Raw genomic sequence first — 576,716 nt, 5'->3', positions numbered from 1 at the left:
CACTGACTTTCTTTACAGAGTCTTATCTTCGGGACCTGACTTCTTTACAGAGGCAAAAAGGAAGTCTTGATCAAACAAATAATTCCTTCTTAAGTAAGACTTGGATGAGATAGATAGAAAAAGTAAAATGGAAACACAACTGTGTGCATGTGAGTGTGTTAACATCATTGTGGACATGAACATACCCAGTACTGGACTTATAGTTCTGTCCAAGATGGCAATCCTCAGGTGGCGAATCTGGATCATACCAGAAATCTGCAAAGCAGCGATCGCTCTCCACATGGGACCTCTCAAAGCCATAGTCACTAGACACACATAACAAACGTGTAGTTTTTAGAGCAGCTGTATGTTTTTAATGATTTAAAGCTTTACAGGATTTGATTTCAGGTTGATAGTGTATTGTGGTGTTTTCTATAAATCTGCAGCTTACCAGTTGAAATCTTTCTCTGTGCACGTGCAGGGCTTGCTGGTGAGAGCTGAAGTGTAACTTTTCCCTTTTATACAGAATGCTGTGTCTTTCCTCTTCCTGAAAGTCCGCTCCTGGCCCATAATGCACTTCTCTCCCTGAGGTTCACACAAGCACACTTTTAAAACACTTGACCATGAACACTTATACTTGATAATGAAATCTGTCTTATAACATGTTTAATAAAAGCACACCCTCTTTCAGTTCTAAGATTTACTTGTCAGGACATAATAAAAATAATATGGTTGTTATCAGGTCTTAGATTTGCTGCTGTGTCTGGGATCATTGTTCTGTTGTTTGACCCGCTTTAAGCCAAGTTTTTATCATCAGACAGGAAAGTTTACTCTAGAATACTTTGGTATACAGGAGAGTTCACAGTTGACTCCATGACTACACGATATCCAGGCTGCAAAACAAGCCTAAATCATCAGCCCTCCACCACTGTGCTTAACATGAGGTGCTGAATTGATGTTTGCTCAGATGTAACTTTGCTAAAGTAGCAGGACACGTCTTTGCTTCCAGCACTGCGTCTGCCAACCAATTACTGGAGTGGAGCACCATATAAAAGGTAAGCAGGGACGCTGGCTCTCTTGTTTGCTGGTGGCTGGGATTACATCACTTCCTGGCATTCATGACACCCCCTCCTGGATGGTGGAGGAGACTTGTGTGGGTACTGCTGCAGGCTGTACACTCCTCATTAAGCCCGTGGATTACTGATAAACTGCTGATCGCTGCGGCATGTTGTTGTAATCTGCTGCTGATCAGTCCGTGTCAGGCCGTGCGGTACCGGATTGAGTGCAACCCACGGTAGTGTGACACACACCACCCGACAACCTGCTGCATAAGATGAGCGCTGGTTATTGACTGCTCCACGACATGCCGTGTGGTCCCAGATCGCCTGACTGGGCTTTAGCCGTGTAACGCCGGATAACTTCCGGCAGAGGAACACCGCTGCTATGCTTTGGAGGATCTTTGTTTTAGAGCATCGTTGCTTTGGGAGGACGTTTGCTTTGGATAAGTGTTGCTTTGTTTCAAAAACTTTTTGATTATTCTTAGTGACACAGACACAGTCACCTGATCGCCATGTGACTTCTGCCATTGACACATCTGCCATTTTAATGTTTGTGTGTATATGTGTGTATGTGTAGGTGTGTGTGAGGGTGGGAACACATCACACCACGTGAAAGATCATAATGAGTGTTTTTAATTTTTTTAGGTAGCTCAGTTTTAATGTGTAAATATGCATGAATTGAATTGTGCTTAAATTTCTTAATCTTGTAAAGCACTTTGTATTTCCTTTGTTATGAAAAGGGCTTTATAAATAAAGTTTGATTTGATTTGATTTGATTTGATTTGATTTGATGTGTGTGTGTGTGTGTGTGGGTGTGTGTGTGTGCGTGCGTGCATGCGTGTGTGCGTGTGTGTGTGTGTGTGAAGTACCTGCAGGTCTGTGAGCTGCCAGGACTCATAGTCAGACTCTGTGCACTGACGGGGGAAAGATTGCCTGAAGTCCACTTTGACAAGTTCCCAGTCTGACCTGTAGCTGATGTGGCCAAACACACTGCAAGCACATACACATGTACACAGACACACACACACACACACGAAAAGAAGTAACAAATGTAAATAGATAATATTTGAATATTATTTTCCTCGTGGACATGCAGCTTTTGTCTCAGTTGCTAAGGAAATAAAAAGCAGGTAAATATGATAGTTAATCTTAGAAATAAAAGAATATAGAAGAAATAAAAATGAGAACACAAAAAAATTTCCCATTTTTATCTAATCATGTATTAATTATATATGAACATGTGCTCTGAACACATATCACCAGTGTCAGGTCAGATTCCAAATCATCTCTTCATTTCTACTGAACAGAAACTCTGCTGCAGTTCCTTCATGCTTCCACTAGATGGAGATGTTTTATAGAGCAACACAGGCGAGAACATGATTCCCACCCCTGGGTGCCAGGTAGAGTGTATTTTTTTTTCCAAAGAGGATGATGTGACTCTGACATATGTTACTGTACCACAATCACCTCGTTGAAGTACAAGGCAAGCATGACTAATACCGTCTACACCGGCATCGTTAGAGGGAAGTGATGGATGTCTCTGCTGTGGAGCCACATATGCTGCCGCTTCACCTCCTCTATTGTTCTCTTGTTCATCTGGGTGGTCTGTCAGCTGTTCTGCAGTTGGTTTGGGTTCATTAAACTGTTGAAAGTATCTTTTACTCACTTTTACTTTTTTTAAACAAAAAAAATGTGATATTTTTAAAAATTTACTATTTCTTTCTGAGGATGTAGTATAACAACAGAAGGTATTTTTGATTTACTACGTGGAAAGCATTTAACTTCATCATGGTTTATATGCTATGTTTTTGTCAGGTTCTCCTTCATGTTTTACTGGACAGAAACCTGCAAGATCCTTTGGCAAAGCTCCAGGCTGAAGTCATGGCTCACACCACATAAGATGAGGTGTACTTTACTGCAGATACAGATACAAACAAAAGACTTTCCAACTTCCTGGTTCCTTAACCAATCATATGCGACTCTCCACGGTTGCCAAACAACAACAAGGCAGCGTTTGGTATTAGAACAGCAGCGTGTATGGAAGCTAGGAAAAGAAGCGGACCAGAAATAGTTTCAGAAAAATCTAAAAAGTCTCTGCATCCTGCTAAAAAAGCAAACGACCAAAAACGGAATAAAACAAGGATCAGTATTGGAGAATCTTTTGGAAGATGGAGAAGTCTGAACTGGCAAAGTTTCTCCTCGACAGGTAAGAACCGGAATTTTGCTTAAATTAACCGAAAAGTTCATCTTGATTTACAAAGAGTCTAATTTATTTGTCGGCACTCGTTAAATGAATTTGTGTGACTGTATGGATGTATTAGTGGAGTAAACTGGTGGCCGCTCTCCGTGTTTTTCTCTTTCGACTGCAGTTCTTATTTCAAACACTAGGTGTCAATACTACTTATTTTGCCTTTAAGAACATCACTTTCAGATCCAGATCATCTGCTGTAGATATTTGTTCTTTTGCCCTCCACTTATTTATAAGTATATATAACTTATTTATAACTTACTTATAAGTTTTTAGCTCTTTGGGAATTACCTTATTGGTACAAAAACACTATTTTCTGTATGTCAGACCGTGTTACATTTGGCATTTCTTTTTTTATGATTGAATGATTCACATTTTGGTGTTATGTGGCTTAAACAAAGCACACTTTCCTGAAAATGATGGATAAAAATACAATGATCTCTAAAGAAAACCTTGGAGACAAGCTGGAAAACTGTTGCTGCAAACCATTTTAAAAGTTTACAAGAAATTCTGGTTACTTGAAAGCAAAATATAAATATTTGACTTTTTTTTACTGTATTTTCTTATGACTTCACTTGCATTTTCACAAAGCTCGTGTGTCATTGTTGCACAACAGCCCACCTACTTCAGAGGTAAAGAACTTAAATTTCTTGTCTGATTTTGATCCGTCACTCCAGAGCCACGAGAGATCGATTAGTGGACAAACATGCAATGAAAACAGATCAACACTGTTGGTGGCAGGTAAGTGACGCTAATGCTGTAGGTGACGTTGTTCCGGGGAGACGGCAGATTCAAACTAGGCGCGCCCACACATTTATACTTTCATTCAATTGTATTTTGTGGCAGTCTAATCAAAATATTCTTTAAAGTAGGAAAACAGTGTCTTTATAAGGTACACTCTGGAGCACAGCGGGGAGGATTTGGCCAACCTGACAGATTTTATAGATCGTTGTTACGACAGAATCGTCATGGGGAAACCAAACAACACGTCCACCCCCTCCACCTCATCCAAGTCCAAGAGACAGCGAAATGAGGATTCACCTGGAGCTATTTCACCACCGGGGAACGACTCAACAGATGTTCTGATCTCTATAGATAAGAAACTCAGTAGTTTTGATGCGCGTTTGAGCCTGGTAGAAATTCTCCACAAGGAGTTCCAGGCGCTACGTGAATCACTAGAATTCAGCCAGAAGCAGGTGGAAACTCTGGCTGTAGAAAATACTGGTCTCAGAGAGTCGGTAAAATCCCTCACCGAGGGCTTGACCCGTCTCTCGGAAGAAAATAAGAAGATGAAGGAAACGGTGATCGATCTGCAAGCACGGAGCATGAGAGAGAACCTGGTCTTTGCAGGGATTCCAGAGCAGACGGAGGAGGACCCCGAGACCACGGTGAAAAACTTCATCAAAACCCACCTGAAGCTCCCGGAGGAAACGGTGAAAAACATCTCCTTTCACAGAGTCCATCGGCTCGGCGGGAGGAAACCTGGGTCCAGCAGACCAAGACCTATTGTAGCGAAGTTCGTCAGCTTCAAACAGAAGGAGCAGGTGAAGAACCAGGGCCGCGAACTGAAGGGAACGAACTTAGGAGTAAACGACCAATATCCGAGAGAGATTCTGGACCGACGGAGAGTCCTGTTTCCCATCAGGTGGAAATTTATCGCTGAAGGCGCTCGCGCTGTCATCGCGGTGGATAAATTATTTATTAATGGACAGCTGTACCGCGACCCGGACATCACTCCGTGGCTCTACTGACTTGGTATGTGCTTTAATTTTCCTGTTTTCTCACTAGATCATGTTATATCCATAAAACTGCCATAAAAGATAATTTAGTTAACAGTAAATCCACTGCCCGTCTCCACTACACTGTTCTCAGCACAGATGTGTTTTTCAAATTACTTTTTTCCTTTGGCACTGTCGCTCTTTTCACTCTTTACACTTCTTTTCTCCGACCCATTAACGGTTAACGATAACACTTGTCATTATATTATATACACATCAGCACTTTTCATGATTCACAGGAACACACACAGAACAGCACAAGCGCACATACACCCCTCTCACAACCAGCTGGCAGATACACATGCACGTGGAGAAGCAGTGTGATGCAACCACACACGCTTCAGTAATAGTCAAGTCAAGTCAAAGTCAAAGTCACTTTATTTGTCAATTCTGCAGTATGTAGAAGACATACAGAGGATCGAAATTGCTTTTCACACAGACCCAAGGTGCAGACAATAAACATTTAACATACATCTTTTAAGTAAAAGAAAATGTCTCTGCTTTGCTATACAATATATAAGAAACTATATTATGCTATATAAAAGGAATAAAAGCAAGAAAATATAAATAATGAAAAAGGCACAAGTAGCAGCAACATATTGGGTAAAGAAAACCAGATAGTGCAAAATGAATACTGTAGTGCAAATGGCATGGCAGTTGTGCAGGTTTAGCTTATATACTGGGGTTTAGCTTATATACTGGGAGTTAAGTGTCCATGAACAGTTCAGAGTCTGGAGGTTTTGTGGGCAGGGCAGGGAGAGAGTTCAACATCCTGACAGCCTGGTGGAAGAAGCTGTCCTTCAGTCTGCTGGTCCTGGCGCTGAGACTCCGCAGTCTCCTCCCTGAAGGCAGCAGACTGAAGAGGCTGTGTGACGGGTGGGTGGGGTCACCAGCGATGCCGAGAGCTTTGCGGGTGAGGCGGGTGCAGTAGATGTCGTAGAGGGAGGGGAGAGGGGCACCGATGATCTTCTCAGCTGTTCTCACAATGCGCTGGAGGGTCTTGCGGCAGGACGCGGTGCAGGAGCCGTACCACACAGTGATAGAGCTGGACAGGATGCTCTCCAAAGTACCTCTGTAGAAGGTCTGCATGATGGGGGGCCGGGGCTCTAGCTCTTCTCAGCTTGCGGAGGAAGTAGAGGCGTTGATGGGCTTTCTTGGTCAGTGCTGTTGTGTTGTTGGTCCAGGAGAGGTCCTCTGAGATGTGTACACCCAAGAATTTAGTGCTGCTCACCCTCTCCACAGCAGCACCGTTGATGGTCAGAGGAGCATGTTGGGGGTGTACTCTCCTGAAGTCCACAACAATCTCTTTGGTCTTCTCAACGTTCAGAGAGAGATTGTTGTGTGTGCACCACAAGGCCAAGCGGTTCACCTCACTCCGGTAGTTTGTCTCATCCCCGTTACTGATGAGACCCACAACAGTTGTGTCGTCCGCAAACTTGATGAAGAGGTTTGAGCTGTGCAGTGGGGTGCAGTCGTGGGTCAGCAGGGTGAAGAGGAGGGGGCTCAGCACACATCCTTGAGGGGCCCCTGTGTTCAGAATGATGGTCCTGGATGTGTTGCTGCCGACCCGTACTGCCTGTGGTCGCCCGGTCAGGAAGTCCAACAGCCAGTTGCACAGCGAGGTGTTCAGCCCCAGCCTGTCCAGTTTGGGATATAATATGCATATAGCCCTCATTTCTGTGGTTGGTTCAAGAACGAACTCACATTTGTCACTTGGAATGTGTGTGAAGCTGGCACAAGGGAAAAGAGGTTAAAAATTTTTAATCGTTTGCAAGAAATGAAAGCAGATATAATATTACTCCAAGAGACTCATTTATCAAACTCAACAATAGATCTTCTCTCAACAACCCAGTTTCCACACGTGTATTCAGCTTGTTATAATTCTAGGCAGAGAGGAGTAGCAACTCGCATTAATAGAAGGATATATTTTGACATAGATAATACAATCATAGATCCAGAAGGCAGATTTATAATAGTTACATTATCTGTTAAAAATGTTAAGTTATGTATCGCAAATATATATGGTCCAAATGTAGATGATCCCTCCTTCTTTCACTCCCTCTTCGCCTCACTCTATGGTCACTCAGATAACACATTAATTATAGGAGGTGATTTTAACATTATACTGGACAAACAAAGTACCACAGGAGCTCATCGAGTCTGGAAATCCTCAGAAACTGTAAAACAGTACATGAAGGATTTTGGTCTCTGTGATGCTTGGCACTCTCACCATCCCACACTAAGAGAATACACCTTCTTCTCTTCAGTTCACCATTCCTATTCTAGATTAGATTATTTCTTAACTAGCAGCTCGCTGATGAATGACATGTCAGAAATCAGAATCCATCCTATTAGCATTAGTGATCACGCACCAGTATCATTCACTCTGAGAAGTAAGAGCAATAAATCAGCAACTAGAAACTGGAGATTTAATACGTCATTACTCAAAGATCCTGAGTTTATCAGCTACTTTAAAAGAGAATGGTCCTTATATCTAGAAAATAACGACTTGCCAGAAACTTCAGCAAGTGTTCTTTGGGAAGGAGGAAAAGCAGTAATGAGAGGGGAAATAATTTCCTTTTCTTCTCATAAGAAAAAGAAGGAAACTTTGAGAATGTCAGAGTTAGAACTCAGAATTAAATCCTTAGAGGACGCTTACCATGTCTCCCCAGAAGAACACACACTAAATGCTATAAGGAAAGCTAAACTTGAACTTAATGAAATAATAGATAAAAAGACGCAATTCTTGGTGCAAAGACTTCGCTTGGAGAATTTTGAGCATGGCAACAAATCTGGAAGGTTCCTGGCTAATCAGTTAAAAACAAACAAGGAGAAATCAACCATCTCCTCTGTCAGAGATCCAGAAGGAAACATCAGCCACGACCCTGACAAGATAAATAACACTTTCAAAGAATTCTATAAAACATTATATACATCACAACTAACTACAACAGATAACAATATTGATAAATTTCTTAGTAACATCAATCTTTCAAAATTAAAACATGAAAATAAAATGGTCTTGGATTCCCCCCCTTTCAGTCGGCGAACTCCACGAAGCTCTCCAGCATATGCCCAACAATAAAGCTCCAGGTCCTGATGGTTATCCAGCAGAATTCTACAAAGAATTCTGGACAATGCTGGCACCCTGTTAGAGTAAGCGAAGTTGACAATTTAAAGTTAACAGTTTAAACTTTCTCCCTTAAGGATGGGTAATGATTTGCGGTCTCACCCACCCTGCAGAGGACAGGATGTGGTGGTCACAGCTCTGTGTGATAAGGGTCATAAAGTGTTGTATGCTAATGTGTTTCCCTGTTTGAAGGTTCTCGGTCTCACCCACCCTGCAGAGGACAGGATGTGGTGGTCACAGCTCTGTGTGATAAGGGTCATAAAGTGTTGTATGCTAATGTGTTTCCCTGTTTGAAGTTTGCGAGAACTTTGCTTGCTCTTCTGAAGTGTGATAGCTGCTCAATAAAAAGGGTGCACTGGGGTTGAGACTTCGGAGTTGACACCAGACACTCTCTGAGTGCTGAACCAGAGTCTCTCCCCATCGCGATGAAGCTGACTTCACTCTGAGTTCTTTGTGTCTTATTTTATGATAGAAAAATACCCATCACACCCACTTTCTACAATATGATATTAGAAATAAGGGAAAAACAGAAAATACCTTCAAATATGAACCTAGCCAATATTACTCTACTATTAAAACCAGGTAAAGACCCGACACTTCCATCCAGTTACCGTCCAATTTCATTAATAAATGTAGATCTCAAAATAATTAGCAAAGCTTTGGCCAGAAGAATAGAAAAAATAACCCCTCTAATAATACATCCTGACCAAACAGACTTTATTAAAGGTAGACATTCTTCTACTAACATGTGTAGATTAATTAACATCATAGATTATTCTACTCTACATAATCTGGAATCCACAGTCATTTCTTTAGACGCAGAAAAAGCATTTGACCCAGTAAACTGGAAATTTTTATTTGCAACATTAAACAAATTTGGGTTTTGGTCTTTCATAGATTGGATAAAAATATTATATAACAACGCAAATGCATGTGTGAAGACCAATGATCAAACCTCTCCAAGCTTCTGTTTGCAGAGAGGCACCAGACAGGGCTGCCCGCTTTCTCCATCACTCTTTGCTATTTTTATTGAACCCCTAGCTGCTGCCATAAGACAAAATAAAGAGATTAAAGGAATCCATGCCAAAAATATAGAACACAAGATAAGTCTTTATGCTGATGACGTATTACTTTTCCTCCAGAACATCTCTTCCCCAGACAATCACACTTATTAACACATTCTCATCAATATCTGACTACTCTATTAACTGGTCTAAGACTATTATTATGCCCATCAACTGTGACCTACAAAACACACCCAATACTACAATACAGTCTGGAAACATTAAATATCTAGGCATAAACATTTCCCCCGGGTTATCAGAACTGACAAAGCTAAATTATGTCCAGCTACTTAAAGCAATAGAGGATGATCTCTCACGGTGGAGGTGCTTACCCATATCACTCATGGGGAGGGTTGCCACAGTTAAAATGATGGTTCTATCTAAAGTAAACTACCTGTTTTCAATTATACCCACTAGACCATCCTCCAGCTGGTTTAAGTCACTGGACTCACATATATCAAAATTTTTATGGAAAAATACGCCATCACGTATCAGTCTAAAAACTTTACAACAGACTAAAGATAGAGGCGGATTGGAGCTACCCAACTTTAATCACTTTTTCTTAGCTAACAAGCTGCAGTATATCTCCAAATTGTCATGTTTTGGTGTGTGTCTGAGTTTGCAGGTCAGGGTGAGCAGGTTACCATGGGGACTGAGGGCGGAGTCTGGAGCCACAATTGCTGCCACCTGTCTCACATCAGCAGGCTCATTATCTAACTCTACTCCCTGCTATTTAGGGGCAAGCAGGAGCTCCAGTCTTCGCCAGATTGTCACACTTTACTGCGTGGTAACCAGGCCATTTCCCAAGTCTTGTGTCTTGTTCTCAGTGAAGACTCTCTTTAATATCTGTATTCCTCAGCTCTAGATCTCGATCCCCTGGATAACCACAGCACCCAGGATATTAACCAACTGCTTGCCAAGCCGACTGCCTGCCTGCTCGCCCTGCCTGCAACCGAACACTCTCACCACCTCCCAGTTACCCCCTCCAGCTCTAGCCTTTCTCTGGAATTCAGTAAGCCGCAGCCACAACAGATATCATCAGGCTCTTTGTCAGACCCACACTAATCCTCAGTCTCTTCACAGAAAGACCCACCGGACCTGGACCTTGCCACTCACAATCACTGTAATAAATATTGTTTGCATCTTACCTCATCTCTCCGAGTGTTACTGCATTTGGGTCCGGTTCCTGGTACTACGGTCTCCGACCGTGTCAGTACAATCTGGCCAAAACATGGACCCAGCAGACGCTCTTCATTCTGCCCTCGCAGGGCAAGGAAAACTCCTGGGAGAGCACGAAAAAGCTTTGCGCCTCCTCGGAGAACAACAGGGTCTATGCAGCCATCGCCTGGACAAAGTATCTGAACAGTTGCAGTGTATTTACCAATTACTATCTGCTTCTTCTCCAGCAGCCACCGGATCTTCTCCTACTGCCACCCTGACTGGACCTCCTGTTACATCCGATCCAGTCTTCCGTGACGCCGCTTTCCCCACGCCTGAGCCGTTCTCCGGGGACGTAAGCAAATGTGGAGGTTTTCTACTACAGTGTTCCTTAGCCATTTCTCGTTCTCCCCGATCTTTTCCCTCAGATACAGCCAGGATATCCTACGTCATCGCCCTCCTCCGTGAAAAAGCGCTTGCATGGGCGTTAGCCTATTTCCAAACACGCACCATTGACTCGACTCTGTTTTCCTCCTTCCTAGAAGACCTCCGCCTTACCTTCGATCATCCCTTGAAAGGAGCAGACGCAGTCAAACGTCTGCTAAACTTAAGACAGGGAAGCCAACCCGCAGTGGACTTCGTGGTGGACTTCCGGGTTCTGGCAGCAGAGACTGGCTGGCCGCCGGACGTTCTGAAGGGGGTTCTGCTCAATGCACTCAGCGATCAACTAAAGGATCAGCTTGCTCTGCGGGAGGAAGCAGCCACGTTCGAGGACCTGGTTGTCATGGTGATCCAAGTGGACAACCGGTTAGCCGAGAGACGTCGCGAACGAGGTTTTCGCAATTCTCAGCCCAGTAGGAGGACAGCAGCTGGGCTGGAAGCTCCGCCTCCGGTTGCCAGCGGCGCTTTTCCGGCTCTGCCCGTACCAGACGAACGAGGAGAGCCGATGCAGTTGGGACGCGCTGGAATAACAGCCGAAGAACGCCAACACCGAGCCCGCAATCATTTGTGCTTTTATTGGGGTTCTTCATCGCACGTTGTTACCGGATGTCGGTTGCGGCCAAAAGACAGCGCCCGCCAGTAGAGGCAGGAGTACTGGTGGGCGGGGTTCAACAGCCACATCCTCCACGTTGCATTTTTGCCGTCACACTCACGATAGCGGGAGCAGACCATCAGCTACAGGCTCTAGTTGACTCAGGAGTGGAACAGAATTTAATGGATCCAGGAACGGCTCAAAGACTCGGCCTCTCCCCCGTTGCGCTGACAACACCTATCTCGGTTACGGCTTTGGATGGTAGGCTTCTCACCACCATTACTCATTCTACTGGTCCACTTTCTCTCCTGGTTTCTGGTAACCACAGGGAGACTGTAAATTTCCTCCTGTTCCCCGTGGCTAATGTCCCTCTCATCTTAGGTTACCCCTGGTTAGCCTTGCACAATCCTCACATAAATTGGAGTCAAAACCGCATAGAGAGCTGGAGTCTTTTCTGTCTGTCCAACTGCCTTAGATCAGCACGTCCACCCACTAATTCACCAGGTCATCCGCCCGAGAGTCCGGTGGATTTATCATCCGTTCCAGCAGTCTACCACGATCTGGGCGAGGTTTTCAGTAAAGACAGAGCTAAATCCCTACCACCACACCGGCCCTATGACTGTGCCATAGACCTTGTCTCGGGAGCGACTCTCCCCGGTAGTAAACTGTATAACGTATCCAAACCCGAGCGTGAGGTACTGGAAAACTACATCCACGAATCACTAGAGGCAGGCCTCATCAGACACTCCTCTTCTCCCCTCGGTGCGGGATTTTTCTTTGTACAAAAGAAAGATAAGACCTTGCGGCCCTGCATAGATTACCAGGGGTTAAACCATATCACCATAAAGAACAAATATCCTTTACCATTGATCTCATCTGCTTTTGAACCCATTCAGGGAGCCAGAATCTTCACCAAACTGGATCTGCGCAACGCTTACCACTTGGTCCGGATAAAAGAGGGCGACGAGTGGAAAACTGCCTTCAACACTCCCCTCGGGCATTTTGAATACCGGGTCATGCCCTTTGGACTCACAAACGCTCCTGCCGTTTTCCAAGCCTTGATAAACGACGTCTTACATGACCTTCTGCATCATTTTGTTTTTGTATATCTCGATGACATTCTCATTTTCTCCCGAACTCTAACAGAACACCAACTACATGTGCGCCTGGTCTTGCAGCGACTGCTGGAGAATCGTCTGTATGTCAAAGCTGAAAAATGTGACTTCCACGTCTCATCAATCTCCTTCTTGGTTACATCTTCCAGGGCGGGCAGGTGAAGACGGACCCGACGAAAGTCAAGGCTGTCGCCGAGTGGCCCACGCCCACCAACAGGAAAGAACTGCAACGTTTTCTTGGGTTTGCTAATTTTTATCGACGGTTCATTAGAAATTACAGCATGGTTGCAGCTCCACTCACCGGGTTAACATCAGTGAAGAGTCCATTCATCTGGACCCCGAAGGCTGAACAGGCCTTCGGCAACCTAAAGGAACGCTTCATCACCGCTCCAATCCTGGTACAGCCGGATCCTGAACGACAGTTTGTCCTAGAAGTGGACGCCTCCGATTCTGGGGTGGGAGCGGTGTTGTCCCAGCGATCAGGTAAGGGGGACAAGTTGCACCCCTGCGCCTTTTTCTCCAGACGTTTAACCAACTCTGAACAGAACTACGACGTGGGCAATAGAGAGCTGTTAGCGGTTAAGCTAGCCCTGGAGGAATGGCGGCACTGGCTTGAGGGGGCAAAACATCCTTTCCTGGTATGGACGGACCACCGAAATTTAGCATATCTACAGAACGCTAAGAGATTGAACGCCCGTCAAGCCCGCTGGTCACTGTTCTTTAACCGATTCAACTTTTCTATTTCTTACCGCCCAGGGTCCCAGAACACCAAACCCGATGCTCTGTCCAGGATCTATGCCACAGATAAGGAGACCACGGAGCCGGTGCGCATCCTTCCTCCATCGGTGGTTGTTGGTGGGGTTTCATGGCAAGTGGAGGATGAGATTCGCCAGGGGCTGCTTGCGGACCCGGACCCTGGGCACGGCCCTCCCAACCGCCAGTACGTGCCGACACCGGCTCGTTCCGCAGTTCTGCACTGGATTCATTCCGCCAAGTTCACTTGCCATCCCGGGATCCACCGTACCATCAGGTTACTCAGGAGGCGTTTCTGGTGGTCATCACTGCAGGCGGACGCCAAGGAATACGTCTCGGCCTACGCAGTCTGCGCCCGGAACAAGACCTCCAATCAACCCCCGTCAGGCTTGCTACAACCGTTGGAGGTCCCAGGCCGGCCTTGGTCGCATATCTCTCTGGACTTCGTCACCGGCTTGCCTCCTTCACAAGGTAAAACCACCATTCTCAAGGTTATAGATCGCTTTTCTAAAGCCGCACATTTCATCCCTCTTGCCAAGTTGCCCACTTCCACGGAGACAGCGGATCTACTGGTGGACCACGTTTTTCGCCTCCACGGTATCCCCACGGACATCGTCTCAGACAGGGGCCCTCAGTTCGTCTCCAGAGTGTGGAAGACGTTTTGCTCTGCCCTGGGGGCTAAGGTCTCGCTGAGCTCCGGTCACCATCCCCAGTCCAACGGCCAGACGGAACGGCTGAATCAGGAGCTTGAGGCTGCCTTGCGCTGTGTTGCGTCCGATAATCCCGCCTCCTGGAGCCGCTACATAAGCTGGATCGAGTATGCCCACAATTCCCTGTCCTCTTCTGCTACTGGTTGTTCCCCGTTTGAGGCCTCTCTGGGTTACCAGCCCCCGTTGTTCCCCACGGAGGAGCGGGAACTGGACGTCCCATCTGTGCAGCATCACCTGCAACGGGTGCAGCGGGTGTGGACCCGGACGAGAGCGGTCCTGCTGCGCACTGCTGAGCGCAACAAACGCCAGGCTGATCGTCGCCGCCGTCCTGCCCCCACATACTCACCTGGCCAGAAGGTGTGGCTATCCGCCAAGGATATCCCTCTGCGGAATATGCCTCCTAAGCTGGCTCCTCGCTTCATTGGTCCCTACGAGGTCGTCTCCTTGGTGGGGTCTTCCGCCGTTCGACTCCGTCTTCCTTCCTCGCTCAGGGTTCATCCCACCTTTCATGTGTCCCAGATCAAGCCTGTCTTGACCAGTCCTTTGTGCCCTCCGGCCGGGCCCCCTCCACCCGCCCGGGTCGTTGGTGGCGCTCCGGCCTTTACGGTCCGTCGCATCCTGGATGTTCGCCGCCGCGGCCGTGGGTTTCAGTATCTGGTGGATTGGGTCGGTTACGGTCCGGAGGAGCGGTCTTGGATTCCCCGGCGTTTCATCCTGGATCCTGCCATGGTGTCTGCTTTCCACCGTTCCCGGCGGCGGGCGGCTGTTGGGCCGCCTGGGGGCGTCCCTTGAGGGGGGGGTACTGTCATGCTTTGGTGTGTGTCTGAGTTTGCAGGTCAGGGTGAGCAGGTTACCATGGGGACTGAGGGCGGAGTCTGGAGCCACAATTGCTGCCACCTGTCTCACATCAGCAGGCTCATTATCTAACTCTACTCCCTGCTATTTAGGGGCAAGCAGGAGCTCCAGTCTTCGCCAGATTGTCACACTTTACTGCGTGGTAACCAGGCCATTTCCCAAGTCTTGTGTCTTGTTCTCAGTGAAGACTCTCTTTAATATCTGTATTCCTCAGCTCTAGATCTCGATCCCCTGGATAACCACAGCACCCAGGATATTAACCAACTGCTTGCCAAGCCGACTGCCTGCCTGCTCGCCCTGCCTGCAACCGAACACTCTCACCACCTCCCAGTTACCCCCTCCAGCTCTAGCCTTTCTCTGGAATTCAGTAAGCCGCAGCCACAACAGATATCATCAGGCTCTTTGTCAGACCCACACTAATCCTCAGTCTCTTCACAGAAAGACCCACCGGACCTGGACCTTGCCACTCACAATCACTGTAATAAATATTGTTTGCATCTTACCTCATCTCTCCGAGTGTTACTGCATTTGGGTCCGGTTCCTGGTACTACGGTCTCCGACCGTGTCACAAATGGCTTAAACCTAGCAGTCTGGATGAATCATGGTTAGATGTAGTGCAAATATTGTGTGAGGATCTGTTTGTCTCTGACCTGCCATTCATCAGCTCAACCATCAAAACACATAAGTGTTTTAAAAGCATCAATATCAGTTCCTCTTTAGTGGCTTGGTGGGATTTTCTAAAAATAACCAAATCCTCATTTTTTCCATGTAAGTTTACACCCCTCTGGAACAACCCTGACATCCTGCAAAACAAAAAACTTATCAATTTTACTCAATGGAAAAGTAAAGGAATAAAACAGTTAGAACATATAATAGAAAATGGAAATTTCTTGTCATTTAATATTCTCACTTCACAATATGGAATGAGTAGCAAAACATTTTTAGAATATCACCAGCTTAAATCTATATGTAAAAAATATACCATTAATCAATTAAACTTACAGCTACCTATTAGGATGGCAGAATTCATGAATCTCAATGCCCCAAAGCTATTATCAAAAACATATAGACTATTATCAAAACTAGAAGACTCAATCTGTCTTCCAATTTCAAAATGGGAGGGTGACTTATCCAGTAACTTTTATAAAGATAAATGGTCACAAATATGTTTAAACACCTTTAAAATGACTAAAAATTCAAATATGCAACTAATACAATTCAAAATTCTGCATAGAACTCATTATACAGGACAAAGGATGTTCAGGATGGGTCTGTCACAATCAAACATCTGCACACACTGCAATGAAAACACACCAGATAACTACCTCCATGCCTTGTGGTCCTGCACACCTGTCCACAGGTTCTGGCTTCAGGTATGTGTGGACATGTCAACATGGTTTAAATGTAATATTCCTACAATCTCCGCACTATGTCTACTAGGTGACTTGGGTGACATTAATATGGCAATTAACTCTGCACACATGATACGCACAGCATTATGCATCGCAAAGAAAACTATCCTTGTGAACTGGAAAAACAAAAATAATCTGTGTATTCAGCAGTTTAGGAATCTCTTAGTTGACCACATCAGTAATGAGACAATGTCTGCCTCCTTAAAGAACTATTCGGCTGAATCTCATTCCTTCTGGTCCCCTGTGCTTAGTTCCATCACTTAGTGTAGGTGGAGGACTGTGACCTCGTTGCTATGGGGGTTTGAGAAAGGGCCAAGAGTGACTGGCGGTTGCGGGTGGTTGCCCGTGATGCGGGACCGGGCTGCTCTGCGGTGGGGGTGGCTCTGAGTCTGGCCCCGTTGGGGGCTGTGGGGGCCAGCGGTTGGAGTCGACTCGTGGCGGGGGGTGAGGCCACTGGTGGTGCCTGGGTTGGTGGGCCTCGGTCCTGAGCCGGGTGGCCGGGCTATTCTGGGGCAGGCTGGGCGGGGGTTCTGGGCTCTGGTGCCTGGGGGTGGTCCTCCTCCCTCCGGGGTTGTGGGCTCCGTATGTGCCTGGGGTCTGGGCCTGCCCGGATGTGCTGCCATGGTGTGGGTTGGTGCATGTCCTGGTGTCTGGTTGACACCCTGGGACCCAGGGTATGGCCCGGGGGCAGGGGGGGGGGTGTAGGGGTTTGAAGGAGGGCTGAGTGGGATTCGGGGGATTATAGGGGCAGGTGCTAGGGTGTGAGACAGGGATGCTTGTATGTTGTGTGTGTGTCTATACTTTGGATGTTTCTGTGAATGGGGGGGTATGTTTGTGTGCGTGCGTATGCATGTGTTAGGATGAGTGGGGTGTGAGAGTGGGAGGGTTGGATGCTGTGCGAGTGTTTATATTTTTTGGGTGGGGCTGAGAGGGCATATGTGAGTTATGATGAGTGGGAGTGTGCAAGGAAATAGGTGTGTGCATGTGTTTCTGTGTGTGGTTGGGGCGGGGTTAAGTGCACTTGTGGGGGGGGGCTTGGGCGGGCCTGGGGGTGGTGGGCCGTGGGTCTGCCGCTGTCCCCATCCTCTCATTCCCCGTTAGGGGTGTGGGAGGGTGGGAACTTTCTGGGGTGGGTGGCGGCTCACTGGCTGCGGTCCCTGAATGGCCCGGTTGTGGGGGGCTCTCCTGGCCTGTCTTGCCCTGGGGGGCCTCCTGGGGAGCGGGGGTGCCCAATGCCACTAGAGGCTCATCATCCAGAGGGAAGTTTGCTTCCCTCTGTACGTACATCCCCGGACCCCTCTTACTTCCCGCTCTCTCTGTCTCACACACAAACACACACACACACACACACATGTAGGGAGTTGGGCGGCATGGAGCCATGCGGGGTGGAACGGAGGAGACCATTCAGTAGGTCTCCTTGGATGCACCCCGTGGCAACTCGCCTCTCAGTTTTAATTACACCAAGACACCAAAACACAAGAAACACAACGCACAAACAACACCTGGGGGGCATGGCATGCGGTGCATGTCAGGCGGGACCACTTAGGTGGCCCGGCTCCCGGCTCATTGCGGTCACTGCCCCTCAGTTTTAATTGCACACAACACACTCTACCTAAACAGTCAGGAGTGGGGAGGGAGAGGGTATTGTCTGCCTGGGGTGTCCCCCATGGGGCATGGTGGGTGGGTTGTGTGTGGCATGACTGTGTGGTGGTGAGTGATTGTGGGTGGGGGAAGGGGGAGGGTGTGAGTGTGGGGTGCAGATTGGAGTAGGTGGGGAGTGGGGGGAGGGGGCCGATAGCACCCTGGTTCCCGGGGTGTGCGGCTGGAACATCGGGGTGTGTGCTGGCCTACGCCGGGTGGCTGTCTGGGGGGGCCTGGTCCTCCTAGGCATGTTGCGGGCCCTCTACCTTTGGGGGGTGGGGCGGCCGCCTCTGGGCTACTGGGGCCCTGGGCCCTTCACTTGGGCTGCCCTGGGTAGCCGGTCCTTGGCGGGGCCAGCGGCTGCTGACCTTGGCCCACTGGGGCCTGTGCCCCAGGACCGCGGGGGGCTCTTGCTGGGGCTCTCCTCTGCCGCCCTTTGGGTGGGGCTGGAATCATCTTCGCGGTGGGGTGGCTTGGGTTGGTGCTCCGGGTCTGCTGCTGGGGGCCCAGGCCTCTGACCCTGGTCTGCCTCTGGCCTCCGTGGAGACGTGGTCACATTTGCATGATCTCACTCACCACTCTTCATCACTGACCACTCCTTGTTTCTCATGCTCTGCATGCTGACACAGTCACTGAGTTGTCCAGTGGGTTTTTATACTAAGCGATAATTATTTTTCTTTATTTTTCCTGTGAGTTAGTATGTAGTCGCTGTTATGTCTTTTTGATTTGGTTATTATTTAAAAACTCTTAATGGCTAGTTTTTTTTTCTGTGTGTGTTTCTGCTTTTGTAAAAGTTGTAGGAAATTTTCTGGTGTGTTCATGTACAGGTGTAACAGTTTGTTGTCTGGTGATGGTGTGGATTGAAGGGTCGTTGCCTTCTGTCTGTGATCTTTTTGCCTCCTTTCTTCTTTCCCTTTTGCTCTTTTTGCTATTTTCCATCTTTTTCTGTCCCCTCCGGTCAGGTCCAGCAAGATTACATAGATTCCGTGATTTAAAGTAAATAAATAAAGAAATTAATCACAATATCAAGAGGAGCCTTACCCATAGGCCTCCCCTTGGCAGAGAAAATTTGTTCAGCACGATACAGCAACCAGATTATCATTTTGCTTGCTATAATGCTGGACAGGACAAGTTAAAAAAAAAAGAAGAAGATTATTAACCACAAATAAACCAAAAGAAGTGCCTGAACCATGAATGGACCACAAAATATTCTGGGTCAATGACAGCTTGTATGTAAACAGTCCTATTCAGACACCATCAGACCCAGGCGATACCGAACCCATGACACTGTTTATATTGCATATACACACCACTGTTGTCAACTGTTCTTTCTATAAATTGTTTTGAAGGAATTACCATTTCATGATTGTACTTAAATGCCTTACATTCATGATATATCATTGTATTGTGAACTATAGACATTTTGTGTCAGTTTCACCGTAAAGTTGAATATTCCTAACTTAGTAGTGAATAGTATGTATATATGCATATATATGAGACATGGTATCCTGGAATTGTATTGCCAAGTGTTTTTCAAGATATTGATTTATTCTCAGTTTGTTTACCCTCTCCTGGTTTTTTATCTTTCCAGTGCTGCTCCTACAACACACACCACTCCAATTGTGTTTTACTGAGATGTGTTAAATTTAAGGTTAACTATTAAAGAAATAAATAAATAAAAAATTTCCTATTGTTGGCATTTTATTGCTGCTAAACACAACATGACAACATATCAGTCCTTAGGACTTTTATCAACTCACCTCCAAGCAAGTCAACAACTTTCAGGACCGATTACAGTTTGCCGGTCGTACCGTTCTTGGTGTTGAAGACGCCATCATCTACCTGCTTCAGAGCCCACTCTCACCTGAACCAATCAGGCGGCAGTTTGGGGATCATGTTTTTCAATTTCTCAAGTGCTTTTGATAAAATTCAGCTGCTCTGTTGTGAGAAGCTCCATGAATTCCAGGAAGATACCTCCGTGGATTTCCTACTCCAAAACAGCTGACTCAAATTAATGAGTCATTGGGCAGAACTTTTAGGCTGTTGGACTAATTTAATTTGAGCTGGGTGTGTTGCCGTAGGGAGACCAAGAAAACCTGCAAGGCTGTGTCACTTGTGGGCCCAAACTGAGTAGCCTAGAGAAGAGCAGTCTAGAGGAAAGAACTGAGCATACTTCTTAAGGAAGCTAAAATCATTTGATGTCTGATTGTTTTATGTCTTTTGTAAGTCTGTTGTAGAAAGTGCAATCTGCTTTCCATCATCTGCTGGGGTAGCAGAACCAGAACCTGAGACCTAAAGAAAGTGATCAAACCAATTAGTTCTGGAGCAAAGGGAGATGTGACTGTCCAGAGGAAAATACTGCATAAGCTGCTGGACACAAAGGACAACTGCACACCCTCTACACAACACTGAGGAAACAGTATGTTCAATCAGTCTTTCTTGGGTTTGCTTGAATGCAGAAAAGTATAAGTTCTACCTAAAAAATCAGTTAGACACCTGCAGCTTATTCAGAACAATGCTGCTCAAGTCTTCACTAAGACCAAGAAAGTGGACCACATCAGTCCAGCTCTAAGGTCTTTACAATGGCTGCCTGTTTGTCAGAGAACAGACTTTAAAGTTCTGCTGCTTATCTATAAAGCTCTGAATGGTTTAGGACCAAAATACATCAGTGACCTCTTGACCCAGTATGAACCTACCAGAACCCTCAGGTCATCTGGACACAGTTTCTTATCAGTTCCCAGATTCAGAACCAGACATGGAGAAGCTGCATTCAGCTTCTATGCTTCACATGTCTGAAACAAACTCCCAGAAAGCCTCAGACTATGGAGTCCTGGAGTAAGGTAAGTAGGACTAATAGAGGACACCTGGTTTGTTTTTAATCTGGGGTGATTATAATAGCATGCCAAGCTTAGAACTCAAAGCAATAACAACAGTTAAAATATGACAGCCTTACACAAGCAATAACAAATATACCAATTCAACATGATGAAAACTTGTAAAATGTATAAGACCAGCAGTGTCCCCCATCTTAACTGCAGTAGGGTGCCTCTCAGATTTGCTGGGATTTAAATGTACTGACATTCAATTATTGTTTAAACTCTTTTAAAAAAAGATGAAACTTTAAGGCATGTGTGGAGCCTGTTTGAGTCTAGTTCAGCATTTACTAACTGGAGAGATTTGATCTCCAGGTGCATTGTCTGGATGTGCTGGTCTGGTTTTTAGGGCCCTGATAATGTTGTTACTAATATTAGTTTCATTATTATATGATTACATGTATTCTGAAAGTCTGATTTTGGTCAGACTAAAACAATTGTTGTTTTTTCTATTGTCTTGTAAACATGCTGATTTAAAGTTGTTTTCTGTATTTTGTATAAAAAGGTTTTTCCTTATTACAAACAAAGCAAAAAGCAATATTAAAAGAGTTTTAGCTTCCTACTACGGAGGTACAGTGAATGCAGCATCATTGGAAGTTAGGTGGAGAAGACAGACAAGTGTTTTAATTTATTTGTTTTAATATCCATACAGTTAGTTTTATGCTGTTGTAAGGAAAATTATTGTTGTGTGTCTGGATGGGTATTGTAAGGATCACTGATGATTCTACTGTAGCACAAATTAAGCTCCTAACAGACAGTTATTTTAAAATTGAGCTGAGGTTCCAGTAGAGAAATGTGTATGTACAGGTGAGCAGAGAGTGAAAGGGATCATGAAAATGTTCTAATGAGAGAAATATCAGTTTCCAATGGAACAATAAATGACTCATTTTACATAAAGTGATGTTTGTCTGACTGGTCCAGGTTGTACTGAGAACAACAGGTGAATGTTGGGATGGATGCATAAAGCAAATGTTGAGACCACAAACGAGAGTTTGTGGTCTTGTATTTGACTACATTTGCTTGAGCAGGAAAAACACGACTGAATGTTGACATAATATAGATATGGAAATATTATGGAAAAAGTCTTGCTGGATGTTTTTCAGGTCTGTTATTTTCATAGATTTTTACAATTAGATAGTAGAAAAACCCACGTTATGGCTGCATGCCTGCCGACATGTGTCACACTGAAGTTCATTCCTAATGTTATAGATCCGGTTATCATTCAGAAGACTTTAATAATTCCTTACTCCTAAAGGCTAATGAGGACCATGTCTGATTTATTAAAAATCAGACATGATGGTCCTCATTAACCTCTATATTTCTTACTGCTAACCGTCCTTACAATTCACTTTTGTAAGGTTAAATGATTAGGTTGTTAGGTCTTACTTTCATCTATTAAAGCCAGCTGTGTGGTAGCATGAAATGTCCCAGCAGTATGGACTTAAAGTCAAAGACAATGCATACAACACTGAAGATCCCCTTCAGACAGGACTCTTGTCTCTCAGCTGCATTTCAATGGTTTGTATTTAAAAGTCCAAATCTGCACCGTCTCTCTTAAGCTGGATTAAACAAATCAAAAACTTGATCATGCTTTATGTTCTTCCCTTTTTGTCTTGTGTTTTATTTTAAATTATGCTTCAAATATTCTTGTTTTTAATGTCTTTGTAAATCCCTTTGAATCACCATGTTGTTGAATTGTGCTGTACAAATAAAGTTGCTTTGCTTTGACTGTAAAAGGAAACGTCTCACTGAGTAACAGCTTGGTTTAACTAAAAACTCCTTTGGTGGGACTGGCACCAACAGGCACAAGAAAACAAGTGAAACCTTTCAAAAAACAAACTTTTTAATGACATAAGACAATAAAGTAAATCAGTTTCAGTGTGCATAATGAAATGATAAAAATAAACGTTGGGGAAGGAAAAATGGCAAACTGATGGATGTCAGTGTTCCTGCCTGCTGCTCCTGAATAAAGATTTTTTTTTTTTTTTTTTAAATGACTAATGGCTAAATTAGCTACAGAACGTAAATGTAGAACAGCTGTAACATGAGTTAATATCAATGAGTGTTACCAAATAAGTGAACGGGTATGTGTGAAAAAGTAATACAAGCATAAAGAGGGAAGATAAAAGAGTGATGAGTGAATAGAGATGCACAGAGAATTGGTGAAATATAAGTTAATTAGGAATAAAATTAAGGTGATTACTACTCAGTTATTGGTGCATGGAACATGGAAAGCAAAAGGGGACAAGACAGTTTTAATAAATATTTAAACAGTTTAAATAAAATTTAATGGAGAAAAGCCAGTAGGCTCTGGATAATTACCTAACAAGTCAACCACTCTGTGGTTTTCTGTTATATGCAATGGTAATAACATTTTACAGACAAGAAAACAGTCAATCATGGTGAACTGTGCAGCATTTGGATGATCCAACTAGTCTGAGAGGCTTCCCAATGTATGGACTCCAGAGGAGCCAACCACACATATAGCTAACAGGCGAAAAGATTTGAAGATCATCAATAAAACAAAGAAAATAATGAGTAAAAATGGATATGCTACAGTAACACCTATGCCTACCTGTCAATGTCATGTCAAAAATGGTAGTCTTTTAAAAGGTCTCATGGCTAACAGGCTCATTTCTACATTGCAGGGGGATCAACTTTTAGGCTCGTCCCTTAGCATTAGGCAAGGCAAGGCAGTTTATTTGTATAGCACATTTCATGTACAGGACAATTCAAAGTGCTTTACATAAAACAAAGACATTACAGATATTTAGAACAGTAAAAGGCATCAACACATAATCACAATAAAATAATAAATTACATTAAAATTATTAAAAGCAAGACTAATTTAAAAAAAAAAAAGTAACCGTGCAGATTTCATGCATAGGCGCATGAGAAAAGAAATGTTTTTAACCTGGATTTAAAAATGTCTACATTTGGGGACAGTTTAATCTCCACTGGCAATTTGTTCCACTTGTTTACAGCATAACAGCTAAATGCTGCTTCTCCATGTTTAGTCTGGACTCTGGTCTGGACTAGTTGACCAGAGTCTTTGGATCTAAGAGCTCTGCTAGGTTTATATTCTCTGAACATATCACAGATGTATTCTGGGCCTAAACCATTCTGGGATTTGTAAACAAGCAGAAGGGTTTTAAAATCTATCCTGTGACTGACTGGAAGCCAGTGTAAAGATTTCAAAACTGGTGTGATGTGTTCAGATCTCTTAGTCCTGGTTAAAACTCTAGCAGCAGCGTTCTAGATGAGCTGCAGATGTTTAATGCTCTTTTTAGGAAGTCCTGTTAAAAGACCATTACAGTAATCAAACCTACTGGAGATGAATGCATGGATGAATTTCTCTTGGTCTTTCTGTGAGACTAGACTCTTAATTCTGTTGATGTTTCTGAGCTGGTAAAAAGCTGTCTTAGTGACAGCTTTGATGTGGCAGCTGAAAGTCAGATCTGAGTCTATCAACACTCCCAGGTTACGAACTTGGTTGGTGATTTTAAGAGCCCGAGTCTCCAGGTGTTTGCCAATGCTGACCCTCTTCTCTTTGCTACCAAACAGAATAATCTCAGTTTTGTCTTCATTTAATTGTAGGAAATTCTCCCTCATCCAGGTGTTTATTTGTTCCAGACACTGACACATTAAGTCTATTAGACTGCAGTCGTCTGGTGACAGAGACACATAAAGTTGTGTATCATCAGCATAACTTTGATAACTAATGCTATAGTTCTGTAATATTTGACCCAAAGGGAGCATATACAAGTTGAACAGAAGAGGTCCAAGGACTGACCCCTGGGGGACTCCACAAGTCATGGCCACTCGCTCGGATTCATAGCTGCTGATCGTAACAAAATAACTCCGGCCTTCTAAATAAGACCTGAACCAGTTAAGGACCGCTCCAGAAAGTCCAACCCAGTTTTCCAGCCTGTGCAGCAGGATTCTGTGATCTACTGTATCAAACGCAGCACTGAGATCCAACAGAACCAGGACTGATACTTGACCAGAATCAGTATTCAACCTAATGTCATTTAACACTTTGACCAGAGCTGTTTCAGTGCTGTGATGAGGTCGGAAGCCAGACTGAAATTTATCAAGATTTCCACTTTCATTTAAAAAGTCATTAAGCTGGTGAAATACAACTTTTCCAATAATCTTGGAAATAAAAGAGAGGTTAGAGACAGGTCTATAGTTGTTCATTATAGAGGCTTCTAGAGTCCTTTTCTTTAGGAGTGGCTTAATAGGAGCTATCTTTAGTGACTTGGGAAAGATGCCTGATGCCAGTGAGCTGTTAACTATCATTTTAAACTGAGGTAAAAACTGTTTTTAAAAAGTCGGATGGTATCATGTCCAGAGTGCATGTTGTTGATTGCAGATGCCAAACTGTTTCTTGTAGGACTTTTAAATTCACCATTTTAAATTGCGACATGACATCAGAATTATTTCCGGGTTTTAGACACAGACTAATTTTCTTGTTTGACTGTGTGGAATTAATATTTTGCCTAATTGTTTTAATTCTTTGGCTAAAAAAGTTTGCAAATTGGTTGCATTTCTCAGTGGTAGGAGGATTAGTAAGTTTTTCAATCATAGCAAACAGAGTGTGAGAGTTGTTGACATTCCTGTTAATCATTTCAGATAAATGCAGCTCTCTGGCCTTGCACAGCTCATTGTTATAGTTACGCAGGCTTTGTTTGTACAGCTCATAGTAAATTTGAAGTTTATTTTTCCGCCATTTCCGCTCAGTTTTTCTGCATTCTCTTTTTAGGCTGGTAACCACAGTGGTGTTTCTCCATGGTGTTTTCTGTTTGCTCAAGTTGCTCTTGATTCTTATCGGTGCAACAGCATCCATTACATTCAAGACTTTCAGATTGAAATGATCCAGGAGTCCATCAACTGACTCTGCACTGGTTGTTGGTAACATAGCTATGGCCTCCACAAACTTAGCACTTGTTCTTTCATTAATGTACCTCTTCCTAACGGAGAAGCAGGTTGGTTGGACATTCTGAGTGATCAGTAAATCAAACAAAATACAAAAATAGTCAGACAAGGCCAAGTCAGTGACCATAACAGAAGAAATATCAACACCTTTTGAAATAACCAGGTCCAGAATGTGACCTTGAATGTGGGTCGGTTCTTATACATGTTGCCACAAACCAAACATCCAGTATGGAACAAAATTCCTTGACATTACCATCCGTCATGTTATCTATGTGAATGTTAAAATCCCCAGTTAAGATGAAATGGTTAAAATCAGTAGAGATAACCGACAATAATTCAGAAAATTCATCAATAAAATTTACACAGTGTCCTGGACGTCTGTAGATGATTAGAAATAGGATTTTAGGAACGCCCCTTAAAATAAAACTAAGATATTCAAAAGAAGTAAAATCAGCAAATGAAATTTCTTTAAACTGGAATGAATCTTTAAATAAGGCAGCTTCTCCTCCCCCTTTCCTCCCATTTTGACATTTATTCATAAAACTAAAATGAGGGGGTACTGTTTCATTAAGAACTGTAGCACTTGTGTCTTCTGTTAACCATGTTTCTGTCAGAAAAAGAAAATCTAAACTGTGAGAAATGATGAAGTCATTAACTAACAGTGACTTGTTGGACAGAGATCTAACATTAAGTACATTAGCTGCATCAGCTTAAGAAACATCTCAAACACAGTAAAGCATACCTTTATATCAGTAGCGACACTTACTGATTGCACTGACGGTGAGCCGCTCAAAGTTGGAATTGCCCCTCTTTCCAACCGCAGGGTTGATGCTGTCTTTGCCTGAAATTGTTCCAAATTACTGAAACATTCAGGTGCAAATAGAGTGCGGCAAGCAGAGATATCGGTACATTATTCCCAAAAATCATTTTAATCCATTTGTCCCAGGTAGTTTGGTCCGCTGCTACAGGAAGAATAAAAACGTTTTGATGTTGGTTTTGGCAACTGACCACTGAACTTTTGACATGAGAGCTCCGTTTCAACATCACACAACGTGTTGCTATGGCAACTATGGTAGGCTGAGCAGGTGAATTTAGGCGTGGAAGAGGGGCTGGTTTATTCACATAGCCTCCTGGGATAACAAAATCCCAGGAGGAATTAAAATCACATGTTTGCGAGAGTTTACCCTTGTTGGTGGTTCTGCTGTGAACAAAGAGCCCAGACGGAAAAACTCAACCGTCTTCAGAAGTGTACTGTGCGTCCTCAAAAGTGAAAAAGAGACAGAAGAGAAGAAAAAAAGAGACAAGGACATACCTGATATGAAGCAACATCAGCTGTTCAATCTGTGTAGACAAAAAGAAACAAAAAACAAAACAAATAAAAAACAGACAACCAGCTGCTACACCTGTAAGGAAAAAGAAAACCTCCTGTAATATCAAGTAATAAGAACTGACAATCATCAGAAGCACATATGAAAAGACAAATAAGCTTTAAAAACAAAATCATTAATCACAACAACAGAAACATCAGCAACACAAAGAAAAACATCAACAGAGCTGCAGTTGTTGGTGAGTAAACCCACAAGACGACAAATGTGACCAGACCATCACAAAGATCAGGGGCCCCCATGAAGACCGTCTCTCGGACCTTGTCTGCAACTACTGCTATCTGTATGATTTTTCCTACCTGTTGCGATAAACACTTTTGCATTAACAATTGGCAACAAATTGGAATCGTTTTGGGGGTCGATGCTAAATACAATGTGGTCAGTAGCTTGACCTTTTCACTATTTCAAAGTCCAAGTGCTGTGTACGCCACCTGGCGGTGTTTTTGCTGGCCGTGCTTCTTAGGGCTGGGCGATTAATCGAATTTTAATCACAATTACGATCTGGGTTTTCAACGATCATAAAAATGAAATGGTCCGATTTGTCCTTCACAGTTTCCTCCCGTGCTGTTCTCAGTTGCAAATCGAGCGCAGCAGGCATTGAAGCGCTCTGCTGCAGACTCCTCCCACAGCCCCGACTGCTTTAGTTTTATTCAGCGCGAGTTGCAAACACCTCGCCAGTTATGGGCTGGACACACGGGAGGCGATATCGCTCCTTCTCCTTCATTTTCTATCGCACTTGCGCGATGAGGCGGAAATCGCTGCCCTCCTCCAGCCAAGCGACAGGTGTGCATGTGAAATGTTGCGCTCGTGCACGCAGACGTGCACACGGGGGCTTGCGATGCGACACAAGAAAATAGAAAAATGTTCCATTTTTGTGAGTCGCGACTAAATAATCCACCAGCTCCCAGAGTCACAGAGAGACAAACGTCATAAACAAACAGACATTTTTTCTCATTTAACACAGCAAACAATCCGGGATTTAAGAAACTCATCAACACTTTGGACAAATGGCATCACTGCCATCTCAACACCATGTTAGTGGAGTGTCTCTCCTGCCCTGTATGATGAGTGTGGTGAGGGTGTCGTGAAAGACGTGGCGACAGTCCAATGTTTCGCCACCACTATGAAACTATGGTCAAGCCGTATAGAAATGGCTTTTATTGCCATTTTTTGACGCGGATTTCAACGTGAAAACGAAATGTTTTCAGACTATTTTTTTCCCAGATCACACCGGGCAGAACATATCTTCTGGTCTCAGAGAAAGAATAGCTACGGGGACCTAGTAGAAAGAAACTAGTCTGTATTACCACCATAAACACTTAAAATGTCACAATGACCCCCCCCACTCTCTCTTTCTCTAATCGTGTTAAATAATCGAGATCTCAATTTCAATCAAAATAATCGTGATTATCATTTTTCCCATAATCGAGCAGCCCTAGTGCTTCTGACGTTTGAATCAAGTAAACGTAGTGGAACGTTAACGTGTACGCTTACATTCACAGCAAGTATATGGCAGCCCTTACGCCTTTCTGACTGGCAGACAATCGTACTGGTCCCTAAACCAAAGTTGGAACCAGCCAGCGAGTTCAGATTGAAAAAAGTTGGTTTGGACCCTGAAAAGCCAGTTCCCAACAGACACCACAGAAATACTGGTTCAAACTGTGATGCCATGAATCAATCAATACAATGACCATGAGTACAGTTAAAATAGTTTAATAATGCAGCTCCTTCCTGTTGACAGCCCTGTACAACATGAATAGATGTGTAGTATAAAGTTTGATAAATATCAGCCAAACACCAATAAACATTTGATCCCATTTGATGATTTACAATTTATTATATGTGCATATACAGTATATAATGGCAGGGTTTCACTACTCACTTCTTTAATACTACTACTACTACTACTACTACTACTACTACTACTACTACTAATAATAATAATAATAATAATAATCTCTCAGTGATATTTCCTCTTTTTTTCCCACAAGGAAATGTGGTTGTTTACTGTTATGTAAAACAAGGCTGTGCTTTTTTTTCACATTAATAATTTATAACTGAATTTGTTTATATTTGCCTAACAGTGATGGTAAATGTCTACACTGGACAGTAGAGCCCAGAGAGCTGCAACACGATGGACAAGATGCTGCTCCGTGTCTTGTATTTCTCAGGTCAGTAGATTATTTCATATTTAAGATATTAAAATTGTTTGTGTCATGCTATATAGTATTTAGTAAAGAATGGGTGTTTATCTCACAGAGTGGTTCATCCTCTGCACCTGCCTCCCCCGTCAGTACCACTATGTGGGTCAGCCTTTGAACTGGACTGAAGCTCAGACCTACTGCAGAAAGACATACACAGACCTGGCCACAGTTACAAACATTGAAGAAGTTATCCAACTCTTATCTACCACTAACACATCTGCAGCCTGGATTGGTCTGTATAGTGAAATCGACTGGAAGTGGTCTGATGGGTTTAATGGGAATGGGTCTGAGTACAGGAACTGGCATACTTTTTCTTATCAACCTGATTTTGTGTCTGCTGGGCAGTTCTGTGTTTGTATTGGAGATGGTGGAGAATGGTGGGATGATGATTGCTCAATTACCTACCCGTTTTTCTGTAGCAGAGGTAAAGAAAATAAGCACATACAATGTTCCTACTTTGAAACATTAACCTCAACGGTTGAACCCTCTCCACTCTGAAACTGCAGGAACACAAATGGATCCTCAATTTGTTCTAGTAAATGAAAGAAAGACCTGGTCCGACGCTCAGAGGTACTGCAGGGAGAACTTTACAGACCTGGTCACTATAAGGAACAACACAGAGAATCAGAGGGTTCAGAGCTTGGTGCCTAGTGGAGACTGGGCATGGATTGGTCTGTACAGAGATGCAAATTTTTACTGGTCTGACCGGAGCAGCTTCTCCTTCAGCAACTGGGATCGTATTACAAATGTAATTGGCTCAATGAAAGTCATATGTGGTGTCACTAACCTATACATTTTAGGAAGATGGAGGTTTTTGTCCTGTGATACAAGAATACCATTCGTCTGCCAAAGCCTTCCTCCAGTGGGTGAGTGGCATACTGACAAACAGTGCTTTTATCAAATTAATTTTAACATGGATGTTAAAAATGCATTTATGGAGATATTTATGTAAGTTAAGAACATGTTATTTTAGTCAAATAATAAGTAAAAGTAAAATATTAAAGACTACTGCGAATTTCAGGTTGCTTTTTTCTCTATTTCTACTCATTTAGTTATAGGTGATAACATTTTTTAAAACTCAAGGTATAAAATTTGATTGATCAGTAAAGAGAAAACCAAACTCCAGAAACACAGAAAATTGTTGTAATGAATCTTATTTGCACACATTACCAGGTCAACACATGTATCTTTGTAATAAAACTCTTGATTTGTGAGCATTTCCTTATCAAAAAGCATGTATCATAAGCTAAATGCCACAGCTAATGTTTTGCTCTCTTTCCCACCGTTTGTCCAAGCTGCAGTAAAGAAGCAGGTTGTGAAGCTGAGGCTGAGCCTGAAGGATTCCTCTGTTGATCTGAACAACCAAAGTGTGAAAGCAAACCTCCTGAAAAAGGTAAGTGTCCAAAGTCCATCTGGTTTAATAATTTAAAAGTTTGCATGTGTTTGGCTATGTCGGACCAGATCTGCTGGCGTTTAAAAGAATGTAAATAAAAATAATTATAATAAAAAAAAAACTTTACAGATTACATTTTAACAAATGTGTCCTCTTTCTAAATGGTGTCTCAACTGCAAACCATCAGGTCTAGCAATTATAAATAATAAAACAAATTCCTTGTATCAATGTAACTGTAATGTCAGAGAAGGCTTTTACTTGTCTGTTGACTTAAATTAATAAATGACATTTTTAAGCTTTTGTTTCATAAAAAAAAAAACTTCTACAACTTCTTAGAAAATGTGTGGTGTTGTAATGCGTATCAAAGTGTTAATATTACAGTACTGCTGTCACCATGGCAAAAGAGGAAGAATATATATATATATATATATATATATATATATATATATATATATATATATATATATATATGTATATAAGGGCTGGGCACATTTTTTTTTTTTTTGCTCACTGGCTTTGATGACAGAAACATGGCGTCCATGTCTCTCTTCCCTGCTGCAGGGGTGCATCAGGAAAGAGCAGGTTTATTAAAATGAAGAGACGTTTTCTGTCTGGAACTTATGAAAAGAAGAACAAGAACCGACGTTTCTCTTCGTCTGTCAAAACCCATGCAGATGGCAGAACATTACCACCATTTTTGGATGGGAAACTGCTCCCAAAAATGAGAAACTTTTATTTATTTATTTATTTTTTTTTAATAAATGCGGTTTTAATTTAGGCAAAACAGCAAAGATAAGACATGTTTTCTGACTTTTACTAACGTAAAGCATAAATCGGGTCTTCTTCTTCCTCTGGTTCGTTGAATCTTGGTCATATCGAGATAAAACTTCCAGCTGTGGAATCAGTGAGCTTTCAGTAGAGGAGTCGTTTGTTCGTGTTCATGGGGAAACGTCATCTGTGTTTATGTATTTTTCTGACTTTGTGTATCTGGTCTTTTAATTATTGTTGTCTTAACTGTGTTTGTTGGTGATAGAAATGGTTTTGCTGAGCTGGTAGCTGAGATTCTGGACTTTCTGTGGATACCACACATGTTTATATTTACATCTACAGACCTGACACTACACCCAGAAACGAGATGTTAACCCCTTAACTCCCGGTAGTGGAGGCTGCAGGTGCAGAGGTGGTAAGCTAAACAGTCAAGCTAAGAATGAAAGGTTAGAGAAATTATAGGTCAGAAATCTGGATAATGAAGCAGTGAAGGTGCATGGATGGAAGTTATTGTGCATATTGTGAATATTTCTCTCTCCTCACCATCTAGAAGCTGTGAGATTCTAATCCTGCTTTCTGTCTGTTCACCTGATGCTGATATTCATCACATATTGTTCCTTCTGTGTTTAGAAGGAAGCAGCTTCACAGCTTTAAACTCATCCTGCTGACTTTTCACCTTTTAGTTAGTAAATCCTGAACATTTCATCCTTCTTTTTCCCTTCAGCCAGCTAAATAAAACTCGTTAAGAGCTGCAAATGTTATGAAACTTTTCAAAAAGGCAACTTCATATATATTTCATTAATGAAGAGCCACCATTGTTATTTTTGAAGAACCACATTTTAATTTCCATTTTTAGATTTTAAAATAAAGAAAAACATAAAACCTTTATATAAAAAAAAGAGGACAGACAGACTTTCTTCTAAGGGATGTAGATATTTGTGGAAAATTATGTAAAGTAAAAAAAAAAAAGTCTGATTGCATTGGTTTTCTTTATATACTGTAGGCCGTCTTTTAAAGGAAAGAGACATTTTGTGCATAACAATGTGATTAATGGCAACATATCATGCGATTGATCACGATGAAAAATTTCAATCGTTGCCCAGCACTAATATATGACATATTTAATATATAATCTATATTTTATATTTGTGTGTATATATATATATATATATATATATATATATTTGTCTATATATAGTATATGACAGAAGTGAGCACACCCCTTGCATTTTTGCAAATATTTCATTATATCGTTTCATAGAACAACATTATAGAAATGAAACTTTGATATACAGGACACCAAACTATAAAAACTAAACTTTGATATCCTGAAGACATGTGTCATTTTGCTCCCACGGACATAAATGGTGACAGCTTGCAGCTTGTTCTCGACACATCAGACGTGGTGTGGTTAACACAGAAAAGGCATGAAGCTGTGTTTTTGCCATATACTGTATATAAAAGATGGGAGGAGCCTCCATGATGTAACCTGTTAGAAAAAAGAACAAGAACCTGTTACTTACCTCAGTAGAAGAAAAATATTTTATAATGGTTAGTGTAACCTGTTAGAAAAAAGAACAAGAACCTGTTACTTACCTCAGTAGAAGAAAAATATTTTATAATGGTTATAAATATTTTGTTTTCCTATTTTTTCTTTCATTGAACATAGTCTAATTCATTTACTAATGGTTGTATTTATTTCATCTTATATTTATTTTTTTTATATTTATTAATTTAATCCCAGAGGTCTACTCTGTCCGCTTAACAGTGTTTCTGTGAGAGAAAAGAAATCCCATTCGCTCATGGAAGTGTAGTTGAACTTCTATTGGAGAGACCGGCTCATGTCCCACCCCTTGCTGCGGGTTAGAGAGACGCGCAGACACACGCGTGCAGAGCACTGAGCTGTGGAGCACGAGAACAGAGACAGATGTTGGAATTGGAAAAGTCCGGAAATACTTGCTATTGTGCATTCTGAGGAACTGTGGAGGAAAGGGAACTGTTTTGGGCCGATACCTGAGCGTCTGGAGGACCACGGAGGAGCGACCCTGGGAACCTTACCTGTTTCAATTATTTTCTTTCCCGGCTGGGTTTTTTTTGGAGACCCTGGATTCTGGATGCTCTCCCAAATGGGAGATGGCGAGCCACCCATGTGAACATCTGGATTGGACTGAAGAGGACCCTCTTTCCCTCCTTGTCGTCGTCCTGTCAGTGTGGTAGGACTGAGAAAGACTCAGAGTGAATAAAGGGGACAACTTTATTTCTTTTTTTTCTCCTTGGGAAAACAAGAGACATTTTATTTTTTTTTTTGAAGGGTGCACCCGATTTACAAGAGACACTTTAAATAGGAAAACTGAAGGCCGGCCATATTTGTAAAACTGTTTATTATTCATGTGTTAATACAAGTGACATCTTTAAAACTTACCTCTGCGTTTGCTCTTACTCAATCGGTGTCGATTCTTATTCTTCACTCCCTCTTACAAGCCTAGAGTGTTCTGGCCTAGTGTTACTTACCTGTCACGTGGGTTACAATGACATTACTCGTAGGTTTCTGAAGAGCAAAAGTGATGTTCATTGGGAGGTTCCCACCATCGCCATCTTGGCAACGTCACGCGTGTCATCATTCCCGGAAAATACAAAAATGGGCAAAGTGGCGGAGCTGAGTGGGGGACTGTGACCGTGGGGGTGGATGACTGATGTCAATCAAACTCTGAGCCTCCTGTAGCTAAGAGCTAACTCTAAGGTGAGCTAACCGGCTAACGAAGATAGGTTGGCTAAAGCTAAGGTGCACTGTTAGTTGGCTAAAAAACCGCGTTTGTGCTACACTCTCCCTTCTTACTGCGGATTTTGGACACATGCCAATCAAAAAGGACATGCCCCAAATTATGCTGAATTTCAAGATTAAATAACATCCAAATGGATGAGTTGGAAAAAAATTCATCCCCTCACAGTTGTCATGAAGGCAAACTTGACCTATTAATCCTAAAATGGTTTTTGTACCAGGCTTTAAACCTGTTTATTTCTGCTGTGAAGCCGACCTTTCTAACATGGGAGTCTATGGGGATTTGGTCTGTGTTGGAGCCAGCCCCTAGCAGATGAGGGGTGAACTGCAATTTTTTGCACTTCCACATAGGCTTCACATTTCACCACCGGAGGTTGCCACTTGCTTTTTGCTGATGCGGGGTTGAACGGATAACTTTAACAGTTGATCGAGGTGGTTAAAAAAAAAAAAAAAAAAAAAAGAAAGAAAATTAAGACATAATACTTTGTATATGAAGACACAAACACCACTGTACGCACCACCCCGCCCTGCCACGTACAAAGTATCACCGAGTCAATTGTTCATTGCACATAAAAAAAAGAAACCTTACCCACCCATTAATCCTGTGGAATTGACCAGATATAAATAAATTATGCTGTAGTTCTTGTGGGCTCGAGAATGAAAACAAAGTTCTTGCTTCTTGTGAAGAGCGTAACAAGCTTTAGTGTGGGTTGTTTTACTTTAAGTCACATGCAAAATGTGTCTGCTCTTCTCTTTTTAACAGGTGTTAAAATTGTGTAACATTAATTTAATGAGAGTTCATTGAAGCTAACCATACAGTCTTCCCAGGGTTAGGTCAGATTCTTTCAGAGATGTTGACCTTTAAGTAGGTGATGATAATTGTACCTCAGAGCATCTCTGATATAGTTACCTGGGGATGTGACACATGTAATGGGGAGCAGTGGAGTCCCAGTGATACATTTTCTCTCCTCCACAGGTAAATCCAACCATACAAACGTAGTTAAATCTTATATCACATATGTGCTTCTCTTCTCTTAGCTTCAGGAGAAACTGGAGGCGAGTGGAATGACTGGAGTCACTTTAAAGTGGAAAGAACAGCCGGATGGGAACGTTTTCCACAAGGAGCGATAAAACTCCAAGGAGAAGAATAGAAAGAAGAATGAACTCTGACAGAGTTGGACCCAGTTTTTTTTTATTTGTGCTTATCTGGAGAAGTTTATGTCATCTACTAAAACTCACAGCTCCACATTATTCTGTAATTCATACTCAATCATAACATAAATAAATCCTGCACACCCTCAAGTAAGTTTATTTTTTTAAAGATACTTTATTTATCCTCTGAGGGAAATGATCATTTTATGGTGTTTTTTTTTTATTGGAAACAGTTCATATTTTAAATTTATATTTATTTCTATATTTTATCTCATTCTTTTTAGTAGTACAGATAATTTTATTCTGATATAATTTTACAATATTTCTCATTACTTCAATTATGAATAAAACAAACCTTAAAATAGATCTTCCTGGCAGTGATTTATTACAGAATACAGACTGACCTTTTCTAATTTAGACACAATTAATATTGAGATACTCTTCCCTGAGCCGCCACCTTACCATGGTGGAGGAGTTTGCGTGTCCTAGTGATCCTAGTGGCTATGTTGTCAGGGGCTTTATGCCCCTGGTACCCCATGGTTACCCATGACAAACAGGTATAGATATAGTTGGACCCACCTCAATGCACGGCTTGGGCTCTGGAACCACTATCCTTGAGATGGGCTGGACCCTCTTCCATTCTAAAGTTGCTCCCGGTGAGAGGCGCCAAGAGAGAGGCGGAGCTGTCAATCAATCAATCAATCAATCAATCAATCAATCAATCAATCAATCAATCAATCAATCAATCAATCAATCAGTCTTTATTTATAAAACAATGCCCCCCCCCCCCCCCCCCCCCCCACACACACACACACACAACCCCCTCCCTCCCCGCATCCACATACACATACACACACATATACATGCACATATTAAAAGACTAATGTGAGGTTGAGCACAGATGAGCCAGGTAAGGAAACACTATCACAGGGAGCCATCTGCACCGGGAGCCGCCCACAGGCCACGACCGCCAGGACAACCGACCCAGGGCACACGGCCAAGAGAGAGGCAGAGGAGCCACCCAACCAGACCGAAAGAACCCGCAGGACAGAGGACAGCAGCCACAGCCGATGAAAGCCCCCCGGTGCAGAGAGCCCCCTCCGAGGAAACACTGGAGAAATAACTTAAAAATAATATAAATAGAATAAAAGCATAGAATAAATAAAAATGGGTTAACATAGAAAGATAAATAGGCTAAGGGAATAGAATAAATAATAATAAAATGAATAAATATTAAGTAAAAGCTAAATTAAAAAGGTAGGTCTTGAGCCTGCTCTTAAAAATATTAACATTCTCTGCAGCCCTGAGCTCCTCTGGCAGGCTGTTCCACAGATGATGACCATACCACTGGAAAGCCGCCTCTCCGTGAGTATGTGTCCTGACTTTAGGTACAGTCAGGAGGCCGGTACCGGAAGACCTCAGGGGGCCGCGAGGGTTCATAAGGTAAAAGCTAATCTGAAAGATAAGGAGGCCCAAGACCATCAATACATTTAAAAACCAGTAAGAGAACCTTAAAATTGATCCTGAAACACACAGGGAGCCAATGCAGTGATTCTAAAATCAACTAATTACCCCCTGGTGGTCAGTTGGCTCAGATGGTGGGGGAGAATGCCGATCAGGCCTGGCAGACCCAAGTGTGTTGTGAGGGTCTGCTGGGAACGTATGGCGGAGTCCCCTGTCAGAAAGAGTTTCAACTTCCATCTCCGGCAGAGCATCAACCATGTCCCAGGTGAGGAGGGGGACATTGAGTTCGAGTGGGCTGTGTTCCGTGCCTCAATTGTTGAGGCGGGCAGCTGCAGCTGTGGCCGCAAAGTTGTCGGTGGTAACCCCCAAACTTGTTGGTGGACAGTTCCCCTTGTGATGGGAACTGCCCCCCTCTTCAGAAAGGGTGACCGGAGGGTGGGCTACTATAGGGGATCACACTCCTCAGCCTCCCTGGTAAAGTCTATTCAGGGGTGCTGAATAGTCGAACCTCGAATTGGGGAGGAGCAGTGTGGTTTTCGTCCCGGTTGTGGAACAGTGGACCAACTCTACACTCTCTTCAGGGTCTTGGAGGGGTATGGGAGTTCGCTTAACCAGTCTACAGGTGCTTTGTGGACTGGGAGAAGAGTTCAACAGTGTCCCCCGGGGATTCCTGTGGGGGATACTCCAGGAGTATGGAGTGGCGGACCCCCTTATACGAGCTGTCCGGTCCCCATACGACCGGTGTCAGAGCTTGGTCCGCATCACTGGCAGTAAATCAGAATAGTGTCTGGTGAGGGTTGGACTCTGCCAAGGCTGCCATTTGTCACCGATTCTGTTCATAACTTTTATGGATAGATTTTCTTAGGTGCAGCCAAGGTGTTGAGGGGATGCGGTTTGGAGGCCTCAGGATTGGGTCTCTGGGGTCTGGGTCTTTGCGGATGATGTGGTTCTTATGGCTTCATCGGGCCGTGATCTTCAGCTCTAACTGGAGCGATTTGCAGCCGAGTGTGAAGCAGCTGGGATGAGAATCAGCACCTACACATCCGAGACCATGGTCCTCAGCTGGAAAAGGGTGGAGTGCCTTCTCCAGGTTCGGCAATGAGGTCCTGCCCCAAGTGGAGGAGTTCACATATCTTGTCGTTACGTCTAGAAAAACGACAGCAGACAACACAGCCAATAGATAGGAGATCAGACAGAGATAAGTCTCCTATAACACCCCAAAAAAATCGCTGGATTTGTCGCTACTCCTGCTTTAACAAAGAGTAAAAATATAGTGACAGTCACTAAGTTGGCTGCATTAGGGTGCAATGGGGGCAGGTCTACTTGCTCAGATTCACCATCGGAAGTGGCAGAAGTGTGCTGTCTTTAGGAACATGTGAATTAGTTTGTTTTTTTGTTCAAAGCCAAAATCAGCATTCTTTATATTGTACGCCCACACTCTGCTTTGCTCTCCAAACATTTCCTTGTTCACTCTATCAGCTGAGCACCTCAGAGCGACACTTTGCCGTGTTAAACGTCATCGGCCTGGAACCGTGTGATCATGCAATATCACAATATTACATTTTCTACTAGTGTCAAAAACTATACCGGTATCACTGTGAACAATATGATATTGCCCACCTCTATTTGTAGTGCTCACTTGAGAAATGTTTTCATTATGTAGATGCTGCAAAGGACTCAGAAACTCACGTATCAAACATGATACCTTTGGTTTTATCATGTTGAGGAAGATGAAAAAACACAACCAGATGTACAAGTTATGGGAGTGATTTATTTCAGGATGCAGGTCCAGTGTATTATGCTTCCTGAAGAGGACACAATTGTTTTTAATAGCCAAAATCAAGAGTTCAAACAAACCAGCAGAAAGAGATAAAAACAACAAAACAAAACCAAAAACAAAGGAAAGCAGCGTGGTACAAGTCACACGGTCAGTGTCATCATCTGTGAAACTCCTTAACTTTAACATCAGAATATCACAATCCCCCAAAAATTCCTCTGTTGAAGGGTGTGTTGACACAATGACGACACAGCACTACAAAACTAAGAACAAGTTGAGCATGAGCACAATATGTACAAAAGTTGAATAAAGTTGTAAACCAGAATGAATGAATGCAATCCAACCAAAGAATGGTCCTGATGGTCTCTAAGGCCTTTCATCCAGAGACCAGTTTTGCAGAACTGTTCGGCTGCCGTCTGGTACTTGGCAACGGCAACTTTTTTTTTTTTTTTTTTTTTTACATCATTAGTGCAATCAAACAAACAAAAAGACTTCAGCAAAAGGCAACAGAAACACTAACCAGTGTTTACACATACTGGCAAAAACCTGACATGTGTATCAAAAATATCCATATATATATATAGTCATTGCTGTATACAGTAGCTGTGAGTGTCTCTGTAGGACAATGAAATTATTTCCAGTTAACATGAAGACTGTGATAAATGAGACCGAAACAGGAAAAAAGATACATGTGAAACAGTGAAGATTAAACTGGTGAAACTCGTGTATCACTCCAGAAAGAAGAAGAAAAAAAACAAAAAACAATACCACTGTTTTGGTAGCCATGTAAAACACTCACACACGTCAACAGGAAATATGTACAAAGTTGAATTAACTGCTCATATTTACACATTTACATACAAAGCAAACTTTTAAAGGAGACACGATTCCACTGCGGGCTTTTGCCTAATATAGGCTGATACAGAAAAACATGGGCTACGCCTTCTCTCCATGACGACAGCCTTCGCCTCCTGAGGACAGAGTCCACTCTCACCCAGAAACTGTGAGGAGGAGGAGGAGGAGCAGAAAGGGAAGTTGTGTTTTAGACGTAACCGTACATGGCGACTGGTGGTGTCACTGGGCAGATTGACGATCTGCTGCTTCAGGCACCATGGGACAGATGGAGGTGGCACTGATTTAAACATTTTACACCAATCTACTGAAAATGGGTCATTAAAACAAAACAAAACAAACAAAAAAATCAAGGATGGATTGGGATTATGGAGAAAATGAACAAAGATGTGTGTACATACAGTGTCTTAGAAGCGGAGAATGGAAATTTAAGAAAGTGCAACACCACCCTTGTGTTTGCATGCATATTCTCATCATATGCATATTCACGAGGGTTTTTCTTATATTGTACATTCCATTAAGATTATTATTGCCTTTAAAGAGAGAGAGGTTGAGCGATCATTTAGGGAAGAAAAGGAAAAAAACAATAAAACAAAAAATAAAAACTCACTTGTCTTTAGTTTACTTCTCTATCTTAGTGCAGTCCACGTTTAGTGCTCAGAAACACGTCTTTGGCTGCAGCTAGCTTGAGTAGCCGCTGGTTTAGACGGTTCAGCTCTCCCTGGCTGATTCTAGGAGTGTTAAGTGGCAGAATGTTTGTGCACATAATGTTATTTTTCTTACAGACACAGATAAGCCATCAAGACACCAATTAACATCAGTGTTGGTGGTGTGGTGGGAAGAGAGAGAGAGAGAGAGAGAGAGTAAGGACCTTGCCGTGATGTTAAGTACAACTCACACAAAGTTGAGGGGTTGAGGAGGCCATGGAGTGGAGGTGAAGTGTCCAAGGGAGAAGAGAGGGTGGGGACAGAAAAAAAAAAAAAAAAAGAGGAGGAAGAAGGCAGAGTCCCTGTGCTCATTAGCTGGCTCGGCTAGGCTGGGCTAGCTCATCAGTGTTGCCATGGCAGCCATCAGCTGGTCAGGTAACTGTGTAGTTCTCTGGAGTTGATGCTCAGGACCACACCTGAGTGGTTGCCTTCAGACAGGTGAAGATTAGAAACAGACAAGCAAATGAGAAATGAGCTGAAGATAATCCTGACATGCCGATGTTCGCTCATGCTAAAGCTGTCCTGTGAAGTTTTCTCATCAAAATGGCTCAAATAAAAACAAAACTCTGACTTTGCAGACTCATGAATGGATAGCCAATTAATAACTGATGTATAATGTTCACAAAAGGTCAGTAAAATGACCTAATGAGCAAATCCAAACAACTAAAACCAACGCAGTGGGTGGAACAAACATCTTCTGGCAGGTTTATGATGGTAAAATGCATAAAATGAAAAATAAAGTCAGGTGAGTTTGGATTTGCTCTTCTGATAAAAGTTTCAAGAAAGAATTGTATTAAAACATGCACAAAGCACCTTAGCTTAATTTTCATTCAAAATTAAACAAAAAAAAGAGCAAGTTTACTAAAACTGTTGGTCACACTGAGATGTAGTGGCAGGTTAAAGAGCTCCTCCATTCTTGAATCAAACCCAATCAGACATAAACTTTGACTTCAAACCATTCTTAGTTCTGTGATTATGACAGAAGTGTGTGTGGTTGTATTCAGAATAGGGGTACAAGTCATAAGTTTGGTCACAATATAATATTATATTGATTCAAAGGACAACATTTTTATGATAGTTGAAATCACAAATTCTGTCATGATATAATTTGGATTTGACTGGATTTAGGAACCAGCTGTTGCGATGAGAAGATTCCACGTTTGGATAATTTCATTTTCATCTAATTAGAATAGAAAATTGGGTTGTTAGACCATAGCAAGTGTACACAATTCCACCTGTTCTTTCTAACATGTCTCACAAATGTTTACTGTACTGATGTTTGATTTGATTATTTAAATTAGGATTCAACTATTTATTTAATACTATTTATTTATTTACTAAGTCATGTTTACATGTTCCATTACAAATGCTCACAAGACAAATGTGAATAATGAGATAAAGTAAAAACGCTTGGGCCTCCTTTTAGATGCTGCTTGTATACTTGTTTATCTTACCTATCACACCCCATTTCACATCTACTCTTGTGAGTGTTGCCATGACATCACCACAAAGCTTTGGTCTGTTTATAGATGAGTTGCTCAGAATAAAAACACCTACTAAGTCGTTTAAGCAGTTCTGGATACTCTGTGTGTTGAGTAGTTTTGAGCACTTCTGGTATAGATGAACCAGAACTTGTGTCCATAGATAGGGATGACATAGATAGATAGATAGATAGATAGATACTTTATTGATCCCGAGGGAAATTCAATGGCTGACAGGTAGTCATTCACACTGATGAATATCTTAAAAATCACCATTTCATTTGTCAGGGAGATGTGAGCCCCCTCACACACTTGTCTTATGTGATGTAACAGAATGTTCAGCGGATTTTTTCTTTTTATAATAATAATAATAATAATAATAATAATACATTTTATTTATAAAGGCGCCTTTCTCACACTCAAGGTCACCGTACAATAAAAACACAACAATGAATAAATCCAAATAAAATACAAGAAAAACATAAAACAGTGATTGCAACAATGTACATATTATAATGAGTAAGCCAGTTTAAACAGATGTGTTTTCAATTTGGATTTGAACAGATGAATAGAATCAGAGTTGCGGAGGTCAGGGGGGAGTGAGTTCCACAGATGAGGAGCAGAGCAGCTGAAAGCTCTACTCCCCATGGTGACAAGGCGAGCGGGGGTGAAGATGAGGTGAATTGCAGAGGATGATCTGAGGGAACGGACCGGTTTGACAACACGAAGGAGATCAGAAAAATATGGAGGGGCGAGGTTGTGTATGGCCTTAAAGGTTAACAGCAAAATTTTATAGTGAATGCGATGGGTGATGGGGAGCCAGTGGAGCTGCTGTAAGATGGGGGTGATATGATGGATGGATGGGGTTCTAGTGATGATTCTGGCTGCTGCATTCTGTACCAGCTGAAGTTTATGAATTGATTTCTGGGGAAGACCAAACAGAAGGGAGTTGCAGTAATCCAAGCGTGATGTGACCAGGCTGTGTACAAGTATGGCGGTGGTGTGAGGGGTGAGAGAGGGGCGTAGGCGGTTGATATTGCGGAGATGGAAGTATGCGGACCGTGTTATGTTATTAATGTGTGATGTGAAAGAAAGAGTGCTGTCGAGGATGACACCCAGACTCTTTACCTGAGGGGAGGGAGAGATGGAAGAGTCATCAATGGGAATGCAGAAACTATCAGATTTAGAGAGGGTGGATTTGGTGCCAACTAGTAACATTTCGGTTTTACTACTGTTTAATTTGAGAAAGTTTGAAGTGAACCAGGACTTAATGTCATGAAGACAATCTGTGAGTGAGGTAGGTGGGAGAGTGGAGTTTGGCTTTGTGGAGAGATAGAGCTGGGTGTCATCCGCATAACAATGGAAATGTATGTGGTGTTTTCTAAAAATATAACCGAGGGGGAGGAGGTAGATGATGAACAACAGGGGCCCCAGGACTGAGCCCTGGGGCACACCTGTGGTGACTGGGAGTGACTGGGAATGGGATGATTTCAGCTGTACGAACTGAGTGCGGCCAGAAAGGTATGATTTGAACCAGTTAAGAGGGGTGTGGGTAATGCCAATAGAGGAGAGTCTAGTCAGAAGGATGGAGTGGGAAATAGTATCGAAGGCCGCACTCAGATCGAGAAGGATAAGAATGGATAATAAACCAGAGTCAGCTGCTAGAAGGAGATCATTGGTGACTTTTAGTAATGCTGTTTCAGTGCTGTGGAGTGGACGGAAACCAGATTGAAATTCTTCATATAGATTGTTAATGGATAGATGGGCTCGGAGTTGTGAGGAAACTATTTTTTCCAGTAGTTTTGAAATAAACGGCAGATTGGAGATGGGACGAAAGTTATTAAGGTTGTTAGGGTCCAAGCCGGGTTTTTTAAGTATTGGGGTGATGGCAGCAGTTTTTTAACAATGGGGGGACCAGACCAGTGGTGAGGGAGGAGTGTATGATGCAAGTAATGAGCGGCGCCAGTGAGGAAGCAGATGCTTTTACTAGGAAGGTTGGGATGGGGTCTAGTCGACAGGTGGATGATTTTGATTTCCTTATTAATTCAGTGATGGCAGTGATAGGGGGGAGAGTAAATGCAGAAAGAGAGATGGAAGGAGGCAGAAGGGGAGGTAATGGAGAAGGATTATAAGAAACATTTGGAGCGAGATGTTGATGAATATTCTGGATTTTGGATGTGAAGAATGAGATTAGACTGTTACAGAAAGCAGATGAGGCCATGTGAGGTGGAAGGGAGTCAGGAGGTTGTGTAATATTGTTCAAGAGAGAAAATAGAGCCTTTGTGTTACCTTCATTAGAATTAATTAAACTAGAATAATAGGTGGATTTGGCAAGTTTGCAGCAGTCCCTATAGTAAGTGATGTGGTTTTGATACATTTCCTGGTGGATAGTTAAACCAGTTTTCCTGTAGAGTCGCTCCAGTTGACGTCCTTTGGTTTTGAGTTTTCTGAGAGCAGGGGTAAACCAGGGTGAAGAGCAGTTGAACGTGACTGATCTAGTTTTTAGAGGGGCCAAGTTATTGAGCAGATTCTGAAGACTGTTATTGTAATGTGAGACAAGATCATCAGGGCTAGAGAAACTGTCAGGGTGGGGTAGAGCGTTAATGGCAGTAGAGAGAGTGTCCAAGTTAATGTCCTTAATGTTACGGAAGGATATGTCACGTGAGCGCTTGTTTTTTGCAAGAACCAGACTGACAGAAAAAGAAATGATCATATGGTCAGAGAAGGGGAGCACATCAGTTTTGCAACCAGTGGGAATTAAACCTGAACAGCAAACTAAGTCAAGAATATGACCTTTTGAATGAGTTGGAGCAGTAATAAACTGCTGGAGACCAAAACTGTTAAGACAAGACATAAAATCCCTGGTGAGAATATTATTTACATTGTCCATATGGATGTTAAAATCTCCAAGAATTATTATGTTGGGCGATCGTGAGGAGAGATCAGCCAGAAATGCAGAGAAGTCATTTAAAAAGTCCTTATTGGGCTTGGGTGGACGGTAAACTGTAGCGATGAAGGTTGGAACAGGACCAGGCAGCAGTAGGACCATTGATTCAAACGAGGGAGCGGAAGGGGCAGAGACCTGTGAGACTCTCCACTTCTCACGGGCAAACAGCGCGAGACCACCTCCACGGCCGGAGTCACGTGGTTTGCAATAGTAAACAAACCCAGGCGGGTTAGCTCCATTTAGGCAAGTGTAGTCATTTGGCTGCTGCCAAGTTTCAGTCAAACATAAAAAATCCAACTCACGGTCGACGAGAAGATCATGGACGAGATGTTCCTTGTCAGTTAGTGAGCGGATATTCAGAAGACTGAAGTTTACGGTGGTGTCAGAGTTGGTAGCCGACCTAGCTAGGTGGGCTAGCACACTGTGATCAGCAGTTTTTAAAAAATAGATTGTAAACAATTTGTGAGAAATTGTCGCTTTTATTGTTTGTCTTGTGAGCATTTCGCTGTGCATCCATGTATTCAGATTAAAAGTCTGATCAGAATAAAAATGCTTCATGTAAACATACCAACCAGAAAATGACGAATTTTGGACATAGGAAGTTTGTGCCCGACAGCAACAATATGCAAACATGACTACTGGAACTATGCATCAGTGTTGATCAATGCATTGTTAGACCCCTTACTGAGAATATATGAATCCATAACCAAAAAGAAGTGATAGCAGTCTCTTTTACCTCTCCACTACATCCCTGAGCGTTTCATGGCCATCATTAGCAACATAACTGTATCATATGTTTTGTCACTGTCATTTAATAATGCATGTATTTTAAACTTAGTGCCAGCTGTGAAGCTCTTTATTAGCTATTAAGGCACATTGATTGTTGATGTTTCATGTTTTGACGTATTTGAACAGGTTTAACTCTGGTGATGACCATAAAACACCCTGTGACCAGAGCTGGAGCTCAGACATCTTTACCAGTGATATAATAAAAAAGAAAAGAGTAAGGTCCTCCAGTACCTTGGTGTGTGTTAGCTGCTGGTGTTAGTGGCTTGGGTTTTAGTAGCAGTGGTTAGTGGTAGTCCTTATAAGGGATCGGAAGGCGGGGCTACCTCCTGCGTTACCTAGAGTCTGCGAGTCCAGGTCGTCGTCGATGAACTCCTCGCCTTGGATGATGTGCTGCGTGTCTTCGCTGTGATTTACGGGGCTGGTCATCTCCTGCTCCTTCTCATTGTGCATCTGGGCGTAGACGTTGCGGCTTCCAGGAAGCTTTCTGAAAAACAGCGGGGGATAGGCATCCTCAGTCCTAAGCCAAGGACTGTGGGATTTGTTGTTTTCATGAGATGGGGCTGTGGTTTGGAACTGCATGTTTTAATTCAAGTGACTTTTCAGTGAGTATTTGTGTTTGGGACTCAGGGGGTGCTGTTGGTGAGATGCTGGTGTAAATAAAAGAAAGCATGCAGTTAAACACAGTATCATACACAGGCAATAAACACGGGATTTTCATGCAAACTAAAAGGGTTAGGGCATAACACACAATACACAATAACAATTAGTTAATCTTTTGATTAAGAGGTAATATGGAGTTAACTAGCAAGTTGGAATGCTGGTAAATTTTGATTCATGACTAGTCAAAATTCAAAAGAAAAAATCACATGTCAACAAAATGTTGTCTAAAGAGATTGAATAAAAGGATAGTTGTTTTGTCTTTGAACCTTAATTAAATATCAGATTGATGTCAATAAATTTAGTACACATATTCAGAATCCACAAATCTGTATTCAAAATTTGTAAGAAGAAAAGAAAAAACAAACTCTTTATGCTTTACAAAGGGCATACATGGATTTTTATTATATATATATATATATATATATATATATATATATATATATATATATATATATATATATATAATATTCTTTTTAAATAAATGCTTTAAACAAAGAGTGGTAATAATTACTGAGTAGCTCGTTCTGAAAGAGCAGTTTCCCCTTGACCATCACCTGATGCACACTCAGGATGGGGAACTCAAGATGATCTATTGGTTTCCTCAGCCAGAAAACTTTTTATGAACTGGCATTATGTGGACACACACATTGGACTAATTTGATTTTTTATTAGTTTGATTCAGTTCAATTAAACTTGATTTTAAATAATCTGAAAGTACAATTCAGTACAGTTACAATAGTCCAGTTCAGTGTACCTTGGATGTGAACTGGAACCATATGAAAAAACTAAAATAATCTCAAATGCATTTATGTTCCCCACAGGATAAATATGATACTTTGAGGAATACTTTCAAGTCCAACTTTAATGTATCCAGCACTGAAACAAAACATTATTTTCAGTGCTAATCAAAGCACGCTAGCATGCTAACACACCAAACCTTGATATCAAACACATTTAATCCTGTTTCATAACAGTTAGCATTTAAACATTATAATTGTGTGCGTAATAGCACGCTAATATTAGCAAAAGCTCCTTGAGTGCAGCCTTAAAGTTGTTAACATCACTAACTTCAGCTGGCAAGCTTCACAGTTAAAAGAGTAAAAAAAATAATTTGCATGTTTCACTGATAAAGGTATATTGCTATCCACATTACCAACTCTTGTTTATAAGGTTTTAACACACTGCATAACTATTTAAAATCATGGAAGTAAGCATGCAAAACTTGCAATTGTGTACATATTAGCATGCTACTGTTAGCAAAAGTCCAGTGCTGCCTTACAACTGATAATGCAGCTGAAGACTAATTTTAGCTGATAGGTTCACAGTAAAATTAGTAGAAAATAATACAAGCAACTAGCAACTAACAACTAACATTTCTGATAATGCTAAATGAGTGAGCTGTTGACTACATTGCCTACTCTTACCTATTATGTTTTGCACACTGTAGAACTAATTTAACTTATAAAAGTCAATATGCAAGCATTGCCAGTGTGCAAATGTTAGCATGCTAATGTTGATCATGCTAATTTTGGCTGTGAAGATATTTTTTTAGAATATGAAGGGTACAAATGAAATAAAACTACTACATACGCCTCCAGTTTAAAATGATTTAATTTACACTAATCATCGAAGGGAAACTATGACGTAATTGTGGTTGTAAAGATGGTCTAGTGCCTTAGGTTTTTCATTAACAATAAGAAGCCTGCTGTATCATCATATTTTAGTAATAGGATACAAAATTGTTTATGTAGAGTCTAAGAACTGAATCATACCCTAGTAAAACATAAAAGAATGGCATCATCATGCCAGTGATGGATGCCAGTGTAATCTATGTGGGCTGACATACATACAGTATTTCTTTAACAAGTTATAGCTCACCTTTTGAACTTGTAAAGGATGAAGGAGCCGGTGGCAATTATGCTGATTAGGAAAATGACAGCGAGAGCCCAAACACCCGGACCTCCAGCTGCTCCATGGTAGCCTGCAGTGGTAGCAGAAAACACAATATCAGTGTATCAGTGAAGAGTGCATCTTATTTAGAATTTCAGAATAAGAGATAAAATTTAAAAGCAGAAATATAAGGATAGAAGTTACAAAGATAAGAACTAAAGATGCCAAAAACAATTGAAACTAAAGTTTTTCTAGAATCATCTCTCCACAGAGAAGCAACACCATTCTGAACACAGTGAAGAGTAATCAGGTAAAAAAAGTAGAGTGTGGCATGGACAGGAGAAGATTTTGATTTGTTGGGAAACCAGGAAAAGGAAGGACGCAGGGATTAAATTTGACAGTAAAGTGATGAAGTTTAATGCTTTCAAATGGAAAGCTGTATGTATAATGTTGGTGAACGCACCATTTTCTGTTGTTGAAGGTGATGAGTCATTAGCAATTAGACCTATTCATTGGAAATAAATCAATAGCATGCAGTTACCATTTAAATATTTAATGACAGTTTTAAAAAGCGGACCATACTGGAGCATTTCAGCATACCTGCATTCGGGTCAGCTAGCATCACCAACACTCGCTGACCGCCTCGGACCATGAAGCTGACGTTTTTGTCATTGAAAGCCTGCACGATGGCTGGAATATGCTAAGAAAGAGAAAGAAATATACATTTTTGTATTTTTCTATATATTTGATAGAAAACTGTGGAAAAACTGTGATTCAGCCTTAACTTTCTCATTGCTGTGTACAGATTTGTGGATCTGTTTTTACCTTATCTACAAAGACACTCCTCTTGTCTGGTTTGCTGTCCAGTGGGAGGACATATAGGTCTGCAGGGGTGGGAAGGCCTGGTTTCACCACAGTTACCAGAGACTCCAGAGGTATGCCTGTGATCTGAGGTTGTGGGGTTAGAATAAGTTTAGTGTTTTTGCATTTACAATTAATGTGTAGTGCAAACCAGGTCACTAATACAGTAATCCCAAACACACAGAATAATCCCCCAACCATGAGGATTCTCAGTGATAAGTCTTTTCAGTCTCTTTTCAGTTTCTTATATTCTTATTAGCAACTTAATAAAATAAAACAAAACCTGGATAAACCCAGTGTGTAATCTTTTTTTGTCTAGCACATTTAACAGTGAAATCAAACAGCAATATTGAGATGGGTGAACACTGGGGAAAGTTTAACAGCTAAAATGTGTGAGCAAAAAGGAGCTTGAAGACTCAAATGGACAACGCAAATGAAAACTAAACTATTTAAATTTTTCACTTGGATTTTCACTTTGCTTGATAAGGAAATAAAATATAAGGTGTTTCTCTCTTGTAAGCAGTCTTTGTCTGCTAAATGACAGTACTAAAATGATGAGTCATATTTTCCTTCTTTTAGCCATGCTAGTAGCATGCTGTTTCTATCGGGTGCTTTTTGATTTTGAGATTAGAAGCAGCAAATAAAATATAATTTAAATTTTGTGTCCCCACCATGATAAACTGAAAGAATGCTGGTTGTTTCGGCCCAACACTGTTATCAGGTCACAATCTGTTTGTTTAATTCAGATGCTAATAGTGAACTTACTGAAGCCAGGGGTGCAACTACCAATTCTGTGTGGGGTATGCACACACTCCCCCACCCCACCCCAAAACAAAACAAAAACAAACAAAAAAAAAATTCATGAAATTCTGAAACAGTTTACAGTTCATCATTTATTAATCAACAAAATCGCATACATACTAAAAACTGGGACTGCTGATGACAAAGTCAATGTTACCACTAAATAGTTACACGTCATGCCTCTACACTCACCCATTTGTCAAGAATGATGTAAAATGAAATAGACCGTGCTACACTGTTTTCGATAGAGATCACTGCTGATCGAGTGATCATTGCTCACACAAGAACAAAGGCATGTTTTGATAAGTTTCAGTTTACTAAAGGATCTCTCTGCATATGTGACAGTCAGAGGCATGGTCAGGAATACTCTAAAGGCTGCTGTCAAGTCGGGGAACACCAAATCAAGATTTTCCAGTATAAGGTAATTTAACATCTCAAGAGATTTATAACCTTTCAGTAGAAGGCTTGCTAGGTATATTTCTTGAATGATATCCCTGGAAACATCACAGGCAGCCAGAGCATATCTGGTAACAGAGTCCTCCAGCTCAGCTTTTGTCATGTGCTCCATTTTAGTCATGAATTTAAATTTCTCAGACACAAGCTGAAGATCACAAAATCTATCAGACAACTGCTGTATGACCATATCAACAATTAATTGACATTAAAAACCATGTACCCAAAGTGTGTCTCAGAGTCCTGCTAGCTAGCACTGGAACTATCATCTCGAGACCTCTTTTGCTTTCTGACAGATCTTTGTTTAAATTCTGGATGAGCATTGATTTCATTGGCTAATCTACAAGCAATTCCAAGTGACTTCTGAAAGCCCTCCTCTCTATACTTAAGGAAAAACTCTTTAAGAGAATCGATCAATCTAATGGCTGTATCCTTTGAGACAGCTGCTGCTTGTAGTGCCTTGCTTGCAAAGCTGATCTCTGACAATAAGTCATACCAAACCAAGAGGCACAAAAGGAACTCCATTCTGACAAACTCGTCAGACAGTGACTTCACCTCTGTGACAATTTTGCCGTCACCTGCCTCTTCCTCAAGCTTTTCTAGTGCATCTAGAATCCCCCCCAACTGCAAACGTACAGCTTTGATAGTCTAGCTTTGCTTCCCACCTGGTGTCACACAGAGGCTTCAGTGTGACATCAAACAAAAAAATTTTGGAAAACCCAAATAGAAATATATTTACTAGAACATCAGTTAATTGTCAGTTTTGGCACAAAATGATGATCAAATGTCCTGCAGTACAAAAACTGCCCTTCATGTTGCATGTTCATGCTAAAAGCAACATTAAGTTTATAAGTAAATATTGTAAAATATAAATTTGAATTTGAAAATGATACAATACTAAACTACATATCCACTTACAGGAAATAGAAACAATAAATGACTGTATTTGTCTTTATATGATACTGATTAATTAATTAAGTAATTATTGCATACAGAGTTCATCACGGCTCTTTTCTCTACAGAAAACTGCCACTCACAGAAATAAACTGGAGTGCGATACAAAGATTTAGTTTTTTGTTAGATGAATTTTGGAAAGTTAAATGAGGGCTGAGAATATTATTCATATAAATAACAGACTGGAAGAACAGACATACAGAAGAAGGCGATGCTGGTAACCGACTAAATAAGAGGAAAGGAAAAGCAGAAAGAGAACTTATTAAAAAAACAAAGAAGGCGCTTGAAGAGGAGGCAGGAAATGCTGAAAAATTTTCAGATATTTTCAAATCCTCCACCATCTAAACTTCATTCTATTCTATTCTATTACTCTTATTGATGATGATCATATCATTTACAAATGCCCAAAAGCTGTTAGGTGCAGAAAATGCATATTTCAAATAATTTTCCCTTTTTTTTGCCATGCTGTTAGCTAAAGTGTTAGAAAATCCCATGACACAATTCTCTCGGATTTCATTACTTAAAAAAAAAAAAAAAATCTAATCTTTCTGATAGCAGGCATGTGTGGCTTGATGTTTAGCTCTCTGAAAATTAAATGTGATCAACTAGTGTCTTTACTGAAAAATATTTAATACGAATAGGTATAACATTAAAATGACTCAAATAATTTTTAACTGAATTGTGATTGGACATGAGAAGACTATTACTAAACATGAAATATTTTACAAATAAACACTGAATTCAGCTGGTCAGACCTACCTTAGTCAGAATTTTGTTGACCACCTGGCCGATGTCATCTCTCCACTCTGGGATGTTTGGATTGAAGTGGTCCAGGTTTCTGCTGAAGCTTAAAGGGATGACCTGGAAGTCATCTAGAGGACAAGTTAACAATCACTTCAGTTAGGACGCAAAATACAAATCACAGTAGAAGAAATAAATTGGTTACAGATGTCTTTAAGGTATTTATTCTGAATTTTATTAGCAACACAAGAACCGCAGATGTTGACGCATGCTGCTTGTTCTGAATGGACAGATGTGCACTGCTGGCAGCCATCTTGGTGGGAACATATGTTAGGAAAGTAAACCAGCACATGTGTTTGGACATAAACAGATGGCAGTAGATTTCTAACAGGAAACATAATTTTGTGAACAACTTCATGCCCAAAGATTTAAGCCCAAAATATATCTCTTTACACATATTTAAGGTATTTCCTTTTTGCATTCTTTCTGTCCAGTAGGCAGGCTTAACCTTGATTTTTACTTGTGAAAAGTTTAAAATCTGACTGAGATTGAAGGAAAATTCTGAAGCTTCTTTCAGAAAAACCAAATACTGTTAAATACAAACAGTCAAGGTTAACACAAATAATGAAATGTTAATGTGTTCTTAAAGCTGTAACAGTTGTATATATAAAAGGCTTATGTATATGAAATAAGCCATTTCTCTAAGATCCACAGTACAAAACTTTCAAGACACTGCTTGGCCAACCCCCCCCCCCCCAAAAAAAGGTTACTGCCTGGATTTTATTGAACAGAAATTTAGGAGCTTCTCAATGGAAAAGCATAGCAGTGATTAATATACTTCAGTTTCAACTAGTTATTTAACCTCGAACTGATGCAAACAGTTTCTCAATATTTAGACAACCATGTCAGAAACAACATCCTGAGGTCATGGAAAAGAAGCTAATCTTAATTTCATTAAAACCACTGAGGAAAGTGGTTGGTTTTAAAATTTTTAATGATCACAATCATGATTACTGTAATGGCAAGGCAGAGATCATGTATTCAGTGGCGCTGGTTGTCTGTCTGTTAGTAACATAACATAAAAAGTTATAGACAGATTTTGATTAAATTTTCAGAAAATCTCAGAAATGGCATAAGTAATAAGCGATTAGATTTCGGGGATGACCTGGATCACTACCTGGATTTAGGAAATTTTTAAAGGATCCTTTACAATGGGGATAATTTTGCAAACAGAGCTTCAAACTCAAAATAAAGCCCACGATCACTGGCATTTAATTTGGGTCCATGCTGTTGGCTTACTCATCATTGAATTAATGAATGGATGCACTGCTACTAAAAAGCTGTGCAGTCTCAAGAAAACTTATCAAGGCTTACATGAAAAAAGAAACAAAGAAAAAGAATGACCTATTTTCATAACTGGATGATCACCCATACAATGTCTTTGTAAAATAATAAAGCAACTCTGGATGGAAATCAGGGTGACACTGTACAAGCTTATCTAATGATTTCACAGCAAATATGTACTGTAATACGGTAAGCAGTCCTTGTACTTCGTTCGGGGCAGTAGATTGATATCTCTCCAATGGTGTAAGTCATACTTGGCAATTAGGAGCTTATCTGTAGTGATCTCTGCTCTTGCATCCCTCTCATGTGGAGTGCCACGGGGTAAAATCTCAGCCTTACTCCTTTTATTTTATTTTATTTGCTACCTTTGTGATCAATTATGATAAAACATAAGCTGTCTTTTCATTTTTATGCTGATGATTTGCAGATATAGTTGCCCATGAGACCAAATGAAAATACTGCACTTACTGAGCTGCTGGACTGTATAGATGTTGTAAAGCAGTGGTTGACATGTAACTTTTTGCACTTGAATGACAACAAAACTGTATGTATCTTTTTGGCATGTCACCTATATTAAATGTTTTTACAAACTGTAGTACTCTGGCCCCCTTTTTTAAATCACATGTTAAAAATCTCAGTGTAACATTTGACAGTGGGCTGAAATTTGATAAACAGATTAGTTCTGTTGTTAGAACAAGCTTTTTTTTTTTAGCTCCTTTTGGCCAAGGTAAAGCCCTTTCTCAGTCAGGAGGATTTTTAGAAGGCAATCCATGCCTTCATAAGTTCAAGACTGGACTACTGTAATGCCCTTTACGTCTTCAATTTCAGGTCTCCAACATGTACTGATGCCCAATTTTTAACCGTCAATCCAGATGTAAACACATAACCCAACATGCTGTCGTCACTCCACTGGCTTCCAGTTTGTTTTAGAACTGATCTTAAAATTCTGTTGTTTGTTTTTAATGCTGTTAATGGCCTTAATTGTTAATTGGCCCTCCTACTTGTCTGAGATTTTAATTATGCGTAATCACAGCAGGTCCCTGCATTCTTCGGGTCAGCTTCTGCTAGAAGTCCCAAGGTCGAGGTCCAGACAGTGGGGTGGTCATTCATTTGTGGTTACTGCTCCGAGCTTGTGGAACAACTGCCCCATGACATTCGCATCATGACTGATCTCTAGATTGGCTTTTAATTCCAACTAGTCTTGTTTTTAGATGTATTTTGTTGTTTTTATTTAGTCCATTTTTTGAACTTATGAAGGTGATAATACCCTGCAGCCCTGTAGTGCTTTCAGTTGTGTTTCTATGTGTTGTTTTAATTATTCTATTTTTTTATGCATTGTTTTAACTTACTATTTTTGACTCTGATGTAAAGCACTTTGTGTACCGTTTTGTTATTGTAAAGATCTATTGATTGATTGAAAAGACTAAACAAAAATGGTCATACATTGAAATGAACTTAAACATGAGACCGAATAAATTCAGATTTTAACTGTAATGTCTAAACCAGTGCAGGTATGATCAAACTATTTCTTGCAATGAATTCATATACGTTAATGTTGTTCAGTGATGTAATATGAAATTTGTCATGTCCTTTACCTGCAAGCTGTCTCCTATCCACCAATAAAAGACAGTCATGTTGGCTTCAGTGGGAAGAACGACAGCCGTCATGTTGACTTCATGGTTTCTTCCAGCAATGGGGATCACTTCCAGATGCACTTCCTGAAGGGGGGCTGCACAAGAATGAAATTATATATATATATATATATATACATATATATATATATATATATATATATATATATATATATATATATATATGTATATAATCATTTTAACAAAATATTATATTATCTTAAATTTAAAAAGAAAAAAAAAAACCAGATTCCAGATTCCTTATCATGTATGTGGTATAAACATATATATATATATATATAAAAAAAAAAAAATATATATATATATATATATATATATATATATATATATATATATATATATATATATATATATATACAGTACAGACCAAAAGTTTGGACACACCTTCTCATTCAAAGAGTTTTCTTTATTTTCATGACTATGAACATTGTAGATTCACACTGAAGGCATCCAAACTATGAATTAACACATGTGGAAGTATAGTACATAACCAAAAAGTGTGAAACAACTGAAACTATGTCATATTCTAGGTTCTTCAAAGTAGCCACCTTTTGCTTTGATTACTGCTTTGCACACTCTTGGCATTCTCTTGATGAGCTTCAAGAGGTAGTCATCTGAAATGCTCTTCCAACAGTCTTGAAGGAGTTCCCAGAGATGCTTAGCACTTGTTGGCCCTTTTGCCTTCACTCTGTGGTCCAGCTCACCCCAAACCATCTTGATTGGGTTCAGGTCTGGTGACTGTGGAGGCCAGGTCATCTGGCGCAGCACCCCATCACTCTCCTTCCTGGTCAAATAGCCCTTACACAGCCTGGAGGTGTGTTTGGGGTCATTGTCCTGTTGAAAAATAAATGATGGTCCAACTAAACGCAAACCGGATGGAATAGCATGCCGCTGCAAGATGCTGTGGTAGCCATGCTGGTTCAGTATGCCTTCAATTCTGAATAAATCCCCAACAGTGTCACCAGCAAAGTACCCCCACACCATCACACCTCCTCCTCCATGTTTCACGGTGGGAACCAGGCATGTAGATACCATCCGTTCACCTTTTCTGCGTCGCACAAAGACACGGTGGTTGGAACCAAAAATCTCAAATTTGGACTCATCAGACCAAAGCACAGATTTCCACTGGTCTAATGTCCATTCCTTGTGTTCTTTAGCCCAAACAAGTCTCTTCTGTTTGTTGCCTGTCCTTAGCAGTGGTTTCCTAGCAGATATTCTACCATGAAGGCCTGATTCACACAGTCTCCTCTTAACAGTTTTTCGACAGATGTGTCTGCTGCTAGAACTCTGTGTGGCATTGACCTGGTCTCTAATCTGAGCTGCTGTTAACCTGCGATTTCTGAGGCTGGTGACTCGGATGAACTTATCCTCCGCAGCAGAGGTGACTCTTGGTCTTCCTTTCCTGGGGCGGTCCGCATGTGAGCCAGTTTCTTTGTAGCGTTTGATGGTTTTTGAGACTGCACTTGGGGACACTTTCAAAGTTTTCCCAATTTTTCGGACTGACTGACCTTCATTTCTTAAAGTAATGATGGCCACTCGTTTTTCTTTACTTAGCTGCTTTTTTCTTGCCATAATACAAATTCTAACAGTCTATTCAGTAGGACTATCAGCTGTGTATCCACCTGACTTCTCCACAATGCAACTGATGGTCCCAACCCCATTTATAAGGCAAGAAATCCCACTTATTAAACCTGACAGGGCACACCTGTGAAGTGAAAACCATTTCAGATGACTACCTCTTGAAGCTCATCAAGAGAATGCCAAGAGTGTGCAAAGCAGTAATCAAAGCAAAAGGTGGCTACTTTGAAGAACCTAGAATATGACATATTTTCAGTTGTTTCACACTTTTTGGTTATGTACTATACTTCCACATGTGTTAATTCATAGTTTGGATGCCTTCAGTGTGAATCTACAATGTTCATGAAAATAAAGAAAACTCTTTGAATGAGAAGGTGTGTCCAAACTTTTGGTCTGTACTGTATATACACATACATCATGCATATATTCACTATTATTTTGTACAAGGTTAAATCAACAAGCTTGATTAATTTATGATCTGAAACTTTATTAACTGTTTGTTTAAGGTATAACCTTCTTACTATTTTTATTCTGTCTCCTCAATGATTCACTGACGATTTTAATAATGTTTCATTTAAGGCTTTAATACCTTGGACATACAGATGTATTCACAAATGTTTAATTTGATACTCTTTATGAAATGATCAGACCACCCCTCTGTTATCTGATCTGATCCAAAACCAGCCCACAAGACCGTTGATTGGTTGAAAAGGATTTTAGACCAATACCCTTGGGTGTTTCCACACTAACACTTCCTAAACTTAAAACAAAGAAATTAGGAGAAATGAAAAAGAGCTGAGAGAAGAGAGGCTTTCTGATGAGGAACTTCTGATGATTTTCAGGGGACAACAAAGTCTTCAGACTTGTTTCCTGAACAACCTGTTGTTGTATAGACCAGGAATGGACTCATAGTGGCCACAGAACTGCTTACAGAAGTCTCTCCAGCGAGAGAGAGAGAGAGAGAGATGATGCCGGAGAATTAAATTTGCCATGATGTAAGAACATCATCAGATACTAAAGATTTGGTCCTGCATTCAAGATGCAAGATTGATTTAGTTTTTTTTTTTTTTTTTTTGACTGATTAACTTCGTTTAGTTCATGCCTTTTTCAGCTGATACTTTTAATTTAAACTTTTAATTATGTTTTATTTATGTTTTTTTATTTTTAATATTGATTCTAAATTTTGATCTTTAATTTGGATAACTGGGTGAACACAGGCGGACAAACGCTTCAGAACCAGTTCTACAGAGTTCCTTTTTGGACTGATCCAAACCTGGACTTTCTATCTCGTGCTATACCACCACAAGCCATTCACTGTCCATCATCCTACCACCAGACGAGCCGCGGGAAAGTCTGCATCTGCAGAGCTGCCTGATCCAAACCTTCTGACCACCATGTGACAAATCTTCTGGTCTTCTTGGGAGTCGTTCGGGATCCAAACCACCTGTGCCAACTTCCTAATGTACCCGGGAGAGTCACCACAACGGTCGTGATTCGGCTCGATCCAAACAGAACCAGATGAGTTCTGTTCGAATCAAGTCTCTGCTTGTCTGTTCAAGGAATGGCTGGTGTGCCGTCCAGATTTGGCCTTAGTGAAGTAGTTCTACATCTTAGTTAAACTTCCAGCTTTAAACAGAAGAGATCCAGTTTTCCCTCCTTTTCTTTTAGGATTCAGAGATCCTTTTTCAGTTTCTTAAACATTAGTTGAATTAACACCACAGGTAAATTAACTTCTGTTTCTTTTCTTGCATACATTTCATTCATTCTGACACATCACATGACCTTGAAATAAAATTCTGGTTTTAACATCATATTCTGCATTTTGAAGTCCTTTGTAAATATTTCCTTTCCATTTATGCATGATTAGACTAGTAATAAATTATTCATATTTACTGTTCTGGTTATTGTGAACTCTTGTTTGAGTCATGTTATGGGTCCCTTTGAGGAGATGCTGAGGCAGCTGGAAAGGCAGGGGGAGAGGCAGGTGTCGAATGGAGAGGCAGGGGGAAAGGCTGGTAGAGAGGCATGTGTAGAATAGATGGGCTGGTGAAGAGATAGCAGGCGAGTGGAGAGGCTGGTAAAAAGGCAAGTACAGAGGCGGGTGGCAGGCCGGTAAAGAGGCATATGATAGGCAGGTGGAGAATGGAGAGGCAGAAATAGAGTCAGGGTAAGAGGCTGGTAGAGATGCTGGTGAAGAGGTCAGTGGTAAAGGCCTGTGTAAGGCTGATGAGGTGGAGAGTGAAGAGGCAGGGGAGATGCTGGTGGAGAGGCTGGGGAAAGTTAGGGTGAGAGGCCAGTGAAGAGGTGAGTGAAGAAGCAGGCAGGTAGAGTGAAGAGGCAGGGAAAGAGTCACAGATCACTGGTCAAACTTAACAGTTTCTTCAGCTACAGATTCATTTGACCCCACTGGAACGATACAGGGAATTGTTTCTGTCTAGTTATGTTAACCTTTATATCACATCAGCCCTTAATAGATCGCAGGATGTGTGACAAGGTCCTCTGGGAATTCCATTATAGTTTTGATCAATTAAACTGCATTTCTATTAGGTTAAAAACTTAAATACATTGATGTTTGCGCCCAACCACGCTAGAATCTTGGGCTGTAACATTACATCAGATATGCTCCCAAATCAATTATCCATACATTATTAAAATCACATATCATGTAGGCTATATCATTTTAAGGCATCTCAAAAGTATGTTTATATCCAATAAACTATAATCAAGTCATTCTAAAGAACTATATATATTAGCAAAAATGTCTTTATCAACTGCTTGTCTACCAGATGCTTACAGGGTTTGGGGTATTGTAAAGAGTTCAGGGAAAATTTCACTATCTTCTGGTAAAAATACCCATTAAAATACCTGAAAGAACCTGAAAACCCAAGCTGGCTGACTGAAACACTGACCTGTCACCTGGATGTACATGGTGGCCTTGTCGTGCCCTGCCATGTTCTCTGCCTTCACCGTCACCTTGTACACGCCTGGCTTTTCATAGCGATGCTGGATGGGCTCATCCGTCACCGTCAGGTTCTGGTAAATGGCTCGAACCCCATCACCCAGGTCAACCTGGTACTTGGTGGTACTAGTGTCGCCCTATTGGGAGGAATCACAACTTGAAACTGAACTGAAGTGAAAGGAGGTAGAAAAATGAAGCTTGAAGCAACTATCCTCCTACCTGCTCCTGATGGACGATGAATGTGATGTCATCACCAGGAGCCACAGCCAGCATTTGGCCTTTTATGCCAACCTGTAGCCCTTTAGGGGGCAGCAGAGGGCAACTGTGCTGCTTGGAGCTCTGCTGCTTGTTCAGCCCCCCTTCACATGTGTTAGATATCACCTTCCTGTATCTAAAACCAGAGGAAGGTGCAGGTGTGACCATGAAGATGGATGTAGGCGTATTAAAGAAACAGTTCAGAAGCTTCAGAATAATGTGGCAGTGAAATTAGAGTCAACAGATACAAATCTTGTTATAAGTCATGTTTTGTCAGGGTTTATGCTAGGCTAATCATGGACTGTGGTCCCACTGACTTTCTTTACAGAGTCTTATCTTCGGGACCTGACTTCTTTACAGAGGCAAAAAGGAAGTCTTGATAAAAACAAAGAATTCCTTCTTAAGTAAGACTTGGGTGAGATAGATAGAAAAAGTAAAATGGAAACACAGCTGTGTGCATGTGAGTGTGTTAACATCATTGTGGACATGAACATACCCAGTACTGGACTTATAGTTCTGTCCAAGATGGCAATCCTCAGGTGGCGAATCTGGATCATACCAGAAATCTGCAAAGCAGCGATCGCTCTCCACATGGGACCTCTCAAAGCCATAGTCACTAGACACACATAACAAACGTGTAGTTTTTAGAGCAGCTGTATGTACATATAAGTAGTAACTGTAGTTGATGTGCTGACATTTGCAGTTTTTAATGATTTAAAGCTTTACAGGATTTGATTTCAGGTTGATAGTGTATTGAGGTGTTTTCTATAAATCTGCAGCTTACCAGTTGAAATCTTTCTCTGTGCACGTGCAGGGCTTGCTGGTGAGAGCTGAAGTGTAACTTTTCCCTTTTATACAGAATGCTGTGTCTTTCCTCTTCCTGAAAGTCCGCTCCTGGCCCATAATGCACTTCTCTCCCTGAGGTTCACACAAGCACACTTTTAAAACACTTGACCATGAACACTTATACTTGATAATGAAATCTGTCTACTAACATGTTTAATAAAAGCACACCCTCTTTCAGTTCTAAGATTTACTTGTCAGGACATAATGAAAACAATATGGTTGTTATCAGGTCTTAGATTTGCTGCTGTGTCTGGGATCATTGTTCTGTTGTTTGACTCACTTTAAGCCAAGTTTTTCTCATCAGACAGATGGAAAGTTTACTCTAGAATACTTTGGTATACAGGAGAGTTCACAGTTGACTCCATGACTACACGATATCCAGGCTGCAAAACAAGCCTAAATCATCAGCCCTCCACCACTGTGCTTAACATGAGGTGCTGAATTGATGTTTGCTCAAATGTAACTTTGCTAAAGTAGCAGGACACGTCTTTGCTTCCAGCACTGCGTCTGCCAACCAATTACTGGAGTGGAGCACCATATAAAAGGTAAGCAGGGACGCTGGCTCTCTTGTTTGCTGGTGGCTGGGATTACATCACTTCCTGGCATTCATGACACCCCCTCCTGGATGGTGGAGGAGACTTGTGTGGGTACTGCTGCAGGCTGTACACTCCTCATTAAGCCCGTGGATTACTGATAAACTGCTGATCGTTGATGCATGTTGTTGTAATCTGCTGCTGATCAGTCCGTGTCAGGCCGTGCGGTACCGGATTGAGTGCAACACGCGGTGGTGTGACACACACCACCCGACAACCTGCTGCAGAAGATGAGTGCTGGTTATTGACTGCTCCACGACATGCCATGTGGTCCCGCATCGCCTGACTGGGCTTTAGCCGTGTAACGCCGGATCACTTCCGGCAGAGGAACACCGCTGCTATGCTTTGGAGGATCTTTGTTTTAGAGCATCATTGCTTTGGGAGGACGTTTGCTTTGGATAAGTGTTGCTTTGTTTCAAAAACTTTTTGATTATTCTCAGTGACACAGACACGGTCACCTGATCGCCATGTGACTTCTGCCATTGACACATCTGCCATTTTAATGTTTGTGTGTATATGTGTGTATGTGTAGGTGTGTGTGAGGGTGGGAACACATCACACTGTGTGAAAGATCATAATGAGTGTTTTTAATTTTTTTAGGTAACTCAGTTTTAACTTGTAAATATGCATGAATTGAATTGTGCTTAAATTTCTTAATCTTGTAAAGCACTTTGTATTTCCTTTGTTATGAAAAGGGCTTTATAAATAAAGTTTGATTTGATTTGATTTGATTTGATGTGTGTGTGTGTGTGTGTGTGTGTGTGTGTGTGTGTGTGTGTGTGTGTGTGTGTGTGTGTGTGTGTGTGTGTGTGAAGTACCTGCAGGTCTGTGAGCTGCCAGGACTCATAGTCAGACTCTGTGCACTGACGGGGGAAAGATTGCCTGAAGTCCACTTTGATAAGTTCCCAGTCTGACCTGTAGCTGATGTGGCCAAACACACTGCAAGCACATACACATGTACACACACACACACACACACGAAAAGAAGTAACAAATGTAAATAGATAATATTTGAATATTATTTTCCTCGTGGACATGCAGCTTTTGTCTCAGTTGCTAAGGAAATAAAAAGCAGGTAAATATGATAGTTAATCTTAGAAATAAAAGAATATAGAAGAAATAAAAATGAGAACACAAAAAAAATTTCCCATTTTTATCTAATCATGTATTAATTATATATGAACATGTGCTCTGAACACATATCACCAGTGTCCGGTCAGATTCCAAATCATCTCTTCATTTCTACTAAACAGAAACTCTGCTGCAGTTCCTTCATGCTTCCACTAGATGGAGATGTTTTATAGAGCAACACAGGCGAGAACATGATTCCCACCCCTGGGTGCCAGGTAGAGTGTATTTTTTTTTTTCCAAAGAGGATAATGTGACTCTGACATATGTTACTGTACCACAATCACCGTCTACACCAGCAGAGGGAAGTGATGGATGTCTCTGCTGTGGAGCCACATATGCTGCCGCTTCACCTCCTCTATTGTTCTCTTGTTCATCTGGGTGGTCTGTCAGCTGTTCTGCAGTTGGTTTGGGTTCATTAAACTGTTGAAAGTATCTTTTACTCACTTTTACTTTTTTTAAACAAAAAAGTGTGATATTTTTAAAAATTTACTATTTCTTTCTGAGGATGTAGTATAACAACAGAAGGTATTTTTGATTTACTACGTGGAAAGCATTTAACTTCATCATGGTTTATGTGCTATGTTTTGTCAGGTTCTCATGCATGTTTTACTGGACAGAAACCTGCAAGATCCTTTGGCAAAGCTCCAGGCTGAAGTCATGGCTCACACCATATAAGATGAGGTGTACTTTACTGCAGATACAGATACAAACAAAAGACAAAACATCTTGTTGACTGGCAGCAGAACAACATTTTTTGGTTGGCATTTATGTCAAAATTCTTCACTTTAATCTAAAACAGACACAATTCTGACCCTTTATATTAAGTTGTATTGTTAAAAAGTCTTGAGTCAACCAAGCTGCTTCAGTAGTGTCCAGGCTCAGGGAGGATTCAACCCTCCATCAGCCCTGTTGTCATTGATTATGACACTTTGTGTCATGTGGCAAACCTCAGCCTTTTCTCCCCGGGTCCCTTCTTTAGCTCTTTATTTAGCAATCACTGGAATACTTATAATTCTGAATTTACAAACAGAGATGAGTTATTTATTTTCTAAATTCATAACAGTGATAAATGTTTCTTCCTATTTTATAAAGAAAGCCAATCTGAATTAAGCATCTGGAACATAGCCTGATCTTTGAACTCCATGTGGGTCTAACAATTCATGGAGTAGCATGAGAAGGCCTTTTGTATGTCCTATAAAGTGATCAAACATTGTTTTTTGGCCAATAAAAGGTTCAGAATGTGTTCTTGACAGCCATTCAAATTCAAATTCAAATTCAAATTTATTCGTCACGCACAAATTATACACAGTACAAAATGCAGTGAAATGCTTAGTACGACTGTCCAAGATGTAAGAAATATACTATTAACAATAAGTAAAACTTTAAAGGATTTTGAGATTACGGGGGGGTGGTGGGGGGTAGAAATAGTAAAATAAAATAAAATGCATATAGCAAAAATATAGGATTCCAAAAAAAATAAATAAAATAATAAAAAATATATAAAAAATATATAATGTATATGAAATGTAAGAAAAATGTAAACCATATATAAACATATCTGCAACGTAGAGAATGTAAAACATGTCAAATATAAAGTATAAATGTGCAAGGCTTGAGAGTCCGAAAGTGTCTGTGTGCAGAGGGAAAGTGACAAGTGTCTGTAAAAATGCCAACGTGTCGTGTGCAGCAGTCAGCCGAGGTAGATGTTGTGTGTATAGAGTCTACAGTGTCCAGGTACTGGCGTTCTGGTTCAGGGCCCGAACGGCCTGCGGGAAGAAGCTCCTCCTCATTCGCTCAGTGCTTACTTTCAAGGAACGGAAACGTTTCCCTGACCGCAACAGGGAGAAGAGTCCATTGTTGGGATGGCTGAGGTCCTTCACTATCTTCCTGGCTCTGGTCCAGCACCGCTTGCTGTATACAGTGTCTAGGTCAGGAAGCTCCATACGGATGGTACGCTCTGCTGATCGTACCACCCTCTGAAGAGCTCGCCTGTCCTGTTTGGTGCTGTTCCCAAACCAGGCTGTGATATTTCCCGCCAGGGTGCTCTCAATGGTGCGGGTGTAAAAAGTCCTTAGCACCCTTGAGGGCAGTTTAAAGTCCTTCAGGCGTCTGAGATGAAAGAGACGCTGTCGGGCCTTCTTCACCACGGTGTTAACATGACAGGACCATGTCAGATCCTGCGTGATGTGAACACCTAGGTACCGGAAACTGTCCACTCTCTCCACTGGGGTCCCGTTGATGTTCGGGGGCTGGTAATTCCTCTCCTGCTTAGTACTGAAGTCCACTATCAGCTCCTTAGTCTTGCTGACGTTGAGGAGGAGGTTGTTGACCTGGCACCATAATTCCAGGTTTCTAACCTCCTCTAGGTATGCCGTCTCGTCGTTGTTAGAGATCAGGCCCAACACCACAGTGTCGTCTGCAAACTTAATGATGTTGGTTGAGCTGGAAGTGGCTACACAGTCGTAAGTGTATAAGGAGTACAGCAGGGGGCTCAGAACACAGCCCTGGGGGGCTCCAGTGCTGACGGTGATAGAGGTTGAGACATGGCTGCCCAACCGTACCACCTGTGATCTGTCTGTTAGGAAGTTGGAGATCCAGCGACACAGGGATGGGCTGAGGCCTAGGATCTCCATCTTAGTCGTGAGTGTGGAGGGGATTATGGTGTTGAACGCTGAACTGTAGTCAACAAACAGCATTTTCACATAATTCCCCTTTCCGTTGTCCAGATGGTTGAGTGCTGTGTGATGGAGGTGTACGATGGCGTCTGCTGTAGATCGGTTTCGACGGTACGCAAACTGTAGAGGGTCCAGGGTGGCCGGCAGGGAAGAAGTGATGAAGTCTCTGACGAGCCTTTCGAAGCACTTCATCACTACCGAGGTGAGCGCAACTGGGCGGTAGTCGTTGTGGCAGGCAGGCTGAGGTTTCTTCGGGACTGGAACAATGACGGACTGTTTGAAGCACGTCGGGATGACAGACTTATCCAGGGAGAGGTTGAAGATCTCAGTAAACACAGGAGCAAGCTGGTCGGCGCGGGTCTTCAGGACTCGACCTGTGATGCCATCTGGTCCTGCTGCTTTTCTCGTGTTCACTCTCCTGAATGCCTTTCTCACATCGTGCTCTGAGATGGTGAATGAGCCGGGGAGCTCCAGAGGTGTGCTGCCCTTGGCGACGTTAGCGCTGCTAACGCTGTTAGCGCTGCGAGCTGCAGCCTCGAAGCGAGCATAAAAGGTGTTCAGCTCGTCTGCCAGAGAAGCGTCTCCACCCACCGATCTGGAAGATGGTGCTTTATAGTCCGTCATGTTTCTCAGTCCCTGCCACAGACTCCTAGAGCCACTCTGTTGGAACTGTGACTCTAGTTTCTGTGCGTAGCGCTGTTTCGCCTCCTTCACCACTCTGCGCACGCTGTAGGACGCGGTTTTGTACTCGTCCATGTTTCCCCTGGCGAGCCCCGTGTTATACGCCGCGGACCGGGATCTCAAAGCATCGCGGACGGATTTATCCACCCACGGCTTCTGATTCGGAAAAGTTCTGATGGTGGTCTTCTTAACCGTGTCGTCCACCAGTTTTCCTACAAATCCCACAACCGCTTCCGTAAACATGTTGACGTCATCGGAGCTGCGCCGGAACATGTCCCAGTCTGCGTCATCTAGAGCGTCCTGCAGAGCGGCCTCCGATTGGTCCGTCCAGCGTGACACCTCCCTCCGAGCCGGAACTTCCTGCTTGAGCCTTTGTTTATATTTTGGCATGAGGAAGATGGCGGCGTGGTCGGATTTCCCAAACGGAGGGCGAGATTGAGCCTTATAACTGTCCCGCACTGTAGTGTAACAGTGGTCCAGTGTCCTTTCACCCCTGGTGGGGCAGCTGATGTGCTGATAAAAGTTTGGCGCTGCGCGTTTGAGGTTGGCACTGTTAGAATCCCCCGCCACAATAAGCGCAGCGTCTCGGTGTTGTGTCTGGTGCTGTGTGAGTGCTTCATGCAGCTCGCATAAAGCAGTGTCCGTGTTCGCCTGAGGTGGAGTATAAACGGCGCTGACTATGACCGATGTAAACTCCCGAGGTAGATAAAAAGGACGACATTTGATGGTTAATAGTTCCAGGTTGGGTGTGCAGGAGCGAGTGAGAGGAACAATGCTCGCGCTGTTGCACCAGCTACTGTTCACCATTAAACACAAGCCGCCTCCCCTTGACTTTCCCGAGTCCTGTGTTCTGTCCATGCGGTGAACCGAGAAGAACTCGGCCGGCTGGATGGCGTGGTCCGGCACCGCTGGGTTCAGCCATGTCTCGGTGAAGCAGAGGAGATTGCAGTCCCGAATGTCTCTCTGGAACTTTACCCTGGCCCTGAGGTCATCGAGCTTATTCTCCAGAGACTGGACGTTGGCGAGCAGAATACTGGGCAGCGGTGTGCGGTGTGCACGAGCTCTCAGCCTGTTCCTGACGCCGGCTCGTTTCCCCCGGGGTCTCCATTTCGGGTCCCGTCCTTTGTGGAGAGCATTTCTGATGAGGCTTCAGCCAACAGTAGATGGATCAACTGAAGGTCTAGACCCATCTCTCAGGTCCTTATTGGATAATTTTTCTTATTTCTAAAAAGGCTGAATAATTAGCATTTTTTCCCTCAAGAATAATATAAAATGTTCTCATTTGCTGTGAGGGATAAAAAGAAGCTTCTCTATAAACAATCTGTGTCCTACATCAACAATGTCTTTGTCAAGTTTTTCTCCTTTCAAAATAAGAGTTACGTGAGGGAATAACTTTGCACTGTGTTGCTCTTTCCAACTTCCTGGTTCCTTAACCAATCATATGCGACTCTCCACAGTTGCCAAACAACAACAAGGCAGCGTTTGGTATTAAAACAGCAGCGTGTATGGAAGCTAGTAAAAGAAGCGGACCAGAAACAGTTTCAGAAAAATCTAAAAAGTCTCTGCATCCTGCTAAAAAAGCAAACGAACAAAAACAGAATAAAACAAGGATCAGTATTGGAGAATCTTTTGGAAGATGGAGAAGTCTGAACTGGCAAAGTTTCTCCTCGACAGGTAAGAACCGGAATTTTGCTTAAATTAACCGAAAAGTTCATCTTGATCTACAAAGATTTTAGTCTAATTTATTTGTCGGCACTCGTTAAATGAATTTGTGTGACTGTATGGATGTATTAGTGGAGTAAACTGGTGGCCGCTCTCCGTGTTTTTCTCTTTCGACTGCAGTTCTTATTTCAAACACTAGGTGTCAATACTACTTATTTTGCCTTTAAGAACATCACTTTCAGATCCAGATCATCTGCTGTAGATATTTGTTCTTTTGCCCTCCACTTATTTATATTTATATATAACTTATTTATAACTTACTTATAAGTTTTTAGCTCTTTGGGAATTACCTTATTGGTACAAAACCACTATTTTCTGTATGTCAGACTGTGTTATATTTGGCATTCCTTTTTTTTATGATTGAATGATTCACATTTTGGTGTTATGTGGCTTAAACAAAGCACACTTTCCTGAAAATGATGGATAAAAATACAATGATCTCTAAAGAAAAACCTTGGAGACAAGCTGGAAAACTGTTGCTGCAAACCATTTTAAAAGTTTACAAGAAATTCTGGATACTTGAAAGCAAAATATAAATATTTGACTTTTTTTTACTGTATTTTCTTATAACTTCACTTGCATTTTCACAAAGCTCGTGTGTCATTGTTGCACAACAGCCCACCTACTTCAGAGGTAAAGAACTTAATTTCTAGTCTGATTTTGATCCGTCACTCCAGAGCCACGAGAGATCGATTAGTGGACAAACATGCAATGAAAACAGATCAACACTGCTGGTGGCAGGTAAGTGACGCTAATGCTGTAGGTGACGTAGTTCCGGGGGGACGGCAGATATAAACTAGGCGCACCCAAACATTTATACTTTCATTCAATTGTATTTTGTGGCAGTCTAATCAAAATATTCTTTAAAGTAGGAAAGTAGTGTCTTTAAAAGGTACACTCTGGAGCACAGCGGGGAGGATTTGGCCAGCCTCAACAACCCAGTTTCCACACGTGTATTCAGCTTGTTATAATTCTAGGCAGAGAGGAGTAGCAACTCTCATTAATAGAAGGATATATTTAGACATAGATAATACAATCATAGATCCAGAAGGCAGATTTATAATAGTTACATTATCTGTTAAAAATGTTAAGTTATGTATCGCAAATATATATGGTCCAAATGTAGATGATCCCTCCTTCTTTCACTCCCTCTTCGCCTCACTCTATGGTCACTCAGATAACACACTAATTATAGGAGGTGATTTTAACATTATACTGGACAAACAAAGTACCACAGGAGCTCATCGAGTCTGGAAATCCTCAGAAACTGTAAAACAGTACATGAAGGATTTTGGTCTCTGTGATGCTTGGCGAGAATACACCTTCTTCTCTTCAGTTCACCATTCCTATTCTAGATTAGATTATTTCTTAACTAGCAGCTCGCTGATGAATGACATGTCAGAAATCAGAATCCATCCTATTAGCATTAGTGATCACGCACCAGTATCATTCACTCTGAGAAGTAAGAGCAATAAACCAGCAACTAGAAACTGGAGATTTAATACGTCATTACTCTAAGATCCTGAGTTTATCAGCTACTTTAAAAGAGAATGGTCCTTATATCTAGAAAATAACGACTTGCCAGAAACTTCAGCGTGTGTTCTTTGGGAAGCAGGAAAAGCAGTAATGAGAGGGAAAATAATTTCCTTTTCTTCTCATAAGAAAAAGAAGGAAACTTTGAGAATTTCAGAGTTAGGACTCAGAATTAAATCCTTAGAGGACGCTTACCATGTCTCCCCAGAAGAACACACACTAAATGCTATAAGGAAAGCTAAACTTGAACTTTATGAAATAATAGATAAAAAGACGCAATTCTTGGTGCAAAGACTTCGCTTGGAGAATTTTGAGCATGGCAACAAATCTGGAAGGTTCGTGGCTAATCAGTTAAAAACAAACAAGGAGAAATCAACCATCTCCTCTGTCAGAGATCCAGAAGGAAACATCAGCCACGACCCTGACAACATAAATAACCCTTTCAAAGAATTCTATAAAACATTATCACAACTAACTACAACAGATGACAATATTGATAAATTTCTTAGTAACATCAATCTTCCAAAATTAAAACATGAAAATAAAATGGTCTTGGATTCCCCCCTTTCAGTCGGCGAACTCCAAGAAGCTCTCCAGCATATGCCCAACAATAAAGCTCCAGGTCCAGATGGTTATCCAGCAGAATTCTACAAAGAATTCTGGACAATGCTGGCACCCACTTTCTACAATATGATATTAGAAATAAAGAAAAAACAAAAAATACCTTCAAATATGAACCTAGCCAATATTACTCTACTATTAAAACCAGGTAAGGACCCGACACTTCCATCCAGTTACCGTCCAATTTCATTAATAAATGTAGATCTCAAAATAATTAGCAAAGCTTTGGCCAGAAGAATAGAAAAAATAACCCGTCTAATAATACATCCCGACCAAACAGACTTTATTAAAGGTAGACATTCCTCTACTAACATGCGTAGATTAATTAACATCATAGATTATTCCACTCTACATAATCTGGAATCCACAGTCATTTTTTTAGATGCAGAAAAAGCATTTGACCGAGTAAACTGAAAATTTTTATTTGCAACATTAAACAAATTTGGGTTTTGGTCTTTCATAGATTGGATAAAAATATTATATAACAACCCAAATGCATGTGTGCAGACCAATGATCAAACCTCTCCAAGCTTCTGTTTGCAGAGAGGCACCAGACAGGGCTGCCCGCTTTCTCCATCACTCTTTGCTATTTTTATTGAACCCCTAGCTGCTGCCATAAGACAAAATAAAGAGATTAAAGGAATCCATGCCAAAAATATAGAACACAAGATAAGTCTATATGCTGATGACGTATTACTTTTCCTCCAGAACATCTCTCCCCCAGACAATCACACTTATTAACACATTCTCGTCAATATCTGACTACTCTATTAACTGGTCTAAGACTATTATTATGCCCATCAACTGTGACCTACAAAACACACCCAATACTACAATACAGTCTGGAAACATTAGATATCTAGGCATAAACATTTCCCCCGGGTTATCAGAACTGACAAAGCTAAATTATGTCCAGCTACTTAAAGCAATAGAGGATGATCTCTCACGGTGGAGGCGCTTACCCATATCACTCATGGGGAGGGTTGCCACAGTTAAAATGATGGTTCTATCTAAAGTAAACTACCTGTTTTCAATGATAGCCACTAGACCATCCTCCAGCTGGTTTAAGTCACTGGACTCACATATATCAAAATTTTTATGGAAAAATAAGCCATCACGTATCAGTCTAAAAACTTTACAACAGACTAAAGATAGAGGCGGATTGGAGCAACCCAACTTTAATAATGTTTTCTTAGCTAACAAGCTGCAGTATATCTCCAAATGGCTTAAACCTAGCAGTCTGGATGAATCATGGTTAGATGTAGAGCAAGCATTGTGTGAGGATCTGTTTATCTCTGACCTGCCATTCATCAGCTTAACCATCAAAACACATAAGTGGGGGTGGCTCTGGGTCTGGTCCTGTCGGGGGCTGTGGGGGCCAGCGGTTGGAGTCGCCTCGTGGCGGGGGGTGAGGCCACTGGTGGTGCCTGGGTTGGTGGGCGTCGGTCCTGGGCCGGGCGGCCGGGCTATTCCAGGGCAGGCTGGGCAGGGGTTCTGGGCTCTGGTGCCCGGGGGTGGTCCTCCTCCCTCCGGGATGGTGGGGTCCGTGTGTGCCGGGGGTCTGGGCCTGCCCGGATGTGCTGCCATGGTGTGGGTTGGTGCAATGCCGTGGTGTCTGGTTGACGCCCTGGGACCCAGGGTATGGCCCGGGGGCAGGGGGGGTGCAGGGGTTTGAAGGAGGGCTGAGTGGGATTCGGGGGATTATAGGGGGAGGTGCTGGGGTGTGAGACAGGGATGCTTGTATGTTGTGTGTGTGTGTGTCTGTACTTTGGATGATGTTTGTGTGGATGTGGGGGTATGTTTGTGTGTGTGTGTATGCATGTGCTAGGATGAGTGGGGGTGTGTCTGGGGAGTGAGAGTGGGAGGGTTGGATGCTGTGTGAGTGTTTATATTGTGTGGGTGGGGCTGAGAGGGCATATATGAGTTAGGATGAGCGGGAGTGTGCAAGGAAATAGGTGTGTGCATGTGTGCATGTGTGTGGTTGGGGCGGGGTTAAGTGTGGGAGGGTGGGTACTTTCTGGGGTTGATGACGGCTCACTGGCTGTGGTCCCTGAGTGGCCCGGTCGGGGGGGCGGCCTCTCCTGGCCTGTCTTGCCCTGGGGGGCCTCCTGGGCGGGGGTGCCCAATGCCACTAGAGGCTCATCAACCAGAGGGAAGTTTGCTTCCCTCTGTACGTACATCCCCGGACCCCTCTTACTTCCCGCTCTCTCTGTCTCACACACACACACACACATGTAGGGAGTTGGGAGGCATGGAGCCATGCGGGGTGGAACGGAGGAGACCATTCAGTGGTCTCCTTGGATGCACCCCGTGGCAACTCGCCTCTCAGTTTTAATTACACCAAGACACCAAAACACAAGAAACACAACGCACAAACAACACCTGGGGGGCATGGCATGCGGTGCATGTCAGGCGGGCTCATTGCGGTCACTGCCCCTCAATTTTAATTGCACACAACACACACTACCTAAACAGTCAGGAGTGGGGAGGGAGAGGGTATTGGGGACCTCTCACACCCCTGTTCACCCTGTGTGTGGCCAGGGTCGGGCGGGGGGAGGTGGTTGCCCCGGGGCCGGGTCCCAGGGTGGCGGCGCTGGTGAGCTGCTGGCTCTGTGGGTGTTGGGTCAGGGCGGGGTGCTTGGGGCTTGCTGTCCTCTGGTCTGCCTGGGGTGTCCCCCACGGGGCATGGTGGGTGGGTTGTGTGTGGCGTGACTGTGTGGTGGTGAGTGATTGTGGGTGCGGCATGGGGGAGGGTGTGAGTGTGGGGTGCAGATTGGAGTAGGTGGGGAGTGGGGGGAGGGGGCCGATAGCACCCTGGTTCCCAGGGTGTGCGGCTGGAACATCGGGGTGTGTGCTGGCCTACGCCGGGTGGCTGTCTAGGCGGCCTGGTCCTCCTAGGCATGTTGCGGGCCCTCTACCTTTGGGGGGTGGGGCGGCCGCCTCTGGGCTACTGGGGCCCTGGGCCCTTCGCTTGGGCTGCCCTGGGTAGCCGGTCCTTGGCGGGGCCGGCGGCTGCTGACCTTGGCCCACTGGGGCCTGTGCCCCGGGACCGCGGGGGGCTCTTGCTGGGGCTCTCCTCTGCCGCCCTTTGGGTGGGGCTGGAATCATCTTCGTGGTGGGGTGGCTTGGGTTGGTGCTCCGGGTCTGCTGCTGGGGGCCCAGGCCTCTGACCCTGGTCTGCCTCTGGCCTCCGTGGAGGCGTGGTCGCATTTGCATGATCTCACTTACCACTCTTCATCACTGACCACTCCTTGTTTCTCATGCTCTGCATGCTGACACAGTCGCTGAGTTGTCCAGTGGGTTTTTATAGTAAGCGATAATTATTTTTCTTTATTTTTCCTGTGAGTTAGTATCTGGTCGCTGTTATGTCTTTTTGATTTGGTTATTATTGAAAAACTCTTAATGGCTAGTTTTTTTTCTGTGTGTGTGTTTCTGCTTTTGTAAAAGTTGTAGGAAATTTTCTGGGGTGTTCATGTACAGGTGTAACAGTTTGTTGTCTGGTGATGGTGTGGATTGAAGGGTCGTTGCCTTCTGTCTGTGATCTTTTTGTCTCCTTTCTTCTTTCCCTTTTGCTCTTTTTGCTATTTTCCATCTTTTTCTGTCCCCTCCGGTCAGGTCCAGCAAGATTACATAGATTCCGTGATTTAAAGTAAATAAATAAAGAAATTAATCACAATATCAAGAGGAGCCTTACCCATAGGCCTCCCCTTGGCAGAGAAAATTTGTTCAGCACGATACAGCAACCAGATTATCATTTTGCTTGCTATGATGCTGGACAGGACAAGTTAAAAAAAAAGAAAAAAGATTATTAACCACAAATAAACCAAAAGAAGTGCCTGAACCATGAATGGACCACAAAATATTCTGGGTCAATGACAGCTTGTATGTAAACGGTCCTATACAGACACCATCAGACCCAGGCGATACCGAACCCATGACACTGTTTATGTTGCATATACCCACCACTGTTGTCAGCTGTTCTTTCTATAAATTGTTTTGAAGGAATTACCATTTCATGATTGTACTTAAATGCCTTACATTCATGATATATCATTGTATTGTGAACTATAGACATTTTGTGTCAGTTTCACAGTAAAGTTGAATATTCCTAACTTAGTAGTGAATAGTATGTATATATGTATATATATGAGACATGGTATCCTGGAATTGTATTGCCAAGTGTTTTTCAAGATATTGATTTATTCTCAGTTTGTTTACCCTCTCCTGGTTTTTATTTTTCCAGTGCTGCTCCTACAACACACACCACTCCATTTGTGTTTTACTGAGATGTGTTAAATTTAAGGTTAACTATTAAAGAAATAAATAAATAAAAAATTTCCTATTGTTAGCATTTTATTCCTGTTAAACACAACATGACAACATATCAGTCCTTAGGACTTTTATCAACTCACCTCCAAGCAAGTCAACAACTTTCAGGACCGATTAGTTTGCCTATCGTACCGTTCTTGGTGTTGAAGACGTCATCATCTACTTGTTTCAGAGCCCACTCTCACCTGAACCAATCAGGCAGCACTTAGATAAAATTTAGCTGCTCTGTTGTGAGAAGCTCCATGAATTCCAGGAAGATATCTCCGTGGATTTCCTACTCCAAAACAGCTGACTCAAATTAATGAGTCATTGGGCAGAACTTATAGGCTGTTGGACTAATTTAATTTGAGTTGGGTGTGTTGCCGTAGGGAGACCAAGAAAACCTGCAAGGCTGTCCCTTGTGGGCCCAAACTGAGTAGCCTAGAGAAGAGCAGTCTAGAGGAAAGAACTGAGCATACTTCTTAAGGAAGCTAAAATCATTTGATGTCTGATTGTTTTATGTCTTTTGTAAGTCTGTTGTAGAAAGTGTAATCTGCTTTCCAGGATCTGCTGGGGTAGCAGAACCAGAACCTGGGACCTAAAGAAAGTGATCAAACCAATTAGTTCTGGAGCAAAGGGAGATGTGACTGTCCAGAGGAAAATACTGCATAAGCTGCTGGACACAAAGGACAACTGCACACCCTCTACACAACACTGAGGAAACAGTATGTTCAATCAGTCTTTCTTGGGTTTGCTTGAATGCAGAAAAGTATAAGTTCTACATAAAAAATCAGTTAGACACCTGCAGCTTATTCAGAACTCTGCTGCTCAAGTCCTCACTAAGACCAAAAAAGTGGACCACATCGGACCAGCTCTAAGGTCTTTACAATGGCTGCCTGTTTGTCAGAGAACAGACTTTAAAGTTCTGCTGCTTATCTATAAAGCTCTGAATGGTTTAGGACCAAAATACATCAGTGACCTCTTGACCCAGTATGAACCTACCAGAAACCTCAGTTCCCAGATTCAGAACCAGACATGGAGAAGCTGCATTCAGCTTCTATGCTCCTGGAACAAACTCCCAGAAAGCCTCAGACTATGGAGTCCTGGAGTAAGGTAAGTAGGACTAATAGAGGACACCAGGTTTGTTTTTAATCTGGGGTGATTATAATAGCATGCCAAGCTTAGAACTCAAAGCAATAACAACAGTTAAAATATGACAGCCTTACACAAGCAATAACAAATATACCAATTCAACATGATGAAAACTTGTAAAATGTATAAGACCAGCAGTGTCCCCCATCTTAACTGCAGTAGGGTGCCTCTCAGATTTGCTGGGATTTAAATGTACTGACATTCAATTATTGTTTAAACTCTTTTAAAAAAAGATGAAACTTTAAGGCATGTGTGGAGCCTGTTTGAGTCTAATTCAGCATTTACTAACTGGAGAGATTTGATCTCCAGGTGCATTGTCTGGATGTGCTGGTCTGGTTTTTAGGGCCCTGATAATGTTGTTACTAATGTTAGTTTCATGATTATATGATTACATGTATCCCAAAAGTCTGATTTTGGTCAGACTAAAACAATTGTTATTTTTTCTATTGTCTTGTAAACATGCTGATTTAAAGTTGTTTCCTGTATTTGTATAAAAAGGTTTTTCCTTATTACAACCAAAGCAAAAAGCAATATTAAAAGAGTTTTAGCTTCCTACTACGGAGGTACAGTGAATGCAGCATCATTGGAAGTTAGGTGGAGAAGACGGACAAGTGTTTTAATTTATTTGTTTTAATATCCATACAGTTAGTTTTATGCTGTTGTAAGGAAAATTATCATTTGTTGTGTGTCTGGTTGGGTATTGTAAGGATCACTGATGATTCTACTGTAGCACAAATTAAGCTCCTAACAGACAGTTATTTTAAAATTGAGCTGAGGTTCCAGTAGAGAAATGTGTATGTACAGGTGAGCAGAGAGTGAAAGGGATTATGAAAATGTTCTTCTGAGAGGGAAATCAGTTTCCAATGAAACAATAAATGAGACTCATTTTACATAAACTGATGGATATCTGACTGGTCCAGGTTGTACTGAGAACAACTGGTGAATGTTGGGATGGATGCATAAAGAGATAGCTGTGGATGCTAACACAAACAAGAGTTTGTGGTCTTGTATTTGATTACATTTGCTTGAGCAGGAAAAACACGACTGAACGTTGACATAATATAGATATGGAAATATTATGGAAAAAGTCTTGCTGGATGTTTTTCAGGTCTGTTATTTTTATAGATTTTTAAGATTAGATAGTAGAAAAACCCACGTTATGGCTGCATGCCTGCCGACATGTGTCACACTGAAGTTCATTCCTAATGTTATAGATCCGGTTATCATTCAGAAGACTTTAATAATTCCTTACTCCTAAAGGCTAATCAGGACCATCATGTCTGATTTATTAAAAATCAGACATGATGGTCCTCATTGGCCTCTATATTTCTCACTGCTAACCGTCCTTACAATTCACTTTAATAAGGTTAAATGATTAGGTTGTTAGGTCTTACTTTCATCTATTAAAGCCAGCTGTGTGGTAGCATGAAATGTCCCAGCAGTATGGACTTAAAGTCAAAGACAATGCATACAACACTGAAGATCCCCTTCAGACAGGACTCTGTCTCTCAGCTGCATTTCAATGGTTTGTATTTAAAAGTCCAAATTTGCACCGTCTCTCTTAAACTGGATTAAACAAATCAAAAACTTGATCATGCTTTATGTTCTTCCCTTTTTGTCTTGTTTTTTATTTTAAATTATGCTTCAAATAGTCTTGTTTTTAATGTCTTTGTAAATCCCTTTGAATCACCATGTTGTTGAATTGTGCTGTACAAATAAAGTTGCTTTGCTTTGACTGTAAAAGGAAACGTCTCACTGAATCACAACTTGGTTTAACTAAAAATTCCCTTGGTGGGACTGGCATCAACAGGCACAAGAAAACAAGTGAAACCTTTCAAAAAAAACAAACTTTTTAATGACATAAGACAATAAAGTAAATAAATTAGTTTCAGTGTGCATAATGAAATGATAAAAATAAACATTGGGGAAGGAAAAATGGCAAACTGATGGATGTCAGTGTTCCTGCCTGCTGCTCCTGAATAAAGATTTTTTTTAAAAAAATGACTAATGGCTAAATTAGCTACAGAACGTAAATGTAGAACAGCTGTAACATGAGTTAATATCAATAAGTGTTACCAAATAAATGAATGGGTTTGTGTGAAAAAGTAATGTAAGCGTAAAGAGGGAAGATAAAAGAGTGATAGTGAGAGAGTAGAGGGGCTTTGTCACTAGTGATGGTAAGTTTGACTCTTTTCACTAACCCAGGTCTTTTACTCTCGAACAGTAAAGTGAACGAATCTTGAACGAATCATGTTGTTCATTTTTACAGCAGGTGGCGTTGTAAAAAAGTCTGCGATTTTCAAGCAGTAAATACTGAAGGCAACAAAACTACTGGTAATGCCACAAGCAATTCAAACCATGTGAAAACGTAGGGAAGCAAATACACACCACGATAAAGTGATGTGTGTCCTACATCCTCCCTGCCATTGTTTAACAGCGCAACAGTGACTCGGTAGCTATCACGTAACAAATGAACAAGAGACCAAGCCGAGAGCGAACGTACTGCTGAGCTTGATGCAGCTTGAGCTGTGAACGAACGAAGGAAGACCCGTTCAGAGACCGAATTGTCTGTCACGTGACAGAGAGAAGCACTAGAGAGACCAATCCGAGAGCGAACGTACTGCTCGCCAAACAGCCTGAATGATGAACGAGAACGAGAACGAGACCGAGAACGAGACCGTGCAGCCCGACTTGCTGCTCGCCACACAGCCTGAGCAGCCTGGCTGTCACGTGACAAAAGAACGAGGACCTGAGGACAGACCTGAGCGAGTCCTGAACGAATCATTTCTGTTTCCTGTCCTGACCTATTGACTGAGTTTATGCAGCTGTCTGCCATGTGGCGAGAGGAGGTACCGCATGAAAATGAACGAATCGCTCACTGAGAAGACCCGTTACTCCCGAGTTATATAAAGGATTAGTTCATACTGAACGAATCGTTCGTGACTGACACATCACTAGTTATCACCTACCTGATGATCATTCATACTGCAAACCACATTCTGGTCTTATAAAACTGAACACATATTGTATTGAGAGGCCTTAATAACATCATTAGTTGAAGGAGCCAAATTAGTCTAACGCTATATAAGACAGGAAACGATGTGTGTATGGGTGTGTGTTAAGCCGGAAAGGGAAATCGGTTTTGACCACTTTGCCGGGAACATGCTGTCAATGAGCAGCATGCGATTTGTTTTAGATTTTGCATTGAAAAGAAAAGAAAAGGAAAGGAAAATAAATCGTCTTTTAAATGCAAACGGATAGCGTCTGGACATTTATTTACACCATCTACACCAGGCAGGAGCATGCCAGCCAAAATTCGGGTTCTAAACATTCCAGTGGCTTTAAGCAATGGCTTAGCCCCTTTATTAGTAATGTAGCAGATTCAAAGTTGACTAAGAAATGTTTACAACTCATGACAGTAATAATAATAATAATAATAATACAAATTGTGGAAAATGACATAAGTATCTCCACTAAAAAAAAAACAAAAAAAAACATTTAAATGAACAATTAAAGCTAAAGGAGTAAACAGTGGTTGCTTGGTACATTATGCTTACCATGTTGTGATCTCGCCAACCACACATTATATAGCCAACGAGCGAAAAAATGTGAAGATCATCAATAAAAGAAAGAAAATAATGACATAAAAATGGATATGCTACAGTAACACCTATGCCTACCTCTCAATGTCATGTCAAAAACAGTAGTCTTTTAAAAGGTCTCATGGCTAACAGGGATAATGACAAATGTGACCAGACCATCACAAAGATCAGGGGCCCCCATGAAGACCGTCTCTCGGACTTTGTCTGTAACTACCGCTATCTGTATGATTTTTCCTACCTGTTGCGATAAACACTTTTACATTAACAATTGGCAACAAATTGGAATCATTTTGGGGGTCGATGCTAAATACAATGTGGTCAGTAGCTTGACCTTTTCACTATTTCAAAGTCCAAGTGCTGTGTACTCCACCTGGCGGTGACCTCCAGTATTAAATGTTTTTGCTGGCCGTGCTTCTGACGTTTGGATCAAGTAAATGTAGTGGAACGCTAACGTGTACGCTTACATTCACAGCAAGTATATGGCAGCCCTTACGCCTTTCTGACTGGCAGACAATCATACTGGTCCCTAAACCAAAGTTGGAACCAGCCAGAGAGTTCAGACTGAAAAATGTTGGTTTGGACCCTGAAAAGCCAGTTCCCAACAGACACCACAGAAATACTGGTTCAAACTGTGATGCCATGAATCAATCAATACAATGACCATGAGTACAGTTAAAATAGTTTAATAATGCAGCTCCTTCCTGTTGACAGTCCTGTACAACATGAATAGATGTGTAGTGTAAAGTCTGATAAATATCAGCCAATCACCAATAAACATTTGATCCCATTTGATGATTTAAAATTCATTATATGTGCATATGAATGAAATGAAATGAATGAAATGAAAAATACTTTATTAATCCCAAAGGGAAATTCAACATTGTAGTAGTAGTAATTTTTTTAGTAAAACAATCACATTAATTAATTAAGGGCTTTGTTCTTCAGCCTGATAGCTGCTGGAAGGAAGGATCTTCTGTATCTCTCTGTCTTGCATCGGACTTGAACAAGCCTCCCACTGAACACACTCTGTTGTTTCGTCACGGCGTTGTGTAGAGGGTGTGAAGGATCTTCCATTATCTTCGTCAGCTTGTACAGAATTCTTTTTTTGATGATCAACTCCAGCGGCTCCAGAGTTACTCCAAGCACAGAACCGGCTTTCTTGATCAGTTTGTTAATTCTTTTCAAGTCTCTGGTTCTGATGCCGCTGCCCCAGCAGATTGCTGCAAAGCTGATTGCACTTTCAACAACAGACCTGTAGAACATTTGCAACATTTTGGTGCAGACGTTAAAAGATCTCAGCTTCCTTAAGAAGTAGAGTCTGCTCTGACCTTTCTTGTAAATGTACTCAGTGTTGCTTTTCCACTCAAGTCTGTTGTCCAGCTGAACTCCAAGGTACTTGTATTCCTCCACCACCTCCACCTCCTCTCCCATGATGGAAACACTTCTATGTGTGTTCTTGTTCCTCCTGAAGTCAACAATCATCTCCTTTGTTTTCTTGGTATTCAAGATGAGATGATTGTCACCGCACCATTTCACAAACTGACCGACCAGTTCTCTGTACTCTGCTTCTTGTCCATCACTGATACACCCAACAACTGCTGAGTCATCAGAGTATTTCTGCAGATGACAGAACTCAGAGTTGTACTGGAAGTCTGAGGTGTACAGCGTGAATAGAAATGGTGAAAGTACAGTCCCTTGTGGTGTTCCAGTGCAGCTGACCACCATCTCAGACACACAACCTTTCAGTCTCACAAACTGTGGTCTGTTTGTGAGGTAGTCGTAAATCCAGGTGGTTGTGGAGGGATCCACCTGGAATTTCTGCAGCTTCTCACACAGCAGAGCAGGCTGAATCATATTAAAAGCACTTGAGAAATCAAAGAACATGACCCTCAAAGTGCTGCCTGACTGGTCCAGATGAGAGTGGGCTCTCTGAAGCAGGTACATGATGGCATCTTCAACCCCAAGCCCATTACGGTATGCAAACTGTAATGGGTCCTGAAAGGTGTTCACCTGCTTGCTGAGGTGAGCCAGTAAGAGTCTCTCCAGGACTTTCATGACGTGAGATGTCAGGGCGACTGGTCTGTAGTCTTTTGGTTCAGCTGGTTGTGGTTTTTTAGGCACTGGAACAAGGCAGGATGTTTTCCACAGCACCGGGATTCTTCTCTGGCTCAGGCTGGTGTTGAACAGGTGCTGGAGAATCGGACATAGCTGTTTTGAGCAGGTCTTGAGAACTCTGGGACTGACACCATCTGGACCTGCAGCCTTGTTCTGGTTCAGTTTCACCAGTTGTTGCATGACTTGGTTACAGGAGACAGACAGAGTGGAGGTGGAGGCAGAGGAGGTTTCAGGAAGTCCTGATGTGGAGGGAGATGAGGTTGTGTCCAGGTCCTTGACTGAGCTGCAGGGTGACAGAGTGGAGGTGTGACAGGAAAGCTGTGGGCTCATGGAGGGTGTGTGGCTAGTTGGGGTTGAAGCAGGAGGTGAGCTAAACCTATTGAAGAACATGTTCAGTTCATTCGCTCTGTCCAGACCTCCATCAGTCTGATCCTCTTTTATCCCGAAGCCAGTGATCTTCTTCATTCCTGACCACACATCCCTCACATTGTTTTTCTGAAACTTACTTTCCAACTTCTTCCTGTAGTCCTCCTTGCACTTCTTCATTTGTGTTTTAAGTTGTTTTTGTGTGGACTTCAATAACTCCCTGTCTCCATCCCTAAAAGCTTTCTTTTTGATGTTCAGCAGCTTTTTCAGGTCACTGGTGATCCAGGGTTTGTTATTGGGGAAGCACCTCACTGTTCTTGTTGGAACGGTGCTGTCCACACAGAAGTTAATATAATCTGTCACACACTCAGTCAAGGCATTGATGTCATCTCCATGAGGTTCACATAGGACGTTCCAGTCTGTAGCCTCGAAGCATCCTCTCAGAGCATCTTCAGCTTCATTAGACCAGGTTCTAATAGCCTTTCTAATGACTGGTTGTTGCTGAACGATGGGCTTGTAGGAGGAGGAGAGAAGAACTAGGTTATGGTCTGATCTTCCTAAAGGTGGCAGGGCAAAGGAGCTGTATGCATTTTTAATATTTGCATAAAATAAGTCCAACGTTTTGTTTTCTCTGGTGGAGCAGCTGACAAACTGTTGGAAAGTTGGTAGAGTTGCAGAGAGGGAGATGTTGTTAAAATCTCCAGAGATCGCCACAAATGCGTTTGGATGTTGTGTTTGAAGCCTGGCCACTACAGAGTTAATGACATCACAGGCTGCGTCTGGAGCGGTACCAGGTAATATATATACCGCTACCAGAATAACGCATGTGAACTCTCTGGGTAAATAATACGGGCGGAGACTCACAGCTAGCAGTTCAATGTCTCTTTTGCAGATCTTCTCTTTAACAGTGACATGTTCAGGATGACACCAGCGCTGGTTTACCAGCACCGCAATTCCACCTCCCTTCAGCTTCCCGCTGAGTTGTTTATTGCGGTCTGCACGGACCGTCCTGAAGCCGTGTACAGACGCATTACAGTCTGGGATGTGTTCATGCAGCCATGTCTCGGTGAAGCACATAATACTGCACTCTCTGTATTCTTTAAGAGACCTGGTTAGCACCTGAAGTTCATCAATTTTGTTAACTCGCGATCTCACGTTTCCCATAACAACCGTTGGAAGAAACGGTTTGAATCGCCACCGTTTTTCTCTCTGCCTCGCTCCTGCCCTGCATCCTCTTCTCTTTCTTTTCAACTCCGTTGGGATTTGAAGTGTTGTTTCACTGATAATCTTGAGTTTGGAGAGTTTTATCAGTTGATCCCGATGGTAAACAAGTCTCGTTGCCATGGAGACTCACAATAACAAGTCTTGCAAAAAAGAAAAAATATTCAGAAAAATCTCCCGTATAGCACAGCCTCTGACCAGCGCGAAAAATCTAAAAAAAATCTACCCGAACAGACACAGATTGACAGCTGATGTCTTAAAAAAGACGGCTATATTGCAAAAAATCACAAGTTAAAAACAGAGCTACTACAATTGCTGCTGCCACCTAGCGGCGCATTCTATATCTATGATATATATATCTATATATATCTATATCTATATCTATCTATACAGTATATAATGGCAGGGTTTCACTACTCACTTCTTTAATAATAATAATATTAACAACAACAACAACAACAATAATAATAATAATAATAATAATAATCTCTAAGTGATATTTCCTCTTTTTTATTCGCCACAAGGAAATGTGGTTGTTTACTGTTACGTAAAACAAGGCTGTGCTTTTTTTTTCCACATTAATATTTTTAAACTGAATTTGTTTATATTTGCCTAACAGTGATGGTAAATGTCTACACTGGACAGTAGAGCCCAGAGAGCTGCAACACGATAGACAAGATGCTGCTCCATGTCTTGTATTTCTCAGGTCAGTAGATTATTTCATATTTAAGATATTAAAATTGTTTGTGTCATGCTATATAGTATTTAGTAAAGAATGTGTGTTTATCTCACAGAGTGGTTCATCCTCTGCACCTGCCTCCCCCGTCAGTACCACTATGTGGGTCAGCCTTTGAACTGGACTGAAGCTCAGACCTACTGCAGAAAGACATACACAGACCTGGCCACAGTTACAAACATTGAAGAAGTTATCCAACTCTTATCTTCCACTAACTCATCCGCAGCCTGGATTGGTCTGTATAGTGAAATCGACTGGAAGTGGTCTGATGGGTTTAATGGGAATGGGTCTGAGTACAGGAACTGGTATACTTTAACTCATCAACCTGATTTTGTGTCTGCTGGGCAGTTCTGTGTTTGTATTGGAGATGGTGGAGAATGGTGGGATGATGATTGCTCAGCTACCTACCCGTTTTTCTGTAACAGAGGTAAAGAAAATAAGCACATACAATGTTCCTACTTTGAAACATTAACCTCAACGGTTGAACCCTCTCCACTCTGAAACTGCAGGAACACAAATGGATCCTCAATTTGTTCTGGTAAATGAAAGAAAGACCTGGTCTGACGCTCAGAGGTACTGCAGGGAGAACTTTACAGACCTGGTCACTATAAGGAACAACACAGAGAATCAGAGGGTTCAGAGCTCGGTGCCTAGTGGAGACTGGGCATGGATTGGTCTGTACAGAGATCCAAATTTGTACTGGTCTGACCGGAGCAGCTTCTCCTACAGCAACTGGGATGGTACTACAAATGTAATTGGCTCAATGAAAGTCATATGTGGTGTCACTAACCTATACATTTTAGGAAGATGGAGGTTTTTGTCCTGTGATACAAGAATACCATTCGTCTGCCAAAGCCTTCCTCCAGTGGGTGAGTGGCATACTGACAAACAGTGCTTTTATCAAATGAATTTTAACATGGATGTTAAAAATGCATTTATGGAGATATTTATGTAAGTTAAGAACATGTTATTTTAGTCAAATAATGAGTAAAAGTAAAATATTAAAGACTACTGCGAATTTCAGGTTGCTTTTTTCTCTATTTCTACTCATGTTAGTTATAGGTGATAACATTTTTTAAAGCTCAAGGTATAAAATTTGATTGATCAGTAAAGAGAAAACCAAACTCCAGAAACACAGAAAAATGTTGTAATGAATCTTAGTTGCACACATTATCAGGTCAACACATGTAACTTTGTAATAAAACTCTTGATTTGTGAGCATTTCCTTATCAAAAAGCATGTATCATAAGCTAAATGCCACAGCTAATGTTTTACTCTCTTTCCCACCGTTTGTCCAAGCTGCAGTAAAGAAGCAGGTTGTGAAGCTGAGGCTGAGCCTGAAGGATTCCTCTGTTGATCTGAACAACCAAAGTGTGAAAGCAAACCTCCTGAAAAAGGTAAGTGTCCAAAGTCCATCTGGTTTAATAATTTAAAAGTTTGCATGTGTTTGGCTATGTTGACCAGATCTGCTGGCGTTTAAAAGAATGTAAATAAAAATAATTATAATAAAAAAAAAACTTTACAGATTACATTTTAACAAATGTGTCCTCTTTCTAAATGGTGTCTCAACTGCAAACCATCAGGTCTAGCAATTATAAATAATAAAACAAATTCCTTGTATCAATGTAACTGTAATGTCAGAGAAGGCTTTTACTTGTCTGTTGACTTAAATTAATAAATGACATTTTTAAGCTTTTGTTTCATAAAAAAAAAACTTCTACAACTTCTTAGAAAATGTGTGGTGTTGTAATGCGTATCAAAGTGTTAATATTACAGTACTGCTGTCACCATGGCAAAAGAGGAAGAATATATATATATATATATATATATATATATATATATATATGTATATAAGGGCTGGGCACATTTTTTTTTTTTGCTCACTGGCTTTGATGACAGAAACATGGCGTCCCTGTCTCGCTTCCCTGCTGCAGGGGTGCATCAGGAAAGAGCAGGTTTATTAAAATGAAGAGACGTTTTCTGTCTGGAACTTATGAAAAGAAGAACAAGAACCGACGTTTCTCTTCGTCTGTCAAAACCCATGCAGATGGCAGAACATTACCACCATTTTTGGATAGGAAATTGCTCCCAAAAATGAGAAACTTTTATTTATTTATTTATTTAATTTTTTAATAAATGCGGTTTTAATTTAGGCAAAACAGCAAAGATAAGACATGTTTTCTGACTTTTACTAACGTAAAGCATAAATCGGGTCTTCTTCTTCCTCTGGTTTGTTGAATCTTGGTCATATCGAGATGAAACTTCCAGCTGTGGAATCAGTGAGCTTTCAGTAGAGGAGTCGTTTGTTTGTGTTCATGGGGAGACATCATCTGTGTTTACATATGTTTTTGGACTTTGTGTACCTGGTCTTTTTATTATTGTTGTCTTAACTGTGTTTGTTGGTGATAGAAATGGTTTTGCTGAGCTGGTAGCTGAGATTCTGGACTTTCTGTGGATACCACACATGTTTATATATTACATCTACAGACCTGACACTACACCCAGAAACGAGATGTTAACCCCTTAACTCCCGGTAGTGGAGGCTGCAGGTGCAGAGGTGGTAAGCTAAACAGTCAAGCTAAGAATGAAAGGTTAGAGAAATTATAGGCCAGAAATCTGGATAATGAAGCACTGAAGGAGCATGGATGGAAGTTATTGTGCATATTGTGAATATTTCTCTCTCCTCACCATCTAGAAGCTGTGAGATTCTAATCCTGCTTTCAGTCTGTTCACCTGATGCTGATATTCATCACATATTGTTCCTTCTGTGTTTAGAAGGAAGCAGCTTCACAGCTTTAAATTCATCTTGCTGACTTTTCACCTTTTAGTTAGTAAATCCTGAACATTTCATCCTTCTTTTTCCCTTCAGCCAGCTAAATAAAACTCGTTAAGAGCTGCAAATGTTATGAAACTTTTCAAAAAGGCAACTTCATATATATTTCATTAATGAAGAGCCACCATTGTTATTTTTGAAGAACCACATTTTAATTTCCATTTTTAGATCTTAAAATAAAGAAAAACATAAAACCTTTATATAAAAAAAAGAGGACAGACAGACTTTCTTCTAAGGGATGTAGATATTTGTGGAAAATTATGTAAAGTAAAAAAAAAAAGTCTGATTGCATTGGTTTTCTTTATATACTGTAGGCCGTCTTTTAAAGGAAAGAGACATTTTGTGCATAACAATGTGATTAATGGCAACATATCATGCGATTGATCACGATGAAAAATTTCAGTCATTGCCCAGCACTAATATATGACATATTTAATATATAATCTATATTTTATATTTGTGTGTATATATATATATACATATATATATATATATATATATATATATATATATATATATATATATATATATATATATATATATATGTATATATATATTTGTCTATATATAGTATATGACAGAAGTGAGCACACCCCTTGCATTTTTGCAAATATTTCATTATATCGTTTCATAGAACAACATTATAGAAATGAAACTTTGATATACAGGACACCAAACTATAAAAACTAAACTTTGATATTCTGAAGACGTGTCATTTTGCTCCCACGGACATAAATGGTGACAGCTTGCAGCTTGTTCTCGACACATCAGACGTGGTGTGGTTAACACAGAAACGGCATGAAGCTGTGTTTTTGCCATATACTGTATATAAAAGATGGGAGGAGCCTCCATGACATTACTCGTAGGTTTCTGAAGAGCAAAAGTGATGTTCATTGGGAGGTTCCCACCATCGCCATCTTGGCAACGTCACGCGTGTCATCATTCCCGGAAAATACAAAAATGGGCAAAGTGGCGGAGCTGAGAGGGGGACTGTGACCGTGGGGGTGGATGACTGATGTCAATCAAACTCTGAGCCTCCTGTAGCTAAGAGCTAACTCTAAGGTGAGCTAACCGGCTAACGAAGATAGGTTGGCTAAAGCTAAGGTGCACTGTTAGTTGGCTAAAAACCGCGTTTGTGCTACACTCTCCCTTCTTACTGCGGATTTTGGACACATGCCAATCAAAAAGGACATGCCCCAAATTATGCTGAATTTCAAGATTAAATAACATCCAAATGGATGAGTTGGAAAAAAATTCATCCCCTCACAGTTGTCATGAAGGCAAACTTGACCTATTAATCCTAAAATGGTTTTTGTACCAGACTTTAAACCTGTTTATTTCTGCTGTGAAGCCGACCTTTCTAACATGGGAGTCTATGGGGATTTGGTCTGTGTTGGAGCCAGCCCCTAGCAGATGAGGGGTGAACTGCAATTTTTTGCACTTCCACATAGGCTTCACATTTCACCACCGGAGGTTGCCACTTGCTTTTTGCTGATGCGGGGTTGAACGGATAACTTTAACAGTTGATCGAGGTGGTTAAAAAAAAAAAAAAAAAAAAAAGAAAGAAAATTAAGACATAATACTTTGTATATGAAGACACAAACACCACTGTACGCACCACCCCGCCCTGCCACGTACAAAGTATCACCGAGTCAATTGTTCATTGCACATAAAAAAAAGAAACCTTACCCACCCATTAATCCTGTGGAATTGACCAGATATAAATAAATTATGCTGTTGTTCTTGTGGGCTCGAGAATGAAAACAAAGTTCTTGCTTCTTGTGAAGAGCGTAACAAGCTTTAGTGTGGGTTGTTTTACTTTAAGTCACATGCAAAATGTGTCTGCTCTTCTCTTTTTAACAGGTGTTAAAATTGTGTAACATTAATTTAATGAGAGTTCATTGAAGCTAACCATACAGTCTTCCCAGGGTTAGATCAGATTCTTTCAGAGATGTTGACCTTTAAGTAGGTGATGATAATTGTACCTCAGAGCATCTCTGATATAGTTACCTGGGGATGTGACACATGTAATGGGGAGCAGTGGAGTCCCAGTGATACATTTTCCCTCCTCCACAGGTAAATCCAACCATACAAACGTAGTTAAATCTTATATCACATATGTGCTTCTCTTCTCTTAGCTTCAGGAGAAACTGGAGGCGAGTGGAATGACTGGAGTCACTTTAAAGTGGAAAGAACAGCCGGATGGGAACGTTTTCCACAAGGAGCGATAAAACTCCAAGGAGAAGAATAGAAAGAAGAATGAACTCTGACAGAGTTGGACCCAGTTTTTTTTTATTTGTGCTTATCTGGAGAAGTTTATGTCATCTACTAAAACTCACAGCTCCACATTATTCTGTAATTCATACTCAATCATAACATAAATAAATCCTGCACACCCTCAAGTAAGTTTATTTTTTTAAAGATACTTTATTTATCCTCTGAGGGAAATGATCATTTTATGGTGTTTTTTTTTTATTGGAAACAGTTCATATTTTAAATTTATATTTATTTCTATATTTTATCTCATTCTTTTTAGTAGTACAGATAATTTTATTCTGATATAATTTTACAATATTTCTCATTACTTCAATTATGAATAAAACAAACCTTAAAATAGATCTTCCTGGCAGTGATTTATTACAGAATACAGACTGACCTTTTCTAATTTAGACACAATTAATATTGAGATACTCTTCCCTGAGCCGCCACCTTACCATGGTGGAGGAGTTTGCGTGTCCTAGTGATCCTAGTGGCTATGTTGTCAGGGGCTTTATGCCCCTGGTACCCCATGGTTACCCATGACAAACAGGTATAGATATAGTTGGACCCACCTCAATGCACGGCTTGGGCTCTGGAACCACTATCCTTGAGATGGGCTGGACCCTCTTCCATTCTAAAGTTGCTCCCGGTGAGAGGCGCCAAGAGAGAGGCGGAGCTGTCAATCAATCAATCAATCAATCAATCAATCAATCAATCAATCAATCAATCAATCAATAAATCAATCAGTCTTTATTTATAAAACAATGCCCCCCCCCCCACACACACACACACACACACAACCCCCTCCCTCCCCGCATCCACATACACATACACACACATATACATGCACATATTAAAAGACTAATGTGAGGTTGAGCACAGATGAGCCAGGTAAGGAAACACTATCACAGGGAGCCATCTGCACCGGGAGCCGCCCACAGGCCACGACCGCCAGGACACCGACCCAGGGCACACGGCCAAGAGAGAGGCAGAGGAGCCACCCAACCAGACCGAAAGAACCCGCAGGACAGAGGACAGCAGCCACAGCCGATGAAAGCCCCCGGTGCAGAGAGCCCCCTCCGAGGAAACACTGGAGAAATAACTTAAAAATAATATAAATAGAATAAAAGCATAGAATAAATAAAAATGGGTTAACATAGAAAGATAAATAGGCTAAGGGAATAGAATAAATAATAATAAAATGAATAAATATTAAGTAAAAGCTAAATTAAAAAGGTAGGTCTTGAGCCTGCTCTTAAAAATATTAACATTCTCTGCAGCCCTGAGCTCCTCTGGCAGGCTGTTCCACAGATGATGACCATACCACTGGAAAGCCGCCTCTCCGTGAGTATGTGTCCTGACTTTAGGTACAGTCAGGAGGCCGGTACCGGAAGACCTCAGGGGCCGCGAGGGTTCATAAGGTAAAAGCTAATCTGAAAGATAAGGAGGCCCAAGACCATCAATACATTTAAAAACCAGTAAGAGAACCTTAAAATTGATCCTGAAACACACAGGGAGCCAATGCAGTGATTCTAAAATCAACTAATTACCCCCTGGTGGTCAGTTGGCTCAGATGGTGGGGGAGAATGCCGATCAGGCCTGGCAGACCCAAGTGTGTTGTGAGGGTCTGCTGGGAACGTATGGCGGAGTCCCCTGTCAGAAAGAGTTTCAACTTCCATCTCCGGCAGAGCATCAACCATGTCCCAGGTGAGGAGGGGGACATTGAGTTCGAGTGGGCTGTGTTCCGTGCCTCAATTGTTGAGGCGGGCAGCTGCAGCTGTGGCCGCAAAGTTGTCGGTGGTAACCCCCAAACTTGTTGGTGGACAGTTCCCCTTGTGATGGGAACTGCCCCCCTCTTCAGAAAGGGTGACCGGAGGGTGGGCTACTATAGGGGATCACACTCCTCAGCCTCCCTGGTAAAGTCTATTCAGGGGTGCTGAATAGTCGAACCTCGAATTGGGGAGGAGCAGTGTGGTTTTCGTCCCGGTTGTGGAACAGTGGACCAACTCTACACTCTCTTCAGGGTCTTGGAGGGGTATGGGAGTTCGCTTAACCAGTCTACAGGTGCTTTGTGGACTGGGAGAAGAGTTCAACAGTGTCCCCCGGGGATTCCTGTGGGGGATACTCCAGGAGTATGGAGTGGCGGACCCCCTTATACGAGCTGTCCGGTCCCCATACGACCGGTGTCAGAGCTTGGTCCGCATCACTGGCAGTAAATCAGAATAGTGTCTGGTGAGGGTTGGACTCTGCCAAGGCTGCCATTTGTCACCGATTCTGTTCATAACTTTTATGGATAGATTTTCTTAGGTGCAGCCAAGGTGTTGAGGGGATGCGGTTTGGAGGCCTCAGGATTGGGTCTCTGCGGTCTGGGTCTTTGCGGATGATGTGGTTCTTATGGCTTCATCGGGCCGTGATCTTCAGCTCTAACTGGAGCGATTTGCAGCCGAGTGTGAAGCAGCTGGGATGAGAATCAGCACCTACACATCCGAGACCATGGTCCTCAGCTGGAAAAGGGTGGAGTGCCTTCTCCAGGTTCGGCAATGAGGTCCTGCCCCAAGTGGAGGAGTTCACATATCTTGTCGTTACGTCTAGAAAAACGACAGCAGACAACACAGCCAATAGATAGGAGATCAGACAGAGATAAGTCTCCTATAACACCCCAAAAAATCGCTGGATTTGTCGCTACTCCTGCTTTAACAAAGAGTAAAATATAGTGACAGTCACTAAGTTGGCTGCATTAGGGTGCAATGGGGGCAGGTCTACTTGCTCAGATTCACCATCGGAAGTGGCAGAAGTGTGCTGTCTTTAGGAACATGTGAATTAGTTTGTTTTTTTGTTCAAAGCCAAAATCAGCATTCTTTATATTGTACGCCCACACTCTGCTTTGCTCTCCAAACATTTCCTTGTTCACTCTATCAGCTGAGCACCTCAGAGCGACACTTTGCCGTGTTAAACGTCATCGGCCTGGAACCGTGTGATCATGCAATATCACAATATTACATTTTCTACTAGTGTCAAAAACTATACCGGTATCACTGTGAACAATATGATATTGCCCACCTCTATTTGTAGTGCTCACTTGAGAAATGTTTTCATTATGTAGATGCTGCAAAGGACTCAGAAACTCACGTATCAAACATGATACCTTTGGTTTTATCATGTTGAGGAAGATGAAAAAACACAACCAGATGTACAAGTTATGGGAGTGATTTATTTCAGGATGCAGGTCCAGTGTATTATGCTTCCTGAAGAGGACACAATTGTTTTTAATAGCCAAAATCAAGAGTTCAAACAAACCAGCAGAAAGAGATAAAAACAACAAAACAAAACCAAAAACAAAGGAAAGCAGCGTGGTACAAGTCACACGGTCAGTGTCATCATCTGTGAAACTCCTTAACCTTAACATCAGAATATCACAATCCCCCAAAAATTCCTCTGTTGAAGGGTGTGTTGACACAATGACGACACAGCACTACAAAACTAAGAACAAGTTGAGCATGAGCACAATATGTACAAAAGTTGAATAAAGTTGTAAACCAGAATGAATGAATGCAATCCAACCAAAGAATGGTCCTGATGGTCTCTAAGGCCTTTCATCCAGAGACCAGTTTTGCAGAACTGTTCGGCTGCCGTCTGGTACTTGGCAACGGCAACTTTTTTTTTTTTTTTTTTTTTTTTACATCATTAGTGCAATCAAACAAACAAAAAGACTTCAGCAAAAGGCAACAGAAACACTAACCAGTGTTTACACATACTGGCAAAAACCTGACATGTGTATCAAAAATATCCATATATATATATAGTCATTGCTGTATACAGTAGCTGTGAGTGTCTCTGTAGGACAATGAAATTATTTCCAGTTAACATGAAGACTGTGATAAATGAGACCGAAACAGGAAAAAAGATACATGTGAAACAGTGAAGATTAAACTGGTGAAACTCGTGTATCACTCCAGAAAGAAGAAGAAAAAAAACAAAAACAATACCACTGTTTTGGTAGCCATGTAAAACACTCACACACGTCAACAGGAAATATGTACAAAGTTGAATTAACTGCTCATATTTACACATTTACATACAAAGCAAACTTTTAAAGGAGACACGATTCCACTGCGGGCTTTTGCCTAATATAGGCTGATACAGAAAACATGGGCTACGCCTTCTCTCCATGACGACAGCCTTCGCCTCCTGAGGACAGAGTCCACTCTCACCCAGAAACTGTGAGGAGGAGGAGGAGGAGCAGAAAGGGAAGTTGTGTTTTTAGACGTAACCGTACATGGCGACTGGTGGTGTCACTGGGCAGATTGACGATCTGCTGCTTCAGGCACCATGGGACAGATGGAGGTGGCACTGATTTAAACATTTTACACCAATCTACTGAAAATGGGTCATTAAAACAAAACAAAACAAACAAAAAAAATCAAGGATGGATTGGGATTATGGAGAAAATGAACAAAGATGTGTGTACATACAGTGTCTTAGAAGCGGAGAATGGAAATTTAAGAAAGTGCAACACCACCCTTGTGTTTGCATGCATATTCTCATCATATGCATATTCACGAGGGTTTTTCTTATATTGTACATTCCATTAAGATTATTATTGCCTTTAAAGAGAGAGAGGTTGAGCGATCATTTAGGGAAGAAAAGGAAAAAAACAATAAAACAAAAAATAAAAACTCACTTGTCTTTAGTTTACTTCTCTATCTTAGTGCAGTCCACGTTTAGTGCTCAGAAACACGTCTTTGGCTGCAGCTAGCTTGAGTAGCCGCTGGTTTAGACGGTTCAGCTCTCCCTGGCTGATTCTAGGAGTGTTAAGTGGCAGAATGTTTGTGCACATAATGTTATTTTTCTTACAGACACAGATAAGCCATCAAGACACCAATTAACATCAGTGTTGGTGGTGTGGTGGGAAGAGAGAGAGAGAGAGAGAGAGAGTAAGGACCTTGCCGTGATGTTAAGTACAACTCACACAAAGTTGAGGGGTTGAGGAGGCCATGGAGTGGAGGTGAAGTGTCCAAGGGAGAAGAGAGGGTGGGGACAGAAAAAAAAAAAAAAAAGAGGAGGAAGAAGGCAGAGTCCCTGTGCTCATTAGCTGGCTCGGCTAGGCTGGGCTAGCTCATCAGTGTTGCCATGGCAGCCATCAGCTGGTCAGGTAACTGTGTAGTTCTCTGGAGTTGATGCTCAGGACCACACCTGAGTGGTTGCCTTCAGACAGGTGAAGATTAGAAACAGACAAGCAAATGAGAAATGAGCTGAAGATAATCCTGACATGCCGATGTTCGCTCATGCTAAAGCTGTCCTGTGAAGTTTTCTCATCAAAATGGCTCAAATAAAAACAAAACTCTGACTTTGCAGACTCATGAATGGATAGCCAATTAATAACTGATGTATAATGTTCACAAAAGGTCAGTAAAATGACCTAATGAGCAAATCCAAACAACTAAAACCAACGCAGTGGGTGGAACAAACATCTTCTGGCAGGTTTATGATGGTAAAATGCATAAAATGAAAAATAAAGTCAGGTGAGTTTGGATTTGCTCTTCTGATAAAAGTTTCAAGAAAGAATTGTATTAAAACATGCACAAAGCACCTTAGCTTAATTTTCATTCAAAATTAAACAAAAAAAAGAGCAAGTTTACTAAAACTGTTGGTCACACTGAGATGTAGTGGCAGGTTAAAGAGCTCCTCCATTCTTGAATCAAACCCAATCAGACATAAACTTTGACTTCAAACCATTCTTAGTTCTGTGATTATGACAGAAGTGTGTGTGGTTGTATTCAGAATAGGGGTACAAGTCATAAGTTTGGTCACAATATAATATTATATTGATTCAAAGGACAACATTTTTATGATAGTTGAAATCACAAATTCTGTCATGATATAATTTGGATTTGACTGGATTTAGGAACCAGCTGTTGCGATGAGAAGATTCCACGTTTGGATAATTTCATTTTCATCTAATTAGAATAGAAAATTGGGTTGTTAGACCATAGCAAGTGTACACAATTCCACCTGTTCTTTCTAACATGTCTCACAAATGTTTACTGTACTGATGTTTGATTTGATTATTTAAATTAGGATTCAACTATTTATTTAATACTATTTATTTATTTACTAAGTCATGTTTACATGTTCCATTACAAATGCTCACAAGACAAATGTGAAATAATGAGATAAAGTAAAAACGCTTGGGCCTCCTTTTAGATGCTGCTTGTATACTTGTTTATCTTACCTATCACACCCCATTTCACATCTACTCTTGTGAGTGTTGCCATGACATCACCACAAAGCTTTGGTCTGTTTATAGATGAGTTGCTCAGAATAAAAACACCTACTAAGTCGTTTAAGCAGTTCTGGATACTCTGTGTGTTGAGTAGTTTTGAGCACTTCTGGTATAGATGAACCAGAACTTGTGTCCATAGATAGGGATGACATAGATAGATAGATAGATAGATAGATACTTTATTGATCCCGAGGGAAATTCAATGGCTGACAGGTAGTCATTCACACTGATGAATATCTTAAAAATCACCATTTCATTTGTCAGGGAGATGTGAGCCCCCTCACACACTTGTCTTATGTGATGTAACAGAATGTTCAGCGGATTTTTTCTTTTTATAATAATAATAATAATAATAATAATAATACATTTTATTTATAAAGGCGCCTTTCTCACACTCAAGGTCACCGTACAATAAAAACACAACAATGAATAAATCCAAATAAAATACAAGAAAAACATAAAACAGTGATTGCAACAATGTACATATTATAATGAGTAAGCCAGTTTAAACAGATGTGTTTTCAATTTGGATTTGAACAGATGAATAGAATCAGAGTTGCGGAGGTCAGGGGGGAGTGAGTTCCACAGATGAGGAGCAGAGCAGCTGAAAGCTCTACTCCCCATGGTGACAAGGCGAGCGGGGGTGAAGATGAGGTGAATTGCAGAGGATGATCTGAGGGAACGGACCGGTTTGACAACACGAAGGAGATCAGAAAAATATGGAGGGGCGAGGTTGTGTATGGCCTTAAAGGTTAACAGCAAAATTTTATAGTGAATGCGATGGGTGATGGGGAGCCAGTGGAGCTGCTGTAAGATGGGGGTGATATGATGGATGGATGGGGTTCTAGTGATGATTCTGGCTGCTGCATTCTGTACCAGCTGAAGTTTATGAATTGATTTCTGGGGAAGACCAAACAGAAGGGAGTTGCAGTAATCCAAGCGTGATGTGACCAGGCTGTGTACAAGTATGGCGGTGGTGTGAGGGGTGAGAGAGGGGCGTAGGCGGTTGATATTGCGGAGATGGAAGTATGCGGACCGTGTTATGTTATTAATGTGTGATGTGAAAGAAAGAGTGCTGTCGAGGATGACACCCAGACTCTTTACCTGAGGGGAGGGAGAGATGGAAGAGTCATCAATGGGAATGCAGAAACTATCAGATTTAGAGAGGGTGGATTTGGTGCCAACTAGTAACATTTCGGTTTTACTACTGTTTAATTTGAGAAAGTTTGAAGTGAACCAGGACTTAATGTCATGAAGACAATCTGTGAGTGAGGTAGGTGGGAGAGTGGAGTTTGGCTTTGTGGAGAGATAGAGCTGGGTGTCATCCGCATAACAATGGAAATGTATGTGGTGTTTTCTAAAAATATAACCGAGGGGGAGGAGGTAGATGATGAACAACAGGGGCCCCAGGACTGAGCCCTGGGGCACACCTGTGGTGACTGGGAGTGACTGGGAATGGGATGATTTCAGCTGTACGAACTGAGTGCGGCCAGAAAGGTATGATTTGAACCAGTTAAGAGGGGTGTGGGTAATGCCAATAGAGGAGAGTCTAGTCAGAAGGATGGAGTGGGAAATAGTATCGAAGGCCGCACTCAGATCGAGAAGGATAAGAATGGATAATAAACCAGAGTCAGCTGCTAGAAGGAGATCATTGGTGACTTTTAGTAATGCTGTTTCAGTGCTGTGGAGTGGACGGAAACCAGATTGAAATTCTTCATATAGATTGTTAATGGATAGATGGGCTCGGAGTTGTGAGGAAACTATTTTTTCCAGTAGTTTTGAAATAAACGGCAGATTGGAGATGGGACGAAAGTTATTAAGGTTGTTAGGGTCCAAGCCGGGTTTTTTAAGTATTGGGGTGATGGCAGCAGTTTTTAACAATGGGGGGACCAGACCAGTGGTGAGGGAGGAGTGTATGATGCAAGTAATGAGCGGCGCCAGTGAGGAAGCAGATGCTTTTACTAGGAAGGTTGGGATGGGGTCTAGTCGACAGGTGGATGATTTTGATTTCCTTATTAATTCAGTGATGGCAGTGATAGGGGGGAGAGTAAATGCAGAAAGAGAGATGGAAGGAGGCAGAAGGGGAGGTAATGGAGAAGGATTATAAGAAACATTTGGAGCGAGATGTTGATGAATATTCTGGATTTTGGATGTGAAGAATGAGATTAGACTGTTACAGAAAGCAGATGAGGCCATGTGAGGTGGAAGGGAGTCAGGAGGTTGTGTAATATTGTTCAAGAGAGAAAATAGAGCCTTTGTGTTACCTTCATTAGAATTAATTAAACTAGAATAATAGGTGGATTTGGCAAGTTTGCAGCAGTCCCTATAGTAAGTGATGTGGTTTTGATACATTTCCTGGTGGATAGTTAAACCAGTTTTCCTGTAGAGTCGCTCCAGTTGACGTCCTTTGGTTTTGAGTTTTCTGAGAGCAGGGGTAAACCAGGGTGAAGAGCAGTTGAACGTGACTGATCTAGTTTTTAGAGGGGCCAAGTTATTGAGCAGATTCTGAAGACTGTTATTGTAATGTGAGACAAGATCATCAGGGCTAGAGAAACTGTCAGGGTGGGGTAGAGCGTTAATGGCAGTAGAGAGAGTGTCCAAGTTAATGTCCTTAATGTTACGGAAGGATATGTCACGTGAGCGCTTGTTTTTTGCAAGAACCAGACTGACAGAAAAAGAAATGATCATATGGTCAGAGAAGGGGAGCACATCAGTTTTGCAACCAGTGGGAATTAAACCTGAACAGCAAACTAAGTCAAGAATATGACCTTTTGAATGAGTTGGAGCAGTAATAAACTGCTGGAGACCAAAACTGTTAAGACAAGACATAAAATCCCTGGTGAGAATATTATTTACATTGTCCATATGGATGTTAAAATCTCCAAGAATTATTATGTTGGGCGATCGTGAGGAGAGATCAGCCAGAAATGCAGAGAAGTCATTTAAAAAGTCCTTATTGGGCTTGGGTGGACGGTAAACTGTAGCGATGAAGGTTGGAACAGGACCAGGCAGCAGTAGGACCATTGATTCAAACGAGGGAGCGGAAGGGGCAGAGACCTGTGAGACTCTCCACTTCTCACGGGCAAACAGCGCGAGACCACCTCCACGGCCGGAGTCACGTGGTTTGCAATAGTAAACAAACCCAGGCGGGTTAGCTCCATTTAGGCAAGTGTAGTCATTTGGCTGCTGCCAAGTTTCAGTCAAACATAAAAAATCCAACTCACGGTCGACGAGAAGATCATGGACGAGATGTTCCTTGTCAGTTAGTGAGCGGATATTCAGAAGACTGAAGTTTACGGTGGTGTCAGAGTTGGTAGCCGACCTAGCTAGGTGGGCTAGCACACTGTGATCAGCAGTTTTTAAAAAATAGATTGTAAACAATTTGTGAGAAATTGTCGCTTTTATTGTTTGTCTTGTGAGCATTTCTCTGTGCATCCATGTATTCAGATTAAAAGTCTGATCAGAATAAAAATGCTTCATGTAAACATACCAACCAGAAAATGACGAATTTTGGACATAGGAAGTTTGTGCCCGACAGCAACAATATGCAAACATGACTACTGGAACTATGCATCAGTGTTGATCAATGCATTGTTAGACCCCTTACTGAGAATATATGAATCCATAACCAAAAAGAAGTGATAGCAGTCTCTTTTACCTCTCCACTACATCCCTGAGCGTTTCATGGCCATCATTAGCAACATAACTGTATCATATGTTTTGTCACTGTCATTTAATAATGCATGTATTTTAAACTTAGTGCCAGCTGTGAAGCTCTTTATTAGCTATTAAGGCACATTGATTGTTGATGTTTCATGTTTTGACGTATTTGAACAGGTTTAACTCTGGTGATGACCATAAAACACCCTGTGACCAGAGCTGGAGCTCAGACATCTTTACCAGTGATATAATAAAAAAGAAAAGAGTAAGGTCCTCCAGTACCTTGGTGTGTGTTAGCTGCTGGTGTTAGTGGCTTGGGTTTTAGTAGCAGTGGTTAGTGGTAGTCCTTATAAAGGATCGGAAGGCGGGGCTACCTCCTGCGTTACCTAGAGTCTGCGAGTCCAGGTCGTCGTCGATGAACTCCTCGCCTTGGATGATGTGCTGCGTGTCTTCGCTGTGATTTACGGGGCTGGTCATCTCCTGCTCCTTCTCATTGTGCATCTGGGCGTAGACGTTGCGGCTTCCAGAAAGCTTTCTGAAAAACAGTGGGGGATAGGCATCCTCAGTCCTAAGCCAAGGACTGTGGGATTTGTTGTTTTCATGAGATGGGGCTGTGGTTTGGAACTGCATGTTTTAATTCAAGTGACTTTTCAGTGAGTATTTGTGTTTGGGACTCAGGGGGTGCTGTTGGTGAGATGCTGGTGTAAATAAAAGAAAGCATGCAGTTAAACACAGTATCATACACAGGCAATAAACACGGGATTTTCATGCAAACTAAAAGGGTTAGGGCATAACACACAATACACAATAACAATTAGTTAATCTTTTGATTAAGAGGTAATATGGAGTTAACTAGCAAGTTGGAATGCTGGTAAATTTTGATTCATGACTAGTCAAAATTCAAAAGAAAAAATCACATGTCAACAAAATGTTGTCTAAAGAGATTGAATAAAAGGATAGTTGTTTTGTCTTTGAACCTTAATTAAATATCAGATTGATGTCAATAAATTTAGTACACATATTCAGAATCCACAAATCTGTATTCAAAATTTGTAAGAAGAAAAGAAAAAACAAACTCTTTATGCTTTACAAAGGGCATACATGGATTTTTATTATATATATAAATATATATATATATATATATATATATATATATATATATATATATATATATATATATATAATATTCTTTTTAAATAAATGCTTTAAACAAAGAGTGGTAATAATTACTGAGTAGCTCGTTCTGAAAGAGCAGTTTCCCCTTGACCATCACCTGATGCACACTCAGGATGGGGAACTCAAGATGATCTATTGGTTTCCTCAGCCAGACAACTTTTTATGAACTGGCATTATGTGGACACACACATTGGACTAATTTGATTTTTTATTAGTTTGATTCAGTTCAATTAAACTTGATTTTAAATAATCTGAAAGTACAATTCAGTACAGTTACAATAGTCCAGTTCAGTGTACCTTGGATGTGAACTGGAACCATATGAAAACACTAAAATAATCTCAAATGCATTTATGTTCCCCACAGGATAAATATGATACTTTGAGGAATACTTTCAAGTCCAACTTTAATGTATCCAGCACTGAAACAAAACATTATTTTCAGTGCTAATCAAAGCACGCTAGCATGCTAACACACCAAACCTTGATATCAAACACATTTAATCCTGTTTCATAACAGTTAGCATTTAAACATTATAATTGTGTGCGTAATAGCACGCTAATATTAGCAAAAGCTCCTTGAGTGCAGCCTTAAAGTTGTTAACATCACTAACTTCAGCTGGCAAGCTTCACAGTTAAAAGAGTAAAAAAAATAATTTGCATGTTTCACTGATAAAGGTATATTGCTATCCACATTACCAACTCTTGTTTATAAGGTTTTAACACACTGCATAACTATTTAAAATCATGGAAGTAAGCATGCAAAACTTGCAATTGTGTACATATTAGCATGCTACTGTTAGCAAAAGTCCAGTGCTGCCTTACAACTGATAATGCAGCTGAAGACTAATTTTAGCTGATAGGTTCACAGTAAAATTAGTAGAAAATAATACAAGCAACTAGCAACTAACAACTAACATTTCTGATAATGCTAAATGAGTGAGCTGTTGACTACATTGCCTACTCTTACCTATTATGTTTTGCACACTGTAGAACTAATTTAACTTATAAAAGTCAATATGCAAGCATTGCCAGTGTGCAAATGTTAGCATGCTAATGTTGATCATGCTAATTTTGGCTGTGAAGATATTTTTTTAGAATATGAAGGGTACAAATGAAATAAAACTACTACATACGCCTCCAGTTTAAAATGATTTAATTTACACTAATCATCGAAGGGAAACTATGACGTAATTGTGGTTGTAAAGATGGTCTAGTGCCTTAGGTTTTTCATTAACAATAAGAAGCCTGCTGTATCATCATATTTTAGTAATAGGATACAAAATTGTTTATGTAGAGTCTAAGAACTGAATCATACCCTAGTAAAACATAAAAGAATGGCATCATCATGCCAGTGATGGATGCCAGTGTAATCTATGTGGGCTGACATACATACAGTATTTCTTTAACAAGTTATAGCTCACCTTTTGAACTTGTAAAGGATGAAGGAGCCGGTGGCAATTATGCTGATTAGGAAAATGACAGCGAGAGCCCAAACACCCGGACCTCCAGCTGCTCCATGGTAGCCTGCAGTGGTAGCAGAAAACACAATATCAGTGTATCAGTGAAGAGTGCATCTTATTTAGAATTTCAGAATAAGAGATAAAATTTAAAAGCAGAAATATAAGGATAGAAGTTACAAAGATAAGAACTAAAGATGCCAAAAACAATTGAAACTAAAGTTTTTCTAGAATCATCTCTCCACAGAGAAGCAACACCATTCTGAACACAGTGAAGAGTAATCAGGTAAAAAAAGTAGAGTGTGGCATGGACAGGAGAAGATTTTGATTTGTTGGGAAACCAGGAAAAGGAAGGACGCAGGGATTAAATTTGACAGTAAAGTGATGAAGTTTAATGCTTTCAAATGGAAAGCTGTATGTATAATGTTGGTGAACGCACCATTTTCTGTTGTTGAAGGTGATGAGTCATTAGCAATTAGACCTATTCATTGGAAATAAATCAATAGCATGCAGTTACCATTTAAATATTTAATGACAGTTTTAAAAAGCGGACCATACTGGAGCATTTCAGCATACCTGCATTCGGGTCAGCTAGCATCACCAACACTCGCTGACCGCCTCGGACCATGAAGCTGACGTTTTTGTCATTGAAAGCCTGCACGATGGCTGGAATATGCTAAGAACGAGAAAGAAATATACATTTTTGTATTTTTCTATATATTTGATAGAAAACTGTGGAAAAACTGTGATTCAGCCTTAACTTTCTCATTGCTGTGTACAGATTTGTGGATCTGTTTTTACCTTATCTACAAAGACACTCCTCTTGTCTGGTTTGCTGTCCAGTGGAAGGACATATAGGTCTGCAGGGGTGGGAAGGCCTGGTTTCACCACAGTTACCAGAGACTCCAGAGGTATGCCTGTGATCTGAGGTTGTGGGGTTAGAATAAGTTTAGTGTTTTTGCATTTACAATGAATGTGTAGTGCAAACCAAGTCACTAATACAGTAATCCCAAACACACAGAATAATCCCCCAACCATGAGGATTCTCAGTGATAAGTCTTTTCAGTCTCTTTTCAGTTTCTTATATTCTTATTAGCAACTTAATAAAATAAAATAAAACCTGGATAAACCCAGTGTGTAATGTTTTTTTGTCTAGCACATTTAACAGTGAAATCAAACAGCAATATTGAGATGGGTGAACACTGGGGAAAGTTTAACAGCTAAAATGTGTGAGCAAAAAGGAGCTTGAAGACTCAAATGGACAGCGCAAATGAAAACTAAACTATTTAAATTTTTCACTTGGATTTTCACTTTGCTTGATAAGGACATAAAATATAAGGTGTTTCTCTCTTGTAAGCAGTCTTTGTCTGCTAAATGACAGTACTAAAATGATGAGTCATATTTTCCTTCTTTTAGCCATGCTAGTAGCATGCTGTTTCTATCGGGTGCTTTTTGATTTTGAGATTAGAAGCAGCAAATAAAATATAATTTAAATTTTGTGTCCCCACCATGATAAACTGAAAGAATGCTGGTTGTTTCGGCCCAACACTGTTATCAGGTCACAATCTGTTTGTTTAATTCAGATGCTAATAGTGAACTTACTGAAGCCAGGGGTGCAACTACCAATTCTGTGTGGGGTATGCACACACTCCCCCACCCCACCCCAAAACAAAACAAAAACAAACAAAAAAAAAATTCATGAAATTCTGAAACAGTTTACAGTTCATCATTTATTAATCAACAAAATCGCATACATACTAAAAACTGGGACTGCTGATGACAAAGTCAATGTTACCACTAAATAGTTACACGTCATGCCTCTACACTCACCCATTTGTCAAGAATGATGTAAAATGAAATAGACCGTGCTACACTGTTTTCGATAGAGATCACTGCTGATCGAGTGATCATTGCTCACACAAGAACAAAGGCATGTTTTGATAAGTTTCAGTTTACTAAAGGATCTCTCTGCATATGTGACAGTCAGAGGCATGGTCAGGAATACTCTAAAGGCTGCTGTCAAGTCGGGGAACACCAAATCAAGATTTTCCAGTATAAGGTAATTTAACATCTCAAGAGATTTATAACCTTTCAGTAGAAGGCTTGCTAGGTATATTTCTTGAATGATATCCCTGGAAACATCACAGGCAGCCAGAGCATATCTGGTAACAGAGTCCTCCAGCTCAGCTTTTGTCATGTGCTCCATTTTAGTCATGAATTTAAATTTCTCAGACACAAGCTGAAGATCACAAAATCTATCAGACAACTGCTGTATGACCATATCAACAATTAATTGACATTAAAAACCATGTACCCAAAGTGTGTCTCAGAGTCCTGCTAGCTAGCACTGGAACTATCATCTCGAGACCTCTTTTGCTTTCTGACAGATCTTTGTTTAAATTCTGGATGAGCATTGATTTCATTGGCTAATCTACAAGCAATTCCAAGTGACTTCTGAAAGCCCTCCTCTCTATACTTAAGGAAAAACTCTTTAAGAGAATCGATCAATCTAATGGCTGTATCCTTTGAGACAGCTGCTGCTTGTAGTGCCTTGCTTGCAAAGCTGATCTCTGACAATAAGTCATACCAAACCAAGAGGCACAAAAGGAACTCCATTCTGACAAACTCGTCAGACAGTGACTTCACCTCTGTGACAATTTTGCCGTCACCTGCCTCTTCCTCAAGCTTTTCTAGTGCATCTAGAATCCCCCCCAACTGCAAACGTACAGCTTTGATAGTCTAGCTTTGCTTCCCACCTGGTGTCACACAGAGGCTTCAGTGTGACATCAAACAAAAAAATTTTGGAAAACCCAAATAGAAATATATTTACTAGAACATCAGTTAATTGTCAGTTTTGGCACAAAATGATGATCAAATGTCCTGCAGTACAAAAACTGCCCTTCATGTTGCATGTTCATGCTAAAAGCAACATTAAGTTTATAAGTAAATATTGTAAAATATAAATTTGAATTTGAAAATGATACAATACTAAACTACATATCCACTTACAGGAAATAGAAACAATAAATGACTGTATTTGTCTTTATATGATACTGATTAATTAATTAAGTAATTATTGCATACAGAGTTCATCACGGCTCTTTTCTCTACAGAAAACTGCCACTCACAGAAATAAACTGGAGTGCGATACAAAGATTTAGTTTTTTGTTAGATGAATTTTGGAAAGTTAAATGAGGGCTGAGAATATTATTCATATAAATAACAGACTGGAAGAACAGACATACAGAAGAAGGCGATGCTGGTAACCGACTAAATAAGAGGAAAGGAAAAGCAGAAAGAGAACTTATTAAAAAAACAAAGAAGGCGCTTGAAGAGGAGGCAGGAAATGCTGAAAAATTTTCAGATATTTTCAAATCCTCCACCATCTAAACTTCATTCTATTCTATTCTATTACTCTTATTGATGATGATCATATCATTTACACATGCCCAAAAGCTGTTAGATACAGAAAATGCATATTTCAAATAATTTTCCCTTTTTTTTGCCATGCTGTTAGCTAAAGTGTTAGAAAATCCCATGACACAATTCTCTCGGATTTCATTACTTAAAAAAAAAAAAAAAAATCTAATCTTTCTGATAGCAGGCATGTGTGTCTTGATGTTTAGCTCTCTGAAAATTAAATGTGATCAACTAGTGTCTTTACTGAAAAATATTTAATACGAATAGGTATAACATTAAAATGACTCAAATAATTTTTAACTGAATTGTGATTGGACATGAGAAGACTATTACTAAACATGAAATATTTTACAAATAAACACTGAATTCAGCTGGTCAGACCTACCTTAGTCAGAATTTTGTTGACCACCTGGCCGATGTCATCTCTCCACTCTGGGATGTTTGGATTGAAGTGGTCCAGGTTTCTGCTGAAGCTTAAAGGGATGACCTGGAAGTCATCTAGAGGACAAGTTAACAATCACTTCAGTTAGGACGCAAAATACAAATCACAGTAGAAGAAATAAATTGGTCACAGATGTCTTTAAGGTATTTATTCTGAATTTTATTAGCAACACAAGAACCGCAGATGTTGACGCATGCTGCTTGTTCTGAATGGACAGATGTGCACTGCTGGCAGCCATCTTGGTGGGAACATATGTTAGGAAAGTAAACCAGCACATGTGTTTGGACATAAACAGATGGCAGTAGATTTCTAACAGGAAACATAATTTTGTGAACAACTTCATGCCCAAAGATTTAAGCCCAAAATATATCTCTTTACACATATTTAAGGTATTTCCTTTTTGCATTCTTTCTGTCCAGTAGGCAGGCTTAACCTTGATTTTTACTTGTGAAAAGTTTAAAATCTGACTGAGTTTGAAGGAAAATTCTGAAGCTTCTTTCAGAAAAACCAAATACTGTTAAATACAAACAGTCAAGGTTAACACAAATAATGAAATGTTAATGTGTTCTTAAAGCTGTAACAGTTGTATATATAAAAGGCTTATGTATATGAAATAAGCCATTTCTCTAAGATCCACAGTACAAAACTTTCAAGACACTGCTTGGCCAACCCCCCCCCCAAAAAAAAGGTTACTGCCTGGATTTTATTGAACAGAAATTTAGGAGCTTCTCAATGGAAAAGCATAGCAGTGATTAATATACTTCAGTTTCAACTAGTTATTTAACCTCGAACTGATGCAAACAGTTTCTCAATATTTAGACAACCATGTCAGAAACAACATCCTGAGGTCATGGAAAAGAAGCTAATCTTAATTTCATTAAAACCACTGAGGAAAGTGGTTGGTTTTAAAATTTTTAATGATCACAATCATGATTACTGTAATGGCAAGGCAGAGATCATGTATTCAGTGGCGTTGGTTGTCTGTCTGTTAGTAACATAACTTAAAAAGTTATAGACAGATTTTGATTAAATTTTCAGAAAATCTCAGAAATGGCATAAGGAATAAGCGATTAGATTTCGGGGATGACCTGGATCACTACCTGGATTCAGGAAATTTTTAAAGGATCCTTTACAATGGGGATAATTTTGCAAACAGAGCTTCAAACTCAAAATAAAGCCCACGATCACTGGCATTTAATTTGGGTCCATGCTGTTGGCTTACTCATCATTGAATTAATGAATGGATGCACTGCTACTAAAAAGCTGTGCAGTCTCAAGAAAACTTATCAAGGCTTACATGAAAAAAGAAACAAAGAAAAAGAATGACCTATTTTCATAACTGGATGATCACCCATACAATGTCTTTGTAAAATAATAAAGCAACTCTGGATGGAAATCAGGGTGACACTGTACAAGCTTATCTAATGATTTCACAGCAAATATGTACTGTAATACGGTAAGCAGTCCTTGTACTTCGTTCGGGGCAGTAGATTGATATCTCTCCAATGATGTAAGTCATACTTGGCAATTAGGAGCTTATCTGTAATGATTGGTGATCTCTGCTCTTGCATCCCTCTCATGTGGAGTGCCACGGGGTAAAATCTCAGCCTTACTCCTTTTATTTTATTTTATTTGCTACCTTTGTGATCAATTATGATAAAACATAAGCTGTCTTTTCATTTTTATGCTGATGATTTGCAGATATAGTTGCCCATGAGACCAAATGAAAATACTGCACTTACTGAGCTACTGGACTGTATAGATGTTGTAAAGCAGTGGTTGACATGCAACTTTTTGCACTTGAATGACAACAAAACTGTATGTATCTTTTTGGCATGTCACCTATATTAAATGTTTTCACAAACTGTAGTACTCTGGCCCCTTTTTTTAAATCACATGTTAAAAATCTCAGTGTAACATTTGACAGTGGGCTGAAATTTGATAAACAGATTAGTTCTGTTGTTAGAACAAGCTTTTTTTTTTTAGCTCCTTTTGGCCAAGGTAAAGCCCTTTCTCAGTCAGGAGGATTTTTAGAAGGCAATCCATGCCTTCATAAGTTCAAGACTGGACTACTGTAATGCCCTTTACGTCTTCAATTTCAGGTCTCCAACATGTACTGATGCCCAATTTTTAACCGTCAATCCAGATGTAAACACATAACCCAACATGCTGTCGTCACTCCACCGGCTTCCAGTTTGTTTTAGAACTGATCTTAAAATTCTGTTGTTTGTTTTTAATGCTGTTAATGGCCTTGCGCCCTCCTACTTGTCTGAGATTTTAATTATGCGTAATCACAGCAGGTCCCTGCATTCTTCGGGTCAGCTTCTGCTAGAAGTCCCAAGGTCGAGGTCCAGACAGTGGGGTGGTCATTCATTTGTGGTTACTGCTCCGAGCTTGTGGAACAACTGCCCCATGACATTCGCATCATGACTGATCTCTAGATTGGCTTTTAATTCCAACTAGTCTTGTTTTTAGATGTATTTTGTTGTTTTTATTTAGTCCATTTTTTGAACTTATGAAGGTGATAATACCCTGCAGCCCTGTAGTGCTTTCAGTTGTGTTTCTATGTGTTGTTTTAATTATTCTATTTTTTTATGCATTGTTTTAACTTACTATTTTTGACTCTGATGTAAAGCACTTTGTGTACCGTTTTGTTATTGTAAAGATCTATTGATTGATTGAAAAGACTAAACAAAAATGGTCATACATTGAAATGAACTTAAACATGAGACCGAATAAATTCAGATTTTAACTGTAATGTCTAAACCAGTGCAGGTATGATCAAACTATTTCTTGCAATGAATTCATATACGTTAATGTTGTTCAGTGATGTAATATGAAATTTGTCATGTCCTTTACCTGCAAGCTGTCTCCTATCCACCAATAAAAGACAGTCATGTTGGCTTCAGTGGGAAGAACGACAGCCGTCATGTTGACTTCATGGTTTCTTCCAGCAATGGGGATCACTTCCAGATGCACTTCCTGAAGGGGGGCTGCACAAGAATGAGATTATATATATATATATATATATACACATATATATATATATATATATATATATATATATATATATATATATATATATATATATATATATATATATATGTATATAATCATTTTAACAAAATATTATATTATCTTAAATTTAAAAAGAAAAAAAAAACCAGATTCCAGATTCCTTATCATGTATGTGGTATAAACATATATATATATATATAAAAAAAAAAATATATATATATATATATATATATATATATATATATATATATATACAGTACAGACCAAAAGTTTGGACACACCTTCTCATTCAAAGAGTTTTCTTTATTTTCATGACTATGAACATTGTAGATTCACACTGAAGGCATCCAAACTATGAATTAACACATGTGGAAGTATAGTACATAACCAAAAAGTGTGAAACAACTGAAACTATGTCATATTCTAGGTTCTTCAAAGTAGCCACCTTTTGCTTTGATTACTGCTTTGCACACTCTTGGCATTCTCTTGATGAGCTTCAAGAGGTAGTCATCTGAAATGCTCTTCCAACAGTCTTGAAGGAGTTCCCAGAGATGCTTAGCACTTGTTGGCCCTTTTGCCTTCACTCTGTGGTCCAGCTCACCCCAAACCATCTTGATTGGGTTCAGGTCTGGTGACTGTGGAGGCCAGGTCATCTGGCGCAGCACCCCATCACTCTCCTTCCTGGTCAAATAGCCCTTACACAGCCTGGAGGTGTGTTTGGGGTCATTGTCCTGTTGAAAAATAAATGATGGTCCAACTAAACGCAAACCGGATGGAATAGCATGCCGCTGCAAGATGCTGTGGTAGCCATGCTGGTTCAGTATGCCTTCAATTCTGAATAAATCCCCAACAGTGTCACCAGCAAAGCACCCCCACACCATCACACCTCCTCCTCCATGTTTCACGGTGGGAACCAGGCATGTAGATACCATCCGTTCACCTTTTCTGCGTCGCACAAAGACACGGTGGTTGGAACCAAAAATCTCAAATTTGGACTCATCAGACCAAAGCACAGATTTCCACTGGTCTAATGTCCATTCCTTGTGTTCTTTAGCCCAAACAAGTCTCTTCTGTTTGTTGCCTGTCCTTAGCAGTGGTTTCCTAGCAGATATTCTACCATGAAGGCCTGATTCACACAGTCTCCTCTTAACAGTTTTTCGACAGATGTGTCTGCTGCTAGAACTCTGTGTGGCATTGACCTGGTCTCTAATCTGAGCTGCTGTTAACCTGCGATTTCTGAGGCTGGTGACTCGGATGAACTTATCCTCCGCAGCAGAGGTGACTCTTGGTCTTCCTTTCCTGGGGCGGTCCGCATGTGAGCCAGTTTCTTTGTAGCGTTTGATGGTTTTTGAGACTGCACTTGGGGACACTTTCAAAGTTTTCCCAATTTTTCAGACTGACTGACCTTCATTTCTTAAAGTAATGATGGCCACTCGTTTTTCTTTACTTAGCTGCTTTTTTCTTGCCATAATACAAATTCTAACAGTCTATTCAGTAGGACTATCAGCTGTGTATCCACCTGACTTCTCCACAATGCAACTGATGGTCCCAACCCCATTTATAAGGCAAGAAATCCCACTTATTAAACCTGACAGGGCACACCTGTGAAGTGAAAACCATTTCAGATGACTACCTCTTGAAGCTCATCAAGAGAATGCCAAGAGTGTGCAAAGCAGTAATCAAAGCAAAAGGTGGCTACTTTGAAGAACCTAGAATATGACATATTTTCAGTTGTTTCACACTTTTTGGTTATGTACTATACTTCCACATGTGTTAATTCATAGTTTGGATGCCTTCAGTGTGAATCTACAATGTTCATGAAAATAAAGAAAACTCTTTGAATGAGAAGGTGTGTCCAAACTTTTGGTCTGTACTGTATATACACATACATCATGCATATATTCACTATTATTTTGTACAAGGTTAAATCAACAAGCTTGATTAATTTATGATCTGAAACTTTATTAACTGTTTGTTTAAGGTATAACCTTCTTACTATTTTTATTCTGTCTCCTCAATGATTCACTGACGATTTTAATAATGTTTCATTTAAGGCTTTAATACCTTGGACATACAGATGTATTCACAAATGTTTAATTTGATACTCTTTATGAAATGATCAGACCACCCCTCTGTTATCTGATCTGATCCAAAACCAGCCCACAAGACCGTTGATTGGTTGAAAAGGATTTTAGACCAATACCCTTGGGTGTTTCCACACTAACACTTCCTAAACTTAAAACAAAGAAATTAGGAGAAATGAAAAAGAGCTGAGAGAAGAGAGGCTTTCTGATGAGGAACTTCTGATGATTTTCAGGGGACAACAAAGTCTTCAGACTTGTTTCCTGAACAACCTGTTGTTGTATAGACCAGGAATGGACTCATAGTGGCCACAGAACTGCTTACAGAAGTCTCTCCAGCGAGAGAGAGAGAGAGAGAGATGATGCCGGAGAATTAAATTTGCCATGATGTAAGAACATCATCAGATACTAAAGATTTGGTCCTGCATTCAAGATGCAAGATTGATTTAGTTTTTTTTTTTTTTTTTTGACTGATTAACTTCGTTTAGTTCATGCCTTTTTCAGCTGATACTTTTAATTTAAACTTTTAATTATGTTTTATTTATGTTTTTTTATTTTTAATATTGATTCTAAATTTTGATCTTTAATTTGGATAACTGGGTGAACACAGGCGGACAAACGCTTCAGAACCAGTTCTACAGAGTTCCTTTTTGGACTGATCCAAACCTGGACTTTCTATCTCGTGCTATACCACCACAAGCCATTCACTGTCCATCATCCTACCACCAGACGAGCCGCGGGAAAGTCTGCATCTGCAGAGCTGCCTGATCCAAACCTTCTGACCACCATGTGACAAATCTTCTGGTCTTCTTGGGAGTCGTTCGGGATCCAAACCACCTGTGCCAACTTCCTAATGTACCCGGGAGAGTCACCACAACGGTCGTGATTCGGCTCGATCCAAACAGAACCAGATGAGTTCTGTTCGAATCAAGTCTCTGCTTGTCTGTTCAAGGAATGGCTGGTGTGCCGTCCAGATTTGGCCTTAGTGAAGTAGTTCTACATCTTAGTTAAACTTCCAGCTTTAAACAGAAGAGATCCAGTTTTCCCTCCTTTTCTTTTAGGATTCAGAGATCCTTTTTCAGTTTCTTAAACATTAGTTGAATTAACACCACAGGTAAATTAACTTCTGTTTCTTTTCTTGCATACATTTCATTCATTCTGACACATCACATGACCTTGAAATAAAATTCTGGTTTTAACATCATATTCTGCATTTTGAAGTCCTTTGTAAATATTTCCTTTCCATTTATGCATGATTAGACTAGTAATAAATTATTCATATTTACTGTTCTGGTTATTGTGAACTCTTGTTTGAGTCATGTTATGGGTCCCTTTGAGGAGATGCTGAGGCAGCTGGAAAGGCAGGGGGAGAGGCAGGTGTCGAATGGAGAGGCAGGGGGAAAGGCTGGTAGAGAGGCATGTGTAGAATAGATGGGCTGGTGAAGAGATAGCAGGCGAGTGGAGAGGCTGGTAAAAAGGCAAGTACAGAGGCGGGTGGCAGGCCGGTAAAGAGGCATATGATAGGCAGGTGGAGAATGGAGAGGCAGAAATAGAGTCAGGGTAAGAGGCTGGTAGAGATGCTGGTGAAGAGGTCAGTGGTAAAGGCCTGTGTAAGGCTGATGAGGTGGAGAGTGAAGAGGCAGGGGAGATGCTGGTGGAGAGGCTGGGGAAAGTTAGGGTGAGAGGCCAGTGAAGAGGTGAGTGAAGAAGCAGGCAGGTAGAGTGAAGAGGCAGGGAAAGAGTCACAGATCACTGGTCAAACTTAACAGTTTCTTCAGCTACAGATTCATTTGACCCCACTGGAACGATACAGGGAATTGTTTCTGTCTAGTTATGTTAACCTTTATATCACATCAGCCCTTAATAGATCGCAGGATGTGTGACAAGGTCCTCTGGGAATTCCATTATAGTTTTGATCAATTAAACTGCATTTCTATTAGGTTAAAAACTTAAATACATTGATGTTTGCGCCCAACCACGCTAGAATCTTGGGCTGTAACATTACATCAGATATGCTCCCAAATCAATTATCCATACATTATTAAAATCACATATCATGTAGGCTATATCATTTTAAGGCATCTCAAAAGTATGTTTATATCCAATAAACTATAATCAAGTCATTCTAAAGAACTATATATATTAGCAAAAATGTCTTTATCAACTGCTTGTCTACCAGATGCTTACAGGGTTTGGGGCATTGTAAAGAGTTCAGGGAAAATTTCACTATGTTCTGGTAAAAATACCCATTAAAATACCTGAAAGAACCTGAAAACCCAAGCTGGCTGACTGAAACACTGACCTGTCACCTGGATGTACATGGTGGCCTTGTCGTGCCCTGCCATGTTCTCTGCCTTCACCGTCACCTTGTACACGCCTGGCTTTTCATAGCGATGCTGGATGGGCTCATCCGTCACCGTCAGGTTCTGGTAAATGGCTCGAACCCCATCACCCAGGTCAACCTGGTACTTGGTGGTACTAGTGTCGCCCTATTGGGAGGAATCACAACTTGAAACTGAACTGAAGTGAAAGGAGGTAGAAAAATGAAGCTTGAAGCAACTATCCTCCTACCTGCTCCTGATGGACGATGAATGTGATGTCATCACCAGGAGCCACAGCCAGCATTTGGCCTTTTATGCCAACCTGTAGCCCTTTAGGGGGCAGCAGAGGGCAACTGTGCTGCTTGGAGCTCTGCTGCTTGTTCAGCCCCCCTTCACATGTGTTAGATATCACCTTCCTGTATCTAAAACCAGAGGAAGGTGCAGGTGTGACCATGAAGATGGATGTAGGCGTATTAAAGAAACAGTTCAGAAGCTTCAGAATAATGTGGCAGTGAAATTAGAGTCAACAGATACAAATCTTGTTATAAGTCATGTTTTGTCAGGGTTTATGCTAGGCTAATCATGGACTGTGGTCCCACTGACTTTCTTTACAGAGTCTTATCTTCGGGACCTGACTTCTTTACAGAGGCAAAAAGGAAGTCTTGATAAAAACAAAGAATTCCTTCTTAAGTAAGACTTGGGTGAGATAGATAGAAAAAGTAAAATGGAAACACAGCTGTGTGCATGTGAGTGTGTTAACATCATTGTGGACATGAACATACCCAGTACTGGACTTATAGTTCTGTCCAAGATGGCAATCCTCAGGTGGCGAATCTGGATCATACCAGAAATCTGCAAAGCAGCGATCGCTCTCCACATGGGACCTCTCAAAGCCATAGTCACTAGACACACATAACAAACGTGTAGTTTTTAGAGCAGCTGTATGTACATATAAGTAGTAACTGTAGTTGATGTGCTGACATTTGCAGTTTTTAATGATTTAAAGCTTTACAGGATTTGATTTCAGGTTGATAGTGTATTGAGGTGTTTTCTATAAATCTGCAGCTTACCAGTTGAAATCTTTCTCTGTGCACGTGCAGGGCTTGCTGGTGAGAGCTGAAGTGTAACTTTTCCCTTTTATACAGAATGCTGTGTCTTTCCTCTTCCTGAAAGTCCGCTCCTGGCCCATAATGCACTTCTCTCCCTGAGGTTCACACAAGCACACTTTTAAAACACTTGACCATGAACACTTATACTTGATAATGAAATCTGTCTACTAACATGTTTAATAAAAGCACACCTTCTTTCAGTTCTAAGATTTACTTGTCAGGACATAATGAAAACAATATGGTTGTTATCAGGTCTTAGATTTGCTGCTGTGTCTGGGATCATTGTTCTGTTGTTTGACTCACTTTAAGCCAAGTTTTTCTCATCAGACAGATGGAAAGTTTACTCTAGAATACTTTGGTATACAGGAGAGTTCACAGTTGACTCCATGACTACACGATATCCAGGCTGCAAAACAAGCCTAAATCATCAGCCCTCCACCACTGTGCTTAACATGAGGTGCTGAATTGATGTTTGCTCAAATGTAACTTTGCTAAAGTAGCAGGACACGTCTTTGCTTCCAGCACTGCGTCTGCCAACCAATTACTGGAGTGGAGCACCATATAAAAGGTAAGCAGGGACGCTGGCTCTCTTGTTTGCTGGTGGCTGGGATTACATCACTTCCTGGCATTCATGACACCCCCTCCTGGATGGTGGAGGAGACTTGTGTGGGTACTGCTGCAGGCTGTACACTCCTCATTAAGCCCGTGGATTACTGATAAACTGCTGATCGTTGATGCATGTTGTTGTAATCTGCTGCTGATCAGTCCGTGTCAGGCCGTGCGGTACCGGATTGAGTGCAACACGCGGTGGTGTGACACACACCACCCGACAACCTGCTGCAGAAGATGAGTGCTGGTTATTGACTGCTCCACGACATGCCATGTGGTCCCGCATCGCCTGACTGGGCTTTAGCCGTGTAACGCCGGATCACTTCCGGCAGAGGAACACCGCTGCTATGCTTTGGAGGATCTTTGTTTTAGAGCATCATTGCTTTGGGAGGACGTTTGCTTTGGATAAGTGTTGCTTTGTTTCAAAAACTATTTGATTATTCTCAGTGACACAGACACGGTCACCTGATCGCCATGTGACTTCTGCCATTGACACATCTGCCATTTTAATGTTTGTGTGTATATGTGTGTATGTGTAGGTGTGTGTGAGGGTGGGAACACATCACACTGTGTGAAAGATCATAATGAGTGTTTTTAATTTTTTTAGGTAACTCAGTTTTAACTTGTAAATATGCATGAATTGAATTGTGCTTAAATTTCTTAATCTTGTAAAGCACTTTGTATTTCCTTTGTTATGAAAAGGGCTTTATAAATAAAGTTTGATTTGATTTGATTTGATTTGATGTGTGTGTGTGTGTGTGTGTGTGTGTGTGTGTGTGTGTGTGTGTGTGTGTGTGTGTGTGTGTGTGTGTGTGTGTGTGTGTGTGAAGTACCTGCAGGTCTGTGAGCTGCCAGGACTCATAGTCAGACTCTGTGCACTGACGGGGGAAAGATTGCCTGAAGTCCACTTTGATAAGTTCCCAGTCTGACCTGTAGCTGATGTGGCCAAACACACTGCAAGCACATACACATGTACACACACACACACACACACGAAAAGAAGTAACAAATGTAAATAGATAATATTTGAATATTATTTTCCTCGTGGACATGCAGCTTTTGTCTCAGTTGCTAAGGAAATAAAAAGCAGGTAAATATGATAGTTAATCTTAGAAATAAAAGAATATAGAAGAAATAAAAATGAGAACACAAAAAAATTTCCCATTTTTATCTAATCATGTATTAATTATATATGAACATGTGCTCTGAACACATATCACCAGTGTCCGGTCAGATTCCAAATCATCTCTTCATTTCTACTAAACAGAAACTCTGCTGCAGTTCCTTCATGCTTCCACTAGATGGAGATGTTTTATAGAGCAACACAGGCGAGAACATGATTCCCACCCCTGGGTGCCAGGTAGAGTGTATTTTTTTTTTTCCAAAGAGGATAATGTGACTCTGACATATGTTACTGTACCACAATCACCGTCTACACCAGCAGAGGGAAGTGATGGATGTCTCTGCTGTGGAGCCACATATGCTGCCGCTTCACCTCCTCTATTGTTCTCTTGTTCATCTGGGTGGTCTGTCAGCTGTTCTGCAGTTGGTTTGGGTTCATTAAACTGTTGAAAGTATCTTTTACTCACTTTTACTTTTTTTAAACAAAAAAGTGTGATATTTTTAAAAATTTACTATTTCTTTCTGAGGATGTAGTATAACAACAGAAGGTATTTTTGATTTACTACGTGGAAAGCATTTAACTTCATCATGGTTTATGTGCTATGTTTTGTCAGGTTCTCATGCATGTTTTACTGGACAGAAACCTGCAAGATCCTTTGGCAAAGCTCCAGGCTGAAGTCATGGCTCACACCATATAAGATGAGGTGTACTTTACTGCAGATACAGATACAAACAAAAGACAAAACATCTTGTTGACTGGCAGCAGAACAACATTTTTTGGTTGGCATTTATGTCAAAATTCTTCACTTTAATCTAAAACAGACACAATTCTGACCCTTTATATTAAGTTGTATTGTTAAAAAGTCTTGAGTCAACCAAGCTGCTTCAGTAGTGTCCAGGCTCAGGGAGGATTCAACCCTCCATCAGCCCTGTTGTCATTGATTATGACACTTTGTGTCATGTGGCAAACCTCAGCCTTTTCTCCCCGGGTCCCTTCTTTAGCTCTTTATTTAGCAATCACTGGAATACTTATAATTCTGAATTTACAAACAGAGATGAGTTATTTATTTTCTAAATTCATAACAGTGATAAATGTTTCTTCCTATTTTATAAAGAAAGCCAATCTGAATTAAGCATCTGGAACATAGCCTGATCTTTGAACTCCATGTGGGTCTAACAATTCATGGAGTAGCATGAGAAGGCCTTTTGTATGTCCTATAAAGTGATCAAACATTGTTTTTTGGCCAATAAAAGGTTCAGAATGTGTTCTTGACAGCCATTCAAATTCAAATTCAAATTCAAATTTATTCGTCACGCACAAATTATACACAGTACAAAATGCAGTGAAATGCTTAGTACGACTGTCCAAGATGTAAGAAATATACTATTAACAATAAGTAAAACTTTAAAGGATTTTGAGATTACGGGGGGGTGGTGGGGGGTAGAAATAGTAAAATAAAATAAAATGCATATAGCAAAAATATAGGATTCCAAAAAAAATAAATAAAATAATAAAAAATATATAAAAAATATATAATGTATATGAAATGTAAGAAAAATGTAAACCATATATAAACATATCTGCAACGTAGAGAATGTAAAACATGTCAAATATAAAGTATAAATGTGCAAGGCTTGAGAGTCCGAAAGTGTCTGTGTGCAGAGGGAAAGTGACAAGTGTCTGTAAAAATGCCAACGTGTCGTGTGCAGCAGTCAGCCGAGGTAGATGTTGTGTGTATAGAGTCTACAGTGTCCAGGTACTGGCGTTCTGGTTCAGGGCCCGAACGGCCTGCGGGAAGAAGCTCCTCCTCATTCGCTCAGTGCTTACTTTCAAGGAACGGAAACGTTTCCCTGACCGCAACAGGGAGAAGAGTCCATTGTTGGGATGGCTGAGGTCCTTCACTATCTTCCTGGCTCTGGTCCAGCACCGCTTGCTGTATACAGTGTCTAGGTCAGGAAGCTCCATACGGATGGTACGCTCTGCTGATCGTACCACCCTCTGAAGAGCTCGCCTGTCCTGTTTGGTGCTGTTCCCAAACCAGGCTGTGATATTTCCCGCCAGGGTGCTCTCAATGGTGCGGGTGTAAAAAGTCCTTAGCACCCTTGAGGGCAGTTTAAAGTCCTTCAGGCGTCTGAGATGAAAGAGACGCTGTCGGGCCTTCTTCACCACGGTGTTAACATGACAGGACCATGTCAGATCCTGCGTGATGTGAACACCTAGGTACCGGAAACTGTCCACTCTCTCCACTGGGGTCCCGTTGATGTTCGGGGGCTGGTAATTCCTCTCCTGCTTAGTACTGAAGTCCACTATCAGCTCCTTAGTCTTGCTGACGTTGAGGAGGAGGTTGTTGACCTGGCACCATAATTCCAGGTTTCTAACCTCCTCTAGGTATGCCGTCTCGTCGTTGTTAGAGATCAGGCCCAACACCACAGTGTCGTCTGCAAACTTAATGATGTTGGTTGAGCTGGAAGTGGCTACACAGTCGTAAGTGTATAAGGAGTACAGCAGGGGGCTCAGAACACAGCCCTGGGGGGCTCCAGTGCTGACGGTGATAGAGGTTGAGACATGGCTGCCCAACCGTACCACCTGTGATCTGTCTGTTAGGAAGTTGGAGATCCAGCGACACAGGGATGGGCTGAGGCCTAGGATCTCCATCTTAGTCGTGAGTGTGGAGGGGATTATGGTGTTGAACGCTGAACTGTAGTCAACAAACAGCATTTTCACATAATTCCCCTTTCCGTTGTCCAGATGGTTGAGTGCTGTGTGATGGAGGTGTACGATGGCGTCTGCTGTAGATCGGTTTCGACGGTACGCAAACTGTAGAGGGTCCAGGGTGGCCGGCAGGGAAGAAGTGATGAAGTCTCTGACGAGCCTTTCGAAGCACTTCATCACTACCGAGGTGAGCGCAACTGGGCGGTAGTCGTTGTGGCAGGCAGGCTGAGGTTTCTTCGGGACTGGAACAATGACGGACTGTTTGAAGCACGTCGGGATGACAGACTTATCCAGGGAGAGGTTGAAGATCTCAGTAAACACAGGAGCAAGCTGGTCGGCGCGGGTCTTCAGGACTCGACCTGTGATGCCATCTGGTCCTGCTGCTTTTCTCGTGTTCACTCTCCTGAATGCCTTTCTCACATCGTGCTCTGAGATGGTGAATGAGCCGGGGAGCTCCAGAGGTGTGCTGCCCTTGGCGACGTTAGCGCTGCTAACGCTGTTAGCGCTGCGAGCTGCAGCCTCGAAGCGAGCATAAAAGGTGTTCAGCTCGTCTGCCAGAGAAGCATCTCCACCCACCGATCTGGAAGATGGTGCTTTATAGTCCGTCATGTTTCTCAGTCCCTGCCACAGACTCCTAGAGCCACTCTGTTGGAACTGTGACTCTAGTTTCTGTGCGTAGCGCTGTTTCGCCTCCTTCACCACTCTGCGCACGCTGTAGGACGCGGTTTTGTACTCGTCCATGTTTCCCCTGGCGAGCCCCGTGTTATACGCCGCGGACCGGGATCTCAAAGCATCGCGGACGGATTTATCCACCCACGGCTTCTGATTCGGAAAAGTTCTGATGGTGGTCTTCTTAACCGTGTCGTCCACCAGTTTTCCTACAAATCCCACAACCGCTTCCGTAAACATGTTGACGTCATCGGAGCTGCGCCGGAACATGTCCCAGTCTGCGTCATCTAGAGCGTCATCTAGAGCGTCCTGCAGAGCGGCCTCCGATTGGTCCGTCCAGCGTGACACCTCCCTCCGAGCCGGAACTTCCTGCTTGAGCCTTTGTTTATATTTTGGCATGAGGAAGATGGCGGCGTGGTCGGATTTCCCAAACGGAGGGCGAGATTGAGCCTTATAACTGTCCCGCACTGTAGTGTAACAGTGGTCCAGTGTCCTTTCACCCCTGGTGGGGCAGCTGATGTGCTGATAAAAGTTTGGCGCTGCGCGTTTGAGGTTGGCACTGTTAGAATCCCCCGCCACAATAAGCGCAGCGTCTCGGTGTTGTGTCTGGTGCTGTGTGAGTGCTTCATGCAGCTCGCATAAAGCAGTGTCCGTGTTCGCCTGAGGTGGAGTATAAACGGCGCTGACTATGACCGATGTAAACTCCCGAGGTAGATAAAAAGGACGACATTTGATGGTTAATAGTTCCAGGTTGGGTGTGCAGGAGCGAGTGAGAGGAACAATGCTCGCGCTGTTGCACCAGCTACTGTTCACCATTAAACACAAGCCGCCTCCCCTTGACTTTCCCGAGTCCTGTGTTCTGTCCATGCGGTGAACCGAGAAGAACTCGGCCGGCTGGATGGCGTGGTCCGGCACCGCTGGGTTCAGCCATGTCTCGGTGAAGCAGAGGAGATTGCAGTCCCGAATGTCTCTCTGGAACTTTACCCTGGCCCTGAGGTCATCGAGCTTATTCTCCAGAGACTGGACGTTGGCGAGCAGAATACTGGGCAGCGGTGTGCGGTGTGCACGAGCTCTCAGCCTGTTCCTGACGCCGGCTCGTTTCCCCCGGGGTCTCCATTTCGGGTCCCGTCCTTTGTGGAGAGCATTTCTGATGAGGCTTCAGCCAACAGTAGATGGATCAACTGAAGGTCTAGACCCATCTCTCAGGTCCTTATTGGATAATTTTTCTTATTTCTAAAAAGGCTGAATAATTAGCATTTTTTCCCTCAAGAATAATATAAAATGTTCTCATTTGCTGTGAGGGATAAAAAGAAGCTTCTCTATAAACAATCTGTGTCCTACATCAACAATGTCTTTGTCAAGTTTTTCTCCTTTCAAAATAAGAGTTACGTGAGGGAATAACTTTGCACTGTGTTGCTCTTTCCAACTTCCTGGTTCCTTAACCAATCATATGCGACTCTCCACAGTTGCCAAACAACAACAAGGCAGCGTTTGGTATTAAAACAGCAGCGTGTATGGAAGCTAGTAAAAGAAGCGGACCAGAAACAGTTTCAGAAAAATCTAAAAAGTCTCTGCATCCTGCTAAAAAAGCAAACGAACAAAAACAGAATAAAACAAGGATCAGTATTGGAGAATCTTTTGGAAGATGGAGAAGTCTGAACTGGCAAAGTTTCTCCTCGACAGGTAAGAACCGGAATTTTGCTTAAATTAACCGAAAAGTTCATCTTGATCTACAAAGATTTTAGTCTAATTTATTTGTCGGCACTCGTTAAATGAATTTGTGTGACTGTATGGATGTATTAGTGGAGTAAACTGGTGGCCGCTCTCCGTGTTTTTCTCTTTCGACTGCAGTTCTTATTTCAAACACTAGGTGTCAATACTACTTATTTTGCCTTTAAGAACATCACTTTCAGATCCAGATCATCTGCTGTAGATATTTGTTCTTTTGCCCTCCACTTATTTATATTTACATATAACTTATTTATAACTTACTTATAAGTTTTTAGCTCTTTGGGAATTACCTTATTGGTACAAAACCACTATTTTCTGTATGTCAGACTGTGTTATATTTGGCATTCCTTTTTTTTATGATTGAATGATTCACATTTTGGTGTTATGTGGCTTAAACAAAGCACACTTTCCTGAAAATGATGGATAAAAATACAATGATCTCTAAAGAAAACCTTGGAGACAAGCTGGAAAACTGTTGCTGCAAACCATTTTAAAAGTTTACAAGAAATTCTGGATACTTGAAAGCAAAATATAAATATTTGACTTTTTTTTACTGTATTTTCTTATAACTTCACTTGCATTTTCACAAAGCTCGTGTGTCATTGTTGCACAACAGCCCACCTACTTCAGAGGTAAAGAACTTAATTTCTAGTCTGATTTTGATCCGTCACTCCAGAGCCACGAGAGATCGATTAGTGGACAAACATGCAATGAAAACAGATCAACACTGCTGGTGGCAGGTAAGTGACGCTAATGCTGTAGGTGACGTAGTTCCGGGGGGACGGCAGATATAAACTAGGCGCACCCAAACATTTATACTTTCATTCAATTGTATTTTGTGGCAGTCTAATCAAAATATTCTTTAAAGTAGGAAAGTAGTGTCTTTAAAAGGTACACTCTGGAGCACAGCGGGGAGGATTTGGCCAGCCTCAACAACCCAGTTTCCACACGTGTATTCAGCTTGTTATAATTCTAGGCAGAGAGGAGTAGCAACTCTCATTAATAGAAGGATATATTTAGACATAGATAATACAATCATAGATCCAGAAGGCAGATTTATAATAGTTACATTATCTGTTAAAAATGTTAAGTTATGTATCGCAAATATATATGGTCCAAATGTAGATGATCCCTCCTTCTTTCACTCCCTCTTCGCCTCACTCTATGGTCACTCAGATAACACACTAATTATAGGAGGTGATTTTAACATTATACTGGACAAACAAAGTACCACAGGAGCTCATCGAGTCTGGAAATCCTCAGAAACTGTAAAACAGTACATGAAGGATTTTGGTCTCTGTGATGCTTGGCGAGAATACACCTTCTTCTCTTCAGTTCACCATTCCTATTCTAGATTAGATTATTTCTTAACTAGCAGCTCGCTGATGAATGACATGTCAGAAATCAGAATCCATCCTATTAGCATTAGTGATCACGCACCAGTATCATTCACTCTGAGAAGTAAGAGCAATAAACCAGCAACTAGAAACTGGAGATTTAATACGTCATTACTCTAAGATCCTGAGTTTATCAGCTACTTTAAAAGAGAATGGTCCTTATATCTAGAAAATAACGACTTGCCAGAAACTTCAGCGTGTGTTCTTTGGGAAGCAGGAAAAGCAGTAATGAGAGGGAAAATAATTTCCTTTTCTTCTCATAAGAAAAAGAAGGAAACTTTGAGAATTTCAGAGTTAGGACTCAGAATTAAATCCTTAGAGGACGCTTACCATGTCTCCCCAGAAGAACACACACTAAATGCTATAAGGAAAGCTAAACTTGAACTTTATGAAATAATAGATAAAAAGACGCAATTCTTGGTGCAAAGACTTCGCTTGGAGAATTTTGAGCATGGCAACAAATCTGGAAGGTTCGTGGCTAATCAGTTAAAAACAAACAAGGAGAAATCAACCATCTCCTCTGTCAGAGATCCAGAAGGAAACATCAGCCACGACCCTGACAACATAAATAACCCTTTCAAAGAATTCTATAAAACATTATCACAACTAACTACAACAGATGACAATATTGATAAATTTCTTAGTAACATCAATCTTCCAAAATTAAAACATGAAAATAAAATGGTCTTGGATTCCCCCCTTTCAGTCGGCGAACTCCAAGAAGCTCTCCAGCATATGCCCAACAATAAAGCTCCAGGTCCAGATGGTTATCCAGCAGAATTCTACAAAGAATTCTGGACAATGCTGGCACCCACTTTCTACAATATGATATTAGAAATAAAGAAAAAACAAAAAATACCTTCAAATATGAACCTAGCCAATATTACTCTACTATTAAAACCAGGTAAGGACCCGACACTTCCATCCAGTTACCGTCCAATTTCATTAATAAATGTAGATCTCAAAATAATTAGCAAAGCTTTGGCCAGAAGAATAGAAAAAATAACCCGTCTAATAATACATCCCGACCAAACAGACTTTATTAAAGGTAGACATTCCTCTACTAACATGCGTAGATTAATTAACATCATAGATTATTCCACTCTACATAATCTGGAATCCACAGTCATTTTTTTAGATGCAGAAAAAGCATTTGACCGAGTAAACTGAAAATTTTTATTTGCAACATTAAACAAATTTGGGTTTTGGTCTTTCATAGATTGGATAAAAATATTATATAACAACCCAAATGCATGTGTGCAGACCAATGATCAAACCTCTCCAAGCTTCTGTTTGCAGAGAGGCACCAGACAGGGCTGCCCGCTTTCTCCATCACTCTTTGCTATTTTTATTGAACCCCTAGCTGCTGCCATAAGACAAAATAAAGAGATTAAAGGAATCCATGCCAAAAATATAGAACACAAGATAAGTCTATATGCTGATGACGTATTACTTTTCCTCCAGAACATCTCTCCCCCAGACAATCACACTTATTAACACATTCTCGTCAATATCTGACTACTCTATTAACTGGTCTAAGACTATTATTATGCCCATCAACTGTGACCTACAAAACACACCCAATACTAAAATACAGTCTGGAAACATTAGATATCTAGGCATAAACATTTCCCCCGGGTTATCAGAACTGACAAAGCTAAATTATGTCCAGCTACTTAAAGCAATAGAGGATGATCTCTCACGGTGGAGGCGCTTACCCATATCACTCATGGGGAGGGTTGCCACAGTTAAAATGATGGTTCTATCTAAAGTAAACTACCTGTTTTCAATGATAGCCACTAGACCATCCTCCAGCTGGTTTAAGTCACTGGACTCACATATATCAAAATTTTTATGGAAAAATAAGCCATCACGTATCAGTCTAAAAACTTTACAACAGACTAAAGATAGAGGCGGATTGGAGCAACCCAACTTTAATAATGTTTTCTTAGCTAACAAGCTGCAGTATATCTCCAAATGGCTTAAACCTAGCAGTCTGGATGAATCATGGTTAGATGTAGAGCAAGCATTGTGTGAGGATCTGTTTATCTCTGACCTGCCATTCATCAGCTTAACCATCAAAACACATAAGTGGGGGTGGCTCTGGGTCTGGTCCTGTCGGGGGCTGTGGGGGCCAGCGGTTGGAGTCGCCTCGTGGCGGGGGGTGAGGCCACTGGTGGTGCCTGGGTTGGTGGGCGTCGGTCCTGGGCCGGGCGGCCGGGCTATTCCAGGGCAGGCTGGGCAGGGGTTCTGGGCTCTGGTGCCCGGGGGTGGTCCTCCTCCCTCCAGGATGGTGGGGTCCGTGTGTGCCGGGGGTCTGGGCCTGCCCGGATGTGCTGCCATGGTGTGGGTTGGTGCAATGCCGTGGTGTCTGGTTGACGCCCTGGGACCCAGGGTATGGCCCGGGGGCAGGGGGGGTGCAGGGGTTTGAAGGAGGGCTGAGTGGGATTCGGGGGATTATAGGGGGAGGTGCTGGGGTGTGAGACAGGGATGCTTGTATGTTGTGTGTGTGTGTGTCTGTACTTTGGATGATGTTTGTGTGGATGTGGGGGTATGTTTGTGTGTGTGTGTATGCATGTGCTAGGATGAGTGGGGGTGTGTCTGGGGAGTGAGAGTGGGAGGGTTGGATGCTGTGTGAGTGTTTATATTGTGTGGGTGGGGCTGAGAGGGCATATATGAGTTAGGATGAGCGGGAGTGTGCAAGGAAATAGGTGTGTGCATGTGTGCATGTGTGTGGTTGGGGCGGGGTTAAGTGTGGGAGGGTGGGTACTTTCTGGGGTTGATGACGGCTCACTGGCTGTGGTCCCTGAGTGGCCCGGTCGGGGGGGCGGCCTCTCCTGGCCTGTCTTGCCCTGGGGGGCCTCCTGGGCGGGGGTGCCCAATGCCACTAGAGGCTCATCAACCAGAGGGAAGTTTGCTTCCCTCTGTACGTACATCCCCGGACCCCTCTTACTTCCCGCTCTCTCTGTCTCACACACACACACACACATGTAGGGAGTTGGGAGGCATGGAGCCATGCGGGGTGGAACGGAGGAGACCATTCAGTGGTCTCCTTGGATGCACCCCGTGGCAACTCGCCTCTCAGTTTTAATTACACCAAGACACCAAAACACAAGAAACACAACGCACAAACAACACCTGGGGGGCATGGCATGCGGTGCATGTCAGGCGGGCTCATTGCGGTCACTGCCCCTCAATTTTAATTGCACACAACACACACTACCTAAACAGTCAGGAGTGGGGAGGGAGAGGGTATTGGGGACCTCTCACACCCCTGTTCACCCTGTGTGTGGCCAGGGTCGGGCGGGGGGAGGTGGTTGCCCCGGGGCCGGGTCCCAGGGTGGCGGCGCTGGTGAGCTGCTGGCTCTGTGGGTGTTGGGTCAGGGCGGGGTGCTTGGGGCTTGCTGTCCTCTGGTCTGCCTGGGGTGTCCCCCACGGGGCATGGTGGGTGGGTTGTGTGTGGCGTGACTGTGTGGTGGTGAGTGATTGTGGGTGCGGCATGGGGGAGGGTGTGAGTGTGGGGTGCAGATTGGAGTAGGTGGGGAGTGGGGGGAGGGGGCCGATAGCACCCTGGTTCCCAGGGTGTGCGGCTGGAACATCGGGGTGTGTGCTGGCCTACGCCGGGTGGCTGTCTAGGCGGCCTGGTCCTCCTAGGCATGTTGCGGGCCCTCTACCTTTGGGGGGGTGGCGGCCGCCTCTGGGCTACTGGGGCCCTGGGCCCTTCGCTTGGGCTGCCCTGGGTAGCCGGTCCTTGGCGGGGCCGGCGGCTGCTGACCTTGGCCCACTGGGGCCTGTGCCCCGGGACCGCGGGGGGCTCTTGCTGGGGCTCTCCTCTGCCGCCCTTTGGGTGGGGCTGGAATCATCTTCGTGGTGGGGTGGCTTGGGTTGGTGCTCCGGGTCTGCTGCTGGGGGCCCAGGCCTCTGACCCTGGTCTGCCTCTGGCCTCCGTGGAAGCGTGGTCGCATTTGCATGATCTCACTTACCACTCTTCATCACTGACCACTCCTTGTTTCTCATGCTCTGCATGCTGACACAGTCGCTGAGTTGTCCAGTGGGTTTTTATAGTAAGCGATAATTATTTTTCTTTATTTTTCCTGTGAGTTAGTATCTGGTCGCTGTTATGTCTTTTTGATTTGGTTATTATTGAAAAACTCTTAATGGCTAGTTTTTTTTCTGTGTGTGTGTTTCTGCTTTTGTAAAAGTTGTAGGAAATTTTCTGGGGTGTTCATGTACAGGTGTAACAGTTTGTTGTCTGGTGATGGTGTGGATTGAAGGGTCGTTGCCTTCTGTCTGTGATCTTTTTGTCTCCTTTCTTCTTTCCCTTTTGCTCTTTTTGCTATTTTCCATCTTTTTCTGTCCCCTCCGGTCAGGTCCAGCAAGATTACATAGATTCCGTGATTTAAAGTAAATAAATAAAGAAATTAATCACAATATCAAGAGGAGCCTTACCCATAGGCCTCCCCTTGGCAGAGAAAATTTGTTCAGCACGATACAGCAACCAGATTATCATTTTGCTTGCTATGATGCTGGACAGGACAAGTTAAAAAAAAAGAAAAAAGATTATTAACCACAAATAAACCAAAAGAAGTGCCTGAACCATGAATGGACCACAAAATATTCTGGGTCAATGACAGCTTGTATGTAAACGGTCCTATACAGACACCATCAGACCCAGGCGATACCGAACCCATGACACTGTTTATGTTGCATATACCCACCACTGTTGTCAGCTGTTCTTTCTATAAATTGTTTTGAAGGAATTACCATTTCATGATTGTACTTAAATGCCTTACATTCATGATATATCATTGTATTGTGAACTATAGACATTTTGTGTCAGTTTCACAGTAAAGTTGAATATTCCTAACTTAGTAGTGAATAGTATGTATATATGTATATATATGAGACATGGTATCCTGGAATTGTATTGCCAAGTGTTTTTCAAGATATTGATTTATTCTCAGTTTGTTTACCCTCTCCTGGTTTTTATTTTTCCAGTGCTGCTCCTACAACACACACCACTCCATTTGTGTTTTACTGAGATGTGTTAAATTTAAGGTTAACTATTAAAGAAATAAATAAATAAAAAATTTCCTATTGTTAGCATTTTATTCCTGTTAAACACAACATGACAACATATCAGTCCTTAGGACTTTTATCAACTCACCTCCAAGCAAGTCAACAACTTTCAGGACCGATTAGTTTGCCTATCGTACCGTTCTTGGTGTTGAAGACGTCATCATCTACTTGTTTCAGAGCCCACTCTCACCTGAACCAATCAGGCAGCACTTAGATAAAATTTAGCTGCTCTGTTGTGAGAAGCTCCATGAATTCCAGGAAGATATCTCCGTGGATTTCCTACTCCAAAACAGCTGACTCAAATTAATGAGTCATTGGGCAGAACTTATAGGCTGTTGGACTAATTTAATTTGAGTTGGGTGTGTTGCCTTAGGGAGACCAAGAAAACCTGCAAGGCTGTCCCTTGTGGGCCCAAACTGAGTAGCCTAGAGAAGAGCAGTCTAGAGGAAAGAACTGAGCATACTTCTTAAGGAAGCTAAAATCATTTGATGTCTGATTGTTTTATGTCTTTTGTAAGTCTGTTGTAGAAAGTGTAATCTGCTTTCCAGGATCTGCTGGGGTAGCAGAACCAGAACCTGGGACCTAAAGAAAGTGATCAAACCAATTAGTTCTGGAGCAAAGGGAGATGTGACTGTCCAGAGGAAAATACTGCATAAGCTGCTGGACACAAAGGACAACTGCACACCCTCTACACAACACTGAGGAAACAGTATGTTCAATCAGTCTTTCTTGGGTTTGCTTGAATGCAGAAAAGTATAAGTTCTACATAAAAAATCAGTTAGACACCTGCAGCTTATTCAGAACTCTGCTGCTCAAGTCCTCACTAAGACCAAAAAAGTGGACCACATCGGACCAGCTCTAAGGTCTTTACAATGGCTGCCTGTTTGTCAGAGAACAGACTTTAAAGTTCTGCTGCTTATCTATAAAGCTCTGAATGGTTTAGGACCAAAATACATCAGTGACCTCTTGACCCAGTATGAACCTACCAGAAACCTCAGGTCATCTGGACACAGTTTCTTATCAGTTCCCAGATTCAGAACCAGACATGGAGAAGCTGCATTCAGCTTCTATGCTCCTGGAACAAACTCCCAGAAAGCCTCAGACTATGGAGTCCTGGAGTAAGGTAAGTAGGACTAATAGAGGACACCAGGTTTGTTTTTAATCTGGGGTGATTATAATAGCATGCCAAGCTTAGAACTCAAAGCAATAACAACAGTTAAAATATGACAGCCTTACACAAGCAATAACAAATATACCAATTCAACATGATGAAAACTTGTAAAATGTATAAGACCAGCAGTGTCCCCCATCTTAACTGCAGTAGGGTGCCTCTCAGATTTGCTGGGATTTAAATGTACTGACATTCAATTATTGTTTAAACTCTTTTAAAAAAAGATGAAACTTTAAGGCATGTGTGGAGCCTGTTTGAGTCTAGTTCAGCATTTACTAACTGGAGAGATTTGATCTCCAGGTGCATTGTCTGGATGTGCTGGTCTGGTTTTTAGGGCCCTGATAATGTTGTTACTAATGTTAGTTTCATGATTATATGATTACATGTATCCCAAAAGTCTGATTTTGGTCAGACTAAAACAATTGTTATTTTTTCTATTGTCTTGTAAACATGCTGATTTAAAGTTGTTTCCTGTATTTGTATAAAAAGGTTTTTCCTTATTACAACCAAAGCAAAAAGCAATATTAAAAGAGTTTTAGCTTCCTACTACGGAGGTACAGTGAATGCAGCATCATTGGAAGTTAGGTGGAGAAGACGGACAAGTGTTTTAATTTATTTGTTTTAATATCCATACAGTTAGTTTTATGCTGTTGTAAGGAAAATTATTGTTGTGTGTCTGGATGGGTATTGTAAGGATCACTGATGATTCTACTGTAGCACAAATTAAGCTCCTAACAGACAGTTATTTTAAAATTGAGCTGAGGTTCCAGTAGAGAAATGTGTATGTACAGGTGAGCAGAGAGTGAAAGGGATTATGAAAATGTTCTTCTGAGAGGGAAATCAGTTTCCAATGAAACAATAAATGAGACTCATTTTACATAAACTGATGGATATCTGACTGGTCCAGGTTGTACTGAGAACAACTGGTGAATGTTGGGATGGATGCATAAAGAGATAGCTGTGGATGCTAACACAAACAAGAGTTTGTGGTCTTGTATTTGATTACATTTGCTTGAGCAGGAAAAACACGACTGAACGTTGACATAATATAGATATGGAAATATTATGGAAAAAGTCTTGCTGGATGTTTTTCAGGTCTGTTATTTTTATAGATTTTTAAGATTAGATAGTAGAAAAACCCACGTTATGGCTGCATGCCTGCCGACATGTGTCACACTGAAGTTCATTCCTAATGTTATAGATCCGGTTATCATTCAGAAGACTTTAATAATTCCTTACTCCTAAAGGCTAATCAGGACCATCATGTCTGATTTATTAAAAATCAGACATGATGGTCCTCATTGGCCTCTATATTTCTCACTGCTAACCGTCCTTACAATTCACTTTAATAAGGTTAAATGATTAGGTTGTTAGGTCTTACTTTCATCTATTAAAGCCAGCTGTGTGGTAGCATGAAATGTCCCAGCAGTATGGACTTAAAGTCAAAGACAATGCATACAACACTGAAGATCCCCTTCAGACAGGACTCTGTCTCTCAGCTGCATTTCAATGGTTTGTATTTAAAAGTCCAAATCTGCACCGTCTCTCTTAAACTGGATTAAACAAATCAAAAACTTGATCATGCTTTATGTTCTTCCCTTTTTGTCTTGTTTTTTATTTTAAATTATGCTTCAAATAGTCTTGTTTTTAATGTCTTTGTAAATCCCTTTGAATCACCATGTTGTTGAATTGTGCTGTACAAATAAAGTTGCTTTGCTTTGACTGTAAAAGGAAACGTCTCACTGAATCACAACTTGGTTTAACTAAAAATTCCCTTGGTGGGACTGGCATCAACAGGCACAAGAAAACAAGTGAAACCTTTCAAAAAAACAAACTTTTTAATGACATAAGACAATAAAGTAAATAAATTAGTTTCAGTGTGCATAATGAAATGATAAAAATAAACATTGGGGAAGGAAAAATGGCAAACTGATGGATGTCAGTGTTCCTGCCTGCTGCTCCTGAATAAAGATTTTTTTTAAAAAAATGACTAATGGCTAAATTAGCTACAGAACGTAAATGTAGAACAGCTGTAACATGAGTTAATATCAATAAGTGTTACCAAATAAATGAATGGGTTTGTGTGAAAAAGTAATGTAAGCGTAAAGAGGGAAGATAAAAGAGTGATAGTGAGAGAGTAGAGGGGCTTTGTCACTAGTGATGGTAAGTTTGACTCTTTTCACTAACCCAGGTCTTTTACTCTCGAACAGTAAAGTGAACGAATCTTGAACGAATCATGTTGTTCATTTTTACAGCAGGTGGCGTTGTAAAAAAGTCTGCGATTTTCAAGCAGTAAATACTGAAGGCAACAAAACTACTGGTAATGCCACAAGCAATTCAAACCATGTGAAAACGTAGGGAAGCAAATACACACCACGATAAAGTGATGTGTGTCCTACATCCTCCCTGCCATTGTTTAACAGCGCAACAGTGACTCGGTAGCTATCACGTAACAAATGAACAAGAGACCAAGCCGAGAGCGAACGTACTGCTGAGCTTGATGCAGCTTGAGCTGTGAACGAACGAAGGAAGACCCGTTCAGAGACCGAATTGTCTGTCACGTGACAGAGAGAAGCACTAGAGAGACCAATCCGAGAGCGAACGTACTGCTCGCCAAACAGCCTGAATGATGAACGAGAACGAGAACGAGACCGAGAACGAGACCGTGCAGCCCGACTTGCTGCTCGCCACACAGCCTGAGCAGCCTGGCTGTCACGTGACAAAAGAACGAGGACCTGAGGACAGACCTGAGCGAGTCCTGAACGAATCATTTTCCATGTTTCCTGTCCTGACCTATTGACTGAGTTTATGCAGCTGTCTGCCATGTGGCGAGAGGAGGTACCGCATGAAAATGAACGAATCGCTCACTGAGAAGACCCGTTACTCCCGAGTTATATAAAGGATTAGTTCATACTGAACGAATCGTTCGTGACTGACACATCACTAGTTATCACCTACCTGATGATCATTCATACTGCAAACCACATTCTGGTCTTATAAAACTGAACACATATTGTATTGAGAGGCCTTAATAACATCATTAGTTGAAGGAGCCAAATTAGTCTAACGCTATATAAGACAGGAAACGATGTGTGTATGGGTGTGTGTTAAGCCGGAAAGGGAAATCGGTTTTGACCACTTTGCCGGGAACATGCTGTCAATGAGCAGCATGCGATTTGTTTTAGATTTTGCATTGAAAAGAAAAGAAAAGGAAAGGAAAATAAATCGTCTTTTAAATGCAAACGGATAGCGTCTGGACATTTATTTACACCATCTACACCAGGCAGGAGCATGCCAGCCAAAATTCGGGTTCTAAACATTCCAGTGGCTTTAAGCAATGGCTTAGCCCCTTTATTAGTAATGTAGCAGATTCAAAGTTGACTAAGAAATGTTTACAACTCATGACAGTAATAATAATAATAATAATAATACAAATTGTGGAAAATGACATAAGTATCTCCACTAAAAAAAAACAAAAAAAAACATTTAAATGAACAATTAAAGCTAAAGGAGTAAACAGTGGTTGCTTGGTACATTATGCTTACCATGTTGTGATCTCGCCAACCACACATTATATAGCCAACGAGCGAAAAAATGTGAAGATCATCAATAAAAGAAAGAAAATAATGACATAAAAATGGATATGCTACAGTAACACCTATGCCTACCTCTCAATGTCATGTCAAAAACAGTAGTCTTTTAAAAGGTCTCATGGCTAACAGGGATAATGACAAATGTGACCAGACCATCACAAAGATCAGGGGCCCCCATGAAGACCGTCTCTCGGACTTTGTCTGTAACTACCGCTATCTGTATGATTTTTCCTACCTGTTGCGATAAACACTTTTACATTAACAATTGGCAACAAATTGGAATCATTTTGGGGGTCGATGCTAAATACAATGTGGTCAGTAGCTTGACCTTTTCACTATTTCAAAGTCCAAGTGCTGTGTACTCCACCTGGCGGTGACCTCCAGTATTAAATGTTTTTGCTGGCCGTGCTTCTGACGTTTGGATCAAGTAAATGTAGTGGAACGCTAACGTGTACGCTTACATTCACAGCAAGTATATGGCAGCCCTTACGCCTTTCTGACTGGCAGACAATCATACTGGTCCCTAAACCAAAGTTGGAACCAGCCAGAGAGTTCAGACTGAAAAATGTTGGTTTGGACCCTGAAAAGCCAGTTCCCAACAGACACCACAGAAATACTGGTTCAAACTGTGATGCCATGAATCAATCAATACAATGACCATGAGTACAGTTAAAATAGTTTAATAATGCAGCTCCTTCCTGTTGACAGTCCTGTACAACATGAATAGATGTGTAGTGTAAAGTCTGATAAATATCAGCCAATCACCAATAAACATTTGATCCCATTTGATGATTTAAAATTCATTATATGTGCATATGAATGAAATGAAATGAATGAAATGAAAAATACTTTATTAATCCCAAAGGGAAATTCAACATTGTAGTAGTAGTAATTTTTTTAGTAAAACAATCACATTAATTAATTAAGGGCTTTGTTCTTCAGCCTGATAGCTGCTGGAAGGAAGGATCTTCTGTATCTCTCTGTCTTGCATCGGACTTGAACAAGCCTCCCACTGAACACACTCTGTTGTTTCGTCACGGCGTTGTGTAGAGGGTGTGAAGGATCTTCCATTATCTTCGTCAGCTTGTACAGAATTCTTTTTTTGATGATCAACTCCAGCGGCTCCAGAGTTACTCCAAGCACAGAACCGGCTTTCTTGATCAGTTTGTTAATTCTTTTCAAGTCTCTGGTTCTCATGCCGCTGCCCCAGCAGATTGCTGCAAAGCTGATTGCACTTTCAACAACAGACCTGTAGAACATTTGCAACATTTTGGTGCAGACGTTAAAAGATCTCAGCTTCCTTAAGAAGTAGAGTCTGCTCTGACCTTTCTTGTAAATGTACTCAGTGTTGCTTTTCCACTCAAGTCTGTTGTCCAGCTGAACTCCAAGGTACTTGTATTCCTCCACCACCTCCACCTCCTCTCCCATGATGGAAACACTTCTATGTGTGTTCTTGTTCCTCCTGAAGTCAACAATCATCTCCTTTGTTTTCTTGGTATTCAAGATGAGATGATTGTCACCGCACCATTTCACAAACTGACCGACCAGTTCTCTGTACTCTGCTTCTTGTCCATCACTGATACACCCAACAACTGCTGAGTCATCAGAGTATTTCTGCAGATGACAGAACTCAGAGTTGTACTGGAAGTCTGAGGTGTACAGCGTGAATAGAAATGGTGAAAGTACAGTCCCTTGTGGTGTTCCAGTGCAGCTGACCACCATCTCAGACACACAAACTTTCAGTCTCACAAACTGTGGTCTGTTTGTGAGGTAGTCGTAAATCCAGGTGGTTGTGGAGGGATCCACCTGGAATTTCTGCAGCTTCTCACACAGCAGAGCAGGCTGAATCGTATTAAAAGCACTTGAGAAATCAAAGAACATGACCCTCAAAGTGCTGCCTGACTGGTCCAGATGAGAGTGGGCTCTCTGAAGCAGGTACATGATGGCATCTTCAACCCCAAGCCCATTACGGTATGCAAACTGTAATGGGTCCTGAAAGGTGTTCACCTGCTTGCTGAGGTGAGCCAGTAAGAGTCTCTCCAGGACTTTCATGACGTGAGATGTCAGGGCGACTGGTCTGTAGTCTTTTGGTTCAGCTGGTTGTGGTTTTTTAGGCACTGGAACAAGGCAGGATGTTTTCCACAGCACCGGGATTCTTCTCTGGCTCAGGCTGGTGTTGAACAGGTGCTGGAGAATCGGACATAGCTGTTTTGAGCAGGTCTTGAGAACTCTGGGACTGACACCATCTGGACCTGCAGCCTTGTTCTGGTTCAGTTTCACCAGTTGTTGCATGACTTGGTTACAGGAGACAGACAGAGTGGAGGTGGAGGCAGAGGAGGTTTCAGGAAGTCCTGATGTGGAGGGAGATGAGGTTGTGTCCAGGTCCTTGACTGAGCTGCAGGGTGACAGAGTGGAGGTGTGACAGGAAAGCTGTGGGCTCATGGAGGGTGTGTGGCTAGTTGGGGTTGAAGCAGGAGGTGAGCTAAACCTATTGAAGAACATGTTCAGTTCATTCGCTCTGTCCAGACCTCCATCAGTCTGATCCTCTTTTATCCCGAAGCCAGTGATCTTCTTCATTCCTGACCACACATCCCTCACATTGTTTTTCTGAAACTTACTTTCCAACTTCTTCCTGTAGTCCTCCTTGCACTTCTTCATTTGTGTTTTAAGTTGTTTGTGTGTGGACTTCAATAACTCCCTGTCTCCATCCCTAAAAGCTTTCTTTTTGATGTTCAGCAGCTTTTTCAGGTCACTGGTGATCCAGGGTTTGTTATTGGGGAAGCACCTCACTGTTCTTGTTGGAACGGTGCTGTCCACACAGAAGTTAATATAATCTGTCACACACTCAGTCAAGGCATTGATGTCATCTCCATGAGGTTCACATAGGACGTTCCAGTCTGTAGCCTCGAAGCATCCTCTCAGAGCATCTTCAGCTTCATTAGACCAGGTTCTAATAGCCTTTCTAATGACTGGTTGTTGCTGAATGATGGGCTTGTAGGAGGAGGAGAGAAGAACTAGGTTATGGTCTGATCTTCCTAAAGGTGGCAGGGCAAAGGAGCTGTATGCATTTTTAATATTTGCATAAAATAAGTCCAACGTTTTGTTTTCTCTGGTGGAGCAGCTGACAAACTGTTGGAAAGTTGGTAGAGTTGCAGAGAGGGAGATGTTGTTAAAATCTCCAGAGATCGCCACAAATGCGTTTGGATGTTGTGTTTGAAGCCTGGCCACTACAGAGTTAATGACATCACAGGCTGCGTCTGGAGCGGTACCAGGTAATATATATACCGCTACCAGAATAACGCATGTGAACTCTCTGGGTAAATAATACGGGCGGAGACTCACAGCTAGCAGTTCAATGTCTCTTTTGCAGATCTTCTCTTTAACAGTGACATGTTCAGGATGACACCAGCGCTGGTTTACCAGCACCGCAATTCCACCTCCCTTCAGCTTCCCGCTGAGTTGTTTATTGCGGTCTGCACGGACCGTCCTGAAGCCGTGTACAGACGCATTACAGTCTGGGATGTGTTCATGCAGCCATGTCTCGGTGAAGCACATAATACTGCACTCTCTGTATTCTTTAAGAGACCTGGTTAGCACCTGAAGTTCATCAATTTTGTTAACTCGCGATCTCACGTTTCCCATAACAACCGTTGGAAGAAACGGTTTGAATCGCCACCGTTTTTCTCTCTGCCTCGCTCCTGCCCTGCATCCTCTTCTCTTTCTTTTCAACTCCGTTGGGATTTGAAGTGTTGTTTCACTGATAATCTTGAGTTTGGAGAGTTTTATCAGTTGATCCCGATGGTAAACAAGTCTCGTTGCCATGGAGACTCACAATAACAAGTCTTGCAAAAAAGAAAAAATATTCAGAAAAATCTCCCGTATAGCACAGCCTCTGACCAGCGCGAAAAATCTAAAAAAAATCTACCCGAACAGACACAGATTGACAGCTGATGTCTTAAAAAAGACGGCTATATTGCAAAAAATCACAAGTTAAAAACAGAGCTACTACAATTGCTGCTGCCACCTAGCGGCGCATTCTATATCTATGATATATATATCTATATATATCTATATCTATATCTATCTATACAGTATATAATGGCAGGGTTTCACTACTCACTTCTTTAATAATAATAATATTAACAACAACAACAACAACAATAATAATAATAATAATAATAATAATCTCTAAGTGATATTTCCTCTTTTTTATTCGCCACAAGGAAATGTGGTTGTTTACTGTTACGTAAAACAAGGCTGTGCTTTTTTTTTCCACATTAATATTTTTAAACTGAATTTGTTTATATTTGCCTAACAGTGATGGTAAATGTCTACACTGGACAGTAGAGCCCAGAGAGCTGCAACACGATAGACAAGATGCTGCTCCATGTCTTGTATTTCTCAGGTCAGTAGATTATTTCATATTTAAGATATTAAAATTGTTTGTGTCATGCTATATAGTATTTAGTAAAGAATGTGTGTTTATCTCACAGAGTGGTTCATCCTCTGCACCTGCCTCCCCCGTCAGTACCACTATGTGGGTCAGCCTTTGAACTGGACTGAAGCTCAGACCTACTGCAGAAAGACATACACAGACCTGGCCACAGTTACAAACATTGAAGAAGTTATCCAACTCTTATCTTCCACTAACTCATCCGCAGCCTGGATTGGTCTGTATAGTGAAATCGACTGGAAGTGGTCTGATGGGTTTAATGGGAATGGGTCTGAGTACAGGAACTGGTATACTTTAACTCATCAACCTGATTTTGTGTCTGCTGGGCAGTTCTGTGTTTGTATTGGAGATGGTGGAGAATGGTGGGATGATGATTGCTCAGCTACCTACCCGTTTTTCTGTAACAGAGGTAAAGAAAATAAGCACATACAATGTTCCTACTTTGAAACATTAACCTCAACGGTTGAACCCTCTCCACTCTGAAACTGCAGGAACACAAATGGATCCTCAATTTGTTCTGGTAAATGAAAGAAAGACCTGGTCCGACGCTCAGAGGTACTGCAGGGAGAACTTTACAGACCTGGTCACTATAAGGAACAACACAGAGAATCAGAGGGTTCAGAGCTCGGTGCCTAGTGGAGACTGGGCATGGATTGGTCTGTACAGAGATCCAAATTTGTACTGGTCTGACCGGAGCAGCTTCTCCTTCAGCAACTGGGATGGTACTACAAATGTAATTGGCTCAATGAAAGTCATATGTGGTGTCACTAACCTATACATTTTAGGAAGATGGAGGTTTTTGTCCTGTGATACAAGAATACCATTCGTCTGCCAAAGCCTTCCTCCAGTGGGTGAGTGGCATACTGACAAACAGTGCTTTTATCAAATTAATTTTAACATGGATGTTAAAAATGCATTTATGGAGATATTTATGTAAGTTAAGAACATGTTATTTTAGTCAAATAATGAGTAAAAGTAAAATATTAAAGACTACTGCGAATTTCAGGTTGCTTTTTTCTCTATTTCTACTCATGTTAGTTATAGGTGATAACATTTTTTAAAGCTCAAGGTATAAAATTTGATTGATCAGTAAAGAGAAAACCAAACTCCAGAAACACAGAAAAATGTTGTAATGAATCTTAGTTGCACACATTATCAGGTCAACACATGTAACTTTGTAATAAAACTCTTGATTTGTGAGCATTTCCTTATCAAAAAGCATGTATCATAAGCTAAATGCCACAGCTAATGTTTTACTCTCTTTCCCACCGTTTGTCCAAGCTGCAGTAAAGAAGCAGGTTGTGAAGCTGAGGCTGAGCCTGAAGGATTCCTCTGTTGATCTGAACAACCAAAGTGTGAAAGCAAACCTCCTGAAAAAGGTAAGTGTCCAAAGTCCATCTGGTTTAATAATTTAAAAGTTTGCATGTGTTTGGCTATGTTGACCAGATCTGCTGGCTTTTAAAAGAATGTAAATAAAAATAATTATAATAAAAAAAAAACTTTACAGATTACATTTTAACAAATGTGTCCTCTTTCTAAATGGTGTCTCAACTGCAAACCATCAGGTCTAGCAATTATAAATAATAAAACAAATTCCTTGTATCAATGTAACTGTAATGTCAGAGAAGGCTTTTACTTGTCTGTTGACTTAAATTAATAAATGACATTTTTAAGCTTTTGTTTCATAAAAAAAAAACTTCTACAACTTCTTAGAAAATGTGTGGTGTTGTAATGCGTATCAAAGTGTTAATATTACAGTACTGCTGTCACCATGGCAAAAGAGGAAGAATATATATATATATATATATATATAAGGGCTGGGCACATTTTTTTTTTTTGCTCACTGGCTTTGATGACAGAAACATGGCATCCCTGTCTCGCTTCCCTGCTGCAGGGGTGCATCAGGAAAGAGCAGGTTTATTAAAATGAAGAGACGTTTTCTGTCTGGAACTTATGAAAAGAAGAACAAGAACCGACGTTTCTCTTCGTCTGTCAAAACCCATGCAGATGGCAGAACATTACCACCATTTTTGGATGGGAAACTGCTCCCAAAAATGAGAAACTTTTATTTATTTATTTATTTAATTTTTTAATAAATGCGGTTTTAATTTAGGCAAAACAGCAAAGATAAGACATGTTTTCTGACTTTTACTAACGTAAAGCATAAATCGGGTCTTCTTCTTCCTCTGGTTTGTTGAATCTTGGTCATATTGAGATGAAACTTCCAGCTGTGGAATCAGTGAGCTTTCAGTAGAGGAGTCGTTTGTTTGTGTTCATGGGGAGACATCATCTGTGTTTACATATGTTTTTGGACTTTGTGTACCTGGTCTTTTTATTATTGTTGTCTTAACTGTGTTTGTTGGTGATAGAAATGGTTTTGCTGAGCTGGTAGCTGAGATTCTGGACTTTCTGTGGATACCACACATGTTTATATATTACATCTACAGACCTGACACTACACCCAGAAACGAGATGTTAACCCCTTAACTCCCGGTAGTGGAGGCTGCAGGTGCAGAGGTGGTAAGCTAAACAGTCAAGCTAAGAATGAAAGGTTAGAGAAATTATATACTTCCGGCTCTCAACCAAGGCAGACGCTTTTTCTTCTCCCTCCCTCTCACTCTGCCCTGCTGCTACTGTCCTGTCATCTCTCTGAGCCTCTCTCTGCATTTCCTTCCAAAACAAAATCTTGGATATGGATTTGATCAGCTGGTCCCTAAATGCAATCGACCAAATTTATTCGAACCGGAAAACAGGCGTGGGGGAGCCTGCTTGCCCTGGCGGAACGTTTTCGGCTGGATATGTGATGGATTCCTGGGGAGCGTGGAAAGTCATGTGTCTGTCGATTCTTTCTGTCGAGGACGCTGAGGACATCTATACATTCGGTTTCATGATAACTGGGTTTCTGCTGTTTGGAGCGGGCGGTTTCCTGGCATATCGCAAAATTCGGACACTGTCGGCAGTCACTGGCAAGCTGCCGGATTTCTGTGCGGGTGTGTGCCGAGCTACGAACAATCAGGCTGTGGCGGTACAGGAGCTGAATCGTAAACTGGAGGCTATTCCAGTTCTGGATGGCAAACTGGTTGCGCTTTCTGGGCTTGTACGTGAGGTGGTCACCAACTTGGAGAAGTTGTCAGCTCGGCTGGATGGAAATTGACCCAAAATTCGGATCATTGGGAGTCGCCAGTGGGACCACTGAGAGACTTAAGGCAGACGAAACAGCTCTGGCCTGAACCAAAACAAATGCTGTTATCAAATTTGGCTCCCTGTGCTGGCCTTGAATGGCTGGCTGAAAGCTCCCTGGAATGTTTTGTTGATGGACGCTCAGTCCCCCACCCTCCCCTCACCCTCTTCACGGGCGATGGACTTCAACCTGGATCAGCCCTCAAGGATGCCCCACTATCATCAGGTGGCAGAGACTGTGAGGGAGAACTGGGGCAAAGTTCATACAGTAGTAGCGGTTTAAAAGTTCCCCTGTTTCCATGATGGGTCCTTGACTGGCTCTTGACTGGTCCTTGACTGGTCCTTGACTGATTCTTGGCCGATCCTTCACAGGTCTGTGGGGGTAATGTAATCCCCCGCAATGACGTCGTCAGCGAGGCTCTGCCCCTAAGCAGCCCAAGTAAAAAAACAGCTGCAATCCCTCTTTTGTCCACGGGGAGGAGCAGTGATTTGATCTTGCTGCTCTCTAAACAGTTTATAATGAGCTGTGTCGCTCATTTGTTGCATTTTTGCCAACATTTAAAAAATGATTTGATTTGAAAATGGCGTCAAATAAATGTATCAAAAACGCCGACATGTGTAGCTAATGGTGTTATGAGGCAAAGCACAACCTCCTCAAGTCGGCTAAGTGGTGAATGTCACTAGCAGCGAGCTTTCTAAACATCCCGAGGAGCGCTGCCAGCGGTCATTTGACTGCAACGTAAGTTATTCACAGTGGGGGTTGATACAGCTGCTGCATAACTGAATATTGACAAAATCATAACGTAATATCGGCAGGTAAAAATAACATAATACTGATAATGTGTAAAGCAGGGATCACAAAAGTCCGGACCCAGCCCAACCTATATTCTGAATTAGGCCTCAAAGTGCTATTATCCTAAGTAGATAAGTAAATAAATGGTTTATACTGTGAAATGAAGTGTCCCTGGATTTTATTCATAGCGATCTAGTGATAAAACGTGATAAAACATCATACAGCTGTGTCTCAGCGGTGGGACAGCTGCCTGCCCGCTGTCTGAAGCAGGCACATGCGCAAAGGCTGGTAGGAATGACAGGAACCAGCAGCCTATCAGCACACAGGGTTTGTGATCTTACAGCCAATCAGAAGCAGAGTAGGGCGGGCATTTATTACAAGTCCGTAGCCTTGTTATATACGACAGTTTGGCTGAGAAAGAGTCTCCCTGAGCGGCTCTGTGGAAGTTTAGACGTGCTAAACTGCTCGTAAATATTGATGTGTTTACTTTTCCAAACAAGTAAGCAGGTAAAACTATAGACAACAACTATATAATAAAAGTCCTAAAATACCAGGTTCAGCCGTTTAGTTTTTAATACACTATAAGCATGATAGCATGACTGGCGGACATCAAAAGACCGCTGGCGACGCTTCCAGTGTTTAACACTAGAAAACCCAGAGATTTCTTATCCCTCTACCATGCCCAGAGTACAACCAAAAGGCTGCCCGGTTTGAAATTAACAATTCAATGGCCAACAATTAGCACCTTTACATTTGTAAACACAGCCATTACCTGCCGTTAGCTGTTCAAGCATACTCCTTGGGGGGAGGAGTGTGCTTGAAAAGAGCCTTGTGGACTGTGCTGTTTTCACTCACCACAAACGGTATTTGTGCTTTTGACCATTTCTCACATTTTCATGTACCCTTTATTGAGCATTGGTCATGTGAGTTTTCATCGTCATCACACTATTGTACGCCCAGCTTGCTTTCAAGTGAGAGATTATCACGTTTCTGTTTCCACAAAGGCAAGAAGGAAAGCATAATCAAGTATTTCAAATGAGAGATAATTACATTCCTTTTGACCTGGGAACAGAAAAGCAAAATCAATTTAATGTTCCTCACTTCCTAATATGGTGCAACAAGGTTCACAGTCCTCAATGTTTTTAGTAAAAAAAAAAAAAATTAAAAAACACCTTACTAACAGGGTGGAATGGAACATAACAGAGTGGAACAGAATATAACAGGGTGGAAAATATTTGTTCCCAATTCCAAATAAAAATGCTTCAATGGCCAGATGATCAGCAATGAATAAAGATATTTCTACAGTGATCCAGATTTTTTGTTTGTCGTTTTTTTTGTTTTACATTTTAGATTTTGTAAGAGATGGGTGTGTTTTAACAACAGCAGTTTTATCCGTGACTTTAATCGATAATTATGATCATTATCCAGTGTATAAAAATGTTGGTGTAAAAACGCCAAAGATAGATAAGCATGATGCTGAACTTCGTGGTCTTAGCTCCTGGTTTGGTGTGTCTTGTTCTGTTTATTCTGAAAGGTATACCAAACTTGAACAAAGGCTAAATTCCTCAACATTCGCACTTGCTCCATAAAATTACCGTCTCCAAGGCTCCTCCACCACCACTTTGACTATGGATTGATAAGTAAATGAGCCGCAGTTTTGTAATTGTTGCATTGTCAAAACAGTTCTGTTAGTGTTGTCACACAAAATTCAGTAGACTAGTTGGTTCCTATGCAGTGAATTTACATGTTATTACAAAAATACACAATAATAAAATAGGCAAGTGGTAACACAAAACTGGGTCACTTGTTCAGCTGCCTCATTGCGGCTCATTTACGTATCAATCCACAGTCAAAGTGGTGGTGGAGGAGCCTAAGAGATGGTAATTTTCTGGAGCAAGTGCGAATGTTGAAGAAGGCGCATGTTCAAGTTGGGGGCTGCATACAGTACCTTTTGGAATGGTAATCAGAGCGTGTCGGGGAATAGCCCACCTGGAGGGGTGACGTAATCGGGATTCCCGGCGAGCAGGAAGTCGCAGCACAGCGAGTGTTGGATGTCCCCCCGCGATTAGACACATTGAAGTGGAAGAAATTATCTCCGATCCTGCGTGGGGCTTTTATCTGTCGCCCTGTCTTCTTATGGAGGTGAAATAAATAATATGAGAATAAAATAACCCTTCCTAGCTACCTCAAACAGATTCTGTGTTGCTTGATCCAAATCTGATTTGTCTATGTTAATAATGCTAATATTAAAAGATTAATCAGTATGATAAATACATCCTATTGAGAATAGAGCTAGGGGCTGTGATCCAGTATTTGAAAGGTTTTATTAACCTACTAGCATTCATTTCTGAATAAAACAATTGGCAGCGCACAGGCATGTTACAATTTCACATTCCACGTCAAACGATGATTATGTATTAAGTTTTATGCATTTTTATGAATTGTGACTGGCCATCAGAGGTGCTTTGAGTGGCGCCTCTGCCGGTCAGTGTAAATTCAGATAAAATCTGACAGACTACGGGCGATGAGAAGTCTGTGAGAGAAGCGCCATCTTCTGGGTCTACCCTATATTACAAGGAATGGGTGGAGTTTGATTAAAACATCGACACTCCCAGGAGAAGGAGGGGGCCTCTCTGGCGGCTGGAAGTTGGAAGGCAGCTGGCTGGAACTGGAATGGAACTGGGCTGGAAGCCGGCAGGTATTCGGCTGGCTTTCAGCTTGGATGGGAACTTTTAAACCGCTACTACTGTATGCTCACTTCTACGCACACACACGCACCACACTCAAGTACATGACTACAGATACACCTCCCCGTTATTCACTGCCTTGCTGTCCTTCCACCTCCTTCCACTCCCGGGCAGTGGGTTCATTGGACGCGCTCTGAGAATGCAGCTGCGTCTGCACTTGCTGCGATGGGAGTCCCCCCCCCTCCCCCCCCCGCCACGTGTTTCTCATGTTGTGATTGTCTGAGTTATGTTTATGTATGTACTGAGGAGTGTTTTTTTGTATCTCAATAATGGGCCCTTAGGCCCAGTGTGGAGATGCCTATTTTTTATCCTCTCAGCTACATCTTACTCCCTAATGTTCCTTTCACCTATATCTAAGACAAGGAGCGCTGTAGAAATGGCTGCTCCGTCAGTGTATGCCTGTTCTGTTTGTGTCATCATATGTTGTTTTGTCTAGTCTTGGATGGGTTGTACTGAAAACATGAATTTCCCTGCAAAGGGATTAATAAAGTATTTTTCATTTCATTTCATTTCAAATCTGGATAATGAAGCACTGAAGGAGCATGGATGGAAGTTATTGTGCATATTGTGAATATTTCTCTCTCCTCACCATCTAGAAGCTGTGAGATTCTAATCCTGCTTTCAGTCTGTTCACCTGATGCTGATATTCATCACATATTGTTCCTTCTGTGTTTAGAAGGAAGCAGCTTCACAGCTTTAAATTCATCTTGCTGACTTTTCACCTTTTAGTTAGTAAATCCTGAACATTTCATCCTTCTTTTTCCCCTCAGCCAGCTAAATAAAACTCGTTAAGAGCTGCAAATGTTATGAAACTTTTCAAAAAGGCAACTTCATATATATTTTATTAATAAAGAGCCACCATTGTTATTTTTGAAGAACCACATTTTAATTTCCATTTTTAGATCTTAAAATAAAGAAAAACATAAAACCTTTATATAAAAAAAAGAGGACAGACAGACTTTCTTCTAAGGGATGTAGATATTTGTGGAAAATTATGTAAAGTAAAAAAAAAAAGTCTGATTGCATTGGTTTTCTTTATATACTGTAGGCCGTCTTTTAAAGGAAAGAGACATTTTGTGCATAACAATGTGATTAATGGCAACATATCATGCGATTGATCACGATGAAAAATTTCAGTCATTGCCCAGCACTAATATATGACATATTTAATATATAATCTATATTTTATATTTGTGTGTATATATATATATACATATATATATATATATATATATATATATATATATATATATATATATGTATATATATATTTGTCTATATATAGTATATGACAGAAGTGAGCACACCCCTTGCATTTTTGCAAATATTTCATTATATCGTTTCATAGAACAACATTATAGAAATGAAACTTTGATATACAGGACACCAAACTATAAAAACTAAACTTTGATATTCTGAAGACGTGTCATTTTGCTCCCACGGACATAAATGGTGACAGCTTGCAGCTTGTTCTCGACACATCAGACGTGGTGTGGTTAACACAGAAAAGGCATGAAGCTGTGTTTTTGCCATATACTGTATATAAAAGATGGGAGGAGCCTCCATGACATTACTCGTAGGTTTCTGAAGAGCAAAAGTGATGTTCATTGGGAGGTTCCCACCATCGCCATCTTGGCAACGTCACGCGTGTCATCATTCCCGGAAAATACAAAAATGGGCAAAGTGGCGGAGCTGAGTGGGGGACTGTGACCGTGGGGGTGGATGACTGATGTCAATCAAACTCTGAGCCTCCTGTAGCTAAGAGCTAACTCTAAGGTGAGCTAACCGGCTAACGAAGATAGGTTGGCTAAAGCTAAGGTGCACTGTTAGTTGGCTAAAAACCGCGTTTGTGCTACACTCTCCCTTCTTACTGCGGATTTTGGACACATGCCAATCAAAAAGGACATGCCCCAAATTATGCTGAATTTCAAGATTAAATAACATCCAAATGGATGAGTTGGAAAAAAATTCATCCCCTCACAGTTGTCATGAAGGCAAACTTGACCTATTAATCCTAAAATGGTTTTTGTACCAGGCTTTAAACCTGTTTATTTCTGCTGTGAAGCTGACCTTTCTAACATGGGAGTCTATGGGGATTTGGTCTGTGTTGGAGCCAGCCCCTAGCAGATGAGGGGTGAACTGCAATTTTTTGCACTTCCACATAGGCTTCACATTTCACCACCGGAAGTTGCCACTAGGTTTTTGCTGATGCGCGGTTGAACGGATAACTTTAACAGTTGATCGAGGTGGTTAAAAAAAAAAAAAAAAAAAAAAAAGAAAGAAAATTAAGACATAATACTTTGTATATGAAGACACAAACACCACTGCGAGCGCCACCCCGCCCTGCCACGTACAAAGTATCACCGAGTCAATTGTTCATTGCACATAAAAAAAAGAAACCTTACCCACCCATTAATCCTGTGGAATTGACCAGATATGAATAAATTATGCTGTAGTTCTTGTGGGCTCGAGAATGAAAACAAAGTTCTTGCTTCTTGTGAAGAGCGTAACAAGCTTTAGTGTGGGTTGTTTTACTTTAAGTCACATGCAAAATGTGTCTGCTCTTCTCTTTTTAACAGGTGTTAAAATTGTGTAAGATTAATTTAATGAGAGTTCATTGAAGCTAACCATACAGTCTTCCCAGGGTTAGGTCAGATTCTTTCAGAGATGTTGACCTTTAAGTAGGTGATGATAATTGTACCTCAGAGCATCTCTGATATAGTTACCTGGGGGTGTGACACATGTAATGGGGAGCAGTGGAGTCCCAGTGATACATTTTCCCTCCTCCACAGGTAAATCCAACCATACAAACGTAGTTAAATCTTATATCACATATGTGCTTCTCTTCTCTTGGCTTCAGGAGAAACTGGAGGCGAGTGGAATGACTGGAGTCACTTTAAAGTGGAAAGAACAGCCGGATGGGAATGTTTTCCACAAGGAGCGATAAAACTCCAAGGAGAAGAATAGAAAGAAGAATGAACTCTGACAGAGTTGGACCCAGTTTTTTTTTATTTGTGCTTATCTGGAGAAGCTTATGTCATCTACTAAAACTCACAGCTCCACATTATTCTGTAATTCATACTCAATCATAACATAAATAAATCCTGCACACCCTCAAGTAAGTTTATTTTTTTAAAGATACTTTATTTATCCTCTGAGGGAAATGATCATTTTATGGTGTTTTTTTTTTATTGGAAACAGTTCATATTTTAAATTTATATTTATTTCTATATTTTATCTCATTCTTTTTAGTAGTACAGATAATTTTATTCTGATATAATTTTACAATATTTCTCATTACTTCAATTATGAATAAAACAAACCTTAAAATAGATCTTCCTGGCAGTGATTTATTACAGAATACAGACTGACCTTTTCTAATTTAGACACAATTAATATTGAGATACTCTTCCCTGAGCCGCCACCTTACCATGGTGGAGGAGTTTGCGTGTCCTAGTGATCCTAGTGGCTATGTTGTCAGGGGCTTTATGCCCCTGGTACCCCATGGTTACCCATGACAAACAGGTATAGATATAGTTGGACCCACCTCAATGCACGGCTTGGGCTCTGGAACCACTATCCTTGAGATGGGCTGGACCCTCTTCCATTCTAAAGTTGCTCCCGGTGAGAGGCGCCAAGAGAGAGGCGGAGCTGTCAATCAATCAATCAATCAATAAATCAATCAGTCTTTATTTATAAAACAATGCCCCCCCCCACACACACACAACCCCCTCCCTCCCCGCATCCACATACACATACACACACATATACATGCACATATTAAAAGACTAATGTGAGGTTGAGCACAGATGAGCCAGGTAAGGAAACACTATCACAGGGAGCCATCTGCACCGGGAGCCGCCCACAGGCCACGACCGCCAGGACACCGACCCAGGGCACACAGCCAAGAGAGAGGCAGAGGAGCCACCCAACCAGACCGAAAGAACCCGCAGGACAGAGGACAGCAGCCACAGCCGATGAAAGCCCCCGGTGCAGAGAGCCCCCTCCGAGGAAACACTGGAGAAATAACTTAAAAATAATATAAATAGAATAAAAGCATAGAATAAATAAAAATGGGTTAACATAGAAAGATAAATAGGCTAAGGGAATAGAATAAATAATAATAAAATGAATAAATATTAAGTAAAAGCTAAATTAAAAAGGTAGGTCTTGAGCCTGCTCTTAAAAATATTAACGTTCTCTGCAGCCCTGAGCTCCTCTGGCAGGCTGTTCCACAGATGATGACCATACCACTGGAAAGCTGCCTCTCCGTGAGTATGTGTCCTGACTTTAGGTACAGTCAGGAGGCCGGTACCGGAAGACCTCAGGGGCCGCGAGGGTTCATAAGGTAAAAGCTAATCTGAAAGATAAGGAGGCCCAAGACCATCAATACATTTAAAAACCAGTAAGAGAACCTTAAAATCGATCCTGAAACACACAGGGAGCCAATGCAGTGATTCTAAAATCAACTAATTACCACCTGGTGGTCAGTTGGCTTAGATGGTGGGGGAGAATGCCGAACAGGCCTGGCAGACCCAAGTGTGTTGTGAGGGTCAGCTGGGAACGTATGGCGGAGTCCCCTGTCAGAAAGAGTTTCAACTTCCATCTCCGGCAGAGCATCAACCATGTCCCAGGTGAGGAGGGGGACATTGAGTTCGAGTGGGCTGTGTTCCGTGCCTCTATTGTTGAGGCGGGCAGCTGCAGCTGTGGCCGCAAAGTTGTCGGTGGTAACCCCCAAACTTGTTGGTGGACACCAGCAGTAAGGGATGCCGTAAAGCTGGAGAAGGAGTCCTATTGGTCCTTTTTGGACTGTGGGACTCCAGAGGCAGCGTATGGGTATCGGCAGGCTAAGCGGAGTGCAGCTTCAGCGGTCGCCTATGGAATGGAAGTTTGGAGAGGCCATAGAGAATGACTTCCGGAAGGCTTTGAGGAAATTCTGGTCTACCAGCCTGTGGCTCAGGAGGGGAAAGCAGTGCTCCATGAACACTGTGCACAGTGGGGAATAGGGCTGCTGACCTCGACTTGGGACGTCGTAAGGCGGTGGAGGGAATACTTCGAAGAGACCCTCTCAATCCCACCAACACGTCTTCCAATGAGGGAGCAGAGTCTGGGGTAGCTGGTGTTGGCTCTCCCATCTCTGGCGCTGAAGTAGCTGAAGTGGTTAAAAAGCTCCTCAGTGGCAGGGCCCCAGGGGTGGATGAAGTCAGCCCAGAGTTCCTTAAGGCTGTAGGGCTGTCTTGGCTGACATGCCTTTGCGGCATTGCGTGGACAATGGGGACAGTTCCCCTTGTGATGGGAACTGCCCCCCTCTTCAGAAAGGGTGACCGGAGGGTGGGCTACTATAGGGGATCACACTCCTCAGCCTCCCTGGTAAAGTCTATTCAGGGGTGCTGAATAGTCGAACCTCGAATTGGGGAGGAGCAGTGTGGTTTTCGTCCCGGTTGTGGAACAGTGGACCAACTCTACACTCTCTTCAGGGTCTTGGAGGGGTATGGGAGTTCGCTTAACCAGTCTACAGGTGCTTTGTGGACTGGGAGAAGAGTTCAACAGTGTCCCCCGGGGATTCCTGTGGGGGATACTCCAGGAGTATGGAGTGGCGGACCCCCTTATACGAGCTGTCCGGTCCCCATACGACCGGTGTCAGAGCTTGGTCCGCATCACTGGCAGTAAATCAGAATAGTGTCCGGTGAGGGTTGGACTCTGCCAAGGCTGCCATTTGTCACCGATTCTGTTCATAACTTTTATGGATAGATTTTCTTAGGTGCAGCCAAGGTGTTGAGGGGATGCGGTTTGGAGGCCTCAGGATTGGGTCTCTGCGGTCTGGGTCTTTGCGGATGATGTGGTTCTTATGGCTTCATCGGGCCGTGATCTTCAGCTCTAACTGGAGCGATTTGCAGCCGAGTGTGAAGCAGCTGGGATGAGAATCAGCACCTACACATCCGAGACCATGGTCCTCAGCTGGAAAAGGGTGGAGTGCCTTCTCCAGGTTCGGCAATGAGGTCCTGCCCCAAGTGGAGGAGTTCACATATCTTGTCGTTACGTCTAGAAAAACGACAGCAGACAACACAGCCAATAGATAGGAGATCAGACAGAGATAAGTCTCCTATAACACCCCAAAAAATCGCTGGATTTGTCGCTACTCCTGCTTTAACAAAGAGCAAAATATAGTGACAGTCACTAAGTTGGCTGCATTAGGGTGCAATGGGGGCAGGTCTACTTGCTCAGATTCACCATCGGAAGTGGCAGAAGTGTGCTGTCTTTAGGAACATGTGAATTAGTTTGTTTTTTTGTTCAAAGCCAAAATCAACATTCTTTATATTGTACGCCCACACTCTGCTTTGCTCTCCAAACATTTCCTTGTTCACTCTATCAGCTGAGCACCTCAGAGCGACACTTTGCCGTGTTAAACGTCATCGGCCTGGAACCGTGTGATCATGCAATATCACAATATTACATTTTCTACTAGTGTCAAAAACTATACCGGTATCACTGTGAACAATATGATATTGCCCACCTCTGTTTGTAGTGCTCCCTTGAGAAATGTTTTCATTATGTAGATGCTGCAAAGGACTCAGAAACTCACGTATCAAACATGATACGTTTGGTTTTATCATGAAAATGAATGAAATGAAAAATGAATGAAAAATACTTTATTAATCCCTTTGCAGGGAAATTCATGTTTTCAGTACAACCCATCCAAGACTAGACAAAACAACATATGATGACACAAACAGAACAGGCATACTGACGGAGCAGCCATTTCTACAGCGCTCCTTGTCTTAGATATAGGTGAAAGGTAACATTAGGGGAGTAAGATGTAGCTGGAGAGGATAAAAAAAAAGGCATCTCCACACTGGGCCTAAGGGCCCATTATTGAGATACAAAAAACACTCCTCAGTACATACAGAACATAACTCAGACAATCACAACATCAGAAACACGTGGCGGGGGGGGGGGGAGGGGGGGTCTCCCATCGCAGCAAGTGCAGACGCAGCTGCATTCTCAGAGAGCGTCCAATGAACCCACTGCCCGGGAGTGGAGGGAGGTGGAAGGACAGCAAGGCAGTGAATAACGGGGAGGTGTATCTGTAGTGGTGTACTTGAGTGTGGTGCATGTGTGTGCGTAGAAGTGAGCATATGAACTTTGCCCCAGTTCTCCCTCACAGTCTCTGCCACCTGATGATAGTGGGGCATCCTTGAGGGCTGATCCAGGTTGAAGTCCATCGCCCGTGAAGAGGGTGAGGGGAGGGTGGGGGACTGAGCGTCCATCAACAAAACATTCCAGGGAGCTTTCAGCCAGCCATTCAAGGCCAGCACAGGGAGCCAAATTTGATAACAGCATTTGTTTTGGTTCAGGCCAGAGCTGTTTCGTCTGCCTTAAGTCTCTCAGTGGTCCCACTGGCGACTCCCAATCATCCGAATTTTGGGTCAATTTCCATCCAGCCGAGCTTACAACTTCTCCAAGTTGGTGACCATCTCACGTACAAGCCCAGAAAGCGCAACCAGTTTGCCATCCAGAACTGGAATAGCCTCCAGTTTACGATTCAGCTCCTGTACCGCCACAGCCTGATTGTTCGTAGCTCGGCACACACCAGCACAGAAATCCGGCAGCTTGCCAGTGACTGCCGACAGTGTCCGAATTTTGCGATATGCCAGGAAACCGCCCGCTCCAAACAGCAGAAACCCAGTTATCATGAAACCGAATGTATAGATGTCCTCAGCGTCCTCGACAGAAAGAATCGACAGACACATGACTTTCCACGCTCCCCAGGAATCCATCACATATCCAGCCGAAAACGTTCCGCCAGGGCAAGCAGGCTCCCCCACGCCTGTTTTCCGGTTCGAATAAATTTGGTCGATTGCATTTAGGGACCAGCTGATCAAATCCATATCCAAGATTTAGTTTTTGGAAGGAAATGCAGAGAGAGGCTCAGAGATGACAGGACAGTAGCATCATGTTGAGGAAGATGAAAAAACACAACCAGATGTACAAGTTATGGGAGTGATTTATTTCAGGATGCAGGTCCAGTGTATTATGCTTCCTGAAGAGGACACAATTGTTTTTAATAGCCAAAATCAAGAGTTCAAACAAACCAGCAGAAAGAGATAAAAACAACAAACAAAACCAAAAACAAAGGAAAGCAGCGTGGTACAAGTCACACGGTCAGTGTCATCATCTGTGAAACTCCTTAACCTTAACATCAGAATATCACAATCCCCCAAAAATTCCTCTGTTGAAGGGTGTGTTGACACAATGACGACACAGCACTACAAAACTAAGAACAAGTTGAGCATGAGCACAATATGTACAAAAGTTGAATAAAGTTGTAAACCAGAATGAATGAATGCAATCCAACCAAAGAATGGTCCTGATGGTCTCTAAGGCCTTTCATCCAGAGACTAGTTTTGCAGAACTGTTCGGCTGCCGTCTGGTACTTGGCAACGGCAACTTTTTTTTTTTTTTTTTTTTTTTTACATCATTAGTGCAATCAAACAAACAAAAAGACTTCAGCAAAAGGCAACAGAAACACTAACCAGTGTTTACACATACTGGCAAAAACCTGACATGTGTATCAAAAATATCCATATATATATAGTCATTGCTGTATACAGTAGCTGTGAGTGTCTCTGTAGGACAATGAAATTATTTCCAGTTAACATGAAGACTGTGATAAATGAGACCGAAACAGGAAAAAAGATACATGTGAAACAGTGAAGATTAAACTGGTGAAACTCGTGTATCACTCCAGAAAGAAGAAGAAGAAAAAAAACAAAAACAATACCACTGTTTTGGTAGCCATGTAAAACACTCACACACGTCAACAGGAAATATGTACAAAGTTGAATTAACTGCTCATATTTACACATTTACATACAAAGCAAACTTTTAAAGGAGACACGATTCCACTGCGGGCTTTTGCCTAATATAGGCTGATACAGAAAACATGGGCTACGCCTTCTCTCCATGACGGCAGCCTTTGTCTCCTGAGGACAGAGTCCACTCTCACCCAGAAACTGTGAGGAGGAGGAGGAGGAGCAGAAAGGGAAGTTGTGTTTTTAGACGTAACCGTACATGGCGACTGGTGGTGTCACTGGGCAGATTGACGATCTGCTGCTTCAGGCACCATGGGACAGATGGAGGTGGCACTGATTTAAACATTTTACACCAATCTACTGAAAATGGGTCATTAAAACAAAACAAAACAAACAAAAAAATCAAGGATGGATTGGGATTATGGAGAAAATGAACAAAGATGTGTGTACATACAGTGTCTTAGAAGTGGAGAATGGAAATTTAAGAAAGTGCAACACCGCCCTTGTGTTTGCATGCATATTCTCATCATATGCATATTCACGAGGGTTTTTCTTATATTGTACATTCCATTAAGATTATTATTGCCTTTAAAGAGAGAGAGGTTGAGCGATCATTTAGGGAAGAAAAGGAAAAAAACAATAAAACAAAAAATAAAAACTCACTTGTCTTTAGTTTACTTCTCTACCTTAGTGCAGTCCACATTTAGTGCTCAGAAACACGTCTTTGGCTGCAGCTAGCTTGAGTAGCTGCTGGTTTAGACGGTTCAGCTCTCCCTGGCTGATTCTAGGAGTGTTAAGTGGCAGAATGTTTGTGCACATAATGTTATTTTTCTTACAGACACAGATAAGCCATCAAGACACCAATTAACATCAGTGTTGGTGGTGTGGTGGGAAGAGAGAGAGAGAGAGAGAGTAAGGACCTTGCCGTGATGTTAAGTACAAATCACACAAAGTTGAGGGGTTGAGGAGGCCATGGAGTGGAGGTGAAGTGTCCAAGGGAGAGGAGAGGGTGGGGACAGAAAAAAAAAAAAAAAGAGGAGGAAGAAGGCAGAGTCCCTGTGCTCATTAGCTGGCTCGGCTAGGCTGGGCTAGCTCATCAGCGTTGCCATGGCAGCCATCAGCTGGTCAGGTAACTGTGTAGTTCTCTGGAGTTGATGCTCAGGACCACACCTGAGTGGTTGCCTTCAGACAGGTGAAGATTAGAAACAGACAAGCAAATGAGAAATGAGCTGACGATAATACTGACATGCCGATGTTCGCTCATGCTAAAGCTGTCCTGTGAAGTTTTCTCATCAAAATGGCTCAAATAAAAACAAAACTCTGACTTTGCAGACTCATGAATGGATAGCCAATTCATAACTGATGTATAATGTTTACAAAAGGTCAGTAAAATAATCTAATGAGCAAATCCAAACAACTAAAACCAACGCAGTGGGTGGAACAAACATCTTCTGGCAGGTTTATGATGGTAAAATGCATAAAATGAAAAATAAAGTCAGTTTGGATTTGCTCTTCTGATAAAAGTTTCAAGAAAGAATTGTATTAAAACATGCACAAAGCACCTTAGCTTAATTTTCATGCAAAATTAAACAAAAAAAAGAGCAAGTTTACTAAAACTGTTGGTCACACTGAGATGTAGTGGCAGGTTAAAGAGCTCCTCCATTCTTGAATCAAACCCAATCAGACATAAACTTTGACTTCAAACCATTCTTAGTTCTGTGATTATGACAGAAGTGTGTGTGGTTGTATTCAGAATAGGGCTACAAGTCACAAGTTTGGTCACAATATAATATTATATTGATTCAAAGGACAACATTTTTATGATAGTTGATATCACAAATTCTGTCATGATATAATTTGGATTTGACTGAATTTAGTAACCAGCTGTTGCGATGAGAAGATTTCACCTTTGGATAATTTCATTTTCATCTAATTAGAATAGAAAATTGGGTTGTTAGACCATAGCAAATGTAAACAATTCCACCTGTTCTTTCTAACATGTCTCACAAATGTTTACTGTACTGATGTTTGATTTAATTATTTAAATTAGGATTTAACTGTTTATTTAATACTATTTATTTATTTACTAAGTCATGTTTACATGTTCCATTACAAATGCTCACAAGACAAATGTGAAATAATGAGATAAAGTAAAAACGCTTGGGCCTCCTTATAGATGCTGCTTGTATACTTGTTTATCTTACCTATCACACCCCATTTCACACCTACTCTTGTGAGTGTTGCCATGACATCACCACAAAGCTTTGGTCTGTTTATAGATGAGTTGCTCAGAATAAAAACACCTACTAAGTCGTTTAAGTGGTTCTGGATACTCGGTGTGTTGAGTAGTTTTGAGCACTTCTGGTATGGGATGAGCCAGAACTTGTGTCCATAGATAGGGATGACATGGCTGACAGGTAGTCATTCACACTGATGAATATCTTAAAAATCACCATTTTATTTGTCAGGGAGATGTGAGCCCCCTCACACACTTGTCTTATGTGATGTAACAGAATGTTCAGTGGATTTTTTTTCTTTTTAAAAAATAGATTGTAAAAAATTTGTGAGGAATTGTCGCTTTTATTGTTTGTCTTGTGAGCATTTCTCTGTGCATCCAAGTATTCAGATTAAAAATCTGATCACAATAAAAATGCTTCATGTAAACATACCAATCAGATAATTCTGATCTGATCACACTTACTCGGATCAAAATTTCATTCCAATCGAGACGGATAGGTTTAGCTGATAGTTGTTCCGATGGATGTACATAAAAACACATTCCAAAAGTGTAAGTAGAAATTATCTTTACTGCGTGTGCCTCTTGTGTCAGCTGTACTTCAGTGTAAAGTAATCCTACAGTATAAGTTACAGCTTGTGTTGCATTGTTCGTTTTAAAAAAGAAAGAAAAATCTTACGTTAGTGGAAGACAGTTACAGTGTTTGTTTACATCACTGTTTCTTCTACTGCTTCTTCCAGAAATCAGACAATTCTGCATGTCAACATGATTGATTCTTTATGCGATGCATGTGAACAGACAGTCAGGCTCATGTAAACAGTACAGGTCTGATCAGAACTGCAACCTGATTGAAGAAATTTTGCACATCGCTGCTGTCGGGCGCAAACCTTCTATGTCCAAAACTATTATTTTTCAAGAAATGAATAAAACTGTAAAACTGTTTTTTGTAATAGTGGACATAATGTCATCAAACTTGGTATTGTGTTTTACATCATATATCTTTGGTTATATTTTTGTAAAACTACAGACAGTTAAAAAGGGTGACCAATAGTACTGATTTATGAAGGGGGGGAAAAAAAAAAAAAATCACGAATTTTGGACATAGAAGGCTTGTGCCCGACAGCAACGATATGCAAACATGACTACTGGAACTATGCATCAGTGTTGGTCAATGCATTGTTAGACCCCTTACTGAGAATATATGAATCCATAACCAAAAAGAAGTGATAGCAGTCTCTTTTACCCCTCCACTACATCCCTGAGCGTTTCATGGCCATCATTAGCATCATAACTGTATCATATGTTTTGACACTGTCATTTAATAATGCATGTATTTTAAACTTAGTGCCAGCTGTGAAGCTCTTTATCAGCTATTAAGGAACACTGATTGTTGATGTTTCATGTTTTGACGTATTTGAACAGGTTTAACTGTGGTGATGACCATAAAACACCCTGTGACCAGAGCTGGAGCTCAGACATCTTTACCAGTGATATAATAAAAAAGAAAAGAGTAAGGTCCTCCAGTACCTTGGTGTGTGTTAGCTGCTGGTGTTAGTGGCTTGGGTTTTAGTAGCAGTGGTTAGTGGTAGTCCTTATAAGGGATCGGAAGGCGGGGCTACCTCCTGCGTTACCTAGAGTCTGCGAGTCCAGGTCGTCGTCGATGAACTCCTCGCCTTGGATGATGTGCTGCGTGTCTTCGCTGTGATTTACGGGGCTGGTCATCTCCTGCTCCTTCTCATTGTGCATCTGGGCGTAGACGTTGCGGCTTCCAGGAAGCTTTCTGAAAAACAGTGGGGGATAGGCATCCTCAGTCCTAAGCCAAGGACTGTGGGATTTGTTGTTTTCATGAGATGGGGCTGTGGTTTGGAACTGCATGTTTTAATTCAAGTGACTTTTCAGTGAGTATTTGTGTTTGGGACTCAGGGGGTGCTGTTGGTGAGATGCTGGTGTAAATAAAAGAAAGCATGCAGTTAAACACAGTATCATACACAGGCAATAAACACAGGATTTTCATGCAAACTAAAAGGGTTAGGGCATAACACACAATACACAATAACAATTAGTTAATCTTTTGATTAAGAGGTAATATTGAGTTAACTAGCAAGTTGGAATGCTGGTAAATTTTGATTCATGACTAATCAAAATTCAAAAGAAAAAATCACATGTCAACAAAATGTTGTCTAAAGAGATTGAATAAAAGGATAGTTGTTTTGTCTTTGAACCTCAATTAAATATCAGATTGATGTCAATAAATTTAGTACACATATTCAGAATCCACAAATCTGTATTCAAAATTTGTAAGAAGAAAAGAAAAAACAAACTCTTCATGCTTTACAAAGGGCATACATGGATTTTTATTTTATGTATGTATATATATATATATATATATATATATATATATATAAAATATTCTTTTTAAATAAATGCTTTAAACAAAGAGTGGTAATAATTACTGAGTAGCTCGTTCTGAAAGAGCAGTTTCCCCTTGACCATCACCTGATGCACACTCAGGATGGGGAACTCAAGATGACCTATTGGTTTCCTTAGCCAGACAACTTTTCATGAACTGGCATTATGTGGACACACACATTGGACTAATTTGATTTTTTATTAGTTTGATTCAGTTCAATTAAACTTGATTTTAAATAATCTGAAAGTACAATTCAGTACAGTTACAATAGTCCAGTTCAGTGTACCTCAGATGTGAACTGGAACCATATGAAAACACTAAAATAATCTCAAATGCATTTATGTTCCCCACAGGATAAATTTGATACTTTGAGGAATACTTTCAAGTCCAACTTTAATGTATCCAGTACTGAAACAAAACATTATTTTCAGTGCTAATCAAAGCACGCTAGCATGCTAACACACCAAACCTTGATATCAAACACATTTAAACCTGTTTCATAACAGTTAGCATTTAAACATTATAATTGTGTGCATAATAGCACGCTAATATTAGCGAAAGCTCCTTGAGTGCAGCCTTAAAGTTGTTAACATCACTAACTTCAGCTGGCAAGCTTCACAGTTGAAAGTGTAAAAAAAAATTTGCATGTTTCACTGATAAAGGTATATTGCTATCCACATTACCAACTCTTGTTTATAAGGTTTTAACACACTGCATAACTATTTAAAATCATGGAAGTAAGCATGCAAAACTTGCAATTGTGTACATATTAGCATGCTACTGTTAGCAAAAGTCCAGTGCTGCCTTACAACTGATAATGCAGCTGAAGATTAATTTTAGCTGAGGTTCACAGTAAAATTAGTAGAAAATAATACAAGCAACTAACATTTCTGATAATGCTAAATGAGTGGGCTGTTGACTACATTGCCTACTCTTACCTATTATGTTTTGCACACTGTAGAACTAATTTAACTTATAAAAGTCAATATGCAACCACTGCCAGTGTGCAAATGTTAGCATGCTAATGTTGATCATGCTAATTTTGGCTGTGAAGATATTTTTTAGAATATGAAGGGTACAAATGAAATAAAACTACTACATAAGCCTCCAGTTTAAAATGATTTCATTTACACTTTATTAATCATCGAAGGGAAACTATGACGTAATTGTGATTGTAAAGATGGTCTAGTGCTTTAGGTTTTTCATTAACAATAAGAAGCCTGCTGTATCGTCATATTTTAGTAATAGGATACAAAATTGTTTATGTAGAGTCTAAGAACTGAATCATACCCTAGTAAAACATAAAAGAATGGCATCATCATGCCAGTGATGGATGCCAGTGTAATTTATGTGGGCTGACATACATACAGTATTTCTTTAACAAGTTATAGCTCACCTTTTGAACTTGTAAAGGATGAAGGAGCCGGTGGCAATTATGCTGATTAGGAAAATGACAGCGAGAGCCCAAACACCCGGACCTCCAGCTGCTCCATGGTAGCCTGCAGTGATAGCAGAAAACACAATATCAGTGTATCAGTGAAGAGTGCATCTTATTGTCAGAAAAGAGATAACATTTAAAAGCAGAAATATAAGGATAGAAGTTACAAAAATAAGAACTAAAGATGCCAAAAACAATTGAAACTAAAGTTTTTCTAGAATCATCTCTCCACAGAGAAGCAACACCATTCTGAACACAGTGAAGAGTAATCAGGTAAAAAAAGTAGAGTGTGGCATGGACAGGAGAAGATTTTGATTTGTTGGGAAACCAGGAAAAGGAAGGACGCAGGGATTAAATTTGACAGTAAAGTGATGAAGTTTAATGCTTTCAAATGGAAAGCTGTATGTATAATGTTGGTGAACGCACCATTTTCTGTTGTTGAAGGTGATGAGTCATTAGCAATTAGACCTATTCATTGGAAATAAATCAATAGCATGCAGTTACCATTTAAATATTTAATGACAGTTTTAAAAAGCTGACCATACTGGAGCATTTCAGCATACCTGCATTTGGGTCAGCTAGCATCACCAACACTCGCTGACCGCCTCGGACCATGAAGCTGACGTTTTTGTCATTGAAAGCCTGCACGATGGCTGGAATATGCTAAGAATGAGAAAGAAATATACATTTTTGTATTTTTCTATATATTTGATAGAAAACTGTGGAAAAACTGTGATTCAGCCTTAACATTCTCATTGCTGTGTACAGATTTGTGGATCTGTTTTTACCTTATCTACAAAGACACTCCTCTTGTCTGGTTTGCTGTCCAGTGGGAGGACATATAGGTCTGCAGGGGTGGGAAGGCCTGGTTTCACCACAGTTACCAGAGACTCCAGAGGTATGCCTGTGATCTGAGGTTGTGGGGTTAGAATAAGTTTAATGTTTTTGCATTTACAATTAATGTGTAGTGCAAACCAGGTCACTAATACAGTAATCCCAAACCCAGAATAATCACCCAACCATGAGGATTCTCAGTGATAAGTCTTTTCAGTCTCTTTTCAGTTTCTTATATTCTTATTAGCAACTTAATAAAATAAAACAAAACCTGGATAAGCCCAGTGTGTAATGTTTTTTTGTCTAGCACATTTACCAGTGAAATTAAACAGCAATATTGAGATGGGTGAACACTGGGGAAAGTTTAACAGCTAAAATGTGTGAGCAAAAAGGAGCTTGAAGACTCAAATGGACAACGCACATGAAAACTAAACTATTTAAATTTTTCACTTGGATTTTCACTTTGCTTGATAAGGAAATAAAATATAAGGTGTTTCTCTCTTGTAAGCAGTCTTTGTCTGCTAAATGACAGTACTAAAATGATGAGTCATATTTTCCTTCTTTTAGCCATGCTAGTAGCATGCTGTTTCTATCGGGTGCTTTTTATTTTGAGATTAGAAGCAGCAAATAAAATATAATTTAAATTTTGTGTCCCCACCATGATAAACTGAAAGAATGCTGGTTGTTTCGGCCCAACACTGTTATCAGGTCACAATCTGTTTGTTTAATTCAGATGCTAATAGTGAACTTACTGAAGCCAGGGGTGCAACTACCAATTCTGTGTGGGGTATGCACACACTCCCCCACCCCACCCCACCCCAAAACAAAACAAAAACAAACAAACAAACAAAAAAAATTTTCACGAAATTCTGAAACAGTTCATCATTTATTAATCAACAAAATCGCTTACATACTAAAACCTGGGACTGGTGATGACAAGGTCAATGTTACCACTAAATAGTTACACGTCATGCCTCTACACTCGCCCAGTTGTCAAGAATGATGTCAAATGAAATAGACCGTGCTTCACTGTTTTCGATAGAGATCACTGCTGACTAGGTCGAGTGATCATTGCTCACACAAGAACAAAGGTATGTTTTGATAAGTTTCAGTTTACTGAAGGATCTCTCCGCATATGTGACAGTCAGAGGCATGGTCAGGAATACTCTAAAGGCTGCTGTCAAGTCGGGGAACACCAAATCAAGATTTTCCAGTATGAGGTAATTTAACATCTCAAGAGACTTATAACCTTTCAGTAGAAGGCTTGCTAGGTATATTTCTTGAATGATATCCCTGGAAACATCACAGGCAGCCAGAGCATATCTGGTAATCAATCAATCAATCAATCAATCTTTATTTATAGAGCACTTTTCATACAGGAATGCAGCACAAAGTGCTTTCCATGGTTAAAACAATCCCCCCCCCCCCCCGCCTTGCCCACCGGCCACGACCGCCAGGACACCGACCCAGGGCACACGGCCAATTGAGAGGCAGAGGAGCCACCCAACTAGGCCGAAAGAACCCGCAGGACAGAGCCGCAGCAGCCACAGCCGATGAAAGCCCCCGGTGCAGAGAGCCCCCTCCGAGGAAACACTGGGAAAATAACCTAAAAATAATATAAATAGAATAAAAGCATAAAATAAATAAAAATGGGTTAACATAGAAAAATAAATAGGCTAGGGGAATAAAATAAATAAAAATAAAATGAATAAATATTAAGTAAAAGCTAAATTAAAAAGGTGGGTCTTGAGTCTGCTCTTAAAAACATTAACATTCTCTGCAGCCCTGAGTTCCTCCGGCAGGCTGTTCCACAGACGAGGACCATACCACTGGAAAGCTGCCTCTCCATGAGTATGTGTCCTGACTTTAGGTACAGTCAAGAGGCCAGTACCAGAAGACCTCAGGGGTCACGAGGGTTCATAAGGTAAAAGCAAATCTGAAAGATAAGAAGGCCCAAGACCATTAAGACATTTAAAAACCAATAAGAGAACCTTAAAATTGATCCTGAAACACACGGGGAGCCAATGCAGTGATTCTAAAACAGGTGTAATGTGGGCCCGCCCTCTGGTCTTCGTCAGCACACGAGCAGCTGAGTTCTGTAGGAGTTGTAGAGGTGCAGTACTCTTTTTGGGAAGACCAGAGAGCAGGGCATTACAGTAGTCAATATGACTGGTGATAAAAGCATGCATCAGCATCTCCGTGTTGGCCCGAGAAAGAATGGGACGGACTCTGGCTATGTTTTTTAGGTAATAAAATCCTATTTTAGTAACATGTTTAATATGTGGAATAAAACCAAGCTCAGAGTCAAAAATAAAGCCCAGGTTTTTTACTTGTGATGATGGGTTTAATGCGGATGCCTGTAATTTAGCTAAGAGTTTCTCTCTCTGAGCCTCAGGACCAATGACTAAAACTTCAGTTTTGTCCTGGTTAAGCTGTAAAAAGTTTTCTGCCATCCAGGATTTGATATCTAAAATACAGTTGAAAAGGGCATCCATTGGTCTCGTGTCATCAGGAGACATGGAGATGTACAGCTGAGTATCATCAGCATAACTGTGGAAGTTTACTCCATGCCTCCTGATGACACTGCCAAGAGGGAGCATATACAAATTAAAAAGAACAGGGCCTAAAACTGACCCTTGAGGCACACCACATGCCATTTTATGGATCTTAGAAGAGCATGTATCCAAACTTACCATGTAAGTTCTGTCTGTGAGATAGGAAGTGAACCAGTTGTGAACAGCACCAGAGAGGCCCACCGGGTGTTTCAGTCTGTTTAAAAGAATAGTGTGGTCTACTGTGTCAAATGCTGCGCTAAGATCCAGTAGCACCAAGACTGAGAGGTTCTGTGAGTCACGGTTAATCCTAAAATCATTTAAAACCTTCAGGAGAGCAGTCTCTGTGCTGTGGTTCACCCTAAATCCAGACTGATATATCTCAAGGATATTTCTACTATTTAAAAAATCATTAAGCTGAATAAAAACCAGTTTTTCTAAAATTTGACTTAAAAATGGTAAGTTGGATACAGGTCTATAGTTATTAAAATCATTACAATCCAAATTGCTCTTCTTCAGAAGAGGCCTCACCACCACCGTTTTAAAGGCTGCAGGGAAGACGCCCATCTGAAGAGAGCAATTTATCATGCATCAAAGCTCGCCTTTAAAAAATCCATAAAATGATTTAAAAAGTGAAGTGGGAATTGGGTCTAACAGACATGTGGTGGGTTTTACTGTGGAGAAAACTTTATCGAGGATCTCAGCATTAACCAGGACAAAACTGTCCAGTGTCTCCTCAGGTAAAAGCAAGCACTCAGATGTGTTCATGTTCTGGTTGGATAAAATACCACATCTGATGGCACTGATTTTACCTCTGAAGTGGTCTGCAAACTGCTCACAGAGAGAGTCCGTTGGGGTTCGCTGGGAGCTATTAAAATCAGGGTTACATAGGTGATCGATGGTGGAAAAAAGAACCTTGGGATTATTTTTATTGTTACTGATTATTTTTGCGAAGTACATGTTTCTTGAGTTCCTTAGTGCGTTATTGTAAATTTTAAGTTGCTCACAAAATATCTGATAATTTATTGTCATTTTATTTTTCCTCCATCTCCTTTCTGCCGCCCTGCAATTTCTTTTGAGTTTTTTAACCTCCTCATTCCTCCAGGGAGATATAAGTTTTGGGTATATCTTTTTTGTAGTGAGTGGAGCAACAGAGTCGAGGCTTGTCTTCAGTTTACTGTTAAAATGTTCAACAATAAAATCACAGGGTGCAGGTAAAATCACAGGAGGACATTTATCTAAAACCTTGATAAAATTTGCAGCCACTTCAGAGGTTAGATAGCGCTTCCTCACAGTTCGCACCGAGGTCTCCCGCTGAATAAAACCGGTGATGTTAAAAAACACACAGTAGTGGTCAGAGACAGCCAAGTCAACAACAGAGGACACACTGGCAGAAAGGCCATAGGTAATGACCAAGTCCAGTGTGTGTCCTCTGTTGTGAGTCGGCTGCGTGACATGTTGCGTAAAATCCATATAGTTAAGAATGTTTAAAAATTCTTTTGAAACAGGGTCTAAAGCAGGGGTGCCCAAGTTCGGTCCTCGAGATCTACCATCCTGCAACTTTTAGATGCAACCCTTCTCCAACACGCTTGAATCAGAGGTCATCTGCATGTCATTCAGCTCTGCAGAGGCCTGGTAACGAGCCAGTCATTTGATTCAGGTGTGTTGGAGAAGGGTTGCATCTAAAAGTTGCAGGATGGTAGATCTCGAGGACCGGATTTGGGCACCCCTGGTCTAAAGGATTATTTATGTGCAGGTTAAAATCACCGGTTAAAATTATCATGTTGTACGTTGTGTGTATGATTGATAAAAATTCTGAAAACTCATTAATAAAAGCAGCACATTTTTGTGGTGGTCTATAAACGGTGACACATAAAATTGGAGGGCTGCTAAAAACAATGGCATGATATTCAAAAGTGGTAAAATTAGCGAATAAAATCTGTTTGGTGGTGAGAGTGTTATTGGTTAATGATGCTGTGCCACCACCTTTCCTACCAGTTCTTATAGAAAAAGAATAGTTAAAATTTGGCGGGGAGGCCTCAGCTAGAACAACAGGTGCATCCACACCCAACCATGTTTCAGTTAAAAACAAACAGTCTAGTTTGTTGTCTAAAATCTGGTCATTGACAATAAAAGACTTATTTAACAGAGAGCGTATATTTAAAAGTGCCATGTTGAGTGTGACTGGTGACATTTGAACTGAAGAGGCAGGTACTGGTTGACATTTTGGGAGAGGCCTGAGATTATTGATGTTTACGGTATGATATGGTTTGTGGAGGTGTGGTTGCTCTCTGAATGTGATAATGACATGAATTGATGAACTGTGTGGAGGAATGTTAGGTCCAAGTCCAGTATTGCGAGCTTTGCTGTTAAAAGTGGAACTGAGTAAGTAGGAGCTGGGACCAGGGGGGCATCAATCCGTGACGGACAGGTCAGCAGGTGCAGTGGGTTTGGTGTGATGAGTGGGCTGGGTGCAGTGGTGCTGTACACCAAATGCCAAATTGGCGGACAGAAGACGGCAGCCCCGCGAGTTGAGGGGAAGCCCGTCAGCCCCAAAAAGATGCCTCCGCTCCCAGAAAGCATCAAAGTTGTTAATAAAACCCAGGCTGTGGGAACTACAGGCGGAGGAGAGCCAGGTGTTGAGGCTGAGCAACCTGCTGAAGCAGCCTATCCCTCTGCCGCAAGTGGGGGTGGGGCCAGAAATAAAAACATTTACCTGATACTGTCCAAGCAACCCGAAAAGATGGAGGAAATCCAGCTTTAACAGCTCGGACCGCTGTCTGCGGATATCGTTGGTGCCGACGTGGATTATGATCCTGTTGGCCTGCGGCTAGGACCTCAGGATGCCCGGGATTCCGTCGGCGATGTCCATAACAGTGGCTCCTGGGAACGACAGGGTGAGCGCCCCCCTCATCCGCACGTTCCTCACGATGGAATCCCCAATAATGAGCGTGGAGTGAGGAGGATCCGCCGGGGGGCAAGGGGGACCGGTGGTTCGCCCATCCATGACGTCCACGTCATGGCGCCGGGGTTGTGATCTGGACGGCGATGAAACAGCCGAATCGCGGGGGCAGTTGTCCGGCAGGTGAGAGTTGGTCCGCGGCTGCTCCATGGGCCTGCTTCTCCGTGGAGCCGGAGTAAAGTGCAGCTCCCTACGGCGAGTTCTGACAGCAGCGTGGGACTGCCCGTCACGGCTCCGGGAGCAGGATGGTAGCGACCCCGGTGACACAGCAGGATGGTGAGGGCCAGCGGCCAGAGGAGGAAAATCCACAAGATCCAGGACGTTGAACTTGTTCTCCAGGGATACGCCGTCAGTGAGGGGAGAGCATGAGAGACGGCTCGCCCGGTCCCTTCTGCAGCCGTTGCGGGTCCCGACCTCGGTCCACGGCTCTGGCTGGAGTGGAGTGGAGCTGACCGGAACTCTGGATCTAGCCCCAAGTTGGAACCAGCGGTTCTCGCCAATGACAGGAGTTGTGTCTGTTGTGTTTGTGTGCCTGGATGGACTATTGGTGGGAGCCCGGGACACATCACCTGGATAGGGCGCTGTGTTGGCTAGCTGAGCACTAGTAGCCGCGGCTTTAGTTTGGCCGAGGAGGATTGTATTCAGTTCGTGTTCAGCCTCCTGGATTTGGTAAAGAGCAGAAATTTTCTGTTCCAGCTCGATCACCTTCTGGCTCAGGTTGATGCAACTTTCACAACTGGATGTCGAGGTAAGTGGAGCCATGACTCACCGGTAGCCAGGAAGCTTCCCTGTTGTGTGTCGGTGGCGGTGAGGACCCAGTTGCAGGCGGATCAGGCAGGATCTGCACGCACTCAAGCCTCCTCTGATTTCTGGTTAAAACTGTTCTTTATAAAACCAGAATATTAAAAGCTACAGTTAAAAATAGTGTGACTGTACGAATTCAGATTTTTAAAAGGCTTAAAACAGACTTAAAACTGCTAAAAGCCAATAAAAATTAAGGAAAGTCGGGCAGAGCGTCTTGTGCAGCGTAACAAAGTCCTCCAGCTCAGCTTTTGTCATATGCTCCATTTTAGTCATGAATTTAAATTTCTCAGACACAAGCTGAAGATCACAAAATCTATCAGACAACTGCTGTATGACCATATCAACAATTAATTGACATTAAAAACCATGTACCCAAAGTGCGCCTCAGGGTCCTGCAAGCTAGCACTGGAATTATCATCTCGAGACCTCTTTTGCTTTCTGACAGATCTTTGTTTAAATTCTGGATGAGCATTGATTTCATTGGCTAATCTACATGCAATTTCAAGTGACTTCTGAAAGCCCTCCTCTCTATACTTAAGGAAAAACTCTTTAAGAGAATTGATCAATCTAATGGCTGTATCCATTGAGACAGCTGCTGCTTGTAGTGCCTTGCTTGCAAAGCTGATCTCTGACAATAAGTCATACCAAACCAAGAGGCACAAAAGGAACTCCATTCTGACAATCTCGTCAGACAGTGACTTCACCTCTGTGCCAATTTTGCTGTCACCTGCCTCTTCCTCAAGCTTTTCTAGTGCATCTAGAATCCCCCCCCCCAACTGCAAACGTACAGCTTTGACAGTCTAGTTTTGCTTCCCACCTGATGTCACTCAGAGGCTTCAGGGTGATATCAAACAAATTCTGTGAAAATATCCCACCTCTTCACAGAAGACGAAAAAAAGATGTGCAATCTTTGCAGAGTCACTCTCTGTTGGATGAGGCTACATCTAATAAAAAAAGATTCAGACTGTGGCTACAGCAGGGGATGAACAGAGCCTCTGGACACCTCTGTTGTATTAAAGTTTGGACACCCTTGTGTATTACCCTCATATTAGAGCCGTTGTCGTAACTGCCCCAGACAATTAGCCAACTCCAACCCAAGACTATTGAGGCATCACTTGGTATCAGTTGACTGTTCCTACACTTCCCTCTAATATTAGATCAACCTGTTGCCTTCCTCTGTTCTTTTATCTCTCTTTTTCTCTTCTTCCTCTCCTTCTCCCTCCTCATACCTGAATGAAATTAACTTTATTAAATAGAGCAGCCTTTATTCATTCTAATCGAAATTAGATTGATGACATCAAGCAGCCTAAGATGACTGGAGTATACATCATGAAATTCATTTTGGTCCCACATGGAAATAATTTACACATTTCATACACATTTCCAGGCCTACATGTTTTAAGTTACATCTATCAGAGCCAAACCACACATGAAAACCAATGAAACATGGAACTTATATGGTTCCAAAACTATAGCAGACAACCGACATAAAAACAGAAAATTTTGATTTTAAATCATAATTTTAGTTATTGAGTGCTGCATCTAATCTAAATGATCTGATACATCACAACAGCACTGTAGTGTTATAAAAGAATTAGGGTGACCATCTTCTGATGTCTAAAAAAGAGGACACTTGGCTCTGCCTTGAGATACGTAAATGATACTTAAAGATACCTTCTAACTTTAATATATTTAAAGCCTCCTCTGTATCATTAGAAAATTCAGTTATACAACAAAATAATATCTCTCTCTTTAGACTTCTCAGAGGTTATTCGACATGCTTTTTGTGCCTAAAATAATCTCTTTAACAAGTGTCAATGGTACAAAAATAAAAATAAGAAATAAAATAAAAATCTAGAATGAAATAATTATAGAAATTATATTTATGTATTAGAAAAATTGATCTACAGATTTAATAACAGGAACATTTTTGTAATTCATCTATCACTCCCAAATTCTAAATTTGATCCGTTTTTTGATTCATCATTAAGTTAAATTTGATATTTGTCTGAACAATAAAATAACTACAACTTTCTTCATATTTTATGTCATGATCTGTTATATTGTAAATATTGATCAGGGACCTGTTTCAGAAAGGAGGTTTAACAAACTCTGGGTTGAAATCAGAACTCCGAGTGTATTAACTCTTCAAACTCTGAGTTTTTGGTTTCAAGACAGGAAGTTAAAACTAGTTTAAGCAACTCACTTACTCAATTTCAACTGAGTTAAATTAACTCTGAGTTGAACCACTCTGGAGATAAAAAGACTCCATTAGTTGAAAACAGATAAGTAGCTGGATGGTTTCCTTGTGGCAACTTTAGCATACCTTTAGCAAAAAATTGTTTATTTTATAGTAAAACTGAGGCAGTATACTGTAATTTGACTTTTTATATACTGTATTTTATATACTGAAGAATACTATAGTTAGGTATACTTGGCCTATACTAAAAAATATAAAGAAAAGTCTAAGACTGAGTACATTAGTACTACAACTTACATTTATATTTTAATAGTAAAGCTTGTACTTGCTACAGAATCAGACTTGTGCTTCCCTTTGCAAAAAGTCAAACACTTGAAGTTTATTTTATCAAGTATGCTTGAGTATAACTTTAAGTATACTATGGACCGTGTACTGTAGTGTACAAGAAAGTTTACTGACTTAATACTTCTTTGAACTAAATTTGGAACATTTTAAGTTCATAAAAATATCCTTAAAGTATACTTTAACCAACTAAAATGTGGATTAGAAGTATACAACTACTACAGTGGCAGTATATAGCCTAGATGAGTGTACTTTTTGTATACTTGAAAGTATACTTTAAAACTTCAAATGACCTTACAAAATATTGGAAAACCCAAATAGAAATATATTTATTAGAACATCAGTTAAATGCCAGTTGTGGCACAAATTGATGATCAAATGTCCTGAAACTGCACTTCATGTTGCATTTTCATGCTAAATGTAACATGACGTTTATAAATAAATATTGTAAAATATAAATTTGAATTTGAAAATGGTACAGTCCTAAACTACATAACCACTTACAGGAAATAGAAACAATAAATTACTGTATTTGTCTTTATATGATACTGATTAATTAGAAGTAATTATTGCATACAGAGTTCATCACGGCTCTTTTCTCTACAGAAAACTGCCACTCACAGAAATAAATCGGAGTGCGATACAAAGATTTAGTTTTTTGTTAGATGAATTTTGGAAAGTTAAATGAGGGCTGAGAATATTATTCATATAAATAACGGACTGCAGCAGGCCCAAACAAACCGGCCGTTGGGAGCAGCGGGACTATTCACGGTGGCCTGGGCTATTAGGTGGCCTAACTGGAAACTGGAAAGAAAAAACTGGAAAGAAAGAAAAAAAAAAAGAATAAATAGTAAAAAAGAATCACGGCAAACTACATTGGTGCAGCTGATTGGTCTGCAGAAACTGGCACCCGCCCATCAATAAGAAGATTTGTGTTTGTCAGTTTTCACCTTCACCAACTGGCGATTGATTAAAAATATCAGTAGTGAAGTTTTATTTTCAACATGAGAATTAATCAAAACGAGAGCATATGTAGACGAAAGAACAGACAGAAGATCGCGGTGCTGGTAACCAACTAAATAAGAGGAAAGGAAAAGCAGAAAGAGAACTTATTAAAAAAAAGAAGGCGTTTGAAGAGGAGGCGGGAAGTGCCGGAAAATTTTCAGATATTTTCAAATCCTCCACCATCTAAACTTCTTATTGATGATGATCATATCAATTACACATGCCCAAAAGCTGTTAGATGCAGAAAATGTATATTTCAAATAATTTTCCCTTTTTTTGCCATGCTGTTAGCTAAAGCTCTAGAAAATCCCATGACATAATTCTCTTGGATTTCATTACTTTAAAAAAAATAATTCTAATCTTTCTGATAGCAGATATGTGTGTCTTGATGTTTAGCTCTCTGAAAATTAAATGTGGTTAACTAGTGTCTTTACTGAAAAATATTTAATATAAATAGGTATAACATTAAAATGACTCAAATAATGTTTAACTGAATTGTGATTGGACATGAGAAGACTATTGCTAAACATGAAATATTTTACAAATAAACACTGAATTGAGCTGGTCAGACCTACCTTAGTCAGAATTTTGTTGACCACCTGGCCGATGTCATCTCTCCACTCTGGGATGTTTGGATTGAAGTGGTCCAGGTTTCTGCTGAAGCTTAAAGGGATGACCTGGAAGTCATCTAGAGGACAAGTTAACAATCACTTCAGTTAGGACGCAAAATACAAATCACAGTAGAAGAAATAAATTGGTCACAGATGTCTTTAAGGTATTTATTCTGAATTTTTATTAGCAACACAAGAACCGCAGATGTTGATGCATGCTGCTTGTTCTGAATGGACAGATGTGCACTGCTGGCAGCCATCTTGGTGGGAACATATGTTGGGAAAGTAAACCAGCACGTGTTTGGACATAAACAGATGGCAGTAGTTTTCTAACAGGAAACATAATTCAGGAACTGACTCGTCTACTGAGGAGAATAGGAGACACAAACCAAAAAAGCCTTAGTAAGACATAAAGTGAGTTTATCTGTTTATTTTGTGAACAACTTCATGCCCAAAGATTTAAGCCCAAAATATATCTCTTTACACATATTTAAGGTATTTCCTTTTTGCATTCTTTCTGTCCAGTGGGCAGGCTTAACCTTGATTTTTACTTGTGAAAAGTTTAAAATCTGACTGAGATTGAAGGGAAATTCTGAAGCTTCTTTCAGTATGTCTTACTGTAGACTCTGACGGTCCGTGTGTCCTGAACCATGGATCGGCCGTTGGAAACCTGGACGGTGACAGAAATCTCTCCGGTCTCTGGGAATCGAGTTAAAAGGCTGTTCTGCAGGGTCATTGTGGGCTGCAAGAAAAACCAAATACTGTTAAATACAAACAGTCAAGATTAACACAAATGATGAAATGTTAATGTGCTCTTTAAAGCTGTAACAGTTGTATATATAAAAGCCTTATGTATATGAAATAAGCCATTTCTCTAAGATCCACAGTACAAAACTTTCAAGACACTGCTTGGCCAAACCCCCCCACAAAAAAAAAGGTTACTGCCTGGATTTTATTGAACAGAAATTTAGGAGCTTCTCAATGGAAAAGCATAGCAGTGATTAATATATTTCAGTTTCAACTAGTTATTTAACCTCGAACTGATGCAAACAGTTTCTCAATATTTAGACAACCATGTCAGAAGCAACATCCTGAAGTCATGGAAAAGATGCTAATCTCAATTTCATTAAAACCACTGAGGAAAGCGATTGGTTTTAAAAGTTTTAATGATCACAATCATGATTACTGTAATGGCAAGGCAGAGATCATGTATTCAGTGGCGTTGGTTGTCTGTCTGTTAGTAACATAACTTAAAAAGTTATAGACAGATTTTGATTAAATTTTCAGAAAATCTCAGAAATGGCATAAGGAATAAGCGATTAGATTTCGGGGATGATCTGGATCACTACCTGGATTCAGGAAATTTTTAAAGGATTCTTTACAGTGGGGATAATTTTGCAAACAGAGCTTCAACCTCAAAATAAAGCCCACGATCACTGGCATTTAATTTGGGTCCATGCTGTTGGCTTACTCATCATTAAATTAATGAATGGATGCACTGCTACTAAAAAGCTGTGCAGTCTCAAGAAAACTAATCAAGGCTTACATGAAAAAAGAAACAAAGAAAAAGAATGACCTATTTTCATAACTGGATGATCATCCATACAAGGTCTTTGTAAAATAATAAAGCAACTCTGGATGGAAATCAGGGTGACACTGTACAAGCTTATCTAATGATTTCACAGCAAATATGTACTGTAATACTGTAAGCAGTCCTTGTACTTCGTTCGAGGCAGTAGATTGATATCTCTCCAATGGTGTAAGTCATACTTGGCAATTAGGAGCTTATCTGTAATGATTGGTGATTTCTGCTCTTGCATCCCTCTCATGTGGAGTGCCACAGGGTAAATTCTCAGCCTTACTCCTTTTATTTTATTTTATTTGCTACCTTTGTGATCAATTATGATAAAACATAAGCTGTCTTTTCATTTTTATGCTGATGATTTGCAGATATAGTTGCCCATGAGACCAAATGGAAATACTGCACTTACTGAGCTGCTGGACTGTATAGATGGTGTAAAGCAGTGGTTGGCATGTAACTTTTTGCACTTGAGTGACAACAAAACTGTATGTATCTTTTTGACATGTCACCTATATTAAATGTTTTCACAAACTGTAGTACTTTGGCCCCCTTTTTTAAATCACATGTTAAAAATCTCAGTGTAACATTTGACAGTGGGCTGAAATTTGATAAACAGATTAGATCTGTTAGAACAAGCTTTTTTCAGCTCCTTTTGGCCAAGGTAAAGCCCTGTCTCAGTCAGGAGGATTTTTAGAAGGCAATCCATGCCTTCATAAGTTCAAGACTCTACCACTGTAATGCCCTTTACATCTTCAATTTCAGGTCTCCAACATGTACTGATGCCCAATTTTTAACCGGCACATCCAGATGTAAACACATAACCCGACATGCTGTCGTCACTCCACCGGCTTCCAGTTTGTTTTAGAACTGATCTTAAAATTCTGTTGTTTGTTTTTAATGCTGTTAATGGCCTTGCGCCCTCCTACTTGTCTGAGATTTTAATTATGCGTAATCACAGCAGGTCCCTGCATTCTTCGGGTCAGCTTCTGCTAGAAGTCCCAAGGTTGAGGTACAGACAGTGGGGTGATCATTCATTTGTGGTTACTGCTCCTAGCTTGTGGAACAACTGCCCCATGACATTCACATCATGACTGATCTCTAGATTGGCTTTTAATTCCAACTAGTCTTGTTTTTAGATGTATTTTGTTGTTTTTATTTTGTCCATTTTTTGAACTTATGAAGGTGCTTAATACTCTGCAGCCCTGTAGTGCTTTCAGTTGTGTTTCTATGTGTTGTTTTAATTATTCTATTTTTTTATGCATTGTTTTAACTTACTATTTTTGACTCTGATGTAAAGCACTTTGTGTACCTTTTTGTTATTGTAAAGGGCTATTGATTGATTGATTGATTGAAAAGACTAAACAAAAATGGTCATACATTGAAATGAATAAATTCAGATTTCTAACTGTAATATCTAAACCAGTGCAGGTATGATCAAACTATTTCTTGCAATGAATTCATATACGTTAATGTTGTTCAGTGATGTAATATGAAATTTGTCATGTCCTTTACCTGCAAGCTGTCTCCTATCCACCAATAAAAGACAGTCATGTTGGCTTCAGTGGGAAGAACGACAGCCGTCATGTTGACTTCATGGTTTCTTCCAGCAATGGGGATCACTTCCAGATGCACTTCCTGAAGGGGGGCTGTACAAGAATGAGATTATATAAATATATATGTATATAATCATTTTAACAAAATATTATATTATCTTAAATTTAAAAAGAAAAAAACTCAGATTCCAGATTCCTTATCATGTATCATGTTTGTGATATATACACATACATATATATATCTATATATATATATATAGATATATATATATTCACAAATGTTTAATTTGATACTCTTTATGAAATGATCAGACTACCCCTCTGTTATTTGATCTGATCCAAAACCAGCCCACAAGACTGTTGATTGGTTGAAAAGGATTTTAGACCAATACCCTTGGGTGTTTCCACACTAACACTTCTTAAACATAGAACAAAGAAATCAGGAGAAATGAAAAAGAACTGAGAGAAGAAAGGCTTTCTGATGAGGAACTTGATTTTCAGGGGACAACAAAGTCTTCAGACTTGTTCCCTGCACGACCTGTTGTTGTACAGACCAGGAATGGACTCATAGTGGCCACAGAACTGCTTACAGAAGTCTCTCCAGAGAGAGAGAGAGAGAGAGAGAGATGATGCCGGAGAATTAAGTTTGCCATGATGTAAGAACATCATCAGATACTAAAGTTTTGGTCCTGCATTCAAGATGCAAGATTGATTTAGTTTCTTTTTTTTTTTTTGACGGATTAACTCCGTTTAGTTCATGCCTTTTTCAGCTGATACTTCAACGTTTAGTTTATTTTATTTATGTTTTTTATTTTTAATATTGATTCTAAATTTTGATCTTTAATTTGGATAACTGGGTGAACGCAGGCGGAAAAACGCTTCAGAACCAGTTCTACAGAATTCCTTTTTGGACTGATCCAAACCTGGACTTTTTATCTTGTGCCATACCACCGCAAGCCATTCACTGTCCATCTTCCTACCACCAGACGAGCTACGGGAGAGTCCGCATCAGCAGAGCTGCCTGATCCAAACCTTCTGACCACCACGTGACAAATCTTCTGGTCTTCTTGGGAGTCGTTCGGGTTCCAAACCACCTGTGCCAACTTCCTAATGTGCCCGGGAGAGTCACCACAACTGTCGTAAGTCGGCTTGATCCAAACAGAACCAGATGAGTTCTGTTCGAATCAAGTCTCTGCTTGTCTGTTCAAGGAATGGTTGGTGTGCCGTCCAGATTTGGCCTTAGTGAAGTAGTTCTACATCTTAGTTAAACTTCCAGCTTTAAACAGAAGAGATCCAGTTTCCCCTTCTTTTCTTTTAGGATTCAGAGATCCTTTTTTCAGTTTCTTAAACATTAGTTGAATTAACAACACAGGTTAATTAACTTCTGTTTCATTTCTTGCATACATTTAATTTATTCTGACACATTACATGATCTTGAAATAAAATTTCTGGTTTGAACACCATATTCTGCATTTTGAAGTCCTTTGTAAATATTTCCTTTCCATTTATGCATGATTAGACTAGTAATAAATTATTCATATTTATCCTAAACTGTTCTGGTTATTGTAAACTCTTCGTTTGAGTCATGTTATGGGTCCCTTTGAATTAGGAATTCACGTTATTAGCGTCCTGAGACTGATTCATTGATAACTGATTGATTTGACTAGCTTGAATTAACTAATTAATTTAATTATTTAATTTAGTACTTTAATGGTGTCCACACAGCCATTAGATTAGTATAAAGTTATCTGTGTGGTGGTGCTCCTGAGGTATAATCAACATTTTGACTAATAATTCATATTTTTATGAAATTATTAAAATTAATAATTTTAGTAAACATATTTAAAGTTTAATTATGCTAAATCACTACAAGTGCCAGACCATTTATGACAAAAAATAATTTTCTCACCTGCTACTGAGTCATTAATAATGGTGATAAGAACAGTGACTAACACTCCTTAGCATCTATCAATGTGTCATTTTGTCAGGTGACAGAATCAAAGCTTCCAGGTAGTTTCGAGAGAGGAGGAGATGCTGAGGCAGCTGGAAAGGCAGGGGGAGAGGCAGGTGGCGAATGGAGAGGCAGGGGGAAAAGCTGGTAGAGAGGCATGTGTAGAATAGATGGGCTGGTGAAGAAATAGCTGGCGAGTGGAGAGGCTGGTAAAAAGGCAAGTGCAGAGGCGGGTGGCAGGCCGTTAAAGAGGCATATGATAGGCAGGTGGAGAATGGAGAGGCAGAATTAGAGTCAGGGTAAGAGGCTGGTAGATCTGCTGGTGAAGAGGTCAGTGGTAAAGGCCTGTGTAAGGCCGGTGAGGTGGAGAGTGAAGAGGCAGGCAGGGGAGATGCTGGTGGAGAGGCTGGGGAGAGTTATGGTGAGAGGCCAGTGAAGAGGTGAGTGAAGAAGCAGGCAGGTAGAGTGAAGAGGCAGGGGAAGAGTCACAGATCACTGGTCAAACTTAACAGTTTCTTCAGCTACAGATTCATTTGACCCCACTGAAACGATACAGGGAATTGTTTCTGTCTAGTTATGTTAAGCTTTATATCACATCAGCCCTTAATAGATCGCAGGATGTGTGACAAGGTCCTCTGGGAATTCCATTAAAGTTTTAATCAATTAAACCGCATTTCTATTAGGTTAAAAACTTAAATACAATGATGTTTGCGCCCAACCACGCTAGAATCTTGGGCTGTAACATTACATCAGATATGCTCCTAAATCAATTATCCATGCATTATTAAAATCACATATCATGTAGGCTATATCATTTTGAGGCATCTCAAAAGTATTTTTATATCCAATAAACTATAATCAAGTCATTCTAAAGAACTATATATATTAGCAAAAATGTCTTTATCAACTGCTTGTCTACCAGATGCTTCCAGGGTTTGGGGTATTGTAAAGAGTTCAGGGAACATTTCACTATCTTCTGGTAAAAATACCCATTAAAATACCTGAAAGAACCTGAAAACCCAAGCTGGCTGACTGAAACACTGACCTGTCACCTGGATGTACATGGTGGCCTTGTCATGCCCTGCCATGTTCTCTGCCTTCACCGTCACCTTGTACACGCCTGGCTTTTCATAGCGGTGCTGGATGGGCTCATCCGTCACCGTCAGGTTCTGGTAAATGGCTCGAACCCCATCACCCAGGTCAACCTGGTACTTGGTGGTACTAGTGTCGCCCTATTGGGAGGAATCACAACTTGAAACTGAACTGAAGTGAAAGGAGGTAGAAAAATGAAGCTTGAAGCAACTATCCTCCTACCTGCTCCTGATGGACGATGAATGTGATGTCATCACCAGGAGCCACAGCCAGCATTTGGCCTTTTATGCCAACCTGTAGCCCTTTAGGGGGCAGCAGAGGGCAACTGTGCTGCTTGGAGCTCTGCTGCTTGTTCAGCCCCCCTTCACATGTGTTAGATATCACCTTCCTGTATCTAAAAACAGAGGATGGTGTAAGTGTGACCATGAAGATGGATGTAGAGGCATTAAAGAAACAGTTCAGAAGCTTCAGAATAATGTGGCAGTGAAATTAGAGTCAACAGATACAAATCTTGTTATAAAGCAGGGGTGCACATAAGTGGTGCGCTGGTGCGCATGCGCTACCAAAAAAAAAAAAGCGTGCCAGATGAAACATTGTAGCGCTCATTTGCGAACTAGATTTGGGGATAGACATCTGCGCAATCTGTATGTCGGATAGGCCCATGAGCCGTTGTTTGGGAATGTTATCAAAATGTCTAAGAAGCAAGCTCAATTAAGCAATTACTTTGGTGTTCCTCCACCCCCAAAGAAACGTCAGACTGAGTCTGAACTGCAAAAGAAGCGCATATTCTCGGAGAAGTGGCTGCAGGACGTCAGCTGGCTTCAAGCGAATGATGAACGCACAGAGATGTGGTGCAGAGTATGCCGTGAAAATCCCATTCTGGCTGACAAAAACAGCGCCTTTTATACAGGCACTAAAAACTTCAGTCATCTAGCTTTTGATAAGCATACCAATAGCAGAGAGCACCAGAAAGTTGTTCAAGCAATTGATAATGAAAACAGACGCAGCCAAGACCAGAAGCCCAGTGGTCCACTCGACAAATGGAAAGACAAACTGAATGAAGAACAACATCAAGCACTGAGTAATGTTTTTCTTTTAGTCTTTCACAAAGCGAAACATAGACGTCCTATGCGTTCATATGAGGAAGATATTCCTCTTCTGAAGAGGCTTGGAGTAAATGTCGGGAGCGCGTATCATTCTCGAGAAGGGGGAAGCCGCATCATGGAATGCATCGCACAGACGATAACTTCAGATTTGAGAGAAAAGCTGCAAGCAGCTGAATTCTGGGGTGTGCTCTTTGATGGATCAGAAGATATCACAAAAACGGAACAGGAGATTGTGTACATTGTTTCTGTGTCCAGCAACGGACATTTCAGCTCAGATTTCCAGGGGTTAATTAATCTGGGGGCCAATCGAACAGCACAGGACATAGTGGATGGACTTGTGCAACTGTTCCACGCTTGCCGTTTAACGGACTGGAAGACGAAGCTGGTCTCGGTATGCACAGACGGAGCCGCTGTCAACGTTGGAATGTACAACGGCATCATTCCCAAATTACGTCAGATGGTGGACATCGGGGATTCCCTTGTGCATATTCTGTGCACCGCCCACACCCTAGAGAACTGCGCCAAGTCCGCTGATCGCGCAGTCCCATACTGTGAGTCATTTAATCAAGCTACTGTCAAGTTGCTAAGATTTTACTTAAAGAAAGGGGGTGCAAAACGAATTGCACAACTAAAGAGAATATGCACAGAGAAAGGCATAGCTTTTGCCAAATTAGGAAAGTTTCACAATATCAGATGGTCTGCATGGAGACAGGAGACTCTACTGAAAATATGGAGAATGTTACCTGCCATTCAGATTCAAGTGGCAACAAGTGATGACATGAGCCTGAAAGAGATCTGCACAGAGCGTTTTCATTGTTTCCTAGCAAACATTCTTGATATTGGAAACGTCTTAAAGCTCACCTCCCTCAAGTTTCAGCAAGAGAATCTAACTATTGGTGAATGCAAAGATGAGCTCATGGTTGCTGTTGGACAGTTGATTCTTCTGATGGAGAGTGAGGGCAAGTTCAGGAAAGAGACTGGATCACATGCTGATGCTGACAGGGACAAGATCAATGTTTTGAGAGCTCTGATTCATGAGTTTGAAAGCAGATATGAATCCCTAAAATCGTGTGATCAGTTTCTGATTTTTGATCCTACAACTTGGCCTCTTGAAATGAAAGATCTGCACAGTTTTGGCAACACAACTCTCAGTAACATCCTTGAGAAATATGAGGCCAACATGTCTGTTGACAAAGACTCCACTTTAAGAGAGTGGATGCGTTTAAAGCAAGCTGGAAAACGTTTGGCAGCCTCCTCTGTGCACAACCTGGTGAATGTAGTGAAGACGAGCAATACTGACAGTTATTCTAACATTCAGAGGGTTCTTTTCTTGTCCCTTACACTGCCCTTGAGCAGTGCTGCATGTGAAAGGGGATTTTCACATTTGAATATCATAAAAAGCAAGTACAGATCTTGCCTATCAGACTCTCGCCTCTCATCTCTAATGCACATTCTGTTATCCAAGTTCACCACGGAGACCTTTGACCCGACTCCAGCTGTTGACTTGTGGATGCAAACAGCTAATCGCAGGCTGAACCAAGGAGACAAGAATAAGCCTGGCACATCAACATTCTCTGCTGTTTGTGAAATAGAGGAAGAAACACAGACTGAGACTGAGACAGAGGATGAGGATGACGACATTCTGTAGATAACAATACTTAAAAAAGTAACCATTGAAAGCGCTTAAAAGCTGCCATTTCATTTGGTGTTCAGTGATTTCAGTGTTAAAAAGCAGATATGAGCACTTTTAGTTATCAGAGCTTGAAACACCAATATTAATGTGAAAGTTCCAAGGCTTTAAAAATCTGACATTCTGTTGCACTGCTTCTCTTCATTTTCAGTTGAAATTAAAGTACATGTAACATTGTCCAAGCCTCATTCTCCTTCTATTTTGTTCCACCTGTGAGATGGGCGCGGGAAAAAATGTATTTAAAAATGTGAGGACCAAGCAACAACACAAGGTTCTCCCCTGAGAACAAGACCAAAAATATTATGTGCACCCCTGGTTATAAGTCATGTTTTGTCAGGGTTTATGCTAGGCTAATCATGAACTGTGGTCCCACTGACTTTCTTTACAGAGTCTTATCTTCGGGACCTGACTTCTTTACAGAGGCAAAAGGAAGTCTTGATAAAACAAATAATTCCTTCTTAAGTAAGACTTGGATGAGATAAATAGAAAAAGTAAAATGGAAACACAACTGTGTGCATGTGAGTGTGTTAACATCATTGTGGACATGAACATACCCAGTACTGGACTTATAGTTCTGTCCAAGATGGCAATCCTCAGGTGGCGAATCTGGATCATACCAGAAATCTGCAAAGCAGCGATCGCTCTCCACATGGGACCTCTCAAAGCCATAGTCACTAGACACATAACAAACGTGTAGTTTTTAGAGCAGTTTTATTTACATATAAGTAGTAACTGTAGTTAATGTGCTGACATTTGCAGTTTTTAATGATTTAAAGCTTTACAGGATTTGATTTCAGGTTGATAGTGTATTGTGGTGTTTTCTATAAATCTGCAGCTTACCAGTTGAAATCTTTCTCTGTGCACGTGCAGGGCTTGCTGGTGAGAGCTGAAGTGTAACTTTTCCCTTTTATACAGAATGCTGTGTCTTTCCTCTTCCTGAAAGTCCGCTCCTGGCCCATAATGCACTTCTCTCCCTGAGGTTCACACAAGCACACTTTTAAAACACTTCACTATGAACACTTATACTTGATAATGAAATCTGTCTTATAACATGTTTAATAAAAGCACACCCTCTTTCAGTTCTAAGATTTACTTGTCAGGACATAATGAAAAAAATATGGTTGTTATCAGGTCTTAGATTTGCTGCTGTGTCTGGGATCATTGTTCTGTTGTTTGACCCTCTTTAAGCCAAGTTTTTATCATCAGACAGGAAAGTTTACTCTAGAATACTTTGGTATACAGGAGAGTTCACAGTTGACTCCATGACTACACGATATCCAGGCTGCAAAACAAGCCTAAATCATCAGCCCTCCACCACTGTGCTTAACATGAGGTGCTGAATTGATGTTTGCTCAGATGTAACTTTGCTAAAGTAGCAGGACACGTCTTTGCTTCCAGCACTGCGTCTGCCAACCAATTACTGGAGTGGAGCACCATATAAAAGGTAAGCAGGGACGCTGGCTCTCTTGTTTGCTGGTGGCTGGGATTACATCACTTCCTGGCATTCATGACACCCCCTCCTGGATGGTGGAGGAGACTTGTGTGGGTACTGCTGCAGGCTGTACACTCCTCATTAAGCCCGTGGATTACTGATAAACTGCTGATCGCTGCGGCATGTTGTTGTAATCTGCTGCTGATCAGTCCGTGTCAGGCCGTGCGGTACCGGATTGAGTGCAACCCACGGTAGTGTGACACACACCACCCGACAACCTGCTGCAGAAGATGAGTGCTGGTTATTGACTGCTCCACGACATGCCGTGTGGTCCCGGATCGCCTGACTGGGCTTTAGCCGTGTAACACCGGATCACTTCCAGCAGAGGACCACCGCTGCTATGCTTTGGAGGATCTTTGTTTTAGAGCATCTTTGCTTTGGGAGGACGTTTGCTTTGGATAAGTGTTGCTTTGTTTCAAAAACTTTTTGATTATTCTTAGTGACACAGACACGGTCACCTGATCGCCATGTGACTTCTGCCATTGACACATCTGCCATTTTAATGTTTGTGTGTATATGTGTGTATGTGTAGGTGTGTGTGAGGGCGGGAACACATCACACTGTGTGAAAGATCATAATGAGTGTTTTTAATTTTTTTAGGTAACTCAGTTTTAATGTGTAAATATGCACGAATTGAATTGTGCTTAAATTTCTTAAAGCACTTTGTATTGCCTTTGGTATGAAAAGGGCTTTATAAATAAAGTTTGAATTGATTTGATTTGATTTGATTTGATTTGTGTGTGTGTGTGTGTGTGTGTGTGTGTGTGTGTGTGTGTGTGTGTGTGTGTGTGTGTGTGTGTGTGTGTGTGGGTGCATGCATGCGTGCGTGTGTGCGTGTGTGTGTGTGAAGTACCTGCAGGTCTGTGAGCTGCCAGGACTCATAGTCAGACTCTGTGCACTGACGGGGGAAAGATTGCCTGAAGTCCACTTTGACAAGTTCCCAGTCTGACCTGTAGCTGATGTGGCCAAACACACTGCAAGCACATACACATGTACACAGACACACACACACACACACACACGAAAAGAAGTAACAAATGTAAATAGATAATATTTGAATATTATTTTCCTCGTGGACATGCAGCTTTTGTCTCAGTTGCTAAGGAAATAAAAAGCAGGTAAATATGATAGTTAATCTTAGAAATAAAAGAATATAGAAGAAATAAAAATGAGAACACAAAAAAATTCCCATTTTTATCTAATCATGTATTAATTATATATGAACATGTGCTCTGAACACATATCACCAGTGTCAGGTCAGATTCCAAATCATCTCTTCATTTCTACTGAACAGAAACTCTGCTGCAGTTCCTTCATGCTTCCACTAGATGGAGATGTTTTATAGAGCAACACAAGCGAGAACATGATTCCCACCCCTGGGTGCCAGGTAGAGTGTATTATTTTTTTCCAAAGAGGATGATGTGACTCTGACATATGTTACTGTACCACAATCACCTCGTTGAAGTACAAGGCAAGCATGACTAATACCGTCTACACCGGCATCGTTAGAGGGAAGTGATGGATGTCTCTGCTGTGGAGCCACATATGCTGCCGCTTCACCTCCTCTATTGTTCTCTTGTTCATCTGGGTGGTCTGTCAGCTGTTCTGCAGTTGGTTTGGCTTCATTAAACTGTTGAAAGTATCTTTTACTCACTTTTACTTTTTTTAAACAAAAAAATGTGATATTTTTAAAAATTTACTATTTCTTTCTGAGGATGTAGTATAACAACAGAAGGTATTTTTGATTTACTACGTGGAAAGCATTTAACTTCATCATGGTTTATGTGCTATGTTTTGTCAGATTCTCCTGCATGTTTCACTGGACAGAAACCTGCAAGATCCTTTGGCAAAGCTCCAGGCTGAAGCACCGGAATTTTGCTTAAAGGTCCCATATTATGCAAAATTCACTTTTTAATGGTTTTGGAACAGTCATACTGGTCCCCCCGCATGTGTAGGAGACCCGTAAGTGTGAAACTCTTTCAGGCGCTCTCTCTCCCCCCTGCTCCACCTCTAGGGAAGTAAGCGCTGAAATGAGCTTGTTTGAAAGCGTGTACGTTATGACGTCATAAGGGACAATAACCACTCCCCACAGAGCGATGGACCCGTCTACCGGCTCTCAAAGCCCGCCCTCTAAAAATCACCTAGCGCCCAGTGTTTTTCCCTCTTCGGCAACCCTCGTTAGCGGACATGGCTAAGCGACAGAAGCACTGTTCTGTTTGTGGCTGCATAAATGAACACGAAAACGTTTTTTTACTTCCATCCACTGAACCCACGAGGACTGAGTGGATTAATTTTATTTTTGGAGGAAATGTACCCGGAAAACTTCCAAAGGTTTTGCATGTCTGTGGCCAGCATTTCAAAGAGGACTGTTTCCACAACATGGGGGCATGGAAAGCAGGCTTCGCCAACCGTTTGAAGCTGAAGCCAGGTTCAATACCAACTGTCCGTGACACAGCTGGAGAGGTAAGAGCTGGCAGTTATTTTATCGTTTCGGCCTTATTAGTCTGATAGCTTGAAAATATATTAACCTGTCAATCACCTCATGACGGGCGATGCGATGGGCGGAGCCAACAGCTGAGCTGCTCCACCAGGGTTCCGCCCACCATAAACGGCACATTTCTGAAGCTGCTAAAAAGAGGGAGGTGAAGAGAAGCCGCTGCACTCAAACTGAGGGTCGATTTGTCCATACCATGGCGGAAATATTTCATTTAGATATTAATGAATGGTCTTAGATTGGGAATAAAGTGTATAATATGGGACCTTTAAATTAACCGAAAAGTTCATCATGATTTACGAAGATTTTAGTCTAATTTATTTAAATGAATTTGTGTGACTGTATGGATGTATTAGTGGAGTAAACTGGTGGCCGCTCTCCGTGTTTTTCTCTTTCGACTGCAGTTCTGATTTGAAACACTAGGCGTCAGTACTACTTATTTTGCCTTTAAGAACATCACTTTCAGATCCAGATCATCTGCTGTAGATATTTGTTCTTTTGCCCTCCACTTATTTATAAGTATATATAACTTATTTATAACTTACTTATAAGTCTTTAGCTCTTTGGGAATTACCTTATTGGTACAAAAATACTATTTTCTGTATGTCAGACCGTGTTATATTTGACATTTCTTTTTTTATGATTGAATGATTCACATTTTGGTGTTATGTGGCTTAAACAAAGCACACTTTCCTGAAAATGATGGATAAAAATACAATGATCTCTAAAGAAAACCTTGGAGACAAGCTGGAAAACTGTTGCTGCAAACCATTTTAAAAGTTTACAAGAAATTCTGGATACTTGAAAGCAAAATATAAATATTTGACTTTATTTTACTGTATTTTCTTATGACTTCACTTCCATTTTCACAAAGCTCGTGTGTCATTGTTGCACAACAGCCCACCTGCTTCAGAGGTAAAGAACTTAAATTTCTAGTCTGATTTTGATCGGTCACTCCAGAGCCACGAGAGATCGATTAGTGGACAAACATGCAATGAAAACAAATCAACACTCATTATCGCTCCCTCTCAATGATACAGAGATAAGGTTGAAGAAACATGTAGAGCTTTGTCAGATAATGAGATGGTACCCAGAGATCCGTTTGAGTAATGAAGTGTTTGCTGTCTGTAGTAATTTTCTTACAGTAAAACTCAGAGAGAGAAACGGATCTGCAGATGGAGAGCCGGCGGTCTCACGCTGCAGCATGTGCAGCAGAAGCCCATTGTTAGTCTGTGCGGACTCTGATTTGGCCAGCTGTCATCAGTATGTGTGGTGGATGAGCTCTGCTCCCCCACCTGTCCTTGGTGCTAAGTCACTGCTCAAAGACTTCATTATGGGATGGCAGACTGTGCTGTCTAAAATCGAAACTCCATGGAAAGGAAATAGACCCTGGCTAATCTGTCAGAGACGAGCTGCCCTCAACAGTCCTCCTCTGCCACCGACCCTATCTCTCTGCAGCCAGCTGGAGGAATGTACATATATATGTGTGTGTGTGTGTGTGTGTGTGTGTGTGTGTGTGGGTGGGTAGTGTTTGACATGGTAGATTGGTGAGTGAGGCTAAATGCTGAAGCCTCTCGCCCTTACATGCCTGTCTATGTGCATGTGTGTGTGACCATCTCTCTGCTCTTCTCAGCAGATTATAGCTGGAAGCCGGCCTTATCTGTGAGCCAGGCCTGGAGTCTGAGAAGATGTGACAAGTCTCACTCCAGCTAACTTACTGATGGAGAGATTAGGGAAAGAGATGAACAGACATCACGGCCGTAAAGATTAAAACTCTTTAAGTTCAGCAGTTTAAAGTCTGAACTTACAGACTGCTGACGTTGCCACTGTGCAGTACGGAGAATGAATCATTTTAGTTAGATTGAGATTATTGTAACAGAATAATAGAAACAGAAGACGTCTACATCAGTGTTAACAGAATATGTCAGATGTAACTTTTCGATGTTCAGACAAGTAAAATGTCAGCGTTTGGATGAAAAGTTCACATCATGCTCACAGCGAAATCTTTCCTTTTGCTTTTTCCCTCAAACAGCTTTAGGGATGACAGTGACTGGCAGGACTAAAGTTCCCGTCTTCTCAGGACCACCCAGCAGCGCCAGCATGTCAGAAAACAGAAACATTAAAAAGAATTTTACGTAAATGGCACCAACTTTCAGTCTGACAGAATCTTGGATTGTTTTTGGGATTTTATAGAATCTGTCCTGATTAGCCCATCAGCCATGAGCTGCTTGTGGCCATTAAAATGAAGCTTTTACAGCTTCAACGTCTACTGGAGAATAACAAGGCAGATGAGGTGGTGCATGAAGTTTGTCTAGCAGTCTATTGACCCTGCTGTTCACACATTCCAACAATCCAAAATGCAAGGCCCAGTTGTGCATCACTGGAGGGCCAGACTAGGTGAAATACTTTAAAATATCAACAGATATTTCTTCTTTCCTTTATTCTTTTTAGTTTGTTTTTATTCTTCTATTTCTAATGTTTCCTTTGTAATAATAATAATGCACTTTAAGTTTTCTTGTACATGAAATATGACACAAATAAACTTGTCTTTTTTATTTGGTAAAATGAGACATATTCTACCAGCTACATGCAGATTTGCTGCCTTTATAAAACTTGTACCTAGCTGCAACGTTTGCCACTAAATACGGGAAAGCCTCACATTAGTTTAGACAAAGAATAGAGAAAAAAATCTTTCTTTTCCATCACCAAATACTGGCATCATTACAAGACTGATGAGAATGATAAGAGGGAACAACATAACTTTTGTAGAAAACGAGGAAAGAGATGTCTTCATAATGTAGTTAACATGTTAGCTTGATGAACATGTTTGCATTTAGTTCTTAAGTATTAAAGCACTAATTTCCATTAAAAAAACACGTAAAGCTCAAGAACATTACAGAAAAACCACCAGAAGCCTGCAGTAGCAGGAAAAACAGCTCTGCTTCCTCTTCATGGGAGATGAAGGCTGACCTTGACAGACACTAGTCTTCCCACCTAAAATCATGGAGGAGGAGGAATGCCAGCAGCAAATGAGTACAGGGGATTTAAACACACTAAGGTGGCAGCGAAGTGTAGGGACGCAGGCTGGGTAGTAGCGATCCATCCTTGAGTCAGAAACTGGAGCTTTGTGGGGAAAACCACTGATTCAACTTCTGAGGGTGGCTGGAATGACGGGTGAGGCTACAGAGGGCAACCGAGGAGCTGGCAAAGGAGGTGAGAAGGCAAACAGATTTTTACGGCTTTGGAGGAGGGGCAGCACTCAGTTTTATTCAGAAGTTAGGGTCAACTGCAAGAGGTGGCAAGGAGACCACCTCGTCTGGTTACTGCACCAGGAGATGTTTTTGGTGGGGGGCAAAACATTAGTGAACTTTGGCTCCAGATTCCACCGGTAGAGGTGTGGCCAACCAAGCAGGGACAACATAACCTGTTCAGTTTATTTCTAACTTTAAACATTCATCTAACTCGTTTTTTTAGTTTCTTCATTGGGCAATTTAATGAAGATTAATTAAACAAACAAGAATTTTATTTCAACAACACTAAAGAAAGGTGTTGGAGTAGAAGCACATTTACCATTTCTTTATATTAGTCTTCATTTGGTGGTATTTTTATTTATTTGGGAACTGAAGAAGCTTATTGTTGCAGGTTTGAAGAGGAATCAGATTTCTGTTTGTCCTCTTCATGATGCTCCATACAGTTTCAGCAGGAGACAGATATGGTCTGCAATCATGCCACACTCTGCGTGCGTGAAGTCATGTTGTAAGTCTGCAGATTGAGGTGTGGTGTTGCTCTGTTAAAATATCACATCTTTCTGGAAATGTTGTCCCCTTGGTGGCATCAAATGTTTCTTCAAAACTGCAACATATACATTTCTGAATGCATCGGTACACTGTGCTAAGTGAACATGGCTTTCTGTGGTACTCCTGAGACCATGTGACCATACTGATTAGGATGGCATGACAATTTCTCAGGCAGGCGGTTTAAACTGTTATGCACATCCAGCATTGTTTTTCCAGTCTTGGCCTCTACACACTCAGACTTCCCCCGATTCCCTGCATCTTTTTGTTTTATCTGCTGTAGATGCAGAGGGATAAAAGTTCTTTGTAATTTTGCAATGAGAAATATTTTTGGTGATTCTCTGACAGAGTTTGGTAAAAACTAATAAGCCAGAAGTAATCTTTTCTTAGAAAGACTAAACCTTAATTGGATGCTCCTTTTATACCAATCGTAAAAACTCTCAACTGTCAATTAATCTGCTGACGTGCTGACTTGTATATTATGTAAATTATATTGTCTTTCTTGCCTCTGTCCTATCAGTGTGTTGCTGTCAACACATTTCAAATTTATCTGTATTTTTTAAATACAGTGAAATTTTGAAGTAAAGAAAATAAATTCTTTAGACATTGTTTCTGTCAAAGATTAAAAATTAAAAATTTGTCAAGTGGAACTTTTAGCTACGGAGTCAGGCAGTGTATATTCAGTTAGATTTATCATCCTCTATAATTAAATCAGCTCAACTGTGAACATACATTGGGGAACACAGACAAAGCCAAGAGCAATGTTTCTGCTCTGGCTAAAAATGTTAGTTCTGCTTAAATCCTATACATAACCTACGTAGCCCTACTTCTGGCTATTTTTATGACATACCATCAACCATATGAAAAATGCATGAAAAATTGAAGCTGCTGTTTTAAATGCTGCTGCATGGCAACAAACCAGCAGAGAAAAACAAACAACGTGATCTCATACTGATCAAAATCATAGGGGTTAAACTTAGAAAGGATTAAAACTGGGCAAGGAGCGAGGCCATGCTGCAGACTGGGCTGCTTCTCAACCTCTTTTGCAATAGCAATCTAGAGATGAAGAGCGAGAGGAGGACTTTGAGGGAAATGAGGAGACCAGCTTCTGTTAACACCACGAAATTGGGTGCCCTGCTCCAACAGATCGTGAAGGAATTGTGATGGAAGAGAAACTTGAGCCTCTTTATATAAAGCGTGCAGCCTGGTTGACTCTGTCAGATAACCTCCTGAGACCGAGCAGAAAGCAGGAAGAATGAAGGCAGCTTTAGAACAGGGGTTAGGCAGTTCAATTGTTGTCATTGGTTTGCACAAAAACATAAATAAATAAATCTATAATAACCTTTTAAGTTACTCTTATTTAACTAGTTTAAAAAGATATAAATATGTACATAGACATCTGCATCCATTCTTGACTCATCTTTTAGGCTTTAGAGCAGGAATTGCAAACTCTGGTCCTCAAGGACCACAGTCCTGCATGTTTTTGATGCTTCCTCGCTTCAAAACACCTGGTTCAGTTTATATGTTGTCAAGTTCAAATGTTTTCATTTAATGTTAACATCTTGATGAGTTACTTGTTTACACCAAAATAGGAATAATTGAGAATTTTTTAAATTAGGAAGTTATGTTTTTATTTTACTGGTCCGGCCTGCTTAGCATCAAAATGCGTTGTGAGTTGCCTTTGAGGACATCCTTTAATGAGAGTATCTAGACCTGTGGACAATCTGGTCTGTTTGGGTTGGACCAAGTGAGGTAGCACGCAGAGTAAGAGCACTTACAAGGAGGAGAACACGATGGATGAAGAACTTTAAAGACAGATTCTTTCTTGAGAGAATATGATTTAACAACTGTTGATGGTATGTTTTTGTGGAGATACCTTTATTTTTACCTCTGTTTGCCACAAAGTTTACTTGACCAAATACAATGAGTTGCAATCTGCAGACATTTCATTGGTCTTTCAAGCTTTCAGGGTATTTTTATTTAATTAAGCTGTTTTAAAAAAAAAAAAAATTCTCATATTACTCATTTGTGCACTCACGTCATAACCAGGGTCTCATCGCCTGGCTCGCTAAGGAGTCCATCAACGAACACAGAAGTGGTGGTGAAGTTGTGGACGCTCCATGTCCGTCCTTCATCAATACTAAATCTGTGGAGGGAGAAAGAGTTCACAGTCTTACTAAACGAATTTTTAAACTGTCTTCAGATGCAGCTGTGATCAATTTTAGAATAGGTTGCACAATGTTGCTGTATGCCAATGTATCCTGTTGTACATCAGCTAAGTCTGGGAATAGACAAACATAATTTTGAGTTACACCTCATACCTTGACCAGCCATAATGTTTGCAATGATGTGCAGCAACACAGATGTTCTACTGCTGTCAAAATAGTATCAAAGTAAAAACTTTCTCATTTGAAAGCAACATGGTATAAAATAATAATAATAATAATAATAATAATAATAATAATAATAATAATAATAATAATAATAATAATACCATATATAATGCCCATAAATCTTTTCAGCTAGATTTGAGTTGTTTTATTTGAGTACAAGTATTATGTAAGCACAATTTAAAACAACAAAGTGCTGTACAGCTTTAAGATAAATAAATAAAAATCAAAATAACTAAATTAAAAAGGGAACAAAATGACAATAAAATGGACATAAAATAAGTAAAAAAAAAAAGTATAGAATAAAAATCAGCTAAAATGCAAAATAATAATTCAATAATATTTGAATTGTGCTTTAATTTCTTAATCATGTAAAGCACTTTATATCGCCATCGACGTGAAAAGGGCTTTATAAATGAAGTTTGATTTGATTTGATTCAGTAAGGTTGGCCAGTCGTTGTACATTATAATGAACATAGTTGATGCAATCCACATTTTGTATTGGGTGTAACCGGGAGTAACGCTGACAGAATAGCAATATTATCAAACCCCAAAGCAATTTGGTTGGCCAATTTATACTCATTGGGAACTCCCCTAGGAATCCCAATGGCATCCATAGAAGGAGAACTGTTTAGCGTAGGGTCAAAAGATGCAGTACTCCGTTTAGACAACACATGTCTCCGCCATCTCAAAGTCAACGTGCCATCTTGACTCTGATACACTTTAACTGGAGACCCTCCATAGCTAGTAAGAGGGGCATGGAGACGTACCATGGCACAAACACCCGTGTCCCCTCTATGGACATGTGAGACCACTGTCTATCCTCCACAATAAAAATACAGTCCACCTCGTGTCCAAGAGCCAATGCTCGCATGTGCATTCAACACTACCCTATCACACCATGACCGATCTATTTGGCCTACGTGAACGCCTTTTCCCGAGGCTCCATCCATGTAATTAAAACAAACATATTCCCCATGGCCCCTGAACGGAGTAAAGGGACCTGCCCTAGTTTTATTTGACACTGGTGGAAATAAGACAGCCAAGGTGGTGCAATTGGGCAGGGTTGCCATCCTGGTTAATATCAACATTCAATCGTATCCCCAGGTGTCCTCAGGGAACAGGGGTGCCGGTTCAGTAAAGAGTTAGGGTCCAGCTGCGGCACAAGCAATACAGTTGGACATATTTCACTCCTTTGCTGTCGTTTGCAACCACTCAAGCCATAGGTTACTGTCTCCATAATCTGTGGCCATCTTAAAGAGGTCTCCAACCCGAAACTTGGAGTAGTCCTCCTGAATGACCTGCTCCTCAGGACCTACTACGTGCTCATTTCTGTTGGGTGGTTCGGTGGGATTTGGTGAAACCAAAGACACTTTGGCCAATTCTTTTGGGTCATTTCCCACTACGTCTACTCCCAATACAAAATAGAAGCTATCTGACTGGGAACCACCACCGCATTGTGGAGGGGACAAATATGACCCCTTACCGGGGTACGGATTGTGCTCAATACCTCTTAAGCTAATCAATATGGGATTGAAGCTGGCCCCTTGGCCTGTGAAGGTGCCTCTGCTCAAAGAAATATTCCTCTTCAAACCTGCCTGATACAGGGCATGTGTTTCTGTTGTCCACCCGTCCGGGTGAGTTGTCCTATAGAAGAATTCTCCATCCGGGCTGATAGGTGGTCCCCTCCACCTGCATGGGGGAATAATCCCCATCCACACATCATATCCTCTCCAAGCGTTCTCTTCATTCCACACACTATCATCTTACACAGATCCACCTGAAATGTGGTGGTGTCACCCTTCCGATAGACCAACTCCACTTGTCACTAATCAGTTGTGTCGGATAACTCTTGTCACGGGGTTCTCCTCCAACCTTTTGCCAGACCCTTTAATGAGCAGAAAACTAAAGCTGAACTAAAACACAACACACCCATAAACCGCCAGTTGTTCCACTAAAATCCAGGTTCCTCCATATTACCCATGTACCGAGATACTACCAGTATCCAAGGAGCTTAAGACCTTCTGTATCATGTGGGTTAACTGCCAATGACCTAGATTAATCCCTATAACCAGACTGCTTTAACTTCTACAAACAACAACATAAGTAAGATTTGTTAATGGGCCCCACAGTAATTTATAAAGTTTGCATCCACACATAACTGAGATCATGAAAGACTGGTTCTATGTTATCTAAATGTAAACGCAAGATGTATATCAGTCACTCCTTTCCTCATGGGGAGGAGCTTTGCCTGCTTGGACTGGGGGTTGCCCTTGTCACAATGACCTGGGTGGTTGCTGTGCTGGCCTCTGTGGAAATAGGTGGGCTGGCTCTTGGTGTGATTGGATCCCAAATATATCGTTTCCTCACAGTAGCTTCAAGTCAGATGTTTATTACTTTTTATTACTAACTAACTAACTAAAACAAAAAACACAAATACAAACAAGCTTCTTTTAGTTAATTTAAGCCATTCTTCTAATCTTTGATTGGATTTACTTAACTAGCTAGTGTAATGTTAGCATAGATTCATCACACACATCAGCTACTCATCTCAAAACCTGATGCAGTTTTTCCTCTTCCTGCTCCTTTTCATTACTTTAGTTAATTGGCTTTCTGTTAATTTTATATTCTGTAATTCAGTAATTGGCTTTTAATTTAGTTAGTTTGCTGAAAATAAAATAAAAAGAAGCCTAAAACTTTTTAGGTTTGTATGCTAAACAACATGCTTAGCCAGCAAAGCTTGTAACTTCTTTTAGCTAAACAATACTGTCAAAATATACACTTAATGTGACAAGTCTGCACCTTTACAAAATAGCCTTTTTTTTTTTTTTGAAATAGTGTCTTTGTCAACTAAAACCAAGACATTTTTCTTGGAAGAGCCATCTGCGCTGCTTTATTCATTGTATTGACATCTCCAGCAGTCAACGGGTGAGAAAGTGTAACTGTGACGGAGAGGGATCAATGTGGACTCTAACTATATCCAGCTCACACTGTAGGGTGTGTTTTAATGATGTGCTTACAGGGGCCACATTGAGATAATCAGCTGTAAACGTCCACAGTGAGAAGAAAACAGAAAGGATAAACAAAACTATTCTAGAGACGCTGTAGCTGAACCTCATTATGCCTCAAACAGAGAGTTGTTGAATCCACCCATGTTTGAGGCTCCTTTCCTGACAACAGAATCAGCGGGGCACTGACAGCTTTGTAATTGTCTAAAATGAATGCAGTCTTTCAGGTGTGCCGATATTGAAAAGCAAGGGATTGAATTTTTCAAGCTCTGTTATGTTCCCTCCATCTGTAAATCCTGCAGTTAATCTGAGGCAGAGAGATCTTGGAAAGTGATCAAGAAAGCAGTGTGATGCAACCAGGAGGCATTGATGGCTTTTAGCTGAATGTGGTCTTTGGGATAATGAACAGACGATATACTGCAACATCATTCTGTTTGAAACCCACTGAGACCTCAAGGGTCTTGATGCTGAAGGATCAATCATCCATCCGTGACTCCAGACGAGTTACCCCTGAATGAGGCTTCACACTTCAGTTTATTCGAAAGAAAAGAAATTAAACTCTTTTTCCTTTTAGCTCTGTTGAAGTAAGGCCTGAAATAAAATGCATCTTTATTATGCTGCATTTCGGGCATTTCTGAATTTTTTTAATCCTCCTTTGTATGCTGAATCCACGTTCACACAAGTTCCTTAACAGTGTTGTTTTTATCTGGATATCATCTATGTATCTGAATGAATTATTTGGTGTTACTTATGGTGGATTCATCCATTATTAAGGAAAACACAGGATTTTTAGCACAACTTTGTCAATATCTTTCACAGGTGTACCTGTAATTGTTTGGTGCATTTCTGGCAGACCTTGTTTATTCATGAAGCTACCATAGCTTGGTGTTTCTAGGAAGATACGTCAACTCTTTCAGGAATTTAAACAGATGAGAAAAATTTGCATTAGCTAGTTCATTTAGAACTGAAACCGTTGGGTGACATGGATGAGGGTGAAAGGTAGAACACCGTACATTAATTTAAGCCATTTGTGTCACCACTCTTATGATCAAGCCACAGATATCTTCTGAGCCAGTTAGCCTAGAACTTTGTTTTTTTTGAGCTGCTTGGTAATGTTACCGGCGCTACAGGATCCGACGGATTTGGGTCATTATTGACTTCACCACCGCTACTAGCGCTGATCTATTCTTTTGGTGTTTTTCCCTTCAGATACTGTAAGGTTAGATTTACATTTTAACCAGCCGTCTGTGAATGGATCATCTTAAGGAAATCCAGCGGGAATGTTTAGTTTGCCAGCGGAAGCGACGCTGTGATTACAGAGGGAGGCCGGAGCTTAGCACGCTAACCCTGTAGCAAAGGTTTTCTCCCTTTTAGTTTTATGGCTCCGTTGCAAACCTTCACCGCACAATATTACACACTGCTGTAATTACATACTGGAATTTCCTGCACTGTGAGAACTGGGTTTGCGGGAATTAATTATTAAACACTCTTGCAATTCCAAAGTGAGTGTCAGGCCTTGTACGAGGTAGAGCAGAAAAATGGTTAATACATGATGTTTGGACAGTTTTGAAATTTTTTTTTCTTGATTCCCAGAACTTCCCTGAACTGTTGAGACCAGCAGCAACAATGTGTTCACAATGCTTATTTTCAATAAAAAACAAAACAAACAAAACAAAACAAACAAAAACAAACAGCAAATTAAATGGGATTTGACCTGATATATCAATCATAAATACACAGATATGCCCAAGCATTTGGTATACATTTGACAGTTAGCAAATAATCATGTTTTCCCATCTTGTGTGAAAAATTGAAAGAATATTGACCTATAAGAGTTTAATATTGTCCAAAATGTGATGATCATGTTTGTAATTAGAATTAAGAATGAATATTTATGTGAGATAACATTTTGCTCTCTTTGGAGTTTGTTTAGAAAAACGTTGATTAAAATGCATATGTAAAAAAAGCAGATGGAAACACCTAATGCAACTCTGTTCTGAGGCAGTCGCATGTCACTCATGACTAGTCACGAAGATGAGCAGCTGTTTCTGCTTTAAAAGACTAAAAATCACTGGGTGGAAGCCAATGAATGCACTGTGATCTGGAACAAGACAGGCACCTGTTCTGCTGTCAGGAGTCTTTTGTCGACTGAATTGGTCTGAGTTGGGCAGATCAGAGCGTTGCAGCAGGGCCTGGAAGCTTTTAAGCCACAGACATAGAAGCATAAAGAAACACTGAGCTAAGAAGGATTCTTGAGGACCATCCTCCATTTTTTCCTCTGAAGCAGCCAAGAAGATTGTTTATGTCTTTGCCTTCTTCCTTTTTCCATTTTAACATCTCCTACACTGCAGCCTGACGACAACTGCCTGCAGCTTTAGCTTGTTTACTCCACATCAGGCAGCAGAAATAAACTGATATGTATTTTGCTGAGACGTCATCATCAAAAGTTGACTCAAAAGTTTTTCTCAAAAGTTAAAATCCAGTTAAAAACAGATTTTCTTCCACATTATTTATAATAGGGACTGTAGAAATACAAGAAGTAGGACACAATTAAGGTTGTGGACAAACTACACAGTAACCCACCATGTCTTACAATGACTACAACAGAAAAAAAGCCACTTGGACACGATTTCTTTCTTTTTTTAAATCCCTCGTCTTAGTCTGATGGTGAGGGGGAGGATATAGAAATGGAAAATCATGTTAAACCTGTTTACTCCATAAAGTTATCAGTATCCAGAACCTCTGCTGATGTCCTCAAACACTGAGCCCGTTCTAATTAATGACATTACTTATAGTACCGTGAAACTTTTTAACCTGTAATAAAACAGATAAGACAAGTAATCTAAAAACTGCTTTTGCTCACATTCTTGTCCAGTTCTTGTGTTAGAGGACATCCCATTCCCCTAACCCTGATATATTAATAAATATCTGTGTTTAAGAGCTTTGTGTTGCAATGATCCACTTAGTTGTACATAGATAATCTAACCCCACATGGAAACATAGTATAATTCAGGCTACAATGCACAATCCTATCACCAGACGTACGGGCTGTAAAATGTATGCAAAAAGCTTAAAAAAATGAAAATGAAAAAAATTAAAGCTACTGAAAACAGTGAAAAGTTGAAGTCTGGATGTAAATTTGGACCAAAATCTTCCTGATTATAATAAAATTTAAAAGTCTAATAATGAAGCAGATCTCACATTAAGTAAGTTGATTTTTGGTCCATATGTCTAATAATTATATTATAAATAAAACTAATTAGCTAAAGAGTAAATTCTAATATAAAAAACACCATATAATATACAGTATTTAGAGGGCTGCACATGTTGAAGCCCAGCTAAAATTGCAGCAGTGACAAATGATTTACTGTGGAACCTGCAAACTGCAGCCTCCAGATAAGAGGCACGCAATAAATCAGCGAGGAAAGTCCTGGAAGAAACGTTGTCTTTCTGTGATATTTCTTTGGCCTGACAACAATGCTTTTACTTGTGTGAAATATGCTGCTTTATAACATTAAAAGTGGAAATAATCACAGGACGGCTGAGAAACAAGTTATAGGGACCAGAAAAAGCTCTGGAAGCAAGAAATCTCAGATGATGTATAATAAGATTCAAATCTAATTAATTTCATTATTATGGAGTTGATTTAGGCTTTCATATTTCTTTGAGGGAAGCCTTTCCTCGCATTGGAGCTTCTGTTAAAGGACTTCATGACCATCTGAAAATTCATTTGATTTTGGTCTCTGATACATGTTTTCCGTATTTCCTTATCTATGATTTCTCATTATTCCATTCCCATGTATTAAAGGCGATGAGATAACATCACATATCAGAATTGGATGAAATAATAAGATTACTAGGACAATGGCAACCTCAGAGCAGCAAGGGAATCTCTGTTTATGATCTTACTTGAGTATCTTGAGAGGAATAGAGGTGTCCTTGATGGCGACAATGACCCCACCGTGGTCCAGATACAGGATGTGATGTTCCTCTTCGAAAACCTTCAATGAAATTTAACAAATGAAATCCGTGTGATCACCAGCAGAAGGCTGGATGGACAAACTGGATTTTGTATCTCTTCAGAGCAGAGGAGAGAAGAGAAGGTGAGAAATGTGAAGCAGAATTAAAGAAGAACATGGTGTACCTGTCTCCATGTCTTCCCGCAGTCTGAAGTGATGTACATCTCCTCCTTATACTCTACCAGCTTGGAGCCGAGGTTACCTGAAGGAAAACGAAGCAGGCAGAGCTTCATCATGAGGAAGACAACACAAACACCTTCATAGACCTTCTTATTGCTTTACTGTTTTTTCAATAAGCAGCCGAAGACAAACAGTGAGTTTTATAAAGTATGAGTTCAGGATTTAACTACTGTAAATTAGACTTATAGAAAGACGGCTTTTCATTGGATGGTTCTCTACTTACAGCCCTTGAAAATTCGTTCATTATGGATTGAAATGATTGAATGCCCCTTTAAAAACTCACTCTTCTACTCAGAATTTGTACCATTTTATTTCATATGCATTTCATTTGAAAAAATTTCAAGAATTTATCTTTATTTTTAAAGCAGAAACGTGTTATAACAAAAAAATAAAAGTCTTGACAAGGTAAGGATGTTTTTTTTTTTTTCTCTATCTTTTTTCTCTCTCATGGACACATGAAATTTTTATGCTCTGACTGAACAAAACAGCTCCAATAAAACTAACCTGAAAACACTTTAGCTGCATTTGTGTAGCACCAATTCAGTGCAAAGTTGTCTTAGGGCACTTATAAATATACAGTCCAATTATAAGCCAATTCAAACAAACCTAACACAGTCCATTCCTCGAAGATATATTATAAAAACCAACAATGTGATGTTATATTTCTTTTCATCATTGGTAAATTTACTGGCCAAATGTGATATACAATGCACAGAAATGCTGCCTTTACATCAGTAGCTGGTCTTTAATGGGAATACAACAATGCTCACAACATGCCCGTACAACAAAGCAAAGCATCTGTGCACAAGTTCAATAAAACTTATAGCTTAAAATCCTTGTGCATGATTTGCAAAGCTGAAAGGAAGTTTTATAAACTAAGAGAAAGAGTTTGCATTGAGTTTTCTTTCCTCAGCTGAGAAATTTCATACGATTTTTTCTTTCATATACGTCATCCCCTTGAATTTATTGCTTGAATTTAATGACCTTATGAGGAAATAAAGGGTGATGACCCATCCTCTAAAACCAGTGTTTGTTCCAAAAAATGTGAAGGATAAATAGATCACATGAAGAAATGCATAAATAAAACTTTTAAAACTCACCAGCACCCATAATGAGACCTGGAGCTGAGTCTTTGGTGTGGACAGTCCCAGACACATAGGGGTTGTCAGCCCAGCGCAGATGGAGGTGGAGGTGGCAGTCCGGCTGCTACAGAGACGCATCATTCATCCATTAGTGTGACATTATGTGTGTATTACAGCAAGATAATAAAGTCAGGAACACTTCAACACACACACTCTCTCAGCCATGTTTAATGAGTCTTACGACGAAGATAATCCTGCTGCAAATGCAGCTTAGCGCAAGAGTTTTAGTGCTGCTAATCTAATTGAATGCAGCAAAAGATATTCTAAAGAAGCTAATTCAGTTCAAATGAGAGTAGAAATTCAGAAATACAGCAGTAGTCAGAGGAGGAACATGTTTAATTCAAACTTTGACAGGCTGGAGGTGAAGAAAGTCCAATCTATACTGGACAGAGCAACTCTTTTAGAATCAGCTCATGGGTCATTCAGCTTTGTTCTTATTGCAACCACAGACACCTTGATCTCATTCAAGGGGAACACTTAAGCATGCATGTCCAAAGACATGCATGTTAGGTTAATCAGTCTCTCTAAATTCTCCCTAGGAGTGAGTATAAGCGTGAATAGTGAATTTGTCTTTCTGTGTGGCCCTGCGATGGACTGGTGACCTGTCCAGCGTCTACCCTGCCTCTCGTCTGCTAATTGCTGGGATAGGCTCCAGCTTCCCTGTGACCCTTGGTTGGATTAAGTGGTAAAGAAAATGGATGGATGGATGGCACTTAGGAGCTGTTTGTCTTATGCAGGCTGGACAGTAATTGTGCTACCTTCAGTATTGAGTTACCTAATCCAGACAATAAGATAAAACTCTCCTGTGTATGGGGTCATTACTCTCAGCCATCCTCCAACAGGTGGAGCAGTAATGCAGCCAGCTCCTAGCGTTGTCTGAAAAGTCGGCATGTTAGATAACATCTTCTACACTGTGACTTGTAGTGTTATGAAGGAGATACTACATGTGTTAAAATAAAGATGAGCTCTGACCTAAATCCAGGAGAGATCATTTTTCTGCATGGTAATTCTGTTGAGGTATGGACGAGGCTGACGGGAAGTCAAGGTCAAAATCAGAGATACGTGTGCATCTCAATGGTGGTAAATAAGTAAATAAGTTTTGAACTGATATCTGTTTCCTTTCATGTTTGTCAGCTGACAAGATCGATGGTTGACATAAAGGTCCAGACTCGCTTCCCTTCTATCTCCCAGCGAGCTGTGATGTATGGACACCAGACAGCGAGTGACTCATTGCTCTTTGTTGAGTAACCCTGTAGCACCAGATTTGACAAGATGGATGGCAGAGATACAGTAGGCGAGCATATCACACAAATATTTCATAGTGGAACACTCATCCTTTCTCTTTTTACTATGTGCTCACAATCTGAACAAGCTTGTAGAATAGCATTTATATTTTAACTGATGTCAATGCATACATGATTCCATCAAGGCTAGAGGGCACGGAAAAATCTAACTGCTCTGTAGTATACAGTGTACTGGACTACGGTATGTTAATGGAACATTTTCTGTTCATTTTTGGTTAAAACTGAGCAGAAACCCCAAATGACTTACTGACATTTAACAAAAGTGAACTAGAGGCTTAGTCTGATTACTAGTTAACACACTAATCAGTCAATCACATGGCAGCAAATCAGTCAAATAGACATGGTCGAGATGACTTGCTGAAGTTCAAACTGAGCACTAGAATAAGGAAGAAAGAGGATTTAAGTGACCTTGAACGTGGCATGGTTGTTGGTTTGAGTATTTGAGAAACCGCTGATCTACTGAAAGTTTCACACACAACCAGAGAATGGTCTGAAAAGAGAAAATATCCAGTGAGCAGCAGTTTTCTGGACCAGAATGTCTTGTAGATGTCACAGGACGTCAAATAAGCACTGGTTCCACCCAAAGTATGCAGAACAGCATCTCTGAACACAACACGTCCAACTTTGAAGCAGATGGACAACAGCAGCAGAAGACCACACCGGGTTCCTCCTGTTAGCTAAGAACTGCGGCTACAATTTACACAGACTCACAAAAACTGGACAATAGAAGATGGAAAAACGCTGTCTGGACTGATGAGACAAAATGCAGGAACCGTTATCAACAATATGACCTGGTTTAACCACCACAGCCTGAGTACTGCTGCCGACCATGTCCATCCCTTTATGACCACAGTGTAGCATCATCTGATGGTTTCTTCCAGCAGGATAATGCACCATGTCACAAAGCTCAAATCATCTCCACAGTATTTTTGGTGCTATTATGATATTTCTTAACATGACAATGAGTTCACAGGACTCCAACAGCCTCCACAAGCATCAGATCTCAGTCCAACAGAGCAGCTTTGGGATGTGGTGGAACGGGAGATTCTCATCATGGATTTGCAGCAACTGTGTGATGGTGTCATGTCGATATGGAACAAAACCTCTGAGGAATGTTTCCGACACCTTGTTCAGTCTATAACACCAAAACTTAAAGTAGTTCTGAAAGGGATCCAACCTTGTACTATCAGAGGTGGACCTAACCATGTGACCTGTAAGTGTAGCTGCAGCAATTTACTGAAACATGTCAACATGAATGTACAGTACAGAAGGACTGAAATGAGTAAACAAACAGCCAATGTCCAAAAAAATCTTTGAAAGCCTGGAAAACTGCTGCTGCAAACAGCTTTAACTGTATAAGAAAGAGGAACGCTAAAGTTGAACTGATCTTTAGAAGGGTATAAAAATAAAATAAAATAAAAGCACCACTCTCAATACAATCTATTTTTAAAAAGAGTATTTTGGTTGAGGGTGCAACATGCAGAAGTTTGGGCACCCGACAGCAAGTTTTCAAATAACTTTTAGCAAGTTTTCACAACGTAACTGGGTAAGTGTGGCTCAGGAAGAAGAGTAGTCATGCCTGAATGGAAGGGCTGGTTTGATCCCTGGCATTCCCAGACTGTATGTTGAAGTTATTTTGAGCAAGGCATTTAACTCCACATGGTTGCCCCCAATGATTTCATTGGTGTGCATGAAAAAGCACTGCATAGACTAAAAAGAAGTACTGTTAGAAGGAGTAAATGCCACTTGTAGTGTAACAAGACTAAAAAAGTGCTGTAAAACAGCCCAGTTACTATTTAATTAACTTTATATGGCCACAGCTTGTTCAGACATTGAGTCCAGAAGTGTCCCAGTAGCAGTAGGTATTAAAAGCTAACAAAGCAAGAGAAGGTTACAGGAGGGTGGCATAAAGGTCCTTTCAGCCCTGCATCAAGCCAGAGTGCTAAACAAGGCTTGTTTAATCCTTGCAGACCAAAGCCACCTGTTGGCTCATGGATTTTTGCTGCTTCCATCAGGCCGCAGGTACATCCTACCAAGATGTAGGACTAACAGACACAAGTTCTCTTTTGTCCCTGTAGCCATTGCCCTGTTGAACAAGGAGTTTTAATTTTTTTTCTTTAATTTATTATTTTTATTATAGTCCTTTTAAATATGTTGCGTTATTTATGTGTTTGTGACTGATTGTTTTTACTGCTGGCTGTACAACAAATTGTCCTCATGGGATAATAAAGATTCCTTGAACCTTGAACCTTGAGGATTGATTTCAATAGCTGTGTTTCCATTACAGTTTTTCGCAAAATAAAAGCGATATTTCTAAAACTTTGATGAAGTACAATTATGATTTGCAGGTATTTCCTTTGAATGGTGTTTAGTTCACAAGCCGTAGTTCTTGTAAAATCTTGTGTTGTGAGACTCCACTTTGTGGAGACTGGAGATTTCAAATTCCTTATAAGACTGCATTTTACTGTTGTTTGCAGATGACAGTTATATTTTTCTCTTAAATTACTTGTAAAATGATTTCCGTCTCCATCAGTTTTTTTATTGCAATATTTAGTTTGTTTCTAGGAGTAATGGAAACAAGGTTAATGTTCCTCTGTGCAGTCACAATTGCATGATAATTAGAAAGGAATCATGAAAAGAAATCTAGAGAGAAGTTTGCAAATGAGCCTCTAAACAAATCTTACACGTTTTGAAAAAGAAGTCCAGCAGTCTAATGCAAGGGACACATCTCACACTGTTAAGCTGAGGACTGCGTTCTGCAAGCCAGAGGCACTGTGAGAGTTCTACTGGTGGGAGGAAGTGGATTGAAATATAGACCAGCAAACTGTGGAAGTATACATCATCCTGTCTGTAAACAGGAGATAGCTTCCACAGCAGGAAGCTGAACGGAGCAGAAATCTCAGAAAACCAGATGCTACTCGCAAGCAGGAATGGACAAAAAAGTAGCTGTGATACGTTTAACCTATTTTTTGTTCTTCTGAAACAGTAAAACAAAGAAATAATATAAAAAAATGTGCAGCATCTAGTAAGCTTAATGTAAAACTTAAAGAAAATGGCTGAAATGGAGGCTGGTTTCAGTGTCATAAAAATAAGAGTTACCACTTTGCAGCTGACTGGTTTGCCATTCATGTCGGTGGTAGGTGGGGTCAAGGCTTCCCAGTTGCGTCCTTTGTCATAAGTGATGAGAGTCGTCACTTTTCCATCTGTCTTCTGATTGGCCAGGAAAACTCCTTTGACTCCACGTACCTGCAGAAGGAGATGATTTAATACAGATTACTCAGCAAAAATAACTGAGTTTCTCAGCTCTGTGAGCTTGACCAGTGTAAGTTGAACAGAGGTCAGCATGCTTCCAAGCACTGGTAACATGATGAATGCCTTTTAGGGTGAATGCACAGTTCTCTGCCATTTTCTCCTGATTCAGCCTTGGCTTTAAATCAGCGTTCATAGCAGCTGGTTTTAGTACATTACTGTATGCCAATCAGGTTTTCACAAAATGAAATCAGGTCTTTCAATCAAAAGTAAAGATACTTGTTTATATTCTGTTGAAGCTTTTGTTCTCCTTTTCTATCTAAATTTCCTTATGTCATGTCTTTTCCATACTTCTTTGTCTTCATTTCCAGCTCCCTCTGCCTCCAGTCTTTATCAATGCACTGTTCACCTCTATATATCTGTTTACAGCATGTTAAGCATCGCAGCTTGGGGCGGGGGATGATAAAGTAGAGAAGGGAACATGTTGGGCCTTCACCTGCATGGTCCACTGCAATATTCTCTTTCCATTCAACACTTCCAGTCTCTTTCTTTCTTCACCACTTGTTTTCAGTCCAGAGTGACCTAGTGGACGCATTCACACAGGTCCCGAACATGAATAACAGCTCGACTGCGCAACGATTCCAGGTTAGGAAATATTCAGAAGATCCAGACTGTTCTTTGGAGGAAAACTCCAAAGTTATCGTCACATGAAAGTGTGACATTGTGAACACTTTGATTAATCCTCATTCTCTGATCTTTTTCTCTTGTCATCTAATAAGGGAAAACTACTTTCAGTCCACACCTCCACCAGAAGATTTGGTTTGTGACTGAGTGGAAATTCAGCTAAGGAAGACTGAAACTGCAGGCACCTTTTCCAGGGGAGAAACCTCACCCCCTAAATGCCCCCTGGTAAGGAGGTATAACTTTTCTCCGAATCTTTGGAGAGGAGTGGACATTACTGAACATTTCTGATTGGTCTGATCATAAATAGATTTGCAGATGACGTCCCTGCACACAAGTTACGTCGTGAAGTTGCAGAAAATAAAAGATTTCTTGCAAAGTTGCATCGATATGGTATGTTTTCACTGAACACAGCAAAGCTCACAGACACATTCAGGCTCTACAGTAAGACGAAGAAGCTGATGCAGGGTCCTAAATCAAACCTCATTCAGAGAAGAGACTCTGTTAATGCTACAGAGTTGAAAAAAAAATTGGTGACAACAATAATTTCCACAGCAGTTACCTGTTATCTGCGCATCTTCATGCATCCACTCACTCAGCATGTGAACACATGTATAATGTGGATGTAAGTGCTTAGCGGCAGGTAGATTGCTTTGTTTTCGTAAATACAAGGTGGAGAGGGGGTCCAGATGTTACTTCAAGGCAAAAAAAAACAAAAAAGCAAAACACTACAAAGTCCACAGAAAAGTGTAACCTGAACTGACCTTGACTGAATTCGAAGTGAAATATGTGTCCTCATTAATGTGGCCACAGGCTGATCTGATCAGCACAGCATTGCTGACACTCTGGTGTATGTATGTCACAAAACTGACAAAGCTGGACATTAAAACACACAGATGGGCTTCAGTCCCTGTCTCTGAACCCATGTTGGCCAATCAGAAGGCTATAGTGAGGAAAAACAATCGCTGTTCCCTGCAGATAGGAAAATGTCACAGAGTCCTTAATGTGGACTGATAGTGAAGTTATTCCTCAATATTACAAACTCAAGTCTCGATATCCTCTTTTTTATTGCCGTTGCCAGGTAAACAAAGGACCTAACATGCATTTTCTTGCCCAAGCCACACATGGCAGCACACAACCTGATGCTGTGAGCCATTAATACCTGTTAATCTGCATTTGTCAATATACCCATGTACACGTGGGCATAGCCTAAATCAGCCTAATCTGACCTGTAACTTAAACTTCAGAGAGCTGAAATCATTTGTTGTAAGCTACACTATGTCCCCTAGTTAGCTTCCCCCCTCTTTCATATGATAACATACTTTACTGCTTCAGGGGAGCCTTAGCTGTTTGCCATTCTCTAATTTAATAGATTTCTGAATGGTGTTTTTAAGATTTAAAAGGCTGACAGGGTTTATAAACAGTAGTGTCAGTGTTATGCTTTTCAGTATGGTTTAGAGGCCCATTCCCACAATGCACTTCTATTTAGAAGTAATTCTCACTGATTGGTCCCTATCAGAGATAAAGCTCCAATTTTGGCTTCAATTTTGTTCACAGCAGCGAGACATATTTTGAGTTTGAAAACACAAAAGAAAAATGATTTGCATGCAGTAACACGAAGCATTCCTGCCATCAGACCTCCAGAATGTCGATGAGGACGTTCTCCTCTGGCTGCTTGGTGCTGCGCACGTTTTCCAGGACCAGGGAGTAGTAGACACCTTGGGGGTCTGACTGGTACAGGTTATATGTGTCAGACTGGTACCACTCCTGGAGGGCGAGGAAGACCTGGTTCTCGTCTGTACTCACTATCTGAACATCCTAGATGGAGAAATGGAGAAATAAGAGGAGGGGAAGTGGAGATGAAGAAGAAATATTGAGTAATTCTGTACATCTGTGTTGATAAACAGCAGAAGCAAGAAACGGTGAACTAATATGATGAAAGAGTTTATTAAAAATGCATAAGAAACAGCAAAAAGAACAATAATGCAACAAGTAAAGATGTTTAACAGTGACTAACTGCAAGCCAGAAAACATAACTGGATAAATACAGAGAGGAAGATGGCGGCGGCTGCAGCCTTTGAAAAACTGGATCTGACAGCTTAGAAAACTTGTTAGGTGTACTTGTCAAAGCCTGAGATGAAAATGGCTTCATCACTCATGAAAGAACATAACAGCGACACAAGAGCGACTCAGCACTTTCTCTGTCAGTGATTACATTAACATAACATTTGAAAATGTAGCTATCAGTATGTGGAGGGAAGTGCCCGAGTGGGTGTGTTTAATCACTTAAACGTTTCCATCCTGCTCGGGGAAAAAACCAACACACTTAGGCTCAATTAACTGTGGATTTATGGTTGTGACTCCCAGTTACAGCAATATTGAGTGATCTTCATATTCATAAACATGATGTTTCTGAGGCACTTTGCATGCTTTTTTTTGTAAATTGCAAACATTTGAATTATGACTAAAGGAGGAACAAACTATGAGAAATGACCAGGATACAGTGAGTTGACCTCTCAGCAAAAATCTTCTGGATGGGTTCAAGTTAAAGTTCTTCCTGCAACAAAGTTTGCATCAAAACTGGAAACTTTACAAAAAAGTTATATATAGACTGACCATTTAGAGTAGAGATCACCAACTCTGGTCCTCAAGAGCCGGTGTCCTGCAGGTATTGGACATGTCCTTATTGAAACACTTGATTAAAATAAAATTAATCTCTAACAGCTTGTTGTCACGTTCTGCACAAGTCTATTAATGACCCATTGATTTGAATCAGGTGTGTTGCTGCATGGAAACATCCAACACCTGCTGGACACCAGCCCTCGAGGCTCGGAGTTGGTGATCCCTCATATATGGGAACATTTCACTGCAGCATAAAAGTCCATTTTTGACATTAACTGTTGGACATAAGCTGATGACAATCATGTACAGGTGCTGTAACATGAAAAAGTTGATTTATTTCAGTAATTCCATTCCAAAAGTGAAACTTGTATAACGGAGACATTCATTCCTCAAAAACTGACATGTTTTAAATGTTTATTTCTTTTAATTTTGATGATTATAACATCAACAAATGAAAACTCCAAAGTCAATTTCCCAGAAAATTTGAATTTTACTTAGGACTAATACAAAAAAAAGGATTTCTAGAAATGTTGGCCAACTGAAAATTATGAACATAAAATATATAAGCATGTACAGCACTCAATACTTAGCTCGTTTTGCCTGAATGACTGCAGCAATGCGGAGTGACATGGAGTCCATCAGTCTGTGGAACTGCTCAGGTGTTATGAGAGCCCAGGTTGCTCTGATAGTGGACCTTAGCTCTTTTGCATTGTTGGGTCTGGCGTATCGCATCTTCCTCTTTATAATACCCCACAGATTTTCTGTTTCACAATCCAGGTCCTGAGGACCCACTGCCCTGCATGTCTTAGACATGTTCGTACTCCAACACACCTGATTCAAATTTATAAACTTCCTCATCAAATTCTTTGCAGCCTGTTAACCAGCCATTCATTTAATTCAGGGGTGTTAAAGTAGGGTTACTTCTAAAACATGCAGGGCAGTGGGTCCTGAGGACCTGGATTGAGAAACACTTGCTTCAGGCAAATTTGCTGACCAATTAAGAACAGGGATACCATGGTCCTTAAACCAGGTCCTGGTAGCTTAGGCACTGTGTGCAGGTGTCAAGTCCGGTTGGAAAATGAAATCTGCATCTCCATAAAGTTGGTCAGCTGCAGGAAGCATGAAATGCTCTAAAACTTCCTGGTAGACGGCTGCGTTGACCGTGGACCTAAGAAAACACAGTGGACCAACACCAGCAGACTTTACACTCCACCTCAAGCAATGTGGATTCTGTGCATCTCCTGTCTTCCTCCAGACTCTGAGACCTTGATTTCCAAAGGACATGCAAAATTTTCTTTCATCAGAGAACATAACTTTGGACCACTCAGCAGCAGTCCAGTCCTTTTTGTCTTTAGCTCAGACGAGACGCTTCTGACGCTGTCTCTTGTTCCAGCGTGGCTTGACACCAGGAATGTGACAGCTGAAACCATGTCTTGCATACATCTGTGCTGGTGGTTCCTGAAGCACTGACTCCAGCTGCAGTCTGCTCGCTGTGAATCTCTCCCACATTTTTGAATGGGTTACGTTTCAAAATTCCTTTCCAGGGTGCGGTTATCCCTATTGTTTGTACACTTTTTTCTACCATATCGTTTCCTTCCTTTTGCCTCTCTATTAATGTGCTTGGACACAGAGCTCTATGAACATCTAGCCTCTTTAGCAATGACCTTTTGTGTCTTGCCCTTCTTGTGCAAGATGGCAACTGCCAGGTCAGCAGTCTTCCCTATGATTGTGTAGCCAACAGAACTAGACTGAGAGACCATTTAAAGGCCTTTGCAGGTATTTGATGAAGCACCTGCACAAGGAGAAGACAATTTCTTTTGCAGTTATACTGTAAAGTAAGGTAGTAGTCCGGGGATGATGAAGATTAGACATGTTACAGCACTTTTTGAAAACACAATTTGATTTAGCAGCAGGTGCTAACAGGTTTAGCAATGAGTATCAGCCATTATAAAATCATATATGGATTAACGTTTAATAAATAAATGTTGTTTTTTTTAAATATAACTTAACTTTAGTAGTTACATTAAGTTCTCAATGTATTTAATTTATATTTTAAAAATTCATTGTCACATGCTCCACACAAACATACACTATCTCTTTAACTAAGTTAAGTTAATTGTGCAATAACTAAGTTGTGTGCATATGGTATTTTGTTATATATTTTCCTCCTGTATGTTAAATAGGGATGCATGTTATTACAGCTTTATGGAGCCTAATTAACAGCCTTTTATAAGCAATAATGTTGCACAATAGTATCCTAGAGTGTTTTGAGTAAGTTAACATACAATATACGATGACTTAAGGTGTCACATCTACCCAAAAACTTTGTTCATGGCATGAAGGGGTACAACCCCCGAAACTTATTCTGCTTAGGGCCCACCGAAGTCTAGAGCCGGCTCTGCTTGACACCATTATGTTTCCTGCTTTATCAGCCCCTCTCTCAGTCTCTCATCACACTGATGTTGCATTTAGAAAATGTATGTGCAAGAATGATAGGATCAGAGCCTGACACCAAACGTCAGTCACATTGCTGCAGAAACTTGAGTTTTCTGACTGATCTGATGTTAAGTGAAGTAGCTGCCGCTGACTCCTAGGAAAGAGATCTATAAGCTACAACGCCATGACAGGATGTTGTTACACAGTATCCAGCCGGCCGTGATGAAGAACAACGTCTGAGATAATCAGTTAGTTAGTTAAACATTAGTAAAAAGATTGTTGATTAAGCTCACTGTGATCAGTTGAGTCTATTCCTTTACTTCAGTCATTGCGAGGCACTAAAGGTTTCAAGGAAAAAAATGAGCTGTGTCCATACTTACAGCCCAAAGTGCAGCACCCTCATTGAAAAATAGAATGTTGTTTTTCCATAAGTGAGGATCAGAGCCACAGCTCACCCGGTCTACCCAATCTTTCATCACAGGGCTTCATGCCAGTTAAACACTTTTCATTTAAGCTTAAAGGCCAATGAGTCTCAGCTGGTTTTAGACCAGCGTAGAAGAGGCTTTAAAACTGCTGACTCCGTTTACACCAGTACTAAATATGAGTTGGAAATCACTAGCGTAAATGTAAAATTACTGAGATTTGAAAATAATATTGAGGCAGCTATTCTAATAATACAAAGCTTAAGCTTGGTTTGACGGCAACCAGTGAATCAAATTTAAATCTCAGAATAGCCTTTCAATTATCCAACAAATCCACAAAATCAGTGTCACAACAGCCAACCATTTATTCTACAACAATGAAGTGAAATATTGTTTTGCAGCTTGCTCCAGTAGACATACCGTACCATCATCTTAGTATAACACAATACCATGCAACACCATCTGCAAATAGGAAATAAATGAGTGTGGTAGAATTTCCCTTTCCATTCTTTGCTTTTCTTCTCCACACTCCACACAAATCCTGCAGAGGAGTGCAAGTTCCCTGACAGCTCGTCACAGAGAGCAGCGTGGAGTTTGAGGAGGAGTTGAGAAGTATGCAAACTTCAGCTCTTGCTGCCTGCTGACACCAAATCCGTCTGCAACCCAACATGGTGACTGAAAACATAATCCTGCACTGGAGAGGGTTTGTGGAGGTGAGTTGGTAAAAAAGCATGCAGATGACAGAGACAGAGCAAATGTTGATCCAACAAATTTCAGCATTTGTGCAAATACATGCCAAGTTTCCATGGATGGAACAACCAATGCCAAAGCTGACTGGGGCAAAGAGACATGCAGCTGGTTTCTTCCTCTGGGGAGTAACTCCTCTGTTCCTTGCTTTTAAATTTTAACCATAAAAAAGATGGATTTGCCACAAAAAGTATGTGGAAAATTGATTGTATAACAGCCAATTATCTCTGCGAGTGTAAGAGGACGTACCATCAAACTTCTTTTTATTTGAGTGTGTTTCTCATAATGCATAGACACAATTAAACACAGAGCCAAACTAAGAGGTAGTAATCTAGCCTCACCATATATCAGATGGTGCACAACCTGATACTGCAAGCCAAAAATGTTGATTATCCTTCACACTTGTCAACAACACAACCAGATTTTCTGAAAAGGTGTTTTCTACGGTGGCTGGGAAGTTCAAAACAATATTACATCCAGTGAAACACTTTTACAAGTTTAATTACAAAGATAGGTGTTTCACCAAAATCTGTGACCCATCAGAATCAGTGACTGCAGGGAACTCGCTGCACATGTGCTTTAGAAGACAAGCAAAGTCTTGGAAACACTTTTATTTAAGTCTGAGTTCATTTTAATGCTGGTACAGTACAGTAACATATTCTGATAGCTATCAGAAATGTGTTTTCAGTAAAAGTGTTCAAGACTTTGCTCGTCTTCTAAGACGTACATGAAGAGAGATTTACGCTATCGTCCCCCTGTGGTCACAGATTTTGATGGCTCACAGATTTTGGTGTAACACCTATCATTGTAAAAGTGTTTCACTCGATGTAATATTGTTTTGCACTTCCCGGCCACTGTAGTTTTCCTAAAAGGTTCATTTTTCAACATCTGAAAACTGTATTTGCATGTACATAAAAGATACAAACACAGAAATCTGTGTTGGAGTCTCACATAACTCCACAAACTCCTCCTTCTTCAGGAACAGTGTTGATATCAAAGAGATTTTTCAACATCTTGCTCATTTCAATAAAAAAAATGGACAACATCTGATCATCCAGCAGCCATTACAGATATAATGGTCTCCTCAGTGAGCTAACCTCTCTCTCCACTGAACTGAGCTCTTTTTCTTTCACAGACTGACAGCTTCCATTAATCATGTTAAGTCTAATCGTGGCCCTCGGTTATAATACATTCAGTGAAGAGGTGTTTGAGAAAGTCAGTTACCACATCGCAGCATACAGAGAGACTTCACTGGTTTCAGGCTTCACCTTCTGAAGATCAACTCGTTCCTTCTGTTAATTATAAGTAAATAAACAGCCGTTCAAAGTTTTAATTTCAAACCTTTCAAAACATAAACTATCAAAGCTGAAACACTGATTCGTGATTATTCCTCTGACTCAGTAAAAACACAGATTAGAACCAAAACTAACAAAACATAGAGTTCACATTCTTTGAAGGACTGTGTTTGTTTTTGTGGGCCTACAATTGTTCAGTTCTACTGATAGATTGTATGTTCAATCCAAATAAAATACCTTTTTATAAACATGTGGTCCTCTGAGAAGCAAAAAATTTACTCAAATTGAAATTATTTCACATTGTGACAGCAAATAGCTCGATAAAGAAGTTCAACTGTAATCAAAGAAGATTCACTGTTAATAAAATAAAGAAACTAATCAACATATTTAGCAGGTGGAACATCTGTTGAACAACTCAGTAAAAAGTATAAAACACACACTAGTCATCCGTTTCTGCCAAGAACCTCACTGTTTTATTTCCATTTACACTTACTACTGCATCCCTCAGCTTTTTATGGCCTTATTTAAGCCACTCACAGCATCCACCACAACTATCCTCAGTTTCCTCTGATGCAGTTCATAAATAAACCTCTTTATTCATTCCTTCCACAAAAATCTGAACATTTTCCAGCTAACAAGCAGTTACTGTGCGACACCTTCAAATTGCAAGAACTGTAATTTAAAGGACATGTCTACCACAGATAAGCCTTTTGACTGAAGAACTTCTTATTTTTATCTTTGTATTTTTACCTTCAGTGGTTTTTAAATGTCTGTATATTCTTATACTCATTTTTATAAATAAACATTAACACAAACACAAAATAATAAGGACAAAATCTTGTCCTTTCTATTGCTTAAAATTGAATGAACACAACCTTAGACACTCCATGATGTTTAAAAAACTAAATCCGCCTTTATTGCAGCTCTGCAGGATTTGGGTGTGTGTTTACACAATGCTAAAGAGGAAAGACATCAGAAATGATCTTAGAGAAGCAACTGTTTATTTATTAATCTGAGAAGGGTTAAACGGTCATTCCTGAACTTTTTCAAGTCTATAAAACTGCACTGAAAAAGATTAATTTCATCAGCGTAGCTGTTCCTGAGCTACAGACAAAATGAAGAAGTCAGCTGTGTTTTCTGCCCAATAATTTAAATTGCAACGACACAATTTTCCTTCCTCCAACTACTAATGAGTAAAATTCAATTCAATTTAAATCAATTTTCACTTTTTAACAAATTCCAGCATGACAGCACAATGAGGGTGACCAGAGTGGAGATTTTTACCCATAATATGCAGCATCAAGTGGGATTAAAACCCCACAAGGATAGCACAGAGGTGAGGAGGTGATGATCTGGGCTTGCTTTGCAGCCACAACCTTCTCTAAAGTCAAAAGTCTGAAATTCTAGAGTCAAACATGAGGCCACCCTGTCTCATCTGTCCGACAGCCTAAGCTGAGCCATGCAACAGAAAAATGTCCTCATTCAAAAATATCTGCATACGAATCTTCTTAAATTTGTTCTTAAGTATTTAAGAGTTTTTTTTTTTTTTTACTGTGTATCTCGGCTGACTTCATGCAGTCGGGCTGGTTTTCTGCCTTATTTGCACTAAAAGTAGTTTAAGCAAGTTGTTTTCAAATATTTTTGCATCATGTTGATTTATGATTATTAATATATCTGGATCTGGAAAAAAAATACAATTTTCTAACCCATTTAGTCTTTTTAACATCTCAAACTCAAATATTCCTCCTTTATAAAAAGAAAGAAGAAGAAGAAAACAAAAAGAAACAAATAAGAGGCCATTGTCGACCCATTTCTTGTAATTTGAATCTTATTAAATTGAATGAAATTGAGGTCATGGTAGCATTCTCGCATTTTTATTTCTTCAAACAAATAGTTTTTAGCAATCAAATCTAGCCATATTTTCTAAGGTAAAATTCTAAGTTTATTTACCTTCTTCATTAAAATTTTGATCAATCTCGTATCTCCCCAGCTAGCTTGGATAGGAACAACCCCGACCTATTTTCCTTAATTTCCTTCCATCTAGCCTTGTAGTCAGAGATGCACCAACAAATAATTCTTTATGGATGGGACTTATAAATGCTACTACTAGTTTGATCACCTGGACACTAACTTGAAGAAACCAGAATTAGGCATAAAACAATGTTTTATTAACATTGCAAATATCATTGATGTCCAATGATTACTTTAAAAAGTAATAATCATAGTTACTAGTTACTTTTTGCAAAAAATAACTGAGTTAGTAATGAAGTTCCAGCATTATAACAGTGACTTTGTTTCATAACTATGAAACTAGAATGATCTGCCAACAGAGGAGGCATCTCTGAGGGGGCGGAGTCTCCTTTCCTTTCCTAGGTGGCTCAAGTCCTTCAATGTCTGCAGTGACATGCTGCAGATGTTCTGTCACTCTGTCTGTTGTTGTAAGTGTGTTTTTCTATGCTGTTGTCTGCTGAGAAAACAGTATGGACACAGACTACAGGAGCTGGATGTGATTAGACCTGTAGTGGAGCAGCAGAGGAGGAAGAATCTGCAGGAGATTGTGGACAATGATAAACATCCACTTCCACCAACACCAAGATAAGACAAAGAAGCAGCAGCAGTGAGAAGCTGCAGGACTGAGAGGTTCAGGAGATCCTGTGTCCCCACTGTGCTTTACAGCTATACTTACTGCATTCATTTTAATCTATCCATCCATCCATCCATCCATCCATCCATCCATCCATCTATGCATCCATCTATCTATCTACCGATTGGCTCAGATTTCAGTATGTGTGTCCTTTGTTTAAGTGAGACTGTAACATGCAGCTGACTTCACATTTAAGTCATCTAATGTTATTTAAGATCAACAAAGCAGAAAATGAATCCAACTGCTGATCACATGCTGAGTGGTAGACAGCTAGAGATTATACACCCTAGCAAGGTGATTGCATGTGTTTATGTACGTTTGTATGTGTGTATGTGTGTGTGTTTACTGTTTTTCTCAGTTGCTTTGGTGCATTTCTCACATCAGAACTAATATTTATGCAGCAGTTAGTGTGTTTCTCAAAACAATTAGTACAAACAGCCGAACCTAGTGGATAACCTGCAAAGTGCGTCACTTGCTAAAAGTAGAAAGTTCAGTCCTCAAAAGCGAGTATGTCAATGAATCTGTGAAAGGCATTCAAATGAAAGTTCCGTCAACACTGAGTACGAACAAGGTACTCAAATGTTTTAGTCATGTTTTCATACTGACGGTCTAATCCAAGGTCTAGTCTACTGTACTGTGTGTGACTGAACATACTAAATCACTACAATGATGTTCTTGACTGTCATTTTCATCAACATCACATTCGATATCATCCATTGCGATGCAGTGAGGAAAGTATCTCCTGGCATGGTGAATCCTCCCTCTGCAGAACTCTGCTCTGACCTTATTGCATCCTGCATCCACGGGTGCTAGGACAACTGTTTAAGTATGTGGCCACTGGTTATACACCTTCCACCTCCAGGCAGAGAAACACTCCTTTATTGGTTTAAGGGAAAGCTGAGGATCAGCTGAGAGCAGTTGTTAAATGTAGGAGACATACCAGGAAACATAAAGAAATGTTTAAAATGTGCTTGACAGGTTTTTACAACTATTTTAACTCATTTGTATGTAATGACTCAAGCAATAAAATGAGGACTATTAGTTTTGATTATTCTGCAGTTGTAAGTGTAGTTCATTTTAACTGATTGGACTAAAGCAAATAATAATGACATGACATAGCAGAAAATTGTATGACAGGAAATGCTTCATGTACAAAAGCATTTGCAGTTTGATCAGTGAGAGATGCTCCTCTGATGTGCACAAAGGACTAATTGTTGTGGAGTTTGAACTAATTAATAGTTATGAGAATTTTAATTCTGATGTGAGAAATGCAGCAAAAGCAACAGTGAAAAACTGCAATCCACAGCTCTGCTCAGGTCTTCCAGGATAGAGCCAAACTGCTTCCTCTGACGGCCTTTGCATTATTCATCCTTCTCAATTATTCACAGTGGAAAAAACAGGGAAACACACCCTCTCACACACACTGTTTCTCCTGATCTCCTCCCTCCAGTATTCCTCTCCCTACCTCCCCCCTCCTCTGGTCTCTACTGACACCTCACCCCATGTTGCTCGACCTAAAAGCTTTGCAAAGTGTGACCTATCTGCTCACCCAAGTAAAAGGACACATGTGGAGAGAGAGAGAGAGAGGAGACGAGAGACAACTAGGCTGTATTTTAACTAAACACACCCTCACACACACATTCTCATGCCTAAATGGATTTCTCCATCACCTTCCTACCACACCTAATCAAACTGACTCCGTTTGTGTTGGCCTGCTGGAAGGGAAAACAAGTTTGTGTTTGTGTGTGAAATTCAATCCTTTTCACCTTCTTTAAGGATCACTGCCTACTGTAGTAACAGCAAACAAGTGAGGCATAATATTAGTCCAAGAGAGGGGGTTGGAGTCTGAGGAGAGTATTCCTATCTGCTTATAAGAGTGTGTGCGGCTACACAACTATGTAAATCCACTTTCTCCTGACAGACTGTCAATCGCACTGATTGTCTTATATCTTCTTTTTCCTTTTTCAGGCTAAAAAATATGTGACCCCTCCCCAGGCTCTGCATTCAATCAACACAGCTCAATAGCACTCTGCCTGGTGTCGCGTTAAAACGGCCCCCTGTGCTCCTGGCGCTGACAGCAAAGGTTCCTGTGCTGCCTGGTGTTGAAGAGGAGCTCATTTATCGTCTTTGCCTATATCAGTGACATGAGACCTGAATGGATCGATGCAAAGTGATAAATATTTTATGAAGCGTAGCATGTATGACCGGCATTCATTTGAGTCACCGTACTGCTCTGGATACCAAGGAACAAAGGAAACATAGCGGTGAAATGGATTTAAATCCCCAGAGCGAGGGACAAAGCATTTTTACCTTAACCTAATGCACTAAATGAATGGAAACATCCAGTTATGTTTGTTGTTGTTATTTTTTTCTATTCTTTGGTTCTGACACTTGCCTGTGTCCTGTAATAAAAACATACAACATATTACAATGTCAACAAATAAAATCAAAACAAGCAATTTAAAGTATAAAATTAAATATATAATGGTCTAAAATTGGTTTTGGCTGAAATTCAGCTTGCAAACAACAAATATCAGCAAATCCAATAAACCCAGATAGCAGACATGTTTCGGCCTAGTCCAGACTACTTTTGACCCTTTTGGCTCTGTTGCGGCACCGGCAGGTATTGTGTGGACCACAAGTGGTTCAAATATGAGGAGGTAGGTTCTTTGTGGGATACATGTGGTGGTCATATTTTGGCAGCCACACTAACATGGAGTCAAGGCCAAATATGGACCAAACAAAATACTTGTTGTTATCTGGGATGGCAGTATTTACTGGGTGTGTTCTGGTTTTGTCATGTTGATTTCATTCTGAAAGTTACTAGATTTATTTACATTTAATACTGGGATAAATGAATGAATAAATAAATGAATGGATAGATAAATAAAGGTGGGACCTGTAAGCTCTGAAATGGGAGATGGCAAACTAAAAAGACCTTTGAACCTGTGATGTGTCTTTCATGAATGAGTTGGCTCTAATAGCTGATTCTTTGTAGTAAATGAAAACTGACTTCAGAATCTTTACAAGGGGTGGGACTTAATTTTGACTGGCTAATCACATGCATGGAAAGACTAGGCTCATGCCATTAGGTGACAGAAGGAAGGGGTGCAGACGGTATGCTGGTAAAGGCCAGGTACAGCATAACAGAGAGAGATGGGAGCTGGATTTAAGTGTGCCAAGTGGAGAAATTAGTGAAAAGTATTGTGATGTTAAGCCTTTATTTGTTTAGTTTGTTTTTTGTGGCTGTGTGTGCACTTTTTAATCAAATGTTTGATTAAAACATCAAATTTTAACTGTATGTTTTAACTTAAAGACTTGAAATATGGCTTTTAGGGAGAAAAATGCTTAATAACATGCAAACTATTCCTAACTATTCATATTCATAAGAAGCTTTTTTAAATAAAGAGCCATTTTAGAGCTGAAAGAACCGCTTTTCTAAGGAAGCCAAGCCAAAAGTTCTGAATCTTTGAAAAGAAAAATGTTTTATATAAACATTAAAGGGTATAATTTCTTTTTTTTTTTTCTACTAATTGATTTGTACTAATTTGAAGACGTTGTAATAAAGGGCTGTAATACATTATTTCCCTGGTAAAGGAGAAATACATTAAAACAATTAGTATTGGCTATCAGCCGCCATAGTATTTTTAACAATAGTACCGCTAACAGTCTGGAGTCTCCCAGTACATCCCTTATTTAAAAGCACATTGCGCCAGTTGTGATCTGTTTTCTGTCTGCACTCTTTGATGTGAACAAAGAGCTGTGTGTAAATTGAGAATGTGGTATATACACAGAAACATTCATGAAATTTTAACAAACAAGACCCAAGGGATTTTTGCCAGAAATTTTCCAGCAGTGGTATTCTGGAAATACAGTCATCAGGGCACTGTTTCTTTCCACTACCGATGTTGATGATCAGATTTTAGGTGATGAGGGCTGAAAGGGGAAAAGAGGTGTGACTCTGTCGAGGTGTAAAGCTGGGTGTCATCAGCATAGTAATGAAAGAATCTTTAATAAAGAAAATGTGCAATGATCCCTGATGAACACAACAGATACCCGGGGCCATTCCTGAAATATGACCACTGAATGATGTCTCACTTTTGTGATTTACCTTTGGCAGGGCATACTTGGGAAACTTCATCTGGACAAACTCATTCCGCCGATAGGACACGTAGTGCTTGGTTCGATTTCCCATGGTGACCTGTGGTGTCAAAAGGAAAAAGTGTCATTTTCAAACAATACTACCTAAAACACAAGACTGGATTACAGATACATTGACCAGAAATTAGGTACAGAATTTACTAGGTACACCTGCTCAACTGTTTGTTAACAACATCTATTCAGCCAATCACATGGGAGCTCCTTGATGCATTTAGGCATGTAGACATTGTCAAGATGATCTGCTGAAATCATCAGCAGGAGGAACAAAGGAGTGACCTTGAACGTGGCATGGTTGTTGGTCTGAGTATTTCAGAAACTGCTGATCTACCGGGATGTTCACACACAACCATCTCTAGGGTTTACAAAAAAATGGTCTGAAAAAGAGAAAATATCCAGTGAGCAGTAGTTGTCTGAACCAGAATGTCTTCTTGATGTCAGAGGTCAGAGGACAATGGACAGACTGGTTGGAGATGATAGAAAGGCAACAGGAAGTTGGATAAGCACTGGTTCCAACCAAGGTCTGCAGAACAGCATCTCTGAACACACAACACATCCAACCTTGAAGCAGATGGGCTACAGCAGCAGAAGACCACACCGGGTGCCTCCTGTCAGCTAAGAACAGGAAACTGAGGCTACAATTCACACAGACTCACCAACACTGGACAATAAAAGATGGAGAAACGTTGCTGGTCTGATGAGTCTCCATTTCAGCTCCACATTCAGATACTAAGCTCAGAATTTGGTGGAAACATCCTGCCTTAGATCAATAATTCAGTCTGCTGGTGGTGTAATGGTGTGCCAGGGATATTTTCTTTGCACACTATGGGCCTCTTAGTACCAACGTGGCCTGGTTTAACTTCGACAGCCTACCTGAGTATTGTTGCTGACCATGTCCATCATCTTCTGATGGCTACTTCCAGCAGGATAATGCACCATGTCACAAAGCTCAAATTATCTCCAAATGCTTTCTGGAACAAAACAATGAGTTCACTGGACTCCAAGAGCCTCAACGGTCCCCAGATCTCAGGCCAGTAGAGCAACTTTGGGATGTGGTGGAACGGGAGATTCTCATCATGGATGCAGCCGAGAAACCTGCAGCAACTGTGTGATGCTGTCATGTCAACATGGAGAAAACCTCTGAGGAAGGTTTCCAACACCTTGTTGAAGCTATGACACCAAGAACTAAGGCAGTTCTGAAAACAATAGGGGGTCTAACCTGGTACTAGTAAGGTGGACCTAACAAAGACGATGGTGAGTTCATGCTGGAAGCGTTGTATTGACAGAGGAGCACAAACAGAGAAAGTATGAAATCGGGATAACGCTGAAAATAAAAATTAGTCATAAGTGGAGAAGTTGAAGGTCAATGTGGATAGCTGTATGCAAACACTGCTTCGATTGTAGTGCTTCAATTGCAAAAAAAAATGTCTTAAAAAAACAAAAAACTTTTGAATAAACTCAACATGTATAAGGAAAATGATCCTCAGCATATACAGCAGCGGACTTCTGGTGTAGATGTATATTTACCATATGTTGTTAGTGACTCATATTGTACTATTTAAATGCAAATACACTTCCCCAAATTGCACAGACCTTGGCATTCACCTCACAAACAGGTAAAAGGTTGAACCTTGCTGCTCTGATGCTGATCAGAAAACTCATGAAGAGCTGAAATCTGAAAACACAAAGAGCTGAGGCAACGATTTAACAGCGGAAGCTTTGTGAAAGAAAGTAGCTGTGATTGACAGTGACTTAGACTACAGCTGAACATGTCAAATCCCAAGTGATGGGCTCAGATGATGGCATAGCAGTTTCTGAGACACTCCACCTGTCACTGTACAGCTTTGTTGTAAGGTGAGCAGCACTAAACCCTTCAGAGCTACTTTCAGCGCCTCTATTTTCAGCTGTTGGGGCAGAGCTTACGTTTTTTTTCCCTGTTTGAGGATATCCAACTGTGTCATCAGAGTTTAGATTAAGACATGATTTCAACCAGGGTTTATGACTGAAAGGAGCAGACAAGCACAGCAGTTTCTCTTTCTTTTTTTATGCTGCACAGTAATGAAAAAGTTATGAAACGATGAAAGTGATTTTAAAAACAAAACCCCCTGAAGGAAGAGTTTTCAAAAGAATCACTTCTAAAGAACGGCTACTGAAGTGGGAGGATGAGGAGTGTGTGTGCATTCTCAGTTCTGACTCTGCGTATTTCTGTACAGCTTTAACATCTGATGAGCACCCCGAGGACCTGGCTACATCCTGGTAAGTGTATCTGAATACACTGCCCTCTAAAAGCAGGCTAACAGAAGAACGAGGCTCTAGTTTTTGCCACTTTGAGCTTTTGAATTTGAGCGCCGACATAAGTTACAGGTAGTCTTATTTTTATTTGAAGTTGTTCACGTTTTTCATACAAAGTGAGTTTATTGTTGAGTGTTTTTCTTCAGAAACAAAAAATACTCTTTTTCCTTTTGTGAACCATTCCAGTTGCACTGAGATCTGGTATTTGAGGCCAGGCCACTGCCTTTGGTTATTTATGGTACTCCTACAGCCACTCCGGAGGATTTCTTAGGCCACTCAGTCTCATATGAAATTAAAATAGACTGTGAGCTGTTTGGTGACTAACAAGTCAAAGTGGAGCATCGTTGGAATTGAGGAGCTGCTTCAAGGATATGCATGCAAGTCTCTCATCGAGCTGACAGTTTAGCTGCAGTGTGGGTGATCTGAGCTTCGGCTTCTGACTTGCTGGCGAGCTTTTTAAATGTGCCCTCTGGGATTTCAGCCCACTCCTCCTCCAACCTGCTCTCACCCGGACATCATCATCTCCTGTTGTTTTGTCTCCGAAAAGACTGTTATTGTGTACAGATGCTTGTAAATAAAATGTAACTCAATGCATATGCGAATGGCAGCCAAAGATGTTTGATGTTATCTTGAACCAACAAACCATGTTTTCCTGTGAGAAGTTCCTTTTTTACACATTACCTCAAGAAATCAGCATTTTGTTTTCTCAAGGTAACTACTTTTTGTACCTGGTTATCACTTTGTTTTCTCAAAATCACAAGATGATCCAGGTGAGTTCAAGATGAGTAGTTAGCACTTTATATATTTAATAATTATGGTAACTGGTCAGAATCTAACAATAGTAAGTTTAGAGATGCCTGTATTTACTTCCTGGAATTGGTTTGTTTCTCTGTAATGTAAAAAAGAAAGATCACTTTGTTTTCTTATAGTTTTCAGAAAATAATTAAACCGTTAACAAGACAGTTAACTATGTCTAAAAAAAAACAACATTTTTGGATAATCCAAACTTTTTTTTTTAGATATTTGAATGAATAAATCAAACCTTGTGCCATCACATTCAAAAATTTGTCCCCGAATCTGATGAGATTAGTTAGTAATACGGGTCTTGCTCGAAGAATCATTCTGTTGTTGCCTGATGGTATTCTATTTATTCCCCTGCATGCATAACTACATTTAAATATATTCATGCACACAAGTGTAAATACACACCAATAAATGCAGAAAGGTATGAGTAATTTATCCCACTATAGGGACACTGCTGTGCAGTTCCAGCTCATGTATATTCTCCTGTTATCACATGCAAATGAGACTCGGATCCTGGCCTCTGCAGAGGGTGCTGTACTGTACTGTATGGCAAGTCAGTCATAGACAAGGCTAGATTAATTCTGCACAGTCTCAGAGTCGCAGTCCTTTCCCATTTCAGGCAGATGGCCTAAGTTACCTGGGCAGCATGATTTTTATCTCTGAAGAAGACAGACAGCTAAAGTCTCGGCTCTGACGGCAAACACAGTTACAACTGAACCGATACCCTGACGGATACTAGTGCTGAATATTAACACTAGATACCTGTATGCTGGTTTTATGGAGACAAACAGCATCCCGAATTTTACTTTTTACCACACTGCCACTTGTGATTGGTCAGGATTAGATATATATGGTTACATATCTAACAAAAAAAACACATGGCTGGGGTTCATAGTGTCGCCATGTAAATCCTGCCCTATGCATAACGTAGTGTTGTTGGACAAATACAGTGATAATGTGTTCTGGATTGAAACAAAAGATTATCACACATGAGTATTTTTTAAATCTCAAGATATGTTTTTTATCTGTTTGAGACCCCACACATGAAGATAAAAAATCAGGTGTTGAATATTTTTTATCATATTTGTGTGGTGTGCTCCGATAATCTCAGCACAGAACAACACACACATAAGAATTCTGTCCCACAGCTGATCCAGAATCTAGTCCTCCGAGCCAGAACTCTCACTTAACATGTGATATTTGGTACAGTTTCTGAGACATTTTAGTAGAAGTAGTGTCTTCATTTGAACAGAACAAAACAAAAACAAGATCTTTTATTTCAACCTCTAATTAAGTACATCAGTGTTCAAAAAGGAGAGAGAAGAAGGCCTCAGCTTATTAAATTTTACATCACATCACACCACAAAAACTGCTAGAAATCCCACTGAACACAATGTCTTCTGCTCCCAAATAGATACCAGGAAGCATAAGATTACACATCAGTAGTTTTGAGAAATGACATGGTAATAAATGGTAAATATCCCCCCAAAAAATTTCCTAATGTTTTTGTTAGATTTTGTTTATGGAACAAATAAAGACCTCATATTTAAAAAATGGACTTTTCTCACCATTTTTATCACACCTCAGACCACAGGATAATGTTATAGGATAATTGTATAAGACTAAATAATAAGATAATTGGGCACTTCCTTGGTCAGGAAGTGGAAAAACAGCCCTATAATCTTAATGTGTGTACCACACGTTATGCCAGTACTTTGCAGTACCATAAGAAAACAAAGAAAATATCCATCTTCCTGTACTCATGGAGCTTTGTTTGGGGTGCCTCTTATCTATTCTCTATCTCCTCTCTGGAACTTTGTTTTCGCTCACCAGGTTAAAAAGATGTGATAGAAAACGGAGGTCGGTATAACTCCTGATGCTTTTATCTCATGTAGGGTATCAGTTGTTTACTCCTGGAGACCGATCAGTGTGAGGGTGTAACTCACAGAATATTTAACTTTCATTTATTTTGACTTTTTTGAACAGACAACGAACACATAGTAAATTCCTCCAAAAATAACATCATTCATTCAAAAGTTCTGTTTTGGCTTCATTTGTGGAAAATATTATCTTTAGCAAGCTGCAGACAGAGAGAATTTTCTGATATGCAGAGCAGTTTCTTTGGCTACTGAGAACTTATTTGTAGTTATTTGGTGGGTTTGCAGACTTTTATCCATCATCGTTTCTGGTTCATGAGCTGTGGTAATATTGCATGTTGTTTGTTCTTTGCTCTCTCTCTTGTACTCAGGTTGTCTTGTCATGCTGAGACATAAATGTTGTGTTTTTCCATTAATTTGCACTGAGATGACATTTTTGTGAATTATTACATAATGAAAAAAACTTAACATCTTTATAAGCTGTGTTTACATTACAGTATTTTGCAAAATAAAAGCGATATTTCTAAAATTTTGACAAAGTAAAAGTGCGATTTGCAGGCATTTCCATGGAATGGTGTTTAGCTCATTAGTCGTTATTCTCGTAAAATCTCATCCCAGACTCCACTTTGAGGAGGAAGAAGATTTCTAATTCTTTGTAAAACTCTTTCATTTCGCTGTTGTTTGCTATCAAGGATGGTCGTTATACTTTTTCTTTAATTGTAAGATTTCCATCTCCTCCTGCAGCTACTGATATCGCGGCATCTTTATTTGAAATAAACTGGTCATGTGACCCCTTACGTCACGTTCAGGGACGTGTAAATGTGAAAACAGTGTTTTTATTATACTTTTACGATATACTTTTACATCGACACATCTGAAAAATGATCTCATGAGAGCGTAAAAACTTTTTAGCAATATTTGAGAGATTTTTCAAAATGTAGGTGTTTCTAATACCGTTTTTTTATTGCGATATTTAGGTTTTGCACAATTCTAGGGGTAATGGAAATGCACCTATACGCTTAAAAATGTGCTCAGATAAATCATAAATAAGACACTCACACTTCATTATCATCCTGTTATTTGAAGACACCTGATTGATTTATGTCTGCTAGAAGCACAGAAACATGTTTTCTCACACATATTTACTGTCTTCAATAAAAAATGGATCAAGTATATTATTTGATCTTTTGTTTAGCTTCCTGTACATTTCCTGTACTGATTCATGTGCAATCGATCACATATCTTTGAACCTGCCCATTCTAGAGAAAGTTTACCTTAACAAATATGTAGTCGTCCTGCACCAGCAGCGAGTTGTGGTCGATTTTACCGAGGAACTGAGCAGTCACCAGTTTGTCCGAGCAGTTCTGGATGAGACAGGTGACGTACAGGTAACCTGCAAAGGCACACAGGAAAATAATAATTACAGCTGACTGATGTGCAGTAGATTAAAAAAAATCTATCATATCCACATGTACATCTGCTGTATATTTCACTTTATAAGAAACAAAAGTGTTGAGCATGAAAAACTGTTATTAAACAGCCACAAAAAGAAAAAAAAAGAGGGAAAAAAGCCAAATCTGCAGAGAGGCATGAAGAAGATGAAAGGAAAATTATGCAAAGAGAGGGATGGAGACATTATTTCAAACCCTGTAAAGATACAGCAGCTCTACCACAGACATATAGCTGCTTCAAATGGCCAGGAGGGATTATCTTCACAGTGAGAGGCATTCAGAGGTTAGCGCCTGTTGCAAAAACCAACCCACTATTAAATTTCAACTAGCAGCTGCATCAGCAACATCCAGCTGTTATTCTCCTCTGAGAGCCGATAAGCTGCAGGATAAAAAACGCTCTCTCACTCACAGCTTCACAGTCTCAGGCCTGTACCCACATATGAGTGAGGTGCAGATGCGCAAAACAACATTTTTACATGACAGTGATGCATACAGTACCTTTCCAACCCCTGAGGTGGATGTTAGACTTCAGTGAGACTTGGAAATTGCTCAGAATCTATAATCTTGAAAACTTCATTCAGTTTGCCAGACAGATACAAATCTGCCTTCAAGGGAAAATTAATGTCATGCCTGTGGGCCCAAAGCACACACCCATCTCTTTTTCACCTTAAACATTGTCCCCTGTGCACAGAGATTCCTCTTGATTCTATAAGTCTTATGGCATCATACACTGTATCTGGTAGGATCTTCAAGGTCTACACTGAAAAAATCTTTCTGAAATTGTTTCACAATTTTTTTATGCAATTTGTCACAGATTAATAAAATCTGCCCCTCTTTACATTTGAGATGCTCTGCCTCCCTGAAATGCTCCTTTTCTGTCCAGTCATGTTACTGAGCTGCTTCCAATAAACCCAGTTAGTTGTCAAATGCTCCTCCAGTTTTGTCATCTGTGGCAGTTACTTTTCGAGCCTTTTGTTCTTCCTCCCGGCTGCCATCAAATTCTAAATGAGCAAATATTTTCCATGAACTGATAAAATGTCTCAGTCTCAAAATATGATGTGTTGTTTTTGTTCTATTAGGAATAAAATATTCAATTATTATTTGTACTGCTTTGCTCATTACAGGTAAGGGAAGCTGGAGCCTAACCTAGCATTTAGAATGTGAGAGGCAGGACACACCTGGACAGCCCATCGCAGGGCTGACACAGAAAGAGACAAACAACCAGTCACAATTACTCCCAGGGAGAATTTTACACTGTGTCAAAACTGCTTTGGAATAGCTGAAAAATAAAATAGAAATTATACTTTCAGAACAATATAACTGCAATTAGCTTTAGCAAACTTCACCTTGTATCAATCGTCAATCAGTTTAGCTTTGTTTATCTGATTTGACCACATCTAATGTGTTGAAAACTTTTATACTGGCCAACTGACGCGAGTTAATCGAACAAAAAATTCTAGCTTCAGTATGTTTAAACATTTTTCTTTTTGTTGTTGTTGTATTTTGTTTTTTAGAGTTATACCTGCTAGAAGAGTAGACTCAGTCTGCTTCATTTAAGCTGCAAACACAATGAAAACATGAAAACGGGGCCGTTGTGAAAACGTGTATTAATGTTTGTTGTGTTCCACTAAGGAACAGACTTTATGCTATGTATGCAAATTCCCAACTAATTTGAAAACTAAACACTAACAATAAGTTTCACAGCTAAGCTAGCAAATCAAACATTTCCTCACTTTTGATGTCAGGAGTAGCTTGTTTTTTAAAAAAGGTCTAAGCACAAAGTTTTGAAGATTGGAGCTTAGTTTTAGGGTAAATCACATGAATAATGAATGTGAATTCATACATGTAAACTGTTCAGCAAGCTCAAATATTGCAGGCAGCATGCAGTTATAGCACAGTTCCTATTAATCAGAAAGTTCCAAAAAGAGAGCACAAACATGTTTGAACCAAACATCAGCTGGCCAGGTCACCACGGAGACAGGCAGAGGGAAGAGAGGGCATCTCATATTTAAAATCCAGATGCCCCAGCTTTCCACCCGTACTTATATGCTGTATTTGTGAAACTTTGAGTGGTTTAAAAACACGAAAGCAGTCTCAAAATCCCACATGCACATGCAATCTGGTTCGAACAGTCAGGCATGTACACACATTTAATGATTTATATCCACAGAAGATTTTTTAAACATGAAAATAATCACATTTGTGTATAAAATATTGATGCTTTTGCAGTTTGTAATGGCGAGCGTGTGTAAATGTATCTTACATGTATACATTTCTTGATATTTGTGATTTTAAAAACACACGAAGTTACTGATGATGGTTTACACAAATCTGTGATGTGTAGTACACATTTGTATCACTACTGAGGGAATTTTCTCCTCATAGTATCGCACAAGGTAGCGAACCTGTCCCAACATGCCACACATTGTGGTATACCTTTGCATGTTTTTCTCACTTCATCTATCAGGGGCCTGTGTGCCCTTTACAGTCCCATCTTTTACTGTCAATGTGACAATGTGGAATACACACAGACGACGGAACAATGACCCTAATATTTAGATCAGATCGACCGCAGGATGAACAAAACCTTCCCTCACACATCAGTAAGTCAGTCCTCTTCATTGGCTCTGTTCTTTTCTTCCTTTGTCTTTGTGTAAGAGGCGTCTGGCCTAACAAATGGACTGGCTGATTTATTCAAAGCCTAGTTGCTTAATCAAAGCAGCATATGGGAAAGAACTCATTAAAAAACTATTAGATTGGGCCGAGTGTTCAATTCAGCGAGTGGCTCATGCAATTCTTCATGCCACTTGTCCTCCTCGCACACCTGCAAGCACTTTCAAACTGTACATACTACTGAACACACTTATTTTCCTGTTCCCGTGCAGCCTGGGTGGTTAGACAAGGAAACCTTCAAGAAATAAGAGGCTCATTGAGCAAATAAACATTTTTAAACATCTTATTATATGACAATATATGCATGTTAGCTGCCTTTGCTATAGAGACTAGTGATTTGTATACAGTAGGCTATGCATGAACATCTCTTGACAGGTCTAAAATCAGAATGTGTGCATGAATGCAGTCATGCTTTAGTTTCCCTAATGACACACACACAGCTCCACTTTGTGTTAGTCCCCCCTGCACACATGGCTCATCCATCAATCAACCACCTCCATGTCTCTGGAGTCCTGTCCCTCTTGTCAGCCAGCAGTCCTGGTTGTAAAAAGGCCACAGTTCCTCATGTCCGCAGAGACTCTCCTCCCTCCTTTTTACCCCCCCTTTGTTACATGCCATTTAACCTTGGCCTCGCCACGTGTGATGAGGAGTGTTGTGAACAGACTGGTTTAGCATGCCTGATCGCTCCAGCCCCCTTGACTCTCCGAAGAAAGGAGACAACCATGTGGCGGTGCCTAGACCCGGAAAGAGCTCCCATGCCTGGGCAGCCGGCCCAGACAGACAGATCTCCCTTCACAAACACAACTAGTCTTGGTCAGGCGTCCAGATTTCACAACGCTGTCCTCAAGAGGTTCAGCTTAAAGAAGTGTTTGTGTTTTCCTAAAGGGCGAGTTTATGGAGAAGTAAAATGTGGAATTTCAAATGTAAAAACTTGTCCTCCTTTTACCCTTCACTCCGTCACTCCTCTTTAACTTTGCATGCTCAGCCTCACGCTGACAAACATGCAATCTCAGTTACGTATTCCTATTTCCTCTTACCCTCTTGGCTGTTGTGGGGGAGTTGTGCACTAACATGTCTCTGTTACTCATCTGAGAAAATAATCTACATTTGCTGCTGTTATGTGAGCTCTTCACCCCTCCTTAACTTACCCATTTATCTCCCATTGACTCCTCACAGATAAACACTGTCTGCTTACCCTCAACAAGGTCAACCATCATCTCTTCTATTACCTTCCTCTTAATACAAGCCTGTATTAAGAGGAAGGGAATTTTATAATCCTCCAACTCATTGTGTACGACAAAGAAATGAACTTTCAAACATAGAAAACTAGGACCTTCAGAATGTTTGTGACATTTTTTTCTCTAAGCAAAGATGATTCCTATTAAACAGTTAAGATATACAATTATTTTCTTTTTTTGTTAATAAATATCTTTTGAAATGTTATTATCCAAGGGATTTTCAGGAAAGTCAGGTGGATAACAACTTGAACACGGTGTTCCTCTGAATTGTGCACATTAAACTGAATCCAAGTGTATTCATTGTATATGGAGAAGAGACATTAAACTGATTACCTCGACTACAAGTTAGCATTTTAGTCACTAAACAAAAGATTTTACATGATCTGAATTTGAATGGCCCTTAAAGCAGCACTACTGAACTTTGACAATTTGTTGGACTTTGGTGCCCCCTAGTGGAGGAATGCATCCGTCTTGCATCCTGGCTCTTCTCTGGGCTCTCTCCAACCAGTGAAATCCAGTCTGACGTTGACTCTTGTCCAGTCTCTTGCTCTGTAACTTTCTCTATCTTATTTCATTGCTTCCTTCGATAATGTCCTCTAGCATTTCTTTGAAGAATCAGTCATGGTGCCTTCAAAACAGGCAAGGTTGACTTACAGTTGCTGGGGTGTGATGCAGTGCCGTGAAGCAAAAACACAGCTGTCATGTGAAAAAAAAAAGACTGTAACAGAAATGTTTTTTTTTTTTTTAGCCTTTGAATGCTACAGAGCAAAGATTGTTCCAGGAATGTACGTGATGAATATCATTGTACCATCAAAATAAGTCAGAAGGACAATGTTTTAAGCTGGGAAAATATTGTAATCCAGTGTGTTTGTTTTCTACCTAATGCTTCCCTGCTTTATGACTGCATTTCACACACCTCAGTTTTAAAGTTGGTCGTTGAAAGGCTAAGAATGAACTTGCTTTTAAATGCATGAGTGTGTTTACTGTGGCAGTTTTGCATATTTTACATTTGTTTGAACTAAAACTTTCGCGCATGTCCTCAGAAATTAATGCTATGCATCCACAAGCTGCAATATGCAAATAACCAGTAGTGTAATAAAAAAACAAAGTTTTGAAAACAAGCTTGTGGATCAAGTCCAAAATGACCTGCATGTTTACAACGAATCATTGCTACTAAACATAGACAAATATGCTAGTCACAGGTGATGAGAGATCAATTTCTATAGTTTTGTTTGCACCTGCAAATATGGCAGTTCTATCTTTTCTGAATTCTCTAATCTGCCCCTATCGTACACATGGACGTATGTGAACAATTACATGACCAACTGAGCCGGTTGCCTACACAAATGTGAGGTTAAGCAGCAAGTTTATTCTTGGCTAAACATAGCAAATAATGTAGCAGCATGAGCCTGCTCGCAGGCAGCTAGCAAACCTGGATTTGAATTAAACACGTTTGTTGCATTCCATAACTTTCCAGGCTTAAAACTCTGCGTTCTGGACTTGTATGATGGGACAGTGACATCTATTATGTGCTTTTCTTAAACCAGCAGCGTCCCTCGGCTGAGAAACCGCACATTACAACTTTTTCTTCGAGGACACGTCACAGCTAAGTTTCACTTTATGCACCACGTCACATGTTAGCAAACTAATATAAACACACCAGCCGTTTTGAATGTGCACCATGACTGATTCAGCAAAGAAATGGAAAAAGAAATTATTGGAGGAATAGAAGAAAAGAAAGAGGCAGAGCAAGAGATAAAACAAGATAAGACTTTCTTTTACTGGCTGGAGGGAGCTCACAGTACAGGTAGGATGCAAGATGGATGCTGCGTTACTAGGGGGCGTGTCACTTAGAAAATCTGCAATACTTCTGTAGTACGTCTAAAGTTTTCCACAAAAATATGATCAATGAAGATTATCTGACCAAGAAATCTTCATTGAACATGTTTATGAGTGCTCAAAAAGGCCCACATTTAATTTAATTTAGTGGAAAGTTTGTGTGGGGGTAAAATGAATAATATTTAGCACATCAATCCACAAGTTACAGCAACTGCAGTGAAATAAAATAAAATAAATATGATAAATATTCATTATAAGAAGAATAAAAATAAGGAAAATCACAGTACCTCCACTTGTATCTTGCATTTCCATGTGAACCAGATCAGGATCCACATCCACATCAGCTACAGACCTGGAACACACAAATCAAATGAATCTAACAGCCAATCAAATTCTCCACGGTGACACATTAATTGGAATCAGGTGTGTTGGAGCAGGGACACATGGAAAACTTGTACCCACATATGAACCAAGGTTCCCCACCACTGCTAGACTTGATAACATCTCTAGAATGTTGTTTTCTGTCATGTTCATGTGATTTTAGATAATTTGTGACATATTTAAAAAATGTGTTGGTTCATGTTGGAGGTTTCTGTAACCATAAAACTACCTCTGCTTTAACATGAAGATTTTATTATTACTTTTAACACTAAATATTCACAGGTCAGGCTCAGTGAGATGCAGTAGACGCAGTCAAGAGAAACAGGGAAGCAGAAAAGTGTGATGACTGTGGCTAAATGTGTTCATAACAAATCTCCAACTAGTGATTCACTGCACGGTCTGAACTGCCAGAAAGGTCAGTGGATTGGCACCTTGTTCCATTCTTTCCTTCCCCATTCATTAATTTTGGGATCTTGTAAACACAAGCACTGCTTGTGACACTTAAACACCAATGTGAAGCACAGATTTTCTCTCTTTACTCTTCTACTGTACTGAAGTCACTGAATCATAACGTTTAGTTGTAGGTGTGAAAACCTCTGGCAAAGAGGAAAAATACGTTTTTTTTAGTTTGTTTTTCTCTTTGTTTGCCGGATTAATTAAAGTTAAAAATATGTCAATGGGAAGATTATCAGTTAAATTTTTGCTTTCAGTCTATGTTACTTTTTCATTTGGCTTTGGCGGAAAATAAAAATGCACCAGTTGTGAATTTCTGAGCCGATATCAATAATTTGGTGAATTAATAGCTGATTGAGATTTCCACATATCTTCCTTTTAATGATGAGGAAATAATGAAATAAACTTTATAAGTGAGCAGTTTGAAGTTTTTCAGCCCTTCATCCATCACTGTATGAGCACAAATCCATTCATTCAAAAAGATATTTACAACCAAACTGTATGTTTATCTTTATAAATATCATATAATATAAAGTCACAGCTGTGATATTCTTTTAGGTACTTGAGGAACCGTGCACAGCCTAACTCTTCATGGAAATTGCGTCTTTGGTTAACATGCTTTAAAATCACTCTTTTTATACTCTTATTCTTTTTTAACAGCCCAGTGATATATATATATATATATATATATATATATATATATTTGTGGTTACGTGCTCTGTGCGCCCTTCACTGAGCAGTAAAATAAGCTGTTTATCTGATCAGAACTGTGAAGTGCAGTCTATGAATTTTCTCCAGATAGAGCAGAGATTTAAACCATCGTTCTTTCCCTCATAAAAAAAGACTTTACAAGCCATTAGGAGCCCGTGGGGGGATGAGTGGGGGAAAGGGGGGGGAGGTAGGAGGAAGATAGATCAAAGGATCTTGCACTTGTGGTTCAGACGACTTCAATCAATAGCTAGTTAGCATAGAGAATTTTGAAAGCGAATGACTTCAAAAGAACCCAGCAAATTATGACCACACATCTTTTTATTCTAACTGACCTACAAAGCTGCTGTTCCTCTGACATGTAGATCAGTGGTTCAAAAACACGCGACAATTATACTAAAAATGTGCAGTATGACAGGGTGGCTGTGGGCCCTGGGGGGTGCCCAGTCTACTGCATATAAGTGGGGTGGTGGTGGGGGCTGGATTTGGGGCGAGAAGGGTGGGAGTGGGTGGAGGAGGAAGAGGAGTGGAAGATGGTGCCCTGGCTCCTGGGGTGTGCGCAGGGGGCTCTGGCTGGGGCCTTCCTTTGCCGCCCTCTGGGTGGGTCTGGGGTAGTCATCATGGTGGGGTGGCTTGGGTTCGTGCTCCGGGATTGCCGCTAATCCTCCAGGTCTTTGGGCTTCACTAGTCTGCCTCTAGCCTCTGTGGAGGCGTGGTCATATATGCACGATCACACTCATCTCTGCTCAATCCTGACTGCTCATACTCTGACAGTCACCGTGTTGTCCACTGGGTTTATACACAAGCTATTTTTGTTTAGGGAATTTATTTATTTATTTATTTATTTTTATGGGTGTGTCTTTGGTATTTTGATTGTTGTTGTGATACATCTTGCTGTTGTTGTCTTGGTTATTTTTCTTAGGAACTCCTAATGAATATCAGCTTAGTTAACCTGTAAAACAGTGGGAAATTCTCTGTTGTGTAGGTGTAGCAGGTGTAGCAGTTGGTTGTCTGGTGTTAGGTTGGATTGAAGGGTCTACTGTTTTTTTGCCTCTACTTCCTTTTCTTCCACGTTCCTTTTTACTTCTCTCCATTAATGTCCTTTTATTTTCTTCTGGCCCTTCCAGTCAGGTCCAGCAAGATTATTCCACAATACCAAATAAATAAGATAAAACAATATGTTTAAACAAATAAAGAAATAAAAAAATGAGATTATCAAGAGGAGCCTTATACCCATAAAGCTCCTCTTGGCAGAGCAAATTTGTTCCACATAACACCGCAGCCAGGCCATCATTCTGTTTGCCACAATGTTGGACAGGTAGTCAAAAGTGCAGTATTTATTTTGTGTCTAAACATGGTAAATATAACAGATTCATAGGTTTTACATGAAAATAATCAAATATAACGACAGAAAATGACCTGAAGGTCTTTGGATGTTGCGTTAAATCTGCACATCATAGCTGCAGACCGCTTGATTCAGCTTTGGTTTATTTTTTTTATTTATATATGTAATAGTACCACTTTCAAAAGCATTAATAATATTCTGTGGCTTTCTATCTATGATTTTTATTCTTTTCCAGAGAGTGGCATGTTTTTTACAGCTGATGGTAGAAAATTTTGTTTCATTACATTTCGTTATTGTACAGTTGTCATTTCCATCCAGTAGCTTTTTTTACAAGCTGAAATAAAACCATGTCACAAAAAAACACTCTTGATTGTAGCATACATCCAATTTACAGTTAAGAGATGGTTGGAGGTAGAGATGGGGGATTGTATGATATGCTTCTTTGTAATTTTAAAATGGTAACAGTTCCTAAAAGTTCCTGAAACTGTCATAATGACATAAATCCTTTTATTTCCCAGGAATTTGTCTCAGAATTCATGCATTAGAACATATAGGAAATATTTTTAAGGGGCAAAGTCTTGCGGTATTTCCTGAAAGTAGGTGTGTACCATTCCTATGATGGGCATAGTGATGTGCACTGAGTCGGTGCAGTTTGTACATTTAAATTGGGCTAATTTAAAAGGACTAATGAAAAGATTAGTTGTGACATCACAATGATGTCATCTAAAATGAAATTAAAAAAGGGAAATTGTAGAACATAAACAGATGTTTTTTATTTATTTTGTTTGTGTTGTTTTGTCTCAGTGGCGGGGCATCCGGCTCCCACAGAGGACGAATATTAACCACTTCCACTTCAGTCCTTCGGCAAGAACCTTAATGCAACTGCCTAACCATCGTCAGATGTAAGTTGCTTTTGAGAAAAGCCTCTGCTACATGACTGTAAGATAGTATTTTTAAACCCCTGAGTGCCAAAATCACAACATTGCAACAAGCTCCAGGCCAGAAAGAGCTTTCACCACTTTCTGCCGCGACATGACAGACATGTCAATCTTTAGTGAAACTTGTAGGCGAGGAAAGGGTGGGAAAGACGAGAGGAGGAGGTTTAGACATAGTTTATGAGGAAACTGCATTTGAAAGACACCATATGGAGCCGATGAGGAAGCTCTCATAGTGGGTGATGCATAGTGGATTACAGAGAATGCAGCAACATATCATTGAAGTTTTTTCTCAGCTTTCAGCCATCGCTGAGGTCTCTCTCTCCTCTCCAGCTCGACCATTCTTAAAGAGGCCATGCTGTTCTCTGAACACAGCGCTGTAAACACCATCACAACTCTGCACGTAAAGACAGAGCTCTTGTCCGAATAAAAAGATGACTTCTTAAGAAAGCAGTCAACTGCATTGTTGTTTTGACGAAATTGATTAGTTGATTGGTTGTGGGCATCCCTAGTAAATACAGCAGGGTTGAGTCACTGCTAATCTGTGCTTTAGTTTCATTTCTGTGTTTTTGTATAATTGTTTAGGGTTTGAACTGTGTTTTCTTTAGATGATTGGTAGAGTTGTTTAGCTGACTTTCTCCCTGTCATTTTGGTATGCTGCCTGTGAGGATTCATGCTTTTTAGCGTGTGTGATAATCATTTCTGCTTCATGGATCTCACTCAGTTTCCTGTACAGGGGGCGCTTGCAAGGAAGAGGTTAATATACGTTGAGATCTAACAGGACCAGCACACAGACAAGACCACTGTCAGAGGGAAGGAGAAAGTCATTCGTAATTTTAAGTAACTATTTACATATGCTAAATTCTGACTGAAACTCCTGAAACAAACTTTATTCTGCAAATGTGTTTGGAACATTTGCAGGGATCTTAGACGAGTGCCTGTAGCTCCCAGGCAATACAACTTAAAGGGGTTCATGTAGACCTTCAAAACTCTTTGCTCAAATATCTCTCAACTCAGATTTTCACTTAGAAACTTCTGGCAGTTGTTAGAGTTTAAGCATCTGAGCGCAGAGGTCAACTCTACTGCTCTGACTCACCATGCGGTGGTATAGAAATTGTACCTGCAAGGTTTACCTACTGTTCCTGGGAATGGCTTTGTTGTGTCAACTAAATATAAATATGCAACTAAAATCTAAACGTAGTCTGAGTAAAGCTGTTTGTGCAGTTACACAAGGTCAGCAAGAGTGTTTACAGACTAAAAGTTAAGAGATGAGGACTCAGAGAGCTCATTATTCATTTTGCAGCATGTGTCCTTGCTGCCATCTACGAGAAAACTCAAAACCAAAAAGCTCCGTCCCCTCCTCAAATGTCCTAGACCGAGGCTTTGAACCACCACCTTCTCATTCAGCACCAGTTACTACAGTGTAAAGCCTCAGCTGCAAGTTTGAAATGCAAATGTGAAAGACTGAAGCTGAATGTGTACTCTGCAGCAGTATAATCTATTCTGTCTACTGATGTTTAGTCCGATTAGACCTTCACCAACATGTAGCATGTAGGGTTTCCTTCTCCTTTGGTCTGGGATGTGAGAGTGGACAGATTAAGAAAGATGAAGAAGAAGCAGGAGAAATGAAGAGACAGAGATGTTACTGACTGAGAGATGGAGGCTTGATCAGGTGTGTGCTGATCATGTTACGCTTACATTTTTTTAAACTTTGTCATTAGTTGACATCCTGCTAGATTCCAGTTTGATAAAAAACAAAACTAAACTAAAACAAACAAAACAGGTTTTAAAGTGATAATGTTTTTTGTGGTAAAATTAAGTGTTTGGATACATTTATTTGTACCCAACTACTCCGACTGTCCGGTTCATTAGGTACAGTACATCTGTTCAGTTTACTAACACAAAAAGTCTTCTTGACATGGTGAAAGACGACTTGCTGAAGTTCAAACTGAGCATGAGAATTAAGAATAAAGGGGATTTAAGTGACCACTCATCAAATGTGACGTTGTTGTTGGTCTGAGTATTTCAGAAACTGATGATCTGCAGGGATTTTTACACACAACCATCTCCAGGGTTTACAGAGAATGGTCTGAAGATACAGCACACCGTTGGGATGATGCACCTTTGTATTGGTGGAATAAATCATGTTGCTCAAACTAAACTTATTTAATGCCATTGCAGACTTTCTGCAAACTCGGCTGCAAACTTTCACAAGCTTGTAACCTGTTCAAATCATCAGAAAGAAAGTCCTCATTGTTATTAAATGCTGTAGAGTTTATTTTTTGTTAGATGACTAATTTTACAACCTACATAAGTACAAATGTATTATTCAGCAGTATATTAGTTTGAGCCTAAATGTAAAGCAAAAGCATTAAATAAATGCATAAAAACAAAAAAGTTCTTTCGTGATACAAGCCAAGACATGCCACCAAACCAGGTCTGCTGCTCTGATTGTGAGAAGACAGGCAGGTTCATAGATTAGGAGCCACTACCACCTCCATCATTCAGCCTGGATTTAGGAACATCCACGAGTAATTGATTCTGAGACTTCTGTGCTCTTGATGGGGTTTAAAAGCTGTTGACCAGGGGTGTTCAAAGTCTGTCCTTATGGGCTGCTGCCCTGCAGGTCTGGGATGTTTCCTGTTGCAGCACACCTGAATCAGATTAACGGGCCAGCATGCTCAGGTAGAACTGGACAACAAACTGTTGACTGTGGGGACTGTGGCCCTCGAGGACCAGAGCTGGTCAGAAGTTCAGACAGCTGTCATCCCTTTAAGACTCAACAGAGAATGAAATTTTAAACTGAATCCTGTAACGGACTGGAAGTCGGTGTACGAGGCCATTACAGGTGCATCATGCTGCATCTCTCCTGATGGGAAACGAGCTGCTGCTGCAGTGACTTTTAATCAACAAATAAAAAACTGCAATAATCTAGATGAGAATTAGTCCCTCCATGTCGAGCAAGGGGACGTATAATTCACCTTATTGATGAGTCTTAATTTAAAAAGCTCATGTTGAATACTAAATTTAATAAACTGTTAATTTAAAGGCAAAGTCAAAGATGATGCCAAGGCTCCTCACAGCCAGGAGACAAAAAGAATGAAGTTGACCTACGGTGCAATCATATATATTTAAAAGCTTGGATTATCAGTTAGAATTATTTCTTTTTGTTTTTCCAAAGAAAAAACACTTAAGGAAAGTTAAGGATACTTTGAACACATCATTTTGGTTTCCATAAACATTAAACACTTTTAAACATAAGCATATTTTCTGGCAGACTGGGCTACCTTTTCATTCACAATGAGACAACAGAGTAAAACTGACCAGAAGATCCTGTCCTTGGTCACTCGCTCCTGAAGTAAAGTCCACTTGTAGCCCAAATCCGTTGAAGCAAAGAGCTGAACACACAGAAAGGATCACAATTAGACAACACACACACACACACATTAAAGAATTATAAAGCTAACTTGTACCCTTTTACCAGCTGTATCTTCTACAATGGAGCATAAATTGAGAATCTGTAAAATAAAAGTTCCCCCAATCAAAGTGTTGAATTTCATGAAGTTAAAGTTCAGCTCAATTAACTATTCATCATAACCGGCTGATGGTTGTGTGTGTGTAAACCTTTCATGAACAGTGAACTGGCCTGTGTATTTGTAATAATGTGTGTGTTGGCTCAACCCGTTTGGCATTGATCGCACACATAATGAAAGTCTATTGATTCTGAGCTCTCCTTGATCTCTGAAAAGCATATTCGAGGTGAGGAAAAAAAAGACCTTTCTGAATGTTCGTTCATTGACTGCAGCCGACATCCAGCTCAGTACGGCTCAAAACAACTTTCTCATGGTCATCTGAAAACATGAGTCATCCTCGGTGATAACAATCACTCTAAGGCAGATTCCAAACACACTCTAAAGCTGAGCTTTTTAGAAATCTGTGGCTGTCCTAACTGAGCTAGATTTATTTGTGCTGCTCTGCCCTCAAATTATCCTTCAAGTAAATGGTTTTCAAAAAACATCTTTATTATATATCTATAAGCAGATATCTTTTTTTAATCCTCAGCCTTTTACAGAATAGATTAAAACACAATTCAGTACCTTGTTTAAGTACATTTAAATTGTAATGAAAGAAGAGCTCCTCACATTTCTCTTTGTTACATTTAAGTAAATTATTATTATTATTATTATTATTTCGATAAAAAGTTTAATGAACTATATCTGTATAGACATTTGGGGGAGATGTGGGTGTGGACTGATTAAAAATAAAAAGTTATACTTTTTTCAGAGTTTTGGGCAGACACACAATGATAATTTAAGTTGGTTTGTTAGTTACTGATGACTAACGTGGTTTTTATTTTTTAATAGCTTTTACACAGCTGTGCTTATTTGTCCATTAAGGGATGGATATATGATGAGAATATATTTTCTATTTAAATTGCTAGTTTAAAAAAATCCCAACACAGATTTAAATCTATTACTGTATGTTTTTATATTTAATTCCAAAATGATTAAAAACACAACACAGATGTTTAAAGGTTTACAGCTGCCACTGTGGAGGAAATTAAGATTATTTTGGGGTCTGGTTCTTTAAACCAGGAAAGGCAGAGTGAACCTTTTAAAGCCATGTAGCAGTTTTTCAGACACATTTTATAACCAGCCAATGAGGCTCCTCTTAGACCAGGATGTCTAAGAGCAGTCCTCGAGGGCCGCCATCCTGCAGGTTTTAGATGCTTTTCTGCTCCAACACACCTGATTTAGATGAAATGGATCTCCACAACAGGTTGTCAAGTTCAAATCGGATCCATTCAATTCAATCAGGTGTGTTCAGGAAAAAATGACATTTGAGGACCAGAAGAGTCCTAATTACAACTTTTAACACATGTTGATGGACAAAGTGAGATTATTTTTTTTTTTCATAGTACTTACTTTTATCTAGATATTTATTTAGCTACAAAAACAAAAAAAGTAAAAAAAATCCCTCCACTGCACTGAAATTTATCTTACGTTCATTCAAATCTATAACTGACTAAAAGTGGGTCAAAATTGATTTGTGTATTGGAAATACTGAAGAACGTGTGTGTGCTGATATTAGCTCCACATTTATGCACTGGTTGCACTGGTGCGCCTAACTTTTAATTTTCCTTATTTTAACACATTTCAAAGGATTTTATTTTGATCAATACCCATCTCCAATGATGTTTTTAAATTATTGTGAAGAAGAATGAGGTTTAGGAAAATGTTGATCTTCATCAGAAGAGAAAAAAAAATTTAAACAAAACTTTATTGAATTACCAAATGATTACAAAAGAAGAGGTATAAAACTAATCATTTCGAAGTCTGAAATGGATCATGAGTCTGTGCAAATTTCCCTTCCCTGAATTTAAATTTAATCTTTTTTAATGAGAATGATAAACATGGACTTGACTTTAAAGAAAGGCTGCTCAGTCAGCCATAAACATCCATTTGATTGTTAGTTTTTCCCTTTAATACACAACTACAGCAGTCTCGAGTTTATCGACTGTTTTTTTCTGTCTTCAGTGGATCTTCTTCAGGACAGCCTCCAGCTGCAGCTCCAACACACAGGATGAGTCTGATGGAGGCTGATCGGTTTTCTAGTAGTTTCTTGTCAACCAGTGTTTTTCCAGCCTGATGCTTAACCAGAAATGGCTGCAGCTGTTTGCCTCTCATCTTGCTTTCCTCTTTCATTTGTCTCTGAGACCATGAACAACGCTTAGATTAGTAGGGAAAGCAGGTCACACCCTCATATTAGGATTTCCACCATAATCCTAACTTTGCAACTGAATCCATTTTATCCATTTCATTTTATTGTCAAATTCTGTGATTCTGTCTGTGGTCATTCATTCGTTCCGGATGCCTAACATCAACATCCGCTGGTCGCAGTTCAAACCACCAGGCTGTGGAGAAGGGAAGACCCAACCCTTCTTTGTCTTTAATTGTTTGGTCATGTAGCTCTTTGATGCAGGTGTTAACACAATGCCAAGGAGGAAAGACATCAGCAATGATCTGCCATTTAATTGAAGACATCCCAGAACTCTATTCCCAAAGAATTATAAGCTCATTATTCTACAGTGTAGAAGAAAATTAGTTATTCATAGTTATTAAACTGTTTTTTGTAATGTTTCCTGTGTTTATTAGACTGCAGAATAAATCTATCAAAGTGCATTCCTAAGATAAGGGAGATAGCTAGAATAGGACTTCCAGGAAGGCTTGTCTGTAACTTGTGTTTCCAAATCAGCTGCATGTCATAAAATCTGGTTTCTTTTGAACTTAAAAGCCTTCTCTTTTTGCATCAGACACATGCAGACTTCATGGCACTCTCTGTCTGATCCATTTGTAAACGTTTGAATAAATATCTGGTAAAAGACTTTTTATTCTGTATTTTCTATATCCAAATCAATACTTGTTTTATGTTTCAGTCTAAACAATTCACAGGATTTTGTAATGAAAGTCAAGTGAGACAGTAAGACGATGAAATGTAGCGTGTGTTTGAATATGCAGATTATGTTTTGTTTTTTTGCATAATTGTGTGGAAAATCACACATCAGCTTTAGTCTGAGGTCCTTGTCCTGCTGGTGTGTGGGAAAATTAGAATTTGAAGTGCTGCTCCACTGACGGCGCAGCTGTTTTGTTGGTGTAAAACATCCACACTGTTTTCTAGCTCGATCATCCCTGATCTGTGGTGACACCCACCCTGCCGTCCTTGCAGTAGGCCAGCAGCTTGTCTTCTTCCTTGGGATGAAAGATGAGCGTGTCTGGTGTGAAGGCGATCGACTGCCGTTGGAAGGAGGAACCTTCGTCTGTGCTGATAAACAACATCTGATCTCGCTCGTTTATGGATGAACCAACCATAACCACCTGAGAGGAGACAGACATAGGAGGGAAACATCAGGTCAGAGGTGATGAGGTCAAAGGCTAAAGTCCTGCAAGGTATTTATTGCTCAGTCAGCTGTCTGCTGAACTCTCTTCATATCAATACTTGTGCATATAAATCCCCCCTGTTTGCAATGGAGCACTGATGAACATAAATGCATGTGTATCCACGCATTCACTTTTATTCAAGACCATTTTCTGAGCTGTAAGAGTTTTTCATCAAGCATACCAGCTGCTTAGAACATGGTGACTCTATTGATTATCTATTCACAGTTTAATAGCTCATAAAGTAAAGGCATTAAACACTGGCACAGCGGGACCGACTAAAACCACCAATCACAATTATGGGCTGTTTAAAGCTCCCAGTAGCCGAGATTGATCAAAACTAATGAACCAGCCACGTTTGCAGGTAGTTTGAGAGGCGGGACCTGACCAGAGAGAGGTTCTACGATTTCAGCTGGTTCCTCAGTCAGTAGTAGCTGGTAGCTGTTTCATTCTGTCCAGTAACTGTTGCAAAGCAGAACAAATATACAATGTGAATAAAAGGAATAAAATAAATATTCCTCTTGTACATGCAGAAAAAAGTAGTAAAATGGTTCAAAACAATTATATTTTACAGCATTAATTATATTCCTGTCCTAAAACCTTCAATGAAGACAGACTCATTCTTTCCATTTAAAAGGGAATGAAGAATTAAGGAGAAGCATCCAGTTCCCTGCACGTTATGATCAACAGCTGGATTCAGATGTGTTCTCTCTACCAGATTATATGCCTTAAAAATTTATTTCCTAAGCAACTATGCACAGTTATCCACCAAATCAAATCAAACTTTATTTATAAAGCGCTTGTCATGCAACCAGCAACACAAAGTGCTTTGCATAATAAAAACAAGTTCTCCATCTTAAAAAAAAGCAGACCTTCACACACCAAAGTATATAACATAGCAATTTAAAAACACACCTCATAATAAGCTCCTTAACACACAATCACACACACACACACACACATTCAGAGCTTTCAGCATCACAGAGTCTTTCTTTCTACCACAGACATGACTAATGCATATGCAACTGATGCAACCATACTGGGCTCACATGACAAGATCATCAATAACTGGACAAAAACATTCAATGCGACTATCTGCCAATAAATAAGAAATAAGGAGCGAACAAGGATTAAGTTCCCACTGCCCCAACGTAATGCAAAAAAATCTCTGAGCCAAGCCCGTTGTTTGATTCATTTAATAATGAAAAAAAAACTTGTAATTTAACCCTTCTGCATAGATTTTTAGTTTAAAAGAGGATTAACAGATTATTTGAAGTGAACACAAGACCACATGGAATTCTGGGTCATAGTTATTATACACGTGTAAAACCACACATCTGCACCCAGAAAGACACAAGCTAAGGAGCAAAGGGATGCAAACAGAAAAAAGACATTTTAGAAGAGAAAATTTAAAAGAACAAATGAATATAAAAGACAAAAAGCAGAATGATGACCAGCCAAGTGAGTGTAGAGGAGTTAATAGTTTTGGCTTTGTCCTTGTGAGCTTCTTTGCTGAATAAGGCATGCTGCATGTTAAATACAGTCAGTGTGTTGATATCAAGTTGCTAGCATGTGGCGGGTACAGTAAAATGAATGTTGCTTTAGGCTGCATTCACTCCATGGTAGTTTGGGGGACTCGTGGTTTCGACTGGCCGGAGACATGCAGTCGTACGTTGTGTCTTGTGTCACATCCTCTCTTTGTTCTGCTGGATGGTCCGTTTGCTTTCACACTGTTAGCGAACCAGCCCAGGGTCCACTTGCAAGTGGACCAAGACCTCTGGTTTTTAAGCTGGCCAGGGTTCACTTCTTAAGCCCAAATGCACATTCACACTGCTCCAAATGGACTGGACCATCCGTGGAAGTGGACCAGGGTCCATTTACAGCAAGCCAAACAGTGCCGGTGTTAAGGCCCATGTATGCTCTATGCTAAAGACGGACACGGAGCATTTTCTCAGTCAACGGCATTACTCAGGTGTGTAAATTGGTTTGTTTTCAGGGCCTTGCAGATCTGTACCCTGATGGAGCAAACGGAGTAGTATCACCAGAAACTGCAGGGGCAGTGTTGCACAGTATAGTTGACATGCAGCCCGCAAATGGAACAAAGAAAACAAAGAAGCTGCAATGTTTTTAAATCACAAACCCACTCCGTCTCTTTCTGAAACATTATGATGATCTCCCCCACCATCACCATGTTTACTACTGAGTAAAACTGACATTAAAACTTGGAGGTAAAGTTTGAACTCTCTACTACCCTCTGGAGGATGTATTGCCTAGCAACCATACCAACGTAAAGGATGTCTGGATGTGTGAGGGCAGTGCCATTTAAAACGGACATACCTACTGACTTACATAAAGGGAGCATAATGGGCCTTTAAAGTGATGTGCTGGGAGTGGCAGCTTCTGAACCTCGGGAAGCTGCATGGTAACGATGGCTCCAGGAATGTACATAATTAATGTCACGAGCCCGTCAAAATCAGAAGCAAGGTCAGAATTATTAAGTTTAATGGTCATAACATTATGTAGTGATGTTACTTTAGGTGGCAGATAAAGGGTAGGTTTGATTTCTGGTGAATTGGGAACACTGGTCCTGAATGCACCAGGAATGTTTTTCTAAAGGACTTTATCCAAATCAAAGCAGAACAAGCAATTAACAGCAGATTAATACTGCAGTGTTTAAATATGACAAAACACTTTGAAGATGAAAATTCAGCTTGCCAACATTTCAATCTTTTTAATCCGGATTCATTACAGCAAACATCCTCACAATTTTTTTGACTGATTTCCAAACAATGTTGTCTATATCGTTTCTATTTAACGTGAAAAAAGCTTCAACATCCAGTCGCCTCTCATATGAACTGAGCACTCACACACTTTGAACTTGAAAGCTACAGCAAAGCTATTTCTTTATTATATCAGAGAAATTAAATGAATTCATGTGCCTAGAGACACACATGTAATAAGTGAGCGCACAAATCCTTTTCAGGATTCTCATCATGAGTGCAATTAAGCAGCGTGCGCCTCACATTCTTCTGGTTGAGCTGCTTAAGTGCCCTGTGTGTGTGCTGAGTGTAACTTCCCTGAGCAGCAAAGTCAATTAAAAGCCCATCATTTGTTTGGTAGCCAGAGGAAGGCCAACAACGAGGAGCAGTGGAGTGACGAAGGCTGAAGACGAGTCGTATTACTTATATATCAACAAATGCTTCCTCCTGCATTTGGACAGAATTATTATGAAATAATACCATGATGTTAATCACATTGAAAATGTTACAATAGTTCATACTTTATTTCAGAAATGTATGGAAATTCACATAGTTTAAGTGGTGAGAGTGTGTAAATAAACTGTTTAAGATTGCTGAACAACAAAGAAGGATAAACTTGCATAATAATGAAATCATCTCAAAAGTTGTGCTCTGGGTCTATTAATTGGTTACACTCTGTGATATTTGGCAGAAAAAGAGCTAATAAAAACAAATAAACTCAAAGTTTTTTGTTTCTTTCACTTCCCTGCTGGTAGCTGCTCTGTTGTTTTGTGCAAGACATCATCTGGTGAAGGGAAGTGCAGTCCCTAGTCATACTTATAACCTCTACCCATGTGTATTTTTCTAACAGTAACTGGTTAAACACATGCCAGATGTTTGGAGGCTGAAAGATCGCAGCAGAACTGGATTTGAATCCCGACCTGAAAATCTTTGCTGCATGTCATTCTCTATCCAAATTTCCTGTCTGTCCAACTGTCAAACAAAGATCCCTAAAGCCAAGGGGAAGAAAACAAAATGACCTTGTGTCAGCCTCTTGGTGTCTTCCATTGAAGTCTGTGGACTAATGCCTCTCACCGCCTGCTTCTTCCTCTTTAAAACCATTTATGGCAAAATTTAAAAAATGTCAAATGTGTAGCTCGCCATGTAGAGACAAGGAAGGTAGATACATACTGTATGTAGCAAGATGATACGTCTCAATGTCCATGGAACGATTAGGAAGATTACATTAGCCATCCTCAGGAAGAGCCTGCAACCAGGACTGTCTACACAGGCATTTACACAACCATCAAATCCTAAGCAGCTACAACTATTGTAAATGTTATAAAAGAACTAGTTTTGGGCAACAATTAAAATTTTTAATCAGAATTAATCACATGAAATTTTTGCAATTAATCACATTGTTACATGGAAAATGTCCTTTTTCATTTTTCAGGATTTACTAACTAAAGGGTAAAAATCCAGCAGGATGAATTTAAAGCTGTGAAGCTGCTTCCTTCTAAACATAGAAGGAACAACATCTGATGAATATCAGAATCAGGTGAACAGACAGAAAGCAGGATTAAAATCTCACAGCTTCTAGATGGTGAGGAGAGAGAAATATTCACAATATGCACAATAAAGGCAGGTTCATGGTCACGTGGCGTCTGCGTAACCGCCGTAGGCTCAGCGTAGCTCCGCAGAGGTTTGAGGCGCACCTCTTCTAGACCCGACGTGCACCCCTGCTGCGCAAACGGTTACATGGAGGTACTTTATTGTAGAGATGTGACGTTCATGAACGAATCGATTCTTTTGAACGGCTCTTTTAAATGAACGATGGGAATCGATTCACAGCTGTGAGCCGTTCATTTGTGAGCCATTCTTTATATATACAAATTTTTGACACTGCCTTCATCAAATAAAATCAAACTTTATTTATAAAGCGCTTTCATGCCATAGGCAACACATGACTTTACTTTACATGATTAAAAACATAAGAATAAAAACACTCAATGAAATCTTTCACACAGTCACACGCACACACGTATACACACACACACGCCAAGCCCAATCCCCCCCCCCCCCCCCCTTCCAGCTAAGACTGACTGAATGAATAAATAAATAAATAAATAAATAAATAAGAAGTAGCACAGTTGAGTCAAATGAAAATAAAATAAATAACATGTGACATCATAGAAGTCTGATGTCCAACATGCTCCATTCATGTGAAGCATCGATGGACAGAGAGTATTGTTTGGAAACAAATACTGTGAGTTCTATCCAAAACATTTACTAGAATTTGCACTGACTGCTCAGGTTTATCCATTTTTTTATCTTATTTTTCCTATAATTTTTTACACTTGTATAGTAGATTTCATATAGGTACATATTTTCATTGTTTGTCGTTCTTATATATTGTGAAATTTTGTAAGATATTGTGAGAACGAGCCAGTCTTTTGAACGGCTCTTTAAAAGGAACGGCTCCTCAAGATCCGGCTCCCTTCAAAGAGCCATAAATCCCATCTCTACTTTATTGTGATTGGTCAGTTTGGGATCACGTGTTGCCTGATATCTGGATCTTCTTGCTGAATTTGTGTGGTAACCACCGTTTTTAAAAACAATAACAAGTTGATGAGAGGCTATCAAATTATTTCTTTGTTTTCTTCCACAAGCTAATAAAGACACTGAACCATACTAGACACCACTGTTGTTTTAAAACAGAAAATACCTACCGAACTGAAATAAATCATCTAAAGAACTCCGACCTGGTGAGTTTACCGGCCGATACCACCCCTGCTGCCACCTTCAGATTAGGGGGAGAAACTGCAACACTACACCAAAACGACGTGCACGCCCTAAGCTTGAGTGTGAGAGCAAACTTACCAGGGTCAGCTACAGCGTGTCCGACAGCACGCAGACGCTGCGCGAGCAAAATCCACCTTTACTTCCATCCATGCCCCTTTAGTGGTTCATTATCCCTCTAAATCCCTATAAATTGTCTAACTTTGCATTCTTTACTCGACCGTTTAGCTTAACCTCTTGCTCCTTCACCCTCTGGTACTGGGAGTTACCCCTCATTTCCATCGGGTACGTGTGTGCACCGCATTGTGGCTGCACCAAGGTTTTGCGCATTAATCCACACCGAGAGAGTGTCAGGTGCAGAACGCCTGCGAGGGCAGTCCACCTAGCTGGATCTCGAAATTACAGGAGAACTGGAGAATCTTGTGATTCTTCACTACCAGCATAAACGTCTCATCATCCATGATGAAAAAAAAAACACTCAGACACCCAAACCGATTAATGACGTAATTAACATGGGTCAGCAGCACAAATCTGCACAGGGACTTTTGTTTTGAAAATTACCAGAAGCTTTTACACTGCTCCCATGTCTAATTTCCTGTCTGCCCCTATCTGAACTGCTGAGTTTGACGCATGGATGCGTGCTCTGTCCAAAAGAGACTCGCCGCGTATGTTTAGCGGCGAGCAGCGACAGGGCGCGCCTGGTGTGAGCCAAACCACTGACTAAAACGACCACTAAAGCTGCGGAGGCCATGGCGCACTTGCACGCGGTGGAAATTGGGGGTCAAGAGTAATGTAGTTATCCGCTAAAGCATGCCGGACTCCAGGCTGTGGACTGTGCAAGAAAAAAACCTTCAAGACATTCTGCATTTCTAACTTTCTTGATGTCAGATCATCGTACGTCAAAGTGCAACTAAACTCACACTTTAAGTTACCTTATGGCAATTTTATCAGATGAGCTCCGGTTAAAACAAAACCACAATATGGTCTGCGCTATAGATTATCAATTTTGTGCAAATTAGATTTCCCTAACACGCTTATATAAATACCTAATGTCCAGTTTTATACAATAATTAATTTACTCTCTAATGTAAACATGCTGTATGTAACATTTTGTGCTGTCGAACAATAGAAAAATGGCTGCTGCTGTCATTTTTAGTGTGTTTTTAACTTTGTTAGAGGGGCTAGCTTCAATTTACCAATAACTGTGTATGATAAAAAAAATTATAATTACTTGCATTCATCTCTGAAGACAGTATAAAGATCTTTATCATGACTCAGAGATACCAGAAACATTACAACTGCTACAGATCTTGTTAGATTGAGGATGGAAGTGTTTAAATTACTGTACTTTTACCAGACAGACCTGGAAGTCAGTCATTCTTTTGATGGATGTCTCATTGTGGTTTTGCTTTATGTCCCTGTGGGGCAGGAGCATCCGTCAGCTCAGCCTGTCTCTGTCATTACGTCTCTGTTCAAAGGACATCACTCAGTTTAACCTCCAGCTCTGACAGCTTGGCATCCTGACACACACAGTCTGACCCACCTCGACACCCCGCACACACATACAGATTTCAAACAAAACAAATGTACATTTATTTGGCATTTATTTGTCCTTCATCAGTGTCACTAGTTTCTAATATCTTGGTTCAGTTCCTACTTACATCTTCACCTATGATGTATCTTTTGTGGCTCTAAATGAACTTTGAGACCACATTGCCTCACGCAGGTGATCATCATCCAGTAAATGTGATGGGATGATTACAGAAATAAGTACCAAAGAAAAGCAAAGTAAATGTGTTTATGCACATTCAACAAATGTTAAAGAACTAAAATCTAATTCAGTCAATCAAATGCAGTGGCAGACCGGGAGATCTGCAGCTAGATGTAAAAGAAGGATGATCTGACACATACTTGTCCGAGAGTTTCTTCCACATATATGGTGCATACAAACCGAAAGCAGCTTCTCATATTTAGCTCTAACTCAGCACAGAAAACTGGTAAACCAGCTACAGATGATCTAAAATACCTGAAAGAACCAGAAGATCTGAAAAAATATTTTAGCCTTAAACCATTTCAAGCTTTATATATAAACAGTAGCATTTAAAATCTATTCTGATGATCAGAAAACTGATGTCAAGACTTCAGAACTGGCCATGATTAAACTCCCATACCACACAAACACCTACACTACTCACAAAAACTCAAGAAATATTCAGCTTTTTGTATGAGGTCATAATAAACCTTAAATGCCCTATAACCACTACAACAGAACTTAATTTAAACTTTTAATACGCATGCACAACATGTTTAAGTTTTTATTGCTCAACTGTTCAACATACCGGACATCCTCCAAAATCAAAACAGCTGTTATACAGCTGCTTTGAACATCTGTTGGAAAAATTTGCACGTTTGCAGAGTTGTCATTCGATAAACAGGGATGAATAAAAAAAAAAAAAAAACATTTTTACGATGAAGACAAAGTTTTGAGATTTTTATTTTGAATCTTTAAATCTAGAAAACCACATGAATAATAGTCCTTACCAGTAACCAGAGATATGGCTAAATGACTTTTTACAAGATTAATCTTCCTCATGGATACAGTGATAAATTTGTCTGTATGAAATTACAGTTATAAAAGACAGAATGAGGCTAAAAACTGTGTTGATAATTCAAATTCTTCAGTTTTCTTCCTATGGGTTCATCTGTAACGTCACCTACACTACTCACAAAAAGTTATTGATACTGAAGCTACTGATACTTCTTTAAACTTTTGAATGGGCATGTTCAACTTTTAAGTATTTATTGGAGAGGCATGCTGTTCTCTAACAACCCCACAAAGAAAAAAAAAAAACATACAAACAAAAAAAAAAAAAAAAAAAAAAAAAAAAAAAAAAAAACAAAAGCAGTGTTTGAACCATAATTTGACCCTAAATGCTTTGGTTCAATGACAGCATGTATTTAAACAGCCCTTTTCATCATACTGTTCACATTTAGATATAACCAGACCAAGACAACACCAAATACATGACAAGTTAATGAGACATGACCATTTTATGATGTGGTTACTCACCACTGTTGTTAGCTTCTGCTTCATTTGGTTTAGATGAATGAATTAACATTACTTTTTTTTTTTTACTTTTATTTATACAGGCTGCGTGAAGTTAACACACAGTCTTTTTTATAAGAAAGACCTGTTTAACATGCATGTCTTTGGATGCTTATAGGAAGCCAGAGTACCTGGAGAACATGAAGACTCCACAGAGAAACCTCACCCCAGCCGAGACTCAAACCAGTGACCCTCAATGCCTAAATACCTTGCCATCATATATATGTAAAAATAAATATATAAATATCACTGTAATATGAACTTTTTACATTTTCTGTCAATTTTAAGTTAAATTTAAAGGTTATACAAGTCCAGGCAAATACTGGAAACTCCTGTTCCTCCCAGCAACGGCAACCTTTCAAGAAAAAAACAAAACAAAACAAAAAACAACAGAATATGGAGCAAATGGAGTTTGTAAAGAATTATAAGTTCCCTGATGCAGCTGCAGTCTCCTGACGCAGTAACGCAACTTGCCAACAAGTGGCAGTCTTGTCAAGCTGTAGCATACCCTGAAGTCTTCATCTAGACTGAGCTTGTTTCACCAACTCACAAAAGAGAGTGAACTTTTTGGGATGGCTTGAAAGACAGGGGGAGGGCTGACAGTTACTCTGCGGTGGCACGAGTTATGATCCTTCACAATTAAAGGGCTTTGATACATTCTTCCTTCATAGGGATTTCCTCTGAGTAATAACTGAAGCTTTGTGAAGCACAGTGTTACTATTGTGTGGCAGATAAAAGCAGGCTCTGAACTTCCTGTCTCTGCTCTGGAGACTGCCGGGGTGTGATACATTAATGGGACTTAGAGAAACAAAACTGATCATTTCATCTGCAAAAGACACTGGTGTAGCAATGCAGAGCACATACACAAAATGTGCCGAGTCAATAAGACTCTATAATAAAGTTCTGCAGTATTAAACCCCATCACAGGGTCTCAGCCCCATAATCTGTTATAAAACAACACTACTTGGTAGCTTAAAATAGCTTACGTATGGGTGCTGAGATGCAATTGGAGAATGAACAACATGAAGGACTGCAGGCCCTGTGAGAGTAATATTATCTTTGTGTTGCATGTTACATATTTAAACAGGTAAAGGGCTGTAATGATGCAGGCATATGTACCTGATGAAAGCTCTCCAGCTCTGAGAATGGAGAAAACTTGTACATGATGCACACACATGCATAAATGTAGCAACATCTCAGACACACCTGCAACGTATTAAATATGTACTGTATTGTACAAGTACACACAGGTGATATGGGTGCTTAGCCCCTTTTTTGACCTGATGCAACACATTTCCACCTTTTATCTTTTCAGCCCAGAATGATGCACTTGTATGAAAATATATTTATAAATGTAAAGCTTAAGTCATCAACTTAAAATAAAAGCTGGATTTTTTCTGAATTATTTAGAGGATGAGGAATAAAAAGGTTTTAGTAGAGGGTAAGATTTCCAGAAAAACCCTAGAATGCTGTAAAAAAGAAGGTTTGAGGTCATAATTAATTCCCTCAAACTTGAAGATTTCCTCAGCATTGTACAGAAGGCTGTTCTGGTTATTAAAAAGGTTTATGTTACTACATCTTTTAGGGACACTTACTATAATTCTTACAATATGTGTTTGCCCATATCAGGTTCAGAGATGTGAAAATGCAGTTAGTGTATGTTTTTATACAGAAAATCAGCCCATTGTGACAATATGAGACAAACTTCAGTTTACTGAATCATCTTAATAGAAATAATTCCTCAGCTTTTCATTTCCTGTTCTAAGTTATCTAACCTAGCTAAATTACCAACATAACAATGTTCTTATTACTCATGTGGCCGGTGAGTTACACAACTGATTAAACTGCAAACGAGGTGATTATTAAAAAAAAGAGTCTATCATTACCCTGAAATATCAGTCTGACTTTTTACTCTAGTTATTGTTGCTAGCACAGCAGTTCCTAAAATGTTTCAGGTCAGTTTTTTCTTTGAACTTTTGTTGTGGCCGTGTTTCAAGGAGTAGATTGGCAAGAGAAAAAGATGTCATGTGTAAGGTAATTATCAAGGAAAATTCCTCTAGTAAATATAACTTAGTATTTAATTTGTTTCATGCTAGCCACTCATAGCTAATTAGCTAATATTCCTTTGGAAAGGTATCAAGGCAGGATCTGGTGCTGAGAACTCTGTGTTTGATTTTCAAACTAGTTGAATAAAGTTTGCTGATGTCCCCACTGCACTCCTGACCAGTGGGGTAGTCTAAGTGATACACAGGTATACGCCGTATACCCACTAGAAAAGGTCACAAATTTCCGTATAACCACGAAAAAATGCTCAAATATGCGTATCAAGATGTTTCGTGACATAACTTTCACTTTCCCAGTCATAAATTAGCCACGAAGCCGGCCCGCTTAGACCATGAGGAGTTCCGTCAAAAGTGACGTTGAGCCTCCGCAGACAGAAAGCAGCTCGACCGTCTGTCCTGATCCTGGTGGCTGGTTGCTAGACAACCGCGAATTAAAGAGTGGCGGATGAGAGGAAGAAGAAGATGCAGCAGAAAAAGAAGAGGAAGAAGATTTTTTGAGGGTACGCAGAGAAAAAACATGAAAAGAAAAAGTCAAATCACACCGTTTCAGTGTGTCAGTGAGTGTGTTGCTACTGGTTTGGGTTCCACTGTCGATTCGGGGGACACTGCAGTTACACACTTACGGGTGGGGAGGTTTGCCTGACGCTGTCGTCCAACCTGACCTGATGAAAACTCAGAGTTGGTCAACCCAGAGTTGAGCTTTAAACTCAGTTTGTTTAACCTTCTTTCTGAAACGGGAATTTGTGTGTTAAACAGTAGGTGATTGGCATATTAAATTATATAAAACTAGCTAACTAAAGTGGTGGTTTCATACTGCTGTTTTCTGTGTGTGTGTGTGTGCTCGTAGAAGAGACTTCAACCTGGCCGGTCTTGTAGAGTGAGAGTCTGGTAGGGGAATTTAAAAACAGGCATCTTTGGTTAGAGTGGAGAAATGGAAAGTTAGGTAAATGTTGGACATTTAAAGCTGGTAAAAACTATTTAAATGTACAAAGTTACCGCTATATTAGCATGTTATTAATGTTGAATAAAAATGAAGACAATTCATAGTCATCTTAAATGTCCATTAATAAGGACACCAAGTACAACATTAAATAAATAACTTATGTGTGTTGTGTGTAGTTGTCTCATTATTCAAGCTATTCCAAGAGTGGAAGGTTTGCCTCTATATTTTTTATGAATTTTTATTTATTGAAAATGGATTTGTCTTGTTCTGTTAGTGGCTGTTCAGTGGTTAATTAAAGTACAGCTGTTAATCAATTCACATTAAACTTCATTTATAAAGCGTTTTTCTTACCAAAGGCAACACAAAGTGCTTTATATTGTTCTAGAATGCGCCGCTAGGTGGCAGCAGCAATTGTAGTAGCTCTGTTTTTAACTCGTGATTTTTTGCAATATAGCCGTCTTTTTTAAGACATCAGCTGTCAATCTGTGTCTGTTCGGGTTGATTTTTCACGCTGGTCAGAGGCTGTGCTATACGGGAGATTTTTCTGAATATTTTTCTGTTTTTGCAAGACTTGTTATTGTGAGTCTCCATGGCAACGAGACTTGTTTACCATCGGGATCAACTGATAAAACTCTCCAAACTCAAGATTATCAGTGAAACAACACTTCAAATCCCAACGGAGTTGAAAAGAAAGAGAAGAGGATGCAGGGCAGGAGCGAGGCAGAGAGAAAAACGGTGGCGATTCAAACCGTTTCTTCCAACGGTTGTTATGGGAAACGTGAGATCGCTAGCTAACAAAATTGATGAACTTCAGGTGCTAACCAGGTCTCTTAAAGAATACAGAGAGTGCAGTATTATGTGCTTCACCGAGACATGGCTGCATGAACACATCCCAGACTGTAATGCGTCTGTACACGGCTTCAGGACGGTCCGTGCAGACCGCAATAAACAACTCAGCGGGAAGTTGAAGGGAGGTGGAATTGCGGTGCTGGTAAACCAGCGCTGGTGTCATCCTGAACATGTCACTGTTAAAGAGAAGATCTGCACAAGAGACATTGAACTGCTAGCTGTGAGTCTCCGCCCGTATTATTTACCCAGAGAGTTCACATGCGTTATTCTGGTAGCGGTATATATATTACCTGGTACCGCTCCAGACGCAGCCTGTGATGTCATTAACTCTGTAGTGGCCAGGCTTCAAACACAACATCCAAACGCATTTGTGGCTATCTCTGGAGATTTTAACAACATCTCCCTCTCTGCAACTCTACCAACTTTCCAACAGTTTGTCAGCTGCTCCACCAGAGAAAACAAAACGTTGGACTTATTTTATGCAAATATTAAAAATGCATACAGCTCCTTTGCCCTGCCACCTTTAGGAAGATCAGACCATAACCTAGTTCTTCTCTCCTCCTCCTACAAGCCCATCGTTCAGCAACAACCAGTCATTAGAAAGGCTATTAGAACCTGGTCTAATGAAGCTGAAGATGCTCTGAGAGGATGCTTCGAGGCTACAGACTGGAACGTCCTATGTGAACCTCATGGAGATGACATCAACGCCTTGACTGAGTGTGTGACAGATTATATTAACTTCTGTGTGGACAGCACCGTTCCAACAAGAACAGTGAGGTGCTTCCCCAATAACAAACCCTGGATCACCAGTGACCTGAAAAAGCTGCTGAACATCAAAAAGAAAGCTTTTAGGGATGGAGACAGGGAGTTATTGAAGTCCACACAAAAACAACTTAAAACACAAACGAAGAAGTGCAAGGAGGACTACAGGAAGAAGTTGGAAAGTAAGCTTCAGAAAAACAATGTGAGGGATGTGTGGTCAGGAATGAAGAAGATCACTGGCTTCGGGATAAAGGAGGATCAGACCGATGGAGGTCTGGACAGAGCGAATGAACTGAACATGTTCTTCAATAGGTTTAGCTCATCTCCTGCTTCAACCCCAACTAGCCACACACCCTCCATGAGCCCACAGCTTTCCTGTCACACCTCCACTCTGTCACCCTGCAGCTCAGTCAAGGACCTGGACACAACCTCATCTCCCTCCACATCAGGACTTCCTGAAACCTCCTCTGCCTCCACCTCCACTCTGTCTGTCTCCTGTAACCAAGTCATGCAACAACTGGTGAAACTGAACCAGAACAAGGCTGCAGGTCCAGATGGTGTCAGTCCCAGAGTTCTCAAGACCTGCTCAAAACAGCTATGTCCGATTCTCCAGCACCTGTTCAACACCAGCCTGAGCCAGAGAAGAATCCCGGTGCTGTGGAAAACATCCTGCCTTGTTCCAGTGCCTAAAAAACCACAACCAGCTGAACCAAAAGACTACAGACCAGTCGCCCTGACATCTCACGTCATGAAAGTCCTGGAGAGACTCTTACTGGCTCACCTCAGCAAGCAGGTGAACACCTTTCAGGACCCATTACAGTTTGCATACCGTAATGGGCTTGGGGTTGAAGATGCCATCATATACCTGCTTCAGAGAGCCCACTCTCATCTGGACCAGTCAGGCAGCACTTTGAGGGTCATGTTCTTTGATTTCTCAAGTGCTTTTAATACGATTCAGCCTGCTCTGCTGTGTGAGAAGCTGCAGAAATTCCAGGTGGATCCCTCCACAACCACCTGGATTTACGACTACCTCACAAACAGACCACAGTTTGTGAGACTGAAAGGTTGTGTGTCTGAGATGGTGGTCAGCAGCACTGGAACACCACAAGGGACTGTACTTTCACCATTTCTATTCACGCTGTACACCTCAGACTTCCAGTACAACTCTGAGTTCTGTCATCTGCAGAAATACTCTGATGACTCAGCAGTTGTTGGGTGTATCAGTGATGGACAAGAAGCAGAGTACAGAGAACTGGTCGGTCAGTTTGTGAAATGGTGCGGTGACAATCATCTCATCTTGAATACCAAGAAAACAAAGGAGATGATTGTTGACTTCAGGAGGAACAAGAACACACATAGAAGTGTTTCCATCATGGGAGAGGAGGTGGAGGTGGTGGAGGAATACAAGTACCTTGGAGTTCAGCTGGACAACAGACTTGAGTGGAAAAGCAACACTGAGTACATTTACAAGAAAGGTCAGAGCAGACTCTACTTCTTAAGGAAGCTGAGATCTTTTAACGTCTGCACCAAAATGTTGCAAATGTTCTACAGGTCTGTTGTTGAAAGTGCAATCAGCTTTGCAGCAATCTGCTGGGGCAGCGGCATGAGAACCAGAGACTTGAAAAGAATTAACAAACTGATCAAGAAAGCTGGATCTGTGCTTGGAGTAACTCTGGAGCCGCTGGAGTTGATCATCAAAAAAAGAATTCTGTACAAGCTGACGAAGATAATGGAAGATCCTTCACACCCTCTACACAACGCCGTGACGAAACAACAGAGTGTGTTCAGTGGGAGGCTTGTTCAAGTCCGATGCAAGACAGAGAGATACAGAAGATCCTTCCTTCCAGCAGCTATCAGGCTGAAGAACAAAGCCCTTAATTAATTAATGTGATTGTTTAAAAAAAAAAAAAAAAAAAAAAAAAAATTACTACTACTACAATATTGAATTTCCCTTTGGGATTAATAAAGTATTTTTCATTTCATTCATTTCATTATATGACGAAAAAAAAATGTATGCATATTAAAGTAAAACAAGCCTTCACACACTACATAGAAATTTAAGAACACACCCATCATTGTCTCTCTCACAGTCACACAGACGTCCACATACATGCACAAACAGAGCCGTCCCCCCTCCCTACATTATACACAAACATGAACTCCACAGTTTCTGTTTCTTAGTACAAAAATAATAAAAGTAATAAACATCTGGCTTGATGCCACTGTGAGGAAACAATATCTTGGGGATCCGATCACACCAAGAGCCAGCCCACCCATTTCCACAGAGGCCAGCACAGCAACCACCCAGACCAGGGCAGGCCAGAGTCCACATCACAGCTGTTGGACTGCAGTGCAGAACCCCCAGCCACTGGGACAAGGGCGATCACCACGGCAACAACCCCCAGTCCAAGCAGGCAAAGCTCCTGGGGGGGGATTAGAGTATACCCACTAGAATTACCTAGACTACACCACTGCTCCTGACTCATTTTGATAGTCCACAGACATTAATTATGTACATTCATGGAGCTGTTGTTGCCTGCAGCGCCCACAGGCTAAAAAAACCCACTTCACAACCTTTTATCATCATGTGACAGCTGAGTTTTGCTTTACGGCACCGCATTACATGCCAAAAACTGGGTATCAAAACATCTGCCATTTTGAACGAGCACCATGGCTGATTTGGCACAAGAGAAAGCAACGGAGCAAGAGATAAGACAAGAGTCAACATCACACTGACTTTCACTGCCTGATCAGAGCTCAGAGAAGAAATAGGATGAAAGATGGATGCCCAGTTGACCGTCATCAGGGGGTACCTCAGTGAGGTAAATCTGCCAAAGTTCAGTCGTGGGGCTTTAACACTTAGCATTTTAATGTCTGCCACCCCATAACGGTGAGAATACAGCTAAATAAATAAATAAACAAACAAAATAAATAAATAAATAAAATACAAAAGGTGCTTAAGAAAGTTACATGGCTTTAACCGCTCAATGCTAGACATCTCTGACTGAAGATAGCTTGTCCACAAAGATGTCATGAATTGAGAATTGAGTTCATTGAGGACATCGTCATAATAGAACATGAGTAAGGCCTAACTTGTAATGTATCAGAAATACTTTCACTCAGAAATGTGGTTCTGCAGACATACACGAGCAAACTACACAAGCTCCCAGCACGACTGTTTTCCACTCAATTACATATGTAAATTGCTTGGGTTCTGGTTTCCACTGGAGAGAGCGGGCCCCACGCGATGACAGCTCACTGGGCTGTGGCCTGTTGAGAATTAAGACCTATGAGGGCAGAGCAGCTACGGGAGGCCACACAGCACATGAAGATCCCTGAGGTGTTTAGTTGACGCTTTCTAAACTGGGCATTAAAAATGTTATCTCAAAAGACGGGTACTTTTAGACACAGTCAAGGACAAACACTGTGTTTTGTTCAGACGATTTTATTCTGTCCTGCGTGACTCCAAGCTACAGAGGATCCATGTTGCATCTGCATCTTCATCTGTTATGAGGTTTTTCCAGGTGATTTTTTAAGGCCTTGTGTGTTTATGTTGCTTGATTGCTATGCTCTGGTTTCCATCAAAGTCAACACAGATGTTGACTAAATTCCTTGACTGTTGTTCTCTTTGTGGGGGATTTAAAGATAAATTAAGAGCAGTGGAGGATCTAAAATGATTTACATAGGGTGGCAAAGGATGCAAGGTGGCATCGAACGCCTTCAATGCAGTATGAGAAAACCCACTAATCATTTTTAGGGGAGCTGAAGATAACAATTATTGTGCTGTGAAGCAAAAAGTTCTCACAAACATCCAAATCTATTGCTCTCTGTGTCTCAAAGCTAAGGACAAAAAAATAGAATGACCATTAGAATAGTCTAAAGCCTGGTACACACATAATGATTTTTTTTTTAATCTTATGAGATTTTTTTATCTGGTCGAGTCCTCACAAGCGAAGATAAAAAAATCAGTTTTGATCATACTGTGTGTGGTGTGCTCCGATAATTTAATCACAGAACAACACACACATGACGATGCTGTCCCACAACTCATCTACAATCTAGTCCTCCAAGCCGGACAAACGTCGAAACGTAGAAGAAGAACCATAGCAACAACTGGCAAAAAACGACGAGGAAGAAACATAGCAACTTTATTGTTTGTCTTGTCCTACTTGTCTTGATACCTGTATACGCATGGGACAGTGAGAAACGTAATTTCGATTCCTTTGTATGTTATGGGCATGTGAAGAAATTGACAAATAAACCTGACTTTAAGAGTTTAAGACTTTAAGACAACCAGAAAACACAACACACAGCATGGAAGAGGACAAACAGGACGAGGGAATGATGGAGGTCTTGGGATTATTGTTAACAGAAAAAGAACTGAAAAAATAACAGACTGGAGACGGCGTGAACACGGACTTTATTTACTTCCTTGTTCCCCAACAGGTCGCTCTCTGATGGGCTACATTCTGGCTCAGGTCACCACCCACGCAGTCACAATGCTCAAGTCTTCAGCATTCCTCAGAAATCAGCTCTGAAACATTGAACATGTCCAATATTTCTGATTGTCGGCTATGACCCGTTTTGGAGCGGATTACTGGGACAAATCTGCTCGTAACACAGCACAGACCAGTTGATAATTGGACAGGGAAATCTCACGATGATCACGTTTGCCATCCGAGGTCAGGAAGACGCAAAATCGGGACAAAAACAGCCCAAAAATGGTTGTGTGTGGTTTAATATCTTTTCACAGTGTTTCTCTATTACAGAATATTCATCATATTTAGTAATATCATAATAACACAAGTTCCATCAGGGGTGATATTGTTGTTATTTTTTTTTTAATATCTAAATATCTCATAAACTGCTCCTGTTTTTATTCTAAGCAAAACTAACTAACTAGGGAGATATGCTCTTACAAATCACACAGGAGTGAGTGAGTATGGGCAAGGACGTCTTTGGCAGACATTTCATTCACTGCTAATTAAACTGAACTTTAACTCCAGCGAGTTGCGGACAGACTGTCCTACATGGAAGCAGGCGTGCGTTTGGTGCTTGGCTGTAACTTCATCAGCTGTCTAAGATTGAATTTATGATTATTACTTCTTGTGAATCCAGTTTTAATTACAACGCCATGAGAGGATTTTGTAGTTTCAAGAGATTTGTTTTTACAAGTATGATATTTGGGACAGTTACCTCCTCCTGTCCCCCTTCACTTCTGGCCCTGATTAAGAGAAACTCTTTGAGGCTCTTTTGTTTACATTTAGGTTGTTTGTTCAGAGTTTACAAGAAGAAAAAAATTATAAGTCACTATTTAAATATTCACTTTATATATATATATATATATATATATAGATATCTTAATAATCTTGTGTCTACTACAACTTTCTTATTTAAAACCCTCTTATTGTATCCAGTGCAGTCTCATTTAAATTCTGTCAATATCTTCAATCAAGCCAGACTGTGGCAGGTATTAGTGAAATGTCACAGGATTACCTTAATCCCCCAAACAAGTTGATTCAGTGTCAAATGTACGCTACATGCCTTCTACTTGCTCAATAAAAATCAAGCTAAGATTTAACAACAGAAAGGGCAGCTGGTTCAAGCCCTTATCCTGAGCCTCACTGCCATCTTCATCAGTTCACAGTCACACAGAGGCGAGACATGAGGCAAGCATGCAGGAAATGTTGTTCTGCTTTGAGTCAGAAATATCTGAAAATAGGACTGAGAGGTCTGTAAGTTTTCGTCCACCTTGGCAACAGCAGAAATGCATTAACTGCAAGCATCGTTGAGCTGATATCTGCTGCAGGCTTCAGCAACCTGGAGTTCAGATTTACAAACACAGATATACACAATCACTTTAAACCTGTAGATTATTTTACAAATAAAACAGATTTTTCTTTTTCCAGACATTTTTGATGATTATATGACACTTGTATTTTTGATTTCTGAACTTTGTAAATTTCAAGCCACAGTGTTAACAACTTTAGTTAATTATTTCATGCTGGTTAAAAACACGAAAAGCTTTTTGAAAGAATCTGATGGGGGTAACAGGAAAAGACCATGTAAGTCCAGATTCAATGGGAAGCTGTCTAGAGCGCTGTCCTCCGTTTGTGTTTTCCTTCTCATTCATTGTTCTGCAACAAATCCTGAAACGTCTTAAGAAAAAAGAAAAAATAAGTGAAAGTTAGATGCATATAAAGGCTAAATTTCCTGACTTGATTACACAATCACAAGCATTCCTCAACCTTACACCCTACAAGATTACATGGATAAAGAAACATTGACGTCCTTCAGCTGATTAGACTCACCATCCTGTTAACAGTGTTAATCACAAGTTTAATCCCAATAAAATATTTTATCGATTCAATGGCCAGATATCACAAAATTCAGCCATAAACTGTCTTACAAAGATTACTGCATTGATGTTTGATCAGTATTTTCTATTTAGACTGATGCTACTGGCGCCTTGATTACTGCATCCTGTACTAAAGTAGATCATTGTAACATTAACCCTTCTTCTGCACCCTGCTGTAATGCTTTTAATGTTCTATGTGAAGCACTTTGAATCGTATTGTACATGAAATGTGCTAAATAAATAAATTTGCCTTGCCTTGAGCTCCTACTTTCCTCAACTCTAACCATTCCTGTGTCAACGTGTTACATCTGCCTTTTAATAAGCAGCATCCTAAATACAATAATAATAACATTAAATGTCCTAATACCAAATTAAATGTGTAATTTTAGCAAATGGACCAATGCATCTATCTGAACCTATATGTGGTGTAAGAGCTCTAATCATTTAACTTATTCAGATCTTAGGAGTACTTAAAAGGATTGCTCTAAAATGTAAACATTAGTTTCAAAATGGCTTCAGAAACCAAGAGGGCTTTTTCTTTTCTTTTTTTACTGAACAGCAGTGTCCACTAAAGCTTTTTTATATGTGCCATTTGAGAAGTAAAACCTCTGGCTTACATCAGAAATTATTGATGTGGCCTTTATTGAATAAATGCTAAAAGCAAAAAATGTGTGAAGTGTGGAAATGTACTTGTTTTTTTTTTGACATTCTGTAATCAGGAGAAGTCTGATGGCCTGGTTTGGATGCAGCTTTCGGCTGTAACCGTTCTGGTTATGGTGGCGTGACTCAGGGTGGTTGTCTTGTAGCCTGATGGTTGCTGGTTCAATCCTTGTGAATATAATGCACAGCGATGGACCATCATGGTTGTTTTCCAGTCACATTTGTCCGGTGGCTGGAGCAGGAGGCAAAACATGACAAATGTTCTATACTTGTTTTCTAATTGCTGAATTATTTCAAAATACTAAGAACTGTAATGATTGGCACCAGATTCTGAAATGAAAATAAAATCTCCGAAGGGAGCTATGATGTAACTTTTTCTTTCTTTCTATGGAACAATTATGAATCAATAATTGTCATATTTAAGTTAAATAAAGTTATTTAAGTTCTTGTTCTGGAGGGAGATGCTACTAGCAGGATGACACCCTACCCTCTTTTTTTCTTTTAATTTCATGACAGTTTATTATGTGAGTCTTTCAGAACTGGATATATTTTAGAGTTAGTTCCTTGTACACACTCACGTCCAAACTAAAACACTATCAGGCTTTTTGCTTTCTCTGTGTAAACTGTGTCTCATATTGAGCTCATTTCTTGTTGTTTTTGTAGAAAAGAAACTCATTTTATTTTCTGCAAAAATTTGAATACATTATTTTTTTTAATGAAGATTGCCACTCAGGAGTCAAAACACACACTTCTGGAAGCATTCGTCTCTATGACAACTTCACTATCTTTACAGATAACATACATGACACTAAACATCGGACTTCAGATATAAGTCTTATTTATTAATATAAAGTCAAACAACTCAAACAGAAAAATCTAATTCCAGACAGAGAACTGAGAGCTGGGGATAGTCAGACCTGATTTTGTTCTTTTCTGCAAATCATCCTTCAATTAAAAGCTATACCATCCCCTTCATGTGAATGGGATCATGGACAGGTCTTTCATTTTTAGATTCTTTTCATCGCAAGACGCTGTTCTCATTCACACTGAAGACTGACTGGTGTGTGATATCATATAACTTCTAGCATCTGAAGACGACCTTCAGGCCAGAACCAAACACAGTGCAATCTGAATCACAAGAAGAGAAGAGAGGATGCTGGCTCTACGCAGCTAAAGACTTTAAGTATTTTTGCAAGGATTGTTTATTATCAATATTTGAACTGCAGCTTTATTAATTATACACCTGCTTTTGAAGCAGGTGTGACCTCTGTTTTTATTTTCCCATAATCTGCCCTCATAAATGACTTTAAATGATAAGTAAATTATTTATTAAACTTAAGTGAGACCAGTAGTTACTTACGTTAAGCCCTGTGTTAGTTTAGTCTACATATTTTTTTTTTTTTTCCATTGTGTCCAGAGTTTTAACTCAGAGAAACCAGCTAAAATCACTTTTCTGCTTTTCCAATTGATCTCTTTCTTTATATTAACTTCAACTGTCAAATGTTGTGTTTTCCTGAACCATCTCGTTCCTGTTCTGTCGCATCCGCTCTCTCAGTGATGGATCTCTCTGTCTCTGCTGCGCTCTTAATATCTTTTCCTGCTCCCTTCAAGTTTCTCTCGCTGTCGATGATCAACGGCCAGTCTGAGCTCTTTCATTAGAGGTTGGAGACAATAATCACACCTCAGGAAAGCTTTTGCTCCTTTTTTTTAATTACATTCCTCTGTCAAGTAAAAAGTGGAAGGGAGAGGGAGGACAGGAAGAGAGGAACCTCTGAGCAATTACTCTAGCCTTAATTATATAGTTAAAAAAAACCCTATCTGCTATTCAGAATATGTGGATGTGTGTGAGAGAGGAAATGGGAAAAAGAGGAGCAGAGCTCCGCTACCTGCATCTACACCTGAAAGATTTTCCACTTTTGCTGAAGGCTGCCATTCAGGTGTCAAAACCCCCCACACACCAGCAATGGTGGAAGTCAGCATCTCTATGACAACTCCACTGTAGTGTAAGTATAATGTGAAAATCTGTGTTTTATTTATTAAGAGATGATACACATTACTCTCAGTATACACTCACTGGCTGCTTTTCAGTGACAGCATCAAACAGTTGTTGCATATCCATGATGAGAATCTTCCGTTCCACCACATCCCAAAGCTGCTCTACTGGACTGAGATCTGGTGGCTGTGGAGGCCGTTGGAGTCCAGTGAATCATTGTCATGTTCTAGAAAGCAGTTGGAGATGATCTGAGCTTTGTGACATGGTGCATTATCCTGCTGGAAGTAGCATCAGAAGATGATGGACATGGTCAGCAGTACTCAGGTAGGCTGTGGAGGTTAAACCAGGCCATGTAGGTACTAATACTAAAAACTAAGATTTTGGAAAAAACTTTTAAAAAGTTTTGATTTTAGCATGACACTCTTTTTGTAGACAGTGTGTGTAAATACACTGAACTGTAGTGAATGTGGAGTGAAAATTCCTAGTCAAAGACTCCTCTTTGGTGAAAGTCTCCAAGATTAAGAGCTCTCCCTTTTCCTGTGATGGCAATCTCTTAATCATTCTTCTTCAAAGTTGATACTCATTCAGGTATCTGATTGTGTGTGTGTGTGTGTGTGTGTGTGTGTGTGTGTGTGTGATGCTAAGCTGCGCTTTTGCCCCCATGACCGATAGTTGAACTCAGCTTGGAAAGGCCTGGCGCATGAAATTTCGTCACCTGTATAATTGAACATACAATTAATGTATGTATCAATAACATGTGTTAAAATGACTGACAATCAATATGTATATACTTAATTACTCATAATTCATGTATGCATTTACCTTGTATAATGTAGTTAAAAGGGTACCCATGTATGAATGACGATGAGTAAAGACCAGCCCTGGACACTACTCAAGCGGTAGTAACCTTCCTAAAAAAATGCTGAGTGTTTTAATATACAATAAGATTGGTAGGTCTGAAAAAGTAATGGTGTAACATAATTGGAGATGGATGCATAAAAAATTGGGGGCAGGGCTCTCAGAACTCTAAGAGTAAAATCAGTCCTGAACTGGGTCTTGACCAAGTGGCAACCTCTGGTGGTAAAATGTGAAGGCCATGAGGAAGTACGCCAAAACAGAGCAAACCCCCATAGACTCCCATGTTAAAAAGACCAACTTCACAGCAGAAATAAACATGTCTTAAGCCTGGTACAAAATCCATTTTAGGATTAATAGGTCAAGTTTACCTTCATGACAACTGTGAGGGGGGTGTTATGTTATTTAATCTTGAAATTTGGCATAATTAGGGGTGTGTCCTTTTGATTGACAGGTATCCAATATCCATGGCAAGAAGGTGCGCCTTAGCTTTAGCCCTCCTACCTCCATTAGCTGGTTAGCTATTGTTAGCTCCGGGTGAGCTCGGCTTAGCGCTTAGCTACAGGCAGCTCGGAGTTTGATGGGTGTCAATCATCTGCCCCAGCTTCACAGTCCCCCTCTCAGCTCCACCTCTTTGCCCATTTTTGGATTTTCCGGGAATGACTACACGCGTGATGCTGCCAAGATGGCAATGGTGGGAACCGCCCAATAAGCTTCAATTCAGCTCTTCAGAAACTTACGGGTGACGTCACAGACTATATGTAGTCTATGGTCTTGACTCATGCATTTGTAACCTGTTTTGTTTTTTATGCACATATGTCCTGACCTTATATGAAATGAGTTAACAAGTAATTTAATAGGTGTACCTAATAAAGTGCCTGATGAGTGTATAAACTCAGATTTAAATGATCTGTTTCAATAATACTGAATTAAACCAATCATTTAATAACTGAAATGGACCAGATCAAAAAAGTGGACCAGATTTTATTTCCTCCCAATTTCATGTATTAAAGTTTCAGTCTGTTAGCTTTTTCTATTTTTACATGGATTGGTTTTGTTACCTATTTTGTTCCTCTTATGTATTCTGTGGTGTTTACTTACTGTTCCCGTCACTCCTGGTCATCATTTGTAATCGTCATCCTTTAAGTTTGACTGCCAGATCCTCATCCATTCTCTCCAGCTTTGACATTGTCCTCTTTTGTTGTAATTGCAGCAACTCTCTGTTCTAGCTTCTGTCAGGTTTTCATATTTTTTGTATTACATGTTTTAAAAATCTGTTACTACAGAGTTTTGGATTATTTTGGAAAACAAGACTCTATTTTCCGTACTAACCCGACTCCATCCTAGTACATGAATAGGTAGCATTAGTCTTTCAAAATACTATGGTTATGTCTGTTATAAAAGGTCATGGAGGAAAAATCTCTTCCTTTTCTCAGGAGGGTCAAGTTTGGACCCTCCTGTTCCACTCTGATTTCAGCTTATATATATAAAAAAAAAACTTCTAGACTGTGATGATTAGTTTGATTACACAGTGTGTCACCATGGCAGCAAGAACAAATAAGATGGAAAGGACACTGAGTGCTTCTCATCAGTAGATGCAGGCACTGTTTTTTTTTATTTTTTTTTATGTTGGCCTAATTTCAAACCAGGTCCAATCATCCAGGGAGGTTTTCAGTGAAGTCTTACTGTTCTTCATCAGGACACAAAAATGGGAGATTCTGGGTTTGGCTTCATTTTTTTCATGGGCTACTTTTGGATTTAGTCTTAAACCTCATCTTTGCTGCATATTTAAATGCCTCTAAATCTTTCTGCTCCTCTACATTGGAAAGGACGTAGAATTTAATGTGCAGTGACAGTCGGATGCCCAAGTAATCTGAACTGCTTCCACATTGCACACAGGAAACATAGTTTAAACATTTTCAGGATGTTTCATATTCTGATGCTGGCAGTCTAAGAGAAACAGAGCTCAACTTTGGCTGTTTACGCCTGTAATCTTATTCTACTTGGTTGGTTTATATGGTAAAGATCATAATGGAAATGCAGAAAAACAATGACATTCAGTCACACTGAAACTCTCCTAACAAGAATACACAAAGGATTCCCACACCAGCATCAGCCACACAGGGTCATGTCCTGCAGTCTGGAAGTGATCTGGGGTTTGGTGATTGACTGGCATGTAGGTAATAGAACATGTCTGTTAATCACAAAATATACCTGATGTGCAGCTATGCTACAGTAATTTTTAATATCTAGACTAACTTCTATCTGACAGACATCCCCAAATTGCAGTAACAGCTATCAAACATTAAGACCACGCTGTACAGTATAAAGTGTTATAGAAAAGAGTCTCTGTTGTTTTAAAGAGAAATTCTCTGTCTAATCAGCACTGTAAAATAACTGTCACGTAACAATGAGTCATGCACCCTGATACATATAAACCTGATCTAAAAATTCTCAACAAAAAAATTTACCAAACGTGTTGCAACACAAATGAAGCGCAGCCAATTCCATGCCCATTTGAGTCACAGAAGTACAAGGCAGCATCTTCAATCTGAGTGTGTCACGCTTGCAAACCTGCAGAAATGGCATTCGTGGCAGTTTCATAACAAGCCAGAATCAGTACATGGTCTCTAGAGAAATAAAGGTTTAACTGAAAGCCTAAAACAATATCATTTGATAGATTCAAGATTTATGAGGAGCTATAAAAATATTATAACTACCAGGAGGAACAGTTGGAGCTGCAGCTGACAACTGGAGCAGCTGACACGACAGGAGGCACGACTTTTAAAATATACCATCAGAGTACAGGGAATGCTGCGGTAGACACGATACAGAGCATCACAGAGCCTGAGATGTCTGTTCAATCCAGTTTACAGACATGTTTTTGATCCTATTCCCAAACCATGAGGGAGGTGAGTCATTGGTAAATTAAAAGCTTCAGCTGCATCTACATCTCATCAACTGTTTGCTCATCTCATGTTTAAGCCCATTCCAACACATGAACAAGACTAGATGATGCCAAAACTCTGTGTGGGAAAGGGAAAGAAGAAACTATGTCTAGTTTCAGATTACCAGGCTCAAATGATTCATCCTGGATTGTTTTCAGAGCCGTGGGGACCCAGAAATCCAACTATCCAGTTAGAATCAAGAAATATATTTTCTAAAAGTCGTTGTAACATAAATGAGGACAATAACAGGGCTCTCACTGTTTTAGCTCCGGTCAGAGTGAGATGCAACATTTCACCATATTTCACATTTTACAAATTATTCCAGCTTTCAGGATTCTAGTCTGTATCGTCCTTCATCATCACTGAAACTCGTGAAATGTAAGGAACACCAATGCGACCAAGAAAAAAAGTTATTCACATTCCACAAATTTTTGGTCGCACTCGTGAGCCCTGCATCATGCTGGTTTAATCAAGCCTTGCTGCCTTGCTCAGCAGAGGTTTTTGGGGTTTGGGAGTTCAGGTTTTTCCTCAGTAGGGCTTCCTAGAATTGGAGTGTCAAACTCACAGTGGGCAAAACCGAAAAAAAAGAAAAAAAAAATGTTAAAGTTAAGGGCCGGACTGGTTTAGTGCTTATTTGAAACTGAGTAATGATTCCTGGTGTAGGATTCAGTGAGAAGTTTATCAGCTCATCTGCATCATTTTCCTCCTGAATGGGAGCTCAGTTTACATAAGAGCTGCCTTTGATTGACATGCCGGTGCAGTGCATTGTGGAACTTGTAGTAGTAGTGATACTGGTGTGCAAGCTAGCTGGAGGTAACATGTCTCCTCTTGGACTGCAACATCATGCAGAATGACCCACATCCCACCCGGATTCTTTCTTGATTGGCTGTTCAGAAGCTGTGGACTTATGACCTGAGTATGTATGCTCACAGGGAGTTATTTTAGAAAATAATCAGATTGATGCCAGTTAAAAGAGATGGGGTCAAATAGGAAGGAAGCTTGAGACTGATAAACAACCAAGAGAGAAAGAATTAAATGGCAGCTTAACGTACATTAGATGGACCACCATGCTGCCCCTGACAGAAACAATTAAAAGCATTATCCTGCCAAGACCCTCTCATGCAACACACATAGCAGTCTGCCAGTCCTGCCCTGTCAGCTCCGCCTGGCAAAATTCAATTTCCATTTATCACCAGTGACAGGGAGCATCACTCTGACTTGCATACATATCCCTGCTACAGGGCGGACACATTCATGCACACACAAACTTTCTAACAAAACAGAAGCTTATAAGATGTGTGCAGAAAATCCCAACAGTATCAGTGTACAGAAACTCAGCTGAGGCAAATAATCCTGCTTAATCTCACACACAGGAGCGAAAGTTAACATTTTGTTATTGTAATCAATATGGGAACAAGTTTAAGATTTGAATCGAAATAAAGAGGAAGAAACTGAGAATCAGCAACAGGATGCTAAAGGAATGTGTTGGACTTGTACAATAGTAGACTTAACACTTCCTTTAGTGCTTGGTATGACACGGAGCTTTCAGAAGACGTTTAGACACATAACAGTTCCTAGAACTCTTGGAGCATTTTGGGGACTCTGAAGCTCCCCAAAGGACAGTAAACCTCCTTTGTTTTTGTTTTTTTGTTTTGTTTTCTGACTCTGTACTACAAACGGAAACATGAAAACAAGGAATCAGTCAGCTGCAGGACCGTAGACAAAACTAAGTCAAGCTATAGTTTTTCAGATGCATTCAAGCTAAATCGATCCCAGGTTTCACAGTTGGTTATTTCCTTTGTGTGTTTTTTTTTATATAGGCTGATGTTAAAGGAGTATGTTGTTTATGAAGTGAAATTTTACAATCTACTTATGAGAAGTCAGTGCCTTACTTTCAGTAAACAGCAGTCAGAAAACTGTTTGGAGAAGCAGAAGCTTTCATGATCTGTAAGCTAAAGCTAAAAGCTACTCAGTATGGTGCCACTAGATAAAATTTTTACCATCTGGAACAACTAAAACCCGAAACGTAGCACATATAATGTGTATATTTACACATCAGAAAGTTTCTGCTTCAGAAAGTTGTTGCATTTCGTCCCATGAGAGCAGTCTGTGGTGTGTTTGACCGCGGTACAATCATGCCCACCATTGTTAGCTTTAGCTTTCCTGCTGGAAAAAAATTGATTCTCCAAACAGAGTGTTCTGACCACTGTCAGGTGACATATTGATTGCTTGAGAGTTCACAATACCACTTTGAAAAGATCAAAATATTCCTTAAAAACAAAACAAAACAGGATTTTCAAGAAAAAGGGAGATGACATTAATAAGAACCTCAACCACTAAAATACGTTCTGTCATTGTGAAACAAAACTTAAATTTTATAAAATCCATCCAGCTAAATAAGATGGACAGTCTGCTGCAAGCATGTAGCAGTCACTGCAAAAAGTAGCTTTGGTCCTTCATTCCAGTAGAGCGGGACGCAAACTGGAGGCTGGAGGTCTAGAAGTGGAAGTGATGCAACGCTGATGAAACACACAAGAGGTGGATTTCCTTTTATTGATTTATTTATTCTAAGACAATATTTTTTATTGTTGTCCTAATTTCTATCCAGACAGTCTTTATTTCCCACAACTCCTTGGCCACTGCATTAGTAGCGGTGCCAACCGAGCACCCAGCAACTGGAGAGAGATATTATTTAACACTAAATAAACTGCTAGCAATCTCAGATGTGTCATATTTATTTAATAATTAAAACAAATGACTAAATTACAGGTGTCATTACTGTCATTTAGCAGACACTTTTCTCCAAAGCGAATCACCCATGTAAGATTCGACCTTCGATCTCCAGCATGGGAGACAGACCCGCATAATACTGACGGAGATATCCATCCAAATGTTCCAATGCCTTGACACTGTGATGACAGCATCTGCCACCTGCTGCCACTATTCTGCCTTTCTGACACAAGTACTGCCCACGCCGTGCCCTCTACTTAAACATTTTTGTTTGTCAACGTGGTCTATCAGGATCTCAGTCTAACACCCCGAAAAATTCCACTTTTTTCCTCCTTTTCACTCCCGAGCAACCATGCAAATACTGTGATGACGATGTATCACAGCCGTCCACCTGACCATTTATAGTCACCATGCGGGCGTGGTAAGGCGTTCCCTCAGCATACCACGTCCTTTATAAACGGAAACAGGCGTAGGACGGGCATACGCACGCTTTGATAAATCTGAAAGTAGAAGTGCGCAGCATTTCATTTGATAAATGAGGCCCCTGGTGTGGAAACCTGAATCAAACATCTATACTGGTATCCAGCTCAGCAAACACCAGCATCTCAGCAGGCACAAGAAGAAAAATGACAACCACAGCCAAGTACCTCAACCAGGCTGCATACCTTAGCTTATGACTAGCAACTGAGGATCAACTTGGGAAGGCAGCTGAAGTTCCCAAAGCACACTGCCAAGATGTCAACCAGGCCAGCGGCAAAAATGCCTCGCACTCACAGAAGAAAGCAGGATAAATAGATAGAGGGCCTGATGTGAGCCCACTGCGATTGAGAGGCCTAGCTTAAACAGCCTTTGTGGAGGTAGAAGTTCAAAGAAGAAAAGGGACTTAAAATATCATTTATGCAAACAAAAAGCATCCAGGAGGCTGTAGATGAAGAGCTGCAGCGAACAAGTCATGTCAAGCTTATTACCAGAGATGTACATGCTACATTAAAAGCATATAATTTGAGCGATGCAATATCATCGACATTTAATTATTACATTATTGACCCAGTTTCCACAGGGGACATTTTTCCAAAGAAAAAGTGCGCTGAGTGAAAAAATGTCATTATAGTAATATTGCAGTAAACATGAAAATATTCATTGCTGAGGAGACAATGTTGTGAACACTCCATATTTCCACTGGTTTCTCATTATCATTCATCATTCTTTGCCTCTGTGCTACAGTGTGTATTGTGGAGAAGCAGAGGTCATGTTTTAAGTAAATGCAAAGTTGGCAGCTAAAAGAAGAAATACTGTGAGAAAGTGTGTGTGTGTGTTTTCTTGGAAGTGCATAGTTTTGCTAAAACATATAATTGCTATGCTTGGCTTCACCGGAGGATCTCACAAGACTGCAAGTCAACAAATCATGTTAAAAGATCCTCTACAATAACTCAGCTTCAGGTCCTAATTACTCTTTTCTACTACAAGGTCAATTATCTGTGTTCAAGTGGGCTCTTGGGATACAAATTGCCTCAGGAAGTGAAGTGAAGTACATTTTTGGTCACCTGATATGTTTTTGCTCAACTGAAAGTACCAAAAGGTGTTCTTTCTTTCAGATTCAATCAGTTACAACAGCAAGTGAACAGAATGGACCTGAAATGGGCTTCAACAAAAACACAAGGGTGGATAATGATCTTAATTGCTGCAGAGAGGTTTGATACGGCATGCGTGGGAATAAAAACCCATTAGCTCAATCATTTCACAACAGTGGTGCAGGGCACTTGCGTGGTTGAGATAATTGATTCAAACAGAAATGAAGTGTTTAATTGTCTACCTGACAGTGTTTTGTAAAATTTGACAAGAAGTGGGTTTTTTATTAAGAAAAAAAAATACTCCTCAGCAGTTTGAAGGGATTTTGAATGCAGGTGATTAAAATGAAACAGTGGAGATGGAACAGAAAGTTATAGACTCCACAGACTTATAGACTTAGTTTCTTCTTAGGAATCTTCACTTGTCATTCAGCTACACCTTTAATGATTTCTTTTACATGCTTTGTCTCTTTTTCTAGCTTTGCTTTATGGTTGTAAAATCACCTAAAATTTGAAACCAGTTTTTCTTCTTTGGAATTCAGTAGTTGCACTGAAACCACAATCAAAGCTGAAGTCGTGGCTTCAGGGCACAAAGGAGCTGTGGGCTCCTGTGGGCTCCTGTGGGCCTCTTCATTTCTCTCACTAGTGCTACAAAGGTGCTACAAGCTTCCTGAAACTGCCAAGTTTGATAACCCCGGGCTCCACCTTTGTGATTTCAGCAAATGAAACATGTAAACCACTTTGTTTGGTTTGTCAGCTGACACTGTTGCGGTGTAGTAGATCTTTCAAAGATGCTTCCTGGTGAACTATTAAAATGTGAATAAGCAAAAGGAAAGGTAAAAAGAAATATTGAATTTTAGCAGAATTCAATTTAGCTTCAATGAGAAAACACTGACAGTAACATCTTCTTGGAAAAGAAGGCAAACTCATTTATAAATTTGTAAGATTAATGAAATCAGCTTTAAGATTCAAGACATCATAGTGTCTGACAATCACAGGGCACCATGCAGAGTTTATACCTTGGTGGTTGGAGCTGTTTTTCCAGAAAATGAATAACTGACAGAATATTAACCATAGGAGGTTTTAATAATTTATCTCAGTGAATAACCAAATGGGAATTTGCAAACTAGATTGACTGAATTAGAAATATTGGCAAATTAACTTTGCATTCTAAGGCCAAGCTTGATCTGTTCGCGAAATAAATGTGCAGAATTTGTCAGGGTCAGCAGTTTCCATCTACCCTTTCTTTTCCCCGGCTTCTTTCCCATCTGTCCATTAATTCTTTCTACAGGCGTGGCTGCTGGCAGTGGCCCGATTGCTGAGTAGGTTCAAATGTGGCTCATCATCCTCATGATTTTAAATACTCTAGTCCTTTGTGTGGACTGGCTATTTGTGTGCTGACTATTTACTTTATTTTGTCTTGTGTCAAACCTTTTCTTGTCATATCCTGGATTAACACAGCTTACTGGACAATGCCAACAACTTACCCTTTCCTCCCCTAACAGAAATTTGTCTTCAAAAAGATTTTTGTAGCCTCTGTATTTTAAGTGTGTTGTGAAAAAAAATAACTAAAGGCTCATTATTCTCCCTTTTAGTATATAATTATACATGTCTGTTTCAAATGTTGCTGTCCTCATACTCATATTTGTCCTTGTACCATATGTATGGTATTGTATGGTGTGGTATGGTATGGTATGGTATGGTATTGTATGGTATGGTATGGTATGGTATGGAATGGCATTGCATGGTATGGTAGGGTCTGATATGGTATGGTATGGCATGGAATGACATGGTTTGGTATGGTATGATATGGTATGGTATGATATGGTGTGGTATGGTGTGGTGTGGTGTGGTATGGTGTGGAGTGGTATGGTGTGGTGTAATGTGTGGTATGGTATGGTATGGTATGATGTGGTATGGTATGGTATGGTATGGTATGGTATGGTATGGTGTGGTATGGTATGGTATGGCATGGAATGGCATGGCCTGGCATGGTATGGTATGGTATGGTATGGTATGGTATGGAATGGCATTGCATGGTATGGTAGGGTCTGATATGGTATGGTATGGCATGGAATGGCATGGTTTGGTATGGTATGGTATGATGTGGTATGGTATTGTATGGTATGGTATGGTATGGAATGGAATGGCATTGCATGGTATGGTAGGGTCTGATATGGTATGGTATGGCATGGTTTGGTATGGTATGGTATGGTATGGTATGGTATGGTATGGTATGATATGGTGTGGTATGGTGTGGTGTGGTGTGGTGTGGTATGGTGTGGAGTGGTATGGTGTGGTGTAATGTGTGGTATGGTATGGTGTGGTGTGGTGTAGTGTGGTATGGTGTGGTGCTGTCATGATCTGTGGTGTGGGGCTCAGTTTTTTCAGCTGCCCTGAACGCCTCATCTCCGCCAGCTCTTGATTAGGGCTGATGCGCTACACCTGTACCAAGCCCTATTTAGACAGCTCTGTGACATTCCTCCAGCGCCAGATCGTCGTGGTTTCACCCTGCACGTATCCAGCCTCTGTTACCTGTCTGTTTCCCGTATTACCTGTCTGCCTGCCTGCCTGTTGACGACCCTGCGTTCCGGAACCTGGATATTCGCCTCTGCTCGTTCCCTCACTGGTAACTCTGCCTCCGCTAATATTTGGACCCCCTGTATGTTTGACCCCTGGACTGCTCTCTGGAATCTCCCTTTAGATCACGGACTTGGTTTTTGCTGCTCATCGGAAGACACGGATGCACCTGCCGCTGTCTTCCACCACCCGGACTCTCTGATCACCGTCAGTTTCTATATTACCTTGCTATTCGTCAGTCTGTTAAATAAACCTCCATTACCTATCCCTGGGTTTTCTGATAATTTATGAGTCCTCCTTGCTGGTACGTGACAGTACGATCTGGCCAAACCATGGACTCGTCAGATCTCAGGGATAGGTGCGCCATTACACAATCCGTTCTGAACTACCGTTCCTCACAAGCCCCTCTGTCTAAGTCTGCCCCAAAGAAGCTCAACTTCCGGCAAGCTACTCCGTCTGTTAATCCGACTCACGAGTCGGGTACGTTTACCGCTGACCGGTATTCTGGTGACCCAAGTCAGTGTCAAGCCTTTCTGACTCATTGTGCGCGGGAAATTGAGCGTTGTCCGTCCTTTTTTCCGACCGAAAAGGTTAAGTTGGCTTACGTCGTGTCTCGTCTGTCCGGTCCAGCACAGTCATGGGGTTTTAAACTCTGGGAAAGGGGCCTGCCGGTGTCTGCCACATTTCAAAGCTTTACAGAGGAATTATATCGGACTTTTGGACCACCCAATTCCAAACTGGAGACAGTCATCACTCCGACACCTGCTTCCCAGACAAACCAGCCTAGTATAATGACTGCTTCAGTTCCACTGCTCACATCTCCAGTGTCACCTCCAGCTCCCAGGCTCACGTCTCCGGTTCCCCGGCCTGCTCAGCCTGCGAAGGTCCTGTCTGCTCAGCCTGCAGAGGTCCTGTCTGCTCAGTCTCCAGAGACCCTGCCTGTTCCACCTCCGGAGGCCCAGCCTACAGAGGACCAGCCTCCAACGCCTGCTCTAGAGTCTGCTCCGCAGCCTCCGATGCCTGCAACCCCGTACTGCTCCTCTCTTCTGGTTCCTGTTCCTGAGGAGGTCCCTGGTCCGGACGCTCCTCTCCCTCTTCTGGTCCCCGGTCCTCCGCCAGAAGTAATGGATTCTGTTTGTCTTCCAGAGCTCCAGCTCCAGTCAGCGCGCAGCCCTAAGCCGCAGCTCCAGTCAGCGCGCAGTCCTGGGTTCCAACTCCAGGCAGCGCGCAGCCCTGAGCCGCAGCTCCAGTCAGCGTGCAGCCCTGAGCCGCAGCTCCAGTCAGCGTGCAGCCCTGAGCCGCAGCTCCAGTCAGCGTGCAGCCCTGAGCCGCAGCTCCAGTCAGCGTGCAGCCCTGAGCCGCAGCTCCAGTCAGCGCGCCTTCCAGAGACCCAGCTCCTGTCAGCGCGCCTTCCAGAGACCCAGCTCCTGTCAGCGCGCCCGCCAGAGATCCTGCCTGCCCGTCCGTCGCCAGAGATCTTGCCTGCCCGTCCGTCGCCAGAGATCCTGCCTGCCCGTCCGTCGCCAGAGATCCTGCCTGTCCGTCCGTCGCCAGAGATCCTGCCTGCCCGCCCGTCGCCAGAGATCCTGCTCCAGTCTGCCCGTCCGCCTGGCCGTCCGCCAGAGGTCCTGCTCCGGTCTGCCCGTCCGCCTGGCCGTCCGCCAGAGGTCCTGCTCCGGTCTGCCCGTCCGCCTGGCCGTCCGCCAGAGGTCCTGCTCCGGTCTGCCCGTCCGCCTGGCCGTCCGCCAGAGGTCTTGCTCCGGTCTGCCCGTCCGCCTGGCCGTCCGCCAGAGGTCCTGCTCCGGTCTGCCCATCCGCCTGGCCGTCCGCCAGAGGTCCTGCTCCGGTCTGCCCGTCCGCCTGGCCGTCCGCCGGAGATCCGGCTCCTGTCGGCGCAGCCTGCTCTGCCGTGGGAGGCCCTGCCTGCTCGGCCACGGGGGATCCGACTGGCTCATCGGCCGGGTTCCTCCTGTCTGCTGGTGCCCTCCTCCGGACCCCCGCCTCCCGCCCGGTTCGGTGTTGTTGGGTCGCCGGGTGTCGACCCTTGTGGGGGGGGTACTGTCATGATCTGTGGTGTGGGGCTCAGTTTTTTCAGCTGCCCTGAACGCCTCATCTCCGCCAGCTCTTGATTAGGGTTGATGCGCTACACCTGTACCAAGCCCTATTTAGACAGCTCTGTGACATTCCTCCAGCGCCAGATCGTCGTGGTTTCACCCTGCACGTATCCAGCCTCTGTTACCTGTCTGTTTCCCGTATTACCTGTCTGCCTGCCTGCCTGTTGACGACCCTGCGTTCCGGAACCTGGATATTCGCCTCTGCTCGTTCCCTCACTGGTAACTCTGCCTCCGCTAATATTTGGACCCCCTGTATGTTTGACCCCTGGACTGCTCTCTGGAATCTCCCTTTAGATCACGGACTTGGTTTTTGCTGCTCATCGGAAGACACGGATGCACCTGCCGCTGTCTTCCACCACCCGGACTCTCTGATCACCGTCAGTTTCTATATTACCTTGCTATTCGTCAGTCTGTTAAATAAACCTCCATTACCTATCCCTGGGTTTTCTGATAATTTATGAGTCCTCCTTGCTGGTACGTGACATGGTGCAATGTGTGGTGTGGTATGGTATGGTATGGTATGGTGCGGTGCGGTCTGGTATGGTATGTATTGGTATGGTATGGTATGGTATGGTATGGTGCGGTGCGGTCTGGTATGGTATGGTATGGTATGGTATGGTATGGTATGGTATGGTATGGTGCGGTGCGGTGTGGTCTGGTCTGGTCTGGTCTGGTATAGTATGGTATGGTGCGGTGCGGTGCGGTGGGGTCTGGTATGGTATGGTATGGTATGTATGGTAGTTAGGCAACACATCCACTTGTGGGCAGTGCTCCAGAGTTCAGAGTTTGAAACCAAAGTGTTGCATCTCCGAGTCCCCAAAACTATCCTGGTGTGAATGCACCCTTAGGTTTACTCTTTTAAATAAAGTTTTGGTCAAATTTTATCATTTGTCTCTGCTTAAGAATCTGTTCCACCATAATATAGACTATTTGACAGCATTTGAAATTTGACAGCTGGTATTAATCAGCTACAATGTCATAATGTATAAGTATGCATTCTCATGTCTTTGCTTCAGTTACTTTCAGGTAAAGCTGAATTTATACTTGTGTGATGTCTGCGTACAGTCGGGCCAGCGCAGCTGACGCTGGTGAAAGGTGCTTTAGCGCAGGATTACAGTGTTATGTTACAGTATTACGCTTGCGCTATCAGCAAATCCAGCAAGAAGCTCCAGAAATTCAGAAACATGTAATCACAAACCAACCTGTCACAAGGGAGTGCTTCTGTGTAACCGCAATGCAAGCAGGGGTGCACGTCAGGTCTGGAAGAGACTCTGCGGACCAACGCAGAGCAAATGCCAGTGACGCCGTAACCAACCTTACACAGACGCAGCAAGTATAAATCCAGCTAAGTCCCAATAGCTTTGAGGTAGATATCCACAAAGGGATCTGATGTTCCAAACATGTTCCACATACTCATTTTAGGCAGGCAGAAGACTGGTATGAAATTTGTGAATTTGTGAGTTTGACTTGAAAATGCAGCAAAGACACAGACAGTCTGGTCAGTTGACTTTTAAAAGAGCAACTTTGGATATCTGAGCTTTAAATTAAGGGGGCAAGTTTGGAAAAACTGTAGCTCTGAGACACTGAGTGAACATCAGCTATTTGACATTTTGGCTGCCAGGAGGTTATGTAGCCTTCTTTCTTTTTAGAACTTTTTTCAACTCATCCTACTCAGAAAAACAAAAGTATTTATGAAAGACTCCAGTGTGAAATGAAATGCCAGAAACATAGGATTCCTGGTTCAAGGCCTCACGGGATGCTGTCTAGGGGCAAAGGCCAGCTGCCCAATTGGCCACAGCTGTCTCAAAAGCTAAATTATAGTGAAATATAGTGGATCATGCCCATAAAACTAAACTTTTAAGTGCTCTTTAGTGCACTGTTGCAAGAAGTACTAGCTTTTAATTTTATTGAAGAATACTGACATTTTGTAAATCCTTATATAATGCCTCCTATAATATATATATCTATATATTAGAGGTGGGACTCGATTAAAAAAAGTTAACAGAAGCAAATCACCCCTATGATGTTGAGAAAGCAAGGACCAAGGTTTCCCTTGCCTGGACGTGGGTCACCAGGGCCCCCCTCTGGAGGGTGGGGCATGGAGGTGAGCGCCTGGTGGCCCAGCCTTTGCCCATGGGGCCCGGTCGGGCTCAGCCCGGAAGGGTGACATGGGCCTCTCCTCCCCGTGGGCTCACCACATGCAGGAGGGGCCATAGGGGTAGGGTGCAGTGTGAGCTGGGCGGCTGCCAGAGGCGGGGACCCTGGCGGCCTGATCCTCAGCTGCAAAAGCTAGTTCTGGGGACGTGGAATGTCACCTCTCTGGCAGGAAAGGAGCCTGAGCTGGTGCGCGAGGTTGAGCGGTTCAGGCTAGATATATTTGAACTCACCGGCTTGGGCTCTGGAACCATTGTCCTTGAGAGGGGCTGGACCCTCTTCCATTATGGAGTTGCTCCCGGTGAGAGGCGCCGAGCAGGTGTGGGCATGCTCATTGCCCCCCGACTTGGCGCCTGTACGTTGGGGTTGACCCCGTTGGACAAAAGGGTAGCCTTCCTCCGCCTTCGGGTGGGGGGACGGGTCCTGACTGTTGTTTGTGCTTATGCACCAAATAGCAGTTCAGAATACCACCCTTTTTGGAGTCCTTGGGGGGGGTGTTGGAGAGCACTCCTTCCGGGGACTCCCTCGTTCTGCTGGGGGACTTTAATGCTCACGTGGGCAATGACAGCGAGACCTGGAGGGGCGTGATTGGGAGGAACGGCCCCCCTAATCTAAATCCGAGTGGTGTTTTGTTGTTGGACATCTTGTTCAGACCTTGTTCAGACATAAGAGTGCCCACATGTGCACTTGGCACCAGCACACTCTAGGCCGTGGTTCGATGATCAACTTTGTAGTCGTGTCGTCGGACTTGCGGCCGCATGTTCTGGACACTCGGATGAAGAGAGGGGCGGAGCTGTCAACTGATCACCACTTGGTGATGAGTTGGCTCAGATGGTGGGGGAGGATGCCGGTCAGGCCTGGCAGACCCAAGCGTGTTGTGAGGGTCTGCTGGGAACGTCTGGCAGAGTACCCTGTCAGAAAGAGTTTCGACTCCCATCTCCGGCAGAGCTTCAACCATGTCCCAGGTGAGGAGGGGCACATTGAGTCCGAATGGGTTGTGTTCCATCCGGCGGCTCAGGAGGGGAAAGCAGTGCTCCGTCAACACTGTGTACAGTGGGGATGGGGGGCTGCTGACCTAGACTCAGGAAGTAGTGGGTGGCGGTGGAAGGAATACTTCGAAGACCTTCTCAATCCCACCAACACGTCTTCCGATGAGGAAGCAGACTCTGAGGTAGCTGGTGCTGGCTCTCCTATTTCTGGTGCTGAGGTCGCTGAGGTGGTTAAAAAGCTCCTTGGTGGCAAGGCCCCTTAAAGGTTCCTTAAGGCTCTGGATGCTGCGGGGCTGTCTTGGCTGACATGCCTCTGCAGCATCGCGTGGACATCTGGGACAGTTCCCCTGGACTGGCAGACTGGGGTGGTGGTCCCCCTCTTCAAAAAGGGGGACTGGAGGGTGTGCTCCAACTACAGTGGGATCACACTCCTCAGCCTCCCTGGTAAGGTCTATTCAGGGGTGCTGGAGAGGAGGGTCCATTGGATAGTCGAACCTCAGATTGAGGAGGAGCAGTGTGGTTTTCGCCCCGGTCGTGGAACAGTGGACCAGCTCTACACCCTCTTTGAGGGGGCATGGGAGTTTGCCCAACCAATCTACATGTGCTTTGAGGACTTGGAGAAAACATTCGACCATGTCCCCCGGGGACTCCTGTGGGAGGTACTCCGGGAGTATGGAGTGCTGGACTCGCTTGTACGATCTGTCTGGTCCCTGTACGACCGGTGTCAGAGCTTGGTCCGCATTGCCGGCAGTAAATCAGAATCGTTTCCAGTGCGGGTTGGACTCCGCCAAGGCTGCCCTTTGTCACGATTCTGTTCATAATCTTTATGGACAGAATTTCTAGGCGCAGCCGAGGTGTTGAGGGGATCCGGTTCGGTGGCCTCAGGATTGGGTCTCTGCTCTTTGCGGATGATGTGGTTCTGTTGGCTTCATCGGGCCGTGATCTTCAGCTCTCACTGGAGCGATTCGCATTCGAGTGTGAAGCGGCTGGGATGAGAATCAGCACCTCCAAGTCTGAGACCATGGTCCTCAGTCGGAAAAGGATGGAGTGCTCTCTCCAGGTCTGCAGTAGGGTCCTGCCCCAAGTGGAGGAGTTCACGTATCTCGGGATGGGGGTGGGAGATCGACAGGCGGATCGGTGCGGCATCTGCAGTGATGCGGACTCTGCATCGGTCTGTCGTGGTGAAGAGGGAGCTGAGCCGAAAGACAAAGCTCTCGATTTACCAGTCGATCTATGTTCCTACCCTCACCTATGGTCATGAGCTGTGGGTAGTGACAGAAAGAACAAAATCGCGAGTACAAGCAGCCAAAATGAGTTTTCTCCGCAGGGTGGCAGGGATCTCCCTTAGAGATAGGGTGAGAAGCTTGGTGATCTGGGAGGGGCTCAGAGTAGAGCCGCTGCTCCTCCACATTGAGAGGAGCCAGATGAGGTGGCTCGGGCATCTGGTTAGGATGCCTCCTGGACGCCTCCCTGGTGAGGTGTTCCGGGCACATCCCACCAGGAAGAGGCCCCGGGGAAGACCTAGGATGCACTGGATGGACTACATCTCTCGGCTGGCCTGGGAACGCCTCGGGCTCCCTTCGGATGAGCTGGTGAATGTGGCCGGGGAGAGGGAAGTCTGGGTTTCCCTGCTTAGGCAGCTGCCCCCGCAACCTGACTCGACCTGACTAAGCGGCAGAAAATGGATGGATGGATAACAGAAGCAAAGAGAAGTAAAAAGGAGAGTAGAAAAAAGAAAGAGGAGACAAAGATACAACAACTAGAAGGAAATGATCCTTCAATCCAACCTAACACCAGACAACCAACTGCTACACCTGTACAGAAATACAATGGAATATTCTACAGCTTTTACAAGAAAGCAAAGCTGACAGTCATCATGTGTTCCTAAAATAAATAAATAACAAAAAAAATAACAACAACAAATAAAAAAAAAGGTTCAATGTTGTCTCCTCTAAGTGCCACACTCTGGTCGGATCCAATTTTAATTAATCAAAAACATTCGCAAAGGACTCCTGAGCATTTAAATGGTCTTTCAGTCTATTTTATTAGAATTCATAACCATGGGGAAGGTTGCTGACCTGACAGTTGTGCAGAAAACCATCATTGAAACCCTCTACAAGGAGGGAAAGCCTGAAAAGGTAATTGCAGAAGAAGCTGGATGCTCTCAAAGTGCTGCATCAAAGCCACAATAAAAAGTTGAGTGAAAGAGAAAAGTGTGGAAGAAAACGGTGGAACAACCAGCAGGGATGACTGCAGCCTGGAGGGGATCGTCAGGAAAAGGCCGTTCACAAATGTGAGGGAGCTTCACAAGGAGTGGACTGAGGCTGGAGTTGCTGGAGTGCTTCCAGAGCCACTACACACAGACAGATCCTGGCATGGGCTTCACATGTATGTTTCCCCTTGTCAAACCGCTCCTGAACAAAACACGTCAGAAACGTCTTTCCTGGGCTAAAGAAAAAAATCAACTGGTCTGTTGAGCAGTGGCCCAAAGTGCTCTTTTCTGATGAGGCAAATTTTGGCATCTAATTTGGTCCCAGAGTCTGGAGGAAGAATGGAGAGGCAATAATCCAAAACACTTAAAGCGCAGCATGAAGTTTCCACATTCTGTGTTGGTTTGGGAGCCATGTCCTCTGCCAGTGCTGGTCCACTGGGCTTTATTAAGTCCAGCGTCAACGCAGCCATCTACGAAGAGATTTTAGAGCACTTCATGCTTCCTTCAGCAGAAAAGCTTGTTGGAGATGCTGACTTTATATTCCAGCAGGACCTGGCACCTGCTCACACTGCCAAAAGAACCAAAACCTGTTCAATGAGCAAGGATTACTGTGCTTGATTGGCCGCATTGAGGCAGTAGTTCATGTAAAAGGGGCTCAATATGAGCTCTGACGGTCAATATGGATTTAGAGCAAATTACTGGCATTAACAGAATTAGTTTAGGAGATCGCAGACGCCATAGATCACAAACTGCATTCAGTAGGAATATTTATAAATCTGCAAAAACTTTAGATATAATCAATAATAAAATATTAATCAATAAACTTGAATGGTATGGGATCTGAGGTTAGTTTTGCTCCAGGTGAGAAATTTTTTAAGCAATTGGAGAAGTTTGTGAAGTTGGAGGAATATTCATCGTCATGGTTGGACAGTGCTTGTGGTGTCCCCCACAAGTGAGTTTGTTGAGGTAATAACAGATGATAAAATAAACTGGAAGTCTCATATCAAACATGCGCAAAGCAAACTGTCAAGAAGCTTTTCTGTTCTGAGCAAAGCAAAACACATTTTAGACCACAAATCACTCCACATTTTCTGCTCTACACTGATTTTACCATGTTTGCATTACTGTGCAGGGGTTTAGGGCAATACTTACAAATGTACAATACAATCACTCTCAATACTGCAGAAAAGAGCCATAAGCATTAGTCATAATTCCAGTTACAGAGATCACACAAATTCACTATTCTTAAAATAAAAAAATTCAATGACCTGCTTCATTTTTAAAAAGGACAAATTAAGTACAAGCACACATAATATACTTCCTGGAAATGTTCAAATATATTTGTTTTTTTTAACAGAGATAGGGTTGTTCTCTGAGGGGGGAGTTCAACCTTGAAGCATCAGCGGAACAACATTGAAAAGTTTTTGTTTCTGTTTGTGGGAGGAGGTTGTGGAAAAGTTTGAATGTGGAGCTCAAGCAATGTCCAAGCATGACCCAGTTTAAGAAGCGTATGACACATGGTTTTAACCAGGTAGAGGAAGAAGAAGGGCTAATAATCAGGTGTTTTTTCATGATCTATGTATTTGTGAATTTACTCTGTTTATTTTCAATTTTTTTGTAAATATGTATCATGTAAATATATCTGTTTGGGACTGATTGTTAAATGTGTAGTGGAGAAGGGGTAAGGTTAAATAAGTGTAGGCTTCATCCTATACCTTTTCGGACATGTTGAGTTCATATTATTCTTTTTTTTTTATTTTGCTCATTTTATTGTTCTTTTTGTTTTGTTTTGTGCATTTTTATTTAGTTAGTTTGTTTTCTTAGATGTTCGAAATAAAGCAAAACATTCAGCATTCAGCAAACAAAAAAAATAAGTACTGAGATCATATGCATGACTATACTCTTCAAATGGTCAACATTTCTGTGTTAAAATCCTTTAAAAAATGTACTTCATGTAATATTCTAATGTTCTGAGATTATGATTTTTGGGTTTTCATAAGCTGTAAGCCATAATCATCAAAATTATAATGAATTAATGCTTAAAATATCTCACTTTGCTTATAATGAGTGTATATAATATATTGGTTTACCTTTTTAAGTTAAAAAAAAAAGTTTTGTGTAATACTCTATTCTATTTAATTTTTTTTTTTTAACACCAGCGTATGCTCCATCTTCCAAAGCTGGTTAACCACTAGAGGAGAAAATTGGAACCTGATTGGTGAAGATTATTGTCATCACTGAAGTTCATGCCTCAAACAATCCAATCACTTATTAAAGCAACACACTGAACGAACACATGGAAACTTCAGCTGTCAGAGAAAAACTACAGAACACCTCCCACTGGCAAGCAGCAACATGTGAGACAGTGACTGTTAGGACATAATGAGATATTCCACCCTGCAATTCCTATGATGCTTTATGAAAATAGAGCAACTTATTATAACTTTGTCCACAATGACTCATTCTGCTGTCATTTCCACTGCAGTCGTTGATTGTCTCTGCAGCTAAAAAAAAACCTCACATGAACCAAAGTGAGTGATGATTGAGTGGCTACATGAGGCAGAAACAAGATGAAATTGAGGTTTCATGCTGAGAGGAATCACAGGTTTTTGAATAAGCAGTCACTCATCACCAGGGTTGGATGAATATTAGGCTGCATGTACAGGTAAATTTCATGAATAAATGTTGGATAAAATGTGAGACCTACACTGACGTGTCCAAATGAAGTCAGGGCCTAAAAGATCACAGGCCACATGAGTAAAAAACAACAAAACAAAACAAAACAAAAAAAACAAAACATGAAAGCAGCAGCTGCTGAACCTAACCCTCAAATGACAGGGGTTGGGGCAGAAGCCTCTATACACACAATGTATTTGTATCCTGTATTTCTACAGACCTTCACACTCTAACCTGGCTGAGTTTCATAAAACACTTCACTTGGCTGGTCAGGTCTTATGAAAGCCTCTCATACAGCCTGCTCTCAGCTGCCAGCTTCACAATGAGACAGCCAAACAAAAGGGAGAGAAGAGCTAAGGGGAGTCGGTAAAGTGGCATTTAGTGTGGCTGTTTGTTTTATAGCTCTGACCACTGCTCACGTAATACCAAAACTCCTCCACACAGTGAGATTATTACAGAGAAGGTCGAGGTGTTCAGTGGTGGGAGAACCTGGGAGCACTTAACAGTGAGATTATCATATTCAATATCAATGACCTCTGTGGGGTTAACACCACAATTACAGGTTGCCAAAATAATTAAGATCACTGTATGTGATATGGTGTATAACAACATGTAACTTTTTTTGTTTGTTTTTACTAGCTTAATAAGAGGAATGGACACATTTGGATGATAAAAAGGAATAAAAACAATTATAAATAACCATTATAAAATGGTAAAACATCTCAGAAATTAATAAAATGACAAGCAACACTAAAAATAGGCTAACTGAACAGCTGTCTTATAGCAACTGTGGGTTTATGAGTTTGTATTATAAAGCAGCTGACATTCAAGCTGGCATCATCTCATGGATGTGAAGTAGTGGAACCAGAAGTTTAATAACACAACTGGCTGGCTCAGCAGTAAATACCAGCAAGCTAACTGTTAACTCTGTAGCTGGATACCTTGACCACCAAGAGTGTCCCACTCACAGAGCATAGGGGAGCTTTAACTGTTCAGCACCAGTGTAATTAAAATGAAGGTCATGTCCAAACAGAGACCAGTTGGGGATCTTCAAGGAAAATATGTTGGGAACCACTAAATTAAGCTATTTAAAAAGTAAAGCAAGACTATATACATGGAAAATTTCAAACATACAACAACCAAATGTGCTGTACACAATCAACAGAAACAGATAGAATATATACAATAAGTTACATATTTTAAACATCCGCTTAGTAAATATTCAAGAAAACAGATTTAGATTTTATGGCAAATAAAAGTTTTTAAAGAACTAAGGTTTGAAGCAGACATTGGTTTGTCTAGTTGGTTCCAGATGTTAGGAGTATAAAAACTAAACGTTCAGTTTAAGTCTTTGGGATGGAAAAAAAGCTTAAAATAGATGATTTTAGATGTCAGTGGCTCATGAAGCGGCAGCAGATCATACAGTATGTATTGAGTATTTTGGGCCAGAACCATTCAGATCCTTAAGCCTCATTTCCACCAATGGTTGCGGGTTGGATCGGGATGGTCAGGGTGTGGATATGGTTTGTAAACTGTAATCTCATTGCATTTCCACCTTACTATAGAGGTGGAGTATGAGCCGGATAGCGATAGACGCCTCAACTACAAAACAGCAAAACAGCAAAACAGAGCAGTGTCTTCCATAAAGTATAACCAAAATATGACTCACAAATAAAGGAGGAGAATGGCGGCCATCCAACAGTTTCTGTTCTTTCTTTTTGGCAGTGCTTTGTAACGCCATTGTAAACGGAGATTTAATCAACAAAAAGAAAATATGTTCCTCTAAACAAGGAGCTAATGCCAGGTCGCTGACTTTTTTTTTCTCAAACAATCAGTGGATTGCAGTGTGTCAAGCTCCACCCTTTTGGGTCGGGTCAATTAGATAGCTACCCCAACGGAAGGGTCCCAACAAAATAGACTGGGTCGGGTCGGATATTAAGGTACCTTTCTCAGTTTTCGCATGTGGAACCAGAAAAAAGAAGCAGCACCCATCGGTGGAAATGTGGCTTTATACACCAGTAGCAACTTTTTAAATCAAATTCTTTGGTTCACGGGAAGCGAGTCTAAAGATCCAGATCCAACCAGACTGATATGCTCACTGTTTTGGGGGGCTGAAGACACGGCCAGCAGTTAGTTAGTTGTTATAATGAATTTTTAGTAAGACCTGAAAACACCATTACAGTGGTCAAGGGTAGAGGTTTTTCTAAAGCATGTTGAGTCATCAGTCCCCTTATTCTATTCTACAAAATGCTGTTTGGTTGAAAAGGAAAAATAAAGGTCCTGCTAATGTCTAATTATGTTAGCATGGTAAGCATATTAGCTTAGCCTGATTTTCATAGTAACACTTATGACAAAACATCCCATCTACTCCCCCTCCTCCATTACATGAAAATGTGTATTCAACACCTCAAACAAAAGCATGCTATTAGTCAGGAGTATAAATTTGCAGGTCACAAAGTTTGAGTAGAGAAGATAGATAAAGATGGACATTAATCCCTGATACCAGTATAACATGTTGTTTTGCATCTATGTCTTATTACTGCATAAGGTGTTGCTTGACTGTGCTAGCAGCATCTGATCTGTGTTAAACTACCCTGATACTCTTAGTGTGTGGGCTTCTTGGTGTGCTTCTGTTCTGGCACCTACAAGGTGATGCTGCTGGCAAGAAATCAGAGCTGATAATTTATGCTTTTTAAACAGTGTGAGATGTCTGAATGTTTGCATGCTGAACTGAACACCAAAAAGAATACATACAAAAGCTTTGTATGCTCCAAAACTGGAATTCAGAACAAGAAAATCAAAGAACTTACTGAGGATTTTGTTCATCTACTACCAAGGATAATTTTCCTACAGTCTCTGGCTACTTACAAGTAACATTTTTTTTTTCTAAACTGCACCGATATTCTGTGCAGACAGATTACATAACAACTGTCTGGAGGTCAGGTTTTTAATGCTGACATAACGAGGGTTGAAAACAACTGTTAAAGCTGTTAAAGCTTCATGCATGGCTAAACAAATGGTCATTAAAACAATATATAATGGAGTACTAAAGGAAAATATAAGGTTTATATCATTCCATCAGTCTGTTTTACAGGCAAACAGCTGCTATGATTTGGCAGAAGCAGTCCTCTATTTGCTTTGCTAACATGGGTCAGAGGACGTGAAGGTGGAAAATCGGGAGAGGATGGGAGGTAAAAACCGACCCCTCTGCTCTCAGAGATGGAATCTTACAGTTTACTCAGAGGCTCAATTCAGGCTTCTCGAAATGACGCTATCTGTTTTTATTGACCCACCATCTTTAGGTTTGATAACACTGCCCCAGCTCTCCTCTCTACCAAAAGCTTGTATTCCTCTGTTTGTCCTCTCTGACAGATGGAATAATGAGGAAGCACCAGCAGCGGATTCGTGAGTACACCACTGTGAGCAAGAGATGGAAACTCTCTGTGACACGAGCTTTATTCACCCACAGCTGGCTTTTTCTGTATTTTACCTTAGCTTCTTCATAAGTAATTGGTTTGTGCCTTGGGCAAACAATGACATCAAATGCACGTAGGTGGCCGGGGAAGGAAGTTTCAACCACACAATCTAGGGTGTAATTTAGACTGATGAACAATGCAGTTGTTTCAAAACAATAATCAAAGGACTCATTGTCTCAGAAGGCACCATCAAAAGAATCTGTGAAATTGATTTCAACCAAAGGATCGAAACACAGCAGCATGTAGTAAAACAACCGAAGATTAAACAGCAATAATATCAATTTAACCAGGATTATTCATTTTATTTTATTATATAAAAGACAGGTTTGTCTAAAATCTAAAGAAATCTTGTGGACACCCATACTGAGATACTTATTTGCGGCTACAAAAAAAAAAAAAAAAAAAAAAAACTTCTGCAAAATGAAATAATGTTTTTTTCTTTGATAATGTTCTTGTATTTATCAGTTTTGGTAAGGTAAGGCAATATACTTATTTAGTGATTATATTGGTGTATTTTTAGAGAACAAGCTGTGACGCTGATGTGTTTGTTCTGCTGTAGCACTGACTAGAAAATCAGCCTCCACTGAGAGATGTGTTTTGCCATACTTTTTTTTTTTTTTTTCATTTCAGCCTCATGGTGCAGAATTATGCATGAGCAGATCTAAACACTGAGGCATTATTTACACACTATTCAAATGAAACTGGAACATTTGTCCTAGCTTACATAAAATCTGAGTTGCATGGGTGGACCGAATATAAATTCTTTGGGTCATAATAACAATGGGAAAAAATCTTTTTGGTGTCCAAAGAACTGGCATTTCATCTAAATTCACTGGTATATATAACAAGTAACACGAGGACAGCTAGAGTACTACAGTGTATTAACCATTGTCCTTAAGGGGACAAGCAATGGGTGCATTTGGATACTTTATTGATAGCATAGTCCCATGAACCATTTAAACACCATCTAAACAAGCCTGCAAGCTTCACCAAGTAAACCAGATGTCCCCACAATATTTTTCTGGGTTTAACTTTTCAATACTGTGTAAACAAAAAAAACACTCCCTCCCTGTAATATAGGGAAGATGGATTGTCCTGTGTACCGTGTACCACAGCTAGGCGGCTAACACAGTGTAAAGCTTCAAGCACTCTGCTACAGTATACAGTTGTTGGGGGATTACTTGGAATCAATAGTAATGAGTGCGTACAAAACCCCAACACGACTGGCAAAACCTGTAGGAGTGTATCCACCTGCATGTAGCAGCCCTTTAAGAGATGACAAAAATCAAACTGAAAGAGACATATGCTTTCAGCTAACAAGTTAAACCAGACTATTAGTGGTAGGCATTTTAAGTAGAGGTTCCTAAAGCTTTATATATGAATTTAATTCAAAAACTAATTTTGTATTAATATGAGACTTATTCTTTCATGCAGGGAATTACAATCGATAACTATGTTTAAAGAACACGTAATCTCTAAAGGTTGTGAATAAAACTGCATGTGAAGGGTCAAAATGCCCCAAGTATGTCCCATCCAACTCTACTCACCACCAGTTCTGTCAGCCATGTTCTGAGATTACATGTGGATGGATAACAAACCACATCCAAACCGGCCATCGTGAGGCCGAGAATACTCCTTCAGCCATAGAACTCATCCAAGAAATCCACAAAACGAACATTTTAAAGACGCTTTCCGACATTTTTCATGGTTAATGGCTTCTTAGTGTACCATGACAAGGTTTAGATTTTCTATTTTTATTACAAATTTTAGCTCTACAGAAGACTGACACCCTGTCCAGGGTTTACCCTGCCTCCTGCATGATAACTGGTGAGCTAGGCTTCAGTGACCCTGCATTGGAATAAGCTGGTATAGAAAGTAGATTGATGGATTTTATCTAAGTAAATGTCACTTTTTTCCTTTTTTATATAAGAAATGCTCTTGAACAGTACAAAAGATAAACTTTACAGCTATCATGTAGTCTAGCATTTCCCTTGAGAGTGCCCTAAGTATACATTAAGACACTTCAATAGTTTGTGCAGCAGTAACAGAACATTAAAATAATCTCATCATTACATCTACATTATCAAATTGTTATATCAAGAAGAATAAAAAGAAAATATAGTAAATCATCATCTACAGCTGAAAGACTGATTAGGAGCAGCTTGTATTTCATGTGTGATCATTCTTTGTCTTGTTTCATGTTTTTTACAGATCTTAAGCTCCTCAGTGAAAGCATGTTGCATAATGATGTGTTTGAAATAAAGTTTTAGTTTGGAGGGTTAACACCTCTGTTTTTTTATTAAAGTATTTGTAATGCTAATAATACTATTGTTTAAACTCCAAAAGTGGTCTTGATGGTGCACAAAATGTTTTTGTTAATTTGATAATTTTGTTAGTCTTATTTAAAAAAAAAAAAAAATTGTGGGATGAATATGTTACATAACTCATAACCCAGTAGTGTCAAACTCTATCCATCAGTCCCATGAAACTGAAGACATGTCCCTGGTCTCTTTAGCATGGAGGGTCCAGTCTAAGGCGTGTAGTTCAGGTTGTAAGTTTCTACATAAAATAGTTAATAAAAGAAATTTCTTCTCCTTCAGTGGCATTTCCACACTTATTTCAGTAGAACTTTTATAGTCCCACCTCATGTAAGCCTGTTTAAAGTGTAACTCCACCCCCTACTTTTTGCATAACTCCACCCACTGCCAAATTTTGAAAAAAATGCCTGAAACTGCAAGGGTTGGGGTGGGAGGTATGGGGTGATCAGAGAGCAGAGAGTGGGTGGGTCAGGATGCACAGGCAGAAATGACTGACAGACAGCAGCTCAGCTCACTGGCAAGATGCAAAGCGAGATTCGCAAAGCAGCTACACCGCAGAGTGTCTTTGAGGTGGACGACTTTCCTCTCCAGAATCTCCTCAGCTACACTTGAACCAGGTGGTCCTGAAGCGTATCAGTCTGAGCCGTTAGCCGTTAGCTGCCTGTCTGCAGCTCCAGCAGCTCTGGAAAGCTGTGGAGATTCGCGGCAGGTTGTGGCAGCTGCAGGAAGTGCTGCTGTACGTTGTTGTTGCCACAATTTGAGCTGCTATCTGTCACCAGATGAGGATCAGCAGGTAAAGAATAAAGTCTGGTGTTACCTTTACACCCCCCAAAAGCAGAAATCCGTCCCATTGCAGGAATATTTCATCAGAAACTCTGTGAAAGAATAGAAGTCCGAAACTAGCAAATCTACAGCATATTAGCTCAAATCTGTTCATATGCATTGGTGGGCGTGGTTTGTGAGGTTTTTAAAATTTTTCCATGACATAGTGAACCACCAAGAATGGCTCAAGTACGGCTCTGCATCATAAAAAACAAAACCTGGTTTTATCTATTAGGGGGCGCTATGAGCCATTGTTGACTCACGAAACCCCCCCCTTTTTTTTAAAGAAATTTAAGAATTTTATTAACAGTATAGGTGGTTTTCATCACAATTAAGTAATACTGTATTGTTTACAGCTTAAAAAAACACATTTTAGGGTGCACTACCCCTTTAAGTAAATTAGGGCAGTGCAGAGTCTGGCTCAGACACTGATTCATGACATCAGAATTTGATTTTAACACAGCTACACTACACTCTGTCTCAATGGTTTCAACAAGAGATTGTGTAAAGTAAAGTTTCAACCATAGGATTAATATGCTCTGCAGTATCCCAGCTGAGGGGAACAGGGGTGGTCAGCACTGTTGCCTCTCAGCAAGAAGTTTCCTGCTCTGAACTTTGGCTGGAATCTTTCTGTGGGGATTGTATTCTAATTCTAACTGACATTGTCTTGTTTCTTTTCCTGTTGGCCCTAGTGACCTGTCAGTGTACCTTGGCTGACAGCAGCTGGGACAAGCTCTCGCCCCATCTGCCTCCCTTAACTGGATTAAGAAAATGGATAGACGACCCCAGTTAATTTTTTTTAATGTTAATTTAACAAAGCCAGTGTGTGTACTGTGGTGGTTAACTGTAACAGAGTGAGACTGCAGCAGCTTGTTGGTCATATTGTTTGCAACAGTCTCAGTCTCACGGTAAGGTCTTCTTTTTGCTCCTCTGCCTGTATTCTGTCGACCGTTTACTTCAGTGTGACTTGGAGGGCTCATTCTGTTGATACTTGGGCTGCGCAGATCAATCCAAATATCAATAGTATCGATACCAAGGCTAGTATCAATACCAGCATGATGACACAATTCTTATACTGTGTTTTATCATTAGTTGTAGTTGATACAACTCCAGTTACTATAAGTCAGAAGCGATCCAGTTGGCCTACATTTATTTCAAAGGCAAAGCTCATGACAAAACAATTTATAAGAGCAAATCCTTGGATGTGCTTCACTTTCCTGCTTCTTACATCAAATCTAAAAATACCCTGAAAGTTGCTCATAATTATAGCCCGTCCTTGCAGAGTTTGACACTTATTTAGTCATTAGGTATGGACATAGTTGACCTGATAGAAAGCCAAGCAACTGTTTCTATCTCACTGACCTCTGGTGAGGCAGAGGCAGAAGGGAGCAGTAATAAAACAACACCCTTCAGCTGCTGCTTACACCGAGTTACCGAGTCATGGTGTAAGTGGGTGTTCTGGTACAGGTCATGTGTGTGTGTGTGTGTGTTTGAGTCTCTTTGTTTACCCTCCCAGGCCTGTTAGGAAGCCGAGCTGAGCGGAGTAAACAAGGAAGGATGAGAGTGAACGGCACTCGTTTAAACAGTCTGTTACAATCAGACTCCTGTCGCTCATTCCTCACACACATCACCTCGTTTTCCTAGTTTATTTTACATGTTTTCATTTCTGCAAATTTTCCCTCATCCTCTTCATTCACCCCTTCTCTCTGGCCTCTCTGCCTCATTTCCTTTCCTTTGAAGTTCCTTCTCTTGTCCTCATTTACACTTTCTCTTCTTTCTGGCTTTCTTTTTGTCCTCATTCACTTCCCTTTTTATGCTTTATCTGATTTTATTTCTTTAACTCTACTATTTGTCTTAGTTACTCATCCCCACCTCGTTTCTACCTTTTTTTTTATCCTCGCCTCATTTTTCAACTCTCATTTTCTACTTTTTAAATTCTCCTCTCTTTTATCTTCTCATGACCTCTCCCTTCTTATTTTTTTCCTTTCCTTCTTTCCTACTCTTTTTACTCATTTCCCATAATTTATTTTTTGTTTGTTTTTCTTTAGTTTATTGTTGCATTTTCAATATTTTATGTTGTTTTCTAAAATGTTGTTATTGTTCAAAATATATATTTTAATTAAATTCAATTCTTTCCTCCCATGTATTGTTAATGTAATTTCTTCTAGCTTCTCTTATTCTTTTCTTTAATCTTCTTTGTCATTTTGGTCTCTGCTCTCTTCTGTTTTCATCCTCTCCTCCCTCCTCTTTAACTCATCCCATCACTTCCCAGAAAACGTCTTATTACCTCCATGGGATCCATAAAGGGGATAAAATTGTGTGATGATGGCAATGATAATTAAATAGTCTCATCATCAAACAGTCATTACGGCAGATTGGCTGCTCATCCTTGACTCAGAATGGCAGCTGACAGCCTGACACCAACCGTCTGTTGCAGATTTTAACAAGACTATGACAAAAAAAGGGGCTAAAGTAGATTTCATACTGTGTTATTTTATTTTCACTGTAAACCAAAAATAACAGGATAATTAATTGATTAAACAGAGACGATAATATCTTCAAATTGTATGAATTTCCTGATAAAAACGCATAACAAATTTATTGAATGCAGTAAGTCAGCATCCATACTTGGATATTGTGAGACAATAATGTCAATCCGCTGGAAAATCCAGCATAGTCTCATGGCTAAAGGTGACGTAATTAACTAAACGTAATCTTTTGCTTTGTTTCCTTCCAGTTTCTGATGATTGTGCTCTTTTGTATGAAAATAACATAAAATAGTTTTGACTCCTCCTCCATGTTTAATTGGTGAAAATCTGCACTTGGAGGTTTGAAGGAGTGGAGGAAAAATGGAGGAAAGTGCTACAGGTATCAAATACAACATGTTTAACCCCTTAATGATTCAATAAAAAAGTTGGCAGAAATTTTATTTATTTTTTTTACCTCCAGTCTTTGACCCTTTAGCAAAATGCACAAAATAAAAAAGAGAAGGAATAAAAAAAGATATGTACCTTTTATTGTATTGCCAGAATTATTGTAGTTAAAAAAGTATCCACCAGGGGGCATAAGACCGTATGCGATAGAGTTTTGAGCCATGTTTTTACCATAAAATGATACAATATGGCTCAGAAACAGTATGTATCAAAAATGAAACCTTAGGTGTCAACGACTTAAATAACATTATGGTTTGCATTACAACCAATCTTCTTGTTATGTATCACGATATAAGATCTTTTTTTCTGGATTACAGTCTCGTCTCCTCGAGAAAACCAACAAAATGTGCTGTAAAAAAGTTCTATTCAATTCAACATTCAACATTACTATGAAAAAAATATCCATATTAAATCTTTTTTAGCTGAAATGTGACCATTTTCAATGAGTTTGCAAAATCAGGAATGCCAAATGCACCATTATGTATCACGACTTCAAACAAGGATGTGATGTCCTGTGTAAAAAGATTAAAAGCTTTGTTCTGTGACGAGTTATTAAAGGTCTATAGCATTTGGTCAAATGTGAAACATATTTGGACTCTGCAGGCTAATGACGGGTAACTTGCTCCAACAATCCAACTATCAACGCTGCTTTACCAGCAGGAAGCTTTGATCACTGCAGCCTGCCTTCCTTCTCTTCACCTGTGACACTTTCAACTATAAGCACTCATAGAGCGCAGACCGCCGCCAAGCCTTTTTTATTTATTCATTTATTTTTGCCAATGTTTGTGAAAGTTTGAATGACAAATTATCCTCCTGTATTATAAGGGATGATCATTCAAACTTCCACTTACATTCACTTACATTCACTTACATTCAAAATCCGTCCATAACTTTTTGAGTTATGTTGGGCCAATCGGACCAAATAAATCTATACAATTAAGTAAATTCAATAAGCTGGAGAAGAAGCCAGCTTGGAAGTTGCAGAGGAAGTTAAATTAAACATTGCTTTTATTTTAATTAAAATGTACAGCAGGCAAAGCAGCAGAACAGTGTTTATTTGTTGAATTATGAAACTGCTTGCTAAAACTAATTAGAATGAGGATGAGAGTAATGGAATTAACAGAAGATTGAAGTTTTTAGCTCAACCAAACGAGGTGAATACACAGATTGAATTTGCATATAACACACACAACCCCAGTGGTGTACACTGCAGCCATAGTAATGTGTTTTGGAAAAGCATTCAGCCCCTTTGGACTTTTCTTGTCTTGTTGCCTAGCAATTTGTGACTGGAAAGGATTAGTGATGGGATATTATGCAATGGACCTTTAAATAACGTTAAATAGGTGAAGTTAGAATTAATTTTCTTTTTATTTTCTTGTTTTTTTTTTGTATTTGTTACTGAATTGTTTATGCTTGTCGAGATCTGGTGCCAGTTACCAGGCCACCCATGTGCAATTAAATAGTCACATGATCTCAATATATGCACACTGATCTGTTTTGTTACAGTGGCACCTTTTGTAAGGTCAACTGGCAAACTGAAGGATCCCATAGACTTTGACAAGCACCAAATTGAGATCAGAAATTAAATGACTGAGTATCTACACAGCAGCATCTCTTTGGGTTTTTTTCTGATCCAGACAACTCAAGAAAAGTTGTCCAAAGAAGGAAAACCAGTGAAAATATGACAAGTCATGGTGAAAAAGCTCAGTGATGCCTGTAAAGAGACCCATGTCATAGAAACTGCAACATGGTTCCATTTAAATGCTGCGTGACCACAGAGTGAGTCGCTGTTGATTGTGTTTGGTGATACATAGCTGCAGACTGGCTGGGCTATGCTGACCAGTGTCCCTTGGGCAACAGTGTCTACAAAAGATATGCAAGGATCAAAACTAGGTGATGGAGAAATAGAAGAAGGCAACCTGGTTTGCTGAGTCATGTTTTTTGCAACTATGTGCATAGGTCCACGTAGCCTATTTAGCTAACCTGAAAAGACATAGCAAGAAGATTAACTAGCATATTTGATAAAGGATACCAGAAGAGCTAGTATGGTGCTTTAGGGTACGATCGACTAAAAAGGCTTTGGGTCCTACCATCCATACGGACAACACTTTGAGACATACCCTCTAAAATGGTTCTTCTGACCAAATATCCCCTTTTGGCAACTTTTATTCCACCACACTACAGAATCAGTTCAGGTTTGGTTTAAGGAACATAACGAATTCCAGTAAACATCTAAACAAGTCTGATCCATAGATGTTGCTCCTCAGAAATTACAAAGCTAAATAAACTCTCCCTCTGCTAGCTCGGTTCTAGTTACCACAGCTACCTGGAACGGATTTCATGGAGTCCATATCGATGGACCAGGGCCATTTTGGCTCAAGGGGGGGAATCTGCTTAATACTGAGCAGTAGGTCATAATAGTAGGTTAACTAGTGCATATATTGATAATCAAAGAAAAACGGATGAAAAACTCTGAACCACCACCGTTAAATCCAATATTAAAAAACAGAATATTGCACCAAAACTGCCAAGAAAGTATGAAGCACAGTTTTATGTACGATTAAGTTGCTTTTTCTTTTGTTTTTTTATTTGTTTTGTTTACTGCACATTTAAAAAGACAATCATGCTGAAAAATCAAACATTATTTAAACTCAATTTAATTTAATTTGTGAGATGTCAACATTTGTGAAAATGTCTGATGAGGTGAATTCTTTTTTTTTTCAGCCTGCTTTTCCCATCAACACCCAGTTTTTCTCTGTAGCTTTGTCATTTTTTCCTCCGCCTTCCTCACTCTGCTCTCTCCTTTCTATTCTGCCTCGTCCTCTTCATCACATTTCTCTTTTCATTGTTCCCTCCTCTCCATTTTGCTCGTTCTCAATGTGATTTGGACTGCAGATTAATACACGCCCATGTTTTAATAAAGTCAGCAGTGACCTCCCGTCACCCTCTCCGTCGGACTGTGAGGCTTATTGCAGTAGTGATAGAAGGAAGATGAGACAAGGTTTGAAAAGAGAGGGGGGGTTGTCATTGTTGTCCTGGAGACTACTGACGGCTGCATAAGCCCCCCTGTTACATTTATGAGAGTGGGCAGACGAGGAGAAGGGGGATGGGGGGCGGACGTGCACGCTAATGTGCACACAGGGGGAGGAGGATGTGGTGGACATCATGGGGCTGTGTCTCTGTGTCAGGGTCGGTTCTCATTACAGAGCTGATCGTACAATGGCGAGCTCCACCTGTGTGTGCCCGTGGTTGTGTGTTAGAGATCAAGAGGGCAGCTCTGTACAGCCACAACAATGACATGTGATCAAAATCTCAAAGTTGCTGGTGAAAATGACAAGAAGCGATATTATTGCTTCAATAAACAGTCAAATGTGAGCACATACACCACACACACATCGGGTCAGAACAGCTTTCATTCTTTACTGTAATTAGCAGACAATTGATTTCCAATAAGGCGACTAGTTCTTGTCCTCTCTTCTCATTTCCGCCTTGTCCGACTGTACTCCCACCACTCACAAAACTTCTCAGAAAACAAATAAATCCAGATCTAAACGTAGTGGCTGGAAAAATACTCCTTCTATATATTTAAGTCAGTGAGAACAAACCTTAATGCAGAAATACTATATGACAATTAAAAATAAAAATAAATAAATAAATAAATAAAAAAAGGTTAGTAAAATGAACCCTTAAAGCTAACAGATATATTTTGCTTTTTTTAATGCAAAAATGTTGTAGAAGCTCAACCCTTGTGATCCCAGTCACCATGCAGACTATTTTTTCAGGACAGGCTCAGCTGTCGGATAATGAGGTTAAAATTATATAAAATGAATGTATCAATAGATACAGCAGCACGAAGGCCGACCAGAAGGAGAAAACAGAATTTATTACCAACAGTACACACAGATCAACTGTGGCCACGCTTTTTATCATCTGCACATCATTCTCTCAAGTCTTTCAGGAGAAAAATACTGGCTTTGAAACAAACAGAAGCTATTTATATATTTATACTTTTTCCTCCAGCTGGACTTTTATTTATTTTTAGTTTTTTTTTTTACCATTTACAGCCATTTATGCTACTATTTACCTACTATCCTCACAAAAGCAACAAAAGGTCTCAAACTTTTTTTCTTCTTTTCACACAGACAGAATTTTCTGCTCACTTGTTGATCTTTGGCTTCTTATGATTGAACATTAACATCGATTTACCCCACAGAGTTACACACCGCTCCCGGGAGATTCTTGGCAATACAGTGACAGTGTTGTGCAGGTTCATGCTTCTCGTTAACTTCTTCAAAGTTTAGTTCCTTCAGTTTAAAATGAAAAGTTTTCACCATTTCAAGTTTGAAGTAGTTCAAAATTCAACGGTTTATAGTCAGAACTGAGACTGAACTTGAGAAACCAGGAACTAAGCAGCTACCCTGTTGCTCGGAAGTCGGACCCCTGAAGGCTGCAGGCAGTGTGATCTGGGTCGTTTGAGGCTGTTCCTAATGGCTTTTTTAAAAATAGCTGTTTAAGTGCATGCAGACATAACTTGTATAGAAAAAGATTTTTTAGATTTGGGATTGCCCATCCCTAGCGCTGACATTGTCGAGGAGCTCTGCCTGTTTGTTACACTGGAATGAGCAATGCATAGAGGTTAACTTAGTGTGGAGCCAGTGTTGCAGGCAGTGACTGTTACATGAGCCCACATAATCCAAACAAGTTCACTTTCAAGTTCTTTATTCCTAAATGCATAGTGTTCATTTCAGTGTTCACCGAAAAATGAACGTATTTAACGAACACGTTGACAACACTGAGAAGAGATAGTGCCTGGAAATGTAATTCACATGTGGAATGGAAACATTTTCCAGCAGGTGGAAAAGCACTGTTAATGTAGATGTAACTCTTTAAAACCCAAAAAAAGAACATAACTAAGGACATCTGAGAGTGTGACGCATCATATGACCACAGATAAGACAGATAAGCTGGTGGTTCTTAAACTTAGTTAATTTAGCTCCAAAACAAGGATGCTGTGTCACCACAATGAGAGGTCACAATATGGATCTCCCACCAAAAACTGAACAGGTAATCCTTTACTTCCAAAATAAATTGATAAACCGATATCAGTTTTAATACACTTTGATCTACACTACTGCATGGCTAGAATCTGTGTGTACAACATGGAGCATCTTCAAGTTCATTTAAATGGTACAACTACAGTCTCCAAAGGAAGTTTTAGTTTAATTAAATCCTCTATGAACGTTAGAAGAAGGACTGATTAGGCTGTTCAGCTTGGCGTCATGGCAATATGTAAAATAGTAACATTTGTATTTGAATAAATTAACACAAAAGCCGTTTTAATTTTAGTCCTTTCAAATGTGTGGATTTTAGTAGGATTTATGGTTTGTGGGACATCCCAGTTGTGTTGTAAACAGCACTATCGCCTCACCGCAAGAGGGTGTGTGATTTGAACCTCAACATGTAGTTGAGGTTCAAATCACACATGCTGTGCATGTATAGGTTCTCTCTGGGCTGTAAAACTTCCAAAAACACTTGTCGGTTTAATTGGTGATTGTAAATTCTTCGTCCCATTTGTCAGTGTTGGCCCTGTGATGGACCAGTGACTCGTGCAGGGAGTACCCCATCTCTCACCGGACAACAGCTGGGATAAAACTTCTGAAAGTTGCTGCAGTTAAAAATCTTGTAATCGCATTTCAAGATGGAGCTGATGGTTGACCAGGAGGCGAGCTACCGTCTGTCCCAGCCCCTGACACTTGGGTTGGAAATACTTGCTAAGGCAGTTCACAGCAGCCCTGGTTGCTTGAATAAAGCACCCCGGAATAATAGAATAAGACTTTGGTTCTATTTTGTGGATTTCTCTCTAAACTGGATTTGCACGTGTTAATGTATAAAAAGTAAGTCCTGATACACTTTAAATAAAGTTGTGAACATACTAAATTAATAAATACCTTCATAGCAGGTGAAATCATATGAAACTAAGGTCATTATTTATCCATTTTACAGTTTTGTAATGCATATTTTGCAAGATCCTGACATCAGGGGGCTGAGCTCAGTAATCCTGTGAAATGTGTCATGTCATTTCATACCATCACTGACATGAGATTCATAGCAATCCACATAATCCAGAGCTTTATGTGTCCAACTGTGTTTCCGGACCTTTTAGGTTTGTCCTAATGGTCCTGCATCACAAGGCATATGTTTGTGGGGCTTATGCAGCTGTACTCTATGGAAAATTGGACATGTGGAAGCATCCAAAGCAGAACGATGTTAAAACATGCACTTGAAGTTTTAAAGCTTCTGTAATACATTTTTCTTTGATCAGAGTTTCTCTTTCAAACTGTTCTAGTTGCATACATGGTTTCAAAGAAGGGTAGTGGCTTTCTCTTGTGAATGCTGTTGCTCCTGCACAGAAAAACTTGGAAATGGAAATAATGAAAGGAGGCTGGGTAATAACAGAAATCTGAATTTTGTCATAGCATTTTTTTCCACTTTGATCTAGAATAAAACTTGCATTGCTTACCTTTTTCTGACCTTAAATTTTTTTGAACTCTCTTTAAAGATTAAAGGCAGAACTTTATATTGTAATTTCATCATAGAAATTATAATATTGGTCCTCTAGTCAGTGATGATGTAGGATTGTCATTAAACTAGAGCTATCGCTGATGTTATAGTCAATCCCCCGAACCTCACTCCAGCCTCACAACCTGTTGTTATTGATGCTGTCCGATTATAGATCAGAGGGGGTGGAAACCTTCAAGTATACACTCATTTCCATGATTAAATACACAAGTAAACACCTTGATAGAAAACATGGAAACCCAGAAAAGAAGCATAAATTTGCATGGACAGACACATGAAGCAAGTCCTGGCTGCCGACACAGAGCCAGTCAACACACACATGCTTGGGTAGTCCCACCACACAAAGCAGGGAAATGATGGTGATCAAAGCAAGCATCCCACAGAGATTTTCCCAAAATGTGCATCAAGATGGCAACTAGCTCCTCCCTCCTCTGATTGCCATGAGGTCTTTAATGACAGACCCTCTCTGTCAACCCCCCCACCCCCACCCCCAACACACACACACACACACACACTTTCACTCCATTACATTGCTATTAAGGTCTCAAACTCGTGTTTATAAACAGCCACAATCAGGATGTGGGAGGGTAATGGTGGAGGGTGGTAAGGGGTCAGTGGGGGTATCTTTGAGGCACATCCTCCAGGGTTGGCTTTGTGGACAGCTGCTTTGAATAATGCATACAATCTCTGTGAAACAGGAGAGGACACGTCTTCTGCTGATGAAAAACCCAGCAGTAGGGGACATGCAAGCATTTATGTGATAATTGGGGGGGTTGTGATGGAGAGGAAAACAAAGATGAGGCTCCACCGGAGGGATGGCGGCACAGAGTGCCATTTGTTTTTTACTATCAAACAGTCTCCATGAATAAAGGAACAAATTCTATGAGTAAACACAATCCCTAAATTCTAATTCAGGGATTGTGATGATAGTTCGGATAAAGTTTATTCATTAGAGTTATACAAAACTTAGTCATGATAATATCACATTTTTTCTAGCATTAACCTAAATATCTGATGTTTAAGGATGTAAATCTTAAAGTATAGTGCTTTAATAAGTCATTGTTATGTATCCTTTTTCAAAATCCTATTGATCTGTCTCTTAGAAACTAGTTGGAACATCTGTTTGATCACGTGGAAACGTCAAACATTATTAACCAATTAAAAAAAATAAAAAATAAATAATAAAAACTGTAAATGTTTTAAATAGTCTAAGTAATGCATTAATTAAAGCTTTAGGGTTTAATTCATATATATGTTCATTTTTAAATTTGGATAAATCATTTTTGGAAAAAAAAGACTGTTTTTATGTAATAGAAATTGTAACTGTAACCACTAGGTTACCACACCCCCACATAGTTGTTGAATGTAGTAGTTTAAAAGTTTTTTTTAGCTTTTCTTTTTTTGCTGGTGATGCCTCTGGAAATATGAAGCTAGCTAGCTAGCAGCAAAACCCAAGAAACCTGCTACATGGCTCAGCTAGCTAAGAGCTTTGTGAAGTCTAGCTTTTCTCTGCCCTTCTACTCTTTTTTGTAGGGTCTATTCTTGTTGGTACTATTCTGATCTGAGTTGAGGTAGTCGAGTCTTACGATGTGATTACAATTTTAAAAAACAACTATGGAAACTTGGCTACATTAGCTTTTTTTTAGACATAGCTCCACAGTTTGCCCATCAGTATAGTGAATGCAAGCACTTCTTATTTATTACATAGAAAAATGTGTTGGACAACAATGTTGAACTCCATTCCTTTAGTTTACATATCAGATTATATCAGCTGACATAAAATTTGTTTGTATATTTATTTTTGAGAAATGTTTTTACTTAAAAGGGGCAGTTCAAATAATACGTTTTCTTCTTTCTGCTCCTTTTCATTTTTGCTTTTGATTGCCTTTTTTATTGTTTTGTTTAAACAATTAATGAAATAAATTAATTAAACTAATTATCTATTTATATATTGAAATGTAGTAACCCTTACTAAATTAATTCCTCTTCAGACTTTAATTTGTGCGACCTTTTCACACTCTAAAAGCATAAGAGTTTAAATATGAAGAAAAAAAAAAGTTCTGTTTTTCAAAATAATATCAAAACTGAATTGGGGTTGTAGTTTAATCATGTTTATGAATTCTGTGGTGATACTCCAGTATGTTTCAACACAGCTGGGCAGGTGTGTGTGTGAACCTGGGATTCATTCGTAAGCGTGTGAAATTGTTTTCCACACAGCAGGTTGGTTGAGGATAACTTGAATTAACATATCACCACACAAACCGTGTAATTTTCTTCACATCTGCCGGTAAAATGTATATACAGGCTCATCTTATTCACTGTTGATGTTCTTCTTAATCTCAGTAAATCCTTTTAAATGAGGTCTTACAGAAAAGAAAGATGAGTTCTGATTAGTTTAGTTACGCAGACAGGAACTCAAAACACTTCTGACCGTAAGTCAGTAAATGGCATCTGTTAAAAGTGTAAATTATATTTAGCATGGAAATTCAAACCCTTATTTATTGAAATGTCACAGAATTGACGTTAGTCCTTTCATTGCTATAACAGGAGTTATTTTTCAGCATAGTGTGACTTTTGTGGAAAAGAATAGCAGAGAAATGGAATAAAAAGAAGAAACATGTAGCAAAGGCCACAGTGGCCTTTATGAGCTCCACTGAACTGAAACAGGGCTTATTTGAAAGTGTGTGAATTAGAAAGTTACAGCTTAAATGGGGACCAGGATCTCAAAATAAGAACCAAAGGAGGTCTAACCCTAGGTAAAGGAGTTGTAAATACTTTGAGCGGCTTTTCAGGGAGTCATCAGAAAAAGCACAGCGAGGTTAGCCATAGTTTCCACTGACAAGCAGCAGCTGTGCCCTCACTTAACTGGTCAGGAGGTAATTAAACTGTATGTTAGTCTTCATTCCTACCATCACGTGTGTTTATGAACTGTGGATTATGAGCAGAATCATAAGATCACAAATGAAAGCAGCTGAGATGAGCTCTTTTTGAGAGGAGGATGGACTAACCTTTCAAGACTGGATGAGAATTTCTGAAGTCATCCATTCACCCACATGTATTTATTTACAGTCCATTGCTGGGCTAAAGCTTTTTATGTACTCAACAAGAACAGAGAACTTTGTTCTTATACTGGAGGTGGCAAAATCAAGGACAAAGTTTGGTTTGGCCCAGGTATTTCCTACTTTATGAGGATTGTCATCCACAGTAGGGTGGGGTTTTGCACAGGGTGGTGTCTGTGTCTTTATATGCCATTTGTGTTGTCCAGATTTTCCTACATCCTCACCCTCAACCAGCTGTTCCTTAAAACTATCTGTTCAACCTTGTTGAATCTTTCACACCAGTGGAAAATCAGAAAAGATCACTTTCTGCTTCATGCTTTTCTGCATTAACCCCACCCACTTCAAATTTCTGTTTAATTATACAATAGTTGTTAGATGCTACAGACGATGAAAAAATGAAGATAACTGTCCTGATGATGTGCTGAGAAGCTGTAAGAACTACTACACCATACTTTCATAAGTTCTCTGTTCTTACAGAGTTTCTAAAAGCCTTAACACTCACAGTTGGACTTCAAATCAATTTGAAATCAAACATCATTTTTAGATTACCTTGCTGAAACTCTACTGTTCTATTCTATTCTCCAGTCATTTAGCAGACGCTTTTATCCAAAGCGATTTATATTTTAGAAGAAGAAACACACAAGCAAGAATTCAAACAAGATGGGACGTCATCATTAAGTGGTAGTCAGACCGCTGTGAGTCCAGTTGGACCCAGGTGCTGTCATGTAGTGCTAGAGGAAGTGCATTTTTTTTTCTTTTTAGAGATTTTTGTAGGTAATTTTGTTAAAATACAAGATCACGAATTCATCAAACAATATCAACTTTGGCATAAGTACACACAGCTTATTCAGTAAGCTAAAGTACCCAGAGAAAATCCAGACACATGGACAACATGAAACTTCATATAGAAAGATCTTAGCCAAGATACAAACCTGGAATCTCAGTGCTGTGTAGAAACAACATGGACCACCACACAACCATGCCACCCATCCAACCTTCTTCCAAGTGATTAAATATAGCAATACATCCTAACAGCAGATATCTGATGAATGAGATGTTAAGCTTTACTATGCTAAATGCATTTTGCTTTTTAGCTGCACCAACATGAATAAACGTTTACCACACACCATCATCACCGTTAAAATTCAATATTGTGTAAGCATGATACACATTATGATGCAACATGTATTTCTGTAGAGGTGACGTAGAAATACTGGATCTTCCACTCGGTGTTATGCATTTTAGCAGGATCTTTTTGTTGGACTTCTCTCTTCTGCTGTTGCCTAGCAATGGTGAATATAAGGATGATGCTGCATCTCAAAAAGTCCTGTTACAGAGCGACTCCTCATTTTCTATTCTGTTACTTATCCAGTATTATTGTACTAATTCATTGGTGCATCTTCAGGGGGCTGTAAAATTAGCTGGAAACTGATCACTGTGGCAACGCATCACAGCCGTGGGGAGCAGGGGCGAACTGATATAAAACACCTGTTGTTCCCCCCCTTAACTTTGTTTTTTTTTTTTTTACTTCTTGTTGTCTTTCTATCGTCTTCAAGCAGTCATGCTCACTGGACATTTCCTCTTTTTCAGACCATCTCTGTAAACTGTAGAGGTGAAAATCCCAGTAGATCAGCAGGTTATGAAATGCCATGCCACATTTAAAGTCACTTAAATCCCCTTTCTTCCTCATTCTGATGCAGTTTGACTTCAACAAGTCATCTTGACCAGGTCTACAAGACTAAAGGCACTGAGTTGCTGTGTTAGACGAAATAAAGTTCATAGTTTCATTCTTATAACTGTTTTCTTCTGAAGACTACTGCAAGCATTTCTTGTGAATCATATTCTGTGAAACTTACATTGTAGCTGCATCTGTGTGTGAGTACATTGTCAGTAGATACATAGCTCATTTTTCTCAAGGCAAAGCTGAACACGACCTTGCTAGGAAGATAACAGTTTTAATGCTTGTTCAGAACAGTTGTGTCCTCAGTTCACAGATTCGCTTCTCAGTTCAGCTCGTTGTTTCTGTCTCTGTGCTGATGTGAACTCCTTGCAAGATAAATTTACCCTACCAAGATTCCGGATTAAAGTCTCAGATTATTTTTGTCCAACATGCTGCCATTTGATTCGCTGATTTTTTATTTAACAAGCATTTGCACAGGTATATTAAGAGGCTGATGGGTGTACAGCCAAAGTGTTTCCGGCAACTCAAAAGCAGTGACTTCTAACTTTCTAACACCAATGCCCCGAACGCTTTAATTTATTATGATTGCAAATTCATAAGTGAAATTCAGAACAAAATGTATGTGTAAGTATCAGATGGGAGGCATTTAAAACCTTTATTAAGGGAAAGATAATTAGTATTACTATAGCAATACTAATTATCTAATTATAATATAATTATACTAATTATCTTTGGCTTTAGTGCTCTAGCACTAAAGCCAAAGATACATACAACAAAGTAAAAATATTCAAAACAAAGTTACTTCTGTTTAGAGAACAATATAATGACATATCAGCAACAACAGCAGTGTCATGTTTCCTACAACTAAAACATGAAATTTGTACTAGCGTGGCCTATTAAACAATTACAGGAGGAACGATTAATTACTTTCCTCCAAGCTAATGATAAGGAAAACTTATCATTTTTTTAATGGCCTTTTTAATTTGAGAAGCTTATTTGTTTTAATCTCAGAGAAAATTTATATGCTGAAATTATGACTAACTGTAAAGTTTCTAAAACTATTAAGATACACAGAGGATGTAGACAAGGAGATCCCATGTCCCCTTTATTGTTTTTTATGGCTAAAGAACCCTTAGCAGTAGCTATAAGTATCAATCAAAACAAAACACTGACTGGCATTATTTGTAGATGATGTCATAATTTTTCTTACAAATTTGGAAAAATCTATTTCTATGATATTAAATCTTAATTATCTATAGGCGAGAATTTCAGGTTATAAATTAGACAAATCAAAATCATCAATAAAGTTTCTAAATCAGTCAGAAAAAGTTCCCCCAGAAATAACTCAAGACTGTAGACTGATTTATATTCTTAAAATTGACCCATGAATCAAAGATATTGCAGCAAACAATTAGGAAACATTAATGCAAGAAATTTCAAATTCCCTGAAAACTGGACACACATACCAACATCACTAATTAGGAATAAAAATGTCTATAGGATGAATATATTATTTAAATTACATCTATTATAATATCTATTTATATTTACATAAATGCCCCAATCCTATGTGGTGTTATTGGGCAGCACAGCTACAAACAATGTTTTATTTTACAGAAAACGATGCTTCTTCTTGGAAAGTTGGAGGAATTTCAGTTAAGTTTGCCTCTTGCTGTCTATTTGTACTCAGCAAATTTCAAGAATCTTTAAAAGAAAACAAACAAGCTTATAGTGAGAAATGTGACTGTAGTGTGGTTTCAAGTTAAATGAATCAAAGTCAGGAACTAAAACTCAATTAAAATGACTGTAGTTTAACTGGTTGAGCACAACAACCACAGATGCTAATATGACTCCAGAAAAACTTAACCTTTATAATACAGCCATACCTGATATCTGTACAACATGTATTAAATGAAATCTTCCACTCTTCCACTGTGTTTGGCAATTCACTGAAATCCAAAAATTCTAGCAAGAAGTGAAAAAATATGTTCAAGACATTTTACAGGTTCATACAACTTTAGTTCCACAGTTGTTCATGTTGGGTTTATACCCAAAACGTCAGAAGATTACACATATTTATGAATTTAAATACATTATTAGACAAGAAGTAATAGCTTTAACATGGAAGAGTTGACTATCTGAGATGTGTGCAACTCATAAAATAATAAATAACTTATACAATAAAAAAATCAAGACCATGATTTCTATCAGATATGAGGCCATTTATTTTATTGTTATACTGATTTTATTATCTTGTCTTTTATCATTTAATGCTTTATTGTTTTTAGATATTTTATGTTTGTTCAGTGGTTGCTGTCGTAAAGAGCTTTTATGAATAAAGTTGGCTTGGCTTTATTTCCTGTGTTATAGAAACAGACTTGACACACATGTTGGAAATACCTGTAGATGTGTACATTACCTTCCTCCACAGCAATCACTGTTACAAAAAGTTGTGATGATTATTTATTTATTTTTTACCTATGAAATGTATTAATTAAAACTTATTGAATGTAGGCCTCTTCCACTCCTGCCAACTTGAAATGTTTCTGACGAGCACAGTAAGGATTTGTCAGAGTTTTTTCAGAGGCCTCTACCGAAGGTTTCCAATTTCCCTCTGACAGAGCTCCACCAAGCGTCAACCCAAAGTGCAAGCATGAGGGCATATGCAAGGAGTGTACCCACAAATACTCCGGAACAATAGCACTCTTTCTTCAAGGTTAGAATTCATCAGTTGGGGACTGGAGATGAAAAGAAGGATTTTCCTCAGCAAAGCACCACTCCGTGTTAAAAAACACAAACTGCCCACAGGGCGCATAAGCGAATACTACACCACTTGTCTCGACAAGAATTTCAAATGACAATCTTCCCTTTCTCTTGTCACTTTTGGAGTGCAGTAGTGTGTTCAAGGACGCTAATGGTGATTCACCTTCCTGTTCTGCTCTGGCTGTGATGTGGTGATGACAGAGAGGTGTCAGATAAAGGAGAGAGAGCTTAGAAGTGGTGGGAATAGGGCCTTTCTCCTTCACTGAGCTGATCTGTCTGCATTCGAGGAGGAACTCCAGCTGAGTGTAACCTTGGCTAGACAAACCTTGGTTGTGTGTATGCTTCAGGGATAACAGGCTGCCGCCTTTGAGGCACCACTGGGCAACAAATATAAAGGAGAAGACTGGAAGAGTCTACAAGAAGAAGGTGCTATGAAGTAAAAAAACGAGGTCATTTAAGGCTTTATGTGTCAAAATATCAAATGATGACTTTAATGTGAACAGAAATTTGTTGTTTTAAAATGCTTGTATTTCTAAATATATTTAATCTCATATTAATGGAGGACTTTCATTATTTCTTTATACTGCTTTGAGACAAACAGCTGCTTACACTCCACCATGTAATGGCGGTGTGGTTCTATATGATGCATCATTTATTGATGCTTATTAATGTGATGTGTTGTAACATTTTAACCGTGTGGTTATCCTGTGATTTAATCTCATAAAGAGTATTAGTTTTGTTATTTATCCAAGGGGGTTCAAATTAAGCTGCAGCCTGAAAATGACAATATTACTGTTTTTTTAAGCTTGTGTCTGCGTACATAACTGGCTCCGTTATGAGAATAATCGTTCAAATACTTGCTTGTGTACCAATTTATTTTACTAGAAGAGTCCACTAGGGGGCCCATTAGAGCACTCAGGCTGGACAGAGTTGCTAAATCTTTGTATTGCCCAAATAAAACAATAAAGATGGAGATATCATAGGTGTTATATAAATCAAGCAGGCTGTGTCATGTCTTCCATGCTTCCTGTCATTTTTACTACTTCAGACATTGTCACCTTACATCTGGTCAAATTGGTTCCCTCACACCCCCTACTAGTAACTAGCATATTGCAGGTTGTAAACAAGTAGTGTTCATTTCTGCAGATGTGCGAAAACAACACTTCAAACAAGTATAAAATACACGAGGCAGTCATGATGCACACGCATACGCGTAATTAAAAGAAATAATCTTGCTGTAATATGCTGTCGCGTTTCACTTTAATTAATTTCAGAAAGCATGTTTATAGTGTTTCTTCTTTTTTCCAGTAAGTGTGGCAGTATATGCTAGTATGCTCGTACATTTAACTTTTTTTTGTTTTTTTTTTTGGACAAATTCAGTGTTTTTTACAGGGTGCACGACTGTAAGATTTCAGGACAAATACCGATGATAAAGATGATAATCTGACTGATGATTGATAGCTAGTCCTCACTGTTGGTCATTAACCAAGTTTTAAAGCACTGGAGTCCTTTGTCACACATCTTAGCACAAACCTTTATATAAAAGAAAAACTTATCATAAGTGTTCACATATGTGCAAAAAAACAACTGTTTCATAAGTTGTTTTAGCTCATTAAATAATCACCATCTTGTTAACTTTTAATGCATAACAAAATGTATTTATTGTATATTCATTCTTTCCCGGTAGTTTCTGATGCGGTGCGTCATGGACTTGGCTGCATCACATGGACCTGCTCCTTACACCTGCCAGCATGAACGCAACATGTAGCTTTGCAAACACACGTCTACCTGATGCTGCTTTTTAAATGAGAAAGCACCTGGTGTGCAGGCTATTCTTGTTTGTGTTGTCACTGGTCCTTAAGATTTACACCACTGCAGAGACAGCAGAAGTCATGAGGCTGTTGACATCATCCTGATATGCTAGTCTGATAGCAGGGGGCAAAAAAAAAAAGGCTAGCTGGGGGTGGAAGAACATTTTGACAGATAGACGGAAGGAAGAGTGAGAGGAAGGAGGGAATGAGGGATTATAAGCTCAACATTCAGTCACCTGCTGTGTAAGTAATTGGTTGGGAGGGAAAACACAGATTTCTGCCTCCTGCAAGTCCATCTAAATCTATTCTGTTTCAATGGTTGTGTGCGTTTGACACTCCTGTCACTGGGGGGTTAAAAGCTTTCCCACTGGGGGGTCAGAAACTTGAACCACACCTAATTGACACTCCTTTACATGTGTTGTACACTAAACTGGAAGAGGAAATCTATGAGAAAGAAAAGAATCTTCATGTACCAGTTTCACCCTGCAACACACCTAACTGTCAACATTTTATCTGATTTTCAACGTACTCTTGATGTTTGCGTTTCTTTAAGACAGTTTTTTGTCTCCAGATATTTCCGGATCTGCAGCAGAGCATCGGTTTAAATATGTGAGCCCTTATCATGTGAAATAAGTCAGTAAATGCCATTAGCAAAGTTACGCTACCTCTTCTGAAGCCTGGGAGGCTTCTTTGTTTACAGTTGATGTTTCCAGCTTTAGCTTTGTACCAAAAGTATATGAGTATAACGATGATGTGCAATGTTTAGTTGCATCAAAAGAGATTATCTAAGATGGACCATAATCAAAGGATCTGCCGGTAAAGCTAAACATTCTTTGATTTAGTTTTTTTGTAAATTTGCTAAACAACAGTGTTTGCTCAGTTGTCATTTAAGGAAAAAGCAAATAATGCTTAATAATAGACAAGATTACTTGGCATTACTGTGGGACGGATACTGTAAAGGAAGAGAAAGCAGAATGTGTTCATTTATCACAGATCTGTGATCAATTTTAGAACTACATTTCTAGATCACAGACTTCACCTCAAAAACTGGAATGTGAAGTGCATAAAAAAAAATAATAATCCCACATATAAATGGATAATTTGAGAAATGTAGATTTTTCTCTGCATTTGTACCTTTTATCCTGATGTAAACACAGATTTCATGAAATGAAAATACACTTTTAGGGAAACATCTTCCAGGATAAAAATATCTGATAATATCAGTCCAGCTGGGTTGTTTATGCGTGGACAAGATTTTTAGGCTTGCAGCGTCAGATTATCCAGCACCAGTAATGTGTCTTGCATCACATTATGTCTCATTAACTCCTTTGTTTATATGGCAATAGCAGATATAGCCAAGATCACACTGTTGCTAACCTTTTTATGAACTCTTGTAACATGTTTGCATGAAAAGAAGTCGTAGCTGACTGTACTGAAGAACCAAAGCTTCACAATGTGTTATTTAGGACACTGCTACATAAAACATGAACATGTAAAACATGAGTCCCATAACAAAGAGGCTGCATTTACTGGAAGCTGTAATTTCTTTTCCTATTTTTTTTTTTCTGTCAGCCTTTTGATTGACTTCAGAGGCAAGGCTAGCTCACCACCTTTAGGTGTGGCTCCTGACAGCATTTTATTTGTGTGTTTTGACAAGGATTTTTGCAAAAAAAAAAAAAAAAAGTGCCATTTAAATGTGATTTTTTTTGGGGGGGAAAGTAAGACAGAAAACAGTTTTTGCAAAATGCCCCAGTTCATGTGGGGACAGCCAATTAGAAACACCAAAGCAGGTGTGGCTGTTTACCACTTACCTCCAGCTAGCACAGTGTCACTACAGAATATTTCATACTGCACTGCTCAACAGTGCAAAATAAATAAAAACTGGGGGATTACTACAGTTTCTGCACTTTAAAATTGTTCCTTTGGTACTTAAAACACAAAAATACAACATGTTGCAAAATGCTTTTAAGAAAAAAGGCCGAGATGGAAGGTGACGTTCCGTCATCAGCAGTCCCATCTGATCCCAACTTCGACCAAGAACTTTGCTGTCAGTTATGTTTACTTAGATTTAGGCATACAGAGATAAGAAACAAGGTTATGTGACCAGATGAGTCTTTTATCTCTTTAATTTAAATGCAGGATCCCCGGCAGCTCTGTTTTTCCAGCATGACTTGAGTTCACTTGTACCCATGAAGGGTCACTGCAAATCTATACTAAGTCGTCCATCCATCTTCTTATCTGAGGTCAGGTTGCAGGGGAAGCCTGACTTCTCTACTTAAGCTGCTAGCAGCTTAAGTAGAGAAGTCAGGCTTCTTTTTCCTTGACCACTTCTTCCACCTCATCCGGGGGAATGTGTTCCCAGGCCAGCCAAGAGACAGTCTCTCCAGCATGTCGTAGGTCTTCCCTGGGGTGTCCTCCTGGGGAGAACAGCTTTTTTTTCCTCTGTGAGTGATGTGAACCACAACCCAGCTCAACTGATTCCTTATGGGAAAGTGATTAAATCGGAACACCTCTTGTAAAAGTCTTACTGGGACCAAATCATGTTATTTGTGCCAATGCAACATTGGTTCGAACAACTTAAATAAATTGAATCATACCCAACTTTCCAGAGGTACATCCGATATGAATATATTTTTGGGTGAAATCAACTTATATAACTGTAATTCATACCAATCCTATTCACACCCAACCTTAATAAGTATGTTGAATCAATCCTAATACATGAACCCAACCCCGTTATATGAAGTTGGAAAAAGCTGAAATCTTTCAGCCATTTGATTCTGTGTAAATACCATCCATGTTTTTCATGTTCAAACAAGTTATTGTTTAGAGAGCATTGTCTGCTTTCTCAGCAAGCAACTGTTCATCAATTGCGCATTGTCAAAACCTTCTAAATATAAAATAATTATGTGTGTGCACATGCAGGCACATTTATTGCTGTTAAACAAACAACATTGTTTGACGTCCTGTAGTGAGTTTTAGTATTTTCAGCATTTTCAGCTGGCACACACCTAAGCAGGAAAACATCATCTGGCAAATCCCTCCACACATCCTCATCCCAGGGGGCCCTGGTGTCTAAATAAACATTACAGCAGTCTCAATAGGGATTAGCCTAATGTGCAGCGGTGCAGCACCACTGATATGTCGCTTTAATTGTCCCTTAAATTAAACACACAGCGGGTTATCCTCAAATCTCATAAAGCTCATAATCCTTCCTCACTCTCTATTTCCCTTTATCAATCAGTGATAAAAAGCTCCATGTAACCACTTCTTTTCTACTGAATTTTCCCCTCACACCTCAGCCTGGAACTTGAGACAAAGTGTAACTGATCACATGTTTGCTCACATGCCATTTTTCATCTGTGAAGGTAACTTATTAGCCAATTAGGAATGATGAAAGCACACAGTTCTGGAGTCAGTGATTACTGCCTCTGTGCAATGATGAAATTTATCATTCCTACTGAGAAGCTGAGCGCACACACTTCCTCACATGGTGGCGGGTTTGTGGAGGGAGAATCAAAGCGACAAAGCCATTCATACTTTTCTTCTACCTTCTATATGTTATATTCACTTATATTACCATGTGGGCATTTTCCTGTTACTGGGGCCATGTGGCATGACACAGGACTGATGCAACCGATGAATTAGGGTCATAGCCTCTCAGAGAGCTGAGAGCTCAAAAAGTTTTAAGTTAGGAGAAGTCAGTTCAGTTTGGTAGATTTCCACCAGAATGTATGATGAGACAGCAGCAACCAGGCCCTGTAAGGATGATCAAGGTATGCAAGAAAGCAACAAGCACAGAGTACGCCCCAGTACCAGTGTGTTTGAGTTTTTGATCATCATGTTGACTTTGAATGCCTTCTGAGCTGCTGCATATTGCCCTTACACACAATCAGCACCTCTTACAACATGCACAGCATTCTGACTATAACCTCTGATCTAAATAAGACAACAGTGTTTATGATGTGTACACTGGGTGCAGATAAGATTTTCTATTCACATTTCTGTTTGCATTACATTATGTCCTCATTTGCAGTTGCAAATGTAGGCAGAAATGGCAGTTTTGGGCCACTTTAAAGCATCAGTCATATTCATATGTCCTTGAACCATGGAGAATCAGCCTGCTTTCTCCCTGCCCCCTGAGGTGTGTCTTACTTTGTCTGCTCTGAACTTTACTGGTGTTGCCAGATTTTATGGCAGATACATGCTGTATAAAGATAAGCCCAAAACAAGCAACATATAATACAAGCCAAAACTGCTTATAATAAGCAGACCTGGCAGCTCTGGCGTTTAGAGGATGTGTTGTCAAGCAACAGAATGTGAAATCAGAGATGATAGATCCTCTTGTATTACGATGCGTTGGTACGATTTTTGGATACTCTGAAAATACCTACACAAAGCAGGTAGGATCTATGTATTCCGCACAGTTAAAGGTGTTCAGGACATGATAATTTCTAGTCAGTTATTAATTCTGGGCACCTCTAGATTAGTTATATGTTTATTCTTCTGTAGTGGTATTTAAAAAAAATCCAAAAACCCTACTGATCACAAAAATAGCTTCTTTGATAAAGATAAAGATAAATCTATCTTTGAAATTTTCTTTGCCAAGATAATTAATCCTTCAAGCAACCCTTCATGCACTTTTCCAAAAACCTGTATTCTTATTTTATTATTACAGTCCCTGAAGTCTGCATTCCTTTGTTGACTTTGCCAGTACTTCTACTCTGCAACTTTACACATCACGTAGGAATAAAATCTACAGTTCATGCAGACCTGACCCAAAAATGCTGACAAAATGCTCCGAATGTACCTTTAACAAACACTGTAACTGAAACTTTAATATTACTGGTCTGGAAATTCCTACAGGATGGATATCGTTGCATCAGCATCTGGAGACATAAACCAAAATAACAGATTGTTTATTAAGATCTTACCTGAGCAGTGATGAGGAAAGGAAGTCAAATGACAGACATGTAAAAAAACAGAGAGAGAGAGAAGAGACAAAATCATTAATCAAAAGGTCAAACCGTGCACAAACTCACTCCAGGAGATAAAATCCTTCACATGAAAACATCCCATTGAGTTTAACGAGGCGCCCGTCACCCCAGCAGGAATGTATAGTGCTTAGTAGGCGGACACACAGATGCTGAAGGGCCTCACTTGAACCCAATGATGCTTACAACTTGGGCCGCCTCAGTCATTAGCCATTACACCTGTTTTTGAAAGGTCGATGAAGCAGCGATCCCAGTCTGTCACATCCTGTGTCATAGCACCCGTCCTTCACAGGAAGCCTGACTTGACTGGGCCAATGATTTTACTGTTTATTTAGGCTGATAGCATAACTGATGGTGTACAGGCGTAGACACATGACAGCAAATTTGATCTGAATCATGTGATTGTTCATATTTACACAGGTTGGGAGCAGCTGCAAGTCACAAAGAGGTGAATTACCGCCATTCATCACTGTAAGTGCTGCACACTCACCAGATGAGATGCAACCTGAATGAATGACTGATGTATGTACTGTAGGTCTCCCTGTGAATCAGTGGCTTTCTTTTTGCCTTGAAGTCGTATTGGTTTAGATTCCTCTTTTTTATGATAGCTTTTCAGCATCAGAAGGATGATGCGACAAGGCAGGATTGAAGGGATATATTCCTTAAGAGGGTTTTGTCAAACAAAGATGGGTAGGGAGGTAAGAAGTGCTGACAGGGGAATATTATTTGATTAAAAACTAATAGAATGGGCATTGGGCAGCTTTTATCTGGGCAGAATGAGAATTATTAATGCTTACTCAGACAGGAAAAAGCACGTCCAACAATCTCTCACTTGTCAAATGAAGCGGAAATAAGAACTTCTAGATCACAGTTGTGCTCAATCTCACTTCTGAGATGGGAAGTCGGAATCTTTTAGGTGTTTTGACAAACACAAAGCTTTCATTATGAAATGAGCTGAAATTTTAAATAAACTAAATTGTATTTACAATGCATTGCATAGTTAATGAATGGCAGTGACCCAGCTAAAGCCAAGTCTACTTTAAACCTTACAGCCTTATAAGTGCTTTAATTTACAAAGGATTGGCGTTAAAAAGTAAAAAACAAGAAAAGAAGAAGGTAAGATGACCTCAAAGCAGAGAATTGATGCAGACATATTTATATTTATAATATGTGAGAAAATAATTGAATGTGGAAAATAGAAATGGAAATATTTGCATTTGTCATCACATCTGTAATTACCGTATAAAATACACTTGACTGAATAGATATTTGTGTTAACATGTAATTTAACAGATATACCCAATAATGAGGCCAGTGAGTTTAAAGTTTAAAGTGTTAATGTGCTTCAAGCTGACTGATATGCTGAAGCCAGAAGAAACGTAGCTCCGGGACAGATTTCTTAACAAAGGCGTTAAATCTGAATTTAGGAGGAGGATTTTCTTTATGTTACTTTCCAGCCAATTTCTGGATGTTGACAGACAAAATAAGCACTATCCTTGCTTCCAGTTTGTAGACAGCTTTAGGGAATGCAATCTTCGACTCAGTGTAATTCACCCCCAAAAAAGTTCAGCTTAAGTTCACCATGAGCCACAATCTCCTTCACTCCCATTCCCACTCCATTTCCCCTCGTCACACAACCCCTCTCAAACAGCCATGTCGGCTCTAAAATATTAAACCAAACACAGCCACCACTTGCCCTCAAAAGCCAGACAGAAAAAAGAAAGTTGCTTTATCTCGACATGTTGTATGTCACACAAAATAAGATTCTTTTGAGGCAGAGAAAAAAGAAAAAACATCAGTTGCGTACAAAGATATGCATGATGTATCAGCCCAAAATGTCATCTGAAATACCTGCTTTTGCTCAAATTGTTGAATTAACATTTCACAAATTGGTTGCTTTCTTTTGCTGGGCTCAGCCCAGAGATAAAAGAAACTCTCAGACATTTGAATTAGTTTTTCATTTTTTTTTTTTAAATCAGTTTTTACCATCAATCAAGCCTGCTTATTCTCATGCGGAGCCACTTATCCTCTGTACAGTTAAGAAACTGAGTCACAGGGGGCTGAACCCTATCCCAGCGATTAACAGGCGAGAGGCAGGGTTCACCCTGGACAGGTCTCCAGTCCATCGGGCCAATACAGAGAGACAAACAACCACTCACACTCACTTCTAGGGAGAATTTAGAGTGGCCGGTTAACCTAACATGAATATTTTTCAATGGTGGGAAGAAGCTGAAGTACCCAGAGAGAACACACACAAACATGGCAAGAACAAGCACAAATCTACCCACTTTTGTAAAATGACAGAAAAAGCCAATAGCACTGCTGGGAACCCTGCAGCTGGGGAGAACAAGCATGGAAAATGTGTGAAAGTAACAAGCAGCTCATTAATCTCTGGCTTTGCAGCCATAGAGGTTGATCAATTCTCATATGCGGCATCTTTGTGTATCTCTAAGCAACATGTAAACAAGTAACATGTGAGGTGTCTGTTGCTGTTTATTTGTTAAACATATGCATGTTGTGAGCACTTGTTTGGGGTCTTCTGCTGAATGAAATGGAAACCAGGTTGATAAAAGTTGAAAAAAGCAGATTTAACTTCAACACTGCTCATGCAGTTCTCATTAGCTTCCTCTCTTCTAGCTCTATTAAAATCCTTCAGAAGGCAGCTGATCTCTGCTGACAACTCTAACAGCTGTATTATACAAGAAAGGTAAGCTGCTGTATCAGCATATGAGTGCAGAAGCAGATATCCAAGGACAATTTGGCTTTAATTCAAACAGCACTTGAACATTTAAGGAACCTCCTCCTCTGAATTTAGCAGTTTCTTAGCTGTACAGACAGGGGGGATATGCCTTAGACTCTGCTTTAAATTTGAAGATGTGCCAACAATGTTCATAGCTTATTGGAGAAGTGATTCTTTATCGTGGTTCAGACACAGAAACTTGCAGACAGTTGCTGCTTTGCTCACAGGCCACTTGAAGTATCTAGCTGTCTAGCTGAGTAAAAGTTTCTAAAATGTTTGGAAGGGTTTAATTTTTGTTCAACTTGAATGGATGCTGATGGAAGCAAGGGGTCACTGATGTCTTCACCAGTCATACAAAAAAAAAAAAACATTAAAAAAAGGCAAAATAGTTTCTATATGGCAAAATGAAAAGACAAAGCTGAGGCTTACCTGAAACAAAGTGAGGGCTGAACCATATAAAACTGGATCACTAATCATTAGTATAAGCTGTGTTATAAAGTGATGCATTAGAGGAAAGCTGAGCTTCAGTTTTGCAATTCAAGCAAACCATGAATCCATTATTTTGAATAAGCATTACTATTAAATTTTGGCAGAGGAGCAGCCAGTCAGATGGCAGACAACAATACTAAGGAAGTTTTCACATTATTTTTAGTTTGTGGGTGAAAGAACAAGAGCAATTGCAGTGAAACGTATATTGTACTGCAACTATAATAAGTGTTTGTCATCTGCAAAGAACTTTACTTCAGATTTGAGGAAGCAACTAGGCTAAAAGAAGATCTACAACATGTGTGAATCCATCAGTCCTACAACCGAAACTAGAAATAGCTCACTTTCAGCTCAGCTAAATTTGCTTCACCAGGCAAAATTAATAAACATGTTGCTAGTTAAGTGGCTTTCAACTCCAGAGTGTGCATTGATCTAATTATTAATAAAACCTCTAGGATTTCTTAACCTATACCCAGTGAGCGCCACACACTTGATATTTATTTTATTTGTAAAGTAACTATAAATAAATTGCTGTAAAGTGCTCTGTACCTTCTGTTGAATTGGCTTGTAGTGTTTTAGTTAATAAGCCATAAAAATACAAAAGATGATCATTTACATTGAAGGGTAAACAATGGCTGACTTTATAACAAAAAAGCACAAGGTATGGGGCAGGGCTGTTTATATTTGGTAACACAAAAATTCTCTAAATATCAACTTTTCTTATAACATTATGTAGTGTAACTAATTACTTATTGAAGGCTATAATTCTGTACTCTACCTTTTAAAGTAGCTTTAAAAATATTTGTAAATGACCTGTACTTACCAAATTACCTTGAACATTTTCATTCAAAAATAAACACTCAACTAGTACTTCCTGTTATAAAAACCATGTACTCTACTTACATTTCTGATAGGGCCTGAAGAAACCCTGGTTTATGAAGACATGTTGAAAAAGCTACAGTATCTATCCACGATCATTCTCACGTCTACACTTGAATATATTTAAACTAAGCCATTATTTGAGCTTGTTTTTGTTTGATGGTCCTGAAAAAGGAACCAATGCTACAAGGTTTATAATTCCTTTAAAACAGCAAGCTCACGCTCAAACATCATTGCAGAGTAAACTGCAGGTGCAGCTCAACCTTTAACTACAGTAAATACATATGGATGTTTCATGAAAAAACAAGACAAAAAGGAAACTCTGCACTGCATTAGCATCAGGTTACACTGGTGGGAAGTGCATCTCTCTTGGTTGAAATATGACAAATGACAAACAACAACAGAATAAGCCCAGAGGGAGAAAAAGTTAAATTGATCAAACATTATTATTGCCAGCCTAGAGTCCACTATTTATTTTTCTCTCTGGTTCTTTTGCCTGAAGCCGGAGGCAAAACAAGGTGCTTTACAGTTAAAAAAAACCCAGCTAACAAAGGCAATGCTCATCATTGACTAAAGGCCTCCTCTGGTGACATCTGCAGCTTTTGTTTCAAAAATAAATTGCAGGAATATTCCCTGACTCAAATTAAGCACAATGGCTTGTGCTCTCTTGAGAAGATAAAATAAATGGCTGGAAAAGAGGTCAAAGGAAAAAGAGAGCAAGTTATCGACATGCCATTGCCACATGCTGTTACGGATACGTATTCTGATATTAGCAAAAAAAAAGTGCTTTAAAGTAATACCACATCATCTGTCTTTGAGCCTGTTCATTAAGTCCTGCTTGGCATCAGAAAACATGTGAAAGGGGCTTATTACATGGACACTGTAATAAAAAATAATGCTCTTTAAAGTAGACAATCTCATTCACCATCCAGGAAGTGTATCTGAGGAAAATAAGCTTCATTAGCATTATCTTGAAAATACTCATGCATGAGTCACAATGTGCAAGTTAAATGATGTGTGTGAGCTTTAAAGCCTGATTTGTCGAATGAGTTGAAATTACATCTATTACTTTATCATTGGAGTAGTTATTGTGAAGCAATTTGTCATCTAAAGTTTTTAAATGTGCTATCTATCTATCTATCTATCTATCTATCTATCTATCTATCTATCTATCTATCTAGCTCTCTCTCTCTCTCTCTCTCTCTCTCTCTCTCTCTATATATATATATATATATACCACTACCACCAATACCACTGTCAGGCACTGTTGACATGATGTTTCCATGCAGAACAAATGTTAACAAACTTAACAAATCAGACGGGAAGAGACGGCATAAATGTTGCACAACAAGCAGATTTTGCATTAAGAGACTAAATAATTTAAATAAGATTCAGCATCACAAACAGAACATGGAGGTCTATAAAAGTTCAAGTTGCTGTGGAGCCCCTTCCAAAGCCGTTGTGGTTTTGTTCACCCAAAACTTTGTTAATGTGTAAACATGAGTCCACAACTCAACTTATTGTTCAAGGTTCGTTTATGCTTCATTTACCAATGTAAATAGGTTTTTCTTTTTAAAATATCACTGTCCCTATATTTCCATAGATAATAGATAGATGGGCGAGGTACACACAAGGCCAAACAGTAGTAATGTTCAATGCACACTACAAACACCAGCTTCCTGTGCTCTATAAGCTCGATGATACATGTAATAGCAGTAATATGATGCAGATACTGACCACAGCCTGCACTTGTCAGCACTGCTGGAAAACATTTCTATTCTCCTCTTCAAACGCTTTCCCCCTATCTCACTTTTGCATGAGCACATATGTTTACATGGAGGTCAAAAACTGACAAAAGCTCCTTCTGTCCCCTCAGTGCATGACTGTGTGTGCAAAGACAAAGGAAGCTTATCACACTCCCTGACAGCTGTTGCATTTCTAAATACACACCCCGCCTGTCTGATTTACATCTGCAGAGGGATGTTTGTGTGTGTGTGGGTCATATGGGTCATATTTCTTCCTCTTAGACACAACGTGTGGAGCGTAACACTCATGCACGATAGGAGTGCCCTGCTAGCCTTTCAAGTAGCTTTGCCTCATTGGCGGCATGTTGAACGCACGCTGCACTTATTTTACTGTCTGTCAGGAGAAATCTCTGAACCTTTGACATCAGAGGGAGGTGACATTCAGCATGTAGAGAAGCTGTAACCTGCACAAGCAGTTGTCTGGTTTACACTTTGTTTCAGTCTATAGGTGAAAAATACTGCAAAAATCTTGGTGACAAGCTTGTTCATGATATTTATAACTGTGAAGAGCATTTATTTGTAATATACCACAGACAGAGCAGCTATTAACCTGTTAACGAGAATCAGATGTGGTGCAGTCACCTCTCATTAGCAGTAAGTTACAAATTGCCAGTCTCCGGCTCCTGTCACAAATGATATTTAGTGTGTACCCCCTGTCACAGTTGGTTTTACCTCACGGGCTTCACCCTATGTGTGTAATGAGTTTATGGGTGGCACAGTTTGTAGCAGCGCTATGCGCGGTTGGGATTTTCCTGACCATGAAATTCACTTTGCACTGCTGTGTGACATTTTGGTCTTTGGTGGATAATGCATGGTACACAGGTGGGAGGTAATGTGCAAACAAGTGAGAGGTTTCATCTAATGATGGAAAACAACATTAGTTTTTGGGTGGAAATTAGTGCTGATGTTTGGCAATGAGAGCACTCAACAATCTGCTGCCACATTATTAATGTTATTAATGGGAGCAAACTACATACTCAGAGCAAATGTGTAGTGCCTCAAATATGAGTCACAATCAATCAAGTGGAGAGGTTTAAATTATCATCATAACAACATTCAATGCAGCTTGAGTAAAAACATGTACATTAGTCTGGTTTGACCAATTAATTAATACTTTTTTATTAAGAGTTATCACCTCAACATGTTATTGCGTAATGCAGTAATTAATTGACTCCAATGGGATTTAATCACAGCCTTGTTAACTGTTGCCCACTGGTTCTAAATACACAAAAACACCAAGTCTGCAAGGAGGGGGGAACCAGACTCGTGTTGAGATACGCTGATACACAGCATGCATGGTCATTTCTGCCTCTAACTCCACCATATCTTCACTCCGTCCACATACTGAAAGAAGCCTGTGCTCTGAAACGTAGTAATTCATATTGCTGACTTGTTACCTTCTAGGAAATAAATACTGAAATGTTCACCTTCTTTGTCATTAATATTTGACTGAAACCTTCCCTGCAATAATTTTTTAGAAAAATGTTTTACATGCAATATTTGACATCTACAGACATATACAATCATCCTTTTTATTTTTTTGTAATATTTTACTATTTATTTTAGTTTGACATATTCTTTTAAAATTTTATATGTTTTTGTATTTCTATACTAAGATTATTCTGTTGAGGTATAGCTGTATCATTTTCTTTATAAGTACATCATTGAGGCAAATTTAGTAATTGCAGTATGTATGTATATATATACTAGGGCTGTCAAATTATTAAAAGTCTTAATCAGATTAATTACAGCTTTCAAATAAATTTATCATTATTAATCGCAGCTTTCAAATAAATTTATCATTATTAATCACAGCTTTCAAATAAATTCATCATGATTAATCATAGCTTTCAAATAAATGATCATGATTAATCATAGCTTTCAAATAAATTGATCATGATTAATCACAGCTTTCAAGTAAATTGATCATGATTAATCACAGCTTTCAAATAAATTGATCATGATTAATAACCAATCATGACTATGCCTGAAACTTGCTGCTTTTTACTGTTATGTAATAACTGTTATGTATCAATAAAAAAAGCAAATGCTTACAAATATTTCATAAAATGACCTCCCCTTGGTTAAACGTCGGGTGTCCAAGGGTCAGTAAATGCAACATGTAAGGTACTTCTGTATGTTGTTCTAAATCACCTCTAGGTGTCCACTGCTGTGGACAAAACGCATGAGAGGGTTCATTTTAAATGAACAAGAGTTATTTGAATAATTACTGTATAAAAGAAAAACTGCTGTTAATTTGTAGCTCATTTGTTTGAAGTGTCTGAAAACCAAAAGTTACTTTGTTTTGAATTCATGTAGCAGTACCACAATAATATAATAATATTAGTTGCCAGATACTAATTATAATTTACATATAATATAGGAAACTACTGGATGCATAACAGCAGAAATATTGCTATGTGCTATAGACCTGTTTTTTCTTTCTAATGTAATACAGCAATAAAATTAAAAGAGTTTTTTATGTTCTGTTGTTAGTAAATAAAATACCAATTTTACTTTTTGTTAATACAATAATTATTATCAATGCAGATATGTTGCAACACCTCTAGAACACGTTAGATAAATTACTGTACACTCATCCACAGCGGCAGCATTATTTTTAAATTTGCAGATGGCACTGCTGCAGTGGGGTTGGTTCGTAATGATGAGGCAGGAAGTCCTGAGGCTCACTTCCTGGCTTCCATTCAATTTGGTTATTTAAACAAGAGAAAAACATAGAAGTGGAAAACTATATTATTTGGATTTTATATCAAAGCTTTATTGATATTGAGCTTTCAAAAATCCCAGGCTTGCTTAACTAAGTCAAATTATTTCATTTCATAAAAAATCTTTCAACTTCCAAATATTTATGGATTGGGTGGGTGATATTTTTAACCTCTTTTTAACCCACTAACACAAACATTTCAAGCTTAAACTGGAGGCAAAAAGTTGCTCAGATTCCCCCTTGACTGCACTTTTAGAGAGGTTAATAGCTTCACTTTAAAAGCACATGGACAGCAATTTCACAAATGTTAAATGTGCACAACATAGTTTATTCATGCTGTCACATTTCTCCACCAGCAGGGGTTCAAACTCAACTTTGACTTGATGGTGCGTTAGCGATTCTGCACTCTAAATCAGACATTGAGACTGTTTTTATGTCCTTGTACCTTTTTCTGTGAAGGTGTTGTAGGGCTTAGTAGGAAAGGTTGATCAGAAGGAAATGAGGGGTGTGAAACAATGGCAGCTTCACACTGAGATATTTTTGCAGAACAATGGCATGTCTAGTGCTGACTTTGAATCGTTGCCTGACAAAAAAACATGCTGAGTTCCCTAGAGGGCTGCAATCAATTATTCAGGGGTGGCTTCTGTGTCATTACTGTGCCATTACTTTCCACTTGACTGCGGATGTTGGGAACAGAATATGGCAGATTTTAGTGGAGAGGAAAAAGTGTGACAAAGATAACATTTCCTCCAAACATTTGGAAGAAGCCCTGCTAAAATCACCTGTACAGCTTTTTTAAATTCACGATGGCTTTCAATATACATATAAAGTATTTAATAGAGTAAACAATGTCTTTGGTTTTATACTAGTTAGAGTTCATTCTCTTGCAGAGTATTGCGGCTGGTAACTGATGTAAATATGACCTAAACTTGGCCTCTTTGTAATCTTAACCTAATCACAGCATAGTGAAGACAACACTGGTGAAGATCATGGTGCCAAGTCTGTAATTTCTTCACAACAGCTCCGTGGAGAATCTCTACCATCTGTTAGTAACTCTTGAAAAAATCTATACTGTAGTGGACTGAGGGGGGTGGGGCTGCTGAGCATTGACATTTTTGCCACTGTTATAACTGAGTATTACTTTCTAATTGTGATTCTAATTTGTGGTTCTCCAGGTTTAAATGGTTGAAAACAATGCTAAGTCTACAATGAACAACCTTGACTCAGGGTTCTTTAGGAAGCACTGGCAGTAAGTTTGCTCCACACCAAAGAGCACTGAATCAAAGCAGTTAAATTATCACTCTTGTACATGACTTAGTGCTGCTGTCAAGCTTAAAGAACAGCCAGCTTGTCAATGAATACGTTGTTCTAGTTGTACATATAACATATGAGAACGCTGTCCTGTTACACCTGATTGACTAATGTTTTATTTAAGAGTTAAGTGAGAAAATGCAGCATGGGTCTTAGGAAAGCTGTCTGGATTAAATTAGTCAAATCAACGAATCCAGCTGACATTTTTTAAGTCTTCCCTGAAACTCATACATCACGTAACCCCCCGTGGTTTAAGTACACGCAGTAACAACATACCCCCACAGAAATGATCGTAATGAGTGTAGACGTGGTTATTTTTTTCTGCTGCTCTAACTGTGAAAATGTTTAAACCACCTCTCTTTAGAGGAATGAAAATAGAAGCTGATCAGATCAGCTGACATTTTTATTCCGATTGGATGTTTGTGCTCTGTGTTAATGCAGCTCGTGCTCTATATGAAAGTCAAAAAGACTAAGACTAAAAGCAGCACCGTGTGGTGTAAAATGAGTATTTTTACTGCTGACCTGACAAAGTTGTAACAGCATTGATAAGGGTAACTGTCAAACTTGAACATTTCATGTCATCATCCCAGAATGTACTTTCTTCATTTAAGGTATGCAATACATGTTGAAGATGTTCAAATATTGACAGATTTTTATGTGTTTTTAACTTCATACCCATTGTGGGGATGGCGAAACAGTGGGCTGGTGACACGTACGGGGGTCAGGGCATGGACGGGTATAATCATATGATTCATAAATAATAGCTTATGAGTGGAGTGGTGAAAGTTGTGGGGGGACAGCTGCAGAAGAGAATACTTATCTCTCAGCTTTGAAGCAGCACAACAGGACAGATAGCAGACTCCCATGCACACACACACACACACAGATACAGACGCAGGGAACGACATTTAACACAGATAGTTTGTTTAATATTCGGATAAAAGAGCACACACACATATACAGCCTCTAGGCCAGACCAGACCGGTTTTTCTAGGGCGGAGAGTGAAGTATAAAGTAAGATAGCACATCCTGAGTGTTCAGACCCTGCTTGGATCCCAGAGTGCTTGTTCCTGACTTGAGTTAAGAGTTTCCAGATATATCTGCGGGGAGTTGCTCATGTAACCTTTTTTGCTTCTAAATAAAATTATTGGGAAAAATTGGAATCGATCTAAAGTGGTTTTGTCTCCATCAGCGGACCCGGGAGAATCTGAAGATTCCAACACCATCAGCCGGCCAAATGTGGGTTAAAATTCATATAGGCAGGTGTAAATGAAAACTTGCTTGAACATGAGGATGACTACAAGAAAAGAAAGGAAGTAGAAAAGAATGTCGACTACGAAAGGCGAGGCGGGACAAAGAAAAAGAGGATGTTTAATACAAAATGGCTTCTGGGTTTTTGGCAGCTGGCGTTTGACCAAGGATTAAATTGTGTGACTATGTTCATTTTGTCTATTCCAGGTATAGTTGTTATAGAATTATTTAGATCAAACAAAGAGTTTTTTAAGGAGTTGTAATTTTACCTTGACGTGTTTAGACTGGAACTTCAGTCTTTTTCGGAAACATCATCCGAGCTGGCCATGCCGCCTGTCGGATGATGGTCTCTGCAGGACAGAATCCCATTGTGGGATAGTGTGAAAGCCCCCTTATCACGGCTGATGGAGTTCTTGGCTCGCCTCCTGATTTCTATGGTCTCCTTGATCCAGCATTTGAATTTGTTGTTCTCTGATCTGATGATCTTTGCATTGTCCCAGTCCATGATATGGTTGTTTCTTTTGCAGTGGTCTGATGTGGCTTATTCCAGGTTTACTTGTTCTGGTTCTGCTTTTTCTTTTTCTTGTGAGTCGTCCTGTTGTTTCCTTTTCACGTTCTTTGTTGTGTTTGTTTTTTCATGTGTTGAATCCCTGCCTCTCTTATGTATGTTTTTTCACATATTTTCCGTGGAATTTCATGTATTATGTTGCATTTTTGATCCGAGTCAATCTTATCTTTTGTGTGTAGCAAGAGCTGGTGGAGTTTTATGTGTGGTGTTGCTATTGTATTGATTTAGTGTTTTCTGTATGCGTTCACTGAGTCCCCTGTTGTATGGAATGGTCACCATGTCCTTGTTGCTGTTTTTGTTTTTTTTGTTCTGTTGCCTTCATGTTTGTCTTTGTTACTGACTTGCTGTGCTCCTTTGATTGTGGCTAACTTTGGAAATTGTCAGTGCGTATCTTATATGTTCTCCTTCATCATGTCTGACCTCCTCCTCGGTGATGATACTGGCCCGTTCATCAAGTATCCTGACTACAGAAAGTGTGTGTTATGGGGTGTTCCAAAGTCCAGAGAAGGTATTGGTTGGTGTGTGTGGGTTTTCTGTATACTGTGATTTTTATAATGCCGTAGTCTTTGTGCTGAATTTTCATGTCCAGGAAGTTTATGCTTAGTTTCCTCTTCATGTGTGAATTTGATGTTTCCAGGTAGGGACCACAGAAGTTCCAGTCAAAACATGTTAAGGTAAAATTACAAGCCCTTAAAAAAAAAGAAAAGTCCTTGTCGGATCAAAAGAAGAATAAAGAATAAAAATGTAATGTACTGTAAGGACTGCCTCAGTTACACACAAAATGAAATAAAATAAAATAAGATAAAATAAATTATTTAATTGTTGGAAGAAATAATTTTCTAATAAAAAGTTGAAGACTGAAAAACCTTGTCCAAGGTCAACTGGACAGATAGAAGAAAAAGACTTCCAAGACAGGTGGAGGCGGGCTGGGACGCATTTTTTTGCATTTATACAAGCAAGAACTGGGAAGGTTACCTTAATATCTGACCTGTCCTACTGTTTTGTGACCCTTCCATTGGGGTACCAATCCTACTGATCTGACCCAAAAGAGTGGAGCTTGACACACTGCAATCTATTGATTAATTGGAAAAAAAAAAAAAAAAAAAAAAAAAAAAAAAAAAATGGAATGGCTCTTTTTTTTGGGTAAACAGATGTTGTTTTTTTTTAAAAATTATTATTAAATCTCCGTTTAAAATGGTGTCACAAATCAACGGCAAGGCGGAAGGACACAAACTACTGGATGACCACCATTCTGCTCTTTGTTTCTGAGTCTTGTTTTGCTTCGACTTTAAGGAAGGTGTTGCGCTACGATGGTATCATGCCCATTACGTAGCTGAGGCATCTATCGCTATCCAACTGATGCTCCGACTCTCAGGTAAGGTTAAAGTTGGCTGTAATGATGCAATAAGATTACATTTACAAACCATATCCACACCCTAACTGTCCCATCCCAACCTGCACCCACTGGTGGAAACGAGGCTATAGAGGCCTGAATATATGTAAATAGAAAAGAGTCATTTGGACACATTAAGTGCTATCAGACTTATCAGTTGAGGTTATTTTCAAGTAACCTTAAAGTCTGGGTTACATCAGAAGATGGGAGATGGAAATAATCTCTGTAGTCCCATGGAACTACTCACTGACTATTTAGTGAAAGCAGCTGGTGCACCAACCACTGAAATGGCCCCAGACACATGTAAGACACATGTAAGCCCTGCAGTGTTTCTGTTCAGTAATGTTTTCATGCTTTTTTATTTTTTATTCATTAATATTTATTAAGGTAATTGTACCTGCATGTTCTCTGATCACAGTGAAAGCAATGAGAAGTAGAGAAAACAATGCTGCATGCGAAGGGAGGGAAAACCGTACGTAACCTGTTAAACTTTTGTTTGAGTTATTTTTTTCTACTATTTTTCTCAATAGCCATTCAGTCATGTACATACACAATATTTACAGACATACTAGTTTTAATGTTTAAGTGTAATTAAGAAGAGAAGAGAATAAAATTAGAAGAGTTTATTTGAGAACGTCCAATAACTGAGCTCTTACTTGTCAAAAAATTGTGGATGGTGCAGTGAAGCTAACAAGCAGTCATCAGTTTGGGTTTGTTGAGCCAGATATTAGATGCAGGGGATGGTTGTGAATTAGAGATCCAGCTGCAACCACCTGCCACTCAAAGCAGCCATGCGCTTAATTCGTTATAGCTTTAAGCCTTCATGCATTTTAAAAGGTTGCGTTCCATATAAATCCACGTCCCTGACACCTGTCATGAGTGGGTTAATGCATTTGATTTAGAGAGTCTACTGTCTTTTCAAGAGGCATTGCATAAGTGATACATTACTATCAGTTTCTGCTGGCAAGCACTGGGATTTGCACTAGAATTGGCAGGTCTCTGGCACAGCCCCTCTCATCAAATTGATCAAAGGTGGCCGACCACTGGCACCAACAGTAAAGTCACAGATTCACAATGGAGACAAATTAGCTAATTATAGCAACGATTTCACAAAAGAGTGTCGAGACCAGGTAATCTATCACAATTGGAATAAGAGATATATAACCCTTCAGCTTTTGTTGGCCTTCACAGCTGAAATGTTCATCAATAGTCCCATCCACCCTTATACACAAGGAAAGAGGAAATTGAAAGTGGCTGATAAAAAAAACAATGGGGTAGAGGTGTTTTTACTACAACAAGCTGAAATGATATCACCCTCTGAGCAGCAATAGTTTTGTGTCAAGAATCAGTTGCAAAACTATCCAGCAGAATCTGCCCTCCTTTCGCTCTTTTTATCTGATGCTAACATGACAAATATTGTTCACTGCAGCATTGAATCAAAGGTTAAATGTACTATTTAGCATTTAAATGAGTAACTTGTTTCTTCTAAGATTGTTTAACTCTGATCTATCTGCTTACTCGTTCACAATGTGGGAATCACTCCTCACTCCTTTACTTGTTGTTTTTACTGGCACAAGTTTTTATTTGATTCTAAAGAGCTGACACCAATCCCCAGGGGCAGAGAAGAACAGCGACACCGTTGTTCACTTCCCATCTGCTCAAAGCAAGAGGTTGTGTTTTGGTTTGGAGCTGTTGCATGCTTTCAGATGGGCAGCTGGGCGTCTCGAGATGGGGTCTAATTGGGAAGTGGTGACCTTTTCCGACCAGGAAATACACAGACACACACAGAAGCTGTAAAATCCACATCATCAGACAGAATTCCACTGAAGCGGGACAGACACTGACTCACAGTGTTGTGATTTCACAAAGAAATTAAGGAAGGTGACAGATACTGCAGTGAAGTTAATTTATGATTCATGTTAACACACAAAGGGTAACCCCCCCCCCTTCAATCTCTTTAACTGTAGTGATACTCTACGATTATTCGTCTCTATTTCTGAACCTTCTCTTTCAGCCACTCTGCATTATACATTCCCCTCTCCTTTCATTCCCCTTTACTTCGTGGCTGCAACTATACCTAATACTTCTGGAGGCATTTAAGCATTTTCATTTGAATGGAAAAAGCTGTTTATCGGCTGTAATTTAGGCTAATTTCTACTCCCAGCATCTTAAAGTCAGTATTTTATTATTTAATCTATTTTGAGAGAGCAGGAAATTTTTCTGTCAAGTCTGGGATGTGTTGGATCAGACCATGCAGGGCATGCTGGATATAAAAGCATGATCTTTCATGTACAAATACATGAAGTTAGATTAAATTAAGCTGCTGTAACACTAAATACGATGATGTTAAACCTTGAAACTGGCTTTGGCTGTTGGCCTGCTACACTGCTGCATATTAGGAGTTTATAGCTTATCAAGGTTTCTGTAAGCGAGTTACTGAGGTAAAGAGGGAGCTTAAGTCCCACATGTCTTCTCATGTTTGTTCTACATCTAACTCCCTGGATCCAAATTTCTGAACATTTCAGTTTGATTCAGAGCACATTGCCAGTGTAAAACATCTCAAAGACACCTGACCAGATCTTGCAGATGAAAGTCGTTCTGATGAAATTAAGTAACCTTGTTCTGGATCGAGCTGAAATACAGTTTGGTTTGTTTCAAGTATGGACACATTTTTTAGCACGGTTTCAAGCTGTCGGGAAAAATCACAATAAGTTTTGCATGGAAAACTGGACCAAACTGAAAGGCAGCTACTCAAGAGCCCCTGTAACCGATTGTGAAAAGCCACGAAAAGCTGGTAAAGACACCATCATCATTTTACAACAGAGTGACATCAGGCTACTTCAGCTAATCCCAGCCTAACTGAGTATTGTTCCTAACCATGTCCATCCCTTTATGACCACAGTGGAGCATCTTCTGATCTTCCAGCAGGATAATGCACCATGTCACAAAGCTCAGATCATCTCCACCTGCTTTCTATAACAGGATAATGAGTTTACTGTACTCCAATGGCCTCCACAGCCACCACATCTCTCTATCACAGCCTTTCCAAAATTCACGAATTTCGCATTATCTCAAGAAGCTGATTTTGGGCATGTAGGTTTTTTGTTACAGTGGTGAACCACATCCACCAAAAACCACTTTATCCTCATTATTTATGAAGTTTCTCATCATTTCAAGACTTACATTTAATATTTTTATCATCAGATGTCCAGAAACAAAATCTGAATTTAGCCCTAGCTCAGCAAGAGAGGCTAATTTTTGGCATAAAGGTGCTTTGTCACAGCTGTCAACACAATCCACCAAAAATCATTTTATCCTCCTTATTTATAAAGACTCAGACTCAGTTGTCACTGGGGAGGGGGTCCTGAACTCTAACATATGTTATCCTGGTGGTCATGGATCACAGCCTTTGGGGACCACTGCTGTATCACGTAAATATGGAGCAAAATCTCTTATAAATGTGTCCAACACCTTGCTGAATCTATGCCATGAAGAATAAAAGCATTTCTGAGACCAAAACGGCGCCCAACCTGGTACTAGAAATGTGGACCTGATAAAGTGTCCAGTGAGAGGATGATAAAACTAGGATTCATAGACAGAAAAAAACATGAAACAAAAAACACTACAAGCATTACACTTGCCAGTACTAACTGTGCTTGCTAATGGTAAGTTACCTTAATTAACTCGGCAGTTACATATGCTGCATATGTTTGCAAACCCATTACAGTCGAAAGTAGCTTCTTCCTCATTTGTCATCCAGTTTTTGTTTTTCCAAAATCATGATAAACAGTAAATAATACAAACTCATTTATACTCGCACACACATTCGCACACTCCAAGCATTTCCACATTCATTACAGGAAGGGCAACTTTGCAATCACACATTGTTTTCCAACCATGTTTACAACAGTACAGACAGTCAGACATCATTATGATTGAAATTAAATTAGGTAAATGTGGTCGCTCTGCAAAATGGATTTTAAAATGAACAGCAGAGACCGAGTTCTGTTTAGTTAGTGTTATACTGAGCCCCCACTCACCCACCCCCCAACCACTAGCAGCAAATGTCTGCTCAAACCCATTTATAGCTGCTGATTCAATTGTTTATAAGGTAGAAAAAAAGAGGAATGAATGTGGGGGTAGTTTTTATTATTATTTTATTTTATTTTATTGTATTCATTTATTTATTTATTTTTGTGACAACACAATGATGACTGGAAGACAGACCAATACATTTTATGGCCTTTAGTTAAGAAGCCCTTGTGTTGTTTGAGTTGTAGCCAGCTGAATCATACTTTTCTAAGTGAGATCTATGGCTTATTTAAGTAAAGGAGTAGTAGGAGATAAACTACGCCATTTTAAAAGAAGTCTGTTTGCTGGATATTTCTGTGGCTTGGCAGCTCATTTATTGGCCTCCCAAACTATCTGTCAAACCATTCAGCTATGCTGATTGGCCCTGCAGACAGCAGAGAGACCAAAAAATCAATTTGAAGCCTGAATCTTCACTTGCATTTGATTAAGTGTTTGCATCGCCGGGGAGGAGAAAAAAAAGTCTGCTTTCATTGTGATGCAAACTCAGCTCCACCAAACCAGCTCCCCTCACTTCCATCCATTTTCTCTCTCTCTCTCTGTCTTCTTTCACTTTCTTTTCTTTGCTGCCTTTTTTTAATTTTAATTTTCTTTAACCATTCACTGCTTTTCACCTGTCTCAAGTTTTGGTACCGACTTGGAGGAATTAAATCAGTTTGACCAGTTCTTGTCCAACAGGCACGGAGAGTTCAGTTTGATTTAAGCATGAGAAAAGAAGGTATGCTTAAAATGATTGTTGGAAAAAAGAGTGTCTGCTTGCCCTGATTCCCATGAGTCTCCCTGCTGGCAAAGAGAAGCATCATGGCAACTGCAGCCAGAGGTTAAAGCACCAATTAGCTTCAGTTAATGAAGCCTCATTAGCCTCCACTAACTTACTCCTCTTCCTCTCTCTATTTCACTTCAAACTTTACACTTCTCCATTAGAGCTCATACATACATTCTGCCAGGCCTCACAATACTGAATAATAATAATAATAATAATAATAATAAAGAAATTATATATATTTATATAAAAAAGATGAACACATGACATCATGTTGTATCTTTTTTTTAAGTAAAACTAAAAGAAAATGCAGAAGCAGTGTGTGGAAAACTAAACTTTACTGGTTCCACAGGAATTAGGATGGCAATGTTAATCTATCGCACTGGTTTGCTGGTTTGGAGCTGTGAGGTGTGTGTTAATGCCATGCTGAGGAAGAAAGAGATCAGCAATGATCTTAGAGCAGGTACTGCCCCTCAAACTAGGAAGGGTTATAAAGCCACTTTCAAAATATTTGGAGTTTATCATTCTGCTAAGAGAAATATTATTTAAAGTTGAAAACATTCAAGACAGCTGCCAATCTTTGCATTAGTGGATGTCCCAGCAAGGTCACCACAACAAAAATCCCAAAGTTACAGGTGCAGCTCAGACTCAGGTACACAGGTAAAGTCTGTGGAGCCGGTGCACATCAGTGACGTGCGGTGAGGTTCATGGCTGGTGAGGCCATGACTCCTCTGGAGTCAGATTTACAATTTCAAGTACTGAAAAGTGCATCTTATTTCAATATTCATCCAACAGCATGCAACTACTGGTAATGCTTCATGTGTGTGAGTGTGCCCCCTTGAGGTGAGGCAGAGTACTGCCTGCCTCCCCTGGTAACTTTTCTCTGCACTTTATTGTACGATCAGCAGGAATAATTATCTCACACATACATTAAAGACATCACACAGACTGTACAAAGTCATACTGTATAACAAATATTTCTGTAAAGTTTGTATAGGCGATTTGCTGAGGAACAGAAATGGGCATGTGTCATGCAACCCAGTTTGTATTGGATGTCGCAGTCAGAGGCTCGGCTCGCCACTGCCTCACCCGGGGTTTCTGCCCTGTGTTTGATCGGGAAATCCTCAAATTTACCGATTTTTACTCAAAAAAATGTCAAAAAAATGTTGAGTCGTACTGAAAATGCGTTTTTAACACAAGTCAGTGGAAAATATTCATATTTATTTTATGTACTTTTATCTTTTTTATCATGACAGGTGATACTGCTTCACCTGCCTCTCCTGACTGCACGTCACTGGTGCACATTAAACTTACTGCAGCAACTGAAATAAAACCGTGAAATAAGCACACAATACCAACAGGTAATCTTTCTATAATGACACTGAATGCAGCTTTTTGAGTCATGATGACATTAAAGCTGCAGCGTGAAACAAAATCAAAAATTTGGACGAGCTGCTGCCCAGCAGTGATGATGTCAGCCACCCTCTTCATGCCGCCATCGTCACTGAGCTGCTGTGCAGACAGACTCAGGAAATTCGTCCTACCCAGGCCGTCAGACGCTTTCACAGCACACTGGGGAGCGGTGGAGGGAGGGGGGCACCAAAGCACCACAGATAGTGTGTGAACAGGAGAAAAGACATGTACATGCCACTTGTTGCTGTCACTTTCAACCCTACTTATATTCATTGTGTTTACTTTTTTACCTAACCTTACAATATGTTTCATTATATTTCTATTTTTTTTTATTTATGTTGATTTCTGTATTGGTTTTTTATGCTGCTGATGTAAAAGAAGAGCGATGAAATTAGACGTGTACTCATCAACTCCAATATGATCCATGAAACAAAAATAAAAAACTCTGGAACCCAAATCAATGCTTAAGATCAGATCACAGCATCTTGACTATTTAGTCAATGCAGCTGATTTTTAGAGAACAGAAGCAGTCAGTAACGTGAAGCAACACATGAGCTCAAAAGTGGTTTAATCTATTTAAGCTAATTGTAGTTACACATCAGTAAGTTTAATTAATAGAAATGTAGGTATCTCTGTAAGAACTCCTTTAAAATTCTATTTTTTTTATCTCCCTTTTATTTATTTCTCTTACCCTGCAGCTGCTGTAGGATTTTTTATTTGACGTTGTATCAAACTGGCGAGACCAAGCCTGAGAGCAGGGATGTAAAATGATGGTCAGGTTCTCATTTTTGACTGCGGATTCAGAGGTCATTCACTTTTTCTGTAATCTTTGTTCTTTAATAACAAAATGGGTCAAACTTCAGGTCATAGCAACAACCCACCACCCTCTATTGGGGGGACAGAAGATGATAAAATAAACTGTTACCAAGATCTTCCTTACTCCTGTAGAGTTATGGGCACTCTACGCAGACACACACATAAATCAACATCATTAAATCGGCCCCCTGCTTGTGTTTAACAAACAGGGGAAGCCTCAGAGCGGTAAGCGGTGAAGAGGCTCACATCAATTAACGCAGTGACAGGCGTGTAGGATGAACTTAGGGACAGAGTTGCATTACTCACATCAAAGGGCAGAAGATTCATGACATGCAACGTGTGTGTAATTCAAAACCATCCCTCTGGAAAACATTTTATGTGAGTGTGGTTCATCACAACAGACTCTCATAATGAATGCATTGCATGCTTTCAAGTGGGCTGTATATTATTGGTTGTTATGAAGCAACGCAGCACACGAGGGGGAAAAGAACTGGTTTACACTGGACCAAGTTTTCTGCAGATTTCTGGCTGATGCAAAAGTGTGGAGTTAAAAAATAAACACTTCACCCAATAATGTCAAATAAAAAGAAAAGTTTAGGCACCATTTGTTTTCTCTGAAAAACATATCTCAAACAAAATTTAAACCAAGTCATTGTTTTCTTATTTTTTTTGTTTTTTTTTTTTTGTTGAAAAATGCATGTAGAAGCTCAGGGTTTGTAAGCACAGTCAACATACAGACATTATTTTTTCAGGGCAGCCTCAATTGTCACATTATCAGGCCAAAACACCTACATTTATGGCACCACTGTGCAACAAAAATGCCTTTTTTGCTTTCTTCCAGCTGTTATGTTTGTTCTTTTTAGACAGATATACAACTTTCTTGTTAATTGTTGATCTTTGGCTGCTCCTGATTGGACAAGACATCAGTTTAAAGAAGTACCTCTATAGCTGCACTGGGGTACGAGTTCACAGGCTCCCTGAAAACAGACCAAATTACGCATGTAAAGGATGCAGAAGATGGACGGAAGGCTCTGTATCCACCTTTAATGTAGAACATAACGGAGTCTCACTTCGGCATCCATCTTGCATTCTACCTGTACTCTGAGCTCTCACCAATGAGTAAAGGTCAGTCTGAAGTTGACGCTTGTCTTATTTCTTGCTCTGTCACTCTCTCTTTCTTTTCCTCTTTTCCTTCAAAATTGCTCTCTTGCTTTTCTTTGATGAATCGGCCACAGTGCACAACGTTGACACAGTTTGCTGCGAAACGTAATGCGTGGTACCAGGTGTGATTTCTCAGCCTTGCGACGCTGCTGGGCAGTGTCAGCTCCAGGAGTGTACATAGTAAATGTCATTTTGTTATCAAAATAAGTCAAAAACATACGTTTAAGGTTAGAAAGTGACATAGTTCTACTTTGAGCTAATTGGTTAAAAGTTTGTCAGGAAACGGGTTCATCATAATTTCCAGGTCAAACTAGAGGTCTCTAGAGGTCTCTAAGTAACATAGTAGTATAACAATCTTTTTTAATTACATAGTGGATGGAGTCTCTGAATAAACACCACATTTTTTTGCTGGATTTTAAATGCCTGGAAAACTTAAGTTCACCTAAAGGGTAAGATATCTGTCACAATTTACCTCATAGTTACAAATTACTTGAGAAACTGTTGACAGTATAAGAGAAAGTGCTCGGGGTGCCAGATGTCTAGCAGAGTTTTAAGGGTTAATGCTAAAACATGCCAACCTATCAGCCTGTGCTACGCCCAGAGTTGAAGCAGCATATTTAGTTGCTATCAGATTCACCAGTGGAATCCTCTGGTAATAATTCCCCCCACTTCCAGTAAGTGATTCTGGAAATAAATTTTGACACTTGAATTGGGAGCATTTTATCTAATAAATGCAATAAAAATGATCACCTAAATCACAGTCGAGTTGTAGCTTAAACGGGAAAAACTGCAGTATTGATGTCTTCCCACTTGCCGGAATGTGATGTGTTCACTGGTGTCCTAATTGAAAAAGGGCATCTGGGATGGGTTGTTGTTCACGTGCTGTTAAACTCAGATTACACGCTGCACTGGTGGGTTTTCCCACTTTACTGCCTTTAGTGATCAGACAACAAAAGCAGCAATTAAGTGACTACAAACATGAATACTGTCTGTTTGCTCAGGCTTAGAGACCATGAAATGAGCCCTGGAGAAGCTATCAAAATTCCCAGCTTGAAAAACACCCATAGCAGTTTTTTTTTTTTTTTTTGTTGCTGTTGCTGAGAAATGCTGATTGATTTGAATCCTGCCTTCATGGGTATTTATAATGAGACTTTACGGTGTGTCAGTGACATTTTGGTTGGGAGAGTGTTGCGTCACATGTAAGTAAGATTTATAGTGTGCCATCATAGCAGAATTGAACAAAGTAAAAAGATGGACAGCACACTAGTGCGTCTGTATGCTTTAAAGAGCTTGTTTTCCAGTGAAGAAAACTAATTCTTGGATGAACATGAAAGGGGAAGTATATACTGCAGAGTTGTGGGCTGGTGGAAGTTGTTGCAGAACTGCGTGGGCATCCGGCTGCCTCCCAGCGGGGATTAAAGTCTGGACAAAGACAGCAAAACATTTATTATGTGGCAAATTCTCTTGGTGGCAGTGATCGACTTCCTTGTCTTTGTACGTGATACTTTCAGTTCTTCATGCAATATAAAGTTCCAGGCATCTGAGCTGACACAACAGTTCTTTAGAAGCCACCAAGACGATCAGGAAGAAACTACAGGGAGCAAAGCCCTTTTAGCATGGTACAATCACCACGTCCACTACTTACACTTCAGAAAACAAAAAAGTCCCACAAGTATTAAGAATGTTAAAGAAAACATAAAGCTAAGGTCAGTTTGGTTCAGTGGTATCACAGAACAGATTCTTTATTAAAGGCTTCTCTAAATAATTTTGCAGAAACAGTCTATAGAAACCAAAACCAACACCTTCTGTGGACATGACAGGATATGCTATGAAGTAATCTAATGCTATGAAATCATCCAAGCCGAAACATTTAGCCGGTTGACATTCTGTACAAAAGAGCAATTTCTTTAAACCAGCCCCAGCTTCCGTTACTGTAGTCTGTTAAACAAATTAACATAACACCAGAAGCTGTCTTAGTGTTCTGAAGTCCAACTGGATACTACTACCACCAAATGGTAAATGGACTGTACTTATATAGCATCTTTCTTGTTATATGTTGACCACTTAAAGTGTTTTTACACTACATGTCACATCCACAGTACACACTAATATTAACTATCACATCCATTCATTTCCTGATAGGCAAATCAGGAGGAAATGTAGGGTTTAGTCTCAGTGCCCAAATAGTCTGGTGAGGTCAGGAAATGATCCCCACACATTTCAGTTGGTAGGAAACTGCTCCTCTACCTACCCATGAGAGAGACTGTGAAACATTAGATGTGAAACCAACTTTCTCTGGCTGCAGTCCTTCCACCCTGATGACATCCAGTCTGACTAGTTAGGTTATGGGGAGATTTTTAGGGGATAGCGGCCCTGGCTTTTAAAATATCATCACAATCTTCCTGTTGGTCACAATAAGAGGACCCTTAAAACCAGTCAAGAATTGGAGGTTAAATTCGCTCATAACAAAATGAAATAAGATTCATGGCCTGGTTAAAAAAAAATAGATGAGTAGTGTTTGTATTTATATAATAACCACATCATTTACTCAGTGTCACTCAATGATGTCTGTGTAGTGAATTTGGCTGAACTTACATGTATGACGATCTCCCACAGAGACAGTTAGGAGCAGCAGACTGTGTTCAATCTTTTCTCATTCAGTCGACAGTATCACAGCATCAGATATACTTTTGCGTACATCTCAATTACCCTCTCGCGCATATAGTCTTGGACAGGAACTGTGGCCCAATGAAATGATTGATTTTAATGTTGCATTGATGAGCTGCTATAATGAGCCTCTGGTACAACACGTATGACTGGCTGCGACTCATAGTTGGATCATCAATCTCTACCTACTACGGTTGAGCTATAACTTAAATAACTTACTGGCTGTGCTTACATAACCAAGTTATATTCTGAGAAATACATTATAAAATGTAGTTAAGTCCTGTGGTGAAGATATAATTATATAAAATATCCTCTTTGGATTTTCTTGGTGTTTTCTGTTATTTACATTCGTTCTCTGCAACATTTTTATAGGAATTGTAAGCGTGGAACTGAGGATGCTGCTGAGGATAAAATACATGCAACATCAATGTGTTTGCTTTCTCATGTATCTGATCTGCCAGAAATGCAGGTGTATATTTTTGGAATAGCTTCACTAACACCAAATTAAATTAACCCATTTTTATGAGGTTCTTTTTTTTACACTTACTATGTAACTCTGGAAGAAAAAGAGATCATTCTTGTCTGGAATTTTCAAATCTCACTGACATGATCAGGAAAAAGACACTTAGACTTTTCCAAATTCTCAAAAGGGAAACACTCAGTCCTGTGTTGTTAAGTGATCAAATGGCTCTGCAGACATTTTATCTGGTGGAAATTAAAATAAAGCCTGTGATTAAGGGGCTAAGCCAATGTTGCCTTTGAAATTAGGCATCGTTTCTGCTGACAGAAGAGACAAACCATAACATCTAAAATCGCAAACATAAACTGTTTCAAAAAAGGATCCTGAATATGATGACTTTAAACAAATAACGCCTCCCAATCACTGTGTAAACTCGCTGTTTTAGTCAACAAAGAGCACAATACGTAACCTGTTGTGTTGCAGTCACTTTAATTAATGATCATTATTTTATAAGTAGCAGATCAAGTATTATAGTCAAAGTGGGGGTTCAGTTTCTATGCATTGATTTCTGTGGTCAAAAGTTGTAAATTACTGCACCCATTTTTACAGGAAAATATATTTTCTTCTTTGTTTATTTGTTAAGTAACTTAAAACTAATGTTTTAATCATTCAAGTACAAGAAAGGCTCAAAATTCAAGGGATGAACCAGTTGTGTTGATATAACAGAACGTCTAGTTGTATGTTGAGCCTCTTTATCAGTCTGCCATAGAAAAGCTGTTGTTCCCATTTCTTTAGTTAAGTACCAAAGATGACAGACAGAAAACTTTATTTTCGTATCAGAGGTGCTCGCTGAAAACGTGGCTTGTGTCAGCATGGTGTGCAGTGTGCCCTAAAAGCACGAGGAAACTGGACAAGTGGAGGAAAAGTGCCAGGCCTTAAAAAAAAAAAAAAAAATTATATATCTACAGCAGATGAACAAGATCTAAAAATGATGTCCTTAAGAAATAGGAACATATCCAGCAAAGACCTGACACAGGACCTGAGAGATGCATCTGGTCCATCTACTCTTCCATGGAGCCGCTTCAGAAATGATCTTCATGAAGGATGAAGCCAAGAAGTAAAACAGGGAGCTGAGGTATTCAACACAACATGAGAACTGTCCACAGCATGTCTGACCTCAGAACCCAGACCTCAACTTTATTAAAGCAGCATGAGATCATTTGGACAGAAAGCAGGAAAAAATGCAGCCTACATCCAAAAAAGAGGTTTTAAGAGTCTTTCAAAAAATACTGTAGAACTATTTCATAAATTACAAGAAACTTCTCTGAGAGTTGCAGAATAAAGCTGTTTAGACCAAACTTTCAAGCTTGTTTGAGCTGTACAAACTGTTCTTGGCTTAAACGCTGTTACATTTAAAGAGGTTTTAATAATCGCTGCACCCTGTTCTTGCTTTCATGGTAAATACAGCGATGAAGGCTGGCTCAAAGCTTATGCCGCCCACTGAAGCATGCGAGGACTCCGGTTCTTTAAATACAGATGGTTTTCTTTATTGGCTTCTGATTAGCACTGCTAGCATCAGACCGTCACCACCGTAGAACTAAACACATGAAATAAACAACGAGTTTACAAACATACAGAGTGTAGAACAACAAATGAAGGTTACAAAATAATTGTACGAACCACTTTGCCCGCTCGTAGCTCCGAATGGGAGGGGATTGGTTAAACTTAGTCTTGCTTGACAATATAGTTAACATGCCCGCTAGCCCTTGGTCTCTCTGAGCTTACAGAATAGCATCCTGGTTAAAGGTAAGTAAACAGGAAGTCACCATGAGCTAATGTTAGCACAGTAATGAGATAAAGTGTGACATCTAGTGGACAAAGCTGTCACAGCATTTACACTCCCACCAATCACGCAAAGTGATTCTTAAAACGTCACAGAATAAATAGTTTGCAACAGCAAGGAAAGGATTAAATCTTCAGTCAACCCTTTACTCAGCTTCAAGTAGTAACACTGTTTTATGTATGGCTCTCTCTAAATAAAGTGGTTGTGATGTGCGTATGCCTTTGTTGTCCAGTGATGTGTTACTGACTAACAGCTTGACTCTCCTAACCCTGTTGTCAGCAGCTGTGAAGACTTCTACTACCTTTGCTAACTTCCACTGATTTCTTGGCAAATTCTCATCTAGCAGCAGGACTATGTCGTTCACTTTAGCATTTCTCCTGTTCTTAGTCCATTTCTTTCTTTGCTGCAGGGTGAGCAAATATTCCCTCCTCCACCTGGTCCAGAACTCATTTGACAAAAACTGAACTCTTTTCCATCTCTTCTGAAGATATAGGTCCTCCTTTACAAACTCGCCAGGTGGGGGCATGATGACTGAAGGTTTCATTGTGAGGATGTGATTGGGGGTCAAGGGTTCTGGGCCTGATGGATCATTGAGATGTACAGCGGTTAATGGTCTGCTATTTACAATAGCCATTACCTCATATAGGTATGTTCTCAATGAAGAGCTGTCTAGTCGGCTTGCAGATTGTTCGAGGATAGCTGAGAGGACACTCCTTACAGTGCGAATCTGTCTCTCCCAGACACCGCCCATATGACTGGAAGCAGGAGGGTTCATGATGAAGGTGCATCCTAGTTCCTTCACACGTTCTTCAGGTAATCCTTTCATCATATTGCTGAACTCATTTCTCGCGCCTACAAAGTTGGAGCCCTGGTCGCTTTGGAGCTGTCTGACGTTGCCCCTTATTGCAATAAAGCAACGCAAAGCGTTAAGAAAGGCGTCAGTGGTGAGGTCATCTAATACTTCTAAGTGGATAGCTCTTGAGCACATGCAGGTAAATATGAGCCCATACTTCTTCAGCTCTTTCCTTCCTTCTCTGACATAAAACGGTCCGAAACAGTCCATACCACTGTACGTAAATGGAGGCGTACTTTCCATTCTTTCGGGTGGAAGATCGGCCATTTTTTGTTCTTGACTGGGCTTTCTTAACTTCCTGCACTTGACACACTTGAAGATGAGAGATGACACTTCGCCACTACATCCGAGAATCCAGAATCCATTCGCATGTATCTCGTTGACTGTCATGCCACGACCCTGATGACATACTTTCTCATGATAATACTTGACTAGGAGATGGGAGACATGGTGTCCCTTTGGGAGAATGGCTGGGTGTCTGACATGTGGATGAAGTGCAGCTTGGGTCAATCTTCCTCCCACCCTCAAGATACCAAGGCTGTCCACAAAGGGACTTAACTTGCGGAGGTAGGTTGACTTGGTTTGATGCATCCCTTTCTCTTGGCTTAGAGCTTTGATCTCTTCACCGAACGCTTCACCTTGAACAAACTGGATTACAAAGTGTTCAGCCTCTTGTTTTTCTTCGAGTGTGGTAGCTTCATTTGATTTTGGCTTCAAACCCTTCACTTCCCTTGCACGACGTTTGAGTCTCGCTATGGCCTTTAGTACTCTTCTCCAGTCCGAGAACTTCTCAAGGCGATCTGCTAGCGATCTTTCCTCCTTCACTTTGGTTGTTAGGACTTGTGCTCTTTTAAGTTCTGGATCGTCATAAGCAATCTCTTCCGCCTGAGTCGCTTCCTCTGGAGGGAGTTCTCTTTGCCATAGGAAGTGGGGCCCGGTAAACCAGTTTGACTCTGTAAGCTCCCTGACAGTGAGTCCGCGAGACGCGTAGTCAGCTGGGTTATTTTCAGAGGCAACATGTCGCCACTGTTTGGGTTCGGTGCTTGATTTAATTTGCTGTATTCGATTGGCTACAAATACATGGAACCTCCTTGCATCATTATTGAGGTATCCAAGGACAACTTTCGAGTCAGTCCAAAAATATTCCTGCAGGCCTTCCAATTCCATCTCTCGTCTAAGCAGGTCACTTATCCTTGTGGCCACTAACGCAGCAGAAAGTTCCATTCTTGGGATTGTTGTTACCTTTGTTGGTGCAACTCTTGCCTTTCCCATAACAAAGGTGCAGTGGACATCTCCAGACTTGGAAACAGTTCTGAGGTAAGAACATTCTCCATAGGCAGATGAACTAGCATCAGAAAAATGATGTAGCTCATACTGCTGAACTTCCTTGGCTGTTAATGGTGTGTAACACCGTGGTATTTCTACCGATGACAGATTGTGGAGGTCTTTCAGCCAAGCTTCCCAAGGTGGCTTGAGGTCATCAGGAAGTGGCTCGTCCCAACCTATCTTGTCCTGGCACATGCTTTTCAGCAGAACTTTTCCTGTTAGGATGAAGGGTGCAAGAAATCCAAGAGGATCGAAGACTGAGGCTACCATGGAAAGCACTCCTCTTCTGGTGAAAGGATTCTCCTTAACTGCGACTCGGAACTGGAACTTATCGGAGCTGATGCACCACTGGACCCCAAGAGCTCTTTCCATCTTGTGTTCTCCGAGGGCCATGTCCTGGCCAGTTGCTCCTTCAGCACACTCTTCTTTAGGAATTGTGTCAATTACCCTTTTGTTGTTACTGATGAACTTGTGTAAGCGGAGCTTTCCGGATTGGCAGAGCTCTCTTGCTTCTTGGACAAGCTGGATAGCTTCCGTTTCGCTGTCAACACTAATCAATCCGTCATCAACATAAAAATTACGTTGAATGAACTTCACTGTTGACTCACTGAACTGTCCTTCTCCTACTGCTGCCAGGTGCTTGAGCCCGAAATTGGCGCATCCTGGCGAAGATGCAGCGCCAAACAAGTGGACCTTCATGCGATACACTGATGGTGGATCTTCCATATTGCCTTCATCCCACCACAGGAATCGGAGATAGTCTTGGTCTTGTGGTGCCACATGAAACTGGTGGAACATGCGCTCCACGTCACACATGATAGCCACATTTCCTTTTCTGAAACGACACAAGACACCGATGAGGGTATTTGTGAGGTCTGGTCCGGTCAGCAGATGTTCGTTGAGCGATGTGTTGTGAAACTTGGATGAACAATCGAACACGACTCTAATCTTTCCAGGTTTTTTAGGATGGTATACCCCATGGTGAGGGATATACCAGACCGTTTGACTATCTATTTCTGTCTCTGAGACCCTTTCAGCATCGCCTCTTTCGATTATGTCCGTCATGAAGGCTACATAATCCTTGCGGTATTTCTCATCTCTTTTCAGACGCTTCTTCAGGCATTTTAGACGATGTTCGGCACATGCTCTGTTATTTGGTAGACTTGGCCTTTCTACCTTAAAGGGCAACGGCATCTCATAATGTCCATCCAGCTTCTGTTTGATGCCTTTTTTCAGCTTTGTAATGAACTGAAGGTCTTCTTGTGATATGGGTACTCCATCACTTGCCTTTTCAGCAAAATCTGACTCAAACACCTTGATTATGTCTGACGGAGAGATCATTTCCTTGACTTGGGTTCTGGAGGCAAAGTGGACTTCAGACTTAAGCTCTGAATGAGCCATGATAGCTGGTGTGAGTTGCCTTATGATGATATGATGGCTCACACCTATTTCATCTTCATAGTCAGTGGCACCACTCTTGTAGCCAACAATGCTCCAACCCAGCACAGACTTGACAGCAAAAGGCTGATCTTCACTACCATGAATGACCTCTCTGGGGGCCAAGGCTTGTGAACAGTTATAGCCTATCAGTAACCCCACCTCACAGTCCAGTTCTTGAGACATCTCATCTGCCAGATGTTCTAAGTGAGGCCAGGACTTTGCTGTCTCGCTTGTGGGTATGTGGCATCTGTTAGATGGAATGTACTCCCGGGTGTAACTTACTGGGAGCTTGATCTTGGTTTCACACCTCATACCTCTCACTTGTAGACCTGACACTCTTTCGCTGGACACAACCTTTGTTCTTGAAGTTATTGTGGACACTTTGAGCTTAACTGGATCTTTCTTGGCATTCAGTGTGTCAGCTACATCCTTCAAGATGAAGGTAGTGTCACTCTGAGTGTCGAGCAATGCATACACTAGTACTTCCTTGTCTGGTTCAGTCTGTGAGGACACAAAGACTGGAACAATTGGTGATGTGTAAGTGCCACTTTTCTCTTGGATGATTCTGAGAGAGGTAGCTCCATCTGACTCCAGTGTCTTCCTTGGTTTAAATCTCTTATCTTTATCATTTTCCTTTGGTTGGTCTTGTTCAGACTTGTCTTTGTCATCACTTTCCTTTGACTGGTTTTCCTTTGGTTTCTTTCCTTGTCTTTGTCCCACTTTCTCACGGTTTTGATGTAAGCATGTAGGGTGGTGTTTTTCACACGTGTCACATGTGTTTCTAGATTTACAGGCCTTGGAGTGATGACCAGTTTGGAGGCAGCCAAAACAGAGTTTCTCATGCTGCACAAACTTGACTCTCTCTTCGATTGGTCTTTCGATGAACTTGTGACACTTATGTAAAGAGTGGTTTGACCTTTTGCAGAACAGACACTTGTTATCTGTCTTCTCACTTGAGCTTGTGGTAAATGTCTTGACACCAATGTTGCGTCTTTGATGTTTCTTAAAGAGCTCTTGTTCACTTGACCTTGATTTCTCTTCCTTTGAGTTCATAGCTTGCCAAGATGTAACAGGATGGCAGGCTATACGAGCCTCCTTCTTTAGGAATGATACAAAGTCCTTGAAGTCAGGGAACATATTAGTCTCATCCTGGCTTGTTACAACTTCTCTGTTCCACCGTGAACTTAACCAGTCTGGGAGTTTTTGTGCTATCCTTTGGTTTTCAACACAATCGTTGAGAACTTGTAACCCTGGTACATAGGGCATGGCTGATTCAACGCTGCTTAGAAAATCAGTAAACTCACGAAGATCTTGAGTATCTTTAGGTGCAATTCTTCGCCATGTATGTATCTTGTCACGGTACAATTTGCCGATCAGAAAGGGATCACCGAATCTGTCTTCAAGCACGCTCCAGGCAGCACAGTAGGCCGCTTCTGTTCCCACCAAAAAATGACCTTCTATAGCTCTTTTGGCTGCCCCGCCGACATACTTGCGGAGGAAGAACAGTTTCTCTTGGACTGGGAGGTTCTTTCGATCGATTAGAGCTAAGAAAGAAAGCTTCCAATCAGTGTACTTGAGGGGATCTCCTATGAAGACAGCAGGTTCTGGGATTGGTAAGCGATTTGCAGTAATAGCTTCAGCTAATAATCTCAACAGATCGTTGGATGTATCTGGTGTAGCCTTTTGAGTTGGAGAGGCTTGATGGTATTCAGTTTGTTGTAAGAGAGGAGGTTTAGTGGACATGGGCTGATAACTTATGTCTGCCTTCATAAAAGTGGCTGCCTGTGGCACAGATATTGAAGTATAGATGGGTGCATGTGGGTTCAGGCTTTGAGTGACAACAGCCTGGTGAGGCTGTAGGACTGTGGCTTGGTTTGTTGGAGTGGGCTTGGCTTGATGTGATGAAAGCGCTAGAGGAAGCAATTCTTTTGATGGGAGACCTGGGGAAGGTGCTGGACCCTGTGATAAGTGAGATAATGACGCATGATCTTCTTCATTATCACCATGAACACTTTGGGAGTACACCCTTAGCCTTGCCTTTGCAGCATTGAGCTTTTTAAGTTCTTCTAACCGTTCAACTTCTTTCCTTTTCTCCTCTAGCTTCATCCTTCTAGCTGCACTCTCTGCTATAAACTGAGCTCTTTTCCTGGCGCTCTCTGCTTCATTTTCTGCCTCCAGCATTAGATCCTCCTGCTCGAGTCTTCGAATTTCTTCTTCTTGCTCACTCTGTGTTTTCATTATTTTGAGTACCTCTTTAGTGGCAGCTGCTTCTGCTGCAGCTTGTATAGCATCTTGTGACATGTGGGAAGACTGTTTAGACTGTCTGGTCTTTTCTGTAGATAAAGAGACGTTAGAGGTTGTAGTTTCAAACACAGATTCAGCATCAGGCCACGTCGAAACTTCTGAACCAGTGTCATTAAGAAAGTGCTGAGCCTTTTTGTTTGCAACCTTGGTGAGCGCTTGGCATGTGTCATTGATCCTACGGATTTCTGAATCTGGATGATCCGGATGTAAAGTCCCTCTTATTTTGACATAAGTAGCATCAATCTCAAGCTGGGTAGTATTTACTTTACTCATGATCTCCATTATTTCAGAATCATCATTATTTTTGATAGATTTTTTCAGTCCGTTTATGTTGTGTTTCCACCTCTCATACGCCTTCTTGAAGTTCGTTTTCAGATCCTTCAGCTTAGTGTCCACAAGAGCTTGACCCTTTTCAGTAAGCGTCCGCGTGCGTTCACTCTTTCTAATGCCTACAGGCAATGTAGAATCTGCTTTAGCCTGAGGTGATGAGTCTAGTGCATATGACACAGCTCTCTCACTATTATCAGCTTCCTTATGTGTCTCAGACTGAGCCTGTCTTTCTTCAGTAGTGGCTCCTACTTGCTCATCAATATTAGCGTTCTCTAGAGCGCTACATGTATCGTCTACATCACCTTTGTGTGACATGTTAACAATAGTATTAGACCTTAAAATGAAATATTAAAAGGAAAGATCAGTCTATTCTTACTTTCAGTATGGATAGTGAAAATGTTAAGTTGGTCTGAGACACTTATCTTTACAGTCATATATGACACAACAAATTAATTAAATTTCTATAAACAGACTAGAATGAATTCTGCCAGTGCCTGAGCTTGATTATTGAATGTATCAACAGATGTCTATTTTATAGACTGCTCAAAAATGAGATGAAAACCGTACAGTTGGCTAATAATGAAATGTAAATATCAACTTAAAATTGACCCTTTTAAACTTGGAATTACAATAAGTAAATATCACCTACAAATTGGCTTTCATAAAATTCAGAATTATAAAGCTACATAAACGCAAAATCACTTCCAGAGTATATTATTCAGTGAAATCAAACACAATCAGGGAGGCCAATATGAAGGACAAATAATAATGGCCACTTATCTTCATTAACAGCAACTTTCACACAATCTGAATACAATGCACACACTTGCAATGCAAAGAAATGCAAAACTTAGAGAAGAGAACGTACTACCTTAAACTTGCAGTCAGTCAACGTGAATGACTTTACCCATGTAGACACATGTCTCTTATGATGCAGCCAGGTGTAGAGAAAAGTCCGCCGTTTCTTTATGATGAACGCAGAGAAATCCCTGTGCAGTAGAAAGTCCTGAGGCAGCTCTGAACTCGCGCTACTTCCGAGCCGTCGTCTTCACCGTGCTCGCTTGTTTAGCCTTGTTCACACCGCCGCTCCTTTCTCCTTTCCAGTGCAGGGGTTCACCAGAGCACTCAATACATCTTCATCTGCAGACTTCCTCTACCCGACGTCCTCATAGCTTTACCGCGCTTCCTTCTTCCTATGGAGTCTTCAACTTGGACGCGGTGAAGTGTTCTACTATGCCGCCCACTGAAGCATGCGAGGACTCCGGTTCTTTAAATACAGATGGTTTTCTTTATTGGCTTCTGATTAGCACTGCTAGCATCAGACCGTCACCACCGTAGAACTAAACACATGAAATAAACAACGAGTTTACAAACATACAGAGTGTAGAACAACAAATGAAGGTTACAAAATAATTGTATGAACCACTTTGCCCGCTCGTAGCTCCGAATGGGAGGGGATTGGTTAAACTTAGTCTTGCTTGACAATATAGTTAACATGCCCGCTAGCCCTTGGTCTCTCTGAGCTTACAGAATAGCATCCTGGTTAAAGGTAAGTAAACAGGAAGTCACCATGAGCTAATGTTAGCACAGTAATGAGATAAAGTGTGACATCTAGTGGACAAAGCTGTCACAGCATTTACAAAGCTTTTGTACAGCCCTGTATTTTAGCTCCACGATGCAAGGTAATAGATGAGAAAATCTTGTCATAGGGTAACATCGTGACTTCAAAGTATACAAGTAAAAAAGGAACAAATGTCATGAAAATCTCAAACAGACGGCATTAATATAAAATCCAAGCAGTACCTTAATATATCATAATAATTTAGCCACAAAAGGAAATCATTTAAAATAGTTTAATTTGGATTTTAGTCCACTTAAATGAACAGTATGAGGCAATTAAAAGGAATGTGAAATGTGGGAGCGCTGATAGCTGTGAATTATGGGTTTGCGTGACTGTGTAGGAGCAGCTCGTGTTTGTGCTGTGAGGTGCAGAGGATCACAGGGTTGCCTTGCTTTGCCCTATTGTTAGCACTGCCAGTCATCCTCATAGCGCACATTCATCTCCATTCAATATGCTGTCACCGTTCCATCCTTGTTCACACAGCATATCCCTGAGCTCATTACCCCTGCAGCACACACCCACACACATCCACACAAAACAACAAGGCCTTTGTGCATCAATGCATTAAAAAAATCCAGTCTTGTTTCATTATTAATTTTCTTATTTATTCATAGTATCAATAAAACATGGCGTCAGTCTGGAGACTGGCGGAGCAATAGTGAACCAAATGAAGATCAACAAACTGGGTCTGAAGGAGATCACGTCTCTCAGTAATTGCCTGGTGTTTTGTTCATGCAACCTGGGTTAGCATAGCACGAGTTCCTGACTGGCAAAGTGAGTCAGAAAGATTTTTTTTTCTTTTTATAGGATTTTATTCCTTATTGGTAGCAGAGGCTCATACGAAATGTTTGGTGATGATTCAGCCTTTCACACCAAAAAGGACTGACTGGGAATATGAATTAGGATAACTGATTTAAATTAACTTTGCTTTACTCTAAATAATAAATAAATAAAACAAGAAATCCACAGAAAACCAAACATAATCAGGCAGCTTGAGATGAACAAACTGGATCATATTGAAGTGTACAAATAAGACGTAGAAATGCTTCTTTGATTTAACTTTTCTGAAAATAACTGGGAAAACCAAACATCTCTACTAACCTTTTCTTTATGACAGTGTATATTTTACCATTTGTTTTATGAAAGTGGTTGTGAGATTCCATGTTAAGTGGGTTTGACACTTCACGGCAAAGTGGAATATGTGAAATCCATCATCCCATCGACAAGTTGCTCCGCTGGCAAGAGGCCAATGTCAAAATGACATTTCTCGCCCTGCCTGAAGGCAGATGAGGTGATGCAACTCTTGGCGAGTGGTTGACGGGGTTTGACACTTTCTGATTTGCATTTGCTTTCAAATAACTGGTATAAAACTTCTTTTTTAAACATTCAATGCTGAATAGCATCCAACTTGAAACCAAATAGTTTATGTAAAATAGAAATATAATCTTTCTTTTGCAGCAGCAAAATAATCTCTCAACTCAATACGCTGGAGTTGTTGCTTCAGCTGAAAAAGCAGTGACGAGCAAAGGCTTCACTTCTCAGATGATCTGATTTCTAGGCTTTACTCCAGCTATTCTAGTCAATTTCAGCACAGAAGAAAAATTATTTTACTGGTATTCACTTACACAAAAGTCAAACATGCTGTCAAGTGGATTTAATGAGTATTTGTTGATAAAACTAATTCATAACTTACTGACTTTTCTATGCAACTTTTAAGCAGATTATTTTATAAAGACACAAATAATTTTGTTACTATCAAGACAGATAAACTGACAACTTAGCTTATTAGCTATAAATCTAAATGATGAAATATTTATACTGTCGTGAACGTTAACATGTAGCATGCTAACTGAGGCCTGTAGAGTCTGAGAGACATCTCGGACTCTGTTAGCACAACTCTGAGATGTATCTCTTGGGTTCTTTGCAGTTTCTGAGAGTATTCCTTGGCCTGATCTTTGCATAAGCTTATAGGGATGTCCACTCCTGGGGAGAAGATAAATATGTATTTCCACTAAGCATTCCTGGACAGATGGGTAGCTTCTCTAACATCTTTGCTGAGGTTTTTCCTTCTTGACATTGTATTAACACCTGAATGATCCAAACCAGCAAACTGCACAAACGTTTCCTTTTTTAGAGGTGATCAGACTTGTTGATGATGAGTTAATAAACTGCATTTGATCAGCAGTACCAGGCTGCTACTTACCCTCTTAAGTGGAAGCAGTGGGGATGGACTTGCTGCCTCTGCATGTTAGTTTCATTTTGTTAAATATATAATGATACTGTGTAATATGTCATGTATTGTATCAGATATCCCCTCGTTTTAAGACCTGTTAAGGACCGGGTGAGTTTTCATTGTGGTCCATTTTTTTCGCATGACTGCAGTGGTGACTTTCTTTTTTTGCTGTCAGACTGCTTCAAATCTACAGCATTTAAGTCTTTATTTCAGCTGTGAGATATCTGCTGTGCATTGCACTTTGGAAGAAGAGTCAATCAAAATCTTACCTCTTCTTTAAAGTATACAATTAGTTATGTTCCTTTTCCATCTATTTGCTGCAGGTATAAAGAACAGCTTTCCAGCAAAGCTAATGTCTTCGTGCATGAACTTTATATAATTGTCTTCAATTAGCAAATCAATTTGCAGTCCCCAGACTCTAATTCTGGACCTGCTTATGTACTTTTGTGTGTTTGTATACACCAGACAGTGGTCTTGCAGTCACATACTCAAACACAGACAAGAGCTTGCACGCTTGCATACAGATTGAGTATATCATCTTTATCCATTCCTGCCAACAGACCCAACACACACTCACACTTGCAAATTAACACTCTTCTGCTGTTTATCATCTGATTCAATTAACGCAGTGAAGGCGAAAGGATCAGAGCCCGCGGGACAGCATTTTAGCAGTCGCAAAACAAATGAGTCGAGGTTCAGCCACTGACATTTAAATGAGAGTAATGAGTCCTGCTTGTCATCGGCACTTCTTTGCCAGCCACTGGATTCCGGCTGCTGCTCCATTTTCCTCTGTTTTCTGTCTGTTGCACAACTTTGTCTCTGCAACTTTAATTTGCCATCATTGTCCCCTCCCGATCACTCTTTCTCAGAGCAATTTCACAACAGTACATGTAGCATAAATCTGCAACAGGAAAATGCTCCATCTGCCTTGACTTCCCTCCCCTGCTATGATGTTTATTCTTCTTTCATCACATCGTTCATCATTTTTCAATCCTGGCAGAGGAAATGCAATGTGCGCCGTCTGCTTTGCACATCTCAGGCAAAGCCTCTGGAGACTGAAGTTTATCATTACTCTCTAAGCACAAGCCACTGGCTCTTATTTATTGTGCAGCTGGAAGACTGCAAATGTAAGGTCGTTTTTCAAATGCAAATGGGGCCAATAAAGACAATCACATCATATCTGGGCAAAAAAAAATGGCCAAACTTGTTAAAAAAAACTACAAAATCATGACAAAAACAGCAATAACTATCAGAAGCTGATAAAAGACACCTGTCCAGCTGTTATAACCTAGAGTAAACCCCAACAGAAGACAGATAAAAGAACTTTAGTCCTTTTTTTTTTATTTAGGAAGTCTTGGTTAATAAAACCTTCTGATTTCTGAATCACCAAAGTCTATAATAATCTCTCAGCCAATGACGTGCAGCGTTCAGGAAAAGTGCTTTACTCTAATGGTCTTGACGGAATATTATCGCCTCACGGGTCGCGACCAGCCACCAACAAGGGTGGCAAAGGTCAAGCACATGTTTTTTTCAGCAGCCAATCAACTCTCACCTTTGGCTGACTTTTTGCAAAGAACAGTGTCGCGGGGCCTCGTTAGTGGTACTGGTGACGAATGCGGTGGTCCGCCGGCGAAATGACATGCTGAAGGCACTCACCAATGAAATGTAACTTTTCAGACATCAAGTGAAATTGCAACACAGAGGAGGAGTGGAACAGTGAGGAAGATGACTTGCAGTTATGTAGATGGCCCTTAGAGAGGTGTGAAGAAACTTGCACTGGCTCTGGTTAATTGGAATATCTGGTTTCAGCCTGGCTTCACTGGTACAACTCCCATCAAAATATGCAACATGAGAGGGAATGTTGCATGTTGTGGATCCACAACACTGGAATCAAATGTGCTGCATTGGGGCTGTTGGAAAAAACTAGATGATCCTGAGTTAAAGCAATTAAATATTACAGACAGTATTACAAATATTGAAAAAGGACAGGAATGGGCTGTTGGATATCCTCAATAGAGCCTGGTGTAAAATTGTTTTCTCATACGACTCATGCTGGATTTCTGACTATAGCCCTTAACTTACAATCAGATCTTGTGGGACCCGTAGGTCATCTTATTCATCTCTATAAAATGCAGCTGAATTTAAGAAAACCACAATGATCAGGAAAGACAGAAACTATTGACATTTACTGCATATAGTTTAGTTTATAGACACCCCAGCATATCATGAATGGCTTTCTAATTGAAAACACAATTAGTAAACAATAAATGTCTCAAATTTCAATCAATAAACAAGCGTTAAAAATAAATATGAGCAGTAAACATACTACATTATACTTATCTATCCATTCATTTTCCACCACTTATCTGAGGTTAGTGTGAAGAGGCAACCACTTCAGGAGAGGACTCAACATTCTTCTTCCCAGCTCCTCCTTGGGTATTCCAAGGCATTCCCAGATATAATTCCTCTGGTGGGTCTTGGGTCTGCCCCAGGGCCTTTTCCCAGTAGGACATGCTTGGAAAATCTCCAAGGGGGGACAACCTCATCAGACACCTGAACCATCTCAGCTGACTTCCATCACTGTGAAGGAGCAGCGGCTCTACTCCAAGGTCCACCTGATCCCTCTGGCTGAGCCCAGCCACCTTCTAAAGGAGGCTCATTGCGGCTGCTTGTATCAGAGATCCATACTTCCAGGCACTGCCCAAATCTCATGACCATGTGTGGGGGTAGGAACAAAGACAGACCAGTAAATCAAGAGCTTAGTCTTTGGACTACGTTCCCTTTTCATCACAATGGACCAAAACAGCATCTTCATTATTGTTGATGAATTCCCAACCTGTTGGTTTATCTTACTCAGCTACTTTTATCAGTACATATAAACATGAGATTAAATGGAAATCTAAACCATGTAACACACTCCAGTCTAGAAGGCTGTGGTTGATTTACCTCTGAGTGGTTTAGCAACTCAGAGGTTTAGCAAGACAACAAAGAAGAAAGAGAGTAACATATAACTAGAAATAATTTACCCTTTTCTACAAACTCACCTGACTTAGAGTTGAAGAGATTCTTTAATCTTTCGCTCACAGTAATTTAATAATTTGAACACTGGTTAATGCTAGCTAAGAATCAAACTAACTAACATCTTCACCAACACCAATACTAAAGCCATCCAGATCTGAAAGATTTGCATCAGGTTCTCTAGGATCAGTGTAGTCCCCTAGTCATCAACCCACTTACCCACAAAGGTGTATAAACGTTTAATCTCTTTGACCCTAAAATTTCACCCCTCATTTTTGAGCTGTTACATTAGAACAAGTGAACGATTTTGTGTTGGTGATGGCAATTAATAAATTATTACAATACTGGGCAGGCAGCCCCAGATTTTTGAATGTTGTTATCCATCTTGTTTTCAGAACTGCCATCATATTGGAAAGAGAAATGCAGAAATTATGCTGTACAAATCTCTGTGTCTTCATTAGAAAGCATTGTGGATAGCAGCTTCTTATTGTGTTGATATGAGAAATGCGTGTATCTGCATGTATTAATGATAGCTGGAAGTGAACAGAAAGCAGCACACAGGTTAAACTCTAACTCACACGGGCTCACAGCGGCTCTGAATGCTCTGGGATATTTGCAGACATGTTCATACACTGTCTCAGCTGCTGATGATCCAAAGGATTTTAAAAGGGGCTTGCATGGAAAATCTACATAGAAATTCACAAATTTAGGACTCCAGTGCATGTAACTCATTTCTTTCCAGCTAAGTTCTCGTGTTGTTTGGAGAAAGACTACATTTGTGACAAACCTTCCCTACTTCATTTTCTCCTAAGATTCCTGCAGTGTTTCTATGTCTTCAAGTCTGTGAGTCTGGAAATGATGGTCTATGATTCATTTTCCTGTTTAATTGTAGAAAATCTTTGCAAAAAAGGATGCTACATAAAAGCGGCCTTACTCTTTGATTCAGCTCTTTTTCCCACATCAAAGCCTGTTTCAAGTAACTTAAAAGAAAATGCTCTCTAATGATCAGTACTGGAAATATCTAAATATGATGTCACATTATGTTATTACAGATAGTGGGAATTCACTGCTGACATCTTGGCCCTTTGTGGATTAGATTTACATGTTAGACATTAGATAATCACAGCGCAAGACAACAAAACAAACAAGATTAAAGCAGAAGAAGGAAAACAGGCTGGCAACAAACAAGTCAGATAGAAAAGAGGCAAAGCACAGCCTCCAAGCACAGCATCCCACTCTGCAGACTGATCCTGCAGAATGAACAGAGAGAGATGACAGACCAGTGCACGGTGAAAGAGCACCAAGAGCCTGCAGCTGTGGCAGGAGCGTTGTTGCAGCGGTGGAGCCCAGCACCTCAGCTTGTCTCATTGATTTCAGCTCAACAACAAATTGGACCATTTTTCACACCGTCCCGCCGTGGCAGCACTTGCCTTGTTATTTATTCCCCTATTCAGCAGAGCTGCCTGCAACACATGTGTCAGGTCTGTCCAAGCACACACACGCAATGTCTGGGAAAAACGAGCAAATAAAACAACATAAATACATTTCTATTACTGTTTAGAGGGTGTAAGCCCGATAATCCAGTCCTTATGATCCTTGGAGATCTTTTGATTCGTGCTATGGAAATAAAACATGTTCTCTATGTCCTCTGTTACATCCACAATGCAGTGTGGTATATTTACAACTCAAGACCAAAATGTTTAATTTTTAAAGCCAACAGGTGAACATACAGTATATGACCATGATAGACAGACAGTCAGATAGATAGATAGATAGATAGATAGATAGATAGATAGATAGATAGATAGATAGATAGATAGATAGATAGATAGATAGATAGATAGATAGATAGATAGATAGATAGATAGATGTGGTCTGTCTAGTTTGTCATCCAGCTTCTACTAGTACTAGTAGTAGGACACATAGTAGTAGTAGTCTCATCCTAAGTCCAGTAGCATCTACTGGCCTTTCAAGTGTTGATCTTTCTGGAGGCACTGCAAAATCCTCCACTAGCTTCTTGAATTCATGCTGCCGCTTCTCCATGATACAGTCAATGATTGCTGTGTCATCCGAGAACCTCTGGATGAAACAGCTCTGAGTCGTACTGGAAGTTAGCTGTGTACAGGGAGAAAAAGAGGGGGAGTGTAGGATGGTAGTGTGGTAAGGGGAGGAATGGGAAGCGGGGGGAGAAGCTGAGGGTGATGGGATAGGAGGGAGAGTCATAGCCATGGTACCACTAACCATTGTATTGATGTTTTTGTTGGGAATAGTCTCATGTAATTTCCACAGCAGAACAAGGTGTTAAAAGGCTGTTTTGAGATGTTAGAAGACATGGAAACCAAATGCATGTAGTGGATTTGTTGCACACCTTGCCATCATTTTTAAATCCTGCATGCAGTTTTCACTTGAACTTGCACTAATACAAGCAGTTGGACTGTCATGCTAGCAGGTTAAAGAAAATGTCAATGCTGTAAAATGTGTCAGAATATCCAACAAAATCTGAGACCAACTATTAATGAAAAGGTTGCTTTGATGACTGCTTATAGGGGATAAAACTAAAAAGAGAAAAGATTAGATATGTAGGATCATAGTTAACTTAGTTCAGAGTAGTATTGGAGGATTTTAAATTCCACTAACGTTTCCTGTGCTCAGTAATTTAATCATAAACTGTCAATCAAAATCTAAAGAGAGCAGTTATTTCCTCTTCTGGTCAAAGTTAAACTGCTCCTAAGAAATCACAGGTTTTTAAAGTCATAAACCAAAACTTCCTCCTGCCATTGGGCAGGATCTTGGCTGGGTCACATTTCCATTTCATCAAAGTTGCAGAGTTTTAACAAACTGCACAAAAAAAAGCTTATTGTAACTAAACTTTCAGTGCAACTACAGCAATCTCCTACTGCCAAAGGAGATGAACTTTCACAGCTTTTTTTCACACAGCACATTCAAAAAGAGAAGCATCTTTCTTAGTTCAATTTACCTTAATTTAAAGGAAACTGTGCAAGTCTTATTCCTTTTAACCCTCTTTGTTCCTCCCTCCATCAGTTTTTTTGCATTGTTCAGTCTGACAGAACATCTGCTCTTTACTTTAAAATCCTCTTCAAATTATCACCTCAGTGTTGCTGTACTTCACCTCTGTTCCTTTTCCTCTACACCACACCTAATTGTTCTGACTTTAAAAACCAGGGAGCGATGCAAACACTTTAGGAGAATGGGAGCTTAAGCTGAAGTGACAGTTTGTGTCGCTGCCGTGCGTGAAGTCCATTTGAGAAATGTCAGACTGCTGTATATGAAGGTGGTTACTAGTGGACTGAGTGTGAACATAATGGATGACTGGCTTCAGGCAGAGTCTGAGAGCTGTCAAGCTGTCTGGCTTAAATGCTGCATTGCATGGTGGCCTTGAATTACACTCAAAACTTAAGGGGGCTCTCACATCTGGATGCTCTGAACTATTTCGCACTTTGCCCGAACCAGAAACACTGGAGTCTGACAGTCTGCGTAAAATAACAGTTTATCTACTGCAAAAGTTAGTCAGAAAAGTTGAAGCCAACATTGGCTTTTAATAGTGGAACTGTAGTTGTATCGAATTAATTTATGTTTATAAAATTTAGCAAGTCATCAGAAATTTTACATTCATTCATTTTCTGAACCGCTTAGTCCATTTAGGGTCGAGGGTAAGCTGGAGCCTATCCCCGCATTAACAGGTGAGAGGCAGGGTGCACTCTGGACAGGTCACCAGTCCATCACAGGGCCAACGCAGAGGGGACAAACAACCATTCACACACACACACTCACTCCTAGGGAGATTTTAGAGTCATCAATTAACCTAACATGCATGTCTTTGGACGGTGGGAGGAAGCCGGAGTACCCGGAGAGATCCCACGCATACACGGGGAGAACATACAACCTCCACATAGAAAGGCCACCACCCTCAAGGTTCAAACCTCCCCCAGCCGAGATTCGAACCAGCGACCTTCTTGCTGTGAGGCTGCGGTGCTAACCACCACACCACCTGTGTTAACAAGAACAAGGACACACATTTCTTTACAAAAATAATGAAGGGGTGATGATGTCCTCATAATAATCAATATAAAAAACTAAGTTTCACTCAAGGAGAGAAAGAACTAACCTTAGCTGGCTTATTTTAAATAACCCATCTATTAAATATAAGCATCTTATTTTGCATTTCTTAAAAAGGACTAATTTGACATAAAAAGGAAGCTTGCTTTTTTTTTGTCCTTCTAAGCCATCACCATGGTGACCTTCTTCATGTGTACTTCACTCCTACAGGAATGCAGTAACTCTAAGATAACACAGTCGAATCAGTGCAGCTCAAAGAAGCTACAAGAATGACACTGAACTAACGTTATAATACATGCTAAAACACCACACACACAGATATACTTCACTATATTCCTCTCTGTTACTATTTTTGCACGTTTACTTAAGTACAGCATGTGTGTTGCCTTGTCTCTATGTGTGTGTGCTTGTATGTCTGGCTCCAATTAAATATAGTTCTGCTATGTTGCATTGTGCAAAGATTATTCCAAGGGCATCTTCCTGAAACACACACACACACACACACACACACACAAACACACACACTTGCACTAAGACTTGCAACAATAGGCACACATTTTACCCCCCATTTCAGAAAAGTTAGCTAACAGGGGCGTGTAGAGTTTACACACATGTACAGGTGGGCAGATAAAAAAAAAAAAAGAAAAAGTAGAAGGAAAGGCAACATAGGACAAGTGACAAACTGAAGTCAGTGGAAGTAAAAATAAAACCAAGCAGGTTTTCTGGGAACCAAAAAGAAGAAAATATGTGAAAGAAGGGAAAAATAACCCAAATACAATTTACTGCACACCCAATCTGTGTGTAACGTGGTACAACCCAAATGATCACCAGTCCTAACGTCCACATTTTACACTCGGGATGCTCAGTCTCTAATGAGGATGTGACTTGTAAACAGCAACCTGCAAACATTCCTCGTAAATGACAAACTCACTGGATCCCAAAGAAATATTTTCTGTTAGGTACAACAACTGTAATGATTTCTTGTTGTCAAGTTATTCCAATAGAAAGCTTTTACAATAATTATATCACAAAATTAAAAGAAAAGCAGCAAAAGTGTTGCTGTCAGCTAATAGGCCTGTGTTTTGTTTTTTTTTTTTGTTTTTTTTGTTTTTTTATTAATTGAATTAAGCTAAATGCAAAATATCATTCATTTGTTTGAGTATGATTAAACAGGAAAACATGGAAAACCTGCAGGACTGCAGCTCTGTAGGATTAAACCTGCCTTCTTTTGTGCTAGCAACTTCACATTCAACTGTAAGCTGACACCATTTCAGAGAAGTTGGAGGTATGCTGAATTAATGGGTCAGTTTCAGCCCAGTTTAGCAGTTTTCTACATACAACCAAGGGTATGCCATTCTAATGGCTATGGTAAACTGTGAGAACACTGGACTCCTTGGTGGAAACAAGGCTGGAGTCTGACTTACACCAGTAGAGGGAAGATGGGGGCAATCATCACTTAGTTAATCAAACATTAGTAATTAAAAAAGAGAACCAGAACAGAACAGAAAAGCATTCTTTCAGTCTCCGAACACAGGAAGTCCAGGTTGGTATCAGATCTGAAGGAGGCACCATATAACATAAATAATTCAGGTCTCCTCTTCAATCTTTGCACCTAAGCAAACAAAACAGAAACTATATGTAAAAATCTGAATGGCAAATGTATCAAGGTCAGAAGAAAATTCAAGTGTCTGAATTCATGCAAACCCTAACTTTATAGAGCAGACCAACCATGCGTTAAGCCCCCATCTCAAGAGTCGGTCTTATAGACTTTTCTGAAGGTTTTGTGAAGAGACCTTGAAAATAGTATCTATCTGTATCTACAAGACCCCTGCCTCTGTACAGACAAAGATGCTGCAGCAACACAGCTTTGATAGCTCTGTAGTCAGGATGAAACAGAGTCTTCATGCAGGATTTTTCATGTTTTCCAGATTGTTCTGAAACCTTCACCTTTGCAGCTCAGGGTTGCTTCGTTTTGTCTGTACTTGTGCTGTCAGGCTCTTCTTTTTGCACCACTGGAATTATCAGTTTTTCCTGCTTGAGAGAAGTGTGAACTGCTAAGAGTTTTACGCTCAGTGTGTAAGCGCTAGCAGCCCTGTTTGACATCATAATCACTGGCTTTCACCACTTTAAACTGTCCTGTTAATGAAGCTGCTGTAAGAACAATCTGTTTGTGGCCTGTTTTTAAAAGTCATTAGAGGGTCAAAAGTTACTTAAAGAAACTGCATAATGAATAATAATAGAATATAATATGACTAACTCTTCTGTTTTGGGTGCTCTGAGATGAAATGTGGAGGTATTTGAGGGTCACTGCTGCATTAGATTGTTCCATCTACAGCCAGAAGATGAAACAGTTGCATGTATCTCCTTTAGCTGCTGCACCATTTTATTTAGAATCACAGTTAAGTTGGTTGTTTTACTGCAGTTTGTAGATTTATGTAAAGACAGCACCAAATGTTGCAGACTCTTTAGATGCAACTGTCAAGCAGCTGCTCAGGGTGCTTGTTCCAGGCTTTGGTGGACACAGGGCTGTCTGGTGTGTAAACACACACACATATGCACACACGAACAAGTACATAGCAATAGTCTCAGCCAGGAAAGATAAGGCTCTTGGAGGCTGTTCACATTTGGTGCGAACACCCGTTCTGGGTGATCTAATCATAAGTGGACAGCAGTAACTGTGTTTGTTCCCAACTGGTGTTACAATCTGTGCCCATATGCGTCGTAAACTATCACTTCTGATCAGATCCCCGTTCTCCAATCTGCACGCAAATAAACAAACTTTGTCACACAGGCAGACGAGCAACAGGCAGGATGTCAGCAGGTCTACTGATGTTTCTGTAGAATAAGATTCTCACCTAAATCATGTTTCTAGTTCAATTTTAATAAGCTTAATTCTTATTCTCTGCTAAAGCAAATTTACAAAGAAATGGTGTAGAGGTTAGTCTCAGCATGTGTGATGTCCTGACTCATCCACAGTATATAATGTAAATACAACACTGTACATAAAAAAAACCTGAAACGCTTCATCAGCTGGTCTCTTCAGTGAATCGGTGAGAGAAGGAAGGGAAACTAAAAGTGACTAAACTTTACCATCCCAATCTTTTTCAGGATGTGTTGAAGGTTTGACATGCAAAAAAGAACATGAAGAAAAGAAATGAGGCTGATGAGAAACAAAAAACAATAAATATACAAGTTTTAGAGTTCAGGATAATTTAAATATAACCATTTCCAATTCTTCCCATTAATCCAGATTCTGACCAATACCTGTTTCTGATTCCAAACTATTTTTATTAAAGTCTTTACAAAGTAAATATGTCTTTACAAATTTCAGATAATGGAGCATTTAATTAATTATTCCATCAAGGAGCCAAAACAGAAAAAAATAAAAGAATACTTTTACCTTATCAGAGAGTAAATAACTATTCAAAGCTAGACTGAGAGACAAATCTCTTTTCCTGAGCGAATCTTTTAGAAATCCCAAAAGCAGCAGCAAACACACTGATTTACAATAAAATGCTAACATGAAACGTTAGCTTGCATTTCTGCTGCTTTGAGGACGTAAACTGGCTTCTGATTTGCTTTCATTGCTCTGTGAAATAAAGCTTTCTACAACATAATGCAGCATATAAACAAGCTGTGTTACAGTTACAATTGTCCGTGTGAAAAGAGGCGACTACGGATAAAACACGTGTAAGGAAAAACTCCAGCATAGAAACAAATCATTTGCATGGAGAATTCTTTGTAAATGAGTTTTTCAAGTTACTCATTTCAGCCTGAGATAAACCCCATATTAATGCCATCTTTATGCAACTTTCTTAGAATAAAGGTATTTTAGCCTCGCCTCGACTTCATGAGCCGTCAACAAGTTTATTCAAGTGATTCATGAAACTAGATTTAATCCTGTGTGTTCAGCTCTAACAGTAAGATCTTTACCGCCTCTTCTGTATCTATGCCAGGGACCGCTATCATGAATTCAGACTTGCCTCGGGTGTCATAGTAAGTATACCCTGGCAAATGTATCAATTTATATTCAGCCGCTTGCAGTCAAATAAAGAGGAGTCCCGAAGAAAAAGATCAATTTTCCAGTTTGAGACCCTGGTTTTCATCACCATTTCTACCTCTCTATCTCTATCTCTCTCTTTCTCTTTCTCCCTGACTTTCTCTTTCTTTGCCATGTAATTGTGGGAAGATAAGTGAAAAATTGAGAAAGAGAAGCTGGAGGCAAAAGGGTGCAGAGAAGAGAGATTCTGAATGAGGGAATTGAAAGAGTTTAGGCTGGAAAGTGGGTGTGCTCAGATGTGAGTGAAATTGAAGCAAATAATAAACAGCAAGGATAATATGTATGAGAGGATATGTTTGTAGGAATACCAGCGTTACATAAAATCTATTCCCCCATTTCTGTCACTTTGAGATATTTTGCAACTGTTTATCTTTGCTCTGTTTTAAATGAAGTCATTTAAGTTCGAATGAGTTTACTGAAATATATGCAGGTGTAATAACATGGATGATAAGCCTGTTGTAAAACCATTTGAGGAAAAATATCTTTAGTTATCTGATCAAAAATCAACCTTTTTTCTTAAAGAATTAGCCATATTGATGTAATAGACATACTGGATACCGCTGCTGCATGGCTTGTTTTTATGCTTATCCCAGCCCAGCCCCACATGTATTATTTACATCATGGCGTCACATCCAGCTTATATAATGGAAACTATCCCCCATGAGTTTTAAAAATAAAAAACAAAAACTTCCCAATAATACTTTTTGTTACTGGTTAATTGTCATTTAGGCTAATTTGATTCCTTAAAATGCCAAATGTTTTAAAATATTTGAATAAATGATGTTCAGCTCAGCAAAAATGGCAGATATTGCTTCTTCTTCCTTTTCTGAAGTTATATTCACTTTATGTTTTGGTGAGATTATATTAGAAGGAAATATTAAATAACTGTCAGATTTTGGGGCATCTTTGGCTAAATTAATGAAATGCTGGAGGAGTAAGGCAAGACAAGGCAAATTTATTTATATAACACATTTCATAGTCTGAGGCAATTTAAAGTGTTTTACAGAAACAAGAAAAAGAAGAAAAAAACAGATAAAAAAAGATCAAATATGTATGATAAAAAGAAAACAAAAGAAAAGCTATACAGAGTTATTGAAAATTTAAGCGCACTTGTACCATATAGAGTCAAACTACTCCCTGATTTGTTTCCTTTCTGTGGAAAAAAAGAGAATCATGGGAAGCTTCTACTACATACTACATGTGTACGTTTGCATGTTAACAATAGCACAATTCCTGTGTCATGTAGATGCATTATAAGCTGTTCCCCTGTCTTTTACACTATTCAAATGTAATATAAAAGATCATCAGTAAGAGTAAAAGCTCAGAGCTGGGTGTCATCACTGTTCAGTTACTCGTTAACATAATCAGCCAATCCCATGGCAGCAGCTCAACGTTTAAATCATGTAGACATGGTCACGAAAACTTGCTGAGGTTCAAACTGATCACCAGAATGAGGGATTTATGTGACCCTGAACGTGGCATGGTTGTTGGTCTGAGTATTTCAGAAACTGCTGATCTGCTGGGATTTTCACACACAACCATCTCTAGAGTTCACAGACAATCGTCTGAAAAGGGAAAAAATCCAGTGAGCAGCAGTAATCTGGACCAGAATGTCTTGTTGATGTCAAAATGACAAAACACACAGACTCATCAAAACTGGATTAAAAAAAACGTTTCCCTGTCTGATGAGTCTCCAATTCACTCATCATTAAGATAGTAGAGTCAGAAGTTGGTGGAAACATGAAAACATGGACCCATCCTGTCTATCAGCGGCTCAGGCTGCTGCAGGTGTAATGGTGTGGGGGACGTTTTATGGCTTTTTAGAGCATTGTTTCAGCTAGTAATGAGCAATGGTCAAAATTTTTTTATTGTGTTTAACCACAGAAAATCCTGCAATTAGTCACCATTAATTGCAATGTTAAGCACAAAATGTAATAATGAATTTAATAGCAGGGTATTGCACACTGTTCTTTTAAAAGTACAGCTATATAAACAAAGGTGCAGTAATGTGGTTTACAAAAACTAGTAGTATTTGTTTTGCACATTAACAGCTACAATATTACTTATGAAACTCTAAGTATTATTGTTATGAAATCAAATGTGTGTGACAAAGAAGGATGAAAATTTCGGGATTTATTTGTTAAAAGGTAACAAGCATTATGAATTTCATAGAGAGCCTAGTTTTCAGGAAGTGCATGTGGAAGGAGTGGAGATTCTGTGGAGCTGGAGACAGACACAACACCAGTTTGTGTCAGCACGGCTCACCCAAAAGGCTCTTAATGACTGAGACACGTGACGATGGTTGACCAAAACCAGGACTCCCCCTCCCCCATGGTATGTAATTGTATTCTGAGCCAGTAAACGATGGACTACTACCACACCAAAGAATGAACGCACCACAAAATAATTGTCTGTGTCTATTAATGTGATAGCAGTGCGTTAACATGCCCAGCCTCAGTTTAAACGCCACAGCCTTTTGTTGCTGACCATGTCTCGCCCTTTATGAGCATCTTCCCTGCTTTTCAGTGCTTTTATTCATTTTCATTAAAGTTCCCTTTGTTCTAACTTTGCCTGTCTGTTGCTGGCACATGTACCTTCAAACCTTAATCCTAACCATTCATTTTGTTACAAATGCATCTTTTTTGACTCCTAACAATCCACTGTTTGAAGAAAAGTAGGGAATTGAAGACTCTGAAGTGCAAAGGAAGTAGAAAAGAAAAAACTGTGGAACATATGTCTGATGGGTGATGAACTTGGGCCCTGTCTCTGCAGAATAGCAGCTCCTTCCATCCTCCTACCTCCTCCTAAGTGTTTAAGGCCAGTTCAAACATGCAGTGCATGCATACATCATCAGGTGGTGAGGCATCAAACATGAGCTAGATGATGAATGCAGTGATAGAGCGACATAGTGGGACGAATTAATCATGAAGTGAGACGTTGAGTATTGAGGTCATGAGACATTTGGAGCTGGTGAATGATGGTGTCACCACATAAATTGATGTGATCTGTATTTTTGAAGAAAACACAGTCGTTGTGCAACAGTTGAGCCTTTTAATGTATAACTGCAACACTTTGATTTGTGCTCCAACAGGATATTTCACGCCAGTGACATCTGATTTGAGCGTCTTCAAGCTTTTCCAGTTTTACCTGAGGATGTGGAGTGTGTTGATCTTAGTTTTTAGACAGTCTTGGTACTCCAAAGCATGCTTATGGTTGAGTTAGTGCAGCAGGCTGCTCCCGTTGGCGCCTCCAATGATAACTAGCTCGACATCATTTGCAGTAAATAGTCATTTGAAACCACAGTGTCTCCAGACAACAGATTCGGCTCTATTTTTATGTCTTATTATGTTTAACTTCAACGTCTGCTACAGCTTCATTTTCTGCTCTTTTTCTGTCCAAGTTGTGTTCCAACATGTGTGCATGTTTAGTGGTGCAGCAGTGAAAAAGGTCCCCCTTAAACAGTTTCCCACTGCACCATGCTCCCAACATTGTTTAGGCCATTTAAACTGGTGTTTGGGGTATAAGACTAATTCATATCATAACAAAAACCGGCTTTCATTTTGAAGTGGTGTACTGACACTAGTGGCTTCTTAAGAATCCAAGTCTTGTTCAAGTTTTAACTCAAGTGTAAACCCACTTAAATTTAACATAGATGGCATGTGGAAAATGTATTACACTAGTGGAAAACCCACAAGTCTCCTGTCATGTTCTGCATGTATGTGGGTAAAATTTAATATGCAACATCTAGTTCAGCTGCTTGATACCAAGAAAAGATAGAACTGCCTGTCCTGCTATGAAACATATAAATCTCATCAGAAATGTGACTAATGTATTCAAGGAATAATTTACATGCCTGGAAGGATTAAAAGAGCTGCAGCTTTTTTTTTTTCTGTACGTTACCTCCACTCGTACATCTTCCTTTGAAGTTCATGGATTTATTCCGCATATTCTATATGGGTTGTAGTTGGAAGTGTGGAGCCTTTAATAATCCTCAAAGTAAGAAGACAAAACTCATTTTTCCTTCCACACAAAGTGCAGATCGGCTGCAGATCCCTGTATCATTAGCTGATGATGTAAGTCAGTTTTTCTGCTACTCTTTTCTTCTTTACCTATTCATCACTTCATCCCATTTGTCCTCTTTGACAATAAATATGCATCTACTACACTTGCACATACACATACATCATCAGGGTTACAACACCTGCTTCCCCTCCGCCTCCAACATAAATCAGTCATTTCTACCTCCTCATTTGTACATACATGCTCATACTGAAACACATGTGACTGGCTCATTGCTCATAGTCAACCTCAATCAATCTCCAGCTTCTAGTTCACACTTGGTCTTCTGCACTTAGTGACAAACAGGACAAATGGGATAAAAGGGGGGCTGGGGGGTTATTGAAAAGAGAGAGGATGAAGAAAAGAGGAATAGCGTCTACTGTATGGTTCATTGTTCTGATGGTGTATTTGTGGCATTGGTGCTACTAAAATGGAACGGGGAGCATAGAGACTGAGACATGGCAATATGACTAATGATAATACTGGATTAGAAAATAAATAAAAGGTGTAAGAGGATAAACTATAGTTGCGTTTGCATCCACAAATCTACAGTGAACTGTTAAAATATTGCTTCATAGAAAATGTAATCACGTTAGCTTCCATTTAAAACAGATAACCAACCTGTGTATGCTGTCAGAGGTGGAATGAGCTGCATTCCTCATCACGGTTTTAGGAAGTAATTCAATCTAAGATGCATGGAGATGCAGACACAGAAGACTCTGAATCAAATGATAAACGTGGAGAATCATTTTTTATATGTTGATTGATAAAGTAATATTGATGAGCTCCAACAGGACAAACTAAAAAAAAAAAAAAAAAAAAAAAAGATGGAAGTGGAGCCTGTGGAACATCTAAACCAGAGATCACCAACTCTTGACCTCCTGGACCAGTGTCCTGCAGGTTGAAAGTGTTTTCCTCCAATTAGAGTCAGGTGTGTTAAAGCAGGGAAACATTTAAAACCTGCAGGGCACCGGCCCTGGAGGTCTAGAGTTGGTGATCTCTGGTCTAAAGTATGTACATAATGGCTGAGCAAGAACAGTGAATCCATCCTCTCCATTAAAGGTCCCATATTATATATGTTTTCAACAATTTCATGTAAGTATCAGATGTCCAACATCATTGTTTTCAAAGTGTATTACCCCAAATTCTGCCTTTGTACTTAATTTCAGCCATTCCAAATGCGGCTCTAGTGAGCTCTACTGAGAACGGGCTGTTTCTGTGTCTGAACCTTTAAGTGTTCATGAGTGGTGCCTGTCCACGCCCCTCTCTGGGAGAGGATCTGGCTTTTGTTAGCGCCCGCTCAGTGATTTTAGAGGGCAGGCTCAGTTAGCCATATGGCAGGTCAATGACAGTATCCACCACCGGGGGCAGTGGTTATTTCCATTTGTGAGGTCACAAAGGGGAAGATCTCAGACTCACCCGTTTAAGTGGACGTTCACTAAAAAGTGGAGCAAGCAAGTGAGGGAGGAGACATTTTTTCCTCATTTTTGGACCTCGTACAGGCTATGGGGACACTTATGACTGTTACAAAACCATTAGAAAGTGAATTTTGCATAATATGGGACTTTTAAAGCACGAATTACTTACAAATACATAATTTCCAGAACTTAAAAGTCTAGGTTATGCTTCTGACCCATCCATTAAGTACAATCCTGTAGCCGTTGTTGCCCTGCAGCGCCCTGATGCTGAGGAAACACACTTCACAACGTTTTTTCCAGCCTGGGGCATCATGTGACAGCTGCATTTCGCTTTACACACTAGCAGCTGGATATCAACACACTGGCTGTTTTGAACGCACACCATGATTTATTCAGCAAAGAAACATGAGAGGACATTATCACAGGAAGAGAGGAAAAGAGAGAGAAAGGAAATGATAAGATAAGACAAGTTTCAACATCAGACTGAGTTTTACTGGCTGGAGGGAGCTCAGAGAAGAGGCAGATTAGCCGTTGTTAGGCGGCACCAAAGTGAGAAACACTGCCAAGGTTCAGCTATGCTGCTTTAAGAGCAAATGCATGGAAATACTGTGTCTTCCATGACAAGGAAACCAGATTTATGTTTCCAGTGAGGTGAATGAAAATTACCCAGTTGTAGTTGCTGCCTACTAGAAAAGTGTGCAGGTATGGAAGCTAGTAAAAGAAGCGAACCAGAAATAGTTTAAAAAAAACCCAAAAAGCCTCGGCATCCTGCTAAAACAGCAAACGACCAAAAAACGAAATAAAACAAGGATCAATACTGGAGAATCTTTTGAAAGGTGGAGAAGTTTGAGAGACCAAATTAATTTCAAGAAGGATGCAGAGTTGATAAAGTTTCTCCTCGACAGGTAAGCACTGGAATTTTGCATAAATTAACCAAAAAGTTTATCTTGATTTACAAAGATTTTAGTCTAATTTATTTCTCGGCACTCGTTAAATGAATTTGTGTGACTGTATAGATGTATTAGTTGAGTAAATTGGTACCTATTACTTTACACCAATAAATGTAATGATGTTTTGGCCATGTGAAAGTGTGTTTGTCCTTATAAACTCATGCAATTACTATCAAATTAATTTATTAAGTGAGACTAAGGAAAAACAGCCACTGCATGACATATGTTGATTAATGTAGTTTTATTTTACACTCTAAAATTAGCGCTAGCATTGCAAAGCATAGCAACTAACTGTGTGTGAATCATCTTTGCTTGTCATCCTGATGTTTGCTGGCACTATGTTCTCTGTCCTGCATAGACTGTATATAAAAAAGCCGTCCTCTCACAATCCGGCAACCTGCACGAAACTCTCTGAGGGAGGGGGGGCGCTCTCTCCGTGTTTTTCTCTTTCGACTGCAGTTCTGATTTGAAACACTAGATGTCATTGTTACATATTTCGCCTTTAAGTCTGAAAACCAGAGCTTTAGCGCTATGTTGCATACTTTGAATTGGAGTTATAACACTCCAGCTTTAAGATATTTTTTGACACGGTGATCCTCACACTCTGCAACACGACCTCAACTAAAGTCACTGAGTCATTTAAAAAAAGCAGGTTTGACTGACGTGAAGCTGCCACAGAGTCTTCTGTCACTGTAACTGTGCACTTTATCACTTATAACTAGTAGAAATCTTCTCATGTGCTCCAAACAAAACCATTGAATCAGTGATATTACTCATAACCGTGACGTCAGGATGCTGGTTAGAAATATTTCTTTATTCATAACTCAAATATCTGACATCTGTACCAATTTACCACAAACTCGATGCACATTCACATTTTCATTCTGGCTCTTTTTAATGCTGGAAACTAACAGCACAAAGTAACCTTCTTGTTTTCTACTTGTTTAATCAATAAAGGGTATTGGAGTATTTCCTTCTGGCTAAAAGTAATTTCAGTGAGTGGAAAAGTTTTTAAAAATGTTTCCACAAAATGGGAATCAGAAAACTTTGATGGAAAACTCACCATACTGACAGAAACAACAAATGCTGCGAAAATAAAAAAAAATAAAACCAGAAGATTCTCTAAGTTAGCCCATAATGGGTCATTACTGTTTAATTAAACAAGTCCTGTTGTAAAAATATGTTACATTATATAAGACACAAATAAATCACACCAAGAGTTGACTGGTTTAGATGCTTCAGTGTTCATTGCTACAGCACCACTGCTTATACATCATGCAGATGTGTTTTATGCTGATGTCAAGTGCAGAAAGAAAGTGGATTGCCAACACTGCTTTTCAGTATACAAAGTTCTGTACAACAGTTTCCAGAACCCACATGACAGAGTGGAAACACACTGCGACAGTTTGCATACAACATGTTGAGCGAATCTGGCAGATCTCTGCAGTCCAGCTGGATAGAAGAACTCGGGGTTTGTTGAAAGAAGAGACTGAGACATACTGTATGTGCACATTACTGCCGAAAGTAGAAAGCATCATCTTAAAACTAGAGGGAAAAAAACTCCTTATGCAACTCCAAAAACAGAAAGATGCAAAGAGCGGTAGTTGATAAATGTGGGAAGTCGCTCTCAGGTGCTGAGTAGATTCTATCTCAGGTGTGTATTAGGTGTACATTTTAATTTGAGCTTTCTGCGCTTCTAAAAAACAAATCATAGCCCTAAAAAATCTCCACAAACGTCATCACTGCATTTGTCAAGCTGAGATATTTCCATATGTCGGAGTTTTTTGAGGCAGAAAGCACAACTAAAGAAACAGTATTTAATTGGTGAAGTCTCAAAAATCCTGATAAAGTTTGTGACAATGATTCTGCTATAAAATTGGGATAAAAGATGGCAATAAGATGCTGAAAAACATTACTAAAAAGAAGAAGGCAAGGAAAAGATTAAAGACAAAAGGTGCAGAACTAAAAAGAAGGAGAGCAAATGAGACGTAGGAAGAAGCTTTGATGGATGACAGAGGGGAGAAGATGTGTCTCAATTCAGACTGGAACTCACAAGCATGACAGCAAAGACGGGAAGATTAGATCCACTTTTAGGGAAGCGGGATGCAGCCAAGACAACAGGAGCAGACAAAAATCAGCTTTAGATATAAGAACCAAGAGAGATGTGGAAGAATCTGAGCAGGAACTCTTGAACACTCAAGCTGGTTACAAAGGAAAAAGTATGAGTGATGGAGTGATAGTGTTTCTATCCAAAAGGGAAAAAAACAGGCAAGAAGAAAAAACAACTTTCTGCAACGACTGAAAGTAAAGTTGGAAAGAAATGAACTTTTTATTTATAATAAACTGATGATGGATGGATACGAGTGCAGCTTTAGAAAACCTTTGGTAACCTCTCATTTGGGCTAAAACATGCTGGATTTGACATTTATATGCCAACAAGAGAAGAGCTTGTATTCACATGACGTCACATCAGCCTGATTAGTTATGCGTAATATGAAGTAAAGGTCAACAAGGCTCATTGTTTACCAGTGTGTGTGGTCAACGTGTCCTTGATTGTTGGAAAATTCCTTGTGTTAGCACTGTTTGTATTACTTCCAATCATTCAAGTCATGAATTGAATCCCCAGCTACCATGATATTACTTCAGGGTCTCTGGTGAAGTCCGGGTAAAAGGGAAAGCAAAGGATTTTACTGAAATATCATTTCTTTGGGTTCAAAAGGAGCCGAGCCAAAGCAATGCCATGTTTTTCATAAATTTTGTTTTGTTGAAGGTTTTTAAGTCATTGTCCTTCAGTTGGATAAGGTCCTTCTCTGTTAGCTTCTGCTATGTTGTTCATGGGATGACAAAATTCACCTGCTTTCTTCTTTTACTTGCTAATAGTGGTTTTTTATAGCTTATGGTTTATCGTATTAAGCCATTTATCAAACTTCATTTGTTCATGTTGCCTTTATGATTCAGAAAGAGAACGCTGATGTTTGATAATAAATGTCTTCACTAAAATTCTGTAATGTCTTTGTTTTATGTAAAGCACTTTGAATTGTCCTGTAGATGAAATGTGCTATACAAATAAACTGCCTTGCCTAAAACACTAACCATGAATATAAGAAAAGTTTTTCTACCATCATTCAAATTATCTGAAAAAACACAAATTCTGCCATCGTGTCAACTTGTGAGCACAACTGTAATTTTAACTTTTTTAGCTAATGTGTTTTTGCTTCATTCATCAGGGTGTCCTAACAATCGTTACGATGAAGATTACATAGATGAAGATTCTAGTTGAAAGAGCCAGATGATATGTGTTTACACCAAACTAGTACCTGTAATGCTATAAAAAAACACCAAAATATGTACCAAGAAGAGCAGAAACAAGACAGTATTTGTCATGAAGGGTCTCAATCCCAACTGCTTCCATCCGTTCACATGTGAACAAGTTACAGACTTTCAAGCTTTTCCCTGCTGTAGCTCGTCTGAAGCACCAGACATGTTGAGACATCAGGGAACTTACGTGGCAGGTAATTCTCCACTTCAAAACCTAAATCTTTCTTGGATAACATGAAAAACTATACACCATCACATTATTTCAAGCTTTTTCAAAGATATCTGGTGCTTAAATTCACATCTGAACTTTGAAAACACTCCAAAAACTACTTGCATCTTCCTTTGTTTGCAGGATGTAAATGAGTCTGTAAAAGTCATGTGACTGAGTACAAGTATCCAGACTAACACTGCTGGTGGATCAATTAAAGGGTTTAAACTTGTAACTTTGCCTGTATGATCACTCTGCAGCCTTGGCACAACTGGGAGACTTAAAAAATGAAATTAAATGGAACGAAACTTGGCTTGTTTTAATTAGGAGGGGACATTTTAAAAGGATTAGTGTTAAGAGCATCTTTTTTTAGACACCACATTTAAACAAGTAGGCCACTTAAAATCCGTCAAAGCTAATAGAGCATCTCTTTGGTTGCCTCTGCATGGAACACAAATGCTGATTGAAGTGATTTTGGTGGTAAATTAAATAATAATTTTCATGTCTCATTACTGACATAAAAAGAAAAGAATCCTGATGTCCGGCTCACTCCCTCCTTTCCTCTCATACTCGAGCTCCTGTAACTTCTTTAGCCTCCTCCGGCTGCACTGAAATATTAAGCCAAGCCCATTAAACCCTGGAGGCCATAACCATCTGAAATTCAGAGAACACAGTAAACTTTACACTCCTGCAAAAGCTGCATGACGAATAATTCCAAGCTGAAGCTCCCTCCAGGGTGAGCCAGCACATAGCAGTATGAGTCAGTGGATATGGCTCGCCGCCTATTGATCAGAACTGGTGGATTGAGGTCAGATCAATCCATTTAGGGTCAGTGTGTGAATGCCTGAGAGCAGCAGCCCTGTTCCCAGTGGACCTCTGCAGCAGCACAGGATAACAAAACGCAGGAGGCCCACTGGAAATCGCTTATGGGTCAATAGGTGCAGTCGATGCTGGGTTAACTATGATCACAGCTAATGTGATGCTGTCATCTGAATAGACTGTGGCAATATGATTTATTATGATCTGCAGGAACTTGTAGCAGCAACGCTGAGGATTGTAGAGGAAAAGGAGACAGAAAGAGTAAAAGGCAACGGTGAAAAGATGTGATCAGTAAAATCATAATCAAAGTCAAGAGAGCAGCAAAGCAGGATTAACCTGCTGAGTGTTGAACATATTTCATTTAAAAAGAGAAGGCAGCAACACCATGTCATTTTCACTTGACCTTAAATTCTACCATTGTGGTTTTTCTCTTACCAGTTTCTGTTTAATGTCTCTGCGTAGTCACAATCTGCAAGCTGGATTCTCTGCTCTGTGGGTTATGCACCCTGACACGTACTTACTGCAGACTGCTGGTACTGATAAGCTGAAAGGAAGACAGAAAGAGCGCAGCATCTGGTGTGTCGTACCATAAAGAAAATCCATCTCCACCATGATGGTGCCTGCTGTTTCACATGCTGCATGTCTGACTCACACTGCCTCTCGTATCTAATTTTACCAAGAAAATTTCTACACAGGCCCACCTCTGTAGATGTTCTGGTGGAGCCTTCGCCTCAGGTGCAGAGGCTGATTCCTTCCCTTCTGCATCTATCTAGGTGAGGGTAAATGTAAGTGTTCAAATAAAAATGGGAAAGGCATCATGAACCATGAAACTTGAGCAGAATTGGAACAAAATCTAGTATACCATCATTTCCTGTGTTTCTTGATAATCAAAACTTATTTGTAATTGTTTGCTTCTAGCCTCTGAAAGCTCCCATGCCATCTGTCGTCTTACAAGATTCAAATGAAGCTTGAACATTGCTTTCATATGGTGGTGTGGGTAGACCAAACGTCTGCAAGGCAATCCAGTCAATAACCCTCCAGCTAGTATTAGCACTAGCATCTATGGCCTAACCTTGCCTCTGACTGCCCTCTGTACACAGTTGCACCATGCTCTTCCAGCTTCTCATCTGCCTCAGCACAGGTCTGAGATCAATGTTTGGGCAAAGGATAAAATAAAGACTACAGGGATATCAAGGAAATGGAAGCATAGAGTAGTTTTCCACAGTGGAGCACATGCTTTTATGTGTCAAAGCTGCAGGTTGTCAACAGAAGAGTCACTTTTTGTGGATTTCATTTTGTTTTGGCGGGAAAAAAACCTACATGTTATATGTCTGACAGCTCAACCATGCCCGACAGTGTGGACGTCATATACAGAGACACCAGTTTGACTCTTTTCACACAAATACTTTCTCAAGAAGAGGATGGATGCTCTCCCCAAGACTGAGAGCAAAGTGCACCATTAAAGAACGTCTGTAAACCCTTTTGAAGTATTAATGATTCATCACACAGACGGAAGCCGGTTCAGGCACAGTGTCAGCAGCTCTGAAATGGCCCTGAAATGTGCAAAGTAACATAAATGAAAAGAGACTTCAGAGTAGCAGGGGACTTTTTGAAAGCCTGGTTTGGAGAAACTGTGGCAGCTTGTGCAGAATCAGACACTCATACCTGACACACAGAGGCACCTTTTCCCATAATAACTTAATTAAAAGTTCATCTCAAACACATTGAGCCACTTTCAGTGACAAACTCTTTTAGTCGCTTTTCATAGCATCTATTAAAGCATCACGGTGATACATCAGAACACAGTAATGGCAGCTTCCAATTGTGACACGTACAGCAGTTATGATTTGGCCACAAAAAAGATGAAGACCAAACAAAGAGTGGAAGAGGCGTTACTCTGGATTTCCACACAAACATATATTTCACATATTTCCTGCAGTCCTGTGGTTTTATTACTCTATTGTGCCAATAAGTTAAAATAAGGGGTGAAAATTAGATGTTTTTTTAAATTCTGTGATTTTATTGATCTCAGTTCATGTCATGTCACAAGATAAAAAACATTTCAACGGACAAACATCCCCAAGAGTTTCATACTTGCACTGATTTAAAAAGAGTTTTAGAAAAACAGAAAGAAAAAGACGACAGCTCTTTCAATGTCAGTCACAGCAGAGGAAAAGAGTCAACTATCGTCTCTGAAATTAGGAAAATTGCTCCTCATCTCAGGAATATCATTTCGCCAACGTCTCCACATCTGAATATCTTCGCTTTGCCTTTGAAGCTCTTTCAGCTGCGAGTCCCCGAGTTGATGACAGTAAATCTGCACTATCATTTGGTCTATTACACTTTTCCCATTTTTCTCTCTGAAACCTTTTCACTTGTGTCTGGGTTTTCTCATTTCACTGTCTCTTTTCACACTTTGTTCTTTTTGTTTTTACTTTCTGGCTTTTTTTTTTCTTTCCAATCTCAGAAGGCAACTAAAGGCGTTTAAGAAATACTGTCAATTTAGATTTTGCCTCAGTCCAAAAAGTTGTTGCATTTTACTCTTACATCTGCTTCAGGTAGAATTAAATAAGCAAAAATAGGATTTTAATGGAGGTTGTACAAGAGAGACTGACGTCTATAATCTTTAGTTCTGAAGACCCACTGGATAGTTGGACATGCCAAAATGCCTCCATTTTAACTAGACAGCTGTTCAATAAATATTTCTCCATCATAAGCGTACTAGTCCGTCCACCATGCGTTTGAAAATGCAAAGAAGCCATCCATCAATTCATCCATTAATCCATTTTATAGCCAATATTTATCCAGTAGCGGCTAACTGGGATATAGCCTCGGCAAGAGGTGAAGTACACCAGTACAAGACTACCAGTACATCACAGCCCTAACACAGAAAGCCAATGCAAGGTTCTTGCTAATTAAAATCCCTGATAGCTCATGAACATGCATGTAAACTGTGGGAGGAAACCACAACAAACTTTTCTCACTTAAGTCTGATCCTGTCACCAGTGACAGAGTGACATGCACAATTCAAGTTACTGAAACTCTTTAACCTTTTGTTCTACTCAACTGAATTATCCAATGTATTGTGCCAAGAAGCAGTGGTTTCCAGCTGATGTGTGGTGACTGCCTGTGGGGCAGAGAGGTGAATTGAGCCTTGTTCTCTGTTCAAATAATGCTGTGATGTTGCAAATAATTATATTAGAATAGTTTCTGAGAGTTTTGGAGTGTGTTTTTTTTTTTTTTTTTTAAACTGCAGCTTATTCTGTTTTCTAGTCCCCACTATGACCAAGAAAGTGGACCACATCAGTCCAGCTCTGAGGTCTTTCCACTGGCTGACAGTCCGTCAGAGGATAGACCTTAAAGTTCTGCTGCAGGTCCGTAAAGCTCTGAATGGTTTCGGACCTCCTGACCCAGGATGAACCCACCAGACCCCTCAGGTCGTCTGAAGCTGGTGTTCTGTTGAAACGTGCTACCTTGTTAAAGCGTTCTATCACAGACTGAATTCATAGGTTTCTTTGTCGATCTGTGTTACCCCATCAGAAGAGAATACCACGTGTATTTTTCATACAATTCAGTTTTGTGCGAACAAAAGCAGTGAGTTAAAAGATCCACAAATATGTGGATTAATGATCTTTTATGGGGCGCATGTCTGTAACAAACTCCCAGAAAGCCTCAGATCAGCTTTTATTTCAGTCCACGTAAAAAGACCCACCTGTTCTCTGCTGCGTTTAAATAGTGAGTTCTTCTTTAAGTCCAAATCTGCATTACTTCCTTTAAGCTTGAATTTTTAAACTTGATCGTGTTTTTATCTAATGTTCTTTCATTTTTTTACATTTTGTTTTTAATAGTAAATAAATATCTCTTTGAATCACCCTGTTGTTGCATTGAGCTATACATATAAACACGTCCTACCTTTTAATGTTTTTGCCATAAATCATCTTTGTTTCGATCACTTGTCTTTCCAGCACAGTTTTTTTTAGATTTCATCTGTAATATAGTTTTGTAAATAGTGGAGGTACAAAAGGGAGGAGATCTAGTGAAGATGAGGAGCAGAAGCAGAGGAGGAACAGGAGGAGCATCAACGCCTCAACCACAGTAAGTGGTGGAGTTTTAATACACTACATATGTTATAGTGATGTCTTTCTACATGCAGTGTATTTTCTATTATAGGCTTTGTCTCAGATTACTTCATTATTGCTTTATTTATTACTTTTTCTGTGTTATATATATTATTAATTTTTCTATTCTTAAACATATAAACAATTATTTCTAGAAAATGGGTTTCTTCAAGATAAATCTTATCAACTCTCACAATATATTTTTATGTTTTTACAGATTCTTCTAATGAAAGACCTTTCACAACTGGATATGAAAGGAGTGTGAGGTTTGGGGTCTTCACCAGGACAGGGACTGCTTCACTGACCCTGCAGCTGAGAAAAGCCTGGACATGAACAAAGAGAACAACCTGTAAACACTGAATGCTCTGGGCACACAAAGCTGTGTAAGAAGATGTAAATTAGCTTGAATTTCATTTTCGTATTCTCAAGGTTTTCTTCTTCTGCATTTGAATTGTTAATAAAGAGAAAGCTGATGAAACGTCTGTTTGACTTCACACTATTTTGACTATTTATTATATAATAATGACAAAGACTTTCACATTCCTAAAGTTATATTTGTAAAAATAAATATTTAGACAAATAAAAACAAAAAAAAATTAGGAAATTTTCTGACACATTTATTAAAAAAAAGACTAAAAAGACCACGAAGCCTATTATAATTACAGTGCTGAAAGGGTTAAGCCTGTTGAATTAAAGAGGTTGGATCTTACGGAGCAGTATTCCTACAGCCGCTCATCAAATCTGAGTCTCTTACTTCTACAGCATATAACTGAGGAGATACGACACAAACCAGTGGCTGAAGATATTCCTCTAGTTTTTGAATCCATCAGTTGTCACCATGTTTCTTAAAGAACTGAGCTGGTGCTGCTAAAGCTGCTTCAGAGTGTTTACCGATAAGAACACTCTCCGACATTAAGAGGCAAAGTTTTTTTTTTTTGGCAGGGATCAGACTTAACTAAGCCGTTAATGGCCCAAGAATACACAGGAGTCCACTGAAATGATTTAAGTTGTTCTAATACCTTGGATGTATGAGGCTATTGGACCAGAAACATATTTCTGTTCTTGTTAACGGGATGATGTCAATGTGAGAAACAGTCTTTTGCAGTGAAGCTAAATCACCACCATCCGTCTCCAGAACTGTGGTTAAAAGATAAAAATTACAGTTTAACTAATCTCTAAGGCAGATTTGAACCATTTTTTTTACCTTGTCACTTGTTATAGGCTGTAAAGGAAAATAATCTAAAGTCCATTTCATAAATGGTAGAGACGAGACTTCTCTGGCTACACACCATGTTGCTGTTAAAGTTTATATTAGCAGCTGATTTTTAAATGATTGTACTGGGAGATGGAAGCAACTGCAGTTTTTGTCTATTAAAGAACTTTCCAAAGTAACAAGTGTAGTTGCCATCAACCCCTAAAATGTGTCTTTCATATCAGGCGGTCTACTATCTCCACCTCTGTGCAATCATATTGCACCAAATAACAAGAGCATTACAGTTTGGGCTACATTAATTTTTCTTTGATTATGTTCAGTTTTTCATACATCTGCAACCACTTGCGGAGGGTATGGGACGATGCAGAGCAGGAATTGCCTCAGTAGTTATCATGGTAGCTGGGGAGGTGTGTTCAAGTTAAGATTGGTAATTGCTGCTGTAATTCAAGCCTAAGATGACGGTGACCTAGTTTCCATCACAAGCAAGTCTGAAGGTAAACAGCTCTAAAAAAGAACCATGAAACAATTTTAGGCTATGGTCCCAGTCGTTGCAATCCAGTAAAAGAAGTAGTTGTCCTACCTCAAAAAACCTTGATGAGAAAATAAACAACTATAGCAGATTTTCAAAAAAAGGGCAGTTCGGAGAGATTTTATTCATGGATTAATTAAATCTATAGGAATATTTGGGATATTTTATCTTTGAAGATGATAAGTCAAATGATCAGAGTATTCTTGTACAGTTCCGAGTACAAACTGTGAGTCACATCATTTTATTCAAAGTTTTTCCATCCCCCCTCCAATGTGGATCAAGCCTTCAAAACAGAGAAACCACCTCAAGCAAGTTACTAAGCTTATTTATGCATTAGAGGACCTTTTCTTCCAGTTTTTAATCTTTTTATTTACTGTTTCCTATTCACTTATTCTAAATGCAAATAAAAAACAGCAATGGAAACCCAACCATTTGCATTTTCACCGTATTTTTCATTCTAAAATTTACATATGCAGCTGCAAGAGACCAGTGTTTCAGGAAAAAATGCAAGTTTTCTTTTTTTTTTTTCTTTCGCAGACATGTAGCTAAACTAGATGAAAAATAGTTGTGTGAAAGGAGCAGAGGAAGGGCAAGAAGCAATCCAGCCTTCGTCTCCATCATGACTGGCAAAGATCCAGTAGACAACATAAAAGATCCTTCAGGAAGAAGTCTTTGCTGTTAAAAAAGGCTTTTAGCATATCCCTGAACCTTCATTTGGTCCATGCACTAAGCACTCAACAGGAAAATGGACCGATGCAAATACTTTGCCCAGATGACAGCTCTCTGGAGAGACTGTTAAAACAGGCCAGCAGAGGGAGAGTACACTGAGCCTCTAGTCTAGTTTATTTACAAATCTATTGGTGCTGAAAAATGTCAAGGGTCCTTGGGAGCCTTCTCCTTCAGAGGGCCTCAAGTGGATCTTTGATGAAGCTCTCAACAAAATGAGAGAGGAAGAAAGAGAAAGAGAGGATGACATTGTCTCTGTCTGAAGATTCACCTCTCACTCTAATTGCCTCAAGTCCTATTGATTACCTGAGGCCTCCTCACACCTTTTCCACGCGATCCCTTCACACTGCATGTAATCCCTGCACACAGTTCACAGACTCGCTTGTCTGATGTTTTCTTATGCGATTAGCACTATTGTTCAAAGTGTGTGTGATAGCTGGTGTTTCAGGACACCTTAAAAACACCACCACTCATAATTCGGATACTAAAAAGAAGGATGTAAAGACACAGGTGAGAATAAGAGTAATCTGCGAATAAGCCGACAGACAGCCACTCCATCCACACACCAACAACATCAGCACACACGCCTACATACACCAAACCTACAACTCCATCCCCTCCTGCTGGGCCAGGGGGCGTGTTTAAGCAGCAGCTTGATCCCCTGCACATATTACCAAACATCCTTCTGTCACAACACACACTCTCACCGCCAATCACTCTCTTATCCTCGTCTCTCTGCACTTCCCTAAGGGGATTGAGGATGACTCCATTCCCATGCAATTAAATGTTCTCTGTCTGGTACGTGTGTGTGTGTGTGTGTGTGTGTGTGTGTGTGTGTGTGTGTGTGTGTGTGTGTGTGTGTGTGTGTGTGTGTGTGTGTGTGTGTGTGTGTGTGTGTGAAGAAGACGGGATGGCAGATTCTTCGTGAATAGTTGGAGTAGGGACTGGAGCAAAAAGTAAGAAAAGAAAAAAAAGTGGCTTTATCTAATCTCCCTCCATCTTTTCATTGATTGGATGAACTCTGGACCCCGACGATAACATCCGCTAATTAGACAGGCCGCCACAGTTGGTAGTCCAGTCATTCAGTATTACAGCTTTAAGTCACCTGCTGCACCTTTGAGGGCTTACTCCAGCATCTCTGCTGCCTGCGTTTTGAAATTCACAGGGGTCCCTGCAGTTGCTCAGGCTTTAAATGATGGTAATGTAGGTAGGAGGGGTGCATGTGGCCAAAGGGTGGTGTAGGTGGAATACCAAAGGAGTGCAGTTCAGAAACTGGGAAGTACCACATGAACAAATTTTAAATAAACCCCAAAATAGCACACTGAAAGACAAAAATATTAGTTACGATAGTCATGATCTTAATGAAGTGATTACAGTGCCTCTTAGATTATGTCTCTTGTTGTGATGTCTTTTGTAGAAAATAATCTCTGTGAAAATTGGTGTTTTCGGTGCTGCTTTGAGCACATTCCCTCTCACTTCCCTGGTTTAGAGCCAAAAGCTGTGGGTGGATATCCTGTGTGGATTTTTGTCACTGATTTTCTACTCGGTATTGTTTGTTATTCATTTATTTTTGGTGATTCTGCAATGCCCAGCGAACATCCAATACATGGAGCCAAAAGGGAGGAAGTGCGTTTTTTATATGGAAGTGCTAAAAGTAAGGGTGTGGAGGTGTAGGTGGTGGATATGTGAGAAACACATACATTTTTCATCAAGAATAAAGACAGTGTCTACAACAGTCCCGATCTGTCCCTACAGTAATGTGCAAACATCTTGGGTTGTCCCTTAGTTTTTACATTTTGCTTCCAAGCTGCCAGACTTGCTTAAAACCTTATAAAGTGGTCCTGAGCAACAGTTCTCCAGATTTTCTACAGGTCTTTAGAGTTTTCTTAGGACATTGTCTGTGATTTTTACTCATTTTCTTGCCTGTGAAATGTTTCTTTCATTCTTAAACCCCTTAACATGAGCCTTTGAATCATTAAAGCATAAAAGATTTCTAACTGACCAGATGAACAAGTGTTGTGTTTTTAGAAAACTTTACATAAAACAGTTTTATATTGAATCTTTAGGTACTTTGTTTATACTGTAGCAGTTGGTTGTGATGAAACGTCATTTGGTAACCATATCTTGGGTTGTGTCTACAAAAAACAAAAAAATAAAAAAACATTGTTTAATTTTGCTTAATTCAGGTGGGAAACTTACTATATTTCAACATGTTGTGCAGTGTTTCCTAAAAAAAATCTGAGGCCAAGTGGAGGAAAAAATGAAGACGTGTGACACCTACACACTTATCTATAGTATCTGAAGTGATATCCTTAAGATACAGATAGAAATCCAGCAAAGACCTGACACAGGACCTCAGAGATGCATTTGGACGTTCTGTTGCTCCATCTGCTCATCAGAAAAGTAAAGGTGGCTCTCAAGAAGCTATAGTTAAAGAAGGAAAACAGGATGAAAAAGCTGAGGTATGTCGCATGCAGTGATGGGAATAACGGAGTTAAAATAAACGCCGTTACTAACGCCGTTGCCTTTTTTAGTAACGAGTAATCTAATTAATTACTTTTTCTATCGTTACAACGCCGTTACCATTACCAAAATGCCGTTACTACAAGTTACTGAGTGAAGCTACGAAGTGGTCGTCCCACTTGGTTTAACGCTAGCTTGGCTCACAGACACAGGAGCTCCAAATGTGTGTGTGTTTTCCCCTGTAGTGAAAACAGGGGTAAGCGATTAAGTAATGATGATTGGAGGAAAATTTTATAAGCCAATCAGAGACACCAGGTGGGCGGATGTTTACACACAAACCCAGCACATAGAAGCACACACACAAAAAATCAGAGATGGCGAGTCCGGAGTCTCAGGGAAAGACGGCGTTTTCGAGGTGGAAATGATGAAGAAAATTCTTGAAGTACAGTTGTACCAGTTGTGGTCTTTTGAGGTGCAATAAATATTAAAACCTCTGTTCAGGTACCAGTCTTTGCTGTTCTACTCTATGCACCTGGCCTGTGAAACCTGTTCTGAAAAAAATCAAACTTCTTTGACATTTTTAAACTTTAAAAAAGTAATGAAATAGTTACTTTCCCTGGTAACTAGTTATTTTTATAGTGGAGTAACTCAGTTACTAACTCAGTTACTTTTTGGGAGAAGTAACTAGTAACTGTAACTAATTACTTTTTCAAAGTAACGTGCCCAACACTGGTCGCATGACACAAGACGTGGACTGAACATCAGTAGCAACAGGTCTGATGGGGGGATGCATCCTCCCCAGAACCCGGACCTCATCTTTACTGAGCCAGTTTGGGATCATCTGCACAAAGAACAAAAGGCAGAAACGTCCAAAGAAGAGCTCTGGAAAGTCTTTCTAAAAGTCTGAAGAACTACACCTAAAGACTGCTTGAAGAAAAAGCAAGAAAGCTTGTCTAAGAGGGTTCAGACAATGTTAAAGAATAAAGCTGCTCATACTAAATATTGACTTTCAGGTTCATTAAAATTGTGGAAACTCTATTTTTCTTTTATACACTGCATTTAGATTGTTTTCTCTCTACACGTCTTAACAAATTAAGTCATTTGTTTCCTGTTTTCCTGCTAATACACAACAAAATAAATGGATCGTTGGAAACTTTTGCACAATACTCTATAATAGAAGTACTGAAAGAGTGAATATATGGGGGAAATGATCCTTGTGGACATTTCACTAAGTTTAAGAAACAAAAACAATGATATCAACAGACGAGATTTTCTTACCTTTTTCTTGTTGGTCGGGCAGATGTAGAAACTTGTCACCACAATGGTTGTCCCTGGCATCAGGTTTAGTTTGGTGTAGGTTGTGCCATAGTCAGTGGACCTGAAAACAGACAGTCAGGAAAACCTTCGTCATAAATATGTTTATTGCTGATTAGATTTTATAACTTTTCTTTAATCCATTTCTCCAAACTCTTTATATTTAGGATATTAAAATAGTTGAACCTGCATAAAAATCCTTTGGGCTGACAGTAAAAGATTGAATGTAGAAAACCCTGGGACAAGAGCTTATTCTCTCAAACTGCCCTATGGGCCTTATATTGGCTCTCTATTCACCATATTACCACTTTATGGTCTTTGGTCTGAGCCTGGTGACAAATCAGAAAGGACTGGCCGATCTGTTATTGCCGCAATGATGCAAAAACAGCCTTGGGGCAGCCGCGAGGTACTGACCAATCCTCAAACCTGGCAGCTTGAATGCTGGTGCTGAGTACAGTGTGCGTTGGAGATGGATGGCTTGCTGCTGGATCCTTTCTCCAGTCTGACTAAAGCACATCCACAAAGCAGAGGGTAGGAAATTGTTTTTGACAGGTTTTGAACAGCAGGTTTCATCTCAGCAAGTCTGAAGGGAGGGCAGTGCACGAGGATAATTAATGTTTAAAATTCCTCCCGGAAAGATGCAAAGTTAAGACTTATCTAAGATGCACTGAATCAAACAAGACAAGCAAAGTAGAGGATGGATTGTGACGGATAGGACACTGAGTCTCACCTAGGAGTAATACAAGTCAATAATAAATATAGATGTAATATATCTTGTTTTGGCATTCTGTGTTTCTAGTGTGCAGTTTTGACAGCTTTGTGGGGCTCATTTCAAAAGCAATCCACAGCACAGAGGAAAGAAGGAACCCAGCATTCATGTGAGGATTGAGGGTTCACCAGAAGGGGGCCTGGAAGAAGAGGTCTTGATGAAAGAGAATGATGAGCTAGCACATCAACCTGGTTAAGGATGGGAGGATTTACTCCTTTTCACTGTGGGACATCAGCCACTGATAGACACACACATACACACAACAAGACACATCCACAAGTGAAACCCTGCCAAGCCATTCAGTAATCAGCCCTCCCAGAGAGCTCTGATACAGCTGCAGAAAACAGAGCGGCGTAGCGGGGGTGAGCTATTTCTCCGCGGTGAGCTGGTGAGTGTTTTCATCTTCTTTGCCAAGCCTGTGTTCAGTGTTTAACCTGTGATCACTCAGAGGACATGGGTGGATCTCACGCTGATGGCTGTGTTAGCAGCCAGAGCTCAGTGCTTATCTCAAAACCCCACCAGTGGATGGAGTAAGGAGCCGCAGGGCCCAGTGTGTGAAGGTCTGCTCAGGGCCGAATTAATCTGGGTGTAAGTGTGGAAACCACACTGAGCACACTGAAAACACCTTCAGTAGACAGAGTTAAAGTCTAATAAAGAGTTTGATTAAATCTTTAGCCACAAGGTAAAACTTCTTTCAGTTGCATTGATTTTATCTTCATGCTGTGAATGGTATAACAAGCCAAATGTTCTGCATCAATGAGATTAAAGACACCAAAATATATATGGGCTATAAAAACAAGCTACTGGGAGATTTAAAGAAAGCTAAAATCTCTGTTTAGATAAAAGCAGCAAGTTGATGATAACAATCAGGTTTTTTTTTTTTGTTGTTTTTTTTACCACAATTGACCCCATCACATTATCTACAGTCCTTTCATCTACAGATAATATTGGAAATTTGATTAGTTCAGCCTTTCAAGCTGCCCGAATGCTGTTGACTGATAGAAACCAAACTTTAAATTTATGCTAAACTGAAGGACCAACGGAACAAACAGAAGAAGACTGGATTGTTTTACTGGGAACAAGCCAGTGGTAATCTCTATTTAACACTGACCCTCTGAAATCTTTCCTCCTTTTTTTTTTTATTGCTAATGGTATAATGAGAAGCAGGGTCTGTGCTTCTTTTGCCCATTTCTTGCACTTCTTTAGTGGCATCTACAAATACATACCAAAGACATAAATAACTGACATAGAATAGAATGTTTGCGCCAACAAAGTCAATCTCAAAGAGCTATTAGATGAAAACTACTTATTTAGAAACTGTTGGCCAAAGCCTCCTTGGAAATGGTCTCCATGGAAGGGTATTTGTTAGGAAGCCATTCCTAAGGAAGGAGGTATGCCAAATGGCACAAGAACTGGACTAAAAGACCAGTGTCAACAGGTCTGATGGAGGGATGAATCCTCCCCAGATACTCATCAACATTACTGAAGTAGTGTGGGATCATCTCTACAGAGAACAGAAGAAACGGCAGAAACATCCAAATGAGAGCTTTAGAAATTCCTTTGAGAAACCCAGAGAACTATTTCTAAAGACTATTTAAAGAAATACCATGAAACCTTGTCTACAAGAGTTCAGGTTGCTGCTCAAATACTAAACTATACATATTTTCCTTGTATGTAGTTTATTTCCATTTTTTCTGTTATTTCAGTAAATAGCAGCAGAGAACCGAGGGTTGGCTGAAGACTTTTTAAAAACTTGATCTCGTGATAAAGAGCAAAGATTCATGGATATATGTTTTAAGTTGTGTGAAAAATATGTATAATTATTCAAATGAAACAATGACTTTAGTTCAGGGATGGTCCTCGAGGGCCGCTGTCCTGTAAGTGTCAGATGTTTTCTTGATCCAACACACCTGATTCAAATAAATAGCTTATTGTTCAGAACTTGACAATAAGCTGTTGGATCCATTTGATTTGAATCAGGTGTGTTGGAGAGAACTAGATTCCTGCTCTAGTTCTCCACAGACGAAGCACCACACTCATCTAAATTTAATAACAAGCAATATTTCTCCAATACAGGTTAGATTTAGACCCAAATTCAATGTAACCTTGATGGTTATTGTGTCAGTAATAAACATGAAGTTGAATCTGTGAAGTTTCTGTTACAAAAATTACTCAACATCTTCCATTTCACCTGTCATAAGATTGACATCTGTCCAGTGGCCAAAGTGATTATATCAAATTAAAGCACAATTATAAGTCACAATAAGCAAGCAAATAATCTATTGGCTCTTTTTTGTGCAACAACAATCTCATAACTTTTTTTAGTCTGTATCTGCCTGTATGTAGAAAGGTTAAGCAAATTCTAAGGTAGCTGAAATTTCCATGACCTTTTTCCAAACTAGCACAAACATTCCTGATTCAAGCAGATTTGTCTGCTTTATTTAAGTAAATAAATAAATAAAAACCTTGAAAGGATTCTCTGGCTAGTCATGCGAAAAACACTGAAAAGAACAGCTGAAAAATTAAAGCAAAAGGGAGGAGTCAGGGGCCAATAGAGAGACGGTGCACCACTAACAAGGCTAATATGGATGCCGGGTGGAGGTTGCTATGGAAAATCAGCAGTTCCAGCACCTTATATGGTGAGAATAATGATGCTGAATTAATAGGAGAGCTCATTTTGCACTGCCCGCCATCAAGACCTTTGGATTAATAGACTGGCAGGGAGCTATTGTAGATTAATGAGGAATAATTACTGTAAAACAGAGTCAGGAGCAGTTGAGAGAAGGGACGGGGGGGGGGGGGGGGAGGGGGGTGGGGGGAGAAAGAAAAGTAGGACATCAGAGCACAAAGACATGCCGAAATTACCCCGTGGTTTTCAAAAAAAAAAAAAAAAAAAAATTCAACATTCAGTTCTTGCACAGAAAGGCTTATACAAGTGGCCACAGACCAATGGCAATCAACTGAAATAATAACTGAGAAGGGACATAAGCCAGTCGAATGCTGAGTCATAAAGGAGAAGTGGAATAACAAGAAAAACAAGGATAGAGAAGAACACCGACAAGAAAGTGTCTGTGAGAATGGATGTGACGGAGAACAGACACCTCGAGGTGAAATTGTATTTTCTCTGATGCGCTTGAGGAAACAGAAATGTGGAAGCACTTCAGGTTGGCGACAGGTGCTGATTCAGATTTAATGTCCTAATATGTCAAGGTTCCTCCCAGCGCCTGACGTGTCTGGGAAGAAAAATTGAGGGTGTCAAGAAAAAAAATGTGATGAGACGGAATATCAAAATAAAGAGAAAATAGATGTAAGGACCGGAATTTTCCAAAAATATCCACCTTTGACAGTAGCTGGTAAAGACTTGAGATGATTCAGACATGACAGACAGATTTTCAGAACTAAACTAAGAGAAACCTAGAAAATAAAGCTCAGAGCACAGCAGAGCAGTGTGTTGGTGTGTTAAAGATGAGGACAGTTACATACAGTGTATGTGTCTTGACTTGCTGGTCAGAGTGTGATTTCAACAGGAAACTGAATGACAGACAGACAGATACTGTCAGTCTGATTCAAATCTTAACAGCCAAACTGGTGACATTTATGTTTCCTAAGGAGCCCAAAGAACAACTAGAGAGCAGTTCAGAATAAGAACAATGTCTCCTGACAAGAGAGTATTGAGTCCTATCTGCCTGTGAAGAGTTTGTCAGAGCCTTCGATCATCCGTGCAAAGCAATGCGCTGCCATCGAAGAAATCTGCAATGCATTACAACACCGCAGCTCCACTGACAAGAGCAATGAGGGGAATTTGCTTCCTTGCCAGAGTATCGCTCACTGGGGCTATTAGCTGCATCCCAAAAGAATTTGTGCCAAATATTGTCCAGAGCAGGTTAAAGCTTGGGTCAGGAGCGATCATAACGATCTAAGCTTCCTCATCTTTCTTTCTGATAGAGCTGGGAATTAGTGGGGAGATGGGAGCTTCTGATTTATTGCAGCAAAGGTAATTGCCAAGACTAGCATTAAAATATACTGCTGAGAGACAGTCACCATTAACGCTAAAGCTGATTTACAGTGGGTAAAAGGGAGGCATCATAAATACTGCAGGACAGATTGAGCTTTCATCGCCAATCACATTTAATGCTTTGGGATGGTAAACGTGAAAAATGTTCCATGACAGTTCTGTGATGCTGAGACAATGAATGCAGTATGGTACCAAAACAGGAAGGGGGTGGGCACTCCCATCTGCTTGACGCATGGACAGGTCAGTAGTGCTAACCTCTGCCTGGCTGCCCATATCCTTTAGAAATGGCCATTCTGCTTGACTGCAGCCTTTTCTTTTAACAGACCAGGCCACATCTCAGTGCCATCTATCTGTTTATTTTCCATTTGTTTTACAACAGTGCAGTGGTTATGGATGACAAATCTCAGGGAGTCTCAGGTGTACCCTGGACAAGCGGCTTATGGCCAACTGCAATGGCCTGATTTAGATAAAGCCTGGGTTTATGAAAGCAAAATGGACTGTAGAATGATTTTTACACCTCTTCAAGAGATCTATGGGACAGCAAAACCAATATGATGCACCTTGGCAAAAAGACACAGTAGGAATCTTAACATTAATATAGCCGATGTCTGAGTCATCCCTTAAAGGCATGTGTTATTCTGTAGTGATCTGGTTGTGACAGTCACAAGAGTCAGACAAACAGTGTTTAACACTCAGCCCATTAGTGCTACAGCTACATGAAAATAGCAGCTATGAAGAGAAGTGTGAACCCGTGTCGACTATGGAAGCAAAAACACCGGGCCTTTGGATGACAGTCATAGAGCTGACAACCACACTGAGCGGAAGTCATAAAAGGCAAACAAGTCGCAGTGTCTGCAGAGAGGTGCTATGGTTGACACATTTGTAGAAAACTATTGACTAGCACAAAGCAAACAAAGATTCTGTTCATTTTTGGAAAAGGGATATCTTCTATTTCTTTTTCTACTGTTTCGAATTTAAATGCAACTGAATAAAGTTTTCTGAGTTGAGTTGAGCTTGAGTTTACAATATTAATGTCTGTGTCTATTATTTGATTAAGCAAACCACTAAAATCCATTTAAATTAAAAAATGTTGTTTGGGGCAAATAATTTTATGTGATTAATCATAATCAATTTGATTTTTTTTTATCTAGAGGCAAGATGGAAAAGATGAGCCTGCTCACTCTGGATGGACTTGAGAATAAAAAGAACATTGATGGAGCAACACATGGGCGTCGCCCCTGTGGAGGAAGATAGTGTTTTAACACCCAGACATTTTGCATTGAGAGGGTTCCACACCTGCACTTTTTTTTTTTTTTACATTTCTTCTCCTGCATTGTGCACGAACGTGGCTGGTCTAGGCTCCCTGGTCTTCTGTGTATCTGCTCCTCCCCTCCATTTCCTGCTGTTCTGTGAATCATGACGGCTGACGGTGATCAGCTGATCGGCTTTTCTGTTGCTAGTATCGTGTTGTTTATCGTCCAGGTGAAAAGAAGGAAACTAGTGGTTCATGGTTCACACTGGCACCCCAAAGATATCAGATATTCTCACCATGTGGTCACGTGTACATGGTTGGTGAGATGATGATGTATGAATTCTGCATTATGATCTAGAACATGGTAAAGAAATTCAAATTTAGAATAATTAGTTTGCTGCCATCATTAACTCTGGTTCATATTTAACTTATTTATCATTTGCAGTATGCCTTCAAAAAATCTTGAAAACTCTGACGCTTAAAGGGCTCACCACTCAGTCATCGCAGCTGACGTTCTGCTCCACATTTCTTACCAGTTGGTGGTGCTGATGCACCAAATCATTGCAGGACCACTGCGAAGAATAAAAAAAAAAAAAACAGAAGAAGAAGAAGAAGGAGTCGTTTTATCTACATAATGGCTGATTGTGACCAGAGTGAGGATGGAGGAATCCAAAAACCTACTGACCCTTTAGACAGGAGATTTGAGAAAAAAAACAAACAAATAAAACAAAGACGGAACAATCAATAAAAACTCTGCCATTTGCAGAAAGAGCAGAAAGAGTTTTAGTTTAAGGGAAGCACCTCTGTCTCACTAAGGTGTGTTATCTAAGGGGTTGTGACTCAAAAATGTTGAGAATTACTGCCTTACTTGAAGGTATCAACAGAAAAACAAATGGCAACTGCAGTGCAGTTTTTTTAGGGCCCTGATCACATTTAACCCTGCACCATTTCTACAGGTTTTTCCTCTATTTTGCATTTTACATACACATAGTGTAAGTTTCAGAGTTTGTACAGAAATCCCAAATAAAGTCATTAACATGCAAATTTATAATTAGAAACCAAATTTATCCAGATCTAACTACTCGTCAACAAGGATCCTCTCCAATCTCATCCCTTAAACACTCTAAGACTTCATGTTTCAACTAAGTCTGTTGGCCATTTCAATTATTTTTATTTCTCCCTTTCATTACATCTCTTCTTACAGAAATGTTATCTTTCCCCCCCCGTGGACATCACTCATCTCTCTCATTGTGCTTTAAAAGAAGATATCATATTTACATATATATATATATATGTGTGTGTGTGTGTGTGTGTGTATATGTATGTATATAATCAAAGCAAACCGATGCAAGTCCATCCATGTTTCCAGGTTATAGAGGAAATTCCTTTGGCCTGTTTTGATGATCAGTACAAGACACCCTGAACCATTGGCAAGTGAAAGTTTGCTCTCTTTTCCATTTGCCATCCCTAAATTCTTCAGCAACGGAAGAGCAGACTTTAGCTTTTTAGTCTTGCTTCTGCTGCTGGCACCGTTTTATCAAAGTGCCATTTGCGATGCTAGAGGTCCTTGAAAGCACATCTATGTGTAATTCTGCAAAGAGGAGTTGCAAGATAATGCATTTTTCTGCACTATAAAGAGGGAGACTCTTTATAGTGCAGAATTGATCAGAACTGACAGTCAGGCATGCTGCAACATGAAGGATCCTTTCTGTAACTGAATGCTGCAATCATCCCTACTGCATAATGAGAGTAGTTTATGTCATTTACATTAGAATCACAATATATAGAATAAGGAGTTGGCAAGATGTGGCTTACTTTGCTGTTCAGCTTAGTCACTGATGCCTGAGTAGCAATTGGCAAATTGCATCTGGAAGTGCCTCCTACACTGTAAGTAGTCTGAGCAGGCAGTACGCCAGGACACAGTGATTCATGTTTGGTGAGGGCACTTCACAGTGGTGGATAGTCTCTTGAACAGCACAAAACCACTGGAGCATAGTTATCAGGAGCAGAGAGCCTCTGCCATTTGAAAAGCTGCTTATAGTAGTCCCCAGACAGTCCTTTTAGCGTCTATTTTTTCCTGTTTTACAGAGAATATGACACAATAATACATCAAATATATCACAGCCAGAATACACGCAATCAGATAGCTTTTGTAAAAGGTCAGTGCTGTATTTTACCACTGACCTCTCCAAGCAATACGGTGAGTCACTGACCTAGTCCTGTCAGCTGTGATGATTATTTGTTTGCTTCCTTTTGACAAAAACCACTGAATAAAAGAATGATAGAAAGGCATGTGGAGGTTATCATCACCTACAGGTCTCCCTCTATGGACCTCAGTTTGCTTGTTTCTATCTACAAAGGCAGGACAAGCATCTGGCAAAAGGTGCCCAGTCTCCCAAATGTCCTCACTTTTCTTACCATCAGGCTCATAAATAAAATTTTTTTAAGTACATGGGTGAATCTTTTAGCCCCCTCTATTAACCTTTTGTTTGTCTCAGGATAGAAATACAGCATACAAATAATTAGCAAAAGCATCCACATTACAAACCCCATAAAACCCACCACCGACTTCAAACCCACCATTCCAACAACAACAGTGTGGCATACTTTAGCAAGCATTGCTAAACATTGACAGCATTTGCATATTCATGTCAGTAAGAGAAATGGGTTATGTGATCAGAGAGAGGCATTACATGCAGTGCAATAATCTAGTAATCTGAAAATCCAGGTTTTTAACAGATCCTTGAGTTTCCTTGGAGCGTGACTTTCTGTGCTACAGCACATCGTGTAAGGTGTGAAGAGGAGGGAAACATTGAAGGGGACTGTAAAGACAGAAATGATGACTGACAGCTCTTGATATTTTCTGCCAGAAACCTTTTGTATCAGGTCAAAATACTCACATCCATTTGAGTCCAGTTTGATAATCATCAGGTCCCTTTTGATTGAATCTTTCATATGTTGGATTTCACTTTTGTATTTGAAGTTAAGTTGTATTTGTCAAAGGTTTACCCTTCACTTTTTTTTGTTAGATGCCTGAATAGGTTTTATTCTACCCATGTTGGCAGCATATTTCTTAGCATTAAACACTCCTCAACATTTCTGTCTGTTTTTCTCTGTAGTCCAGGTTAAAAAGTCTCAGCAACTACTCTGTGGATTAATATGAAACAGACTGCGTGGCTTCATAACAATCAAACCTGAGTTCCAATTAGCTAATTGTATTGGTTATGTTCTGTAAAATAAAGATGCTAGCTGTGGTCTGTACTTTGCAAACCTTAATTTTTTAAGAAGTCATCTGCTAAAGGAAGACTATAGGAAGACTGTAATTTTAAATCATGTCATGTATTTCTTTTTATTTCAGACACTGATTGTATGAATGTGCTTATCTGTTTTCACCTCTGCATTGGGAATTTTCTTTTGCATATACACCAGTTGCTGGTTTCCAGTGTACATACAGGAAGACAACCTTATTCCATAAAAGTAAAAGATTATTTCTGTTATACCTTGATATGCTGAACTTTTAACCTCTGTATGAGAGATGCAGGTAGGAGAAATGCAACTGTGCAGGAGCGTTCCACCCGCAATCTTCCTGTCTTGTTTCCTACCAACATAACTTCTCTTTGTCTTGTTTGCATTTTGACCTTTATATGAACTGTGTTTGAAGTGCGTAGATGGAATTGAACTTTTGTGCAGCAACAGTTTCATAAATCTTTTGGTTACTGTAGTATATTTGTGGCTGAGGAGCCAGGAAGGCGTGTTCCTTACTGAGTGCCTGGGTACTCTTCTGACTGTGATAATGGCCACTGTTGACCGGGACTTTTTTTGGCTATCCTGGTTCTGATGAACCTCCCAGTACAGGGCAGGCAAAGTAGGGCATGACATACAGCAAAGCTGACTGAGACTTGAACATGTGTCTTCAGGACAAGAACTGTAATGAGAATGTGTGACTTTTCTGTGCTCCATCCATGATTCTGTACACTGTGTTTTTGCACGGTCACCAGGTTTATCTGTACTTTGACGATACTGTTGAGAATATAATCCCTCTGTCAGAGCTGTTCTCACATTCAGAGATTCACATTGAGTCAAATAATGTTATATTTCTTACCTTAAAAATGATGCTTTGCAGAGGAATATGGGGCTCTCTGCAGATCAAAATACCTGCTTGTAACTTATGTAATTTATACATTGCAGCCATGCTCTTTCTATTTTCTCTACCACTACACTCTACTACAATGTACCCATACCCTTTATTTATATATATTTTTTTAATGATTACCAAGCAGTTTTAGTGCTGCAACCTAAACCTACATATTCTGATACGTACCTTATGAGTTTTGTTGCCTAAACCTAACCAAACACTGATAAGAAATTCAGAGGATGGTTTTTAAACATACAGTCTTTCACAGGAGTCAACGTAGATCTAAAGGAAGCAAGTCAACCTGCTTATGGTCAAACAAAATAAAACACACATATATATGTACAGGTTTCATTTTCTACCCATTTTTGCGACCTTAACTTTGCATTATTGTATTGTTAAAGGATTATGTATACAATTCTCTATAAATATTGCTGTTATGCTTCTAGAAAGTTACCTTAGAAATTTTTTTAAAAGCCAAACAAAAAACTAACTTACAATCAGTGCAAAGGTCCGTTTATATAAAGTCCTAAAACCATTTTTCCCCACATTTCAGACACTGTGGCCATCCACAAGCATGCTAAGCACTTATCAACAACATGTTACACCACCTTTTAGAGTTTTTGCTGCTTTTTGAAAACTCTACAACCCTTAAAATCCCATTAAACTTTTATAAACTTGGACCACGTACAGAGGCTGATGGTCCTCATCACAGCAGGCCTGAGGCCCCTCTGCCGCATGTCATTTCCCTCCTGCCTGCTGTCGCCTTTTATCTTCGAAAAAAGCCCAGAAGAGAGTCTAAAAACAATTTTAACAGACTTGATAGACTCATATTTCTTGCACACAGCACAATACATTAGTAAGTTTGCAAAGAAAACACATCTTTAAGCAAAACATCTAAATCAAATTAACACATTTCACGTACCCTGATGACGGTTCATGCTGAAAACATGTTAAACTTAGGGGTGTTAAATGCATCCTTAAGCATTTGCATGATTGCAATGTAATTGTGAGCATCCAAGTTTGCTTCTATTATCACATCTTATTTTCAAATATAATCACAGCTTTCCACATAAATTGCAGTTCTGTTGCCCATGTTGATATGCATCTATTATTTCTGAATAATGTTGTCCTCTTCACCAAATTTTATTCCAAGATTTGTTTAGTACTGTTATGGATATTATCCAATACTCCAGTACATGACAGAGTGGTATGTAGTAAAAATAAACACAGTTTAAAATAGCAGAGATCAACATTGTAAGGATCAGAATATATTAATGATATAAATTAGACAAATCTAAAGTTATGGGCTGTTTATGCATCAGTAGTATTTTATTGCTACATATTGACTGTCCTATTATAAAAAAAAACCAGTAGGTTATGCTGACTGTCACCACTCATGCAATAGTTATTGCTGATGATGGTAAAATTGTCTGCAAACCACTTTGCACACTTTTGGTGAAATGATGAAAAATCCTGGAAAAAAAAAAACAAAAAAACTGTGAGACAGTTCAGTCTCCGCTCATTGATTAAAAGATGGGTGGCTTTACTAACACAAGAGTGCAGATTAATTAAAGTGAATTGTTTTCTGCATTCAGCACCTGATATTTCTCCAAGAGCTCTTACTTCAAAGACATGCAAGCAACTTCCCTTTGGTGAGAGTCGAGTCTCGCTGCGAGCGCTCCTTCTGACTGCCTTGGGGTATCTCACAGTTGTGGGGATAAAGTCCAACACTGCTGCCTGGCTGGCAACGAAGACAACAGTGCAAAGAATTTGAAACAGCTGCCTTTGATGTCTTCAGGGGTGGTGGTGCTGCATGTATAACTTATGACAACTAGACCTTTTACTGATTGGTTGGATGTAAGCCAACCATGGTGAAAAGAATGTATATGGATACTTTGCCAAGATTCCTTTTGCAGTATTGCATTCAGAAAACAATACTGGAGTTATTCTTTTTGTTCATATTTGATATAGTATGAAATTTTGTAAACAGTAATAATTTGGTTCATCGTTTTTAATCCCAAGCCTCCTGACCTCAAAAGGAAAAGCCTAAGAAGATCATCAGACGCCCATAAAGACCTGGAGGGCAGGACTGAGGCTCCATGGAGCAAGGCCCTATCCCAAATGAGGCAGCTAAAGAAAAACCAATTTGTCTCAGTAACTGGCTCTGACAGGTCCCTTGGACCAATCAGCCACTACTGATTGCTGTTAGTGTGACTGTCAATAAGTCTGGATTTCAAGATGCAGCCTATGTTAAACATACTGATGGTCAAGCCTTTTAATTGTGAAGATCTTAGCATTAACCCACCACCGGGATTTGCAACCATTATTAATGTCTCTGTGTTGCTGTGTGAATGAACTGATTGAACACTATTTAGGATCATGTTTAGCAATAATAATACACCTGGAAGATTCAATGTGATTCAAGTGTTGACTTATGAATATAAGCTCACTTTAAGTGAATATTTACAAATTTTCTCTTTTTTTAACTCATTGCTACTTTAGGCTCTTTAGCTAGACTGCACAGTGAAATGATAGCTGGACATAAGCAAAAGAAATGGAAAAAAACATCCACCTCAAAGAGCACACTTAGTAATGTTGTACAACATTAACTTAATATTAACAGGTTAGTAGTATTGGTTAAAGTGGGTTATGGACACATTTAATAGCAAGCATATCTCTTAAAAGTTACATCCATAAACAGCTTGTACAATTGACATTTCAACTTTTAATGTACTTTAAAAGTTGTGTTACTTCTGGCTGGATTTAAAGGTTAATGGCTGGAGTTCTGAAAGACTTGCATGCAACATTTCTCATCAACAGCAAATGTGAAGTTTGGGTTTGATGGATGGTATACATTACTGTCATAAGTCTGGAGACACCTTCCCGTTGGATTTAATGGGAAAGTGTTCTCAAGCTTATGACTGGTAGTATATAAGATCCAAAGCTCTCAAAGTCTCAGCATTCAGATTGTGTGTTTGTTTTGTTTGGAGAACATTACATACTTTAGGTACATACATACAAGCTCCCAATTAATACTAAAACTGGATAGTTTAAATAAGAAAAATCTGTACTGATGTCTTCATGACTTCCCAACTATATTAACAATGTTTATATGTAAACCACAAAAATATAATGACCCAGATTAAATTTAATTAAGCTGAACACACATTTACTAAAACAAACTAAATGTTGACAACTAGTGCATTATCATTACTTATTTTTCCCACTTTTCATGAAAGAAAAATAGTTCTGAACCTTTAAAAGGTCGGTTGTTTAGGATGTAGTGACATCTTGTGGCATAAACTGTGAACTGCAATGGAAGTGTTTGATATTTAATTTGTCTCTTGTCTTCTGTAGAAATGCAGCATGTTTGAGAAGAATGACCAACAAATGACCAGTCTGTGGAGAATAATTGCTCATTTGTAGGTAGTTAAAACATAGTGATCCTCATTTTCCCACAATACTAGACTAATGAAAGCATTCCTACGCCATGAACTCCACAGAATATAACATTTATGCAAACACAAGGACCTGATTCGATAGAGCCTAAATGAAAGGCTTAAAAAACTGAAAATATAAAATTGGTTGTCTTTATTCAAGCTCTTAGGATTACCATGACCTGGAAGATGAAGAATCTACACCAACAACAAGCTCTAAATGTTACACTGGCTCTACAGCAGTTGTAGCTGACACAAGCAGAACAAAAACACTTCAAGTCGTTCACACTCTGAATGCACTTCAGCCTGAATCTTTCTTTGGACAGTAAAGAAAATGGGCAGAGTAAGACAGCCGGTGCTTTCAGTAAGTGGACTGCTAACCAGGGCAAGTGGTTTCCCAAGGGGCCGAGTGAGCACACTGCAGAGCCCTCACATCTCCTAATCATGTGTCACCCTCTCATCCCACACAGACTGTATGCACTACATGTCTTCTGGTCTGAAGTGTGCTAAAAAAGATCATCTAGGTTAATACCCAGACTGACTGATAAAATATATATAAATCAGAACAGCACTGAATTGTTTCATGTAAGGTGATTTAATTGGGTTCATTTCAAGTTTACGTTAACCATCATCCCAAATCTTTCAGTCGGTAACTGGATATTACAAAAGCACACCGCTCTGAGGCTATAAAAGCTAGCATGCATCACTGTGAAGGACATCCACCTCCTAATAAATAAAAGGCAACAAAGATGTCTCCTAAATGTCTTGAATAAGTTTACAGGCCCATAAAGCAATCTTGACTTTACTGCAGCCCCCTGTCCTTAGTTAGGAAAAGATTGTGCAGTTTTCTGTGCAATCCTCTAACCCTGACTATTAATATCTCCACATGCAGGAAAAAAAGGACACCATTAAAACAGTGCTGGAAGGATTCGACCCAAAGCTAGCAGGGGTGCTAGAGGTGGCAGATCTTTTCAGCTAAAATAAGCCATTTCATAGCTGAGTGGAAAATAGTGGAGGAGACGGTCATTGTAAAGGATTGAGACTGGTAAGGCTAGAATTATCTGCATGTCAAGGGACTTTTGAGTAGGAAGCAAAAGCAAAGTCTTATATCATTTATCACAACATAAAAGGCTCTTATGTAACAGTTTCCTTACAGTATTTTTCTCATGTGGTAGTGAGATCGATTTACTTTTTAAACCCTGTTTATGGAAGATATGAGAATATCTCTCTGGCAGTTATTTGAGTCTTATTAAAATATGGGTAGGATTAGGCAGCAGAACGATGTGACAGCTTGTTAGGGGGCTAACATGCTTGGCAAAGGTTAGTGTGAAATAATGAACATGCATAATAAAGCTCAATCCCAGCACACATAGCAGTGATTCAAACTGACACCATACCTCTGTGAAAAGTAGATCCCTCACTGTTTAAGCAGACTGTACAACCCTGGATTGCATTCACATGTGTAGCTATAATATTTATTTGTGAAGCACATCTATAAAAATCTCACATCAAACTCTGATGATAGAAATAACAGATTTGTCACCTGCACATTTACCTCAAACCTTCTACTGGTTTCTGTTAAAGAAACCAATTTGAGATGATTTAAGCTTTGTGAAGTCGTGCATTGTCCTGCTGGAGGTAGGTCGTAAAGGGATAGATATGGTCAGCAACAATACTCAGGTAGGCTACGGTGGATAAACCATACTAACCATGATGGTACTAAGGGGCCAAAAGTTTACACAGAAAATATCCACCAAACTATTTCACCACCAGCAGCCTGAACCATTGATACACAGCAGAGTCCACGTTTTCATGATGTTTCCACCAAATTCTGAGCCTTCCATTTCAATGTGGAGCTGAAATGGAGACTTGTCACACTAGGCAATGTTTTTCCATCTTCTATTGTCCAGTTTTGGTGAGTCTGTGTGAACTGTAACCTCAATTTCCTGTTTTTAGCTGAAGGAGTGGCACCGGTGTGGTCTTCTGCTGCTGTAGCCCATCTGCTTCAAGGTTGGACGTGTTGTGTATTCAGAGATGCTGTTCTGCAGACCTTGGTTGGAACCAGTGCTTATTTGAGTTACTGTTGTTATCTCCAACCAGTTTGCCCATTTTCCTCTGACCTCTGACATCAACAAGATATTTTGGTCCAGACTACTGCTGCTAACCGGATATCTTCTCTTTTTTAGACCATTCTATGTAAACCAGGTTTTCAAGCTAGACCATCCTGCAACTTTTAGAAGCATTCCCTCTTCAACTCACCTGAATTAAATGGCTGATTTCCCTCCTCCGCATGTCATTCAGCTGTGCAGGGGCCTGGTAATGAGCCAGTCATCTGATTCAGGTGTGTTGGAGACGGGACGCATCTAAAAGCTGCAGGATAGTAGCTTTAGAGGACACGACTTGCTGTAAATCCTAGAGATGTTTGTGCATTTTTAATCCCAGCAGATCAGCACTTTATGAAATACTCAGACCAACAATCATGCCACCTTCAAAGTCACTTCAATCCCCTTTCTTCCTCATGATGTTCAGTGTGATTAATAATAATACATTTTATTTAAAGTGCCTTTCAAGAAACCCAAAGTCTCTTTACAAAATCTTTGCATAAACAGTTAAAGTTTTTGGAGTGATTTTTGATGTAGACAAAAAAACTATGCCATAGTAGTCAAGGAGGGAGGTGACCAAGGTATGGACCAGGACAGGAAGCGACTGAGGGGTGAGGGAGGGGTGGTTAATGTTGCGAAGATGGAAGTATGCAGACCGAGTAACGTCATTGATGTGGGCTTGAAAAGATGAGGTGCTTTTGAGGATGACTTTAGGTCGTCTAAACAGTTGGAAAGAAAGAAAGGCGGAAAGGAAGAGAGAAAGGTTTGGTTTGCCAGAGATGTAGAGCTGGGTGTCGAATGAAAATGAATGTTGTGTTTCTGGAAGATATTGCCAAGGGAGAGGATGTAGATGATGAAAAAAGGGACCCAGAAGAGAGCCCTGGGGAACACCTGCAGTGGGATGTTTGGAAGAGAAGGATTTCAGCCGAATGAACAAAGTGCAGCCAGAGATGTATGATTTAAACCACTTAAGTCGGGTGTGAGTGACACCAAGAGAAGATAATCTACTGAGAAGGACTGTGTTAGATATAGTATCAAAAGTAGCATTCAGATCAAGAAGGGTGCGGAAGATCAGAAACAGCTTTGGTGAGGAATCCGTTTTTTAAGAGTGCTGATTCATGCTGTCAGGAGGGGTGGTGGGGGGGCAGAAACCAAACTGGAATTGTCCAAACAAATTGTTGAGTATGGAGGCAACTATTTTTTTCCATGATTTTTGGAGAATAAGGGCAAATTAGAGATAGGACGGAGATCATCAAAGTTATTTGGATCTGGACCCTTTTTTTATATTGGTGTAATGGCAGCAGTTTTGAAAGGTGTAGGAACAATTCCAGTGGTAATTGAGGAGTGGATGATAGTGGTGATAAGGGGAAGGAGGCAGGGAGGTAAGCTTTAGCCAGGGCTGTAGGGAGAGAATCGAGTTGGCAGGAAGAGGATTTAGAATTGCAGGTGAGTTCAGATATGACTGAGGGGGTGGGGAGTTCAAAGGCAGAGAGTAGATGATCTGGCAGAGCAAGAGCATTGGAGGAGCAGAGAAGGGACTTAGAGAAAAGACACTGGTGGATGGAGTGAACTTTTGCATTGAAAAACAGCATACAGTTACAGTAAGCTGCTAAATAGAAGTGTGGGGAGGGAATCAGGGGGCCTAAGAATGGTGTTGTAAAGAGAAAAAAGAGCCTTAGGTTTCCTTCATGGGAGCAGATGATAGAAGAGCAGAAGTTATTTTGATTTGTGAAATGCAGTCCTCGTAATACAACACATGGTTTAAATTAAATTTTTTATGTATAGAGAGTCCAGCTTTTTTTATAAAAGCATTCAAGTTGGCGGCCTTTTGCCAGAGAGTTGAGGGGAGAACCAGGGGCGGAAACAGAAAAAGAAATGGCCCTTGTGTTCAGGGAAGAGAGAGTGTTAAGGTTGTTGGATAAGTTGGTATTATAATTAGAGACCAAATCAGAAGGGTAAGATAAGTGAACTTCAATAAGTTGTCACAATTAGGTGACTAAATGCATTAAATTGCTACTGTGTGATTTTCGGATTAGATATTTATGTTAACAACAAATTGAGCAGGTGCACCTAATAAAGTGGTATATTTAAAAACAAAATAAGAGTGGATAAATAAATGCAGTGTATTGTGAAAAGGTCCTCTGATAAGAAGATAATTAATAGTGATGACTGATTCTTTACCTGCCTGATTTTCCTCAAGCTGCTCATTCCACACCATCAGGCCAGATTTGTTGCTCTATAGGAATCCACAAGGAGCATTATAAGGCAATAGAAATATTTTATGTTTAATTCTACAGCATACTGACCCAATGCATTGTGGCTTAAATAGGACTGATATGGTCAGTCCTCTTGGCTCTGGTTAAGAGCCTGCTGGCTCCGGTCTGCACCATCTGAAGCTGATTATTAGATCTGTGTAGGAGAACTTGTGTGAAATGCTCTCTGAAAGATGTAATATATTGTTTTTCATGAAAACATTACAACATTAGTGAAGTTCTGCTGAAGCTTAACTTAGAAGGATGACAGTGAGATTTCTTGCTGCGGGTTTAATGTGTTTCAGCAGGGAGTCAGCAGAAGGCAGGGCTTGTTTTGGTTTGTACTGTGAACCAATTATAATGTTTTATTGTGATAAAATAGCAGAAAATATTGTAACATTCAGTTTTTCAGGCCATGTCAATCTGTCAGTGAACAACAGGCAGGTACAACTGTGCATCATCAGCATATCAATGAAGAGACCCCATGTCTATGGATAATACGTGCTCCAGGAATTCATGTTAAGGGAAAATTAAGATGGTCCTTTGGTCCTTTAACGCTGTTAAAGGACCAGAGGACAAAAACTTGTGTAGTTATTAATGGAGATGCAAATCCTGCCATTTAAATGGTTTACAACATATCGCCAAACATATGAGTCACATCATTTAGATGCCATGACTGTGTTTATTAAGGGATCACTGAGGCCCACAAAAACCATAGCTGCTTATATGATGCTTGGACACTTTTTTTTTTAGAAGAAGACTTTCTTTATATACATTACTGCCTTTCATTTCTTACATTGGCTGTACAACACTGTGTAGTGGTCCATCCATCATCTATACTGCTTCGTCCATTGAATGGTTGCAGGGAAGCTAACCCAACATTTAGCAGGTGAGAGGCAGGGTACGCCCTGGACAGGTCACCAGTCCATCGCAGGGCCAACACAGAGAGAGACCAATAACCATACACACTCAATTTAGAGTGATCAGTTAGCCTGACATGCATGTCTTTGGATCTTTTCGGCTTCCTCCCACCATCTAAAGAAAGCCGGAGTACCTGGAGAGACAGGAAGGCCACTGTTCCAACCTCCCCCCCAGCCGAGGCTTGAACCAGTGACTTTCTTGATAACTATCACATCACCATGCAGCCCCTATAATGTAACTGTAACTTTCTCAGTGGCACAGCATGTTAGATTTTCAAAATATGCAGTGCATGCAGCAAACTCAGTGTAGACACCCGCTGACCAAAGTTCACATCCAGATTTTTTTCTTTAAAAACTTGACACGCCAATGATATTCAAGTAACACTACATAACTGTGGGACCTCAGAACATTAAGAAGAAGAAATGACAGAAATAGAGAAAGAGATAAGACAGAAATCAACATTGGACTAACTTTTACTGTTTTGAAGAGCTCAGAGAAGAGATAGTGTGCAAGGTGATGGATTAGTCTATTCCAAAGTCCTTCAGCAGACGTTTTTTTTTTTTACCAAAACACCTTACATCTGAAGGTGGTTAGGCAGTAGCATGGTAGCGTCTTGCCTAAGGACCCAACTGGTAGGTGTTAATATTTGCCCCTGTGGGATTCGAGCTTGGTTCCCTTGCATGGGAGATGGATGCCCTGCCAGCTGGGCTTTATTTTTTTTACATCATTAGAAAGACTGAGATCATGGAACAAAACAAAACGAAAGTGGCACAAGACAGGACATAGAAGTTTGTGGATAAAGAAGAACAAAGAAGAACATGAGGGAAAGATAAACAAATACAGTCTGATTTAGATCAACATCTGGGATGTTTGGAGTGTGGGTGAACACAAACAACAGATAAAGTAGAAGGCATGTAAATCACAATTTGATCTTAGTATAATATATGAATTTAATGGATAACAATTTGATGTGTCAAGAGTTCACAACTTCTGACATGAGAAGATCTCGATTCAGGAACCAGCAATCAATATGAGACAATATCACATGTGTGTGTGTCTTACAAGTGGCTATTGATTATTCTGTATTTTCCATTTTCATTGATGCTGTTGGATCATTTAACATTGAACTGGAGTATCGTTGCATTTCGAAGTAAGACAAACATGAATTAGAATTTTTTTTTTTATAACGGACCAATTTAATGTGAATAGAAGATGAAGACAACAGTTAGAGGAGAGGAAAATGGAGCATTAATTAAATGCCTTTTCCCACATTTTAGCACATTGTGGCCCATGTTTTTTGTTAATCTTTGTAATATTTATTGCACCTCACTAAATTAAGACCTGAAATAGAGAGACAGCCGCTGGTGTATTCTAAAGAGTTTTGCTGTGCATGTCCAACAACCGACCAACTGCTACAGGTGGGATGCAGCCTTTCTTAATACACCTGAGCTGTCCCACTAATCTAACTCAAAGTGTCTGAGCTGAAAGAAGACTATTGTTCTCTCCCTTACGACCACCGGAGAAGTCTAATTGAGGAGCTGTCCATGGTGCTGAGACTCTACAGCTGCCTCCAGTCTGACTCAACCGCCAGCCGACACCTACCAACTTTCAATTAAACAGAAAGCATTTCAAGGTGTGAAAGCTGGTTTTATCGCCTGTCTCTTGCACAGTTGTGGGAAATCTTTAGAAGATGTTCATTTACATTTAAATACCCCCACATTTGCTTGTCCTTGCCTAACTGTGCTGCAACAGAATGTAGGTGGTCATCTCATTTGGATAATTGCATCTAAAAGCACACTTGCCTCATTGGATGAGCAGAAATATAATGCCTGAGTCTGCAGACAGTGAGCTTTCTGATGTGTGAAGTAATAAGATAAGAGAGTTGCTGGCACAAAATCAAATGTGATATCACCTGATGAAGAAGACGTAACTGCTATGAGAGCTGTATAAAACAAGGCTAAATAGCACAGTGTCAAGTCAAACTATAGTGGCAGAGATCAAAAACTTCCAGACGGATAAAAGCAGAGCTGAGGTAAGAGGAATATCACAGAGCAGGATGGGTTGTAGAGGCAAGAAAGCAAAGCTAAAGCACTGAAGGACTGTTAGAGAGAGTAATGTAGGGAGCTGATGTGTTTGCAGCCTGGCAGGGAGGTTAAGTGAATTCCATCAGTGTGTCCTGCTGAGGTAAAATTACAGACAAAGTGCAGGAAAGAATGACATCACACACACAGACAAAACACTACACCACAATCTGCTCTCCCACAACCAGTTAAGATTTCCAATTTCTGCACGTTCACATAGAAAATAGAAAAGTGAGAGAATCTGCAGATGTAGTTTCAACTGTTAAAAGTGGGTTTTATAGCTTTGTTCTTAAACATTGATCATCACAACAGGGCACAATGAGGTGTTCATTTCCATTGCTGTTCAAAATGTATTTATTTATTTATGAATGACAACTAGAGCGAAAACATCCCCACTGCCTCAGTTCTGCTTGCTGCCAGTTCACTGGCTCCTTTCACTCAACATTTTAAATAGAAAATAACTAAATGAATATATAAGACAAACAACCAGCATTAAAACGAGCACATGGGCAATTAGCATTTTATGATTTGCTTCTTTTTTACCTTCAGCGCCGACTGTTGCTTACTCTTCTTCTTCTTCTGTTAGCTCCACAGCAGAATAGACGACATGATGAACCACATCCTATCTGAGCAGGGCAAGGCAAGCTGGGTTTACTTGTATAGTATGTTTCTAATTCAGTTAACAGTTAACGCTGAAGACACGTAGCGTTACGCTATAATCCTGCACACTTATGCTGTCTTCATCCAACCAGAGGGTTAGGGGGAGAAACAACCACATGGCCACACATACACACAGTCCCACACACACAAACGATCAGGAAACACAGCAACAGCGAGTCCAGAGAAAACAAAGGAAGAGTTTTAATCTGGAACTATTGACATCGCTTTTCCCTCACAGAGATAAAAGACGACAATGTTCTGAGAAATGTTCATTATGACCAGAAACAGCGAGTTTATTTGTGACGGCTGGAAGCAGCAAGAATCAGGTGAAGCAGCTCTGAGGAGGAGGAGACGGAGGCTCGGCATCCAGCAGCCTGAGATTAGTGTCCATGAGTTTTCTGTTCATTTATTCCATCAGGTTTCTATTTTATTTATTAGTCAGATCTAATATTCAGTATTATTTTGAATAAACGAACATGTAGATGAATTTGAAGTTCCTTTAAAGGAAACATATTTTAACTTTTAAAAAATGGAATAATTCCTTTTCCAAGTACATAATTACTCATATAATGCTGTAACTCAATTACTAACTAAAGAAGTAAATAGTAGCTATAAATAATTGTTTTTTTAAAAAGTGAAATCTGATGTGCTGAAAATTAAACAAATGGTCAGTAAAGAAATTAGTTGTAGAATTTATCATCAGGTTGGATCTTAACTGTATCATGATTATATTTAGCATCATGTTCCCTGCAGTCAATCCAGAAAACTACATAAGTCAAAGGTCAAGGTTTTACTTAATATTCATATATTAATTACATTTTACCTTTTAAATTTAATCAAATATTAGAAAGCTGGTGAATGGTTCAAGATGTATCTCTATAAAAAATCTAATTTACAGCATTTTATCAAATCAGCAGCAGCTGCACAGAGTGTCTCTGTCCTGTGTGTTTTTCCTATTAAACCATTCCAGCTTCTGATGGGACTGGGACAAACCAGAGGGCAGATCACACAGAAAAGTCAGCTTGGGCTGACAGGACTTTAACATGCTTTAAGCAGGTGTTGTATAAACAAAAAGGGAAGCATACAACAGACTTACAAGAGCTACAACACGTGCCTTTCATTACCATTATTCTAGGTACATACTTACAGTTCATTTATTAAACAGAGGCCTCTATTAAACATGACATGTTGTGCTTGTTATTAAATCACCTCTCCTCTCTTTGTGGCGGATTGCTTTAGACAACTATCTCCCCGTGAGCTCTCTAAACCAATGATGGCTGTAGATTGCTGTTGTTAACCCCAGCAGTCAAACACACAACTGACTGCTCCCTTGCACAGCTGACTGTAAATAAACCAATTAATGCTGCGCTCTGCGTCTCTGGGGAAATAGGCTGTCAGGACCACCTGTGAATCCATGTGTGTGTCGGGAGGCCATTCCCCCCGTGAATGAACAGATGTACTTGTCTGTGCAGTAGAGAACTAGCGCTTGTTTCCTGATGGGTAAGTCTTCGCTCATAAATAAAATCGCATAACTAGTAGGGGGCTGATGAGAGGACATTGGTTGGTCGTAGCAATCCCGCTTCCCACTTATCACCACTCAGGTCAGTATAACATCTAATGAACAAACTGAGAGGAAAACTAGCAATTTTTCTCAAAGCTAGGTAACCTCATTAGGTTTTCATCACATTCATGTGTTATTCTTCGTTTTATGTGCAACCCCTATTACTAAACAGCTGGGACACTTTGTCAAATTAGAAGTGAAACCATAAAAGAAAATAGAAACAAACTGAACAGTGAAAAGGGCGACATTTTCCTATTTCATGAAAAAATTTCTGGGTCTTATACAGGGTCATGTTTTGCTTGTAATGACACGATAAATCTATGTCAGGTACAGGACTGCAGACAGGCCAGTCCGGCACCTGGACTCTACTGAGACTCTACTACAGAGTGATGCTGTAATAATAGATGCAGTACATCGTTTAGCATTGTTTTGCTGAAATATGCAAGGTCTTCCCCTAAAAAATAAATAAATAAATAAATAAAAGAATGAAAGAAAAACAATGTCTGGATATTGCTTTAAAGCTATAATTGTTATTCCTGATGGGTTTTAGTCTGTGGGTTTTGTGAGTTTTTGTTGTGTTGTATTCTGGTTAACAGATAATGTAATGATGGCTAATAATAAAATAAGCTATTACATAATAGTAATGGTCTAATAACTTTGTATTATTGGGAAAATGCTGTTATGTTATTTCCTTAAAAACGTCATTATGTTATTGGAAAGATATTACATTGTTGGCTTTATTACATGTAAACTGAGCAACTATTATGTTATTGGCTGTTATTATATTATGGGTTACTACATGGATTAATGTTTTATAATGGATTCTGAGTCTTAAGATTTGTTGTACAAGTTTAGTTTGATAAATATTAGATTTTTTTTTATTTTTTTTTTCTCAGTCTGTTCCTTGGTTTCAGCTGTAGTTTCTTAAATTCAAGCTGTGATTTGTTTTTAATTTGTACTTTGTTCAGTTCTTACTAATTAGTGTTGATCTATTGCATGTGAGGATTCCATGTCCTGGTTTAGGTAACCTTTGCAGATCATCAGTCATCCCTTTGGCCACCCTGCTACAGAGATGTTTGACCTCCTGCCCTCAGGGAAACGATATTGTGCTATTAAATGCACCACATCCCGTCAGGCTAAAAGTGTTTTTCCACAAGCTGTCGCACTATGAAATACCTCAGACATGCACCTTACTGTTTTAGTTACTTCTTTTACTGCTATTTATTTATACAGTGTTTTTATTGTTTCTTAGTATGTATGTGTTTTAGGATGTGTCCATGTGTTGTATTTTTTAGGCTGGTGTTTGTATGTTTGTATGTTTAAATGTTGACAGTGCACTTTGAGCTCTTTGCAACTGTTTTCCATTGTGGTTTTTTTATACAGCAAACAGCAAATAAACTGAACTGAACTGAACTTTTGGTTAGTCTTGCCTCCTGTACTGTTTTCTTAGAAAGTTACTTCCTGATCTGTCACAGCAGGTGTTCAGTTACTTTTTGCCACACCTGTTTCTTGTTTATAATTTTCTCCCACAGTTTAGACACACAAAACTTTTGGTTTGTTTAAAAAAAAGCATTTTGATTTTAGTCTGCCTGGGAATTCTGCATTCAGCTAGTTCTGAACAAACCATGACGGATAGGCAGTGCAGCCCTAAACCGTCACAGAAGCAGGCTTTTGAACTGAGAGCTGATATGAAGCCTGATGGTTCCTTTCTACTTTAGTCCAGAGGATGCAACATCCACAATTAAAAAAAAAATAAATAAATAAAAAAATAATAAATAAATAAAAGTAAAATTTCGATAAACTGAGCACAGTGCAGTTTTCCACTTTGCTTCAGTCCAGTTTAAATAAGCCTGGCTTTAATGGAGGAGGAGATCTCAGACACACATTGATCATTTTCAGCCCTTGCACACAGAGATTCCACAAACTATCTGAATCTTTTGATGATGTTATTTACTGCAGATGATGTAATATTCAAAGGCTTTCCATTTTCATGCTAAGAAATATCATTTACAGAAGTAGACAGTTTTGTGTAGATTAATCAACCTTTGCCCATCTCTAGATATTTTTGTTCCTAACCATGTTTAGATTACAAAAATCACTGTGTTCTGGTTTTACTTGCATTTAATACTGGGTCACATGTTTTGGAACTGGGGTTTCATATAACGGTAAAGGTCTCATTTTTCTACTCCTTCGTTCTCATTATATTGCCAGGATCATAGGTAAGTGCAGCTATTTACTGAAACACATGAAAACAACTACATACAGTTTACAAGGCAAAAACATTTTGTACAAGATTGTACTTTTATATATTTATTCTTTATATGTTATCCCTAACAGATTTGGTTGTTTTTAAGATGAATTGCACAGGTCACATTAAAGGTGGGAAAAGATTTTGTCCTGTCATTTTAAAACCAGTGGGGAAAGTTGTGGAGTAAATGAACAACAGTAAGCTTGAATCTCACATTTCTGTTTGGTTCCCTCAACAATTTTTCTTTTTATAAGAAATCATGATTTCATTGGAAATGTAAAGTATTCATCCCTTCATCTTGATCCCAGTCACGGTCACAGAGGTGCTGGAGCAAATCCCAGCTGTCTAGATATCCAGGAAACACCCTCTTTAACATGCCATTGCATATTTTCATCCTCTCCTTTACTGCAAATATTAGAAGTGACAAGAGCAATATCAGAAGTTGATTCCATGGAAACTGCTAAACCAGAAGAATATCCACTAAATTTTAATCATCAGAAAACCCTGCAGAGAGCATAAGGCGAAATTTCATTTTATCTCCTCTTGCTATTTCCCAACTCTTAAATAATTTATGATTTATTCAGACTATTTTTATGGCACTTTGCTGAACTTCTGTTTTTCAATAACAAAATAAAATGGTTTTCATTTCCAAATATTTGTCAAGTAAATAAAGAGAAGTAAATAATAGACATATCATCATACATAATTGCAGTGGAGCAGATCTAGCAAAAAAAAAAAAAAAAAAAAGAAGAATAGAAACAAGGCAAAACAAGGCACCTTGAATTTGTTCTTAGGTAAATCTTCTTAGTAGTTAATGGTGATGTAAACTCATTGGCCTCAATATCAGATAAAATAGATTTTTTTTTAATCAGCCAATCGCATGGCAGCAACATAATGCATTTAGCCACGTATACATAATGAAAACGACTTGCTGAAGTTCAAACTGAGCATCAGAATAAGGAAGAAAGGGGATTTAAGAGACTTTGAAGGTGGCATTGTTGTTGGGGTGTTTCAGAAACTGCTGATCTACTGAGATTTTCCACATACAACCATCTCTAGGGTTTACAGAGAATGCTCTGAAAGAGAAAATATCCTAACCCTAACCCTTCCAACCAAGGTCTGCAGAACAGCGTCTCTTAACACACAACACATCATTGTCATATTCAATCCATCTGAACTCCTTCACAATGAGGGCATGTGGGCAAAGTGGTTCAGCTTGAGCAGATCAAGAACAGTGTCGGCAACAGCTCCTAATTACAGTCCTCGGGTTATGGTATTCACTCCCTCCTGACAACCAGCAAATTAAATTGTGCCATTAGCCAAGACTAAAACATCTCAAGAGTCCCAAAGTGATTTGAATCAAAGTGTGATCTAAAACCAACACAGTCACCCCACACAATGTCACTTTAAGCTCTTAAATACTCAAGCTTGGAAACTGAAGGTGGAAGTGCAGCCAAATCTTTTTCCCCTCATACTTCACAGGACTCTGGGGAAATAAGGAAAATCAGTTACTCAAGCCACCCCATAACTGTTTCCAGTCTCCTTCACAGCTCAGTTTTCACAATATGTTATGGATTTTTGACCAACCCCAATTTTGTGATACCAGGAAAGTGGCTTGTAAGGACTAAATACAACTTTAATGTATTCTTAGGAAAGATCTGGGTTAACTGAAAGAACAATGTCAGATATGTGTGTAAGGAGGATCCATGTTGCCTGGATTTCTTTGATGAATCATTGATAAGTGTGGTCCACCAATAAGAGGGAGAAAGGCAGATTTTATTAATAATTTTTACACTACCCAGGATCAGCTAGTATGGAAATTACCTTGAGATCAATATGCTACAAAAAATCATGCACCGTAGATAAATTATTTCAGCAGTCACAAGTAAAACGGAGACTGAAAGATCAGCATCGGTAAAACAGATCCTCCTGGAATCTCATCATTATTATGCTATTTAGCTTTTAGCTCTGTGTTATCCAGGTGGGCTTTGGATAAATCCATTTCAAATGTTATGCAGCTAATAAAACACTTTCAAATGACTTAAAACTAAAGCTGGTGAAGACACTTTTTAAATTAAGGTTTGGTTGAGTTTAGACAACTAAAACAACATGATCATAATTTATATCACTGGTTAAAGGGACATATACAAATAAGCCACATTTTTTTCTGCTTCAGAACCTACATTTGGATATCTAAAGTAACGATAAACTCAAAATATCTCATAAAACAGCCTTGTCACTTTGCTTGGGGCAGTCCAGTTGTAAAAGTTAGTTTTCTATATGAGACTCCTACCTCAGAGTAGATTTTTCCAGACTCATCATCTTTATCCGCTTACTTTTGCTTTTAGTTTTGCTGTTAACAGCAGACTGTCATCAGCAAATACTAGTACTCTGTTTTATATCCCAACAGGGAAATCTTATTTCTTGTTTTAGTGTTCTTTTTTTCCCTTCAGTCAAAAGCCTGAATATCCTATTTCAATTTGTCTACATTATCTCCCACCTTAGAGCATTATTTAACAAATTCTGGCCAGAAGTGGCACCATTATAAGCAACAGTTCTTACTAAAGCTATGAAAAATACACAAAGACAGTAAGAGTTTATGTAGCTGATATGTAACAGGGGAATTATGTCAGGATCTCTGAACAGTGTATAAATGGTCCACCAGTCAGTGTTTAACTTCAGCTTTCCCCTCTATGGTGCTGTTTAAATAACATGGACTAGTTCGACTCATGGCTTGTGATGAGATGGTAGAAATCTGTGGTATTATAGGCTAAAGCATGTTACAGACTAGAGGTGTAAATCACAAGTATGACAACAACAACACATCTGAAAATGATGTAATGTGTGGTTACATCACAAATTCTGCCATGATCTGATTTAGATTCAGGAGTCAGAAATCAATAAGAGACACTATCACTGAATAATTCATCACAATCACTTTCATTCATATCAATCACAAAAGCAACCAAAATATCTCAATATACTTTGATTCCTGAGCTCAGTCAGACATTTAAATGAAGAACCATCTGTTCCACATGAAATCTTTTAATATTGCTGTGTTTCATCGATGTTTTCAGTTTGGATTAATGCTGTTGGCTCATTCATCACCGAACTGATGTATCATTGTTTTTGCACCGCTTACAGACATTTCATTAAACCCTCAAGAATTTGTGTCAATATGAAAAAAAAAAAAAAAAAACAGGATATGTTTACAAGAAACATCATGGACACAGAAGAGTGAAAACATAAAAACATTGAAATCTATACCTGTGTGCAGAAGTTATTTATTGTATCATATTGCATCACACATTGTAATCCTCTGGTATAAAAACGTGTGGCTTGTGAAAACCTGTCTTCATAGGCTTCTACAATGAGCACAGATAGAGTCCACTGACCAATCAGGGGCGGCTGTAGCTCAGGAGGAAGAGCAGAGATCTTCCAACTGGAAGGATGATGGATCTATTCCAGGCTTTCCCTGACTACATGTAGAAGCGTCCTTGGGCAAGCTTCCCAACGCCTCTATCGGGGTGTGTGTGTGTAAATGGGTAGATGTGACAAGTAGTGTAAAGTGCGTTGAGTGGTCGAACTGACTGGAAAACCACAATATAAGTCTATTTACCATTTAATTGTGTCAGCAAAGCTTGATATTAAACAGTGACATTAGCAGGATGATTCTGATTCTGCAGCAACAATATAATAAGGGAAAGATGTGTTTTAGTAAGGTTTGGTTTTACTCATCCTTTACTGAAAATGATGTTATATTACAATCCAGTGCATTGCTTGTTAGCATCTGCATTACATATTCAATAAGTGTAAAATCATCTAATTTGAATATAAAAAGGGAATAAAAACTCAGGAGATGTCAGGAGCCCAGAGATTCGCTTGTATTTGCAGCTTTTTAACAAATACCCAAGGGAGTTTATTTTATTCCCTTTCAGACTAAAGTTTTAATGCCATTAAACATTACATATGATCATGTGATGAGGCATTTGATCATGTTTCACTCAAATTAACAAAGCAGAACCAAAGTTTTTCAACAAATTCTGATGATGTTGATGCTACCACACCTGGGACTTAAATATGATGAAACCAGCTAGCTTATTCAGCCTGGATGTTTTGATCACTTAATTTCCTCCACTGGGAATGTTTCTTCACTCAAAAGATGAACTCAAGTCTTTTTTTCCCGCCATCCCTGCTACAGCGGTAGAGTGCATAAGGAGGACCACACTGATGTCTCCTTCATGTGCCTCTGATGGCACAGTTTTGATTTCAGCATCCAAGCCGGAGGCTGTTCTGACAGCCTGACTCTGTCCCTGAACTCTGCTTCAACTGCCTCTCACAGCTCCCAGTGGGCAGTTCAAAGATAGCGCCAACAAACCCTGACCTCAGCTCTGCCACTCAGGTATACACACTTATACCCAAACACACACACAAATGCAACACAGCTGGACCAACGCACACACAACACACAGTAATGTAGCTACTATGTAGAAGTATTTAGAACTTTCCTCGTTATCCAGTAATAATAATAATAATAATAATAACAACAACACATGTGTTATGTTACTGTAACATTGTTCATTGTTGAATAATTAAATATTAAAATAAATTAAACCAAAAGCAAAAGTTTGGGCACCTTGCTAGCAGTGTTCGAAGATCGGAACAGAAGAGAGGAATAGTCACCAAACTCCCAGTCGTGGGACATGAGTTCAGATCTAAACTTGTTTCCATTCTTTCTTCTTAATTTATTCCATTTTCAGGTTTACTTCCTTCACTCTGCCTCGGTACTATTTGTTATGCATTGAAGCCCAATCCTAACTCCCACCTTGGCCCCACCACATCCATTTGCAGAGGTACATTTTCCTTTTCTTTAGGGATCAGGGAGTAGTAATCATCAAGCAATGCAAATGGTTCCACAAGCCCCAGCTGAAGAGCTAGATGGCCACTACTTCTTAACCTAAGAAAAGGGAAACCATACCTGAATGATAAAGAGGTGGGGCCAGCCAATAAATGTACTTGAGAGAGCAAAATTATCTCAATACAATGAGATGAATGTGTTATCTTGTTAAAAAAAATAATTAGTTTATCTTCTTCTCGACCAGAAATTTTTACCCATTTTTATCCAAACCTTTTAAAAGTCACCATTGGCACACACCACCTGCTCTCATCTTAGAGCCCTTTCCATTTACTCCTCTGATCTTCTTCTCTTCGTTAGGAATGAAAAGGCTTCTTGTGGCCTGGACATAAGAGGCCTTTCACAGCATGACAGACAGAGAGCACCCATGAGGGAAGCTGGATGGATCTGGGCTGAGTGCAAGGAGAGGGGGCTGTTCTCCCACATGCCCGGGGTGTCTGATTAGATTAGGCTCTGGCTAAAAGCAAGTTGAAGGGGGTCACTGTGAGGTGAAGAGACTGGCTCTTGGGACCACAAGCGAGAGACCCGGGATAAGCAGGATGTCATGAAAAAGACAGGTTGAGCAGGCTGGCATATAACCAGACATGAGGAGGCATGGAGAGATTCCTTGTTCCTATTGTTCCCTCACAGAATAATTGTCTAAGTCATATTTTGGCCAGCTTGTGATATCTGCCTAATTCTCTCCTAACACTGTTGACTTATTTGCATCATTGCCTGCACAGCTTAAAATATGACTTAGTTAAGAAAAATGTGCTTCTTGCCTCAATAACAGCACCAACTTATCAAAAACCTGGTCTGTGTTCTTTTGGTACACTTATGTTTGAAAGACCCTATTAATTTTCCTTATTACATGCAAAAAGCAAGGTTTTATTTTTCCATTTTTAAGCTCTTTAAAGGTTTGTCTTTTTATTAGTGTCATAAAACAAGCATTTCATTTCAAAATATGATTTAGTTCTTCTTTTAATGTCTGACAATCTTTTTTTTCTCAATATTTTCTCAAACTTTTAATCAAAAATGTAAACTTTTCCTTATTTGTTGTAGAAATTGTAGTTTTCTACTAAGTCAATACTCAGCGAGTGATGTGGTCCGGTGCAACATGTTTGAGTTGGTTCACATAATAGACTCATTCTGATATTTAGAAGAGGTTTTTACTTGTACAACATCTTATTTCCACCAGATATCTTTTATTTAGGGTGGAACTTAAAGTAGAGAAAGGAAAGTAAATGTATAAGGGTTATTTAGTAACAGATTATTTGTTGTTTTAGATAATGCAGGGGAGTTTTAGCTCATTTATTAATGAGGTAAAATTAACACAAAAAAGCGGATGTGGCAACTACAGACTCCAAATTAAACATGGACAAGATTCCCTCCATTAATGGATTTGATTAAGAAAAATGAGAAAAGTCTTTTGTTTATTTCAAAACAAAATAAGAATCACCTAATTTCATACAAATACAGACAAAAACCTGCACCTGATTGGCTGCACTACAAGTAATTTTATTCTTCTACAGTTTGGGGCAAGGAGGATGACTAATAGATTTCAGGTGCAACATCTGAGGTCTGCACTCTTTCACCAGACAGGGTCGAGATATCGTACGGGGGAGTTACGTACTATATGTGCACTATCTCTGACCTGTCTACCGAGCACATTTGTGGCTTGTTTTTGTTGGACAGGATCATCTTTTTTCACCTTCCCATCCCTTTTCCAACACCCCCACAGCCCGGACCTCAGCCACCTCTCTGTATGTTTAGGAGCCATTAGAGAATTTAGTTTGGCCATTGAAGGTGGGCGTTGTGCAATGGTTAGAGGCTAGACAAACTGGAGAATATTAGGAAAGCGGGGATTTATGGGCCTAGGTGTAGTGCTGAAGTCATAATAGACTGCAGATGTAGCGAGGCGGGAAACTTAGTCAGCACACACGCATGCAGACCTGAACTTTTGACTTAAATATTTGCAATAACCTAAAATAGAGGTGGACTGTCGAGGCTTAGTTCCCCCCGGTGCTGAGGTTGTCATCTTTACAGCATGGTATGATGTAAAATCAGATATGACATCATACCTGATGCTTGAAGTGATTGGACAGAGTCTGTAATGTGTTTTAATCAATGTTTTATGTAACAATGATTAAAACACAGGTGCAGAGAACATCACTCCAGTGCCAGCCTCACAGATTCCTGCTCAGTTTTCAAATTCTTTTCTTTGTTTTTAAATCTTTTAATGCCCACGCTCCCCCTCATTTGTCTGACCTATGGCAGCTATTTATCCTTCTCGCTCCCCCAGGTCAGCTGATCCGACATTGTTAGTGGTTCAAAGGCAACAAGAAAAAGTTGATTGTACTTTTTTTCTTCTGGGTCCTAAGATGTGGGCTAAAATGGGCACATCAGCCAGGCTTCAAATGCTGTTTTTAAATCTTATTTAAAAACACACATTTTATTACTGGCCTTCAGCCCAAAGTGAGGTTACAGTGATAACTTGTCTTTATTATTATTAGTTCCTTTTATCTGGTTTTAATTGCTTTATTTGGTTTTATCTGTTTTTAAAGTGGTGGTTGCTTCTTCTTTTTTTATTTTCTTTTAATTGGTCAGCCACATTATTGTTTTTAAAGGGCTCTCTAAATAAAGATGGTATGGTATCCCTCATGTCTCTTTATACCAACATAGACATCAGTATGACATGATATATCAGGATTACACTGTATTAAACCCTTAATGACCCTTGAAATCACACGAATGTTTGGTCCAGAAAGCCGGGTCTAATGAAATAGCTACACTACATTACTATGAATCCCTTTGTTGATGTTTTTGGGTCATTTCTTGTTTTCCACAGTGACTAAATGACACCTTGACCTTTACTTTAACCCGACCTCTAACCATCAGGTGAATCATTTGAACTGGCTCTCAACATAAAGAGGTTGTTCTTCAATCAGAGAGTTATTCACAACTTTCTAAATCTTTATGTTGAAGTATCTTTGGGCAACTTCTTCTTATTCAGTCTCACATGGTCCTTAATGTGCTCCTCACCCAATTTTCTCTTTGGATAAAATGTCCATGAAATGAATGCAACTTTATCTAATGAAACTGACAAAAAATAACAAATTTAAAGTGTAAAATGATACACAAAAGGTTCAGACCACAGTTTGAGGGATGTTTCACACCAACACCTTCATCAGTTCTGATGAAAGCAGTAAAGGTAATAAAGTCTGTGTCCAAAAAACAGAACAATTTGCCTGAATAGTCACAAAAGATGCTATTTCAATTATATTAGCCATCATTATTATTATTATATTATATTCTGCATTTAGCTTTGATGAACTCAGTCTTAGAAGATCTATCCTTTGATGATGTCTGCCTCTATCTTCCTCTCTCTCACTGCTTCCTCTATCTTTCTATGTGTTAGTCTGTCTCTTTTCACTCAGAACTATAGCTTCACTGTGTGTGAGTGGGAGGCAAGGTAAAAGCAGCTATATTGAAAAGTTGACATCTTCCAGACGGCTGAATAAGCAGACACAGACAGATGGAGAGAAAGAAAAATGATAAAGATGGAAGTGAGAAACAACAGTGAGAAACAGCAAAGCCAAAGCATTTGGGCGTAAAAATGTAGTTTCAGGTTTTAAAGATGAGCTTTGGTGTTTCTTTTTGTTTTTCATTAAAAGACACTCCAGCATTTTAAAACAATTAAACATAAACAAAAAGGATGTTGGAAAATGTGTCACAACAAGAGTGCTGGAAGGGCTGGAAGGCAGCAGGGGATGAGCAGTTTGTAATCACACTGTCTCACAATGGCCGTGTTGGCTGGAAATATGGGCAGGATCTCTAACCCAACAAGGAAAAGCAACTTTGGCCAACAAGTCGCCAGGAAGCCGTCACTATCCATTTCGCAATTAAAATATACTGAACGGGAGGTCGGCTTAGCTTGGTCGGGGGGTCCAAATGGCTGAGCTCACATTCGTCTTCCAGTCGGCAGGGGGAGAGAAAGCATCGCACTAAGAGGATTAGCCCCAAATCCTTGCTGATTTTTCTTTTTCTTCGGGTTAAAGAGGGCCCCAATTGAAGCCAAATGCCCCAGCTGGCCGCCAAATGAGCATTATGCAATCTCTCCCTGATTGTCTGGGGTTTTGGGGCTTTTTGTTCCTCTGAATAGCTTCTTGTTCAGTGATGAAATCCTAATGATACGGGGGCAGCCAATAGTGTGCTTCAGATCACCTCAGCCATGCAGATGAGCGCTTTCCATGAAAATCTTAGGTTTCTCCAAAGTCAAATCTCCATGACAGAGTACAATCAATTCATTCACATACACAGGCACAATGTTAACCACTTCTGGTGAAGCAGCAGAGCCCAGATTCTCTCAGCAGCAACACCCATCAGCCTCCATCCACTTACAAGTGAACAAGCTGTCCTCTGCTTTACTTAGCCTCTTCCCCACTCTCTGAAGCATTAAGGACGCTGTGAGGGGAGAAGCATTAACCTTGATGTATCTGAGTGTCTGCACTATATCTACGCAGGGCAAAAGGCCATCAGAGAGAGGAAGAAAATCCCTCCAAAGCAAGCAAAAAAAGCTGGGAAGCCATGTTGTCTGAACTTTGTGGAGAAGCTGAGATGGTAAAATGACAAGTGGAAATACAACCAAAGCAGAGAAAGTTGACACTTTAAAAGCAGTTACTTGAAAAGTTAAACTATTTATTTGTTCATAATCATTAAAAAATGTTATACATTTTAAACTAGTGATCTCTTGTATGTTAGAGAGTGAATCAACATTAATTAGTGTGCATTAGCATGAAGGTGCAGGTGGGAGCATTTGGCAGTTGAACATGGAAAGCTGTGTCTCCTTATAGAAAAATGAAAATAAGTGTGTAAAAAGTATTCATGGTACCGTTTCAGTGCCTTTTCAGTGGGCATGAAGTTTCACACTATGAACCATCCAAACAATTAAACAATCTGTCATAAGATGAGACTAAATATGTCCCCGTGTGGCAGTTTGAATAACATGCAACTTCTAGTCATGAAAGCAAATGTGTGTGTATTCTGAGTCAAGGTCACTTTGTAAAAGCCTTAACCAAGATTATTTACTAACCTCAACCAAGACGTTTTTATTTCAAACCCTAAAAATGATGTTATGGGTTAAATCCAACTAAATTTTGATAATTCTGTTGCACTGTTGTTGCAATGACAATAAAGTTCTATTTTATTCTAAGTGGCATCCAAGTGGGCAACGGATGTAAAAGGAAAAAGTTCAGCCCAAACTTAGATTTTTTGTTTTCTTTTTTTCTCTTAAACAAGCATCGATTTCATGTTTGAAATTGATGTCGCTATATGGACCTTTGCCTGTCACAAAGGAGGTTTTCAGCTTATTATAATGGTTTTAATGTTTCCATTGTTATGGAAGAAATGTATTTGCTAAAATCCAATTCCAGATTTTTTCAAGTGACCTTCAGGACATTTAATTTAAAATAGAGGGAGGAAAAAAAAAAGGGTTATTGCAATTAGAAAACCAGGACAATTAACTCCACATCCTCTTCCACAGGGTTGCTATGCTAACAATAACTTCAAGGGTAAAACTGAGCTTTTCTACGTTTATGTTGCCCACAAAACACTGAAAAAAAAAGAAAAGTAAATTAGTTTAAAAACCTTTTTCTTTATGTTCAATCTTCAAGAGAAACAACTTTTAACTTAAAAACGTAAATAATTTCCCAAACAGCTGGTAACTGTAGTCTTTTAGAAACCATGTCTCATTCACTCAGTTTATTCAAACCCAGATTAAAGACCCATCTGTTCGGCTGTATTTCAATAGTTTTTGTTTAAAAGTCCAAATCTGCACCGTTTCTTTTAAGCTCAAATATTTCAACTTGATCATGTTTCAATACTTTTTATTACCTGTTCTTCTTTTTTCCTTCTCTTCTGTTTTTACTTGTAAATTATGATTCTTATTTTCTGATGTTTTATTGTCTCTTTAAAGCACTTTGAATCACCCTGTCACAGAATGACACAACAGAAATAAACTTGCCTTATTTAGGAAGAAATGGTTCTTTAGTCGTTGACTGTTGTCAGCTGCAGATTAATCCACATTTGAAGCTGTCATGAGGTTTTCTGGCAGTGTGTGGACAACAACATAGTGTGTGCAGAATAAAGACATATCCAGCACTGGAAACACATTTTAAAAGCTTATTAGTGGAATGAATTCATTGTTGGTTTTGGTTTTAGGGGATTTGTTGATTCTAAGACAAATTTGGAAGAGTTGTCTCTAGAAACAAGGAAAGCTCATTTATTGCAGCACTAAGAAAACTGTTAAGACAGACGACATCTTGAGAGGTAAAACTCCCGTTTTATTTTGTTTTTGCTTGACTTCCGGAGCTTTATTAAAAGACACGCAAAAAACTTTTCATTCAATTGTGACTTTGAAACTCAAGACACAAAGAATAGAAATTTAAATACAACACTGATAAAAATAAATAATGGACTGACTGACTCGTAACCTGATATGTTTTTTCACTGTAAGCAAATATCCTGAGATTTATTTTCCTAGAGGGAGATCTGAAAGAAGCCGAATCTGTCGTTGCCTTACCACCCTGAGTCTCCTGAGACACACCCTTCACAGACTGGAAATGCCCCAGTGACTGACAACAGATGATTTTCACACCTCTCACAAGTCTCGACGGTTGTGATGATGGAAAAAAACACAAAGGCCTGATCTCTACCCACCCCCACCTTTTCCTTATACCAGCCAGAGCTCATCCTGGCCTTGAACTCTCACTTTCACACACATATGTGCACGCATGGCTGCACTTGATGCTTCCAATGAATATGAGCGCTTTCAAAATCTGAGACCTGCTCTATTGTTCATGAACATCCGAGTTACAAAAGAATTTCATGCATACATATTTTCACTTTTGTGTACTAAGTTTATTATTCATTAGGAATATACAGTTGATGCAGTGTGTTCGTTAACTCAGTGGTTTTGTTAAAGTGGAGGCCATGTCCCCCTGAGGATGCTAGAGAGGCCTCAGGAAATTAGGGGGAAGCTAAGAAGAAAAAAGAGTAATAACATTATTATTATTATTATTATTATTGTTATTATTATTGTTGTTGTTGTTGTTATTAGTAGTAGTAGTAGTAATAATAATAATAATAATATAATAATAATAATAATAATAATAATAATAATAATAATAATTTGAACATGCATGCATTTGAGAGCAAAGTATCCAACAGAAGGTCTATCTACAGATCAGCAGTCAAATGCAGCTTTGTCACCAGAGAAAGTTTGATGCTAGCTGCATAGTTGCAGTTTCTCTTCAGCGGTAAGCACACAAATTCAGCAAGACGCTCCAGAAATCTGTAAATACCTAATCACTAACCAACCAATCACAAGGGAGTATGTTGAGTCTGTTTGAGGTGCACGTCAAGCCTCTACGGACCTACACAGAGCAGATGACGATGCCCATAACCGACTTTACACAGAGATATAAATCCAGCTTTAAACTTCATCTCAAAAGACATACTTTTGATCTGTTTTGATTTGAGAGGGGGTTGGGAGAGTTTCAGGGGCAGGCAGCCAGTGTGACATTTGAAGCCTTATTTGTGATAATAAAGACTAATTTCTTTTCACCCAGGTCCCACGTAGCTACTGTTTGTCTCAGACCAGCAGTTATGTTAGTCTGGAGAAATCCGTATCAGTAAAACGTAGTGTAATAAGAAACACATTTACTGTTTAACCAAGAGCAAGATATCTGCGCTCTCACCCCAGTTACCTGTTTCTCCATATCTCTCTGTTTCTTTTCTCCCTTCTATGCGCTCAGTATACCCTGGTCTGCAGTTCTTCTTCTTCTTCTTTATATTTTTTGGCATCAGTCATAGAACTGAACTCTAAAAGCTCTAAATGTGTCCTGTGGTATCTACTGCAAGAGGAGCAAATCCTTTCAGTCCTGTACGAGTCACTTCATACGTACTGTTTCCAGTACAACTCCTACTTCTGGACATCCTAGCAGTGAAACTCCACCCGTCAGAGAAAAACTGTATAGTAGAGCACCAAACCATTTAAATTAGAGTTTGATCCTACGAGGGCCGTAGTCCTGCAGGTTTTCAGTGTTTCCCTGCTCCAACATACCCAACTCAAATTAATGAGTCATTCTGCAGACCTTCATTGGCTGTTGGATCCATTTATTTAAGTCAAGTGGGTTGGAGCATGGAAACACTGAAAACCTGCAGGACTCCTGTCCTTGTGCGACTGAACTGAGTAGCCCTTATTTAGATGGTACATTGTGGACTGTAAAAAGTTGCTGGATAACTTAGTTTTTAAAAAAAATGCCTGACTCTGAGAGGCTGACTCACATCAAAGACACATTATTCAAAGGCAACAGATTCATTTGTTAAATGAATTCATATCCATGAAAATGAATTTGCTGCAATTACCAGGTTTTAATTTTAAGCAAATAAACTTTCAAGGACTTTAAAAAGCCAATTGAAACATTGGAAAAGATTGATAAGGCATGTCCATGGCAGCCAGTGCAGTTATAGCCTCTTCTTATTGGACAAATCAGTGGCTAAATGTGTTCCTTCGGTTCACTTTGTAACAGTTATGTAATGTATTATCACTGTAGCTCATTAAAAAAAGGTAAAAGGCATGTATTGCTCAGTTAAGTGCAGCTACCGGTCTGTCGGTGCTTTCAGGTGAACAACAGAGAGATGACTGATCAAGACTTTTCTTTAGTGACAGATTTTTTTTGAAGTAGTAAATTTGGATAATCTGCATCTTTAGGGCTTTGTAAAGATGAAACACTCAAATCTATAATTGTAAACAAGCTTAACATCTGCTTTGTGGCAACATATTTAATTACTGAAGCGCTTTTTTGCTTATTTTTTAAGTACTCGTCTGTATTAAAAACAGAGAAGATGAGGAGACCGTTTCATGCTGTCAGTCAGGCCAACTCTAACTTTAATTAAAAACCATTCAAACCCTTCCCCCACTTCTGTGCCAGTGAAAAGCAGCTAAGAAGCTTGAGCAAGATTAAATATGGTCAGAGCTTCCGCCCTTCAGCAAAAAATCTTGTTAGTTCAAATAATGTAAAGAGCTTTTTTGTCTGTCTCTGCTGCCTGTGCTGGACTTTCTGCCTTTTTGGCTTTGGGCTGAAGTCATGTGGTTTAATTTAGTCAGGAAAGCAAAGTGACTTGAGAGCAACAGCATAAACAACAAACATAAGAGTCCCTTAGATTGTCTCATTAAATTCAAGAAGTCAAATCTAACTCCTTTCTCCTGCCGTATTTGCACAGCTTACAGCATTTAAATGAATCTGTTACACAACAGACACCTGGCCAGAGAATTGCTGTTATTGTAGTTATTTCTTTTTGAAGTTGGTTGTCAAGCAACAGGCTGACACTTCCTCGACTACAAAGATGGAGAGCGCATTTATTAGGCATTCTTGGTGGGCTGCTATCGCAGCTGGGCCTCCTGGGAAGTGGAGTCTGTGGAGTCAGATATTGGCTTATTTCAGTCTCTGGCCTCAGCTTTCCTCTCCAGGCTTTTCTCCCAGATCTCACAATCAGTAGTGTGTGTGTGTGTGTGTGTGTGTGTGTTCAGCATGGGAGGATGCTGGCAAACTGTAAAGTCTAAGCAGCCATCTTGAACAGAGGCCATTTACTGTATGTATTCAGCTTTTATTGAAGTAGCCAGTGGGGTCTAAGTCTGGATTAGCTCCTTTCACCCTCTTGCCTCCAGCAACAATGAAATCTAACTATGTGGTAGCACGTGTGCAAATGTGTGCATCAAGGAGAGTAACGAGTACAACCAAAGGGGCCAGTGTGGAGATGAGGTGGTCGTTTCTGTCCATTCTGCATTTTCTTTAAGAAAAGCTCCCATACACCAGGCCAGACTCTACCCCACCACGTCTCTGGGCTTTGTTTTATTCACTTTGTCACTCAATAATTCTTTATTTCTCTGAGCCAAGGATGTGGATTTTCAGCTTCTTGCTCTATTATTCAATATCCTGGCAATTCCTCCTCCTCCCCCAGGAATCTGAGGTTGCACAAGGTATGAAGAGTAAATTTCATCGACATGCTGCAAATCTGCTGCAGGTGGTAACGAACACAGCAGTTTCACATTCAGACTTATTAAATTTGTAGATAACGTCACATTTATTTAGAGCGTATCACCGCTATTCCCTTATGGGAGTATTTCTCTTTTTTCTTCTTTTTTTTTTTTTTTTTGAGTGATTGTTAATCAATATTGTCTTTATTTTGCAGCAAGATAATACTGTACAAACAATATTTGTCCAAACTGTAGAGCATACATAATACAATTAGACACATTGCATAACTAAGTTATGCTACGCACCTTAAATTAAGATTTCCCTTTTGGACAAATGAAGTTTTACCGTTTTACCTGGTTTAACCCTTTTATAGTGGTCACTATAGTGGACACCTATTTAAAAGCAGTTTTCTAGTATATTCATGGGTGAGGATAATTTATTAGCCACTTCAATGGACATTACTGAGTCATAAAATACACTTCTACTCACTGACAAATAAATATATAATTTATTATGAAGAATAAATGGCTTATTTCGAGCATATTAAAAATAGAAAGCAATAGTAAAATCAGTTAAAATAAAGTGAAAACCTCAATTCAACACGTTTGAAAAAGGAGTTGGAAAACGTGTACCTTATTTATTCATACCCCTTTCAGATACAAAAGAAAAACAAATTACAATGTTAATATGTGATGTTAAATCCATACATACATATACACACATTGTTTGTGCGAAGTTGGGACTGATGTGGTCTAATTTCAGTAAAAGGCTCTGATGTTGACCTGATTCATGGATCAGATATCTGGCTGAATTCCCTAATATCTGATCCATGAATCGCATCAATATAAGAGCCCGATAACATTGGATCAGATCGGTCAACGCTCTATCTATTATACTGGACAAAGAGAATTTCAAGTTTAAGGTGAAAACTAAAAAGGATATCAGCAAGAACCCTTTAACTAACTTTCAAGCATGGTGGTGGAGTGGTGATGATCTGGGCTTGTTTTGTTTTGGGCTTACTGTCAGTGAACTAACCATTTGCTCCTCTGTAAGCATTACAGATTTAAACGTGAGGCCATCTTTCTGACAGCTAAATCTTGGTCCAATCTGGGGCATGAAAACAATAAGGAAATAATAATTGTGGAATCCTGTTTCAGGATTTTTGGTGAGTTTTTGTAATAACGTTGTAATATTTTATTATTGTATATTGTTTAAAAAAGGTTGTCTTTACCCAATTTAAAAGCCTGGTAAGAACAAAATTATTTCTTTTTCTCATTGTATTCTAATGAAAAAGTGGGTTTGCTTGCTTTTTCATGTGACTGTAATGCCCAAATAAAATAAATAATAAACAAGTCTGAAAGATGCATCTCTCTGTACAATCACATCTCTCACCAGCTCCTAATTTTCCAAATACATCCACTTCTTGTTTTGATAAAAACACACTAACCATGGTCTCGGCTCTTTACTAAAGAATAATTTGTAATCTTGTATTTGACAAGCAAATAGGAAACAACATATTTTCCCATTTTCCCTTCAAAATTTGTATTCACTTACTTTTCATGCAGACACATTTGCATGAATTCCCCACATGCAGCAGAAGCATCATCAAGAAAAGACTACAGCTCTGACTCTGATGAAGCTCGATGAGATTTAACATGTCAGAAAGTGTGCTGCTGATCATTTCAGCACCCAGCAGCTCTCACAATACAACAGTAACACCCAACATTTGTTTCCACTGATTGCTCTCCCTTTCACTTCCTCCTTCGCCAAGTGTAAAATTGGACTCCTATCAGCCTTCTCTGCAGCCAGCTGGGAAGCTCACAGAGAAGAGCCAGTGGCTTCAAGTCATCATGGGTGAAGGACCTCAAGCTCTGTCTTTGTGCACCCCCCCCCCCCCCCCCCCCCCCCCCCCCGAACCTCCCCCGGTTTTACTGCCAGTCTCATCTTGGCCAGAGTTAAGTAATAATGCATTTGGGAATTGAGCCAAAGTAGTGAGCCATTGTAAAAGCTCCCCAAAGTGAAAATTCAGGTGATAAGTGTCTGTGGGCTTGTCATAAGGGATTCTCTGTCATATACAAGTAGGCGTGTAATCTTTCGTGCTCATTAACAAATGCAAACCTACAACTTATGGAGGCCAAATCTAAAGTCCAGAAATAACAAAAACAGCAGTACAACTTTTTCTGCAAACACTCGCATTTTTAATGACGGTATAATTTCTTCAAACTTCAAAAACTTCTTTTGCACCAAAGAGTGGCTTTATTGTTCCAACACTTTGAACAAGTTATCAGCACATCTACAACTAAACTCTGTTACAAGAAGAGTAACAAGATTCATAGCAGCACTTGAGTATTTACAATGCTGTCTTTGTTGCACCATTTCCTGTTACATTTGAGACCGAATCTTCACTCTAACTTTGAAACATGATGCAGTAGGACTGAAAATAGTGTTTTAGTGAGGTGTTAGTGGGGAAAAGCTTTTCTAACTGCCCACTGTTTGACCATCTACTCCAAAGCTACAGTTTGAGGCCATCATGCCATGTGTTTTGTTTTTGTCTTTTTCTTATTTTTGTAAATCTTATTTTACATTATTTTATGTTTTGTGTTTCATGCTTTGTGTCATGTGTTATGCTACGTATGTTTTTAATTGTGGATCCTGTGATTTTTAAAGTGCTACAAAATAAAGTTGGAGTGGATTTGATTCATCAGCACTTGTGTTATCCCCATATCAAATATTGGCCTTATGTCACACATCACCAATCCACATGTGGATCCAGACTCTAGAGACTACAAAAAGGTGTGTGGTAGGTTTAGTTGTCTATTGGAACATTACAAACCATTTTAAATGGTAAAAAAAAAATGAAATGGAGACATTACATTTTAGGGATGGTCTGGAACATCATCTAAATCCAAGACTTTTTTAAAGGATTCTTTCCCAGTGACAATGAAAAATATTCCTATGCATTTATTACATCCTGGTTGGATTTCTAAAGGACAAATAAAGTTTCCAAACAATTTCCTAAAAGTCTATTAATTGTTCCAACATGTTGATGACAGGTACCACAGAGAGGGATCAGGCGTCTTCCGTTTCAACCTGTCTTTATTCGTGTAAAATTTAGACCACAACTTGAAAACCTTCTGATCACATATAATCATCTTGCAGTCCTTATAGGCCTCCACAGGAACTTGTAAATTTCAGAGTGCAATCTTGCTCGTGGTTCTCAAGCGTTTCCATGACCACAATAAGCCTCTCTAATGAGCCAGTTCTAAAGAACCAGCTCCCAGTCTGGGAAGGAGACACTGACACCCTCTCTGCTCTTATTAATTTCTGTGCACTATTTGGTTTAATAATTGCTTTCTTTATTGTGTTTTACACCATTTTTATTTGCCTTTTTTGTTGACATTTTTATTTATTGACACTTGCAAACTGATAATAATAAGTTGCATTATTTTTTTTCAATTATTTGCTTTGTTCTGTTTATTTCCATGCTTGTTTGTGCTCTGTAGAGCTCTTCGGGCTGCATGTCTTCTTAAGTTAAGTTCTGTATAAATAAGGCTAAGTTGTGATAAGTAAACATGCCGTTTTCTGTCTTACCTCAGCACTCTTAAGGTCTGGCAGAACAACCCTTCACCTTATTTCACCCTATTAATGCAGCTGGAAGTGTTATATAAAGTGACTAAGCAACCTTCCTGCATGAACAGCTAATAAAAAGTCATAAACCAAACAGAAACCCAACTCGATCAAGCCTACGGCTCCAGCTCATAAGCTCATGCTATGGTCCCAGAGCATATTGTAACGACATCATTAATGTGATAATAGCCATTGTTTTATGGTAATTATTCATGCTGTGTTATTGAAAGATTCATTGTTCTGATGAAAGCCAACTCATAAATAAACTTTATGAAGAGCTAGTGTGACCACTAAACTGTCACTAATGATGCAGCCATGGAGATTGCCAAGAATTCACAAAACAAAGTTGAAACACTGTTATATAACTGTGCTTGTGCACGTGTTTGTGTCTGTAGAATAAATAACTAACCATAATATAAGAAACAAGGACATATTAAACCCCTTCCCAACTTCCACCACCTAATTTTCCACCTTTTGGATAGTTCATGAATCCCTCTGCTTAGCTTTGACTTTGAAGAGGCGATCCAGCTTTAGTTATGCGATCAAAGCTTGTCCAAACACATCACCTGTTTTCAGTAGACTAAACAAACAGCCAACTGCTATGACATTTTCTCACATTCACGTACACCTGTCATTTTATTATTGTGTGTGTGCTGATCCTGCAGGGGAAAAAAAATACCAAAGTGCCGACAAACGTGTTTGAGCTTGTGCTGAAAGCAACAAGCCTGCTGCATGTACCAGCTATGAAACATCCAGTGTATCCAGTTTGTGTTGTTTTGTGCATGTTGACATGTTTAAAAGTTTGTCTACTTTCAACTAATTTCTTCCCACCCAACCTTTATCCAGCAAAACAGGCAGTTTTTTTTTTTTTTTGTTTGTTTTTTTCTTTTATTTGCTAATGAAACCATTTTTGCTGTTTTCCACTTCCAGATTTACAGTTTTATCAACATAGAGCTTTTTAGTTTGTATAATGTGTGTGGGTGGTGTGAGGGGATAGAAAAAGGACAAAAAGTAGAAAATAAAGCATTATGCATCACTTCAGAACTACATAAACAGGTTGTCAGGATTTTCTTGAGTTGAAAAAGCAATTTTCTCCTCTTTTATCTGTTAAAATGAAACATTTTTTTTTCTATTAAAGTGCAATTAGCATTTCACATGCTTTCCCAGTCCCTGTTATCTACATCTTACTTTTTCTTTGCATCTTTTACTTCTGATCTTTCCTCCTCGGTGGGGCCAAAAGCAAATAAAATGGCTGACTTGAGGTTACATGTCTAATTAACAGTCACCAATAAAAATGTCACTGCATTATTCTCAGCCCATCTTGTGTATTTTATTCCGTTCTTTTTATCACCTTGCATTTGCATTTTTTTCATCTCAAGAAATTTACTTTTATTGACAATTTGAAGTCCATCATTCTTCAATGAGAAAGAATGTTACAGGTAGAAAAACACTGAAGTCTGTCAATTTTCCCTACAGTAGACGCCCCAACAAGTTCACCACAAGTTCACACTGCAAAAACCCAACTGGTACATCTCAGACTTCACATCATGAGATTACTACAAGAAAAGACTGAACAGGTAAGGTTTTTTTGGAAGGGCTGCCAGATAAAAGTTTCTTCTCTAAAAAAACGCATGGCAGCAGAGTACAGGTCTGTAAAGCTGCATCTGAAAAACCTAAAAGACGTCTACAACAATGATCTTTGGACAATCAACACCAAAGTGGAGGTGCTTGTTCATACGGTGCAACTGTCAGTCATGGTGGTGGAGGGCTGATGGTCTGGGTTTTCTAAGCAGGCACAGGGCCTGGACACCTTGCATGATTGAGTGGACCATGAACTCTTTTGTACACCAAAGCTTTCTGGAGTCAAATGTAAATCCATCTGTCTGAAAGCTAAAGCTTGGCTGAAACTGGGCCATAAAAGCGAACAAGGACAGAGCAGCAGATCTACAACAGAATGACTGAAAAAGTAAAGAATCAACATGTTGCAATGATCCAGTCAAAGTCCAGACCTCAGCCTGATTAAAATGCCTGGACCTTAAAGGTCTAGTGTGTAAGAATTACTGATATCTCATGGAAAAGATGGACATAGCACAGTTGTGAAAGGATGGTGGCCGTCAATGGCCAAAGTCCTTCCATGTTATCATGTGAGTGGATGGTAGCCTCAGAGGCAGTGATGACTGTATTACAACACTGAGTATACATGTACTGTAAAGCAGAGCCGGTACTGCGGTTTTACTGTAAAGTTCAGAGGCTTTTCACTTCACACACAGAGTTGTTTGTCCATACAGAGACACGTAGTAAAAATAGTGACACAAATAAGGCAGCTGCCATATTTGTAGACCCATGGCAGGTGTCTTATACTAAGACATAACTTAACAGGTATTTATAAAGAGAAGATGGCATCAAGAATGGCTGCGGCATCTCAAGCTCTCTCCCCTAACGTTTTTTTTTCCTTATTTAGTCTCTATTTAGTTTCTTATTTTTCATTTTTTTCTTAGTTATGCAACCTGCTATAGTGAGCCCTATCACACAATATGAAAGAGATAAATTATCATGCATCAGGTTGGTGGTGGAAAAAACTTTTTATCACCACCACCACCGCCTACAGCCTACAGCTTACAGCAGGGAATCTCCATGACGGCACCTACCTGTTGTTGTACCTGAGCAGCAGAGGCAGCAAAGGAAAAGAGGGTCATGAGCTGGAGTCCTGGTCCGGCTGAGGAAACGGGGGAGTCAGTTTCCTCTACCAAATATTCTTCTGGCAAATGTTCAGTGATTGGACAACAAGCTAAATGAACTTCAGAGCAGGATGGTGTTTTAACGGGAGATTAACACCTGTAACGTTTTTGCTTTAATGGAAACTTGGCTCAACCCCTCGATCCCGGATTAGGTCATTGTTCCCGAGGGACTCTCCGTTTATCAGTTGGACGGGACTATACATTCAGGAAAGAGCAAGGGAGGTGGTGTCTGTTTCATGGTGAACAAAGGTCTGGGCTGTACTTCAGACCTGGAGCAACTCATGATCAGATGTCGGCCTTATTATCTTCCGTGTGAGTTCACATCGGTTGTTATGACAGTAGTGTATGTTCCACCACATGCTAAAACCAACGAGGCCATGGAAGAAGTGTTTGAAGTTATCGACAGGGCAGAGACTTCATGGCCGGAGGCTGCGTTTATTGCCGAGATACCACCAACACATGAGCTGTTCTACGCATGGCAAGAACACACTCAATGTGTTTACATGTTTACATCCCTTACGCAATCACGTATAAGGCCTTTCCTTGCTCTCCTTTTTGGAAATCTGATCACGTCTCAGTTCTGCTGCTGCCTTCCTATAGACAGAAATTGAAGTGTCACGGACCAGTGACGTGGACCATTAAACAGTCCAATCGAGTTGCAGCATTCAAGCCCGTACCACCAGGCTCAGGGACAGCTTCATACCGCAGGCCATGAGTCTTCTAATGTTGTCAGCAGCAACACCGCCTTTAAATAATAGCATCTTCTTATTGCTTATAATATATTTTACTGTATAACTTATTTGTTGTATTCTTGCTTTTTGTGTTCAACTTTTTTTATTGTTGTTTATATACGTTTTTTTAGCTTTGTTAGAAGAGCCTGGGATTTAAGAATTTAACTGCCAATGAATCTTGATGTAAATATTTTGCAGTGACAATAAATAAATAAATTCATTCATTCATTATTTTGGTAAAAGTGATAATAGAAACACAGTTTCAATAATATATTTTTTATCATTGAAGTTTGATTTTGTTACACATTTCGAGAAGCTTGCCATTAATTAACTCCTGCAAATCTCAATTAACTGAAATAAAAGTGGGTCAATATTTATTGAAAACAAAGTGAGACTGATGATACAAAAAATTATTACTTATAATTTATTCCTTTTAAAGGTGGTTCTACAAGCTACTGAATAATGTGATGTTCTTAGAACTTTTACTGAATCTGCACAAGTCTGTGTATGTTGTTTTGGACCTGATGGAGAGTGACCTGCATCAGATCATACACTCTGCCCAGACATTAACTCCAGAGCATACACGGTATTTTATACACGTTATTTTATAAATAAGTAATGACAAAATGTAAAACATCGTATGCTTTTTAATACTATTTTTCTCTAATCTTAAGACAAGGTAATAAGGACAATATGTTTTTTTTTCTATGTCCAATACATAAAATCAGAGAATTGTCAGAGGGTACATGTGTTATATGCTGGATGCATAGCTCTATAATTAGCATAGCTAGCTGTCAAGGCACCTTGACATCAACTTGGTTTGGTTTAAGTACAATGGATAAAATTAGATAATTTCGTGATACAGATGAAAACACTTAGGTCTTGACCAAAACAGAAACCACTTACCCTAGCACATATTAAATAACGATACCAATGTAATAATATGTGAGACAGCAGTAGCAATGTGTGTTTTAGCAGTCAGGTTCTGCGGGATTTTATCAAAATGCTTCCACAGTAATAGATAAAAAGGATGGCAGCAACACAATAATATGCCATTTGCAAAAACCTGTATTATGTGAAAATAACTGAGTTGTTGGCTAAACAAAACACTGCAAAACCACAATTTATCCAATGAAATTCCATCTAAATTTCATTTTATTATCAGTATGTTGCTTGCTTTAGAGTCTGAAGGTCACTGTTCAGTTGTACCACACTGACAGCATTTTCATGTCAGTCGGTTTATGGCTCTCAAGTAACAAATTCAAGTATGCCAACCCATACATTTCATATATATTTGGAGGCAATGTAGCGCTGAAAAAAACCACAAACCCCAAAAGTTATAAAACTAGCCCTGCAGCAATGTTGGTCTGCATTACTTTACAGTCTATGGCCCAAAGTCAGTGTGTCCTTTTGGGTAGTAAGCTCTAACAAGGTTGTGAAATTGGGATAAAAATGAAAAAAAGAAAGGTGGGAGAGGACTGGAGAGTGGAAAAAAAGAAAAGGTGATTGTGGGCCAGCCTCTCCAGCTACGAACTCTCTGCCAGCTATTGTTTCCCGTGGATATCCTTTCACGGTTTTGACAGTAGCAAATCCTGAAGGAGCTCCAGCTCTCTCACTTCCTTCTTTAAAGCTGTGTGCAGTTACAAACCTGTGTTCCTCCTCGTAGAAGAATGTTTGAGGAAATCAGAAACCTTTTCCAGATGGCTCTGCTCAGCCTCAGTGTGAAAATGATCCGACTTCTACAGACACTCAGACATGCCAAAAACACATCTAAGCATGTGGAAAAACACACATCTTACAATACACACACTACCTGTCATTCGTAACATGGTCCCATGCTTGCACAGTTGTCTCATTCTCCAGTTGATTTAAAGTCCAGTCAGATAGTAATCAGAGTTTCCTGCACCTTTCCATCCTCCTCCATCTCCAAACAGATTTATTTCTGCAATCACTGTGTTATTGGAAGAAGCACGGTCTTTCCATATCCTGTCTGAACTGTAACTGTTGGACCACTAAACTGGAAAAAGATATTTTCTACTCCAGTTTGATAGACATTTGTAGGGTATGCATAGTAACAAATCAGTTAAGTAGCTGGTGTGTATGTTTTCATCTCTGGGATTTCATCATCAGTATATTGGACCATTGTTAAAAACATGTTATTTCCTGTTGTTGTGAGATGTTAGGCATTTATGTTGGTACATCAAACACAGGGCATCAAATAACACAAACATTGGAAAACAGTGCTGTTTTATCCCATGGTGTATCGTACGCTGGAAAAGCTCTAATATTACAGGTTTTTGTTTTTGTATTTTCAAATCCTTTGAAATACCAGTAAGATTATGGAAATGGGCTGCAAATCTACCTGTCTGTCTGTTCACAATAACATGAAACACCTGGAACTAAAAATGCATAAAATTTCCCTTTTTTTTTCTTTTCTTTTAAGAAATATAATTTTAATAATCTTTCTGCTATGGTTCTCTTTCAGTCCTAGAGAGCAGCAGTCCTGGAAGTTCTAGATGCCAGATTCATATGAATGAGTCACAGACCAGGGGCTTCATTTATAAAGCTGCCGTAGGTACAAAAACCAGTGTACGCCAATTATAGTCAACCTTTGGGATTTATAAAAACCAAACTTGATGGGAGAATGTTCCTACCTCCACGCAACTCTGACCCAGGCATACGCACAAAATCTGGGAAAACAGGAAACTGCAACACTAACGGTTCAGAATAAACGAGATTCAACGCTTATGAAAAACACAAGAGGTGGATTTCCTTTATTTATTTATTTATTCTTACACAATCCTTTTGTAATTGTTGTCCCAATTTCTGTCAAGACGGTCTCCATTTCCCACAACACCCTGACCACATTGTTAATAATGTTAATCGTGTCCCTCTGCACCCGCAGGACTTCCTCGGACTACACGGCTGTGGTGGTGCTGCGAGTCTCTCCAATCACAGCTGCAGCACTGCCGACCTTTCTGGAACACCCAGGAACTATAAAGAAATATTATTTAACACTTAATAAACTGCTACCAGTCTCAGATGTATCGGTACATATTTATTTTACACATTAAAACAAAAGACTACATTACCGGCATCATTACTGTCATTTAGCTTTTCTCCAAAACTATTTACTGTTGGCTGCAGCACTCAAGGACCCAACTGGAAGGTGTTACTGTTCACCCGTGGGGGATTCGAACTTTGATCTCCCTCATTGGAGACGGATGCTCTACCGACTGAAATATCCAGCCGCGACATCCGCATGGCATCTGAAAGTTGAAGTGCGCCGCGTTTCCTTTTTGCGCAGCAGACACCACCCATAGTTTGCTTTGCTATGCACAGTTTGATAAATGAGGCCCCTGATCTTGATAAGTTGATGAATTATTCTGAATCAAATGTGTCAGTCCTGCAAGTTTTAGATTTTTTCTTGAGCTCAGGTTCTCTAGGACTGAACTAGCCATCCTTGGCCTTGGGGTTAAAGAGACGTGAGGCTGAAGGACCCAGGTACTGATTAATGAGCTAATGAACTGAATGAATATTATGGGCTTATGTTTGTCATGAAACATTAAAAAGTCTAAATTAAAAAAAATTCTTAAGACAAACTGTATAATTATTATTTAGTTGAATGTTTTCTAGAGTTTTTTCCTGTTTTTTTTTCCTGTTTTTTGTGAATGCTAGCTTATTTCCTTCCTTTCTTTCCGTCCGTCCTTCTTTCTTTCTTTCTTTCTTTCTTTCTTTCTTTCTTTCTTTCTTTCTTTCTTTCTTTCTTTCTTTCTTTCTTTCTTTCTTTCTGTAGTCAGTGGTTTCTTTCTGGGTGACCTTTGTGCTTTAAGTGACTGCAGGAAACTAAGACAAGCAGGAGTTCAAGATGAACCAAACCCCATAAATTATCCATCACTACAGCTGATGTGTCATTTGGTCTTTTCTTTCAGCTTTATCCAGAAAACGTCCCTCAGCCCATTTACAAAAAGGGTTGAGGCTCCAGTTTCTACCATTAAAGCCTCAGAAATTTCTCCTCAGATCCCTGACATCCTCGCTGGATCGGATCCACCCAACACTGTGCTGTTACCCTAGAGGCCTTTTTCTGGTTCTGTAACCACTTGTGTTTAGAGAAGAGTCTCACTACCATCTCCAGTGCCCTCATGGGTACCATCTCTTGCTCTTTCTCTCGCTCTCTCGTTCGTTCTCGAGTTTCCTCTGTCTTTCCTACTTGAGGCTGTGAAATATGTATGGAGGGAAGTGATGAAATGGTGGAGGTGTGGGGTGCAGGGATGAAAGGGAGATGATGCTCTTGCCTCGATTAAGTATTTACATCACCCAAGACCATCTGGACCAAAGGAGAAACACAGAGAGAACAAAGAGAGAGAAAGAAGGAAAGTGGATGGGATTAATCTACAAGTGAGGAGAGAAGATGAGCTGAGGAAGAGGAGGAGGGAAATAAAACACACTCTTGATTAAGCCCAAAAGCGAGTGTTTCCACTTTGTGGCTCTCTCTTCTGCTTTAGTTTGGGGAAATGTGATCTGGACCCCAAGGAGGGATAATCATCATCATATTTGTAATGGTGGCAAGACGATGTGTGTGTGTGTGTGTGTGTGTGTGTGTGTGTGTGTGTGTGTGTGTGTGTGTGTGTGTGTGTGTGTGTGTGTGTGTGTGTGTGTGTGTGTGTGTGTGAACGCCAACATCTGAAACAAACTGATAAAAGAGGCATCAAAGTGGGAAATGAGCTATGGTAGGGATGCTAGTTAACAGGCCTAAAAGTGACTACTTCAGAGCATTGAGTCAAATTTAAAGACACAGGATTGACTCCAGCATCTGGTCTTCTTTTTCAGTATTTTACAGTAACTGATAATCCCACAGAACAGGGGTGGCCAACGTCGGTCCTCAAGAGCCACAATCCTGCAGGTTTTCCATGCATCCCTGCACCAACACACCTGACTCAAATTAAATGGATCCAACAGCCTATAAGGATCTGCACAATCACTCATTAGTTTAAGTCACGTGTGTCGGTGCAGGGATGCATGGAAAACCTGCAGGATTGTGGCTCTCGAGGGCCGAAGCTGGCCACCCCTGCCACAGATGATGCACATCCAGCATGCATGTGGTTATTTATTTTAGTTCACATGTGGGAAATATCTCAAAGTTTTCAGGTGTTTGGTGCATGTGGAAAAATATATATATATATATAAAGGTTATAAAAGCCTTTGATGTGTCTGGAGGGAGACATGTCAGTGTTTGTTGAAGACCAAGTTTATGTGGTGCTAGGTAGTCTCTGTGGTCCCCCTTCTTCCATCTGAGCCAGAGACTGATCAGTTTCAGGAAGGAAATCGGACAAATATAACCAGTTTTAATCATTTGTGACTGCTGATGATGTTAGTGTACCATGGGGTTATCAAATGCTTCACACCAATCAAATCAATTCAATCGTTACTTTACAGTGGGGTGTTCCAGTTGAAATGTCCTTCTGAGATTAATTAATTATTTTTCAGTACATTTCATGTTGCATGTGTAACATGAAATTATTCAATTCAGTTTAATTCAGCTTTATTTGTATGGCGCCAATTCACAGCAACATCATCTCAGGGCACTTTATAAACAAATCAGTTCAAACCAATTCAAGTCATACAATCACATTCAAACAATCCAGATCATAACAAATGATAGCCTGGTTGAGGAAAAACAACAGAATGCATTGAATCTTGAATTCGATTTAATCCAGGTGACGTTGGAAAGAAAAAAACTCCCGTTTAACTATTGCAACAACACACCATCAGAAGGGTAAAACTAGCCTGTTGCACGATGGTCTGAACCCAGCTCGCGTTCTCATCTGACCTATGAAGTCAGTGAAGCTGTGTATCAAATGGTGAAGTCTGCTGGTGAGCCATCTGAATTTCAGAGTTTAAAACTTCACTGTGTGAAGATTTTCATCAAAACCACAGAGTCATGTATTTAATTCTTTCATGTGCCAAAACCAAACATATTTAAATGTTTTTTTAATGACTCTTTAATGATGTAAGAAGTGACTCAGCTGAATCTAATTCATTAATCTGTGACTTTTGATAGGCTGCAGATCAGCGAATGTATTCATGATTTTACAAACATTGCTGGTTCTGCTGGTGTCTTGTTTGCTGCTCAGCTAATTGTGTGTCATAGACTACGTATGTTTGTATGCAGAGCAGGTAACTGAGATCTTCTCACTGAGGACACATGTGCAGGACAGACTGTCAGGCCAAGCCAAAACCCTGTTTAGAACAGATGGGGTGCATGTTAGCACTAAATGAAAAAAAACATTGTCACATGTTATTTTTTAATTTTATTTAATTTTTTTTATTTGACAGTGTATTTGTGATTTAAAGAGAATGAAAATACTTTTTTGACGTTGCTTTCAGTTCTAATGAGAAGGATGCTCTGAGAACCGTCTCAGTAATTGTTTACTTGGTGATATCCCTTTTTCTTTAAATCTTTAGCACAACTTCTTTATACTTGTAGATACTGTATTATCCCCGTTTTGCTGCTATTATGACCCGGTTATGTCAGGAACAATCAAAGCTACAGTGTTTGGTATCATGACTACATTTATTATCTCCCTGATTACCCTGCTTGTTTAAACTTGAACTCAGTTTTTTTTCTTTCTCTTTTTTAGTTTGATTTTGTTTCCTCCTAAAAAAAAATAATTAAAAGAAATGATGGAGTGTAAAGAAACAGGTAGGAGATGGAGGAGAAAGTGTGTGTGGTGCTTTCTGTGTGATGCCCCGTACAGCTCAGCTTGAAGAAGCCCCGGAGACGCTTTGATTTGTTCCCTTGCCTGCTCGCACTGCTCGCTTTTCTCCAGCTTTTATTCAGCTGGCATCCTGCAGGAACCCACACGTTACAACATGCACATAAATACATAAATAAAAGAAGGAGAAAATAACAAGTACGCCCCTGTAAAATGTCTGATTTAGCCCTTTACTGGGCACTCACTGAAATACATGGAAATTTTCATTTTTAACCACAGAAAATTGTGTTATTGTAATATTGGAGTATATTAAAAGATACTTTTTGCTTTTTAAAATAACAAAAGTTATACAATAGTAGTGGCCATCTTTGATGATTGGTGTGGAGAACTCAGTGTGGTTCTTTGATTTCATGGACTAGCATGCAAAGGCATTTTATATGTCCAATGAACTTTACAAATATGATTCTGTGCCCAACAAAGGGCTGAAAAAACAACAACCTAGCACTCATTTGCATTTGTCAAAACTCACTAAAATGCACACATCAAAGACAAGTGCAGTGATTTGAACTCAAACAGAAATGGACCCATTTTCTGCTATCTGTTATCTCCATAGCTGGCTCCGGTTGGTTGGGGTTAACGAGAAGATTTTACATATCTGACAATTTGGAGCATTTGACAGACATATTGTCAGCAGTTGTGTTTTGGTAGACCTGTTTCACACAGAAGTGTCAGCCTGTCAGTACATCTGGTCATCCATAATGAAACAGTGAACCCCCCAAAAGAGTGATGGCTACCAGCTCCCTTCAAAAGATGTGTGAAGACGCCATGAATTATAAATGCTCCATCTACTCTCACACCACCTCTTTGTTTATAAAAGTGTGTGATTAGAGATGGATCTTTAATTTCAAGGCTGCAGGTCCAGATGGTGTCAGTCCCAGAGTTCTCAAGACCTGCTCAAAACAGCTATGTCCGATTCTTCAGCACCTGTTCAACACCAGCCTGAGCCAGAGAAGAATCCCGGTGCTGTGGAAAACATCCTGCCTTGTTCCAGTGCCTAAAAAACCACAACCAGCTGAACCAAAAGACTACAGACCAGTCGCCCTGACATCTCACGTCATGAAAGTCCTGGAGAGACTCTTACTGGCTCACCTCAGCAAGCAGGTGAACACCTTTCAGGACCCATTACAGTTTGCATACCGTAATGGGCTTGGGGTTGAAGATGCCATCATATACCTGCTTCAGAGAGCCCACTCTCATCTGGACCAGTCAGGCAGCACTTTGAGGGTCATGTTCTTTGATTTCTCAAGTGCTTTTAATACGATTCAGCCTGCTCTGCTGTGTGAGAAGCTGCAGAAATTCCAGGTGGATCCCTCCACAACCACCTGGATTTACGACTACCTCACAAACAGACCACAGTTTGTGAGACTGAAAGGTTGTGTGTCTGAGATGGTGGTCAGCTGCACTGGAACACCACAAGGGACTGTACTTTCACCATTTCTATTCACGCTGTACACCTCAGACTTCCAGTACAACTCTGAGTTCTGTCATCTGCAGAAATACTCTGATGACTCAGCAGTTGTTGGGTGTATCAGTGATGGACAAGAAGCAGAGTACAGAGAACTGGTCGGTCAGTTTGTGAAATGGTGTGGTGACAATCATCTCATCTTGAATACCAAGAAAACAAAGGAGATGATTGTTGACTTCAGGAGGAACAAGAACACACATAGAAGTGTTTCCATCATGGGAGAGGAGGTGGAGGTGGTGGAGGAATACAAGTACCTTGGAGTTCAGCTGGACAACAGACTTGAGTGGAAAAGCAACACTGAGTACATTTACAAGAAAGGTCAGAGCAGACTCTACTTCTTAAGGAAGCTGAGATCTTTTAACGTCTGCACCAAAATGTTGCAAATGTTCTACAGGTCTGTTGTTGAAAGTGCAATCAGCTTTGCAGCAATCTGCTGGGGCAGCGGCATGAGAACCAGAGACTTGAAAAGAATTAACAAACTGATCAAGAAAGCCGGTTCTGTGCTTGGAGTAACTCTGGAGCCGCTGGAGTTGATCATCAAAAAAAGAATTCTGTACAAGCTGACGAAGATAATGGAAGATCCTTCACACCCTCTACACAACGCCGTGACGAAACAACAGAGTGTGTTCAGTGGGAGGCTTGTTCAAGTCCGATGCAAGACAGAGAGATACAGAAGATCCTTCCTTCCAGCAGCTATCAGGCTGAAGAACAAAGCCCTTAATTAATTAATGTGATTGTTTTACTAAAAAATTACTACTACTACAATATTGAATTTCCCTTTGGGATTAATAAAGTATTTTTCATTTCATTCATTTCATTTCATTTCATTCATTTCATTCATTTCATTCATTTCATTCATTTCATTTTCATTTCATTTCATTTCATCTTTAATGGGTACGCAGGGTTTAATAACTTCTTGCAGTTATAAATGAGCATGTTTTTAGAGACAATGTTAGTAAAGATTATAGTAATCCAGGTACTTGGACACAGAGCAGTTAGACTACTTGTTTTGGTTCTTACAGATGTTTTACTACTCATTCAACAGGATTTGTATAATGTATTGTAATGTGGTGTAGAAAGGCCCAACCAGGGACAAGAATTGAGAACTAGCTTTGGCTAAAAACTCTGCATGGCATCAGCTACAATATTTTGTGACTATGTACATTTTAAAATTTTCATGTTCTGAGCAGTACACAGTTTCAGTCGTAACTGAGGTTGTGTGTCTCTGATCCTGCCATCCATCCAACCTGTGAGTCGTTTACCTGCCTAAACAATCCACAGGTGGCAATAACAGGGCTGAGCATAACTCTGCGTCCTTCTAAACAACTCTTGTAAAAGCACAGCTGCCCTTTTATGGCTATTATTCCCATGGCCAGATGGAAGCAAGCACTCACAAAATGAACTGCAGGAGCCTCTTGGTTTTGTTTTTCCTGTTGGGTTTAGCTCTGACACATAAAGAGCGGATTAGCTTTTATGAAGAAAATATTGTTTGTAAAACCAAGTATATATCACTGCCAGAGCACCAGATAATATGTTTGTGCTCATGAGGGCAATATTTCTGGCTCTTTATCCTGTTTGTTCTGAGATAGGTTGCCATTGGCCAGATTTGGGCCTTCCTGGCTCAAATTAACTCTCAGCCTGTTAACATTAAATCTTCACATAGCATCAGCTTCACAGGCAATGTGCTGTTGCTGTTTTAAAGGACTGCGAATCAGAATCCTTCAGCTGAGGGCTACACAGTCAGATGCATATGATGTACTTGCGAGTTTTATAGCTCCTAATCGACCCAAAGAATAGGCAAGTGGGTTGATTAAGAGCTATAAAAATCTAACTTTTTGTCACACACTCACCATCAAGGATTTATTTGGAAAATCAAACTGATTGTTTAGTTTGAGTTAAACTAACCTCTTCACATTTACAAGGCATCCACCCTAGGAGTTTGTAAACATGCTAGCTTCTTCGACATATACAAGAGATGTCCTAATGTTGGTATGATTCTTTAAAATGTCTTTTCACAAGAGACATGAAGAGACACATGGAGCTGTAATCAAACATTTTGGTTCATCTAAATGAGACTATCAAATGCTGGACAAACATCACTGTAAAGGTAAAATGTGGTTGGAAATTAATCACATGGGTTTTATAAATGGTGCAACTTTCTTACTGAAAAACACAAACAAACTGTCTGGATTTCTTCTCGCTGCTAATGCTGGTGACTTGCTGGTGTTCTGTTCACAATAACCATTACAATTTCCCATTAACATGCGATCAGGGGAGACAGAGCCTCATCCACAATAAAAAAAACTATTAATTATCACTAAATATAATTTTAATATTTGTCCACTAATCTGTATTAGAACTATATTTTCTGCATGACTCCAATCATTTTTAACAATATCTTAAGTAAAATGGTGGAATTGGTGCAGTTTCTGATTAAATACAAGACAGAAACCTGAGATGAGGCAGCAGCGAGCCGAGCTTTATCACTACTGGGTTGTATGGCGTGCGCCCATTTCTGTTTCCCGGCATGTCGCCAATATAAAGTTTACAGAAAGATTTATTACACACCATGACATTTTACAGTCTCTGTAATGTCTTTAATGTAAGTTTGTGACATGATCAGACCTTAAACTACATAGAAAAGTAATAAAGTGAGGCTGTCGGTACTCTGCTGCGCCTCGAGGGGGCGCACATGAGTTGATGGGTGCTTGTTGCCGCCATGCTAAAGTGCTAGCTAAAGTCAGCAGTGCCTTCTTTATTTTATGATCTGCTTCGACTGATTGACCAGATGGAGGATTATATATCTAAACTAAAATGAAGATTGAAATAAACATACAGGTGAAATAATAGATAAAAAAAAGACTTTGGCCATTATCTCTTTAGAGAGATCTTTTCGTGGAGCAGGATAGGCGCATGGACTTCATTAAACGATAAAAGGTGAGACGATAAATTTATGTTATTTTTTAAAAACAGATGAGACTAAAAATAAATAAATACTAAAAAATGAATATTTGAAAACAAAAATTTGACTTTAAGTGAATTATTTTATTTTTTCTTCTTTTCCTTGTGATAAGCAGCCCGTATTAAACATGATTAAATTACCAAAAGTTTTAAAAACAACTAAGAATTTATCTGAGATCAAAACTGAATCTTTGTTCACATATTTATACTTTACTTTGTTTAGAATGAAGATAAAATGTTTCGAAGAAACAAAGGGAGTGAATTGGCTCTACACATCGTCTCCTGTTTCTAGGCCAGATATGTTCCTGTGTGTGTTTGTGTTAGTGTGTGAATGAGAGAGGAATGTTGATGAGATATGAAACATTTCCAATTATCAATATGCTGCCAGTTGAATAGATGTTGAGTTCTTAGAATTGTAAATCGAACTCTAAAGGAGTCAGTGCCTCACCAGCCATGAACCTCACCGCTATTCACTACGTCCGTGCTCTTAAGATAAAGACACTCTGCACCTGTTGTAGCTGCTTTCTATTATTGGTGCAGACTTGGCAAAATACCACCTGGCATATATGCTTTAATGCTTCAGCCACAGCAACACCAATAGCAGAGGGTGATTTAGTCAGAATTAGAATCAGCTGGTTAAACTCACTCAAGAACAAAACACTGGCATTAATCCATTTATTTAAACCACATGGATTACTGAAGGCCAGTAACCTATGTTTGCTGTGATAAAAGCTTCCAATGACCAGTGATTACATAAATATCCAGTAACTGCTATTTAACCCAAAACCACTGCAGTTGAAGCTTCACATATCAACTGAAATTAGGAAACACTTGGTTGCTCCTTTCAGTTTGAGGATTAAAAAGCTTTAAAGAGTATTTAATGAATACACTTGGAGCAACAGCCTTGAAGATGAGTTCTGTCAGCCTACAGCCATCAGTGTTTGGCAACCCATGAACAAATCCTCATTTCTTTAGCTCATCTTTAAGAGCCCTCTCTTTCTAGTGAAGTATCCAGATTTGATGTCCAGTTTAATCACCTGAAAGACTACATCCGATGAGACAGATATTCTGTTGAAGTGACCTCAAAGCGCAGAGTAAGAAGTCACTTTGGCTCCAATGCTCAGCTTCATTAATTTAAAGGTTGCTAAAACATTCATGACAATGATTTAATAAATGAAGGGGATGAATCAGGGAGGTTACCTGCAAACTAAGCAGAATTTGTTCATGTTAGTTTAGTTGTTTTAGGTAAGCAACACTGATATTCATGTGAAGAAGAAAGTGTTAAGGCGTGCAAAAAAATGCATTACAGTAGATTATCACTGATGCTTTGCCAGGACTCTTCGCATCATGTAGGCTCACGCTTTACTCTTGTGTTGTTTACCTCATTGATATTGTTAAGGTGGCTATTGTAACAGCACTTGAGTCTGTTTTCCATTTATGATAATATATTTCTGTGAAAATCTGTATTTTTTTCCCCTTTAATATGCCCATGAAGACACACATATGCAAGTCACACACACACAAAGCTAAACTAAATACAGGAGCTAACAGGAAGAGCTTGTTGCCAAAAGGCTCTGTGTTATCAATTATTAGGAGCTGATTCAGTTTTACGATCTCATACTTGGAACCATTAAGAATACGTAACAGAAATAATTTAAAGTTTGTTTCTACCAAAGATGGCAGAACATCCAATTTATTTCAACACCTCAAACAGAGGCATGTTGCAGAGTGGGAGAAATGGCAGCTGCTATCTGAGCCAACACTTTTCTCTGTCAGGAAAATACTGAGTCGACATTCCCTCAGTCGTCTGGATGTATTGTTTATTTTAGGAAACTGTACATTATAAGGGAGTCTGATGTTGTAACCACCAACTTTAATGACCAAATCATCAAGATGTTTTTCCTCCCACTTTGGTTCTGGTTAAACTGGTGTGAAAGCGGGCTGGTTCACATTAAAACATCAAGGTACTGAGACTCCAGAAAAGAACTGAAGCCAGAGCTGAAGCTAGCGCCACAACCGTGGTGTGAAAGCACTGGACACAGTGCAGTGAGTCATTATTCATGGCAGGAATTTAGCAGCCCACCAACCAGGGTGAGAAAGGCTGCCTTTATATGAGATGAACAAGGCAGCAGCATCACAAACTCCAGGTGAGAAACAACCAACATCAAGAAAATAATTTTCACGGTGTATCCCATTATGATGGGAAAGGACCCCCTCTGGAAAAAAAAAACCTAAAAAACGTGTAGCATTTTCTTCAGCTTAGTCACCACGATGTATGAAATGAATATTAAGGGCTAGATCTGACTTAGATGAAGTTTTGTTTTTGTGTATCTTCTACAGCTAGCTAGCATGCACAGCTGCAGCCCTCACCCATACACCTGAAATCAACTCCTTATATTCAAGAAAGTGTTTATTTATTGCCTGTAATTTTGTTATCGTAAAATAATGACTGCATATTTTTCTAATATCGTGCTAGCTTACCCACTACACAAATGGCAAAAGACACTTTGTTTTTAGGAGACTAGCTTGACTAAGTATAATAGCAGACCTGAAGCAACATTGTGCAACCACCACTCTATGGTGGAGAAGCCTTACATGTCACCATTTAAAGGACTCACAAGCTGATAGAAAACTCAAGTTTAAAGAATGAAACATGTACCAACTTATTCTGGTGTTGTTACATTACACCATTGTTCATTCCCCTTTCACTCCCCCCGTTCCCCCACCCACTGTGTTTGGACAGTGTGAACAAGCAGAGGAGAGGGAAGGCAGCGTATCCAGGAGCTTTTCACTGTGCCAGTATAGCACTATTGTTGTGTAAAAAGGGCTTTAGTAATCATCCTTTAAGTAAACAGTCCCATTTTTTCACATGAATGCTTTAAAGACGCAAATAAACTGCCAAGAAAAGCATCAGTTATGTTGCCTCACTCTTTTTCCCCTCTTGCTTCAGAGCGAACCATTCTCGTGAGGTTTGTTTGGGCCAGCCATAACAGGCTGAAGGACGTGTGCTGTAGGAGTGCAGGCAGCAGTGATTAAAAAGCCAAACCTGATGCCAAGCCTGCAGAAGGACAAAGCTCTAGACTTTACACCAGAACACATAGCTACAGAGCTGGTATGGTTGTTAAGAGCTGGAAGCTCAATACATGATGGTTCATGGAGTGGTTTTCAGACTTTGAACATATTAAAGAACATGACGTGACTTGCAGTGATTACTTCTCTCAAAAGTTATACAGTTTTGATTTCCTATTCGGTTGCAACAAAATACACTATCCTATGTTATGTTTAGGAGCACATTTTAATCATAGATTTATTAAATCATCTTTTAATCAACTAACTTAAGCGATGCAAACTTTAAAAAGGAATATACCCTTAAACAACCCTTTAATTTCTCTACCTAAATCAACAGTTCTCAAAAAGAATACAAAACGGTCCTTCAGGTAAATACTCGAGATATAAATTGTATGTTTAATAACAATATAATTTGATATCAGTTCCCTAGATAATGATTTTATACCTGCCAATATCAATAGTTGTGCCAAAATATGATTTTAATTCAACAATAATTGATTGATTTCATGATGAGTTAACACAGTCACTGTTTATTTTAAATCACAAAAAGTAACTTCAACGTCACAATATAATTTCAACGCTGAGCTCAATTAGACATTAAAAGTACAAAAAAGTTCTGTTAATAAAATTAGGATGCTATTGAGTTTTATAGATCAGTATATTGTTTCTCTCCCTGCAACTATGGACTGTGGACCTTTGTTTAATTTTAAATGTGCAAAATCTTAAGCGACAACTAGCGGTACATAACTGCAGCTTTAAAAACCTTCAGATAAACAGAGCTGACTGTTGACTGATGTGTGTTGAGTTGCACTGTTGAAAAACACCACATCATTATCCAGCTTTATCATTCAAATGTCAGCCCAGCCCTTTCTGTGAGCCATGTGTGTTTTCTCTCCAGGGAACAGGTGTGTTAGGTTAAAGTGGCACTATATAACGTTCTGAACAAAAAAACTCTGCCTCTCTCTTGTTTTAATGGCACAGTGATGTTAATTATGTACTAAAGCTGCTGTTTGCACCCGGCGGCTGAGAAACTTAGCAGCATTTGGCTTTACGGCACCACGTCACTCGCTAGCAACTGGACATCAACACACTGGCTGTTTTGAACGGTCACCCCAGCTGAATTCAAGCAAAAATACCCACAGTGACATTATCAGAGCAGGCAAGGAAAAGAAAGAGAGAAAAAGGCGTAATTTGGTAAATATAAAGCTACAGACAGAAAGCTGCAAATAAAAGAAACACTAAATTTCAGGGTGCTGGGTTTGTACCCAACTAGAGTAAATCTGGAGAGGCAATGCAGACCATTCCTGAACCTTAATTTCTTAGGTTGCATTTGAGGCTCTGGCAGCCCTTTTCTCAGAGGTTTAAACATCATCAGTCACACTGTAGAAACACAGTCATAGATTTTCCTTCTGACTTTAATCAAATATGAATGTCAAACTAATATTTCCTTGGCTATCAAAAAGATATAGTTCTAACCTTTATAAAATACTGTTTAAGCTCATTCTGTCAAACTTTATCTTGCTTACATTTAACAGATGTTTCAAAGAAACACACAGTATTGCGATAGTTTAAGTAACTCCTTAGGTTTAGGTTCTTTAGCCGGATTAAAGCAGGTCTAAATGACCTTTCTAAGAGCCAAACTGGTCTGATCTAAACTGGTCTCAGTTCATTCATTCAGCTCCCATGAAAACTTTCCTCCTCTGTGTGTTTAACTTCCCACCCTCTGTGAAATCTGACATCTTGATCTTTTGCCACCTGACAGGGAAAGAGGGCAAATCCATTCATCTTCTCCGATCTTCCCTGTTTGATCCAACAGCTCTGGAACCTCAAAGCCTGAAGGCCAGGCTGGACTGCGGCCGTCCACACACAATCTTCAACTGACAGCCACAAAGAAACACTAAACTTCGCACAAATAGGAAGATAGCTGAATGGATCCTCTTGGAAACATGCTAATTTCATGCTAATTTCCGGGTTTTAGAAAAAGGCAGATGGCCAGCTCCTCCTGTTTCTGACAATTTATGTTCGGCTCAGACTAAAGTCAACTGTTTGCTGTCTTTTTCCTTACAGAGGCGAGCTGTCCGGTTTGGAATCTCTGGCATTATTCATACACTGCAACAATTAAAACATCAACAAAGAAAGCGAAAAATATGTACATTATTTATACCTGTCCTCAAGGGAGACTGGCAGTCAGAGCTAATGAGAGGCGCAAGCTTTGAAGTCATGGAGCCCTCAGTGAGGCGAATAGCATGAATTAAGCACCGCCATCAGACAGGCTTTGCTGTGTGTGAATGCCTTCTAGACAGCCAATTTTGACCAGTTTTATCAATCAGGTTTTGTTTTTGTTTTTTTAGGGGGTGGGGGGTATGGGGGAGTTGAATATAATGAAGTCTCCAGAGTGCTTTTCAAAATGTCAGGCTTAGTTAAATTAATACTCCATGAAAATTTATGGACAAACATGATCTATTTGCTGTCCTATGGAGAAAAATGGATGCAGGAAGGAAGTGAGAAGTGTGTTGGCAAGTCGCAGCGTCGCTAAATAAAGGAAGCTCTGCCAACCAGACTTAACCCCTTTCCCTGTCGCTGCCGGTGCCCGACATCCTGCCCTGTGGCATGCTGATACGGTATCTGTCCAAACAGATGCCCACTGTAGCCTCGCAGTGATGCTCTCCGGTCCCTCAATTTACTTCTAGCTGCCTGCTCATGTTTTCCCCGCCACAGAGCTCCATTTCATCCTTGTTTACTTGAAGAGGCGCAGAGCAGAGATAACAAAGACCCATGCTGACCTCACTGTTGAAGCAAAGCTGTTTGCTGATGAAAGGTCGGTATGACTGAGGCCAGACAAGACATAAAGACATCTGCTGGAGGGATAAGGTGGTGTGATTGTTTGGCCTACCTCCACAGAGAGCTCTCCAAGACCTTGGTGGAGTCAGCGTGGTAGTACTTGGTCAAGATCAGGATAACCTGCAAGAAAATATGTAGAGAAAATGTAATGAGACATACGTGACGAGGATAAGATTGACAGTGAGGATAAGCAGAGCTAGAACAAAGAAGTTTCATCAAAAGTTGGCAGCATGTACAGACATGGAAAAAACAGAAAAAAAAAAACACAAGTGGCTCATGCAGCTGAAATCTTTTATCCCTTCAAACATTGTTCTGCTCTTTTCTCAAGTCTGTCATTGTATATATTATCATATATAATGACATATATTTCCCTGCTGGACAAGTAGCTCTTTATTCTGTTTTTATTTATTCATCGTTGTCCTTTTAGATATTTATTCTTGTTTCTGTGTGATGGGCCCTGACTGACCCCAACAGGCATTAAAAGAACTTCTTAAACCTTGAGGGACTAATTTAGCTCAAATTTGAGTGTTAGATTCACAAGTATTTTAAGGGAGACATACAAAGAAAGAATACGAGTGAAAAATGAAAAGATATGATAATTCATCTGTGCTCCCAAGTATATCTGACATACCTGAAAATGACGCAACCCAAAAATAGTAAAAATAAACAAAGACAATTAAATTGAATATAAAGAAAATAAAAAATAATAAAAATCTAAGCATCTTCGTTGTCTTGTTTTGGTTTGTTTTTGCTTTTTTCAAATTTCTTATCTTAAAAAAATGCAGTTTTTCTTACATTAAAAATTCCTAATCAAGCCACTGGACCCTACCAGAGCAATTGGCTTATTGGACAGTGTATTTTCATATTTACTATAGAATTTTCTGCAATTTATTTCCACTGAAAGACTGTGTTTTTTCTAATATATTTTTTTTATCTACTCCTATGTATAAGGGGGACTACAAATACCTGGGAGTGCAGCTGGAAAATGGACTAGAAATGCAGCACTGAAGCTATAAAAGAAGAGACAGAACAGGCTTTTACTTTTTGAAAGAAGCTGAGATCCTTCTATGTCTGCATCAAGATGTTTCATATTTAGTGGAAGTCTGTAGTGGATCAGCTTTGCAGCATTTCTGGGGCAGCAGCATCAGAGCCAGAGCCTTAAACAAGCTGCACAAGCTGATCAAGAAGGCTGAATCTGTGCTGGGGATAACTCTGGAGCAGAATGCTGCACAAGCTGCTGAACCGGATGGACAAGTCTTCACATCCTCTACACAACACAGTGTGTTCAGTCAGAGGCTTCTTCAAGCACACTGCAGGATGTAAAGTGTACAGGAGGTCATTCCTGCGAGCACCAATCGCCCTCTGCAAGACTTAGTAGATCAAAATAATACAAAAAAAAATCTATTACATGATTACAATTTTTCTCAGAGGATAAATATTTTTATTTAATTTCATAAGTTTAACTTTGTAAACCATTAAATCTGCTTTGATTAACTCAAAGGTTAACGGAGTATAACTACCAGCAATTAGTTGATGTTTAGGACTCCAACCAGATTCATAAGACCACATAAAAGAAAAAGTCAAATTTCTTTATTGATTTCCTTCTTTAGTTCACTGTATATGGACAGACAGTTTAAGAGATGACTTGAGGAAAAGTTGGCAAATGTTTTAGCTCCTACTTAAAATGATAAGTGTATCTTCTATATGCCAAGCACAGGCAGCCATGAGGGAACTCTGCACTGTCACTGAGTTTATGCTCAATTCTGTTAGAGAGACTATTACCCTGAACAAATAACTGCCGTGTTGCCACTTTGATCACAGAGGTAGCTCATGAAAAACTTTTCTCTTTTTCTCTTTCTATCTCTTACTCGTCTTACAAAAGAAATTAAGAATTTAGCTTGAACACATTTTCCTTTGGGCAATTTGACTATGGACTTATGAGAAGACTGATTTGCTTTTGGAATAGGGGGACAGAAACAATATTATTCCAATATTTCACACTGAAAAAAATGAGACAAACATCATGTATTATTCATGTAACTAGGATATCTTGGATTGGGGCACAAACCGAGTCTACATCGGATCAGACGCCGATGTCTTTCATATTCCTTAGAACTCCTGTTCTTGACAGCAAGGTCTGCAGGGATTTGCAAGACTGCCAATGGGTCAGACAGCAGAGTAAGAGCTGGACGTGTGACTGACAGGCTGGCTTGGAGTTTTAGTTGATGCAGCTTGTGAAGGACCCAGGTCTGCCTTCAGGCAGGAGTGAGTTGATTGGACGAGGGGTCCTGCCCAGAGGCAGCTGCCAAAAGCAGGTTGTGTTGATGGTGGCTCCTCCTGAGGCCAAGCTATGAACTCTGTGTAATAAGGACACACTTCTGATTAATCTAAATGTGGAAAGCAAGCAGAACCTCTATCATATTCCATGAAAATGTAACACTAATTTAAATCTCTTTGTCTGGGCGGCATTTTAAAAAGTTAAACAAGTAATGAGGAAAATGTGGATGAATTAAAGATGTACTGTACTACTCAGCTAACATCCAAAGTTATGGCTGCAGGCCCTAGTACAATATTTTCTTTGCATAAAGTCACTCCCAACACGTTCATATAATTCCCCTGTGTCAGGACAAGGCCATAAGCCCCGCAGCATTTCAGGAGCTAATATTAAAAATTTAACCCAAAACAATTTAAATTAAACCTTCTACTTGTGAAAATCTTTAACTGGGTCTTGGAAAAAGTTTTTGCTTCGCAAAACTTAGAAGTGGTCAAAGCAAAAAAAGATTTGAGACCACTTTCCTCAACACAGACTAATCCTCGAGGCTCTTGGGTCTGATAAAGCTAAACCCAGGCGTCCAGCCCTGTTTGAGTCTGGCCTCCAGGAAACCAAAATAAGTCCTAAAGTTCTTCTTTCATTGGTTCTTACGGCCACATTTCCCCCCCTTTCTAATGAGGAATTAACCAGCTTCCATATCTGCATTTGTGAGAAAGCAGTCATGTGAGACATGTAGGAGGTGTTTCCCAATTGGTTGCTGGCCTCCTGTGACTCAACTGGTGTCTCTGGAAACTGGCTGTCCGCCTCTGCACAGCTGTCCTTCTCCTAATGAGACACTGGTGCAAAGCTTGTGCTCTTATCATGCAGGCAGAAAGTCCCCTGATGGGAAGATTAGATCTGCCATGCTATACTATTAGCATTCAAGCCTCCTGAGCTCCTCTCAGTTTTTTGTGTCCTTTAAGTTTTAATCCCCTAGGTGAATGTGTTTACGGTCAGATGGACTGGTTTTGTTTGTTTTTGTTTGTTTGTTTGTTTTTTTCTGTCTTTTATTTAATGGAAGATAAATCTAGCATCTCTAATGCAATGTACAGAAGAAAAGGAAAAAAAAGACAACTCTGCCTGTATACTAATTGATGTTTTTATACATACTGGTGCATGTAGGGATAATTCTTATTTATATTTTGAATAATAATAATAATAATAATAATAATAATAATAATAATAATAATAATAATAATAATAAAATTAATAATAAATGGGGAACAAAAAATACAATAAACAAAACAGGAAAAAAGAACAATAAGCGTTTAAAAGAAATAATATAATAAATAATAGCAATGACTATACTATCCCAACTAAAAACAAAAAAATGTGATAACAAAATAAAATAAAAATAAATAAAACAAATAAATAAAATAAAATAAAATAAAATAATTGAGGAGTATGAAAGAGGAGAGATTTTAAGAAGAAGGAAAACATTTCCAAAGTCAGGTGTAGGGGTGGCAGGGCCAAGGACTCACCAGTCACCCCCACACCATGCTTGCCCTACTCTCTTGCTGAATACATTATCTTCCTCCTTTATCAGTACTGAGTGATGAAGCCTAAAAAAGACATGACGTGCCATGTAGATCCATCCCTTGGTCACAGTAACCCAGGTAAGAAGTCACCGGCAAGCCATGCTTGCCCCATACTTTGTTTGTTGGTTTGTTTTGATCCCTTTTCCCCTAAAATGTGTGCAGCCACATTAAACTTGACAATACAGGAGTATAACTACAGGTACCAGGGCTGAGTGACTGAAATCACAATGGCAAGACATGGCAATTAGCAAATTACAAAAACGTGATTTATTTACACGTTACATGCAGCCTGATCCCGGTTTTAAGCCTGCAGCATCCACAGTTTCACAAATCCACTCGTTTCAGATGCAATGCCTCTCTATTGTGCAACAGTAGAGTCATCTTTTTGAAGTTAAAAATTCCATCTGAATGTGATTCTGCTCTTTCTGAGTCTCAAATAACCTTATGTTGGATTTGCTTGTGTTTCGTTCCCCACACTCGCTTATTATCCTCCACTCTCTCATAGCCGGTGAGGAAGAGGAGGCAGCTGTAGCCCAGAGAGGAAGGAGTAACGGGTGTTTGCGTAAAACTGCGGAGAAAGTGTGAGTGACTCTCCCTCCACATGGACTCGGATTGGTTTCACACCAGTGGGGATGAGAGGAGGGGTCAAGACGAGGCAAAGAAGAGGTAGGCTCCATGTTTAAATTAAACATCATTGAATGAAGCCACATATTGTACAATATACATTCTCTGCTGGCTGGAGTGTGCACACCTCCACGTGCACGTCTATGTATGTGGCATCAGGGTGAAACTCCATCATTTGTAGTACAGAAATCATGCAGAGAGAAATGAGGCACTGCAGTGTAAATCAGATGAATAACATCAGGCTGTTTAGTTTTTACTACAAGGACAAAGTATAAAACTGTTTTAGAGGAAACTTCAGTGTTTTGACCACAGATTACACCATGTAGTTGGCAAATGAAGTCGTTCATATCTCAGGTTTACGTCCTTGTTAAAATAAAGCAGTTCATATTGATGTAATCCTCTATCTCATAGAAAATATATTTCTGCATGAACACTGAACAGAAGCTGGAATTTAAAAGATTAAATGGCAATATTGGTCAGAAAAATCACAATTAGATTTTTTCCCCATATTGTTCAGGCCTACACTCTACAGTCTGATATTTCCTTTCACACAAACTACATTTGGCCTGTGGGTTAAAAGAAAACTGCAAACATGAGTTTGCATCCTCTTTGTTGTAGACATGAAAAGGGTGAAGAAACTGTGCCTGTCCAGTCTATCCAAACAGAAGCCCCCTTGAGACGTAGTAGGCCTCATTCATCCAATAAAATATTCTGTCTATCTGCCCACATGTTGAGTCAGTCCTCGAGACCTCAAATTCTGTCCAATAGGAAAAAGATTTTTTCAAGGAGGCACTCAAGCATAAATCACTGCTGGAAGGAGGAAGCGAGCATTTATTTGGCAGTGACGAACCTGGCCACACTGACAAAACTGCTGAGCAGCGCAGAAGCCAGATTACTGTATTCCCTCCATTGTACAGGATGCTACGTTAAGACTACAACTTGGCAGCTTCTAGCTGCATCTCAATGGACTAAAGGCCTAAACTGGCACAGGCTAAGGATCCCTTCTTATTTAGGAAATATGGTACTATGCCAGCCAGCCAGTTGTAATTCAATGCTTTCAAATCACAGAGACATACTTTGAGTCAACAAGAATCTGAAAACATGTCACGCGATCAAAGTCTGGGAGCTCATTGCTTCTGTGAGCAGTGACAAGGATTCTTATTTAGATAATACCTTGCAAAGTTTGTGATGAACTCAGTGAACTAATAATGGGGGCGGTATTATTCTGTTGTAACCACCTCGTAATACTGTGACCACATTGTCAGCCACTGTGGTTTTCTTGTTTGTAAGCCATCAGACAAAAAGCCCAGTGGGCTTTACTTAGGAAAAATCAACGGGGTGGTCAAGACCCCTGGATGACTCCATGCAAGGTCTACAAGAGATCCCATTGAGAGTCAAGCTAATAGCCGAGTTGACCATGAACTCCAGCTCGACAACCACCGTCTGTCTCTGAGACATTCCCATCTACTGGACGCCGACATAGTGCCATCATTCAGTTATTGATGAGCCACAGGAAGAAACGAGGCTTGTAGGGAAATAAAGAAGGACAGACTCTGTGGTTCTTAAAAAATGAATGAGTGCATTCTTCATATAAGGAGAAAACAGTGCTCCATCAAAGTGTGCAACGCCCCCACCTCATCCCTTCAGGGCGCTTCACATTCTCCAGAAAAAGACCACACACATTAACAGTTCATCACAATCTTGCAATACAAAAAGGAAACCCAGTTTTGTCTTTTTCTTTTTAAAAGGAAGAAGCCCAACTTAGATCCTCGGGGCACAAAAGTAAATTTCACATTAAATTTGCAGAATGACTTGAAGCTGACTATTTTCTTCTTCTGTGTTTAATCTGCCGTCTCTCATACAACTGCACAGATGAAATAACAGAGATGCCTACTCTCTTGCATATAAAGTCTTTCATTGTGTTGCATCCTAAGTGACCTTAAAGTATTTTAGGGGCTTTTCCATTGATTTGATGAAGCATAGCACCATCAGGCATGAAATCATAAGCCAGAGATCGAAAAAAGGTTGAACAGGACTAAAACAGAGACAATACAATGCCTGGTGTTTATCTTCTTATCTGCTGGATGCAGCTCAATCAGTTCTGAGCACATGCTCCCACTCTTTACGAAGTCTTGTGAAACTTCGGAAACTCATTATCAATCATTGCCTTTTGTTAACAGAAGCATCATTTACCTTCATAAACTCCTGCCAAGGTCATCCTTAGCCTCAAGTTTTTCATTGAGGGACCCAACATAATGTCTTTTAATAATTTAACAGAAAAATATAAGAAAGCAGGACAGTTTCTGTTATGTACAGGAAAAAGATTTTATCAGAAAGGACACTACTTTACTATTAACTCAGAGTTACTCACGTATAGAAGGCTGTTTTATAGCCCTTAAAGGCCATAAAGGACTTTATTTGTCCTTTAAGGTCATTTTTTTCTTGACTTTTGACCACTATTCTGGTTGTGTTGACCCTTATCGGACAATTTTTGTGCTTCTCTTGAAGAATTCTTTTCTTAAAGTCTAACAATGCCCCGGGGACAAATTTACTACCCATTTGGGTCAACAGACAACAAAATAGATCTCACCCAAAAAACAGCTAAAAAAACAGACATTTTTTCATGACTTTTTTTGGGCTCAAATCGCTCAATGAACTTTATTTCTAATCCAATAATTTTTTTGTATTGTTCTAACCCATTAAAAGCCCATTTTATGACACGATGCCACCATTTTGTTTTGTTTTTTTCTTTTCTTTTAAAATACAAATAAAATGAGTTAATTCCAAAGTAAAATGGGATTTAATTTTTAGTAGATCTCAGACTGAATTAAACTCAAGCTCTCAATTGTATTTTACAGAAAATAATATATATATATATATATATATATATATATATATATATATATATATATATATATATGTTTATCTGTATTGCTTTTATGATTTTTTTGGGAGAGGACTTTTTTGTCCTCTAATAACCTGAAACAGAAGGAATTTGGACTATTTTCTTCCTTTGACTTTGACTTTGTATCTGAGGCCAGTCAGTGACCCTTGAGCTGGTTGGGATTTTAACAGTGTCACACAAAATGATTGTGCAGACCACCCTGCGTAGAATCCATCCTCTCAGGTGCAATGTGGCTACCAGACTTACTGTGGTAGGGAAAGTATTTCAGTTTTGTTACAATTTCTGCTCTTTAAATAAACATGTAAGGGATTTCATGCTTAAAATTTAATATGGAAAGTGGTTGGAGAAAGGTTCAAGGCCCCTTGGACTGGTCAGGATTAGGATGTTTAATTCTGCTAAGAAAGGCAAGAAGTCTTTGTAACAAGCAGAAAAAGCCCCAGTTCAACCCTTGCTGAGCCACATTTAAAATCATATTAATTATAAGTAAAGGTGGCTTCAAACTTGTCTTTTCACCTGTGGTAGATGTTCTACGCGGTTTGTTTTGTTTTATATCAAATGTAACAAGTGTCCATTAGTGTACTGGGAGTATGTAAGATCTAATCATACCATCTTTCTGGGGGTTGATCAAATTTGAGTGCCTTGCTCCTTACCACATACGGAGATTAAATCTGATTGGATTTCCATACAACTAGATTAGCTCTGATTCGAACTCTGCCAGCTATTTTTGTCTAGTTTGTATCATTGACTAAAGTGTCAAATGCGCACTACAGAATTTGAGCAATCCCCCCCCCCCCCCTCTCACAAAATTAATTGATGGAAACTGTCTTAACCTGTTAAGCTCTGTGTTATTTCTATAACCAAAGCAGATAAAGAAATGCTCCACAATAATAAGATTCATAATCCTCAGAGAATGTCTATTACTGTTTTTTTTTTATTATTATTTTCTGATTGACACAGGATAACATCATGCTAACAGTGATTCCATGCACACAGATGCCATTGATCATTAACAACAAAATCATTTCTAAGCTACACTTTGAGTCTTATATTCTGAATGTTTGGATTTAAATTTTGAGCAACAGCTGAAAATAAATGTTTAATGCCATTAGGAATGCTGTATGAATGGACTCAACATAATATATATATATATATATAGCACTAATTTATAGTCTGTATATAGCAGCTTATTTAAACCTTGGCTTGGTTGACAAGCCAAGGTTTAAACCTTGTCCTTCTACTCACCTATCCTTTGTTCTTCTCCCTTTACTCATGTCTTACATATTTTCATGGAGCGATAATTTCTTTTTGATCTCGATGCTCCACAGCTTCATTTCTCTATGGTTTTTGCTTCTATTCAGGATTCCTCAGTTCTCCCATGAATATCTGGGCGATTGCTATAATTGGGCCCTGATCAAATTGGCAGCCTGCTTTTTTAAGGAGGAGTCGGGAACATTTAGGGCTGGCAGCGTTCACACAAATACATGCGCATCCTTCCTGGTTCTTTTAAATTGAGGGGTGCAATAACAGCATTGAGCTATCTTTGGAAACACACATTGCTGTAATTCCACTGCAAGCCCACAAAGGTATCATCATGGAACATGTTAAATATGTACTTCCAGACAAAATGATTTTTGCAAGTGAAAAAATATTCCAGCACATGGAATAGTGAGGCAGATAGACTAACATGCTAGTCAACAACTGGACCAACAGGACTGAGTGAAATGAGTTCCTTAGATGTGTGATAATCCACTGCTGGGAGCCGGAGGCCTTTGGGAGTGGGTATGAAAGTAGTGGGGGAGGGAAAATGATAAAGAGGGATATGGGATGCAGTGGGAGAAGGAAGATAAAAAGAAAATGCAATGAGAACAAGGAACAAGAGACCATGACATGAAAAAAAGAGTTGAAAGAAGAGATGGGTTGAGAGAGGTAAGAAATTACATTTAAAAAAACTGTAAGAATTGTAGTCAGAATGCAACAAGATGAAGAAACGGAGAAGGATTAGAGATGAAATGAAGAGAGAAACAAGAGAGTGAGGCATTAGAAATAAGGAAAGTGATTGGTAGTGAGAAGGCTGTATAGTAATCGATAAAGCTGAAGGATTGAGACAAGACTTCTGGCCCTCAAATCTACCCATCGATTTGTGCAGCTCAAAGAAAAAAGGCAATGGGGTTCAGTGGGCCAGTGGGACCAGGAACTCAACTTAACCCGCTCTAAGTAATCAGCCCTGATCTTCAAGGAGAAACCTGATGAGGTACTCGACCTTACATGTACTGTAATTCCCAAAGGCAAGAAGACAGTGGACACACGTGTCTGGACATGTTCTCAGGCCTTTACTATGTTAAAGTCCCCTTCTGATAAAAATCCAGAATTCAGACTTCTCTTAAATATAATTTTCATATATTACAAGATATATCATGAGCAAAACTGGCCATCAACATGGTACATCAACACTTCAGTTGTAGATTTGTATTTTCTGTCTGCAGCGCATCACATACAGTTTCAGAAAGGTGACACCAACAAGCCTGTATGTAGAATACAGATGAAACCAGTCCTGACTTGTGGGGTGCATCTTTATATCATTTATTTAAATCTTGTGAGAATCATAAATTGCTGCTAGCAACCACAGCTTTGACGAGTAATTTATGGAGCTTAATAAATCTCTAAACAAAGACAGACAAACTGAACACAGACAAATTGAACACAGTAATGCAAATAAATAAATTTGTAGAACTCACGCTGTGACTGACAAACTGTCCAGATGTACCTGCCTCTCGCCTGCTGAGTGCTGGGATAAGCTCCAGCTTCCCCACGGCCGTAAATTGGAAATAGACGCATTGTAAAAATAGATGGATGGAATTGATGCAGTAATTTGTTTCTTCATTTTATTTTTTTATTTATTTATTTATTTAATTTTTTTAAGTATCATACAATTAACCACCGCTGACATTCTGGTCCAAAATCCTTACCAGCTGGTGGCAGTAATGTACCAAATCACTGCATGTCAACACCGAGAAAGCAAGTAGAAGAACTCATTGCATCTGCGTAATGTGTTATTTTAACCAGAGTGCAATGGAAGAATCCAAAAACCTGCCACCCCTTTAGATGTGAAGTTTGAGGATGAAGGAACAGAGACGGTACAATCAATAAAAACGCTGCTATTTGCTGACAGAGCAGAAAGGAGTTTCAGTTTCAACAAAGCATGCAGGGCTGCAGCTTCAAGTTTAACACCTAGATTTCAGTAGACCGCAAGCTAGAGTCTTTCAGGTTTAAACAGCAAACATATCATGGTGCTAGGACAGGAACCACAAACTGTATATTAAAGATGGGCGGAGCCTCCATGACGTCACTCGTAGGTTTCTGAAGAGCAAAAGTGAAGCTCGTTGGGCCGTTGCTACCATCACCATCTTGGCAGCATTACGTTTGCCGTCGCTACCGGAAAATACAAAAATGGGCAAAGTGGCGGAGTTGAACTCCGAGCTGCCTGTAGCTAAAAGCTAACTGAGACAACTCAGATCTAATGTGAGCTAACCGGCTAATGAAGGTAGGTGGGCTAAAGCTAAGTCGCACTGTTAGCCGGCTAAAAATTGTGTTTGGACTCTCCCTTCTTGCTGCAGATATTGGATACCTGTCAATCAAAAGGACACTTCCCTAATTATGCCAAATTTTAAGATTTCAAGAAAAATTCACCCCCCTCACAGTTGTCATGAAGGTAAACTTGACATTTTACTCCTAAAATGGATTTTGTACCAGGCCTTAAACATGTTTATTTCTGCTGTGAAGTTGGTCTTTTTAACATGGGAGTCTATCGGGACTGACTGTCTTGAAGCCACGACTTGATAGGAACACAAGTTTTGGAACTTGTATTTCCATATTTAAAAATATGAAGCTACAAGCTAGGTATAACTTGAGAGGGTCAGGGTTAGGGTACAACCTCAGATCAGATGAGACAACCTGCTGAATTTAAGCATTTTACTAAGCGCAGGAAAATAAGCTGTGTACTGCACCAAGTACAGGTACAAATCAAATCTCTAAAGTTCTGATTAATTCAGCAATTCAGATAATACAAGTCAGCACAATGCATTTGTTCTACATTTTGCACACCTACTCAAGAACAAATCAGATTTTTCTAACTAACCTGACTTGCAAAATTTAGAGCTATTTACAATTGAGAGAGCAGCATTAGCGTTCAATGAATAATCACATTCAAAGGGGGAAAAAGAGCAGTTTCTGTCCAATAATTAAGTCTCTAGCATTGATTTGGTACATGTAAATAGAAAATTATATTTTCCATTCAGATGTAAATCCAAGACTTTTAACCGGATGACTATTAAATTAATCTCTCAGGAATACCATGTTCATTGGATTTATTAGAGATTTTTCATGGGAAACAACAACTGCTTCCAAAAACAGCAGTGAAGAGAGCCTTGACATGATAAAGCTGCAGGCAGGAAACCAAAAATAAATTCTTAAAAGAAATGAAAATCTTACACAGAGCTGACAGAAACTGCTGTTGATCTATAATTCTGCTGTTTTGTTACTACAAACAACATCCTTTAATTCCATTTTAACCACCACCAGCAAAAGGCAGATTTTAGTAGCTTTGAAAGTGTTGAAAAAAAAAAACATATTTTTGTAAAATTCACATCAGTTCCAAGTAACAGGCAAGCTCATTTATTTTTTCAAGCTATAATAAAGAACATGGTTTTTAGATCCCAACAACTGTGTACACCTTTCCCTTACTAACATGCACTTCCTAGCTTTTTAACTAAAAGTGAATAGTAAATACTGTAACAAACACAGTTAATTCAGCTTTATTCCATTTGATTGATGCAGGAGCCTGGAGTCCCACAAAGGCCACAAAATGAGAACTTCACTTGACAAATGAGACTGGAAGTTTAAATAATCTACATAAACCATAATAAATGACAATGTTTGAATAATTCAATGGTGCAAACCTCAGCACATTCTGAATGAAACCTAAGGACAAAATAATTACTGGCATGAAATAAAGTGTCCCTTTAATTTAGTGAGGATGTTACGAATATAGGCTCCCAACATGCAGAAGCACAGCAGCAGTGATGGCTGTTTCCATGTCTTTAACATGAGCTTCTCTGGGCTGAAACACTGATGGTTCTTCTTACTAAAAGAGATTATATATGTCCATTCTGAAATCTAGAAAAAAAAAACAGGATAAAAGATTAACGAAGTAGACCAGTAATGGCATCTTTCCTATCAGCTCCAGCCACAAGGAAACCTTTCCAGAGATAAATATTAGAATATAACAGACTGTTGTTTTTTTTATGCCTCCCGGTCATTATTATTGTTCACATGAGCCAGTCCCTGACTTCTCACAGCCTCCATCCATTAAGTGGATAAAAAAGTCTTTCTTCTCACATCACTGGTCACAGATTCTGCTGCTCAACACAATAGAGGCCACATTCTTCTCAGCTTTAGTAATATTCATCCTTTTCAATCCCTTTAATTATTTTTCTAATTAAGAATGTACTCACAAGATTTATATAAAAATGTGTTCAACCTTCAACTTGAAGCTTTGTGTGGATCTTCTTACAATCATCAGAAATGTAAATTGTGTGTCTTCTTTTAAATGAAAGAATGTTCCAGTCAATGTTTCCAAAGCTGAATGAAATCAGGTTTTACTCAGAAATGAAAAGTAAAATGCTGGGTGATTAAGTTTCAGAGTTAATTATCAAAGCAATGCTGTAAAACAAATAAAAATAACTGTTTTTTTATTCTGCTGTAGGTTGAACGTGTGTCACATGTTTACATTTGTGCTTGTAAGAAGCTTGTAATGTGGCAGGTTAACCATTTTTAATTAGCAGTAAAGATCTTGGTATCTTGGCATGGTGATATGTAAGATTCATGTAAAGAAGATTATCTGGAATATCAGTGTTCTTTGTGAAATGAATGTTTTTTATGAATAAAAAATTTTAAACCTCATATTTGTTTAAATTTTAATAGCTTCATTTTACATATGACAATAATTATAACTCTAAATAAACATTAGAAAGTCTCAGACAAGCTAATTTGTTTTATTACCTCCAATTACTCTCTTTAGGTTAAAGATGCATTAATTTAAACTTTATTCCTGTTTCATATTATGGTTTAAGAATTGCTGATCTATTTTGGTTTTAAGATCAATCAGTTGCTCCAAGTTCTTCCTTAATACACAATGATTTTGGCCCTAAATCATCATTTGTGTTACTCATCTCATAAAATAAAAAAATACCTCAGACAGGTGCAGAAATTGTACTTTGCTAAAATAAAATCGATAGACCAAAAAATAAAAACTAAAAAGGCGACAAGGTGTCTTCAGATTGTTGTCAGTTTCTATCGGCACAGTTGTCACCAGATACTTTCTAAACTTGTTTTAATTTTATTGATTTATTTTCATTTATTTACTTTCATTTATGTGTTATTTTTACATTGTTTATTTATTTTTGTATTCGTTTTTAAATCAATTTATTTTAATTCTTATATTTTTTCCTTATTTTCTTCTGAATTTATTTTAAGTTTTTAAAACTGTAAAGAAATTCAGCTATTTAGGGGTGAAGATGTGATTTAAAATCAAGTTTCAGGGTCTAAATTATCAGATTTCACCTTTAAAACTAGTTTGCACTGAATTTTACCAACAGCTCAAACATTTCCCACGTACCCAACCTAATGGAAATCTTCTCATTAAATCCTCCCAGGCAAGCAAATTCAAGACTTTTATACAACCGCAATTAAACAGACTGATCACAACCTGCAACACAAGCTAAAAAAAAAGTCCTTTTGCAGCTCCTTTATATGAAACTGAACATATATACATCCATACATGAGATAATCCTGTATTACAGTGTTTCTCAAAAAGGTGCCCTCCAGGGGGCGCAGGAGACGGACACAGACAGACAGACAGACAGACAGTTTTGTCTGTATCCTGCATCGGTTACACATGTAATTTGGTCCGTTTTCAGGGAGCTCAGCTATCCGCTGCTTGACACAGAAGATGGAGCAAGACCACCGGGAATCGCGGGAGCAGTGATGAGCAGAATAGTTGGCATGCGACCAGTGAGAGAAACAAACCAGAGAAGAAGAAGAGAATCGGAAAGGAACAAAAAGCAGAAGAATGAAGACAAGGACAAGCACTGTAGGAATTGTGCAAGCTTTTGAACAAAGTATAAGCGAGAGTTTAGGGCGTGTTGGGTGGTTGGAAACAACTTTATAGCGACGCATTACCGCCACCAACCAGCGTCTGAAACTGACGTTGGAACGCGGGAGTGAACTTTGAACTTTGCCTGCTAGCAAGGAAATTGACTTTACTACCATGACATAAACAACACAAGGATGTATGAGGACTGCGATGTATGACATTTGAAACGGACGTCCCTATTAACGTACATAAGAGAGCATAAATGGGCTTTTAAGGTGTTCTTGGGCGACTTTGGCTATCCATTGTTTGATTTTGATGACTGAAACCTCTATGGGCTAATAAGTGACAGGAGAAACAAGGGCTGTCACCCATATTCTTCTTAGAAAGACCAATCAGAATCCAGCAGGACCACCACCATTTTTCTCTTCGTTGTTTTGTTTTAAAAACTGAATAAGTTTTGTTAAAGGCTAGCAGCTAGCTGAGTCAGTTTGCTTTAAGTTACCACCACCAAGTGGTGGGAAGCTGAATTGCAACTGAGCTTTTCATGATAACAATTAAATATCGCTTGTGTTGCAAAGGCAGTTACTACATATAACTACCGCCGTTGATGCCTCTTCATTTTGATGCCTATTTACTACATAAATTAGGCGAAGCATGTGCAGTGTGAACGTAGCCTTGTGTTAACACGTGCTGGTAGGTTTAGCTTGTGTGTGGTGCCCCCTCAGCAGATGGCCCCCCTAGGTAATCATCTATGTCGTTGAATTTGATGCTGCAACCTGCAGTGAAAACTGTCAATGAACCATCAAACAGAACTCAGACGTGTAGCAGCATCACTGCTTTTTATTGGATTCATTTTATGTTGTTTGTAAATAACACCGCTTTAAAGTTTGTTTTTCATATTCCTAAGTATTGCATGTTTCACTGCAGGACTTTTTTTGTATACCAGAATAATCAACATTACACTGAATATTCAGGGAATGCATTTATCCTAAGTTCACACTGCCTACATGTGACTCACATCACATTTTTTCATGACAGTCTAAAAAGCACAAATCTGACTTTCTTTTCCTCCCAATCAAACCCAGTCCGCTTTAACATGCATCACTAAATCAAATCCATATCTGTTGTTTTTAGAGTGACCTCAGTCTGAACGGTCATGTCACATTTCATCCCACTTCTATGTTTGTGATGTGAGACAGACGTTCCAGTCTGCACCAGAGTATACAGGACATGGTCAGATTGAATGTAAACAATGGGCAAAACAATATTATGTCATAATTTTATTGGCTCTGATTCCACAACAGCTTCAGAGTTGACACACATGCTGACATGTGTAGCATCCATATTTATTTCTGTAAACACTGCATGCTTCTGTGCATGCGGATCACTTCAGGCTCATACACTCCACACACTGGAGTCTGATGGAGCTCATGTTTAAACTATGATATGAATAACCAAGCAAAAACAATTCTCAGCAGGAGGGGGACAGGAGGGGTTCTGGATAACGGACAGGGAGGCACTGGTTCAGCAAAGGTTAAGAAAGATGGCTGTATTACTTCTTAAACTGCAAAGCTCTTCCAGAATGACGTCAAACAAATATTTTCTCAGGCTGAGGCACACTCGACATGGCAGGTTAATTGATATTTGATGTGTTAAATTAGCAAAGCTCCCCTTTTAATGAGTGTACTGAGATTTTACAAGATGCTCTGTAAACCTTTATTGACCTCATCAGAAAGTGAACCTGAGTTTAATCAAAGTCCCTCCAGACATATAGAAGATTTGGCCCTGCACAGCTAATCTTCTGTATTTTCTCCATTTCTATTGAATCATTTAATATGCACCTGTTTACATTCAGCCCACATTTGCATGCAGCTCTGTTTTCTTTGTCTTTATCTTGGCAAACCTCACCGTGATTGTGGCGGTGACACAGGCTCCTGTCCTGGCTCAGTCTTCATTCCCTTCAGTGGATGCAGCTGCTCGCCACAGCCGAACAGCTGTCACTTCGGCATTATCATAATCCCTGTCCCTCTTTCTCGCATCTCTCCCCCTCATCATTCTTGATGCTGTTTTTTCTGCTGTTGTTTTTGCTTCGTCATATAAGCCTCGTGCTCCACATTAATGAAGTAAGCACACTTTATATCCTGCACTCAGCTCGGCGAAGCAAACTCCAGACCATCATTAACAAATGAAGCTATTAACAAATGCCCGAGACTGTTTTGTTAATGGAAGTTAAAGATGATTTGGGGAAGTGGTACAGAGCCTAGTGTGCACTGAATGCAACATTAAACACAGTAGAAACAAGTTCAGGCTCTAATTTGAGCAAATGTATTCTATGAGCTTCTCTAATTGCATGAAGGAGATACATTATTTATCCATGTAGATTATTATACAAAACACTTCTCTGTTCCCAGCAACTTGGGTTAAAACTCACTTTATCCTGCATGTTGTGAAAAAATTCCATGTGTATGTGAGCTGGAATAAAAATGGCATTTAGCATGTTTTTATTCAGCCGACTCTCCGGCAGACTGCTGGCCTTTGATGACATTTTTCCACCCTTTTATTATGTACATTTTTTTTCACAGGGCAGTGTTTACTCCCTTGGAAATGAACAAGGTTATTATAATACCACCAGTCAAAGCCATGGGGACGTATTATGGAAATTACAAACCTGAAGAAAAAGTGCTTATCAACAGAAAACAGTTAACCAAGAAGAAGCAGGATTTAAAGAGAGAACCCTGCTTAGACTGAAAAATAATCACAATTAACCCCCTCCTCTAACCCAGAGACAGTTTAGATTGTATTCTAGATTTAGAGCGATCACGGCTAAGAAGCTGCCTTGTGATTGATTACAGATTGATTGAAGACTTGATCGATACGAACTTAACCTGAATTGATTAGAAATAGACATCTGCACTCTATTTCATTCCAGTCGATGTACAACTAAGCTAATTATGTTTAGCAGGTAGTTGCTGGTAGCAGCACTAAAAACAAACCAAAGAAATATTTAAAGCATTGTAAAATAAAGCAAATTATACTCCGCAGGCATTTTATTAGCTCCATCATGCTAGCACTGGGTTGGACCCCTTTGTCATCCAGAACTGCCCCTCTTGGTGGCATAGATTTAACAAGGAGTTGGAAATTTTCTTCACAGATTCTGCCTCATATTAACATGTTACGATTGACATCCCAGAGGATGGATGAGATCTGGTGACTGTGAAGGCCATTTGAGTACAGTAAACTCATCACCATGTCCAACAAACTAGTTGAAGATGATCTGAACTTTGTGACATGGTGCATTATCCTTTAGGAAGTCACCATCAGAAGATGCTACACTGTGGTCGTAAAGGGATGGACACGGTCAGCAACAATACTCAGGTAGGCTGTGCTGGTTGAACCAGGCCACGTTGGTACTAAGGAGTCAAAGTTTACTGAGAAAATATCCCCACACCATCTCACCATCAGCAGCCTGCAGGATTGATACAAGGCTGTTTTCATGATGTTTCCACCAAATGACTACCTGACTACCTCTTGAATGTGAAGCTGAACACAAGACTCTTCTAATAATTACTGTTCACTGGATATTTTCTCTTCTTCAAACCATTCTCTGGAAACCCTACAGATGGTTGTGTGTGAAAATTCCAGTAAACACTCAGACCAACAACCATGCCACATTCAAAGTCACTTAAATCACCTTTCTTCCTCATTCTGGTGCTCAGTTTGACGTTCAGCAAGTCGTCTTCATCATGTCTACATGACTAAATGCAAGTTAAGCTGGTTACATGCTCTGTGAGAAGCAAGACTTTTTTTCTTCTTCGCGAGGCCACGAAGACAACATGAGGTGCCTCACTGACGTGGTTGGGAGCATCTTGCAGCTTGTTGTCGACGCGTCGGCCAAGCAGAACTTTCTTCTCGTGGGGCTCAGAGACGTACTGTCTGATTGGTCACAGATACCAACAACAAACTTATTGCTTCTCGTGGAGTATGTAACAAGCTTTAAGCACATCACCTCTCATAAAATCATCCTTTCTCTCAGTCTGCTGCTCCAGGTCTAACAGAGCAGACTCTAATTTATGTCAGCAGGGTTGTAACAGCCTATCTGCGTCTCCACCTCACACATCGCTCTCAACCTTCGCATTTACGAAGCAGCAGTTTTTTATGTCATGGAGACTAAGAAAACCAAAAGGTGTTCAGTTTGAAACACAATGCTTGGCTTCTTTGTTCTAAAGTAAGGAAAAAGTTTCAGCTGTGCCAGACACTGCGGCTTTGTGGGCTGAATAATCACATAGAAACACAAACCGGAGCTTCCATGCTGCATTGCTGACACTTTAAAGCAACAAAAGAAATGAGAATGGGGATGAACAGTTACCGTTGGTGGCTGTTTCTGATCGAGAAGCACTATATGTGTTGTGGCGTTTCTAAGTGCTCAGGAATTATACTGCAGTAGTCATTATAGAAACAAACTCACTTTCATTATCAGTACAAAATGCAGTTGATGCTGCACTTTCTGCAGCAAGACTAAACAAGAGTAAGCCACTGAATAGTACACTGTACCCTGCAAAAAGAAATGCTTGGATGACAGCAGAGTTGTTCATTCTGGATGTTTCCACAACCAAGCAAGAGTTTTACACTGTGCAACTCATAAGACACAGTCTGTACTTAGAATGTAGCTTCAAACGACCAAAATAATAAGAAAAACTAAATAAAATATGAGTCTGTATCAGAAAGCCTGTTTTCTTAAATCCCGACTTTGACAAAGAAACCAACTCTGTGATGTGTTTGGCTGCCAGGCCTCATCCTGAGCCAAGTCTTGAAAGAGGTCATGTTTAGCCGCAGACCCTCACCCTACCCACTGCCACAAGCCATCAGCAACTTCTTGCTAAATAATCTAACCCTTTACACCAACACAGACACGCACACAGTTTCCATCCAACCTCTCCAGGCCTCTTCATCTCCAGCTCCCTCTGTGGAAGGACCCAGAGTTCTGGTCCAACTTTAATGCCCTGTCACACTTCATTTAGCCTCTGAGAAGGAAGGGAGATGAAGTGTGAGATTGGTACGAGCTTTAATATGTACACGTACACAAACTTCATGACCACAAGCCACAAGCAAATTAAGTCTGGGTATATACTGTAACCCTTGAGACAACTATAATTCCCTCACAGCTTCCAGGTTTTTTCTGGTTCTCCATTCTTTAACTTACAGCCCTTTTGTCGCTCCTTCCCTGTATTTACTTATTCAGGCCAGGGCCACCCAGCAACAGAACGAGAGCAGGCGTTAAAGTGAAAACAAGTAAAAATCTTCTCACATTCAGAAAGGCAAATGCACTCAGACTAAACCATGCTGAATTTTAAATCTGGGGGGGACTTTCATCATTGAAACCTTTTAACCCTTGTGGTAAGCAAGGTGCTGCATCATTAAGCAAACCATATGAGGTGCATTAAAAACTCTGCCAAGAGCTGATGTAAGGCGGCGAATGTTGGGCGCCCAGGAGGAAATCCAGGGTTTTTGTTGGCAGAAGTATTTTGCCATCTTTGACGTGCTTCGGTCTTTTCAGTGAAACATATAACAAGTGTGGGTCACCAAATTTAAATGTTAGCAATTTAAAAGTTATTTGGCAGCACTTACACAGCTACTTGCTTTGTAGCCTTTCTACAGCAAGTTTTAACAGCTTGTTTGCTGGATTACAGGCATGTTTTACTCTCCATGTCAAGCTGTAGCATGTATATTCAGTTCTAAGGAAAACCTTAGAAACTGGACACAGACACAAAGATTTAACAAACAGAAATAATGTATGAGCAGGTTTATTCTTCAACAAAGTCTAAACCCTGTTGGACAGTTTTTCTTCTCATATCTTTAAGTATTTTTCAGCAATAGTTCTCCTGTCTTCTTGAAGGGTTTGTCAGAGCTTTTCTTGAAAATTTTTTGTCTTTTGTTCTGTTCTCTTTTCTAGCTGTTCCCACACTGCTTTTAGGTCCAGAATCTGGGGAAGATCCATCTGTCCGTCAGACCTGTGGCCACTGATTTTCAGTCCAGTTTTTGTATCATTTAGCATACCTCAGCCATCCCTCCCAGTTTCCCTTCCTTAAGAATGACTTTTTAATAGCCATCCTTCATAGAGGCCATTTCAGATGAGGATTTGGCCAACAGTAGATACATAAGCTGGAGGTTCTGTGTCAGATTTCTGCAGGATTTGTGACCATTCCCCTACCATTTTTTTAGTCCTAACAGTCCTCCACTTTCTCATTTTACCCAAATTTCTCCAGGACACATTGCACACCATGCTGAGATAAGCCAAGGTTTTCACTTAATAGCTCCTCGAGAATCAACTTGTTTTTTCTGAGCTGTGCTATCTTTGGCATTTTTCTGAAATGTGGCTAAACAAAGTGAAAACACTTATGAGTCTTGGAAACAGGCTGCTAATAACAAATTGCCTAAGATCATCACTCCCCTTTAAATGTCAGAACCCAGTTTTGAGACCCAGAGAAAAATGTGTTCAATTTAACTGTTTTCTTTTAAACATTAAGTGTTGGGGTTGTAAAAGACAAATTGCATATAAATTTTGTTTTGTTCAAAGAATTATATTGTTAAAATTTTACAAGATGTCCACTGGAGTGGACGTCGGGATTTCCTTCTTCTCAAATCCCAAACATTTATTTAATAAATAAATTATCCAAAAATCTGATAAAATATCAAGTAAAATACAAAAACAACAAAACAATTAATCAAAAACATGAATATTTTACATTCACTATGAACCGTTTGCTATTCTATCACCATTGGTGGTATTTCTTGAAGCAGTTTGGGTTTTTAGAGAGACAGAGGAACACACTGCCATACATAAGTTTCATTAAGTTACTTACTTCATTATTTACATTACTTAAAAAAAGTAATGTTGGGATCTATTTCTTGATAAACATCTCTGAATGCTATGCTTCCTTTTTTTTCTGGTTTGCTCTGCTTACAACCCTTCCTGTTTGTTTTGGCCCACGGAGGAAGACGACACACGTCCGGCGCTTCATCTTCATCTGAACTTTCACCCTTTCGTGTCTCATCCGTCTCTCTGGACCTTTATCCTCTGAAAGCTTTATATCCAAATCTCCCTCAATGACTGTAAAGATCGTTTCTACCTATGTCATGGATTTGTCTACTGGAAAAAAATGTGACACAAACATAGTACAAAGTCCTGACGTCCAGTACAGAGGACATTAATTAATGAGCATTTTTTCTAAAGAAAATAAATAAACTCAGATCAGCTCAAATATTTCTAACACTGAAAACAACTGGAATCTACATTTAAAATGAAGTTGGCTGAAATGGAGGCCATTTTGAAAAGACAGACACGGACATTAGCAATGCCACACCCCCTCACATGTGACATCATCATGAAGCTACAGTTGTCCTCTGCAAGGATTAATGGGACTTAATGGAGTAACGTGAAGTGTGAGAGAAAGAAGCAAAACTGTAATATCCACTACAGTGGACAAATATTAATTGCTGGGTCTCAGGAGGCTATGGCACAAAGTGTTTTATCTGTGATATATTTCACTTCCAAACCCTTAAATACTATTAAGGAACAGTTTAACAAGAGGTCGTTTTTCTTTTTTGACCTTTTAGAGCCAAAACACCCCAGATCTTTCCCATAACGTCAACACAAAAAGGAAAAAGCTGGAGTGTTAGTGAAGAAGTGACACTAGTAAGAGCGCTAAGCCTTGGAAAACTCAACTCAACTCAACTCAACTTTATTTATGTAGCCCTTTAAAACAACCACAGCTAAAACAAAGTGCTGTACATAAATGGAAAAGCCTCTTTCATGCTGGGCTAGAAACTGTATTGTGGGAAGTCAATAGTTTGGGAGGTGGCCCATGTGCAGATGATGTTTATAGAAATAGCCCATCCTTCTAAACATGAACACTGACTGAGGGATGACCCGAAGGCACAGTAGTCAGACAATCCAAACCGACCATATAGCTTCGGTGTAGAGTGGCTCATCTTTGCCAACCCTCTGTAAATGAACAGCTGGTGTTGAATCTTCAACAGTTTTTCTTGCATTGTTAACCCACAGCTAAGATAATGAAAAGAAGGAAGCGGAAATTCAGCACAAACACACACATGCTCACACATACTAACAAGTCCAACTGCATCCTCCACATGTCATGTTGTTCTCACTGGTTCCTGCACACAAACCACATGGTGCAATGACATTACGACAACTTGAAACCCTGCACAGGCTGCAAGGTGAACAACAGATGCTGGCGCTCTTTTACTGGTGTGGGAAATGTCAGCGTTGCAGATGGTGGGGGTTTTATTTATTTATCTTTTTTTTTTTTTCCTGCAGGGTCTGGTTGCGACCTGTCCCCGTGGTGAGGCGAGTAACATCTCATCCATATACATGGCAGTAGGCTGTGGATGTTGTGGTCGGTTTGGAGGGCTGCAGAAGAGATGCCAAGCTACTGTAACAGGAGGGCTTTTTATTATTCATCTCAGGGCTACTCTTTGTTTTGCAGCAGCACAGACGAAACGTAAAACAAAAACAGGAAAATAAATCCATCTAAGACAAAAGGATTGTCCTTCATTTAGCAGGAATTCACGTAAATGCATTTTTTCATTGCTTTTTATGAATGTAGGATGTTTCTTTGGCGACAAACCTGGTATAAAAGCATTCAAGGACAGTTTTAAACATAAATTTGTTTTTTTGTTTTGTTTAGTTTTATTTTTTTATTTATTTATTTTTTTGGCTGTTCTTTGTTCTCATACAGTTTGGTTGCTGCATGCATGTTATGTGCATGAATACTCAGTCTATGAAGAAGAAAAATTTCCTCTGACTAGATACACAGACATAATTAAAGAGGGAGAAATGCCTTGAAAGCCCCTTATCATTCATCATGGTGCCACAGTATCTATGCTTCCTATAACACTTATATATGCATGATAAAAATGACTCCCCATCCCTATGATGAATGGATGAGTAATCACCCCAGATGGCTCAGTCACCTATCAGCCTCATTTTAAATATCATTAAAATGACGCTGAATTTTATTTGCCATGTCTGCTATTTAAACTCTTAATGTGCTGTGGGAGGAACCTAATGAACGAAGTGTAAGTATGACGAAATGAAAGGACAAGAAGACTGAGGTGAAACAGATATGAGATGCAAGATCTGGCACAAAAAAAAAGATGTTGGGTCACGTCATCACTGGTAACAAAACAAAACATGAAATGGGTTCAAAGAAACTGATCCAACAGGAACTTATCAATTGTATCTGCTCTACATGAATGATTTGGGGAACATTTTGCACAAAGCAGTTGAAAACAATGCAAAAAGACGGTATATCCAAAATAACTAAAGCAGAAGAAGGAAAGCCTCTGAGAACCTGATTGTGAGCACAGTGCACAGTAATACGCATGAGCTCAAATCAAGGACAACAGAGAAGATTGCATATTATAAGCAGACGTCATTTTTGCCACGGACCCCGTGTCCCTGTAGCATGTCAGTGCAACATGACAAAGAATAAATGATTACATCAACAAAGACTGAAAGCTGCACAGCCGTGTGGGAGGATAAAGATTGAGATTAAGAAGAATGAAGCGAGAGAAACAGAGTAGGGAGTGTGGTTGGTAAACCATGAAGCCAAAAGAAAGAAAAGAGAAGATCTTTGACAAATCATGCACAGTTATGCAGAGTTAAAATGCATACGTCTTATCTTGATAGCAAAACTGTTCTTTTTCTTGTCAGTGATGAAGCCGGACTTGAAATTGCATTGACAGAGGCAGAAAATGTGGTGCATGAAGAAAGTAAAATAGGGAGCAGCCAGAGTAGCAAATGAAAAGTGACTGGGAGATTCGCGCAGACACAAAGAAATACTAACGAGACCAGACACGAGCGAGAGTGGCCAGATTCACAAGTGTGGTTTGGTATAAATCCTTGTTTGTATTTCAGCATCTGTAATCTGTCACTTCGACTTCTTAGCAGCAATTCAATGAAAGATGGACACTAAACGCCACGGCTGGCCAAACGCCAGAGACTACCAGGTCTGTAAGACTGTGCAGCTTCGCCAGCTGGACACCACACCTCCACTACGTGGCCTTAAGTCTCACAGGGTGGCAAAATACAACACAGTATTTTCTAACTATGGCAGGTGGATATATTTCACTCTGGTCTTATCGTAGCAGGGTGAGTTAAAATTTGACCAGAGTTCACCGTTTCAACATGCTGGTCACACTAACATGAAAGACGAGGCTGCGACAGAGCTTTTGTCTACCGGTACACAGTGTATTAATCCATTTGTACCATGCTTGCATGCGCTGAAAACAAGTTTACCCTCAAAGGAAAGTCACTTTTCCACAGAAAAGACTGTGTTGTTGCAAATAGGATGCCACTTGTGGGTGGCAAAAAACAACTTTGTGGAATTTATTCATATGGAAATGTCATAAATGATTACTTTCAAGATGGAATTTACAGGAGGAGGAATCTATTCAAAGATATCAGATTCAATATATTAGTCACTAAAAAGAAAATATGTAAAAAAATAAATAAATAAAAAACGCTAGGTTTGGTCATAAAGAAAAATGAAAGCCAGCGATGTAAGTGGTCAATACCTCAAAATAAAAATAAAAAACTAATGGAAAACTTTCAACATTTGATATGTTATTAGGACACATCAACATTCTACGCACCCTACGTGCAGTCTGAAGCATGAGTTAAATACATTTTCACACACATAAACACACAGGAATGTGTCATGAGCTCACCATGTTTGCCTCTGATAAAGCATCTGCCAACTTGGCAGCACGCTCGCTCCTCACACATTCCTGCTTCAGCACGTAAGGCAGAACACAGTTAGCTAAGATAACACTTAGAAAGGACTGCTTTACCATAAGAGTGTTACATTTAGTACAACATAAAGACGCAGGCACAATGCAAATTAAATAATTCCACATTTACAGCTGTTTGATGTTCATCTCAGGTCACAGACACTTGGATTATATACATATTAGATAAAAATACAACGATGTCCTTTAGACATGATGAAACTGGACATTTTATGATTCTGTTCCTGTTCAGAGTCATTTCATACATAAGCTTTAAGCAATTTATAGACTAATTTGGCAAAACAGTTTGAGAGAATACTTGCCTATATTTTCTCATGGCACGGCATGTTAATAGTTTTTAGTTAGTACTGTTTTTGCCCTTTTTTTAGGTGATTTAGACAGTTTTTCAATGAGTGGCAGAGAATCATGCCTTTATACTATCAGCACAATGACACAAGAATGACATGTGTTTAATAAACCATTTCATGGCCACTTACTTATATAGGATAAGGAAATGTACTATAATGCTGGTGTAAATGCTTGCAGCTGTACCGATTGATAGAGAACCTGAAAGGAAGAGCAGCTAAACCTAATTACTTAAAGACAAAGTATACTGACTGATCTAGTTTAGCTTAAAGAGTGTGCTTGCAAAAATAAGTCATTCAGCTTCAGCTAGCATCTCTCCAATTCATTGTCTCTTTTGGACAAGACGGTAGACAGATTTTTGGTCAACCGCTCATACATCACCACAAGCACATATCTGTGGTGCTTCCATCACCCTATATGGATGCTAGCATGTCCAGCTTTGTTGTAGCTTGGGCTAAAAACTCCTATTTCTTTTCAGTGTGATATTCAAATGCAACTGGAGGAGTTTCCGCAGGGCAGTGATGCGGTCTCCCTCAGCCTTCTTCTTCAGTGCCACAAATATTATATGAAAAGATAAAAAAAAAACTAATGTTTGATTTACTTCAGGTCTGCTTGCTATTATTTATAATTAGCTGGATGTACACGGTAAGAGATGAATGTGTAGGCTTATTATTGGCTGCTCAACTTCAGGAACTGTGTTCTGGCTTCACTAAGATCTTCCAACTTCTTTGTCCTTTTTCTTGTCGACATATCCGACCATCTTCCATTGAGCTTTTTATATGTGAGGCAGGGCAAGATGAGTGAAGTGTGTTACAGAGTGTGTGTTTTGTAGGTTCTAGGAATCTAACACAGGAAGGGAGGTGAAGTTCAACAAGGAAGCTTAAAACAGAATGAATGGGGGAGGAGGATACTGGAAGGAAACATTGCACTAATGGGACCATCCCAGTTGCCCCTCCCGCCTCTGTGTGTGTCCCCTGGTGGAGGCCCCTCCCCTCTAATCCACTAATCTGACACTTCCAGAGGCCAGACACGCACACATTAGACACTCATATTGACGTTTGCACTTGAGTGTGTGCTCACACCAGGCGTGCACACGAGAGACTGAACGCCACCATTAATCAAATAGACTGAAGGCACACACATAATTACGCACATAAACAAACACACACGAAAACACCAAATTAACAGCTACACACGCAAAATGCAAATGGCCGTTTCTACGGGCACACAGATCTGTGTGTTTGCGTGGTGGTACCTACACGATGTGGGTTAAACAAGACGAGCTGGTCTGGAGTGTGTAATTTGCAACAAATGACTCCCTCTCTCAAATTACAGGTGCCTGCAGAATCGAATGTGAGCCTAAGTGGGCCCATTAGGGCCAAATTGGACTAATTCTATCCACAGATCTAATTCAGTAATACGATTGTGGGGAGGAAGATGTAGAATCCAGCCAGGGTTATTGAGGGGGATTTGAACAGGGTTTAATTAAATAGTTATTAAAATAATTACAGATTTAGCTATTAATCATGAAATGTTGCTTATTCTGCGATCCATCTAATAATAAAATAAAAAGAAAAGAACATGAGAAAGAACATGATCTCATATAAATCTACATATGCAGCATGCTTGCACAAAGCAGCTTTTAACTCAGTTTACTGCCCTGTAGGGTCATCAGAGGAAAAGGAAAATGTTCTCGCCCCAAAACTGCTATAAAACATTACAGATTCTTTCTTTTTCTTTTTTAAATCTTTCTGTCTGCAACAGTCCTGATCAAAACTACCAAATATGTAGATTATTGTAACCCATTCAATGCCAGTTTGATTACATGATGTCACTATTTTGTGAAAGAAAATAAAAGTTTATTTTCCATATGCATTTGGTAAAATTTGCCACCATTACATGTGCAGTTGCTGAGCTGGGTAAGCAGGTCAAAGACAGAGTCACAGATTCCGTCTGATCTAAAAGAGTTTACCTATTTTTAAATAAGAACACAAGAGACACAAAAGAAAGAAAATCAGAAGTATGTAGCAGCACAAAGTCCTGGATCCTGGAGACACTAAACACTGATCCCAGTTATTAGAGCTAAAAAAGTTTGTGTTGACTTTCATATTCCAGGAGGTGTTTCATACTCCAGGAAGCTGTCAGTAATGATTAGCGCTCACGTTCAATCATAGCTTCTACCTGAAGAGAACTTGTTGAGGGGAGCTGGAAGCAAATTCCCATTAACTCATCCTTCTTTAGCTGAATATTATCATATTCTCACCAGGCAACTTTAGATGCTGCTTCATTAATGTGTGAGGAATGTAGTATTTAATCATTACCATTAAAATCACACTCGGGTGATGACATTGATCATGGTGGTGAAGTGGTACCATTCCTTACCGTTGGTTTACCATAGACTGTAGCAGTCCCACTTTCATTCAATCATTACTTTTTGCTCCATTTAAAGCTCTGAATAACATGTGATCTGATACCATTGTAATCATGTTTGTGATTTTACCACGTCTCATCTCATAAAACTAAAAACAGCTCATTAAATTAAGCTCCTTGGGCCACTTTTGTAATAAGAACAGAAAGCTGTTCAAATTTGATCTTCGGTTCAGTTATAAGAGTCTTAAAACATTGTAATTGATCACTTTGATCAAAATGTGCAGTGGGAATAAATATCAATAGACCATAACAACAACTGAATCCATGATGTTTCATCCACCTCAGTGTGTGAGCATTGTTGTGCAGCATGCAGTGTGTGTTTATGTGCGAGTCAGTCTCATATCCATCCATGCATGTCTAAAAAGGTCAAATTTAACCAGGCTGCAGCTGCCACAGCCAGTCTGAGTCTGAGTCAGTCTCTACACTTCCTCCCTGCATTATCACAACAATAAAGAAACCCACAGACTCATCTCCTCCTCCCGCTGCAATAATCACTTATTTACCTTCCTCAGCAGGCCCGTTTCATGACCTTGAACAAAGCCGTATGGCAATGTGCTTAAGTGTGCGAGAATAAAAGGCACGCAGGAGAGTGTTTTGGGTACCCACTGTGTTTTAGTCTTAGTGTGTGTGTGTGTGTGTGTGCATCTGTACCAGCCTGCATGAGCATCCAAAGATGCCCCACAAGAGCTGCCATCACATCTTTAGCAAGTCCTTCCCAACCCCCCCCCCCCCCCCCCCCCCCCCAAACATACGCACACACACACACACACACACACACACACACACACAAACTTCACACTTCAGGACAAAAAGCAAGTGAAAGAAAAGGAAAAACAACATGCCAGAAATGAGGCAGCCGGCACGTCGCGCCTGTTCCAATTGGCCGAGCAGCGGTTGAAGGTTATCCCGGCTAACAAACATATCACACCAGCCGTGGAAGCTGACACACATATACAGTACATTGTATACACACCCATATAGGCTTTTGTGGCCAGACAATAGAGTGTAACCTTCAATTCTGTAGCAGTGAAAAACAAGCTAACACAAAACAAGTGACTTCCTTAAAGCAACCACACTGAGAAATACAAAGTGTTCGTAGAGCTATAGCTAATGTAACAAATTAATTTAGTGGTGTGGATGCTTAGTGGTTGGATTTAAACTTTTTTTGTATTTATTGTTTCTAATCAGGCTTTACTGCACTGTTTTATTACATAGCTAAATTTTGGCATATAGCATAGCATCATATAGCAGGTATGGGTAATGAGCATTCATTTAGAGAAATTTCTTTTCTCTCTCAGCCCTTTTGGGAGTTCTTGCAGCTTCTTTTTGACAGTATCTGGGTAGAACTTTTTCTTGTGTGTGTCAGATCCCTATCGTGTGATTGGTCGGAAATCTGAAGTGGGCGTGGTTGTCGCAGAAAAGCTAATGGAAGTATTAGTTTGCACATATATTTATATTTGTTGACACAGGTTTTATTTATTTTTATTTATTTATCCATTTACTTTACTACTACTACTTTACTAACATATTTAAGGTTTATCTTGATTTTGGGCGTGTATGTGTATGTATGAATGTATAAATGAATACAAATCATGTCACTGCAAAATAAATGTATCAGTAGGTGTAAATGAACAAACCTGAACCTGAATCATGTCATTATGTACTTTTTTTTTTTTTTTTGTCATTATGTACTTAAATGCACTGTGCTGTTTTTGCGAATCAAAATGATGGCAGAGCAGTAAACTGCTGAAGACCTTGTACTTTTCAGTAGTATGGCGTAGCAGTATGTGCTTTCCATGGCTGCTGAACACTGGAAATTAAATCAAAAGGTACCATCATATGTACTTGACAGTGCTAGCAAGATGGTGTTAGCCAAAACCAACCACCTGCCAGGGGTGGGTGTCCAGAATTACTGTCCATTTAGTAACAACATTCACCAGAGAAAGGGGCGAAATGATGCCTCCATTCCAGCATCAAAAATATCCTAAATTCAGGAACTTTCATATGGACATTATAATTAATTAGAAAATGATTAATTTAACCATTTGTCATTGTGACGTTGTATGGTCTGGTGTATGTAGGTGTAAATAAAGTTGGTTGACCTTTTGTCTCACATTTGCTATTTAATTCTCACAACTGCTTTATTTATCCAAGCAACATCATAAAAACCTGCTCGATGTGTGTTTCTTTGCTCTCAGAATGGTGTTAAGCTTACCAGGTTATCGCTTATATATTCTCAGCATTCTGATTGATAGGGATGCTGGTCTGTCATAAATTCTTTCCCTGAGTCTCTAGCCACACTTAAATATCACCAGGGGTACTGCATGTCCTGTATTTAATATGCATTAAATAAGACAGTATTTCCAGGTCTGAATCAATACACCATCTGTAGGTGGAGCACTTATAGAAAAAGTAAAACAAATCATCAATCACAGATAAGGCAGTACAGGGAATAGTTGTTTTTGGTAAAACAAAAACACATATAAACAGCCTTGGATGAGATATATATGAGATAGCTTCTACGGGTCGCTGTATTGTCTGAAAAGACCGATTGGCTGATCATGTTACTGTAAGTGTGATAAGAGCTTCCCAGTAAAAGTCAGTCCATATAAAACCAAAGTTAAACAGTTATCAGGGTAGGCACTGCCATAGCTACGATGTCAACCAAGTGAAATGATGTGAAAGCGATGCTTTAGCTGAGCATTTAGGTTATAGAGGCAGAAAACTCTAACAAATTCCCAACATCTACAGCCCAAAAATTGCAGTAGAACCCCAATAAAACAACACCCAAACCCATAAAGAGGATTCTTCCACTTTACATACTGTTGTTCTGTGCATGCCACAACGGACAGACCACAGGGGGGATCATTACACATTTATGAACACCTCCCTCTCTCCCCTTCCTTTCTCCTCCTCGCTCTCTGATCATTGATGTCAACCTCAGCTATTTTATCTCACGCTTGACTGAAGCTGGCAGTCACAATGAATTAAAGAAAGATGGGTAGGTTTTGGTATTAGCTGAGGGCAGTGGCAGGGTAATGTCGACTTGTCAGAACCTAACCTGATCCACTGTCTTGGCAACAATGCTGCCATGAATGATTTAACCTGGTAAGAAAGAGCACAAAGCTTTTGTTTGGCTCTCCCTCAGGACCTATCCTCCATTTCATTCTTTCATAGGCAAAAAGCTGAGGGTAACTGAGCGAACAAAAAGGGTGTGGCTCGGTGTATTTTGTTTATCCTGAGCTTTTTCCAGGCTACGCTGAAGCTACTACAATAAACATCAGCAACACAACAAGTTGCCAAAGCTGCACAAAAACAGAGCTGTCATGAGGTGATTAATTGTAATACCTTTGGCCTTGATTTGGGATCAATATGAGCCTTTTCTTCAGTGCAACAAAACTACAGCAGGGGTGTGAGTGCTTAAGGGTGAAAACAGATTGCACACCATAACAATTCACTTCAGTCTGAGAAGCAAAATGAAAAATCTAAGCAATTAAGTCAATTAAAGTCGAAAGAAAACAAGGTGATTTCACGCCAGCCTGCAGCCAATCACTGGATTTTAATCATTAGAGGACATTCTGGGAAAAGCTCCAGATTTGGTGGTTTGTGGTTTTGATGAAGGCTACTCTCCTTCACTTTTAAAAATAATCTGTGTTATGAAAACATTCTTACACATACAATTTACACATCTGTTGTAAAAGAATGTCTAATAATTTAACAAAATTGTGCTGGAGCAGAATAAAATGTAGCTGTCTTATCGATTTGCGTATCCCTTTGCAGCCAAATAAAATTGCCTGACCTCAAAAGCACAAGTCAATGGAACTGAAGTCCAAGAATAGCAGATTAATTCATGGATACTGGCTAATCAGAGGTAGTGTTTTTATTGTGTTTACATTTGAAATGTAAATTTGCATTTTTATTTGTCTGTACTTTATTGCATGACAGGTCACTCTTGAAAAAAGACGCGTTCTCTCAGTGAGTTAAAACTCTGTAGATAAAGGTTAAATAAATAAATAAAGTTAGCATGTCCACATTCCACTTTCAGGATCAGTGTATCAGGAGTAGTTATCTTAAACTGATCAGGTCTGGACAGCAGCTAAATGCAGCCTCAGATGAACAAGACAGATGTGAGTTAAGTGTGGAAAACTAAGGGTGCATTCACATCTAATAGTCTGCTAGTCTTCGGGACTCGGTTCAGGTTGCAACATTCTTCCAAGCCAAGTTTGCTTTCCCGCTGCATTCAAACAGACCAGACCTTTCCAATAACATATTCCCCGATTTAAAATAGGTGGCGCTGCATCAAAATTTACTGAAGAATAAGACACATGAAGAAGGAAATTCAATCATCTATTACTTAATGCAGGACAGCTTCTGTTTCCACCACATTTCTATCAGAACTTTAATGCTCCCTTACGTACATAAATATGGATTTCCGTTTCAAACGCTGTCATACGATGCCGTCTTCATACTTACATTCATCTTTACGTTGCCATGGTTATTATGTCAATTCCTCCATTAGTGGGCAGTGTTAGTTTAGAGTTCACTCCTTCGATCCGATGGCAGTTTCAGATATCGTCTAAGACCTGCAGGATAGTGTGCCTTGAGGACCAGGGTTGGGAATCACTGCCCTAAACATTCACATAACTTTTCATCAGCAGCTAAATCAATTTATACAGTTGTTGTCCTTGTCTTCATTCTTCTTCTACTCTTGTCCCTTCCTGATCTGATTCTTCTTCTCTGGTTTGTTTCTATCACTGCACAGCACTGCTCCCCGATATCTGGTGGTGTTGCTCCATTTTCTGCGTCAAACAACGGATAGATAAGCTCCCTGAAAACGGACCAAAATGTGCACGTAACCAACGCAGGAGATGGACGAAACTGCCCGTCCACGTATCTGTCTTCTGCATTGAGCATAAATGGACCTTTACTGAGTTCCTCCACATCTGATCATGAGCCATTTCTCCTGGTGTGAATGCACTCTAAAGTCCACTCACTTAAAAAGGATAAGTTCTAGTGTTCAATCTGATCATCATCAGTCTGATCACCTCTCTAAAAGACAATTCCAAGGAGGAAAGACATCAGCAATCATCTTAGAGAAGTAATTGTACCTGCCAGTCAAACTGGGAATGGTTACAAAAGCACTTCCAATCTACTGAGTCCATCATTCTTCAGTGAGATTACAATCTTGCAAGGACAAAGCCTCCTCTCTCTCAAACAAACATGGCAACAGCTCAGGTTTGCACAGCAGCTTCTGAACTAACCACCTGATTCTGGAACATGAGCCATGTTTACATGCACAAAATGTTTTGATCGGGTTTATTTCGATCACGATGTGCATTTACATGCCATGTTCATCAGATGTTTGAAGGGAATAACTCCTGTTTGCTGATTTCTCCTCAGCATTCAGCTCTATGTTCACTCTTTAGAATGGTTATGCACAATTTTCATCTTACTGTTTCTGTATTTTTTTTTTCCATTATTGCTCTATAAATTGTACATATGTGTCTTGTATATATATTTTAAAATGTTAAGTTTGTTTATTATCACGCCTCATATCACCTGTCAAGCACGGTGGTGAAAGGGGTGATGATTGGGGCTTGTTTTGCACTTTTTCACTCTTTTCTTAAGTGGTGACACACGTCATGTGTTGTTCGTCTGAAGTTGTATTTACATTCATTTTTAGACCTGGTAAGGACTAGAGGATTTTTAAATTTTTTCCAACATGCATGTATTTATCATTTTCTAAAACTAGAACTAGCTGTGAATCAATGATAAGATGGAGACAAAGCCCTTTGGAAAAAAAGGAAAATTCATTCTTTATTTCCAGACTTGCAGAACATCCCCTTTAGGCCTGCTGCCCTTTCATTATTCTCACTCCTGTTTCCTCCCCCTCAACGATCTTGCCCCACCCTTACTCTTCCTGTCAGCCCTCCCCTGCCTCTTTTCTCCCTCCACATCTCTTCTTTCATCATGTACCTGCCTCTCCCTGAGCAGGTGAGGAAATCAATCACAGATTTGTCGATTCTCTCCACAGCAGCTCACACCCAGGCAGAGGAGTTTTCATCATCGACCGGCGCCACCCTGCTTACACTGCGAAGATTGTAAGAGGCAGTGCCAGGTTCGAACAAAGAGGTGACATTATCTTCTCTTCTGTTTCCCCAAAGGATTGAATTTTGTCATTAGGGTCATTCGTTCTTTCTCCGTCCTTTGTGTTCTTTATTTCTCTCAATCACAAACACATCCTCTCTCTTTCTCTCTCTTTCTCTCTCTCTCTCTCTCTCTCTCTCTCTCTCTCTCTGTCACACACAGCTTCTGTTGCCCCTGTTATTATTTGGTGAGACCTTGTGACTGTGGAGATTTCTAATGATAGGGCAGACTTGGTTGTGCTGCTGTTATTAAGATTTCACAGGATGCCAAAAAACCCGCTCACACATACACTGGCCCATCATTGTGCTGTCACAGCCTCAAGCTATTTTTGGAAACTTTTCTCCCAGCCATCAGTGCAAATGCCTGCCCTCCCTTTCCCCTCCTCCAACAGCACCCATCAACCCTCTGTCAGCCTGTGTCACAGTGCCAGCCAATCGGAGCCCTCTCTGAGCAGCTCCGACAGGAAGCAAAGTTGACAGCCCTCCAATCAACTAATAACTACCCTCTGCAGCAGGACGTTGACAGGGCTCATTGTGGATATGGATGCAGTATTTATGGCTGTTTATGGTGTAATTACAGCTTGATTACATAAAAGCACTTTGCTTTGATGTGAGACAAGCTAGCTGACAAGGTGCACACACATGGATGATGAAGGAATCTGATTCTCTTGATAGATGGCACTGATGCACAAAAACTACTTAATTGGGAAAAGAAACATTTTTTAAGACTGTAAACATGTTCAATTAAGAGGGTGCACTGCATAATTAATATTGCAAGTATAATTAAAAGCAAGTGTGAGTAGTTTAAACTAAGTGGACTGAAATGTAAAAGAAATCTGTCCTTCTCCAGGAGGTTTGCCAATGTAATCCCTTAAGGATGCCTGTAAAGATGATTCTTGCCTCCTGCTTGTCTATTTTTCAAAGCCATTGGAAACCTTTTTTTACTCCAAATCAGCTGGAGTGAGGTCACTTTTGGTGCTCATTACTACTTCCTGTTCATTAACTGAGCCTGAATGACTGTTGTAGCTGATCACTGAGACAATCTGAAACAATGTGAAAATAATTCTGCTGGAAATCTTTTATTTTTACAACTTTTATGCTTTGGTATGTACCAAGATGGAAGGAAACATCTACAATAATTATGAAGAAGCAATTATAGCTGCTCATCAGTCTGAGAAATGTTTAAAGGTCTTTTCTGATCATTTTGGAGTTTATCATGCTTAGAAATGTTCAGAGAAACTGCAACAAAATTCAAGAGCTGCATTTCCGACTTTCTGTAGGATTCATTTGGTATGTTAAATATCAGGGGTTTGTTATTCTCATAACAGAGAATATGTCGGCACAGCTTAGACTGGCAAAATTACACCTGAACAAACCACAAGACTTCTGGACATTGTCCTTTGGAGATGTTTGGTCCTAATACACAGCAGCAGTTTTGATGAAAACCCAAATTAGGACTGGATCCCAAACACGACAATAAAGCTACAACAGAATGGAGGAAAAGAAAACAGTGACTGTCCAGACCTCTGCTTCTTAAAAATACTGTGGTGGGTGTTAGGAGAGCTGTGTATGAACAAATACCTGCAAACATCAATAGGATGAAGAACAAGTTCCTCCACAGCGATACTGATATAGTCTTAGTACAAGTGATTACTTTTAGCAGCAGTACTTTTCATGTATTCCTGCTATAATTGAAATTATAAGCTATTAAACAAGTTTTCATACATTGCTTCAACAGTTGGCTTAGTTTTTGTTTTCATCAAAAAAAATGGTATGCTGCGATATGTCGTGTGTTGTTGGATTTACTTCATTTTACGACCTGGTAAAGTCCAGATAAGTTTTTTATTTATTTATTTATTTTGGTAAACTTTAAATTTGAGCGAGTGTAATTTGTTTTTGTTCTTATGACTGTATTGTCCACTATAAACTTAGGTGGCTGTTACCATTAAAGTGTGAAATGCCAGAATACCCAGTCCTCTTGTAGAATGCCAAAAATGACGGTATAATACTGACAGTAACATTTCTACCAAGGCTACAAACACCGGCGAAGCTGAAATCACAGTGTGGTGGTGCATGAAACACATAATTACAATGTGTCATGTTTTATCTATCTGTATGAAAGCCACCAGACAGGGTAATCAATAAAATGTAAAGAAGGTTTATACTCATAAACTTGTTCACTTCTACCTGAAAATAGCTGGACTCTCTCAAAGTCATGTGTGCCATCTTTTCAAGTCCTTCACTTTACAGAGCTGCTAATCACAGATCAATAACAGATCAGCTGTTCCACTCCAAGCATGATGTCCACAAATAAAGACAAAACGAAAAGAAAGCTATCCTGCGACACCAACTTCAAAGACCAAGCAGTCCTGTGAACTTCTCAACTTCCCTTTATATCCTTTAAATCCTTTATAGGTTGTTATGACAGTTAATTCTTTATGTTTTTTGGTAAACACAGTTCTGTTATGGCCCGTCCTGCAGGAAAGACACGTGTAATCATTAAGGAGGCCTCGTCAGTGCAAATAACAATAAGAAAAAATATTAGACAGGTTGCAAGAAAGAGATGTCAGTGCAGAGAAATGAAGAGAAACTGAGGGTAGCTTGGAAGAGGAGGCAGAATCTGTGTTGAATGAAAATGCAACAGAATTAAGAAAGATGGTCCCAGAGGAAAGTGTAGATAAATTAACTAGCTCCTTTTATAATTCTGCTTTGCTTTATAGACATCTGCTAGCTTCAAGCGCCTTCAAAGTGCTCTCCTAGTTCCCTCTCTGAACAGCATACACGGATAAAAGGCCTCCTCTGCTGCAGCAGTCTCCACTTCACACCACAAACAAACCATCTGAGAACCCGTTGCTTGTATTAGTGCTGTGTAAATCAATAACCGGCTCTCTGAATCACAGGAGCCTGCTGGATGGTGTCTGCTGATGAGCATGGTTTCTACATCAGGCTTCATCTCTGCCATCATCATCTGAGCACTTCACCTGACAAAGATCCGCACAGAGGGGCTGTTTCGTTACTCTCTAACATTCACTCATTATGTTATGATACACCAACCAATGGAAACTAGGGTTGCAACTGAAAGCTGAATTGTGACAGATGAAACCTTTTTCGTACAATATGGTATTTAGACCTCTTCCAATTCTATTGCAGGGGCTTAACAGAGTTCCAAGAGAGATATCCCTCAAAAACAGCGCGAGTAGGCAAAGTAGTACTTATTGAGATTACCTGGAACTCTCAGGGTGGGGCTCAAAGTCCTGTATATGTCTGACTGGTCCAGTATTCCCATTTTATTACCACCTTTCCATCTCAGTCATCTCATATTTAATCTCCACTGTTGTTTGTAAAATTCTGTAAATATCACATAGTTAATTTTTAAGCTGTCCCATATGTAAAGTTGTTTCAGTTTGTAAACTTCACATTTATTCACAGCTAATGTAGCAAAATCTCCTCTAACAGGCTGGCTCAGGCCTAACCAACAAACACCAGTCATCCCAGTAATCACTGTTTTCAGCATCGTGTCTAGTCGTAGTCATTGTTTGGTCCTGAATATTTCCAGCTAGATTCAGATGACTTTCAGTCCAACCAGTTGAGTCCTTATATTACTTCATTTGTGTTCCACACAAACCAAAGTAATATGTGAGATGCACAACGGAAGTCTGTAATTCATGATGAAATCACAGAGAACCAACTGTGATTTCTGACTTTTAGTGGAAAATTGTTTGATTCACATTAAAAACATCTACAGATTTTTCGGGCTAAAAGTTAAATTTATAAGCTTTTAGACCAAATTCCATCCCATTTATGACTTGAAATCTATGGACCATTTAGATGTCCACCAAAAAGATCCTCAGTGGGACTTGCCATTGGCTTTGCTAGCTTTGCTAGCTTTGATGTATTGAAATCATGATAACATCCATACAGTGTAGAAAGTGAAAAGTGTACAATTTAGTGGTTATGTTAAAAAAAAAGTTTTTATTTTTTAGTTTATTTTAGTAAAAACACTGACCAAAATGTTAAGCAGCACACCTGTAATGCTTCCAAAGCTTTTGATTGGCCACTGCAGACATAAACACTCATTGGTCCCTTCAATAGGTACACCCTTTTAAATTGCTTGTCAACACAAACTGCTATTCAGCCAATCACATGCCAGCAATTCAATGCATTTAGTCATGCACACATGGTGAAAGTAACTTGCTGAAGTTTAAACTGAGCATCAGAATGAGGAAGAAAGGGGATTTAAGAGACTCTGAACATGGCATGGTTGTTGGTCTGAGTATTTCAGAAACTGCTGATCTCTTGGGATTTTCACACACAACCATCCCTAGGGTTTACAGAAAATGGTCTGAAAAAGAGAAAATATCCAGTGAGCAGCAGGTGTCTGGACCAGAATGTCTTCTGGATGTCAGAGGTCAGAGGACAATGGGCAGACTGGTTGGAAATGATAGAAAGGCAACAGGAAGTCAAATAAGCACTGGTTCCAACCAAGGTCTGCAGAACAGCATCTCTGAACACACAACACGTCCAGCCTTGAAGCAGATGGTCTACAGCAGCAGAAGACACACCGGGTGCCTCCTGTCAGCTACGAACAGGAAAATGAGGCTACAATTCACACAGACTCACCAACACTGGACAATAGAAGATGGAGAAACGTTGCTGGTCTGATGAGTCTCCATTTCAGCTCCACATTCAGATGGTAGGCTCAGAATTTGGTGGACACATCATGAAAACATGGATCCATCCTGCCTTGGATCAGTGGTTCAGGCTGCTGGTGGTGTAATGGTGTGGGGGATATTTTCTTGGCCACTTAGTACCAACTGTGTATTGTTCCTGACCACAGCATATCATCTTCTGATGCTACTTCCAGCAGGATAATGCACCATGTCACAAAGCTCAAATCATCTCCACCTGCTTTCTAAAACATGACAATGAGTTCACTGGACTTCAACGGCCTCCACAGTCACCAGATCTCAGTCCAACAGAGCAGCTCTGGGATGTGGTGGAACGGAAGATTCTCACCATGGATCTGCAGCAACTGTATGATGCTCTCATGTCAACATGGAGCAAAATATCTGAGGAATGTTTCCAACACCTTGTTGAAGCTATGACACCAAGAATTAAGGCAGTTCTGAAGGCAGAAGGGGGTCCAGTTTGATACTAGCAAGGTAAACATAATAAAGTGGCCAGTAAGTGTTTCAGTCGAAGATACCAACAAAAAAATATTTTGCCTCTCAGACCTCAGAATACTTTGGTTTTCTGTACAAATCTGTGTTTCTGAAAGCTGAGGCTGATCAGAATAGACCTGATTAAAGAACCAGATGAACAATAAAATGAACTGTATAAAGGCTGCAAGAGGGCAGAGACACCCAGTGAAACAGAGAGGTGAAGAAATGAGGCAGTCAGGAGGAAAAGCAAATTGAAAATATCTATGAAGAGCACCACGTAATTACTTTGCTGTTCCATTATTAATCATCCCTAGTCCAGATAGGACTTGCATGAGAGTTGTATACATAATTAATAATGGGGACTGGAGCATCCTTTGCTTTCGACTCGGTGGTGGATGGAAGGATGACAGAGACATAGTGATAACTGATGAACAATTATGAACCAAAATAAAACACCAAACATTGCATTTCAATAACCTTAGTGGTAGGTTCCCCCCCTTGTCATGAAATGCTAATATTCCCAGCACTGAATTTAAATCAAATATGATTATCAAACATGGAAAAGTCCACCGTGATAAATGCATCATGCAGAGCTGTTGGCCAAATAGCTCCCTGCAGCCTCATGAATAATCCAATGAAAGCTGATGAATTGAACCTAGCTTGTAAACTATCTATTCTATTGCTGGTTTAATAATGAATAGCCTTCTCTTAGTTGTGTACAGCTGCAGCTCAATAGATTATAACTGGCTGCAGAAACATAATTACTGACCTCCTGGCTGTACTAAACCAGCTGTACACTAACGCGAGCTGCAGCATTCTCTGATTTCATCATTTTTCATCAGAAGTGTATTGATACAGTATCTTTTATTTGCTCAGGCTTGCACTTTGAGAGTTCCTCACACACACATGCTGATGCTGCTTTTCCCTATCTGGTTAAATCATGATTGTATTAGCGTGGTGTCCCCTGACCTTGTGCTGTCCGAGTCATCCAGATAGAGACACAGAGAGGATTAGAGCGCAGTTAAAGGGCAGAGAAGGGTTACAGTTTACATCCATACCAGCAAAACATACTGCCTCTCAGACCAGCTTTAAAACCACTGCAGTCTACAGCCTGACACTCCTCATGTTCAGTATGATCAGGTAACAGGATGTAACCTGAAATATTCTGGAGGAGAATCTGTTTGTTTTTCGATGGATCCCCCCATGAGGAAGGTTTTTACTTGTAGCCACTAAAGGGAAGTAAAAGATTGAGTTGGGAAAACAAAACAGCCCCTTCAGCTGGAGCTTTGCAGGATCTTGAGAAAAAGAGTTGTGTATGATAAATCCTGACTGAATGTCAGCTACAGTCATAATCCTGCCAGCTGGCACCTCTTTTCAAACCGTTTTCTCCACCTCTCGAGCTTTCTGCGTGTTAGATTTCAAAGATCCTCTGTGATTGGTAAACACCCCCACCACCTCCGACACAGCTCTGTGAAGATAAAGCTGGAGGGGCTAAACTACGTACAGTATGTGCAGCTAAAGCTTTAAACTTCAGGAAACCAAGCAGATATGCTGTATGCTTGATACGGCTTCAGTTCTTAAAATCCATGATTCTCAAGCTGTGGTATGCATACCACTGGTGATACAGGCGGTTTTAGAAAATATTGATTTTTATTATATTACCCTATTATATAATTTATTTTACTGAACAGGAAGAAGTGGTGTTTGTGGGTTTTATTTTAATAAACAGTAAATTTTTCCATTCAGATTAGATTATTTTTGTGTATTTTTGGACCCAATATGACAGTTAAATAGGTTAAAGTGGAAAAACAAATGAACAGCACATGTAGATGAGGCTGCGTGGGGGAAAAAGATTCCAAACATGGATGTAGTAAACTTTTTTATGTGCTACATGAAGGCAAAATGAAAAGTATTCATACAAGGACTTCCTGAATGGTTATTCTTGAAGTTTAAATATCAGTTCTGATGATAAACTGCTTTTACAACGTTAGCTGCCACCACCCAACAAGAGAGAATACTTTCAATCGGAACTAACCTGCTTCTGTCTGAAGTGTGCCTGATGGAAAACAATAGTTCTTTTCTGCCATATTTTAATTACACTCATAAAGGTGGTATTCAAAGAGCAAGATATTTTTGAGGTACATGACGTTTGTGTTCAGCAGTGACTCCAAATTCTGCCAACAGTGTTTGAATCATCAGGGTGAAAGTGTGAAGAATACATGGAGAATTCTGCGCTGATTACTGCAATGATAGGGTAACAATCCACTTACCAACACCAAACAAGAGGCAGTAACAGAATAAGCTGTTTGGCTTTAGCAGCTCTGCTTGTCACCCCATAAATGCATGTTCTTAAAAAAAAAAAGATTATTTCTGTAGCTCCATTTAAAAGGGAAACAAACAGAGATTATTGCCAAGAAGCATTATTGTAACAGAGAAATACAACCTAATGCAAATTTCCTTACTTTATGTGCTAAGTTTAGGTTATACGCAAGATTTGCAAGAAATCTATTTCCTGGAAAAGTTGCAACTCCTGGCTGGGTTATAAGATGATCCCTTCCAACGTTCATGTTTGTCCCAACTGAGCCCAATATCTTCCCTCAAACTCATCCTTCCTTTCTCCACTACGCTAACTCAGCCCTCCATTTAGCATTTACTTGGAAAGTGTTTACACATGTTTTTTAGCAGATACTTTCAGAACATGTTGGAGGAGCTGTGGGAAGCTGTAGATTAAATCATCAGCCCTCAGACAACCATACTACTTCCAGAACCCCAGTCACTTCCCCATAAACCCATCAGGCCTTACCACTGAAGTCCTGATTGATATGCACTGATGATTTATGTGCAGTCTAAACCACAGCCTTGTCCTAACAACACATGCTTCTTTCATGCAGTGTAACTTGAGAATATGTGAAACCTTTGCTGGAGGAAGAAGCGCTGTGCGACAAAAATAAGTATCCTGGTGGAAGAGATCACTGTTCACTATCTAACAAACCATGGGGAGAAAAAAGATTTAATTATTAACTTTGGTCATTGCTCCCCACCCCAAAAGCATGAATAATTTCCTCCTTATGAAGAGCACTTTGTGCTACTTTCTGTATGAAAAGTGCTTTAAAAAAATAATTTTATTTAAAAATTAGCATGAATTTAATTTGTATGCACTTTGCTGGTTAATGGCATGGAGGGTAGAGTCCTCAGTGGTCATAATCCACCCATGTAAGTTTTCATCTTTTATGTTGGGGGGGTGACAAAGAATGATGCAAAATAATAACATTACAAAAACAAACAAACAAAAAAATAAAAAACTAAAACAAAAGAACTGTTCCTCCCTTAAAACACATCTAAACTAAAGAAACGATTCTCATATGAAAATGTTGTTAAATCATATCCTCCAGGAGTCTGTAATGATACAATCACAATTACTGGAAATTCAGCCAGTGCTCGTGGATTCTTATTAAATTTTACTCAATGTTTTTATAAAATTAAATAATTAAAATTTCAGGTGCTTTTGAAAAAAAAAAAGAAAAAAGAAAAACAAAAGATCACTGCAACTGATGCCAAAAAAATGGCATTTTAGGTTTGGAGCAACAACATCCTGGACAGGCTGCTAAATATTCTTCATTGATTATTTTCAACACTACATAATGAAACCACACTATAAATGACGTCCAGACTTGTATTTAAAGCCCTTTCAAACTTTTTGGCATGGCAGTGGCTAAGGTGGTTGAGAAGGTTGTCCAAAATATGGAAGGTTGTGGGTTGGATTCCCACTCCAGTCATCTGTTGTTGTGTCCTTGGGCAAGACACGTCACCCTCTGGGCTGTTTGGTGGTGGTCAGAGAGGCTGTAGGTGTGGACTGGCTGCCCCAGGCCATCTGTGGCTACACCATCACCAAGTATGGATGAGGAGGGAATGAATGAACTGACACAAGGTGAAGCGCTTTGGGTGCCTTGAAAAGTGCTTTAGAAATATAATCCTTTATTATTATTATTATTATTATCCTTTTAGAGAAACATTAAACATGATCTCTTAGTGACTACTCTTCAATGTTCCTGTTTTAGAGCACACTTGTACATTTATTGAATTCCTGGTATTTCATTGGGACTTAGAAAATGGATAGATGAATGGATTTATGTCCATCAGATACAACCTGTTTGTTTACCTTGTGTAACAACACTGACAGTAAATAAAACCTTGAAGAAAACCTGCAAAAACTAAACTAACTTGGATAAATTATGAATGAATAAAAAAATAAGGAAGGGGTGAAAAGGGCCTCTTTGAAGTTCCTCTGCAGGCCTGAATGTGTATCCAGCAGGCAGTAACGCTGAGTTGCAGGATTTCTTTGAGAGGGTATTTGACCCTCGGGGAGTATGACTTGGTATCTGGGTTGATAAGGCTGCGCTTTAGCCTGCAGCTAACAAAGCGAGCGCTTCTGCAGCGAGCGGGTGGGGAAAGATAACTGGGATGTGGGTGGGTACTGGCTGCCATATATGAGTACGGAGGAATAAAATGTTTACATTCCCCCCACATCCAGCACAGTTCATATTGTGTATGAATAATAAAGACAGGAAATGGAAGGAAGGGCTTTTAGGAAATATAATAAACCAGCAGGGAGGAGTTTAAAAAGTTCACAGTTGGGAGTTTATGTTAATATAACAGCAATACTTAAACAGGTGGGTTTTAGACTGACTTCTAAAACCCACAGTGTTACATAAAGTCAATTAAACATGTTCACAATCAATCTCCATCTTTGCTTAAAACACACACACGGTACACCTCATCCTCCACCCCCACCCCTCTCTTTTCACGTGGAGCTAATTAAGTAACAGTGCCGCTGTTAATTAATTACTAGCCCGCGCTAAAGGCCCCCCACTCATTCAGGCAAATTAACGACATCCTCATTATTGCTGCTGTCTAAGGAGCACCCTGGGTTTGTGTGTGTGTGTGTGTGTGTGTTTGTGTGTGTGCTGTAGGTGTGATAAGTATAAGAACAGGCAGAAAGCTGGAAAAATGTTGAAATGTTTGGGAGCTTTTTATATTCTTCTGTCTGAAAGAGTGGAAATACTTCTCATCAACAACACCAACCCGCCTCCCATCAGACCCTCCAACCAGCCATCTGTGACCAAAAATAAAGATCTACAACAAAGCACAAAGGGACCTCCCGTGTGGTTGGCCTGGTGGTTGTGGTGAGGAGAGAGTTTTGTTTTTTCTTTTTTCCATGTGTACAGCCAGTAAAGTTTGAAAGTGCCAAATGGGGCGAACTGAAGCAGAGCACAATAAACCCACCCATTTACCCACGCAGATGGTGTGGATGCTGCCCCTGTACAGCCAATACCAAACCATCTACGCATCACAGATGTATGAAACAAGAAGGGACAGATGTAATATTCAGGTGAATGTCAGCTCAGTTTGACAGACTTGTCAGTCTCCTTCACTGCTGAATGTCAGATTATTTAGCCTCTGTCTAAATTTAGCAAAATAACTGTGCTATCCTCATGTGGCAGAAATCCATCCCTTCAAACATTTTAACAAGTCACAATGAAATGAGCCATGTTGCTAAAGGGCTGAGCCCACAGTTTTTTAAACAGATCTCCAAATTATCACAACTGAGAATATGAATAGATTCCTCCGTCTTGGGGATACATAAAGATGACAGAACCTTTAGACAAATCAGACATTATCCTTCAACCATTTTCACAGATTAGCTAAACTGGAGTGCAAATGGTAATCAAAAGGCAAAGGGTAACCCATACACTACTCTCAAAAAGTTAAGGAAATACAACTTATGTTATACTTATTTATCATGAATGCAGGAGATTTAGGTAGAATCGTGCAATAGTAATTCATTAACCAAAAAAAAAGCTAATAATAGTGGTGAGTATGTGTCTACCACCACCACCATCTACCACCACTATAGCAGTTTCTCAGCCATATTATGGCTTCACATTTATCCAGTATCGTTTGTAAGTTTAATTAACTATAGTGTGAGATCTTATCTTTTTTGTGTCAGAAAGTGTATTCATCAAATATGATACAGCAGGTGCTAAAGGGTTAAGTTCACCTGTAAATGTGACTGAGCATTTTAGGTTCATTCTGACATCACACAAAAAGTCAAACTTCTCTAACTTTCTGTGAATAATTTATCTACAATAATAACTTAATCATCTAATCAAAGGTGTTAAAATCAACAAACGTCAGCTGTCAGACAGGTGAAGTTCTAGATCACAGTATGAAAACAACCATGCTCCAGATGAAGGTGAGCTCATAGTGGTCATCAGCAGTAGACACAGATAAATGTGCGTCCACCTTCATCAAATATGTGTGGTTGTTTGTAGAGGGTGAACAGCGATTTTGCATGTTTGTATGCCGAACTTTTCACCCAAAACAAGCGAAAAGTGATTTTAAGACAATTTAATTGCTTCAAAGCCACAAAGTACAGATAAACAAGTATGTACCAGTCAATCAGCTGCACATTAGTTTTGTAAATCTTAGCAAGAGGATGAATAAAAAACTACTAAAAACATATTATAGTCTGTTCAACGCTTAATAGGAATCAGACCGAACGAGAGCTTTTTGTCGGGGGGGTGAATCACAGGGGATGACGGCACATTTAGAAGCCACCATCTTAATGTTAAGAACTGTAAGTCTGAAAGGAGCTTAACATGAGGAAATGCATCGTACCATCCATTTTTAGCCTTTAAAACTGCAACATTTTATGCAGTGGCTCAAATATGATGGACATCTATTTAGATGTTTCACCAGCAACCTGAAAAGATAAACATTTTAAAGCCATGAAGTGAATCTGTTTCTATGAGTTTAACACATTCAGGTCTAAGAAAGCAAGTTTAATAAGCCAACATGCTGAGCTGTTACAGTATCTCTACGCTCATATTTCACCCTTGTAAATGATACATGCAGCTATTAATATTCATTTGCTTTGTTTTTCTAAGTGTGCAGATTAATGCTAACATGACTGATCACCCGTCATATGCACACACTCCTCTGTAGTAGCTCTAACAAGCATGATGTCCTTGTCACCCAGCGTCTTTCCTTTCATCTTTCATTGTTGCTTATTTGCCTTAATCGCGCAGTTTTCCCAAGTGTTAGAATATCAGAGTTGTTTTCTGGTCTCTCTTAGTCGGGGTGGTAAATCAAACAGTGGCATCCCTAAAGGTCTGGCTTCAGCATGCACGCCAACCTCATGCCATCTATTCTTGTTCCTTTCAGGTGTGTTAAAACAGCCTGACGATGATTTTGAAATCAAATATGCCATTTTTCACTTGTAGTTTTCCTTCTCTCCCTGAGGTTTGATGTATGACTGCGGCAGGCTCATTTCTCAGGGTCAATGCCTGCAAGCAGAACCCCTCCCAGTCTTTATCATTGAGATTCATTACAGCAGGAAGCAGAGTGGTCTAAGCATCCAGCTATCTGTCAGGCGAAACAACGACATCACTGAGATCATTACTCTTTTTATATGAATTGTACTTGTGACCCACATCAGCTCATCCAAACACTAAATACAACCTGATTAGATTTGTCTGCACTGAGATTCAGTTAAACAAGCATCAGCAGATTAACCCGAGTAACACCTTTACAATGGTTATGGCAAATAAACGTCAGCTTGCTGCAGTCATGTGAACACAAACAGTGTGAGCTCTGAGCCATGAAAGAGGAGAAGGTGTCTGGAAACAGCTGCCCTTTCCACCTGTGACTTTACCAACTCTCTTATTCTATTTCTATTGACTGATGAGTCTCATTCATACTCATGAGTGGGTCCATTTATACCTTATTCATGTTTGACTGATTACATTATATACTGGCAGAGAAAAGGATGACAGAGAAGAGGAATAAAAATGATGGAAATATAAGAGACAGCCTAAAGCTCAATAAATGTCATGTGGCTGTCAAAGGTAGAGCTGTGCTGAGATGATTTTAGGGTTTTATTTAGGCCCCAGGGTGCTTTTGTGTGGCAGTAGAGTGGCTAACTGAATAACAACAAAGGAAACAGGTTTTTACAGGGAACAATGTTTTTCTGTGCGGAGAATTACGCTGTTTTTTATGTTTTTATTGCTTATAACAGTTTTATGGACCCTGCTGAACTGACAAGTTGAGCTTGCTTCTACGCACGCAGTTACACTTAAATGGATGCGTGCATTTCACTAGCATTAGCAGAGCGTGTGTGTTTGAGATTATACGACAGCGGTAAATTGTGCTGCTTAACTCGCCCGCGGGGGAAGCACGGTCCAGACTTCGAGGAGGTCGGTCAATGATTACAGCCTGAGTTGCACAGAGAGGTGCTTTACTGCTCGTACAGCACAGCTTGCAGTGAATTCTCCCCTTCAGTGAGAAATTTAAAACATGCATGAATTCTCCCAAGGCGGGATGGTGCAGACAGGGGCCTCTGGGATTATGACACCAAAAGGCAAGGTGCCTCTTGTTGCTGATAGCAATAACTTATTATACTGATCCAAATTATCTACATCTACAATATAATGAGAAGAGGGGGGTAAGGAAGAGGTACTAAAGGAGAGGGAGAGAATAAAATGCTCCATTAGAGGTCTGGCTTAGAATAAAGCTGTAAATAAACATGGCGGGGTAAAAACTAGGCTCCTCAGATAACCCATGATACTAAATTAAGACATAAAGATGAAGGGAAGAGGGGTAAAGCAGGCAAGCAGGGCAGTCTATATATGAAGTTACAAGAGGGCTTCAGAGTTTTACAGAGCTTTTTAGTTGGAGACTTCCTCAGTAACATCCTGGCGGGTGCTACATTAGTGTCTGCTCTTGTTTTAAGGAACCATTAAAACAAGAGAGTAAGTTAACTCAGCAGGATTGTAACCATCATTCAGTTAAAGGTCCTACAGCTCACACTGTAAAGAGCAGGTTAAACAGAGTCAGAGTGATTATCTTGAAAGCATTAATTGTTATGATGAATGTGTGGAAGGTTTGAAGATCATGTTTTCTATCCCATCATGAGTGTTAACATGACTCTGTATAGTGTCACAAGCACAGAAAACACATGAGCCAGTTCAGTGCTGCACATGACATGAGCTTACATCCATGCACATTGAAAAGAAAGACACACAGAACGTAAATCAAATCAAGCCGTAATGAAAATGAAAGGGTGTTTTAGGAGGAACTTATTATTGCTGAATAAGATAAGGGTTTGGGGAATGAGCACAACATATTTGGATAAAAGTTGATATTCAGTGCTCTATATGCACATTGATCATTTACATTGCTACAGAATTATTATAAATAATATTTACTAGTTTGTCTGAAGCCATAGTCTATATTTCACATGATCTACATCTTTTCAGTTTGTTCATTCGTTCAGCTGATGGTGGGAATTCATACATTCACTAGAACAATTGCACAGTTCATAAAGCGTAGTACAAGATCACAAAGAAGCAGAAAGAAGCAGAAGTGTGCAGCAATGTTTTTATTTTACTACACGACCAATTATGTCAGCAGCTCTCCAACTAGCATCTTTATCCTACTAGATAAGAACACCTTTAACATCACAGCTTACTTTGCACTTCAGAAGTCACCTTCTAGTGAGCTGCTTATTTGTTAAATGCTCTGTCACTATCTGATGTTAGTCCTTGCCTGACATGATGAACAAGCATTGTGGGGTCACATAGATCTATAAGATATAGATACTGGCTAAGTAATGTTATTGAATTAATTTACAAGCAGCATTTCGAATCTGAAGATGAAAATAAAAGATTTAAGATAAATATTTTGTTTTAAATATTTTTTTAATAAAATGTGCTGGGGAGCAGCGATGTGAGCAGGTCCCAATTAGCATTTTTAATGGAAAGAGGTATAGAGTCAAATCCTAAGCAATTTTAGGGCAGCAGAGGGATTTTGGGTTGTTTGTTTGTTTGTTTGTTTTCTTGTGGCAAAAATGAGAAAATGTTACACAATGAGAAACACAGATGAGTTTTTAGGGGATGAAAAACTGATGACTGAAGTAGGAATTATTCTGCATTATTTCAAAACCAGAGTTAAAATAAACAATGTTGAGGAATCCAATTAAGCACCACTTCCTGTCGCCTCACATGAGCAAGCACTGATACATCAGCTGATCAGACACTACACTGAAATTAAAGAGCTGTTGGATACTTTAACATGCAGCGTATGGATATAAAACTGCTTCCCACAAACCACACTGTCCTCCTGGGCTGCTCAGAGCTAGTAGCGTCCATGTAAATACACAAAGATACAGCTCTGGGAATGTTGGATACGCCTTGCCGATACTAATGCTGACATAGCTGAGAATAAATTTGCAAAAAGAAGGACTCACATGCAGTGGTAATGCACTCTAATTAGAGGACATGTGATAGTTCACAGAACAAATGTCATAATAAAGACTCAAAAATGTAAAATTATTGCATTTTCTGGTCTGGCCAAACACTATATGCCTAATTTTGCCTTTTAAATCCCTACGTTGCACTGTTGCAAATTGTAGAATGACTATAGTTAGCATTACATGAAAACAACGGGCAAAGTAAAGAATTAGCAATCTCGACATCAAACAGCTGCATTTCGGTTGGGTGAACAAACGTATCTACACCATGTTTTCTACTTCCAGCAGAATAATGCACCATGTCACAAAGCTCAAATCATCTCTACATGACAGTGAGTTCACTGGACTCCAATGGCCTCCACAGGATTTATTTAAAATATTAATACCTTTTGAGTTTCAGAAAGTTTAAATTTACATCAAATCAAAATATACTCCAAACTCATGCTTAGTATTTCCTTTGAAGTAGTATAGTACACCTCACCACACTTTAACTGCTAATATTCATATGGAAAGCTAAACACGCCATGCTCACAAAAAGAAAAAGGATAATTTTAATGTGAATAAATTAATAAATACTTAATAATGCATGAGGAACAGGACTGTCCTAAAATCACAATGCTGATCTGCATGTTACAGATACTTCAACTCATCAGAGTTAGAACATGCGATCATGTGGGTATATATCATGCTGATTTATCGGATTATGTGCACTAAGTCCACAGCTTCACATGGTACCTATGCTGTAAAGGACCCACTCTCCCACAGAGGATCTGATTTCTGCCTGCAAATCCTTTGCTGCCCATCCCAGCATAGGATGTTTTTGACCATCTGACCCATCTAAAGATGGCAGAGTCAAATACCTACATTTTACATAAGTTTGGATTATATCTATAAACTAATATCTCACAGTTTCTGTTTCAACAGAGGGATCTTCTTGAAACTATTACAGGTGACAGTTGGCAAGAAGGGGGGCAGCTGCTGGAGTCACATCAGTGATCCGAGGATTTGCTTTAACCTATAGATAATAACCTATGGATGCACAGTGTGTAAGTGTTGGATGGGTGGTGTGACCTATGGATGGGCATCTATGGATAGACGGTATAACCTACTAATATGCATCTAAAGCAAAAACAATTTAAAATTGTTGAATGAACATGCTGTTTTAACATTTTGGTCCTTACTTAAGGACTTTATTCACACTAAAACATAAAAGGGATGTGTTTAAGAGGACATTATTAGATAAACACAAGCCCTATTGCCCGAGACATACGATCATGAACCCTCTTTTGTGTTGCACTGATAATAGACACCATAACTCCGTCCCTCCCTGAGTCCAAACATAATAGGCAAACGTCCCAAAGATACAGAAGAAGACAGATTGAGGATCACACATATTCTTGCTCTGGGCAGACTGCACAGAGAAAAGACTACTGGGAGGAAAGATGCTGATCAAAGCCAAGAAGCCCAGAGCAGGAAACGAGCTCGCTGGCGCAAAAGACGATTGTCTGTGTTTTGGAAATGACTTGGTAGTAAATGAAGCTTTTCTTGTCTCTGAGAGTGGGCGATTTTCAGCACTAAATGCCTACCAGCTGCCAGTTTGAACCAACCAGACATAATTTAGTTATACTGTATTATAATAATAAACAAAAGTATAGATAAAACAAGGCATTTCAATGTTATAACAAACAAAATGGTTATGGTTGGCTAAATATTGTCATGATATTGGGCTTAACTAAGTAAATCATTATGTTTTCAACAATACAGCCTTATTTTAAAGTAAACAACCTCTTTAAGGATATCCTGTGTACATGAATTTACTTCCACCAATGTGAAGGTTATGTATTTGGTGGCATTTGTCTGTCTCTTAGAAAAAACACTGAAAAAAGTTATGGACATATTGGAATAAATTTTCAGGAAATCTCAGAAATTGAAAAAGGAAGAAGTGATTAGATTTTGGGGGTGATCCGGACCACCACCTGGATCCAAGAATGCTTTGAAGGATTAGGATAATTTTGACATTAGAGCTTCTAAATCAAAAATAATGCCCACAATCGTTGGCAAAAGAAAAAAAAAATGACAGTGGCTTGACGGAGGTCTGTGCTCTCTGAGTGCTTCTGGTTTTAAAAACTTTACCTTTATAAAAATGTCTAGTGTTTTATCATTTATAAAGCAAAATGCTAAAGCTGTTAAGAACATTAATGCTGTCTGAGTTGTTCTCTATTGAACTAAATTTTTGGGACTGCTGTAAAGACTAAACAAGAAAAAAAAATCTGCTGATAAACATTTAAATAATTTCCTTATATAATAAATATTATAAGATAAAGGAACAATCAAGGAAAGCATCACAAAGACCATCAAATTTCATTAATGGTCATGAATGACTGAGTCTGTAATTTCCATTTTAAAAATAAAGTGTATTCTGTCTCTGAAGACTGCCCCCTTACTGTGTAATAATGGAGTAATCACAGTTAGCTATCCATGGCTTTGAGACTTGATACAGTCAGACAGAGTAAGCTGGCAGCTTCCCGCACCCAGGATGTGCTGTTCCTTCAGGCTCTGTAAGACTGGAGCGCTGCCACCTGCCAAGGCTTCCCCTGGAGAGTGGCTGTTTTTTAGCAACAAGGACGACGTTGGCAGCTTGCACGTTGATGAACACCAAAGTATTGTGTTTTTGTGCAGGTTGTAGCACTGTACTGTTTGAGAAAAGTGCCAAAGACACAATCACAATCAGAACACTTGATTATGCTCATCAGTACTGTAGATTAAGCCATTTTATTGTACATGGCGTTGTGTGATAAATAGAACAGAGAGAAAGTGCTCTGGCTGGCTGCCCTGATGCAGCAAAACAAGAACTCCAGACAGGAAGAAGAGAAGACGAGTCCTCACCAGTCTCAGCAGGGTTTGGCAGAAACCTATGGATGGCCTGAAGGGGTTGTAGCTAATGAATCAAGTCAGTGATTTCATGAGATGTTTGTCATACTTAAACTAATATCAACATATTTTAGTACAACTGTAGCACCAAGATTCCACCAGCCGACTCCAAGACACCTGTGTGTCAAACCAAAGCTAAGTGTCTGAAAGATTCACAAGAGAAATTCTCCACTCGTCTATTAAGATACAAGGTATAGGGGGAAGGAATAGTAGGGACAGAGAACTGCCAAAGACTGAGAATTATATGGAACTGTTCAGATAAACGTGGCCTGGAGATGCTCCCTGGCTTCATCCAAAGTGACAAAAGCATATTAAAAACCAGAATATTACTGTTACTGCTGAGGGGCAAGTGGGTAAAATAAATTATGTGAATTATTAAGGATTTTATAGGAAAAGCTGGAAAATCCATTAAAAATTTTTGGCTGCTTTTGCATTATTTTCCCATAATTCAGGGCATTTACCTATGGCCATGAGCCATGGACGACAACAGCGATGATGGTGGTGGGTGGGGGTAGAAGGTACTGGGATCTCCTCTTAGCCACTGTTCATCCGTACATGGAGCTGCATAAACTCCAAAGATAACATCTCATTATGGGTTTAACTTCCACCACACTTTTAATAACTTCTTCCTGTTCTGACATGCTGGAGTTTTTCAGGAATAAAGAACACATAAAACATCCAAGGACTAAGGAGCACTTGAATTAAATAGATCTTTCTCTTTAGATCGAAGTGCAGCATAAATAGCCTTGCATGAAGACCATGTAATATTTGTCATTCGAACCAAAGGATCAGATACAAAGTTTAAAGAAACCTTCAACAAAAAAGGACAAAAACAGACTACAAACTCCAAGAGCAGAAAAAAAATTATGATTTCTGCAGCAACAAAAAACACCGACACATGAAAGAAATATCTATTTTGTCAAGGTAAACTGACTGTGATCATCTTTTATCCGCATGTGATGTATGTGCGGACATGCAGACATGACTTATGAAAGGTATGTGACCTCAACTGCAAGTGAAGAGATTAGACACCATGGCAATGACTTTTGCATTGTAAAAAGAATGTATTTTTAGCATTTTTAAATCCTACCCAGGTGATGTTAAAGCCTAAAGGAAACCAGGAAATTTTATATTTTAACATTATGTTATGTTTACATGTAACGATATCACAGTAAGTCTACCAGAGTAATGACTTTGTGTAAAGTCAACCAATTGACAATTTATTATTTTTTTTTTAAGTAAAATTACTTGTTAGATTTATATAAATGGCAGGTATAACGACTTTGGTTGGAGGACTTGTCAGTACCTACAAGAAAATTGTTGCTAGATTTTAAATGATCAAATCTATCATAGGAGACTGAAGAAAGAGAAGTATTAAAATTCACTAAAATCTTTTAGGAACGTCCTTTTGATCTGTTTAGGATCGCTGCTTTTATTAGCATCTTTGTACTATGATCTTCTGTATTGCCCTCGCTTACCATTTGGTTTTGGTTTACCTAAACTGTTTCACCTTTGGACTTAATGTTGTTTAAATTAAATGCCAGATTTATTAAGATGGGGAAATTAGCGTTAAAAAAAAACAGAGATGATGGCCTGTTCTCAGGGTGATCTAGTAATTAATAAGTTGAAGTATGAAAACATGAAACCTTGGAATAAAGAACTATTCCAAATAATTATCTGTTTAACAGAAACATCTACCTGCCAAGAGGAGATGTATGTACGTGACTGAGCACAGAGTCTTTCAAATCAGTCCTTCAGCTCGCGTAACAGGAAAGTGGTCTTTTAACAATCTAAATTCATTGTGATTAAATATAATTATCAATAGTAAGAGAGAAAAGTCTCAAACCTGAAGATAACCTGTGGCCCTCAGCGATTTCCTGTGCAGAATTAACTGTCCTGATCTGAAGATAAGAGGTCCGGAGTTGAACGTAATGACATCCAGTTGCTCTTCACAGCATCTCTAAACAAGGAAGCAGGTAGCACTGCTGCAAAAATGTCATTTCAACTTGAATTCAATCTTTAAAAGAGCAGCTTGTTTTATACAAACTTGCAAGTCGGAGCGATATAATTTCACGCTTCAAGCGAACGAACTGAGACACTATTCTCTACGAGGATCACAATGTCGCCTAATTTAACTAAATGTTTCCAACCAGTTGCACTGATACAAAGACACGCTGTCTCTCTGACTGAACCTAATTATTTTTTTAGATGTACCTGTTTTGTCACAGACTATAACCTCATTTCTTTTATCAAGCACAAGCATGCAGGCCTGAATTAAAGCTAGAGATGGGTACGGGGAACTGGATCAAAGGCTAAAGCGTTATTCTTTGCACATCTTCAAGTTTCTTAAAAACTAACAGAAAACATACCTCTGCTGGCATGTTTGAATGAGGAAAGACATGCATTTTCCCAGGAATGACAAAGAAGACTGGACATAGCATGTGGCATGATTAAAGTTTAAAGAAACTTGATTTTTTTTTTTTCTTTTTTTTTTTTTGTCTTGCTTTAGATCATCAACAGTGCTGCACCTCATTCCATCTCTTCTAACAAATGCCTTTTTAACCTCTGGGGAACCCTTATCCTTCTCCAACTTCTCTATAAATTAATTATCCCATGTTAATTACAGCGCATACACCTGAGCTTCCTGGGCTGCCAGGGCAGGGGCTTAATCAAACACCCATGACAGTCATTAGCTTCATTATGAAGTCGCCACAAGCCAAATGCCAATATGGAGTTCACTGGAGCCGTCAGCATTCAGGGGACCAAAAGCTTCACAACACTTCTATACAAATCCCTCATGAAAGAATTGGTGAGAGGACACGTATTCAGGGACATTGTACATCTTTATCCCTAAACGCCTTCTATTAGAAGCCAGATTTTCATCCTCAACCCTTATGCCTTCCTCGATGATTTTTGTACATTTTTCTCAACCTTCTGATCTTATTTGGTGATCATTTAGGCTGATTTTAAAAATTAGAAATGATTTGACATGTCAAAGATTATAATCACCCCCAATCACCTATTTATATTTAAAAAATGTGTTTTTAGGGGGTTAAAATTCAGAAAATGATTGAAATTGTTTAAGTGATTTATAAGCACAAAAAATATTGTTTTATATTTTATAGCATTTTGTGTGAATGAACATTTTTGTACAAGAAGGTTGTAAATTTGAGGAAAACACAATGATTAGATAATAATCCTGAATACCTACATAACTGTATGGTAAAGCTTTTATGTTTTTAGCTATAAGGGGCAAACGACTCCTCATTGTCTAAGCTCTTATATTATTTCTTATATTGTTATTTTATATTCTGCTGTTTTGTACGATATGCTTTTGGTGTTGGAACAAGTTCTTCCAATACTAATGCTGCACATGTTCAAACTCTGAACATCAGCAGGACTGCTTCTTTTAAAAAAGGTGCACTTCTCATGTCAGATATTTTCCATCTTCTTTCATTTTCCTCTCCTGCTTTCTCTCTTCCTTCTCAATTTCTTCAATTGTCACAGTTGACTGCTACTCACATTCCAGTTTTCCCCTGCAGGCGAGCATGCTGAACATCTAAACAATTTCTCCATTTACATGCATGAGGGGACACAAAATCATTCACATTCACTTAAATAGTTTGACGCCAGCCAACACACAGCAAGGACATGGCCCGGAGCAAATGTCTCCTGGTTGAATAGCGAGCCTCTGTCCACAACAACGTCTAATCAGTGTCAGCATCAACTGAGAGGAACTCAAACGCTTCCAAGTAAATAGAAATTGTTCTTTTCTTATTCTTTTTGCTGCTGGACACTGCAGCGTGACAGGGAAGAATAAAAAGATGACTCTCTGTGCATTGCCTCGGATTATAGTTTCAATGATGATACCTTATATAAGGAACAAAGGCATTCCTTGTGTTTTTATGGTTTCTGCTTGAATGAAAAATCATAGGAGAGGAGTGATGACACTCCTGAGAGTTGTAGGTTGAAAGAAGTACCCAGAAGATAAAAGATGCATGAAAAGTTCCACCCACATCAGCATTACGCACTGGCGATATATTTTGAAACTAGAAATAGGTTCTGTGAACTGCTTTCACCGCTTCAGATGTCTTTCTTTATGTAACAGGTGCTAGGAGCAGTATGTCTGCAATTTCTGATGAAATCTGAACCCACTGAAGATCTTCTGCAACAATAACTCATGTCAATCCACCCTTTTCTGAGGCACTTCTCCGGTGCTATCATCACAGCTCAGCTCAGGCATAATTACAAATGGTCTAAAGGTCATCCGTACTAATTACAGGTGCTACTGGACAGGTAGGCTTTTAAAGGCAGACTCATTAGAGCTTTTACAAAGAGCCATTGTCTACTGGATGCTTCTCACAGGGGATTTAAAACATCTTGTTTGGGGTGGTGGCAGCTGCCTACACCTCTTCTTTCCTCAACTAATCCCCCTGTCACCTTAAACAATACTACATGGACCGGGGCAGGAACTGGTGTGCATGAACCTCTGAACTGGAAGAAGCAGACAACAGATATGATAAGTAAGACAAGGTCTACATAGGGAATAGAGTTCTAGTCTGAGTCAGCATTAGCCAGTGGACATCCTCCAATTTTGTTTGGTTTTGTTTTTTCTCTGTTAAAATATTTGAAAAAGTAAAGGGTTACTGTGATAAGTTACTGGTCTTTAGTACTAAATACCAATTGTATTTGCAGGAAGAAATGTATTCATAAAACAGATTGACCTGTTGTTGCAAAGAGATCAGTATCCTGCCAGATTCTGTATTTCTCAAACTTTTATTACAGGAAAGAAAAAAAAGGGGGCTGAAGAAAAAATATTGTGGAGTTTTACGGTTCTACAAATACATGCACTACTAACCTGCAGTAATACGATTCACAGCTGTCAGATTTTATTTGACTTGGTCTAAATACTGTGTGAGGACCAGCTATAGGGATACAAACTCTGGTACTGTGCAAAAGCCTTCAGCTGCCCCTCGTTTCCTTTTTCAAACAGCCAGATTCTCTCATAATCATATTGAATTCGTCTCAGGCAAAAGTTCCCCAAACTTACTATATATTACACATACATAGTGTACAAGTATATACACACTATATATTACACATACATAGTGTACAAGTATATACACACTATATATTACACATACATAGTGTACAATATATACCCACTATATATTACACATACATAGTGTACAAGTATATACACACTATATATTACACACACATAGTGTACAAGTATATACACACTATATATTACACATACATAGTGTACAAGTATATACACACTATATATTACACATACATAGTGTACAAGTATATACACACTATATATTACACATACATAGTGTACAAGTATATACCCACTATATATTACACATACATAGTGTACAAGTATATACCCACTATATATTACACATACATAGTGTACAAGTATATACACACTATATATTACACATACATAGTGTACAAGTATATACACACTATATATTACACATACATAGTGTACAAGTATATACCCACTATATATTACACATACATAGTGTACAAGTATATACACACTATATATTACACATACATAGTGTACAAGTATATACACACTATATATTACACACACATAGTGTACAAGTATATACCCACTATATATTACACATACATAGTGTACAAGTATATACACACCATATATCACATATACATAGTGTACAAGTATATACACACTATATATTACACATACATAGTATACAAGTATATACCCACTATATATTACACACACATAGTGTACAAGTATATACCCACTATATATTACACATATATAGTGTACATGTATACACACACACACTGGCTGTATTTACTAGTGACTAAGAGAGATCAAACTGCTTCTGCTTTCACAGCCTATTAATTCAGTGACCGTCTGCACATTAGTCACATTCCTGGTCTGTCAACCTTTTATCAAATTAATACAAAATCAGTGACTAGATGATTGTTGTCATAGTAAACCAATATGTTATGTCACTATTTATTTATTTATTCAAATATCCAAATATTGAATGTTCCCATTCCATAAAGAACAGTAAATGTAAATATTTTATGATGGATAAAACAAGTATTTATAGAATAAAAAAGCATATGCTCATTACATTCTATTAAATAAAACAATCTGATCTCTTCTATTTCATTCCCATTCAATGCTGTACAGTGGCTATCCACCACAGTCAGTAAATGTCACACACTATGTTCTGTTTCCAAGGCATTGTGAAAGAGCCGTCTCCACCAAAAGGTCAAGACTGATCCTTTCACCATCCTCTCTTTCTCACAAAATTGCCCACCAACTACAGCTGCCTTTTACCAGGGTCCAGGCCCTGACTCACTCAAGCACTAAGGGCTGCAGATGGCTCGGATCTGTATCACGTCACCAGCCAAAAGGCTTGCGACTTTATTGTGGACAATCATCTGTGTTCTTTTCTTTACGCTGAAAGTAGAAAGGTAAAAAAACTGAGTCAAAAGGACAGGGAGAAAAATGTTACAAACAAATGTGAAACTTCTGGATGATTTTCTTTAAACGACCACTCTGCTAAAAGTCAGGGTTTCAACCTTGCTAGCATGCCCCTAAAACATATCCTGAGCAAAGCCCACTATCAATGCTGTGGCAGTGGATTAAATCTGCAGAGCACTGCCTGCAGTCTCAGAAGGATGAGTTCAGACAACCTGTGTGTTCCAGCTAAAATATTTGAAGAACCATTTCAATTAATTTGCCAGCTGTGTCGTTATGCATGCACTTTCAGGAACCAATGAAATGGTAAGCTAGTGAAAGCTGGTGGTGCTGGTGGTGCTGTAATGTGTTGAGCATTTCAGACCAACATTTTGTTTACTAGTCTCATGATTGAATACAAGCAACTAGAAGCACTAAACTAAGCATAGCATGAACTGGTGTTTTTGGTACATATGCTGGTCAACAATAACTAATTTTACTCATGTGGGAATCCACATAATCTCAAATAAATATTTCAAACAAAAAAGTAACTTTTGAGAGCCACAATGGGCCAGGCAGTTGGATAATCAAGCGAACTACTAGCTTGACAGTCAAACTGATGGATATTGAACACATTTAAGTAAAACCTCATATAAGTCCAGCAGGCTGAAACGGCAGAAATGATTAAATGTACATGTGCATGTCCAAAGGTTCATAGCTTAGCTGCATTTCCATTAACCCTAAATATCACAAGAAATAACAGGTAATGGAAACCTACATTTTGAAAAACCTCTCAGATAACGTAAAAAAAGTTTTTTCACTCTCATGTGATGGTTTTTCAGACGTGTCGATATAGAATTGTATTGCAAAAGTGCAAGAAAAACACGTAACCAGACAGTAGGTGGTCACGTGACCAGTTCGTTTCAAGTAAAGATGGCGCAGCAATTATGGATGGAGGAGGAGATGGAAATCTTTTTACAAATAATTAAAGAAAAAAATATAACTTTCATCCTTGATAGCAAACAGCAGTGAAATGCAGGGTTTTACAAGGAATTTGAAATCTACATCCTCCTCATAGTGGAGTTTCTTGGGACGAGATTTTACGAGAATTACAGCTTACGCACTAAACACCATTCAGTGGAAACAACTGAAAATCACAAGTGCACTTTGTTAAAATTTTAGAAATGTTGCTTTTATTGTGCAAAAATACTGTAATAGAAACGCAGCTCAGGACTTCTCCCTGTACATTGGTACCCTGTCATTAACAGTAATTTTAGTCATTTTTTTCCTTGGTCCTTTTAACTTGTTTTTACCCTCTGTGATGTGTGTGTGTTTGATGGGAAGGGGTGGGGGGTGGGCTTGCTGCTATTGGGTTGGGGTTCTGGGGGATTTTACATTCTGTAAAGCACCTTGAGTTGCTATTTTTATGTATGAAAGGTGCTATATAAATAAAGTTTGATTTGATTTGATTTGATTTGTAGATAATAAATAAACCTGGAAGGGAAACTGCTGAAATTAGGCTTCCCCGTAGCCGCAGTGAAGTTTCGTTAGATAGAAAAGAAATGTACTTTCTACACCGAACACTAAGGGACATGGGGCATAAATCAGGCAGTGAAATCCAGTATTGTGGCTAAACATCTGGCAGGTTTACCATCTCCATCGACTGAATGAAGCAGTGATACTCTGCTATTTAAAGGTAAAAGCGTTTGGGGGCTTTATGTTGTTTATTAACAGCAAAAATTTGGACATTTTAAGGAGTTTGTGGAGGGGGTCATGTTTGGTGGAATGGGATGTCAAACCCACAGCGCATGGGCCGCAGTACTATATTTTTCAGTAAAGGATATGAAGAATTTTTGTTTTTTTCTGTTGGTTTTTTTTTTTTTATCTTTTTTGTGCATTTTTGTTTTTCATGACTCAATCTGCACACCTGGAAGGAGTTAGGACAGGGTTATGGTTAGATTAGATTCCCATGCACAAACACATGCTGTGACACTGTGACTCAGAAAACCCTGAGCTGACATCACACAAACCTCCACAGCTGCTCTCATGAGTTTCCTTTGTCTGTCTGTAAATATCCTTTTCAGTTTAGAACAAAGCAACCTGACAATGAAATGTTTAATAAGTCTGCAGAAGACTGCAGGGAAAATTAACAAAAACAGCACCAGTTTTGCAAAAACCAATCAAGTTACAACTTTTCAAAGCCTCACCTGGGAGATCTGCTCAGTACTCCAGTCACTCCTTCATCATTATCCTTTTAATATCACATCCTCCTAAAAAGGGAACAGTTTCAAAACAGTCCATATACAACACTTTAGCTTTCCTGTGTTTGGATTTGCAGCCCGTCAGGGTGAATCTGACCCCTGTGAACAAGTTCACAAAGAGGACTCAGTCTACTCGAGAATGCACAGCCATTTAAGGGTCAACACACAAAGCTCTGCACAATAGCGCTTGCTGTGAAAAGGCCATGGCTGGAAAGTAGAACTGGAAAGTGGACCAGCACTAGCAGGCTGAAAGGGTTCACATGGAAGGGACAAACAGAGCAAAGGAAGCCAGAATAGATGAGGGTCGCAGGGTACGAGCACAATTCAATTAAATGACTTCCTCACTACTTAGTGTGGTATTCAGAGTGACCTGGAAGAGGTCTACAATCATGGTATCCACAAATAGCCCATAGCATATCATACAGTTTATTTTTATAGTTTATCTTTGTTCATGTGACATGAAGATCTGCAAAACTCTCCCTTCAAAGTTTTACATTCTGCAGCTATTGATGCCATGTTGGTTTCCAGTTCAGGCTTACGGGAGTTGTGATTCGATAGGTAGGCGAAACTCCCACTAATGAGCCCCCCCGGAATTTTCTCCACTTTTAAATTGTTTTACTTTTGCAGAGGATTCTGAAGGTCGTTGGAGGTCATTAGATAAAAGACTTTACAGCATATTTAGCCAACATTGTTATTAAAATCAGAGGAAGTTCTTTAACATACAAAGCATGTTTAGTTGTTTATACAATATTTCTTTAAAAAAATCTTTCACTAAACATTACAACCAGGCAGACGGACCTTTTGTTTTGACCCTTGTGCTATTAGTTTTGTTTTGTTGATGTAAAAACTGCTAATAAGTCTTCCCCAAGTTTTCCTCAAATCTAATTGCATTTCTTAACTTTGGAAACATACCCACACATCAGACTAGTTACAGCAGGGAACCCACGCATGAAGAAATGAGACATAAGTCTTCATCTGATTGCAATATTTTAGATAAAGGCCAGTCGAACTTTTTAAATGTGAAATAAAGACTTGCCACACATTTATTAGAGAAAAAGATTATTTCAAGCTGCATAAAGAGGACTGTGATCAAATTTTAGGAATTAAACATAATTAAAGTTTGCCTCAATCTCATTAAAGTGTTTCTGACGTGCTGTAGACAAAGTGAAAGATCAAATCTGAATGCACACAGCTTAACAGCAGCAGGAAAATCTGCCAGCTGCATCTGAAATCGTGTCCTCTCTCACCGGCTTTCTGCCTCCCTCTACATCCTCTTGATATCTCTCATATCTGTGTCTTTGGAGGAAGGAAAAGAGGAAATAAAAACTCTTTTTATTCTTTCTTTCCAATCATCCCACGCCTCAGTGTGCTGACTGGCTTCCATGTCTGCTATCCTCAGTTGTATCCACATAAAGAATATGTAATTACAGGAGAGCCGATGCCTGATAGATGACTGTGTGAAGCCACAATGCAGCCCAGGAAGAATCATTCTGCCCAGGGACCATTATCAGATTAGCAATCCCCTCTTCTTCTGTGTTGGGGCGTTGCTAAAATCTCCTTCCCTCTGGCCTCCCAGACGTGCCAGGTTACACACTATTGTGCAGTTGGGCACGAGTCACAAAGCCCACTACAGAATGAAAGAGAGAGATAAAAGGAAGAAAGTGAGAAATATTTAAGGAAAGAGGCAGATAAAAAGAGAAAAAATCAGAAGAGCGGGAATCTGCAGAACTGAAACTGTTGTGGAAAGTCCTGTTTGCTACTAATGTTTTTAAAAGTGAGTGGAATGATAATGATAGGATATCATGTGGGCTTTCTAAGCCGAGCTCATTTCCAGTGTCCTGCTTGTTTTTTTGGCAGCTACATGCAAACTGAGTTCCCAAGCTCAGGACACTTCCCTCTGACCGTCCACCGAGTTAATCAAACCCAATTGCTGCTGAACAGTGAACACACAAACAAACTTTCAAACTTCTTTAATGGGCTCCCCGTGGAAACAGATTAAGTTTCACCCTGGCCGGGGTTGACTTCACTTCATAGAAATGAGGGGAAAACCCCTGCAACAAAATGCTCTGACTGCAGGGTTTTCCTAGCTTCTAAAACTGGAAATTATACTCAGCAAAGAAAAGACGGGGAGAGAACAAAAAAGGAAAAAAGGGACAAAATTGATATTTTTTATTTTCTTAAAATCTTGCTGAGTTATTTCTACACTAAGCCAAAGCTGTGCTAATTCATTTGTAAGGGCCTGTGCATGCTTTATGGGTTTGTACCTCGCACTATGCTTGAGACTTGATTTGGATTTGCAAAAAAGGACTTATAGACACACATTTCAGTTTGGATCAAGTCTTTGTTTTGCTGTAAAGGAACAGTGCCATGTGACAATGGTCAACTGACTCCCCCACAATGTTTGGCTTTTCAAGAGGCCAAGTATTAAGTCAGAGGTAACTGTAGCAACATAGACGGCTGTTTGCGTCATGTATTTTCAGGGTGTACTTGAGCTTTCAGGTCAGGACAGATATAGAAAATTACTCCATAGTCTTTTGTTGCTGTTCACGTTGCAATTTTTATTATAGTTAACCAACAGAAGCCTGATTAAAAGAGGCCTTCACTGACTTATATTGTGCAGACAGAACTTCCACATTTCTAAGCAATGCTGTATCACAGAGTCCATTTCATGAACTTATGCTTCAAGTTAAAATTTTCTTTAATGAATATATTTTTCTGCAGAAAATAACCAAATAAAAATGACAGTATGAAGACAGAGGTTATGACAAAATATTGACACTTTCAATATTCAGCATTTTATTCAGCAAATAAAAATGCAATGAAAATATTCAGCAGGGATGAGATAGAATCAGATCTAACGTAGTTTCTGGAAAGGCAGGACGAGTTTGGAAGAGACCTAATTTCCATGGGTGGTTAGGAGGAAGGCATCCATATGATCTACCACCCGGAAGACAGGACTAAATGTCCAAACCAGGGTGAAAGAAGAGCAAACCTGTGGACATATTTCACATTTAATGTAAAGTAGAACAGGCTTTGTGGGACAACCATCACTAACCTGAAGGAACATGTCCATTACTAAAATCTACAGGTGCTTTTCTAAGGCTGCAAACTTGCTTATGTCACAGCTGCCATGTTCGCGTTACTAATTACAGAACTAAACAAATCATCAATCTGAGACGCACATCAACAATTTGCTGGAACATTTTAAGAAATAAGCATTGCAAATGATAAAATTCTAACTAGTTAAAAAATTGTCATTTTTATTTATGTATAAAAGGTGTCAATGTAAAAAAGATCCCATCAGACTACATCTGATACCCAGTAGAAACTGAAACTGAGGCTTTGAATGAAGGCACCGCTGCTGCTTATCTGTTATATCACATGCTGTACCAAACCGTTGCAGTCCACCAAGTCTGACCTCAAAATAATGTCTTAAAATAATCATTTAAGGGGACTTTACCAATTTTCTGTAAGGATGAGTTGGGAATAGTTTAGTCTCTGAGAAAAAAAACTAATTTCATCTAAACTGCTAACCTTGCAAAACTGAATTACTGCAAATGTTGCTAAAGATCACTTACACTCAGCGGCCATTTTATTAGGTCCACCTCCCCAATACAGTGTTGGGCCCTTTTTTTCCTTCAGAACTGCTTTAATTTTTGGTGTCACAGACTGAACAACGTGTTGGAAACATTCTTTAGACATTTTCCTCCATATTGACATGACAGCATCACACAGTTGCTGCAGATTTGTCAGCTCCACCCATGATGAGAAGCTCTCGTTCCACTACATCCCATCGGATTGAGATCTGGGGCCTCATTTATAAAACTGTGCGAAAGCAAACTACAGGTGGCGTTTGCGTTGCAAAAAGGAAATGCGACACACTTTCAAATTCATAAAAGTGTGCACACGCACGTCCTATGTCTGTTTTCGTTTATAAATCAGAATCAACTCTAAAGCAGGAGCATGTGAGGGAACGCCTTCCCACGCCCACATGGTGGCTATAAATGGTCAGGTTAACGCCTGTAATACATAATCATCACATCTTTTCCATGAAGGCTCAGGAGGGAAAAAGAGGGAAGAAGTGGATTTTTTGGGGGTGTGAAGTAGAGATCCTGATGGACCATGTTGAAAAACATAAACATGTTTCATTGGTGGGCACGGCGTGTGCAATAGTTAGAGTACAAAGGCAGAATAGTGGCAGCAGGTGGCAGATGCTGTCATCGCAGTGTCAGAATGGAAGACACGCCGGAAAGATCACAACCTGCAGCTGGATATCTCAGTCAGAAGATCATCCATCTGCCATGCGGGAGATCAAAGTTCGAATCTCACAGGGTTGAAGCATTTTGGAGAAAAGCAGCTGCTAAATGACGGTACAGATGCTGGTAATTTAGTCATTTGGTTTAATTTATAGAATAAATATGTACAGATACATCTGAGATTGGTAGCAGTTTATTTAGTGTTAAATAATATTTCTTTCTAGTTGCTGGATGCTCCAGCTGGGTGGGTGGTGCAGAGGGACACAATCACAGCTACTAACCAGGTGGACAAGGAGTTGCTGGAAATAAAGACCATCTGGACAGAAATTAGGACAACAGTAAAAAAAAATAAAAAAATTCCCATCAAGTTCGGTTTTCATGAATCCCAAAAGTTGACTATATTTGGCATACGCTGGTTTTTGTTCCTACACCAGCTTGATAAATGAGGCCATTGAAGTTCAGTGAGCTCATTTTCATATTAAAAAATACAATATGGAGATGATCTGAGCTTTGTGACATGGTGCATTATCCTGCTGAAAGTAGGATCAGAAGATGCTCCACTGTGGTCATAAAGGGATGGACATGGTCAGCAAAAATACTCAGGAAGGCTGTGGTGGTTCAGCCATGCCATGTTGGTACTAAGGGGCCTAAAGTGGGCCAAGAAAATGTATTCCATACCATTACACCACCACCAGCCTGCAGCATTGATCCAAGGCAGGATGGATCCATGTTTTCATGATGTTTCCACCAAATTCTGAGCCTAGTATCTGAATGTGGAGCTGAAATAGAGACTCTTCAGACCAGCAACGTTTCTCCATCTTCTATTGTCCAGTGTTGGTGAGTCTGTGTGAATTGTAGCCTCAGTTTCCTGTTCTTAGCTGACAGGAGGCACCCGGTGTGGTCTTCTGCTGCTGTAGACCATCTGCTTCAAGGTTGGACGTGTTGTGTGTTCAGAGATGCTGTTCTGCAGACCTTGGTTGGAACCAGTGCTTATTTGACTTCCTGTTGCCTTTCTATCATCTCCAGTCAGTCTGTCCATTCTTATCTGACCTCTGACAACAAGAAGACATTCTGGTCCAGACAACTGCTGCTCACTGAATATGTTTTTCTTTTTCAGACCATTCTCTGGAAACCCTAGAGATGGTTGTTTGTGAAAATCCCAGTAGATCGCCAGTTTCTGAAATACTCAGACCAACAACCTGCCACGTTCAAAGTCACTTTAATCCCTTTTCTTCCTCATTCAGATGCTCAGTTTGAACTTCAGCAAGTCACCTTCACCACGTCTACATGACTAAATGCATGGAGTTGCTGGCATGTGATTGGCTGAATAGATATTTGTATTGTCAAGCAATTAAACAGGAGTACCTAATAAAGTGGCCAGTGACTGCACGTTTCAATACATATAAAATCACTTTGCCTTGAATTAATTAATCACTTAATAAATTATTAAAGTACCACTTTTTTTTTAATTCTTAAAACCTAAAACATCTTAAAAAGTCAGACGAGCCTTCGGGATAAAGATACTTGACTCTGTTTTCTTGATGCAAAAGATTCACAGGCTGAAAATATCAGGGTGGAGATGTGTGTATAAAATTACCTGCTCTTGTGTTATAGTGACTCATCTGCAAGATGTTGTCTGACATGACAAACAAGTCCAAGGGCATTAGCTCACCTGAATATACTGTTATTACTGTTTCCTGAAATACGTGTGAAAATGGCACCAGCCTGCTGAAGTGAAACACTGAAAACAAAGGAAATTATGGTGTTCTTTGTGTGTAAAGACACAAAGGGCTGAATTCAAGAGGCTCTTAGTATAAGGGCTGATGACAGGCATGATACTGGATTTTGTGATGGCGCTACAGGGGCCTACAAGTGGTCTGTAAAAGCTACGGTGAAGAGAGGGCAGCAGAATGAGGGGCAAATCAGATAGCAACACTCAAAGCACAACACACACCCACATTTCCACACATACACACACTCAGCAGGTTGTAATCGTGGCACCATGTGCACCCAGCATGCTTTGAAGTCACACACAAACAGGCAGCTGCGGGCAGCCTGCTGCGAGTGTGTGATTGTGACTCTCAGGGGGTCCGGTCTTCATAAGAATGTCATCACATAGGTGTGTCTCATGGCTGTGTTTGGATTTGGCCTGTGCAGCTGTCGAGGCCCGGCACCAGCTAACATTGCCGCGGAGGATTAGCCGTCGCGCATGCCGAGGAGCACATCGCAGCCAATCACGTATTCATGGAAAATTCAATTTCTCCGACACACTGGGCTGATTTGTACCCTGACATGGGGGCTCTATCTCACACAGCGAATTGTGTCTCAAATTGAAAAAGCAAGCGGAGGACGTCGTTCACAATGGGCTGGAGCAGGGCAAAATATAGGAGTGTGAGGTGGGGTGTTGATAGGAGAAAATGGCTAAATGTTTGAGTGCTTCCAGTCCACAGAGGAGCAACGCAGGGCTGACTTATTGCTATGCATATGAATGCTATTTTCCAACTCTGCCATTTACATTTAACAATTTCTGTCCATCTGTTTGTTAATTTACTTCCATCTTTCTTCCACACCATCATTACAATACAGATGTTTCCCACCCACAATGCCAGTGGTGGAGCTAGTACATATGCTATGAAAGGAAATGACTGTTCTCTCTAACACACACACTCACCTACACTGCTGTGATAACTGTGGTCACATTAGAGAGACATGAGAAATAAAACGTATTTACATTAATAATCTGGATCACCAAGTGGAAATATTTACAAGTTCAAAAAGGTAAGCTGGTAGTTTTGGGGCACAGTATGTGGAGGTAGATGTGGGGGATCAGTTCTGATTTATTGTCTGGTGGTAGACTGGATCCTTGTGCCTGACCACAAGGAGTCGTGTAGCAAGCTTCACGTTAGGAAGTGTCGGGGCTGCTGACATTGGGGCTGGGGTCTCTCTGAACCTGAAATGAGTCCATCTTTATGAAAAGGTCTGAAATATTTCACTTTCTCTTCATTCTTATATTTTCCAATACCAGGGCTAGGCAACTCCTCGAGAGCCGCAGTCCTACAGGTGTTAGATGTTTATATGCTGTAAACACTCCTGATTCATCCAACAACTTTTCAATTTCTGCTCATTGACTTGTTTTTTTTTTTTTAATCATCTGGTTACTTTACAGATTTCTCCACATTTTCATGATGTAGCTTATCTTAAAATCAATTAGCAGCCTTGCCTTGTGTTGAAATTAAACTGGATCATGTAGCTCTGGCTTAGTCCACGCTATGTAACGTGGATACTGAGGTACTCTCTAAGCATTTTCAATTTATTTTCAGTTCATTTTCAGTTCATTTTCAGCTCCAATATGAAAATCATGATTAACATCCGTTGATGTGTCTCTAAATTCACTCACTGAAAACTAAACATGACATGGTTTCCCCCAGGGTTCGTATTACAGGGGAGCTAAGGGGAGCTCGGCTCCCCTAAAAGGCACAGGAGCTCCCCTAAAGACATTCAACTGATACTTTGATGGGGAGAACTAAAAATAGTTCACTTTCAGATTATATTTAATTTTCAGAAATTGTGTATTGAAAAGAATAGTAATAATTTGCAGCTTTGTGTTTTATTTATTTATTAAATTTAATTAATTAAATCTTCCAAATATGAGCCGTTCTGTTTTCTACATGACAGTGTGGATAGTAGCATTGTTTGTTTGTAGCACGCTGTGAGCGTCCATACAAAAAACACTTCATATGCTTCCTTTGTGGTTGTTAAAATAACTTTCTGTCCCTGTTTCTGATAAGACAAGCTGCATGCAGTAGCAGCAGAGGTTTTTTTTTGTAGTAACCATATTTTTGACCGCACAATGTGCACTAATATATGTGCATGTGCACATGATATGCAAAGTCACGGTGCACGCCCAACAAAGGTTCCCATAAAAGCTCCATTGTAATTTGTGCCCAGGTTTCCCTACATTAACTTAAAACTAATCTAATGCTACTAATGAACTAGATTATCACTGCTACGTAGCTTTCATGCTAACATCAGCCTTATATAACATTGGTTGTACTTGCACAGGGACAACATATCCTCTAGAAATGTCCAGCCAAATTGTAATATACGTAAAGGAAAATTTATTAGGAAATGACTTTAAAACTTACTCTAAACTGGTGTAGTGATGTTGGTGATCCGTGTGTCTGGAAAGACATTTCTGTCCTCCTGGTACTTCAGAGGTGAGCAGTGCCACCATGTTCACCCCTCCAGCTCTGCCCCTGCCAATGACCCTAACAAACATGGGGTAATATGGATTTGAGGCAGCTGTTCACCTCCCCTTTTAACTACATTACATCATGTGTCAAATTCCATTTATATCAATACAAGCATGCCAGCCAGATGGATGAGAATTCGTCACGGCAGAGCTGGAGGTGGCACCATTGGGACGTGCATGCTGTGCAGGTGCCAGTGGGCTAATTGAAGCCAATCAGCATTTCACACAGTAAGCAACACCCAAATAATAAGGTCCTTCAACATTCCCCAGAGTGCTTGTTCATTTTCCCCACTCTGCATTTGCGCGCTCTCCCAGTGGCGTCGGCCTGATAATAATGCTGTGTTCAACAGTAAAGACTCTTGGCAGGGTCACAGGTTAGGTGCATGCCGGGAGTTCAGATGAGGGTCTTCCTTTACCTGCTGTAAAGACAGAAGGTTATATGTCTTGTGGTGGATTGTAAAGTCAGACAAGATCAGCAGGAAATATTATGTCAAAAACTAATAAAGATAGAAAAAGGGGAGCCTTGAAAATGGAGAAATTTTCCTGAGAGATAATCCCCTCTTTGGGTGGGAGATTTCAAGAAAGAGAACCTTTCATCCTCCTTTATTTTGCTATTTCATTTTTTCTTTGCCCGGCAGCAAACTGGACAATATTCTTTCTTATCCTTAATGCCTCCTAGGGCTAGAAACACATATAACCATAATTTAGGCATTAAGCAGAAAGGGAAGGATTGAAAAAACAGGGACAATATCTTCAACTCAGCAGTCAGTGGATGTTCTGATGCCATCCTGGTATCATCAGCCCTCCTGCATCTGGGAGGTAGCAGGTTTGATTTTCAAGCTCCGCTGTGAGAGAGCTTGTTATATTAATAAAAATGGCCAAAGCAGAACAAAATTCAGCAGATTTATCTGCCTATCAAACCGTTTGGTGTAAACCTTTGACTCTACGTCCCTGCCGTCAGCCTCAAGCTTCAACTTATTAATTAAAATGGCAAATTGGCATTAAAAAGATTCCACATGGCTGCATTTCTCCAAGGTCTACCACTTTTTTATAATTTGGTGAGTCCACAGCTCAGCTTAATTAATTTAAAAGACCTTCAAGGACTCCTGCAGCTCACGCTAAGACGACAGACCTGCTCGCATAAATATCCATGTTTACACATGAGCTCTTTTTGCACGGGCTTTCAGTTGTAAACACTTTTTAAAAATGCAGCAGGCATCATCTCTTAAAGATTGGTACACTTTGCTCATGAGCCCCAGTTTGGCTCTTTGTTGTAGAGGCACTGCTAATGAGAATGAGGTCATGGGGATTTTAGCAACCATTGTGACGGATGTGGCGAGACACAAACCAGAGCCACAACACCCTTTTCTATAGCACACATACTCCCTTCCCAGGGTGTCAAAACATGCCGAGTGTTGGGCTAGTGGCGGCAACTGACTGGGAAATAAGGGCAGCTTTCTTGGCAACTGGTAGCCATGCTTGAGGCCAGTTCCAATAAAAGGATTTATGAGGGAAGGAGGGATAAAGAAAAATGCTGGCTTTATCTTTTCCATGTGACCACCAAAACCCCAACTGAGCTTACAAACTGATGCAGAGATAAATAGCAAACACATTCAATCAAAAGCAATTTTACTAATTTTTAAGGCTAATTTATACATTTCCTTCTGAATGGACAGACTGACTGTCTTTCACATGCTGGAGAACTGAAGAACCAAAGATTGATTGAGGAAAAAGAGGGCTGTGAGAAAGATGAGGTTTAATGGGGAGGGGAATGGCTTTAACAAGGCTGTAACACTGCAGAAAAGAATGTCTTCTTTCCATGGGCCACTGGCGTGGGACTCAGAGGGAAATACAGAGTAACACAACAACACACACACCAACATAAAGGCATGGAAAAGAAATACAGTGTCATGTTTCATCTTCAAGCATACAGTTTTCAACAACTGTGCACTAAAACACTTCCTGTTCCGATATTACCCAGTCTGCTCTGTGGGCACAGAAACACGATCATGTCCAGCAGTGACCAAATATATTTCACATGATGTCATTCAAAAAGCAGCTTTGCAGACTTTGCTCAGAAAAAAACACATACCCCCAAAAAATGGATTATTTTGCATTAAATCATTCATCTGTTAAAGTAACAAAAGCATCTCTGCAGCAGCCTTGTCTGTTAGAGCAGGTGTTTGTTCGGCACATTTGACTTTTCAAGAGAGGTTATATCTTGAAAAAAAAAAATAAAAAGCTATCACCAATTCATAAACATAAACGTAAATGCTCATTTATGTTCCCTTCATGTACAGAAATAAATAAGTTCATGTCAAATGTTGTAAAAAGTCACTTCCCACATACTTCCATGTGTCCTTTACATTGGCACAGTTATTAGGCAATACACCCACTAGAGGGCAGTGAGGAGCTCACCGGACGTCAGTTTTTGTTATTATTTGGTCTGAGGTGTGTTATGAGCAGATTTGTCCCGACAATCCGCTCCGAAACGGGTCGTAGAAATCAGAAATATTGAACATGTTCAATATTTACGACCCAATATCTTTACAATGTGAGGAAAGCCGACGACTCATGAATTTTGACAGTGTGGACGGTGATGTGGGCGGGAGTGTAGCCAATCAGAACGCAAGCTGGCTGGGGAACAAGGAAGTATATAAAGTGTGTGTTCATGCCGTCTTCAGTCTGTTATTTTTTTTCAGTTCTGGCTTTTTCTGTTAACAATAGTCCAAAGACCACCATCATTCCAAAGTCCCATATATCCCCTTCCATGCTGTGTGTTGGGTTTTCTGGTCATTGCTATGTTTCGTCTTCTTTGTTTTTTTTTTGTTTGTTTTGTTTTGGTTTTTTTTGGTTTTTATGGCCGTTGCTATGTTTCTTCTTCTTTGTTTTTTGTTTTGTTTTATTTAATGGTCGTTGCTATGTTTCTTCTTTGTTTTTGTTTTGTTTTTTGTGTCTGTTTTTTGTTTTGTTTTTTTAATGGCTGTTGCTATGTTTCTTCTTCTTTGTTTTTTGTTTTGTTTTATTTAATGGCTGTTGCTATGGTTCTTCTTCTACGTTTTTGTTAGGTCACATTTGGTCATGTGAGATATCTGGCTCGCAGGACTAGATTGTAGATCACTTGCGGGGCAGCGTCGGTATGTGTGTGTTGTTCTGTGATTACATTGTCGGAGCACACCACACACAGTATGATCAAAACTGTTTTAATGCCTGATGTTTTATCTTCATGTGTGAGGTCTTGACCAGATAAAAAAATCTCATAAGATTAAAAAATCCTTATGTGTGTACCAGGCTTTAGACAATAAGAAGCATGGTGACAGTAGAGGAGATCATGATAATGTTAATTTTTAAAGGCATAAAAAACTATAGTTCATATTTAACATTTTTTCTCAATTACAGCATGCCTTAACAACTTTTAAAACTTTGGCTTCTAAAGGGTTAATAACCCTTCTACCTTTTCCAGCCTTTGTTTCCTGTTAAGATGCTTCGTTTCAAAATGTCTTATGTTGTATTTTTTGTAATCTATGTGATCTATGCCTTCACATGGCTAAACTTTAGGTTATCTAGAGCGTGAATTCACTCCTGAAATGTGAAAATACATCTTCCATCTTCCTTCCACAACATTAGCCATTTGTCTGTTTGACCATCACTTCATTTGTCACAAGTACACGAGCCTCCTAAAGAAACATGACTGTTTCTTTAACTTAATTTAAGCAGTTAAATCTAAACAAACTGCATCCAGCATGGGGACTGATGGGATCATAACTCTGTCTTTTGATTAACGAAGCTGATTCATTCACATTCATGCCTAAAATTCATTACTGAAACATGACAGTATAGATTTCACATCCTCCAAAATTGTCATTTTCATAATAACCTACTGACCTCTAAAGACAGCGCCATCACAGGACACTGTGTTCTGATCATTTCAGACTCGATTAGATGTTTTGTATGGCAACTTCAGGAAGTTACAACCTTGGCAACAAACTGCTCTTTACTTGCTGGGTACATAAATTTCACCCTGTTCTAACTAAAAACTGATGAGTCATTCCAGAGAACGATACATGCTTGTGTGTTTCAGCACAGAACGCAAACAGGAAAAACAATGACCTGCAATGATCCCAACATGGACTTCTTTTCAACAGCAGCTTTGCAGATCTGTTCCCAAGACAGACAGACACCACATTCTGGAAATCAGCTTGTGTTCTGCACCGCATTTGGCGCTAAGCTGTTTTACAGAGGCCAGTGGAAAGAAAGGGATGATAATGAAAGAGGATTAACCACAGAAACAGAGAACTAGTTGGGCCTGTTGCTGAATACACACAATAATTTTTTTAAACAAAAAAAGGGCAAACAAGCTTTCCTTTGCCAGCCTTTGTCGCCCGGCTGGAGTGTTGTTCACCTCAGCACGCCAGCTCCGAGCCTCTGCAGGATTTTCTCTGTGTATTAGTCAGATGGGTTCTTCCAAACGGCATATTTGCATACAAACAGGCTGCCCAGATTCACAGAGGGGGGAGTAGAGGATAAGAGTATGAAAGTGTGTCTTTGAGGAAGTGAATGTGTGTTTCCTCTGAAGGACAACATTGAGAAGGGGTTTGTTTGTCCTCCTCAGGTGCTGAGGGGCTTCCAATTTAAACAGAGTAGGGAATCTTATTACCTGAGTGATGCACTGCTTGTGTTTACACACGTTATTCCAAAGAGGCTTCAACACTCCCTCATTCCGCCATCCCTCTCTTTCCCCCTCTCCCTAGCTCTTTTTCCCCATCGGATAAAAAAGACGTTCCAACTGGAATAACAAACAAACCAAGTCGGCCACAGTAAAATGGAATCAGATGGTTCTTCTTCCTATGGGAAGGTTGTTGGAAGGATGTTTAGGTAGAATAATTAAGGATGGATCACAGGGAAACAGCATGAGAAAGCAGGAATGATGAGATCGAACAGGAAGGAGACAGGAAGGTGTAGCGTTACAAACATATCTTTGGGAATCCTGTGGCATCTTGTCATGCGACAAGCCTGGGACAGTAAAAAGTCAACAAAAGGAGGCACGATGAGAATCACAGTGATGGAGTCAGACTCAGAGATGACAGCAGAGTAAACGTCAAAGTTTCAGACAGCACATCCAGCAATGTGCAGTTTGTCAGAGACAGTCGGCTCAAAATTCTACATCCTCGGGATATAAACAGTCTGTTGAACCTGTGGAACAGTTCTACTCTAACCAAAACTGTTCAGTTTGTCAATCTAATAGTAAAGGTATTGGTTCTTTTTCTTATAATACAATACAATATACAATATAAATTATGTGCTGTGTGAAGATAAACTTTTAAGACCCTGTCCAGCACTTTGTTTGTGCTGCAGTAGCTATTGGCTGACCTCTCCTCATAGTTTGCTCATAGTTCGACTTTGCAAATAGTCAGGTCTACTTGGAACATGCAAGCTGAATAATATGGAAAAAAATCTAATTGCTCTATATTCTAATGGCTTCACTACCAACTACATGATGCAACCTGAAGTTTCCTCTTGAACTGTTTAGTAAAAACAGGCTGGTGTTATTCGTCTTATTTACATTACACACACACAGAGACAGGTGTGTGCATGCGCAGGAGTGCACTCTCCAACCTGCAGATGGAGATAGCATATCGGAAAAGGTGTCATTTCACTGAAAATCAGACAGAAATCCAGTTTTTTAAACTTTCCTGGGGAGGTGAAGATGCTGAGATCTTCATGTCCATGACGGAGATGCAGCTGAACAAGCCGAATCTACGGCATTGTGGGAATTTCAGTCATTTTACGGCTTAAAATTGATCCAGTATAACATTAACATGTTATCTGATATTTGAACTTTAAGAACATTTAGAGCAAATCCATTCAGTAAAACCCACTTTATTCACTTGATCAGGACATTACAAAAGTTGGACTGTTTTCTGTCCTCCATGTTTTTTTTGTTATTGTTTTTTTTTTGTTTGTTTTTTTTGTCTCAGCATTTCAGTCATTTATGAAAAATTAGTCTGTGATGAGGTTTGAAGACGTGACTTCACATGATGTTTAATTTAAATATGGAGCCGACCTCGTCTTCACCTCATCTTATTGAAGTGTTGAACCCTCTCACCAGCAGAAGGGAGTCATGCACACTTTCTCCGCAGTTTTGCACAAACGTGCAGTTATTCTGCCCTCTCTGGGCTCCCGCGACCGACATTAGCTAGGTTAAAACCTGTCATTTTAACAAAGGTTTCAAAAGAAATCTTCCACTGGATCTGTGCACATAGTAATTCTCAGCCACTGATCTTCATCACACTTTGGACATGACCCACAAAATCTGGCAAATCATAAAATTATCAGCATGAAACAAGCAAATGAAACAAAGTTAGTGCATCATGCTGATAATCTCCATGAAAACTGACATTAAAAGATTTGTCTACCACAGTCTGCACTGATAACTGAAACCTGAACCCTGAAAAAAAGCCAAAACAGCAAAGATGGTCTGACCATTTCAGCTAATATTCATTAATGATCCTTTTCCTGAGATTTTGTTTATGGTTTAACATTTGAGGGTGGTCCAAACAGTCCTTCTCAATTCTGATTGTCCTTGACAGACCTTCTGTTATGGAATAAACCTTATCCAGAATATAAATGAGCAGACACAGGCAACTAAATAAATCCAGATTGGCTTAATTTATTGGTTGTCCTGTAAAATAATTATGATTAATATTTTCCACTACAGTCAGTTTGGTTTCTGTTAAACTGCTCTTCATTTTTTCCAGAATCTCAGCCTGAGAAGACTTTAAAAGGAAATGCTCAGCCATGTTGGTACACCTCATATTCACCTTCGTGATGTGCATATTAAAACAGCACAGTATTGTCAGGTTAGCTGCATTAAAGTTTATTTTTAGCATCCCACTGTGGAGCCTCTGCATTGTTTCCTTTTCTGCTGCAGAATTCTGAAATCAGCTGATGCCGGCGCTGTGACAAGCTGCACTCTAAACAGTAACTGAATATGTGGCTGCTTTGCATCTTTACTCTCACTCACAGGCACGCATCAATCAGGCAAAAGTAAAGCATGTAGCGAGGGCGAGAGCTGTACAGGGAGATGGCGGGAGCGAGCGAGATGGAAGTAACAGTCGGGGAGCCGGAGATCACAACGCCTGGCCTCGTCTTTTTCATGTAAAACAACCGATGATCATGACAGCACGTTTATTGAAAACCACTGAGGAATATGTAGAGTTTAGATGTACCAAACCTCAAAGTAAAGCTGTTTTCTTTCCTCTTTTCTCCGCTTTCCTCCTACACATGCTCTCCACCAACGCCACACCTCCCGTTAACCAGTGCACTAATTGCCATCAACATGAGCCCACATTCAGCCCACTTTTTCTTTTATTTTTTTCTTTAATTTCCATAAAAAGTAATAACTGTCTGGCAGAGTTCATGTCTGTCAACACATGGTAATTTATGTTTTACTGCTTCCAGTCACCCGGTGTGTGTAGTGTGGACGTTAATGGTGGAATGTGCAAGTACATCATTCCTGATCCAGAGTGGCACAGATGCCTTTCAACTTCAGACAGGGCTCAGTTAAAAGTCTGGGATTCAGCTCCAAGATAAAATATGAGAACTACCGTTTCTTTAAAAGACACATGGTCCCTTAAAAATAACCAGAACATACTTTGACCTTTAACCTTAATGTATTTGAGAAATGCTACTTATTAATGCTGCGTCATGCTGACACTAATTAATGTAGATCTTTCACAGCATTTGAGAAACTTCTTAACCCTGTTATCTGGAGGTATTGCAACTGAGATGTCAAAGTCTTTCTATAATTGATTAATTAAACGAGTACAAGATTTAAGGGTACTTTCTAAGTATCTGTCAAACAGTGCCAGTCAAAAGTTTGGACACCCTGAGTTAATCAAAATAATTTGTTAAGTGTGTCCAGACTGGAAACTGCAGGAGATCATTAAAAAATGACTGCCCTTCATGACTAATATGCTGTTAATTGTGGAATTTAAATCATGTGTACTTAAACATGCATATATATGTATAATGGTCTGGTAAATTTGACAATCAGTCTATCTACGTCCTAAACTTCACCATGATCTACAGATACAGTCCAAAATAATCAATTTGCAAAACATAAATATAATCTAAATGTAATGTAATCATTGTCTCAATATGTGATGGCCTTGTTTTAACAACCTTCCCAGCTGGGATTAATAAAATATAACCAGAAAAAAAATAATAATAATAATAAAAAAAAAAGTGATTTTACCGGTTAGGGGCACTGGTAGCTTAGTGGTTGCAGAGTTGGGCTTGGGCATGGCGAACCTGGGTTCAAGTCCCTTGGTTGGCAACTGAGGTGAACCACCTTCGGCCCCTGAGCAAGGCTCTTAACCCCCAACTGCTCCCCAGGTGCAGACTGGCCTGGCAGCCCACTGCTCCTAGTGTAACTAGGATGGGTTGAAGTGTAATTGCCCTTCTTGGAACAATAATAATATAATTATTATATAAAATAACAAGAACCTGGTAGTAGTGACTTACAAACACAACAAGGTTGTGCCAATTTACAAACCTGTCAGCCAGGAAAAAATATAAGAAACACCAGAGCCAAAGATGACAACCCGACAAATGCTCTGTGTGGAGCCACCTCCAGAAAGAAGCATCCAACAGAAGGTCCAGCAACAATTAAGCAGTCAGTGGCTAGCTTGAAGTTGATTTTAGAGGTGAAGCTCATATAGCGGACCCCATCTCCAAGATACAAGCTTCCCACTCCATGTAAGCGAACTGCGCACTCAGTGAGTGTAGTTAAGCTGCTCCTCTCCACAGATTCATGGACAGAACTTGCAACCGTCATATGTAACCATCACATCATTAAATACTCAACTGGAAAATGTACAGTGCTGTTCCACAGGCCAAAGCCATGCCAGAGCAGCATACCACTGGAAACCTGGTAAATGTGCTCTGCATTGAACTCTGGAGACTAAGTGGAAAAGTAACAGCAGGTGTACATGACAAAGCCGGCAACCTGGTGTTAGCCAACTCCAAACACCTGGTATTTGAAGAATAGTTTAATCATTTTCAGCAATTCAAACGGTATCTTTGCTTGAAATACCAGTCCCTAAAGGGTGTCTCAGCGAGCCCACGAGGACAGGCTGAGGGGGGAGGGGTTCATATTGGTATTTTTGCTCCTTTGCAGCAAAAGAAGCAAGTTAAGATGGTTTTGGTGAATCTGGTCAAAATATCGTCCATGATTCGCAGGGGTGGTGTTACAGACATGTACCACAAAGAGGCTTCAGAGTAGACCCTGGACTTACTGGAGAGCTTATATCTCAGCTAGTTTGTTAATGACCTAGTGTACTCCAGAAGAGGAGAGGGAAGTCTCAGGATCTCTACTCACCCATCTCTGGACCACAGAAACAATGGTTTGAAAGACTTTATCTCTCAAGATATCAATGAAAGGGAATCTAGAACTAAAAGACATTTCAAAGTCTAAATGAGTCACTGTGAGGGTGAAATAGTGGACAAACCCTGCAGTGATGCATTTAATTTAAGAGGCATCTTTCTTACAGCTCCGAATAGCTGAATGCAGGCAGGGGCATACGTCTCATACCTCCCTCTGAAAACACAGAACACTGAAGATATGGTTTTCATAGTTACTAAAACTTATATTTACTTATTAAAAAATAATTAAAATGACTAAATTAACTACTTAAAAGAAGTTTTCCCTCTTATTTAATGTTCATACTCCAAATAACTGATGGGATAAAAAGTATTCATTTTCTCATCTTTAAGCGCTATCAGTAGGGCAAAATATGAGTCATGTTTATGGTTGCTACGGGAACAAGTAATAAGGAAAAAGTTACTTTCATTTGGCTCATGACAATAATTGTATGACAATAATAATTTTACTGTTTTCGCTTCAGAAGAGGTAAAAGTGCTCAGTTGAGAAGAGTTAACTTGGAGAAAAATGGTTTACTATTGCTTGTATTTCATCTCCTTACTTCACATACTTCCAGCAAACAAACTGGGATGGCTAAAACTGTACTAAGAAGATGTGAGACGTCAGAGTACTTTCAAAGTTTAGATGCAACTTCACGCATTAGAATTACCTTGAAAATTTTACCCTACAGTATTTGATGGTTGGATCTTTTTATGCCATTCAGGAAAGATTCAAGCTTTGATGTGTAAACAAATTGCTACCAGCTGTCTCACTCCATCATGTCCCAGATCCTTCAAAGGAGCCCAGGCTGTGTCACTTTTATCCTAAAGATTACTAGGACATGCTGGTGGATGAAGCACAAACATTAGCTTAAGTTCAAATCAGACCAGATCAGATGTTGTTGTCAGCTTCTTGTTTATTTAGCAACTGAAATCTTAACAGGTAACGCAAGACAGCAGCAATGGTTTTACCCCCCATGACCTTTAATTTACCAAGTGAATGGGTGAAGCTAGCAGAGAAGTAACCTAATGAAATGATTTACAAGCCTTTAACGAACAGTTCACCTTAGTTCCTTCTGAACTCAGCAAGAGGTTTACAAGTCACAAGTTTCAACAGCACACACATAAATTATTTAATGATACACATTCGCTGCACACAGTTTGCCGCGTCATGTTAAGTACAACTAATGAGGCGGATGTAACCTCATGCAAAAACAAGCAAATTTAATTTCATGGTAATGTGAGGATATATTCACACTATGGTCACAGTTACATGTTTTTTTTTTTAATTCAGAATTAATTATTCAGAATGAAATAATTTGGAATTAAAGAATTCGCTTTTGCGTTGAAGTGAGAATATTAATTCCAGATTGAGGTGTAACATTTTTAAAAATGTTCATTTCTGCTTTAGATCTGGGGGGTGGGAAGGGTTCTGACTGGACAGGGGGCACACGTGATATATTTACATCTACTGGAAGTAAACAAACTCTAGTTCCTGCTTCTTTTTATTTCATTTACAACATGGAAGACCACATAACAAGAACCATTTTCACTTGGATTTTGATTCTAGTTTTGAAGGAGCAGCTCGACACCGCACCGTCAGGACAAGGGAACGAGCATACCCAGAATGACTGGAATTAATTTAATTTAAAATCAGAATAAACCAGCCACTTACTTCAGATTTAAGTTTAATTCTGATTAGTCATTTTCATTTAGAATAAGGTGTTTCCCAGGTCATTACAAAGAGGATTTAGTCTTTGTTCTGAATAAAAGGGGAATTAAACCTCTCATGTAAACATGATCCTTTTTCTGGCATCAGAGGAAACATCAGCATGACGACATACAATTTGCTAATTTAATAAAATCCTGCACCTTTCTGAAATTCATCATTACAGATGTTTATCAAATGATGGTAACACATGTTATCTATCAAGAAATGATCAGAAAATCATCCTCAATGAACCGAGGATGAGCTGACCGTCTCAAAATAACTGGCTTGGGCTACATTTGAGAAATGTGAGGTGAGGGGCCATTCTGAATTCAGAACAGGAACCAAACCACTGGAAGACCCAGACAGGATTCCAGTGTGGGTTGCCAGGGCAACACAAGCTGGAACTCTCAACCATGACAGCTGAACTACAGAAGATGCCGAGGAGGGTACAAAACAACGGGAGTGAAGAAGACGAGGGAAAAAAATCTATTTACAGAGGCACAACTGGAAAACAAAGAAAGCATGCTGGGTTTATTTTTGCACCGTGACAAAAGGAATGAAAGTTTGGACAATGTTTAGAATGCTCAAGCAGAAGATGGCTTTCTTGTGAGCAGCAGCTTGCCAACTACTTGTTTTGGCTAATGCTTTGTAACCAGTAACCATTACACACACACACACTCACACACATTTTAAGTAATTTGAGAGCTTAAGAGCCTTTAAGAGTTGCCAGCTTGCCAAGCTATAGTAAGACAATGTGTTTGGGGGAAAAAACAGCAGTAAAATAAAATGATCTAGTTCAAGAACAGTCAATTTCTCCTGTTTTACAATCTGTAAGACTAACATGTCTTGCTGTTATGTTTTTGTTTTTTTTGTTAGTTTGTTTATTTGTTTTTTTAGCTGCATGGTAACCAGCATGACCCCATTAGATATTTAGTCATATAGGATCAGCTGCTCTATGCACCCATGGTCTTGCTAGCAAGACAGCCATGGCATCTAAACGACAAACGCTACTCACTGGAGCTGATACTAAGGCTTTGGAAGGAGATCTTATTGACAGATGAGCTCAATCATTTGAGGTTTAAGGTAGGTCATTGCTGCTATTCTCAGCATAAGTTCTGCCAGCAGACAGGACACAGATACTTTAAAGTCAAGACTAACAGCATCCAAATATGCAACTTATGCCCAGAATAAGCATGTAAATCAATCCAACTATCCTTCTTCACTGACATTAGTAGTGCATTTATCTGATTTAGTTTGGTCAACATGAACAAATGAGACGTTGAAGAAAGGATGGAGATGTAAAATCAAAGATAAAAGGGATGCATCTGCAAGAACTTTATTGTAGTACATACTTTGGGCTTTAGTTGACTTAAAGCACTTTTTTGAAAAATTCCCCCACTTAATTCTTTTGGTTGGTTATAACAACCTACTTATGTTGATTCAATTCAATTGAAATCAAGAGAATTGTAGAACCAACTTACATGAGTTTCTTCTATTTATATAAAAAAAGTGATTAAAAAGGAGTTCATCAAAGTTCATTTGTTAAATCACTTCAGCTTAACAGTCATACTTATTCAAATAATTTAGTTTCTTTCCAATAGATAATCTGAATGACTGACTCAAATGAGTACAAAGTCAACGGATTCCAATTCTGCAAAGACTCATGGGAAAATCATATTCAGCAGGAATTTAATCTTTTGTGACTCCTACCCTATAAATTTTGGTTATATGCTTTACTTCCTGTGTTATGTTTACATTTAGACAATGCTGGAATATTCTGTTCTGTTTGAATGTTAATGTTAAAGCACCTTGCATATGAAGGACAGTACAAGGAGAGAAAGCCGCCATCACCACTATTAGCCAAGGAGCTGAAACCAGTGGTGCAGACGTGGCTGTTGACAGGTCCACCTGTGATGATCCCTGTAGTACTGCATCAGGAAAAATAACTTGAAAATAACTCAATAACAAAACTCAATCATGTCAATAGCTTGAAATGACCTTGTGAGATGAGTACAGTTAATATATATTTAAATCTGCTGGGTGTGTAGGTTCTGCTGGGTGTAGGATCTGCTGGGCGTGTAGGTTCTGCCGGGCGTAGGATCTGCTGGGTGTAGGATCCACCGGGCATAGGATCTGCTGGGTGTGTAGGTTCTGCCGGGCGTAGGATCTGCTGGGTGTAGGATCCACCGGGCGTAGAATCTGCTGGGTGTGTAGGTTCTGCCGGGCGTAGGATCTGCTGGGTGTAGGATCTGCTGGGTGTAGGATCTGCTGGGTGTGTAGGTTCTGCCGGGCGTAGGATCTGCTGGGTGTAGGATCTGCTGGGTGTGTAGGTTCTGCCGGGCGTAGGATCTGCTGGGTGTAGGATCTGCTGGGTTTGTAGGTTCTGCCGGGCGTAGGATCTGCTGGGTGTAGGATCTGCTGGGTGTAGGATCTGCTGGGTGTGTAGGTTCTGCCGGGTGTAGGATCTGCTGGGTGTAGGATCTGCTAAGTGGCAAGGCTTAATCTAAACTCTTGGATGGCTCATCTGATGAAGCAAACCAATTCTAGTTCTTATTTATAGCTAGTCTATAGTTGACTGTGGTGATGACACATTTGTAATTGTAGCATAGTCAAGTATTATCATAACCTGCAAAATATGTATTTTACTGCAATGACTAATTTGACAGTAGTTAGTCTTCCAAAACCATTTACAATGCAAGCATCAGTCATCCATGACAGAGCTGATCCACAGTGTTGGAGAGACACACCCTGATGCATTGTGTTTGGGTGTGTTGTGATGGAAATGCTCAGCTGTACTTAGTAATTTGGAGCCAGTGCAGGAGTCACGTCAAACAGAGGCAGGTAAAATTTGATGATACACAGTCTGGGTTTTGGAGGATCTTTTAAAGCGGGTGAACATGAACAAAAAAAAAAAAATGCAATAACTCCTTTCACATGGGCCAACATTCCTCAGAACAACAGGGACCAAATGAACTGTGTGTTCAGTATGTGACGCATGAACAAATGCCTTTTGCATTAAGCCAAAGTGGCGAGCGTGCACGTGCATGCTACAGAGCACAGCTGATTATTCATGTGTGCACACCTGCATCAGCCACAATTTAGAATGCAAAGAAAGGAGCACACCTTATTAAAAAACATTATGGTTGCTTCTAAATACTCTATTTAAATTCAACCAATGCCATGTTTACATTACATGTATCCTGGAGGCTGATAATCCTTGGATCTGATTGGCTTGATGATGCATGCAATCTGGGGGAACTGTGTGCCTTGTGTGGGGATGATTTGAAGGAGGAGAAGATTTGGGTTATGAGTGGTATCAACTGTAACATGAAAGAAGTGTTAAGAACATTGATGTGAAAGCCATGTATAGAGAAAAGGGTAAAGAAAGGAGAACATGTCATTTTTTGATGAAAATATCTCAACAGCTGAGGTGTGGAAACTATGATGGCGTGCCAGAGAAGAGGCAGATGTGGAGGACAGAGAACCGCCTTTAACTGTACTTAATGCCACTGGTGTGAGACGCTGCTTAAGTGCAAGTAAACCACTTGGGGAGTACCAATGCCAGTGGGGAAGAAATATAAGAAACATGCAGAGCCAAACATACAGCTAGCATAACATCTGTCTATCATGACTAAAGTCATATGAGAGCAAAGCAATCACAAATCAGAAAACAACAACTAGTTTTTCACCAGATGAGTTTGATGTTTGACATGAAGAGCAAATACCAGGCTTCAACTCAAAAGATGAAAGCCAAAGACACGCTTCCCATTCATTTCGTCAAAGGTTTTCGAAGTTTGATGGAATTTATTGAGCCTGAGTTTGCACTTCCATCAAGAAAAACCATTATCACAAGACTGAAGAGACTGTGGTATAATGAGCTGCCCACAGATTCGTGGACATCACTTACAATTCAAATACAATTACAATTTCTGTTTTTTGCTTTAAATACCCCTAAAACATAAGACGTGTATTAGGACTGGATTTGGGGCTGAGACAATTTTTCCTTCAGTGTAAATGTAGCTGAGTTACCAACAAAGAACAAAGGTTTTGTCTGGGCTCAAGAAACATAAAAAATTAATAAATTAGGAGGAAACCATCAACATCCGGTTTCCTTGCAGACACCTTTGCAATTCAGCAGTCAGTTTTATAAACTAGTGCTGATCTGCCCTCTGGAAGCAACTGATGACACAAACTGAAAGAGCCACCAGTTGCAGCACTGTTAGCAGAACTGCATTTCCTATCCCTGCTAGATGCAACATTTCATCACTCTAACCTGACTTCAGGTTTTTCTTTGATGGCAAACATGAAAACAGGAGTACCGTAAGGATGTTGGCCTGTCAGTGTCAGTACTTGAGCATTTAGTTTAAGAAGATTATAATTACAGCCTTGCAGAGTAGTTATTGTTTCAGCATCTTCACGTGCTTCGTCACAGATTTAGACTTCATCAGTTAAATCTATGTCCATCTCTGTCAGCTGTCCCAGGAGGCAACAGTTTTATCACATCTGCTCCTTCTCAGCACATCTCTGCTACTGATTATTTATGTATATGTATGATGTAATATGGACAAAACTTTACAAAAACCGTAGCACTTACAGTGTGACCTTCATCATCTCACATGTTGGTCTCGAAGACAAACATGGAAATCAAAGCACACAAGCTTTAACTGTGTTTCAGCCAACCATAATAAAAAGAGATGTGATCTTATAGTATGTATGAAGATTTATAATTCATTCAGTCAGAGATCACCCCCATTTTATGTTTTTTTCCACCCAGAAGGGCTCTTAAACCATGAAGTGGCAGAAAAGACCCACAATTCCCCAGTGAAGGTTGAGGGTGTGCTGAGAGTTTAGGACTGTCAGCGCCCTTTCTGGGGGGTCATTAATCACTTAGACTACTGGTGAACCAGCCACTAGTTATCAGCAATACACACATGCACATGCTCACTAATATGTGAGAAAAAAAAAGATCAATGGGAAAAAACAAAGTCAATCCACACAAAATATAGAACGGCCGTTATATGCCGAGGGCTGTTTCCAGATGCATACATCAGGGACACACACAGTGATGCTGTTCATCACTATAGAGAGTAGATAGAAATAGATGGAAGACAAGTACAGCTCAAGGATCCCCAGGGCTAGTCAGCAACCCAGAAAGGAGAGAGACAAGCACAAAGAGAGTCCTTTCAGTGGTGAAGGCTCTTCACTCAGAAAGCTGATGTCATGTCACACAGCCTCCCCCCTTGGCAGGACATCTTCTAGAACTCTATTAAACTGAATGCAGACATGTTTTACTCTAAACTCTTTAACATGTAAACTCACAGTGTTTGGTATTTTTGGGACTTAGTGTGGAGAACATTTATAAAATTTTCTGTGCTGATGATAACAACTGGTGCAGGTTGTGTATTGATTCTGTGGAAGCCAAGTGCAACAACAATTTTTTTTTTTTTTATCATGTTATCCCAAAATCACATATTAATCATTCAGTACCTCAAGTTACAAAGCTTGTTGTCACATGATAACATGTTAATTTCTCTCTGTCAATGCATGGTGTGCCTGACACCTGACATAGTGATTATTTGTAAGAAAGGGCATGCCCCGCCACCCCCACACACACGCCCTTCCCTCTATACCAAGTTCAAATCTCTTCAGTAGCACTGCATGTGTTGAAGCCATATGCTGCCCCATAATCCTCCCAATAAGTCACTAATGAGTTGAGAAATCTGACAGTAGACTGTGAATCAAAAGCTTGTTCTGCATGTGTCTAACAGACAAAGAAACAAAATAGTTAAGAGTAAGGTAACTAATTAATGAATGTGGATATTGTACAAAAGACAGAAACATCTTTGTCCACATGAAAATGCACAGACACAATTGAAACGCTGTCAAAAGGTGGTGAACATACTTCCGAGGCCATGTTGGCTATTTAGAAGGCTGACAAAACATTTAACTGTATATTTTTATACAAACATGTAAAACATCCTGTTTACAAGACTTGCACAAGCATATTCTTGGCTCCCTTTGTCATCACCATGTAACCACACAGTTGGTGGGGCACAATCTGACGCTGCAACCCAAAACCTCTGGTTTGGGGTCTGACATGCTGTAGTTCCACGAGAGTCTGTGAGACTTTCAACAGAATCAAACATGGTGCACTACCTAAACAACTTTGGCCAATTTAATATATATTTTCTTTAGAAGTACATTGTCTCAAACAATCTGCAGCGCAGCAAAGAGGATTTAGACAGTCAAAAGGATTATGGCAAAAAGTGTTTCAACCACATCGTCATGGGAAAGCAGGATAAAGCGTTAACTCACTCCAGCTTCAAAACAACCTCAGCCACCAAGAGAAGTTGTAAGGAAGATTCACCCAGAGTGACTTTGCCATCTGGAAATGATTCTACAGATAGTCTTATCTCCTTCAATAAGAAATTATCCAGCTTTGGTGCCTGTTTGTGCCTGTTAGAAATTCTACACAGAGAGTTTCAGGCATTACAGGAGTCATAGCAAGCTACACAAATGATGGCGAACAATCTGACACTGCATCTTAAATCCTCACAATTTATTTTCAGTACCCTAAAGATGCATTTGCATGTGGACAAAAGTGGACATTACCCAGAAGGTTTCCAGAAAATATGAAAAAGCAACATCCTGGACATTTTCCTGGTAACAGGAAAGTTCCCCAACTTTATGAAAGTGTAACACAGTCGCTGGCCTTAAAGTACCCTGACATAGCTAAATCTAAACACAGGTTTTGAAGGTGTAAATATACTGTTGCAACATTAACCAGCATGGCTCAGTGGGTAGAGTGGTCATCCTGTAACCCAAGGGTTGCCGGTTTGATCCTGGCCCGGAGAGCTCATGTCAAGGTGTCCCTGAGCAAGACACTGAACCCCTACTTGCTCCTGATGGGTTGTGGTTAGTGCCTTGCATGGCAGCTTCTGCCATCCATTATATGAGTACAGACCATTTACCATTTAACCTGAAAATATTAGCATTAGTTGTGAAATTCACAGGGAATGAAAAAATATAATAAAACTAGGCTAAATAAGAACATGTATAGCCATTTGCATTACTTATTTCAAACATGGACCATTTTTAATGATAGTTAATCTCTCTTAAAAAGAAACAAATCACAATGACTTTTAAAACGCCAGGGGTAATTTGTTAACATGGAGGAGTGACTAAGCCCGTGTAGATAATGAAATTCCCTCAACCTGAAACTGTGATAAAACAAGCCTGCCACCTTTATGCCTCTTTGATATTTACTTAATGAGATGTAGCTTACACACACACTTGCTTTGTAGCATTGCATACACATTACATAATGGATAATAAGCTTAGTAATACAGACTTTCACTCATCTTTCCCTCTGAGTTGTTTCCTTTCAGCTGTTCTAAAGCTAAAATGTAGATAATGAGGATGATGAATGCAAACTCATTTTTTTCTGCTTATTTTTGTCCATGCCCTGCTTCTTACACTCACATATGCATACAGTATCTGCACTTGAAATAAACCTGTGAAGGATGCCTAAAATACCCTTATCCATCAGTGGAACGATCAAAGTTAAGTGACTGTAGCTGCATCATGGACGGAGCACACACCGAGCTATTTTGAATAACAGCACTTCTAAAACTCCATGAGCAATTCAATTTGTTGAAACACTTTGCAGATGAAACGATGGAAGTTGGCCAAACACATCAACTGCATTGATTATCCAGAGTCACAGGAAGACGTATATTTTAAGAAAACCGACATATCCAGGTGGTCTCTATCGTATATTTGACTAGCCATTAGCATGATAGATTTGACAGCGGATGTCCTCTAAGTAGTTGACCCTTTCAACACAGATCTACATTTGGAACCTCAAAGCGTCAAAAAATGATCTAATGAAATGAGGAAGGAGGCAGAGCTTCATTTCTACCTTCCATCAATCTGCATGTCGCTTAAATGTCAGCTATGGGAAATTGAATGGTACCATTTGTCTGTGTTTATTAGGCTGGGATGAACTCAGTCCTGCCGACCTTTCAGCGTACATATCCACACCAAGTTAATTGAGGATAAGTCAACCTTGGAGTTCCGACAGCAGGCAGTGGCTGAGCATGAGGATCCCTGCGGACTCATTGCCTCGATTAAAGAAAAAGAGGAGATGGAGAGGAGGAAGTTCAACACAGACAGCCCAGCCCAGAGTCCTGGGGAGAATGTCAGCATTTTATTACTCAAACACTTTATTTTAAAGGCCAAAGAGTTTGAGTTTCTCAGGTTATTACTGGGCTGTGGTGCCATGTCCTTGACAGTGACTTTCAGCTGTTTGTGTGGGCAATATTTCTAAATGAGGAGATAAGCTCAAACTGAATCTAAGAATCAGTTTTAACATCACAAATAAAATGTACGGTGCCCTCTTAGTGACTTCCATTTAAGGTAGGCTGACAAACCACAAACCTCACATTTGTTAGAGAAAAATAAAAGAATTGCAATTCCAAAAACGCTTTAGACAGATAGCAAGCTAATGTTGCTAGCTATCACTTTGTACAGATTTAACTACAGTTCTTTTAAAACAAAACGCATGGTAGGGGTCTGTCTGGTATCAACCTTTGCTCTAGAGACAAATAATGCTTCAGTGTTACATTGGTGTAGAAACCACATGAACATCGTAGCCAAAGTCGTAGCGTTTTTCTATTAATGTCCTGTTAGCTTTCTGTTAGCATGACAACTACATGCTCCAGCGATTGTGCAATGTTTTATGGCATTTTTCTTTTCTTAAATATCAGTGTCTTAAAGGTCTCATATTATACACTTTATTCCCAATCTGAGACCATTCATTAATATCTAAATGAAATATTTCCGCCATGGTATGGACAAATCGACCCTCAGTTTGAGTGCAGCGGCTTCTCTTCACCTCCCTCTTTTTAGCAGCTTCAGAAATGTGCCGTTTATGGTGGGCGGAACCCTGGTGGAGCAGCTCAGCTGTTGGCTCCGCCCATCGCATCGCCCGTCATGAGGTGATTGACAGGTTAATATATTTTCAAGCTATCAGACTAATAAGGCCGAAACGATAAAATAACTGCCAGCTCTTACCTCTCCAGCTGTGTCACGGACAGTTGGTATTGAACCTGGCTTCAGCTTCAAACGGTTGGCGAAGCCTGCTTTCCATGCCCCCATGTTGTGGAAACAGTCCTCTTTGAAATGCTGGCCACAGACATGCAAAACCTTTGGAAGTTTTCCGGGTACATTTCCTCCAAAAATAAAATTAATCCACTCAGTCCTCGTGGGTTCAGTGGATGGAAGTAAAAAAACGTTTTCGTGTTCATTTATGCAGCCACAAACAGAACAGTGCTTCTGTCGCTTAGCCATGTCCGCTAACGAGGGTTGCCGAAGAGGGAAAAACACTGGGCGCTAGGTGATTTTTAGAGGGCGGGCTTTGAGAGCCGGTAGACGGGTCCATCGCTCTGTGGGGAGTGGTTATTGTCCCTTATGACGTCATAACGTACACGCTTTCAAACAAGCTCATTTCAGCGCTTACTTCCCTAGAGGTGGAGCAGGGGGGAGAGAGAGCGCCTGAAAGAGTTTCACACTTACGGGTCTCCTACACATGCGGGGGGACCAGTATGACTGTTCCAAAACCATTAAAAAGTGAATTTTGCATAATATGGGACCTTTAATGGATAGGTGTATCTATTAAGTGTATACTGTGTCCAAGATACCGTCATGTAAAATGTAGCAGATTGGTATTGTTAGTGTTTCGTTAGCAATGTGAATATGATCACTAGCATAATCCCTGTGGATATGCTGTTTCTACTCATTTTAAAAACTTTGCTAGCTAAATTCAGTGGTCAAACACAATTTCTTCTGTCTTCCTTAATTTCTATGCTGCAACAATCCACTTACAACCAGTAAATTTAGCTTTCTTTCAACCTTATAAAGAAACCTGGTCAACATATAGAGATTTATGTGCTGCCACACAGATAAAAATTCTCACATTCACATAGTCATTGTACTCCATCAGCTCTGCACTAACAAAAATGTGTAAACTGAGATTAACTGTCCTACTAAAGATAAACAGACAATATCTGAATCTGTCCAGTAGAATCTGACCTCAGGACAGGACATGACTACATAAATCCACATGAAAAATGTCGCACTTTCACAGCTACCATCCCTGTTTTCTTTACTCTGCTCCTTAAGATTCACCAGCACATTGACACTCCTCATCAGGTCCTGATACTTGCTCCAAAGAGTAAAGAGAGTACTGCCTGCTTTTGTAACGCTGAACATTTTCATGTAAGAAATTTTTAGTTTTAGACTCATCATGCATGTATTTAACTGCACTTGTACCAACTATACTCTCACCCACAAATGGCTACGATTAGGACTTAAAAGGTTAGTGTTTTGATCATGTCAGACAAACACTGTTCGACAAGACAACATGCTGAGGATATACTCAGAATTTACAACCTTTTTAAAGCAACTACACATCAGTCAAGTCTTTTTTCTGGTGAAACTGGGCTAAAATTTAACAGCATGTCGTGTCCTTGCAAGCACTGAGTCAGACTATTTATTTGCTTAAGAAAAAAAAACTTTAAAAAGATTATAAAGGCATGCTTTTCAGGCTTTAATGTTATAAAACGAATCCATTTTGAAGCTCAAGCTTGATTTCAGCTGTGTGGAATAATGTATACATGATAGTGGCACTTCTATAAAAGTTAACATTTGCAAAATGAATAAAACTCAAATCTGATTTCAGCTTGAGCAAAACAAGACAGTTAATAGAAAAGAATTTAACTAATTTGCAATTAAATAACGTTTGCAACTCTCCTGCTGATTTTCTGAATCCTTTTTGTCTGAATTTTCTGAAACCACTGATGTTTTTTTGGCTTTAATAAAGTTCTGCAGCAGTTTAAAAGGATCTCCCACTGCTCTCAGTAACCCTATAAGATGTTATATGAAAGTGTTGCATCATTTACCAACAAGGTTCTCTTGAAAATCAAGAAAATGTTTATGTGTTTCATCACATTAGTTCATCCTTTTGAGATATGATTTTTGTTGCTGTTCTTGTTTGTTTTCTTTTGTGTTTTGTCCTGAGAGGTGGCCGTCAGTAAGGCATAAACAAAAAAAGCTCTGACTGCAAAGTGATGTCCCCACCAGACACGACTGCTTCTGTCAGTATCCACAATAACGGCCCTTGTTAACATTTAGATACTCTCGTTTGACTGGATCACCAGGAAAAGAAAAATAAATTGATTTACTTTTCAGACATAGGCATTTTTACAACTACACGATCATTTGTATCAAAGATGGAGACAACGTGCTATTTCTGTCTCTGTTGACATCACTGTTCAGTTCTGGTGGGACTCCTGTAGTCACCTACATCTGTCTGAAATCTGGCAACGATAAGGCTGTTTAATTTAATCAAAACTGCGTTTGAAACCACAAATAAACAAAGTGCTGCTAAAAGCCACGGATTAAAAAAAAGTCTATATTAGGATTTCATTCATGGCTGTGTGTCTGGATCCAACTGAGCTGTTTTGTGCGCGCTCATTGTCTGCAGACTGGCCCCGTGCGCTCTTTGACATGCTGAACTTGCGGAACGCAGTTGCACGAATGAATTTAAAGTAGAATCGAGGTCACACACTGAACATTTACTGTGTCTCATCCCCAGACAAATTAGTCTTTATATTGCTGCAATTAAAATATAATGGAAGTGAATAACCCGGGTGTCACGTTGAATTCTGTGCTGAGTAAACAAACAGTTACAAGACCCTGGGCCACCACGTGACTGCAATGAAGCGTGGGGTGGTCTGTCTGTTTTGGGCTGACGTGACGTTTATTTCAACAAAGTCTTTTAAGATCCAGTACGCATCCAGGTAGGAAAACCTGGATGCGTAAAAGCCAGCATCGTTCTGCAGCCGCCATCCACGAGAACAATAACTTGTTTCTGGTGTTTGTGCATAGAGGCTGGACTGATTGATGGTGGAGGGTGACAAAGAGAGAAATGGTGAGGATGGTGCGCGAGCCAGCGGATCGTGACGGGACGGGACGAGAAAATGAGGAGGAGGAGGGGGGTAGGCTACTTACGCTGCTGTTCTCTCCTGTCCAGTGGACCATCGCCTGGTTGTGGGTCGCATCCCCTTTAAGCACGAAGGAGCTGCTGAGCAGGGACATCTGTTTATCCCAGGACAGCGCTCTCCTTAGCCGGCGTGAACTCCCCGCACCGATCTCTTCTTCGTCCGCGTCCGTCTGTAAGCCCAGTGGGGAGCTGCTTTCTACGCCGCCCATGTTAACCGTACGATCCTCCACGGCGCGCCGAGTTAAAGCCCCGCTGTCACAGCGCACGGGTCCCGGCAGTGCCATCCAGACCGAGGCGATCAACAGAAAGATGCAAAGGTGCGCAGCGGCGGAGAGCGGTTCTTCGGGGCGCAGAGGTGCCATGCTTTGCGCCGTAGTAGCGCCCGTATCGCGGAGACTGATGGAGATACTGCTGATGCTCGTGGAAGATAGATAGGTGTATACTGTAAGCCGAGAGAGGGAGCGAGAGAGAGAGAGGGTGGGATGGAGAGAGGGGAACTGAAGCGAAGGCAGACAGTGTGAACAACGTGGACGCGTCTCTGTGCCAAGCGGGATCCGCAGGACAGCGCAGCGGTGCCATCTGCTGTCCTGCAGCTGAACCGTCATGTCACGCATCTCCGATAACTCAATGCGTCTTCATCAAGTGTCGCCGCGTTAAATTCTTCCCTTCCCAACTTTCTCCTCTTTCTTTCACTTTTAAAAATCGTTTACTCGTTATTTGCAAAACACACTCATCGACCATATTAAGATATTTTTATATTTATGACAATCATTAATGTTTTAAGCTTGGAGATGGATGAGGTCATGGAGTGGGGTTAATAAGGTGTTGCTGCTATTGTTCCCACTGATTTTCGGTTTCTCTGTAAAATGACATGCACAATATTCATCTTGTATGAGAAGTGCTGTACAATGAAAGAGTTATGGGGGAATAAAAGTTTCTGGATTCATTATAAGTGTGTTAAAGGCAACCAGCCAAAAAAAAAAAAAAAAAAAAAAAAAAAAAAAAAGACAAAGAATTTTTAAACTTTACCCAAAATTCATATTTCATACCAAAAAAAATTAATACAAATGGGTACATTTTCCTTTTCTTTTGTTGTGTAGAAGGACTCAGTTCCAGATAGTTAGTAAACAATGCATCAGTCCAAGCTCAGATCAAACATCAGACAAAGTACACAGCTGCTGTAGCAGTACTTTCTTAAACTACTTGGTTTATGCCACGTACACACTGCTAGCTTGGTGCACTATTGGTGATCAGTGTCAGTGTGGGCTCATATTCCACATGTATGGTAACCATCGAGAAGGCGGTTCTCAGCTAAATACATGTTAAAAACATCTGTTGGTCATCATATTGATGACAAATTCATAAACCTCTCACCCTAGTTTCAGTGTGCGATAATTCCCCACCAGCACACTTTCCTCTCAGACTGAGGGCTTACTTTACTTGTGGTTCCTGGAGTTTCTGAGGGTGCATTCACACACCAAGATATGGGGGCTAGTGTTCAGTTGGGCAGGTAATGCCAAGAAATGTTACACCTCCCAGAGTTCATTTCAATCTAACCAAACAGCCCCAGTATGAATGCACCCCATAAGTAGAAAGGGAGACAGAGCCTTCAGTTTTTAGAGCCAGCTCCCAGTTTGGTTCAGAGACAGAGACTTCTGGTTCTACTAGAGGTTTCTTTAGTTAAAAAGGAGTTTTTCCTCTTTCCAATGTTGCCCATCGGCTCCGCTCACAACAGTGGATTGAATCAACGAGAAGATTTGATCTAGTCCACTGATTTTCTCAGCTTTTTATCAACTGGCTTCAGCACAAATGACCAGGACTGATGTGGAATGTAATGGATTTGATTTAATTGGATTATACTGAATTAGACCTATTTGGAATATCAGTGAATTGGACTGTCTGTACTGTTTTCATTTTTTTTTTCTTCCTCTTTTTTTTAAGTTCCTTTAGATCACTTTTGTGATTTGTGAAATTGGCGCTGTGGAAATCAAACAAAATTACAAAGAATTGTGGAAAGCATGTGAAAAGCCTTTCATTGGCAGACTAGCCACCACTTTTCTGGTGTACCCTCATCTTCTGCTTGGACCTCTCCTTTACATTATCTACTCCCCTCCGCTTGGCAATATTTCCATAAATATGGCATCCAGAACCACTGCCGAGCAGATAACACTCAGGTCTTCATGTCCGCCATTTGTGACCATGACTAAAGGCAAGCTGTGTTAAAAACATCTGAGCAGGCAGCTGCTGCACAGCAGCAACAGGAAGGCTGTTAGGTTGGATGCAAACATGCTACTACACACAATGTTGACAGTGTGATGTTGGGCTGAGAGGTGAAGAAGGTTTAAATAACAAGCATCATCCAAAGATTAATGAAACAAAAATATGTTTCCATCCAACCTGTAGCAACGTTCAGAAACTCCAGCAGGAGAATCCTGCACATATTAATTTACAGACAGAAAACGTAACTCAGAAATGGCCAGACTGAGACACTACGGTCTGATCTCCTGAGGGTAATTTGTAAATCCCATCAATAAATCAGCTTATTGGCAGCTGATTCTGAGTGCTTGCTGGACCTGTTTTATTTCACGCTCACATAAATTCTCATTTATATTACTCCTTTTGTTTTACTAATATTCTGGGTTATTTTATGGATAGGCAAAAATAAGCCTTGGCTTCGGCCTATTCCAATGTAACTGAATATATATATATATATATATATATATATATATATATATACATACATACATATACATTGTGCTGTCCCAAAGACTCAACTAAAACATTAACCCATAAAGACTCATTTGCATGATGTGAGTCCAGTGCTTGCCTGTGTTTGTTAGTGACCAGCTGCCAAGAGGTCAAAGTTCACATTTTATCCCACAAAGTAATAGCTTTCCCTGCTCTGTGCATCCTTCTATCCAATTATGGGTAGAGGCTGGATTGAATCATAACTTGGTGGGTCAGGATTTTTAGGTCAGATGGAATCATGTAAACATTGATTTGTCTTTTCATCCGGTTGACAGATTATTGTCTTTTCTTCTCTTCTAATGCATTCACTTTGTCCTTTTGAAATTCCCTGACTAGCCTCAAGTCATTATTCTATCATATCAAGTATTTGACAAGGTTTTAGCTTATTAAACTGTAAATGGATTTCATCTCGTCATTAAACCAACCAGTGATCATTTTTAATTTTCTTACTTTGTAAATATTGGGCCCTAAGGTAAAAATGGTACAGTTTACTAGTACATTCATTTACACACACTTGCACACACACTCCTGAGTTAAACCATTATGTTTAACTCAGGTGGTACTCCAGTGACCTTCTTGATGTGAGGCAGTAGTGCTAACCACCACAACCCCTGGCTGGCATGATGCAAAACAAATTTCAGACACACCTCTGTAAATTAAGTTGCATCATAGTATCATATAATATTGTATCATATCGTACTGTATTGTATCGTATTGTATAATATTGTATTGAATATTGTATTGAATATTGTTTGATTTTGTATTGTATTGTGTAATATTGTATTGTATCATACGATATTGTATGATTTTTGGATATAGTATGATATTGTATCATTTCATATGACACTTTATCACATCATATCATACCATATCATATCATATCATATCATATCATATCATATCATATCATATCATACCTCCCTTGCTAGTTCCATGCAAAAGTTATTAAAGAATAATTGTGTTCTTCACACTAGTTATTAGATTAAAGCTGGCTAGAGACAGCTCCATTTTCTCATTTCCCATGTGTTACATCATCAATTACTTTCTATATCTCCCAGTTGCAATGTGAGCATGGAGGCAAGAAAAGACAAGAAAAAAGGGATGAAAGGTAACAGGCGTTTCACAAAACGTTAATAATGGAAGCATTATTTTAAATCAGCTTCATCATCTAACCACGGTTTTTATCTAAGAAGATTCACAAACAACAGAGCTGTGCATCTTTACTCAGAGCCCATCCTGCAGCCTCCTCTCTTCATGTTTGCTTTGTTGAACATGAAACATAAGACAAAATCTTCACATAAACATGTGGTTCTTCCACGTCTTAAAATTACATAACTGTAACTTCATATGAACTACAAAACATGACATGCACCACTAGGGAATTCTGTCCCACTCTTCTATAATGTTGCTTTTACAGCTTTTGTTTGTGAATATTCTTAAAGATGCACTATGTAACTTTTCAACCTTGAAACTACTTCCTGACTTTTTTTGATGGCTCAGTGACATCATTAATGTGCCCAGCAGCATCTCAAGGCTGAGAAACTACACTATGCAACTTTCACTTTATGCACCCTGTCACACGCTAGCAAACGGATATAAACATACAGGTCATTTTGAATGCACACCATGGCTGATACAGCAAAAAAAACATGAGAAGAATTTATTAGAGGAAGAGAGGAAAAGAAAAGGGACACAGCGAGCGATAAGGCAAGAGTTAACATAAGACTGTCTGGCTGGAGAGAGCCGACAGTACAGGTAGGATGCAAGACAGATGCTGGATTAGCTGTCGATGGGGTGCATCACTGAAAAAATCTGCTAAAGTCGGTGTCCCGACGTTGAAAATTCTTCAGGGAAAAATGAAGAAATTTTTCACATTCATTCAACAATAAGTAGCCATCACGACAGGACTCAACCCCATTGCTTGTTTTCCTAACAAGCCTGCACATTCAAACACCCTTGCCATCTGTTCCCTCCACCACAAGAAATATCACTCCGTAAATGTCCAAGTCATCTGAGAATCCCTGCTCCACCTGCTGAATGCAGCCTGTAATAATTTGATCTACTACAACAGTGTCTTTTATTGTAATGATTTGTTCTGCAGGTAAAGCAAGGTTATGCCCTGGTCGTCCTGTTGACACCACTGACCGACTCACCTAGAGATTTCATTTCATCAGATGCGCCCCTCACAGCACAAAGCATCTTAAAGGATGTCATAGCAGGAGTTACTTAGCTTTACAAGAGTACAGCAGGCTATGGAATGAAAAATTATCACATGGTGTACACGTTCTTCCTTTAGCCACGCCACCATGTGCAGCCTAACATGCTTTTGGGACCAGAGTGCAGGCTCACTAAGTTCAGGAGGAATTAATGACCCGTCTTACCATAAAGCAGCTTTTATATGATTTAAATATCACTGTGTGGTTATTTATAACCAAGTTATCACTTTTAATAAGGAAAATCAGGTTTCAGTTTACATTTTTTTATATCATTTTTTGTTTTCATTTTTTGTTTTTGGCATTCTGTTTCTTATTTTTCCTCATCTGGTGTACCTCTGTGTGTGTCTCTTTGTACATGGCCTTAAGTCATGATCTTTTATTGGCATTTTTTGGGGCATTTACCTGCAAAGTAGGACCAGCTAGTCAGTCCTTCAACTTACAAGAGATCAGCTTTTACCAATCTAAGAGAAAAAATACGAACAATTTTGCAGACTTTACGAACACATCCATGAGCATGTTTAATAAAAACTTAAATAGAACTTAAGAACAAATTTAAGAAGATTCCTAAGAAGATATTGTTGAATGAGGCCCGTTGTTGTGTTGCATGATCCAGTTTCAGATTTAGCTGTCAGACAGGCTGTCTCACATTTGACTCTAGATTACTTTAGTATCCAGAGGAGTTTATGCACCACTCAATGGCTGCAAGTTGTCTTGGTCTTGTGGCTGCAGAACAAGCCCAACTCATCATGCCTCCACCGCCCAATAGAATAAAACTGGACAAAAGGTGAACTTTCTTCTTCATATGATGGTAAGTTTTTGGCATTTGCTCCAGCAGACAAGAAGATTTACGAGTCTGCTAAAATAAATAAATTAAAAAGTAATAAATTAAAAAAAAAAGAAAAAAAAAACACAATTTCAGTGTTGATGGTCTTTACTGCAAATTATTTACAATTAAAAATCTTGAACAAAACATATCTGGTGTGGTGACATTTTCAGTGCTGGTAGACTGATCTATCAGGCATAGAGGGGGCCTGTCTGACATTATTTACAAGTTAGTGTGTTGCTCCTGCTGCTGCTGCAGGTTGCAGGAAAAAAGAGAATGTCTTGTTGATTTTGCTGGTTTCAGATCAGTTACCAGTTTGCTGGCAGTTGGGTACATCAACATCATGCACACACATTTACTCATCATTACAACATTATACATATATACTATATATTCTGTTTGCGTGCTCCCCCCCATGCTTCTCATATTTATCAGTTTCTTATTTATTTTGTACCTCCTTTTTCGAATAACGGAACAGAAAACACTGTGTCTAACACATGTGCCTAGAAAACAATAAATAATGAAGTCAGAATTAATAATAAGCGTCAACATGAAAACTTTGCCTGAAAGGGAGGTCTGCAGACTTCCCAGATCAGAAAGCAGGCTTACTTGTTTGGTCTGGCTGGACTTCAGATTAAAGATTTATATGTGTTGCCAGGTGACAGGTCTCCATCTTGACTTCATTCTGCCTTCTTCATCACACACATACAGATGAAGTGTGATAAGACAGTGTGGATTCTTCATGACCTCTAAAGTCAACATACTGGCTGTAACTGCAGCTCCTGAACCAGAGTTTAACTTTAAATATTTCATATCACTGTGGAAATGTGTGTGTGTGAATAAAAGACAGGTGGAAGACGAGGCTGAATGAATACTGATATGTAACTGTTAATTGCAAGCATGTTATATAGTATCTACAAAGGGTCGACATTTTCTCCTGTTAATGACTCAAAATTTCATGAACGGCCCGGAGAACAGATTTCTTTTTGTGCTAACTTTCACTAAATATGTTTTAGTGACTATTTCAGAAACATCTCTGAAAATCATAACATTGTTTTTTATCTATATGCTGTATACTGTATCTGTATCTATGTGCATTCCTCTCACAGTTTTCTTTACATTGCTTCTCATCCATAAAAAACAGCTGGTGTGGTAGTTTACTCCAGTTGCATTAAACCCAATTATCTCAATGGGAGTTTTTACGTGGTTAAATAAAGGTTAAAAAAAATAGATAAGAAGGCAGAACATAAGTGGGTAAAAGGTAAACTGCAGGCAAATGTTAAAGAACTACTGGCATCCTTATCAAATAACTATGAAAGATGCTAAGAGAAAACACTTATCAGATATTATTCTGTTAAAATACCACAAGCTCTGTATTTTAGTCAGACCATTATCAGTGTTCTGAAAACACCACACTTTAAAGAGGCCTGAAAACTTTCTTCATTACTGTAGTGACAGTCACTGTCACCAGGGCTCAGGTCTCACCCCCTGGTTTTGATCCTTCGGTCCCTGTCACCTGCTCGGTTGTCTTTGATAGTTTGAGCCTGTGACTCTGTGTTTTTAGATGAGATTGTCGGTCTTTTAAGCCCTCAGGTTCTTCAAAAGATGCCATCCCTCCTCGACTTCTTAAAGATGTCTTTCCAATTGTGGGTCCATCTGTTCTTACAGTCATCAATAGCAGTTTTGCTTTTGGTATGTTCCCAGGAAATTTTACGCATGCAGTAGTTCAACCACTGGTCCAAAAACCTCTATCCCGCAGTGTGTACAAATAACTGCCTTTTCTTGCAAAAGTTCCAAAAAAGATAGTTTGTACTCAACCATTGGACTTCCTGAAGGAGCACAATATTCTTTTTCAGTCTGGTTTGAAACCTCTACATTTTACAGAATCAGCTCTTCAAAGAGTTTTTAACAATATTTTAGTAGCTACTGATGCTGACTTTTAGCAGCTACTGGCGGCTGTGTTCTTTTGCTTCTGCTCTAAAATGGTTTAATTCTTACTTTGCTGACATGACGTTTTGTGTCAGCCTTGGTGATGTTGTGTCCTCTTCTGCCCCTTTCTTATATGGGGTCCCATGAGGTTTAGTTTAAGGCCTTCTACTCTTTTCTGTATACCTACTCCCACTAGATTCCATCCTCAGGAAACACATTATGATGCTGCCACCACCGTGCTTCGCTGTGGGATGATAATCTTGGGTTGAGAAGAGGTATTGGGTTTGGGTTAGACATGGATTTCTTTGATGGTTCAATTTTAGTCTAGTCTGACCAGAGGAACTTCTTTCATGTATCTGGCGAGCTTCCCATATACCTTTTCAATTTTTCAGTTAGGAACGGCTTTTTTTTCTGGCCATGCCTCCGTAAAGTCTGGCGCTGTAGAGTGTACAGCGTATACTGGTCCAGTGGACAGTACATGAGTTCCCACTATGGTGCTTTCCAGTTCCTTCGGGGTAATCTGTGATTTCTTTGTTTTTCTCTGAGTAATGCCCTCCTTGCCCGCTCTGTGAGTTCTGGTGGACGATGCTGTCCAGGCAGGTTTGCTTTGGTAAAATTCTGATGATACTTTAATAGTGCTGCATAGGACTTTTGATTTTTTTTTTTTCAAACTCAACCTTGATTTTTTTTTTTTTTTTTTTTTTTTCTCCCCAACTTTGTCCCTGACCCGTTTGGCGAGCTCCACGGCCTTCATGTAATCTGCTTGGTGCAAACCCTGGAGCCTTTCAGCAAAGAGTCAGATGACCTGAGGTCATCAGGGTCAAATCTACTTTCTGTTCCTATAGTCAGAACTAAACATGGAGAGGCAGCATTTGGCTTTTATGTGGAACAAACTGCCAGAAAACTGCAGGTCTGCTTAAGCCCTCAGCAGTTTTAAATCAGGGTAAAAACTTTTCTATTTGCTGCCTTTTATCAAAACAACTATTAATTGCTCACACTAGAACTTTTATTTCTTGCTTTTTATCTGTTTTATTTATCATATATTATTTAATTCAAGAATAGCAAACTATCTTTAGCCTACTTTTTATTATATACTTCATTCCTTGTACGCTCTAAAACATTCAAATGTCAAGGGACACATATGAGTCATGCATCATCTGTGGATATGTGGGTATGATTTCACTGCTGTGAATTTTATAGAGGCAACAGTAATGAGAGCAAAGCATACAATTAGATTTGCTCTCATGCAATGCTTAATTGGAATAATTTAAGCAAAATTATCATGAAGTTCAGGTGCATATCCTCAGGGACATGTAAGGAGCACCTTTCACTTCACCAAATGCATGAAGAAATCACATGATCACACCATTTCCAAGCTGCAAGCCAATAACATGACTGACCCCCATTAAAAAGGTTTAGAAAATCACCTGTAAGCTGGTGTGAGTCTTTTGCCTGTGACTCAGTGAAACTAATGCACATTAATCTTCATAACATCCAATTATCCATGAAAATTTCATGATGAACAAAACTCCCTCCAGAAGCTTCTCAGCAGCATGCTAACAAGCCGGGCTCCTGCTGTCCAAGGTTCACCTTTTCTTCAACCGTTTCTCCACAAGATGCAAGAAGGGCCTCACTCATATATAACCACATAAACAGAACCATGTCACAGGCACTTCACCAAGGCCCATCAAATATTTACCAGGTTTAGTTTGCTCAGAGGTCAGGGAAATACTGGGGAATTTGACTCTGAATTCACAGCTTTTCCATCAACATTTACAACCGGATGAGCACCGATATATTTAAATATGAAGTGTTTCTTGAAATATTTCACCTATGCAAACATCAAGTTCTGATGTAAAAAAGCCATGATGATGCTGTCTGTGCATGCGTGCCTGCATGTGTGTAATAATTTTTTCCAGTAATGAAAGAGTTAAATATAGGCCTGCTCGTGTGGATGGGAGAAAGCATGACAGTGGTGCCTATTCAAGTCAGGTTACATGATGCGGCTTTCCCAGTAGTGTGACAAGTCATGTCAGCAACAGCAGGAAGATTCATTTAAGGTTAGAGAGATGTCAGATGACCCATTTTAAAAAGAGTCAGAGTGTGTTTCTCTGAATTTTCTGCACTGAATGTACATACTTTATTCCCAGAATCAATACTAGGACACTCATGCCTACATAAACCCACTCACTCCAGTATCTCTTACACAAATAAATGTGGTAAAAAAAAAATTCTCATATACTAACCCAGTCTATGCGATGTGTGCTGTAAAAATGCCCACCTGTAACCAAAGAAGCCACAAGTCATGATGATAATATGGTGATCATGAGTTCTTCTCTGAAGAACAACAAAACATCAACCAAAACAAGTCATCAGAAGAGATTTTAAAAGTTCAAACCAAGAAGGGAAAATCACAAACACTGCCATTCTGTACTAATGTTATTCTAACATTCAACCTTTCTTTGTGGTCATGCAATCTCAACTACCTACTAAAACAATAGAACTTTTCCTCATGCCACTTGCTTGCCAGTGATGTGAGCATTTCGCAGTGCAAAATGGTGGTAACATCTTTCCTTCTGTTTTTAACAGTTTATATCAGGAATTAGGCTGAACTGAAACAGTAAAAGTGAACAGTTTTGGGACTTGCACAGAATAACTGCAGTTGATGTGTCAGGGATCACAAACTCCGGACCACTTGGACCAGAGTCCTGCAGGTTTTCAGTCCTTCCCTATTGCAACCCACCAGATCCAAACAGTATTTATGGAAATATCCCACCTGGGTGTGTGAAGCTGTAAAATGGGACAAAAAATAAATTGATCACCTGACAGTGGCTAGTTTATAGTTTGAGGCTTAGGCTGATAATATACTTGCTTTGTTATGGTGCTCAGTGTTCATGGTGTGAGCGTAATTATTCACACTTGTTAACGGAGGATTCCACTTGGGAGCATGTTAGAGAACTCAGCCTGGATATAGTCAAACAAGCCTTATAGTAAATAGTATATTGAGCCTCTAAAACAAGTACACCGTATCTTGTCTTTGAGACTTTCCAACACTTTTAGCACTGTTGATCCTCTTACTTTCAGGTCAAATTGGTCCTATCACTGACCCTAACAGTTACTTAAATATTGCAGCTTGTGAACATTTCTGAGTATGTGCACAAACAACACTTCAAACAAATAAAAAATGGCCATTATAATCATGCTTGATATATAGCAGGTATATTTTGGGCTTTAAACTGCAGTAAAAACCATGTCAACAGGTGGCAGGACTTTCTACCACTTAATTTAAAAAAAGATGTGTTAACACAGCATTTAATTCTATTAGTTTTGGTATGCTAGTAACCAGTGTTGCGAGTAACGCGTTACAGTAACAGTACGAAATGACTTTACTGGACCACAGTAACATGTTTTTCTGCGTTACTCGAACCACGTTTGCCTCTGTGTAAAGTTCTTATATGTTTTAAGTGGAACGCGCATGCTGCTGCCTGTGTGTGTGCTTGCCTGAGCACGTTGCCATAGAGATCAATTTGGGTGATGTAGCTGATTGTGCACCAACAAAGGAAAAAGAAAAATGGAGACGGAGACAGAGACAGGGGCTTTTGGTCAGTGGCGATTTTTGCATTATTTTCAGTTCAGTCCAGTTTCAGTCCAGACTTGTGGTGAAAGATCCTGCTCACCGGTCAGTAGAAGAAGTCCTTCAGCAGCCGACCTGCCTAAACAAACTAATCTTTTTACAAAATTTCCTGGAGCGCAGCAGCTGGTAACACAGACAGAACTTGACAAGCTAGTTGCAGGGTTCATTGTGGGAGACATGCTCCCCCTGTCGACTATTGAATAGTCCAGGTTTAGAAAAACACTAGATAAAATGATTATGAGACAAGTGTGTCCATTTCTTCCCACAGACAGGGATGTTGTTCTTGTAGTTTTAAAGCCATGTTGTTTAGAATATACAGTAAACACTCTGCAGACAGGCAGTGATGATTCGGCTATGATGTTTGTCCATGTCTACACGGTGAATTAAGAAATGGTAAAGTAAAGTAATAAGTAGTGATGTTACTTTTTAAATGCAGTAACTAGTAATGTAATTTCATTATAATTTACAAAAGTAAATAGTAACTAATTACTTTTTTAGAGTAACTACCCCAACACTGCTAGTAACTGTAAGCAATTTAGCTAGCTGTCAGCTTTCTTATAAATGTTGCCAACCTCTTAACACAAATGGCTAGCTTATCCATACTGAGTGTAAGCCGAGGAAGTGTCGTATCCATTTGGTCATCAACTCAAGCAGTTAGCCTCTAGACTGCTAGTTAGCCTCTCCAATGCTAATGCCAGTGTTGCCTTGTTAACATACAGCAGAAGTATCCAGAAGGCTAGCAGACTATAGAAGTCAGTAGTTAGCCTCTCCACTGCTAATATATATATATATATATATATATATATATATATATATATATATAAAGGACAACAAACAATGATTGTATAATGCAAGAATTGCTGCTGGTAGAATAAATCACTTTCTCACCACCTGTGAATCATTTGATGACGCACAAGGAGTTATTTTTTTCTTTACAGAAACATATGTTTACAGACTGTAACAGCTCTCATGGAAGCTCTGAAACTGACAGCAATGAACTAATGCACAATAAGAAGTGAGATCGGTCAGTTTCATCGTCATGACATGGCTCATAGTTTCTGCTTTGTGGGGGTGACATCCACAGTGGAGTCAAAAAGTTATAAACTAGCTTCTTTATCTCAGAGATTACCATGCCAAGCTGAGACTACCAAAAATGTAATAGCCAACAGGGGATGAGCAACAGTGCAAGAAGTACGCTTTGTTTTAGTAGCTTGCAGGTTTGTTCCTTGAGAGGAGTTACTGGACTGGTTGCAGGTCTCAGAGCATTAAACATTAACTTGTTCTGCATTCAGTGGGAAAGGATTTTATGAGTTTGTTGTTGTATCAATATTTTAAAAATGTGTTTAAATGTTTAACTTTTGTTGTACAGATAGTTTATTTTTAACGTTCATGATCATTCCTTGACATGTAAGATGGTAAGGTATAAGAAACTTGATCCTGTGAAAGCAAACGTTTAACAGAGTAATGAGCTGTTCCACCTCAGTAATGAGGCACCTGATGATTAACCTTACTGAACTCCTGAGGAGTAATTATCCCATGAATTAGGAAGCACTTACCAATGGAAATACATGCACACACATCTTTTATATAGATGAATGGACTGGTGGATAGATTTTGGACCCAATGAATATACTAAAACAAGACTACACAGATATTTAACCACACACATGAACACTAACACTCAGCCGCTAAGTATTTTCAATCTTGCATGTCTAAAAGGTGTGACCATCTATTAGGGACCAGAGGGGGGACCTGCCCCTACTATCTCCCCCAGCAGTCACACTCTGTCATCCCAGATTTGAAGCGGTGAGGTTGATAACTCAGCCTGGCTGGTGGATTGAATGTCTGTGTCCCTTGTCACCATTCGTGCATGAAGAAACACGCAAAGACTTGACGAATGTAGATGAATGTTTTCATGTTCATGTATTCATGCATAGAGACTAAAACATAGTGAACTGAACTGTACTTCTCTACGCTGAGTACATCTTCTGGTTTTGTTTCATGCTGCTGAATGAATTTAACGCTTTGTATTTCCTGTTTTTATGATAAGTGTCTGTATAAAGGTTTAACAAGAAACAGCTTTGCATGGACAGTGATTCATGCAAAGTGAAAGTAAAGCATAACCTTGCTTTCCGCTAACATCAGTTCATAGAAACACTTAACCCCTGGCTGATGTCTCTAAAGTCATGCTAATGTGAAACTAACTGGCAAGCAAACAGACCAGAATTCATAATACATGCAGAATACATAAACTCTACACTCTTACCAAAGAATTAGGGATTATGTTAAGAAACCCAGTGTTTTGAAAAGATACACACATATCATGACAAGCACAATAACCGATCAGTTCAACATAGCCCAAAATCACAATATATGTCAATTCAGAGAACCTTCTATAGGATGGTAAAGACCATAAAACATTGCAAAGAAAACCAGTAATTTTCTTTGAACAATAAATGGTGACAATTGGGAGGGTCACGCTCCCTTTTAAAGAAAGAAACTTTTCGCAGGACTAGACTTGAGAAGGGCGGCCTTCAATCGATTGGGTTGAGACAACACTGTCTCACCAGAAAATTCATGGTTGTAAATTTTAGGATGGATAGTTTTCTGTAGGAAGTGTTTACATGATATGAATCCAACAAAATTTAACATCTAGACTAGGGATGCACGATATATCGGCATTAATATCGGTATCGGCCGATGTTAGTCATTTTTTAACACATCGGTATCGGTCCGATAAGCAAAACTGGGCCGATATTAACAGCCGATATTTATTTTCGTATAATTGCTGATTGTGTTCGTGTGTTGGAAGGTTTGGCCATGCAGCCATGTTTGGACATGTGACAGCGATGCAGCACTACATTGTGGGATGTAACTGAAGCAAGAAGCAATTTCAGCTGTGTGGTAATTTTTCACGGTGTAAAAAGAAGGTACTCAAAAAGCAGTATGCAATATCTGCAAAGTCGAAGTAATGCGAGGAGGATGCCGTGTCAACTCATATAACACCACAAATTTGATATGTCATCTGAAAAACTACCATCCAGAACTTCACAAACAATGGTGGGAAGCTAACACCCCTAATGTTTGCCTTATTTTCACTTTGTACAGAATTTGATAATCTTAAACCTTTTAAAACAAAATACATATATCAACATCGGTAAATATCGGTTATCAGCCATAACAACAATATTAATATCGGATATCGGTATCGGCCAAAATTTTCATATCGGTGCATAATCTAGACCCCTCATGGACATGAATTTCAATTCCAACCATTTGTAAAGGTGCAGAAATAAAATAAAGAATAACCAATGGGTTAAAAATTAAAGGGGGGTGGAAAATATTGTGTAGTCTTTTGCATGAAGGTTAATGTAATGTGGCACTCTGCCATCCCCTCCTTTTTTCTTTTAAGTATTTACCTTTTAATGGATATTACCAAGTTGGGAAAAGTGGACATTGTTATATAGGAAAACAGAAGGAGAATGGATAAAGAAAATATGTGCTCTGAGAAACAACACAACAAAAACTGGGCAGGGGAGGAGGGCAGGAAAGAGTATATCAGAAATATGAAACCATACAGCCAGAGATACCTGCAAAACCTACAGGGAGAGAGGACAAGAAATCCAAGACACACAAAATTAATGGCACACAATTGTGGCATAAATGCATGCTTAGAAAAGAGAGGAGGGAACTCTAAGGTCGGAAGCAGGTGCTGAAGGGAGGTCCCTGACCAGCCAGGATCACAGAAGCTATTGTTAATAATATGGTTATCAAAAAAGAAGGTTTTCAGCTGAGTCTTAAAAGTCAAGAGTATGTCTGCCTCCTTAACCCAAACTGAGCTGGTTCCACAACAGAAGAGCGATATCGCTGAATTGCTTTGCCCTCCATTTTCATTGTAGAAGCTCCAGGAACCGCATGCACATCACAAATGCTTTGATATCTTTACTTTTAAAAAACTATAATCTTCATGGTGCAAGTCTAAAATAAGAAAAATATAAAAAGGGAAACAAAATGAATGGACACCCTTTAAATTTAGAGTACACAATATGAAGTTTGGTGTACAAAGAATTAAAATAAACTTGGGTGGTGACATAAGGGCATGGAAAGGGCCAGCGTTTAGCTGCTGGTGGTGGGCTTAGAGGGAGCAGACTTCTTTTTCTTTTTTTATGTTTATATATATATATATATATATATATATATATATATATATATATATATATATATATACATAAAATTTTTATCTTATTTATTTATTTTGAATTATGGAATTTACATATTCTTTCATCTTTCGGGGGGGGACAGAAAAAAGGAGAATAGTGAATAAAAGTTATAAGGAAAGTAGACAAAAGAAAGTGGAGACAAAGCTACAGTACATGGATGGCAACGATTATTCAGTCCAACCTAACAACAGACAACCAACAGTCCAGCTGAAGCCTACCGGACAGACTTCTGATTAAGCACATTCTCGGGGAAATTAGGGAAGGTGGAGTTGTGGAGGAGGTGCTATGTGTGGGATACACGTTGTGGAAATAAAATGACTGCAGAAGTAAGATTTAAAAAGAACAGAAAATAGGATGATTCGCAAGAGGAGAGATTAAGATAGAAGAAAACTTTACCAGAGCTGTGACATTATAATTAATGTAGAAATTTTGTGAGTGTGGGAAAGAAGGTCACTAATAAGTTAGAGGAAAAATCTAAGAAGCAAGAATTAGAGTGAATGAGATGAATCAGGTCGCCTATTTTGAACTTTCACTAAAGCTTTGTTTCCATTGTTATTCAGCTCATTTTATATTTTTCCTCAAATTTACATCAGTCTAAATCAGCATCAGATATCCGTATATAGACTGAGCAAGTTGCAAATGATCAGAAAACCCAATTAAATTATTTAAATGATGATTATTTGCATGAAATTTTTTTGTATTTGCATGATCACACTCATCATTAAAAGCAACTCATTCCTTATATCTTGCACTTAACATACAAACTCTCATGCACCAGCATCAGTGGCGTTGGACTGTGGGGGTCAAAGGTAACATTTACCCAGGGCCCACTGTACGGTGGGACCCTTGAAAATCCTGGAATGAAAATTTCTTTTTGTGTTCCAATTTAAAAACTTTTAATTAATTAATCTAATAATCTAAGTCAGTTTGCCTGAATGAAGGTGCAGAGAGTTTTGCATTTCAATTAAAATGGATACCTGTGCTGGTCTGTTCAACTGAGTTACACAGAGTGCAACGAGACAGCCAGAGGAGAAAGTCAAGTATGTCCCAAAGAAAGTGAAGTCTGGATACCAGAAAAGGGAGAAAAAAAAGCTGGGTAAGAAAATTAAATGAGGGGCAGCAGCTTCTTTTTAATTTCTTAGAGAAGAGAGGTGAGCAGCACCTGAACTAACAGTTGGAGCTGATATCAGCAGCAGTTGCCTATAAGGAAAATACATTAGGATTCATTTGTGGGCAACACAGATATATTACCATCAGAAATTCATTATTTTACTTTTATGGACCTCACATCTGGCACATGTAGCCTCTGCGTCTTCACTGACAGTAGAAATACTGTAGCAGCAACAGGTTTTGCTTCAACAGACCAAATAAATTAAAAACATATGGCGACACTAACATGACACAGGTTAGCCATTGTTGCTGTGCCTTGTAGAGGAGAGATAGAAGATACAAGTGAAGAAATAGGAAGTGAAGGTGTCTCTGAAGGTGGGGAGGAGGTTGAGGAGAAGAATGAAAAGCAACAGGAAGACAGTTAGAAGCTGAGCACTGTAGAAGAGTGTCTGCCAGATGAAAAGGGAAAATGGCTGGAGAAATCATTTTGCCATTTAGAGGTTAAAACTAAGATAATATTTATTACCTTTGTCTTGTGGGAAAAGCACGAGACCTATCGATCAAGACCATTTAGGGGCCCACCAGGATGGTTTGTACATAGGGCCCAGGGCCCCTGACCAGCACACATATGTTCTAGGAGTATAGTTATTTGTGTTTTTCTCAGTTTTGTCCTCCTTTAGGTGCTCTTGGTGATGTCTGCTTTGTTTTTTTACAGAGGCCATAGTTTTCTGATGAGTTTCTTTGCAGGTGTAGCAGCTGGTTGTTTGGGTGTTCTGTTCAGGTTTTGATTTTATGGTCGTTGTTTGTTTGTCTTTAATCTTTTTTTTTTTATCTTTTCCTCATCTTCTCATCACTCTTTTTTCTCATCTCTTAACTCCCTCACTTTTTTTTTTTTGTTTTTTTGTTCCCTTTGTCTGGTTAAGCTTTCAAAGCCACTAAAAAGAATTGTGCATTTAGATGCAACCTGACAGCTCTCATAAAAGATCAAATCTTTTTGTCTTAACAAACGCAATTCAGATTCATGTAGGTTATGACTGATTACTCATTTTAAGAAAACAAGCATCAACCAAAAAGGTTGTGGCAACTTAAAGCAACTTGTGATGATAGATGATGTAGTAGATGATTTAAAGAGGCTACTATTGACTCATGTTAAATCTTCTTATCTGTTCGCATGTTAGAAAAGAAACAATTAAACCATCAAATGAGTATAAACACTTCAGGAAAACACATTTCTAACTTTAAATAGAACAGATTTGTATCTGTAATCCTACCTCTGATGCAGCATTTACCCAACTAAAATTTGAAAAAGGAACACCTCTTCACTGCATCAATACAAAACATGCTGAAGCTCTTTTATTCTCTTTGATTGATGTAAATTTTTACTTTGGGAATTGCTGCAGTGCATTTCCATTTGTCAGATTTCCCAGGAGAGTCACACCACACATCCCACCAGCATTCCAGCCCACAATTCCCATTCAATCAAACACACCCTCCCCCCTGGGTTTTTATTTTCAACACAGCTACCCTGAACACAGACACAAACACATCCCATCACCCCCATCGAAGCCCCATCTGAACCATTGCAACATTAAATGAGGCAAGTTTATTTACTGTTACAGTAAATAAACTTGCAAATAGACGTCCTATTATTGTCAAGAAAGGAGTGGCAATGATTAAGATGTGGATGTGTGAAGGTGGACAGAGATTGAGGGAGAATTATGTGTTGGTGTAGATTATGTAGATTATTTCTTTCTTATTTCTTTTGCTGTTTTCAAGCAGCCAGACTTCCTTGTAATCAGCTAAAGACTTTCTGAAGGTCTTTAAGCATTTTTCTTTGGATATTGGCTGCCTTTCACTCATTTTCAATTCAGTTTTTGTACCTGATCATTTTCAGGGGAAAGTGTTTCTCTGTTTGTTAAGTCACCAACACTGAACTGTAAATTATTCAACCATAAAATATAAAACACTGTACTAAAGAAAAGAACCAGATTTGTGACAGCACAGACAATTTAGCTAAGAACTAAAATGAAATTGTATCATTAGGTACTTTGTTAGCCTGTCACAGAAATATATAACTTTTTTCTATTTCTTTACTTCTACAAAACATGCCAAACTTTATTTCACAGATATGAAATACTATTTTTGCATGAACAAGGTGATTCCCAAAGAGCTGTTGGCACATCTTAGCATGGTGCAGTGTGACTTTACAAAGTTAGGAAACTGGACAAGGAGAGACAAATGAAGACACATGAGACCTAAAAACTGTAGATCAACAGGATCTGAAAGAGCTGTTCTTTGAAAAATAGGAAAACTCCAGCAAAGACCTGAGAGATGCATCTAGATCTTCAGTTGATCCATCTGCTTTCGGCCAAAGCCTCACCAGAAATGGTCTCTATGGACGGGTGGCTGTCAGGAAGCCATTCTTAAGGAAGGGAAACAGGGAGAAAAGGCTGAGGTATGTCACATGACACAAGAACTGCACTGAAAAACTGTGTGATGGAGAGATGAATCCTCCCCAGAGCTGGTACCTCAGCATTACTGAAGCAGTGTGAGATCTGTACAGAGAACAAAAAGCAGAAACATCCACTTAACAAAGTCCTTCAAGAAGTCTGGAGAACGTTTCCTGAACAATACTTTAAATGTGAGTAATCTTACATTAATTTGTAGTTTAATTATTTTATCATTTTAAAATCTTTTTGTTTAATATAATATAATATATTATTGTGTTAAAAAAAAATTCAAGTTGTGTTTTTGAGTTTTATTTATGTTCCATATTGACCTTGCAATAAAGATTTTATTGCATACTGTACAATTGTGATTTTCCTTTAAGAGGCAAAATAAGTATTGGTATTGATGTGTATATTCAAGCCTTTTGTCATGTCACAATTCTGTCATAATACAAGTTTTGCTCACTTGTAAGGACAAATAAACAAGAAAAAAACAGACATTAAACAACTTGGTGGTTATTTTATTTGACTAATCAATACAGCTTTTAATGTCAAGTACCGGCGGTCAGGTCAAGGCCGACTGACCGAATGCAGTGACCCATTCCCAGCAGCATCTTTCAGCTCTTCCAAATCCTCATCTTCTCCAACTCACCTCCTCAGTTTTATCCCAACAATATCAGCTCTACACCACTCAGCAGTGTTATCCATCCATCCGTTAGCTACACTTGCTTTATACAGTTGGATTAAATGAATAATCTTAATTGAGACCTTGCCCACATTAGGCCACCTAATGAATTCGAGCCATAAGCATTAATAATATTATTTCAAATAACGGAAAACACTGTTTAATGATAACATTGTTAAAGCCAGGGTTTGCTTATTTATTTTTCATCCAAAGTTGATAACAGCATGTTTAAGGTTTTCAATAATTCATGTTTAGGGACCTTCTGCAAGCCCTTTTACATCTCCATCATCAAGACTAACTAGATGCTGGCAGTATTGCCAAGGGGATGTTTGTTTACACAGATCAGATGCAGAGCGAGAAAAGAGCTTCCTCCAGTCAGAAGATTGTCTATACAGTCATCCATGACTGTGTGGTTTTCAGCTTCGACGTGCTGAAGACCCTGTACCACCTCCTGTTGAATACTGGTGGGCGGATCGATCCAAAAATGTATAATATTGAGACCAACATTAGTCTCGATATCAATCCTTACTTGTGAGATAACATCAAGAATTTACTGTTGTGCTTGAAACTGTCAGAATCTTCATAAATAAGGAAGATAAAGTAGTTTTTGATGGATTCAGTTCACAGCTGTGACAAAGCACCCGCATGCCCAAAATCAGCTCCTCTTGCCAAGATAATGCCATATTCATATTTTTAAAATAGCATCAGTAATAACTTGTATATCCATCCATCCATTTTCTGCTGCTTATCCGGAGTCGGGTTGCGGGGGCAGCTGCCTAAGCAGGGAAACCCAGACTTCCCTCTCCCCGGCCACATTCAACAGCTCATCCGGAGGGATCCCAAGGCGTTCCCAGGCCAGCCGAGAGACGTAGTCTGTCCAGCGTGTCCTGGGTCTTCCCCGGGGCCTCTTTCTGGTGGGACGTGCCTGGAACACCTCACCAGGGAGGCATCCAGGAGGCATCCTAACCAGATGCCCGAGCCACCTCATCTGGCTCCTCTCGATGTGGAGGAGCAGCGGCTCTACTCTGAGTCCCTCCCGGATCACCAAGCTTCTCACCCTATCTCTAAGGGAGAGCCCGGCCACCCTGCAGAGAAAACTCATTTCGGCTGCTTGTATTCACGATCTTGTTCTTTTGGTCACTACCCACAGCTCGTGACCATAGGCGAGGGTAGGAACATAGATCGCCCGGTAAATCAGGAGCTTTGCCTTTTGGCTCAGCTCCTTCTTCACCACGACAGACCGATGCAGAGCCCGCATCACTGCAGATGCTGCACCGATCCACCTGTCAATCTCCCACTCTTGTATAATAATAACTTGTATATACAATTCTAAATGTAAGGCTTGAAAACTGTCACAAACGTCATAAATAAGGAGGATATGTGGATTTTGGTGGATTTGGATTTCACCGCTGTGACAAGACATCTACATGTCTACATGATTTTTATAGTATGAGTAGTATGTTTACTGTTCATGTGTTAAGGTTTAAAATATTTAAGTATTAATTTTGCTGATTTATCTCTTAGCTTTAACGTGTTTAATTTGGGAGTTCCCCCAGCACCACAAGCAGCAGAGCCAACCAGGCCCGGCTGCATGGTCCTCCCTGAACTTTGAGCTTGTGACTTGCTCTACATTGACTGACCAATATGCGAGACACACCTCGAAAGGCCGCCCCCGTCACTCACAAAGTGAGGCAGAAATTCAAACAGAAATGTAAAACGAAGACTTAGAAATGAATACGCTTGGGGAAATAAATAGTGGAAGAAAATACAAGATTAGAAATAATCTGGGCGTAAATATGACTGAATTAAAAATGTGTCAATAAATAAATAAATAAATAAAATGTTTGATGGAAATAAAATAAAGAAATAAATATAGTATCAATACAAAGTCCAAATTAAAACAGTTGAAAATTACTAATGAAATATTAATTTGTCATATTTTATAGGCTTCTTAATGGAAAAAGTTTTTTTTTTTTTTTTGTATAATTTATTGGCATACTCCTGTATTTATTTTTTATTTTAGCAGTTTCTGCCCTTTATAGTCTGAAGAGGGTTCAAACTGTGTTGAAGAATAAAGCTGCTCAGACCAAATATTCACTTTCCAGCTTCTCAGGATTCAACAAATGCATCTATTTCCTGTTTTCTTGGTGCTTTAAAAAAAGAGACATTAACTCATTACTGTGCATTTCCAAACAGTTATAGAAAACAGACATGTTTTGAAGGCTAATTCTTTTCATTTCACAGCACTTTTGCATGGAACATCCACTCCTTTTCCATTATTATGGGCTGTACTGTTGAAACCACCTGCTGTGTTTCCTCTCGCTTCTTTGTGAGTTTATGGGGCACTCAGCAGTTCGGTATATGCACGCTGCTGCTTCGCAGAGAAAGCAATAAAAAATAAAGATGGTCCTTCTTTGTGATGTGGGTTTCTCTTTGGTTGTCACTGACACTCCCTCCAGGCTTTTTTGTGAACTGCATGCATTCCCACTGCTGAGCCTCATGTCAGCACACTCTACTGCTATTATTTTACTGTAAACCAAAGCCTGAATGCCCCCTGCTGGTGATTTTAAAACACTTCCTGTAAAAAACTGAGGCAATCTTCTGACCGGAGCAAGCTATTTTCTCCCTCTGCATCTGATCTGTGTAAACAAACGTCCCCTCGGTAATACTGCCAGGATCTTGTTAGTCTTGTTGATGGAAATGCAAAAAGGCTTGCAGAAGGTCTCCAAACATGAATTATTGAAAAACTTTGAATATGCTGTCTTCAACTTTGGGTAAGAAAAACAAATAAATAAATAAATAATAACTTTTAAAACTATCTGTATCCACCCACCCACTCTCGACCTTTTCTTCCATTACAAGGAGCTTTGAAGTGATGCTTATTTTTCCCTGTACCCTCGTGTGATTGCACTCTGCTGGTGCTTTAACCCATCAGTCATTTGAGTCGTGCTTACCTTACATCAGCCCACACCTGCACCACCACATTCAGTTTAGAGGCAAGGTGCTTCAGCATTTATGGTAAACAAACAGTCTGAAACATCATGCTGGGGCTTACAATGACTATTCATAAAGACTAAAATCCTCAGCCCAGATAAGCACCCAGCAAACAGAATAATCGTCTTTCCCCACTCTGGAGAAGAATAAAAGATGGAAAGGGGGATGTAATGAGGATAGCAGCAAAAAAAAAATGGTGGGTTAGCTGCCAAAGCCTAAATTAATATGCACAAATCAATACAAACAAAACAGTGATTTAAAGTATCTAAACAACACCTTAAAAGTGAATTATGAACACAAACAAAAAATAGCATTCACTCAGAAATGTTTTTATCTGTATCTTGTAAAGTATTCATCCCCATCAGAAATTTCCTGTTTTGTATTATTACTACTTGGAATTTAAATGGATATATATATATTTTTTTTTTTCACTAGAAACAATTAACTTTACATTAACCATTTGTTCCATTTAGTCCTGTTGTATATACTAAAACAATAGCTAACAATTAGCTAGCTATTAGCTGTCTTACCTGGGTACTAGCTACATGGCTCTATCAGACAGACAGACAGACAGACAGACAGACAGACAGACAGACAGATAGATAGATAGGTAGGTAGGTAGATAGGTAGGTAGGTAGGTAGGTAGGTAGGTAGGTAGGTAGGTAGGTACATTGAAGCCATTATTCATTTACTCCACATTCACACGTGGGTGGTAATAAGTTACATGTTTGGTCACCGCTGTCATGGAGCAAGCTGACAAAAATGTTAGATTAGATTAGATTAGATTAGATTAGATTAGACTTTATTAATCTCACAGTGGAGAAATTCACTTGTTACAGCAGCTCTTGTTACAGAATAAAGTGCAGAAAGCAGACAGAATAAGGTGAACATGCATTACAACAAGAAGGTGCAATATAAACTATTTACAAGAAAAGTCTGAGAAAAGCAAAAAATATGTAGCATTATAAATATAAAAGATATATATATATATATATATATATATATACATATATATATACATACATATATAATTGACAGTGCAAAAGAAAACAACCTCACAGACTATATACATATTTACATAGTGATGGTGGGATATGAAGAATATGATGATATTGATAATGGGGGGGTATTGCACAGTAAAATATAAATAAATATTGCACAGTATTATGACTATACAGATAAGTTGTACAGTCTGACAGCAGTGGGAATGAAGGACCTGCGGTAGCGCTCCTTTCTACATTGAGGGTGTCTCAGTCTGCTGCTGAAGGAGCTGCTCAGCCCCTCCACAGTCTGGTGCAGCAGGTGAGAGGTGTTGTCCATGATGGATGTGAGCTTGGCCAACATCCTCCTCTCACCCACCTCCTCCACAGAGTCCAGCGGGCAGCCCAGGACAGAGCTGGCCCTCCTGACCAGCTTGTTCAGTCTCTTCCTGTCCCGGTCAGTGCTGCTCGCTCCCCAGCAGACAACGGCGTAGAGGACAGAAGAGGCCACCACAGAGTCATAAAATGTCCTTAGCAGAGGCCTGCATACTCCAAAGGACATCAGTCTCCTCAGGAGGTGGAGGCGACTCTGGCCCTTCTTGTACAGGGCGTCTGTGTGGTTTGACCAGTCCAGTTTACTGTTGAGGTGAACACCCAGGTACTTGAAACTGTCCACCAGGTCAATGTCCTTCCCCTGGATGTTCACCGGTGTGTGGGGTAGTGTCCTTCTCCGGAAGTCAATCATCATCTCCTTGGTCTTACTGGTGTTTAAGCACAGGTGGTTGCGCTCACACCAGTCCACAAAGTCCATGATGACTGACCGGTACTCCAGCTTGTTCCCCTCAGACACACAGCCCACAATGGCTGAGTCGTCAGAGAACTTCTGGAGATGACAGCTGCTGGTCCGAGGTGTAGAGGGCGAAGAGGAACGGTGCTGTTCCCTGTTCACTGTTCCCTGAGGGGCCCCCGTGCTGCAGACTACCACCTCAGACACACAGTTCTGCAGACGCACGTACTGTGGCTGGTTGGTGAGGTAGTCGATGGTCCACGCAGCTAACTTTCCATCCACTCCAGCTCAATCCAGCTTCCCCACAGCAGCGCCGGTTGGATAGTATTGAACGTACAGGAGAAGTCAAAAAACATGACTCTCACAACGCTCCCAGCGGTCTCCAGGTGAGCCAGCGCCCTGTGCAGTAGGTAGATGACAGCATCATCCACCCCGATGTTTGGCCTGTAGGCAAACTGCAGCGGGTCCATCGCGGTGCACACCATGGAGCGGAGGTGGCCGAGGATGAGCTTCTCCATGGTCGTCATCAGGTGGGAGGTCAAGGCGACGGGTCTGTAATGGTTCGGCTCCTTCGCGTGTGATATCTTAGGAACCGGAACCACACAGGAGGTCTTCCACAGGACAGGGACTTTCTCCAGACTGAGGCTCAGGTTAAAGATGTACCTGAGCACCTCACAGAGCTGGTCTGCACAGGTCCTGAGCAGCCTGGGGCTGATGCCATCTGGTCCTGCAGCTTTCCTGTTCTTCAGCCGCCTCAGTTCTCTCCTCACCTGGGCTGATGTAAGGGAGAGGGGGGAGGTGGAGGGCAGTGGGGTGCTGGTGGTGGAGTCCATTGGTGTGGAGTGGAGATGAGGGGTAGGTGAAAGTGAAGGTGAAGATGAAGGTGGTCGGGGGAAGGGGATGGTAGACGCTGGACTAGGGATGTGTGAAGAGGAGGGAGGGGGGGCAGAGGGAGTGGGGTTAGAATCAAATCTGTTAAAAAACAGATTTAAATCATTGGCCCAGCCCTGGTCTCCTTTAGCTGTCCCTCTGGCACCACTCTGTCCAAATCCAGAGATCTCCTTCAGCCCTCTCCACACTTCCCGCGTGTTATTCTGCTCCAGCCACTCCTCCAGCTTCTTCCTGTAGCTGTCCTTTTTCCTTGGCCCGCCTGATCTTGTACTGGAGTTCATGCTGAACTCTCCTCTGCTCCTCTCTGTCCCCTGAAATGAAAGCCCTCTTCTTCTGGTTCAGCAGGACTTTAAGCTCAGGGGTCACCCGGGGTTTGTTGTTAGAGAAACACCACACCCTCTGGGTTGGCAGTGTACTCCACATAGAAGTTGATGTAGTCCGTGATGCAGTGGGTCAGGCCATCAATGTCCTCTCCATGAGAGCTGCAGAGTGTCTCCCAGTCTGTGGTTTGGAAACAGTCTCTCAGTCTCTCATTGGCCTCATCGGTCCACACTTTCACAGACTTCTTCTGTGCCAGCTGCCTTCTCACCCTGGGTGTGTATTCAGGAAGCAGATGTACAAGGTTGTGATCAGAGCATCCAAGCGGGGGGAGGGGGGCAGAGGTGTATGCGTCCTTCACATTAGCATACAGTAGTTCCAGCGTCTTGTTCTCCCTGGTGTGGCATTCACGTACTGGACGAAAGTATGGAGAGTGGCAAAGAGCGAGGTGTGATTGAAATCCCCGCTGATGAGCAGGAGGTACTGCGGGTGGCGAGTCTGCATTCCAGTCACTGCGCTGTGGAGCAGCTCACAGGCAGCTGCTGCATCGGCAGAGGGAAGGCTGTACACATTAAACAGTATAACGTGTATAAACTCCCTCGGGAGGTAATACGGCCACATGCCCACAGCGAGTAACTCAATGTCCCTGGTGCAGAGTTGTTCCTTTACACAGACATGTGCCGGGTTGCACCATCTCTCGCTGACATACACGCTCGCGAAAGTTTTATTCCATCCAGGGAATCCACAGAGTCCGGAATAAGGCCATTCAGCCACGTCTCCGTTAAACACATGAGGCTACATTCTCTGAACTCCCGCTGTAACTGGGTCAGCGCCGTGAGCTCGTCGGTCTTGTTGGAGAGGGAACGAACGTTTCCCATAATCACAGAGGCCTGTACCTCCGTTTCCTCTCCTGGACCTTTCTTCCTGCTCTGCAGCCTCTTCTTTTTCTCTATATCTCCGCGGAAATCTCCAGCTTCTCCGCGTAGATATGTGTGATAGCTAATCTGCAACAATGCCTACCCCCAGACATTCATACACCTACAGGTGCTGCCAACAGGTCTTATCTCCAATTTATCTTGCATCGGGTAACAACAGCAGATTGACTGGGATGTAGCAGGATTCAAACCACCAAAATTTCTGGTTGTCAATGTATAATGATCGAGGGTAGGCTTTTCTCTGCTCAGCGCAGCTTTATTCTCAGCTCTTTCTTATACAGCCACGGATGTGACAAGCAGCAACCATGAACTTTTCTGTACGTTCCCAAAACGTCGGCTCACAGCCGTAAAATGTAACTGTCGTAAGCTGCTGTAACTACTAACATTATCTCAGTATATCTGAAATATATATGACTCTCTCTTTTTTTGTTGTTGTTGTTGTTGTTGTTGTTTACACCAATAATGCAAAACGAAACCAAACAGTATGCAATTAACCAAAGAATGGGAAGGAGTACAGACCAGAAGAATATTTCTAGTGGACCCGTCAACCAAACGCAATATAAGTAAACTTTCCTTAATCAAGCATTAACAAACAATGTTCTTCTTTTTCACTTTCAACTATACCAAAGCATAGTGTATTAGCATCACACTGTCCTCATAAGGTAGCATAAACAGACAAAACCATATTCAAAAGGATGTCCGTTTATAACTCTAGTCTGTTGACAGGCTTGCACACCCGTCCAGCTCTGGTTCGGACTTCTCCTGGTGGTAAGGCGGTGGTGTGTACACGACCTGTGACTGCACCTGAATCTGGAGAGATAGTCTCTTCAGTGACGGGCAGAGGGTTTGGTCCGGCACTGTCCGTTGGCATCTGTGTGGGGTAAGGGGTATCCAGCTGGAGGTGTCATCTGTTCCTCCGCAGCACTGTCCCTGTTGGTGTGTTGATCAGGTAGGATCTTGGAGTAGAACACTCCGTGGAGACGACTGCTGAAGTCAGCCAGGTTTTTTCCTGATCTAGCTTAGTGAGGACTTTGTCTCCAGGCCACAGACGTGGAAGATGTCAGGCTCCATGGCGACAGTTGTAGTAAAAAGCTTGTTTGGCCTTTTCTCCAGCATCCTTTTGTTCGACAGCCTTTCTGTTAGGCCATTTGGGTCTGAGATTTTTTTCCAGCACAGGGAGTGTTGTCCTGATTTTTCTCCCCATCAACAGTTCTGCTGGACTGACTCCTGTAGTGGTACAGGGGGTGGATCTGTAGCACATGAGGGCTATTAATGGGTCTTCTTGTGGAAGGATTCTCTTTGCAGTCTGCACTGCTCTCTCTGCATGACCGTTTCCTTGAGGATGGCGGGGGCTGGATGTGATATGTCTGAAATCTAATTGGCTTGCCAGTTCAAGGAATTCAGAGCTGGAAAATTGAGGTCCATTATCACTCACCACCTCATCCGGGATTCCAAACCTTGCAAAGGTCGCTTTGAGTCTCTGAATGACCTGTGCACTTGTTGTGGATGGCAAGTGCAGCACCTCGAGGAACCTTGAGTAGTAATTGGAGACGACCAGGTAATTGTTTTTGTTGTGTTCGCAGAGATCAAGGGCTACTCTTTTCCATGGGCGGTCGGGCAGAGGTGTGGAGATAAGTGGTTCCTTTTGCTGTGCTCGCTTTTGTTCTTGGCATTGGTGGCATGACACCACCGTGTTCTTTATTTCTGCTGAGAGTCCCGGCCACCAGACTGACGCTTTTGCCCTTTCTCTGCACTTGATCAGTCCTTGATGTCCATCATGTATTTTCTCCAGGATGTCGGCTCTCAGTGGCTGTGGAATGACAACTCTGCTCCCTCTTATGAGCAAGCCATCAGCTTCAGTTAGCTAATTTTTCACTTTCATGTATGGTCTGATGTTCAGTGGAACATTACTGCTGTGGTCAGGCCATCCCTTTCTTGTGAGTTGAATCACTGTCTGAAGCTCACCATCAGTTGTGGTTGCCATTTTGATGCTCTCCATTCTGCTTGGGGATGTGGGAATGCCCTGTATCACTGCAGCTACTTAGCATTCCACCTCACTGTGTGTGTCTGACTCTTCCGTTATGTAAGATCGTGGACTCCTGGATAGTGTGTCAGCAATAAGGAGAGTTTTTCCAGGCACATATTCGGCCACTGGCTTATATCTCATTAGCAGCATCAGGAGACGCTGGCACCTCAAAGGGACATTATCAAGGCTTCGATTGTTAATGAGCAGCACTAGCGGTTTGTGGTCAGTCTCCAGCTTAAACTCATCCAGTCCACACAAATACTTGTCAAATTTTTCACATGCTCATACACCCGCTAGACACTCTTTCTCTATTTGTGCGTAGCGAGATTCCGCCTCTGAAAGACGCCTGGAACAATAGGCTATGGGCTTCCACTCTTCTCCGTGGAGCTGAAGCAGTGCGGCTCCTAATCCATAGCTGCTGGCGTCAGCTGACACAGCTGTGGGTCTTGTGATGTCATAAAAGGCGAGGACTGGCACCTTTGTCAGCATTCTTTTGATGTCCTCAAAAGCTGATTGTTGTGAATGACCCCAGGTCCAGACGTTCTTGCTCTTTAAGAGCTCATACAATGGCTGTCCTACTGTTGCAAGAACTGGAACAAATCTGCCCAGGTAGTTTACCATACCTAAGACCCTTTTCAACTCGTGCACGTTTCTTGGAGGCGGTAACTGGTGAATTGCCTCCACTTTCTCCGGGTCTGGCCTGACCCCAGACTAATCAATGATGTGACCCAGGAATCGTAGCTGGCTCTGTCTGAGTGAACACTTATCTTTGTTATATTTCAGGCCTGCTGACTCAATCCGTTGCAGCACTTTGTCAAGGCGGGCGTTGTGTTGCTCCATTGAAGTCCCATAGACTAAAATATCATCCATGAACACCTCCACTCCTTCGAAACCTTTGAGGGTCTCAAGCATCTTTCGCTGGAAAATCTCTGGTGCACTAGTGATTCCAAAGGATAGTCTTTTGAAACAGTATCTGCCAAATGGTGTGATAAATGTTGTCAGTTTGCAGCTATCTGGGTGTAGTGGAATTTGCCAGAATCCACTGGCAGCATCCAAGGAGGAAAACACTGTCGCACCACTTAGCTTGGCAGTTATCTCATCTGATGTGGGTAGCATGTAGTGTTCCCTTTTTACTGACCTATTCAGTTTTGTAAGATCCACACACATCCTGGCCTTTGCAGTGTTCTTTTTTAGGACTGGAACCATGGGTGCACACCATTCAGTGGGTTGTGTCACTGGCTCGATAACGCCGTTGTTCTCCATCCTCTTCAGTTCCTCCTTAACTTTCTGGAGCTTAGGGAAAGGCATACGGCGAGCAGTGTGTACAGCGTATGGAACAGCATCATCCTGTAGCTCGATTCTGACTGGCTCAGTTTTTAGTGCACCATGCTCACCGTAGGCTTGTAGGTGGCTAGTGTAGGATTTGACCTCATCCACTCATCTTACTAGGTTCATCTCGACTGATGGGGCCCGGCTGAGTAAGTTGTTGACTCTGTGTCCACGAATCACGTAAGCTGTGAATGAGTAATCTTGTCCTTTGTGGCTGATTGTCGCTTTAAGACGGCCCAGACATGGCAACCCGTCTCCGGGGCTGATGAGCGGGATCTCAGCTGGTTCCAGGGGTCGTTTAGGAGTGAGTTTATGAAATGTGTCCTCACACATCACAGATACATCGGCTCCTGTATCTATTTTGAATTCTACTGGGTTGGAATTTACAAATAGCTGTACAGTCCACTGCTTACTTTTCTCATTTATGTCACACACTGAGCCCAGGAAATAAGAACTCTGCTCAGTTTTCTCTGTCTCTTTCACTTCATTCACTGACCTGCTGCTGTGGCACACTCTGGCCCAGTGTCCCATTTTATGACAGTTGTGGCATGTGGCTTTTCCTGCAGGGCATTTTTCATCCCTGCCATGCTTTTCTACATTTACTACATTTCTTTTCCTTTATTCTCCATTTTCTATCTTTAGGCTTGTCTTGTCGCTGTTGGGGCTTCCAGTGCGGGTTTTTTCATTTAAACTGCACTTCCTGAACAGATCCTGCGCTGTCTCCTTGCAGATTCACTTGTGCTGCCACCTCTTCTGACTGTCTGACGGTCTGTATTGTCTGCGCCAGTGTTAGGTCCGCCGTCATCTGTAGCTTGCGGGAGAGCTCTTTATCTACTATTCCTACTACGATTCGGTCACGAATATTCTCGTCTCGAGTTGTGCCGAACTCGCAATGCTCTGAAAGTTCGTACAGAGCTCGGATAAAGCTTTCTGCTTTCTCTCCTGTTCATTGAATCTGGTGGAAACACGCCCGTTCGTGGATAATATTCCTCCACGGGAAAAAGTAGTCATCAAACTTCTGCACAACGATGGCAAAGTCGTTGCGATCATCATCTCGAGCAAATGTGAATGACTTAAAGATATTCTCCGCCTCGTTGCCCATTGCATAGATCAGGCAGCTCACCTGCACTTGTCCATCATCTTTATCAAGTTTCGTTGCGATTCTGTACCTCTGGAATCGTTGCTTCCAATCGGGCCACTCCGTGGGTTTATCAAATGCTAAGTTCGTTGGAGCGTTTAATTTTGCCATATTTTCTTATCCCACTTCTGACACCATGTAGAATGATCGAGGGTAGGCTTTTCTCTGCTCAGCGCAGCTTTATTCTCAGCTCTTTCTTATACAGCCACAGACATGACAAGCAGCAACCATGAACTCTTCTGTACGTTCCCAAAACGTCGGCTCACAGCCGTAAAACGTAACTGTCGTAAGCTGCTGTAACTACTAACATTATCTCAGTATATCTGAAACATATATGACAGTCAGAGCAACTGCTGCCCCAGCCTCAGTCTCAAACAGGAGATTCTCAACATGGATGTGCATGTAAGAATTAAGGCAGTTCTAAAGGCCTAAGGGTCATCTGCCCACACTGACAGCAGATGGTCTAACTGACTGATGTAGTTTCATTTATTCATTCCAAACAGTCCTCTTCATATTCTTTCCCATTTAATCAATTTATATTTTTTACTTGTAATACTTTTAAGCCACATTATTTTGTTTTGAAAACACTGAATATTCTGCATTCAGCTATCTGGGGTTTATATTGCTGTTATCTCTCTTTGATCATGATTAATTTATTCCTTCAGAATGTTTTTCCTCTTGAAAATGTGTGCAATTCAGTCGTCATGTTTGTGCTCATGAGAGCGCTGTTTGTGTGGAACAGAATATATTTTATTTATAAGATGAGATGATGGTGAGTATTTGGACTCGTATGCTACATGTCTGGCAACGGCTTCTCCTCATAGTCAGGTGTATGAAAGTGAAGGTTACTGGTTGTACTTTATGGTGCAAATGTGTGTGGGTTTTTCTGAGCTAGGTTTGCTGTTATTAATGGATAAAGTTGTGTTGGAAATAGTCATCTTGTTTTGGGGGGTCTCAATCAGCAGGGCTGTTCTTAGCTCAGACAATTTTCATTATTATTTTTATCTTATTTATCTTCCATCATCTATCCATCATCTAGTTTCTAGTTTCTTTTCATTGTTCTGCTTTATCTGTCATCTTCTCACTCTTTTGTTAATTGATCATCTTGTCATCTATCTTCTATGATTGTTTATCCATTTATCACTTTAATCTTTGCTGATACTATTTTTGTTTATTTATTATTCTATCATCTATTTTTATTTACATAAAATTGCCAAAATGTCCATCAAAACTATATTTTGTATTGCAACAAACAGTATTAATGCCAAGAGAAGTAGATACTTGTGTAAGCCAATGAGGTTTGAACACCTTCCCAGGAGCTGAGGCTCGAACCAGTAACAACCTCATTGTGAGGCAACAGTGCTAACCACCTTATAAACCTTCCTGGAGTAATAGGTGTCCTCATTAATTCTCTGAGATCATTTCTGATGTTTTTCCTCCAAGAAATTGTGTTAACACACACCTCACTGCACCAAACTGCGAAAAAATTATAGAGGTGTCGACACATCATTTAATGAAGAGTATTTGATTGACAGTACCTGGCTGCTACGAATTCCTATGGAGGCCATAAAAGTGGACACAATTTCTTGATTTTGGTTTAGTTTTGATTCCTGTAAATATTTTGTATTGTGTCATAAGTCGTTTGTCTGAGGTTGTATTTTCGCAGTACTTGATTGGCTATAATGGTCTCAAGAGTACTTTGGGGATGTTTTGATCTCATCTCTGAATTGACCCCATTTTTATTTGGTCATAAGTGAACTAATTCTAACAACATGCTTGTTAACTTGTGTCATGAGGAACGGATGGCATGAGAAGTTTGTGCAAGCTGGGTGGAGAAGACAGCGCAAACCTGGTTGCCAGGAAAGCTGCAATTATTTCAGACTGAGAAAGCCGGCTGGAAGAGCCCCCGACTGGGAGGAAGTCAGGAGCTGGGTGACCAGCGAATGATGCATTTCTAATATGAAAGTTGTCAAAACAGAATACATTACCTTTTGGAAGCTTCAAATTAAACATGATCTTATGTCATTTTATGAATTAAACTCTGGATCAAATATTTTTGACTGAATAGCATAAAATGTCATATCCTGGTGTTTATTAGAAACACCAGTGTCATCTGCAAAGAGTCCTTCACTACCTCCTTTCTCCCAGAATTCATTGTGTATAAAACGGTGGCAAATGAGCAACCAAGCTCAGAAGTACATTTTCTTTGTTGTTGGTGTTATTTTTTGTTTCGTTTTGTTTTGTTGTTTTTTTTTTTATTACACTTTAGCAGAAACGTGACAAAACAAAGTACATTAAGACATACACTTAAACTGTGGCATTAACATTCTGTAGTATTTCATTTCAATGGATTTTTAAGGGGTTAATGAGGTATCTACCAGCTGGAGAACAAAAGAGCGTCAAACAGTCTTCTGTTTTTTTTTTTTTTTACACTATTACTCAGTCAGTGTTAACGTTCAGTAATGTGTCTTATGATATGCAAGCTTAGCAATTTCACAGTGTGCAGATATAGGACACCACGTAGCCTAGTCTGCACACTCCACAGTGTGCAGACCCTGAACGGGGACACAGCTACAGATCCCCATTCACTGAATGAGGAAAAAGGTTGACATTCACCAAGCTATATTTAGGACATTACATTAAAGTGACCTCTCAAAAATGTAACTTAAAGGACAAAAGGACAAAATTCGCCGACTTAAAACCTAATCTCAACTTGACCTTAGAAACATTTATTCAGTAGATCGTCATTGAGGTAGATACTGCAGCCATGGTTTTTTGTTTTTTTGGGGTTTTTTTTGCACTTTTGCTTTTACTCATCTGCCTGACTCATATTCCCATCAAGCACAAATCAAAAGTCATAAGAGGCTCTTTAAAGACAGACATCAAAGTGCAGCTATGTGTGGCTTCAGCAAAGTGGAGAAACGAGGAAACTGTACATTAGTTTATGAAACAAACCTAATGAGGAGTCTGGTCCATTTAGTGCAAAATGAAGAAGTAATCTCCCTTCTCTGATTTCTTTCCTCATTAAGACAGAGAGAGAGATGTGGGCACATGTTTTGTTACAGGACTGATGATGGAGAGAGAACAATTAGCTCCACCTAGTCAAATGAGCGCTTAGAGAGGGATGACGAAGACATAGGAAATAACAAGGATGATGACAAGCGTGTGTATGTGTGAGACATGTAGAGAGAGATGTAAGTTTTTTAGCTACCGTTACCTGTAGATGATTTAATGAGAAGGAGTCACAATATGCCTTTACACGATGGCCAATCTGACCACCACAGCTCACTCAGTAGATTCAGATCTGCACATTTACATGCAACGGCTCACAGGGAAGGTCAGGTTTATTCGTTTTTCATTTTACTCTTTGTGAGTTTTGCTTATTCCTAAACCAGAAAGTCCTGTTGCCAAGCAACAAGTGTAAACCCTTTTTGTAAGCACGGGATACATTATGACTTTCTTTCTTTTTCCTGTTCTTTTGGGTGAACTTTTGGGAAGCCAGTCCAAGTCTGCCCACCAGAGCCAGCGAAGTGAGAAGCGCTTTACCACAAACTTTTGTTTATATATATATATAAATATATATAAATGTGTGTGTGACGGTGCATCGCTGTGAAAGCAGCTTGCAGGCTTACTCCGTCAGTCCAGGAGAGACGAGAACGGAGCAACATTTTGTCGTCCTGTAACGTCCCAACCAGCAGCGGTCAGGGTCCACAAACGTTAAATCTCCGTCCTTCAAATGCCGCTATGGACATGCCAGTATCTTTATGAAATGTCACGATTTAGGATAGACTTACTTGCTTGATACACATTTTAATGATCAGAGTAAATGGTGGATAATATTTCTTGCAATAAAAACAATTTAGGAAACGATCTGTAGACTTTAACTGTTTGAAACTAAATGTGGCATCATCCTCTGAACACACACAAGCTTTAAGAGCTTCACCCACCCTCTGAAATGTTTGTGTTAGGTAACATAACGTTAAGCAATCATCTGACTTCCCTCCACTGATCAGGTCTAATACAACAGCTGCAGCCGACCGAGCCGGTTAAGAGTCGCCGCTGGAGACACGCCAGATCAGAGCAGCCTGCAGGCTTATTGAATGATGTAGGAAACTATCTGTGGACTTTAAATGTTTGAAACAAAATGTCGCATCATCCTCTGGACACACACAAGCTGTAAGAGCTGCAGCTGCCCTCTGAAATGTTTGTGTCACGTCTGTGGCCGACAGAGCTGCAGGTTCTGTGTCAGAGCCAGTTACCTTGGCAGCATGTCACAACGAAATAGTCCACTCAACCGCTTCTTGTGAAAAACTTACAATTTTAATGGTAATAAACAACATTAACACATTAATAATTTATTTAGTATTTTTTTTCTTTCGTAAGTGAACATGGTATAAGCGGGATAATGCCCTTCGAGGTGTCCTTTATCATAAAATAATGGAAGATGCGGAGGCGTGAACCATGGTACCGGGGAGATGCTCTGTCTGTCCCCGCTGCTGTTCTGCATTGGCCTGAACACACTCAGCCAATTAATCAACAAGACTGGCTATGGCTACCCACTCAGGAATGGGGTGACCACAGATGTTAAAGCACTTAAAATTGTTCACCATGTGTGGAGGTTTCGGACCCAAAGCCAGTGTCCAGAGGCTATACACTAAGCACAAAAAGGGAGGCTGGGGACTACTGAGCATCAGGGCCACCATCCAAGATGAAACATTCAAGCTCCATGAATACATCAAGAAGATGGTCCCAAGGGATGAAGCACTGAGTGAGTGTCTCAGGCAATGGAACCTGGAGGAGAATGAAATGGATGAACCATCATGGAAGGACAAGGCCCTGCATGGGATATATATATATATATATATATATATATATATATATATATATATATATATATATATATATATATACATATCCATACATCCATCCATTATCTTAACCGCTTAGTCCATTTTTGGGTCGCAGGTAAGCTGGAGCCTATCCCAGCATTTTAGCAGGTACACTGGTGACCCTGCACATGTCACCAGTCTGTTGCAGGGCCAACACAGATATGGACAAACAACCATTCACACACACACACTCCTAGGGAGTTTAAAATAACCAATTTACCTAACGTGCATGTCTTTGGACAGTGGGAGGAAGCCGGAGAACCCAGAGAGAACCCACGCATACACGGAGAGAACATGCAAACTCCACACAGAAAGGCCACAAACTTAGGATTTTCAGAGGTTTAAGTGATTCAGAGGTTATTTAGCTATAATTAATCATGTTAATTTAATAATAAATTAATATAACAATAATATTATGGTATAGTTATACTAAAATTAATTAAAGTTAATATAATAATTATAATTATTATAATTACAATATTCTTTAAAATATATTTTATAATAATTTATCACATAAATTCATTATCATTATTTATTATTATTATTAATTCAATTATTAATTTAACATTGTTAATAACAACATGATCATGTCTGGCAGAATTTTGGCCCTAATGACCCCAAGACAGTCTCCCAGTGACGACTGTTTATTCACCACTGTGCTTGGCATTTGAAGTCATTTCTATGCTCATCTTTACCACTAGGTGTCAGTAACTCTCCCACTAAGAACCTGTTCAAGTCTGTGAAATGATATAAAACTGTGGTGGATGAGAAATAGGGGCACACAAGACAGGAGGGTTTAAGTTTATCACAACTGTAACTCAAACCTGAAAAAGGAGTTAGATGGAGACTGAAAACAGACGCCAACCACCCACCTCTGCTGATCAACCGAAGGAGGAGAAGGCTGAAAAACTAACATCTCGAGGAAGAAGTTCACAGATTGGGGCTGGCTCCCCATCCTGAAGCTTGTCGTGTTTAGAGCTGCAGACACTTGATTTTAGTGAAGAATTGTGTTTGCAACCTTTTTTTTTATATTAAAGCTGTACACCACAGTACTGAATGACTATATGCAGCAGTGAAGTGGACGCTGGAAGGCATATTTAGAGATCTTAGACCACTAGGGTAACACAAGATGAGGGGGCTGCAGTATACAGGGGCTGAAAATGCACCTACAGATCTTTACCAGGCAGCACATGTTCTGTACTGCCTGGTTTTATCCTTATTTTTCTGTTGCATTCTAGGTCTCTGCTTGGTTGTTCTTCATCGCTTTTCAGTTAATTCATTTAATCACCTCATAGGTTCTTTTTGACACGCCTGTAGGAAGAATGCTGTCTTTACAGAGGAGAGGACATGACGTAACTTGTAATGCTTATACATCTGCATGTCCATCTTCTAAGTTTGTGTTTTTATCTTTAGGTTGTCATGAAGTGTGGGAGGGAATGACACTGCCTTAAAGGGCCCCCAGGTTTTGAAGTTGACTCTCACTCTCTTTAATAATGAATAATAGTTCTTCAGTTTTTGTTTTAGTGATTAAATATTTATCATTTTTTGTGTGTTTGCATATTTTGGCAGCACAGTTTTTTTTGTTTTTTTTTCCAGCTTTACTGAGCATTACCTGCCCAGTACCAAAACATACAAGAAGTCAGAAGTCAGTCAAGCTGAGTTAATGAAAGAAAAGTAGCTAAAATGGGAGATTGTTGCAATTACTGATAAATCCAAAAAGACTGTAAATAATGGATTTAGTTTTGCCAGCTGGTAAATTCTCCATAACACATTGTGGATTAAATAATGAGTAAAATCTTTATTTTTACATAATGTAATATGAAACATAATTTTGTGTCTGCAAGGAGCACTGAAAAGATGAAGAAATGAAAGTAGATCAATAGTGAAAGTATGATTTAAGAAGTGATTCAAAAGAGGTCACTGACTACTTGGAGCTGGTTTCCTCTGGCAGCTTGTGGCACTGAGTCAGAGCTCTAACAGCAAAGTAACCTCTAGTTTTCATTTTTGCCTTGAGAACGAAGGGTATGTGAGGATCACAGGCTTTTTGTAGGCTTGCATAAGATCAGATAAACAGTATAGGACATTGATAGCCTTAACAGATCTAGGTGATCCAGTGCAATAACATAAATGGGTGAAATTGATGCTGGTTTAAAGCGTAACAGACAAGTCTGGAGCAGATTAATTGACTTTGTGAAGCTGTGTAATATGTGGTTTTAATTCTCCTTACAAAGGA

General features: G+C 40.0%; 5 protein-coding genes and 3 long non-coding RNA genes across 19 annotated transcripts in view; 4 read left to right on the top strand and 4 right to left on the bottom strand.

The window, feature by feature from the left end:
• Positions 1 to 6,738, bottom strand: part of LOC121639333 (VPS10 domain-containing receptor SorCS2-like) — an 11,463-nt gene extending 4,725 nt beyond the window's left edge. The window contains exons 1-6 of the mRNA XM_041984494.1: positions 6,413 to 6,738; positions 6,295 to 6,349; positions 5,938 to 6,146; positions 1,907 to 2,027; positions 431 to 564; positions 186 to 305 (exon numbers count right to left, since the gene is read on the bottom strand). Of these exons, the coding sequence (XP_041840428.1) occupies positions 186 to 305; positions 431 to 564; positions 1,907 to 2,027; positions 5,938 to 6,146; positions 6,295 to 6,349; positions 6,413 to 6,738 (965 nt within the window). The remainder of the gene's footprint in view (positions 1 to 185; positions 306 to 430; positions 565 to 1,906; positions 2,028 to 5,937; positions 6,147 to 6,294; positions 6,350 to 6,412) is intronic.
• A 22,486-nt stretch (positions 6,739 to 29,224) lies between these two features.
• LOC121639552 (C-type mannose receptor 2-like) lies at positions 29,225 to 35,625 on the top strand. Of its 4 annotated transcripts, none has more exons than XM_041984873.1 (5): positions 29,225 to 29,301; positions 29,390 to 29,758; positions 29,841 to 30,200; positions 30,636 to 30,727; positions 35,319 to 35,625. In XM_041984873.1, exons 1-5 carry the CDS (start codon positions 29,265 to 29,267, stop codon positions 35,403 to 35,405), a joined length of 945 nt encoding a protein of 314 aa, XP_041840807.1. In that variant the 5' UTR covers positions 29,225 to 29,264; the 3' UTR covers positions 35,406 to 35,625. The 4 variants fall into 4 exon arrangements, with proteins under 4 accessions (XP_041840807.1, XP_041840806.1, XP_041840805.1 ...); XM_041984872.1 differs by having other exon boundaries at positions 35,313 to 35,625; XM_041984871.1 differs by having other exon boundaries at positions 30,630 to 30,727.
• Positions 35,626 to 40,420: 4,795 nt separating this feature from the next.
• Positions 40,421 to 51,931, bottom strand: LOC121639584. 2 transcript variants are annotated; one of them, XR_006010207.1, is made up of 6 exons: positions 51,822 to 51,931; positions 48,819 to 48,941; positions 48,457 to 48,693; positions 47,982 to 48,084; positions 45,675 to 45,927; positions 40,421 to 40,654 (listed from the first exon to the last, which is right to left on the bottom strand). It is a non-coding gene; the product is annotated as an uncharacterized LOC121639584 (long non-coding RNA). The 2 variants fall into 2 exon arrangements; XR_006010208.1 differs by having other exon boundaries at positions 45,779 to 45,927.
• Positions 51,932 to 77,286: 25,355 nt separating this feature from the next.
• Positions 77,287 to 93,709, bottom strand: LOC121639595. The gene is made up of 3 exons (XR_006010220.1): positions 93,700 to 93,709; positions 92,134 to 92,138; positions 77,287 to 77,421 (listed from the first exon to the last, which is right to left on the bottom strand). It is a non-coding gene; the product is annotated as an uncharacterized LOC121639595 (long non-coding RNA).
• Positions 82,816 to 88,177, top strand: LOC121639554 (lymphocyte antigen 75-like). Its single transcript, XM_041984878.1, has 5 exons — positions 82,816 to 82,863; positions 82,952 to 83,320; positions 83,403 to 83,762; positions 84,193 to 84,290; positions 87,865 to 88,177. Exons 1-5 carry the CDS (start codon positions 82,836 to 82,838, stop codon positions 87,955 to 87,957), a joined length of 948 nt encoding a protein of 315 aa, XP_041840812.1. The 5' UTR covers positions 82,816 to 82,835; the 3' UTR covers positions 87,958 to 88,177.
• Positions 93,710 to 135,393: 41,684 nt separating the features above from the next.
• LOC121639555 (aggrecan core protein-like) lies at positions 135,394 to 145,373 on the top strand. Its single transcript, XM_041984879.1, has 5 exons — positions 135,394 to 135,441; positions 135,530 to 135,898; positions 135,981 to 136,340; positions 136,771 to 136,868; positions 145,070 to 145,373. The coding sequence occupies exons 1-5, from the start codon at positions 135,414 to 135,416 to the stop codon at positions 145,154 to 145,156; spliced, it is 942 nt and encodes a 313-aa protein (XP_041840813.1). The 5' UTR covers positions 135,394 to 135,413; the 3' UTR covers positions 145,157 to 145,373.
• Positions 145,374 to 150,196: 4,823 nt separating this feature from the next.
• On the bottom strand, positions 150,197 to 538,856 carry sorcs2 (sortilin-related VPS10 domain containing receptor 2). Of its 8 annotated transcripts, none has more exons than XM_041984826.1 (28): positions 538,393 to 538,856; positions 445,326 to 445,393; positions 380,663 to 380,762; positions 238,174 to 238,338; positions 234,788 to 234,861; positions 227,929 to 227,993; positions 221,715 to 221,833; positions 215,421 to 215,510; positions 202,782 to 202,961; positions 200,313 to 200,459; positions 195,868 to 195,973; positions 194,713 to 194,789; positions 194,478 to 194,569; positions 187,209 to 187,316; positions 179,736 to 179,856; positions 178,231 to 178,364; positions 177,945 to 178,064; positions 174,817 to 174,988; positions 174,548 to 174,734; positions 171,511 to 171,644; positions 169,035 to 169,158; positions 168,381 to 168,493; positions 157,895 to 158,017; positions 157,670 to 157,769; positions 157,533 to 157,574; positions 157,065 to 157,167; positions 154,786 to 155,083; positions 150,197 to 152,204 (listed from the first exon to the last, which is right to left on the bottom strand). In XM_041984826.1, the coding sequence occupies exons 1-27, from the start codon at positions 538,744 to 538,746 to the stop codon at positions 154,825 to 154,827; spliced, it is 3,477 nt and encodes a 1,158-aa protein (XP_041840760.1). In that variant the 5' UTR covers positions 538,747 to 538,856; the 3' UTR covers positions 150,197 to 152,204; positions 154,786 to 154,824. The 8 variants fall into 8 exon arrangements, with proteins under 8 accessions (XP_041840760.1, XP_041840761.1, XP_041840764.1 ...); XM_041984827.1 differs by having other exon boundaries at positions 154,890 to 155,083; XM_041984830.1 differs by having other exon boundaries at positions 154,786 to 155,038.
• Positions 262,753 to 271,741, top strand: LOC121639587. The gene is made up of 3 exons (XR_006010212.1): positions 262,753 to 262,763; positions 266,438 to 266,444; positions 271,259 to 271,741. It is a non-coding gene; the product is annotated as an uncharacterized LOC121639587 (long non-coding RNA).
• Positions 538,857 to 576,716: the final 37,860 nt, after the last annotated feature.

Source organism: Melanotaenia boesemani, chromosome 5 (genome assembly GCF_017639745.1).
Source record: "Melanotaenia boesemani isolate fMelBoe1 chromosome 5, fMelBoe1.pri, whole genome shotgun sequence".
Taxonomy (NCBI): Eukaryota; Metazoa; Chordata; class Actinopteri; order Atheriniformes; family Melanotaeniidae; genus Melanotaenia; species Melanotaenia boesemani.
The sequence above is the reverse complement of the archived record's forward strand: the minus strand, read 5'-3'. Positions and strand labels throughout refer to the sequence as shown.

Coding starts and splice junctions, on each gene's coding strand:
- sorcs2 (XM_041984826.1), bottom strand. CDS start 538,746: ATGGCACCTCTGCGCCCCGAAGAACCGCTCTCCGCCGCTGCGCACCTT. Junction 445,394..538,392: donor GGACAGGAGAGAACAGCAGC/GTAAGTAGCCTA, acceptor ATTTTCTTGCAG/GTTATCCTGATCTTGACCAA. Junction 169,159..171,510: donor GGATAGGAGACAGCTTGCAG/GTAAAGGACATG, acceptor TTTTTCTTGCAG/CCCACAATGACCCTGCAGAA.
- LOC121639552 (XM_041984870.1), top strand. CDS start 29,265: ATGGACAAGATGCTGCTCCGTGTCTTGTATTTCTCAG. Junction 29,759..29,840: donor CCCGTTTTTCTGTAGCAGAG/GTAAAGAAAATA, acceptor CTGAAACTGCAG/GAACACAAATGGATCCTCAA. Junction 30,201..30,629: donor CCAAAGCCTTCCTCCAGTGG/GTGAGTGGCATA, acceptor CGTTTGTCCAAG/CTGCAGTAAAGAAGCAGGTT.
- LOC121639555 (XM_041984879.1), top strand. CDS start 135,414: ATGCTGCTCCATGTCTTGTATTTCTCAG. Junction 135,899..135,980: donor CCCGTTTTTCTGTAACAGAG/GTAAAGAAAATA, acceptor CTGAAACTGCAG/GAACACAAATGGATCCTCAA. Junction 136,341..136,770: donor CCAAAGCCTTCCTCCAGTGG/GTGAGTGGCATA, acceptor CGTTTGTCCAAG/CTGCAGTAAAGAAGCAGGTT.
- LOC121639554 (XM_041984878.1), top strand. CDS start 82,836: ATGCTGCTCCATGTCTTGTATTTCTCAG. Junction 83,763..84,192: donor CCAAAGCCTTCCTCCAGTGG/GTGAGTGGCATA, acceptor CGTTTGTCCAAG/CTGCAGTAAAGAAGCAGGTT. Junction 84,291..87,864: donor AAGCAAACCTCCTGAAAAAG/GTAAGTGTCCAA, acceptor CTCTTCTCTTAG/CTTCAGGAGAAACTGGAGGC.